The 576,716-nt window shown below is 43.7% G+C and overlaps 2 protein-coding genes across 3 annotated transcripts; one reads left to right on the top strand and one right to left on the bottom strand.

Annotated features, from left to right (window-relative positions):
- The first annotated feature begins 295,125 nt into the window (after positions 1 to 295,125).
- Positions 295,126 to 517,455, top strand: PDGFD (platelet derived growth factor D). Of its 2 annotated transcripts, none has more exons than XM_047823327.1 (8): positions 295,126 to 295,373; positions 445,537 to 445,723; positions 448,400 to 448,580; positions 491,134 to 491,196; positions 494,930 to 495,128; positions 506,130 to 506,344; positions 515,951 to 516,103; positions 516,596 to 517,455. In XM_047823327.1, the coding sequence occupies exons 1-7, from the start codon at positions 295,250 to 295,252 to the stop codon at positions 516,074 to 516,076; spliced, it is 1,095 nt and encodes a 364-aa protein (XP_047679283.1). In that variant the 5' UTR covers positions 295,126 to 295,249; the 3' UTR covers positions 516,077 to 516,103; positions 516,596 to 517,455. The 2 variants fall into 2 exon arrangements, with proteins under 2 accessions (XP_047679283.1, XP_047679282.1); XM_047823326.1 differs by having other exon boundaries at positions 295,127 to 295,373; positions 445,519 to 445,723.
- DDI1 (DNA damage inducible 1 homolog 1) lies at positions 407,792 to 410,790 on the bottom strand. The gene is made up of 2 exons (XM_047823325.1): positions 409,321 to 410,790; positions 407,792 to 408,012 (listed from the first exon to the last, which is right to left on the bottom strand). Exon 1 carries the CDS (start codon positions 410,663 to 410,665, stop codon positions 409,466 to 409,468), a length of 1,200 nt encoding a protein of 399 aa, XP_047679281.1. The 5' UTR covers positions 410,666 to 410,790; the 3' UTR covers positions 407,792 to 408,012; positions 409,321 to 409,465.
- Positions 517,456 to 576,716: the final 59,261 nt, after the last annotated feature.

Genomic DNA, 576,716 nt, shown 5'->3' with positions numbered 1-576,716 from the left:
ACAATTCCAGACTTCAAGTTACATTATGAAGCTGTAGTAACCATAACAATATGGTACTGGCATAAAAGCAGACACATTATCAATGTAACAGAATATAAAATACAGAAATAAACCCACAACCATATGGTTAATCTTTCATAATGCAGTAAAGAATATACAATGGGAAAAAGACGGTCTCTTCAACAAATGGTATTGGGAAAACTGGACAGCTACATGCAAAAGAATAAAATTGGACCACTTTCTTACACCATACACAAAAATAAACTCAAAATGGATCAAAGACCTAAATGTGAGATGTGAAACCATAACAATCCTAGGACAGACCACAGGCAGTTATCTCTCTGGCACTGGTCATAGCAACATCTTTCTTGATATGTCTCTCGAGGCAAGGGAAACAAAAGCAAAAAGAAACTACTGGGGCTACATCAAAATAAAAACCTTCTGTACAATGAAGGAACAATTAGCAAAACTAAAAGGTAAACCACTGAATGGGAGAAGATATTAGCAAATGACATATCTGATAAAGGATTATTATCTAATCTACGTGAAGAATTTATACAACTCAACACGCAAAATGCAAACGATCCAATTAAAAAATGGGCAGAAGAGACAGACATTTCTCCAATGAAGACATATAGAGGGCCAAGAGACACATGAAAAGATACGAAACACTGATCATCGGGGAAATGTAAATCAAAACCAAAGTGAGGTATCACTTCACACCTGTAGGAAAGGATAAAATAAAAAACCCAAGAGAGAACAAGTGTTGGTGAGGATGTGGAGAAAAAGCAGCCCTTTTTCAGAGCTGGTGGGAATGCAAACTGGTACAGCCACTGCAGAAAACAGTGTGGAGGTTCCTCAAAAAATTAAAAATAGGACTACCCTACAATCCAGCAATCGCACTCTGGGTACTCACCCAAAGACTACGAAAACACTAATTTGAAGGGACAGATGCACCCCTATGTTTACCACAGCATTATGTACAATAGCCAAACTATGGAAGCAGTTCAAGTGTCCATCCACAGATGATGGATAGAGAAGTTGTGCAATCGAGTATTATTCAGCCATAAAAAAGAAAAATCTTGCCATCTGCAACAACATAGATGGAGCTAGAGACCACAGTACTAAGCAAAATCAGTCCATCACAGAAAGACAAATACCATATGATTCCAATCATATGTGGAATTTAAGAAACAAAGTAAACAAACAAAGGCAGAAAAAAAAAGAGAGAGAGAGAAACCAAAAAACAGACTCTGAACTATAGAGAACAAAAACACATGATCAGCAGAGGGGACATGGGAGGGGAGATGGGTGCAACAGGTGAAGGGGATTAAAAGTCCACTTTTCTTGATGAGCCCTAATATATGGAACTGTTGAACCATTCTATTGTACACGTGAAACTAATGTAACACTGTACACATGGAGATTGGAAGGAAAAAAGAAAAAAAAGACAAGAAGTAACAGGTGCTAGCAAGGACACAGAAAAAAGGCAGGCCTTGTACAATGCTGGTGGGACGGTAAACTGATGCAGCCATTATGGAAGACAGTACAAGCTTCTCAAAAAGTAAAACCAGACAGACCATATGGTCTAGTAATTCCAATTCTGGGTGTTTACACGATGTAAATGAAAATACTGGTTTGAAAATATATATGCACCCCTATATTCACTGCAGCATTATTTACAATGGCCAAGATAAGGAAGCAACCTAAGTGTCCAGTGAGAGATAAATGGATAAAGAAGATGTGGAATTTATACACAATGGAGTATTACTCGCCATAAAAAAGAATGAAATCTTGCCATTTGCAACAATCTAGAGAGTTGCACCTACAGAGTATTATACCGAGTAAAATAAGTCAGAGAACAAAAAGTACCATACAATTCTACTGATAGGTGGAATCCTAAAAAAACAAATGAACAAACCAACAAAAACAAAACCATTTGTCAATATAGAAAACAAATTGGAAGTTGCCAGAGGAAATAGAAGAGGATATGGGTGAAAGAGGTGAAGGAGATTAACAGGTACAAACTTTGAGCTTTAAAATAAATAAATCATGGGGTTAAAAAGTACACAGCACAGGGAATACAAACAGTAATTTTGTACAGTGACAGATAATAACTATACCTATCGTTGTGAGCATTTTGTAATGTATGTAAATGTTGATTTCACTGTGTCATACAACTGAAACTAATATAGTATGTCACCTGTAATCCAATTAAAATTTTTAAATAAGTAAAATATAAATATCTTTGTTAAAATGTATTTTGTTTTCTACAAAAAGCAAACATTCCATCTACTAAGGGGTCAATTTTTTCAGCTGTTTTCTCCCATGAGCCAAATGAAACTGTATTGATCATCTAATTCTACTTATTACTCAAAATATTTATATGGAGCTGAACAGAAAGAAGAGAAAAATCCAGAGCAGGGATGTCCAACCGAATTATAACATGAGGCACGTACGCATTACCCACATCATTTGACATTCTCTGGTAGCCATATCTAAAAAGTAAAAGAAACATGAAAATAATTTTAATAATATACTTTACTGAATGCAAAATACCCAAAATGCTATCAATTTATATTACAATTTTCATGATAAAATTATTATTTTGTTTTGTGAATACAAAACACTGCCAGTGATGAATTTTATACTTTTATTTCATAAGAAGTCTTCAATATCCAGTGTGTATTTTACATTTACAGATTTTGGGGTGTTTTTATTATTATTTTCAAGTTAGTTAACATACAGTGTAGTCTTGGCTTGAAGAGTGGAACCCAGGGATTCATTTATTACATATGACACCCAGTGCTCATCCTGAAAAGTGCCCTCCTTCATGCCCATCAACCATTTAACCCACCCCCACTGCCTCCTCCAGCAACCCTCAGTTTGTTCTCCATATTCAAGAGTCTCTTATGGCTTTCCTCCCCCTCTGTTTTTATCTTATTTTTCCTTCCCTGCTCCTAAGTCCATCTGTTGTGTTTCTCAAATTCCACGCACGAGTAAAATCATATGGTATCTGTCTTCCTGACTGACTTATTTCACTTAGCATAATACCCTCCAGTTCCATCCATGTTGTTGCAAATAGCAAGATTTCATTCTTCTTCATCACTAATAGTCCACTTTGATGGACATTTGGACTCTTTCCATGATTTGGCTATTGTTGAAAGTGCTGCTATAAACACTGGGGTGCATGTGCCCCTTCAAATCAGAATTTTTGTATCCTATGGATCAATTCCTTGTAGTATAATTACTGACTCTTAGCGTAGTTCTACTTTTAATATTTTGAGGAACCTCCATACTATTTTCCAGACTGTCTGCACCAGCTCGCATTCCCACCAACATTGTAAAAGGGTTCCTCTTTCTCCACATCCTAGTCAACATCTGTTGTTGCCTGAGTTGTTAATATTAGCCATTCTGACAGGTGTGAGGTGGTATCTCATTGTGGTTTTTAGTTGTATTACCCTGATGATGAGTGATGTTGAGTATCTTTTCATTGGTCTGTAGGCCACTTTTCTTAGGAAAAGTGTCCATTCATGGCTTCTGCCCATTTCTTCACTGGATTATTTGGGAGGGGGGGGGGTGAGTCTGCTAAGTTGTTTATAGATTTTGGATACTAACCCTTTATCTGATATGTCATTCACGAATATCTTCTCCCATTCTGTCTGTTCCCTTTTAGTTGATTGTGTTCCTTGTGGGGCAGAAGCTTTGTATCTTGATGAGGACCCAATACTCCTTTTTGCTTTTACTTCCCTTGCCTCTGAAGACATGTCAAGTAAGAAGCTGCTGCAGCAGAGGTCAAAGATGGATTTTGTAGGATTTTGATGGTTTCCTGTCTCACATTTAAGTCTTTCAACCACTTTGAGTTTATTTTTGTGAATGGTGTAAGAAAGTAGTCCATGTTCATTTTTCTGCATGTCGCTGTCCAGTTTTCCCAGAACCACCAGCTGAAGAGACTGGCTTTATTCCATTGGATATTCTTTCCTGCTTTGTCAAAGCTTAGTTGGTCATATGTGTGTGGGTCCATTTCTGGCTTCTCTATTCTGTTCCATTGGTCTGTGTGTCTATCTTTGTGTCAATACCATACTGTCTTGATAATTACAGATTTGGGGCGCCTGGGTGGCGCAGTCGGTTAAGCGTCCAACTTCAGCCAGGTCACGATCTCGCGGTCTGTGAGTTCGAGCCCCGCGTCAGGCTCTGGGCTGATGGCTCGGAGCCTGGAGCCTGTTTCCGATTCTGTGTCTCCCTCTCTCTCTGCCCCTCCCCCATTCATGCTCTGTCTCTCTCTGTCCCAAAAATAAATAAAAACGTTGGGAAAAAATTAAAAAAAAAAAAAAAGATAATTACAGCTTTGTAACAGAGGTAAAGTCTGGGATTGTGATGCCTCCAGCTTTGGTTTTCTTTTTCACCATTACTTTGGCTATTTGGAGTCTTTTGTGGTTCCATACAAATTTTAGGATTGTTTGTTCTAGCTCTACATTCACAGAATTCCTTAATTCAGAAAAGCCACCTGTCAATTGCTCAATAGTCACAAGTGGCTATTAGCTACCAAACTGTATAGTCCAGCTTTACAATGACAGAACTGAATAATAATTATTGAACAGAGAAATGGAATGTGTGATATCAAAATCATATCTGTATTAATTCTAATAGGCTATACAGCTAAAACAAACAAACTTGACTATACATTTTAACAGTGTACCCCACAACGTTTTACTGCTCTGGTGGCAGCATGTAAGCGGGCTCTTAATACATTCTGATAATAAAAGCTTTTCACTGTTAGACCCCTCTTCCTCCTAACTTCTGTCGTGTTTTATTCCATCCTCTGTAGACTGGGGCCAAGTATCCCACTGATCATCATTCCCTCTTCCCTTCAGGCTAAATTTGTTCCTTTTATATGAAGACAGCGAAATAAGGTCCATAAATTACATCAATTGTAAATCAAAGAGATGGATCCAGTGAAAGTGATTTTTCCTCATATATAATGAGCTAACCACAGAGCTATTTTCATGGATAAAGAAATGTTCACTGTTTATACCTAAGGACTTTTAGAGACGAGAACATAAATGTCAAAAAGCATGTCTACAAAATGTTTTAAGTTGGAGGCATCCAGGTGGCTCAGACGGTTAAGCATGTGACTCTTGATTTTGGCTCAGGTCAGGTCACAATCTCACGGTTCATGGGATCAAGCCCCATGGTGGGCTCTGTGCTGTCAGCATGGAACCTGCTTGGGATTCTCTTTCTCTCTGTCCCTCCCCCCATACATCCCTCCCTCTTTCTCTCTCTCCCCCCCCATCCCTCCCTCCCTCCCTCTCAAAATGAACATTTTAAAAATGCTCTAATTTCAGGAAACTCTGCGTCACTGCTCTCTTTCTTCACACTTCTCTTCCTGTGGCTACTGTCCTGCTGATCTCTCTCTAGTCCTCAATAGTTACAGCCCCAGCTGTTAATTACAGTGAAAAGTCTAAAGCTTAGAGTATTTCTGCCACATGTGTACCAAGGAGGGTACCTCCTTGCCTAAAATTCATATGTAATGACAACCAATAGGATCTGCCACCCAACATGGGACAGTCCCTGTGTGTCTCAAGGGAAGGGAGGAAGGCAGGGAGGAAGGTGGGAAGGAAGGGAGGAAGGAGGGAGGAAAGGAAGGAAGAGAGGAGGGGAGGAAGGTAGGAGAGAAGGAAGGGAGGGGAGGAGAGGAGGGAGGGAGGAGGGAAGGACAAGCATGGTCCCAAAGTTCCATCCTTTCAGTCCGTGTATCCCACACCAGGAAGCAGCACAGAAGCGTCAGAGCTCAGCTTCTGACGTCACACTTGTGTAGCTGTGAATCCGTGGTGCTTACCTCTCCTTATATTAGACATTCGCCCTGACCACTCCGCGCCTCATCTCCCCACGAGAGAAACTGAGAAGGCAGGGCTCTCTCTTCAGAGCACTGTAGGGAAGACTTAACAAGAGACCACGTGCCAGGCACTCACAACTGCCAGCACGAGGCCAATGCCTGGCTTGTGGCTGTCGCCGTGGTCACCTGGAGGGCCTGTCTTCCCCGGAGGATGGTGCAGCTCTCCGGGCCTGGTTTCTGGCCATCACCATGGTCACCTGGAGGGCCTGCCTTCCCCGGAGGATGGTGCAGCTCTCCGGGCCTGGCCTGTGGCCATCGCCGTGGTCACCTGGAGGGCCTGTCTTCCCCGGAGGACAGTGCAGCTCTCTGGGCCTGGTTTCTGGCCATCACCGTGGTCACCTGGAGGGCCTGCCTTCCCCGGAGGATGGTGCAGCTCTCCGGGCCTGGCCTGTGGCCATCGCCATGGTCACCTGGAGGGCCTATCTTCCCTGGAGGATGGTGCAGCTCTCCGGGCCTGGCCTGTGGCCATCGCCGTGGTCACCTGGAGGGCCTGTCTTCCCCGGAGGATGGTGCAGCTCTCCGGGCCTGGCCTGTGGCCATCGCCGTGGTCACCTGGAGGGCCTGTCTTCCCCGGAGGACAGTGCAGCTCTCTGGGCCTGGTTTCTGGCCATCACCGTGGTCACCTGGAGGGCCTGCCTTCCCCGGAGGACGGTGCAGCTCTCCGGGCCTAGCCTGTGGCCATCGCCGTGGTCACCTGGAGGGCCTGTCTTCCCCGGAGGACAGTGCAGCTCTCTGGGCCTGGTTTCTGGCCATCACCGTGGTCACCTGGAGGGCCTGCCTTCCCCGGAGGACGGTGCAGCTCTCCGGGCCTAGCCTGTGGCCATCGCCGTGGTCACCTGGAGGGCCTGTCTTCCCCGGAGGACAGTGCAGCTCTCTGGGCCTGGTTTCTGGCCATCACCGTGGTCACCTGGAGGGCCTGCCTTCCCCGGAGGATGGTGCAGCTCTCAGGGCCTGGCCTGTGGCCATCGCCGTGGTCACCTGGAGGGCCTGTCTTCCCCGGAGGACAGTGCAGCTCTCTGGGCCTGGTTTCTGGCCATCACCGTGGTCACCTGGAGGGCCTGCCTTCCCCAGAGGACGGTGCAGCTCTCCAGGCCTAGCCTGTGGCCATCGCCATGGTCACCTGGAGGGCCTGTCTTCCCCGGAGGACAGTGCAGCTCTCTGGGCCTGGTTTCTGGCCATCACCGTGGTCACCTGGAGGGCCTGCCTTCCCCGGAGGATGGTGCAGCTCTCCGGGCCTGGCCTGTGGCCATCGCCGTGGTCACCTGGAGGGCCTGCCTTCCCCGGAGGACGGTGCAGCTCTCCGGGCCTGGCCTGTGGCCATCGCCGTGGTCACCTGGAGGGCCTGTCTTCCCCGGAGGATGGTGCAGCTCTCCGGGCCTGGTTTCTGGCCATCACCATGGTCACCTGGAGGGCCTGCCTTCCCCGGAGGACGGTGCAGCTTTCCGGGCCTGGCCTGTGGCCATCGCCGTGGTCACCTGGAGGGCCTGTCTTCCCTGGAGGACGGTGCAGCTCTCTGGGCCTCCTGGCCGTGAATGGGAGGCCACACATTTCACAGCGCGCACGGCCGGCAGTGTGCTTCTATCTGCTGCACTTCCAGCAGACAACAAGACGTCTGGGCAGAGGGAACAGCACCAGTGAGCACGAGAAAAAGATGTGCTTTAAGCGCGTTTCTGTCCAGCAGCTACGAGAAGAGACAGACTCCTCTGTGTGAGTGGAACGAGGTCAAGGTGCACACAGTCTCGGGGACAAACGGCGTCTCCTCGTGGGGGGCAGGATCGCGGCGAGGGCCAGTCTCTGGCATCAGACGCCGTTCACCTTCTTCACGTTCCAGCCACCAAAGGGCTGCGATTTTATCGTCGCTGCTTCTCTCCAGCCTCTCCTCTTATCCTGATCTGCTTCCCTGAAACCCACGTTGGGTAATTTGGCTCCAGAAGGAGGCTATTCTGCTTGTGATGCTTTAGACGTTCTTTTGGAATGGTGAGAGCAAGATTCTCGCTCCAGAACAAGAAGTGACATCTTGCAAAAGGGGCCAGGCGGGCGCACGTGAGCACTGCCGCACCGGGACCAGGGACGCCATCCTGAGTGTCAACCTCCACGGTGCTCTTTCTGTCTGGCAGTTTTCAGAAAGCACCTACCTTCCTTTCTCATTATTAGCAGCTGAGAGAAACTTCCAACGTCCTCCTATCATTGCTTTCCCTCATCTGAGTTTCAATCAACAAGAGGAACAGAGAGAAGAGAATTGTGGGCCTCATGTGAGCACTTTCCCATGTCAGCCATCGTGCTAGTGGGCACGGAAACACAAAGACACAGGTCTGCCTGGACACTGAGAGTTCAGAAGAGGACACCAGCACATACATCAATACGGCACAACGAAACATACTGAGCGTCACAAAAAGGTTCATAGAAAATGGTGACATAGCACGGGGTAGAAGACATTCTGTATCTGGGAAGAAGGTGGGGGTTGGTAACTGTGCCCTCCTAAAAAAGAACCCAGACGTTACTCTTGGGGGTTGTGAAATCAAGGATGGGTTCTCTTGTTACGAAGAGAAAACTTGCTTGCTGACCTAGGATAACTGAGAATATTTTTTAACACAGAACCAACTCAACCATTTGAAAATTTCAAAAATAAAAACGTAAAAGTGATACGGCTTCACATAATAGGCATACATGCATGCATGCTTACATGTACACCAACCGAAAACAATCCACACCAAAAATTACTTGAGATTTTCTATGTTATGAATGTCATAATGGATCTACGGCATGGTGAGAATTCAAACAGGAAATCAGATGAAGAATGAAGTCTTAGGCGGAGGGCTGGGACGGCCAGTACGCAGACCTCGCCATGCAAGTTTTCTGTGCAGCACAGCGGTGAGTAAATGGGCTTCAATCAAGTGCCCACAATTTGCAAAGGCCTGCAAACCTGAGTGAGGCACAAAGATAGGAATAATTAGGCTAGGAGGAATTGGGGAAAGAAAATTGTCCATCATTATGCCTGGGAAACACGTGAAGCAGGAGGATTTATTTTTTCTTCGCCTGAGACTTTAATGTTATACCCTGTGTAGATCACTTTTACAGGTTCCGAATGAGGAAGCATCCACCTTTGACTGCAGAGGCTGTGGCTGCTAAATGTACACATACATATGAACAACACACACACACACACACACACACACACACACACACACACACACCCCAGAGGGGAATGCAGATGAAATGGGCGGAAAGACTTTGCTCGTGCGATTCTGGGGCAATGCTCAGGGCATCACTTAGGAGAAGCAGCGGGGCCGGGTGGCCCAACTGATGCACCTCATACGGTTCCCCCAGCAGCTCCTACAGAAGCCTCTCTCGCCTGTGTAGACCAACCATGGATGTGGGCCTACTAACAGGAGGAAAGGAAGAGCAGAGCATTGACTGACCCTGAAATCTGTTTTCCACTATCCGTTTGCCTGGCCTTCATGACTTTGATCTCTCCATAGCCTCTGTTATAAAACACTCTCAAGGCCGATCTTCATAAAGTTGTGTGTCTGCACACACACACGCAGGCACTTTAAAGACACCGGACGCACAAAAGAAACCCCCATAAAATAACCTGTGTGCAGAGAGACTGAACTCAAACAGCACCTTGTCCCTTGGGTTTGATCCTGCTCACAGGACCAAGTCACTGAGGAAGAAACCCTCAGTGTTCTGCACATCAATTTCTGGGTCACATTTCTGAAGAGCCAAACTTCAGAGCATCTTCTCAGAAGGCGCAGACAACCGTCTGGTGTTGGGGAACTGCTGCTCTCCCTCAGGTACGTGCCAAACCGTGGCCGATGTCAAAGTGGCAGGGCTGGGGCTGCTCCCGGGGCGGGGGGGGGGGGGGGGGTGGCGAGGGGCTGCTGTGCTGGGAGGCAGGAAGAACCGAGGCTGCCATCTACTCACGTCCCGGGTTATGGGAGAAGGAGGCAGGACATGAGAGCAGTCACCGTATAAAGGCAGCAAGCTCTGTGTCCTGCCTTCTCCATCCCCCCCAACTCCAGTTTGCAGGGACTCCAAGGGAAGAATAAACAAGTGAACTATTGTTTATCGCAGCAACCCTTAGGATACATAAAACTATTTCGGAATTGCTCCCATTCACCACATGAGCAGAGCCTTCTGGGGATGTACAGAGTGGTTTCATTCAATGGGTTTTTAGAAGACCTAAAGGTATTGGAGAAGTTCCAGCGACTATTAATATCACGTCTCTTTCTGTGGTTCACAATAGTTACTTCTTGATGAATCCCTGATTACTGGTGGCCCATGAAGCCATCACAGATACGTGCTCCCGTCTGCCTTGCCCCCGAAGACTTTTACAATCACCCCGTTTGCTCTTTGACCATTCGTGCCATAGTCTGCACAGTGAGGAGGAGGTCATCCGACCATCAAGCCCGGGTTAGGCCTTACACGCAGACACGTTTATGTAAACGCTGGTTTCTAGAGTTTTGTACCTGGAGGAACAGATGGTGGAAGACAAGCCAGAAAGAAACGGGCTGCAAACTCAGGCAGAGTCAGATCAGGTCGGCTCCGGGACACCATGACAGGCGGCTTCTGGATCTTCCACACTCTCTGTTCCCACGTATGCTGTCACATGTTCCACACCCAAGCCCAGAGGAAGGATGCCAGGTAGAACCAAGGGAGGCAGGCAGCCTCACGCGGCAGCCTGGACCACGACCAACACAGGGAGGAGTAGCGGGTGACAGGTTCCCCTTCCCGTCACCGTCACCACCAGCCCAGCGAGCACGCTTGTCGCTAAGGCTCACTGACACCTTTTTCTTTTGCAGATCACATTCTCTTTATGGTCACCTGAAGTTAAATGTTCAATGCTAGTTCTCATAATGTCATCACAAGTTATTTCACTGATGAATGTCAGCATTTGAACTGTGAATTCAATTGTATTGATCTCTGTTATGAAACTGAATGCTTTAAAAATGAACCATCAGAGCAGAAACAGAACTGTAACAGTTTATACCCATTCCCAAGCCATTTACTCATTTGATCACCTAATATCCACTGCATGTCTCCAGTGGGTATGGCATGATCGAGGCCTTCAGGGCACAAAGATGCGTCATACAAGGTTCCTGTCCTCAAGGACCTAGGACCGGGAACTGCCCGGTATGGAGGGGCAGGGGCCCAAGTCGGGAAGTTTAATATCAACCTGAGCTTAATACGCCCTCCAAGAGATTCAAGCCAGCCTCTTCAGAAGGCCACTGACAACAATGTTTTATCACGATGGCATTAACTCTGGTATCCAGCAGTTCATAAATGTCTAGACATTATGGAATTCCTATAGGAAATAAACGCAGAGCCAGAACACCCAGGCTATGAAAGGTCAGGAAACACACACTTCACAAAGTATTTTTTTTCAAACACATCTGCAAACATTTGCCAAAAGTGATATATTAAAGTATATACTTTTATCTATTCACAGATTTTAACTGTGTGGCTTCTTGGCCTAGAAAATCCAACCGAACTGTTACTGTAATTTACTTACACAGTTGTGAACAAGAGCTAATTTTTAAAAAAGCTTCAGTGGGACAGACTTTAACAGTCTGCACGGACTGAGCTGAGCAGGGACGCTCAAAGCCAAGTCCTTCTTGAGGGGGCACCACCAGCCTTGACTTAGAGGCCTGTCTCTCTGAGGGTGACTCTGCCGAAGGTTGGGCCATGGCCAAACCTGACTGCAAATGAGCTCTCTTACCTCCTTCCCTTGTCCAAACATAACTGTTTCTGAAGTGTTATAAATGCTCTCACTGGAAAACCCCCAAATTTCAGCCTAACACACCAAATGTTAATGTTTTGCTCACTTGATGGACCCGTGTGAGTGTTTCTCATTTGCAGACAGCTCTTCCCACATGGTGGCTCCCCCACTTCCCAGAACCACCAGGGTCTGCCACAAGAGTTGGGTGGAGAGCGAGCGACACGACAGAAGCGCACGGAACGTTCATGTGGTTCACCCTGAAAGGTGCCACACCTCGCTTCTGGGCCACTTCCAGCAGCTGGCACATGGCGTAAGGCCACAGCTAACGGCAAGGGAGGCTCAACAAGGGAATGTGATTGTAAGGGGAGGATTGTAAGAAGAGGAGACAGGCTTGTGACCAATGAACAGCTTCAGCCACACAAAGGACCACACACCCTCCTCTAAAAATAACCTCTGGTAATCATTTATAGTTTCTCAGCCATCACAAAGAATGCGATCTCAGGGCCCCTGGGTGGCCCAGTCAGCGAAGCATCTGACTTCGGCTCCAGTCATGGTTCGTGGGTTCTAGTCCCATGTTGGGCTCGGTGCTGAGAGCATGGAGCCTGCTTGGGATCCCCTCTCTCTGCCTCTCCCCCAACTAGCTTTTGTGTGTCCAAGTGTGCACGTGCTCTCTCTCTCAAAAGTAAATAAATAAACTTAAAAAAAAAAAAAAAGGATAGATCTGCCTATTTGCAAAACATGGATAGACCAAGAGGGCATTATGCTAAGTTCACTAAGTCAGACAAAGACACACACTGTGATTTCACTTATATGTGGAATCTGAAAAACAAAACCCAACACATAAAACAAAACAGACAAAGACTCAGATACAGGAAACAAACTGGTGGTTATGACAAGGGGGAGGGGGTGGAGAGACGGGTTAAATAGATGAAGAGGAATTAAGAGGTACAAACCTACAGTTATAAAATAAGTAAGTCAGGGGCACCTGGGTGGCTTGGTCGGTTGAGTGTCCAACTTCAGCTCAGGTCACGATCTCACAGTTCGTGAGTCCGAGCCCACATCGGGCTCTGTGCTGACAGCTCACAGCCTACAGCCTGCAGCCTGCCTCGGATTCTGTGTCTCCCTCTCTCTGTGCCCCTCCCCAGCTTGCTCTCTCTCTCTTTCTCTCAAAAATAAATAAAACATTAAAGCAAAATAAGTCATGGGGATGAAAAGTACAGTACAAGGAACATAGTCAATAATATACTACTAACTTTATACGGTAACAGTGGTAACTAGATTTACCAAGGAATCAGTGCATAATGTATGAAAATAGCAAATCCCTGTGATCCATACCTGAAACAGGATATTGTACATCAGTTACACCTCATAAAAAAAATTTACACCTGATATGTTAAGTTAGACTAGTTTCCCATTTAAATGCAATAAAATCATGTTTATATTTAGTGTACAGAGATAATTACTTGCATAAGGGGAAAACAAGAATTCTTTTGGATAGCAACAACTTTATTTTGCTTAATTATTTCGATTGTAATGTTGAAGGACAATATGTGTATATCTGGAAGGCCTGTATGTTTTTAAAAAACACAGCTGGTCGTCTGACACTGGAGTTTACCACTGTGAATGTACCACTGTGACAGGTACTACAGTCTGGCTCTCCTGTCCCCATTCCCAATCACCTCTTCCTTGCTGTCCTTTGTAGCAGACCCTGAAAAGGTAACAACTGACCATCCCAGGATCATCGGAGGCTGAAGACTGCGAAGTGGCCCATCCATGATGGATTAGGGGTCAGAGAAAGACTGCTTTCCTGACACAGGAACCACTCTCCCCTCTACTCTTCCATTTCCTCTTTGAACTTCCAGAAAGACAGTGTCTATACCGGCACTGCCATTGTGTCACCAAGAGGGAGGAGGCACAGAGCTGCAGAGAATTCGGCCCTGTTACTCTCAGGCCACTGAGGCAAGGCCAGCAGCCGTCCACATCTACACTGTGCTTCATGTGAGAAAACCGAAGCCCCTGTGGCCATTTAAACCCAAGTATGTCGTCCACTGCTAACAGTCACACTACTCACTTCAATAAGCACTGATACCCACTTTGGAGCCACATCTCCTTGGAGACCCAGGGAACCTCCGTGAAACCCAATACTCTCACCTTTAAAATGGACATAAAAATATCTACATCACAGAACTGCTAACATTATATGAAGTGAACGTTTGAAAAAGGAGAAAGGGCTAGTTTAGTACTTTTTTATTTTTAGCACTGTTATCACGTTCAGTACATGAAGAGTGCCCCCAGCATGCATCTTGTTTACTGAAACTTTAATGATAAAAAATAAGCAAGGAATATTAATTCCTTTTTATTCTATATTCTAAAATTTAGATAACGAAACAGACCATCTCACCCTCATATATAGGTGACTATTAAACTTGAACTTGTGTGACAAGTATTCATTCTATCACTGCATCGTGATATGAAATATTAAAGATGTGCTGTCTTCTTTTTATTTTTTGCTTTAAGAGAACGGACTCGATGTGATTATGGAGATTTAAAAGAGGTTAATTTCACTTAATATTTACTTGTCTTTAAATGAAATTAGAGAGAAAACCCAGATGACCTGGGGTATGGCAATGACTTTTATTCAATCAACACCACCAAACCTGTGATCCACAAAATAAATAATTGATAAAATGGACTTCATTAAAATTAGAAACTTCTGCTCTGAGAAAGACAATGTCAAGAGAATGAGAAGATAAGCTAGAGACTGGGAAAAGAATTGGCAGAACGCACATCTGAAAAAGAACTCCTTGCAAAATATACCAAGAACTCTTGAAATTCAACAATAAGAAAACAACCCAATAAACACTGGGCCGAAGACCTTAACAGACGCCTCACCAAAGAAGATCCACAGATGACAAAGAAGCATATGAAAAGATGCTCCACGTCTTATGTCATCAGGGAAATGGAAATAAAAACAACAATCAGATGCCACCACACACCTATGAGGACAACCAAAATCCAGAACACTGACAAAACACACACCAGTGAGGATGTGGAGCAATGCAACTCTCACTGCCGATGGGAATGAGAATGGTACCAACACTCTGGAAGACAATGTGGCAATTTCTTACGAAACTAAAGATGCCCTTACCATCTGGTTCAATCATCACACTTCTCGGTATTCACCCAACAGACCTGAAAACATATTTTCACACAAAAACCTGTACACAAATGGTTACGGCAGCTTTACTCATGATCGCCAAACCTTGAAAGCAACCAAGAAGTCCTTCAGTAAATGAGTGATACATCCATTTAGTGGAGTATTATTCTACACTAAAAAGAGAGGGGCTACAAAGCCCTAAAAAGGCATGGAAGAGGCTTAAAGGCATATTATCAAGAGAATGAAGCCAATCTGAAAAGGCTACATACTGTATGGCTCCAGCTAAGTGACATTACAGAGAAAGCAAAACTATGGAGACATAGATCTCCTGACAAAGGTCAGTGACTGCCAGTGTGGAACAGGGGAATGAACAGGTGGAGCACAAAAGACTTTTAGGGCAGCAGAAGTACTCCATGGGACACCATAACGATGGATACATGTCACTTACATGCTTGTCCAAACCCACAGAATGTACAACACCAAGAATGAGCCTTACAGTAACCTATGACATTTCAATGTGGATACATCAACTGTAATAGACATATTGCTCTAGTGGGGGATGTTGACAATGGGCAAGTCTATGCATGTGTGGGAGAGGTGGCATATTGTCAATCTCTGTACCTGCCCCTCAATTTCGCTGTGAATCTAAAACCGCTCTAAAAAATTGTATTAAGAAATAAGAGTATCTTTTTGCTGTTGTTACTTTTTTTCAACCAGAACTCGAACTTGCCCAATTAATTTGGAAAATCAATTCTTATCTGATCACAAGTCTAAAATAATTTGGCACTGCTAAAGGCTTGACAACTAAAGAAACATTGGGGACTTTATTCCCATGCATTCTGGGGATAACTGTTTCCTAGCTATAATTCTCAAATGGCTAATTGCTTAAGAAAAAAATATGGTCAAGGGAGAACGTTATCCAAGTTTTAGGAGAGAAAAGGGACCAAATATTGGTGAACGTCAGAGGTGGTAAGGAGCTGGAGGAGAAGAAATGAACACAAATTTAACATTAATCTTTTATATTTTTCAAGATTGCTTCTATATTTGGTAAAATCTGAATATTAAAGATATAATCCCTGTTAATTAGTTTTTTAATACTTCCAAGGGCTCAGCCATACTATCTTTGCCTTAGGGTATAATTCAATCAGAAATTTGCACAGCAGCTTATCGCTGTCCACATGACAATTCCTTCCATTATTCTGACTCTTCTAACAACCACTTAAATAATTAATATTTTCTTTTAATGATTATGATTCATAAGGGGTGTGTGAGTGCGTGTGTGTGTGTGTGTGTGTGCGTGTGTGTGCTTATTACCATCCCAAATAGAGCTCAGAGAAGTATTCAAAATTTAGCATGCACCCACAACTCCGACCATTCTGTTGCCTGAATCCTGGCATCCTGAACATTCATGTCCTAGGTCTACTTTCAACAGCCAACATCTATCACCTGCACCCTTTCACTCAGTTGATACCCACCTAGCGTCAACGAGGGGCCATGTGACTCAGCACAAGACAAGGGGATCTTGCACCTGCCCTCTTGAATCTAACATGTAGCCTCAAATGAAAAACAGTTCCCCACACATACCATCCTCTTCTCCAATCACTTAGAGATAGGACACTCGCCCTTCATAGGAGAGAGAGTGAATGGGCTTTAAAAGATAAAGCAGCTTTAGAAATGCTAAGGGTTAAAGCCTCCCTTCCAACCTCAAAGGTTCTATTATCTCTCTCTGCATAAAGAGGATTAAGCCACCCCTCGCCCTTCCTAGCACCTGTCTTCACACCACCACACACACATAAAACACAGGAATTGTTAAGATCAAGGACTTGAGAGTCACAAACTCTTGAATCTTGCTGTGAGAGCTTGAACACCTTATTTAACACTTTGAGTCTCAATTTTTATTATGATACTGGAACAATAATAGTATCTATTTCACAGGGGTCTCAGAAAACCTGTAAAAGCTACCTAAGGTCACCTGACTTGAGAATACCACAAACTAGAAACTTTAGATCAAGACAAACATAACCCTTAAACCTGACCATACCATTTGGCTAATTGATGGCTTGGCATAAGAAAAAGGGAAAATACAATGAGAACAGAAGAAGAGGGAAAATTAAAAATAAATTTTACAAAATGGAATGGTGGACTGCATGAATTGACTAAGATACACAAGGACAGTGAGGAGTCTTGCTGAGATGTAATCGGATACTATCAAAACCACCACCACAGACGATGTTGAGACTATTCGCTGTTCTCCCCGGATCCAATGGTCAGTGGTGGCTCGGAAGGTGAAGAAAGTGTGTCGTCACCGAAAAGGACAGAGTTCTCATACATGCTGTTTATATGAAGTTTACTGGCACCCTTTGTTCATGGCCACACGGACCCATCTCCACTCAAACTTTCATTCCCAACTAAAATGATTCCTTTGGTAGGAACAGCAATTTCTTCTGCCAGTAAAAATAGAAAACAAGGAAGACGACAGGAAAAGACAACTCAGAGCATTTTTAAAAACTTAACTCCACACAATTGTAGGGAGCCAAGGTATCATCATTAGCTTCGTCAGCAATAAAAGAGAGACATGTGTGCTGAAAACTTTTAAACACTGTGTTCTCTTGGACTGAGTGGAAGATCACCCTAACAGCTGAGTATTAGGATTTTTTTAAAGATGGAAACCCATAAAGAAGTGCTTGCTGGACATTTCAAATTTTGATTTAACATAGTTTTCAAATTTCCCGGAATACTAAAGCCTTCAATACACGGTCATTCCAAAAACAGCAGAATGTCATTAAAATGCCTGGAGTTAAAGACAAAGCTTCCACTGTGGAGACAAAAGAAAAAGAAATGGATTAAATATGAAGGTACAGAAGAGGGTCAGCAACTGGTCTTTTCATAGAAAACAAAACAACTGGTAAAACTGAGAGACTGTTTACTTTTTTATGCTTTAAATGTCACTACTCGGGGCGCCTGGGTGGCTCTGTCGGTTAAGCATCTGACTTCGGCTCAGGTCATGATCTCACGGTCCGTGGGTTCTAGCCCCGCGTCAGGCTCTGTGCTGACAGCTCGGAGCCTGGAGCCTGTTTCAGATTCTGTGTCTCCCTCCCTCTGTGACCCTCCCCCGTTCATGCTCTGTCTCTGTCTCAAAAATAAATAAACGTTAAAAAAAAAAATTTTTTTTTTTTAAATAAATTTCACTACTCTACTGTGTATAAGTATAAAAGTAAGCAAATGTGCTGGGCATCCTTAGGTATGATTTATGGGGCTCTGGAAAAGCTATTCTGTAAATATATATATATGCCTAGCCTATATATCATCTCATGCCTAGCCTAGCCTTTTCTGAGGTGTCAATTCCTTTCAAAATACAGACACCTCCGAAGAGTAAGTTATCTTAAGAAACTTGGAGCCCTTCACTTATAATAGACATGAGTTTAATGTGTGGCTTCCTCTCTAAACTACTAGCCAAGAGGGGATGTAGTTGAGGAAGAAGGAAGAAAAAGGAATTCTGGGGCAGACTCCAGAACCTCAGTCGCAAAAGGGCTGTGCAAGATCATTAAACACCTGGACGGGGAATACTGGGAAGAGAAGAAAAAAGAAAGACAAAAGCAGAGGAGAATGAGAAACATGACCCCCAGACTCCTAGTATTTCCATTTCATCCCACGTGGCACATCCACACCATGTGAGAAAGGAAGTTTCCCATCCTTTTGGTTAGAACACAGCACAGATGGGCAGAGTTGATCCACAGCAGCTCAGTGGCAATGGACGAGCCAAATGGTAAACAGGACTCTAATCTACAAAGGCCGTTACATGGTTAAACCAAATTCTGAGCCACATTCTTTCTCCTGTAGTCTGAAACCTTGTGGCTTACAGGACGTATTCTGGGACGTAAGATCTGCTGTGATTTCATTGTTACCACGTGGACTGGAGGATCTTAATACATGGTACCAGGCACCAGAAATAGAGAATGGGTGCATTCAAGAGTGAAGGTAAGATCCTGGCTTCAAAGGGTACAGAAATAGAAGTAAGCTCCCATCTTCCAGAACAAATCCATTCTTCCCAAGCCTAGATCCCAGGATCAAGAGAATTAAAACTCTCTCTTCATCTACCAAATTTACCAATGAGGAAACCAAGGCATAGAAAAGTGATAGGACTTGCTTAAGGTAAGACTCCCAGACAAAGACAGGGCAGAGGTCAACATCTACTGCCCCAATCAAGTGTTCACATGTTGACTTTTCTCAGAAGGCTTCTAGGAAAGGAGCCAGAAGAAATCTTTGGCAGAACACCTCTGCAGAACGTAGTTCTATCTAGTATCAAACAAAGAAAGCTTAATTCTCTCTTGATATATTTTCAAGTATTTGAAGCAGTCACTGAATTTCTTAAAATATAAAATATTTACCCTCCTGCAGATAACAAGACTAGCTCATCAGAGTTTGTAACCAGTGACACACTATCCAAGAAAAAAGGAAAAAAAAAAGGCAATGAGTAAAATCACAGTGAAGTTAGAAGACAGAACCCAGAGTCCAAGAATAATACGAAACTTACACGTCTTGAGAAACCATATTTTAATGGAAGGGGCTAAGGATGTTGAGTCCAGAGACAAATCTTAATGCCAATTCAATATAATCGATGTGAAAGAGACCTGCCTTAGTCTCTTTCTCATAAAGACTTCTCTTCTTATAAAATAATAAGAGTCCTAATTTGTTTGTGTATATACATTCCTCTGAGTGATGGAGGAAAAATGACCTGATAGGCAAGTCTGTCCACCGACCAGCACCTGAACTGGCTTCCAAGGGCTGGCACTAAAAGCAAACCAGAAGACAAGTCTAAGTCCGAGGCCATGAGCCAAACTCCAGGAAGGCCAAGTATAAACACCAGAGGGCCAAAAACAGAATGAGAGCTAGATTCCCAGTGTTAAGCCAAGGTTTGTAGTCACAGAAAGACTGATAGGAAATGCAGGATGAGGGAAATGCGAAAAGAATCCAAGGAAATTACCTAGGAGCTTCTATAACTTTCTTTTTCTGGTGGTGGGTGAGTTTTCTGCAGCTACAGAGGGAATAATATATATATGCATATTATACATTATATTACATAATATATTATTACATTATATTTTATATTCTGAACTATTTTATATATTATATAATAAACATCTAACATATTGTCATAGCAACTGTATTTCATGTCATAATTTATCAAAAATGGATATGCTATATTAGCTGATAGCTGATACATTCCAATTAAACATTACCACGCTGGACAGGATTATTAGGTTATCAACACAGGTGCAGGAAGGACAAGAGAGAAAGGTCACTACCTGTCAGTAAGCAGATGTAAACCAAGAAAAATCCTAATACATAGGGTCAACTTACCACACCTCTTCATTCCATTAAATTATCTAAATGCCAAACTCCGCATGAGAATTAATTTTCAGAGAGGAGCTAATACCACTGCACACAACATTAAGTGGGGACACAAATAGCAACGTTTCTGGAAAAGGTGAGAGAAACGTCATTTGCGGGTTTCCCCAGAGACTCTCCCCTTGAAGACTACTGCTAAGTGCTGATGATCCCCCCCAAAAAGATCTCTACTTTTCATGACACAAGGATGTGAAAGACAGATGCCCTATTCCCAAAGACCAATATAAGACACATAAATCAGGTATCATAACATTTTTTATCTTTGTTATCATGAAATTAATAATACAGTTACAGGATTTTGGTAAAGAAACCTTTAAGGCAAATTTACCTCTAATATTTCCTTGGGTGTCTGTGGCATCTAAAAGTTGTTATGAGTACAATATATATTTGAAGTAAGCAACTACTCAGTTAACAAATATTTTTTGATCATTCTGTGTATGTGGCAATGTCCCAGACACTGAGGTAGAGACAGGGATAAATACATTTCAAACACATTTAATCAATTTAACCAATTGCCTAGTCCATTTGGGCTACTATAACAAAATACCATAGACAAAGTGGCTTAAAAAAGAACTTTGGGGGTGCCTGGGTGACTCAGTAGGTTGAGTGTCCAACTCTTGATTTTGGCTCAGGTCACCATCTCATGGTTTATGGGACTAAGCCCCACATCAGGCTCTGTGTTGACAGTGTGGAGCATGCTTGGAATTCATATTCTCTCCCTCTCTCTTTCTCTCTATCCCCTTACCTCTCTCTCTCTCTCTCCCTGCCTCTTTCTTTCTCGCTCTCTCAAAAGAAATAAACTTAAAAAAAGAGACAGCAATTTATTTCCCACAATTCTAGAGTCTAGGAAATATAAAATCAAGGCACCGGCAGGTTCAGTGTCTGGTGAGGGACGGGTTTCCAGTTGTAGAAACACAGCCGTGTTTATGCTGTGTCCTCACATGGCACAGCCGGCAAGGGTACCCTCTGAGGCCTCCTTTAGAAGGACAGTAATCCCATCCATAGGGGCCCTGCCCTTCATGACCTGATCACCTCCCAAATACCTAATACCATCACGTCGGGGGTTATGATGTCAACATAGGAATTCGAGGGTTGGGGAAACACACGTAGGAAACAGTCCCTACAAACACATATTTAAAGCATATTTAAAGCATAAATACAAAGAAATTCTTAAGTCTACTAGAAAAATTAAGTAAAAATTTTTAATTCAGCTTTTACATTTAGATGACTTAACGTAACTTTGGAATCATTTTTGGCTAAAAATAAGTGAATTACAGTTTTCAGCTTTATTTATTATACAGTCACTGAAATGATTTATTCTTTAAAAAAGATATTTGGTGGCACTAAAATACTAATCATCTCTAAGCCAGTCAGTCATACACTTTGATGATTAAAAAGCATCTGCACACATGCAAAGAAATCTGTCCATTGGCTATGGAAGAGCACTACAGCAAAATAACACATTTTCCTCCAAAAGGTATTTTTTTTTCAATTGGGAAAACAATTAAATTCATATTGTGATTTTCTCACAACCCGCTCAAATACCTCATGGCTCAATAATTTAGACACTGTGAGCATGATAATAACACGGGATGCCCTTAGACGTGTGAGGTGTGAATTCACTCCTCCAGGACACCACCTCCTACCTGTGTGGTCTAAAGACCAAGGGGGCTCAGTGGGGTGAATCACGATCATTCATTATAAACGTACCAATTCATGTATTGTTCACAACTATCTCGGATATGGGCTATAGACACAACACAAGCACGTCGCAATCACAGCACACTGTCTGGACACAAGGACACAAGAGGGAGGCGTACTCACTAATTCCATGTGAAGGTTGCCACAAAGCACTGTCCTTCAGTGTGGCAGCCAGGCAGGTGCCCTCCTCACATGTCCCTTCCAAAGGGGAGCCGGCACAGGGGAGCAGTGTCCCAAGCGTCTCCAAACACAGTCCCTTCAAGATCTACCGTAGCACTGGGCCCCACGCCACACTCCCCACGGCAGCGCCCAGCAAACGCCTGTCTGACCTGACGACGCTCCGGCCATTTCTGCTAAGAGTCCACTCCTGTGCGGCCAATCCCGGGCCAGAGCTGGCTGAGGCTCCCTGGGCTCTTCCTCCCTGCCTCCCCCTCCCCAGCCTCCATGCACAGAGGGCACTCAGCATCAGGGTCCCGCCTGCGTCCTCCACAAGCAGTATCTCCAGGGACCCACTTGTACTTCAGACTTCTTCCTTAACACGCCCGTCTTACTCAGCGTATGACGGTGGGACCCGAAACGTCTTGTGTCTGTAACGGCACCCCTGAACTCAAGCAGCCTAGAATCAAGTGCCATCTAGACCGGTACGGTTCATGTCATGCTGTGTTTGCTAGGACACTGTTTCCCATTCTCATAGTGGACGACTGTGAATAATCAGGTGGACAAGAGCTTTGTAATTTTCATGGGAAGGAAAGGAGCCTATTTATCTCTTCAACATTCTGGGGTCTATCATGCTATCATACTCTCTATTTTACAATCCATTGGAAGTGCTCAAGGCAAGATAAATGTTAAAGTATTTTTCAAGAAAAATAAACTATTGAGAGTGGCTACCAGCATCTCTCACACATACCAGCCCTGTAACTTTAGCAAATATTCTTACCTCTTGGAGTTTTCTCATAGACAAAATTAACAATTGAGCACAGCAATTGGATATGCGTTCACTGTGTGGTACCAAAGTACGAATGTGAGAACTATACTTATAATAAACATTAGGTAACTAGAATTACCAATGAAGTTAGTCATTTTCCTTCACTGACGAAAATGCCGGCATAAACTTTGACAGGTTTTTACAAACTGTGCAAGAAAATGCTCTCCATAGGCAAGGAAATATATTAAAAAAATCCAAACATCCAAAATTATTTTGCAGGTTTCCAGCATTTCTATTAATTTACCTACATGTCTATGCACAAGCACATGAAGCGAGGTGATTTTACAGCTTGCACCATAGAAAACATCAGCTATTTACAAAATCTGTCACAGATAAACGGGTAAATATAAATTGCTTCCCATGTTTTTCCACTGGCTTCTGATTATATTACAAACTCAAAAAAAAAAAAAACAAAACTATTTAAACATTCCCTATTGATGGATACTTAGGTAATTTCCAACTTTCCCTGTTAGGAGAACTGCTGCGATAAACATTTGGGGGAGGGGGCAAAATATGTAATTTTTTTTAGAGAGAGGGAGTAAGAAAACACATTCTTTATTTTGATAAAAAAAATTCTTGATTACTTTCTAAACATTAGATCCAATCAATATTTGAAAGTTAATATTCACTTTTGTTCTTGTTTCAACTGAAAGTTACCAAGTTATTGTTTCAAGTTTTGAAAATCTTGTTGATTACATAAAATCTGAATGCTATTACAATTCTCATATCTTTCACTATAAGTAGGCTTGAGAAACTTGTAAGTTTCTGTGAAGAGTTACAGTCACGGCCTGTTTTTTCTTGTTGGGTTGTTTATATGTCTCTTACTGATTTAAGGAAACCCTCTATACGACTAATCGTAAATCGTCATCTTTTCTACAAGATAGGACTTTTGTTATGGTTTACTTCAAGTTATCTGTCCTCCTAACATAGTGTTTAAAATTATATTTACAATCATTATTTTGTAAATATATCTCTTTATGGCTCTCAGTTTTGTAACCTACTGAAAAAGGCCTCTCATACCCAAATACTGTGGAAAATATCCTTAGTGATTTATTGAATTAGTTTTTAAATTGGTATGCCTTTTTTAATATTGCACAAACCAGAAATCTGTTTCATTCTAATAGATCAGCATTTGCCCCTGAAAATAAATTCCTTTTCCATTGCTTTGAAATTGTGTTCTCTCTTAAAACATGTCAGGGAACTTACTGCACTGGGTATGACTCAAGAGGCTTTAATCTGTTCCCACTGTTATTGTGTAGTCTATTTTGTTACTGCACTTCTATTTTTATTCTTTTGATTTTGCAACATGCCTCAGTACCTGACCATCGTTGTTTTTGTCTTTTGTTTTACTTTGCTATCCTCTCTCGTTTTCTCCTCTGCATGATGTAGAGATTTAGTATGACAGGGATTGCATTCAATATAGAGAATAATTTAGGAGCAACAGATAATAACATTGAATATTTTCACTGATTAATCTGTTTGTATAACCTTTACTAAAAAATTTAAATGTCTTGTACTCTTTCTGTAGGATTTTTTTTTCTATGTTTATTCTTAGGAATGTGGTATTTTTGGTTGCTATGGTAAACGGTAATTTTGTCATATAGATCTCAACTAATTACTCCTACCAATGGAATGAAAAAACTATTGATTTTTTTGTTGATGCTATTTCCATCAAAATTAATTTCTAAATTAATTCTCATAAATTATTGCCTATGTTTTGTAGGTTTTTAAGATAATATGTGGAAATAAGTTAATCTTTCCTTTTCAAATATTTATAATTCTTATTTATTTTTCTTGATCTATTACAATAGCTAGACCTCCATTATAAAGTTAGACAACAGCGGTGCCAGTTGGATACTGTTTTGTTCTTAACATTATTGAGCATGCATCCAATATGTAGAAATCAAACATAACACCAGTGGCAGAGTTGTATATTTACAAGATATGGGCTATTTCCACCCTTCACAACTTAAGAATAGTTTGCGGTTTGGGGTGCCTGGGTTGCTCAGTCAGTTAAGCGTCCGACTCTGGCTCAGGTCATGATCTCACAGTTCTTGGGTTCAAGACCTGCATCGGGCTCTGGGCTGACAGCTCAGAGCCTGGAGGCTGGTTCAGATTCTGTATCTCCTTCTCTCTCTATCCTGCCTCCATTCATGCGTGCTCGCCTGCTCTTTCAAAAATAAAATAAGAATTTAAAAAAAAAAAGGATAGTTTGGGGTTTGATTTTTCAATTGTTTTTTGAGCACATGTGTGTTCATATGGATTTTCTTTTTAATTTAATGCAACAAATCATATTAACAGATCTCTTAATGCTGAACCATCTCTGCATTCATCTGATAAAACATAATTAGTTATGGCTCATTAATATTTAAAGCACTACACATACCAAATACAACTTGCCAACCTTTTACTTAACACTATGGATCTACACTCATGCCTGAGTCTGGCCTATAGTTCTTTATCCTTGTCTAAACCCTTAAATAGTATTTTTAGGCTCCATGCACTCTAAAAATGCTCCAGCAAGCCTCTTAAATTTTGGCAAGTTTGATTTTTACTCTAGTAATTATGGCATTCTTGGTAATTAACCAAGTTAACAGTTCATTTGGTTGCCAAACCGGCAAAGCACAATCAAGACTATCTTAAGATAAAATCGGTACTAAAATTTGCCAAAGTGTTTCAATCTTTCATAACTCAAAAGAAACTTCAATACTTTTCAAAGAATCTTATATACAAAAAGTCTAAATGGAAGACAGATGGATGGCACACTTAAATTAGGATAATTTATGAGGAGTTAATTTGTAAAGGACTTACTAGAAGGTTCAGAGTAGGGGGTGGAGGGATCACTTGGGACAGTTAAGGACCCCCAGGTCTCCTAGCAAAGGACCATTTCCTGCCTCCAGGTTTCAAAGAATCAGAGATGGGAAGGTTACAAGGACTAAGAAAAAGAAAGCCATGTGGAGACGGCCGCCGAGAGAGGCCTGTGTGTTCACAATCAGCCTCGGAGAAGCTGTCTAACAGCCACAGGAGTCAGCTCCCAGTTAGACTGGAAAAGAGTAGAGTACATATGGATGGGCAAAGAAGGTCCTCAGCACATCTTCCCAAGGAAATCAGAGCCATCTGTGTTTTTTTCTTCAATGTATTCCTACCGACCGACTAGCATGGGAAATATTCAGTAAGCATTTACTGAATCAATACACGAACAAGTAAGTCCTAAGAAACATCCAGTGGACAACTGGCTAAAATAAAAAGTTTACAAATGCATTCCTATCTGCAAATATTTTCCATTTACATTTCATATAATTACCTAAATCTAATTTGCTAAAAGACTGATATTAAAATGTCCAATCCACTATATTCTTTGTATCTAAGTAAATATAAATTAATAAAAAAAAATTTTAAACTGATACATCGGGAGTTTTCTTACCAGATCTCTAATGAACTAAACCTCTCCTTACAAAGTCTCCCTGTTCCCTAGGGCACATTCCTCAGTAACAGCTGGTGGGCAGTCCCACTTCTGCCTCCAGGGCTAAGCCTGAATTCCCCAAGAGTCCGATTTGTGCAGGTAAGTCCTGTAGTGCTAGAAGGTTAAGTCTCTGATCTAATTTAAATGTATGTGAAAGGGGAAAGGGGACATACAATACAAAAGAGCTGCTGTTCATATGAAAATTAAGCTGAATGGTGGGGAAAGACAGTGAAATCAAGTAACAAGTAGTTGTGGTGAGTTGGGTGTAGAGAAATAACACAAATCCAGATGTTGCTGCATAAATATTGATTTTCACATGTTGTTTTTAAAGTTTTTTTGTTCCGTTGTACATAAATTTAAAGTGAAGGTCATTGATGGTACAGTCAGGGTATAATTTATTCCAGAAAGGTGATACCAAAAGTACCTCACTGAGTAAGAATTTCTAATCCTACCAATTAAGAACTCTTCGACCAAACCTGCACTTTCATATGAAGTGCATCAGGAAGGCGTTACCTGACATGAAATCCCATGGCATGAATGTGTTCATGACATCCATGTCCTATCCATGTTTAGTCATCCATACGTATTTACTAAGGACCTATTATGTTCATATCGTGTTATTAGCAGTGAGTGCATGGCCATGAAAAAGTAAACAGATCCTTCCTCCTCTCTAAAATTTACTTGCTAATGGGAAAGGAGAGATGAAATTATGTGTGTACGTGAATACACACATACATATGTGTATACCACGCCTGTATAAACAAGCAATGAAAACAAGGAATCACAAATATGTGAAACATTATGTAGTAAGGGCAATGGAGGTGGGAGCTCTTTTAGTGAAGGCCTGTCAGAGAAGGTGACATTTGAGCACAGACTTCATCATAGAGAAGAATCCAGCAAGAGGCAGGAAGGGAGCCAAATACAACCAAGTTTTATCCGTTTGGAGGCCATGAGTGGCATTCGAAAAAGGAACATCAGTGTAATTGTTGGAGAAGTAAATGAAGTACGCCAAAGATGCCCGACGGGGCCAAAAGAAACTCTGGTCTCTAGATTACAGACCCTTCCTCCGGTGTCTTCCTCCTTTGTTTGCTATGTGGGCAAAAACCCCCACAGATGTGGAAGCTGACAACTATAAATTACCCTCCCCCCTTGCATTCAGGGCTCAGATCTTTGGGGAAACGGTCTCCTCTGGGCCCACCGATGTTAAGGAAATCTCCGATCCACCAAGATCTCCGAGTGCCGCTTAGTTTATTCGCCGACGTTCCAGCCTGGTTCCGTAACATACTTGCAAGGACAAAACCCTGATTACTGCAGGTGGAGAGCAGAGAGTAAGGAAGTGGAAAGAGGGATAAATGAGCACTGTCATGAGAGGAACATGGAATTAACACCCTCATTCTACCAACCACTCAGGTGACTGGCCGGGCAAGATATGAATGGTGGGGAATCCTAAAACAGTTCTGGAGGCAGGAAGAACTTTTAGACCAGGAAGTGCCAGCAAGAATGTATGATCACAAATGTGTAAACGCTGCTCCTACCACATCCCTTCTCACTTGTTTCTCTTTTGATTTCCTTAAAGGCGTCAGGTGAGAGAAAGCCAGGTCTCACATACAACTGAGAAGCGAGAGGGAGTAACACTGCTCCATCTTAGAGTAAAGGCTGAATTCGCGAACCCCAATGGTCCACTTTCTATGTAAGGGCCTCAAACTATGCATGCCGGTCAACGTGGTGTCACCGGGCTCAAACAGTACATTGCATGGGTACACAGTTCCCGTCACAGTAGGGATGGCATTGATGTCTATTCAAAACACAGAGTTAAAAAGCGATTCTGCTTCGTGTCACTCTGAGAAAGTGGTCCCACAGGCTCATTCTACCACATTCCCCGGGAAGATACAACCCAAGCAGGAGAAATCACTATAGTGTGATTGACGGCGTAAACTAAAAAGGCCTTCGATGGTACCGAACGCCAAGCCACAGATCACCCGCATATACTATTAGCTATAAATATTTTCTTAAGTGGCATAAGCCAATCAATACTCTGTTTCTATTCCTTGGAACAGGGAATAGAATAGTTTTCATTCTGGTTCATGGTACGCCCTCACATCGCCTTGCTCTTTCCCAGAGGCAGAAGCCCCGCACTCCTGGATGAGAAGAAAGGGCCAGAGAGAGTCCTGAGCACACCTGACTTGCCTGTTGTGGTGACGGCACTTTACTGGGAGGATGGAAGAAGATTTAGAAATGAAAGCCATCCTTCACACCCAAGACATCAATTCTAAGGATTATGTGTTGTTTTTTGTTTTGTTTTTTTACTATGTGATACCAGGAGTAAAATTAGGACCAATTAGTGGTAACTAAGTAATATAATCATAAGAAAGAGATCCCATGAAATACAAATGTCTGCAAAGGAATGCATCAGTTTCGTAAGATGGCAAGTTTTCTCTCCTTGAGGATTGGCTGGTTTTCCAGGATTTATAGAAGAGATAGGGATTTCTTCCTGTGAAGAGTTTATAAAACTCTTGGACAAAACAGGATCATAAGATTAACTATAATGAAAATGACAACAGCACCTTTTTCCTACTCTGTCGAATACGGCTCAACTAGGAACCACTCGAAGTCTTCTTTCTACTGTCTCAGAATTTTGCAATGGAAAAGGTCTTTAAAGACTCCACTGACAAATGTCATTTAGTTTTGGTTATGCTTTACTTGACATAATCTAGAATAAAAGTAAGTCATGCCTACACATGTGGTTAGTCTCCATAGTCTTGTCTTCTTCAATGAAGACAAACTTCACTGCATCTATTTAAAAACACAAGATCCATTCGAAATCCAGTTTAGAAAGCTCAGTGAGATTAGATAATACATATATAGGCAAAAAAAAAAGTTCCTGGGTTTTCAAGCATAAGAAATCATAAATGCCTCTGAGAAAAAATGAAAATAATGGCACAAACATGTTAATGGTGTCTAAATAATGTCCCAGCAGTGACAGGTAATAAAGGCAATTTACGAGTAAACCATTTCCTCCGAATATTAAATATGCTGGATTGACTAAAACAACAAATAGCTCTGCCAAGCTTTCAGAAGTTCCTTTGTTCTAAAACCAGCTCACACAGGATGGCTAGTTCAGCACACGGGCGATGTTATTAATAACAGACATCAGATTATTCTCAGAAGAGTGGGAACAGAACATCGCAGTGCACCTCTTTATTGGTCAGAGAAGCTCAAAATCATAAATGTGACCGTGTCAGGCACAGAATCACATGATGTGATTCCAGAATAAAGGAGCATTTGGAGCCGTTTATCTGGAAGAAAACCACGGGGCATTGTGAAAAGGCCACAGGCTTCAGAGACAGGCATGAGCCTGAATGCTGGCCACATCAGTGCATGACAGTTTGGGTTCCCTGAAAAGCAGACTCTAAAATAGGAACAGGAGTGCAAACAGCTTCTCTGGCAGGTACAGGAAACACTGGTGATACAGCGAAGGAGAAATGGAGGAGGAATAGGGGATACCAGATAAAAGAGCGAATTACTAAAGCGGCCTGCATAGTGGGTGGCCAGAGACTAATCCGTAAGAAAAGCTCTAGGTGATGGCACCAAACATGTACCTCGGATTATCCTACACAGGAAGGAGGATGCTGGAGCCTTTCATGCGAGCCCCCTGGGCGCTCCGAACTGACATCTTGTGCCTGGAGTAAGCAGTCTATAAAACACGCATGCAGCTATCTGTGGTTGGAAACAGAGATCACAATGACAGTCCCCAGCGTTAAGGGGAGCATCCTGCTAGGGCAGCCTCATTTATTGAATTCTCCATTCCTGACAGAAATGATAGGACTGTAAACTCAAACAGGAAGAAATTGAACTTTTGAACAAATAACCAGCAAAAAATTGAATCAGTAATCAAAAATCTCCCAAAAAACACGAGTCCTGGGTCAGGTGGCTTCCCAGGGGAATTCTATCAGACATATAAAGAAAAGTTAACACCTACTCTTCTCAAATTGTTCCAAAAAAAGCAGAAATGGAAGGAAAGCTTCCAAGTTCATCCTACTAGGCCAGAAGAATCTCGATTCCGAAACCAGACAAAGACCCCAGTAAAAAAGAGAATTATAGCCAATAGCCATGGTGAACCTGGATGCAAAAATTCTCAACAAGATACTACCAAGCCGAATTCAACAGTACATCAAAAGAATCATTCACCATGATCAAGTGGGGTTTATTCCTGGCCTGCGGGCTGGTTCAATATTCACAAATCAATCAACATGATACACATTAATACAAGAAAGAATAAAAACCGTGTGATCCCGTCAATAGATGCAGAAAAAGCATTTGACAAAATACAGTATCCATTCTTGATAAAAATCCTCCACAAAGTAGGGATAGAGGGAACACATGAACATCATAAAGGCCATATATGAAAGACCTATAGCTAATATCATCCTTCATAGGGAAAATCTGAGAGCCCTTCCTGTACAGTCAGGAATAAGACAAGGATGCCCACTGTCACCATTACTATTTAATATAATCCTGGAAACCTTAGCATCAGCAATCAGACAAGAAGAAGAAATAAAGGGTATACAAATCAGTAAGGAAGAAGTCAAACTTTCACTATTTGCAGATGACATGATACTCCATGTAGAAAACCCAAAACACTTCACCAAAAAGTTGTTAGAACTAATACATGAATTCAGCAAAGTTGCAGGATATAAAATCAATGTACAGAACTTTGTTGCCTTTGTATACACCAACAATAAAGCACCAGAAAAAAGAAATCAAGGAATTGATCCCATTTGCAAGTGCACCAAAAACAGTAACATACCTAAGAATGAACCTAACTAAAGAGGTAAAAGAACTGTACTCTGAAAACTATAAAACACTTATGAAAGAAGTTGAAGAGGACTCAAAAAAATGGAAAAGCATTCCATGTTCATGGACCAGAAGAACAAATATTGTTAAAAAGTCTATACTACCCAAATCATCCACACATGTAGTGCAATCACTATCAAAATACCACCAGCATTCTTCACAGAGCTACAACAAACCACCCTTAAAACTGTATGGAACCAAAAAAGAGCCCAACTAGCCAAAACAATCCTAAACAAGAAAAACAAAACTAGAAACATCATAATTCCAGATTTCAAGCTATATTACAAAGCTGTAGTCATCAAGACAGTATGGTACTGGCACAAAAACAGACACATGGATCAATGGAACAGAACAGAAAACCCAGAAATGAACCTACAACTATATGGTTAACTCAGAAAAAGCAGGAAAGAACATCCAATGGAAAAAAGACACTCTCTTCAAACGAATGATGCTGGGAAAACTGGACATGCAAGAGAATGAAACTGGACCACTTTCTTACACCATACACAAGAAATAAATTCCAAATGCATTAAAGACCTACATGTGAGACAGGAAACCATCAAAAGCCTAGAGAAGAACACAGGCAGCAACCTCTCTGACCTCAGCCAGAGCAATTTCTTACTAGAAACATTGCTAAAGGCAAGGGAAACAGACACAAACATGAACTATTGGGACCTCATCAAGATAAAACCTTCTGCACAGTGAAGGAAATAATCAACAAAACTAAAAGGCAGCCTATGGAATGGAAGAAGCTATTTGCAAATGATGTATCTGATGAAAGGTTATAGTACCCAAAATCTATAAAGAACTTATCAAACTCAACACCCAAAAAGACAAACAATGCAGTTAAGAACTGGGCAGAAGAGGGGCACCCAGGTGCCTAACTGGTTAAGCATCTGACTCTTGATTTCGGTTCAGGTCATGATCTCACAGTTCGTGAGTTCGAGGCCCACATCAGGCTGTGTGCTGACAGCGTGGAGCCTGCTTGGGATTCTCTCTCTCCCTCTCTCTCTGCCCCTCCCCCCCCAAAATAAATACATAAACTTAGAAAATTTATTAAAAAAAAGAAATGTGCAGAAGACATGAACAGACACTTTTCCAAAGACATCCAGATGGCAAACAGACACATGCTCAACATCACTCATCATTAGGGAATTGCAAATAAAAACCACAATGGGATACCACCTCAACGTGTCCGAATAGCTAACATTAACAACTCAGGAAACAAAAGATGTTGGCAAGGGTACAGAGAAAGGAGAACTCTCTCACACTGTTGGTGAGAATGCAAAGTGGTACAGCCACCCTGGAAAACAGTATGAAGGTTCCTACCCTATGACCCAGCAACAGCACTAGTAGGAATTTATCCAAAGAATATAGGAGTGCTGATTCACAGGTGCACATGCACCCCAATGTTTATAGCAACATTACCAACAATAGCCAGACTATGGAGTTTGTCCATAGACAAACTGTCCCTCAACTGATGGACAAAGAAGATGTGGTATATACACAATGAAATATTAGCCATCAAAAAAATGTAATCTTGCCATTTTCAATGATATAGATGGCGCTGGATAGTATTATGGTGAGTGAAATAAGTTAATCAGTGAAAGACATATATCATGATTTCACTCATATGTGGAATTTAAGAAACAAAGCAGATGACTATATGGGAAGGGGGCGGGGAGACAGGGAAACAAACCACAAAAGACTCTTAACAATAGAGAACAAAAAATAAATAAATAAAAATAATAATAAAAAAGAACTTAGAGAGGGAGGGAGCCAAACCATAAGAGACTCTTAAAAACTGAGAACAAACTGAGGGTTGATGTGGGGTGGGAGGAAGAGGAGGATGGGTGATGGGTATTGAGGAGGGCACCTGTTGGGATGAGCATTGGGTATTGTATGGAAACCAGTTTGACAATAAATTTCACATTAAAAAAAAAAATAGAGAACTGAGGGTTGATAGAGGGAGGTGGATGGGGGATGGGCTAAATGGGTAGACATTAATTAAGGAGGACACCTGTTGTGATGAGCCATGGGGTTGTATGTAAGTGATAAATCACTAAATTCTATTTCTGAAACCAATCTTGCACTGTACATTAACTAAAACATAAATTAAAATAGAAAAAAAGAAATGATAGGATCTTCCTCTGTCATTACTGTGATAATGTAGACACGCAGAGGAAACACCCCACACAGTAAGGGTCACCCACTCCCCTGGCCTTGCCACCAACGCCCTCCCCACAAGCCATCCAGATGCTACCATGCACCACCACCCTGCACACTTTCTCAACCCATGAGACCAGCCCCAGATTAAATCACCATTTATCATTTTCCACGAGCAATACACAAATAACTTCAAATCAAAAAATAAAAATACACCAAGTTCTATTAAATAAAACATTGGGTAGGGGTCTTTTGTACACTAATTATAAGGTATTTGCATTTATTCCTATAAAATTGTTCATTTTCATTAATTAATCTAGCCTTTCATATCATGCATATCAGATCAAATTATTTTTTTTGTCTGTCCATTTGAGAGTTTCTTTCCCTCAAATATTCTATTACTCCTGTTTCTCTAATAAGATGACTAATCAGTTAGGTAACTCAGAAATGTACTGCATGTTCTAGTTTTCAAAAAACTACTAGTTGCTATCAAAATGAAACAAGTCCCCATCACTATCTCCTCACCAGTGCTATGGGTTTTTTCTCGTGGACATCACTACCTGTACACCAACATGGGGCCATGAAGAAATATGACAATACTAAAACATGGACAGCATCAAAGTGGGAAAAAGCTGGAAGACAGTATGAACCCTAGTCCCACTAGGAGGGTGATTTTTAGCTTTGGAGAATTTTCAGAAAGACAGCTTAGTTGACTTGCATACTTCAGAGAAATCACATAAGTGTTGAATAAAACTAAGTTACGCTTTTTGATTTATCATGAAAACTTCATTGCTTTATCCTATACTGTAAGTATTTTCAATGTTAGCTATGGGATTTTAAAATATTGTCGTGTATGAGAAATAGAAATATAGAATTGAATAATATCACTATCATTGGTATGAATAGTATTTTAAGAGGAAAAAAGAAGAATTCTGAAGAGGGAATCAGTAGGGTCAACACAGCAACTGAAACTTGCATTAAAGAACAGAATAGTAAGTGTTTCGATTCTTAGCAAGAGAAATCACATCTGTAAGAAAAACACAGATACACCTACAAGCTCTCTTTGGCTCCCTAGTATCTTGCAGCATCTAAAATTCACAAACATTAGTCACACTAAGTAACAAGAGAGTACATGTCAACAGATGGCTTGGCCTTCTACTCTCTTGAATCCTAACATATTTACCTTTAAGGATGTTAAGTAACAAGTAATTAAACAAGAATAGCTTAACGTCTTGTCAGTTGCTCTCACCGAGAGTTTACAGTCCTAATTAGGACTCTTGTCCATTAACTTTGCTAAATTAAAGCCTATTACCTATCAGTGCTCAGCGTGGGTGAGTCATGAGGGCTCCCTGACAAATCCTACCAACAAATCAGGTCCATTACAAAGAGATGGCACCAAATCAGGAAGTCAGTTGGCAGGAAAAGCACAGATTCAGCAGAAAATAGGTTGGGAGAAAAACTGCGCCAAGAGTTTTAAATAAGAGCTTTTTATTAGCGCCAGCATTTTAAATTTTGCCAAAGATCCAAGAATATATTCTGAGGATTACTGCCCCTTTACTTCATGAACATATGTGAGGAAATATATATAAATTTATCTCTGAAGGTTTAACTTAAGCCACTTTAAATCTATTCCTTTCCACGGAGAAGCATTATTAATTGAAAGAGGTGGAAAACAAATAGAAACAAAGTGATCCAGTGACATGGGGAGTGGACTTATGATACTAATCATTTATTTTGAATTATTTTTTGGAAAAACATTTTTAAAATGTAGGTTCTTAATCCCGAATTAAATATATTTTTATTATAACCACATAAAAATCCTATAATACTTTCTACCAAAAAATATATTTATCTCAAGATATATTCACAAAATGTGTCAAAGGTTATCTACATCCTAAATTTGAATACTCCCAAATTCCCTCCCAAAATTCCTATAGGACTTTATACTCCAAAGATTATTTGTGATAAGGCTCATTTCCATATACTTTTGCCAGATTTGGATATGACTTTTTTTCTCCAGTGCAATGGGTAAAATATGCCATGCCATTGTTATTTGTTAGCTCTTTCTTAAATTCTCAATAGTCATTCTTATCAATTAATCTCTATTTATTCAAGAAGCACTTTGGGGAATCAACTTTCAAGCACAGCAATTATTTCAAAGACATGTCTTATAATGGCAGGCAGTGAATAAGTTATTACTGAATAAATATATAAAAGACGTATGTTTTCCTTTGTAATGCTAACGTGTTCACTTACATTTGATAACCCTGAGAAAAAGAATCCAACTTTCTACATGTTAAAATAACAATAATTTAGGAGGTGGGGGTGCCTGGGTGCCTTAGTCGGTTGAGAGTCTAACTCTTGATTTTGGCTCAGGTCATGATCTTCTAATTTGTGGGATTGAGTCCTGCATCAGACTCTGTGCTGACAATGCAGAGCCTGCTTGGGATTCTCTCCCCTCTCTCTCTCTCAAAATAAATAAACTTAAGCAAATAAATAAAATCACAATATAAAAAAAAACTTTAGTTACCATGCAGTATTAAAAATAAAGCTGAACCTACTTCCTTCTTTAATAGTAACACAGTATCTTTTGGTGAACTGCATCATGTTTCACTGACTACTAAAGCAATATTAGTAATTAGTTAATTACGAACATTAACTATGTTACTGATTATCAGCTAATTACTGATTAATTAGTAATATGAGCTCAATGCTAACATAAATCCAATACAGATCTCTATCGTATTTCTGGACAAGTTAACTCAGAATGCTGTTTAATGCTGTAAGCATGCATACTCTATTACAAATACATGGTCATATACATAGTAAAAATTAAGTGAACGGGCATTACTGGTAATGGCTTCCTCTGTAGTCCTCTAATCTTTAATGTTCCTAAGAGGTATACTTAGAAATTTCTTTCCTTTTTTTTCCCCACTCAATTTCACTATCTCTGTTTCAATCCACCAAATGCCAACATGCTATTTTCCAAGGTAGATCTAACATTTCCTTACAAAGCCTTCTCTACTCATGGGCTTTGAGTGGACCTTACTCTTCTTTGAATCCCTTCATCTTTTAACCACTATTGTTCTCATCACAAAATCTGTAACAGACACATATATACATCTGTCAATCACTCATATGTAAACTCATTTAAGAACAAAGATGGTCTTGGGGTGCCTGGGTGGCTCAGTCAGTTGGGCATCCGACTTCGGCCCAGGTCATGATCCCAGCATTCAAGGGTTCGTGCCCCACATCGGGCTCTGTGCTGACAGCCCAGAGCCTGGAGCCTATTTCCAATTCTGTGTCTCCCTCTCACTCTGCCCCTCCCCTGCTTGCACTCTGTCTCCCAAAATAAATAAACATTAAAAAAAAAAAAAGTGGGGCGCCTGGGTGGCTCAGTCGGTTAAGCGTCTGACTTCCGCTCAGGTCATGATCTCGCGGTCCGTGAGTTCAAGCCCTGCATCAGGCTCTGTGCTGACAGCTCAGAGCCTGGAGCCTGCTTCAGATTCTGTGTCTCCCTCTCTCTCTGACCCTCCCCCGTTCATGCTCTCTGTCTCAAAAATAAATAAAACATTAAAAAAAAAAAAAGAAGATGGTCTTATTCTAAGTTTCATAAAGTCAAGAAATAAGTTGTGTGTGTTTTAATCATTGTAGAACCACCTCAGCATTTAGCATGCCTCCAGATCCTTCTAACTTCCCAGAAATTCCCGAGTTACATTTTTTTGAAAGTCCCTTTCAGTATTTAGCACAACAACTAAACTACTAGGTGGGCAAAAATGTGTACTTAAGCAGGTGGTCCTCTAACAGGGAGGTAAACTATAACCCAGTGGGATCCGCATTGTGTGGTTTCAGTATGTGTGATTAATAACGCCACTGAAGATTCTCTTTATTCCTAGTGCTTATATTGCCTCATTTTGGAATCCATAACTTCAAGTTTTTTGAACTGGGTTCAGGGTTGCTAATAGCAAACAAACAAAAAGCCCAAAGAACATACTCATTTTGGGGACTAAATCATGAAACCATATCACAAGGAGAATCTGCTTCTGTGCCATGAATGCAGGTGCAGTCCTGGTTCGATAAAAGCTCACAGCATCAGATTAAAGCAGATCACTAGCTCTTAGATGTGATATGCGTAGAATCTTTATTCCTGAACATGTGCAGCTTAAAAATGTTCCATAGTTTGAGTTTGACCTTCAAGTTAAATGTCTTCCTACTTTATGATGCAGGTACAGTTCTGAGCTCCCAGCTTCTTACAGTATTTGTTTAGTTGAAAGCAATTCATATCGAAAGAATGTGTTAATACTACATTAAGATATAGTTGAAATGCATTGATTTGAGTGCCCAGTATTATTCATTTAAGAAACATTTACATATCGTCTATTCTAGGTGCTGGCTGGTAAAGAAAATACAACAGCAAGGAAAAAGACACAAAGCGGGTGAGCTCATGACTCGCTTTTGCACCTGTCAGGGAATGGTCTCTTGTAAGAACAGAAGACCTGGAATGCCAGAGCTGAAGCAAGCTGGTGGCACACTATGAGCAGATCCATCAGGGGAAGGTCATATGATAAGACGGCCCTGAAGACCAATCTGCAGGGCAGGAAGGAAGGGAGAAAATCACAGAGACAGAATGAATAGGGTGGGGTAAGCGCAGGAAAGAAGGAGGAAGGAAGGAAGGAAGGGAGGGAGGGAGGGAGGGAGGGAGAAAACCACAGAGAGAGTAAGAATAGGGTGGGGTAAGGGCAAAAGAAACCAGACAGTAAGAGACAAGAGCCATGTGCTGACTGATGAAGAAGTGGGACTGGCAAGAACGTGACACAGTAAGGCCACCACTGCAGGAAGAGTGCAACAGGTGATGGGGAGGAGAGTGGGAGACGAAAAGACCAGAGCACAAACGGGACCCAGACCTCATAAGGGGTACATGGCTGGTGGGGATCTTTATTTCATTCTAAGCGATATACGAAGCCACTGGAAGATTCCAAACTGAAAAGCAGTATGTGCTAAGTTACAACTTCAAAGATCTCTCATACTTCTGTGTGGAGTATGTTCTGGGCTAGGGCAAAGATAGAAGCAAGGGGATAATTTTGGAAGACCATTAGAACTCCCAGGTTGAGAGACGAAGGCAGCTTAGTCAGAGGTGGCAGTAATGGGGGTGGTTAGAAGCAGTGAGATGCTGGGGCACCCGAGTGGCTCAGTCGGTTAAGCATCCAACTTCGGCTCAGGTCATGATCTCACGGTTCATGAGTTCGAGCCCCGTGTCGGCCTCTGTGCTGACAGCTCAGAGCCTGGAGCCTGCTTTGGATTTTGTGTCTCCTTCTCTCTCTGCCCCTCCCCTGCTTGTGCTCTGTCTCTATCAAAAATAAATAAATACTAAAAAAAAAATTTTTTTTTAAACAAACAGAAGCGGTGAGATGCTGGGGCACCTGGGTGTCTCGGTCAATTGAGCATCCAACTGTTGATTTTGGCTTGACCCCATGTCAGGCTCTACAGTGACAGCTCAGAGCTTGGAACCTGCTTCCAATCCTGTGTCTCCCTCTCTCTCTGCCCCTCCCCTGCTTGTGTTCTATCTCTGTCTCTCAAAAATAAACATGAAAATTGTTTTTTTAAACAAAGAAATGGTAAGACACTGAATGTATTCAATTTTTTTTTTTTTCTTGATGGTTTGAGTTTGGAGTGTGAATGAAAAACCCAAGTCAAGAACAGCTAAAAGGGTTGTGACTTGAGCCACTGCTAGAATGAGCCAGATGTTACTTAGGGAAGAGGTGAGGGAAGAAGGGTGTAGGGCCAGAATTAGGAGTAGATGAAAGTCATCAGCCTCGCTATGGTAGGGCCATCTTTGAATCTGGATAAGATCTCTTGGGAAGTGAGAGCAGACAGAGAAGACAGGATGTCCAAGGACTGGGTGTTGGACTATTACAGTATTTAGAGGCTGGCAAGATAAAAGAAGGGAGAAGAAAAGACAGAGTGGCCAATGAGAAGAGGAAAAAATCAGTTAATGAAAATGAGTCAACAACTGATCAACTTTGTAAAATGCTATGGATGACTTGAGTAAGACAAGGATGGGTTATTGGTGATTGGATTAAATAAGATGTCGAAGGGCGCCTGGGTGGCTCAGTCGGTTAAGCGTCCGACTTCGACTCAGGGCACGATCTCGCGGTCCGTGAGTTCGAGCCCCGCGTCGGGCTCTGGGCTGATGGCTCGGAGCCTGGAGCCTGCTTCCGATTCTGTGTCTTCCTCTCTCTCTGCCCCTCCCCCGTTCATGCTCTGTCTCTCTCTGTCTCAAAAATAAATAAAAGTTAAAAAAAAATTTTTTTAAAAAAAGATGTAGGTCATTAAGAATTACAAAAAAAAAAAAAAAGATAGTTGCACAGAATGATGGAGAGAAAAGGCTCTTTGGTATGGATTCAAAAGATAAATGAGGGGGCACCTGGGTGGCTCAGTTAGTTAAGCATGGGGCTTCAGCTCAGGTCATGATCTCACCGTTTTTGAGTTCAAGCCCCACATCGGGCTCTGTGCTGACAGCTCAGAGCCTGGAACCTGTGCTGGATTGTCTCCCTCTCTCTCTGCCCCTCCCCCACTCACGCTCTCTCTCAAAAGTAAATAAACATTTAAAAAAAATTTTTAAGATAAAAGAGAAGATAATACGGATATAGTAAGTACTGGCAGATTTGCAGTTTTGTAAAAACAAAAAAAAAGGGGAGGCAGAGAACTTAAGTAGCAGTAGTTCAACTAGTTATGTGGTCAACAGATTTTGCTTTAATCTCTCTCAGATATAAGAATATATTTATACAATGATGCACATGATCCAATTCAGGGAAAATGATAATGCAGAAAAGACAGAAAACAATTTAATGATCAAAGTCCTTGAGTAAGTCTTGCTTACTTACTGGGACCCAATGCTCATTTCAAAGGACACAGCATAAACTTAAGAACAAATAACCCACCCATTAAAATGGAAGAAAGATGGGGCCCCGTCTGGGTGGCTCAGTCGGTTAAGCGTCTGACTTTGGCTCAGGTCACGATCTCGCGGTCCGGGAGTTCGAGCCCCGTGTCGGGCTCTGGGCTGACAGCTCAGAGCCTGGAGCCTGTTTCAGATTCTGTGTCTCCCCCTCTCTGTGACCCTCCCCATTCATGTTCTGTCTCAAAAATAAACAGACATTAAAAAAATTTTAATGCAAGAAAGAGTATATGGTTTTGGATATAAGTATGTCAGATTTAGAGAATTAGTAGATTTGGAGTACAGGCTCCTATGCCTTTCCTCCCTTAAGAATCCCCACACCGGGCTCTCTAGCATTCAGCTACACGCCATGATCTCTTCAACTCCTCCACCAGATATTTTCTGTGCAAACAAGAACTGGTTTCTGTTATGTGCAACTATTAATCCGACGTATGCTGGCAAGCATTAGCTGTACTTGCCTAAAAGCCGTGGCAAATATCTAGGCCCTAAAAGGAATTCTATCATAAATTAATAAAGCATAGTTATGTGTTTTTGGTTTTGGGTTTTTTAGTTTTCTTAATCCAATTAACTGGATATTCTTTTCAGCTAGATAATTTCCTAGCACAGTCTGTGTATAAACGTCTCTAAAGCTACAGGATTCCAAGGACATCAGGTGGCACATTCACAAGTGTAACCATCACCGTCAGGTATGGAATGAGAGACTGCAGTAGCTAGGTCAAGAAAGAAACATTATTTCCCTCTGATGAGCTGTATCGTATACACCCCTCCTAGAGATCATACAAGGAAAGGCACCCCGGGTGGAAATGTTAACTATTACTGTGTAAGATAATATTCCACAGAGGACTCCTGAAAACGGTATCACTTCTAGTTTAAAACTGAGAAACGGGGGGAACTTAAATCTGATTCAAAACCACAGCTGAAACATCAAGAGGAATAATAACAATTTCTTAAGACTGATCTCCAGTGGGTCCACAATACCGTTTCCTTTGCATGGAAGTGTTACTGGCTCACAGACCACACGTCTTGTACTGTTCAGGACAATCCAAAAACCCTAAGTTTTATCCCATCTCCTCATTCTTCCCCTGACACATCAAAAATTAAAAGAGTCTAAACATTGCTGTACAAGTTATGTCAAAGTATATCTCCAAAGTATATCTCTGCAAACCAGAAGAACACAGAATTTCTATCATATTTGGACGTTCAATGTGTTTTCATGTAAAGATACATTTTATTAGGGAGTCTGGGTGGTTCAGTCGGTTGACTGTCCCACTTCAGCTCAGGTCATGATGTCACGGTTGGTGAGTTCGAGCCCCACGTCAGGCTCTGTGCTGACATGTCAAGCCTTCCTGGGATTCTCTCTCTTCCCCCCCCCGCCCCTCCCCCACTTGTGCACGTGCATGCACTCTCTCTCAAAAATATACTTTTTTTTAAAAAAAGAGACACATTTTATTTAAAAGCGCATAGGCACGCATCTACTCCCGTTCTCAATAGTGGTGCTGTCATCTGTCCACAGTAGACAGAAGTCACTGGTCTTCAGTCGTAGTTTTTTAAAACCATCTCCAACGAGTATCTGTTTTCACGCTTCTCCTAAAGGACGATGCTGGCTTTTTTGTTCTCATCGTTTAAAAATGCTTTCCACTGATCCGCCAATCAATTTTTATGTCGTTATCTAATTACAAAAATGCTTATTCCCACACAAAGGATATCTTCAGTTGAAGTGTAGTAAGAGAGTATTAATTTGACTTTGATGATTTTCTTTCATCCTTTCTGAGCACAATTCCTGACACAAAACGACAGAGGTGGCCCGAGCACGTAATTGGATGGCAGCGTGGGTGCAGTCCTCCACCTGTGACTCCCGCATCGCTAGTGCTTTGGGGACAACCAGTTCTGTGCCAAAGATTATCCCTCTCAGAGCAGCACGTCACAGTCCAAAAGGAAGACATTCCTTTCTCCATCCCATTCTCCCCCATTAAAGTTCTGCTTTCAAATACTCTTCAAAACCAAAGTAGTAATTGGCCATCCTACCTAAGTAAGTCCTTTTCCTGGGCCAGGCACCCCTCTAAGTATTTTCCAGGAGCCATCTCCTTTAAGAGTTGAACGGAGGTGTCCTAAGTAGACTAGTTCTCTGACAGGATCCTACCTCTGCCTTTCCTCCCTTAGGAGTCCCCACACCGGTCCTCCGGCATTCAGGGAAACACCATGATCTCTTCAACGCTCTTCCACTAAAGAGCTTGCATTTTGTGTGCAAAGCAGAATTGGTTTCTGTTATTTGCAACCACTAATCCTATGCATACTGGCGATCCTTAGTTGGGGTTGCCAAAGAATAGTGGCAACTATCCCACCCCGAAAGGAATTCTTTCATAAATTAAAAATTAAGCATAAATAAACTTAAAACCACCCATGAACAAGGTATTATCATTCCCAGTTTACACACAAGGACTCTGTGTTCTATCTAGTTCACAAAACTGAATGCAGGGTAAAAACACTCTGCGATGGTGTTTTCAATGTGCAGTATTTCTAATGCTATTGGTAGATTTAAAAGTTCTGGAAATAAAGATGCCACATGCATGCATATGCTCAGCTTTTTCTCATTTAAAACAAACAAGACTTAAAAATAAAATTTTCTGCTAAGACTACTTCTTTACAGAAATGGCAATTTGAGCATTTCTCTGAACCATTCCTAAGAAAAAAAACACTGCTTCCATTTTTTGTTAATTTTCCAAACTTTTGTGGCCAAACGGTCTCCGAGTGTTGAAGCACCGCAACGCACGTTCAGATCCAGCTGCCCTTGCAACGCTCTTCCCGCACAAGGTTTATGAAGTTTGCAAATAGGCTGACATAAAGCGAAAACTGACTTTCTACGGGGCATTTCTCTTTCAACAAGGTCACCTTTCTTTAATTCTCTGATGATGAAGCCTAGGCAAGCTCTGCCTGGACAGGCCCACTCGAACGGCAGACCCGACAGGATGCCGTAAAATGCAGCCTGGCACGGTTGCCCCATCGTCTCTCAGTTCTGGGCACCTACCTGACCCCCTACCCGCCACACCCCCGGCCTACCTGCCAGACACCCTCACAGAGAAAACCCACAAGGAAGCAGGTAGGGAGGAAACCACTATGGTCCCTGATCATTTGATCTATTTTGTATTAACCTAAGCCAGAACTTATTTTCTACTCCTCTGCTAAAACCTTTATCAGCAAAACAGTGCCTACGTTCCTCGTGTACGTTCGGTTCTGGCCACGGCTGATCTGATTTCAGCTATTCCCACGACACAGCCTCGTGCTGACTGCAAAAATCTGGAAGATTAAATTATTATTTTCTCTGAAGTTACATCTGCTCGGCACAAAACAGAATCAGCTACTTCCCATGATCAGTTTACACAAATAATTTAAATAAACAAGACCTAAATATGGGTATTTTGTGTGCGTAGCTTTCTCCATGATTCTCTAAATTGAAATGTTGTGTGACAGAGAATCAATTAAACCACAAGGGCTCACTTCTCCCCTCTGGGTGTGCTAACCTGAGCAGGGAGCTGTGTAGGTGAACACAAAACCAGCCACAGTGGGCAGGAACCTCCATGACGACAAACTGCTGAGTCATGTTCGCAGTCATGTGGTCGGGTGGACCGGGATTCTCAGGGCGCAGATACAGGGGGAGAAGGCTCTCCGTACTTCATTAAATATCACACTTTCCACGTGAAGTGGTTCAAAAGGAGAAACAGAAAAGGAGAGACCTTTTCTAAAACTGCAATGTAACAATGAAAGACTCGTTGTTAAGGCAACAGTCAACAAACAGAGATCACTGGTAGCAATGATCTTGCCCTAGACAGACAGCTTAGATGCTGAAATAAAAAAGAATTCAGCTTGAATACTTTCAGGGGAGTAAACGGATCTGGAATTGAAAAGATTTCTTAATGCTAGACTTACGAGTTTCCAAAAAGTTACTCGTTATCTTCATTTGCGGCTTTTCAGAGTCACATCATCACGTCAGGGTTAAATGCTTGTGTAGTGACTGCTTATTCTCTAGGAAGGCATGTTTGTTATTTTTCCCCTTTCCCTAGTAAGGGTTCCGTAAAACGAAACATATGAAATCATTATACCTCAAAGGTCTAAATAACTGGAGGTAGAGTTTGTTTGGTTCTGTGACTTGGTGGCAGAAAGAAGACCTTTAAGAAATAGTCCTTCTTTTAATGTAAAAATATATATACAGAAATTTTTATTTTTGTATTTTAACATAATTATCAAGTTGACTAACATATAGTAGGTACAGTGGGCTCTTGGTTTTGGGGGGTAGATTCCCGTGGTTCATCACTTCCATACAACACCCAGTGCTCATCCCAACAGGTGCCCTCCTCAATGCCCATCCCCCACTTTTCCCCCTCCCCCACCCCCATCTACCCTCACTGTGTTCTCTGTATTTAAGAGTCTCTTAAGGTTTGCCTCCCTCCCTCTCTGTAACTATTTTTTCCTCTTCCCCTCAGTCTTCTGAGTCTTGCACATATGAGTGAAAACATAAGAAACAGTCCTTTAATAGATGCCTGCATTTAATTTTATGAGAAACCACCTTACAAAGTTGGAATCATCTAAAACAGATGTGTAATTAAAGACAGTCAATTTGTATCTTGCTAATATTTGCAACATCCCCTTAATCGTCAGAACAGTCTTCCCCTCTCATAAAGTCCCTTTCCTCCTCTCTACATCCTTTCCCTACACATACGCAGAGCTCCCCCCCATTTTTGAATTAAGTAAAATCAGCTTCATCTCCTTAATCCCATCACAAAATCTTTTATTTAAGAACCCCTGCTTTCTTAAGTGAACCACTATTAAAACTGACCAGCAATATTACCGCATAAACTGAATTTGAGAGGGGGGTGGGGTAATGTTTTATGTCGGTTTTCAGTTGCTCCTGAGAGCATGTGGGCAGACCTGTGTGTGAAGGCCACTGAACAGAGACACCAAGCACGCCGACCTGATCAGAACGACTGTGCACAATCACCCATCTCCCGTGACATCTATATGTGTCTCTGTATCACAGTTAGGCAAGGGAAAATCCACTCTGTTAGACTCTAACTGTAAATCAGCGTCAGGAGCTAAGTGGCCACAAATGTAAACATTTCTATGTAAGGGGTCGCCACATCCCAACAGACGGGCAGAATCAGAGAACGAATTCGTCTGCTGTGATTCTCATCCCCACTTTCTCTCATCAGTCTTCATAGTCTACACGAATACATCTGGAGGAATAAATTTATCTCAATGGTTCTATAAAATTAAGAACATCTTCTGTATTTCTTCTTTCTCTTTCAACCACTTTCAGAAAATAAAAGTCAGGTAAGCCCCTTAGCAAAGTTTCACTTAGGATAATGATTCCTTAATATGAAAAAGGAATGCTCCCAACCATTTGTGCACTGGTCACTGATACCACTGTACTAAAGCTATTATGCTTTTTTAGCTTAGTAAATAAAAGTAAGCATAAAGTTTATGAATTAGAAAACACTGTTGAGACTGTGAAATCTAATTGACCAATCAAATCTTCTCTCTCCCTCTTAATCCCCACACAATTATCTCCTCCTTCCTTCCCACCACACACACACACACACACACACACACACACACACACACACACACACACTCTCTCTCTCTCTCTCTCTCTCTCTCTCTCTCTCAGTCACTCACTCACTGGCACATTTAATTCTCTTGCTTTGATTCTGTCCTTCTACCTGGTACTTCCGAGCCATGTTCTAGTACAGACAATTCTTCTCTATTTACAGTATCATTCTCTTGGTTCCATTAACACAGGTTAGAGTTGTTCAAAGGGAAAATAGCTATCGAGAATCAACACAGTAGATTGGGAAGAGTATATCATGAATTCCTGGCTCTGCATTTTCACTTTACAACCATGGGAATATGAAATAAAAAAATGTGGAGTTTCTTTTTCTTTGTCTATAAAGTGAAGCTAAAATTAATTCTCTGCCTATCTTATAGAAATAGGGGTAATAACAAATGACATAATTTCCCTGTGACTATCAACATGCTACTAAATTTTTAGTTGTAATTCAAATTTTGAAAGGTGGTGTAATAATTGAGGCAACCTGACTTTTAATTCCTAAACTTTGTGTGTATGTGTGCTGTGTAAACAAAAGCAATTCAAATATTGCTATCACCCACAGTGCATGCATCCAGTGTAACTGAGACAGAGTTTACTGTGATAATGTAATGTAATGGAGGCTGTAAAAGCCCAAAAGCAAGAGAGGAAGCTCACGAGATCTCAGCAGAGAAGAGAATCAGGTAGAAGTTGCCTTCGGCAAGGGAAAGGGTGGCAAGTTTGTAGTTTTAAAAGAAACACTAAGTAGAGTTGATACCCAGAAGCTGAAGGTGCCATACTGAGTTGCCCAAGTCAAAACCCAAAATGTTCATTCTTTATGAGATACTGTGATAAAAATGAAAAGGTAGTTCAGAGATGAAGAGAAAATTTTCTCTCTTATATACTTATAAACTTCTAAGCTCTCTCTTGCTCTCTCTTTATATATACATACTTATACCAAAAGATTTAATCCAGCATATTAATAAATTATTCACAAGACAAGCAACCTAATAAAAGACGAAGAAAGATTTCAACAATATTTCATTAAAGATATATTAATGTCCGATAAACACATAAAAACTGGTTGACATCATAGGTCAATGGGAAAATTAAAATTAAGATCACAATGTGATACTAATACATACCTATTAAAATGGCTGAAACTTAAAAGTGTGACAGTAACAGATGTTGATATGGACATGAAGTCATGGTGATTTTTTTTTTTTAACTTTGGAAAAAATGTAAAATCTTTCAATCACACTGGAAAAAAGGTTGGCAGTTTCTTATAAAGAAAAAAAAAACACTTGCTATATAATTTGGGAATTTCACTCTTAATTGTTAACCAAAAGAAATGAAGATACATATGAATATCCATAGGACTTTTATCCTTAGTAATTAAACACCGGAAATAACCCAAATATCCATCAACAGGTAAGCAGATAAACAAATTAGAATATTTCTATACAATGAAATACTGCTGAGTTATTAATGGGGAGGAGACCCCACTAACACCTGCTACATTTTTAATGAATCTCAAAAATATCATTTTCACTAAAAAAAGGCAGCCTCAAATAATTATACAGCATATTATTCCATTTATATAAAATTCTAGAAATGGCAAAACTGATTGGTAAATGACCAGAAGCAGATTAGTAGTGGTCACCTGGGGCAGAAAACAACTCAAGGGGAAAAGGGAATTTGGGGGGTAATGATCTAAATGTTCTATATCTTGTTTGTGGTGGTGCTTATCAAGTATATAAATTCAACAGAACAAATCAAAATATAAATTTTAAATGTATGTATTTTATAGCTAGTAAATTATATACCTCTGTAAAGTTGATTTATAGAACCTTTCTTCTGAAAGAATCTGTGTTACAATTTTGTTTGCTAAAAGTTTAGAACCCAAGCCAAAGATATTTACCCCCAAAAAATAAGACATTCTATAATGCTAAAAACCACAATTTGCATACAGGCTGAATAACTAGCAGTATCTATCAACCAAAATACAACTTTTTAAGAGCAGAAATTGCAAGAGGTGCAAGGAAAAATATCTAGAATGGCACCAATAGTTATAGTCAACATGCCACTCCGTCCATGACATGGCACACAGACACCGCAAAAACATACAGAAGTCCTAAAGCATGTAATAAGCGGAAGAGATATTATGAACATCTATCAAACTTTGCATCCTTATGATAAAGTATACATTTCAAATCCATACTAAATATTTTAAAAATTTAACATTTGGGTTATGAAAAGCCTCATAACTATCATAAATGAAAAATTATAGAAATTTCATTCAAAGAGAGAAACAAAAACCCAAGACAGCATCTTTCCTAGAAATTTACACGCATATATATGCTATGCATGTGTGTGTATTAGCTTGAGTTAATGAAGGGATAAAAAGTTAGATGCAGCCTTGCTAGAAAATGATAAAGATAATACATAAATCATAATCTATGGAATACAATTAAAGCAGTGATATACAAGATTCATAATTTTAAATTCATGATTTTAAATACTCAAATCAAGAGAAATTAGGAATAAAAATTAAAAAACCAGTTACATCTTTTTGAATAAGAAAGCAAGCATGAAATAAAAAATAAAGATAAAATAGAAAAGTAATAGAGCAGATGAGTCAGAAACAAAAAAAATCCAGTCAAGTAATTACACCACAAAGGTGTTTCCTCTAAAAAGTCCCTGAAAGGGGTGCCTGGGTGGTGCAGTCGGTTAAGCGTCCGACTTCAGCCAGGTCACGATCTCGCGGTCCGGGAGTTCGAGCCCCGCGTCAGGCTCTGGGCTGATGGCTCAGAGCCTGGAGCCTGTTTCCGATTCTGTGTCTCCCTCTCTCTCTGCCCCTCGCCCGTTCATGCTCTGTCTCTCTCTTTGTCCCAAAAATAAATAAACGTTGAAAAAAAAATTTTTTTTTAAAGTCCCTGAAAAAGATAAATAGGTAGCAACTTCGTAAAAATCAATGGAAAAGAGTCAACTGTCAGAAACAACAATGACAAGGAAAATCACCCTGAAACAGAAGATTTAAAAGTCCATGTTGTGGGGCACCTGGGTGGTCAGTGGGTTGAGCACCCGACTGTTCATTTCACTCCAGGTCATCATCCCACAGTCATGAGACTGAGCCCCGTGTCAGGCTCTGCACTGACCAGGGGGCCTGCTTAAAAATCAATCTCTCGGGGCGCCTGGGTGGCGCAGTCGGTTAAGCGTCCGACTTCAGCCAGGTCACGATCTCGCGGTCCGTGAGTTCGAGCCCCGTGTTGGGCTCTGGGCTGATGGCTCGGAGCCTGGAGCCTGTTTCCGATTCTGTGTCTCCCTCTCTCTCTGCCCCTCCCCCATTCATGCTCTGTCTCTGTCCCAAAAATAAATAAACGTTGAAAAAAAAAATAAAAAATAAAAAAAAAAATCAATCTCTCTCTCTCCCTCTCACTCTCCCCCTCTACCCGACCCCCCCTCAAAAAAATAAATAATAAATAATAAAAACAGTATGATTACCGTAGTCAAAGGACACTGAACAAATTCAACGCCCATTCCCGAGTAAAAATAAAAACAGATTTCTTTAATGCAGACACAGACAGAACTTCTGCTAATATCGGGAGTGAGACAAAGATGTCTCGTAAGCTGCCATTTTGTAGACGTTTCATGAGAGACTTTAGCCAAGGCAATCCGTCCAGAGAAAACAGAGCATTTCTACCGGAAAGGAAGGGAAGAGGCCAGCTAGGTGTGCATGCTGGTGTCACGATCCTGTACCTGGAAATCCCAACACATTTATCAGACACAAGAAACCAATGTCCATTCTAATTGTTAGCAAGTTCATGACTTTGAGAGAAGCCGTTTCTCCCTAACAACCATCAGCAGTCTTCATTTTGCTCTAGAAGCCACAAAGATTACGCCCGAATCTTCTTCAACCTGACAGCTTGAGAATTTGACCAAAAACTAAAACAAAAACAACAAACTTCACCACTCCCCCAAATGTGTTCTTCTGTAAGGATGCCTAAATCTTTCAAACAGTCCTTAAATGGTTATCAGTCTTGTCTTTTTTTTTTTTTTTCCTTTTTGATGGACTACTTTGTCAAGACCCTTGTTAAAATACTGCCAGCCAACTAGGACAGTATGTAGCAAGTATGTTGCTCAGGACGAACTAAGAGCAAGCTGACTGCTCTCCTGAGTGTGAAGATAAAGAGAGAATTGATACCTCAAACTGTGATGCTGTGAAGAATGACAGGTGATGTTCTAACAAGTACACGGGGACGACAGGTCTATGACGAGTCTGAACGTTTGCACAAGGGTCTCTGTCCCCGCACATTAGTCTGCACTGTCTACGCTGGTTAGGGAGGCCTTTGACACGCCTCCCTGACCGTGGGTGGTAGAGCATCACAGGCAAAAGGACGCAGGGAGGTGTATCTCGTACTGACACAAACAGGTGACCCTACGCAACTTTCATTTATCTGAGCCACAGTTTTCTTACCCATAAAAACTGAAACCAGTATATTTCAAAGCATTTGTGAAATACAAAGTTCATATGAAAAATTAGAAAAATAGGCTTCCAGTTGCCTAAGATCACTGGTTTTCACGTATTTAACAAACGTGTACTGTAGGTGGGCCAAACGTTATCACCAATACAAAGGGAGCATCCCTGAGGGCCTTCCCGTGGGAGGCACTGGACATCTCCCTGTCCTGTCCCTGCAAGGACACTCAGAGCCGGGAACAGAGCCGACCACCAGGGCTAAGAGGCGGGTGCCTGTGCCCGCGCCGGAACCACCGAGGAGTCGTGAAAAGGAGCACCGGACTTCTTTCTTTGTCTTTTTTAAAACTATGGGATAACTCAAATATTGACCAATAATAGACAATAACAAAATAAGCATTAACGCACTGGCCATTCATCTATAATAAACCACAACATTTTGCTATGTTTGACTCGTTTATATTTTTCTTAAGAAACAAATAGTAGGTACAGGTGAAACCCCTCTGAATTTTTCCTAAATTCTATCCATCACCATGTTTCCTACAAGTAACCCCCCATCGCTATCTGTTACTTGTTCCGTAAACCACTGTACAGGGTGACCTGTGTTTTGTGGCCTTACCTAAGTGAACTCACTTCGCGCATTCTTTAGCAATTCCAGTTTTTTCTACTTTATATTGTTATGTCTATCCACTTGATATGAGGCAGTAATCTACCCATTTTTCCGTATTTCCCCATCATCTTGTGGAGCGTGTAAGTGCATCCAGCATGTAACGACTGGAAACAACGGCAAGGTGGATATCCACGTGCAAGCTCCCTCTAGGACATGGGTCACAATCTCCGAGCCCGTCACTGTCCTAACCCTTCACAGGCCTGACGCAACCCTCTTCCCTCCACCCTGCAGGTGTGCAGTCAGGGCTCCAGGCTCCCAGCCAGCTGGCTCTCTCCTTCATTTCTACCAACGCAAGGACATGGTGGAAAATCTGAAAGGGGGAGAGAGGAGGAGGCAGGAAGGAAACCCTTCCTGCTCTGAGGTGAGTCCTCTCAGCAGTGGAGGGTGCGAGCAGGACCTGGTCATTAACCTGTGCCTGTCCCCCGGCTGTGGGTGAGGGTGAGGGTGAGAGCAGGACCTGGTCACTAACTTCTGCCCATCCCCCAGCTGTCGCCAGAAGCACCTGCTTCGTCCCGCCCGTCACGCTCAGAACACCAGTGACGCCATAACCTCTACCATAAATCCACAAAGAAAACACCTCCTTTGGACACAGGTCACTCCACAGACACAGACACACATGGCACATGTCCCTTCCTCACTAGTCGCTGCCGTTCTCAATGTTGAGCCTTATTAAGGAAGGAGTAAATTATTTGATGAAGGGAATACTCGAGATGGAAAATTACAGGCTTCAAAGAGTTTAGTTCAGTGAATGAGTTGAAAATTCAATACATCAATTTATGGAAATTTCCTTTTCTATTCATTGCCTGAGTGCTAATGAAATGCAACAATGAATATTTTTATTTATTTATGTACCTAATACTTCACACCCCTTGAAAGTATTTCAGAATATTTGGAATATGACAGGCACATTAATTAAAATGGTAAAGAACATTTTCTGCATGCTGATACTTTAAAAGGACTTCACATCATGAAATGTGTGTTATTAGCTTTGCAATGGAAAGAATCAGAATTAAATTATTATTTAAGAAAAATGATTGCTGGACCAAACAGTGCTACTTAGTTTTCTTGAAAAGTAGGCCAATAACAGAACGTGAAGTTTAGAGATGAGTACATTGAAGTAGAAGACAAAATGTCCTTAAAAAATCACGCTTCTGATAGATAGATTTGTTACGGCTTTCCGACTACACCGCGACTGCCGAAGACTGAGCTGATTTCTGGGGCACAACTGTCTACAGCTCAGCGTGTCCCCCGGGGGCAGGGTCCCACATACCTGGCCGTGGCAGAGTGTAGGCTCACAACGGTACGAGGGCTCAACAGAAGTCTAGTGAGGATGACATACCTCCCAAGAGGACAAAGCTGCTCAGAGGTTTGCATCTTCGGAGGGAGGTGAAGGGCCGAGAGGGAGATGACGTGAGTTAAGCGGCCCAGCAGAAGATGCGTTCTGCTATCTCGGCAGACATGCTCTTTTACACGCTGGCTCTTTAAGCATCTCGCATGAAGTGTGTGTTCACAGTTTTGTGACGTGACCACGGCCCTGTCTGGGGTCTGCCTCTCGTTCCCATGTCTGTTTCCTAAAGGAATAGTTGTTTGTAGACATGTCGGGTTTGGGTTATGGTGAAATCAGATTAGACGGTGGGGGTGGGGGTAGAAGAAGGAGACAACCTCAGTGGGGAGCGTGTTAATCCGTTGGTTTTCTCCTGATGAGTGAACACGGGCTTGGCTGAACGCACATTCCCCAGGGAGCTCGTCAAGAGTAACAGGTCAAAGCACATCCACTTAGGGCATCAAATTACCGACGTGGAAGACTTGAGACAGAAGAATCAAAATTTCACAAACATTGTCTCTTCAGACCATCTGCTCCACGTGGAACAGAAAGAACACCAGTGAAAGGAAGAGAGCAGAGGAGAAAACGCTCTGAGTTACAAGCGAGCGTCCTGGGTCCTCACTCCACTTCTCCTCTCCAGCGTCAGGGGCTTTGCAACAGCTCACCTCCTGGGGCCAGCTTCCCGAACGTGAAACACAAAGCCGCCAGAGGAGGTGGTTTCTAAGGTTCTGTGCTCTGACGTGATGACACGATTGGCACCCAGGTATATCTCTCTGTCTGGCACACAGGACATCTGACGAAACGCACCTATTGTATGCTCTGGCTGGGAAAGGACATGTCACAACCACACAGGGAAAATTTAGCTGCAACACAACAGGCGAGCCACCACTGAGCATCCCGGACCTGGCCACGTTTTTCTACCCACCTCACGGACCTCGAGGATGTTTTTGTTAAGTTCCTAACTTCCTTCCTAGTCAGTGTAGGGGAAGAAACAGAGAGGCCTAATATTTTATTTAAACCCTACTCAACCCAATGCAAGGTGGTATTTGGGTTTCCCCTTATCACATGTCCTTCCTTTCAGTACAAACTCATGAAATTTTAGAAAAAGTATTGCAGTGGTGATTTATTTCAAATTAGATCCTAATATCCTAAGCTTAACATTTTAGATGATTTACGAATGTAACCAAATGATGTGAGAAAATGAAGAAGAGATTGATGGTTTGAAAATTTCAGTGTTAAAACTGTTTCAATGAAATATTCTCTCCTGAAAAATCTCTCCTATGCAGACTCAAAAGCAGAGGCTCATCAGAACAGATTATACTCAAATCGAGGTTTTAATAGGAAATCATCACTATCCTTCAAATTAATTTCTAAAATATGTTTTTGAAATGCTTTTCATGCTCTCTAAATTTCATGATAATTTCATTACTGTAATCTTTCTTTGCTAATTAATGATTGCAAATTCTTTCAGGCGATTAGCAGTTCTTTTTAAGAATTCTGGCTAACTAAAGTGATTCTGAAAATATGGCTCTGTTGCTGTGACTAGTACACAAAGCACTAGTGGAAAATAGGAAGAATGCCCAATGCACCAACACAAAAGTGAGAGTTAAAATCACCTAACGAGGCTTTTTTCCCCTCAGCTGGTGCAAGAGGGATTTCTAACACTAACGTAATATCTCAACTTTGTTCTTGATGATGACCTGGCTACATTTTGAAAAGAGATCATGAAGCTTAGCTCAAGATGACAATTTAAAACATTTGGCTACAGAAATGTCTTGCACATAACAAGTAACAATTTTTTAATAAGCCCTCGTGTATCCATCCAAGACTATCAACATCATTCCTTCCTCATTTCATCAGGATGTTTCTTGAAATATGAAACTTCACATTTAGATCCTTACAAGGAAAAGAATCAACAGGATTTTCAAAGAAAGGCACAACATTTCTCTCACAGGTGCTCAGGTTTAGGAAATCGATGCAGCAAGTACCAAGCTGTGGAAGGTACACAGTCCTCAAAACCCAGAGGCCCTGGGTTAGGACAGTGACGTGACAGTATTGGGGCCTATGTGACTCTGATGACCTCTCAGTGTTTTTACCTACACAATGAAGTAAGATCAGGCACCCTACTGACCTCACGAAGTGTTGTGAAGATAAGCGGACTTCACGGCATCACAGCAATAGTGTTCACCATCGTGCTTAGCAAAGGACATTGTACTTGTTCGCTTACCTGCTTCCCCACTAGGCTGAAAGCTTCTCCAGGCCAGGGATTATGTCTGAAGTGTCTTCATATCCGAACACGTTGCCTGAAACAGAGTTGGTTTCATAAACAGTTAAATGGATAAATACTTTAACCAAGTGGGCTCTAGATAGCAGGCGAGTGAAACTTTCAAAGAATCGCAAATGATCCCCCAGGTAAAAGTCACCACTACGGAAGCCTGGACGCTGGGTGCTAGGCCAGCCTTCCTCACTTGTGACATTAATGAACCCAAAGTGGAGACAGCAAGACAATCACCTGCAGGAAGTGACTGATGGAAGAATTAGAACTTAAAATATTTTTCATCCAAATTTTAAAAACAGAAGTTTTCTGACATTTACTATTCTGACTGAAACGTGAATCGTCTCTTTGTATTTGAAGTGCACACATGCCACAATTTCAGGAAGGGTGGCCATTCCTGGAGGTATGGGTGTCCCACACTTGGACTTATTTTCAGCATATGGCTACACACTGCAAGCTATTACAGATTTACGCAATCCTGTATCAGGTTTCATAAAGTCAATCCTCAAACAATGGACAATTAGCTTTAAAATAATTTTTTAAAGAAACTACACATTAAAAATAATTCCTGGGGTGCCAGGGTGGCTCAGTCGGTTGAGCGTCCAACTCTTGATTTCGGTTCAGGCCATGGTCCCAGGCTCCCGGGACCCTACGTTGGGCTCCAATCTAAGTGTGGAACCTGCTTGGGATCACTGTCTGTCTGTGTCTCGCTTGTGCGTGCGTGCTCTCTCTCTCTCTCTCTACCCCCCCCTTCCCGACTCACACGTGAACGTTCTCTATCCTTTTCTCTAAAATAAAAAAATTTAAAAATTTAAAAAATAAATAAAAACAATAATGCCTAATAATGCAAATGAAATCAGGTAAGAGTTCATGCTTCTTTCTGTCCTAAAGTCAGTTTGTCCGCTCACATTATGAAAACAGTAAGTGTCTAAGCACTCTATAAAGAAAGTAAATAAAAACGTTCTGATATAGGGCACTATTAGAAACAGAAACCTAGGGGCGCCTGGGTGGCGCAGTCGGTTAAGCGTCCGACTTCAGCCAGGTCACGATCTCGCGGTCCGGGAGTTCGAGCCCCCGCGTCAGGCTCTGGGCTGATGGCTCAGAGCCTGGAGCCTGTTTCCGATTCTGTGTCTCCCTCTCTCTCTGCCCCCTCCCCAATTCATGCTCTGTCTCTCTCTGTCCCAAAAGTAAATAAACGTTGAAAAAAAAATAATTAAAAAAAAAAAAAGAAACAGAAACCTACACTCACTAGTATTATTTACCATTAATATAGAAAACTTACTAATTTAAAAATATTGTTTATTTCATATATTTTTATTGATATTTTATATACTTATATTTATTGGTCCAATAGAATTCTTAGAGCAGTGGTACTAACATAGTTTAAAAATAAATGTATGTTAGAACTGCGTATGAACATAGTTTTTACTGACAGAGTTAGAAACGTTTAGACCTCTGAGAGAAAAGTGATAGTAACAGCTAACATTTACTGGGCATAATGTATGACAGTATAGTTTCCCCCATTACCTTAGTCCCCACAAATCTCTCTAAATATTATCGCTTTTTTAAGTATGTAAATCTAATATATCATAATCACACATCTACCTGTTACATAAGTTATGAATTGCAATAATGAAAGTAACATTTGGGAACTTACAACCTTAGAAAAAGAATCCTACAGATAGCCTTGAATCCACCATTGTGGTCCTCCTGGGCCTCAAACCCCAGATGGTCTGTATCATGAAACTCAGTATTGATCATTACTACGCAATCTTTGAAACACAAATGTATCCTTAAATACTGTGTTTACTTGGGTACCCTCCCATGCTGAGTGCAGTCTTCTGTGACCCGCTTTCCACTTAAGATGATGTTCCCACAATTATTTCATATACGCATCTCATTTACTTGTCTACCAAGGGATTTTTTCCTTTTTTGTTCTATTTCCATTATTTTTATTACATTCAGTACTGCTATGAACATTTCTGCATATTTCTAGTACATAAATATGACAGTAAATTTAAGGTATATTTCTCTTTTTTGTGTTGTTTTTACTGTTTTATTTATTTTGAGAGAGTAAGAGAGGGAGAGGGCATGTGCACAAGCAGGGGAGAGGCAGAGAGAGAGAGAGAATCCCAAGCAGACTCCATGCTGTCAGCACGGAGCCCAATGTGGGGATCGATCTCATGAGGTGTGAGGTCATGACCTGAGTCAAAATCAAGAGTTGGATGCTTAATCAACTGAGCCACCCATGCACTCCTTTAAGGTATTTCTAATAAAGGAATGACCAGAGAATAAGAACGTACGTGTTCAATTTTACAAAAAAACAAAGTATTCTGCAAACTGATTAGGCAAAGCTCCACACCTACTAACCAAGTAAGGTGTCTTCATTTTGCTGAGTGGTTTTTCACAATGGTCTTAATCTCATTTCTCTCAGTAGCAGTAAGTTTAGGATCTTTTCATTTATGTCTATTGGTGTACCTTAAGAATGTTATAGAAACTTCTTACCTCTTAACTCTCTAATTTCTATTACATCAGTAATTATTCCTAACACTGCTTTGTCTCTTTTTCTCCCCACCTGACTTGATTCATTTTAATAAATTTCGATTTTTTTCTTATGTAACATTGATTTCAATTTCACAGATTTCCGTCTTTATTAGGTTGTTAAAAATTTCTTGGGGTTTATTATAGTATGTTATTCTGATAAAAATGACTTAATTTGGGAGGCAGAAAAGATGACACATTTTACAATGACATTTGTATGAAACATCTAGAACAGGTGAATCCATTTCGACAGAAAATACATGGGCGGCTGACTGGATGCGGGGAGCGGGGGGACGGAAACAAACTGGCCGAGAGGAGCAGGTACAGGGCTCTTCCAGGAGTAACGATGGCGATGATAAACTGGACAGCCTCAGAGTCTCTGAACACTATGATACCACGGAACTCTTCACTTTAAAAAGAATAACGTGGGGTGCCTGGGTGGCGCAGTCGGTTAAGCGTCCGACTTCAGCCAGGTCACGATCTCGCGGTCCGGGAGTTCGAGCCCCGCGTCGGGCTCTGGGCTGATGGCTCAGAGCCTGGAGCCTGTTTCCAATTCTGTGTCTCCCTCTCTCTCTGCCCCTCCCCCGTTCATGCTCTGTCTCTCTCTGTCCCAAAAATAAATAAACGTTGAAAAAAAAAATTAAAAAAAAAAAAAAGAATAACGTTTGGGGCACCTTGGCAGCCCAGTTGGTTGAGCGCTGGGCTCTTGATTTCAGCTCAGGTCATGATCTCACAGTTGTGAGATCAAGACCCATGTTGGGCTCTGTGCTGAGCACGGAGCCTGCTTAGGATTCTCTCTTTCTGCCCCGCCCCAACTTGTGCATTTCCCGTTTTGAGGGAATCTGTATTCTCCTAGCCTCAAACTACAGTCCCGTTACCTTCATATAATTTTCAAATGCTACTGAAGATGCTTAAGAAACACTTCTCAGCTATCTTCTTACATACACGTGATTCATCTTTTGTAACCAGTTTCAAATGTATCAAACACAGTGTAGGTGTTCAATCATTTTACCCTGAATTTATCAGGTCATAGAGATTCAGCAATGATTTTCCACTCTTAAAGCTAAATGTTCATTGTTTAGGCTTAGACATTAAAACACAAGACCCTTAAAAACAAAAGGAAAAGCAAAATTTAAAAGTCCCTTCCTTGGGGCACCTGGGTGGCTCAGTTGGTTAAGCGTCCGACTCTTGATGTCAGCTCAGGTCATGATGTCACAGTTGTGAGATCAAGACCCACGTCGGGTTCCGTGCTGAGCATGGAGCCTGCTTAGGATTCTCCCTCCCTGCTTCTCTGCCCGTCCCTCACGCACACCCTCACTTGTATTCAAAACCAAAATTTTAACTTTTTAAAACTCCCTTCCTTTACTTTTTCTTCCGTATGTGCATTTCACACGACATTTCGTTTTCTTGGCACCAGGAACCAAGAGCTTTCAGGATTCCTCACGAGAGTCAATCTCTGACTCTCACCACAGATGCTCTACCACCGACGTCCCATGTGACTGCAGCCAATGACAGTCAGCCCCCAAGTCTGCGTTGGCATTTACTCCTTCTGACTGGTGATTTCTGTAGTGCACCTTTTCTTAACCAGATCATTCACTTCAGTGGGACTAGTGCAAACACACAGTAGGTAATTAAACAACTAAACACATTTCTCTAGAAGAAGTTTCTGTAAGTACTCATGTTAGCTTTGGACATGGTTATGACTCCACCCTCTTTGCAGCTAACACTGATATCGGATTGCCCAATGAATGGGAGCATACAAATGCCATATTAAGTCTACTCAGAATACACAAAAAAGAGCATCATGAACACGATTGTCTAAATATTTCAAATTCAATGTAAAGCAAATACTACCAAGTAGGTAAGATGTATTCAAGAAAAATATTTCAATAAAAATGTTGGCAAAAATTGGTTACATTTCATTCATAACCAGGTATCTAGTTTCATTTATTATTTAATGTTTTGTTTCTTTAGTGGTGGGTACACTGTTCTAATAGGAAATAAAAATGGTTTTGAAAACTGTTTTAAGAAATCAGTTTTTAATTCCAAATCTATAATTAATGTTTGCTAGTATGAATAATGTTAGTAATAACTAGTATTGGTTTTGCTTCTAGAATAAGTCCATAAGAAACACACCAGCAATATTCAAGTCACTGGGCTAAACATTGCACTGTCCAGTCAATTCTTACATTCATTTATAGAAACTCCTTACCTGGCAATATTTTTATTCAACACAGTCTACATCTTCGAGAGCCTCATGTTTTGCAAGCCTGTTTATTTGGTGTCACGTAATAAAGAACCATTGTTTGCTACTGCTTGCTCTTAGTTCTTTCACTTGCTTTTTCCAGTGTTTGAAAATATCAGCAACACATACTCCAGCATAAGACACCATAAAGATATTGGTAGATTTAATCTTAGAGCTATGTACTTACAAAAGCAACTTCTAGGCATAAACGTGTCTGAAAGTAAGCCCCAAATGAAAAGAACATCAAAGTGCTATCAACTTTGAGGTTTGGAAAGTACCTTAGAAATGATCAAACCAAATACTTTCCTCAATTTATAGATGAGGAAACTCATCTATATCATAATGCTGGTATAGCCAAAGTGTGTAAAGTCTTAGGCAAGAGACATCCTGTGGCATCAAATTCTTTTTGCTCTTTCTCTGAATGTCTCAGTTTAGATTGGGAAGATATTTTCCCATGATAATTACAAACACTTAAAATGTCAAGTTTGGAGAAAGAGAGAAGCACAGTATCGATATAAATCTGTTAGTACACTGTAGACTACATATGCATACACACATAGACATATACAGATATAAATAAACAGATAACAGAAAAGAAAAAAAAGATAATACTTAGATACGTATCAACAGTTTGAATATCCAAGATTATAAGAGTAAACTGATCATTATTTGTGTATTGTGCTCTGTGAATGAGATGGAAAGAAGCAGTTTATGAACTACTAATATAGCAACTATGATGAGTTGACAATATTTATAGAAAATGCACCTCGAATGAACTGCGGGTTCTTATACTGACTACTGATTAAGTGTTCTAAGCCTCAATGTTAGTTTTTCGTTTTCTAGGAAAGGAGTGAAGCATCCATTACCTACTGATGCTCTAGAATGTTAAAAATTAACAGTAAGTCAAGTTAGCAATATAAAAGGAAAATAAACAGTAAGTGTAACGTTCTGTACTTATATAGCCCTTGAAGTGAACGATCTCATCGTTGTTTTTAAAATATATCTTAAGATTTTTTTTTTTAAGTAATCTCTACACCCAGTGCGGGGCTTGAATTCACAACACCGAGATCAAGAGTCACAAGCCCTACCAACTGAGATGGCCAGGTGCCTTCATCATATTTTTAAAATAACACTGTGAGTGGCACGTGGGTGGCTCAGCGGGTTAAGCATCCGACTTCAGCTCAGGTCACGATCTTATGGTCTGATCGTTTGAACCCCAGGTTGGGCTCTGTGCTTCCGATTATCTCTCTCTCACTCTCTGCCCCTCCCCCACCACACTCTTTCTCTCTACCCCTCCCCCACCTCTCTCTCTCTCTCCCCCTCTCAAAAATAAACATTTAAAAAAATTTTTTTAAGTAACACTGTGATCTAGGCAGGGGAAATGTTGCAATTCCCAGTATAAGGCAGAGGAGGGATATTAAAGTTCATATGATCAGTACTGAAAGGAAGAACCCAGATTTCAGTGGAGACCTTCTCTTTCTGGGTTTAGGCAGCTACCCCATCAAACTACACTACTTTACGAAGATTATCTCAGACAGAACAAGGCCAGGCCTGACACACCTAGATGACTTTGTCAAGCACTGTTTACACTTGTGTCTTCCATCTTGACAAATGATCCCAGCTGCCAGACTTACCTCCAGGCTCCAGGGGAAGCACAAAGCTTCACCCCCCAAAACCTAACACCGGGCAGGCTGGCCAGCAGGGAAGGGCAGCAGGAATTTGTTTCTGAGCCAATAATATTAGGAAACCAAACAGTTAGTAGCCGGAGTTTTGGTTGAGACAAGTGATCAAAAGCTCCGGTTTTCTAAAATAAGGTCTCCTTAGATGAAGTTGGGACAGACGACCTGGACAAGGTGTTCACACACATACTCACCCAGTTTGACATGGTATTTTCCAGTTTGAAACCAATACCCAAAATGAAATGATTACATCCACAATAATTAGTAAATGCACCCCCTCACTCTTCAAATACCCTAATATGTACGATGGCCATGCCTCATTTTGAGTTAAAAACAAACCTCTCCACATCTTTTTTCCTTTGTGTGCACACATGTCTGACAGAAAACTGGCCAAGGTATGTACGAGTCAGCAGTGGGCCCCAGTCATGCCCTTCTCTCTCGGGGTCATAGATCACAGATCTGAGATGGGAGTGAACAAAGGTGTTGCTCTTAGCATCCCTCCATTATGAGAGAAAGAAAACCTGACATAAACTGGCTAAAACCAAAAGGCTGTTATTGGTGGTGGTGGTCATCATCTTCGTCGTCCTCCTTCTCCTCCAACTGACTCTACAGCCTTTGGCCTGAGCCTCATTCTCATACAGGATGTCACCTTATCAGTTCTGGTTACAGAACAGCTGTGGCAGCACTCACCTCCAATTGCAGCTTTGTGCCTGGTGGGAAAGAGAAAGCTTCTCTCTTCCAACCAGTGAAGCCTGAGTTTCAGTCCAAGATCTCAATAAGCCTCAAGGTGGAAACACGTGTCTGGAACCCACCACTGTAGCCAGGAGGTAGAATCAGTCATGGAACTCCTGTGGGGCTGGGGGAGGGGGGATCCACCCCATGTGGTGCACATGGGCTCAAAGTAGGAAAGAGGCGATTCCCCAGGGGCACTTCGTTAGAAAGAAGGAATGGATGAGAGACAACAAAAATAGTGCTGATGCAGTTTTGAGCATTACTTGGAACCTAAGTAACAGAAGCTTGATCATGATGAAATGGAAATCACGTCAAGGACACTCACAGTCTATCAACCTTGTAAATAATTCAGAACTGCTACGGCGTTACCGTAAATAAAGCCCACTGCCTGAGAGCCAGATGCAAAGGTAATGATGAGGACAGATTTAGAGTGAGCTTCTCGGACACCCGCCGAGAGAGCAGCCTGCAAATCAACCACCTCTGCCACCACTGTGGAAAAGAAATGTTCATCAGGGACTCAAGTTGTATGCGTGCCCGGCCACTTGAAGTCATCCCCCAGCTCCTTAACGCTGTGCTCACTGTATTTTCCACCTTCTCATCTTTGGTGTGCCTCATTACGCAGTTCCCGGGGCTGTATCTTCAAACTCAGTGATCTTGTCTTCTACAATTTGTCATCAGCAACCCCTCGCCCCATTCCACCTAGAAAGGAAGTGTGGGTCATTTGTGTATCTTCCGTGTCTACACTTCCCGTGTTCAATCCTTCCCAGAGTTCCTTGAACACAGAGGCTGAAGCCATCATACCGTCGTGACCTTTGTCTACTGATGCTATCATCTGCATCACTCCTCAGTCAGCGCTGGTTGACTTCTCACTTTTCTCACTACTTCTCTGGTACCTGGTAGTGATGTCTGGATGTCAAAAACAGGAGTTTACTATGCTGCCTAAGAAATTACCACAGACTTAGCAACGTGTGCAAATGCATTCTTGGTTTCTGTGGGTCAGGAACCCAGGCGTGGCTTAGCTGGGCATTCCGCTCAGGATTTCACAACCCCGTCATCAAGGTCTCCCTTGAGCTGCCTCCCCATCCGGGGGCTGAGCTACAAACCATCTGCCTCCCAGGATGTTCGGGTTGTGGCAAGAACTCCCTCCTAGTTGTACAATGAGGGAGAACTCGACAATGGTGGCAATACTAGGAGGTTGACACTCAGGGGGGCAGGGAGGGAGGGAGCCCATTGGAGTCTGTCCGTCACACCAGACCTTACACTAAAACTGCACAAGGTCAGCTGTTGGAAATAGTTTTATTCTTTGGGTCTTGCTTTCAAGCCTTGAATGGAGGCAACAGAGCATCATTTACTTTCAAATCAAATAACTTTCCTGTCAGGTTAAGACCATTTTGAGCTCTCCACCCAAAACATCATCGATCCCAAGTTCCCCTCTAAGCGGTAGAAACAGGTACTACTCCAGAGCCCGTGTGAGAGGTGGATGCTTTTCCTCTAATCCTCCTACCCTATTCCCAGGTAATTCCTTATACAGAATCCTAACCACGGTCCTGCCAGATGCGCAAGGTAGGTCCTCTGCGAACGGCCCGGGCCTTCTTCCTGTGCAGCTCTCTCCTCGGCACTGTGGCCCGCACTCCGCAAGTCCAGTCCGGTCTCTGTTCTCCCAGCTCCCCCTCTACTCCTCAGAGGCAGAGTCCACCCTGCGGCTGTCTCCCCACACGGTGGCAGGGAGCTCTGCCCACACGGTGGCTGGGGGCAATCCTAGGACTCACCCCACTGCCCCTCATCTCTCGGATCAGCATCCTTCAGTGGCTGACGTCCAGTGTCTTGAGAACTACTGCCTCCTGTACTCTGTCTCTTTTCTTCGTTGTTTCAAATGGAAATCTGGTTCCTGTTACTCGATTTTAGATAGAAGCAGACTTTTTAATCCTCCATATTCTTAAAAGGCAACAGCTCAATATGTAGCACAACTTTATTAAGAAGTTCTTTTATGTCAGGTTCTGGGAAACAACGAGAAAAGCCTAACACCTTGCCTCAACAAACGCAGAGTTCACACACAGAGTTCACACACAGAGTCTCTGTGCCCCGGACACACAGACAGTTCCTCACGATACTACAGGGCAAGTACGCTCTAAAATAAGCTTATACGAGTGCTGTGCGAACACAGTGTATGTGCTCCCCCTCGGAGGTAAAACAGCCTCGTACTCAGGCATCTAACGTACCTTCTGCACACTTGTTGATAAATGTTCCGGCGCTTAAAAAATCTGGAAGTATCTCTCCTGGTAAACGTTACGATATAACAATAACATACAACGAAACCTTAACTTGGCTGAATCCAGTCTATATGTTCAAATAAACCAAACCTTGTAAAGTGTATATAACTCTGCACCCTTGCTGAGGCTGTAAGCAAACAGAGTTCACCGTATAAAAACAAAACAAAAACATTTCTACTTAATCTTTTGCCCCTCTTAAAACTAAAATTTAAGGAGTTAGCTTTTTAATCCTTTGGAAGCCTCTCAAGGCTTTATAAACTATATTTTTCAACCTGACAGATACAGTGAGTTTGTTGTTACTCAGCACTGTGATCCTGTTGACAAATGGAGGTTTTCTCTTCCTCTCTTGCCCTAGTTTTCTTTACAAGTAGAAAGGTCACTCGAAAAAATGTTTAAGATCCTCACCCACCACAGCATTCCCTAGAGAAATGTAACTCTCACAAGTAGGATGAAAAATATTTACAGACGTCAAAACTCAAGCACACAGTCTTACTTTGTAGATCCTGATAAAGCCCTCTCTGCCTCGAGTCTAGAATTTCACTCTCTTTCCACCTCCCTTTCGCTTTGGGTCCAGGCACTCAGTCTAGCAAACACACCAGGACGTTTTCCACGAGAAGGCAATTTCACCCAACAAGCTCTCTGGGAGTCAATGCTTAAGGTGAGAAAAAAATTCCTTATGCAGGATAATCATCATCGTTTTATTGCCCACCCGCCACATGCCACGCATGGGCTAGGCATTGCACATGAACTACTACATTCAGTTCGGGCAGAGAAGCTATGAAGTTGGTGTGTATTTTAGGGCAAAAAGGTGAAATAACATGCAAATCACATGGAAAATACAAAATAGAATTGGAATTCAAACTCTGCAGCTTGCCTTCAACATCAAGTGCTTAAGCCCCGTATTATACTGACTCTTTTCTAGACCATGGAAGCTAAGTCACAATTAAGAAAGGACCAGGGATCTGTGGAATAAACTTTGCTTTACAACAACGCTAGGATACATGCTTATTTATCCCTTGTGCAAAATCCCTCAGGAGACTAAACCTGAGTGATGGTCCCAGGGAGGCAGGAACCTCAGTCAGGCAACACCGTAGGACTCTCTGCACCTGGTACCACTCATGTTCGTTGCTGTGCTAAGCTGATTAGGACTTTGTTTAGAGGACTGTATTTGTGAATATCATCATGAGAAAAGAGGAAAAACAACACAGATGTTTCTAGACTGATAAATCTAACAATGTCCCTGAAAACTAAACCAATCAATCCTACCTATAAGGTAAAAGTGATCTCATGTTATGACACATTCAATTAGATACAGATTTCAACCAAACGCATTGTGAGCATCTACTCTTACACTGCATGAATACCCAATTCTGAAAGAAAACAAGCTATATGCTTTATTCTCCTTTACATTTGCTTTGTAAATAAAAGTAAAATTCTAGACATCAAGAAAAATCATTGAAGCAGATGTGCCTAAACTGTGTTAAGACCAAACAAAGTAAGCGTATCTGAATGCTGCACTTATTAATAAGTAGAATTTATAAGAACACATGTAGGGCTGAGAAGCCGAAACAGCAAAGTGAGCCTACCTGTCAAGTGCCTCAACTCCAAGGTCGTAGCAAGGCACACAGCACAATTTTATCACAAACTAAGAACAAACGGTTCCCTTTTGGAATTGGGAAGAAAATAGGAACAGTAAATCTTTCCCCATTACCGCTCTTCTATTTTTCACTATGCAATTTTCCCTCATTAATACAAATCACATGCAAGTCGTTATTCTAGCTCTCTAAAATTCTGATATTGATGGAGTCGGTATCTTTTCCAGACTTACCTATAACACACGAGTGACAAGGGCCTGACTCTCAGGATCTGTACACTGAAGGTACATAATCAAAACAAATCTCATTAAAGGGTTATACACTGGACCTGGCACCCACGAGCATTAGGTGACTGGAGTTCAAGGCCTGGCTTCACTGTTTACTAGATCTGTGATGATGGCCACACAACTTCCCTTACGGGGCTCTAGGAGGAACAGAAGACCTCTACAGTGTCTTCTGTAGGCATTCCACAATCCTGAGTATCTGGGGCTTGTCTAATTGAGGTCTGCTCATCAAGTTATAACCCAAGTCTTGTGTTGTCACGTATTTCCCAAATATGCTGTATTCTCAGTAAACAAGACTGTAACTGTGAAATCTGCATGGAAATCAGACCTGAGAAGCAGACACTTAGCTGGTGGAACTATCGTACGGTAAATTAGGAATCGTCACTGGTGCGCAACAGTAATTGTGTTGGCACCTCCACGTCCAGGTAGGAACCAAGCCTGCCCTGTCATTACTGAGCTAAGTAATTAGGAAACCTCTCAATTTACACAGGATCCACATTCGGGTATACGGAGTACTAGAAAATGAAAAGTTTTTTTAATTACACTTGGCATTTACGATCTCACAGCTGTTCCTTTTCATTTCCTATAAAGTGACTTGATTTGGATAGCAGGAGGATAGGGGTCTACAGTATAATTCTGGAAGGAAGATCTTACTTGGCTACAAACAGGTATTACTAGCTTGGTCAGAATAAAAGCTTCCCTAAGGCACAGCTGAAGGCTCCGGTAAAAAATCTGGGGGTGAAGGAAGAGGGGAATTCAATGTGGTTAGATCTATGTTAACGGGGTAAAATTATTTGCATAAATAATAAAAAAAAAGGTAAATCATGAGCATACCACAGGGAAGACAGGAAAAGTAACTGTAAAATTACCAAATATGGTCCGGAATCTCAGGGGGTTTGTAGTGATCTTAAGAAGGCTGACTGGGGCCTTGGCTAAGCACATTACCAGGTTCTGCCAGTACCTGCACTGGTTAACAGGACACCAGTGGGCTGGCCAGATTAAAGACACACATTCAGGAGATCTGAGGCCAACATAAACCTAGGGGGTAGCACAGAATCACAGCTAAAAGACATTTTATATAAAATTTCCAAAGAGCGTCAAAGGAAGTTAATCCCATTTACGTGGAAGAAGAAAACCAAAGGGACTACTTGAATACCATCAAGGAAGGTTCCAAATCTGAGTTCCTACACTGTCAGTTTACTGTGCTAATTCAGAGAAGCCCTTGGGGCACCTGGGTGGCTCAGTAGGTTAAGCATCAGACTTCAGCTCAGGTCATGATCTCGCAGGTCCTGGGTTCAAGCCACGCGTCGGGCTTGTGCTGACAGCTCAGAGCCTGCAGGGAGCCTGCTTCAGATTCTGTGTCTCCCTCTCTCTCTGCCTCTTCCCGGCTCGCATTCTGCCGCTCACTCACACATAAACATTTGAAAAAATTAAGGATAAAAAGAGACGCCCTGAATTAAAGTGTGAAAATGCAAAATTAAAAAAGGCATTGAGGGGCGCCTGGGTGGCGCAGTCGGTTAAGCGTCCGACTTCAGCCAGGTCACGATCTCGCAGTCCATGAGTTCGAGCCCCGCATCAGGCTCTGGGCTGATGGCTCAGAGCCTGGAGCCTGTTTCCGATTCTGTGTCTCCCTCTCTCTCTGCCCCTCCCCCGTTCATGCTCTGTCTCTCTCTGTCCCAAAAATAAATAAAAACATTGAAAAAAAAAATTTAAAAAGGCAATGAGTAATTGTTCCTAGGTTAACAGTTCAGGCCTATAAAATGGCTAATCAAATATTTACTGAATCAACAATGTGCAAATACATAGAGAAAAAGAAATGAGAAGAAGGACATAAAAATGTTTAAAAAGTTATTTTGGAGGTGTGGGCATTGAATTTTTTCTGTTTTCCAAAATTGAAAATTTTCTATAGTAAGAGTTTATAATACAAAAATATACTTTGTATCTCAAACGACATATGAGCTAATTTCCCAAATAAAGAGGAGAATGTGAGACCTGAAAAAATAAAAATTTCTAGGATTACCCATTATGTTAGGATGAAAAATAATTGTTAAGTAAAAAAGAATTCTGAGAATAAAATCAGGCAGAATGATACTCGGGTGTTTTCTCTGGACTCCAATGCATCTCAAAAATTCTGATTTTATTCCTGAATTTTTGAATCTGGAAAAGCATACTTCATAGTGATTTACGGAAGATACACTGTGTGCTCTTCACTATTCCAAGCACTTAGCATTATTAATATCTCTTACTCTACAGGGGAGGTAGGGACTGGTACCCTAGTTTAAAGATGTAAACATTTAGAGGTGAAGAGGTTAAATTTGCCCAAAGCCACACAGCCAATAAACTCCAATGTTAAGGTTCAAGCCCATACTTTTGAACACATGTCTCCATTTTCGAAGGAGAGAGGAGTGTTTTATGTAATCAAGACAAGCTTGCTTGTGGAGAGGCCCAGTTTAAGTTTCAACAATTTGTCAATTCTCTGGGATTTGTTCTGAGTAATGCACACACACAATGTCCAAATACGATTTTCTTTGCCAATTCAAAAATTCCTCTAAGTAGTTGATGAGAGGCCCCCAGCAGTTTTATTCTGGGTTCTAAGCTGTATACTTTCAAGTTTCGCAGGGGTATTTAACTTCAAAGACTTCCAAAGCAGATCACCGTGGTCTAATAAAATCTTGGTGGTACCCTTAAAGTCCTTTGCAGCATCCCTTTGAAGCTGAATTCAATTTCTTTATGCTTTTACAATCAAAATCACTTTTTTTTTTATTTTCTATTATGTCAGTGCAGTGAGTTTGAAAAGTACTACCTCAGTGTACTTTTCTGAGACTTCTGAAATTTTGTTCACTGAAAGCTATTTTGGGAAATGTCTAAAAAGTCACTATTGAGACATCAAAAAAAAAGGTCAATTAACAATTTATTTTCTAAACTCAGTAATCAGAAGAATCTATTCATTCATCAACTGACAAGAGCAAAGTTACAGACTTGAGCTTCTTATATTTCAGAGAACTTCTTACGCCATGGATGTATGTACGTTACAGATCGGGATTTCCATTAGATCTGGAAGGAGCAGGAGTCTCAGATCAGACAGACCCAGGATCAAATCTCAGTTTTGCAGTTTATAAACCAAGTGAACTGAGGCACATTTCCCTATTTGTAGAATGGTGGGGCAACCACATTCACCACCTAATTTAGTATGTACTAATCGACCTAATAATACATTTAAAGTGACTAGCTAACTGCTTAACACCTAGACTCATAAAGGGTCACCATGTTTGTCATTAGTACTGTCATCATTCCTACTGCTGAACGAGTGATATCCCATGTGTATTTTCTCACATGAAATGGTACTCAATAAAGGTTTAAAAGTAAAATTGCTATGTCCCCCACACTTCATGCCTTCCTTCCACATCCACTCAAGGACTTCACACTATGGCGGCTTCCTTGGGGGCTGGAATATCATTTGCACTGGAGACAGTGAGCCTGTCTTGAACCCTGTGGGAACGGCCTTCCTGGCTGGGAAAGGAGAAGGAGAAGAGTGCCCTGCCCCTCAGGAGCACAAGCCGTCCCCCAGCTTCCCGAATGTCCAGTTTCTGGGGCAAACGGTACAGCCCGTTAAGCTACATGTCAGCAAACACTTGGTATCTGTAGAACCGAAAAAGGGGCCACACCAGAGGACTGCAGGCAGGCAGCTCGTGAGAGAGAACAAAACCAGGGAACAAGGACATTCCACACACACACAGAGCAAAGAAAATGTGCAACTGTTCCTTGGGTGGGATTCAGGAGGAACTGTGTCATGTAACTAACTAAAAACTCAGTGACAGACCCTATGTGGTGCATATAAATACATATACACACACACACATATCATTGTCAGTCATTGTTTATAAGCACATAATTACTGTTTATTGTTTACCACAATCTTGTTGAATAGAAAACTGGCTTCTAACTTTTAGATTTTTTTAACTAATCTCTACACCCATCGTGGGGCTCGAACTCTCAACCCTGAGATCAAGAGTCGCTCTAGGGGCGCCTGGGTGGCGCAGTCGGTTGAGTGTCCGACTTCAGCCAGGTCACGATCTCGCGGTCCCAGAGTTCGAGCCCCGCATCAGGCTCTGGGCTGATGGCTCAGAGCCTGGAGCCTGTTTCCGATTCTGTGTCTCCCTCTCTCTCTGCCCCTACCCGTTCATGCTCTGTCTCTCTCTGTCCCAAAAAATAAAATAAACGTTGAAAAAAAAAAAAAATTTTAAAAAAAAAAAGAGTCGCTCTAAAGACTGAGCCAGCCACACTCCCCTGGCTTCTAGCTTTTAAATGAAGAAAACAAGCTTCATAAAAATGAAAATTGTTGTGCAGTCTCCCAAATGAAAAGTATGAAAACTAGCATTTAACCTTCATCTCCTAGACTCCAGACCATAGTTTTCACTACAGTACAAGTAACAAGGAATTAGCAGCTGGGATAATGAAGGGTCCTGAAACATTCCAAAGGACAGAGAAAAAGTTAATTTAGACTATAGAGAACCCACAACAAGACAGAAACTGCTCCTATAATCACAGGCCATTACCTCCTGCTTACCAGGCCCTCCTATGGAGGGAGTGACAAGGAGATAGTGGTTATCAGACCCAACACACTTCACCTTACCAAATATTTCACATAACCTTCACTTTTCACTGTGCAAAAATGAAACCAGTAGGTAACATAATCTAACTACCCACTTAATTTCTTTAAAGAAAAGTAGTATTATGCACTTAATGTAACTTGCAGGAGAAAATAAAAATACAAACAGTAACAAAATAAAAGCAATTTAGTAGAAAAATTCATTATGTCATTTAAATCATCAGGCATGACTATACTATAAAAAAATGATGGAATGGGCAGATTCGAGCATCTATTTGTAGAATCACAGGATGTGACGGCTCCTAAGAAAGATATACATGAGCGTTAGTGACAACTGAAAGGCCACAATTGGCTTGCTATCCATGAATTCTAAAGCACAACTCCCACTCCTCAAAAAAAAAGTATGTTCTCCCTTCAATTTGTATGGTGATTGCATCCTTGAAAATCTAGTGTATATTAAAACCGAGAAAAAAGCAAAAATGTGCACTTATATGTAAAGCAGAGGTAGGTTTTAGGCTCAGGTAAAAGTGATCAAATTCCTCACTTTCGTGGATACCTGAATTTCAAAATTCAGCAGGTCATGAGGAAGTTCTTTTTGCATGAAACTGTCTCAAGAAGTGCAGGAAGTCTGGTGCCCTTGCCCAACACTGCCCTCTACCTCCCCCGGCCCCACCAGCACCACATGCACTCCTCACAATCATGGTCACAACCAGAACATCACCTACATGTCTCCAAATCGCCATCGAGGGGATGGAAACAGTTTATTGGTACTTCATAGAACTGACATCACCGCTAGATGAGCTGATCAGCCTGGTGTTTCATTGATCACTGAGTAGACAATGGACTCTGGAACGATACGGCCCCAAATTCAAATCCCAGCCCTGGAGCTCACTGCCTTTACCTTTCTGGACCCAATTTCCTCATCGAGAAGTGAGAATAATGCAACCATCTCACAGAATTTTTGTGATGATTAAATAAACCAACACATGATACACTGATGGGTACAATGCCGACCACACAATGACAGCTCATTAAGTCAGGACTATTGCTATTACTTGATATATCGTTAACCAACCCAACAATTCACAATAAAACACTGGAAATATCTTTGGTTAGCATGTAGGGGTGCTCTAGATAGAGCATTTGGAGTTGCTTCTGGAGGTGGACTGGATGGGGGGGTCCAGTAAGAAGCAGACGGTAATAAGACCATTAATTTAGGTTAAGAAGGTACAATAAATCAACTTTGTCTATATCCCATAACTTTTTTTTTTAATGTTTATTTATTTTTGAGAGAGAGACAGAGAGACAGAGCACACGCTAGAGAGGGGTGGAGACAAGGAGACAGAGCATCCAAAGCAACCTCCAGGCTCTGAGCCGTCAGCATAGAGCCGGACACAGCGCTCGAACTCACCAACTGTGAGATCACGACCTGAGCCGAAGTCAGACACCTAACCACCTGGGCGCCCCTGTATCCTGTGATTTTTTAAAAGCCAGTATGACTGGGGCACCTGGCTGGCTCATTCATCTGGGAGTCCAACTCTTAATAAGGTCATGATCTCACAGTTTGTGAGTTCAAACCCCTCGTCCAGCTCTGTGCTGACACCACAAAGCCCGCTGAGAATTCTTCTCTCTTCCCCCCCCCTTAGCCCCTCCCCCAACTTGTGCTTGCTCTCTCTCAAAATAAACTCAAAAAAAAAAAAAAAAAAAAAAAAAAACTATGACCGGTACAACTTGCTATTAACATGTCCCCTTCCCTTCGAGAAGAAAAATAAGTTTGACAACGCAGTTGCAGTTTTTTTATGTTCATGATTTTTCTTGATCTCAAACAATTTGATAGGGGATTAGAATACATTCTGAAGTAGAGGGTTATTTCCAGAAACAGCAGGAGTGGATGCGTAAAATCTATGAACCATGCACATGCTTATAGACACAGGGAAATACCTAATAATAAATAAATTGTTAAAGCCTTCAAAATAATCTGGTAAAATGTGCTATCAAATTTGTTGTTTTAGTTCATAATTGGCTTTAGGAATGAATACCTGAGACTTTATTTCTTCTTTTCTCATTCCCGTGAAGATTAGCATTTTTTCCATTCCAATGGAAATCCTTATTATTTTTATTTTTGGTCTCAAGAGTAAAATAATCAATAGAAACAATAAGAAATGATTTACTATATAAAAATAGGCAGCTAAACTAGGAGACAATGATTAATTCCAACAGTCATATCTGATTACATCAAACTAAATTTTTTAAAATGCATTTCAATAGAATAGGTAATATATGATAAAATGATTTCCATGACAGTCCAAGGTATTATAATATTAAAATGTTGGGGCACCTGGGTGGCTCAGTCAGTTAAGCATCCAACTTCAGCTCAGGTCATGATCTTGCGGTCTCTTAGTTCGAGCCTGCGTCGGGCTCTGTGCTGAAAGCTCAGAGCTTGGAGCCTGCTTCAGATTCTGTCTCCCTCTCTCTCTCTCTCTCTCTCTCTCTACCCCTCCCCCGCTCACGCTCTCTGTCAAAAATGAACATTGAAAATTTAAAAAATAGCAACGTGGATGGAACTGGAGAGTGTGATGCTAAGTGAAATAAGCCATACAGATAAAGACAGATACCATATGTTTTCACTCTTATGTGGATCCTGAGAAACTTAACAGAAACCCATGGGGGAGGCAAAGGGGGGGAAAAAAAAAAAGAGGTTAGAGTGGGAGAGAGCCAAAGCATAAGAGACTCTTAAAAACTGAGAACAAACTGAGGGTTGATGGGGGGTGGGAGGGAGGGGAGAGTGGGTGATGGGTATTGAGGAGGGCACCTTTTGGGATGAGCACTGGGTGTTGTATGGAAACCAATTTGACAATAAATTTCATATATTGAAAAAAAATTTAAATAAAGTAAAATGCTTAGAAGAAATAAGCAACATAGGGTGATATTAATTTCCTAATAATTCAATTTACTGTTATTTTATTTTTTTTATTATGAAATTGTGAAATTGGTTTCCATACAACACCCAGTGCTCATCCCAACAGGTCCCCTCAATACCCATCACCCACCCACCCCTCCCTCCCACCCCCCATAAACCCTCAATTTGTTCTGTTTTTAGGAGTCTCTTATGTTTTGGCTCCCTACCTCTCTAACCACTTTTTTTCTTCCCCTCCCCCATGGTCTTCTGTTAAGTTTCTCAGGATCCACATGGGAGTGAAAACATATGGAATCTGTCCTTCTCTGTATGACTTATTTCACTTAGCATCACACTCTCCAGTTCCATCCACGTTGCTACAAAAGGCCAGATTTCATTCTTTCTCATTGCCACGTAGTATTCCATTGTGTATATAAACCACAATTTCTTTATCCATTCGTCAGTTGATAGACATGTAGGCTCTTTCCATAATTTGGCTATTGTTGAGAGTGCTGCTATAAACATTGGGGTACAAGTGCCCCTATGCATCAGTACTCCTGTATCCCTTGGGTAAATTCCTAGCAGTGCTATTGCTGGGTCATACGGTAGGTCCATTTTTAATTTTTTGAGGAACCTCCACACTGTTTTCCGGAGCTGCTGCACCAGTTTGCATTCCCACCAACAGTGCAAGAGGGTTCCCGTTTCTCCACATCCTCTCCAGCATCTATAGTCTCCTGTTTTGTTCATTTTAGCCACTCTGACTGGCGTGAGGTGATATCTGAGTGTGGGTTTGATTTGTATTTCCCTGATGAGGAGTTACGTTGAGCATCTTTTCATGTGCCTGTTGGCCATCTGGATGTCTTCTTTAGAGAAGTGTCTATTCATGTTTTCTGTCCATTTCTTCATTGGATTATTTGTTTTTCGGGTGTGGAGTTTGGTGAGCTCTTTATAGATTTTGGGTATTAGCCCTATGTCCGATATGTCATTTGCAAATATCTTTTCCCATTCCGTTGGTTGCCTTTTAGTTTTGTTGATTGTTTCCTTTGCTGTGCGGAAGCTTTTTATCTTCATGAGGTCCCAATAGTTCATTTTTCTTTTTAATTCCCTTAGCTCTGGGGATGTGTCAAGTAAGAAATTGCTGCGGCTGAGGTCAGAGAGGTTTTTCCCTGCTTTCTTCTCTAGGGTTTTGATGGTTTCCTGTCTCATATTCAGGTCCTTTATCCATTTTGAGTTTGTTTTTGTGAATGGTGTAAGAAAGTGGTCTAGTTTCATTCTTCTGCATGTTGCTGTCCAGTTCTCCCAGGACCATTTGTTAAAGAGACTGTCTTTTTTCCATTGGACATTCTCTCCTGCTTTGTCAAAGATTAGTTGACCATACGTTTGTGGGTCTAGTTCTGGGGTTTCTATTCTATTCCATTGGCCTGTTATTTTAATATGTAATAAGTTAAAGCTATCTATAATGGGGAAGTAACATTTTAGTTAAATATGCCATTTGGAAAACATTTTCTAGAAAACACCTCCCTAGCGATCCTTCTTTGAGGTATTACAGCCACTACAGTTTGTTCACAGGAGTGAAGGGTGGTTTATAGGGCAAAGGGGGCAAGACTGGGGGCTCTGGGAAAATCCGAGGATGGTACGGCACTGAGCTCTGCACTTACCTTCTGACAGTTTTTTAATAAATTTTTAAATGTTTTTATTTATTTATTTGAGAGAGAAAGAGAGCACACAAGAGTGAGCCAGGCAAGGGAGGGGCAGAGAGAGAATCCCAAGCAAGCACAGCACTGTCAGCACAGAGCCAGACGCAGGGCTCAAACTCACGAACCGTGAGACCGTGACCTGAGACAAAATCAACGGTCAGACGCTCACCCGACTGAGCCACCCGGGTGCCCCAGAGAGTTTTTACTCAACACAGCATATGTCCAAAACTAATTCAATTCCTCAAAAATGCGGAACTAAAAATTGTCAAAAGCAATTATTCAATTAACGTTTATTCCTATCACATGCTGTTTTATAACCAAAGACACAGGTACGTGGGCAGAATGGGAGGTTATGTTTATGTCGCACAGCATCAGAAAGTCAAACTTACATTTTTTCTTAATTTCTTTGCATAACACAACATTGTTTGTGATTGTGTGTGAAGCCTGTAGACAGAGTGTTGTACGCTCTCAATAAAAGACCGAAGTCCCACACTACCACGTTTGCCTCAGGCTAAGGCATGAAATAAAGTATATTATGTGTTGTAAAGCTTAATAAAGCTTAACAAATAAGGCAGCCTGCTTGTCTAGTTGGAGCTTTTGTCCAACCTTTGAAAACAGGAATAAAAATTATGAAAGGCATTTAAGAAAAGAAATAGGGTGAATTAAGATCATAAGGCAGGTTGCTTTTGAACTCACAATAATATAAAAATAAAAATTAAAACAATTTAGCCACTAGTAATTTTTTACTACAGTTCAACGTGCGATTATTGGGGCACATTGAGAGTTCTTCAACATTTTTCTACATAAGTGAAATAATGACAAAACACAAGTTTCTCATGATCTTCAAGCCTATCTACAAGTGTCCTAACGTGATTCCTGAACTACTTAACATCTCCACAATTTCCTAAAAGGCCTTAAAAAAGAGACACAGAAATGCTTCTCAGTACACACTGCATACTTTAAAGCCAAGTGAGATGTGCGACATCCAAAAATGCTATAAAACGCTGGTTTTAGCCCCAAACAGCAAGTCTATTCCAATTGTGCACACTGGCTGCTCAGGTAACCTAGAAAAATGGGAGCATTTCCCTGTATTTTATCTTTTATGCTGCTGCAGTTGGGAATGATATATTTCCTACAACACATTCTTAGCGCTACAAAGGAACTGTAACGTTACACAAAAGCAACACTCTCTTTCATTTTGAAGAATGGAATTTCTTTCACGCTATCAGTTTAAAGGCAGAAGCTCAGAGAAAGGGACCCAGGCTGTCCCTGCGGTTACAGAACTGGGAAACTGGAGCCTGCTGTCTGTTCGCCTCTATTTCTGACCAACCGCTCAGCTCCAGAGAACTCAATTAACATATCTGGGCCTCAGCGCTTACCATGGAGAAGGAAGAGCTTTTTTTTTTTTTTTTTTTTTTTTTTTTAAAAAAAAGGCAGGGGGCTTTTAAAAACCTGGATAAAATGTTTTTTTTTTCTTTTTTGTTTGCACTTTGCCTTTATATTAATTTTCCCATGAAATCTGGATATGTAGAGAGAATTTCTCAGAACTTATCAAAATATAAACTATCAGTTACAATCTAAATTTTACCAAATCAGTACTATCCTAAGGTTTTCTGTAGTTTATGGCTTTTCTATTCTGCCCAGGGAGGACAGCTTACACAAAGACAAGCAGTCCCAGGGTGCAGGAGGCTGAAGCCTCGGTAAACAGAACTAACTCAATAAACAGAACTAACTAGCGAGTACTGTTAAGCAAATTAAAAGTCATCCTGTACAATAAAATGAGAGTACTAAAATCTGTAGGAAAAAAAATGGAGCATGGTTAGAATAGGGAGACAGACTGAAGAAACGATGTCAATCAACAATCTAAGCAAACGAGAACGATGTCGAAACCAGAGCGGAAAGAAAGCAAAGTCACATGGGTGAGGAGCTCCCATTTTTCAACAGACGTGGAATAAAGCAAAAATTTTATCTCCTACTAGAGGAAGCCTCAAGCTGAAAAGATTGGTCTCTTCCAACAGTTCCCATAAAAGACGATGTAAGTCACAGCGACTTCTCAAAGAATCTGCATGGAACACCAAGTGGATTTGCTGAAGACTCTTTCATAACCTGGTTCTGAATCTGGTTGGACTTCTTCATCAATCCTTAAGAAACTCGGGGAGGAGGAAAGACAAATCACCGGGAACTGTGAAACACAGGAGGAGGGGAAGGTCCTCGTCAGTCACCACCGTCTCCGACACATCCTGAATGAGCCTCTCCACTTGTGTCCCTTCTGATGGATCTAGTGCTTGTATCCCCCAGAGTCTTCATCACAGCCACAACTCCGGCAACAATGTTGGACAGGTCCCAAGAAAATGACCACCGGAGAATTTTATCTGGAATCTCAATTCTTTTCTTCTACCTCCGAACACAGCCTTTCCACATCAGTCATTCAAGTGTGCATTCAGAAGTTAGAATTCTTAATCCCCTCAAACTCTCAGCATGGGACCCTACAAAAGACTCTGGCCTGAATCTGACCCCTCCTCCTTATCCTAGCAGAGTCCAGCCTGCCATCACGCTGTCACATCAAGGCTCAACGATCACCACAATTTTTAACGTGGGAGACTCTTCAGGATCCAGACACTAGGCCTTGGAAAAAAATGCTCAAAAACGGCTGTGTCCACAACAATGTATCGAATCCACTGTAATCAGGCTGCTGCCTTGCCAGCCACGTCTCCCAGGTAGTTTTTGCCATATTTTGACCTTAAACTTTTTTAAGGGTCTAACTTTCACAGGTGTCAGACACGAATGAGGTCCCAACATTCCTAAGACTCAGATCTTCCTTCCCAGACTAAATGTTGGCATCCTGACCAACTCTTGGTATTTGACCCTCACCTACAGCTATGTGTCTTTACTATTCACTTATAGGAACCAACAAATTATAAAGACCTTACTCTGTTATGTAAGCATTGTACCCTGCTATCTCCCTGATGGATCTTTGGGATCTAACTGGTTAAGACAGAGTAAAAAGCTTTCTTTGTCTATCAAGTCTTCCAGAAACATTTCCTTAAATATTCAAGCTGGAACTCCTCCTGCGCGGAGTGGGACAACCGGAAGCTAATGACTAATGACTCAACAAACTATTACCGAGTCCCAAGACTGTGCTTACAATTGTTTTATGGACTGAGAGTTAAAAATATGATTAAGACACAGAATCTGACCCGGCAAAAGAAAAAAAAAAAACAACACATAAAAAGTAGTTATATGACGATTACAAAAATGAGAACCAACTATCAGATAAGGAAAGGACACACCCAGTCTTTACAGTCATGGAAGGCCATGACAAACTGAGCTGAATCTGAAAGAGTAAGAGGAAGAAAGAACATTCCCAGCAAAAAGGACAGCATTATTCTCAACACTAAAGCAAGAAAGAGCATAGAACTTACAGAAAGCTTTATGTAGCATTACTGGGAACATGAAGTATGAAACAGAGTAAGGCATGGGACCAAAAGGACTAAATCATGGAGAGTTATGGTCTCAAAAGGACTGAGTTACAACAATCTCAACAGAAAAACAAAACGTACAGAGAGAGTCTTGCTTGGTAGGGTTCCTTAGGTCAACAGTTAGGTTATCTGTGGCCTCAAAAATCCCTCTCTGGTAACTGTTAGTTGTGGTGAGACTAAACTTGGGCCGTAATTCTAAGTCCCGCACTTGTTTCATTATCTGTCTGTTGATGTATGGTCTGCTAATAATAATTACAGTGGGTTGTAACCTCCCCAAAGGCATGAAGCAAGGTTGTATTAAGTGAATATTTTATGCCATCTATTTTACTCAGGAATGCATGACAAACCACAAGGATCCTGAAAGCTGGTCTTACAATATGCTTCTAGTCCTCCAGGAAATTCTTCCAGCTCACTGGGCTGTGAGCATTCTCGCAAGTCCCGGAGATAGTCATTTAGGGACTGCTGATTGCTTAGGACTATGCTCCGGAAACAAGCTTAAGTACGTATCAGGCAAAACATATGTAAAAGCTTACTAAATATGTGAGATATTGGTATGCAAGAGAAAAAGGACCCCTGTGCTAAGTCAGCAGAACGCTCTGAACTACAACGAACCAGAAGCAAACCAAGATGAAGTGACAGCTCTGAGTTCGACCCAAAGACCTTTACTGTGCGTAAGGATCAGAGCGCTCTTATGATGCATTATTCATGCTGTTAATGCACCACGGAAGAACCCATCCTGAACTTATCTGTTCTCGTAAAATATCAACTATTCAGCCTAGAGTTTAAGATCTTTATCAACCTTCTCTCTGAATCTCCCTCATTATTCATTATATGCCAATTGGATCCTCCCTCTGGTCTAACCAATTATTTACTTACAAAAACTCGCTCACCTAAAATATATATGCAGGCCTCTATGAACATGTGTACATGTGCATGCACGCGCACACACACAACTCACTTCCGCCGCTTTGGTGTACTGCGTGAAATGTAGTTTCCATGTACTCACTTGTACAATTACCTCATGCAAATATAAATGCTTTAACTGGACTTGCCTTTTCTGTATGGACATGAAGTTATCTTATGTTACCAAAAAAAACATAAGAAATCTTGGATCCTTTGGCCATTTTCATTTATAAACATACCCTAATCTGGGTCCTGGGGATATGATTTTAACCTAGCTGGTCTATTTTTCTCTTTCTATAAAAGGAGACTAACAGAATTGATCTATGGGAAGATTATGAGGAGGACTAACTGGGAAATGAAGGAGACACTGCTTACTATTGGGCTTTGAACACGGCAAATATTCAGAGAGTGTTCAGTGAATCGAAATGTACCACCTTACAGAAAACCTGTATTCATTCAGTTGATAAGCATTTACCGGGTATGCCTATCCTATCTATAATAGGCCTGTGCTAGATGCCAGGGATGGTGAAATCAATGGCATGATTCCTGCCCTCGAAACAATTCCCCTCTTTTGGCTCAATGGGTTAGAAAAGGATAGATGCATGTATATTTATGTATGCACATACATAAACCAGGGAGAGATTTTTATATATATATATTTTTTAATTGCAATATTTCCAATTCTGACCCAATGATACTAAGAACTAATATAAATTGAAAACAGTCAATAAGGGGGAAAAATATGAAGGTAATACTGCTTGCTTTTGATTAAAATTGTTCCACTAAGGAATTGTCTATTATTGTTTGCCACAAACGGCCAGCTATTAGACATCACAAGTCAACATAAATCTCCTCTATTGCTCTGTTCACCCTGCGTCACCCCATTCCAATGGCTACTAGGAATAACATCAAAGAATCTTCTCCCTAGTGGACCATGAAATTAAAGCTCAGCAAACTGAAACAGCCAGTGGGTCTCTTCACCGGGTAAGGCCCAATCTGTGAAGTCAGGAAAAGATGCAATGGAAAAAGGTAATGTCTCCAGAAAATGTCGCAATCTTGAAGTCAGGACAGACTAATGCCAGGAAGAGGAAGCCAATGTCCCCCAAGTAAAGCTGTGGGACTCTGAGCAAGTACTCAGAGGGCAGAGAGAAGAATGCAGACCAGGTTCACGTGATTATGAAGTGGTAAAAAATGGCTCCTTCCCAGAGGAAGATAAACAAGAGATGAAGAAAATGTTCTGAATGTGGACTCTGGACTTGTTCTGGCCATGAGGAAATATCCTGTAATACTCCCTTGACAGTCAGGACTTGAAACTTTCGTGTTTACATGTTAGACCATGACATCCCTTAGCATTTTCTTTTCATTTACCAATTCAATTTTACAACAGTAGAGAAGTGTTTGAAAACTACTATTTATTGAGCTCTCAAAATAGGCCAAGCCCTGCTCTAATCGCTGCATGTGTATGTATTCATTTGATCTTTGTAACAACCCAATGATGTAGGCATATAATTACCTTCTTTTACCAAAGGGGAACTGAGTCACAGGGATATTAAGTAATTAGTCTATGACCAAACCAGTATTTAAACAAAGGCAGTCTCTCTCGAGAGCTTTCATTCTTAATCACTACACAACACCTATCAAACACGTATTACATACTAGGCTGTGCCAAGTAGCAAAGATCCACAGGTGAATAAATGTAGTATTTGCCCTTTAAGGTATGCAGACTGAGAGCAGGAAACAATAGGTAATTTGGAAGGTGTGATAAAATGTCAACTATGCTATCATAGCAGTATATACTACATTAGCTGGGGCTACAAAGGAGACAGCAGCTAATCCTACCTATAAGAATGGAGATATCAAGAAAATGTTGAGTTAACCACTGAACTGAATCTTCCTTTTAACAATGCCCCTAGTGGTAAGAGACAATAACATTTATTACATGTGCTCCATGTCACACAGTATGCTAAGCAATTCACATGAATTAGCTTGCTGAGTACTGATAAAAACCACTTAACAACTATTCGCCCACTTTCCCGCCGAAATGAAAAAATTTGAGGTACACAATGCCAAGAGTAACTTAACCAAAATACAAGTGGGTGTGGCCTACAATGAAACTCAAGAGAACTGATTCCAAAATCTGGCCTCCTAACTACTACCCTTTAAACTACACCTCTGGGATTAAGAGCCTATGTGGAGAGCTTGTCAAAGTGTAATTGACAACATTGGTCCTGAGGACTCCCATGATAGCATGTGATCAGGCAGAACAGAGCAAAACTAAAATGTGTGCCTTCCTTGATGCCAAAATCTATTTTATGGTAGCCTAAAACAATATTGAGGAAAAAATACCAATTACTGCTTTCCTCTACCATAGAATAGAACTGACAGGCAATCACTAACAATCCTAAAAACAGTCATAAATGAATAGTGGGGAAGACAGTATTTATTGGGCAACTACAATGTTTCAAGTGCTGTGCACATGTAATTAATCTAATTTAATCCTTGCAAATAGCTTTGATAAGTTACAGATCACACAGTACAAACAGGGACCAAACAATTTACAATGGATCACAGAGCTAATAGACCCAGGGTTTGAAACCAAGTCTATGTGACTCAGAAAAATCTCTGATTACTCCATGATAGCACACTTCTACTTATTGGAAGTCTAAACACTGAAAGCATCAGAACAAAGTCCAGGACTGTCCCCAAAAGTCACCATCATCTGTGTTTAAACCTCTGTGAGTTGAAGCAGTGCTTGCTCCATTGTGAGGCATGAAGTGATGGGGCGATCTACCTCCCTGGGAAAGACCAATGACCAACAACTGAGCTCCCCCTGTCCTCATGATCATCCTTGTAATGAACTGGGTAATGAACTCAACACGCCATCATGATGCATCACGGCACTGACGTCATGGAGGTGCCACCAATAATTCAAATACTCCAGGTTCAAGGTTGTGTATACATTTTGGCTAAAAGCAGTGTTTTCGTACCACTGTTTTAAACCTTTGAGTCAAGAGTCATTAAGTTTAGTTACAATGTAGGCCAAATCCCAAGCCATATTGTAACAAGGACAAATTAAGAAAAAAGAACTGGGAAATAAAAAAATAAAGAGAAATAAAATGGGACTAACGATGGCAAAATAAATTAGCATTACAGACTTTCCTGTCATTAAAACATTGATGGACAGATAAAAAGGATGGATGGCTAGATTTTACAAATACACGCAGCAATTAAAGAACGGGAAAGAACATGATTACACAAGGTTTATGACTCAAAAATTCTCAGAGTTTTCATGAATACCCTCCAGTTTGTAGAGATACAGGTCAAGGGAGAAAATAGGAAATTCTAAAAAACTTAATCAATAAGGCAAAAACCCTTAATATCTATCAGAAGCCCCTAAATGTTTCAGCAACATCTTAGTAGTAAAAAGAACGATAACCAGGACGTGCCAGCTTCCGGGCCCTGTTCCCACTGGTGGACCCCGATGAAGCACTGTGTGGGGTCACACGTAACAGGATCTCAGAACAAAGAGCAAATGTAGGTTTTCAATCGGCCTACCACTTCATTTTCCACTCAACCCTCAAACTACAGAACAGTTGTCTTCAAAGCAATACCTGATTCTAGCTCCTGTAGCTCCAAAGGATGATAAAGTGATCACAGCACAAATGGGGCCCGTGTCAAGGAGAACTTACCCCTAACTTTATCAGAGCAAGCAGACGTTCTACAATCACAGCAGAGTATGCACAAGATGAAAATAAACAGCATACAAATGACAGGCATGGTGCAGGAAAAATACGAAGTCAAAATAGAATGGCAGACAAAGGAAAAATGAAGAACCAGTCTGGAAGAAAAGGTAACTCAAGCAACAGAAGGAGGTTTTTTTCAATTGCCTCATGTTAGAGAAGTTCTCAAAAATATAAATGTAACAAATGAAAAAAGACCTCAATAAGGAAAAAACATACTAAAATCAGAATGATAAGTAGGGGACCAAGGGAAAATGTTGACAACAAACACAGCATTGACTCTTAACTAGTAAGTTAGAAACAACAAGAAACAAGACATTCCTAAAAATCAAATCGATGATAAGGAGAACAGGTAAGAGTGATCTCAGTAACTACGGAGGCAAAAACTAAAGTAAAATAAATGAGAACAAATGGAAAGATGACAACCGCTTGTGCAGACAGAGAATGACTCAACATGAAGGTAATTCTTACAATTGAAATAGTCAGGAACACGCATAACAGGAAAAGTGATCAGAGAGGTTGTCGGACACAAGGGAGAGCCGAAGCTGCAAAATACCACAAAACACACCACAGAAGATAAACACGCTAATTAATTTCAAGATAAATTCTGGTTAATTTTTTTTATTTTTTTTTTTATTTTTTTTTTTTTTAGAGAGTGCAACCACTCATGCGTGCACAAGCAGGGCAGGGACAGACAGAGACAGAGACTGAGAATACCAAGCAGACTCCCAGCCATCAGCACAGAGCCCAACGCAGGGCTCAATCTCAAGACCCTGGAATCAAGACCTGAGCAGAAATCAAGAGTTGGACACTCAACTAACTAAGCCACCTAGTCCTCCCCTAAAGATAAATTCTGATTGAATCCTTGAAATGCAAGGAGGAAATACTGGTAAGGGGAAGAAGTATAAAAAAATGAATGGGAAGGTTAATCAGTTCACCTCTCATAACAAATCGATTGAAACAGATTTAAAAAATAAAGATTCTAACATGTTAATGAGTTTTACAATCTCTTTCCTTAAAAGAGGGATCCTTTATAAAATATTAATTTGCGTTGAGTAACTACCTGAACTTTGGCAATTATATCAATTACACTTTAGTTTCCTTTTCATCTATTAAACTCAAATAAAATCATATCTAATGCTATTTTATTTTTAAAAAGCCCATACAACAATACTTCTTATAAAGTTATTTTTCTTTCCAAGTTATCAATCCATTATTCTTTTCATACATATTCAAAGAGAAAATTCTGAAATAATATTCACAGAATGTTCTATCTTGGTAATGAAACTGTTTTGGTGTGTGATTCACTGATTCCCTCTTTATAGTTTTCAGTGTTGTAAGAATTTTGTTCACTGAGAATTTATTCATTTACCTACTTTACTACAGAGAAAACATTTACATAGAGTTTACTATATTCCAAGGATTATTCTAAGTGCTTTATAAACATTAACCTAATTATCATAACTACACTATAAAATGAATATTGTTATACCTCTTTTTTAAATAAAAGAAACTGAGACACAGAGAGGTTAAATAGCTTGCTGAAGGTCTTATGTGTAGAAAGTGGCAAAGCCAGAATTCATACTCAGACACCTGGCTCCAAAGACTAGACCCTTACCATACTGCAGTGACTTGAATTAATCATACTAATCAAATCACATTGATTAAATTATTAGTTTTAAAAGGTGATATAAAAGGCTATAATAGGGAAAGCCAGCATTTAACAATTCTGATAAAAAGAATTATAGTACTAATCAGTCATTTTTAATGCCTGTGACAATTTTTGTTTCTCATAACCTTTTGACTATTACCTATAAATTCTCAAGATCTGCAAAATTTAACTCCTGTCAAATGTTCATTCCTTGACATAATGTTAAGATACAGTTTGGGAAGAATAAAGTGATTATATAACCAGATACATCTTAACTAAATACAAGTATACCTATATTCTGGACATGTCTATGTATACAAATCAATTTGACTCAATTCTGAAGTAATTTTTACATTCATATGAATTTAATTTTTTTGCATGAGCATAATGTAACAACTGAATAGCTATATTTTTCCATTGGGCATTTTAGAGTAGATACGATCAGACAAAGGGGGAAAAAAAGCTGCTTTGACACTTCATCAATCAATTACTATTTATTAAGTTTTTACTAAATGCATCGAGCACTCCACTGCACTAATTTCACCCATGGCTTCAGATCCTGAAACAAGAATCTCCTCAGAATAGTAATGAAGGTAATGACTTTATTAAGGATTATTACATGAACAGCAAAAAATACTTCTGAAATACTTCATGTTATTTTGAAGACTGATACTTTGGTGCAGAATTAAAGCATGTTGTCAAAATTAATATTTTTATTGTATTTCTCAATTAGCAGATTCCATGCTGTCAGCACAGAGCCCAATGCGGGGCTCCAACTCACAAACTGTGAGATCAAGACCTGAGCCCAAACCAAGAGTTGGACGCTTAATTCACGGTTCTTGAGTTTGAGCTCCATGTCTGGCTCTGTCCTAACAGCTTAGAGACTGGAGCCTGCTTCAGATTCTGGGTCTCCCTCTCTGTCTCTCTGCCTCTCGCCTGTTCATGCTGTCTCTGTCTCTGTCTCTCTCTCTACACAAACAGTAAAGTAGGTTATTTTATCTAACCATACAAGAGATATTACCACCAAATAAAGTTCTTTAGATGTCAACATGGACACTGGAACCATACCTATCATTATTTGAGGGCTTCTGGTTCTTCTTATTTTGGAAGGTAGGCAAGTCAATCTTAAATTACTTTTGAAATTTCAAAATACCAATGTATGGAAAAACAAGAATGCTTACCTAATCAACATCTATCCTATAGGTGAAACTGAAAATGTAACTGTATACCTGGTTAGAGTGACCCAGTATGTTACTGGTATCTGGTATCCAGGAGATGAAAATACACTAGGAATTTTAAACATCCGTGATTTGTGTGTGGTTCCCTATAAGTCAGTGCCAACTGCAACAACGACAACAAAATAAAAGGTTACTACTATTGCATCACCACCGATGGTCAAAAACAACCCTAAGATCCAAGATTCCAGTAAATTCTGGAATCCAGGAGGAAATATCTAAAGACAAAAATTTTGAAAAATAGAAAAGAGTTAAAATGAGAACAGATGTTATTCAAGTTAAAAATGAAAGAGACTAGGGGTGCCTGGGTGGCTCAGTCGGTTAAGCATCTGACTTCGGCTCAGGTCATGATCTCGCCATCTGTGAGTTCGAGCCCTGCATTGGGCTCTGGGCTGACAGCTCAGAGCCTGGAGCCTGCTTCGCATTCTGCGTCTCCCTCTCTCTCTCTGCCCCTCTCCCACTTGTGCTCTATCTCTGTCCACCAAAAATAAATAAATGTAAAAAAAAAAAAATTTTTTTTTTTTTTTAATGAAAGAGACTAGAACTAAGAGTTAAGAATATTTTATGGGAGCAAGAGTGAAATGCGTACAAGTTAGAACTAATCCAAGAAGGTCTGGATCATTTCTAACGGCACTGAAACATCAGCTATCCAAGGCTTGGTTTAAGAACTATCCATTATGTGATATAGGTGTTCATCAGATCTTCAAGACTGTAAGGCTGATACACATATCCCTAAACCCACTTTCCACTGTTTGTCTGTACCCCTACTCAAATAACAAATCCTATTCAAGAACTATATGGAATATACAAACCATACTGATGAATTATATAAAATCTCTTGCATGTTACTAAAGAAACTAGTTTTGTCACTTTGTGCATGATCTGCCCTCCATGTTTAAAGCGCTCTACCTCACTTGTCCAGCCAAACTGCTACACACTCCTCAAACTGTGTACATGGTGTTCAGTAAGGTCTCCAAGAAACCCCTGCTCCTGAATTTGAGATGACCCACCCCCCAGCACTGTAACCTGCATCTACCTTTTTATTAAATCCACGACACTATATACATGTTCGCAATTATTTTTCAAGTTTACTTTTTTTTTTTTTTAATTTTTAACATTTGAGACAGAGCACAAGCAGGGGAGGCACAGATAGAAACGGAGACACAGAAATCCGAAGCAGGTTCCAGGCAGAGTTGTCAGCACTAAACTGGACATGGGGTTCGAACTCCTGAACCATGAGATTATGACCTGAGCTGAAGTGAAGATTTGCAAGTTCAACAGACTGAGCCACCCAGGTGCCCCGTGTTCACAATTATATACACTGCCTCCCCTACTACCTCCTTAGCTCTCAGATCACACATCTTTATACCATTTACCTTCACAACCCAGGTGCCTGTCATATTACGCGGCACAGAAGTCACTCAATACATGGTAGGAGACTGAATTAGCACCTTCTATAAAGATCTCTGGTAAATGTTTATGGACTATAGAAAGGATCCCTGTTCACCACCCAAATTATGAACCAAACTCCTATATCTTGACAAAGAAATGACTCTATTCTAACAGCAGAAATGCAAACAGCAGAGTGAGGTGGGAGGAAGTCAGGGAGGGGGTGTGACCCCGGTCAATCAGAGGCTGCCCCGCCAGCCCCCATCCTTGCCCTGCACCCCTGTCCAGCATCCCACTACCTGGAGCTGTTGCAAGGACGCGGCCGTGCCGGGGGGGGGGGGGGGGGGGGGTGGAGCAAGGTGGCACTGACGTCATCTGGCCGGGGGACGCAAAGGAACCTAGGGCTGGTGTATCTTACAGGTACGAACCGGTAAGTCCTCGGCGGACGAGTCCCTTGTGGACGCGCAATGCTCAACACCTCCGCCACCTTCCTCCGTGGGGCTCCCGGCTCTTTCCGCAGCGTCCCCTGGCGCTCCACGAAACCCGGCGGTGTCAGCTTTTCCCCCGGAAAGCCCCCAGGTCTCCAGACCACAGAGGTAAATCAAGAGGTTCCACCAGTTGCAAACGTGCGCACAAACGACACGCCGGGGTCTTATCTGTTCACATCCCGAGAAGAACTCGGTCCACAGCAGCAACTGGAAGACGGGGCGTCATGTCCCCTGCACTGGAGGCAAGGGCTGAATGGACTGCAGACGTGGTCTCCCCAGAGGAGCCCCCCAAGGGGACCCCCGGGAGCCTGCACACTGTGGACACCGTGGACCCACGCGTTAGGGCCGCACTGGCCTAAAACGTTTGCTGAAGCTCAGGCAGGACCCGGTTTGTAGCCCCAGCCCCATATCACCACACGCGGAACTTCTGGGGGTTGCTGAGAGGCTTCCGCGGTTGGGCTTGTAGCCGGCGCCTGCGCATTTCACTCCCCAGGCCTGGTTTCCGGAAGTTCCGCCCACACTCAGCGTTCCCGCCACAAAGGTTCCAGGCGCCTGGGCCTGTGGGGTTAGGTGCCTCCACTAAGTGGCTCTAATTGGGGCCGGGCGGGGGGGGGGGGGGGGGGCGGGGCGAGGAATCCACGAGCGACTGGGATTGCCTGCGCGGTGGTGGGCGGAGTCTGGGAGGAGGAGCCTCTGGCACCTGGCACGCAGGTGCCTCTCGTTCCAGGCAGCGCCTGGCCGCAGAACCCGAGAGCCTGCGAAGGCCGGTTTCTTCCGGAAGTAGGTCCCGCCTGCAGTGCCGCAGGCCTGACCTGCCGTTCCCCGGGTCGCCGCCGCCTGGCTCAGCACATCCGAGCCCGTCCTATCCTCGCGCCGCCACCGGGACTCACACCTAACTAAGAAGTCCCAGAGCGCAGCGTGCCGCTCGCTCTGCTCACGTCTGTCTTCCCGGGAAAGCCCGCCCTGGCCCACCCGGACCACGACCGGGGCCCGGCTCTGCGGCTTGGGCCACGGTCCTCCAACGAAGACGGCTTCCCGCTGGAGAAGGCTGCGGAAGGCGCCAGCCATCCCTTTGAGCAGGGCGCTCATCCCGATGCCCTGCGGCCGCGCCTCGATGCACCTGCCACGCCTCGACGCACCTGCCGCGGGGCGGCAGAGATGGCTCCTGTGGGGGATTGTGGGCACTTCCCAGCCGCCGGGGGAGCCCCTGCCGCCAGGACGGCCCTGCCTGCGGCTCCCTCTTCCTGCTTTCTTTCTCCTCCTGCCTTTTCTTGTTTTTATTTCTGTGGACACATACTTCGATGGTTCCTAAGGAGGGTCGTATAGAGGCTGGCTTTTTTTGAAAAATGCCCGTTCTGTCTCTACTCACTTGTAAATAATAGGTTCCATTGAGCAAAATACCTTTTTGGAAATAATTTCCCTCCAGAATTTTGAAGCTGTTTTTTTAATGTTCCAGCTTCCAGTACATACTTGACCTCTGGATCCCAATTGATTCCTGATTCTTTCTATGCAGGCTTCTTCTTGTCTCTCTGGAAATTTTTGAGAATATTTCTTGTTCCCCAGTGCCCTGACATTTATCTCTAATGTGCCTGGGTGATCGTTTCATTCATTGTGCTAGTCCTCAATGGTTCCTTTTCATCTAAAAACTCCGGGAATTTGTTTTGAATTATTTCTTTGCTGAGTTCCTTCTTTGTATCTTCTGTTTTCTCCTCTTGAAATGCCTACCATTCAGATGTTTGACCTCCTACAATTAGCTTCTTTTATATTTCCTTTATCCATCTTCATATATACGTGAATATATACATACATATTTTCTATTCTCGGAAAATTCCTCAACCTTACTCATAAACTTTTTCCTTGAATTCTTTATTTGTTTTAAAATGTGTGTAATATATTTTTAATTGCAAAAGTTTGTTCTTGCTGATTTTTTTGTTGCTGTTGTAAATAGCATTCTATTCTTATTTTATAGTTAAAATATCTCCCGTTTACTTCATCATTGAAATAATATTGTTAAATATAGGTGTTTCTGCTTCCTTACCCTGGAAACTGGATATGGGGCATATGGCAACCTCTGTACTATTCCTGTAATTTTTTTTTTTGGTAAATCTAAAACTACTATAATAAAGTTTATTCGAGATAATGAAATAATCTCTCTTTTTACTTGAGAGTATATATGTTGTTAGATTATATATATATATGCACACATATATATATGATTGAATGTAGTTTTGAAAGAGATAAACACAAGTGTTCAGTCTATTCTCCTTACCTAGAAGTATCTAATATTCAAATTTTTAATGGATCTTCTCTGTGGCTTTGTGATAATGACTATCACTGGATTGCCTTAAACCCAGGAACACCCTCTTCTGTGAATGATAATGTAGGGAGAGAGTGAATCAGTAATGAAAAGAGCCATATTCCAATGATGGGCCACACCAGGGCAGGCGAACCTAGCATAGCATGTTGTAAATTAGGTAATGAGAATTCTGCAGAAACTGGAAAAATAAGGCTGAAGTTACAGGTGAACCAAGAATATCAAGAGATTTATAAAAAGCCGGGGGGGGGGGGGAGAAAAAAAAGTATTGGAGAATGGTATTAAATCTTAGATGGGCACTAAATGTAATTTCACTAAAATTACAGGGTCAAGGTGACCTTGCTTAGTTGAATGTACTGAAATCTGATAGCCTTAAGTGTTGTAACAATCAGTTATTGTAATAAACTTTTGGGATAATGACCATCTTCTATTTCTCTTATATGATTTTTACTGTGCTTGATACTGAGTTTAAAACAAAATAGATACATTAAAAATCCTTCTGAGTGATAAGGGAAGAAAATGCTCCTAAAATTAAGAATGCACTGTGTTCTTGTTCTGTCTGGCCATAGTTAAATATCCTGTCTCCCCAGATTTTGCTAGGAGCGTATGCATCCAGTGAAAGGGTACATGCACCAATAACTTTGAAAGTATTTCTTTACTGGCAACTGAAAACTGATGGTCTCACTGAAATCCAATAAAAAATTATTCTTATATAAGCTGTACAAAATAATGTCCTCAGTGACTTGATACATTACCCTAGAATAGCCAGCAGGACAACAATCCAATAGCAATTTCAACTATCTTTCATCTTAAAACAAAGAAAATCCAATATTTTATTGTGACTCTGACCAGAATTCCAAACGGCATAGTTGGTACCACTGTAAAAAACAGTAAGGATTCCTAGAATATGCATTCTATTTAACTTTTGTTTTAATTTAACTTGTAATTGTGAGATACTTCGGTTCTAGATTCAACTTTACAGTTTCATGATGCATTTTGCTGTATCATACCTTTGATCACTTCCATAATTCCCATCTCACCTGTCCCCAGAACTCTAGAAGTCTGTCTTATCCTTCATCCTGTACATGTATATTTCTGCACATGCATATATGTCACATATCAAAACCCTTTGTTCACCGTTGATCACTCCATCATTTCACATTCACCAAACCATTCTCTTTCCTTATATTCAAGTTTAAACTCTTATTCTCTTCATTTGGAGAATCTACCTAAATTAGTTATTTCTGGGGCGCCTAGGTGGCTCAGTTGGTTAAGCATCCGACTTCAGCTCAGGTCACAATCTCACGGTCCGTGAGTTCGAGCCCCGCGTCAGGCTCTGGGCTGACAGCTCAGAGCCTTGAGCCTGCTTCAGATCTGTGTCTCCCTCTCTCTCTGCCCCTTCCCCGTTCATGCTCTGTCTCTCTCTGTCTCAAAGATAAACAAACGTTAAAAAAAATTTTTTTAATTAGCTATTTCAACAGAGGTTAAAAGATCAAAAATAGAACACATTCTTTTCAGAGTTTATGACAACAAAATTCCTACAGAATATGTTTTGCTTCTCATATGATTACATTCCAAGGAAGGTGAAGGAAGTGAGGCATTTGTTTCAACATATGATCTACTTAATACCTGGCAAGTTATAAATGCATAAAGGAATCTTTATCATCACCAGCACTATATGTTGGTACCAAGTTAAAATGTACTGTGTATATGCTCTGCCGTAGGCCATAGCTAAAGTTCCTAATCCCTGTTTTTCTCTAAGATATACCTTAATACACAGTAATTTTGAAAAACTCCAAATCTGGAAGACAATATCATATATTTTTGGACATTTGACCCACTGACCAAAGTCACCTTATGGAAGATGAATTTTTTGAAATAATTTGTAAGGCACTAAAAAATTATAAACTGGTTGGGATTCTACATGGTCATATTTCTTTTATGCTCACTAAACTATCCCCAGAATCATTCATCCCAAATCTCACTGACTTTGGAATTCCTAAATACAGCTGCTACCAGTTCAGCCACAGGCTGGTCTCTAACAAATAGGTTCTCAAAGGAATGGTAGGTAGGAAATTGCTCTTTATTTTAGCTTTAGTTCTAGCCTCATCTTTAGGGATTTTTAGGAGTTGAGTCATTATTTTCCCTTACCTGCACTCAGACACATCTGCTACTCATCAGCCAGAACTGGTCACATTGAAAGTGAGGGTTCACAACTGCCCCCAGAGAAGCAAGTCATTCTTGGCAAATTCAAAGCCAAAAAAAAAAGGCAGAATTTTAAGCAGAAACAAATATCATTGGCCATGTTCTCCTTAAGAGATAGCATTCAGTGATACTTTCCTATGTCAAACATGTAAAAAAAACTTTATTGAATTAAAAATAAATGATTCCTATGACTTTTACATTACACATGCTACACTCCCACACATTCCCATGATCCACTATGGGAAGTTCTGTAAATGTGAGAGGCTTCAGATGTTCCAACAAAGATAAAGTATGTTCTTGGTCACAATTGTTTATAGTATGAGTATGCAGAGTTAAAAATCATCAGTAGCAGTGATGGTGTGAGGGAGTTCGAGAAGGGAGTAAGTCAAGTCTCATATGGGCTCAGTGTTAACCATACAACATGGGCTTTCCATACACCATGATATTTAATACCCAGAAATCCCAAGAAGAAGTACCTCTTTTTGCACGTGTAGATGCAGTCCCAGAAAGGCTAACTAGCACTTGACAAGTCCATATAGTTGATTCCCACTATTCATAGTAGTTGTGTTCTCTAAAGTGACTGTGACCACTTAATTAGCAAATGTGGACCTCTTGCTCCTAGGGTTTAGATGCTCGCAATCCTCTGGTCACACTATTGACTGATCATTACTTTGTTTTACGTGTGTTTCTGTTTAAAGACAACTTATTTAATATATATTATTGTTTTCTTCACAATGAATTCCTGGAAAATACGTATTCATGCTGGAATGAAAGTTATCCAGCACATGTATTTTCTCCGGAAGACACACAACAGCCTTCTTGCACTTAGGAATGTGAGACCCCACTTCAGCACTATGCTCAAGGCCAAACTGAGAAGTTAGCAAAAAAAAAAAAAAAAAAGCAAGAAAATGATAAAAACATGGCACTAAATACATCACACTTGTATTTGCTTGTTTACACTGTAAGAGTAGACACAAGTAGGCAAATCGTCAACTTGTTCACACATCAGCTAGGAACATGCTCTTTGGGCAACTCAAAGTTTTCACTGCTCTGCAGGTGTCTGTGAGTGACTGGGAAAGGGCTTTGAGTTTTGATTTGGGGGTTACATAAACATTTTAGCATATCGGCAAATTCGCAAATACAGAATCCATAAATAATGACAATGACTGTACTCGATACTAGATCTGTTGAATGCCAATGTGTGTCCACTCTTTGTGTCTCCACCTCTTTCTCTAGGATATAAAAGTAATGCATTCTCAAGGGGAAAAAGAGAGCCATGCAAAAAATATTCTCAAAACAATTTTTAACCAACGAAAATTATATCACCATAAGTCTTTCTATATATATGTGTATGTGTGCATATCTCCACAATGACTGTGTAAACATCATTTTGGTTTAATAATTCTGGGAATGGCCAGAGAAAGAAAAAAATCATATGACTTCACTCATGGGAGGACTTTAAGAGACAAAACAGATGAACATGAGGGAAAGGAAACAAAAATAATGTAAAAACAGGGAGGGGGACCAAACAGAAGAGACTCATAAATATGGAGAACAAGGTTACTGGAGGGGTTGTGGGAGGGGGGATGGCCTGAATGGGTAAGGGGCACTAAGGACTCTACTCCTGAAATCACTGTTGCACTATATGCTAACTAATTTGGATGTACATTTAAAAAAATAAAAAATAAAATAAAAATAAAAATATAAAAATGATCCTGAATGTTATAGAGAGTTAAAACAAATTAAAAAAATAATAGCAATTCTGGAAATGGTTAATTATAGAGCTCTTTCTCTTAAATATTGAGTATAGCTGGACATCATTATTTTCAGTGATTGCATAACATGTTTTCACTTATCTCCTACTAACAGATATATAGGTTCTTCTAGAATGCATCCATTGATCTATTAATATTTATTTATCCTGAACTGTACTGAAAATTGTCAACATGTGTGTGCATATGTATGACTGTTTTTGCAACAATTTCTTTAAAGCACAAGTCAGATTTCAATGCCTATTAAATGGCCCTTGAGAAACGTTTTCCCCAGCTTAAGCCATGTTCTGTCTGCTGTCCCATGTGCTGCAAGGTCAATGTTCCTTTTAACTTGCTGTCAGGACTTCCCACCTAAGTGAACACCATGCTCTGTAGTTGTGGGAAAACAGATCAGCTCATCTTAGGATTCATAACCAAATGCCTAGAGATGGCCCAGTACTAGAACAATAAGCATCTGAAGAATTGTAGGCTAAGGAGCCAATACTGACAAGTTGTGGGAAGGCGGTAATGGTGGCAGCATCATTTTTGACTCTTTCCAAATCTCCACATAAAAAATGGACGCAGAACCTGAATGGCAAAATCAAAACTCTAGGGAGGGTGCCACACAACATCTTCTCAGCTACACGACCTGAATGTTATTAGCATCCGTATGGGAAAAATGGGAAACCAAGCAAGCAGGCTGATGGACCTGAAATACAAGAATCTGACAGCAGCAATGAATATTTGCTAGAAAACACATCAGGTCAATCTGAGAAAGCCAACTGCAAAGGGAGGAACCCTCCCCCACCCAACAGCAGGTGCGATGGGCCCACTGTAAGAAGGGAATAAGATGTTAGCTTCATTGTTGCCTTTGAACCCCTTCCTTTCCAGGACAGGATCTAATACTGACAAAAACCTACTGGAAGTGGATTTAAAATTGAGCAAGCTCACACTAGTGCAGAAGGAAGAAAGAGAAAGTTCTGGGGGAAAGAGGGGGGAGATGGAAGTGAAGCAGAGCTCAGGATTCTCACAAAGAAAGTCCCTCTATTTCTAAGCACTGTACAGAACAACAGAAGTTCTGTGAAGTTAGAAAAGCTTGCCCAGGATTGGGGGGGTGGAGTCCTGTGGGGGGGGGGCATTCATTTAAGTGTTTGGTTCTTAATTTCGGCTCAGTTCATGATCTCACGGTTCATGAGGTCAAGGCCCAGGTCGGGCTCTGCACTAACAGCACGAAACCTGCTTGGAATTCTCTCTCTCTCTCTCTCTCTCTCTGTCTCTCTACATGCCCCTTCCCTGCTTGCATATGTGCGCTCTCTCTCCCACTCTCTCTCTCTCTCTCAAAAATAAACAAGTAGATTAAAAAATAAGAACAACTGGGGCGCCTGGGTGGCGCGGTCGGTTAAGCGTCCGACTTCAGCCAGGTCATGATCTCACGGTCCGTGAGTTCGAGCCCCGCGTCGGGCTCTGGGCTGATGGCTCAGAGCCTGGAGCCTGTTTCCGATTCTGTGTCTCCCTCTCTCTCTGCCCCTCCCCTGTTCATGCTCTGTCTCTCTCTGTCCCAAAAAAAAAATAAATAAACGTTGAAAAAAATAAGAAAAACTTCCCTGAAACACACCTCCTTCTAAAGTTCAGCAAAAGCAGTATCACACGAGAAAGAACAATACAAATGTGTAAGGTTAAATCCCACACATGTTATTATAAACACAAAGGAAACAAGACAAGAAGGTATTCCTACAAGAAGCACACCCAGACCCCAGACAAACACACTCAAAAATGACACTGGATATGTAACTATTATTTCAAAATGAGCCAATTAAAATGCACAAACTGAAGACACGGCAGAGCACAGGAAATAATTAGATACAAAGGGAAAGACAGATCACTTCAGGTGGAAAGAATAAAATAGAAGGAACACAGGAGTGAAGACATCAGAAAGCATACAAAAAAATTAAAATGAAAACATGTCTGAAAGGCAAAGAAGGCAAGGGGCCCCTGGGTGGCTCAGTCATTTAAGCATCTGACCTCGGTGCAGGTCATGATCTCACAGTTCGTGGGTTCGAGCCCAGCGTTGGGCTCTGTGCTGACAGATGAGAGCCTGGAGCCTGCTTGGGATTCTGGGTCTCCCTCTCTGCCCCTCCCCCACTCTCATTCTGTCTTTCTTCCCCAAAATAAATAAACATTTAAAAAAAATTGGGAGGGCACCTGGGTGGCTCAGTCAGTTAAGCATCCGACTTCGGCTCAGGTCATGATCCCACAGTCCATGAGTTCCAGCACCATATTGGGCTCTGTGCTGACAGCTCGGAGCCTGGAGCCTTCTTCAGATCTTCTGCCCGCCTCCCCCCCGCCCCTCTCCAACTTATGCTGTATGTCTCTCTCAGATAAATAAACATTAAATACATACATACATACAAAGAAACTGATAAAATTGTTTGAAAGAAAAATAAGAATACTGATGGAAGACAAGAATAATTCAACATACAAAAAACAGAAGTCTGAAGAAAGAAGTTAAAGAAAATAAATACTAGGGGCTATAATAAAAATATCTTGAAATAGAAAAGAAACTATACCCCATGTACCCCATGTCTGAGAATACTTGATCTGGCCAGAAAAGAAAAATTAAATCTATCCTACTAATTTTTTTTTGAAGTAAAGAATAAGAGAAAAATATCCTGAAATCAAGGGCCTGTGTCCTGACATGAGTTTGTCATCAAAATTTTCATTGGTATCACTTTATGCCACAAGAAAAGAGGAGTAGCATATTCTAGATTCTTGGGGGTTGCAGGGAAGTAGACAAAAACATGGGTGCAGGGGGTCATGCCCAGCAAATCACAGAACAATGGTATCCTATTGCCAGAATTCAGGAACCATTGTTGCAGAGACTTCTTCCTGAGAAATCAATGCGTGGGTGAGCACAGTCACAACCACTAAGGAATCAGAGACATGAAGGTTAGGGGTAAATGTGAAACCTACAGCTAGTTGTAGATTAAGAGAAACAAAGGTTCCAAGGGAAAGAGGTTGCATGTAATGATGATATACACACATGATGTAGTTCATGAACCACTTGTGCAGGTTCCTTAGCAACTCTATTCTCAAAGTCATGTGGATAGCTTGAATTTGGCCATTTACGGCAATAGTTGGTTTTTAGAAAGGTGGTTATTCAATATTCACAGTCTTGGTCCACCCTGGCTGGGCTGCCATAGCAAAATACCACAGTTGGGGGGGTTTAAGCAAAATAAATTTATTTTCTCACAGTTCAGGAGACTTGAGGTCCAAGATCAAGGTGCCGGCAGAGTTAGTATCCCGTGAGGTCTCTCCTCTTGAGCTAATGACCACACCCCTCTCCTTGTGTGCTGATGTAATCTCTCCTCAGAGAAAGAGAAAGCAGAGGAGAGGGGGAGAAAGAGAGATCGTATCGTTCTGGTACATTTTCTTACAAGGACTGTGCCATGAATATGTAACCTGCAAAATCCAGAGGCCATGGAAAGCTTTACAGATGCCATATCCTCTAAGCAAAGAACCAGATGGTTACCTAAAGCACACATTACATTGAAATTTCAAAATGGCAGGTTTAAAACATGGCGTCTAGGAAGGTATGCGTGAATCAAACACACACAAGAAAGCAGTTACTATAGGGGCGCCTGGGTGGCGCAGTCGGTTAAGCGTCCGACTTCAGCCAGGTCACGATCTCGCGGTCCGTGAGTTCGAGCCCCGCGTCGGGCTCTGGGCTGATGGCTCAGAGCCTGGAGCCTGTTTCCGATTCTGTGTCTCCCTCTCTCTCTGCCCCTCCCCCATTCATGCTCTGTCTCTCTCTGTCCCAAAAATAAATAAATGTTGAAAGAAAGCAGTTACTATAAAAATCAGGATACTGGTTATGTGTGGGGAGGAGGGGGGATTAAAATTAGAAGTGGGTCACAGGAAAGGCGCTTCTAGAGTGACTGCAAAGTTATGTTTCTTCACTTGCTTGTTTCACCACACATTTGATTTGTGTGGTTTTCTGCATTTTTCTTTGATCTTACAATAAATTACTTTTAAAAAGAAACCAATCCTTCTTGTGGCTAATCTCCCAAAAGACATATACAAGAATATAAAGAAATATGAATATCAAACTAGAAACTAATATTTATTGTAATTATGTACTTTAAATATCAAATGCAATAACTGAATTAAAATCTGTGTATGACTCTTACAGCATGCCAAAACAATTAACTAAAGTAAAAATCCCCACCAACCTTTTTTTAAAAATACAATCGTGCCAACTGGTAATTTAACTGAAGTTCATTTAATTTTTTTTTTCTGACTTGACTGAATTAATTATTATTGGCATATTTGAGACAAAGACTTAAGGACTTCACTAAATTGCCTTTGATGACATTGTCTACAAACTTTTTTTTGAATGAATAAAACAAAGATGTGACAAGAATAAATAGCACATATAAAACTCTGTAACAGGTTAAAGTCCCTACTCTAAGGGAAGTTCTCGCAAAGATCATCAGGTAAATGTCTTGAGCTGCAGTTGTTCAACCAGGTTATCCAAGTCTAGAGAACAGGGTGTGGTGGTCACCATCCGTGAAGCCCGAGGAGAATATTTCCATCTGCGCGATGGTTTGTGAACTTGCATTTTATTACAGGGCAAGCCACAGAGGAATTAATGTGTTCATTCCCTTTTATTCCTCCGCCCCTCTCCATCCGCACCCCCACCTACAATGAGCCCACTGCCACACATTTATGGAAGTTGAAGTCTCAGGCTGTGTTTTGTAGGACTGAGCAGGGAGAGCCCGGTCCCTGAGAACACTAGAGGGAAAGCATGTTGGTCGGAGACTGTTAGCATCAAGTAGAGTCTGCAGGCAGCCAGGTTAACAGCTTTGGTCCCTCCTTAGGGATCTGCCAAGGCCCTGATGGAGGTAAGGAAGCAGATTAATAAGGATTGTTCTATTTGAAGATAAGTTCATTGTGGAATCTTGCAAGTTCTCCAATGGTCTCACTCTTTGAAGCCATGTATAAAGTTCTGAGCTCTCCAAAACACAGGACTTCATGTTACTGTGGAGATTTGATCATGGTTAGCCTGCATTTCCTTACAAATTTCTATTCGTTGTATCCTATGATGGGCCCCATGCTTGGATACCATAAATTCATTCTTTCCTTGCAGCTTTGACTTTTAAAGAGCTTGCCACCACTTAGTGATTGCTTATTCATGCTGTGTTTACTTAGCTCTGCTCCCTCTAAGTCTCTCTCATTATTGCCTTAATCAGGGCGGTTGTGCTTCTATGAATCACCTTCTACCAATGACACCACTGGTAGTAAAGTGCAGATCTCAGGGATAATTATTGTTTTGCATTTATATTATTATTACTTTGCATTTATATAGCCTCCTTCTTCATCTGATACTTTATTCACAACAAGCCCTTTCTGGTGATTCCTGCTAAGCATATTAAAGAAATCAGAGCATTGTATAGAAATATGCAAGAAGAGATTTCATAGATCATTTCACTTCATCCCTTTATTTTCAGATGTGGAAACTGAGGAGCCCCAGAAAGACTGACTTAATTGCCCAAAGGCACATTAATTGCCCAAAGGCTGGTTTGTAGCACAGTCAAAACTAAAGAAAAGTTTTCTTGACCTAGCCGTCACATGTTAATTTTTTATCGAAAGCTAGATACAAGTGCATTAATAAATAAATGAATAAGTTATTTTATGAACTAATAAACTGTGACTTATAATCTACGGTAAAAGTGGCACAATTGTAGTTACTGCTTGCTGAATAACACTTATTAACATGACATCCTCTGAGGACACCTGGTACCTGAATTTATTCACTCTGGGTGCCAGGGGCTTCACAGAAGAGTTTGCCCAGGTGGAAATGGGTATACATACCATGTCTCAGGATGGGGACAGCATAGAGAGTCCTTCACTTTAAAAATTGATACAGAGAGCCTGGGTGGCTCAGGTGGATAAATGTCCAACTCTTGATCGTGACTCAGGTCATGATCTCATGGTTGGTGGGTTCGATTCCTACATCAGGCTCTACATTGCCAGCATGCAGCCTGCTTGAGAGTCCCTTTCTCCCTCCCCTGCTTGTGTGCTCTCTCTCTCTCAAATAAATAAATAAACTTTAAAAAAAATTAGAAAAGGACAGAGTTGCCCCCAAAGCCCTCTGTCCTGTGTTGGTCTCTTCAGGGTACCTTCCACCTCTTTTTGTTTGTTTGTTTATTTTATTTTTGAGAGTGAGAGAGACCGAGCACGAGCGGGAGAGGGGCAGAGAGATAGGGAGACACAGAATCCGAAGCAGGCTCCAGGCTCCGAGCTGTCAGCACAGAGCTTGACACGGGGCTCGACCTCATGAACCGTGAGATCGTGACCGGAGCCGAAGTCCGACGCTTAACTGACTGAACCACCCAGGCACCCCTCTGAGAAACCTAACTCTCGATTAGTCTCACTTTGCACCAGTTTTCAAATTTTAGACTTTAAATGCCTTTTTGATGCTTTCAATATGTTATTCAAAAATTCTGGCTCCCTGTTTTGCTTGTTAACTTTGTAAGGACTTTTCTTCCTTCTTTGTGCAATTCTCTACAACATTTTCTTAGCAGGCTTTTACTTAAAAGTAACAATTTACTGAAAGGTCAAATTTCTCATTGGAGCTCAAGTTGGAAACAATTTCTCGTTGGGCAAAATTACCAGGTCATGGTCTTTCTAGTGCAACGCTGTTAAACTGTTACTTGTTTGCAACAGCTAATGGGGACTATCTGGTCAGTTACTGAATGTCCTTGTGAGGTAAACATAAGAAGAATACTCAAATGTTGCTTTTTTAACTTCAGAACCAAGAGGAAATATACTCGATCTGCTCAAGAGTCAGCAGTCCATCAATTGCGTTATTTAGGGGAAACGACACCTGATTCATCTGTTGGAGCATTTGGGGTGCTGAAAGCTAAAAACTGATTAAGCAATTAGAATTGGTGTTTATTAGATATCTCTTGTGCAGTTAACTCTTAGGTAAGTTCTGAGGATCAGCAAAAGGGATATAGGATATAATTTATAATCTAAAGGCGTTTACATTCTAACCGGAAAGAAAACTAACACACTCCAAACAAAGGGGAACTGAACAGTGAGATGATACATTGAATTGAGCTTCATGGATTGGAATAGTGAAAATGGGAGAGATTTATGGAGTGGGTGAGATTTGAGCTCTGTCCCTGAGGTACCGATAGGATTTACATATTCAGGTGGATGGAGTAGGTGTGCCACATAAAGAAGACTCTACAAGGAAACAAAAAAATCACAAGGGGAGAAATAAGCATGTTGTATGTTGGAAAGAGTGAGATTCCACACCTGTATGAAATATATTTCATAGAATAATGGAAAATGATGTATCAGTGCCCTTGAAAGCATTCTGATGACTTAGAGAATTCCAGGCACTCTTATACCCTCAGCACCTAGCTGCTCAATAAATACTCACAGAGGCAAAGGGATCTGTCTAAGAGATACGTTACAGAAAATGAAACAGAGAGCCAGAGCCGGCCGGGTAATTGAGTGAGACCTCGCTCCTCGTGAACTACACACACTCACCACTACCTCTCGACTCCAGCACCGTTTCCGGAACTAGAAAGTTCTAGGTGATGGAAGTCATCTCTAGATTCACTCACTCAACATCCACAAAAAGCCTGCTGTAAAGTTTCTGTTGAAAGCGATACTTAGGCAGAAAAAGTTAAATCTCCTTAGAGATTTCAAAAGTAAGGAGACCTTGTCCAATGAGCAGCTGTGTCTCTGCCTTGATTTTCCATATGATCCGCAGGACAACAAGGCTGAGACGCACAGGACGTGAAAGGGCGGGCCTACGCCAGCCGACTCCATCTTGTTCTGTGTCCTTCACCTAGACCACGCCTCCTCCCTTTGAGTGACCTCCCGCTCACCCATTCAAGCTTCCTGATCAAAACACGCCACTTCCCCAGCCAATCGGCTGCCCCTAGACCCCTATAAAACCTTTGTGCTTTTGAAACTCGCTCTCTTTCCCTGGTATCTCACCGCTGCGTCGGTGCAGGTAGGGGATTGAGCTCGAGCTAGCTCGAATAAAGGCTCTTTGCTTTTGCATCGGACTCGGCTCCCTGGTGGTCTTTGGGGATCATGAATTCTGGGCATAACAGACGGAGGGTCCAAGCCACATCAGCAGCTCTTCTCCCAAGGAAAAGAGGTAAAAAATAACTCAGCTCAACTAGTGTGTGCTGATGATGGGATGTCAGGGTAAGAGACGTCCAGTCCTACTGACCACTCTCTGCCCATAGGACCGTATTGTTCATGCCCATCGAAGTGTGTAGGGCAAACCGTTCATCGCAAACCTTGATTTGTATGTCTTCTCGAGGAAATCCACATGAGTTGATGAAAGTGCAAAGTCCTTTCATCTTCAGCGATACTTGTTCCATAACCTTCCAGATACCCAGCTTCTTCAAGACATGGCAGATGTGACAAATGCCATCGTTTTCAGATCCCTTGACATGTTCGCTATGACCATCAGGCTGATGAACTGAATATTTCAATTTATAGCCACATGGGTTTGTGTGTTTGGTTGCTTGCACAATGTAGAAAATAGCTTTTAAAGTATTCATTTTTGGGGGCGCCTGGGTGGCTCAGTCAGTTGAGCGTCCAACTTCGGCTCAGGTCATGATCTCACAGCTCGTGGGTTCGAGCCCCACATCATGCTCTGTGCTGACAGCTCAGAGTCTGGATCTGCTTCGGATTCTGTGTCTCCCTCTCATCTGCCCCTAACCCACTGGCACTCTGTCTCTCTCAAAAATAAATAAACGTTAAAAAATACTTAAAAAATATATTTCATTTTTCTCAGTGTAAACTTCATGTTACTATGTTTAAACTTTTTTTTTTTGAGAGTTGTGGGGAAGAGAGGGGCAGAGAGAGCGAGAACCCCAAGCAGGCTCCCCAGTCAACACAGAGCCTGACCCAGGGCTTGAACTCATGAACCCTGAGATCATGACCTGAGACAAAATCAAGAGTCAGAGGCTTAACCAACTGAGCCACCCAGTCGCCCCACATGTTACTGTTTTTATTTCAAACTAATTATTCTTTTAAGATAAGCTTTATCTTTTTTGCATTACAATTGCTTGTAGTTTTTCCTATTGTAGCCCTGAATTAATGAATTAATGACCTAATACTGAAACTAACGAAACTCTAACACACTGAAACTTAACATCCAGATGCCGTCACCTGCTAAAGGGTCCTTTCTGTGCTTAGTTTTGGCCCTGCTGGTTCGATTTTGCTGTATCCACAGCACCTACTACCAGAAAGTGCTCAAAAACAGGCGATGAATGGATTACTGAATACTTGCTCTTAAAAGTAAAGCACAAGGAATGCCTGGTAGAGGTCAGAGGCCATAACTGCAAAGAAAAAAAAATAAAAACAATGAAATCTTTCACGCAATAATAGATCACAAAAGAACAAATTTGCTGTGTACATTAAATACTTTCGTATCTACTATTTTTTAATTTTTTTTAACGTTTATTTATTTTTGAGACAGAGAGAGACAGAGCATGAACAGGGGAGGGGCAGAGAGAGAGAGGGAGACACAGAATCTGAAACAGGCTCCAGGCTCTGAGCTGTCAGCACAGAGCCCGACGCGGGGCTTGAACTCACGGACCGTGAGATCATGGCCTGAGCCAAAGTCGGACACTTAACTGACTGAGCCACCCAGGCACCCCCGTATCTATTATCTTTTATAGATCTTCCAAGATCTCTGCCATCCGGGGGGAAGCACGTATTTCACGGGCCCAGAGAAGCTTATTGACTAAGGTCACAAATTCAGGAGACAGAAATGCTCATACTCCTGATTCTAAGTCCGCTGCTCTCCCAACTATAACATGCCACATTCTCAATTGTTTTGGGCTTCACAGCGTGTAATCATTTGTCCAATAGTTCACAATTACATCTTCAGCAGAATTAAGTGATATGAAAGCTAGTAGCTTCTGGATGGTAAGCATCTAACTGGTGACCTGCTTGGGAAGAAAGTTGTTGGATGTTCTGAACATTTTTTTAAGGAGAAGTACAAACAAAATTTAGCACCAAGTGTCGTGAGTCAAAAAAATGAGTGAGTTATATTCATAGATATTGCTTGTTTATTCCCTCATACAAGGCACGCCAGCCTTTGTTTACTCAAAGGTATGAAACTTTCCAGCTTATGAATATCATCCTAAGTCAGGTCACGTGATGCAGGAGACAATGCTGAATAAAACTTCCACAAGTCAACCTGCCTTCCATGACTAATATTGTTCCCCGGAGGTACGTCATAGGCATTATACCTGCTAGAAACTCAAATAGCAGTGTTGATAAGACATATCCATGGGAGGTTCTGGAAACTCTGAAATAGCCCTCCTGTATTTTCATTTTCCTAAGCTTCTCATCAGGCATCATATTTGTCTTGCTATCACAGAGATGTGTACCCTCTACCAAAGCCACTTGCGTGGAGACAAATGCCCTGCAGTGAGTAAATATCAAGGAAATAATAAATTGGAAGTGACAGGTGCCTTCAGCCAAAAGTCCAAAGGGAATGGTCATCTTGAAGTCCTACATAGCAGAAGGGGCCAAAGAAAGAATGAAATGGCAAAAGTGCCCGCGTTAATCCAAAAATGAAGCTTAGGGGTGGTGTCGGGCCAAGCCAACTGAACCGGCAATGGTCTTTCTTTCGTTTCGAATTAATGTACGTGCAAAAAGAGAAGGCGTGCCAGAATGTCTTCGGCTGGATTAGGGGAAACAAGACAGCTGAATCAGCAGCATAATCAAGAAATATTTGTCAGAGTGATGTGGATTTATTGAGTAAGATAAAGAGATGTGGCTCCATCCCCGTAAGAGTTTACAAATTAGGACTGACAGCACTGATCTAGGGAAAAGAAACTGTCAAAAACAAAACATTGATGGAGAGACAGTAGGCCAGGAGCACTTTAAACAGTTCTTGTGTGTACATGTGGTTCCTTCCTGCCTTTTTGATACGTAGAACCTAATAAACATAATGATAGCATCAGAAATAACGATAATCACTATCGTTATCATTGGTACCATCATTGGTACCATTTCTTCAGCTACTGCCCAGTGCTGTATAGGAATTGTCTTTTCGATGTTTACAACAGCTCTAAAAAGTTACTATTGTCTCTATTTTAATGTTGAAGAACCTGCGGCATGTTAGATAATTACCTACCCCGGTCTCATAGCTAGTAATAAGTGGGTGTGTTCAAAACATCTCATGTAGGGGCGCCTGGGTGGCTCAGTCGGTTTAGCGTCCGACTTCGGCTCAGGTCATGATCTCACGGTCCGTGAGTCCGAGCCCCGGGTCGGGCTCTGTGCTGACAGCTCAGAGCCTGGAGCCCACTTCAGATTTTGTGACTCCTTCTCTCTCTGCCCCTCCGCCTCTCGCGCTCTGTCTCTCTCTCAAAAATAAATAAACATTAAAAAAACATTTTTAATAAAAAAAGAAAAAACATCTCATGCAGGGCCCCTGGGGGGCTCAGCTGGTTAAGCGTCCAACTCTTGTTTCATCTCAGGTTAGGAGCTCACAGTTCCTGAGTTTGAGCTCGGTGTCAGCACATAGCCTGCTTGGAATTCTCTCTCTCTCCCTCCCTCTTCTCTGTCCCTCCCCCGCTCTCTCTTAAAGTAAATAAATATTGAAAAAATAAATCTCATGCCAAAGTCTGTGAGGTATTCTTCCATTACTACCCCCTAAATTAGCCATACATATACTGGATTAAAAGAACAACATGACCAGGCCTAGATGGAACTCTGTAGTGAAGACAAGAGAGCAATTATATCACAAGACAGAGAAGAGCCATCACCACATTTATCAATAATAGTACTGTTCGCGATTGCACGGAAATGGGAGAGCTAGCCTATGAATTTAACCCCAACTGTAATTGCTAATGCATGAAAGCATTAAATGTGACTGCACTGCACTTTCAAGAGATGCAAAATAAAAAATCTGACTCTGTTCTCTTTTAATAACAGTCACCGATGACTGCAAATGAACTAAATGAATCTTAATACAGCCCACCAGCATTTAATAATTTCAAAAGTATTGTTGAGATTACCTTAATTAATGAATTTCCTATTAATGTCTGTTTATTTGTAAAACTCCAGTCGTTAACCAACGATGGAAATACCAAATGTAAATCAAGGGCACGCATAATTTGCTCAGACTTTCTTGAATGCTAATAACTGTGTGGTATACCTTCACTTAAGAAGAATCAAGAGCCATTTGAATAATTACAAAGACACATTGGGCATTTTCAAAGAATCATAAATGAAAACAGGGGTAATAGCTCATCAGTCTATACATCTAAATAAATTCCACTGGTCTATTAGAAGAGCATATGTGGGGCCAGGTCGATCTTTATTCAGGGGAAAATAAGGAAACACAATAATAACACACATACTTAGAGTTTGTTACAGGTAACATTTTTCTATTGCAATTTCTCTAGTAAGACTGTTAGAGTAGGTACAGTCTATTTCAGGGATGGAGAAAGGGAGCCTTCGAGAGGCTGAGTGATTTTACAAAGATCAGATAGCCACTAATGGCAACCATGGTATTCCAGCTAATTTTATTGTAGTATTTTATTTCTGTTTTTAGTTAGAGCAATTTGATTTAAAAATGAAAGAGAAGAAAGTTAAAACAAAAGCTATAACAGTTTTCTTTCTTATTATTTATTTAGTTTTTAATTTTTTTAATGTTTTTATTCATTTTTGAGAGAGAGTGCTAGCAGAGGGGCGGGGCAGAGAGTGAGGGAGACACAGAATCCGAAGCAAGCTCCAGGCTCTGAGCTGTCAGCACAGAGCCCGACACGGGGCTCAAACCCATGAGCCATGAGATCATGACCTGAGCTGAAGTCGGCAGCTTAACCACCGGAGCTACCCAGGCGCCCCTATTTTTTGTTTCATGGATGTCCATCAGTTGAAATTGTGAAAATCTGCACGGTGAGCCACAATGGGCAGTCTTACTTGGTACTTTCTGTTTGGGTCCAAATGCATCTGTGAGAATCCTGGGAAGCTGCCAGTGATTGCTCTCTCTGTGGTGTTACGATAACCTTATGTACAGTACCAAACCCAGAAAGTGGCACTTGAATAATATGTGTGTGTGCACCTCTGTGTCCTTTATGCTTCTACAACAGCAAAACTACCAATCACACAAAGATACTAACTGAATGACACCTTTAAAGACACACTCGCCCCATCCCCCTCTATGATTCCTAATCCCTGGCAGCTTCTAATCTATTTATCATCTAGATTATTTTGACATTGAGAATGTAACATAAATAGTATGTAACCGTTAGAAATCATAATATCCTTCACTCAGCATAATATCCTCAAGACCCAACCAAGTTGTTGTGTCTATCAGTAGTTCACTCCTTTTTATTGCTGAGTAGTATTCTATTGTTTGGAATGGACTATGGTTTATTTATTATTTTAACGTTTATTTATTTTTGAGAGAGAGAGAGACAGAGAGAGACAGAGTGCAAGCAGGGGAGGGGCAGAGAGAGAGGGAGAGAGAATCTGAAGCAGGCTCCAGGCTCTGAGCTGTCAGCACAGATCCTGATGTGGGGCTCGAACCCGTGAACCATGAGATCATGACCAGAGCTGAGGTCGAACGCTCAACTGACTGAGCCACCCAGGTGCCCCTGTACTGTGGTTTATTTAAACATTCACACATTGAAGGACATCTTGGTCATTTCCAGTTTGGGGCTCTATCAGATAAAGCTGCTCTGAACAGTCATATACAGATTTTTGTGTAGACATAAATTTTCATTTCTCCAGGATAAATGTAGTGCAATGGATAGGTGTTATGGAAAGTGTACGTTTACTTTCTAAGAAAGTACTAAATTGTCACCCAAAGTGGCTGTACCACACTTTATATTTGCTCCTATAATGTATGAAAGACCCAGTTTCTCCACACACTAGAAAATGCTGTGGTCATCTTTTTCCTTAAATGTTAACGGTTCCAATAGTTGTGTAACGATCTCTTGTAATGGTCTCATTTGCAATCCCCTAATGGTTAGCCATGTTGAACATCTCTTCATGTGCCCCTTTGCCATCTGGATGTCTTCATCAGTGAAATGCCTCTTTATGTACTTTGATGATTTTCTAATTAGATTTTTTGTTTGTTTGGTTCTGTTGTTGACTTTTGAGATTCTTTATTACATAAAGGTCAATAACAGGAATTTTATTTAGAAATGCGTACATGGGTAGTAAAACTCAAAGCAAGAAAATATTTTCCATACAAGTCTGGATAGTTGTTAAAACTAGACTGGAGGAAGGAAGTTGTGATCAGGAAAGACAAACACAGGGTCCTGGGCTGTACTCATTTCTCTCTTTTCTTGACGCACGTGTTCCTTTCTTGGCACTGATGTTTACTTTATACTACTTTATTCAGCTTTTGTTTATATGTTATGCCCCTTCCTTTATATTAATTATGCATTAGACTATTTTAAAAATAATAACAATAAACACCAAACTCATGGAGGATTTTCTACCAGGTATTGTCCCAAATACTGTACAGAATGCAGTAGGATATTTAACCTACTAACCCAATGATGCCAAGATATAGGTACTACTGTTATTCTATCTTACAAATAAAGAGCCCGAGATTCAGAATGACTAAATAATTTCTTTGAGGTAACATGGCTAATAAGTGCTATCATTTAATTGAGCAACTACATCTGTCTGATTCCAGTGGTCAAGCTCTTAACCATTGTGCAATACCAACCACCATGTTGACTGGTGTTGGGATTCACTTGTGATTAGTATTTGGGGAATCAAGCCATTGTATAGAAAATCTGGATTTATAGTTAATAAAATTTATTAATATGCTTCAAAGCTATGGGAATACAATGTTGTAGACAGAATCTTTTTATTTTAGTAATCTCTACTATTATGGTCAGATGAACTCTAGCTCTTACAATTATTCTACTACCCTAGGTTGCCCCTACTACATGAATTAAGACATCGTATCCATGCTATTTCCAATTATAGTCAAAAACAAATATCACAAATACCTGCTGTGATCACTTCATGTAAAATTATTGATGGTGAGCTCGCAGAGAGAGGTTTTGCTTAAAAACTGATAGTGGCATCAGCTGGGAACTCCATGGTGATGCATTTGGTTCTTCAATCTCATCAATGGAAAACCTTCTAACCAGCCTCTAACCAACTGTGCTCCTGTTGGACTGTGGATGCTTTATTCCACAGGCTCTTCTCCCAGAAATTCAGGAAGAAATATATATCAGTTCAATGTTCCAGGCCGTGTAGTTGTTATAGAAGTGGAGAGAGGAGTAAAACTTTACTCCCACCTTCACAACCTAGTGAAAAGATAAGACTCTTTAATGCAGAATTTTAATGAAATGCACAGGGTTTCCTAATATCCTGATGACTCCTAACTCAGGCTTAAGGGGTCAGAGATGTATTCCAGGGGCAAGAATAATGTATCATATTAAATAACAATGCTAAATAATACTGTAATGGTCTGACCACTTGTGTCCCAGTTTCAAAAAGGTGTTGTCAGTTCCAACACATATGTGTTAGCTTGCCCTTCTTCCCTCTTAGAAAGAATAAATGATCATTTTCCAAATGTGTTTCTCCCTCCTCTTCCCCCTCTCCTTCTTCTCCCTTAATTCCCTTTACCTATTTTGCCCATCAGATTTGTTTCTTCTAAGTAAGCTAGAAAGGACAAGGAATATAAACACCTTTTTTCACATCTGGATATTATAATAAGAAAAGGGATAGAACAAAAATCACCATTAAGGAATAGATGGCTTGCTCAATGTGTACTCATTTGAATAAATAACTAGAGTCAAAAGAATCATGTCCTCTAGTTAAAATCTGCATTTATTTCCTACATTCCATGAATGTGTGTGCAAACATATTAATTATATACCTCAGAAAAATAGGCATTTAAAATTATTTGGCATCTTATAGGGATTTGAAACGAAATCAGAAACACCATAATAATCAAAACCAGAATGAGCTTCGAGATATTTATCATCATCATGAAAACAAAACCTCAAGTCAGAGGTGCTAGTTACTGTTGAACCATGAACCAAAACTGTAGAACTCTAAATAGGCTAGACATTTCCTTTATAAAAACCTAGCACAAGTAATACACAGTTTTAATTCATTTATTCTCCTTTCCTCCCTCAAATGCTCAGGAGACACTCAAATGAAGAATGGTTTTATTCAACTTCTGTTTTTACTGATCACTGTTACTTAGCTTTCGGTAAGTACATCTCTGCTCTAGCTGTCCCCAGTGCATTTTTGGCATCGTTTGTTTTGTTTTGTTAAATGTCATTCGAAAAATTTAGTGAAGTATGCTTCACATTTCGATATAACAAAATAGTTTGTAATAATCATACTGTGCTTCTTAGTAGCTATACCGTATTACCACTTTTCAGTCAATTTAGTCAGGTATAATTTATATTAAAAACACCTCCTTTTTAAGTATATAGTTCAGTGAGTTTTGGCAAATATATACATTAACATAACCCTTTCCAAGACCCATTTTTATCACCATCAGATGTCCCCTCACATTCTTTTTTGCAATTCATCCCTTCACTTTGGCCACACTGATATGCTTCCTACCACCATAGATTAGTTTTGCCACTTTAGAATTCATTTAAAGGGAATCACACAATATACAGCCCTTTGTGACAATTTGGTTTTGTCTCCAACTAATGTTTCTGAGGTGTGTTCATGTTGTGGCACGCATTTATGTGTCCCTGAGTAGTGTTTCACTAAACGGATAAACCATGTTTTGTGTGTCAACTCATCTGTTACTGGACATTGAGATTATTTCCAGGTTTTGGCTATTAGAAATAAAGCTACTATTAAATTCATGGGCAAGTTTTTGTGGAGATAGGTATTTTCATCCCTCCAGGTAATAATATCTAGGAAGGATGTTGCTACATCAAAACGTAGGTCTTCAACTTTATAGGAAAGTGTTAAAAGTTTTCCCAAGACCTTGTAGCACCAGTAATATATGAGAATTCCAGGTAAGATGGCCTACATCCACCCAAACACTGTCTGTCTATTTAAGATCGTTCATTCTAATGTGTGAATAGTGGTATTTCATTGTGGTTTTAATTTGAGATTCTCTGATGACTAATGAATTTGAACAACTTACAGTGGGCTTACTGGCCATGAACACGTCTTATTTTGTGAGGCGTCTGTCCATTATTTTACCCATTTTGAGTTGAGTGCCTGGCCTTTGGATTATAGAGACTTTTTTTACTTTATTGTGGCCTATGCTTTGTGAAGAGAGTCTCCTAATCTGTGATTTTTCATTTCATTTTCTCATGATTTGGGGACTTTTCTAAGAAAGTGTTGCCTAGTCCTAGACCACGGTGATTTTCTTCTAAGTTTTCCTTCTAGAAGATTTATCATTGTATATTTTTATGTTTAGAGCTATGATCCATTTCAAGTCAGTATTTGTATATGATGTGAGTTAATGGTAGAAGCTCTCTCTCTCTCTTTTTCTGTATATGAATATTTAGTTGCCCTAGGGCCAATTATTAGAAGGATAATCTTTTACCCATTGAACAACCTTGTGACATCTGTCAAAAATCCATTGACCAGCGACAAGTAGAGTCACTCGGCGGAACGTCTGCCAGCAAAATAACAATGTAACTAATTATTATATAACAATCACACATGAAAGTCTCTGGAAACTACCCTCAGAGCATATAGCAAACAGAAAAACCCTCATTCAAAAAGGTGGACTAAATCTCAGTACTATAGTGCTTATCTGTGGTACTAGAATCACATCCAGCTCACTTACCACCACAATTTCCTCATTACAGAAGCTCAACCGCCAATGCCGTACCCCAGCAAGGTATGGACAAGAACCCTGGGACTGCTTCTCATGCCACCTGCCATTCTCGCTCTGGTGTTACCTCAGGAGGGGCAGACTACCAGCAATGCTATCCAGCCCAACTGGCCCATTTTTTGCTGAAGCTTTATTCCAGGAAAGTGTGGCCAAGAGGACCAGCTCTCCCTCCCCCTACCCAGCCTCCACTCGCAGACCAGAAGATCCACACCAGGTGTGGCAGGCTGGGAACAAGTGGGCACTGATTGCCACCACCCCCAACTCACTCATAGCACGAAAGCTCTGTTGTGGGATAGGTAAAACAAGACCAGAACATGCCAACCACTCACTCCTAGAGCAGGAGTGTCCTTCCAGGGGAAGCGGGTCCCCATCCTCAGTTTCAGTGCAATGGCATAGGACTCCAGCTCAGGAATAAAGGCCGTAAGAACCAAGAGTTCCAAAGCTCTACCTGAGGGGACTGACTTCGTCTGGTAGAGTGGAGAACTCCATGCTTAAGGAATTTGTCAAAAACAATGGAGATCGTGTAGAAAGTAATTAAGAGAAGGCTGACGCTCTATGATACAAGAAAAAGAATAGAACCGTCATATGTTTGTAGAGGCAAGAAAAGAAGTAGCCAAGGGGAGCCCTCCTGGGATCACAGTCATGCTGGGGGTCAAGAAGTCTGTGCATGCACTAGGCTGTACCCACTTAGAAGAGGGCAGAGTTGCACACACGACGGACTTGAAAACTTTCCCCAAACTGCACACGGACCCATCAGCCCAGGATGAATCCTCAATAGAAGAAGCAGCTTAAATGAAATTCCTGATAAGTTACATTCATCCCTGCCAGTGTGGAAGACTGTATCTTCTTACCTACAGAAAAACAAAAGAACAAACAAATAAACAAAAAACTCAGAGAGGAGACATCCAAACTACCAGTCACTGGCTGAATGTGAGGCAAAACGTAAACTCCCTGAACTACAATAGCAGGTGACAAACCACACACACACGCATAGGTAAAGGGTGAAAATCTAACCTTTGACCAGTAAATGGCATATCTCAGGGCGAAACATAGGTCGCCAGACCAAAATTTAAAAATGAGAGAAAACAAATCTGAACAGCCACGTCAGATACTACATACACACTGCTGTGGAAATAAACCGCATGATGAGTTTAGCCAAGTGATTTAACAAATTAACAGATGTCCAAGTGAACACCAACTACCACAACTCCCGGGGACTGGAGGATGAGGAGGGGGACCAGATCCAGAGTTTCTACAGTGTATTATCTAATTTTCAACAACAACAAATGCAAGAAGCATGCAAAGAAATGGAGAAATTTAATCCATACACAGCAAATAGGCTGGTAATAGAAACTGCCTTTGAGGGGTCCACAGGTAGACCTGGAAAACAAAGACTTCAAAGTACTGATTGTAAATAGGTTCAAGAAAACAAAGGAAACCACGTTTAAAGAATTAAAGGAAAACTTTAGAAAAAAATTGAAAAAAAACCAGCGGCACCTGGGTAGCACAGACTGCTGAGCATTTGGCTGTTGTTATCAGCTCAGGTCATGATCTTGCAGTTTTGTGGGTTCAAGCCCTACATCTGGCAGTGTGGAGCCTGCTTGGGGTTCTCTCTCTCTCTCTCTCTCTGCCCCACCCCTGCTTGCACTGTCTCTGTGTCTCTCAAAATAAGTAAATAAAACTTTAAAAATAAAAAAAAAGAATTAAAGGAAGGTGTGATGACAATGTCTTACCAAACAGAGAACATAAATAAATGTACATAAATTACAAAAAGGAGCCAAGTGAAAATTCCGGATTTAGAAGTATAATAACCCAAATGAAAAGTTCACTAGGAGAAGTTAGTGTCAGATTGGTGCTGGTAAAAGAAAGAATTAATAGACATGAAGACAGAAATGGAGATTATGCAATATGAAGCATGGACAGAAGAAAGGGCAAAGAGATAAGAGTTTTAGAGAAATGTGGGGTACTAGTAAGTTCACCACCGTATATGTAATGGGAGTATCAGGAGAAGAGAGAAAGGAATAGATAAAAAATGTAAATAAATAATGGCTGAAAAGTTCCCAAGGTGTTTGAAAAACCTCAAACTACAACATCCTAGAAGCTCAATGAACTCCAAGTAGGATAGACCCAAAGAGATTCACAAAGACACTTCATAGCCACAACGCTGAAAGCCAGAGATGAAGAAAACAATCTAAGTAATAAGAGAAAAATGACTCATTATGTATAATGAACCCCAACAAGAGTACGGCTGACTTCTAACCAGAAAGGTATGGACACCAAAGAGAGCAGGAGAACATATTCAAAATGCTGAAAGTGAAAAAAATGCCAATGGAGATCTTTTTTGTTCGAAGAAATTAACTTAAAAAAATAAAGGCTAAAGACGTCTCTGGACGAACAAAAGCTAAGAGAATTCATTGCTAGCAGACATGAATTGCAAAAACTACTACTGGAAGTTCTTCAGGTGGAAAGCAGGTGACAATGAACAGTAACTTAAAACCACATGCACACAAAGGTACAATAAAAGGTGAGTATACAGGTAATTACAGAAGACAATATCATTTCATGTTTCTTCTCTTGACTGATTTGAAAAGGAATTACATAAAAACGATGTATAAACCTGTATTATCAGGTCTATCAAAAATAGAAAAGTAACATATCTGATAGTAACACAAAGGGGAAAAGGTGAGAACAAAGCTTTTAGGGTAAGGAAATGACACAAGATGGAAGGAAGCCACAGGAAGGAATTAGGAGAGCTAGAAATGATAAATAAGATGTTAATAAAAACAAACTCTATAAATAGATACATGTTCTGTTTTCTCTCTCAGCTTCTTTAAAAGATATAAGATTGTATAAAGTAATAGTTATAATGATGTATTGTTAGGTGTGTAACAAAGATGCAATATTAAAATTAATCAATTATTCTAATATATAATTATCTAATTCCAAATAATATTTAATTATTTTTAAATTCCAAGTGTTATTCATTTTTTAAAAATTCATTCATTTATTTAAAGCAATCTCTACACCCAACGTGGAGCTCGAACTCACAACCCCGAGACCAAGAGTCGCATGCTCTTCCCACTGAGCCAGTGAGGCACCCCTAAATTCTAAGTGTTCTTCTTAATAGATTATTTTCATATTAACAGTATTAATATGAAAAAGATTTGCAGGAATGGAGCTCTATGGGACTAAAATTTCTATGTTTAACTGGAACTAAGGGAATGTAGGTCTGAAGGCAATTCTGACAGGTGAAGACGTTTATTGTAAGTCGTATCAACTGCCAAGAAATAACTCAAAAATTATAACTAGAAGTTTTCCAAATCTGAATTAATCTCAGACAAATAAGACAATTAATTAGAAGTGGTATCCCTGTCACTGAGACCTCTGTAGTCATGATATATTGAATTTATATTCCAATACAAAAAGGACAGAAAACTTTGCGTCTACCTAACATGACAAAATTATTGTGAGAGCCTCTTTTAGAATATCTGTGTTAATACGTGGCTAATAGTATCAGTAAAACAATGTTCTATTGTTGACATAAAATTGAGTAATTTTGGACTGAATGTTATAAAACATGTAGGTCATTTGTTTTAGTCGATTCATATGATTATGTGTTGTACTTATAGTCTTTTTTGTTCCAAAGTCCAGCGAAAATTTTTATTTTACCAAAGTATAGCCAACTCTTGGTCCAGAAAAGCAGCTGTAAATGTTCAGCATCATTAGAAGCATGAAACACATGGATGAGTCAAATATTTCCAGAAAAATGTTAAATGTTAAGTTTTTCCCTTATCTTTTGGATTTTCACATTAGTTTGATTGTGTAAATTCAAGATTAATTTGAATGTTCTATTGCATGAGTTCGAGTTTCTGGAAATACCCATTTCCATGAGTAAAATAAAAAACTCTAATATTGTGTAAACACAATATGAACCCCAAAAAGTTTGAGGGATTTTTTATAATATTATAAATATCTTACTCTAATATGACTTCATACCAAATTCCACTGAGATTTCATTGTCACTGTACTGCCTGTGATTAGAAGTAATGGCTTAAAAACAAGAATTCTCTGCTTTCTTATGTATTATGTCTTTGTGATAAAAGTGTTTTTGTTTTGATTATTTCATAATTAATTCACTGTTTTCCTAGATCACATCTTTCTGTGAATGAATGAATCAATAATTGGGAAAATGAATTATCGTATCTATTTGTCTCACTAACATCTAAACAGAAACTGAGCACATCAGGCACAGAGATATTTCTGATACACACACAACTCAGTTTTTTACTTTCGAATTTTGTTTTTGAAATGAACAAATCCCTATCCCTTGAAAATTGTGTCAACACAAGTTTTGTAACATCTGTACTAAACACTTACTGTTGTCCTCAGATAGATTTTATCCATTTGGTAGATATATAGGATCCCTTGGAGTGAAATGAGAGGACACATGATTCCCAGAAATCACCTGAAAGCTAAAGCTATTGCAGAATTACAGATGTCTTATTAATGTCAGCGTGCATTGTTCTGTAATTTAATAAATACGGATTGGGCACCTAATAGGAAGCAGTATGACAGGTGCTAAGAATAAAACAACATAAAAGATAGACATTGTCCCAGCTCTCCAAAACCCTACAGACCAACACATGCTAGTGGACTGAGTTCTGCAGCACTCGCTGACATATGGACTTGTAACAAGATGACTGAGGGTTAACAAAGACACCAAAGTTTATAAAACCGCATGGTGTTTGGTGCCTTCTACGTAATGCGTGTGTTCCAAAGATGCATGTCAACTACTGAAGACGATACATTTGAATTTGTCAATAATTAAACTGCAAAATTATGAAAATATTTGCGGCTACAGTAGCAAACTAGTGCATATTTAAGTTTGAACTGGTTGAAAGAATAGCATTTCCACCATGCATCCCCTCTACCTCTTTCCAGAAGAACAAGGTCGTAGGACTCTTGAGGAACCTACTGCACGGTCTCTAATCCAGTTTTGGAATTTTTGTTTTCCTTTAGTTCAAATTGCTCCCTAGAGAATTAATTACATGGCTTTTCCAAGTAACCTGCAGCTCCATAGAATGCCATACTCTACCAGAACGAGTATACTTACGTGTCGATGCGTTGTTCTATGACTAGTGTAGGAACACGTTGACTAAAATAACTGAGCAGATTAGAGGCAAAATGGGATTTTAGGAAAATGCTAATAATATTTGTCATTATCGTAGCCGTTTCCAAATTTGTCAGCCCAGCTTTGACTTTTACAGGCATCTTCCTTGTGACCGTCAACCTAATGAGAGTTGCCATACTGACATGCCATGACCTGTATTCAAATTAACCTAGATTTGAATCCTCACTCCACCTCTTACTGGGTGTGCAACACTAGGTAAATTTTTACTTCATTGATTCATGACTCAGTTCCCTCATCTGTAAGATGAGGATCATAATTACACTCGTATCGTTCAGTTTTTCTTGGAATTAAATAAAAACTGTAAGAAGTACTTGAATAGAGTAGCCTTGTTCAATCAAAGCCTAATCCATCTGCTATGGTTTGGAGTCCGGCTCCCCTCATCCAATCAAACCCTCTCTCTTGTCACTCTCTCCCACATAAACTATTTATCTTTTTCTTCAAGGGACTTTGTATCATCTATAAACATACTCTCTTTCCTCCAAGTTAGAAAAATAATACCTCACATTCCCTCTGAGCTAGTGCCCTCTTTTCTCTGTGTCTTTCAACACCAAAGTCTTTCAGGTGGGGGCCAGAGTCACTGCATCTTTTTCCTCATCTCTCAGTCTTCCCTATTCCTCTCCAATTGGGTTTCCATTCTCATTACTAAGAAAAACTATGCAAACCTAAATCATCAATACTCATACTGCCAAAACCATTTGACTCTATACATCTTCTTTTCTAACCCCATAAACTTCTACTTATCAACACCCAGAATCCCTTTTCTTGGGCCCTGTACTCAGTCATCAGAAAGACCCCCTAAAGTCTTGGTCTCCTCTCTAAAATGTCTATCATCTTAATGCAGCAATTAAACTTGAGTGTGTTACTGATGATGCCGCTTTCTTGACAGCACTCAAAAATGGACTGTCTCCTCTCCCCTACCCCTCTCACCTCCAGACCTGGATTAGGGTGGATTACCCTTGTTCTAAGTTGGCAAGACCAGAAGATGCCTCCACTGTTCTCCCCTTACCCTTGAACCTGGAGTATGGCAAGTGTCCCCTTCTGTCCTTTCTTTTTTTTTTTTTAATTTTTTTTCAACGTTTTTTATTTATTTTGGGGACAGAGAGAGACAGAGCATGAACAGGGGAGGGTCAGAGAGAGAGGGAGACACAGAATCGGAAACAGACTCCAGGCTTCGAGCCATCAGCCCAGAGCCCAACGCGGGGCTCGAACTGACGGACCGCGAGATCATGACCCGGCTGAAGTCGGACGCTTAACCGACTGCACCACCCAGGCGCCCCCCATTCTGTCCTTTCTCAAAACTCCCAACTTGGAATCACTTGACATGAGATTGAGGCTCCTTATTTGAGTCATCTAACTCCTGGAGATAACTGTCCTTCATTTCTTAAAGATTTTAGCTCAAGATTCAATTTCATTTTCTTGTTTTTTTATTTTAAATTTTTTTTTTCAACGTTTATTTATTTTTGGGACAGAGAGAGACAGAGCATGAACGGGGGAGGGGCAGAGAGAGAGGGAGACACAGAATCGGAAACAGGCTCCAGGCTCTGAGCCATCAGCCCAGAGCCCGACGCGGGGCTCGAACTCACGGACTGCGAGATCGTGACCTGGCTGAAGTCAGAGGCTTAACCGACTGCGCCGCCCAGGCGCCCCTAGATTCAATTTCATTTTCTACAGCCTTTCTCTTATCCTAATTTATTATGATTTCATGATGTACGCAGCTAATCCTTACGACACAATGATTATTTTTTCCCCATGTTATGCCTATTGTCATGTCTTGAAAGAGTTTTTGCAATAACGCATTCTGGGAAGTCACGGTCTAGAACTTATGCGAGGCTCTACACGCAAAGTTATATATAACTTGGCTTTGAGGATAAAAGTGAGTTTTGAAAAAACAAAAGGACATGAGAGGTAGGGGAATGAAGGGAAGAAATAAGGCCAGAGAAACATATTTAAGGACGAATTCCTTAAACAGATCTCTAAAGTACATTATTTCCCTACTCAGAGCGAGCCCCCACCCCTCACCTCCAGCGTATTCAATTCCTTCCTGTGTTCCAAGATGCTAAGCAGATCTTAAAACCTTCATACAAGCATTCCCTGACCCCCTCCACATAAAGCCAACCCACTTGCACTTACATTCTGAGTGCTCTCTGATCAGGACGATCTGATCAGGACTTCTCACACTTATCTCACTTATTGTGTGTGTCTTCACATAACTTCTGTCCTATACCGTATTTATGACACTCATGGAGGGAAGGGAGGGCAGAACACATTTTCTATCCCTCTTTTTAATTAATGGACAAGGGTGGGGTAATATAGAAAACAAAGAAAGAAGGGAATGCAGTCTTTGTAAAAAGAAAAAAACTTTTACAAATAAAGGTACATCATGGTTAAGCATACACCTTGCAAGAGTGGACGTAGAGTTTGCTACAGATCCCAGAGAATCAAGTGTTGCAAATAAAAGAACCCTTCAAGTCGGTCCCTTTTTGTTATGCAAGGGCATCTACTGAGGCTTATACACGGGCTGTGTACCCATCACAAAGCCACAGGACTGGAACCGAAATCCGAGTCTTTTAATTCCTCAGTTATTACTCTTTCCACTACACCATTCTGCTTCTCAGTTACTGTAACAATCATGGGCATCATTATTATACTTGATTAAAGTATATGTAAAACCAACTGAGTTTTATTAGAACCCTAACATCTGCTCGCACGTGTCTAGACATTACTGTTTGCTGCTCATTTCACATTCTTTCCTGCTCGTAAATGAATGTGTTTCAAGATGCATTGCCTGACCGAGAACACGATTCACATTCCTCAGTGACCACATCTTGCTGGAAAATCTCCCGAAGTCAGGAGAATGACTTGTTTTTGTTAGAGTTGGGTATTAGAGACATGGTGTAAATTTGGTGGAAATTTTCAATTTTTCTTCAACAATTTATTCTCATTACAAGAGTTTTAAAAACAGTGTTTAAATTCACCCTCTATGCTAAAGGTTGTCCTTGCTATTACTGCAAAGGCCATTCCAATATTCACATACTCTGAGTAAATTTATTTAAATTGGTAATTATACACGGAAGGCCCTTTAGCACAACTGGCTAGCTATTGCAACTGTTTACAACAGTAAAGCTTTTGCTAAAAGATACTACAGCCCAGAGAGTAAAATGAAGCTACAAACAACACAGACCAAAGACTCAAGCTTTAGAAGCCTTCTAATTTTGTTGTGTTACACCATATGTAGCATGGAACCATAATAAAAAGAAATTGACAAATTATGCAATCATCTCTTTTGTTCATATTATGTTTTTCTCCTATACATTGTCCTTGCTTTTAAATTTCTTTCTTTTTTTTCCTTAATTTAAAAAGAATGTGTATTTATTTTGAGAGGGAGAGAGCACAAGCAGGGGAGCAGCAGACAGAGAGGGAGAGAGAGAATCCCAAGCAGGCTCCACCCTGTCAGAGCCCTACATGGGCTCCATGTTATAAAATGTGAGATCAGGATCTGAGCTGAAATCACGAACTGGACACCTGACCGACTGAGCCACCCATGTGCCCCTTACATTTCGTTCTTTAAAATAATCCTGGCACTTTGCTGACATCTTTGGACTTTCACACGCTGAACCCCAGCTACTTACACAGACTCTTACCTAACGTCAATCCCTGGGTCATATGTTTACTGATAATGTTGATGAGGTTTACGGTTACATGTGATCAACTTGCCAACATTTTATAGTGCCTTCGTTGTATACTCAGTAAGAAACAAAGATGACACTCATTCTCCGCTTTCTACCTACCAAACATAACTATGCAGGAGACATTCCCTTTAAGAAACCTACACGTGACAAGCCAGCTGTTTTCTTAAAACAAATACTAATGTTGACCGCATTGTGAAAGATTGTAACAAGTAGGCCGATACCTTGCTATTCAAGTTGTGATCCAAGGACCAACACCATCAGCCACACCTGAAAATGTGTTAAAAATGCAGAATCCCAGTCCACGACTCCAGACCTACTGAATTAGAATATGCATTTTAACAACATCCTCCAGCAACTCCTAGGATTATTTTTAGCACAACAACTGTTATAGAGAAGGGAAAAGTATAAAACCTGGAGGGATTCTGAATTCTGATGGCTTCCCACACGCCCTCACATCCCCACGTTAATTTAAATATGCCGAAACAGGAAATCACAGACATTGAAACCCATAGCTTGAAACTCTCTGACTGAAATCAGAGATTGGCAAAGAAAATTCCACCTGTATAATTTCAGTAGGGTAGTAGTAGAGTCAGATCTCAGAAGCCTGTTAGGAAAACACAGTCAACTATTTTCCCAGTCTTGCTTATGTAATTTTTCTGCACAACCACAGTAGGGGTAGCAAGTAAGTGATTGCTAAGTAGGGGTATGAACTATAGTAGGGACCAATGTATAGAGTATAAACACAGTCCTACATAATTCATTCATTCAACAAATATGTCTGAAAAATCTCCCAGACATTAACGGATTCTGGAGACAACATGAGCAAGGTACGTGAGTACTGGACTTCACAGACTCTCCTGTCAGGCTGCTTGCTTCCAGTAAAGCTCAAGTGTCTCCCTGTGCAGTCTTACCTGCTTCATAGAATTTTGCTGAAGGTTACATGAGATTATGTTAAGTGTCCAGAAATTCAACAAACCTCTTCCCTCCTCCTTAACTTTGTCCAATAGACAATGGAAACCATTGAAGCTTCTTGACCAGAGGACTTTCTTGCTCAGAGGTGTTCTTCAGAAGATGACTGCATTTTGGAGAACAATTAGTCTAGGAAGTAATTAAGAGCATCTCGTATTAAGGAGATGGGGAGATGATTGACAGTCAAAACTCACTTTCCCAACTGAAAAGGTTCTCAACTATCCCACTGAGTTCATCCCGAGGTGTCCCTATTCTGCTCCTACCAGCTCCACCCCTCCGATCACCTCCGTGGCTTTATCCCTCACACATGCAAACAAAAAGCAAATAAAATCTCTGGATAAGCAGGTCACATCTTCTATGTGATATTTCGAGAAAAAATGTCTTGTAAAAATAAGATTAGTCACATGGACAAAGTCCAATAACTTGTAATCACACCTAAACATAGTTTGGCCCTTCCCGGAAAGTCCATAACCCGCCACATGGCCACCTCACCCTCCACCACGTGCCCCCATAACCAAGGGTCACTATCGTGCCTTTCTAGAGTCTCTTTCACTGGCTCTCATCTCTTCCCAAGGCTTCTCTCAGTTTCATGGATTTTATCCAATACTTGTAATCATCATAGTGTGTAGATACTCAGTAGAAAAGGAAGACTTTTTTTTCAGCTAAAACAAGTTCCTTACTGAGTTGAGAACTTTTTCTGAAATACAATTCATGTCATAGTTCTGAGAATTTTAAGGAATTCATAAAATAACAAAATCTTGCATTTCTCAAGTTTGTGTTTTTTGTTGTTTGTGTTTTATTCTAGAAAGACTGAATTGAATTTATAAACATTCAGGATGCGAAACGCCATGCCAAGGTACCAAGCTATAATACGACGGTTATGATTCTGTGAACCCTTGAGGCCACAGTGCCCATGCACTCTTTGTATCCAGTCATTTCTTGACCTTTCTTTGATGTCTCATGGTTTCTCTCAGTCACTGCTTAGTCTATTTCCCCCAGCACTCTCAGAGCACACACATGGTTAATATTTACCTTCATTTCTGAAGCAGTCAATGGAGGAATCAGAAAATGGACCAACGTGGGATGTCTGGGTGGCTCAGCTGGTTAAGCATCCAACTTTGGCTTAGGTCATGATCTCACAGTTCATGGGATCGAGCCCTGCAATGAGTTCTGAACTAATGGTGCAGAACCTGCTAGGGATTCTCTCTCCCTCTCTCTCTCTCTGCTCTCCCCGCCCCCCCACTCAAAACAAACAAACAAGCAAACAAATAAATAAGTCTTAAAAAAAAAGAAAATTAATCAATTAAAAAGAAGCATTATCTTAAGAGTATAGGAGCTATAATTAGCCAATTAATTAAATCCTAAATATTGGCCCAGGTGTCGTATGAAGGAGGGAGCAGTGTTCCAGGACTGTGCCTATCTGACAGACCTGTTTGTGATAAGAGGTTTAACAAACATGGTGTCTAAACCAGAGAAAATTCACTTAAGCCTTCTCAAATACAGCAAAATTATAATATTGGTGGTTACCATAAAAAAATCTTTGAGGATTAAATGTGTAATTCTAGGTGCACTTTGGTTGCAAATAAACAATACTTACAGGGGCCGCTGGGTGGCTCAGTCGGCTGGGTGTCTGGCTTCGGCTCAGGTCATGATTTCACGGTCTGTGGGTTCAAGCCCCGCGTCAGGCTCTGGGCTGACAGCTCAGAACCTGGAGCCTGCTTCGCATTCTGTGTCTCCCTCTCTCTCTGACTCTCTCCTGCTCACACTCTGTCTCTCTCTCTCTGTCAAGAATAAACAAACAAACAAGAAAACCACAATACTTACAGTTGCGATTTTATTCTTTTTGACTGCAAACATTGTAATATGCTCACATCTCATCGTTTACTTCAATCCTCATCTCTTTGAAGAAGAAACAAGAAGAGATTGATTTCTGTCTCTTTGCCACAGGTCAGGAACCTGGTATATTTCCACCGTGTGCCTTTGCTTACTTCATTTATTCATGTTTCCTCCTTTTATTTATTTATAAAATATTTGAGCACCTGTTAAATAGTTAGCACTGTGCTTCCTGCCATCTGCCACACCATAAAATAGAGACGTTTTTCTCCACGATATTGCCTCAACACTAGCAAAAAGAAGGAAGTTCCTGCAAAAACAAAGCCATTAATCCATTTCACTTATAAACACATATACCGCTATAGACAAATTTCACCATAGAGTGAACATAGTCCGTGGAGCCTGCAGGCGATCTAAGTGTATGTGCTCTAGGAAACACTTGCATTCCCTTAACCCAGAAGAGCCAAAAGCAACTTCTACATGTGCAGGGTTTGGCACCGCGTGGTGACAGATGATGGTTCAAATATTACTGACTATTAACATTTTCAGTAGGTCCCAGGGCAGGTTCAACCACTGGCAGGAATGCCAAGACAGATAATGAAAGGGTTTTTTTTCTATTTGTATTCCAAGCAGTCAGATGGTTAGAATAATAAACATATCACACATTAAATATACATCACATGTTATAAAGTGAACATTTAAATGATAGTTACTGCATCCTGTGGTTAATATGCATCAAAAGGAACTACTGATTTAAATGATAATTTCATTACAGTGAAAAAAATTAATAATTTAAGCTCAATAAAGCCAGATTAACAAAATTGTATCATGAATTCTTATGCTAAATAAAACCAAATGCATAAAGATAATTCACAATCAATGCCATTTTCCAGGATTTGTTTAAGAAATAATGCTAAGCCATCATTTGCTGCAATAGCTTACCCTTTGTTATGGTATTAATATCGTTCTATTAAAATCGGTAAGTATTTTAAGATTCAGCTCCACACTTAGGTCTGTACATGTCATCTATTCATTCTCCACTTGATAGCAGATCATTCGAGTGGAAACACACCACCAAAATTCTGAGCAATTTGAATGCAAATTAAATCAACACAATAACTTAGAAGAATTTGCCCTTGGGAGGAGTGCAAGTTCAGCCAGCTGTTCGGGGTCCTAATTTTGTGTAGCCAGTCTCTGGGAGGAAAACTAGACTTAAGACATCCATTGCAATCTCCAAGTTCAAGTGTAAAGCCCAGAGCAAGAAGGCTTATGTACCAAAAGAGAAATGTACTCAGAAAAGTAAGCGATGGATATCAGGCTTCATCCCAAACCTTGTCAAAGTAACACACTTTGTCATAAAAGTCAGGAAACTCAGTTGTGGAACTAGATACGATACGCTGTTATCTGTGTCACTCATTTGTTTATATAACTACCACAGATTGAGTATGATTACGGTTGAAAAAGTGTAATAGAGCCAATATATATATTTTTCAGAATGTTCTACGCGATAATTCCAAAAGATAAGGATGTATTCTAGGAGCCTCTTTTTCCTAGCTTTTCCTGAAATGAAAATGAACAGCAAAAAGAAAGGAGACCACAGAACCAAAGTGCAAGCAGGAAACGGGAAATGCAAATGTTTGAGACCACTCTCAGTGACTTCCACATTTTAATCGATACATCACCTCTAAAGAAGAGCAGCATTACTAAACGAGGCAAGTGTTTACCTTAGAAGCTTTGGAAAAGATGCTCTGCGAGTTCGGAACACCGTTACAGGTAATTCGTTCGACAAATATTAGTTGGCATGTGTGCAAACAAAGAACAACTACAACGTGCACAACGGGTCCCGGGGGCAAGAAGGAGGAGGTCCCTAACTGTACCTAACAGCAGGTCAAGACTCCCACAAAAGGGAAGACACTTGAACTGAGAGGAAGAAGGAGCGAGGAAGACTCTTATTCTTGTATCAAAACTCTGCAGCCCGTGGAGATGTTTCAGAGGTTCCCAAAGGCCAGAGATCACCGATGATGGGGCAGTGCTTTAGGGGGGTTAGGGTCTCCTGGCAAATTACCAGGAGACAAACAGTGGTGGTGACTCCTTTACACACAGTCCAGGCGGAGCTGTGAGATCTCCTGGTAGGTCTCGTCTACCTGGCGAACCCTGTAGAAATCCTCTAAGCCTGGGCCTAGCACGTGGGCGAGTTCTGACCCTGCAAGGTCAGTACCTACTCAGGGCAGGGTCTCTTCCTGGCAATAACCAAACTGAGAAAGTGTTTTCTGGATTCCTGTCCTTCCCCCAAGGACTACTGATATTTCTCCATTGACGTACTAGGAGCGCCCCCAAGTCATTGGTTTCCCCGGACTTCTGAATGAAAATCTTTTTCTCCATTTCTCACGGCATCGGCAACCTTGTAAAACTCCAGGAAGTGTCAGAGGGTGAAGCTGTCCTTGCTACAGCATTTTTAAAAATCTCCGGTATTACAGAAAAGAGAGCCAAATCATCAAAATCAAGGCCAGAAAGCAAACCAAAATGGTCTTGGAGAATTGAATTTTGGGACAGAGGAAATGAGAGATATTAGACAAAAATTGGCCAAGGCAAGATCCCAAGTCAGATGGATTTAAGTAATCAAAGCCAAAGTCAGGAGGTGCTGATAAAAAGGAATTTACTCAGACCAGAGAGCGCGGGTGTATACAAGGTGAGGTCTCCAGAGTACATCATGACCTTTTATTATTTTTTTAATGTTTATTTATGTTTGAGAGACAGAGCATGTGTGAGTGGGGGAGAAGCAGAGAAAGAGGAGGACAGGGGAACCGAATGGTGCTCCATGCTGACTGCAGAAAGGCACACATGGGGCTGGAACTCACGAATCTAAATCATGACCTTTTAAAAGCCGAGTGTCTGTTCCAGCCTCCTTTATACCAAGTTAAGGCATGATGTTTAAAACCATGGAATCGGGCACCTGGGTGGCTCAGTCGGCTAAGCTCAGTCGGCTAAGCTTCAGATCAGGTCATGATCTCATGGCTCACTCATGGTTTGAGACCCACATCGGGCTCTTTGCTGACACCTCAGAGCCTGGACCCTGCTTCAGATTCTGTGTCTCCCTCTCTTTCTGTGCCTCCCCCCGCTCACGCTCTGTTTCTCTCTCTCTCAAAAATAAATAAACATTTCAAAAAAAAAAGTATGGAATCATTCTAGTTTTCTCTGGCTATTCAGATAGAACTGTTGGGTCAATGACGGGTATTCTGCTTAGAAATAAATATACATTCAAAGTTTTACCATCTCTGTAAATTACCATCCATTGTAGTAATTTCAGGCACAAGGGCAAGCAGATGGTGAAGCATTTTTGCATCAACTAGACTTTTCCCCGTCCTTACCAATCCCATCTACACATCATAGTTAGAAGGAGTAGTTCTCCCCCCGGGGTGTCAGATTCCCCACTAGCCATTCAGAGCAGGTAGACTGGGATGGGAAGGGTGGAAGGGGGGAGTCCATAGTAAACATTATCCGATGTCCATTTAAAGTCACACTAAATAAATGGACTCACTAAGAGAAGATCCGAAAGTCTGCATAAACCACAAGAGAACTGTTTTTCTCCTCTTTTCACCTGACCAAGGGCTGCTTCACTCTCTACATGAGATTCAACTGGCAGTGGGCACCAGGAGAAATAATTCTACTTACAGAAATAACAAACTAATCTATTGAGCTGTATGCCACCTACGTCAATTCCTAGCTCCAGATAAATGACACGTAATGCGCTCTCTTACTGATGAATGTCCAACACACAAAGGCGTTCCTCTGAAATAACTCATTGGAAGAGTGTATCTGGTAAAAAAGAAAACAAAAAAAAGATTATAACTATTCCCTTCTGTAGATATGTGTGCCCAGGAAATGTGTGCACACCCTGAACATCACACAAGATGCCTCATATAGTGGCTCCGGGACACTCAACTCTTGATACATATTCTCCTTTGGGCTTTGTAAATGGCTCATGAGAACGTGTCTACGGGTAGCAATGACACTCGCTGAAGAATGAGTTTGGCTCAGAAATAGCAAACACCTCATGACTTAAGGGGCCCAGGCCTGTCCTAAATTTGAAGAGAGAGGCAGTTGCCGGACAAGTCCTATTTTGCCCCCTTCCGGTGTGATGTCATGACCACCAGCATTTCCGCATGTAACATTTTTACACAGAAGAAGACTAAAGTGATCATCTTAGAGTGTCTATTGTATGTGTGTGGAAGGTGGAAAAGTGTCGCCATCCAGTTTAATCTTTTTTTGTCAAGAGATTGAACTTCAAAGCTCAGCAGGAAACTTAACTTTCTCCTGCCCGGTCATCTTCTCTTCTGGAGGCGATACTGGATGCTCACCAATCAGTGCTCCTCACCTAGACCCCACAGGAGAAAGAAAACCTTCCATCCTTCTGAACTGCAAACAAGACCAAGTCCATGCTTCTGTGTGACCTTTGCTAATTTATAAGGACAGGAAATTCTGGTGATAGATCATGCCTGACCTAACCAGGAAGTCAGCACCGAGAAGACTGGTACCCATTTAGGAATAGGCAAGGGAATCCTTCACGAGCAGTGAGCACCTCCTTCCTGGTGGCTCTGGGGAAGTGCGTCGGAGAACCTGTAATTCCAGAACAATGTCCCTGGGCGAGACAGAAGCAAATTTCCTCCCACCTCGCCTGGTATAATGGGGAATTGTGGTCTTCCACGGTAAGACTCTGGGACCCCTCGGCTTCATCCATCTTTCAGCGAGCTGTGTTTCTACCTGGAACCTGTCAAAAAAGTTCCATGTGTCAACAGTCAGGTCAAAGATGGGCTGAGAATTCTAGCGGGACAAAGTCCCAGATTCTCTCACAGTGGTTCATTAATGTTCTGGGATGAACGAACATTTTGTGGAAATCTGTAGTGGGGCAGAATTTTGCCTGACGGATGTGAGCTCAACTGAGACTACTGGCAGAAGGACAAATCCAGTGACGCAGAGAAACCACGGGTGAGAGAGGGAAGGGTGTTTGGAGAAAACCCACCTTTCCGGAGGATCCAGAGCTCCAGATGACACCTGGGTGTTCTGGGGAAAGCAGGATTTCATGGCTGGCAGGAAAATAAAAATAGAGTCACCCAGCTCGGCTCTCACTCCTGAACATGCAAATGTTAAGTCACATTCTATGCGATCCTTCATCCGGTAATTACCGTTCAGCTTGATAAGACCCAGGATCGATGTGAATTCACCTTCCTTTCCCTAACAAACAATTCTTTTCATCTCTAACTTCCTCTTGGATAGAGTATATTATACTATCCCCGATATAATTAACTAAAGAAGACACATTAAAACCTCCATCAAAAATGTCTAAAACGAGAGCTGCATTTTAAAACAGGTCTAGGGAGACGCCACACCAAAGTTTAAAATTTGCTTTTTTACACTTTTTATTTATTTTTGATAGAGAGAGACAGAGCACAAATGGGGGAGGAGCAGGGAGAGAGGGAGACACAGAATCCGAAGCAGGCTCCAGGCTCTGAGCTGTCAGCCCAGAGACTGACGCGGGGCTCGAACCCACAAACCGCAAGATCATGACCTGAGCCGAAGTTGGACGCTTAACCGACTGAGCCACCCAGGCGCCCCACCAAAGTTTAATATCCACCAGGGCTATGCTGTGGCACAGACACAGGTTTTGTGGGGCTAAAAGATTATCCAGTTAAGGTGAAGTTCTAAGAAACGTAAACAAAATAACCATCACGAAATGGGACATAAAAATAAATGTACACTTAGAACATAAAAGCCAATTATCAATTTTAAAAGCTGACAAACACATTGTCGTCAATTTCAGGAAATAATGTCATATTGTATTACTTAATTGTCCTCTAGAATACTCTTTCTTTTCTACAGTTTCTGGCCGAATACGCTGGGTCATCTCTTCATATGATGAAGCCATCACAATAGAGTTTTCTATAGAGAAAGTAAAAAGATAATTCAGCTCTTCCTCACTACAGCTGTCCTTTGTTTTTAATTACTCATAATGTAGAAAATCAATCTGAAATGAAATCCTGCACAAGAGCGATCCAAAAACATGCAAAATCACTGCCCTGTTGCACTGAACAACACAGCATTTCATCCGATCACTCTCCTGTTGACATGCGATCATTTATTGGTGAGTCCGGGTAGGGCTTCTCTTTACTGATGGTGATTTTGCAAGCCTCTTACTTTTCTGGAAGGACCAGGCTTCATCAGGAAAAAAAAATGTGTCAGATATACTGATGCAGTTTGAAATGTTGGGATATACACATAATTAGCAGATTCACATGAGGTTATGGTGGAGAGTCACAGAATTGAATTGCCACAGGTGTTGCCCTACAAGCACAATGACGATACAATTCTTTCTCCAAAAATGCACATCCAAAAACATGTTACATTTGTAACTGTAATCATGGTTATATCAATTACAGGACTAAAAGTAGAAGATTTGCATTTGACTACTTGTCAATAGGAACGAAACCCTCCAGTTCTATTTTTCACATCTCATGACTGGAAAACATTCTCACGGGCCAGCTTCTGGCACGTAGAGTTTAAAACCGTGTTTCTCTTCCATTACTAATAAACTTCTGGTACTAAGCGTACGGGGGCATATTAGGTCAAGGGATAGCGTCTGACACTCTGCTTTCTCGCCCTGAATCCAGATGTGATGGCAGAATGGAGCCATTCCTACAATGGAGAAGCCATTACAACTCAACACATTTACCATTTCTGGTGCCCGTTTCTTTCCTGTGAAGATGCAGATTTCCGTCCGATGTCATTTTCTTTCCGCTACGAGTTCCTCCCTTAAGGTTTCTCCGAGTGCAAGTCCGCTGGTGATCAACTCTTTCACCTTTGATGTCTGAAAGAAGCCTTTGTTTTACCTTTCACTTTTAAAGATACGTTCACTCGGTAAAGAATTTTGGGTTGTGAGGTGTTATGTTTCTTCCCCTTTTCGCATGTTGCTCTTCTGGCTTCTGGCTTGCATTGTGGGTCCTCTACTTAATGTTTTAGCCATCTGAGGATTGGAAGAATTTTCCACGGGCCAGCTTCTAGCACATGGATCGAAAACTCTGTTTCTCTTCTGCCCTGTGTAAGCTTTTGGTTCGGAGTTATCTGCTGCTTTCTTATCTTTATTCCCCTATCTGCTATCCAATGTGCCTTTTTTCTCGTGCTGATTTTAAGATTTTCTCTTTATCACAGGCTTAGAGTAATTGGTTTAACACATGTTTCATTTTCTTGTTCTTGGATTTTTTTGCTGTCCTTGGATTTGTGAGATTATGGTGGTGAACCAAATTTATAATATGTTAAGCTATTATTTCTTCAAGTATTTTTCTTGGCTTTCCTCTGCAGGGATTCTGACCATGTACGTTAGACTGAAATTGCTCTGCAGCTCAATGAGATACCCCTTCCTTTCTTCCTTCCTTTCTTCCTTCCTTCCTCCCTTCCTTCTCTCTTCTCCTCTTTCTTTCCTTCTTTTCTTTCTTTCTTTTCTTTCTTTCTTCTTCTTTTTCTTCTTCTTCTTCTTCTTCTTTTTCTTCTTCTTCTTCTTCTTCTTCTTCTTCTTTCATTTGAATCCTATCTATTGCTATGCTTTTTTGAACTGTTTTAAAATTGACATACAGCACTGTGTAAGTTTAAGGTGCATAGTAATGATTTGACTTACATATAGTGTAAAATGATAACCAGAGGAAGTCTAGATAACATCCATAATCTCACATAGATACCAAAAAGAGAAAAAAAAAATTTTCCTTGTGATGAGAACCCTTGGGATCTACTTCCTTAACAACTTTCAAATAATCCCGAAGAGCAGCGGTAACTATAATCATCATGTTGCTCATTATATCCTCAATATTTAATCATCGTATAAGTGGAAGTCTGTACCATTTGGCCACCTTCCTCTAGTGCCCCCCTCCCTACACCCACCTCTGGTAACCACAAATCTGAACTCTTTTTTCCATGAGTGTTTTTTTTTCCAGATTCCACATTGAAGTAAGATCACACTCGTCTTTCTCTGACTTTTTTCACTTAGCATCCATCCATGTTGTCACAAATGGCAGGATTTCTTCCTTTTTTATGGCTGAATTATATTCCATTGTGTGTGAGTGTGTATGTGTGTGTGTATGGATCCATTTATCAATTCATAGGTTGATAGACAATTAGGTTGTTTCTATGTCTTGGCTACTATACCTAATGCTGCAGTGAATGTAGGGGGACAGATATATACCAGACATAGTGTTTTTGTCTCCTTCAGGTATACAGTCAGAAGTGGAATGACTGGATCATATGGTAGGACTAATTTTAACTTTTTGAGGATCCTCCATACTGTTTTCCACAGTGGCTGCACCATTTGCATTCCCACCAACAGTGCACATGGTCTCCTTTTTTTTGACATCCTCACCACCACTTGTTATCTCTTGGTTTTGTTTCTGTGTTTTTGTGAGAGTTTTTTTTTTAATATGAAATTTATTGTCAAATTGGTTTCCATACAACACCCAGTGCTCATCCCAACAGGTGCCCTCCTCAATGCCCATCACCCACTTTCCCCTCCCTCCCACCCCCCATCAACCCTCAGTTTATTCTCAGTTTTTAAGAGTCTCTTATGGGTTATCTCTCTCCCTCTCTAACTTTTTTTTTTGATGATAGCCATTCTAACAGGCATGAGGTACATCTGTGTCATTTCTTGATTTCCTCATTATTAATGTATTTTTTCTCTCTCTTTGCATGGCTGGTAATTTTTTGGATGCTAGATATTGGGAATTGTACTTTGCTGATATAGGACATGTTCTGTACTCCTATAAATATTCTTGAGGTCTGGGGTGCCTGGGTGGCTCGGTTGGGCAGCTGACTTCAGCTCAGGTCATGATCTCATGGTTCATGAGTTTGAGCCCCGCATCAGGCTCTGTGCTGAAAGCTCAGAGCCTGGAACCTGTTTCGGATTCTGTGTCTCCCTCTCTCTCTCTGCCCCTCCCCTACTCTGTCTCTCTCTGTCTCAAAAATAAATAAACATTAAAAAAATTTCTTTTTAAATATTCTTGAGCTCTGTTATGGAATGCAGTTATATGGAAAGCCTTTGTTTTTTTTTTAAGGTTGCCTTTTTTTTTTTAAGAGTTCTCAGCCACAGAGAACTAAATCACAACAGCCTTTATTCCAGAGTCAATGTTTCTTCATTATTGAGGCAATGCCTTGTAAGTACTCTATCTGATGCCCAGAGCATTACCAAGCCCTCCCCCCTCCTGCCCCCCACTCCCTGCCACATACACACACTGGGTCTCACAGGTAACAGATAAGAGCCAAGGATAACTTACTCTCTTGGGACAAGTTGACATTTCGGGAGGTGACTGAGAAGGCATTTCAGAACTCAAACAGAGGAGTATGAGTTGCTGCAAGTTTGAAAGATCAAGCATGGGATGCACTAGGCCAGGCTTTTCAGGGAGAGAATGGGCTTGTCTTCCCTAAAGACCTAGCACACATTTAATATTCCAATACCACCGTTCCGCTCTTCTTACTAAAGAACTAGCAAAAGGCCTTGGGCAGCATGAATCAAGCTTTCTTCTAGCCCCAGTATTCTTTCATCTGGTTCCACAGCATTTATTGAGTGCTTAATCTATGTCAAGTACTGTACTGGATGCCTTTAATTACAAAGCTGAGTAAGCGTTAGTCTTCTTTTCTCATGAAGTTTACAGTCTCCTTTTCCTTAAATAATTAATATGTGTAAAATGTCATGAGAGTGCTTGACTTTCAGCAACTGCTTAAGTATCTGTAGGCTTTGCTGTGGTAGCAGCCATAGGCATGACAGCAATATTGGTATTCGTGCTGTGTTGCTCAAGGTCTACTGTTTTTCTCTCCTTCTCTTATACCACTTGGGACCATGTTGACTCTCCTGGGATTGGCCTCCTCCAGCAGCCAGGGTTCAAAGAACGGTTTGCAGATACTCTCAAGCATCACCTAGAATTAATCAAAGTTCCTTTTAACTTTGATTGCTTATTAATGTGCCCTCAGATTTGTTTGTCCCAAAATACCCTGGATGATATCTGCTGCTAATTTCTTCTTACCCTAGAAACAGTTTTCCTTTATGTATTCAAATCTCAATTACTTAGGCAGCGATGCAATGCTACACCAGTTTTCACTCATATTCATACTCAGAGATAGGTGATTATTTTCCATCCCTTTTGGTAAAAAGAATAACTTTCTGAATTTGACATGAGGAGAAAAATGCCTGAATTTCCCTCCTTAGGGAAACATAGTAAGTGACATATAATTAAACATATTCCAGTTGACTGGAACAGCTCAAGGGCACCTTATTTGGCAGCCCTCGCTCTTTTACTGTCTTCTGTTCCAGACACTGAAAATCAGGGTGCTAAGACTTTCCTGATAAACGCGTCACCAATGTTCTCCATCACCTAGCTTTTCTTTTGCTTCTTCCAGTTACTCCTCCCTTCCTTCCTTCCTTCCTTCCTTCCTTCTTCCCTCCCTGTCTTCCCTCTCTTCCCTCCCTCCCTCCTCCCTCCTTTCCTTCTTTGACACTTTTTCAACAGAGATTTTTATTTGTAATTCTTCACAACAATTCTGAGGAACAGGACAGGAAAAATTCAGTTCTATTACAGTCCTTTGGAACTTCCACGCTGAGGCTAGCCAGATGTACTCTTGCCTCAGAGAGCTATGTCATATCTACTGAAGATCTTTTAATGTTATGCCCACAGCTCCATAGAGAAGCCAAAATATAATTAATAATAATAATAAATGTGAAAGTCTTTCCCAAGATCCCATTAGAAGACAGAAAATTTTTGCTTATGACATTTCAATGACCTAACTTTGATTAATATTCAAAGAGTAAAAAAAAATGATCTTAGGTCATTTCAGAAGAAATACAAATATCTCTCATTTAATATACTATTATCTTTGAGAGGAGGATAGCAGAAGAAAAGGTCAACAGAACTTCCTATAATAAGGTTATCTGTCATGTAATATAAATATCTTTTATTTAAATCTACATGGTTCTAAATGGGGGTAGAGCAAGTCTGGATCTTGAGGAAGACTTTATTTCCCCTATGCATTTACATCTTAAGTTTCAGAGAGCCAGTAACTAAAACAGGGGAGTCCTTTTCCTCCGGACAGGCCGATCTCAAAAACAGTATCTGAAACTCGTATTCTTGAGATCACTTAGCAACCTCAATGGGGTGAGGAATCAGGAGAGAAGTTCTGTATGTTTTAATTTTATGACTTCCTAACATTATGTTCAAATACTGACATTGAAAGTAAAGCTATAAATTATGCCACAGCACAATCATTTGTGAAATATAGTTTTTCTACTTAATAAAGGGATGGCTTTCGAGTTTCCTTTCAATGATATTTTCCTACGGGCATTAAATATATTGCTTCACTCACACAGCTTTGCAAAAGCCTGCAGTGGAAGAAGTCAGAGCCCGTAAAGGGGTGCCCGATCCCAAGTGCGTGCAAGTCTACCGATTCGGCTGAACACACAGCCTGCAGGTATAAGATGTCACTGCACACCCAGGCAGCAGCACTATTTTCTTTGTCTCATTACCAGCTGGCAAATGATATTTGAACAACCGACAAGAGACCAGCTGCAGGTGCTCTAGAGAAGGAAATCTATCTTTGCCTTTTTCAGAGAGTAACTATTAAGGAACACTCTCCAATGACGAGATGAGTATAAAACAATGCAACTTAAACATTTTGTCAAAAAAAAAAATCACCTTTGCTATTGGAATGCCCCGTACATATTCGTCCACCTCTTGCCATGCATGTAACTATCGGATGGGTCTTCCAGGCACACTGGTTTGACCTATCCTTCCTCGGGGAAGAGAGCATCACGGAGAAGGGGCTTCCGGCTTCTACAGCCTGGGTCTCACACACTGATTACCATCTTCCATCGCTCCTGCTTGCTCCTTCCAGTACCACCACCCCGGCAAGCTTTGACCCCTTGGCTTTTTCTAAGAATCTACCACCCATCAATGCTACTACTCTTTCACTCTCTCTCATCCTTCTGTTCTCTTTCTGTCCTCACACAGCTTACATCCCCACCTGTGTGGTCCTCTCTAGGTTGTTACATTCCCTTGGCCAAAGCCCAACCCTTGGTTAAATCCCACTTTCCACCTAACCTACATTTGCTCCAGGACAGTGGAAACATTGCAGAAAAACACGCATTCATGCTGATTGGTCTCACTTCACATGTGGACCCTGAGTGAGACCGGACGAGCACCGGGTGGGCCCCTGGAGCTATGGGGTAGCCCTGCCACTGGTCCAACCACTTTTCTTCTCTCTGACATGGCAGTTAGATACCTTCTTATGTCTCTACACACTTCCTGCACCTCCTTCCTACCCCCCAGCCTCACTCTCAGGAGCCGTGCTTTCTGTTCCACTGAGAAAATACAATCAAAAGAGAAATCCCACAGGCTCCTACAGCTACATATCCACCTTCAAGGACCGACCCTGCTGTGTGGTCCCCCGTTTTCTGTGGATGAACACCTTGCTTTCTCCTCAGTACCAACCATCATGTCAGTGCAATGGATACAACACCTCACTTGTCCTACAATCAAGGCCCTCCCTCTGACAATTTGACTCTCCTTCCGCACATCCGACTTTCTCTTCTCTTTGCTGGATTGTTCCTACCAGTGTACAAACGTATCTCCATGCGGTCCAATCAATCAGCCCAGTGGTTATATTAATCATGTTAAATCTCTCCATAGCCTTCGACACAGTTGCTTATTCTATGCTTCCTGACACAACTTCTCTGCCTGGCCTCTGCCTTGATACATCACGCCTGCATTGCTGGTGTCCTCTTTTGAGCCTCCGTTGCTAGTCTGTTTTTGCTCCCAAAGATCCAATGTTGGGCTTCCCAGGGTCCAGTCTATAGACCTTTCTCCTTCTTTTCTATCATTAACTCCTGAGCTGAATCATCCTGCCTCATATAGGGTGACTGTCTTTCATATTTCCAGTGTCCTAATTCTCATAGTATCTGTATGAATATTGTTCTGAGGAGCCAAAAGAAAGTGGTACCTCTTAAAATTATGCAGTGCAGGCACTGGCCTCATAATATTGTCTGTATTTTCGACAGTTCCCAAATGTAGAGTTTCAGCCTGGATTCCTTGACCTCCAAACTCATGCTCCAAAGCTTATTTGCCATCTTTCCAGGGATGTCTAAGAAGTAACTCTTAAACTGTATAGGTAAAAATAAAACGTCCTGATTGCACAACACTCAACCCACCCCTCACAAACCCTACTCTTTAAGGAGTCTTCTCCAAAAGAGTAGATGGAAATTTCATTTACAGATGTTCAGGCCAAGGCATTGGAGTCGTTATTGACTCCTCTTTCTTTCTCACCTACATCTAGTCCATCCATAAATCATGTCTTCTCTACCTTTGAAATATACTTAACTTCTCCCCCCACCACCTGCTACCTCTCTGATCTGAGTCACTCCCATCATTTCTTAGCAAGATTATTATAATGGGCTCCTGACTACTATCCTTGCCTCTTCCCTTGCCTTCCTCTATTTTTATTTTTTTTTATGAAATTTATTGACAAATTGGTTTCCATACAACACCCAGTGCTCATCCCAAAAGGTGCCCTCCTCAATACCCATCACCCACCCTCTCCTCCCTCCCACCCCCCATCAACCCTCAGTTTGTTCTCAGTTTTTAACAGTCTCTTATGCTTTGGCTCTCTCCCATTCTAACCTATTTTTTTTCCTTCCCCTCCCCCATGGGTTCCTGTTAAGTTTCTCAGGATCCACATAAGAGTGAAACCATATGGTATCTGTCTTTCTCTGTATGGCTTATTTCACTTAGCATCACACTCTCCAGTTCCATCCACGTTGCTACAAAAGGCCATATTTCATTCTTTCTCATTGCCATGTAATACTCCATTGTGTATATAAACCACAATTTCTTTATCCATTCATCAGTTGATGGACATTTAGGCTCTTTCCATAATTTGGCTATTGTTGAGAGTGCTGCTATGAACATTGGGGTACAAGTGGCCCTATGCATCAGTACTCCTGTATCCCTTGGGTAAATTCCTAGCAGTGCTATTGCTGGGTCATAGGGTAGGTCTATTTTTAATTTTCTGAGGAACCTCCACACTGCTTTACAGAGCTCCCTTGCCTTCCTCTAGAACATGGTATAAAGCCATCAGTTTCATATATATGTTAATGTAACTCGGGTAACATCATTCCTTTGCTTAAACCCCTTCAAAAGCTTTCCAGTTTACTCAGTATTAAATCCAATGGCCTGACCATATCCTCTAAAGCCCTACATATTCAGTCTCCCCACTACATCTCTGACCTCACAGATAACCAGCCCCTTCCACACCATTCTTGCCCCGGTAGCTACACCGGCCTCCTGCACTTGCTCAAATCAATCCCACACACTGCTGTCCAAAGTGGTACTACGCAAGGCCTTCTTTACCCAGTACTGTGGTAGCCCAGCAATCCATCCTGCCCACTCCCTCTTCCTCCTTAAGGCTTTGGCTCGAATACCTCATCATCGCAGGGGCCGTCGCTGACCACTCTCTACAAAACTGCAACGCGACCTCCTCTAGCTGCTCCCTTGAAACTCCTAGCTCCCAGGTGGCTCCCTCTATCCTACATGACTTTTCGTCTAAGTCACGATAAGGTTAAACGTATGCATAGGACAAACAGAGAGAGATCGAAAGAGAGAGATTATTTCCCCCTGTGTTAGTTATCTATGTCGGCATAACAAATTCACGAAAGCTTTGCAGCTTCAAGTAACAAATGTGTGTGGTCTCAGGTTCTGTGGAGTAGGAAGTCAGGCCTCGTCTGGGTTATCTCTGGCTTACGGATCCTCACGAGGCTGTGATCACATTTTCAGCCAGGACTGCGGTCACCTCAAGCTAACTTGGGGAGGGGCCCCCTGCAGGCTCAGTCACTGCTGGCTGCACTCAGCTCCCCGCTGGCCAGTTCTCGGCCACGTGGGCCTTTCTGTGGTGCAGCTCACCGTGAGGCGCCCGGCTTCCCCTCGCAGGCTGCCAGGAAGAGTGGGAGAGAGTGAGCAAATGAGGATCACAGTCTTCTGGTAACATAATCTCTGAAGGGACATGCTGTGTCTTCTGCTACATTCTGTCATTCAAAGCAAGTCACTAGGTCGAGTGCACACTCAAGAGTGACGGGATTACATAAGGACGTGACCTCCAGGAGGTAGGGCTCACCCGGCCGTTTTGCAAGCTGCTGGTCGCACGCCCTTCTGGAATATGAGCTTCGTGTTGTGTTTCCTACGGCATCCCAGAGCAGAGAACAATGCCTGGCTGTGGAAGAGTCGCTCGATAGTCACCGCTCATCGTATGAGCTCACTTACTGCTCTCCCACTGCTTGCTTGCAGAGCTCTGCTATTCCCACTGACGGGAGAAAATGTTTTCTGTGGTGTCCTAGATTTAGAATTTCACGCGTGCCTACACTCCTACTGAGAGGTTTGTCTTTCCGATCATGACATGTTATGGCTCTACTTGTTCTTGGAGCGCAGGTCAGACGAAACCTCTGGAACCCCTACTCCGTATCCCCTATACCCCGATTACTCTCTCCAGCTTCTGTGAGCTCACGTGGTGCCCATACCACACAGCCTCACGAGTGCTGATGCGTAAGTCTTACCTCCTTCCGACTGGGAGCTTCTTCATATTAACTAACATGTGTACACCCTGCATAAGCCCGGCCAGAGCAGCGCCTGTCTATATGGCTGTCACAGAGCAGACAGACTATGGCAGAGTCCTTGCAAAGTGTCAGCTCAGGAATTAGTGGCACACGAAGTTAGCGGTTTTATTCTTTTGTTATTGCTGCTTCTCATTAAATGTTCTGTAAATGTTCACTGAATAACTGAAGCGAAGCCCTGGAATAATTTATAATAAGTGAGTAAGTGAATGAATTCACTCTGAGATTTACATTGGCTCAATGTCATGAGAAGCATCAATAGAATAGCTTGGTCCAGCCGCATTAGTCCGATAAAGTTTCTGCCTACTACCGCCGGGGTTCAGTAAGTCTTTATTGCCCGGGTCTCGGAGGGCCAACCGGACCACAGTCATCTCCGGGTTTGCTATGAATTCACAATCGTGACCCAGCTAGCACCTGTGCTTTTAGAAGGATGTGGGAAAGAACAGAATTGAGCTGTATTTTCCTGCCTCACTGGATATAAGCAGAGTATCTTCTGGGGAGAAAGTTTTCAGGCTACTGAGGACATTCAGGTTGTAGTAAACACATGAAACAGGGCTTGGGAGCAAACCAGAAGTTAAAACAGACTACTGAGTGTGATAATAGTTCTCATTAGAAGTCGAGCAGATGTGCCTTACGCCTAAAATAAGCATATGTATTTTGGTAGCTTGATGTTTCAAAGGTCAACAGGCAGCACCATATGGTGCCTTGGTGTCTGTGTGTGCGTGTGTGTGTGTGTGTGTGCATGTGCCTACAGGCCTGCAGGTATTAAAACAGAGAGCTACATGTGCATCACCAGACCCATCTGCTCCGACAGCAGTAAGGATCTACAGAGGCTTCCCCCATATGGACTGCAGGGTTGATTTCACTTAAGGGCAAAGTGTTCGTGCGGAATGTTGCGTGCTTTGATCAGAACGCTGCGGATCTTTCCTCATTGTTCTCCACGGCATTTAGGGCACTTACGGCATTTACGGCAGGTGGCCGAGGTCCCCTCAGATCGCTCCTGCTGGCCAGTCACAGGGGGGCGACTCTCACTTAAATATTTACGGAATCCAATCGCCTCTCTGCTCACATGCAGCCCCCTCTCCCTGGCTTTGCCGCCTGTTTGTTTGTCTTCTCAGAGGCCCTGAAGAGCGAGGTTTGGGTTTTGGTTTTTCCAAAGTATTAGTGAGAGAGAGCAGGGCTCAAGACAGAGAGCAGAGTCATGATCCAAACTTTATCAGAATATGTTGGGATCCTTGTTCAATAACAAACTCTGCTCAAGGCTGTGGACTGAAAAGGTTGAGTGGGTATGTGATGGCCACCATTTGGGAAATGCAAACCATTGCTGTGATAAAGAAGGCAAGTGTTTCTCTTGTCTTCCCTTTATTTAACCATTTTCTTCTTCTTTGAGTGCTATTCACCCAACTCCAAGCTCTAGGCGCATCTTCTAATGCCCTGCCCTTACCGGTTGGAATAAGGTCAAATATTAGGTCAGCAGGAGTTAGTTCTTTACGGCACTAATTACTTTTTAAAGGAGACCTCAAAAGGTAGATAAACACATTAATTAATCTCTAATTGTGTATTTTAGAGCCTGTAAGATCCGTGTGAAGAAGAGAGTTCAGGCAGACAAGACAGCCTCAGCTAGGCCCCAGCCTTCCCACATCTCTGCGGAGAGGAGAGGGTGTTTAAGACACATTCTCCTTTTATATATTAGAGTATATTTCAACAATCTTTTGGAAATTTTTAGACTTTGAAAAATTGTCCTGAGCAGAAAATTAAGCCCCAGAAATAATTACTGATACAAAAAAATAGACTATTTCACAATTATTTTATGAATTGATTATTGTTAAGAAGGAAAAGAGTGAATCAACATCTCACTCTTATTTTATCTATCTATCTATTTTTGGTATGAGAGGAAAGGAAACAACCAGAGTTGAATGAACAGTTTGAGAGCTGAGTTATCACTTGATGGGATCTAAGTAGATCAAGCAGACAGGTCAAGAGTTTGGAAACTCTGGCTTTTGATGTCAGAATAATTTTCGAAACGGTAAATAGAATGAGACTAGGTTCTAGGTTTGAAGTAAAATCACTTGACTGCCTGTTAAATAAACCTATAGAAATCTATGCCATTTTGACGTTGTTTAGTTAGAAATGTTTCCAACTACACTATGGAAATTGTACCAAGAGCACACAAGAAGGACAGAAGAGCCACCGAATAGAGAGCCTGACAGTTCCTGTCTTACAGCAACAATAACATACTTTCCACACATAGCTGACTCTTGACCCAGGTGGAAATGCACGCATTTTGATACATTACCACAGTGACTGGTGTGACAAAACCCAGAACGGATACCTAAGCCATCATTCTACAAAACCGAAGGGATGATGAGGGATCCTTCCAAATGGGAAGAATGGCGTCCATATGCTCAGAGCATCTTTAAGAGAGATATATAATGACAGCCCTGGGTGTCCCACAAATATCACTGATTAGTTTTGGGATGAGCCCCAGGACAAGGGGTGGGGGTCCCCAAGGGACAGCTTTTGTGCCCAGAGTTAAGATTTATGATGTAATGAATGCTGCATGAGGACAAAGATTCTGCGTTTCTGTTTTCCCTTTTCACTGCTCACTACGTCATCACATACAGGTTGAGGTACTCCACGGTAAAGCCCTTACACATATTGGTTCTGAAATGGGCACAACGCATCCAGGCTATTGACAGAGCGTTCTGACTGGTCGACCGTCTTTGCTCTTCTTCTAACTCCATAACCCTCTCTATCTAGTCTCCCAGCAACACGAGTGTAATTGTTTCCAGAGCAAATCCCACCCACTGCTGACGGGCCCTTCCTGGCCCAGCCTGGCGTACCACACAGGGGGCTCCTCTCAGACCACCACTCCCTCCCCACCCACACTCTGGCCACAATGACCTTCCGTTCCATCCTGAACAGGGCCACCTGCATTTTCGTCTTTGAGCCTTGGCACCAGCTTTCTCCTCTTCTTGAAATGTACCACATGACTCAAAAGGACAGCCCTTCTGCTCATTCAAATCTCCACTAAATGTCTCTATTTATTTATTTTGGGGCGGGGGGGGGACTCCCTGGGTCCAGTCAACTACATGTCTTTGAAGAGAAGTAGGCACAGTGGTAACCACCCACACTTTCACAGCTCTTCCCGCAATCCTGGCATAATCCCAAGTACTTTCCGTCCATGAGCCCAAACCTGTTAGTAACAGACCTACGAGGAGATCCTATGGTTTTGAACCTCAATTTCAGAGGAAGAAACCGAGGCACAGAGAGGCTAAGATGACTGCCTACGATCACAGAAATAAGTTTGGTCCTGTGTCTGAAGGCCATGTCTGTCACCAGTTCTGAATTCTGCCTCCGAGGTAGCTGCGACCCAGTTACCTTCGACGTGTCACCCGTTTTAGTTTTCCTGACAGCACTCACCACTGATACTTTTCCTGTCTGTTTAGGTGTTTGTCTCTGTATCTATTTCTTTACCTTAACAAATCGCTGTCTGTTCCCTTTTTCTGAAATTTAAATTCTCTGAGGCCCGTGTGCACTTATGCTCGGCTTACGACAAGGTGTCTAACATCTAGAGCAGGAAGCAGCCACCAAATATGTGCTGAACTGATTCGTGACTGAAGGAGTGTGTGTGGCTTTCTGGGGGTCAGCTCAGGTCTCCAAGGTGGTGGACTGGATCTGGCCATTCATCTCCTCAAGGGGTTTAGGGTTCTTCGTTTTAAACGTTTATTTATCTTTGAAAGAGAGAGAGCAAGCTTGCGTATGAGTGGGGGAGGGGTAGGGAGAGAGGGGGGACAGAGGATCCGAAGCGGGCTCTACCCGCTTTGTGAACCTGATGCGGGGCTCAAACCCACAAACCATGAGATCATGACCTGAGCCAAAGTCGAATGCTTAACCGACTGAGCCACCAAGCACCCCCAGGGGTTCAGGGTTCATAACAATTTGTTCATCTAGCGGTGACCAAACCTTATGATTCTCTCTGACCCTCTTGAGGAAAGACTGATTTACCAATCTGAATGCTGATGTATTAAATCACTGTGAGGAATATTCCTGTCACCCACATTCACCACCTGTTAGGCCTCTGTGGGAAAGCAAATTAAAATCAGAGCGTTGCTCAGCAAATGGAAAAATAACACTAAGGGAATTTTGAAGACTTTGCAGGATATTTTAATCAGGCAGTGGCAGCTTGGTGAATCGCCCTCCCCAGTGACCAGGTGGTTCTGACCGATAGGCCAGAATTCCCGGTCAACAGGGACTCTCAGCCTTTCACAAAAACTGTATGTTCTCACTCTCCCGCTCTGTAGAAATCCGTATTCTCTTTTGTATTTGTCTTTTCCAGTCTCTTCAGTTTTGGAAAGGAAACCTCCTTCAAATGCCATTTCCAGGAGGCACCCATCTCCCTGGTCCATTCAGGTCCTCATACTAGGTCCTTTTTCTGATGACTCTTTAGTGGAGCTCAGTTCCCACATGACTCAACTCAGTCTCAAGAAATCATCTAATTGGCTCAGACCATTTCATGGATTGGTTATTCTGGAGCCTGGATTCTCTACCTGGTACGGTTATTTCCGTGAGGGTCAGAGGATAGAGGGAGATGAGGAGTTGTAGAAGAAAGCCAGACGAGGCTTTGGGGAGGAGGCAGTTTCTCATGAAAAGGACAGGTGCAGGGAAGCAATGACTGTCACACCTGGGACACATCTAGACATGCCCACCTTACGCTCAGAGTGCCGCGTAGTCACGAATGTCCACTTCCAAAGAAAAACCGCCTGTAAGTCTACTGTAGCATCAGGCGCTGTATTTATAACCACACTTACACTGGCGGTAGAACACGGAAAGAAGGAGGACGTGCCGTGAAACAACATAGTCAAGCAACCTAATAGTTACTATTGTAACTTTGCTGAGTCTCGGTTTCTCCCTAATTCCTGTACCTACGTCGTAAGTGTTGTCATGAAGAGTCAGTGAAACACTACTCATGAAGTCCTTAGCACAGTGCCTAGGACATATTCAACCCAGCTAGGATATCCAACGTTGATAATAATTATTCTTAAGGCATTGGCTATGTCTGTTAGTACAAAAGTTCAAGAGGTGTCCGGGTGGCTCAATCGGTTAAGCGTCCAACTTCGGCTCAGGTCATGATCTAGAGGTTCTTGAGTTCGAGCTCCCTCATCAGGCTTTGTGCTGACAGTTCAGAGCCTGGAGCGTGCTTCAAATTCTGTGTCTCCCTCCCTCCTTGCCCCTCTCTTGCTTGTGCGCGCACACACTCTCTCTCTTTCAAAAATAAACATTAAAAAAAATGCTTCCAAATACACTAACTATGGGAAAATACTTCATATCTTTTGAAAGAAAAATAAGCCCTAAAGAGGATGTTATACCTAAGACAACATTTAAATATGTCCAGAGTAGAGTCTCCCTCGTAAGCAATGATACGTTGTCCTCACTGCTTGCCAAGTACACTGCTAGAATGCCGTGCCTAGACCATCACTTTCTAAAGTTAATTCAGAAGCCCTCAAGAAATAAATAAAAATAAAATTTCTGTAGTCAAGTAAGATTAGGAAACACTATCCACCCCTTTTTGAAAGTCACAATGCACATTAGCATATTAAGGGTAGTAAATAATCTTCCGTTAAAAAATCAGATTGAACGTGCTTTATTTATCAGTCTTATTTGACAAACAGCCATGAGTCCCTCCTATACACAGTTTTTTGTTTCATTTCACGTCTGTTATCTCACAAAAATAATGTGTCAGCAGAACATTTTATAAACACTCCCTGGGACAGAGACCCCAGGGTAGCTGGTCACTTCCTCCTTCCCACTTTGAAAAACATACAAGAAACCGAAAAATCCCCTTGCTGATCACCTGGCAACGGCAATGATCTGAAACCTTGCCCTCAACTGTAAGGCTATCACCACCGCAGCAGAAGAATAACCCCCCTCAACAGTGGAAGGACTTCCACACAGCGGTCTCCGGACCTGTGACTATGTGACCTCAAAGGACAAAGGGATGCGATGCAATTAAGGGCCTGGACTCCCAGTTGGGAAGGTGATCCTGGATCATCCGGGCGGGCTCCTCATTGTCAATGTCATGAAACTTTGAAAGCGAAGATCCTTTCCCATCGGGGATTACAGCCACGAGAGGAGTGTAAGAGGAGCCACAGGACAAGGACCTCATCTGCCTGTGAACATGGGGGGTGGGGGCCATGAGCCAAGCAATGAGGCGGAAACTGGAAATGGCCCTAGGCTCATAGCCAACCAGAACACAGAGACCTAGATCCAACATCCACAAGGAAGTGAGTTCTGGCAACAAGACCAGACAGCAGAGAAACAGATCCTCGTCCCGAGCCTACAGAGAGGAATGCCCTCCACGGAATCTTAATGTTCGCCTCGTGAGACCTGTATCAGACATGTCACCTACAGATAGATAAAAAGACAATATTGTAAGATATTAAAGTCATGTGGTCAGATAATAAAATGGTCTTGTATTAAGCCTCTAACTTTGATAATTTGCCACAGGAGCAATAGGAAATGAGTATAATCTTCCTGTTCACAATAATATTTTTGATGAATTAATCTGTGCCCGGCCATCTCTACACACTGAGCACGTGCATGTACTAATCCATTAATCAACCCATTAATCTCACAAGGATGCTAACAGGTGGCTTCTATTATTACCCGTTTATGGAGGGTAAATTGAGGCACAGAAAGTTTAGGAAACTTGCCTAAGGTCATACAGATAGTCAGTGGCAGATCTGAAATTCAAAGGCAAGTCGTGTCTCTGTAGACAACAGGCTCTTATTCATGAGGAACACCAGGCTCAGTGAGGATCCTGTTCTGGGAAATAAGTAATAGTCTAGGTTTCCTCAGACACTATTGACTCCCTCATTAAAAGGAAGTTATAAATCTTTACTTTATCTTCATACTGAATTTAGACTCCACATTTTCTATTGCTTATCAGATAATGCAAATTTGGGGACCAAAGTGAACATGAATTGTACTGATTTTATTAGCCCAATTTCAATTTTAAACACAAACAAATTTATGCATCCAATTAGTCGTAAACCCAGATTTCCTAACAAATATTCTCCACGCTCTTTTAAAACCCTCATCCATCACTGGCCAAATATTGAACATCTGAGTGTTCTATTTATATAATACCTCTCTATTATTAACTCAGCCACCTTTTTTTTTTTTTATTAAACTTCTTTTTTTTTTTTTTTTTTTCAACGTTTATTTATTTTTGGGACAGAGAGAGAGACACAGCATGAACGGGGGAGGGGCAGAGAGAGAGGGAGACACAGAATCGGAAACAGGCTCCAGGCTCTGAGCCATCAGCCCAGAGCCCAACGCGGGGCTCGAACTTGCGGACTGCGAGATCGTGACCTGGCTGAAGTCGGCCACTTAACCGACTGCGCCACCCAGGCGCCCCCTCAGCCACCTTTTAAAAAAATGTTTATTTTTGATAGAAAGAGAGTGAGAGCAGGCAAGGAGCAGAGAGAGGGAGACAGAGGATCTGAGGATCCTAAGCAGGCTGCACAGTGACAACAATCGAACCCAACTTGGGGCTCGAACCCATGAACCATGAGATCACAACCTGAGCCGAAGTCAGACTCTTGGCCGACTAAATCAGGTGCCCCTAAATCAGGCAACTTACTAATTAATTAGATGTGGGCTTATTACATGCTTAGTATTATGGGTAGGTAACAAAAATATAGAAGAAGTATACAAGGTACGGCCTTAGCCCTCATAATGTATAAGAGTTTAGGAAGCTAAGACATGCACATCAGAGTCAATTTTTACAGAATTCTCAACTTGCTGTCATTTCCCCCTTTCCCACCAGGAGCAAGACCATTTGAATATTCCATAATTTAGCACTGAACTAATTAGAGATCACCCCATTTATTACAATCTATCCTACATCCGTTGCCTCAAATGTCAAAGTAAAATTTGTCATCTAGGACTAAAATACAGACATGCATGCTTCAACACACACAGAGAGTTACGTAGCACAAACACACGTATATTGATTCCCCTCCAACCTCACTTCGCATACTTAGGAACTCTTGACTGCTTTTGTGGTCCCCAAATATGTTCAGAGAAAATGGATTCAGACACTTCACACACACACACACACACACACACACACACACACTCAAAGCATGGATCCTTCCCAATATCTAGGATGTCAAGTCCCAAATTCCCTTTTAGGACTGGCCCTTTGTCACCAGAGAAATAACCCTGAATGAACACTGAAATGCGTCAGCAAATCATGAAGAGCAAGTATAACACAGAGACTCCCACGTGCTCTCTCTTCCCCAATGAGAGGACCACAGCCAAAGTCACCCTGCATCAGCAGAGGGCCTCTTTCTATATCTCTTGGACCTTTTTTTTTTTTGAGGATCCCGATTCTGCTTATCCTTTCAAGTCTTCACCATGGACAGTGTTCCTCACCTACAATTTGTAATCTAGTTAAGTAGTCAGAGTCCCTCTCCTCAGAAAGCTCAAGATAATATGAACAGGATTAAGGAGATTTGCTATAAAGAAGAAAGAAGAGACTCTAATGTGAACTTTTTTTGAATATCAAGGACGAAGACACTTGAAGACAATGGACTGTCATAATAGGGCTTCCTCTGAGAATGCTTGTTTGATTCCTAATCTCGCTCCTCTTACTTTAAGTTCATGTGCCTTCCATATTCACCTCGTGTTCTGAATCTTTACCTCCATCTGTGAGAAAAATGTCAATTCTTTAGAGAAAAATCCCATTCCCTTAGATTCTTTCCCCTTTCTTTTCACAGTTCACTGAAGTCTGCATCTTGCAAATCTGAGTTTCACTCCAAGGTTTCAACGAGGTAGATGCTGGTCTCTGGCCACCTGAGTCCTGCCACAAGACAGAAGGGTAGGGGTGAGGTGGGAAAAGATGATCCCTGGTTCTTTTGGTGATGCTGTAAGTGGGTATACCACTCCATGTTCTCACTCATACTCCCACAAGTATGAATTGTAAACCTACTGATACCCTCAAGCAATAAATCTTTTCCCCCTCCTTCCACTAATAGAACAGGCTAAAATCCAGGTAGTCAGATTAAGAAAGAGATATCCACTTTCTCAGATTTCCCAATACCAACTGGGTGTCCAACAATTTGATTAAAATCTGACACCGATTCCTGGAGTTAGTGCAGACCCCATAGGTCAAGCACTCAGCTCCATAAGACTGTTGCCCCTTCAGACTCCACTCACAAGTCCTGGTAGAGAGGGTCACCATATTTCTGATCAATTTGGGTTCCTACAAGTCCTTCATCAGGTTTAACGATCTGCTAGAAGGATTCATAGAACTCGTGTTTACTTATGTTTACTAGTTTATTTCAAGAGATTCACATTAGGAACACCTAAAGGGAAGAAAAATGTAGGTGAAGGTATTCAGTGGGGGGAGGGTTGTGCCTAGTAGGTAGGTCCATTCCTTCCCATGGCACGCCACCTTTCCAGCACACTTATGCGTGGACCAACTAGGATGATCCTCTAACTACACTACAAATGGGTTTTTATATAGGTTTCATTATATACGCACAGTTGATTAAATCATTGGCCATTGGTGATTGAATTCAATCCCCAGGCCTTCTCTCCAAAGGGTGGGGTTTGTAGATGGAGGACCTGAAAGTTACAACCCTGTAGTCATGGCTTGGTCTTTCTGGCCACTAGCCATCATCTAGCACCTATCTAGAGATCCCAGTCACCAGTCTCCTCATTAGCATACAAAAGACTCTTATTCCTCAGCAGATTCCAAGGATTTTAGGAGATCTGTGTCGTAAACTGGGGCCAAAGTGTCTGTCTGTCTCTCTCTGCATATATATATATATATGTATATATATATATGTGTATGTGTATATATATATATATGTGTGTATGTGTATATATATATGTACATATATATATATATATATAATCAGTAAGACACCATTAATGTATTATTGACTGGAGTAACCTTGGTTTCATTCCTGCTCTACCCCGATATTTCAGATTTATAAATAGGTGCATTTATTACTAAAGAAAGCTCGGGTTTTCACCTAGGTAAATATTCTGTAACTGCTGATATTTGTTCAGATCAGATGTTCTTTTAGTAGTGATAAAGACTGCAGATGCTATCTACCACAAAAAAGGTGCCATGTCCTCCCCTTGGCCATCTTTTCAACCAGTCCTTCCTGCTGCTTGTTTGTTGTTCTAAGCTATGTTTCAAAGAGGCGGTCAGTCCCACCTCTCTCTGGAAATGGAGATCTTCTCAATTGCCACCTTTGCCTCGCTTGCTCATGAGTGCAGGCACAAGGGTAGCCCACAGCTGCAGTAAATAAGAGAGGTTGGTTGTCATTTTGAGTGGCAGCTAGAAGGAGGCTAGAAGATCTCCTAAAATCCTTGGAATCTGCTGAGGAATAAGAGAGTCTTTTGTATGTTAATGAGGTGGCGGGTGACTGGGATCTCCAGATAGGTGCTAGATGGTGACTGGTGGCCAGAAAGACCAAGCCATGATTAGAAGGTTGTAGCTTTCAGCTCCTTCTCGCCTCACGAAAGTTGTACAATAGGACCGCACATAGGCATTTTGGAAATCAGGACCCAAATTTGACGATTTCAGGGTACCTTTTTGACTGCGCTTTCTTAGCCGGGAATGGAAACAATGGCCTGAAAGGGACACATTTGGGAGATGTTGGCACCAGTACAAGGTGGAACTCACGTTTATTGCTCTGGACAGTAGTCCTATTTTAACATGCTTCTTTATAGTTGAATCTAATAAACTAGTGATATATTTGGATATATATATATTTGCATTTGTAAATCTACAAAAGGAAAGCAAATGTCCTTTTGGACAAACAAAAAGATATGTCACATCTGAAGATCAGTTAGGTCAAATGTCAAGATCTATGGTCTAAGGGGAAACTCCAGCACCCACAGTGGCTGTGTTCATTCTCAAAGGGGATTGTTCCTATTCTGTTTGGATCTGTGATGTCTTTCCACAGGTGCTTTCTTTTTCGGACCTCCTTTTAATTCTTCTTTCTTTTCAGGACCTTTTGTTGGTTCACCTACAAAACCAACTCCATTCTAACTTTATGTTGCCCTGTTAAAGGCAGCTGGCTGATTTACAAAATAAAGCTTTACGAAATCCTGGGCAGAATCTTGGAGAAGGTGAGACACTTCCTTCTATTCGGTGCCATGAAGTGTAACAATGTCTCACATTTTTCACTTAACTTTTCTCTTGGTTCTTACAGCATCTTCATGAATTGTCTTGTTATGTGGCTTATCACATACCTGTATTTTCTAGTAGCTCTCCTTCTGGGCCATAGTCTTTTTATTTTAATGTTTATTTATTTGAGAGATAGAGAGATTGAGCATGAGTGGGGGAAGTGGAGAGAGAGAGAGAGAGAGAGAGAGAGAGAGAGAGAATCCCAAGCAGGCTCTACACTCTCAGCACAGAGCCCAACACGAGGCTCAATCCCACAAACCATAAGATCATGACCTGAGCGGAAACCAAGAGTTGGATGTGTAGCTAACTGAGCCACCCTGGTGCCCCATAATCTTTTTGACTATTGATTTTAAGAGACTCCCAGAAAAGGAAATCCTAATTTAAAGATTAAAGATTACTTTCCATTTTCTTTCAAATTAAAAAAATTAGAGGTACAGAAGAGTTACAGAAGCAGCAGAGAGTGTTTGAACAGTGATGCAGACTTTCCTGAAGACAACACCTTACTGAGCCACAGCCCCGTCGCCACAGCTAAGAAGTTCGCATGGCTATGTTTCTCTGCACTAAACCAGAGACTCTACTGGGATCTCACGAGCTCCTCCATTAATGTCCTTTCCTGCACTAGGATCTAGTCCAGGGTCCTCAATGCTTGTTACTATCATGTTTCCTTACTCTCTTCTGATCTGTGATGGCTCCTTGGTCTTTCTTTCTCTTTCTTAACCTTGAGATTTCTAAAGAGTCCTGGTCAATTATTTTATAAAAGGTCTCTTAATTTGGCTTTGTCATATGTTCTCTCATAATTCAACTGAGGGTACACATTACTGGAAAGAATGCCGCTGAGGCAAAGTGCCTAAGTGCATCTTTTCTGGAGGCACATTATGTTGACAGATTATATTCTGCTGATGCTCAATTTCATCACTTGGTTAAGTGATGTGCCATATTCTTCTAACGTAAAGTTGCTATGTTTTCTCCTTGTAGTTAACATTTGTTTTGTGGAAAATGCTTTGAAATTAGGCAAATACACTCTTTATCCTCAAGGTTTTGCCTGTTAACTTTAGCATCCATGTGTGGATCTTGCCTGCTGCAGGAATTACCATAGTGTTCTTTTTTTAATGTTTACTTTATTTCTGAGACAGAGAGAGAGAGAGAGAGAGAGAGAGAGCAAGTGGGGGAGGAGCAGAGAGAGAGAGCAAGACACAGAATCTGAAGTAGGACCGAGGCTCTGAGCTGTCAGCACAGAGCCCAATGAGGTATTCGAATGCTTAACCAACTGAGCCACCCAGGTACCCCCAGGAATTACCGTGGTATTCTAATGGAGATGTTTTTATGTCCTTCACTCTTTCCACACTTATTCATTGTATTTCTTCGATAATGAAGAATTGTCCATTCTCTTCCATTAATTTATTCTTACAGCTATTTGTATATCAGTTTAGACTCAAAAATGTTTACATTATTCTTTGGATTATAATCCAGTATTATTATTTAGGTTGCACAAACTGTTTCACCTTCGGCCACAAGGCACTGCATTTGCGCCCTTTCTGCATATTTACATCTTATGTTGCTCTTAAAGTACTTCCCCACATTCTGCCACTACGAGATTCCCCAGAACGTCCTTTTCCTTTGTAAATGGCTAAGCTGTCGTTCATTTGTAGATGCACCACTGATTGTTTATCCATTAACCAAGTGAATGATACCTGGCTTGTTCCCACGTATTTAGTGCGAGAAATAAAACTTCTGCAAACACTCGCACACAGGCTTTCTGCCAACACAACTTTTCATTTCTTTTGGCTAAATATGTAGCAGCGAGATCTCTGGGTCATGTGGTATGCACATGCTTCATGTTGTAAGAGACAGTCAAGTTGTTTTCCAGAGTGCCTCTGCAATTTTGCATCTCTACGAGCAAAACAGGAGAATTTAAGTAGCTTCATATACTTGCAAGCACGTGGAATTGTCAAGTATCTGCCCTGTTATTATGATTAACCATTCTAAAAGGTTTAGAATGGAAGCTCTGTGATTTCAATTTTCATTTCCTATTGTTGAATGTTGAGAATCTTTTTATATAAGTACTTGCAACCCATAGATTTTCTTTAGCCAAATGTCTCTGTCCATTTGTAAAATTGGGTTGCGAATTTATTATGGAGGGTATTACTTATATGTTCTGAATAAAAATTGTGTGTTGAAATATAATTTATAAATATCTGTGACGTGCGTTTTTCATTCTCTTAAATAATGACTTTTACAAAGCAAAAGTTTTAAGTTTCTATAAACTCCAATTTGTCAGTTTGTTTCTTTTGAGGATTATACTTTTAGTATCATATCTAAAAACTCTTCCTCTAACCGAAGGGCATGAACATTTTCTACTGTCTCTTTTGTCTATTATTTTTATGGTTTCATACGTTACATTTAAGCCCATGATCCATTAAAACTTTATGTCTACATAAGATGTGAAGTATAGGCCAAGGTTCATGTTTTTGCAAGCAGACGGCCAATTATTCCAGCACCATGTTTAAAAAGACGAGCCCTTCTCTATTTTACAGCCCTGACGATTTTACCAAAAATCAATTGATCATATTCGTGGCAGTCCATTTCTGGACTCTATATTCTGTTCCTTTCACACCAATATGACAGCGTCGTGATTAATGAGCTTTAGAGCAAGTCTTAAAATCAGGTGGTTTTTTTTTTCCTTTAGAAAGTTTCAAGTGTACTTTGTTTCTCAGTCACGTCATATTTTAATGGGTGCCCAGTGCTTTTACTTGGTATCAATTACGAGCTGGTTTTTAAACAACTCACTATGACACCCACTGGGGTGATTACTGACTTCTCCATTTCTTTGACACAGCTTTGCCAATCGTGGTTGCATGTGCCCATATAGCAGCAGAAGAGGCAGCTTCCCTGCCAGGAACCTGCTGTGCAATATATTCGTCATGTAAATATTTTTGACAAACGTATTGGCAAAAATATTTTTGACAAGTGTATATGTATATTTGACAATGATATTTGCCATATATAGGTAGGAATGTATATTATTTGTGAGTTTTAATTTCATGTCTTTAAAAGTGAAAAACATTTCTTTTAGTGGTAAAAATAGAAGTCATCCGGAACACTAAACAATAGTAGATAGGTCAGAATCATTTAAGCCTGGTTCACGTAGATAAGTAAAATGTTAAAAGAAGAAATATTTTTTGCTGTTTTATTTACATTTATATCATGGCCGAACTCTTTGTTTGGTTTTACTAAGCAAATATAACTTACTTTTATGGCAAACAGATTGTTCATGTTTTTGTGGAGTTTAAAACCAAGGATCAATGGGAAATGAAATACTTTGTGGCTTTTTTGATAAGTCTCCACATTGAGTTGGACAAGGATGCATCCCTTAGGTAGTAAACAAGGCTCCAGAGACTGTGTTTCATCTTAATTTTCTCAGTATGTTGATTTATCACCAGTCACATAAAAAAACCATTTAGGAAGACCTCATAACTTGATTAAATCTGATCGTATCCTCATCTATCATTATATTTGTTCTGAGGCCATTCCAAACTGATCAGACAGGAGGCCAATCACAGTGACTCCTGGCAATTTGGGGGAAGAATACCATAGCACCATCTCATGTCAGATGTATTTTGTGAGTTAATTCCATCACCGGAGAAGTATGAAGCTTCAGGGATCCAGAAGAGGACACTGAGGAGTGTGGATTCAGGGAGACACAGCCTTATTTGACAGTGAGAGGGAAAGAAAGGAGGATGGAGGAAAGAAAGAGAAAGAGAAAAAGATGATGTAAAAGAGGAAGACAAACTAAGGAAACTGTAGATGCTAAATGGATGTCCATAATAAAACGATGAGAGTTGGAGGTAACAGAGGGCCAGCAGAGAGTTCTCTGTGCTTTATGTCAGGATCAGAGCTTGGCCGGTTTGTGGGTGAAGGAAGGAGCATTAGGGGGTCTGTGGGAAACTGAGAAAGAGAGAGATATGAAAGATGGTTAGAGCATTTGCTGACGGTGGTCAATTGGATCCCTTTGACTTTCTACAAGAGATCCTGAATTAGCTTGAGGCACCTCTCCACGATTCCTCCCTGCCATCTATGTACGTAGTGCACCTGCTTTTTGAAGCAGACACTAAACCATGAAGATGTTTGGTTTTCCACCAGCCACTGAGCTGTTATTATTACATTTTTATCTTCTTAGCTTATAATTGTAAGAAAATAAGTCATTCTCCAGCAACAGCTGCGTCATAAATTCCTTGAGAAAAGGGATTGTGGTCTCGACGGTGTCTGGTGTAAAAAGAAGTAAAGATGATTTTCCCTAAGGTATATGATGATACGTTGAACCAGCCATTGACTCGCAACGTTAGGATGTCAGGTGGTCTCAGGCCACGTTTGGGGAATCACATCTTGTGGCAGACGTCACTCCACTTTATAATCCTTAGGATCTTTAAAATTAAAAATATAACACAGTAATACTTTATTAATGCATACATTGAAAATCAGTTTTAGAGGGTGTGAAACAATAGAGGAACAGACTATGACATATAAAATTTTATGTTTCACCATCACACATACAAAAATTACTGTGCAGGTTATCGAGTTACCCTATTTAAAATCTACCCCCTCTAAGCAAGAAGTAATTATATCAACACATCCCATTGATAGTGGGGTTAAAAAGAACTCTTAAAATAAAAGGACAGATTTCTAAGCAATAACATATTCTGCCCAACGATATTCAAAGAATTACCGATGTCGAGCTTAAACGTCAGACTTAACTACAACTACTGTTTTTCCTTAGTTCAAAGTAACTGTTTCCCTCTGAAAAGCATTCAGCAGCAAGAATCTAGGACAAGCGAGAAGGCGACAGAAAAGAAGTTCTTCCCTAAAAGGCATCTTTGAGTTCGCCATCGATAAAGGCTGAGTCCCTTCTTCAGCAAGCATATGCTCTCAGAGTGACACGGGCTATGGTCTCATCTATCCAAAGCCATAAGAAACACTTTATTTCTTTATCCGTAGGGATCTATTATCATTTTCTTTCTCTGTGTTTCTTTAAGAAACTCTAACTTCCTAAACAGTTACCACTAAGAGTTTCCCCCACAAGTAGGTGTCCTTAGGAGAAAAGGAGCAGGAGGAATGCGCATAACCGCTCAGAATCTCTGGGAGCAAACCACAACATGGGCTTGTCACCCTGGAAAGAAGCCACTTGTTCTGCTGGGAACTTGGGCATCTCACCGCTTCTGAGTTCTGAGAATTGGTGGGGGGGGGAGGCTTCATAAACCCTGTTGAGCGGCTCACTGGGAACTGAATGTGACTGGCATGCCTGGTGGCCCCAGTGAGGCTGTCACACGCAGGGTTACTGAGAATAAAAGGTGGATGGAAACTTTGGAAATGGAACGATTCCCATTCTCTTTCATCCACCCCCCCGCCCCTTTGTTCAGCCTCCTTTGGGTTTCTTCCCAACTCACAATCAGTTCATTTTTTCATTCATCCTAATTCCAAATTATTACTTAATTCTGTCAGAATCAGGAGATACTAAGCGGCAAACACTTTTCTGGAAGCAGAGGGGAAAAGATGAGAAAAGCCCTGTTAAAAAAAATGTTTACTTATTTATTTTGAGAGAGAGAAAGCAACACACACAAGCTGGGGAGGAGGAGAGAGAGAATCCCAAGCAGGCTCTGAGCTGTCAGCGCAGAGCCCAACAAGGGGCTCAAACTCACGAACCAGGAGATCATGACTTGAGCCAAAATCAAGAGTCAGACGCTTGATTTTGAGCCACCCAGGGACCCCCTGACTGAGGGTGCCTCTGACTGAGCCACCCAGGCACCCCCAAACCCCAGTTTCTAAACTCAGTCTGCTCAAAGGGAAACATCCGGACACAGTTTGCTACGATATCTGCTTTGAGGGTTAAAGTGGGATGGGAGCACTGAGAAGGCGAGCTGACGGCCATTGGCAGAGAGAAGGAAGGTTTCCAGCTAACGGTTCGCACCTGAGCCCAGTCCTGTGGGCCAAGTAGCGATTCAGGAAATGAGGCAAACCTGAGAGATAGAGGCACCAGGCCTAGGGGAACAAGGGAAACTAGATGAGGCTCTGTATGGATGCATCATGCATCAACTGACCTTCCTGTGGAAACCGCTCTACAACATAGATGTTTATCAAACCATCACGCCTTAAATCTATACTGTGGTATTTCTCACTTACATCTCAATACAGCTCGAGAATTAAAGAAATCTAGAAAACTAAAACCAGAAATCTGCAAGAAATGTGTGATTCTTTCACAGATCAATGCCACCTCTTCTTCTGCTTTGGCTTTATTTTAAAGACACGGAAAGCACTCTGCAGTGGGGTGTCAGACTCAGTCTGACAACAGGCATTCAGAGCAGAGAGAATGGCTTGCCACGGAGGAAGACAGGTGACAGTTGGCAAAGCTTGCTGTTCCTAATGATAATAAAGACACAAATAATTGCTTGCATGCAGTGAGTCCTTACTCTGCCATTTAAACAGCTTAGAAATATTTAAATAAGCAGCTTCAGTAAGCCCCAGTACGGCTGGAGTAGAGAAACCGAGTGCACGGAGCAGCAGGAGACGGGCGTCACATCCTGCTGGGACTGTATCCCACGGATAATAAGCTATCGGAGAGGAACATAAGTAGACTTTGATTTCCAAACCATTCAGCTCAAATCACAACAGCACAGCAAACAACATTGATGAGTATTTAATATGGGCTGGGTAGGAAAGGTAATAACTACAAGAACTAACTTCCTGAGTGTGGACCACATGCCAGGCATTCTTGAAAGCCCTTTGTGTCCATCATTTCAGTTTATCTTTTTCAATACCCTTAGGAAGTACGCCATAATTATCTGGTTTTACAGATGAGGGTGGATAGTCATAGGTGGGCTCAGAAAACTGTCAAGGAGCCTGGATTCAAATCCAGATTTTCTGACTTCTGAGCACGTGTTTTTAATGTCCATTCTGGTTATTATTATTATTTTTTTGTTCAGTTTATTAAGCTCGTTGAGACTTGCCAAATAAACCATCAAGGTCATGGAAATAACGGGACGGTGATGATCCCACAGAAGAAAGACAAAAGAAGCAATAACACCATTTTGCACAGAAATGGGGGGGGGGGCACTGTTTGTTAACCAGCACAGAGACAGAGAAAGAAGCTGGTGTGTGTCAGTTCAACGTGTGACATCTGTGTCCGGTGGGCTTCCATTTCCTAAGCAAAGTGCTGACAAAGGGTCATCGTTTGGAATAAAATGGTGAAGACTGTTTTTGTTTTGGATACAACATCAAAAGCACTGATGAAGGCCACATAAACCTTGCTCGCCAGTAGGGAGAGACCATTTGAAGTCACTGATGTTGAATCTATAGCAGGATTAATCTAGATAAACTGGGCTAACGTTTGTGACAAATTACCAATTGCACATACAGATCACAGATGTAGTCCTAAGAGGAAATGACACCGACTGGGGCATGTGTGCACCCTGGGAAGTGAGTTAGAAAAATTCCAGGAAAGGGAAATGAATCTTCTTGATACAGTAGCATCTTCTGTCTACGTCAACAGGGTTCCATATGAGCCTTCCCTGGCCATGCTCCTCAGCCAGAGTACAAAGGCAAGGGAGGAACAAGTATCCCTAAGTCAGAACTTTGTTACCGCCAGAAATGAAGGCACCAGTATGGTTTTCCACACTGTATGGTTTTCCATATGGCATCTTACAGTATTTGTCTTTCTCTGACCAACTTATTTCACTTGGTATAATACCCTCTAGATCCACCCATGTTGTCACAAATGGCACGATCTGATCCTTTTTATGGCTGTGTAATATTCCATTGCATACATAAGCCACATTTTCCTTATCCATTTATCTGTTGACAGACACTTAGGTTGCTTCTATGTCTTGGCTGTTGTGAATAACGCTGCAATAAACATGGGGCGCCTATATCTTCTGAAGCTAGTGCTTTCGTTTTCCCTGGGTAAATACCCAGGAGAAGAAATGTTGGACAGTATGGTATTTCTATTTTCAATTTGTTGAGGAACATCCATGCTGTTTCCATAGTGCCTGCAGCAACTTTTAGTCCCACTGACAGTCAAAAGGGTTCCTATTTTTCCACATCCTCACCAACACTTATTCTTTTTTTTTTAATTTTAGCCATTCTGACAGGTGTGAGGTGATAGCTAATTGTGGTTTTCATTTGTATTTGCCTGATGATGTGTGATGTTGAGCATCTTTTCATGTGTCTGTTGGTCATCTGGATATCTTCTTTGGAAAAAGTACCTATTTAGGTTGTTGTCCATAGTTTAATTGGATAGTTTGTTTTTAGAGTGTTGAGTTGTAGAGGTTCTTTATATATTTTGGATATTAACCCCTTATTGGGTAATTTTGGACTTCTAAGTTCCAAAACTATGGGAATAAAGTTGTATTGTTTTAAGCCAATAAATTTGTGGTAGTTTGTTATAGCCATAATAGAAAACTAATACAACCACATTTACATACTGTGCTCCACTCCATACCCAGATCTGGGAAAACAATACCTATGATCTACTATAAGAAAAATATCTTTCCCACTCAGGAGGGGGTAGAGATTAACTCGTGTCCAACAGTGGAAGTAATTCACCTGACAAAGCATTACAGAGGTGTGGTGTGTACAGATAAATAGGATATGGAAGCCATGTTTGCAGATGCACGTTGTTTTATACACAAGAAATAGCTTCTTAAATGTCCCTGGTCATGTCACCTTAGAAAGTCATCTGAGTACAAACATAGTATCTATCTTTAATTTTCATTTTTCTATATTTTAGGATGTTTCCTAAATTCAGTTTCCTTAAAGCAAGGCATATGCTTCGCCTACTTCCAGTCTCATAGACACAACCTCTCCTTCCTGCCACCTGCCAGGCTTCCTGCCCCTTACCTTGACTATACATGGCTCAGTGAACATACAGAAGAGCTGTGGAACTGATTTCTGGATTAAAAAACCAAACCTGGTTCTAAGTCCTGGCTCTGCTGCTACACTTGGGAGGTCTCTTAACCTCTCTGACCTTCAGTTTCCATTGTCTCTAGAACAAGATTGGTGATGCCTACCTCCGGGGGACATGAAAAGTAAATGAGATGAGAGGTGACTGAATAACATGTAGTCACTGTATTTAATAACAGAATAAACACCACTGTTTAAATAATGTTATACATGTCTCTAGTTTTACATTTCATGCAGCTACCATTTCATGCATTTACTCAATCACCATAGTACCTCTGGGATGTCAGTAAGTGGATGCAACTGCTCTCCCCACTGAGCAGTTAAAGAACCGGAAGCTTCAAAGAATGTCTTGTCCAAGAGCTAAGAAATGGCAAAGCAGGGACCTGAGTCAATGTCTTTTGACTCCGCATCTCATGACCTCTCCACCTTGGGACTAAAATAGAGGCTTTCTTCTCCAAATAGAAAGAAGAGCAGACAATCTTCTGGAAGTATAACAATGTTCTGTGATGATACATCAATGCTCATAAATAGGGGCTAAGATACTGGATGTGTACGAAACACTGTCCTGAACAGGGGGAGAGACATATGACAGGAGATCTGTGGCCAGAAACGCCTAGCAGAGTCTGCCACACTGAAGGCCCTGCCCTGGAACTCTGTTCACTGTTCTATTCCCACAAGAGTATTTGTGCTTCTGCAATATTTTTAGTACCTCTATGTTTAATTTGAAATGGATTTTTAATTTAGTTTAACTAGGTACTGAACACCTAATTAATACTTAAAGCACTTCGGTTTGGATCAGAATGACGATGCCTACTAATAATATTTAATGATTATTTATGACAATATTTTAAAAATGAGCTTTCTAATGGGTTTACATAAATATTTGACACAGCTTCATTATCTTTACAAATATGAGTGGAGGCTGAAGAAATAATACTATTTCTCAGCATGCAGTTCTATCTAATAATGGGGTTGGTAAGTAGAATCCATTTGGTAAAACAGGGTTTCATGCTCTTTCTAATGCAATTTCTATTTTTGCTAATTTATCAGAGATTAGCCACTAAAATAGAAAACAAGCTCACCATCAAGTCCTATTTGCTGTTCTCTCCTATTTATTTTTATAGATGTACAGAATATATCGGGGTCAGATGCACAGTTTTAAAACACTTATTAATATGAAAACTGGCTGCTTCAGAACCTAACTCCTAACAGGGCCATCATTGTAATTACTACTAGCAAACAAATATCTTTGATTGTCTATTATTCAGAAGTCATTATGGTAAATTCTGGAAATAAGAATAAAAAGAGGATACTATTTGTTATTTATGTCCTTCCAACTAGCATATAGATTCCATGGGAATAAGGAACATGTTTTTCTCATTTATCTCATTATACTTTCAGAGCCTTCTGTCAGGCACAGACTAAGCAGTGTAGATTGTTTTCAAGCAACAGATCTACAAAATTAAAATGATAATAATAATAATGCCTCTCCGGGTGATATTACACCAATGCCCATCAATATGATTGTAAAAATTGTTTATGGCCAACATCCATTCAGCGTGGCCAGCGCTCATGATTTACAAGTTGTTAAATATTTCGAATATCACTTAATATCCACATTAAAAAGGTGCTTTAAATATTCAGTGGTGTAGTGGCACCTGGGTGGCTCAGTGGGTTAAGGAGCCAACTTTGGCTCAGGTCACAACCTTGTGGTTCATGAGATGGAGTCCCACATCAGGCTCTGTGCTGATGGTGCAGAGCCTGCTTGGGATTCTCTCTCTCCCTCTCTCTACCCCTCCCCTGCTTGTGATCACGCTCTCAAAATAAATAAATAAACTTAAAAAATATTCAGCAATGTAATGCATGTAAAACACTTGTAAAAGTTTGAATACATGTTCATAATAATGATAATGCTAAAGATTGGGACAATGATTAAGCTTAGAAACATAAACGTAAAAGGAAAAATTAATTGAGCAGCACAATAATAACCAGGTGAATAAAATAGTAGGCTCCTAGAAGTTCAGAAAAGGGAGAAGTTGGTAGACCTAGTCTGAACCAGGAAATACTTATGAAATATATGACATGTGAAGAGGGTCTGAAGAACTGATATGACTTACTCAAAGAGGAAAAGAATTCACTTTTTCAGGTCCAGTTACACAGCCATAAAGTTTCTACATTAAGTGATGGGCCATTCAAATAAAATCATTTAAATTCTGTAAGATACTAAGATTGAGAATTTTCAAAAATATAATAATATATGAATTATTTCAAAGGTAAATGAAATCACCTTATCTGGATTAGTTCATTCTACCCCCCAAAGTTTCTATAGTCTTTGTAATATTAAAATCCTATGGAAGTGGAAGATATAAGCTAAAGATTAAAAATGGGTATAAAAAACAGGGCATCTTGGTTGCTCAGTCGGTTAAGCATCCGACTTGGGCTCAGGTCAAAATCTCATGGTTTGGGAGTTTGAACCCTGCCTCTGGCTTTGTGCTGACAGCTTAGAGCCTATAACCTGCTTCAGATTCTGTCTTTCCTTGTCTCTACCCCTCCCTTGCTCATGCTCGATCTCTCCCTGTTTCTCAAAAAATAAATAAATGTTAAAAATTTTAAAAAATGGGTGTAAAGGTTGACATTTATCAAACATGCTTAACAAATATGAGGAAATAACACACCAATAACAGTTTAAGCATTCAAAATTAAAATCTGATTTCAAGAAAACACATAATTATCATTGCTGTAAAATAGAGACTATAATACAAAAAAGGACAAATACTGACCTAATGTTGTTGAATGCATAAGAGAACACTGTATCACTGGAATTACAACATATGTAGATGTGATATATCTAATAATAATAGTGCAAAGGAGGAAGATGAAATGGAAATAATTTAGAATGAAATTTACACATTTTACCAAATTAAGTTAGTATTAACCTAAAGTAGATTGTGCTAAATTAATATGCATACTGTAACCCCTAGAACAACCACCAACAAAATGACTCAAAAAATATAGTAAAAATTAATGAAATGGAATACTAAAATTTATCTGTTTGGCACAAACAAGACACTAAGGGGGAACAAAGAGAAAACTACACAAGGCACATGGAAAACAAATAAGATAGTATGTGTGTGTGTGTGTGTGTGTGTGTGTGTGTGTGTATCCAACCATAGTAAAAATTACAATAAATATAAATGCACCAAGCAATCCAATCAAGAGGCAGACATTCTCAAACTAGAGTTTTTTATAAGCCTAACTGTATGTAATAGGCACAAAACACAATTTAGATTCAATGACACAAAAAGTTAAGGGTTAAAAAAGATGAAAATATACACTATGCAAATGATAACCATAAGTGAGTGGCTATAATTTTACACAAAAAAGACAGACTTTAAGACAAGCAGTTAATAGAGTGAAAGAACATGTCTTAATAGCAAAAGTGTCAATTCATCAATTTTATAATTGATGAATAGCAATTTTAAACAGGTATGCACCTAACAACAAAGAACCGTAATACACAAACAAAAATTGACATAATTGAAAGGAGAAATACCAAAATGAACAACAATAACTGGAGATGTCAATGCCCAATTCTCAATCAGTCAGAGTAATCCTAAGCAGAAAATCATCAAGGATCTAGAAGACTGAATAACATTCTCAACTGAGTTCAGATAAATCAAAAGAGCAGAAGAGAATCCAGAAATGGATCTACAACTATTATGGTCAATTAATCTTCAACAAAGCAGGAAAAAATATGCAATGGGAAAAAGATGGTCTCTTCAACTAATGATGCTGGGAAAACTGAACAGCAACATGCAAAAGAATGAAACTGGACCACTCTCTTACACCACACACACAAAAAATTCAAAATGAGCTAAAGACCTAAATGTTAGAGCTGAAACCTTAAAAATCCTGGAGGAGAACACAGGCAGTAACTTCTTTGACATTGGCAATAGCAATTTCTTTCTACAGATGTCTCCAGAGACAAGGGAAACAAAAGCAAAAATACACTGTTGGGAATACATCAAAATAAAAAATTTCTGTGCAGTGAAGGAAACAATCAACAAAACCAAAAGGGAAATTACAGAGTGGGAGAATACATTTGCAAAAGACATCTGATAAAAGGTTACTATCCAAAATATAAAGAACTTAGAAAACTCAATACCTAAAGAACAAATAATCCAATTTGAAAATGAAAGAAAACATGAATAGACATTTTTTTCCAAGGAAGACATTCACACGGCCAATAGATACTTGAAAAGGTGCTCCACATCACTTATCATCATGGAAATGCAAATCAAAGCTATGAGATGTCACTTTGAAATGGTCAGAATGGTTAAAATCAACAACACAAGAAACACAGGGTTGATGACGGTGTAGAGAAAGGGGAACCCTCTGGCACTGTTGGTGAGAATGCAGACTAGGGAAGCAACTTGGGAAAAAGGTATGAAGGTTCCTCAAAAAGTTAAAAATGGAGGGGTGCCTGGGTGGCTACGTCAGTTGAGCCTCCAACTCTCGGTTTCAGCTCGGGTCCTGATCTCATGGTTTGTGGGATCAACCCCTGCTGTCAGCATGGAGCCCGTTGGGAATTCTCTCTCATTCTCTCTCTCTGCCCCTCTCCAGGGCTCTCTCTCTCTCTCTCTCTAATAAATGAACTTTAAAAAAAAAAGTGAAAGCTGGAACTACCCTATGATCCAGCAATTGGACTACTAGGTGTTTACCCAAAGAATACAAAAACACTAATACAAAGGGATACATGCACCCCTTATGTTTATAGCAGCATTATCTGCAATAGCCAGATTATAGAAACAGCCCAAGCATCCATCGCTTGATGAGTGGATAAAGATGTGGAATATATATACACACTGGAATACTACTCAGCCATAAAAAGAATGAAATCTTGCCATTTGCGATGACATGGATGGAGCTAGAGTGTATTACGTTAAGCAGAATAGGTCAGTCCCAGAAAGACAAATACCGTATGATTTCACTCGTATGTGGAATTTAAGAAACAAAGCAAACGAACAAAGATAAAAAAAGAGAGAGAGAAAGAGAGGCAAACCAAGAAACAGACTCTTAACTATAGAGAACACTGCTACAGGTGAAGCTTCACAATTCAAGAATTAACTCACATTTGAGCCAACACACATTTACAACGGCCCAAAATGTTCAGATCAGACACTCAGTGCTTTTCCCCACTAGTCATCCTACTCACCAGACTGAGCCAGAAAAGTGTGGTTTTATTTATTGATCAGCTTCTGTGTACCAAGTACAGTTCTACGTTTTATATTCACAATCTCGTATAATTTCTACAGGCATTATTTTCCCAAGTTTACAGATGAGAACACAGGCTCCTAAAGATTAAATAACTAGGTCAAGGTCACAAAGCTGACATCCAACAGGGCCAGGATCAAAGATATACCTATTTTTTTTTTTTTTACCAAAACCCACCTTTTATAGTGGCAGCAATGATAGGCACATCCCTGGCCTCAAAGGGTGATGGACCAATAGAAAGATTGGGCTTGAGTCTGGGTTTGGCTTCTCAGACACCAACATAGCCTCTCACAGAATCATCGTGAGAGATTCTGGAAAGAAGGAAAGAAGGTGGAAAGAAGCAAAGCCAACTGAATGCAGCAGACAGAATCCTCCTAACAGACAATAATGACCACAAACCACATCCCATTCATGCAGAGAATCTGATTCAAATCTTCCTGTATGGATGAAAGTCTAAACGAGAGTGCTGGTCTGGTGCCAGTTCAGTGACACTCTGCAAGTGCTCCCTAACCCCAGTCTCTGATCCTGGTATTTCTCCTGAAATTTAGACTCTTTAAAAACAACAACAAAAAATGCCTTCTAGATGTCTTCATCTGAACATTCCAAAGCAACAGCCTTTAACAGAATTTACTAATTGATCCTTTTTTTTCTGTGAATATTTGACATTGTTTTTGGTCTAGGACACATAGAAGTGTCAATATCTCATTATACTGAACTAGCTGCCTATTTAAATATGCAAAGAACCATAAACACTATGCTCATAAAAATATCCAGTTCCTTAAAAAGTGGCCTCAATCCTGATGTTACCATTTGAATAGGTGAATATGCATGCAATCTTTCATACACATTTTACATTCCACTGTCAGGTCTGGCTTTCCCTGCCTGGAGCATATTGTGCTGGACGAAGATGGTCCTGATGTCATCTCCCATGCCCCATGGTTTTTTATCACCTTGTCATGTCTCTGGAGTAGAGAATAAACTCCTCTCTCCTTGAATTATGGCAAGTTTGGGACTCAAGTAGAATGTGGTGACACTAGGTGACATCTTAGGCTTGGTTTGAAAAGGTGACATGGATTCCATTTCACTCAGTGAAGGCCTCGTGTTGGGGCCCTGAGCTCTCTTGTAAACAGTAAACTTCCCTGATACTGTGAATCCATGAGGAGCCCCGCAAACCTGGGTAAAGACGCTGTATATTGAATCCCTAAGGCTGTGGGGATGGGGTGGGGAGAAGGAGAAAGGGAGAGAGAAAGAGAGGCAAATACACTGAGAAAAAAGCTCACTGGGGACCACAATCAAAAACTGCCACATCCTGAATGCAGACTGATGGGACACCCCAAACCACAACCACCTAGCCAAGACGTTCTCACATTCCTGGTTCACATTAATTATGAGAGATAATAAAAGGATGGCTGTTTGACTCATTACGTGTGGGGTGATTTATCGTGCACCCAGAATACCTAGTTACTGGTTACTAGTGATGCCTGCTAGTTAGCCTAGTACTTCTGTGAAGGGATTTCCCAAGTATTATCAAAGTTTCCAGTCCGTTGACTTTAATTTGGGGTGACTACTTCGGGCAGTTGGGACAGACTCAGGTGAGCCCTTAGAAGAGAGCGGAAAGACCGGAAACTGCACATCCCCCCCCCCCCCCCGCCCCCGCAGCTGGCCTGAAATATCAAACAACCGTGCTCTGGACATAAAAGACCGTGTGACGGAGGAACTATGAGTGACCTATAGGAGCTGAGGAGCTCGGTCCTACCACCCCAAGGGGCTTAGCTGTGCCAACAACCCGAAAGAGCCTGAAGTGCATTCTTCCCCAAGACGGATGCAGATGAGAATGCAGCCCCCGCGGGTAGCTTACCTGCAGCCTGGGAGCCCCTGAGTGGGGTACCCAGCTGAGCCATGCCCAGCCTTCTGCCCCCCAGACACTGTGAGATCCTAAGTGCGTGTTGGTGGAGGTGGGGGACACCTGGGTGGCTCAGTCAGTAGAGCATGAGACTCTTGATCTTAGGGTCTTGAACTCAAGCCCCACATTGGGCACAGAGCATACTTAAAAAAAAAAAAAAAAGTGAAGCCTTCCCATCCATAACATGTTTTTTTAAATAAACATATATGGTTTTAAGCCACCAAGTTTGTAGTAATTTGTCACATCATGATAGGAAGTGGGTATAGAAACCAAGAATAAGACTAGTGAACAGGAGTGCCTGGGTGGCTCAGTTGGTTGAGCATCCAACTTTGGCTCAGGTCATGATTTCATGGTTCAAGGGTTTGAGCCTTACATCAGGCTCTGTGCTGACAGCTCAGAGCCTGGATCCTGCTACGGATTCTGTGTCTCCCCCTCTCTCTCCCACTCACCTGCTTGTGTTCTCTCTCTCTCAAAGGTAAATAAACATTAAAAAAAAATTAAAAAAAAATACTAGTGAACAGATCTCATGCCATGAAGTCCCTCAGAGGTAGACCAGAAATATAGATCTAAGCTTCTGAGAATGGAACAGGGTATTAACACGGTTAGAAAGACCAGATTTGAGACCTAGAAGAGCCATAAACTTTTAAAAAAATCATGGCAAAGGCTATTGCTTTGACTTGAGTAGGTACAGGTGCACCCTGTGCTAGGATCTTACATCAGGCAGGTCCCTCGAGCTCGGTCGCTGCACTTACTCTCAACTTCTTGCCTGTACTGTGTCTCAATGCCCTGCTTTGGATTTGGCCCCAGCTCTGTCATTTCCCCCCACCCCTCTCTACCTTCATTTCCACCAGACCTCTGAGTTCTCCCAGACTGTTTGGCCACAGGCTTCATCTTCCACTGATTTCAGTCTACCTGTGTCTCCATCAAAACTCTGTCCTCACATTAAGATTCCCTTCCCGAGTTCTGCCTTCCCTGACAGGAAGGCCGGTAGAGCTAAGTCAGGTCTCTGATTTGGTCCTTTGTCCTCTCCTTGATAGAAGCATCGTTCTCTAAGAGCACATCTTGTGTGAGCATGAGAGGGCAGAAGGCCAGCACTAATTCAATTCCGTACCAATCTGCACAGTGTTCAGACACTTCCCTGTGGGGCCAGAGTCTTACAGTTGGGATGGAAAGGGTCCCTCCGCTCCTTCTCAGGGGCCCTTCCCATAAACCATTTGGCTTCCTGTTAAATCGGGCAGTCACTTTATGATGGGATCAAATGGCTTCTTTAAAAACCGAACAGGTGCTGTATTATGAGACAGTGAAATCCATTCCCACAAATTGCGGTAATAGACAAGCTGTAGAGTCATTCCAAAACCGGTAATATGATAAGACTTTCAGAGAAACCAGGCTATGCTTTCCTCCCCAAGCTAGAAGAAGCAGGAACGGATAGAAGAAATTCGTCTGTACCTTTCCTATGCCCGTAAATCTAGAGATTGCCTCTGTGCCTGGGAACAGATTGGGTATTAGGGTCAAAGGAGCCCATCATCTTGGTATTTTACAGGAATGTACATTTATTGAAATACACACTTTTATTTTTTTTTTAATTTTTTTTTCAACGTTTTATTTATTTTTGGGACAGAGAGAGACAGAGCATGAACGGGGGAGGGGCAGAGAGAGAGGGAGACACAGAATCGGAAACAGGCTCCAGGCTCTGAGCCATCAGCCCAGAGCCTGACGCGGGGCTCGAACTCCTGGACCGCGAGATCGTGACCCGGCTGAAGTCGGACGCTTAACCGACTGCGCCACCCAGGCGCCCCGAAATACACACTTTTAAAAAAATGTTTGTCTTTCAGCTCAGAATAAAAATCCACACCAGGGCGTATTGCCTCGGGCAACAATGTTCATATTTTGGCAATCGTTACACACTTTTTATACCTTTTTTTTAAATGTCTATTTCTACCTCAGTGAGGTGTTTCTAGGGCAGATACTTCCTGAATCTCCCCTGAATTATTCCCAGTCATTTTCATGGGCAGAGAAGCCTCAGGTGACTAAAAAGAATTCAAGTGGCATACTTGGATTTATTTAAATACATAGCAATAAATTCAGATGTGCCACTGCTGTGTTAAGCCCCAGGAACCAGTCCTGATTCAGCCATAGTGGGGGTGCAGCCTGATGCAAAAACAACCCCAAATGCCAATACGGTACCTGCCTTTAAGTGCTGGTTCCCATCCCTCGATACACATTACAACCACCTGGAGAGCTCTCAGGCAATAGTCTTGCTCTGTCCCCACTCACAAAGAGTTGGTCTGGGGTGGGGGGCAGGTATTACAAGAGTTTAAAAGTTCCCCCGATGAATTCAATGTGTACCCAGGGTTGAAATCCACTGCCTTAAAAATCCTTCAATTTGCCAGGGGCCGCAAAAATAATCCAATAACTCGGCCTGTGAGAGAGAGGTCGTGAAAAGGCAGGTAGTGCTCGAACTTAAATTAAAAGAATGCAGAGAACTTCTCCAAGTAAGGAGGTAGGAGGAGGAGGTTTGGGAGGGCTTTTGAAGCCAAATTCTCCTGCTGGGCAAAATCCTATTGATGCTAATGTTTCACTCCCTTCCTCACTTATCCTGGTCCATTCACCCCCACTGTCACCGCCCTGACACAAATCTTTGTCCTTGCCTGGCCCTTTTTGCATAAACACTCTCTTTTATCTTCAGACATATGCAGTCCGGTGCACAGAAACGGATTGACTTACAGCACAAATCATTCGCACTGACCTGATTCAAACCTTTCAGTGGCTTCCTGTTGCTCTTAAAACCCAAAATATTTAACAGAGCAGACAAGACCCTCCGTTACTTAGTCTTGGGCTTCCTTCGGCGTCACCTAAGGTCTCCTTGTCTGCCCTGTCCTTGGTGAACTACGACGTCCACTCATGCTAGCTCTGCTCCAGTCCCGTGCAAACCACACCTTCTCCTTTCTCGGGGTCTTTGTGGACATACTCATCTCCCTAGAATGCTATCCACCCCCGCTTCTCAGTCCATCCTGTGACCTAGAAAACTCTACAATGCTTAGTCCTCTGCTCAAATATCCCTTCCACATGAAAGATTCCTAAGATGTCCTCTTCCACCTTAGGGGTCCTTGTTACTTGTCCCCAAAGCAATTACTCTTCTCCTTCGTAACGTGAATCTTCAGGGACCTGTATGCATCTCTCCTGTGAGGATCTAAGGTTGATAAAGGCAGAAACTCTTTTTTTCCAATCCCTTCCTTTATCTTTGGCATTTTGCAAAGTGTCTGGCATTTGGTAAATTAATGGCAAATGCTGGTTGAATAAACTGAATGAATGATACCACACATAAAAAAAAAAAGACAATCTAACCAATTTTTCTCTCTAAGAGTTTTTATTTCCACAGGTGCTCAAAACTTGGTGCACGAGATGTAACTCAATTGGGCTGGAACTTGACCTCCTTGTATGGCCCTCTATGCCTTCCCTCTCTGCTCCCTCTCTCTTGCCCTCTCTTTCCTATTTTTCCTCAGAAGTTTCACTTTTCGTAGGAAGAATCTGCATTTAAACAGAGTAACAAATAAACCTTCATTATTAGCAAGCAAGTATTAATATATTTACACATTGACTGCCATGATGAAAAGGGAAGCAAAGCTGAGTAATATTTTCTGAGCAGCTGTAAGGTGTTCAGCGTATGTACTCAATCACTTAATTCTCTTCCCATTCATAGGAATGCACCCATTTTTCAGATGAAGGAATGAAGACTAGGGAAACATTACTTCCCAAAGGTCTTACAACTAGTTATAGGACTACCAGGCTAATGACCACTGTCCATGCAACTCCTTATCCCTGGCTCTCTCCCCTATTCCAATCAGATCTGTAACCAAGAGGCAAATCATTTCCAATGATTCGAACCTCCTTCATGAGAAGCTATCTAAGGTATCTTAATTTTATATAGCTTCTTACATTGTAGGCTTCAGGTGTCTACATTATGTTTCACTTAATTATGTCTACAAGGATAAAAGATTACGCACATTACCAATTCCCGTCTCTTGTCTCATAACCTTTTTAAAATTGCATTCATTCATCCATTCAATAAACGTCTGGTACTGGGAATATCATTCTGAATTGCTTTCAGAAAATTAATATTATTAATCATAAAGACATTTTCCTAAGATTCTCAATTTGGTTATACTTCATTTCTCTCTAAGCTTTGGAATTAAATTCCATTACACAATATCCAGAATACAGCTAGTAACTCTTGCATGTAGATGAAATGCAACCGCCCCTCCGGCATCTGGGCTACGGGAAACGGAGAAGTGAACTTGCGAAGTGTACCCTGATTCTCACAACACGTAAACTGTGTCAGACCACATCATTGTGGACATTACAGGCTAAGCACAAACTCTTTTAATACCGGTCAAATGACATCCATAGGGTCTAAGATAAGATCACAGACAAATCAATCTAACGTTTACTCCATGCAGATCCATACATTTTAAAGACAAAACCATTAAATGTTCCAGCGACTTCGTGGTTTACATACTCCTACCAACCCCTGCCAAGAGCGTCCTGTGACTAATGCCAGCCCGCCTGTCCCCTCTCTCTTATCCCTCCCTGCAAGCCCTATAAGTGGACTTAATTATTGGTATTTAAGATTACCCCCAAACTGGACTGCTTACTATCTGTTATCATGACAAGGCTTTATCTAGAAAGGCAGGGCTTCAAAGACAAAGATCTTTAAAAGACAAAATCTAACAATTCTATCTAACATAACAGTGCTCATCTGTTACTGTTTAGACCTAGCCTGAAAAGGGTGTCACGTATGTGAGCCTGTAAAATTGCTCAAGCAAACAAAATATTGATTCAGGGTAGCTCTTGGCAGCATGGCTGAAGAATGCATCCTGATGAAAGAGAAATGGAGGAAATAGTCAAATCACGAAAAGTGCTATTTTAGGACTGAAAGGAGACTGTCCTAAGGGGGTGAAAAAGGAGTAAGACAAACCAGAAGTGCAAGCTGGGTCAGGGAAAGTAGTTCGAGTCAGAAACTAAACAATCTGGTTGTTTTAAAACTTACGGACGTCTGTTAGCCATGATGAAGTTACCATCAGCTGAACAGAAACCAACAATAACAGTGGACCAAGTACATGAAGTAAATGTGTTCAGAGGTTTCACAGCATGTAGCACAGAATCGCAAACCTGGCAAGAAGGGAGACAAAATTCAGTTCCATGAAAGTTCCTGCATTTTGCCAGGCAGCGCTTTCCAGACTAAAGTACGAGGAAGGGAAGTCCGTTCGTAATGGAGTGGTCTCACTGAGTTCAGTAGGCAGAAATGAGAGTCAGGCTCCTGGAGGGACTGCAACTTATAGGGCAGAGTACCAGACAAAAGGGAGCTGTGCCGGAAAAACAATTCCAGAACCTTCACAGGATGTATCTTTGAATGTTTAGCCAGACACTAAAATACACATGCTGAGGACAGAGCTCCACGAGGATGTGCAAGAAACAACTACCAGGAAAAGAAATAAAAGGAGCTATAAGATACTATGGGAATTTGTACAAGTTAGGGAGGCAGTAAAAAGCGGCTTCCAAGCATGTAGTACATCATAAAAAGCCGCCATGGGAGAAGAGCTCATCTAGACTTACAGCAAATGCTACTGGAGACCCGTCCTACCAAAGGTTAAAAACAGGTTCAAAAAGGTCAAGTCTATCTGCAGATAAACAACCTGCCTATCTGAACCAAAGCCAACACTCTGTCAATAGAACAACAGAATCCAAAAATAGAAGTAAAGCATCTGTTAAAAATGCATTATGGTATAGCAAGATAAACATATTTAAAATAAGTGAGAAAAATTAGATATCTTTACATTAAGAGAAAAGGAATTTCAGTTCATACCTCACACCATACAGAAAAAGTCATGCAAAATGGGTCAGAGATCTAAATGGAAAACCTAAATTTAAATGTTATTACTACGTAAAATTATTAAAATTCTAGCATGAATATAGGAGAAATCTCTGTGACGATGGCTAAGCAAAGATTTCTTACCTGGAACAACATAATCATGATCCAGAAAACAAAAACAACTGATGAATGCTGACTCATTGAAATTAGGAATTTTTGCTCCTCAAGGACACTGCTGAGGAAACGTGTAAACAAGTCAGAGACTGAAAGAAAATATTTGCAAATCATCTATCTGATAAAAGATTTGTATCCAGGATACATAAATGGCTCTTAAACGTCAGTAATTAAAAAATAAATAATCCAATGAAAGTGTGTAAAAGATAAGAAAATCCCTCCACCGACGAGTATATATAGGTTGTAGGAAAACATGCTCACCATAACTAATCATTAGGAAATGCAAATGAAGGCCAAAAAATGAGATACCACTGCACAACTGTCATTCTGATAGTCTGAAATGAAAAAGTACGATCACGTCAAGTGGTGTCATAAATGTGGAACAAATGTAACTCTCATACACCACTGCTTGGAATATTAATTCTATAACCACTGTGGGAAACACTTTGTCAGTGTCTTGCAAACTTAAACATATACCTGGCAAATTGTGGTCACATGCATATGTGTAGTCATTCCATTTCAAGACATTCATTCAAGATAAATGAAAGCATACACTCATACAAAGATCAGTACGCAGATTTGCATAGCAGCTTTATTTGTAACAACCCAAAACTGAAAACAATCTGAAGGTATACCCACAGGTAAATGGATGAACTAGTCAACTATAAAAAAGAACCAACTGCTGTTCATAAGTATGGGCAGATCACAAAGTATTTATGGTGAGAGAAGACAAAAAATTGTGCATTCTGTCTGACAGAATTTACGTAAAAATATAGAAATGCAAACTATCTGCAGTTACAGACAAGAGATCGCTGTTTACTTGGTAATTGGAAGGGAGGAAGGGATCACAAAGAGACCGATAGATGTGTTCATTACGTTGATTTTCATAAAGATTGGCAGACGCGTACGTATTTAAAATTTATCAAATTGTACATTTTCAATATGTACGTTGTTTCATGTTCTAATCAGAATATTAGAATTAAATATTAAAAAGCCATTAAAAACAGATCACATATAGAATGTTCAACAGAAGTAAATTAGAAAACAATAAAAAGAGCATATCTAAGAAAAAAATGAATGTTTCAAAAGTACACAAACATTTTTAAATCCGTGGGTGAGGAAAGAAATAAAAATGGAAGTTAGAAGATATGTCAAACTGAATGATAATGAATATATAACATAGCAGGATCTTTCAGATTTAGTTCAGTGGTACTTAGAAGGGAACTTAATGCTTCCTGTGGCTTGAATTCTGTTCCCTTCAAATTCATATGTTGAAGTCCTAAACTAGACCACTCAGACTGTAACCTTATTTAGAAATAGTGTCGCTACAGAAGGAATTACCTAAGATATGATCATCCTGGAGTAGGTCAGGTCCCTAATCAAATATACCTGGTGTCCTGATGAAAAGTGGAACTTTGGACATAAGCACACACACAGAAGAATGCCACATGAACATGAAGGTGCAGATTGGGATAATGTGTGTTCATGGGAAGGGACGCCAAAGATTGCCAGCCAACCACCAGAAACCAAGAAAGAGGCCTGAACACATTCTACTTCCTAGCTCCCAGAGAGAACTAATTCTGCCACCATCTTGATCTCAGACTTCTAGGCTCCATGAGTAACCGTAAGACAAAAAAATCACTGTTGTTTAAGCTGCCCAGTTTGTGGCACTTTTGACTGTAGCCCTAGAAAACTAACAGGATGCTTGTATTAGGAAAAGAATAATGGCACAGTATCAATGATCAAAGCTTCTACCTTAAGATATTAGAAATATAAAATTTTAAAAATTAAAGTGAGCAGAACGGAGGAAAGAAAAGAGATAAGAGTGGAAGTTAATCAAGAGAAAAATAAAGGGAGAAATCCCAAAATACCAGGAGAAAGATATACCATGTCAATGGATTGCAATACTCAATATTGTTGCAATGTTAACTCTTTCCACTAATTTTCAATAGGGGAGAAAAAGGGGGCCTAGCAGCTAAAATAATCTTAAAAAGAAAAAATCTTTAAAAAAATCTTAAAAAGTGGTTTTCTGGCAAACCACCATCTTATTTCAAGATTTATTATAGTGCTGCATTGATTCAAGACAATGTAGTATTGCCATAGCCATAAAAATAGACAAGTAGATCAATTTAACAGAATAAAACAATTAAACAAGAAACTAACACTTATTCAATCCATTTACTTTCAACCAAGGGTCAGTTAATAAAATTGGAAAGGAAGTTCTTTTTAATAAATTGTGCTGGCATGACTGGCTATACATGAAAAAAAAAGAACCTTAAACCATATCTCACACTATACAAAAAAATTAATTTGAGAAAGACCAAAGACCTCAAAGTAAAATTTTACATTTGAAAGCTTGATGCAGATTAGCTTCATGACTTTGGACTGACATTGGGGTGGAAAAAAAGCTCACGAACAGGACAGAGAAACCATTAACTAAAAATAAGTTGTTGTCAAAATTAAAATATTTTGCCCATACTGTTTAAAATATGAATATACAAACTTCAGACTGGAAAAAATATGCCATGAGTATAACGTACAAAGAACTTCAATCTTCAATCAAGAATATATAAACAACTTTTACAATGAAATAATGAAAAACAACCCAGTTATAAAAATGGGCATTTCACCAAGGTGTATATACCACAGACTAATAAGCCCAGGAGTGTATTTAACATTATTAGTTATCAGAAACATGCAAAGAGGTGCCTGGGTGGCTCAGTCGGTTAAGCGACCAACTTCGGCTCAGGTCATGATCTCACGGTTCATGTGTTCGAGCCCCACGTCGGGATCTGTGCTGACAGCTCAGAGCCTGAAGCCTGCTTCAGATTCTGTGTCTCCCTCTCTCTGCCCCTACCCCGCCCACAATGTCTCTCTCTGTCTCTCAAAAATAAATTAAAAATGTTAAAAAAAATAAAAATGCAAAATTAAGCCACAACATAATACTATCATCTACCAACTAGAACAGTTACTAAGTAAAAAGGTGAAGAACACCAAGTGATGGCAAGTGAGTGGTGTGGCTGAAACTCTCACATGTTGCTGGTACAAATATAAAAAGGTACACATTTGGAAATCAGTCTAGAAGTTTCTCATGAATGTAGTCATCATTTACCCCAAAGAAATGAAATTACAAAAATAAACACACACCAAAAAAAGCCCCTGGAATGTGCTGTGTCAAAACAACCTTATATAAATTAGTGAAAAGCCAGGGGGCACCTGGGGGGTTCAGTCGGTCAATTGTCCCACTTTGGCTCAGGTCATGATCTCGCAGTTCACGGGTTTGGCCCCGTGTCGGGCTCTGTGCTGACAGCTCAGAGCCTAGAGCCTGCTTCGGATTCTGTGTCCCCCTCTCTCTCCGCCCCTCCCCAGCTCATGCTGTGTCTCTCTCTCTCAAAAATAAATAAACCTTAAAAAAAATGAATAAATAAATTAGTGAAAAGCCACAAAGGAGCATAAATGTCCACCCCATCAAGAGAACAGATAAATACACCGTGCTATTTCCATATGATGGAATACTATTCAGCACCAAAGGAGAATAAACCCCTCAACAACGTGCATGGAAATCAAAAACATTACACTGAATGACAGAAGCCTTGTACAAACTTCATTCTCATTATCTGTTTCTAAAAAATCCATATACAAAGATAAAAACAGGATAGTAAAAACTTACCTGTGGTGAAATATTTCAGAACAATTAATGTCCCTCACTGAAGATGGGACTGACTGGGACCGGGCACAAGTGATTTTTCTGAAGCGATGGAAATATCTTAATATGTGGGTGGCAGATAACGTACAATTGTCACAATCCATCAAACTACAAACATAACATTTGTGCATTTCTTTGAATGCAAATTATACTTCAAATATTTTATAAAAGTCGGAAGAGAAGTCCTACTAACCTCTTAATGTCCTACTAACCTCGGGGTACAGAATTATCTGCTCGGTACACAGTGCAAATATACAATCAGCATACGAACTGCTCTCATCCAATTTTCCGGGTTTGGTTTTGGACACTGTCTTCCAGAAACACCAAGTATGTTCTGAGCAGCACGTTCTTCCTGATTTTAAACTCACATGTATAGTAGCAGAAAAATTCCATCATAATTAATCTAATTCCTTTCACGTTATTAACGTTTTCTGTTCTCTGTTTCTGTCTCTGTCCCTCTCAGGTTCAGAATTTCTTTTCTGGGAAACTGGTTGTCGCGTTGGGCAAGAACGGCATAAATCCTACCACGTTGCTAAAGAAACACACCAGTCTTATTGAGATATAATTCATATGCTATTCAATTCACCTTCTTAAAATATACAATTCAATGTTTTCAAATACATGCATAGAGTTGTACACCATCACCACAATCAATGTTAGAACACTTTTATCGCCCTCATTTGTATCACCTTATTATACTTTAAATTTCTGTACATTCTATTTGTTTCTGTTTTAACATTTTACCTGCGTACTTACTATGCATCTTGTTGTTTCACGCATACTCTCGATTTCCTCTTTTATTTATGATCTTAAACATGTGAGTGTAGAGTTAATGCAAATACTTTCACTATCTCAAGTATGTGTGCATCTCCTTCTAGTTTTTTCTTTTTCCCTCGATTCCTTCAGGCCTCACGTCTGCATACAGACCAGCTGGCGATTAAACGTTGTCAGGGGAATAGTTTTTATCACGTCCCTGAGTGCCACAGCCAACGTGGACACGTGTGCCTGCTGTCCCCCTCTATGGTGTGTATTATTTTCCCTTCTCCAGATTTACCGTGTCACGTGAGGATACACGTGTAGCTTCTGGGAAGCCCATATTTCTGCAGTGTGGCCAGCAAGTTCCCCGTGACTGGGCCCACAGTTCCTCTTGTCACTCTGTCAGGCTGTGAACCCAAAGCTCAAGGTCTTGGGGGTCTTAGTGTACAACTCCCGCAGCCATCATGCTTGGGGTTAGGTCACCTCTCTGGGCTCATGATCCCACTTTGTGCCTCTTGGGCTCCCAGATTTCCCAGTGGAACTCCTCATCCACTTCAGCTAAGCATTTTTTAAAGCTTCAAAAAATATTCCACCCATAATTTTTCTACCTTTACTGTTCTGAACTAAACAGGCCACACACTAAAAGGCAAGCATTATCAACATTGGACTGTACATTTTTAGGTTTATTTATCTGAGAGAGAGAGAGAGAGAGAGAGAGAGAGAATGAGCAGGGGAGGGGCAGAGGGAGACAAGGAGAGGGAGAGAATCCCAAGCAGACTTCGCACTGCCAGCGGGGAGCCTGATGTGGGGCTCACCCCCACAACTCTGGGATCATGACCTGAGCCGAAAACCAAGAGTTGGACATTCAACCTACTGAGCCACCCAGGCACCCCTGTACTGTAAATTTCTGCATCAAATACAAGACAGTGTGCAAATTCACATACAATTCCCCAACTGAGAAGCATTAAACGCAGCTAAGTTATTCTCCGCGTGAGCTTGAAAATCAGTGCAAAGTCCTTTATGTTAAAAAAGCTCCAGACGGGTTTTGCAGATCTTTGAGATCCCAGCCTCCATTCAACTTCATTGAAGGATTAGGAACTGACTTTCTGTTCCATGGAAACTTCGTGGTGTTTACATCAAGGAAGACAGACACATAAATTAATCGTTGTTGTGCACTGTTGTATTATGGCGGTATACACACTAGAGAGAGTGGCTTCTAAAGTTTACTGAGATGAGAAATTATTTGCTAGACAAGGTTGTGTTTCAGTAGGTATTTAATGAATTAATGAATGAGAATGGGAACCCAGGTAGTGAGGTTTGGAAGCTCTTTGCCTCTTTGGAATCGTTGTGCAAGTATTATGTGATGAGGTTAACAATTTTCCCATTCTGTCTTCTGTTTTGTCCCTCTGCTTTATTGAACTATATCTGTTTTTTATGTTTATTTATTTTTGAGAGAGGGAGAGACAGAGCGCAAGCGGGGGAGGGGCAGAGAGACAGGGGGGCACAGAATCCAAAGCAGACTCCAGGATCTGAGCTGTAGGCACAGAGCTCAACGCGGGGCTCGAACCTATGAACCATAAGGTCATGACCTGAGCCGAAGTCAGACACTCAACCTACAGAGCCACCCAGATGCCCCAGATTAATTATATCTTTCTAAAGAAGATTCTTTTTAGGCATTTTAAGAAAGAAAATTAAAATCCCATAGGCGAGAAGAAAAATGCACATTTCAAAATCACTTCTTGGGTAGTTTCTTTGGCCAAGTTGGTAACATTCATGCTGAAAACACTTCATGAATATGGAATTGTTTGCCACTTCACTCTACAGGACAAACATTTTCCAACTTCTATAATTCCTTCTCTGATTTCTTGCAACTAACATAACCTCTCACCCACCTTCTGTTCCTATCTGTTTTTGTCTCAAGGTGCAGTTTGCCGACCTACATTAAAACGTATGGGCTCCTAGAAAGATCATGGGGAAAATCATCTGGTCCAGCAGAAACCAAGCATGGACGATGCCTACAAGACAGCAAATTTAAGAATGGCAATAGGTATTTACCCAAAGATAACAAAATCACGAATTTGAAAGGGCACATGCACCCCATTGTGTATTGTAGCACTATCAACAACAGCCAAGGTATGGAAAGAGCCCAAATGTCCACTGACTGATGAATGGATAAAGATGTGGTGTGTATACACACACACACACACACACACACACACACACACACACACAGAGTGGAATACTACTCCGTGATGAGAAAGAATGAAATCTTGCCATTTACAACAATGTGGATGGAATTAGAGTGTATATTGCTAAGTGAAATAAGTCAGAGAAAGGTAAATATCATATGATTTAACTATCATGAGAAATTTGAGAAACACAACAGATGAACATAGGGGTAGAAAGGAAAAATAAGATAAAAACAGAGAGGGAGACAAACCATAAGAGACTCTTAAATACAGAGAACCAACAGGGTTGCTGGAGGGATGGAGGGGAGGGGGTTAAATGGGTGATGGGCATTAAGGAGGGCACCTGTTGGGATAAGCACTGGGTGTTATATGTAAAAGATGAATCACCGGGTTCCACTCCTGAAGCCAAGACTACACCGTATGTTAACTACCTTGAATTGAAATGAGAAAAAAAAATGTATCTTTAGAATGAACTGCTAATCTAGTCTATATTCTTCATTTCCTCAAAGTAAAATTTTAAAACCTCAAAAAGTGATACTAGTGGCTCACAATCAAACTAGAAGCTCCCGGAAGAGCCAGACCCGGTCTCTTGTTCTCCTGATGCTTTGAGATCTTTATGTTTTTCCATAAAACTTACTATATGTTGATCTGTTAAGAATCAAATCCTCTCCCCCCTACTTTTCTTCAAAATTTCTAGATGTCTATCAAATCTGATCTCACGTTTCATCTTGTCAACAAATCTCTAATATATCATCGCTTGTATTTTATGAGTGGATAAGATGAACTGGGGTCGGCAGAGCACCAGCTGCCATCAAAGGAAGGAGTAAGGCATTGAAGGGGTGGGGTAGGATTTGGGGGAGGAAGGTCAGGGCTTGACCCTGGCTCTGTGGACACCAACTCTGTCAACTGAAGCAATGACTTCATTCTTCTAAATTTGATATTGTTCTTCCTTTAAAAGCTGAAGTTACTGGGGCACTTGGGGGCTCAGCTGGTTAAGCATCCAACTTTGGCTCAGGTCATCATCTCACAGTTTGTGAGTTCAAGCCCCACATTGGGCTGCCTGCTGTCAGCACAAAGCCTGCTTCACATCCTCTGTCCCCCTTTCTCTCTCTCTCCTACTTTCTCTTTCTCTCTCTCTAAAATAAATAAACATTTTAAAAAAGCAGAAGTTACTGATCCCAATAATCTCACAGGATTTTGATAAAGATCAAAGATGTTATTCCATGTAAAGAAATGTGTAAACAGAAACCTACCTTCTAATGTTCATAGTAGTTATCTTGAGTTTTAGAGAACATTTCCACAAACAGATGAAGAGAATATGTATCTTTTTATTAACAAGGTTACTTATGAATAATTCAAAAAACCAAAAATAATGTTGTTTACTGTGAAAAAAAATGCTTTAGTAAGAGAATACATAAATAGTTGAACAACCGGAAAGCAAATCCTTGCATTTAGTCCACTTTGATCCCTCCGGGTTCTGTCCAAACCAGTAAGAGAGATTCCTCCGTTAAGAGAGACGATGACAAGGCAACCCAGTAGCTCACCTTCCACGACCCACACTTGTTCCAGACCTGACTGATGATAAGAATACAGATGATGTTTCCAGTGGATCCAAGGTTGGGCCAGGGAGCCTATATCTTTAATAAGCTTTTTAGTTGATATTTATAATCTGGAAAGTTTAGGGACAAGCCTGAAGTGACAAGCAAAATCTAGGTCGTCCCTCCGAGAGTAGAAAGCACAGACGTGCACAAATACTTGGCAAGTCAGACTGCTTCCCGCCCTGGGGCTTCAGCTATGAGATCTGAGTTCACAGTCACCTTATCCTCATTGTGTTATCATTAGGTGCTCTCCAAGTTCTCGATGTCGTAATAAGGGCAGATCGTCACAGTTTCTCTTGAAAAAATCAAATGGCCAACCACATACAAAGCTCTTAGACACTGGTTTTTGTTTTTTTCTTTTTTTGGGGAAACTGAAAACATGTGAAAGTAGACAAGAGGTGGTTAATCAAAAGAAATGCATGCCTGTTTAATGTAGGTCATTTAACGAAGTGAAGAGCCAGACAATCCCTCAATCACATCAGAAATAAACGAAGGTGGACATCCCTTTTATTGGGTGATGACAACAGAACGGCCCCCTCGTTGGGTGTACTGGCAAGGGAGATGGATCCCCAGCCCCAGCCCAGGTGACAGTGACGACCTCGGGCCGGCTCCCTGACCAAGGCTGGGTAAACCCACACTCCACTCGGATTTCTGACCTTGAGATGGAGGAAAGCGGGTCTCAGCGTCTGCTCAGAGACCAATGGAAGAGATGTGAGTCTGGAGTGCCAAGGGACCCTCACCTGGATGCTACTTTACAGAGGGGAGGTGGGGAATGAGTCTCTCAAGAAAGAGAGGAGAAGAATTCTTGGTGTTTTCCACATACCCTCCCCAGTCACCTGGCACTGGGGTGCCAGGCACAGCTGTGGTTTTCTGTAGCTTTGTTAAAGCAGCAAAATTCAAAACAAAACAAAAAACACCACCTCTTTCCCCCAAGTTGTGTGACTGTCACGTGCAACCGGAAGACTGATGGGTGCAATCAGTTATCAGATACTTCAGGTGGAAAACGGGTAGCTCCTACATAACCACTCCTGGTATTAGGAACAAAAACCACAGATTTTAAGGGGGAAGATACAGTTTCTTCACTTCTGAGGCTGCGGAATGTCAATTTCAGGAAAAACAAAATGTTCCCCATACATTTGGAAAGATATAAAGGTGAAATGACCTGAATAGAACCTATTGTTCTAAGTGGTATTTTCCAACATTGCTACTCACATGCATGATATAGCAAACCCAGGTGGGTATAAGAAAAATTGTTTGGCAGAGGGTATAACCTGAAGAAAATGCCAGATCATTCATTTCTCTTTTATTTCAGATATCCCTCTACTTTTCTAAATGACTGCAAAATATTCTCCATCCATAATGGTTCAGCTAGCATTTCTCAAGAAATACATTCTGTACAGAATTTGAAAGGAAGCCTAGCGTTGTTCTGTGCAAATAACGAGAATCCATATAGAACCCGTACTAGGATTTATCCTTCTTATTCTAGTAAATGTTCATTGTTTGAACTATATTTAGAGGTTTTCAGATGATTTTTTTGAGTGAAAATCTCTGTCGACTTGGGAGAAGTTGAATCAACATAAGCCTATTATGGAAACTGCAGTCTCTCAGTTCTATTTGCTAATGAGAACATACCAGCAATATGACTGTGTTTCCTTTGCGCTGGTCTTCACAGTTTCTATTAGAGAAAAACAAGAGAAGAATGTGATCTTGATCTTTAGTTTTGGATCTTTATGATCCATTCTGCCACATTTTGAGACATGCCCTGATATATTTTCTGCCACAGTCACAGTCTGTGATGGCTGGCTGAAAAAAAAAAAAAAAGCATAGGGCTCTTTCTCTTTACAGACACAGGAAAGCCATGATAATCCTCAGCCCAATGCAGAAATATTGAGTTTCTATATATATAAAAGAGAAAAAATGGAAAGACTACGCAGGTTACTTGTATTTCCTTTCTGATAAAACACTAAGGCAGAAAGAGGTATATAAAGAAATGTCCTATCATAAAGGTGTGTATGTCTTTAACCTTAAGCATTTACTATCCAAGAAGTGGTGCTAAGAGATATACAGATATCTGGAGACAGGACATGATGATAAGCCATGGGGACAGATCTTACTGGAACAAAATGAAAAGCTTATTTGTAATATATTCGGTTCCCAAGGGAAATCAAAAGCATGCAGAACGTACACCATTAGCATCTGGAAGTTCTTGGTGGTACGTGGCTGAAATTAGCCAATAAATTAGTCAAACCTGAAACTTTACTCTTTAATAGACTATCTCAAAAAATGAAACGAAAATGAGCTGCCTTGCTCATAACGTTGGATCCGTCTTTTGATTTAAGTTAGGCTGGATTTAGCATAAATTCACACCTAATAATAATACCTAATATTGATCATATACTTGAAAGGTGTTAGTCAATAATCTCACGGTTGAACCTGTATTAATCTATTTAATCCTCAAGAGAATTGCATGAAGAAAGCAAAGCAGAGAGATTTAAGTAGCTTGGGCAATGTCACATTGCTAGTTATTGGTACGGCCAAGAAAAAACACAAGGAATCTGGGTTCAGAACTCACCCTATAATGAACTGGCTTGTATCTACCTGTTAAAAAAGAAAGATATGATCACTTGGCTACATTTAACACACAAAGATAATATGAATTCAACTACATAGGACTTCTGCTTCCAGTAACTATGGTCTAGGTAATCTGGATTAAACTTCTGATTGAGAGCAACTAGTATAACTGAAAAAAAATTTTAAATGAAATGTAGGAAGTCATCAAAGGACCAGTAAAATAGTGCATGATTATTTAGTATCTGGGGAAGAAAAGAGGCCAACTATAGGGGTTGTTTTTCCCCACAGAGACTGGCTGAGAGTCTGAGAGATGGACAGCATTGAGAACCTGGGGACGAGAATTAGATTCCAGGGCCTATCAAGTGTAGGGGAAAGAGGTGAATACTATTATTAACCCAGACAAGTTGCACCCACAGAGGAAGGTTAAAATGGAAGTTAACAGCTTGTATAAGAAACTAAAATTCCGCTTTGAGTTGTTTTAATTCCAGAATTAAATAAAGATAACCCTGGAAGGTTGATGGCTTCAAATGCCATTCGGAAACAATAAATACATAAATCCATCCATCCTATAACTTAAAAGTTATTTTTACAAATAATTTTCTAAACACATTTTTATAAACACATCTGAAAACAATAAAAAATAATTAAGAGTGGAAATCAGTAGACAAAATTTAAAAAGACCGAACAGGTGTGTAAGTCAAGGTTCAATTAGAAAAGTCAAGGTTCAATTAGAAAAGCATTACGAGATTTAAAGTCACTGTGGGATCTGTATAAACAGTCTCCCTAAGGCTGGTGTCTTGATGCCAGACACTCAAGTTTGAAATCCATGGGTCGGGTAGCTGGGAAGGGAAAATATATGTAAAGTAGAGGAGAACCAAACAATCTGAAACCCACAGGTAGAAAGAATGTCAACAGATTATATTAAAATAATGCTATCAGAGGACACCTAGCTGGCTCAGTCCATTAAGCATCTGACTCTCAGTTTTAGTCAGGTCATGATTGCATGGTTTCGTGGGTTCGAGCTGCATGTCAGGCTCTGCACTGACAGTGGGGAGCCTGGTTGGGATTCTCTCTCTCTCCCTCTGGCTCCCTCTCTCTCTACCCCACCCATTGCTTATGCTGTTTGTCTCTCTCAAAATAAATTTAAGAACTTCAAAAATAAAACAAAACACACTATCAATAATTTACCAAATTGACCTTTATAGACAACTCTAAACACAAATAGAAGATTGCATACTGTTTTCAGATATACATGAATGAAATAGTCAGCCAACTAGACTACATGCCAGGCCATAACCAAGCTTAAATGAATTTTACAATATTGAAATTATACAAAGTTCTCTTGACTACAACAGAATTGAATTCAAAACCAATTCAGAAAAATATCTGGAAAAACTCAAATATTTGGGAAATAACTATAAACTTGGATGTAATCATAGGCCAAAGAAGAAAATGGAAGAGAACATTTTGAACAGAATGAAAAAGGGAATATATTACAATTTATGGTATGCAGCTAGAGCAGTAATTAAGTACTGGGACATTTATGACTAAAATTTTTATATTAAGGTAATTAAATGATCCAGGGCACCTGGGTGGCTCAGTCAGTTGAGCGTCTGACTTCAGGTCAGGTCATGATCTCATGGTTGGTGGATTTAAGCCCTGCATCTGGCTCTGTGCTGACAACTCAGATCTTGCAGCCTGCTTCAGGTTCTGTCTGTCTGTCTCTCTCTGCCCCTCCCCTGTTCGCGCTGTGTCTCTCTCTCTCAAAAATAAATCAACATTAAAAAAAATTTTTAAAAGATAATTAAATGATCCAAGAGCAATGATCTAGGTTTCCACCTTAAAAAGCTATACAAAGAAAAACAAAGTAATCACACAGTCAGTAGAAGCAAGGAAGTGGAAAAGATGAGTAGAAAATTATTAAAAAGAAAATGGTAAAAATCATATAGAGAAAAACAAACCAGAAGTTTTTTCCTATTCAACACACTTCTAAAAAGCTAGTTAGAAGGATCAAGAAAAAAAAGAAATAAAGCATAAATGATCAATTTCAGGAATAAAAGAAGGATCATAATGATAGATCAGACAATAAAAGGGCAATGAGACATATGAAAGCTTTATTCCAACAAATCTGACAACTGAGGTGAAATGGAAAAATTTCTTGAATAATAACATCTACCAAAGCCTACTTAAGAAGACATAACATCAGGGCACCTGGGTGGCTCAGTCGGTTAAGCGTCCAACTTCGGCTCAGGTCATGATCTCGCAGTCCGTGAGTTTGAGCCCTGAGTCAGGCTCTGTGCTGACAGCTCAGAACCTGAAACCTGCTTCAAATTTTGTGTCTCTCTCTCTGCTCCTCCCCCACTCATGCTCTGTCTCTCTCTTTCTCTCCTTCAAAAATAAATAAAAACATTAAGAAATTAAAAAAAAAAGAAATTATTGGAGTAGATTTTTTGACCCCAGGTGAGCCAATGATTTATTAGACATGAGACCAAAAGCAAAATAAAGAGAGTGCCAAATTGGACTTCATCAAAATTAAAAACTTTGTGTCTCAATGGACACCACCAAGAAAGCACAAAGACAACCCCACAACCGAAAGAAAACAATTTCAAATATATCCAATAAGGACTTGTGTACATGTATGAAGTATTCTTACAACTCAACAACTTTTTCAAACAAACCTAGTTAAAAATGGGTAGAGGATTTGAACAGATATTTCTATAAAGATTCTTGAATGGCTAATAAACACACAAAAAGGTGCTCGACATTATTAGTCATTATAGAAATGGTCTCAGCCTCAGCCTCCTGAACAGTGGAAATTGACAAGTTATAAAAGGAGAATAATTCATATTGTCCCCCCCGAAACATTAGCTTTTCCTATTTTAAGGGTATTAAACCCAAAGTAAGTAAAGAATCACAGGGGACTGGGTCCCTGAGCTACCCATTACATTCCAAAGACTTGTAAACTAAGGACGCTCTTACTCATCTTCCAGAGAGTATTTGTTTATATTATGGAAATCAGGTTTCTCTGGCTCTTCTGGGAGGAGCAGGTAGCAGCTGGGCAGTATGTGGCCCATACAGACCCCCAGATTCATAATTTTACCCTTCCTCTCTTGTAGCGCAAAAACTCTCTTTCTGTGCATGCCAGCCTCCTCATCTGCTATGAGTTGTAATAGTTTCATTCTGATCTGGAAACCTCACCTTTGCTTTTAGGACAATATAAATGATTATAAAAATGAAATAATCACCAAGAAAAAATTTTCAAATAATTTTATGAGTCAAGCATTATTCTGATATCAAAACAAAAAGATATTGTAAGAAAACTACAGGGGCACCTGGGTGGCTCAGTCGGTTAAGCGTCCAACTCTTGGTTTGTGCTCAGGTCATGATCTCATGGTTCATGAGTTCAATCCTTGTGTTGAACTCCACGCTGAGAACATGGATCCTGCTTTGGATTCTCTCTCTCCCTCTCTTTGCCCTTCTCCCTCTCTCTCTCTCTGTCTTTCAAAAATAAACATTTAAAAGAAAATAAAAGTACAGATCCATATCCCACATGAACATGAACCCGAGATCCTTTAAAAAATGTTAGCAAATCAAATCCAACAACACATGAAAAGGATAACACACTACACATAAATGGTGTTTATAACAGTAATGCAAGGTCATTTTAACATTCAAAAAGTCAATGTACTTGAACATACTAGCTGAATAAAGGATAAAACACATATGATCATCTCAGGTGAGCATTTGACAAAAATATATTTGACAAAATTCAAAATGTTTTATGATAAAAAATTCACAGAAAACTAGAAATGGAAAGGAGCCTCTTCCATCTGATAAAGAACATCCAGGAAAATCCCCAAGCTAATATCATGAAGTTGCAAGTCTGAATATTTCCTCCTAGGGGTGGACGAGTATAGAGGTCTGCTGGCTCTCACCACTTCTGTTAAATATCATCCTGGAGATCCTACTCAGTGCAATGGTCAAGAAAAAGAAATAGAAGTCATGCAGATTGGTAAGGAGGAAAGAAAATTGCTTTTTCTGCAGAAGATATGTCCTCTACATAGAAATTCTAATGAATTTGTCATCATCATAATAATAGTAATAAGGAGCTATTAAATTAAGTGCATTTAGCAAGATCACAGAATACGAAGCCAACATACAATGATCAATGAAGAGATAAATCTGACAAGAAATGTAAGACATGCGTATTAAAAACCACAAAACACGGCTGACAGAAATGATGGAAAACATGTAAACCAAACGGCATATCACATTCATGGATTGGAAGACTAAATACTGTTAACGTGTCAATTCTCTACATACTGATCTTTAGATTGAACTCATTCCCAACCAAGATACTAGCTCTTTTTGTAAAGATTGACAAGCCATTCTACAATTTATATAAACATGTAAAGAACTGAGAATAGCCAACAAGTGTAACTGAGAACAAAATTAAAAATACGCACAATAGATCTCAAGACTTCCCAAACCAAATTTTGTGGTCTTGGCATAAAAATGATCACATAGATCAATGCAATATAATAGAGAGGCCCAAATTACAATCACATGTCAAATGATTTTCAGTAAAGGTGCCAACATAATTCAATGGAAAATGAAAGGTTTTTTTTCAACTAATGCATATTCCTAGAGAGAAAAATGACTCCCCACCTTTGCCTCATGTCCTACACAAAAACTAAACCGAATGCATCCAGGACCTAGTGTAAAAGCCACGTCTATGGTACTTCCAGAAGAAATATAGGATTAAGTCTTTTGGCTTTGAGATAGGTAAAGATTTCTTAGATAGGATATCAGAAGTAGGAATCCTAAGTAAAAAGGACTTCACCTACATCTTTTTTTTCTCTTTGAAAGACACCTTTAAGAAAATGAAAAGGCAATCTTCATCCTGGGAGAAAATATTTGTAATACAAATCAATAAGAAGACAAACACCCCTAATAAACTATTGACAAAAAATTGAATAGGCACTTCACAAAATTAGATAGAATATGACCAGTCAGCACATGCAAAAATGTTCCACATCGTTAGTCATCAGAGAAAATTGACTTAAAGCCACAGTGAGACACCACTGTATGCTTACTGGTTAATATAAAAAGAGTGACAGAATACTAAGTGGTCATGAGAACGAGAACCCTCGTACCTCGCTGCTGGGAATGCAAAATTGCATAACCACTTGGGAAAAGTCGTTGGCAGTTGATTACAATGGCCAACATACACTGACCTTATAATTCAGCCATTCCATTATTAGGTAGTTACCTAAAGGGAATGAAGACTTGTAGAAACACCAAGACTTATACCCAGTTATTTGTAGAAATTTTATTCGTAATAGCCAAAATTGGAAAGAAAGCTGTACCCACCGCTGGTACACCAACAAACTAATGTATCCACACAATGGGTCCTACACAGCAATAAGAAGGAACGAATTATGGAAATACACAATATAATAAGCAAATATACAAAATTACGTGAGCAAAAGGAGCCAGGCACAAAGGACCCCATAATATACGATTCTATTCATAGGAAACTGTAAGAAAAGCAAGCCTAGTCTATATTTAGAGAAAGTGTATTAGCGGTTGTCTGGGTCCAGGAAAAGATAGAGGGAATGGACTATAAAGAAACACAGGGATTTTTAAGGGGTCACGAAAATGCTCTATATTTTGATGGTAGTGTTGGTGGCCTGGGTTTATCCATTTATCAACACTTGCCTAACCGTACTCTCAATACGCACTGTACTGCACGCAAATTACACTGCAATAAAACTTGATGACAGTTGAGGCAAATAGTTCAGTTGTGACAACAGTTATATTAATATATATCTCTATATAAACTGTGTATATGTTGTATATGCTCCACATATAACATGATTCATATACATAACGAGTTAATATATAGCTAACTCAGTTATAATGATCATCTTCCCTTAGAAACATGACCCATTAACTGAATAAGCCAAATTCTAAAGTATATTTAATCAAAATGATGTACCCATCTGAATTAAATGTCAAAAGCCACTCATCCATCCCCATTTCGTTATTTGGATACTCAAAAAGAGTCTTGATATCATATTATCAAATGAGGAGTTTTTTAATCAGACACATTATTAATTTAGAATCAGAAATAAAATAGGACTTTTATTAGTAACAATATATTAAATAATCTCATCTTTTTTTGGCCACTTACATTGCTGGCTGTTTTTACTCTCTCTAGATCCCTCCCTGAACTGCCTATTTCTTTCTCTATCCCAATGCCAGGCAGTCTTTTACTCCATCCCAGATAGACATCATCAAATATCTTCCAGTATTTTATAATAATAAAGAATCCCTTAGAAACAAAGCCAGGAATTAATATCCTTAGATACCGTATTTGTTACCTGCAATCGATTGCACTAGGTCAGGATGTTCTCAAGATAAGTGCAAATTAATTTTTTCAGAGCTTCACAATTTAAAACTCTGATGTAATCAGATAGGATCTCATGGAGACATAGTTATTCAAGTTCATTTTCTTAAAACAAAATAGTTCCATAAATACCAAAAACAGCTATGCAGTGCTCACATTTCAGTTTCTTACAGAAAAACAAGGTACCCTGCTTTATTATTGAAAATGTGCCGATTTTACAAGATGAAAAGAAAAAAATGAGAAAAGTAAAATGGTTTTCGATGGGTCAATTTAACCCCAAAGTGCTTCAGGATACAATCTATTTCAATTACTTTGGGCAATGAATAAAGGCACACGGGGAGCTGTCTCAGGGCCAATTCACTGGAACGAATTTCCCAGTGGGACTCCTTCACTTTCTTTTTTCAGCTTCTCCACTAAATGAGTGAGGCTTACTATTTCTGTATAAGTAATGATCATTTCTTTCTGTTTTGTAACTCGTTCAGCTGAAGTTCACATATTCCCAGTAACAACTACTCCCTAAAACCTCTGCGAGATTTTAGAATAGTATTTGACTGCCCAGTTCTTTTAATTCAGAGTAAGAGACTAAGATCGTATGTGATAGTCCTGATGAATCAGTGACATGGGCTTTATGAAATCTACCAATGTAACTATTCAATACATACAGTTTATTTTTTTCAGTTTTTATGTGAATAAGAATCAGGTCATTGGGTAGTGATATTAAATCACATCTAATTTAATCAAGGGTTGAGTTGCCTTTGAAGATACATCAAATTTTATTTTACATTCACTAATTACTGAAGAGGGGAGTAAAAAAATGCAAAATGTATGTAAGCCCTCTCTTTTTCTGCCGGGCAAGAGAAGGTGAGGGTATGTTTGGAAGCAACATACGACCACCTAGGGGAACCCTAGAATTGCAAAACTAAAAATCAGAACTGTGAACTTTATCTCCAGGGTGTGGTACTGTGGAAACATGAGAAATTATTTTCCCTTTGTGCTGGCCCAATGAGACGACAAAGAAAAGGGTGCATCTTCCCACAGCCATAGTTCTATATTGAGAGGCGGGGATTAGATTTCATACGAGATGCCACCATTAATCTCAAAGTTCTGATCTCTTAAAATAAACACCAACTTAACTTCTGACCATAATTCCTCATGTAACATATTGATGTTAAACATGACATTTTCTTTGAGAGAAAAGTATGGCTTAGTGTCTGAGCATACCACCTCACCAAAGGTAGATAATCAATTTTTCACTGAATCAGTTCTGCATTATATGATGAGGGAATAAATTGTTCAAACAAAGCAAAGCTCTATAGAGAGCAAAGAAATATGTCATGCAGACAGTTTAAATTAATAATTCAACACCATATGGAGAAAGGGCAATCAATGGAGAATTAATATTAATACTTGTGACAGTTGCAAAGTGATTTTGCTTAGTGCTTTAAACCATACAGAAATCACTGTGTTTAATCCATCCATTTATTCAACAAACACTATACAGTACTTCTGATATTCCAGATACCATGTTGGTTGCTGTGGAAAGTAAAACGGTGACAGGGTAAGCAGCCCAGACCCACCCCCCATCAGGTTTCCTTGCAGACATTCCCAGGGATCTACATTCTTGGTCTATCCCAGCTGCACAGACCTGCCCCTACGGTATTTTCACCACCATCAGAGCCCATATCCCAAGGAACTCCCCTCTTTTCTCACAAACGTGGGTATGGAATGGAATCTCACACAAGACATTTGCACATGCTAGGCTTTTGGAAAATTTGGCAAGATTAAGGAGTGTTATCTCACAGGGAGGCCAACAACTTTAACATGAGACAAATATGTTGATCGACACTTCTTGGCAATCACCTCACTGTCTCTTACTTCCAAGTCCTCTTTCTTCCTATTGTCTCTCATCAACAGGTCCTTCCAAACCAACTCCAGAATTCCCATTTGTGTCTTGTGTACTGCCCATTCATTATTTCTTCTCAAGCCAACGCAGGACCTCAGAGTGTGTCCTTTTTCAGAACTTGTGGCTTCTCTGAGTATTTGTAAACAAGGATGGTTAGCTCCCTAACAACTCTGTTGACAGGTGTGATTTTTCTGCAATCACTAAAAAAAAGTGAAAGAGATTTGGTTCCTGCTATAAAGAAGTACCCATTTAATTATTACTAAAATCCTCGACTCTAAACACATTAATACAAGAGGACTTCTGTTTTCTTTTCCCTCTGACAGAAAAAAAAATATTGTGCCAATCTGGTCTTCCTGGGCACTTGAGCTGTGAAGTTCTTTTGATAAAGGAGAGTGATTGAAATCATGTTTCTGCCATGCATTTTCATCTATTTCAAAATTGTGACATCGATTCGTGTTAGTGAAATTCATAGGAATCCCACAAAGTTTTAAAGGAATTTGTATCTGCTTAGAGCAAAGAGATAGAGGTAGTTCCAATGAAAAGACTCTGGATGACCTCCAAAGCACTTTTAGCCAATGTCCACAAATTCTTTGACCCTCCTCCCCTCCAGGAGAGGAACCAAATTCCCCTCTACTTGCATGTGGAGATGAACTAGCAGCTCACCTCTAACCAATAGAACAAAGCAGACAGGGCCGAGTCTGATTTCAGAGACTAGACATGAAGAGCACTGAGGTTTCCTCCTTATTGTCTCAGAGTGCCCCCTTTGGGGGAAGTTAGCTCCCATTTCACAAGTACATCCAAGTACAGGCCACGAGAACCTGTTAACATGCTTGCTGGATGGTATCATTGCTGAAGAAGAAGCATTATGTGCCTTCCCTTGCCCACTTCTTGAACAGGAGTACTTGTGGTCATTATTCTGGTCCTGCCTCACAGCTCTCGTGGGTTTACGGAAGACCCTTCAGTCCATATGGTCCATAGAAACCTCACCCACAAGTGGACTTGTTTATATGATGAGATCCCAGAATCTGAGCCTGAGTCTACAACGTGATGACACTCTTGGAGGGGTAAGAATATTTTGCATGTAGGAGGAATGTAAATAGTTGTTACTGGAGTGTGTGCTGGGGTAAATGAAAAGGAGCCCCAAATTCTTTGTCTTTTCTTCCACCAAGAAACAAGATCTAAGTTTCCTTTGACACTGACCAGTTGACAGCTGTACATTTCCTTATGGACTTGGTCCAGTTTTACTTGTGACTGTAATTAGACAATAAATTGAGATATTATGTAAACCAGTGCTACTCAAAGTGTGGTCACAATGGTGCTGGACTGCTGTCTGATCTTCACTGGCTGGAAATAAGCGACGTAAGTACAGAAATTGAGAGTGTCTAGAATCCTTCATAATAATTTGATGTTGCCATAACAACCAAACATATAAACAGGGTCAGCTGGTACGATTTGACGTTTACATTTTGTGAGAAAGTACATTCCGATGGCTTACAAATAGTGACAGGAATTCACTATCACTAAGTAGTTCCCAAGAAGGGCACCTGGGTGGCTCGGTCGGTTAAGCATACAACTCTTGATTTCAGATCAGGTCGTGATCTCGCGGTTCATGGGTCCGAGCCCTGCGCCGGGGTCCGTGCTGACAGCTCAGAGCCTGGAGCCTGCTTCAGATTCTGTGTCTCCCTCTCTCTTTGCCCCTTCCCTCATCTCTCTCAAAAATTATCTTTGAGCTGTCAGCACAGAACCCGACAGGGGCTCAAACCCACAAGCCATGAGATCAGGACCTGAGCCGAAGCTGGACGCTTAACTGACTAAGCCACCCAGGTGCCTCTCAAAAAAGTTTAAAGTGGTTACCAAGATTAAGGAGTTTGTGCCAGAAATTGAATCAAGGTACTGCATTTTTCACCAAGAAAATCTTGGAATAAAAAAATGTGAGCTAAACCAAACCATGTGATTATTGGCATGGTGAAAACTGTGAATTATATAAAGGGTAACATGTTAAATTTGAAAAATAGCCCCTTTAGTGAGTCACAATATGGAAGCTGAGTAGACATACTGTCATTGCTTGCTGATATACAGTACCTCCTGTGGAAACACATTCTGTTGGGAATGTTTAAGCTACAAAATAAATTCTTTGTGATTTATAAAAGTTTAAAAAATCAGTTTGATTCTAGCTGTGGTTGATGATGGGGTTGTGTGTCTGATATAAATATATTTTTAATAATGCTAACACTTCCATGTAAAGAGAATAAGGTAACATATTTTTCATTGGAAGAGAAGAGCAGAATGAAAAGCAAAAACAATCACTGTAAGCGTGGAAGGATGGAATTTCTAGAGAGTTACCCTCTTTCCCACAATTTAGCAACATTGGTTAATGGCATAAGTGATGACTTCAATATTGTACATCTGTGAAAAGCTAGTACCAAACACCATAATAATCTTATGGAACATTTTGCATTTTATTTTCCTTCAAAAGAAGACTCATGGAGAAGAAATTCACGGATCCTGCATCTATTTCTTTCACCAACATTTCCTTCACAGGGAACATGGTTGGCACCAACCACTGCTGACAGATCGAAGACCGGTTTCTGAAAATGCAGGGCCGCCGACATCATTTTAAATAAAAGTTGAAAATAAATATCCTGAGTTCACTGAAATTGCTTCAAAATCACTTTTTATATTCCCATTGTGTTTTAACACAGAATAGAGAAACTTCTGTAGATACACATTATCTTCTGTGAATAGCATCAATGTCAACTCAAACTGTACGAAAACAGCAACCAAACACGTTTATCACACTGAAACTTTAAACATTGGTATATACAGTGCTCGCTCAAACGCTGCATGTAGGTCCTTAATGTCCATTATTATCTCCTTCACAGTTTGTGTTCAGCTATAATTACAGGATGACAGAGTTATGAACATAACAATGTTCATAATAATAATACATAATGTGTATATTAATTGTCTATGTGCACACTTTCGGTGGACATCTTGGGCAGATTTTGTAATTCTTTTCATTTTTCCCTGAGGTATATTTGCTTAGCCTTATATGTACTGAGCTGCAATGTCATATCTGTTGCATCTAATAATGAAAAATTAGGGTTTATGTTTTATACAAAAGTAGATTTTATCTCACTGTTTCTAATGATTCAATTTTACTGTATTTAACAAAAGATTCAGTCTGAGATTCACTGAAAGGGAATAAAGGGCATTTATATAGATCTTTTGAGAAGCAGCCGTATAATCTATTGAAATGTATGTACAAAGAGAGTTTTTAATCCCCTTGAAACTAAGTTCAGGGCTTTGGAAAGACTACAAAAAAAGAAAAAGTGAGTTGCTAAAACTAAAACAAAATTAAAAAAATTTTTTAAAAGGTATAAAATTAAGTGTGGGCAAGAAAGTCAAAGAATAAAAATTAAAATATGAAATAAAGAATTCTGCCTCCAGAGTGACTCACCATGTTTCCCTTTGACTTTACAAAATGTGAACCTAAAAATTATAGACGAGGAATAGATTTTACCAGAGTACAGACAAAATTTAAAACAACTCAAACACAATAAAATGTCTTCGTTCCTCCATAGTTTGACTGAGTCATGTGTATTTGTGCACTTTAGGTGAAAATTTGTTTTTAAGATATAAGCAGGAAAGGAAAAAAAAAGTAGGTAAATTGGACAATAATCAAAATTAAAAATTTCTGTGCATTAGAAGACACTCAACAAAGTGAAGAGGCAAGCCCCGGAATGGGGGAAAATATTTGTAGATCACGTATCTGATGAGGGGTTAATATTCAGAATATACAAAGAACTCCTACAACTCAACAACAAAGTAACGGACAAAACCCAGTTTTTAAAAGGACAAAAGATTATGACAGACATTTCTGCCAAGATCACATACAGATTGTCAATAAACACATGAAAAGATGCTGAATATCAGTAGTTACTAAGAAATGCAAATCAAAGTAATGAGCTATCACTGCACTTCCATCAGCAGGGCCATTGCAAAAAACAAGATGGAAAGTTAGCGTTGGAGAGCATGTAGAAAAAACGGAATTCTGTGCATTGCTTATGGAAATATAAGAACGGAGACTGTGGGAAATTTGGTGGTTCCTCAGGAAGTCAAACACAGAATTCCCATATACCCCAGCAAATCCACGTGTAGGTATCAACCCCAAATCACTGAAAGCAAGATTCAGACAAATACTTGCACCCCTTCTGCAGCATCATCCATGGCAGTTCAAGGCAGAAACAACACAAATGTCCATCAACAGATGAACGGGTAAACAACAGTTGGTATTTACGTACCATGGAATTCTGTTCTGCTTTGACAAGAATAAAATTCTGATAGATGCTACAACATGGATGAACTTTGAAAATATGCTAACTAAGGGGGTACTGGGGAGTTATTTTCCACCTGGGATAATGGAAAGTTCTGGAAATGGCTAGGGGTAATGGATGTACAACATTGCAAATGAACTTAATGCCACTGCTATACATGGAACAAGGCTTAAAATGGTAAAATTTATGTTGTGTATATTTTTCTACAATGAAAAAACAAACAAACAAAAAACCCATGTACACAATGTTCATGATCTCTTATTTTGAAGAACACTTTTAAATAATGGGCCAACTGCTGATCGCAATTAAATCCGATAAAAGGGCTTTTTCATTTTGAATGCTGCTATTGAAAACCATGTCCGGAAGTCAAAGAAATGAGTAAGAATTTAGAGGAAATTCTGTTTATAAACAAAAGAATGTAGTTTTAGCTGGAAAGTCCCTCGGGCTAAAAACCAAAACATGTTACAGAAAAGTGATATGTCACAAATTAGGTTAATAAATAAATATCACTATGTTTTCATATCTTTTTGATGGGTCTAATCCACTTTGCTGCCCAACGTAATATAATATAACATCACCTAACATAACATGAGCAAAATTTCTGATGTGCTTTTTTTTTTTTTAACGTTTATTTATTTTTGGGACAGAGAGAGACAGAGCATGAACGGGGGAGGGGCAGAGAGAGAGGGAGACACAGAATCGGAAACAGGCTCCAGGCTCCGAGCCATCAGCCCAGAGCCCGACGCGGGGCTCGAACTCACAGACCGCGAGATCGTGACCTGGCTGAAGTTGGACGCTTAACCGACTGCGCCACCCAGGCGCCCCTGACTTGCTTTTATTGGATTATTTCTCCCTGTTTTCTTACAAAATGTCATTTTACTTATTAACTATCCTTAAACAGAATTTTTTTTGTGGGGGGGAAGATACTCTTTTTTAAAAAATTTTTTTGGAATGTTTATTTCTGAGAGGGAGAGAGACAGAGGGCAAGTCGGGGAGGGGCAGAGAGAGAGGGAGGCACAGAATACGAGGCAGGCTGGGAGAAGATGCTCTTATAAAAGACACTGGCCATGCTGTCTGCTAGCACTCCTCCCTTCCTTATTAAGAGAGCTCTAATTTTGTTTAAAATCGCAATCTGACCTTCCGACATCCCCCGTCCCCAGCCCTGTTTGCAAAAAGAGATGCTAGTGTGACACGAGCCAAGCAGTGAGCTAGGTAGAGAGGATTTCTGAGAAAAGCACAGGTTTTCTGTACAAGACTATTCCTCCCTCCTTGTGATATATTTAATTTTCCTCCTAAACGAATGAATGAATTTTCCACCAGCGGGAGGGGTGGAAAGAGGGGGACAGAGAATCCCAAGCAGGCCTCACGATAACAGCAGTGAGCCAGATGTGGGGCTCAAACTCAGGAAACATGAGCCCGTGACCTGCGCTGAAGTTTCACACTCAACCGACTGAGCCACCCGGGCGTCCCCACTCTTATTTTATTAATTCCCGTGATCACGTATCTGTAACATGGAACTGAACCGAATCCTAAAACAAGACAGATATTTTCAATTTCACTTTGAAATTCTAGCAGAACTGGGGCAGCTTTTGGAAAGTTCACCTGTAGATCAAGAAAAGGAATTGTAAAATAAAGCCTCTGATGAAAGTCCAAAAAGAAAAGAAAGAAAGAAAAGACTGTTGAGACTTTCAAAAGAAGCCAGAGAAGGCGCAATGCTATTGTGAAGTTCTCATGAAGAAGTTGCAGCTGGTTAGAGCACAATCAGCAAATAAATAAGGGCGAACAAACGAAGCTACGGATGGGTGAGTCAAGGAGACACCGCGTCCTGAGTCGGAAAGGATGTCCGTCTGCGTGGCGAACAACGCACGTGCCACCGAGGGGCTGCCCCGGGGTCCACGTGCTGGCCCTGCGATCCCTCTGACTTCTGAGCACTCCAGATCTGGTGAGAAGCCTTCCTTCTTGGCTTTCATCCACTTTCCTTATCTGGGACACATCACCCAAATACTCCCCAGTGAAAAGAAAAATTCATGCCTGTCTGATGAGCGATTTCCGAAAAAAACAGTGGAGAAAAAAAAATCAGTAGTGAGATAAACACTGGGATTCCATGTGAAAATAATGCCCAGCACCTTCCTCTGGCTGTGGGGCCACGGAGGCCCACTTACAGAAATGGGGAGTGTGTACTAAAAGACACTTGTCCTACTTTTTCATAGAATACACGCCACACACACACACACACACACACACACACACACCCCTCGACTTCTCCCATCTAGGGTGAGCCCACATGGGAACAGAGAACTCCCTCTGTGTAACCCACAGACTCTCCTATATGAAAGCAACCTCCAGGAAATCCAAATATTTCTCACAAGGCAATGCTTTGCCCTGTCATCGATTACCAAGCGTTAGTGTCGCTCCATTGACCTGAGGAATTGTCAAAGAATTCACTATCATTCCTCACTAGCATCGGGAATGTTCTCCTGACCATCAGAAAGGTGTGCTGCCCATCACAATTCCATAGCCATGCCAAACACCCCCCAGGACACCAATTTCGTCATGTTCAGGATGGTTAGGAAGGAATGTCTAGTGTTCTATCCCAAAACACATGAAGTTTTGTTGATGCAGCAAAAACCATATGGAGACCACACTCATTCATCTCTCCGCGTCCACTGCTCAAGCACTTTCAACATCTATTTGCCAATGAGTTCGCTAGGCAGGCATTTAAGAAAAAGGGATTTCTGTCAAGCCAAGAGCACTCTGGGTAGGGTAACCGTGCCATGAGTTGACCTCAGTTTCCTAAAGAATGCTCTCTACTGAGAAGTTTCTGAGAATCAGACAGCAGCCCATAAGGTGTCCCCAAGGGGCAGGGACTTGATACAGCATGCGAACTGCTTGTTTAGAGGGGAAAGCCGGACATGTTGGGCCTACCAGATATCTTACAGTCTCAGAATTTCTCTCTCCCAATAAAAAAGTTGAAAGAGCATGAGAGAAAGATGGAGAACATTCCACAGACAAGCCAACCATTTTAAGACAAATTTGCCAAGGGGTATGAAAATTGCTCTCCTCATTCAGAAACGGCCTTTGGAGACAGAACTTACTTCCGGCTCCACAGAGAGCTCTAACCTGGATGTCTCCCTCTCTCCCTTAAGCGCCTGCATCCGTCCTTTTTCGCATCAAGATACTTCTCTGTCCCTGAGCACACCCAGATCACTTGTACCTTGAAAGCGTCTTCCCTGGATGTTACTGACTATGCAAGCCTCGCCCTACTTCTGCCCTACATCTCATAACCAGAATGCTTGAACCATCAGGCTCTTGTCCTGGCCTTTGATTCCTCACCAGCCAATAAAAGCGAATCCCCTGCAATCTGGTTTCCACCTCAACTGTTAAAACGGCATTTTCAGACGTCGCCAAAAGGAACAGCTGGTCCCAAGCCCCTACGTTGTTCCCTCTTCTCCCTCAAATTCCTTACCACCACACGGTCCTCTCCTGCCGTTCTGGACTCTGCTGACTTTCACAGTCCTCTGTAGCTCCACTTCCATCACTAATTCCCTCATCGTGGACATTCCCAAAGTTGAATGGTCACCCATCTCCTCTTTGTACAGTTTTCCTTCCATACTTGCAAAGGCTGTGGTGACATGACACCATCCCTCTGTACTGAAGGCTCCTACACATCTTCCTGGAACACCCTGTACGCTTCTCTGAGCCCCAAACGTTTCTAGCTCCTAAGAATCTCTGTAATGGTACTTCAATGTGTCACAAACGAAGGTTGTCAACTTCCCTCACTCAACTTCCTCCCGCACCCCTCACATCGACGTTCTTTTAACTTTTGTTATTATTTTTTAAATGTTTATTTATTTTTGAGAGACAGAGAGAGAGAGAGAGAGCCCAAGCAGGGCAGGGGCAGAGAGAGAGGGAGACGCAGAATCCGAAGCAGGCTCCAGGCTCTGAGCTGTGAGCACAGAGCCCGATGCGGGGTTCAAACTCACAAACCATGAGGTCATGACCTGATCCTAAGTCTGATGCTTAATGGACTGAGCCAGCCGGGTGCCCCAACTTGTCTGTTATTTAAAGTCACATGTTCCCAGTTATGCAGCTCAGATTCTTGCAAGTATCACTGACTTCATTTTGCTTTAAGTCTAATGGATTAATCCAGTAGGTTTTATGAATTATGCTTCCTCTGTATCTACTGGAGAATCTTTCCAGCCCCAATGTCTTTTTCACACACACACACACACACACACACACACACACAGTCCTCTCTCATCTCACACCTAAGGTACTCTCTCGACATTACAACACAGTGACCGCATTACGTGACTGTCCATCTTGAAGAAAAGGTCCAGCCATGGTTACCTCCCTGCTCATATACTTACCAGCCTGTGTCTAGACGGCAATCCACATGTAGTGATTTCCTGCTGTTCATGACCCAGAACTGTAAGTTTCAAATACATTCTATATTTCCTGTTCCCTGAACTTCATGGAGACATTCCTTTTTCAGCCCGTTTGTTCATCCTGCCTCTATTTCTGTCCAAACTCCGCCTATTAGAGCTTATTCACCTTCCAACACCCATCGCAGAGAACGTCAGCCCCTTGAAGCTTTTCTTGATTTTTCCAACCCAGTCACCTTGCCTTCTGTGAGCTCGTTGTGCCTCTTCTATTTCTCTCTCTTGGACATGCTATTATTTTTCAAATTTGTCATCTGTGTTTAGCCCTCCTCCATCTGTGAAGAAACTTCCATAAGTGATGTCATGTTTACGTAGGGGATACAGTATGGGCTTGAAGTCAGGTAGACCTCCCTATCGGGATCTTCTCTACTGCTGAGGGGCCGTATGAATGAACAGAGAACAGAAAAGCCCCCGCAAAGGGGATCGCCACAAGCCCCAGGAATCTTTATGCAATGGTTTCCACCACACCCCAAAAACCACGTCTCACTCTCCGTACCTCACTGCAGGATCCACCACAGAGGAAATCTTGCAATAGAAATCCACAAATAGCTGAAATTTAAAATTGACCTAGGATGTTCGTAAATAGTTGCCTTCAATGACGCTTAGTAAACATCCCTTCACAATCAGATGGGTCTGGGAACTTGGGAGCTTCCAGCAGACTGTTTTTGTATGACCCCTACAATAGATGGAAATACATCTGCAGTCAGGAGTCACTACGCTGAGACCATACATCCACCCGTGACCCTCTCCTGCTTCCCTCTCCCACCCACTCCTGACTTCACACCCAGCCTCCTTTGGTCATGAATTATTTGGGTTTTCGATCTTTGATCCAAGACTCCATTCAAGATGAAAAAAATCCAGAGGAATACCAAACAATAATTAAATGAAACCTGTCATGAACTAAAAGAAAGCAAAGAAAAAGAGCCAAGATCCTGGCTTCAAATAAGTTTTCTATTTCTTAGAAGAAAACAGCGGAGAACTCAAAAGTATCGGCGTGCCAGCTTCATGGCCCCTCTGCATAAAGATTTTCTCTCTTCCTCCTTTGAGTCCTGATATTGCTTCCTGAGTGTCTCTAATGAGAAACATGATTCAACTTCTGAGCTTCGGTTTCCTTATCTATAAAATGTTTTCATAACTTTACCAACATCACTGGGTTTTCAAGACTCAAGGAGATATCTGAGCAAAACGCTTAGCATAATGCCTGGCACAGAGTAGGGGTTCTGTACTAGTTAAAAGTATACTTTTCTTTCTTTCCCATAAAGCCACAAAGTCCTTGAGCCAACAGCATCTGGGACAGTTTGGCCCACCGTCCAAACTTCTCCTTGCACATGCTAAATAGATGCCGAGTGAGCAGTGTCTTACAAATTGACTAGTACATGGTGATGGGGAGGAACAACGTATCAGAATGACCTAGGGAGTTTTTCAAAATACGTAGGCCATTTGCCAACCCCAGACAGGTTGATTCAGGCAGACTGGGTTAAGATTTGTAGACCTCTGTTATTCAAATATTCCTCAGGTGATCATTTCAACTACCACCGTCTGGGAACTCCGAATGTAAACCAATTGGTCTGATTCTCAAGCAGAATCATCTTTGATTCAAACCCACCGATCTCTACTTTTGTCCCCATTCCAGTCCCTTTTCCCGTGGGTCTTCACAGCTTCACATTGCTCCCTTCAATATATATATAAAAAAGTAACCTATGCCTAGACCAGGGACTGGCTTCCTGAGGACACATCCATGAGGCACGCTTCTGTAAAAATATGTGCATATTCCATTAATTCGTATTGAATATCAGAGCTACAAATTGTTTTTTAAAACTTACTGGTGATGCAATGTAACCTAATCATTTGTTAAGTGTGCTAACTAGGAGATGGAATTTGAACATGCCAACTTTAAACAAATATTAATATAGTGGATTACCTACTAAGCACAAAATGTAAAACTCAGAACTCTAAAGAATAGAAAAACAGCTGATACAGGAAATAGCCTCTAGTTGTAGGGCTGAGACAGAGTAACCAAAGAAAGGACCAATACGGAACAGCCTCCTACACCCTCCCAGGCCTAGAACCTAGACATCTTTGGAAAGGGTGTGGGATGGCCAATGGATGGTAGGGATATTTGGGGGCGGGCGGGGGGTGTTGCTGGTGAATTTCCCTAGAAACCTGTCCTCTGGGGTCCAGGGTATCTTGCACTGAATTGTTCTCCTGTGCTCTGACCTCAAGTTGCCCGCTAACAGTAAGTATACACCAGAACCAGGAATGAGGTCCCCTTCCTCCTCCAGTGTCCTCCTAGCACCTGCTACTTGATGAAGCGAGAAAATGAAAGGTGAACGGGGAACAGAGAGGCATAGGTTGTTACTGACACAGTGGGTGACTCAAATCCAGAAATATACTTGTCTGAGATTAAAGGCAGAGTTAGTAACAGCATTGACAAAAATTCACTCCTGTGTCCAAAATTCTTTATCTTCTATCCTTCGGGTAGCTGTGGTAATGGTGGGGCTGGGTCTGAAGGCGGGAAGTGCTGGATAACATTGCCAAGTGCCCCCATTTCCACCAAGCTCTCTCAACCTCAATGCCACCTGACATAGGGAGCATTCTTTTCTTTTCTTTTTTTTAAATTTTTTTTTCAACGTTTATTTATTTTTGGGACAGAGAGAGACAGGGCACGAACGGGGGAGGGGCAGAGAGAGAGGGAGACACAGAATCGGAAACAGGCTCCAGGCTCTGAGCCATCAGCCCAGAGCCCCACGCGGGGCTCGAACTCACGGGCCGCGAGATCGTGACCTGGCTGAAGTCGGACGCTTAACCGACTGCGCCACCCAGGCGCCCCGGGAGCATTCTTTTCTAACTCCGCTTTGTTGTATACACGACGAAACTGAAGCTCCAAGAAGCGAAGTCACTTTAATGACAGTCACGGAGGAAATAAATGAGTCAGGATTTGATCTCTGATCTAACCCCAAAGTTCATCTTCTTCTGATTATGCAGCATTAGAGAAGAAATCTCACTAGGCTGAGATGTGAAAGAATGTGAATTTACATTTTTCATTATGACAGCCCAATTTTGTGTGTTAACCACCCATTTCAAATGAGTCCATTAATGTTTCAGGCCCCTGAAAGAGAGAAACTACATTGCTGTCGACCAAGGCAGAGCGAAAGGATGTTATAAATACAGAAACGCATCAAACATAAAATCCGGTGACTTGTATGAAGGAACAGATTTGTAAGTGAAGTACCTTATTTGATCATCAACCAGATTGTCTAATTTGCTTTTGCGCCTTTTCAGGGTATTATATTAGAGCTCTGAGTAACCAATTGATTTCAAAGACTAATTCAGTTCAGTTGGGGACTCATCCAACTTAGTATGAATTTACAACATTTACACATTTTAAATACTTTGAAACAAAAGAATCTGATTTAAAAATATGTGTCTGGCATGTAATAACTCCGGTAGGATTACAGGATCACTGTTGTTATTTACTGAAACAGAAATTCCTTTCAATATTCGTAAAAGAAAGCATACGTATTACTGTCTAAAAGTCGCCGCTGAGTTTCTCTCTCTAATTATCTTCCATGATTTAAAAATAATAATTAGTGTACGTGTTACCCTCTGATCTCTTGACAAAATGAGTTATCACAGGCTCGATACAGACCAGGACGTTGAAAGAAATTGAAAGGCAGAATGTTTTGATAGTCAGAGGCAAGGTGCTGAGCAGTCCTTTGGGATGTGGGGATCATGTAGCAACCATAGTTTCCATCATGAAACCTGGGTGTGTGCACTGACAGTGCATCAAAGGCATCATTTGTATGCTGCTGGTCCTTCCTGAATCCAGGACGACTAAAGCATCATTAGTGCAATAAGATCATGGAGGATTCAAATGACCTTAGCAGGGCACACACGGGCAAAAGATCATGTATCCTACATCTGCTCAGATTTTTTTGTTTTTTACTTCTATGAAGGAATTTGGCCTATGAAAATAAGAGTATCTTAAAAGACAGTGAGAGTCCTAGTTTTCTCCAAAGTTCTGAGTGTTCATGTAAAAGAAGGCACACGTTGAGGATGATCTGAACTCTCCATGAAGCCTTCGATGACCGGACCAGCCCTCATTGATTTCTCTCTCCCTGAACTTGCAAACGCAACTATAGCAATGTAGCCAGTTTATGCCTGGCTTGTTTCTGTTGTTTGCCATCATTTCCTGTGCCTCAGTATGACATTCATAATCAGGACATAAAAGATAAAAATACTTTTTTAAAAAAATCTCAAACCCATAGAGGGCACTCAATAAATATCACTGGTGTTTGATTTGCTTCTTTCAGAGAATGGGAAAATACATGCATTCGCAGACTGAAGTTATAAGTCATCAGATCCATAAATTCATTCATTCATTCATTCATTCATTCATTCATTCATTCTCTAACTCTTCCTAGATTTCTGACCCTTGCCCTAATGGGATCATCTGCTGACAGATTATGGTGTGATGAAGAGATTTAACAAGTTAATGAAAGCCAGAGTACCTGGGGAGAGGAGGCACGGGCGTTTCCAAAAATGCAATCAGGAAAGGACTCTAAGGGACAAGACCTTTGAACTAAATATCAAGGAAGAAAAGGAGTCAATCATGTAAAGAGCTGAGGACAGAAAATTCTAGGCAGAAGGAACAGTGAAAGGTCAGAAGGTAGAAGGGCTAGCATAAAAAAAAAATTTTTAGCTTAAATAGGAATGCATAACTTGAAAATACCAAGGGAACCCTGGTGAATATAGAGTAGGTAAATAATCGTGTTATGAGACATATGATCAATATTTCACTTTTTCTCATATAATTTAGGATTGAAGTGCCAGGACACATGTACAACTTTCAGTGAAATAACTTTTGAATTCAAATATCATCATCCTGCGTTTAATCTCTGTTTATAGTTCTTGATTATGTTAACAATAGAATTTGACCATTCCCAACTTCAAAGATACTGGCATATGTACCTAATTTTTGTTTGGACTATGTACAGGTTTAAGAAGAAAATGTATCTATTTTCAGTCAGATGAACGGATCATGTTAAGTGTGTCGATAATTGGCGAACAGTCCGCAAGCATCACTGAGGTCATGATATGAGCGAAGGATGTTATGAATTTACCCCAACCGTCTTTGATTTCAAATGAACAACCAAAAAGTAATAGGACAGTCCACCAGCCAAATCATTCTCCATATTTTATAGTCCACTCCTTGTTGGCTATAACTCAAAAGACAGTTCCTAAAGATTTGTAAACAAATTAAACTGTGCTTATCATTATTTAAGTTGATTTTTTTTGAAGCCTAATTGCCTCGCTAAAAAAAATCAATTTTTCACTCTGCTCAAGTTAAATTAACTGTGCTCGACTGGTTACATTTTCAGAAAAGCAAAACAAACTCGAAAATCGTTGCTGTGGTAATGAGAATACCTCCTCCTGTGTTTTGTTAAGATTTCAACATTGTGCTAAAAGTATGGAGCATAGTAATTAGCTTCATTTCTCTAACCGTTATTGGCAATTTCCTGTACAATCCTGTTTCGATATCTGGTACTGTAACAATGTCAATTTAGAGTATTACATTTTAAAAGTAGAAAAAGGATTGTCAAATTTGGACATCAGGCCAGAAGGGACAGGTGTACAGTAAGTAAGAAGTATAATATATTTGTCCTCTTTAAACAAAATTTTTTTTAATGCTTATTTATTTTGGGGACAGAGAGAGACAGAGCATGAACGGGGGAGGGGCAGAGAGAGAGAGGGAGACACAGAATCGGAAACAGGCTCCAGGCTCTGAGCCATCAGTACAGAGCCCGACGCGGGGCTCAAACTCACAGACCGCGAGATTGTGACGTGAGCCGAAGTCGGACGCTCAACCGACTGAGCCACCCAGGCACCCCTACATTTGTACTCTTTTTGCAAATTGCCTTAAGGGATAACTAAGTCCTTCTAAATCTATGTTACTTTTATTAAATACAGTAATACCTTATTTCATAATAATGTACATAGAGCTGCCACATTCAGCGCTTTCTTTCATCCACACAAGAATCCTGAAAGGCAACTCTTAGTCTTTCCATTTCACAGAAGCTAATATAAATTAGCAAGACATGTACTCAGGTCCTTCACTCCATGTTCCTCCAAGAACTTGCCAGCATTCTTCAGCTAGATTTTTTATTGACAGTGTTTTTCAAAAGTGCAAATATGATAGAATAGTTCATTTTGAAAATCGAGATTATCTCATGCTTCCTTGTTACTGGTAAAGGAACCGAATGAAAAGTCAAGATATTCATAGAATTTCATTCAATTGTTTAAAAAATGCTTTTTGAGGTTGGTACTGGGAGACCAAATTAAAAGATATAATTCCTTCTTTCAATAATACAGGTGCAGTAAAATCAACCATATAACTAATGACAGTACAGAGGCAAATGCTTGGATAGATATATACCAGGTTACTACAGCCCCATGAACCAAGGGTGTCCAATCCTGATAAGTTCTTCCTTGAGACCTTGACAATGAGCCACAATCCTGAATGACTATTAGTAGCTATGCAGATACAGACAAGGGAAAATAATTCCTGAGATAGCATGCCAGAGTAACAAAATCAAAAAGGCATGTAATTGTAGGATTTGTTCTAGAACTTACAAGTATTTGGATGCTCGGGAGATCAGATTCTAGAGGAGATTTGGCAGAAGAAGGTCTACAAAGACTATTGAGGTCAAGTAATTAGGCCTACCTAACCAACAGGTCCAGTTTGCAATTCAGTCTTCTGCCTCTCCCTAATGTGTTTGTTTATGATTAAATAAAATATGGCTTAGGTATTGGAGATTGAATTTTATGTTGTAAAATTCAAATAACCAGCTTAAAACAATAACGGTGAAATACTTCCTGCATTTTCATTTTCCAGAGTTAACTGTTAGCAGGTGTATATCCTTCCAAACATTGTTATACATATGTGTGTGTGAGTGAGATTTTCCACATCTATCTGTCTATCTATGTATCTATGTATCTATCTATCTATCTATTATCTATTATCTATCTACCTATCATTGGCCTAAGTGGGATCGTGCTTATTTTTAGTTCTAGAACTTTTCTTTTTACCTTATTCAGTGTGTCCATTTTTCTCACCCTTTCTCCTTATTTCTCTTCAAAGGATACCAGTAGTAGATTAAATGACTATCTCATGGTAATTTACCCAATCTCTGAAGATGAATATTGGATTGTGTCCACCTTTTCCATTATAAAAATGATTTTGATCAACAGCCACATACATTGGTGTATATATAAACATGTAAGTTTTATACAGGGTAAACCCCTACCTTCAGCGGTACTGAATCAACTTTGATTGAAATATTATCTAAGTGTCCTATAATTATTTTGGTGAACTTGTTGGCTTTTTAGAATACAAATAAATCTATTCCCACCAGTTCTGATCCAAAGGATTAAATATTTCATAGCAGATAGAATCAAATAGATGGGATTCATATAGCGCTTTTGTGCTTAGAGATGTTTTTACACATTACGAATGGTATGTATTTAGATCCAAATAAAAATACTCGGACAGAAACAGGTAAAATCTCCTGTCTTTTTCTTTTCTTTTCTTTTTCTCTTTTGACAGCGAAGTAAACCAAGCCAAAAGTCTGAATATTAATGTATGGTAGTATCTCCATCATACAACTTCAAATACAAATACAAACACAAATACAAACGATAGGCTGCTCTCATCTCTTCTGCTCTCTTATATTTACTGCTGAAGAGCTGCCGTGAATGATTGTTTAAAAGGTACCCTGTCCATAGAGACTCAGAACTCTGGAGTATAATAAAACGAAAAAAAAGAATAAAGCTAGTGTTAAGGATCAACTTTCAGAAGGTAAAAAGTTGATCTGCAAGCAGTGGTTTACAAAACCTCACCCACAAAACTGTTTTTTTTTAAATAAAATATGATTATTTCCATTTAAGTTATCCATTCGTACATGAGGGGATCGGATAACAGACTTTATAATGCATACATTTAATTAAAGCGACTTTGATTTCAATCAGCGGTCAAGTATCCACAAAGCAGCACAAGGTGCCTGTTGCCATGATGTTACGCTCAGGAGGAGGAGGAACGGGAGGTGAGGTCAAGGGTGAGAGATGCGCGTCAGTGAACGGTGTGCATTTTCCCTGTGAATGAAGCCCAGAGCTGCCAGTGACATTAGAGTTCAGGACAAGTAAGCAACAGAGGTGTAAAGTGATCTCAGGCGAGTGGACCTGCCCGTGGTGTCCCTGGATCCATCTGACTTGCAGCCTAGAAACCAAAAAACTTACAAGATCCAAAGATTTACTTCCAACAGAGAGTTCTGGCTCTAAAGTTGGAGGACAGGGAGGGGAGGAAACAGAGAACTGAAGGGAGAAAGAAGTGTTGAAAGCCTAGAATAATAGTTCAAAGGAAATTCCCCGAGGATCAAAGGCATCTGGGGTTTGGACTCAAACTCTACTCCGAGAATAAAGACGGAACTCTAGACCAGGAATCATCTGCAGGTCAGGAGAAGGCTCTCAGGGTAGTTTTTAGAGCCCACAACAAGCGAAAGGAATTGAGGTGTGTGCCCAAGGGAAGCAAGCTGACAACCAAACTCAACTGAGGCCAAGAGACAAGGGACAAAGACAAAAATGAAAAGAAGGCTAACAGGACAGGAGTGATACATGCACCCTTATCATCACTACAGCGTTACTTACAGTCACCAAGACACGTAAGCAGCCTGAGTCCACTGACTGATGAATGGACACAAGATGTGGTGTATGTGCCATGGAATATTACCAAGACATCAAAGAAGTGCGAGATCTTGCCGTTTGCAACAACACAGATGGATCTAGCGGGTACAACGCCAAGTGAAATAAGTCAGAGGAAGACAAATACCATTTGATTTCACTCGTACATGCAACTGAAACAACACATGAGCAAACTAAACAAAATAGAAACAGACTCATCAATACAGGGAACATAGCGGGGGTTGCCAGAGAGGTGGTGGGAAGAATGGGCAAAATAGGTGAAGGGGATTGAGAGGTACAAATTTCCAGTTAATAAATAAATGAGACATCGGGGTATAAAGCACAGCATAGAAAATCTAGTCAATAATAGTGTTATACCTTTGCACGTTGACTGGATTTACCAGGGGCATCACGTTATGATGTGTAATTACTGTGTTTCACATTATGGTGACATACACTTGAAACTGACAGGATAGTATGTGTCAATCTATACTTCAATAAAACTTTGCAAATTAAAAAAATAAAGTTTCAGCTCATCTTTTTTTTTTTTTAAAGAAGCAAATCTAGAAGCAGATTGGAGATCACGAGGTGGAATACAGAACCTTGGAAGAGTCTCTCTGATAGCAAATCTAAATGTATTTAAGTTGGGCTGTGTGTATCGTTAAGTAACAATAAGTATCGATAAGTAACTGAGTATCGTTACTTATACATTACAAAGGAGGGAGCACGACTTGGATTAAGCCTGAAAAGTAGATCTTGCTTTTATTTTCCTGAGGGAAAATATGACATCTTAGGAACAACTGGGAAGGCCGCCTCTGACCCTAGGAAGACTGAAACTCAACACAATTCAGGAATCAATAAACAGGGAGTGAAGATTAAAGGAAAGACCAAAAGATGTGTAGGTGTGGTATTTTTATGCGATCAGACCGCATTCCTGTGTGTATTCTGAGGAATGGATTATTTCTGTCACACTTCCTTTGCTTATTCTGTATTTTTTCAATTCCAGAGAAGAATGAAACGCATAAGTTTTGTAACAAAAATAGCTACAAATATGTTTTAAAATAAACACTGAAATTTAATGTGCATACAATGAAAATGTAACCATTTTATGTAAACATTTTAACAAGTTTTGATGAATTTATTATACATTCTTGTGGCCACCAGTCCGGTCCCCATTCAGAACTTTTTCCATCACCCCCGAAAACTCACTCTGCCTCTTTCCAGACAATAACCCTCACCTTTAACCCCAAGCAACCGCCAATTTGCATTCCATCACTAGTGACTGTAATCAACAAAAGGAGTCATAAAATCAACTGTACATATCCTTTTGTCTTGATTTTTTTGTTAGTGGTGGTGGTGGTGATTTTGCTGAGTGAGACAGTTGTGAGACTCATTTCGGTTGTTGTGAGTATCATTCTTATTTTTGACTAGTATTCCCCTGTGAGAATAAACCATAATGTATTTAACCCTTCACCTATTGATGACCACCAGGAGTGTCCCCACTTTGACATCATTAAAAATAAAGTTGTTTAAGGAGCGCCTGAGTGACTCAGTCGGTTGAGCGTCCGACTTCGACTCAGGTCCTGATCTCACAGCTCGAGGATTCGAGCCCCGCGTCAGGCTCTGTGCCGACAGCTCGGAGCCTGGAGCCTGCTTCAGATTCTGTGTCCCCTTCTCTCTCTGCCCCACCCTGCTTGTCCTCTGTCTCTGTCTTTCAAAAATGAATAAACATTAAAAAAATTTTAAAAATAAAGTTGTTTAAGATACGCATGTACACATCTTTGTGTAAACATGTTTTAGTTTTTCCTGTGAAAATACCAAGGATTGGAATCTCTAGGTAACACTGTATTTGTATGTGTGACTTTATTAAAAAAAACTGAGAAAATGTCAATGGAATCACATTCCCTCCAGTAGTGTTCTGGCCACTACACATACCTGACAAAATTTAGGGTTGTCTGTGTTATTAATGTTAGCCGTTCTGGCAGGTGGGTAGTGCTGTCTCATTATCACAATTTTATTTCTCTAATGACTAATGATATTGAACATCTTTTCACGTATATTCAGGTCCTTGGTGTATATTCTTTTGCTGAATGTCTACTAACATTCTGTGTACATTAAAAGAATTGGTTGTTTGCCCCATTATTAAGTTACAAGAGTTTTAAAAACAGTGAGGCTACAAGCCCTCTTTCAGATAAATTTCTTGTGAATATTTTCTCCTACCCTGTGGTTTTTGACTTTTCATTTTCTTTTTTTTTTTTTTTTTTTTAAAATTTTTTTTTTCAACGTTTATTTATTTTTGGGACAGAGAGAGACAGAGCATGAACGGGGGAGGGGCAGAGAGAGAGGGAGACACAGAATCGGAAACAGGCTCCAGGCTCCGAGCCATCAGCCCAGAGCCCGACGCGGGGCTCGAACTCACGGACCGCGAGATCGTGACCTGGCTGAAGTCGGACGCTTAACCGACTGCGCCACCCAGGCGCCCCTGACTTTTCATTTTCTTAACACTGCCTTTAGAAGAGCAGAAGGTTTTGATCTGGAGGATGTTCAATGAATTTAGGCTTCTTATGTATACTCAGTGTTTTCAAAATCTTCCACAAAATAAATAAATACATAAAAGACTTTGTTCAATATGCTAACGAACCAAACAATGACAGAGCGGAGTAGTTTTCTTAAATGGACTCCAGTGATTGGAGCCTTTGTTTGGATAGGACAGCTATATATTCTAATTTGTCCAACATAGTCCAAGTTTGTTATTTCAGTGTCATTGTTAAGACTTGCTCTTTTCCTCTTAAAGGTATCCTGGTTTGGATGGTAAAATATAGGTCACCCTACTATCTTCCCTGGCTTTTCGGTCCCTCATATGTCATGTGATGTAGCCCCTTGGAAAAACAGAGTATTGTCTAAAGATCTGAACATGGTGGCTTTTGGAGAGCAGATACTGCTAACTTTGGGAATATACAGCAGAACATGTCCAGGATGTCGTATATATGATTTTAAAGGGTTTCCCAAAAAAGGGTATGTTGGACTATTTTGGGATACTTGTCAGTGATGGACTTTCTTTGGGCCGCCCTGAGGTCAAGCCAGCTATGTTTACATTTTTGAGGATAAGGAGGAGGATCTGAAAAGACTTTGCATGTAGGCTGAATAACGAATACTCATGCCCTGGTCCAGAGAAACTGAACGTTACTTAGATGGGAGAAGGGACTCTGCAGGTGTGACTAAGGGAAGGCTCTTGAGATGTGCATGCTATGGAGGCTGACTTATATTGATAATAAATGTAATCACAAGTGGCCTCATAAGGGGAGGGCAGAAAGAGCTCTGACTACAGAGGATGAAGGAGGAAGAGGAGAAAGGTTGGAATAATGGAAGGCAAGTCACAAACCAGGGAACACAGGTAGGCTCCGGAAGCTGGAAAAAGCAAGGAAAGGGCTCTTTCCCTGGAGCCTCCAGAAGGAACCAATCCTGCAACAACCTAACTTGAGCCCATTGGTGCCAAGTTCGGACTTCCGGCCTTCAAAACTTTAGGAGAACTAATTTGTGGTGTTCTAAGCCACTCAATTTATGGCACTTAGTTATGGCAGCCACAGAAAACGGACGTGCCAATACACATTTCTTATCTACATTGCGTATTTTAAACATATATCACCCGGGGCGCCTGGGTGGCGCAGTCGGTTAAGCGTCCGACTTCAGCCAGGTCACGATCTCGCGGTCTGTGAGTTCGAGCCCCGCATCAGGCTCTGGGCTGATGGCTCGGAGCCTGGAGCCTGTTTCCGATTCTGTGTCTCCCTCTCTCTCTGCCCCTCACCCGTTCATGCTCTGTCTCTCTCTGTCCCAAAAATAAATAAACGTTGAAAAAAAAAAATTAAAAAAAAAAAATAAATAAACATATATCACCCAATTCTTACAGAAACTCTCGGAAGTAAATGGGACTTCCTTTCATAATGAGGTAGATGTTCAGAAATAAAATTGCACACTTCATAAGCCTCAGAGCTTATTATTTGCCTTGCCTTGGGCCCCAAGATGAAGAAAGGTGCAAAAATCACATAAACCAGGAGGCCTAAAAATTTGCCGGTGGTCCAAACCAAGATGTAATGTTTGAGCTGAAATTGAGATGTGGTTCTAGAACAGAATGCCTGCTTGAGAAGGAACAAACTCCGAGTCGGAACCAGCAGGGAGCCATGTAATTAACAGCTCTGAAAGCAAGTGGACAGAAGGCCTTTATTTAATAATTAATAGAGATACTTTGAGACTCGATCAAAATAAAAAGCTTCCGCACAGCAAACCATCAGCAAAACTAAAAGGCAGCCTACAGAATGGGAGAAGATATTTGCAAATGACATATCGGATAAAGGGTTAGTATCCAAAATATAGGAAGAACTTATAAATCTCAACACCCAAGAAATGAACAATCTGATTAAAAAATGAGCAGAAGACATGAATAGACATTTTTCCAAAAAAGACATCCAGATGGCCAACAAACACATGAAAAGATGCTCCACATCACTGATCATCAGGGAAATGAAAATCAAAACCATGAAGAAATACCACCTCACACCTGGCAGAATGTTGTTAAAATTAACAACCCAAGAAACAACAGGAGTAGACAAGGGTACAGAGAAAGGGCAACTCTCGGGCACTGCTGGTGGGAATGCACACTGGTCCAGCCACCCTGGAAGACAACATGGAGGTTCCTCAAAAAGTTGAAAATAGAACTACCCCACGACCCAGCAATTGCACTACTGGGTATTTACCCAAAGAATCCAAAACCAGTAATTCAAAGGATTATATGCACCCCAATGTTTACAGCAGCATTATTTACAATAGCCAAATTATGGAAACAGCCTAAATGTCCACCAACGGATGAATGGATAAGGATGATGTGGTATATATACACGCACAATGGAATATTCCTCAGCCATCCAAAAGAATGACATCTTGCCATTTGCAAAGACATGGATGCGGCTAGACAGTATAATGCTAAGCGAAATAAGTCACAGAAAGACAAATACCATATGATTTCACTAATATGTGGAATTGAAAAAACAAAACAAATGAGCAGAGGTAAAAAAAAGAGAGAAAGAGGCAAACCAAGAAACAGACTCTTAACTGCAGAGATCACACTGATGGGCACCAGAGGGGAGGTGGGGGGGGGAGGGTGCGGAGAACAGGCGATGGGCATTAAGGAGTGCACTCGCTGTGATGAGCACCACGTGATGCACAGAAGTGTTGAATCGCAACATTGTACACGTGAAACTAATATTACACTGGGTCAACCAACTGGAATTTAAACGAAAACTTAAGAGAAAAATAGCGAGAATTTCGTGGGAATATATAAGCATAAAACAGAAAGACTTGATTCCCTTACTCACATAATTCTACCCAAAGAATACAGTGGTCTGGTTGTGTAAGAGGATAATCGAATTTCACAGGTGTATCTTCTCCTTTCTCGACTACTTCTTTATCGAGTAGTAAATTATCAGCTTTTTCGAAATAACCCAAAAGTAAATATCTCATATACTATATGTGGAATATAAAACGAACACATTTCCATCAAAAACATTTTCTATAACCTTTGAAACTCTGAGCTACACCTGAAAGTTTGTACACAATGGCAGTAGGGAGAAATTCCATGATGAACCTGTGACAGTCAGCTCCCCGACTTAGAGTCCTGGTCTGGGCATACCACAGGATAACTGTGACATCACAGTCTCAGGCAGATGAGAGGCGAAAATTATTTGTTAAAATATCAGAAAACTTTTGGGGGCACCTGGGCGGCTCGGTCAGTTAGGCGTCCGACTTCAGCTCAGGTCATGATCTCACAGTCTGTAAGTTCGAGCCCCATGTCGGGCTCTGTGCTGACAGCTCAGAGCCTGGAGCCTGCGTCAGATTCTGTGTCTCCCTCCCTCTTTGCCCCTCCCCTGCTCATGCTCTGTCTCTCTCTGTCTCAAAAATAAATAAAAACATCAAAAAATTTTGTTTAAATAAATAAAAAATATATGTCAGAAAACTTTTGAGGTAACAAATGAAACCTGAAGATCTGTCTCATAATATTTTGAAAGTAATATACCATATGGAGTACCTATATTGAGTTCCAGTTATTGACAGGCCATTTCTAAGAGGCCTTACGACGTACTTGTGAGGAGCGTGGACTTTGGATTTCATGCGCACAACCCGCACCACTGTCTCTGGCGGCCCTGCCCGGTCCGCCTGAGCAAAGTGCCGAAACTCCAGGCGTGTCAGGGGCAGCTGTAAAGTGGGGATAAGAATTGCTCGTCCCTCATGAGGTAATAAAGAATAAATGATTACGTGCGTGAAGTCCTTGAACCGGGACCCGGGACACAGGCACCTTAGGGAAGCGTTTTCTATTCTTAGGTTGAATTAAATAAATATCAAGCAGTATAGTTAACAATTCAACAACTTACAACTTTCCCGTTTTCTAACTTCTGGAATGTTAATCCTAGATGCAGTACAACTTCAACTTGAATGGAATTTAACTTTTCCCAAGACACCTTACCCGTTTCTTACCCACGTTCCCTCCATGTGGTGCTGGCACGACTTCCGTGTCTGACGTTCCTTTAACACTTTTCATTATGGAAACTTGGTTAATAGGAAAGTACTTATAACCAGACATAAGCAACTATAATTCCCTGAGCTATGACATTGTCTCCACTCATGTGGTGGAGGTGAGAGTGTTTTGGTGTTTTCCTCCAAGGGCACAAAATGGAAAGAAAACTATTCTTCATCTAGAGATGACTCCCCCCTCTCCTTCGGTCTCCAACAACCATGTCTGCTTTTGAGTGATATTATCAGACGACATCAGTGTTCAGAGTAAAATGAGATAGGTTTTCTTCACACCTAAATACGTATTTCTACACATAGCATGGCCACACAAAATGGTCGGTCTGAGAATGCAATGCAAGACTGGTAGAATTCAAACAAATATTCCTACAAAGTTATAGGGAATGCTCATTTATTGAATGCCATTTTAAGACAGAGACTTTACTAAAACAGAAACACGAACTTCAGAAATGCAATTGTAACATAATGTAATGTTGAACTGTTGACGCCTGCAGTCAAATATTCCTTGTTCAGATCATAAGTCAGAAGGCTAATTTTCTCATGGAAATTACATCAAGTTAAAATCTATTTCCTTTTTTAAAGGTATTTACTTACTTACTTACTTACTTACTTACTTATAGACAGAGACAGTATAAGTGGGGAGGGGCAAAGAGAGGGAGAGGGAATCCCAAGCAGGCTCCTCACTGTCAGTGCAGAGCCAGACGTGGGGCTTGAACTCACCAAACCGTGAGATCGTGACGGGGGCCCAAACCAAGAGCCAGATGATAAACCAAGTGCGCCACCCGGGAGCCCCACACCATCTATTTCTTGAGGGAAGTATAAAAAGCCAGATGAGACTGCAAATGTGTCAGATATACAAATACCCAATAAAGGAAGAGAAATGTCAAAGGTGAACACATACAGAAATGCAAGGAAAAGTGAAAAAGCAACCCTGGCCCTCTATTCCTCAATACCCTAACTCCTCTGATTCACCGATTTTAATGTAGGGGGAAAAAAAACAAGAAAGTCCACCTGACATTTTGCTCCTGTTATATATGACATGCCTGTAACTCTGCAACTGTCCTTTCTTCACTGGCCTAACGACCTATTGGTTCTTAACAGTAGAAAGCATATTATTGGAATGTTAAAGCTTCGTCTCAAGAGCAAACAAGATGTGTTCTGGGAATACTAAGAGCATTTCCATAAATGTTATTGTTTAAATTTTGGGCAAAGGACACACTGGTCAAAGAGAATCAATAAAATTGCATTACACAAGGACGTTTAAGTGCACTCTAGGCAAAAACAACATTTTCTCTACCGTTTCTTAATATACAAAATAGTCTGTTCATATGAAAACAATTTCCTGGGGGAGTAGTTTTTTTTTTTTTTAATAAATAAAAAGGAAAAGCATAATGCTTAAAGTTGTATTCACTGACCAACAGACAATATTAGTTTTATGTACACTCCTGATTGACACGATTATAACACCAAATGTTTTCCTATGTTGCTTCTATTCCTGAAAAAAGTACAGCATATACTATAAGCCAACGAAGGGCTAAGAGTTGGGAGTCACAGGCATCACCTAAAAATAAAGTATCAAAAATACATCTTGTCAATTTGGTTTTCTACTCCAATCAGAAAAATGGAAGAACTGATATAGCAAATTGAACTCTTCCAGTCAAATTGCTAGAAAATTGTAGGCCTTTTGAAATTCATGAATGTCTGCCCTTTGAGCGCACTGACAATCTAAAGGTGTAATGCCAGAAGAATTTTAAGTGTTTCTTTTTCATTATGTTAAACATCATAAAAAAGGAAAAAATATGGATAAATCAAGATGTATTTGGGTCATGCTAAATGCCTCCATTAAAATTTTCCTACACTATAAATGCAACTGTATTTAAAGTCTAAATATTTGGGTGAACTTTTCAGAATGCAAAAGACTCTATAAACCTTATGTAAATGAAACTTTTTTCCTTTTCATTCCTTTGTCTTAAAAAAACTGCTTTGGCCATAAAGTAAAAAATGGATAAATCAGACTACGACAAAATTAAAAAAATTTTTTACATCACAGGAAACCACATCAACAGAGGTAAAAGGCAAACCATGGGATGGGAGAAAATATCTGCAAATCATACATCCAATAATGGATCAATATCCAGAATATATAAGGAATTCCTAAAACTCAATCCTTCTAAAACCAATAGCCCAGGTTAGAAATGAGCAAAGAACTTGAATAGGCATTTCTCCCAAAAGGATATACTAATGTCCAGGAGTCATATTAAAAGCTGCTCAACATCACTAATCATTAGGAAAATGCAAACCAAAACCACAGTGAGACACCACTTCATACCCATGAGGATCACTAGCATCAAAAACAAGAAACAAAAAATAAGTGTTGTCAAGGATGAAGAGAAATTAGGATCCCTGTGGCCCTTGTGGCAGGAATGTAAAAAAAGGCAGAAACTATGAGAAACAGTAGGGAGTTTCCACAAACAATTAAAAATCGAATTATCATGTGATCCAGTGACTCTACTGCTGGGTGGACATACACCCTAAAGAAGTGAAAGCAATCTGTACACTCACATAGCTATTTGTACACTCATGTTGACAGCAGAGTTACTCACAACAACCAAAAGGTGGAGGCAACCCATGTGTGTGTTCACCGACACATGACTGGAGAAGCAAAATGTAGGGCATACATACAAAGGAAGAGTACTTAGCCTTAAAAAAGAATAAAATTCTGACACACACTATACCACGGATGAACCTTAAAGGTCTTACGCTACGTGAAATCAGCTTGTCACAAAAGGATGAACACTGTAGGATTCCACTTACAGAGAGTAATCAGATTGGTAGAAACTGAAGGTAGGATGTCGGTTGCCAGGGGCTGATGGGAAGGAGAAAAGTGGAATTATGGTTTAATAGATTCATACTTTCAGTTTTGCAAGATGAAAATAGTTCTGGAGATGGATGGTGACGATTACCACACAACAACGTGGATGAAATAAGTGCCACTGAATTGCACACTTACAAATGGTTAAAATAGTAAACTTCAAATGTCATGTGTATTTTACCACCATTTTTTAAAAATGTTTGAAGCAATGCAAGCGTTCTGGTTTTTTTAAGAGTAAGGAAGATTTGGCTATTTGAATCAGTTTCCTTTTGGATTAACAGAAAGAGTTGAAAGAAAATAAATTGTGTGAAAAGGATCATTTATATCATTAACATGAACTAACTCTCCTTGCAGGGGGTTATATGCAGTCCTGCTTTCTTGATAGCAGGCAAATCCATGTGACTCGATTTGGCCAAAGAACCATGAGCAGAAGTGGTTCCTGCAATTCTATAGGAAGCCACTGTGTAGAACCCACTTCTTAAATTTGTACACCAGCATGGAAAACACGCATCAGGCAGAAGTATGGCTCACCTGCGGCTGGCGTGCACTCTCGGTGAGAAGTCAGACACGGAAATTTGGGTTTATTTATTTTAAATTTTTATTTACTTTTGCGAGAGAGAGAGAGACAGAGACAGAGACAGAGAGAGAGACAGAGCCTGAGCAGGGGAGGGGCAGAGAGAGGGAGACACAAGATCCAAAGCAGGCTCCAGGCTCTGAGCTGCCAGCACAAAGCCTGATGCGGGGCCCGTACTCACGAACCGTGGGATCATGACGGGAGCCTGTCACATGCTTAACCAACTGAACCATCCAGGCACACAGGAAATTATGTTTTAAAAACTGTGTGTGTGTGTGTGTGTGTGTATGTGTTCACTTCTAATTAAGATGGAGAAACAGAGGCTAGATTTACAGCCCTGCATTAAATAATGGAAAAGGAGTAAAACAAAATATATAAAATAATGGCACTCGAGACACTGGGCATCAAGCAGGGAAGGGCTGTGTTCCCTGTGGGCACAATCAGATGAGGCAGCTCTGATGCCTGGAGACTGTCCCGTTGAGTGTTACTTGAGTACTGCCCAGCAGGTGTGTGTGAAGAAATAGAATAATGGCTGAAACTCACATCCAGCTGGGCATAGTGCCTGTTTCCAACAGGTAGAAGAGAAAATCGTAATTCAGAGAACATCAGTTACAATTATAAGAAAGGTCTCACTTCACAATAGAGAAAAGTGAACCTTTGAGTAAGCACTGGTTTTATCCTAACAGAGCAAATTTAAAACCAAAACTCAGGAAAAGCAAACTCTTTACAACCTGACCACGTTCTAGAATGAAGCTCCAGAATACTTATATGAAGGGCACCTGCATGGCTCAGTTAAGCACCCGACTCTTAATTTTAGGTCTGGTCATGATCTCACGGTTTGGGAGACTGAACCCCATGCTCACAGTACAGGGTTTCTCTCTCTCCCTCTCTCTCTCTGCTCCTACCCAGCTTTCACTCTCTCCCTCTCAAAATAAATAAATAAACTTAAAAAAATACTTACAGGAGTAGCACTCCACCACTTAATAAGATAAAATTTAAAAAAAAAATTTTTTTTTCAACGTTTATTTATTTTTGGGACAGAGAGAGACAGAGCATGAACGGGGGAGGGGCAGAGAGAGAGGGAGACACAGAATCGGAAGCAGGCTCCAGGCTCTGAGCCATCAGCCCAGAGCCTGACGCGGGGCTCGAACTCATGGACCGCGAGATCGTGACCTGGCTGAAGTCGGATGCTTAACCGACTGCGCCACCCAGGCTCCCAATAAGGTAAAATTAATAACATGTATATGCAGCCCACAAAGATGAGGAAAAATGGTAGATGGCATAGAATTAGTACACAATGACATTGAGACCATTATTGTGACTCTATTCTTCATGCTCGAGAAGCTAGAGGACATATTAGATATGTTAATTAAACCCATGAAGGAATAAAAAGTCCTAAATTAAACTTCTAGGAATGAAAGCTGTAATGTCTGAGGTCAAAAACTAAGCTGAATGGTATTAAACATAGGTTAGACATTTTAAAAGAAAACATTAATGGACCTGAAGAAATAGTAAAAACCACGCATAATCGAAAGAGGGATTTAAGGAGATTTTTAAAAAATGAACAGAACCTTATAAACCTTTACACAATTTCAAGCAGACAGATATATTTACAATCAGAATCCCTTAAAGATTGGTAGTGTAGGATAAGAAGAGGAGACAAAAATATTTGAAGAAATAATAGCCACTCTTTTTTATAAATGTGTTGAAAATTTGTAAAGTCATAGATCCAAGGAAGTCAACAGACCCTAGCACAAGAGATAACGATGAAAGCAACAGCAAGGCACATGATCATTATATTGCTTAAAGCCAGAGTTAAAGAGAAAATCTAAGGGGTGCCTGGATGGCTCAGTTAATCATCTGATTCTTGATTTCACCTCAGGTCAGGCTGTGAGTTTGAGCCCCATGTCTGGCTTCACACTGAGTGTGGAACCTACTGAAGTCTATCTCCCTATCTTTCTATCTCTTTCTATCAATCTCTATCTGTGCCCCCACATGGACACTCTCACTCTCAAAAAAAAAAATATTTTTTTTAAAAGAGAAAATCTGAAAAGCGTCCAGGGAAAGAAGACACAATACATACAGAAAAGCAAAGATAAGGTCAAAGACAGGTTTTTCATCCCAAACAACACAACCTTATAAATGCTGGTATAGTATTTATTTGAAAGCATTGAAGGAAAAAGAAGTCAACATATAATCCTTACCATTTGGAATATCTTTCAAAAGAAAAGCCAAATAAATTTTCAAACATACAGAAGCTGAGGGTATTCATCACCAGCAGACATTCATTTTTTGGGGCGTGGGTGGGAGGGGAACATGGGTGATGGGCATTGAGGAGGGCACCTGTTGGGATGAGCACTGGGTGTTGTATGGAAACCAATGTGACAACAAATTTCATATTAAAAAAAAGAGTGGAAAGCAGAGATTTGAATGGGTTCTTGTACACCCATATTCCCACCAGCATTCTTCACAAGAGCTAGAAAGTGGAAGTAAATGAGGGCCCATCAACAAATCAATGGATAAACATGGAGAAAAGAAAATGGGTGGAAAAACAAAAATATCCCACACGATGGAATATTCAGCCTTAAAAAGAAAAGAACATCTGACTCATGCTATAACAGATGATGAACCTTGAAGACATTACACTATGTGAAATAAACCACACACAGAAGGACTGATATTATAGGATCCCACTTAACGAGGTACCTAGAGTAGCCAGACTCTCAGAGGCAGAAAGTGGAATGATGGTTGCCAGGGGCTGGGGGAAGGACACACGGGGTTTCTAGTTTAAGGAATAGAGATTTTAGTTTGGGATGACAAAAAAGTTTCTGGAGATGGATGCTGGCGAGGGTTGCACAATGTAAATATACTTAATGCCACTGAAAGTCACACTTAAAAATGATTAAAATGGTAAATTTAATGTTATTTTTATTTTACCACAATAAAAAAATTTAAAAGAAAAAAATAAAAATAAATAAATTTTTAAAAATTATTTTATTTTAGAGAGAGAGAGAACACTAGTCACGGAGAGAGGAGCACAGGGAGAGAGAATCCCAAGCAAAGTCCATGCTCAGCATGGAGCCCCATGTGGGGCTTGATCCCACGATCCCGGGCCATCCGTGTGCCCCGACATTCATGTCTAATGAAGGATATCTTCAGGTTGTAGAAAAAAATAGTAAAAAACAAAATTTAAATTTACATGAAGGAATAAAGCACACCAGAACTGGGAACCACATCAGTAAATACAAAATATTTTCTTACTATTTAAATCTCTTTAAAATTTTAGTCATTTTTAAAGCAAAAATAATAAAGTATTATGGAGTTTAAAATACATGTAAAATTAAAACTTATGACAATAGCACAAAGGCAAGATGAAAAATTAAAGTGCAGTATTATAAGGTTTGCATACTATATGTAAAGTAGTATGATATCACACGAAGACAGACTGATAAATTAAAGATATATTCTATAAAACTTCAAGCAACCACTAAAATACACAACAAAGAGTTGTACTCAACATAAATAAGAGGAAAAATAGAATAAGATAAACAACAAATAGCAAGATTGCTCATTTAAAAACCATTATATCAATAATTACATTAAGTATAAGTAGTATAAACACCCTAAATGAAAGACAGAGGGGGCACCTGGGTGGCTTTGTCAGTTATGCATCCGACTTTGGCTCAAGTCATGATCTCATAGTTCATGAGTTGAGCTCTGCATCAGGCTCTGTGCTGACAGCTCGGAGCCCGGAGCCTGCTTCGGATTCTGTGTCTCCCTGCCGCTCCCCCACTTGCACTCTGTCTCTCCCCAAAATAAATAAACAATAAAAAAAGTTTTTTTTTAATTTTTTTTTTCAACGTTTATTTATTTTTAGGACAGAGAGAGACAGAGCATGAACGGGGGAGGGGCAGAGAGAGAGGGAGACACAGAATCGGAAACAGGCTCCAGGCTCTGAGCCATCAGCCCAGAGCCCGACGCGGGGCTCGAACTCACGGACCGCGAGATCGTGACCTGGCTGAAGTCGGACGCTTAACCGACTGTGCCACCCAGGCGCCCCAACAATAAAAAATTTTTAAAACATACATTAAAAATAAAGAAAGACAGAGACTGTTACACTAATTTTTAAAGTGCACAAGAACTTACTCTAAGCTGTCCGCAAGAAACCCTCTTGAAATATAAAGACAAATGTGTTTAAAAGTGAAATGAAGGAGGCATCCATGAAATACAGCGAGATCAACACTAAACCATCCTGCACACCTAGAAAACTGATCTGAGGATTAACACAACAATCTGCACAACCTGAACCACAGAACTCTGCACGTACATGGTGCGGAGAGGTGAACTGGGGGAGAGAGAAGCCACAGAGGGCTGGAAGCTGTTTCTGCTTGTGGAGAGAGGACGGAGATGGGGTTGGGGGGAGAGTTTGGGAAAATCACCGCCCCCCCTCAAAAGCAGCCACAGAGAAAGTGGAAAAGTGGGAACAGCCACAGGGACTGAACTAAAAAGGGAGAAAGGAGAAAGGAGAGGGTTTAAATTCCATTCAGACTATAAACAGGGGGAGCGTAGAGTCTGCAACTCCACAGCTGATACCTGGCGGTGCTCTGGTGGGAAGGGCGAAGGCTGGTGCCAGATGCGTGTTGTGATTTTCCATAGTCCCTGAGGTGCTGCTGCTGCAGGATCACACAAACTTTCATGGGGCGTCCGGCTGGCTGTCGCTAAGTGAGACCCTCCCGCAGAGGATCTGAGTGGGTCAAAGCCACAGTCCCTCAGATGCAAGGGGGCGGGAAACACAGACGCATCTGAGATAAAACTCAGGAGGGAGGTGCCGTCTGGCAGCCTGAAGGCTTGGTCACAGACAGTGTAAAAGCGGGGAGTGGATGGAAGCTGGAGACAAAGGATGGGTGCGCGATTGCTGGTCTGGGAGAAGAGAGTTCCCATACTAGAAACTGGGTAGCTGGGTGACGCCATTTTCACTGCTACCATGCATGCACTTACGCACCTACAGGCCCCACAACAATCCACCCCAGTAAGCTAAGCAACGCCATCTAGTGGAGAATGGAGCCATTACACTAAGCCCCGTCCAAGTGGGCCAACCTTGCTCTTCAGGAACACGATTCTCGCCACCTGCTTAGTTTATGGACTATAAAGCAAACTTCATAGCTTGATTTCTAGGGGAAAACGAGCTAATTTCAATTGTATTTCAGTGTATTCGCTGGTCCATCTACTCAATTTTCTTTTTTTTTTTCTTTTTCATTTCTTTTTCTTGAATACAGAAAGAGAGAAAATTTATTTTTTTCAATTTTCATTAAAAATATTTTTATTTATTTTTTCTACTATGTTTTTTATTTTGTAAGTTTTTCAAATTCTTTTTTACTTCCATCATTTCATTTTATTCTCTTTAATTGTAGTCATTTTCTCAAATTTTCAAAGGTTTTCCTTCCCACCCCTTTTCTCTCATCTATCAAGCTTTTTTCAATAACCACACCAAAATACACCTAGAATCTAGCATCATTTATTTGATTTTTGTGTATGTGTGTGTTGTTTTTTAGTTTTTTTATTTTTTTAACCTTATCAATTCCTTTTCTTCCTTCAAAATGATGAAACAAAGGAATTCACCCTAAAAGAAAGAGCAGGAAGAAACGACAGCCAGGGACTTAACACAGATACAAGCAAGATGTCTGAGCCAGAATTTAGAATCATGACAATAAGAACACTAGCTGGGTTCAGAAATAGATTCGAATCCCTTTCTGCAGAGACAAAAGAAGTAAAATCTAGTCAGGATGAAATAAAAAATGCTATAACTGAGCTGCAGTCTTGAGTGGATGCCAGCGCAGCAAGAATGGATAAGGCAGAGCAGGAAATCAGAAATATAGAGGACAAACTTAAGGAGAATACTAAAGCAGAAAAAAAGAGGGAGACTAAGGCAAAAGAGCATGATATAAGAATTAGAGAAATCAGTAACTCATTAAAAAGGAACAACATCAGAATCATAGAGGTCCCAGAAGAGGAAGAGAGAGAAATAGGGGTAGAAGGGTTATGTGAGCAAATCATAGGAAAAACTTTCCTCACCTGGGGAAAGACACAGACATCAAAATCCAGGAAGCACAGAGAACCCTCATTAGATTCAATAAAAACCGACCATCAAGAAGGCATATCATAGTCAAATTCACAAAATACCCATGCAAGGAAAGAATCATGAATGCAGCAAGGGTAAAAAGTCCCTAACCTACAAGGGAAGACAGATCAGGTTTGCAGCAGACCTATCCACAGAAACTTGGCAGGCCAGAAGGGAGTGGAGGGATATATTCAGTGTGCTGAATCAGAAAAATATGCAGCCAAGAATTCTTTATCCAGAAAGCTATCATTCACAATAGAAGGAGAGAGTAAAAGTTTCCCAGACAAACAAAACTTAAAGGAGTTTGTGATCACTAAACCAGCCCTACAAGAAATTTTAAGGAGGACTGTCTGAGGGGAGAAAAGAGGGAAAAAAGAAAAAAAAAAGACCCAAAGCAAACAAAGACTAGAAAGCACCAGAGAACACCACCAGAAACTCCAACTCTATAAGAAACACAATGGCAATAAACTTGTATCTTTCAGTACTCACTCTAAATGTCAATGGACTAAACGCTCCAACCAAAAGACGTAGGGTAACAGAATGAATAAGAAAACAAGATTCATCTATATGCTGTTTACAAGAGACCCACTTTAGACCTAAAGACACCTTCAGATTGAAAGTAAGAAGATGGAGAACCATCTATCATGCTAATGGTTGACAAAAGAAAGCTGGAGTAGCCATACTTCTATCAGACAATCTACACTTTATTTATTTATTGTCATTTATTTATTGTTATTTATTTATTTATATATAATTTATTGTCAAACTGGTTTCCATACAACACCCAGTGCTCATCCCAAGTGCCCTACTCAATGCACATCACCCACTTTCCCCTCTCCCCCACCCCCATCAACCCTCAGTCTGTTCTTGGTATCCAAGAGTCTCTTATGGTTTGCAAAGACTGTAACAAGAGATGAAGGGCATTATATCATAATTAAGGAATCTATCTACCAAGAAGACCTAACAATTGTAAACATTTGTAAACATTTATGCTCCAAATGTGAGAGCACCCAAATATATACATCAATTAATCACAAACATAAAGAAACTCATTGATAATAATACCATAATAGTAGGGGACTTCAAAACTCCCACTTATAGCAATGGACAGATCATCTAATCAAAAAATCAGCAAGGAAACAATGCCTTTGATGACACACTGGACCAGATGGACTTTACAGATATATTCAGAACATTTCATCCTAAAGCAGCAAAATATATGTTATTCTCCAGTGCACATGGAATATTCTCCAAAATAGATCACATACTGGGACACAAATTAGCCCTCAACAAGTACAAAAAGATAAAGATCATACCATTCATATTTTCAGACCACAATGCTATGAAACTCGAAATCAACCACAAGAAAAAATTTGGAAAGGTAACAAACCCTTAGAGACTAAACAACATCCTACTAAAGAATGAATGGGATAACCAAGAAGTTAAAGGAGAAATTAAAAAGTACATGGAAGCCAATGAAAATGATAACACCACAGCCTAAAACCTCTGGGATGCAACAAAGGCAGTCATAAGTGGGGAGTATATAGACAGCAATCCAGGCCTTCCTAAAGAAGGAAGAAAGGTCTCAGATACACAACCTAACCCTACACCTTAAAAATCTGGATAAAGAACAGCAAGTAAAACCCCAAACCAGCAGAAGACAGGAAATAATAAAGAGTAGAGCAGGAATCAATGCTATTGAAACCAAAAAAAAACATAGAACAGATCAATAAAACCAGAAGCTGGTTCTTTGAAAGAATTAACAAAACTGATAAACCACTAGCCAGTTTGATCAAGAAGCAAAAGGAAAGGACCCAAATAAATAAAATCAAGAATGAAAGAGGAGAGATCACACCCAACACAGCAGGAATAAAAACAATAATAAGAGAATATTATGAGCAATTATATGCCAATAAAATGGGCCAATCTGGAAGAAATGGACAAATTCCTAGAAACATATACACTACCAAATCTGAAACATAAAGAAACAGAAAATTTGAACAGACCCATAACCAGTAAAGAAATCAAATTAGTAATCAAAATCCCCCCCCCCCCAAAAAAGAGTCCAGGGCCAGATGGCTTCCCAGGGAAATTCTACCAAGCATTTAAGGAAGAGTTAACACCTGTTCTCTTGAAGCTGTTCCAAAAAATAGAAATGGAAGGAAACTTCCAATCTCTTTCTATGAGGCCAGCATAACCTTGATTCCAAAACCATCAAAGACCCCACTAAAAAGGAGAACTACAGACCAATTTCCCTGATGAACATGGATGCAAAAATCCTCAACAAGATATCAGCCAACCAGATTCAACAATACATTTAAAAAAATATTCACTATGACCAAGTGGGATTTATGCCTGGGATGCAGGGCTGGTTCAATATCCGCAAAACAATCAATATGATTCATCACATCAATAAAAGAAAGGACAAGAACCACATGATCCTCTCAATAGATGCAGGGAAAGAATTTGACAAAATACAGCATCGTTTCTTGATAAACACCCTCAAGAAAGGAGGGATAGAAGGATCATACCTCGAGATCATAAAAGCCATATATGAAAGACCCAATGCAAGTCAACCTCATTAATATTTATAGAGCACTCTGCAAAAAAAAAAAAAAAGAACACTCCACAGAGCAACAGCAGAATATATGTTATTTTCATGTGCTCACTGAGCATATTGTGAGCCACAACACAACCCTCAGTAAATCTGTAAGGACCTATGTTGTACAAACCATAATGGACTCATGTGACAACAGAAGCATCTTTTGAAAATGCCCAAATATCTGTAGAGGTATGGTTGAGAACACCCTTCTGATACCAAAGAAATCAAAGGAGGCATTACAAAGTATTTTTTTACTTCAAGAACATGAAAATGCAACATACTAAAATTTGTGGGATGCAGCTAACGCAGTCTTGAAATACTTATTTATAGCAATAAACATTTATACCATAAAAAAGGAAATTTTTCAAATAAATGACCACAACTTTAATGTAATTAAACTACAAAAGGAACATACAACAAATAAACAAATAAATAAAATAATAGTGCAGACTAGAAATCAAGGAGTGGAAAACAGAAAAACAATAGAAAAGTCAATGATGTAAAATATGGGTTTTTTTTGAGAAGACAATTAATATTGATGAACTTCTAGAAAGGAAAGAAAAGAGAAAAGATACAAAATACCGGTGTCAAGGATGAAATAAAATCTGATGGAAATGCAAGGGGATATAAACATACCCGCAATTATAATTTGGTATTTTGATCTCACATTCCCAGCAACTGATTGAACCAGCAGACAGAAAATCAGTAGGTATACAGGTGACATCATCACATATGCCACATGATTTTAAAACAATTCAGGGACTGTTATGAACAACTGAATTCCAGTAAATTTGATCAATTAGATCAAATCAACACATTGCTTGGACAAAGCTTACTTGAGAAGAAAGAGACCACCTGAATAGCTCTCTTAAAGAAATTGAATTGGTAACTGGTAATCTTCCTAGGAAAAAAGCCTCCTGACTCAGAGAGGTTTACTGAGAATTCTAGCAAACATTTAAGTCACAAATTATACCAATTATAACAAATGTTCAGAAAAACAAAGAATAGGGAATGTTTGCCAACTCATTCTATGAGGCCAATATTTCTCTGACACAAAAACCAGAGAGAGAGGTTTGAAGAAAAATATAACAAGTAGGATTTTCAATGATAACAGCATTTTCAATGATAATATACATCATTTCCAAGTAGATTTTATGCCAGAAATACAAAAATGGTCTAACATTTGAAATGCAATCAAAGTAAGTCAGTGCATTAATAGATTTAAAACAAACATAGGATCATCTTTACAGATGCAGAAAAATCATTTGAAAGAAATTCAACATCCATTCATGATTTAAAACAACAACAACAACAACAAACTCTCAGAAAACTATGACCACATGGGAACTTCCTCATTCTGACAAAGGGTATCTACAAAAATCTACAGCTAGTGGATTAATAGTGAAAAACCAGGGGCGCCTGGGTGGCGCAGTCGGTTGAGCGTCCGACTTCAGCCAGGTCACGATCTCGCGGTCCGTGAGTTCGAGCCCCGCATCAGGCTCTGGGCTGATGGCTCGGAGCCTGGAGCCTGTTTCTGATTCTGTGTCTCCCTCTCTCTCTGCCCCTCCCCCGTTCATGCTCTGTCTCTCTCTGTCCCAAAAATAAATAAAAAACGTTGAAAAAAAATTTAAAAGAGTGAAAAACCAGATGTTTTCCTCCAAAGGTCAGGAACAAGATAGGGACATTTACTCTCATCATTTCTGTTCAATATTGTACTGGAAAGAACTTCAGTATTTGTTCTTTCCAGTACAATAAAAGGCAACAGCAAGAGATAATATGAGAGTAGATTGGAAAGGAAAAAAATGAAATTTGTTATTCATAGATGATACAATTGTCCACTTGAAAATCTTATGGAATCAACAAAAATGCCACTAGAACTAATAAATTAGGTGAACAAGTTTACGTGATACAAGATCAATGTCCAAAAATCAGTTGTATTTCTACATACAAGCAATGAATAATCCAAAATGGAAATTAAAAGTGACTTTCACAATAGCCTCCAAAATATGAGATATTATGGGGATAAATCTGACATAAGACCTGTACACTAAACAGCACAAGTCACAAATAACAGTGACAAAAGTTTAACATACTTATATTAGTAACAAATAAAAGTTGACGTGAAATAATAAATAATGATGTAGATTTAAACGACACAGTTAATAAATTTGGCAACATATGGTCATCTATAGAACACTGTAACCAGCAAGGGCAGGATACTCTACAAGTATACCCAGAATATTTAAAAACATAGTAGTCCATATACTAGTCAATAAAACAGGAGTCAACACATTTAAATGAATTGAAACCCATTCTGAGGATATTCTCTTGCCCTAGTACAACTGAGCTAGAAATTGAGTAACAGAAATCTAACCTCAGAAACACACTAATAATCTGTGGGCCAAAGAAGTAATGATGATAGAAATCAGAAAATATATTTAAACTATAATGAAGATATTATACAACAAATTTTATTACTTCTTCTCCACCAATCTTTCTACCTTGTGTTTCTATAACTTCCGTTAGGTAGTGTCTAGAACATACTCCTTTGTTTCCCTTTGTACTTTAGAACTTCATTCCAGGAGAATTCCCTTGGCCCAATCACGTAGCTCAAAAATTCACTTTTAAGCTCTGTCCATTCTGTGTTAGCATAAATCCATCAATTTCTTAAAATAGTGGTGATCTTATCTTCCCCAATTCTTACTGACTCCTTTTTTCATAACTTGCTATTCTCATTTCATGGATGTTTATAGGTATTTGTTGTATTTCTGATATCTGAATGTGTTTGCCTTACTAGCACACCAATGTTGCATTTTTTTAATGTTTATTTATTTCAGAGAGAGAGAGAGAGAGAGAGAGAGAGAGAGAGAGAGAGAAAGCATGATCAGGGGAGGGACAGAGAAAGAGGGAGACACAGAATCCAAAGCTGAGCTGTCAGCACAGAGCCCAACGTGGGGCTCAAACTCATGAACTGTGAGATCATGACCTGAGCCGAAGTTGGATGCTTAACCAACTGAGCCACCCAGGTGCACCCTCCACCCCCCCCCACACACACACCACCCCCACCGGCTTTTTTTTTTTTCACTTTTAACAATTAATTAATTTTTTTTCTAGTTCACAAATTTTATTTTGAGTTATCACTTCTCCCCCCATTTTACTTGGGCTTTATGGAACTATAAATCAAGGTCCCTGCCCTCTCCTAACCAAGGGGTGGATGTGCAGTCTAAGCTAGGCAATCATACTCTCTCCTGTGATATGAATATTAATCCACAAAATCAAGGAAACAGAAATGCATGAGGCCTCTTCACTGGAAAGTGCATATCTGCAGAGCAAGAACTCTCAGGGCTTGGTCCCTGCCCTTGCCCTTGTTGTAGTTCTTGTTCTATTTTTAATCCTGGATGTCTATGACCTCATAACCATTCTAGGAGCTTCCTCATATACTTCTGATACATTAGTTGTTAAAATTTACCACAGTTTGTTTCTGAGGCCTGATACTAAAAATGTCTAATGGACGCAACATATGTGTCTTCCTTTACATATCTGAGGATGACAATTATTCTTAGGGTTTTCCTGCTTCTATTCGCAACTCTTTCTCTGGTTGGTAGTTTTTCTGTTGTTGACGGTTTTCTGTTGTGGACGGCCTCTGTTTCATGACAATGGTTTTCCTTAGCAATCTTAAGAGCCCTCTTCTTTCAAGGGGAAGTGTCTTTTTACTTGAGCCTGCCTTTAGTTGCTGTGCAGAAGGGATGGGATTTGGAACTGGCAACCACACGGAGGCGGCCAGCTCATTTTCTACAGGTGAGGCTTCCTCTTCCTCTCAGAGCCAAGAACTATGCTCATCAATGCTGTTGGATGGGAAATCCCCGTGAAGCTCACCATTTGAGTCAAGCATAGTTGGGAAGCAGGTGGGGCTGATGATAAAAAAATTTTTTTTAATAAAAAATAAGGACATTGAAAGGCCCAATACTACTTTCTGCTCTGAATAGAAGTTTTCAAATCATCACATAGATCTCCCTTGGGCCCTTCTCCTCTCCTTGGAATTCTTTGTTTGTGTGTGTGGTTCACCCTCAGAACTCTTTCTGGCCTTTTTTCAACAATTCACTGTAGTAGTTATTGCTCAGTTGATTTCAGGCTGATTTTTGCTTGGGGCCTTTCAGGAATTTCTCAAATACTATGGATAACTCTGTTTCTTATTTTCTCACACTAGTGAGGATTACTTCTGCATTGAAATACCTCTTCTATACCTTCTAAGAAGGTGAGGTAGAAGATTCAAGTGTGCTCAGTCCACATAAATGAGCGATGGGTTAAAGCTGTATAAAGAGTCATTAGAACCAATGAAATGGACTAAAGGTACTGGTCTGGAAAGATGCCTGGGATAGATCTAAAGACTTTGGTATCACCTGAGTGTAAATGGAAGCTAAACAATGGGAAGACATTAGAGAGGTTATATAGAGAAAGGAGAATATGAGATACTGACCCTGAATATTATTATTTCATGTGTGGATGAAGGGAGAGAAGAGATTAAAGAATCAAAAGGAAAAGTCTAAGGAAAGAGCAGCCCTGGGAAAAATTAGGTTCACACAAGCTAAATGAAAGAATTTTATTATCCTGTTCAACTTCCAGCCCCACTTAATAGGCACCTATTATAAGAAAATCCATTTATCTTCAAAATTCCCACATGCATCATCTGTCGGAAAACTAATTTTGGATTTTATATTTTCAGGCAATAGGGCAATTTGCAGAACCCAGAAAACAACATACTGCTTCACTGATTATATATGGTCAGTAGTGATGATAATGATAATGATGGCCATGGTCATAATACCAGAAAATTCAGGGCATGTATTTTGACCAGTATCGCTAATTTGTTGTTCTCTGCCTGTATCTTACATCCGGAGTTTGAATTTTTAGGAGTGAGTAGTTAATCAGGCTTGGATTCTATATTCAACACCAAAAATATTTAAAGCTTTAGTTCAGATTGTTGAAAGTTGGTTTTCATAAATGACTCACACAGCTCTTGCAGAAACAACAAAGCCTCTCCTGCTAATTTGATTGGTGAAGTTATGATTTGAGGAGCTCGTTCCTGAATCATGTCTAAAAGGTCTCCATGACAGACACGGTGTGCCATATGCATGGGTACTCAAAAATGATTTTGATTCAGAATATGAGGACAGCGAGGAGTACAAGTATTTGCATTGATCTACACTGAAGGCTATCTTGAGAGGTCACTGTGTCTGGTTGCTTTATTGTGTTGTTGCTACGCAGCAAACTAAAAAATCAATAGCTTCTCCTATACTTTGTATGAGATTTCCTATGGCTATATAGTTGTGACTTAAAAATTTTTTTTAAATATTTACTTATTTTTGAGAGACAGAGAGAAACAGAGCACTAGCACAGGAGGGGCAGAGAGAGAAGGAGACACAGAATCCAAAGCCAGCTCCAGGCTGTTAGCACAGAGCCCGATGCACGGCTTGAACCCCTGAACTCAGATCATGAGCTGAGCCAAAGTCGGACACTGAACTGACTGAGCCACCCAGGCACCCCCATGGTTGTGACTTTAAGTTTATTCTGCCTTACGGGAAAGATATTCATTAATTGCCTATCGTATACTCAGTGTTCTGTGGGTTCCTTGTAATAGTGAAGTCAAATCTCATAGATATTGTAGCTTCACTGCTCTTTCTTTTCTCTTCTCTGTTTCAATGGCATGAGAATCTCATTTGAAAAATCATTCGGGCAAAAATCTTAAAATTTAACCACAGTAAAAATATTTCCACACCAACCTCCTTATTAGGACGTATGTGTGAACTACACAGACACTTTTATCTGTATTAACTTGGGTGGTTTTTCTTTAATATATGAAATTTATTGTCAAATTGGTTTCCATACAACACCCAGTGCTCATCCCAACACGTACCTTCCCCAATACCCATCACCCACCCTCCCCTCCCTCCCACCCCACATCAACCCTCAGTTTGTTCTCAGTTTTAAGAGTCTCTTATGCTTTGGCTCTCTCCCACTCTAACCTCTTTTTTTTTCCCCTTAAACTTGGGTTTTAAATATAGGAAATTCCCAATATACAAGAGCATTGTGTTTCCCAAGTTTATTTATGTGTGTGCTATTTTGAACTTGGAAGGCCCTTCCCCACAGAAACAATGGTACTTGTAATAATAACTCCTTGAGGTTGTCTGACATGTCAGTTGTCAAAGTATCTTCACCACCAATTTTTTTTTTTTTACCCATCTTGGAAGGAACCCCTTAGGAATTTATGTGGCCATTGTGGTTTCCTTTATATAAATGATCAAAAACAGGCTTAAAGATTAGGAGGAAGTGAAACCACACCCCATAGGGTAAAGGAGGTTAAAACTGCCACCAGAGGACCCTGGGGACCCCCTTTCTTCCCAGGAATATTAACATTATCTTTTGGAGGCAAACAACAAGAAGAGATCCGGTGACCTAGACCAATATCTGACCTCAACCACCGACTCACACTGGCAGGGATGGACCATGGAGTGTCTGACAGTTACATGTACCTCATAATGTTAAAGTCTCCACCCAAGGAAATTTTATTAACATACCATGCACTTATGGGCATGTTTCCTAAGTACCTGTGCACCTTACGCCTGCCTCTACGTAGGATGACAAAACTCATGCTGACTACTCATCCTAACCCTAAATAAAAGAAATCCACTCACCCCCACTTGGGCAGTCACAGCTTTGGAAGCTATTCCCCATGATCTCCTTATCTGCTGCAAATAAAATTTCCTTTGTGTAACACCTCCTGGTGTGTTTCTACCTGTGACTCACTAAACAGCGAATTCACGTTAGTTCGATTACAGAAGCTCCTGTTTTCTTCTACCCACAGGACATTCCTGACACCAAAAGGAGGGGTGTTTTCACACACAGACCAATTTTCCAACTCTCCCAACACCAAGTGTATGTCCTACAAATCAATTATGATGCTAACTATCTGGAATTAGCTAAGACTGCACAGTTGAAGGGCTCAGACCCAGAAGTCTAACCCACTTACGTTCACTGGTTTATTAGAAGGATATAGATGAAGACTAATATGAGGTCAAGTCCAGGAGGGTCCTGAACAAATTAGCTTCTGTGCCCCCATGGGATTGGAGTGCACCATCATCCTGGTACATGGATAGATTCACCAACCCAGCAGCTTAGGTTTCTTCATAGTTTAGGGATTTTATGAAGATTTCATCACACAGGCTTGAGCAACTATGTACTCAATTTCTAGCCCCTTCTCTTCTCTACAGAGAATGCAGGATGGGCCTGAAAGTTCCAAGCTGTAAACTTGGTCAACTTTCTGCTGACCAGCCGCCACCCTGAAGCTATCCAGGGACTCTCAGACACTACTCATCTCATTAGCATACAAAAAGACACTCATCACTCTGGAGATTCCAAGGGTCTGAGGAGCTCTTGCGTCAGGAACCAGGGTCAAAGACCAAATATTAGAACAAAAGATGCTCTTAGCACCCCTATTACTCAGGAAATTACAAGCATTTTAGGAGCTCTGAATCAGGAAACACAGTCAGAGACTATTTCTTGTTTTGTCATAAATGGTGTGACTGGCCCAAGGTTATGTGACGAGTGAATGGACCAGTAATCGGCAGGCCTGGAATTAGAACTCAGGGTTTGGGGCTCCTAGAGAAATATTTCCACCACAATGTATTATTCCATAAATGTTGATGAAGTCACCTGGGGTGTTCAATGTTCTTTCAGCAAGTATTAAACATCTTCCTTGAAAGATGGTAAGTAATACTGGAATGGCAGTGACTAACTTAAAACAGATCAAATAAGAGATTTGATATCTCTCCCTTCCTCTCTCCCTCTCTCTCCCTCTGACATATCACCTGCTCTGGCAGAATTGAGTTGCCATGTTGCAAGCAGCCTTACGGAGAGGCCAATGTAGAAGAAACAGGCCATCAGTCCCCCAGTGGACAGGAACCTAAAATCTGTGAATAACTGCATGAGGGACCTTTCATCCCCAATTGAATTTGGAGATAATAAGTGTCCGGCCTGATTAATTAGTCTAAAATGAAGCTAAGAGGTAACCATTTACAGGCAAAATTTCAAAAATGCAAAAATGTGCTCTACATATAATACAAAGGAGAAATAAAAGAGAATAATATAATACAATGTGCGTTTAATTCTATAAACACTCTTGCACTCAAATATTGAAGTAGTCAAACCCTTGAATCTGTGACTTTAAAAGCAGACGCCTACCGTTGTGTGGCCTCCTCAAATTCTATAACCAGTATTTCCACTGGTGACATGATTTTCCAAAACAACAAACAACTCTCGGTGTATAACAAGGCAGAACACCAACTTCCTTGAAATACAGAGAAGTTATGCCCCTGAAATATAGTCACGGCATTATATTGAATTTTGAAAATTTTGCCTGTAGATTGGTTATTATCTATTAATTTCACTTCAGAATTGCAAAGCAGGCATAAAAAAGTAATTATTATAAAAAGAGGACATTAACTCTAATAAGGCTGAGCACTGGTGTAGAGAATTATTATAAAAAGAGGACATTACATCTAATAGGGCTGAGCACGGGTCTAGAGAAAACCTTAAATGCAGTTAGAATGTTGAATCAACTTGGTAGGAAATAAAAAATCACCTCAGCACCTCAGGGCTAAACGTGGGGAAAATCCAGCTGTCTATACCTCAGGGACTCCTGGGAGGCAATTATGGTTCCGCTTAACATGAACACTATAACCCTACACCTTGTAAGATATCAATTCCCTACAGTCTTTGACACCACAGCCCCAGCTACTGTCCTCCAAACTCTTTCTTTATTGCTTTTTAATTAGTCAAGGTCCACTTCACTTTCTAATAAATTTTCTTTCTGCATTCTTTCTCTCCATGTCAACCAGAAGATTTACTAATCCATGCCCAAGGTAGAAAAAAGCTACATGATGTTAATCCTTGAGAAATTCTAAAGTGGGCCAATCACAGGCTGAGCATTGATTTTCAACCATCCTTGAAGGAAAACAAAGCCATGTACTAAGACGGGAGTCATAATGGAATTGGTCTTGATGTGGTTACGGAGGCCCCTATCCTTTAAGGTATGCATTGCTCTTCATTCAATTTTTGCTTTATGATATTTGATGGTTTCTGAATATCACTGCCTGATAATACTAAACATTATCAAAAAGTGAAGCTATAGAAATGTCTTAGGATAATCCTATAGGCATCAGCCAATGAAGAGATTGTAATGTCCACAATAGTGATCAAAATCTCACTAAAATATGTGAAGAATCTTTACATTAACAGCAGCAAAAAGACAGAAGGAAGGAGAGATGAAGGAAAAATGGGAAGGGAAGAAGACGCGGTATTTAATGCAAGGGAAATTGCTCTGAAGTGTCGATCTCTGGCGGTTTTCCGATGGTCAATAGCACTGAGGAGCGAAAACCCCGGGATCATTTGCAGAAAAGCCTCCTGGATTTCAGAACCATATCATATTGATGCAAAACTCCATGCCCCAAACCTGTAAAACCTACACCCTGCATTCAAAAGCAGAAAAATCAAAACCACCTCTCATTACACGCCATTGACTTTCCAGGATAATGACGCCTTGCGTTCTTTTTTGCTTTTAGGCTACTTCTTCTTGCCAGCAGCGCTTTTGAAAGATAAAAATATCGAACTCGCCTTACCACCGGGTGCCGCTCTACATGCTCAGAGGTTATTGAGAGGTTATTTTCGTTCGATTGTCTTTGTGGTCAAGGCAATATTCATGAAACTCTTCGTGAGCTCGTCACGTGTACTTGTGGTTCAGTCACCCACCTCCAGCCAAGCCCCTCTTTTAGCCTCCAGAACAATCATCATAAAGTCTCCTGAGGCCTTACCTCTATCCCTTGGTGGTTCTAGGAAATGACAGTGCCTGCTTCGTTTAAGAAAACAGTAATGAGCACGTGTAAAGGTCCTCAATTTCCCTCTCATAGCTCAAAGTGTGGCTATAGTTTTATCTACCTTTACCACCTTCATTCCCATGTTGGTAAAGGAACTGCCTTACTCTGTTGTAAGGTCAAGACCTCTACCTGTTCAATCTTGTGCCTATTTCCCACTAGGTTCTATACGACTGTCCCTTGAAGTATCCCTACTCTCATTCCATTTATCCCTCCCCGGTTTCTCTTACTTCTAAGTGGACAGATACACTCAAAATCTCCACCCCACCTTCAATCCTTCACTCTAGCCCCCACAGATACTGTCCCATCTCTATGGTTTCCATCACTCTCCATTCTTTCAGAGAATATGTCGTTGACTCCACATCATCTCTGCGATTGACTCAAATTGGTTTTTGTTCTTGACAACTGAAATGAAATTACTTTAACAGAGTCTCTCCTGCTCATTGGCTCAACACGGTTTTATTCACTAGCACACTCCTAAAGCCTAATACTTCGCAGACGTTCGGCGTAACTTTGCTGCATCAATTAAGGATCAAATTATTCTCAAAACTCTTAGCAAAGCGTTCAAAGACCTCAATAACCAGTCCCAAATATATTTCTAGTCTCATCTCTTGCTATTTCAGATGATGTATCATCTGTTTCCACCAAATTGAGCAGGCTCTGAGCTCTGTGTGTCTTTGCTGGTTTGTTCCTGGAAGAAATCTCTCCTTCCACCCACCCCCCCAACGCCTATTAAATATTATGCAGAGGCATTAGAAAACAGTGAGAGCTAAGCACAGATGTCAGATCACCTAAATTCGAACTTGACTATATTATACCATCTGTATCAACTATTGTTCTTACCTACCTACTCTCCGAGAATCATTTGAAATGTCTTCCTTCATTATAATCACCGGGAGACAAAGGAGCACTTCTCTCTTCACCCCACCCAGCATTACAGGGGCTTTTGTCATCTTATGTCCTCATTAGATTGGAAGTTTCTACAAGATCCGGACCGTGTCCCACAAATCCTGGTCTTCTCCTGCCTCTCCTTCCTCCTTGAAGACAGTCTTTTGCAATCTATTGAGCAATCGCCTAGTCTTCCTGGGAGGGGCTCTACTAGGCTCAGCTGGGTATTATCTAGGGGAATGGAAGCTGGGGGCAAGATCAGGGCTAGGATTGATACTCTTTCCTCAAGTTCTGGAGAGAAATAGAAAACAAGTGTGAGCCTTGATTTGGAGCAAAGATTCAGAAAATCGAAATCAGTCTCCAAATGCATACTGTGATGGGTTGATTCGATGAAGCTAAGTATATACCCACCTTGAAGTGGGGAGAGAGGTGTTAGAGTACCTCTTACTCGATGAGTCCATGTGTGAGGAGATTCTAAAATCCAATTGATCTGAGAGGTTAATCGAAAGTCAAAAAAGGGGCACCTGGGTGGCTATGTCAGGTAAGCCTCCAACTTCGGCTCGGGTCACCATCTCACGGTTCATGAGTTCTAGCCCCATGTGGGGCTCTATGCTGACAGCTCAGAGCCTGGAGCCTGCTTCGGATTCTGTGTGTCCCTCTCTCCCTGTCTCTCCCCTGCTCACGCTCTGTCTCTCTCCAAAACAAATACACATTAAAAAAATTGAAAGATACAAGGAGGGCAGGGAATGTAACATCTGGTCACCAAATCTAGTGGCTTATATGGAGAAATAAGAGGCAAGGAAATAAGGCAAAAATGAGCCAAGAGCCAGAGGGGTTATTGAGTGAGAGGTATTGATGTAAGCATAAAAAAGCTTTGTGGGCTGAACAGTTAGAACAGTTGACAGTAAACAGTGACATACAACAACCAAAAGAGTAGTAATCATTTTCCTGGTTGTCTGGGTTGGGACAGTGGTTAAGATCTAGGAGGCTGGGGGCGCCTGGGTGGCGCAGTCGGTTAAGCGTCCGACTTCAGCCAGGTCACGATCTCGCGGTCCGGGAGTTCGAGCCCCGCGTCAGGCTCTGGGCTGATGGCTCAGAGCCTGGAGCCTGTTTCTGATTCTGTGTCTCCCTCTCTCTCTGCCCCTCCCCCGTTCATGCTCTGTCTCTCTCTCTGTCCCAAAAATAAATAAACGTTGAAAAAAAAAATTAAAAAAAAAAAGATCTAGGAGGCTGAACAGACAGTGTATTTGGGAAGATGTTAATCAAAAATGCAAGCATTCAGTCCAAGCAGGAGTTAATATGAAGGCATTTGGGGAGGGCAATAAAAAGGTGCAAGAGAGGAAACCAGGTAAGAACAAAGACCACAATTTCAAAGTTGAGCTCGAGAAGCAGAGCCTAGACAATTATCCGGATTCTTGTGACTGTTGCCTGGGGCATGTCTAGGAATTGACCTGAATATCTAAGATTAACTCCCTCCAATCAAGATTCCCCAGTAGACAGGGTCCTAGGTCATGTTCTTTTGCGGATTTAATACATAACCTCCGGAAGTGGGATCCCCAAGTTAGGGAACTGTGAAATCAGAAAGGCAAAAATTACAGCTTTAGGGGGAGGGGGAAGGAGGGAAAGACAATGAACATTCATAGAGAACTGTCACTCTGACTTGAATAGTGGCAGGAAGATATGTTTGCTGGAAAGAATAGGAACGTGGCAGAAAAAAAGATTTGGTGTGGGAGCTGGAGCCCCAACCTGGCCAACAGAAAGCTTATGGGGGATGACAGACCCACCGAGGTGAGCGTCCACCTCACTGAGCTGGATGCCAAACATGAACCAGGAGCTTCTGCAATCACAGGCCAGCGGGGGGAAGGCACAGGGTCTTCTTCGGATTCTCTGGAGTGTTACCTGCTGTATCTCACCTGAAAGGCCGTTTCCACGGTCAGGCAAATGCCGTTGAGTGTTTGAGGGTGCTGGCTCGGCAAGCCACACTGGACTCTGAATCCTCCTGGCTCTGCCCTCTTTTGACCATGTGATGTAAAAGAAGTTCACCAGTATGATTTTTGAGACATGGGTGGGAGCGGGGGTGAAGGACAGGATATATTAATTATTCAACATTTAGGCGCCCAGACACCTGACGTTGGACCTCTCTCAACTGAGCCAGCTTGGAGAAGGGAGTGGTCTTCTTCTCCTTCCTAACATGACTGTCATCTTCTAAGCACTCCAAGGATATTATGAGATCCAGAGAATTCTCCAAGTGGTTGAGGCCAGAGACATCTGTGCAGTTTTAGGGGACAGAAGCCTGGAGCACGTGGCAACTTCGAATGATGCAAAAACTGATAGAAAGACACCACTTAAAGAATTCAGAAAATTGGCAGGAAAATACGGAATTAGCAAAAGTTCTATTAATGTTTATTTGACTTCATTTTTAACCAAGCTGGTGGAGATCTAGGTAACATACATATTATCAAGGTTAGCCTCTATAACGGCTTTATGAAATACATGTGATTTCAAATATAATCTCAATGCTACAGAACACTAAGGATCAAAGTGGTGAAAGAAACACGCCCAAGATCGCAAAGAGATAGAAAATAAAAGCCTGGTTTTCGGCTGAATTTTATCTTTCCCTATGTCACATTCTTTCCCTCACCTATTCACCTGTTCCTAGCAGTAACAGATATATTTGAAGATAATAAAACTACGTTTCTTTGAAAATGTCCCATTTCTCTGCCAGCTCAGCCCATCCAGCAGGGTGCCCTGGAAAGGGTGACTGCTGTTTCCAGCTACTTGTATGTACTCTGTTTTCAAGGAATAGCATCTGGAGAAAATACCCAGCTGGCGTCTCTTCTGCTTAACAGAAAATGGCATCTCTCCTTTAACTTTGTGTATCTTCTGCCAAATAGTCTTACTCCTCCAAATTCTAAGCCAACCACGCAGCAGTCATTAGCTGCAAGGATGTATATGAAGTCCCCACCTCCCCCTCCCTCCAGTCACCAAGCAAGCAAGCCCTCTAATGACTCGTTCCAGAGACCTCATTTTCTGCATGGACCCCACTTTGACACATGCCTTATAACCATCTTACTCTTAACAGGTGTGTTGGGCAGGTGGTACTACGCATTACAAAAACACACATGCATCAGAGTTAGAGCTGATTCTGAATCCCCGTTTTCAGGGTTCATTGCTGCGCGACCTTGGGCAAGTCAATGCGTCTCTAAACTCCACCTTCTTTATCCATATAATATTATGTATCTCTCCCAGTGGAACACAGCTACATGAGGTTTTGCATTTGTTTTATTCATCTCTGTCTCTAACATCTACCGTGGGCTTGGCACATAGTACATACTTAGTAAATACTTCACTGAACAACAAGTTTCTAGTCATTAGGCTGTCATAAGTGCTTAGTTCTGTGTTAATCTATACATTCATAGCCCCATCTAATCTGTACAAGTGTCCTTTAATGGAGGCATTGTTTTTGTTTATAGATGAAGACACCGAGGCTATAAAAATTTACGAGCTTTAATCAAGATTACGTAGCAAATCAGCATTCAAACCCGGGCCCGCCAGCTTGAATCCGTCTTATGACAGACGTATTTCAGGTATGTGCCTCCGTAGTAGATGTTGTGGTTTCAGTGTTCGTATCCCCTCAAAATTCACCTCTAAAAGATCAAGTTTTCTTACTGCAATCACATAAGGGCTATTTTTATTTTTCTGGCTGAGGGAGCACACGTGGCCGACACGCAGAGCAAGCCAGAAGCGCCAGAAAATTAATGTCCTTGCAAGCAGCCATCAAATCAATGACAGATGGAAAGCTGGAAGAAAAATCTCAACTGTTTCACCCTTTGGTTCGATAACTTTAAAGCATTTTCTGTGGTGTCTCCTACGGGCTTGAGCCCTGTTGCTCACAGGAATAGCCTGCAAAAGAGCAGAGAAATGATCTAGGGTTCATGGGTGAACACCACCCAACTATGCTTCATCTGAATATGCCAATTTCTTCATCGGTCTCGCTGTGAATATCCCCACTAAGCGGGAGGGCTTTTGGATGCATTAGGCATTTTCAAGACTTATCTATGTCAAGATACCATACTAATATCCCACAAAAGGCAAAGATGTGGGTGCTCTTGGTGGTTTTATGTATATATTCTATTTTGTAACAGTCATAAAATCTGTTGGAAGATTATTTCTAAGAAGTGACTGACTTCAAATGCTAGGTCAAAATCTGCAGCTTATAACGAATACCTAAAAATGTATTCTGTGTCAATTCCTTTTGCTTATATATTTTGCCACCAAATATGATATTTTTATTCAACTTTACAGCAAGCATTACTGAAGTTTCTAGAGTGTTTCATATTCAGCCATTTCATTAACATCCATCTTTCCTGAACTTTATTATTGATCCATAAGTAAGTTAGTCTGCCTTTCAGCAGAGCTTATAGATCAGTCTGGGAAATAAACTCAGAAGTAGAATTCAGGGTACACTCAGTTTAATTTTCCACTGAGGTTTAGAAAATTCAACCATGCCCTCTTAGTTTCATTTCGTGAGTAGCCTGTGTATTTTCCCAAATAAACTTTTTTGAAGCAACTTGGTTGACAGAAAACCAATGGTAAAATAGACTGTGTAAAGTCCAGAATTCTGTAGAAAGGAATTGTAACACGAATGGGAGGAAATAGAGGCAAACTATGGGCCTCTGAATAACGTGGCACAAGAACATTTAATCAGGATCTAAGGGCTGACTTTAATTCCAAGAGAGCAGCATATCTGCTCCACCCACCACCCAATTTCAGGGCCTGGCTTGGTGCCTGGCCCAGAGGAGGTGCTAAATGATTTGTCAAACTAATTGATGAAGTATAGCAATGCATATTTTCTTGGAAAACATTGGCCCATTCTTAAGGCCTCCATGTTAAACTAGAGGCTCAGGCAGGAAACTCACTATAGTTAATGTCAAATTACCTAAGTTTTATTTCTGCAAAGGTTTTAAGAACTATCTACCTCTCGTGGCAAGCGATACCATTAATTTCAGAAACAGATTTTCATAGGGAAAAGTAGCAATTACTCATCCAATGGCCAAATCTACAACCACCTTCAAATAAGGCCCAGCTTCCTGAGCACTAAAGAAAGGTGGCAATAAAATTAAACTTGGACCCCATACCGATCGGCTTGAACCATTTTCTTTGCCCTGTTCTTGCTCTTTGTTGCCTACCCCCATCTCTACCTGGCTTTTAACCTTCTTGAACTGTCTAGCAGCCCACAGAATAGGTTCACCTGGGATTTTCAATAGCCACTAATGCAACAAAACACATCCTAAACCAAAAAGTATGATGTTCCAGTTAAAGAGACTGCATTAATAATGTAGTAATGAAAAGGTGGAGGTATAAACTCCCAGGGATGGAATGAATCAATCATGAGAATAAAAGGCACAGCATAGGCAAAACGGTCACGGTGTCGCAGATAGTGTTGCACGGTGACAGATGTTGGCTACACTTGTGGTGAGCACAGCACAACATTTAAATGGAACTGGAGGAATACTACGCTGTACATCTATCAGCAATGTAACATTGTGTGCCAACTCTCCTTTGGTAACAAAAAAAGGAAACAGAATGTGGTAACGAAGTATGTGGTGCATAATGTAGTAAAGAGGAAAAAATGATCTCTGCCAGGGCATTTTTGCCTCAGTGGTAGACCCTTGAGTCCTGATGTTTTTGTGTTTCCTGAATGCAGACACATTCGTTTGGGTTTACCTGTGTCCATAACAGTAATGGGAAACTGCATTACTAGGAAAGTTCCAATTTGTTATATGATGATGCTGATGCTGATGATGGTGACAGTGATGGTGGGGATGATGATGGTGGTGGTGGTGATGATGGTGATGATGGTGATGGTGATGGTGATGATGATGGTGATGATGATGGTGATGATGATGGTGATGGTGATGATGATGATGATGGTGATGGTGATGATGGTGATGATGATGGTGATGGTAATGGTGATGATGATGGTGATGGTGATGATGATGATGGTGATGATGATGGTGATGATGGTGATGATGATGATGGTGGTCGTGGTGATGATTCTGATTATTACTATTATTATATTGTCCTCTTATTCAGTATATTTGCCCACAATTAAACCGAGTGTCTTCATGACTTTAAATATTAAATTCAGCCTTTCAATGCCTCCTGCTTTTATAAATCTGTAAAGAAGTAGGACCTTTTTAAACGAAACCATCTACATAAAGGACAGAGAGAAATGTTGACATGATGAGCTCAGCACTGAGCACATAATGCATATTTAATATATAATTTGAATCAAATCGAATTAATTTATTCCAATTACCATCCTCTGGTTTTGCATTTTTCATAAATTCTTTCACTTGAAGGATAATAACTTTGAACAACTTTTAGATTTTTATCAAGCTAAATCATGCATGTATTCTTATCCCTCCTGGAAGAATTTGTTTTGACAGTCTCATACTTCAGATGGGCCCATTTTGCAAATAGGCCTTTTGACCATTTTTTAAGGAACATCATTTAGAAATAAATATTCTCTTGTTTAATCATAAGACAGAGATTGTTCGACCTTAAGGATCAAATATAAACAGTGGCAGAACCATCTGAGTGTTTGATATCAGTTTCCCATTATCAACGAGTTACGCGGCCCTGACAACAATTAGACACAAACACGAGATAGCTTCGCATGCATTATTTGTCACTGGTATTTCTCATTATTATTACAAGCACTTTGACTGGAACAAACACTAATATTGCTTCCATGCTATTTATTTTTATCTACGTATTTTCTATTTTGGCTTTCCCCTCTCTATAATATAACTTTCTAGAAATAATTCTTAAGCATAGAGTAGAGTGTATTTCCCTGCCATATGGATTGATTACTACATCTGATAATAATCAAATGTAGAGAATTCTCATCTGTTGTAATTTCAAATGCATAGATACTGTTTCATGGGCAATGTAGGCAAAGAAAATATAGACCAATTTGGTGTAAAAACAGTGGCTCACCAGTGTTTATGTGACAGCCCCTGAGAGCTACCATGCCCCTGCCACACCCCATATCACTTCTTACAAAAATTCCAACTAAATACCAACCTAGAAGAAGAGCCCAGAAGAAGGAGCAGGCGTGGGTAGCACCTTTCCGTGCACCTGCAGCTCTCCACCGCTCCAGTCCAGAGCTCCCCGGAGCAGGACGTAAGCCTCTCCTAAGGGCTGGCAAAGGGGCAGGAGGTAGTGTGCCTCCATCATCAAACTGGGAGATGCTGGTCAGAAATATAAAGCCATTATTAACTGATGAATAAGTAGATTTGTCCTATGTAGCACCCAGGTGCCCAAAATGGTAGCACATTTTCCCTACCCAAACCATTCTACTTCTTAGCACATTGATCTTAAAGTATCCCTGATAGCCAGGCCCACTCCTTCCAGTCAGATTTAGGTGAGTCCGTTATGCTAGATGTGCAGCACATACAGTGACTTTTTTGTTTTCCTTCCTTGCCTCTGTGTCGTAAACCCTGAGACCAAAGTCCGTGCCTTGTTTCCTATTGTACCGCTCCCTCTCTAAGATCACTACGCTTCGAAACTATTAAGCTTCTAGAATGAAGTGAATGCATTTAAGATAACTTATGTGTTCTCACAAAGAAAAAATAATGACGGAGTTTTTCCTGCAAAGAGATCCAATAACTCATGGAGTCATACTAAAAGTTATTAAGATGCTATCAAGAAATAATTATTTTACATGAAATGTAGTATGGCAAAAACTGCAGCCATAGAAACATAATCAGCATGTGTTAAGCGTAGTGCAAGTCATTGCCTCCAAGTTTGTCCAGTTAAATGAACTTCAAATTTAAATCATTCTCCTTGTATCTTCTTAGAAAGGAGAGCCTTGGGCACCTGGGTGGCTCCTTCCATTAACCATCTGGCTCTTCATTTCCAGTCAGGTCTTGATCTCATGGTCACGGGATCAAGCCTTGTGGCAGGCTCCACGCTGACAGCACGGAGCCTGCTTGGGATTGTCTCTCTCTCTCTCTCTCTCTCTCTCTCTCTGCCCCTCCCTTGCTCATGCTTTTTCTCAATCCATAAATAGACTCTATTTAAAAAAAATTGCTCTTGGGGCGCCTGGATGGCTCAGTCAGTTAAGCGGCTGACTTCGGCTCAGGTCATGATCTCGCGGTCCGTGAGTTTGAGTCCCACGTCGGGCTCTGTACTGACAGCTCAGAGCCTGAAGCCTGTTTCAGATTCTGTGTCTCCCTCTCTCTGACCCTCCCCCCATTCATGCTCTGTCTCTCTCTGTCTCAAAAATAAATAAACATTAAAAAAAATTTTTTTTAAATTGCTCTTGTTCTGGGGCACCTGGGTGGCTCAGTTGGTTGAGCGTCTGACTTCAGCTCAGGTCATGATCTCATGGCTTGTGGGTTCGAGCCCCACATAGGGCTCTGTGCTGACGGCTCAGAGACTGGAACCTGCTTCAGATTCTATCTCTGTCTCTCTGTCTGTCCCTCCCCTGCTCATGCTCTCTCTCAATGCACAAATAAACTATTAAAAAAATTGCTCTCATTCTAAAAATAAAAGACAGGAATAGCCTTTTGTGGTAGCCCACTTACAATCTCACACACGTAAAACACTTCTTTTATTTAGGTATTGCATACTAAAATGCTGGTATTGCATACACACATAAAATATTTCCTTCATTTAGTTATTGCATACGAATATGTTAGTGTTGTATGTTCACTAATATTTTACTAAAAACAATTTTGGGGTATAGAATATTATTTTCTAGGAATTTGAAAAACATTAAATTTTTTAAAATATTTATTTATTTTTGACAGAGAGAGAGAGAGAGAGAGAGAGAGAGCATGAGCGGGGGAGGGGCAGAGAGAGAGGGAGACACAGAATCCGAAGCAGGCTCCAGGCTCTGAGGCATCAGCACAGAGCCTGACGCAGGGCTTGAACTCACAGACTGTGAGATCATGACCGGAGCTGAAGTCAGACACCCAACCGACTGAGCCACCCAGGTACCCCTGAAAAACATTTTTATCGTTCTTTATTAATTTTTTTTAGTGTCACACGAGTTTAGAATTGACCTCCCTACAGTCATAGACAGTTGTGAGCTCCATTAACTAAAATGGCAGTGCAGAATTGGGCCAGTCCTTCCTTCATGAACTGGAGTCTCTTTGACGTGGAAATGCTGATGTCTTGGTGATTATTCTTCTGCCAAACTGACCTCAGCGTCTAAAATATTTTCCTAATGACAAATTTCACTCTTTTTTTTTTTTAACAGCAAATGTTCTTCCCTTAATTGTGTTGTCTCTAAAGCCTTTTAAGCTTCTTTAGAAATTGATCATGAGTGGTGAGGCCCTGACTGGACTGGTTTACATTGGTTCTTGACATAAAGAGTGATCACACTGCATGATAACCAGGCAAGCAGAAGCTGAAGAAACGGCACAGCAGAAATGCTCACCAGATGCCCGTCCTGTGTGCACCGGGCCAAGACGCCATGACTCAGTAAGGCTGGGCATTTGGATGGAGAGGACACTGGCCATGACCTCAGCACAGTCCGCTGTGATCCTGCCCTTCCAGACCTTGTTCCAACTCCAACCCCAGCTCTCCTTTCTCTGTGGCCATGATGACTTCGTGTCTTGTCCTCTCATGTCTCCTTATTAATGTTCTCTTATGAACCAGTCTTGCCACTTGGAAGACTGCTGTTTCGGGCCCAGAGAAAGGGAGTGCCAGAAGTGTAAAAGCTCTTTCCACAAGGATCGATGACTTCTGGCAACCACCGTTTGTCCAGCATTCCACTGCTGTCACGCTTCCAGGGATGCACCCTGCACCCTCCCCTCAGCCCTCAGATCTCGCCTTGCAGGGACTGCTCTGTTCCGGAGTTCCATTCGGTTGCTCCTGTGGAATTCTGCTGGAATACTGCACGGCACACACACCCAGGCCATCAGTATGTTGATTTACTCATGGCCTCCTTTGTTGGATGAGTTTTGGCTTCTTCCCAATGCCTCCTTGGCCCTCAAGACTGCCTGCGTAGGCCTGGTTCTTGAGAGAGAACTAAATTCAGACAGAACGACAATGGCTGTTTAAAAAGTCTTGTGCCCATTAGGGAAGCTGGGCACCGTTCCTACTGAAGCCTGAAGACGGATTGAGGCAAATGAGTGGAGCCTTGCACAGGGTCTGAACTCTGAGGAGAAACAGCAGGGTGTTGTGGAGATGAGTATTTGCTTTTGGTGGACCTGGGTTTGAGCAGCAGCTTAGTCATACCCTAACTATGTGGCCTTCAGAAAGACATTAGAGTGGCCTGAGTTTCGATATTCTTCTTTGCAGAAGAGACAGAGGACAGTATTTACCTCACCTGGCTAGGGCACAGTAACTGTGCGCGTGGGTGACAGGTCCTCTGGAGAGCGCCTCCCACAGAACACACTGCGGAAGGGTGGCCGTATGATCATCTGTTTCCGTGAGGTTCCACGTGGTCCTCCCATCAACTCCGCACTCCTCTGCTTCACTGACGCTGCCCGGGCTGGCCACACAGCACAGGGACAAACAGAAGACTACCTTGGGATAAATGCAATATTGAAGAGTACTCAGATATAAAAAAGGACAAGAACCCCCCCCCCCACACACACACACACATACACACACACACACACACACAAGAAAATAACCCTCCCTGTGTCAAAATTATGAGGTCTGGTTAACAACTAACATGAAGCAAGTCTGTACTTGTCAAGTAATAATTTATGGGCAAACGAGCTGGCTTTTGTTGATTTTAAACATATCTTGTGGGGGGGGAATGGCTGTTTTCATATCAGAGTCCCTTTTCCTACAGTGCCAAACCTTCCAAGAAAACTGTCACTCCTAGTAGATGTATTTCTCAAGTGAAAGCACTGAGCCTTTGAGGAAATAGGACTGCTTTTTGAGTCACACAATGTTTGTGAGAGTCATACACAATTCTACTTTAATTTTGGGCTTTGCTGCGTCCTGCCTTTGCTCATGGCAGTGTTAGAAGGAAGGTACCCCTCTTATTTCCGGATACACAATCCTGCTCATCCTTCCGGGTCCACAACTGATCACTTCACCTTCTCAAAGTGCTTCCCAACGCCAGCCCTACCCCACACACACCTCCAGCTGATATAATCGCCCTCTCCTCTATACTCTCAAAGCACTTGATATGTTCATGCCTTCTGATAGATAACAATTTTGACTAGGGGCTGCTGATTCAGATACTTGCTCCAACTCCCTATCACACGTGACTTCAGAACTGGTTTTCTGTATGTGTGTTCATGCTAGATTCCATTTTAAGTTTCCAAACTCTTAGAGACATACCTTGAATATTGCAGAAGTTCAATGAATATTTAATGAATGCATGAATTTACCAGACAGTGGATCTTTCAGATTCTATTGTCTATTATGGAAGAGACTGGGCTAATTTTGTTAATGATAGTAGGTGCTCAGGAGACATCTGGTTGGTGAACAATGGGTGGGACATCCATATGGCCCATGTTGACGTTCCAATTAGAGGAATGTTCCAATTAGGATCATTTAGATCGGGAGAGAAACACAAGATGCAGCTCCATGACACATCTTGGCAGGCTTTTAAGAATTGGGAGAACCAGTCGTAAGCATCGCTGTGCAGAAATCACATAGTGCACCGAACATAATGAAATGTGTAATAAAAATTCTTCTTTCTTAATTCAGCAGCATTGTTTTTTGCCCTTCTGCTCATTAGGCATTTACCTTCTTAATAAACTTTAATTTGTGTGCGTGTTAACTGCTGAAATTTAAGTGAAAGTGATTATTCAAAATCATATTAAATTTTACATGCCTTAAAATGCACCATAAAAGTTTATAAGGCAATGGCTCTCTCAGATTACACGTGTGAGGTGTGTGCACATCAGACATAATTATATAACGCTTCTGATGCTTAGCGTGCATGAACTCCTTCAATAATTAAAAGGGGATCTATGGCATGGCAAATGTGACATATGTGCACAATATAACAGCAATTTACTAGAATGCTCTCAAAATGTGTTATTGTCATCTGACGAAATACGTGAGTAACTAAAAATTAGGCAGGAAACATTTTTTTTTCCCGTCTAGAATCAAGGAGTGTTACGATAACTTCCTATATCGATGGCCTCCTAACTGGTCCACTTATCTTCCACTCTTCCCTGTCTACCATCTGCACTGATCCCTATAATATGTAAGGTAGGTCATGTTGCTTCCCACTGCATTTGAGTTAACATGAAACCTTTTACCGTGCAAAATAACTAAGGGAGAGAACTCTCACTGTGGGTCATAATGTGGACTGCATATATTGTGATCACCAATGAGAGTCAAAGCATTCCGATTCTTGTCTCTCCATCACAGAGATCTTGATTTCATTGGTCTGGGTTGGAGTCCAAGCATGAGCATCTTTTTTTTTTCTTTTAAGTTTATTTATTTTCAGAGAGACATCATAAGTGGGGGAGGGGCAGAGAGAGAGAGAGAGAGAGAGAGGGAGAATCCCAATCAGGCTCCACACTGTCAATGCAGAGCCTGACACAGGGCTCGATCCTACAAACTGTGCGATCATGACCTGAACCGAAACCAAGAGTGGGACCTTAACCACCTGAGCCACCCAGGCGCCCCCCCAAGCGCGAACATCTTTTTAGAGTTTCCCAGATAACAATAATGCTCAGCCAGTGTGCGAAACATTTTGTCTCTCATTTTGAGGGAGAATGAGCAACCATTGGTGGTTTTTAAATGGCCAGGCAAAAGAATTAGAATTAGAATATGAAAAAAATTTCTAAATTTACCACTTATCATTTTCGTTTGTGAACCGAAAGGGGAAGTGTCCAGTTCATCATCTCTTTTATTAATCCTTGAGTCATTTTAACATATCTTAATAAAGCATAGCAATTCATCTAGAATTCATAAGGTTAATGACGTTTTTGCACCCATGCCACTAGAACAGATCATTCGTTCACCTGTTCAGCAGCACGCCCTTTGTGTTTGCTGTGACCCCCCTACACCATCCCGGATGCACAACACAGGAAAATGAACACCCACAGTTCTGCTCGTCAGGGTATTTGTTCTTCACCAGAGGACAGACACGCGCACAGATAACTCCATGATGGCGTAAGACATTCTTTAGGAGTAAAGATAAGACAAGAATAATATGTTGTTGCAGGTGGGAGGAGGGTCAGTCAGAGAAGCTTCAGAACAGAGGTACCATTTGCCCCATGGCCTTAAAAGATGGATGGGGATTGACCAAGCAGAGAGGACAGAAAGAGTCTTCAAATTTGAAGCAATGGGAATAGTGATGGGCTGGGGGAAGTATCAGAAGACACAGACTGTTGAAGACCTAATGAAGAAACAAGGCATAGAGCCTAGAATGTGCTGGAAGGGATGGTGTCGGATGAAAATAGAAAAGTAAGTCACATGATCTCAACCTCTTGGGAGGTTCAGTTTTTCACAATCATTTCTTGATATGTAGAGAAAAAGACTTAATAGGTTTTGCTTGGGAATGTTTCCAAGCTAGAAATTGAGTTTACAATGTGAGAGTTGGCACACTTGGGTGGCTCAGTTGGGTAAGGGTCCGACTTCTGCCCAGGTCATGATCTCACAGTTCATGAGTTCAAGTCTCATGTCAGGCTCTGTGCTGACAGCTCAGAACCTGGGACCTGCTTCAGATTCTGTGTCTCCCTCTCTCTCTCTCTGCCCCTTCCCTGCTTGTGCTCTGCCTTTGTCTCTCTCTCAAAAAGAAATAAACATTAAATAAATAAATAAATAAATAAATAATAAAATTTGAGAGTTAAGGTCTTTGGCTCAGGGCAATGGCTGTGATGCAGGTTATAGCTCTGTGTCCCTGGGTCAGCAGTAAATCAAGGTGGCAACACATGTAGATAAAAGTCATTCTCGGGGCACCTGGGTGGCTCAGTTGGTTGAGTGTCTGCCTTCAGCTCAGGTCATGATCTCATACTCCATGAGTTCAAGCTCCACATTGGGTTCTATGCTGACAGCTCAGAGCCTGGAGCCTGCTTCAGATTCTGTGTCTCCCTCTCTCTCTGCCCCTCCCCTGCTCATGCTCTGTCTCTCTCTGTCTCAAAAATAAATAAAAACGTTAAAAATTTTTTTGAAAACAAATAATTCTCATTGTGCACAAGGTGTGGCCAAAATATCAGTGTGCCCTAGCATATCCTGCACTGCACCAAAATTCCTATTTATCTAGGCATTGGGAACTACTTCTTGGGAGCCAAATGTGGCCCAGACCTTGTTTTTAAAATAATTTTTTACTGAAACACAGCTATCCTCATTCACTTACATATTGTCTATGGACCCTTTTACACTATAATGGTAGATTTGAGTATTTGTGACAGAGACCTTACATGCTGCGAAGGTAAAAGATTTACTATTTATCCTTTATAGAAAAAAAAATCACCAACCACTGATCTAACAGGTAAGAATTTTCCTCTATAAAATCCCAATTAAAGTGAAAATTAACCAAATAGCCAAAGCAAACTTACGGAAGAGAAACAAAGCTGGTTGCATCACACTCATTTCAAACAATGCTACAAAACTACAATACTTAAAGCAGTATGGTATTGGCATTAAACAGATAAATAGACCAACAGAACAGAGGAGAGAGCCCAGAAATAAACCCACACGTATACGGTCAATATTTACGACAAAGAAGCCAAGAATATACAGTGAGGTTGGGAAAACTGGACAGCCATGTGCAGAAGAATGAAACTGGACCACTGTCTTACACCATATGCAAAAGTCAACTTAAAATGAATTGATTCAAATGTAAGACCTGAAACCATAAAACTCCTAGAAGAAAACATAGGCGGTAAGGCCCGTAACATACGTCTTGGTGATACTTTCTCAATCCAAAGCAACAAAAGCAAAAATAAACAAGTGGGACTACATCAAACTTTCAGCTTCTGCTCAGCAAAGGAAACTACCAAAAAAAAATGAAAAGGCCACCTACTGAATGGGAGAAAATAACTGCAAATTATATAGCTGATAAATGGCTAAAATCCAAAATATGTAAAGAATGCATGTAACTCAATAGCAAAGAGGTGAAAACAAACAAAAAAAAACTGGCTAAAAAATGGGCAGAAGGTCTGAATAGCCATATTTCCAATAAGGACATAGTGATGACCAGCAGGTATAAGAAAAGATGTTCAACATCATTAATCATCAGGAAAGTACTAATCAAAACCACGGAGATATCACCTCACCTGTTAGAATGACTGTTATCAAAAAGACAAGAAAACCAAGTAGTGTTGAAGATGTGGATAAAAGGGAACATTTATGGACCATTAGTGGTAATGTGTATCCATGCGGCCACTATGGAAAGCATTATGGAGTTTCTTCAAAAACTTAAAACTAGAACTACTGTATGATCAAGCAATTCTACTTCTGTGATTTTATCCAAAGAAAACAAAAATGATAATTTGAAAGTATGCATGCACCCCCATGTTCACTGCAGCATTATTTACAATAACCAAGACATGGAAACGACCTAGGTGTCCATCAATGAGTGAATGGATAAAGACATTGTGGCATATATACAAAATAATAAAATCTCTCCATTTGTGACAACATGGATGGACCTTGAGGGCATTATGCTAAGTGAAATAAGTCAGACTGAACAAGACAAATACTGTATGATCTAATATGCAGAATCTAAAAAAAAAATACACCAAACCAAATTCATAGATACAGGGAACAGATTGATTGTTGCAAGAGGAGGCGTGGGAAGTAGGAGACATGAGTAAACTATTTTCTTTAAACACTTTTAATAAAACTTAAAAAAATTTTTTTTATTTATTTTGAGGTTGGGGGAGGGGTATAGAGCTGGAGAGAGAGAATACCACCGGGCTCCATGCTGTCAGTGCACAGCCTGACGTGGGGCTCGATATCACGACTGTGAGATCACAACCTGAGCTGAAAACAAGAGTCAGAAGTTTAACTGACTGAGCCACCCAAGTGCCCCCAAAATTTTTAAAAATATATGGAGCAAATGCAAGCAGAATCAGATGAACTCCGCCTTTTACGTAGGTTGAATGGTCCCATCTTTCTCGCAGAAGAACTGAGAAGAACAAATTAGCTAATATATTAGGGCAGTGAACACAGGGCCTCATACAGAGTACCTGCTCAATAAATAAGGTCACTGCGCACAGGGCTAGTTGCTTCGTCAAACCTCCTTCTCACTCTCCTCCTTTCTAGTAGAGTTCTCCTTGGGCACAAAGTCATCTGGTTAGGATCCATATTTCCTAATTTCCCTCACAGACAGGTGTCTGTGGCTTTATGATTAAATTCGGGAGAAGAAAGATGAGTAGAAGGGATACGTGCATCTTCCACATTATCTCTGATTGAAGACCACGCACTTCCCCTGATGTGTGCCTTTTTCTCCTCATGAAGGAGGTCAGAAGGCACAGCAGAAAACCAACACAGACTATGCAGGTGAGGACAACGTTCCAGGAAGACGAAGAAACAAAAAGATGGAGGGAATCTGGGTTCCTGAGTGACCTCAGGTCTCTGTGTGTCTATGACAGACTACGTAGAGCAAACATGTATATGAGGGAAATAAACCCCCATCTTATCTGAGCTACAATATTTTTAACAGATTTATTGACGTATATTTGACATACAATAATCCGCACATACTTAGACTATGCAATTTGGTATGTTTTAATCTATACATTCACCTGCGAAGCCATCGCCACAGTGACACTCATGAAGAAATCCATCATCCCTCCAAGGTTCCAGGTGCGCCTTTGGAATCCTTCCCTGCTCCCCCCTCGTAGACCCCCACCCATCGCCAGTCAACCATTATCTTTTGTAGCCTTTTTGTCAGAGCACCTCAACCTCTATCTAAACTAATGCTGACCTTATTAGTTATTGCCATGAGTTTTATGTCAGTTCCCAAAGAAATGTTTGGCAAATGTTCCAGCTGATGGATATGTTCTAATGTGCGGTGGGGAAGGGTGAAATGAAGGAAGCAGTTGAAGTGAGTGGTTTAAACCCTCAGAGGCAACTACTTGCGTCATTGTGGACAGAGTCTATGTCTCACTCATCTCTGAATCCCTGGCATGTACCACAGCAACCTATCCTCAGGACTCATCACATACTACACTGGTGGATGGCTGAGAGTACAGTGACATGAGAAGAGAGAAGAACATGGTCAACACTTCAAGTTATTTTATAACTATTCACTGAACTTGCATTAGGAGACCAAGATTAACAGCGTATTTTTGGCCAGTTTTCCTTCAAAGCGAGCACAGAAAAAAAAAAAGTATGTTTAGGTACAGCAATTATGGGGAAAATATCTTTGATCTTCTTCTAAAATATTTGCTGAAAGAGAACAAAAGTAACAAAAATATTCGATGTTATGAAAGCCCTCAGGAGAGGAATGTTTTTATTTGACATTTAAGAGCTATCGCTGGTCGTATCTTTTCCAACTCCTGGTCTCCAGCTTAAGAGCAAAGAACAAAAGCAGAAGATGAAGAATAACAGAATGAATAATGTTCCAGGGAAGAAGTGAGGAGCAGGAAGACAGAGGAACAGAAACTGAGAAAACCTCCCTGCCAGCCTCAAGGGGTGCCCGGGCCCTGATGCCTTTTGTTCTTTGGAGCTTTTTACAGACCCAACCTTCACTCAGCCAACCAGAGATGAGGGGCCGGGGACGATGCTTGGAGTTGGGGGTAAAAAGGTAAAAACGGCACTGTTGATGAAGACACGAATGGGAGAAGACAGTCAGGTAAACATATATATGAATTATACACAGAGAGACCACACATTCCAATGTTCTCAGGACAGTCCTAATTTATACATGCTAGATAATGTCATTTTTGCTAGCACCTTTTCACTTTCTAAAGGTCCCACATTGGGCAATACATGTGGTGCTATAATAGAAATCTTCACAGTGTCTCAAAGGACAGGGCGGCTGGGTCCGCCTGAGGAGCTCCAGAACGATTCCCTGCAGAGGGAACATTTAAAGGGAACGTCTCATGTAAGTAGCTACAGGCCAGGAAAGGAGGAAGAGGGCTGGACCTTCAGATGGAGCGAGAGTTGTGGGCCAAGATCCAAGGTCACAAGTGAGCACAGCGTGTTCAGAAAAGAAGAGGGAGGCAGAAAGGAGGAGGCTTTAAGAGGATGAAAATGTATTTGTATGAAAAATGTGTGGACAACGGAACAGAAAAGATGAGGGATGAGTTCAATGATTCCTGAGAATCCATCTGGGTTGATGAGCACAGTTCATGGGAGGGTTCCATCTGCCCACCTGGCAATTCTTCTAACAACATCCATGAGCTCAGGTGTAAAAACGAGACAACATTTGGATCCAACATTTTTTGAGAAGACAAAACAAAAGGACAAAGGACAAACACAGAGCTGAGTAAATTGGGAAGTAAAGCCAGACTGGACGATGGGGAATGTAGGAAAAAATAATGGAAGAACCTAAAAGACTAGATTAATGGATCTCAAATTATAGTGTATGTAAGAATATCTTAGTGTTTGCTCAAATTACATTCTCTGGGGCTTTACAGCTGGAACTCCTAGATATAGAAAATCTGGTAAGAGTCTCAAAAATCTTCTGAAAGGGAGGAGTGTGGTTGAAGCTAAGGTGAAGACCTGAACAGAGAATTACTGAACTCCATGCAAAGGGATGCTCTGCTTCTCTTTGAAAACACACTTACATAAACTGTTCTCTTTAAGGAAACACATTATTTAGCCCACTCCTTCACTGCTATCATTTCTTGTTCAGGTGTTCATTCTAAAACAGATTCCATTTAAACGAGGAGGTGAAAGACCTGTGTATCAAAAACAATACAACAGTGATGAAAGAAATGAAAGATGACACAAATAAATAGAAAGATATTCAGGGTTAGGTAATTAGAAGAATTAATATTTCTACCACACCGCCCCAAAGCGATCTATAGATTTAATGCCAATGCTATCAAAATCCCAATGGCATGGGGCGCCTGGGTGGCGCAGTCGGTTAAGCGTCCGACTTCAGCCAGGTCACGATCTCGCGGTCCGTGAGCTCGAGCCCCGCGTCGGGCTCTGGGCTGATGGCTCGGAGCCTGGAGCCTGTTTCCGATTCTGTGTCTCCCTCTCTCTCTGCCCCTCCCCCGTTCATGCTCTGTCTCTCTCTGTCCAAAAATAAATAAACGTTGAAAAAAAAAAAAATTAAAAAAAAAATCCCAATGGCATTTTTTTTTGCAGGAATGGAACAAACAGCCTAATATTTGAATGGAACCACAAAAGACCACGAACAGCCAAAGCAATCTTGAGAAAAAAGACCAAAGCTGGTGGCATCACACTTCCTCATTTCGAAAAGTTCTACAAAGCTGTGGTCATGAAAACAGTAGGTATTGGCACAAATCAGACACAGAGATCAGTGGAACAGAATAGAGAGTCCAGAAATAAACCCGTACATACGTGGTCAATTAATTTATGACAAAGAAATCAAAAATGCACAAGGCAAAAAGGACAGCTTCTTTGGTAAATCGCGCTGGGGAGGCTGGACAGCCACGTGCCAAAGAATGAATGAAACTCGGTCACTAGCTTACAGGACACACAAAAATCAGCTCAAAATGAATCAAAGACTGGAATTTAAGACCTGAAACCATAGAACTCCTGGAAGAAAACATAGACAGGGAGCTCCAGGACATCTGTCTTGGCGATGATTTTTTTGGATTTAACACCAAAAGCAAAGGCAACAAAAGCAAAAGTAAACCAATGAAATGACATCAAACTTCCAATTTTTGCTAAGGAAAGGACACCAGTAAAAAAGAAATGAAAAGGCAACCTACAGAGTGGGAGAAGATTTTTCCACCTGACACATCTCATAGAGGAATAATATCCAAAATATATAAAGAACTCATCCAACTCAAGAGCAAAACACAAACAATCCAATTACATTATGGGCAGAGGCTATGAATAGATATGTTTCCAAAGGAGGCATCCAGATGGCCAACAGATGCATGAAAACATGCTCAACCTCACTCATCATCAGGGAAATAGAGATCAAAACCACAATGAGATATGACTTTACACCTGTGGGGATGGCTATCTATTATCAAAAAGGAAGAAAACTGGGGTCAGCAAGGATGTGGACAGAAGTGAATCCTCGTGCACTGCTGGTGGAAATGTAAATTGGTGCAGCCACTGTGGAAAACAGTATGGAGCTTCCTCAAGAAAATTGCAAATAGAACAACCATATCATCCATCAATTCCACTTCTGGAAATGCATTCAAAGGACACAAAATCACTATGTTGAGGAGGTATCTGCACCCCCAAGTTCATCGCAGATGTGCAATAGCCAAGACATGGAAACCATCTAAGTAGCCATCAGTGGACGGATGGATGAATGAAGAAAATGTGTCGTATACACACACTCACATATTTTTCTTCCATAGAAAAAAGAAAATCTTGCCACTAGTTACATGGAAAGACCTTGAAGGTATTGTGCACAGTGAAATAAGTCAGACAGAGAAAGACACATACTATATAACCTCACTTACATGTGGAATCTAAAATAATAATAATGTAATATACAGTATGGTGACTACGGTCAATAATACAGTCTTGTATATTTAAAAGTTTCTAAAGGGTAGACCTAAAAGTTCTTATCACAAGGAAAAGAATTTCGTAAGTATAACAATAACCCAGAGTTATTGTGGTGCTCATTTTGCAACATACACATATATGCAATCATGATGTTGCACACCTGAAACTAATAGAATGCTATATGTCAGTTACACTTCAATTTTAAAATACAATAACAGGGGGGCGCCTGGGTGGCTCAGTCGGTTGAGCGACCACCTTTGGCTCAGGTCACGACCTCGCGGTTTGTGGGTTCGGGCCTCATGTCAGGCTCTGTGCTGACAGCTCAGAGCCTGGAGTCTGCTTGGGATTCTGTGTGTATGTGTCTCTCTCTCTCTCTCCAAAATAAATAAACATTAAAAAAAAATAACAGAACAAAACACAGATTCCAAAGGGGGTTTAAGTCACGTTCCAGCACCAGCAAATTGCTTAATCCATGTCTGTTTCATCATCTGTAAAATGGGCATAAATGTACTTACACTGTAGGGTTGTTGCATTAAATTATAAACTATATGCAAGGGACCCGCGATGGGAACTGTAATGTAATAGTCACTTGAAAAATATTAATTTCTTTCATTTTTTTGTGTGCTGTGGTCTTATACAATCCTTAGAAAATTCCAGAAGACTACTCTTCAAGTGGACTGAATCAGGTGGAGTTCTGTCTGTGCCTAGGGTAGATTCCAGATAATCATAAATCCTTTAGAGATCCAGGAAGATTGGGGCAGGAGAGATGCTTTATCTTTTTAGAGAATTCTTGAATTCTAAGGAAAGCAAAACGTTCAATTCATGGCTCATGTGACTAATGTAGAATCATAACATATTTAAATTTTCTAATGTTTACTTTTGAGAAAGAGACAGAGACAGAGCATGAGCAGGGGAGGGGCAGAGAGAGAGGGAGACACAGAATCCGAAGCAGGTTCCAGGCTCTGAACTGTCAGCACAGAGCCTGACGCGGGGCTCGAACTCACGAACCATAATTATCATGACCGGAGCTGAAGTCGGATGCTTAACCGACTGAGCCACTTAGGTGCCCAAATCATAAAAGATTTAGGCTGGAGGGGATTTGGAGTCATCTAGTCTGAACATATTGTTTGTTAGTTGGGAAACTGATGTGAAAGAAGGTTAATTCATTTACCCCAACTCACAAAAAAACATGGTAGAAAGTACCTAGCACCCAGGAGCATGGATCGTCAAGCCTGAGTTCTATGGATTGATCCCTTGTTTGTGACTCATGTATTCATTCATTCGTTTGTTCATTCATTTTACAGATTTCAGTGAGGAGCCAAGATGTGCCACACCTTGTTCATGACACTGGAGAGTCATGTAGCCAATCACGTGATAATAACAGCTCGACTTGTTGAGGTCTTTTTGCACACGAAATATTACTGTACATAATTTGTGTATATTAACTCAGTAATCTCCACCTCTTTGCAGAATACTTTGCGTTAGGATTTTTATGTGCTTCCAGGATTTGGAAAAGAGTTAGTCAAAAGAAATTCACTTAGTTTAAATTTTGAGAAATTAATATCCAAATCATGTGCTTGTCTGAGTTCTTAATAAACCGGGGGAGGCAGGTGAGTGCAAATTGTAATGTGAAATGAGTAGCGAACACCACATCTGTAACTCTTTTTTTTTTAAATTTTTAAAAAAAATTTTTTTTCTCAACGTTTTTTTAATTTTTTGGGGGACAGAGAGAGACAGAGCATGAACGGGGGGGGGGGCAGAGAGAGAGGGAGACACAGAATCGGAAGCAGGCTCCAGGCTCTGAGCCATCAGCCCAGAGCCCAACGCGGGGCTCGAACTCACGGACCGCGAGATCGTGACCTGGCTGAAGTCGACTCTTAACCGACTGTGCCACCCAGGCGCCCCTAGAGATTACTTTTTATTTTTTATTTTTTTTATTTTTTTATTTAAAAAAATTTTTTTTAACATTTATTTATTTTTGAGACAGAGAGAGACAGAGCATGAATGGGGGAGGGGCAGAGAGAGAGGGAGACACAGAATCGGAAACAGGCTCCAGGCTCCGAGCCATCAGCCCAGAGCCTGACGCGGGGCTCGAACTCCCGGACCGCGAGATCGTGACCTGGCTGAAGTCGGATGCTCAACCCACCGCGCCACCCAGGCGCCCCCATTCTGTAACTCTTTAACACGAAACTGCTCGCCTTCACACAATGTTACTTCAATACACGTATCAGGAAGTGTTTATGTAAAGTTGCTGTTGCTTACAAAAACCCAGTTCTGTCATCGAAAAGTATTTTCTGTACTCCGGGTCCACAGGTTTGGACATTAACTTATCCATGTGAAAACGTAATTGCCTTTTTTGATTTTTGTGAAATAACTTCTTTACGGACCCTTTGCTCATTTCAAACCATTTTCAAACCAGTTACCTAACCGGAAATCTGCATCTTACTCAATGAGAAAAATTTCAACTTTGTCGGCACATCACTCTAGAAGCATTATTTCATAATTCCATGACCACACACGCCACATGAATGTATAATTTAATGTCTTCATTGCAATGCTTAAAAAAATAGCAAGATTACTATGGGCTGTTAAAAAAGATTGGGGGGGGGGTTTATTAGCCCCACTTTATGGATGAAGAAACCGAGGCCAGAAGAATTAAATCGTAGGACTGGTAGGCAGTCATGCGAGAATTTGAACCTACCCTGTGCTCTGAACCACTACAGGGTACAACCTCTCAGAGAGAAGGAACACAACAGAGTTGACGGACCACAACACTAACACAGAGATTGACAGAGCTGTAAGGACAGTGGAGAAAACTCAAAACGCAACAGTGAAGACAAGGGTAGGAGTGCATTCAGATGCTAGCTGGGAAATCCCCGCGTTGCGTTAACACCGACCTTGAAAAGACAGGAAGCCGCCTGCAGAAAGAGTGGAGGAATTTGCACACTGGGATCAGCATGTGAGCAAACCCAGCTGCGTAAGGGCCTGGCGCGTTCGTGCAAAGGGAAGGGGGCCAGTGGGTCTAGAGTGTGGAGAGCAAGGACAAGAGTGAGAACAGCCGTTGCTGGAGACAAAAAAGGCAGAGTCCAGATGGTGAGCGGCTTGGGCCACGTTGAGAGAGTCCAATTTCATTATTTGTACAAAGGGAAGTCGCTGAAGCTTTTTAACCTGAGACCACGGTTTCTGTGCTTTTCACATTTTCCCTTCAGTCTTTCTCAACCTCGTGCACTAATACCTGTTGGATCGTGAATAAAGGTTAGAGTTGAATTGACTGTCCTTAAAACTACGGAGAGAGAAGCCTTTTGTTTTTTTTTCCCACTTGATTGCTTCTTTATGGTTAAGAGGGGACACAGGCCATGTAGAAATAATAAGCAGTAAAATAGAGCTAAATATATCTCAGAGCTTTCCGTTTTCACGCCAATAAAAATATTACCCTGCCATCCACACCACCGCCTGCATATTTGAGTAAGTAAGTAACAGTGACGCCATTTAAAATGAGAAGGTCAGCCATAGGTCCATATTTCTAGAAATCCCCAGCCTAAATGAAGGAAAGCATCCAGCTAGAATTTTTTTCCTCAGCCCTCAGGTTCCCTGCTCATGTTTTACGAAAATGAATTACTTCTGCTGTTAAAAGAAATACGCCCTTGAAAAACTATGTGTGGCTTCAGCGATCCATCTGAACTGGAAAATGTATATCAGAGCAAAAGCAGAAATAGACTTGCCTCCAACACACATCTGCTGCAAGCAGGAGACGGCGGAAGGGAAGGGACATATTTCCAGGAATTCTTTCCATGCCCCCTTTAAAGAATGAACTTCAAGTACCTGCAGGAGAGCAGACCAGCGTCTGGGTCCCGGATCAAGGAGGATAAAAACTAGAAACCGGACTCAGTTCAAGGTTTACTCCCCAGGAGGCTAAAACGTCCTGCAAAGGAAAGCAAAGGGACCTGGTGACAGTTGAAGAGTGTGGTCCCCGGTGCCCTCCGGACGAGCCCCCCAGCTCTGTGATCACAGCAGCCTCGCCGCGAGCAGAGCCTCCAGGGCCAAGGCCCAAGGAGTCGAGCACTTTCTGCCCTGCACCCCCACGAGTCACATTAGTGCCACACACATTTTCTTCTTAATGTCTAAGACCTTGAATTTACAACTCAGCCAAAGCCTTGCCTCCACAGGCAGAGGGTTCAAGTCTTGGGTCTTAAAATTTTTGCTCTGCGCGGTCCGGGGCCATCTCTCCTTAAGTCTTCACCATAAAACGTAGAATGTGGGGAAAGAAACAGCATCAGGATAGAGATGTTGTGGTCTCTAGAATTTTAGCTGGAGAGCGTTCTCTCGATCCCCTTACAAATAATGTTTGACATGTATGTAAGTAAATTTCAGAGAGGAGGCCGTGTATTTGAAGACTCCAGGTTTCTGTGGAGACAAGACTAAATCTGTGCTAACGAAGCAAAGCACTGTTTATTTCGCAGTTACCTGATCCCACTGACCTAGCAAGAAACACTCTTGCCTTTGAAAGCACAGAGCGCTCGACATCCGTTTTTCCTTCAGATGCTCTTTTTCTCACAAAACATTGTGGGAACAACTGCATCAGCTTTGAAAAATCCACCGAAGATACATATTTTAAATCCCTTCTGTCGCCCCACACAAGATTAAATGCTGCAATAAATGAGTTCACAGCAAGTCAGAGGTATAATTATAATATTCAATCCTTTTAATGATTTTAACACAACAGGTTATCCATTTTTAAATGATGTGTACACAAGGGCATGGGATTCAACTTGACAGTCTCTTTTCCCTCCGTCCCTTTATCTACACCTTGAAAGGGAGTAAAGCGTTCAGCATTTGGGTAATGCTTTTAGAGCTTGCAAAGTGCTCACGCATACTCCAAATTATTTGACACAGCATTTTGGAAACACAGAAACGGATACCCAGAAAGGCTAACTGACTCGTCCAACACTATCCTGCTAACAAGTTAAAAGAACAAAACTCAAACCCAGGGGTTCTCCCACAACCTCAAATGTGAGTCCCCAGTGGCATGCATAAGACACACGGGAATGGATGGCATTCTGTGAGCTGCTGCCTCCAGGCAGAGTGCCAGGATTGCAGTTAGTACAGTCCCCTGACATTTTCGGAAAGCAGCGTTGATACATATCATCAAATTTGCTCTCATGTTGCATGGACTGCCCTCATATGATCGACCTATCCACCGACACATACAAAATATATAATCACTTTTTTTCAAAGCTAACAAGCTTAGGAAGAGATTTTACCTTATTTTTTTAGGCGGACACCAGCTGATCCTTGCGCTGTTTACATATTGGCAAATGCTATGACGTCATGTGCCCAGCTCAGCATCATTCCCAATCAAAACTTTGGGAAAATGGTAGTTTATAATCCCCTGCAAAAGTGTGTCTATGGATTATTGACGAGGCTTACACCATCCGTGAGTACAGCAAATGGGTCATCAATTTAAATGTGATTTCTAATATGAAATGAAATACAAAGAAATAGCAGAGTTGCCATGAGATGAAATTTTAAGTGCATAATTTTAAGGTCTTTAAGTTAGAGTGGCGCCTGGGTGGCTCAGGCAGTTAAGCATGTGACTTCAGCTCAGGGCATGATCTCGCGGTTCGTGAGGTCAAGCCCCGTGTCAGGCTCTGTGCTGATGGCTCAGACGCTGGAGCCTGCTTTAGATTCGGTGTCTCCCTCTCTCTCTGTGCGTCCCCTGCTCACAGTCTGTCTGTCCCTCTCTTTCAAAAGGAAATAAATATTAAATATTTATTATTAATAAATAAAATAAATAAAAAAAATAAATAAAACATAAGGATCAGTAATACATTTGCTACCAATAAATCGCATCCGTGCCAATCATGGAGAAACACAGGTCCCTGAAACGTTAATGGGGCTGCTGCAGGCCAGTCCCACGCACACAGTCCACTCACCTTGGGACAAGTCAGGACCATACCTGCCATTCCCGATGGCAAATTTTGCCCACTGTTGGTGTTCACGCCGAGTCTAAGAATACGTAGGGGGCAGCAGCAAATCTGAAAAAGTACGTTATTGGTAACCAGAGGATAGTATCAACATGAGCAAAAGAATTGAGATCTGCATTTCAGATCAGAAAACCTGGAGGCTTTTCTCTTTACAAAGCGCTTGTGGGAGAATGCGCGTGGGAGCTTGAACCCGGCGTCATTGCATTAACTACTGGCCTCTTCATTTGACACCACTGGGTATCAGTTCCACTCTTCCGGCTTGCAACGTGGCCCAAGACTGGCCATACGGAAGCTATCTTAGTTACATCAGCGCGTACTGAGGTGAGGAAACTTCATTTCTTTCCTTCCTTCCCTCCTTCCTTCCTTCCGTCCTTCCTTCCTTCCTTCCTTTCTCTCCCTTCCTTCCTTCCTTCCTCTCTTCCTCTCTTCCTTCCTTCCTTCTTTCCTTCCTCTCTTCCTTCCTTCCCTCCTTCCTTCCTTTCTCTCTCTCTTCCTTCCTTCCTCTCTTCCTTTCTCCCTTCCTTCCTTCCTTTCTCTTCCTTCCTTTCTTCCTTCCTTCCTTCCTTCCTCTCTTCCTTCCTTCCTCTCTTCCTTTCTCTCTTCCTTCCTTCCTTCCTTCCTTCCTTTCTCTCCCTTCCTTCCTTCCTTTCTCTTCCTTCCTTCCTTCCTTCCTCTCTTCCTCTCTTCCTTCCTTCCTCTCTTCCTTTCTCTCTTCCTTCCTTCCTCCCTTCCTCTCTTCCTTCCTCCCTTCTTCCCTTCCTTCCTTCCTTCCTTCCTCCCTTCCTTCCTTTCTCCCTCCCTTCCTTCCTTCCTCTCTTCCTTCCTTCCTTCCTTCCTCTCTTCCTCTCTTCCTTCCTTCCTCTCTTCCTTTCTCTTCCTTCCTTCCTTCCTTCCTCTCTTCCTCTCTTCCTTCCTTCCTCTCTTCCTTTCTCTCTTCCTTCCTTCCTTTCTCTTCCTTCCTTCCTTCCTTCCTTCCTTCCTTCCTTCCTCTCTTCCTTCCTTCCTCTCTTCCTTTCTCTCTTCCTTCCTTCCTTCCTTCCTTTCTCTCCCTTCCTTCCTTCCTTTCTCTTCTTTCCTTCCTTCCTTCCTCTCTTCCTCTCTTCCTTCCTTCCTCTCTTCCTTTCTCTCTTCCTTCCTTCCTCCCTTCCTCTCTTCCTTCCTCCCTTCTTCCCTTCCTTCCTTCCTTCCTTCCTCCCTTCCTTCCTTTCTCCCTCCCTTCCTTCCTTCCTCTCTTCCTTCCTTCCTTCCTTCCTCCCTTCCTCTCTTCCTTTCTCTCTTCCTTCCTTCCTTCCTTCCTCTCTTCCTTCCTCCCTTCTTCCCTTCCTTCCTTCCTTCCTTTCTCCCTCCCTTCCTTCCTTCCTCTCTTCCATCCTTCCTTCCTTCCTCTCTTCCTTCCTTCCTTCCTTCCTTCCTCTCTTCCTCTCTTCCTTCCTTCCTCTCTTCCTTTCTCTCTTCCTTCCTTCCTCCCTTCCTCTCTTCCTTCCTCCCTTCTTCCCTTCCTTCCTTCCTTCCTTCCTTTCTCCCTCCCTTCCTTCCTTCCTCTCTTCCTTCCTTCCTTCCTCTCTTCCTTTCTCTCTTCCTTCCTTCCTCCCTTCCTCTCTTCCTTCCTCCCTTCTTCCCTTCCTTCCTTCTTTCCTTCCTTCCTCTCTTCCTTCCTTCCCTCCTTCCTTCCTCTTTCTTTTTTCTTTCTTTCTTTCTTTCTTTCTTTCTCTCTTTCAAGAGAGGAGATGAGAAAATTTCTGACAAGACATCCATTTGCTAAGAAACTCACAGCGTTAAGAAATGCTGACCATCACTACTTGTAATCATTTATACTGGGACCTTAATGGCAAGAAGCATTTCATACACTTCCCAGGGATCTCTACGTGTAACTCATGATCTATTCCTGCCAATTTCTCTGGTTTTAAAGAAATTTTAAGCATAGAATAAAATTGCAGGAAAACAATGTCTAAGATGCTTCTATAATGCACTTTTGATGATCAAAATGGCATTTTATGGACTTAACTTGTTTATATGTATGAATTTTGAACTTATCAAAAGTAGGATACTTAAGAGTGTCATTACCCACGCAAGAGGCATTTGTTTTTATAATTTGATATTGAAGAATAAACTTCTCTGAAATAAATAGCTGTTGCCAAGCCTCAACAATAGTAATTTCCGGAGGAGCACAGGATTACCTTGGGGCAAAACAGTTGTACTGCCTACGTAAAACAAACACTGGGGAGCCTGTTAGAAAGCATTGTGAGGTACGAAGCTTGAAGCCAGCACATTCTTCCCCCACCAAGAAACTACAGTTTTCAAGATGAAGCTTCCAGTTTGGAGACCCTGAGTTAGGCATAAATAATTTATATCCATCTAGGTTGAATGCCTGAGTCTCTGGCATGTTAACTGCTCCAATTATCTGGACCAGACAAGTATTTCATTTTCATTTTCTGGGGTGATATTTTTATGGTCGACTGTATCGGGGGATGTTTCTGCATGATTACTTACAATGGGCTCGTTCATTCTCCCATTTAAACTTGCTAAAAGACGTTGGTTTAATATTTTGCTATATTGAAATTTCTATTAATCCTGAAGGGTCATAATGAATTACGCTGGTGTGTTTTATGATTGGTTTATCCCTAGCGGACCACAGGGAGGGGATTTCAAGCCTTAAGGAAAGTCTCCTTTGCATGATTAGGTACCTTCTGTTCCCACTGTCCCTCTCATCTTCAACTCTAATTGTATTTATCTCACCACTAACACACTTCTTTGGAGAAGGAGCGATCTTAGCATTAGCGAAGTTGTTTTGAAGAAAACAGCACGCCTGTAGACGCACAGGCAAAGGCGAGGACTGTACTTTTCACGTTACGGTTTGGTGGGACCTGAATGGTTCCTCATCGAGAACTATTTCCCTTCTTTTAACAAGAGGGGAAGAGTATGGAAAACTGGGAGAAAGGGAAATCATGAAAACTGGCAGTTCTTCCCCACCCCCCAACTTTGGCATTTCTTGCTTACATACCGTGAGGAATTCTTTTCTCCCCTCCCCTAGCATGCAATTATCAAAAAGGACGTGGGGGAAAATCTTGTTGAAACGCCATAGTCTTACAGGTTCTGGACAATGTCAGGTGGCTCAGTGGAGGCATCATTTTAAGACACTGGGAGCAAAGCCAAGAACGACTTCATTTTTACCTTCTTTATGTTTCACTTCAAGGCTTGATGAGTTAGCACTCCACAGGTCATGGCACTGATGTCATTGTCTTCAGAAGTCTCTTCTTTTAGTGTTTATGTTTTTAAACACCCCCTGTATTCTCTGTATCTGCTTCACCGTGGCCCCAGATCCCCATAGGAAGTAACAGGGAGAAGAAAAAAATGAAGCATTGGAGCCCAGAAGCTTCCAAGCCCCCTCAAAAGGTGAAGGGAGAGCGAGGGAGGGGAATTATTCAGAAAGGAAAACCAGTTATTGCGTTCAGCGGATCTTCATTCACGCAAAACAGCTTCGGTGTCTGATCTGAACATAAGTGCCACTTAAAACGTACCCACCGCGCGCAATCCGCTGTCACGGCGCGTGATTCAGGGGAAGACTCCAGGGGTCAACCCTGATCGATCTGTTTCTTTTGGTCACCGCACACCTTCCAGGGACCAGGCCTCCAAAACATTTCTGGGCCTGCCCTGTCTTCCCCGGCCGCCACCTGCACCCTCCTGGTCTGAAACACCAACGCGTCTCACCTGGACGGGAGCAGCGCGCCCATTACCGTCTCTCCACCTGCACACCTGCCTCACTGGCCTTTGCCCTCCAGCCTCCACCTGGGCATTGACTCTGTCCTCTGCCCGGTCAGCCCTTCCTCTCAGTTTCACTTCTTCCACTCCTCCCCGTTCTTCAGTTTTCAGACCAGATACGGTCTCATGAAGGATGATTTCCTCTGGAAAGTAGCCCTCCCCTCGCTGTCAGTCTGTATTTTATCTCTTGGTTTGTTTTCTTTTTCCTGCTAATTACTATTGAAGTTTTTTTTATTTGTTTATTTGTTTATTTTGTATCTCCTTCCCCTCCTTTCCTTAACTCCAAATAGAAGGTAAACTCCATGAAGGACGCGGATGTTGTCCTCAGGGCTGTCTTCCAACACCCAGAGCAGGAGTCCCACTGATGGGGACAAACGATGAATACTTACTAAATGGATGCAAACGCCAGGCACGTTATTAGGTGACACCCATCCATCCTAAGAGCAGATATGCCGTATTCTCATTATTCATCTTTTGTAGGTGAGCAAACCAAAGCGTAGAGGGATTAGATAATTTTCCCGGGATTGCATGAATAATAAATGGCAGAGCCAGAACTAACACCACTTCATTTGGAGTCATTTATTCAGACTCCAAAGCCTTTGGCCTTTTCGTCGAGCCTGTAACTTACAGAGGTGAGTTACAGGGTAACTCCTATGGGGGTAAGTATGACCATCTCCGTTTTTATAGACCAGGAACCTCAGGCTCAGCGTAATCAATCCTTTTGCCCCAAATTACACAGGTGAAATGTGGTGCAGTCAGATTTTGAATCCCTTTCTCTACCGTGTGAGACGTCACCTCTCAAGTCAGGGTCCCACCATTAAGGTATCACAATAGAAGGTTTTAAGAACAAAAGATTTTTTTAAAAAGACATTTTTTTTTTTTACATCAGGCATTAAATTCTTGCCATCAGTATACAGTGTAAATATTCATGACTGACCCTTCTAGGAATATGAGTTTTGATGTGATCACCATCTCTTCACAAAGCAAGTGATACTGTAATAGACCTTTTAGGGAAAGCCCGTACGTGTAGAGCAAATCCAGTCATCTGATTTAGTGAGAGAAAAGATTGGCCCAGGAAAATCTTTTACAAAGGCTTCTCTGACCCCTTTTTCCTCCAGGGTGCTTGAAATGGAGATCAGTCCAAGGGCCCCCTGGAGGTATCCCTAAGTCTCTTATCCTGAAAAACTGGATGGAGCCAGACACCCTGCCAGTTCACTGGAATGATACTGTTGGTTGGGGGAGGAACAGAACACTCAGGTCTGTCCTACCACAGTTTCTACGATGGACTAGCTCATGTAAGGTTGCCACTTGGGGAAATGATGAGAATCCGGCCCGGGTGATGTCTTTGCGTATGATTTTTCTCCCGTACGTTCGTGGTTCGTGTCATGAAACAACAGCTCCAGAGCACTAACTCCGCTAACATGGCTGGACAGAGTTACAGAACAGGACGGAACTGTGACTTCCACCCACTCCACGTTTGCCCTAAATTTGGTCACCTGCTCTGCATCACAAACGTTGCATGGTCTCCTTGGTCTTTGTCTCTGCGACACTGAAGCTCAGTTATTCCTCGTACCCTTCTACCTTTACTCTTCCACTTTTTCAAAACTATCTTCCAAGTATTTTCTTACTTACTAGAAGTTTCACATGTTCTTTTCAAAACCCTGAGCATATTTTGTTATGAAAGTTTTAGATTCACAGCAAAACTGAGTACAAAGTACAGAGATCCTATCTACCCCTGACCACCCCCACCACGTACACAGACTCCACCTACTATCAACACCAATATCAGATTGGTACTCTTGTCACCATTGATGAATGTACGATGACACATCATTATTATCCAAAGTCCATACTTTACATCCAAAGTCCATAAAGACTCACTCTTGACATTCTGTGCTTTTTAACAAAAGTAGGTTAGGTGACATGTATTCATCACTGTAGTGTCATCGAGAAGAGCTGAAAAATATCCGTGTATTCCAACCTATTCATGTCACCGTCCTCTGTACCTCTGGGAAACGCCGATACTTCTACTGTTTCTACAGTTTTCCCTTTTCAGGATGTCATGTAGTTACAAACATGTGTTTTGTACGTACTCATATTTTTTCTTCTTGTTTTTAGTGTTCTGTTTAGAGCATTCGAGTTACAAAGCTCCATAGGCTTCAAAGGGTCTTTCCCATCTCTATTTTTCCAAGACATGCTGTTCCTTTTAATGTGCAACTTTGTAAAATGAGTGATCATTTAAAAATGGACATATTGAGTTTTTATAGCACCCTAATTGCATTTGAACCGTTATAAATTTGGGGGTCTCAATGTTATAAGTATTGGGGCTGGTAGTATAAACTAGCCTACTCTAGTTTACATAGATCCTTCACTAAAATCACTTTTACCCAAAGGGTGAAGGTATTTTGAAACAGCCCTATTAGGACCAATGCAGCATATGAGGACATGAGCAGCAATGAGCAGCAATGAGCATACGTTCCTCTATCCATACTTTCTTAAAGGTTTTTAATCAAGAAAGGATGCTGTATTTTGTCAAATGCTTTTTCTTTTTTTTAATGCTTATTTATTTTCAGAGAGAGCAAGCAAAGGAGGGGCTGAGAGAGATATTCGAAGAAAGTTCCACCCTCAGCACAGAGCCTGACAGGACTTGATCCTATGACCTAGAGATCATGACCTGAGCCAAAACCAAGAGTTGGAGGGACACTTAACCAACTGAGCCTACCAGGCACCCCTGCCTGGTGCTTTTTCTGCATCTACTGAGAGGATCATAGGGATCTTATCCTTTCTTTTATTAATGTGAAGTGTCACGTTGATTGATTTGCAGATATTGAACCACCCCTATAGCCCAGGAATAAATCCCACATGATCGTGGTGAGTAATTCTTTTAATGTACTGTTGGATTTGATTTATTAGTATCTTCTTGAGAATTTTTACATCTGTGTTCATTAGGGATATTGGTCTGTAATTCTCCTTTTTAGGGGGGTCTTTGTGTGGCTTTGGAATCAAGGTAATGCTGGACTCATAGAATGAGTTTAGGAGTTTTCCTTCCATTTCTATTTTTTGGAACAGCTTCAAGAGAATAGATGTTAACTCTTCTTTAAATGTTTGGTAGAATTCCCCTGGAAAGCCATCTGGCCCTGGGCTCTTGTTTTTTGGGAGACTTTTGATTACTGGTTCAATTTCTTTACTTGTCATGGGTCAAATTTTCTATTTCTTCCTGTTTAAGTTTTGATAGTTTATGTGTTTCTAGGAATTCATCCATTTCTTCCAGATTGCCCAGTTTGTTGGCATATAATTGCTCATAATATTCTCTGATTATCATTTGTATTCTGTGGTGTTGGTTGTGATCTGTCCTCTTTCATTCATGATTTTATTTATTTGGGTCCTTTCTCTTTTCCTTTTGATAAGTCTGGTTAGGGATTTATCAATTTTGTTAATTCTTTCAAAGAACCAGCACCTAATTTCATTGATCTGTTCTATCTTTTTTTTTAATTTTGATATTATTTATTTGTGGTCTAATCTTTATTATTTCCTTTCTTCTGATGGTTTTGGGCTTTACTTGTTCTTCTTTTTCCAGCTCCTTTAGGTGCAAGCTTATATTCTATGTTTGGGACTTTTCTTGCTTCTTGAGTAAGACCTGTATTGCTATATGCTTCCCTCTTAGGACTGCCTTTGCTGCATCCCATAGGTTTTGTCCTGTTGTGTTTTCATTTTCATCTGCTTCCATGTATTGTTTATTTCTTCTTTAATCTTCTGGTTAACCCATTCATTCTTTAGTAGGATGTTCTTTAACCTCCATGTATTTGTGGTCTTTCCAAATTTTTTCTTGTCGCTAACTTCAAGTTTCATAGCGTTGTGGTCTGAAAATATGCAGGCTTATGATCTCAACCTTCTTGTACTTGTTGCGGCCAGATTTATTGCCCAGTATGTGATTCATTCTGGCCATATACAAAAGATCCACAACTAATATCATCCTCAATGAGGAAAAACTGAGAGCTTTACCCCTAAGATCAGGAACATGACAAGTATGTCTACTCTCACCACTGTTGTTCAACATAGGACCAGAGGTCCTAGCCTGAGCAATCAGACAACAGAGAGGAATTAAAAGGTATCTGAACCAGCAAGAAGAAGTCAAATTTTTACTCTTTGCAGATGACGTGATAGTCTATGTAGAAAACCTGAAAGAATCCACCAAAACTTGCTGGATCTGATACATGTATTTAGCAAATTTGCAGAATATAAAATCAATGTACAGAAATCTGTTGCATTTCTATACAGCAATAACAAAGCAGCAGAAAGAGAAATCAAAGAATCCATCCCATTTATAATTGCAAGAAAACCAATGAGATATCTACAAATACACCTGACCAAAGAGATAAAAGATCTATATTCTGAAAATGATGGAACACTCACCAAAGGAATTGAAGAAGACACAAAGAAATGGAAAAACGTTCTATGTTCGTGGATTGGAAGAACACTTATTGTTAAAATATCTATACTACCCAAAGAAATCTACACACTGAATGCAATCCCTATCCAAATAACATCAGTATTTTTAACAGAGCTAGAGCAAACAATTCTAAAATTTATATGTTACCAGAAAAGACCTCAATTGCCAAAGCCATGTTAAAAAAGAAAACCAAAGCTAGAGGCATCACAATTCCGGACTTGAAGCTGTATTACAAAGCTGTAATCATCAAGACAGTAATGGTACTGGCAGTAAAACAGACACTGAGATCAATGGAACAGAATAGAGAACCCAGAAATGGACCCACAAACGTATGGCCAACTAATCTTTGACAAAGCAGAAAAGAATATCCAATGGAATAAAGACAGTGTCTTCAGCAAGTGGTGCTGGGAAAACAGGACAGCGACGTGCAGAAGAATGAACCTGGACCACTTTCTTACACCATACACAAAAATAAACTCAAAATGCATGAAAGACCTAAACGTAAGACAGGAAGCCATCAAAACCCTTGAGCAGGCAAAAACCTCTTTGATCTTGGCTGCAGCAACTTCTTACTCAACACGTCTCCAGAGACAAGGGAAATAAAAGCAAAAATCAACTATTGGTACTTTATCAAGATTAATGCTCTGTACAGCGAAGGAAACAATCCGCAAAACTAAAAGGCAACCTATGGAATGGGAGAAGATATTTGAAAATGACATATTGGATAAAGGGCTACCATCCGGAATCTATAAATAACTTACCAAACTCAATACCCTCAAAATAAATAATATAGTTAAGAAATGGCGAGAAGACATGAATAGGCACTTCTCCAAAGAAGACATCCAGATGGCTAAACAGACACATGAAAAGATGCTCAACATCACTCATCATCAGGGAAATACAAATGAAACCCACAATGAGATACCACCTCACACCTGTCAGAATGACTAAAATTCACAACTCAGGAAACAACAGATGTTGGCATGGATGCAGAGAAAGGAGAACCCTTTTGCACTGTTGGTGGGAAAGCAAACTGGTGCAGCCACTCTGGAGAACAGTATGGAGGTTCCTCAAAAAGTTAAACATAGAACTACCCTATGACCCAGCAACTGCACTACTAGGTATTTACCCAAAGGATACAAGAATAGTGATTTGAAGGGGTACATGCACCCCAATGTTTATACTGGCACTATCAACAATAGCCAAGTGTTGGTAAACGGAAAGAGCTCAAATGTCCCTCAACTGATGAATGGATAAAGAAGATGTGATATGTATATACGATGGGATATTGTTCGGCAATCAAAAAGAATGAAATCTTGCCATTTGCAGCAACATGGATGGAACTAGAGGGTTTTATCATAAGCAAAATAAGTCAGCCAGAGAAAGACAAATATCATATGATTTTACTCATATGTGGAATTTAAGGAACAAATCAGGTGAACATACAGGAAGGGGGGAACAGAGAGGGAAACAAGCCACAAGAGACTCTTAATGATGGAGAACAAACAGGGTTGATGGAGGGCGGTGGAGGGGGGGGATGGGCTAGATGGGTGATGGGCAGGAAGGCATCACCTGTCGGGATGAGCCCTGGGTTTTGTCTCTAACTGATGAACCACTGAATTCTACTCCTGAAACCGATATACACTATATAACAACTAACCTGAATTTAAATAACATCTTCAAAGAAAAACAAAGAAGAAGAAACAGTGTACATAGCGTCGTGGGGTCTTGAGCAAGTGCCTAAATCATAATCACCTTGCCCATCAAATAGGTGTTATTGCTGTGAGTACCTGACAGAAAGACCTGTGGGATAGACTTAGCTCAGTACACTCTCCTACGGTCATGCAAACATTTGAGGCGCAATTTTCATCATTGGCTTTATCAGGCCCCCCGCAATTCTGCCACTTACTATCCATACGACCTTGGGAATGTTATTTAACCTCTTAGAGCATCAGTTTCTTCATCTGTAGAACCTGCAACGCGGGGTAAATATCTGAAGTCACTAAGTGAGATCACGTATGCGTGATTAGTAACACGCACGGCGTCACATTCAAGCAGACAGAACGACATTCAAACACTTCCCCAGGAACAGCAGCCACATTTTAAGAAACATGTGCTTTCACCGCTTTTCTGGTTATATCTCGTAGCTGACTGCTGTCCCTGCATTCATATCAGAATGGTTCCAGGGGCTGCTGTGTGAGAAAGGAATACGTCTGTAATCAGTAGCAGACACACTAAGCTGAAGAAAAAGAAATTTCCAAACTGCATTTCTTTCCTCTCATTTAGCCAGGGACATATTCACAGGAGGAACTCTGGGTCGGTAAATAGTTTATTAAAATTCTTTCTGGGTTTCATTGTATTCAATTTAAAGAAGGGAGATAAGACAAATGACATGCATCAAAATAAATCCCAGAATTTGAGAATGAAGCAAGAAAAGGGAATAAAGAAACTGGAAGAAATAATATGTGAATATTTGTCAGTTACTGGGCTGCGGACTTTTTGAGTGTAATATTATAGAAGGGAACCATAAAATAACAGCTATAGAAACATGACTTCCAGGGGTGCCTGGGTGGCTCAGTTGGTTAAGCGTCCGACTTTGGCTCAGGTCATGAGCTCGCCATTTGTGGGTTTGAGCCCCGCATCGGCTCTGTGCTGACAGCTCAGAGCCTGGAGCCTGCTTCGGATTCTGCATCTCCCTCTCTCTGCCCCTCCCCCACTCATGCTCTGTCTCTCTCTCAAAAATAAATAAACATTAAAAAAATTAAAAAAAAAAGTTCTTCCACTCTTCACTCTAAAAAGACAAACAACTAACTAGGAAAACTATGGGATATATAGATGGATTATTATTACAATAAGATAATTACATTGAGATTAATAGCATAATGACACTAAAATGAGATTAATAAAGTTAGTGATCTTATTGTGTTGAAATGTTCTCTACAACGAAAAGAGAAACATCCATGAAGAGAGCTGATGCTATGAGCTGAAAATCTTTGTCTCCTAAAAGTTCCTCTGCCGAGACCCTCAAGTCCAGGGTGACGGTATTAGGAGGTGGGGTCTTTGGGACGTGCTCAGGGAACCCTCATCAGGGCAGTAATGCCCTTTTATAAAAGAGATGCCAGAGTGCCCCCTCACCCCTCCTGTCCTGTTTGGACAGTGTGAGAAGACCGGTACGCATGGACCAGGAAAGGACCTTCACCAGACGCTGAATCTGCAGGTGCCTGGATCTGGGATTCGCCACACTCCAGGACTGTGGGAAACAAGTTTCTGTTGCTTACAAGCCACCCAGTCTGCGTTATTTCTCGTATAGCATCCCAGACTAAGACAAATGGGTAAATGACAAATTCAGATAATTCACTGGAAGAATATTAAGTAAGTGACTAGTATAAGTTAGACAGGGTTCTAGGTGGTAGGAATTCATACCAGAAGGAAAGAGATAGCCATACTTCTTCTGCTCGGGAAGCTTCTAATCTAGGGAGAAAGGGGACAGTAAAAAGTACAGGGAGGCAGTTATACAATTAAACAACATAATTTTCGGTGGCAAACGTATGTTAGACAAAAGCAAGGGGAGCAGATAGAGAATGGCGGGGGAGAGGCTATTTGGGACCGCAGACGCATGGAAAGTTCCTCCGAGAAGGTGACATTGGAGCAGAATAGATGGAGGAATAGAGTGAGCCTTGAGATCTAGAGACAGAGATGCCCTGAGGGTGGGGAAAACCAACAGTGAGGTCAAGGTCTCCGAGAGACAAACGACCTTCGCACGATGTAACAGCAGCAAAGTGCATGTGGCTGGAACAGAGTAAGACAGGAAAGGTGGCTGGAAAGAAAGAGGGTCCAGCTCATGTGGACAGATACTTACAATATTTGACCAGTGATTCCAATTCTAGGAATTTATGTTGTTGATGAAACCATTGCATATATATATATATATGGACACATATTCGTACATTATAATTCAAAATAATGCCATATTGAAAACAAACCAGTGTCCCACCACAGAGGTGATTGCATTAGTGTGGTTAGAACACTAACTTGGGAATTTATGCAGAAATAAAATGATATTTTCACACGACTTAATGAAAGTAAATAATAAGGACAATACATTGAAGGGAAAAAAAGCAGTATGCAAAAGGAAAAATGGCCCTAATTTTAGTGAGAAAACAAAGAAGCAAGCAAACAGGAACATGGAGAGGTAAGAAGTGATTATTGCGGTGTTGAAAAATTATAGGTGATTTCGAACTTCTTCTTTATCGGCCTGTGTTTTCCATTTTGCCCAGGGGCAATGTGTCACTGTTATACTCAGATAAACAGTCAAGGGTTATTAAGAAAATTAAGTTTGCATTCAAAAATGTCTTGCTTTTTATAAAATGGCCTCTGATGGGTTATCCCCATAGGGAATTGCATGTACACCTTCTTTGGCTAGAGACAGAACTAACGCAAGGGAAATGCATAGTTCTCTGGATGTATTTTTGAAAAGAATCATCGCAGAAAGATGGGATATTAGACAGGGAAAGGACAGAAAGATAGTCAAACGACTTTGTTTTAAAGATGATGAGACTGCGACTCAGGAAAGATACGAAACCTTCCAAGAACCCCACAATGAGTTAAGGGCGGCAGTGAGACTGAAGCCTCCGTCTCTTTTCTTTGTTTCTTCCAAGAATTGTATTTAAATTCTGGTTAGTTAACATGTAGTATAGCCTTGGTTGCAGGAATGGAATTTAGGGATTCATCACTTACACCTAACACCCAATTAAAGCCTCCATATCTGAATTCTCATTTTCCTATATCCCAGAACCCCTCCTTAGGCCTAACAGCAGCATTACCGATGTCAGGGTAACAGGGATATGTCAGAAGAAGGAAGAAATGACTGGTAGAAACTTGGTTGGACGCGTAAGCAGCTGAGATTACTCACGAGGCAGTAAAATGGATTTCCATAAGCCCAACATGAAAATCTACCGTAGGGGTTCGCAGACGCTGCTTGCATATCAGGTGCACGCGAGTGAGCGTGCACGTTGTGTGCGTGGGTGTGCGTGCACTGTGCGTGCGTGAAGGAAGAGGAGATCCTTTCTGACCTGCAACGTCGCTGCATCCGTGGAATAACGATGTAATGATGGGTTCTACTGTACTTGTCGTCTACATGTGCTCCGGAGGCAGCAGCGAGCCCACAGGAGGCCTTGCAAAGTTCAATTTTCAATTCCTCCCCCACAGAGCATGAAGCGAAATGGAAAAACAAATGCTGCCAATTTGAGTTTTGTAATACATTCGGGGAGAAAGGATATTAAGTTTGAAAGTCAAAGCAGTACATTTCTTCCCTGTGTGGCTGTAATCTAATCCTGTTGTTGGATGAAAATGTAGATCATGAGGGTGGGAGCCTGAAACTGGTCACCTCATCTCCATATTTACAACCTACATTTGCACACAACGTACATGTGACTCTTTAAACTGTTCCTGGGGATCTATTCCCTTATTTAAATTTTTCGTTAGTCTTAGTAACATGTATAAGAATCGTCTGTAGAACTTTCTGAAGATACAAATTCCTAGTCTCCCATGAAAAATTCTCATTCAGGGACTTGCAAGTTTTGTTTTGAGAGAGAGAGAGACACAGAGAGAGAGAAAGAGAGAAAGAGCAGGGGAGGGGTAGAGAGAAAGGGAGAAAGAGAATCCCAAGCACGTTCTATGCTATCAGCACAGAGCCCAGCGTGGGGCTCGAACTCCCAAACCGTGAGATCATGACCTGAGTAGAAAGCAAGAGTCTGAGCCCCCCAGGTGCCTGGGACCTGCATGTCTTAATGAGCATCTCAGGTGATTCTAGTGCAGGTGGTCAGCCCTACTCTGCCTTGAAAAACTGCTACTTGCTTTGCTGTTCTTTCTGGTTAATTCCTTCTAATGAGGCCTTCCCACCGCTGTTTTCTCCTGGGGAACATATACGTTTTCCTTCAATTTGTAAAAAATGTTCTTAGGTCTCTCGCTGTCTCTTTTTACTGTCCCTTTGCTTTTCCAATCCATACACTGGTTAATATGAAACATCTTCACTTGGCTTCCAGAACACACATTAGCATCTTTTTCTCTCGCATTTTTGGCCATTTCTCAGTAGTCTTTCTCGGTCACTATTCATCTCTCCAAGCTCTCCAGGTTGGTACTCACAGGCCTCAGTCCTCAGATAGTTTCTGTTTCCTGTCCAAACCACTCCCTAAGTAATCTTATCCATCTCACGGCTTGTATGTCCAACTGTTCGACATCTCCCCTTGGATGTCTACACAGCATTTTCAACTTGCCTTCCCCCCCCCCCCCCCCGCCAGGATCCCGATAATCCCTCCAAACCCGAGTCTCCTCCAGTGTTCTCCATCTTTCCCGTTGCCAAAATTCTTGGAATTATGTTAAACTCTTCCCTTTCTCTCATACCCTGTATTCAATCCACTAGCAAATCTCATTGGTTCTGCTTAAAAATTCGCTTATAATCTGGACACGTCCAACCACCCCAAACCCCAGCAGTCACCGCCAATTCTCACCGTGAGATTCAAAGCATCCTTGTTGACCTCCTTTCTCGCACACCTACGTCCCTTTTCTGAGCCATTCTGACCTCGGCAGCCGGGATGGACCCGTTAAAATGTAAGTGAGACCACATTGGTGCTCAAAACCCACACTTGTCATCTCACGGAGGAAATGCCAAGGTCTGTGCTATGCCCCCCCAAGCCCTCCAACAATCTGCCCCCAAGGCCACTCCTTGCCCCTAGATTCGCCCACTTATTCCTTCGGCTCCAGCCCACCAGCCTCTTTCCCGGTTCTGGGAACATGGCGGGACATTCCCGCCACAGGGTGTTTGCAGCCGCCATTTCCTCTGCGGAATGTGCTCCCCTCAGATATGGGCATGCCTTGCTGTCTCACTTCCTTCAGCTTTTTACTTAAAAAGTCACTTTCTCAGAAAAACCTTTCTTGGCTAATCTGTCTAAAATGTCAAGTCCCATCCCCCACCCCCAACCATCCTAAACTCTTGACTCTTCCCCTCCCACCCCTTGTTTTCTTTTCTACTCTTAGCTCTTGTTCTAACTTGGTAGGTATTTAGCAGGACCAGCTACAGGTGACTGCTAGTTCTTGGAGTGTTTAGTTTATTGTCATATCCCTAGCAACTAGAACAATGCCAGGCCCATAGCAGATGTTTTATAAATACTGGCTGGATGACTTAACAAATGAATATTTAATTCCTTGGGCCCCACAATCCACCCAATTTACCTCCTGCATTTTCTCCAGTTCTCCCCCTTATATCTTCCCATCTCTTTTCCCCGTAAGTAACCAGACACCAAATACCTTTATGTGACCCCCCAAAAAAGTTCTCTGCTTGCTACCCTAATATTGTTTGGACTGTGAACTTCTTTTCCTATAAAAATGGTAGTCTTTACTTTTATAGCGCCTTCCCTGTGCCCAGCACTAATACAATCAACCTCTGATATAATGCTATCTTCCCATTCCACAGATGAGTAAAGTATTCTTTGAGTGAGCAGGCTGAGATCACATGTAATGGAGATCACCCTTTGAACCCTTTGAACCTGGGCTTTTTTCCGTAAATGATGCTCTACCGGTGCCATGTCACAGGGCTTCATGTGCAACCATCCTGTCTGTGAAACTCTCCCGGATCCTAATTACGATGTACTATCCTCCCAAGATGTCCTTGAGTAGATCCGACTTTGTTTTGTCGTTCAGCCTTTGTATCTTAAAACTTAACCTGCACGTGCGCTTCTCCTAAAGCTTTTCTGAAGGAAGGAGGGTTTTTATCTATGCAGTTTTACGTCACTTGTCTCCAGAAATCTCCCCCTTTCTCTCAGCCTATCGGCCTCCTTCCTCAGGTCTCTCAACAGTTAAACCTCAAATTCCAACCCCGCTTTTTAAAATGTGTCATGCAAGGCAGTGTGAGCCAACGTCAGCAGAAAATTTGGATAACTCATTGTTTCAAAATGGAATTACTGGCGCGTCAGTCTGGCAAAGTTACTTGAGCAGTGAAAAGGTAGCAGTGAAAAGATGCCAAGCATCTCCCCTTAAATTTTTGTTGGCTAACCACATCCATCGGAATGACATAGCCAAGACAAAATGTTAACACGATTTTGGAGGACAAGGACACCTGCGTCTCTATCGTGATACGTTCATCCCACTTTTAATCACAAAGACTAAAGATTGGCTAGTTGACCTTATGGGGAAAAAACTGCCAGACAAAGTGAAAAAATCAGGATAATTGAATATTTTCCAAACCCATCATGTTCTTCTTGCCGAGATGAACCTAATGTAGACGCTGCAGACGAACACAGTGGCACCTCTGTAGAGGTGAATGTTTTAATGCTCGTGTTTCCCAGCATAGATGCCTTTCTTCCTTCATAATCCACCCACAGCTGCTCTGTAAATCCCTATTTTCTTTAGAGCAAGCCTGAGCCGCTCAATGTTCTCTCTGCATTTTTATTAGAAAAGTGGGGAGGGAGAAACACTAGACGATGGTGGCACTTTTATTAATTCACTACATTTCCTAGAGACAAGGAAGGATTTTACGGTCCTACTGCGCTGAGGTGTAACCCGTAATATATGCTAGGGTTTTCATTCTTTTTTTTTTTGTAGTTTTTAACCTGTTTTATTTTTTATTTTTTTAATTTACATCCAAATTAGTTAGCATGTAGTGCAACAATGATTTCAGGAATAGATTCCTTAATGCCCCTTCCCCATTTAGCCCATCCCCCCTCCCACACCCCATCCAGTAACCCTCTGTTTGTTCTCCATGCTTATGAGTCTCTTCTGTTTTGTCCCCCTCCCTGTTTTTGTATTATTTTTGTTTCCCTTCTCTTAGGCTCATCTGTTTTGTCTCTGAAAGTCCTCACATGAGTGAAGTCATATGATATCTGTCTTTCTCTGACTAATTTCACTTAGCATAATACCCTCCAGTTCCATCCATGTAGTCACAAATGGCAAGATTTCATTCTTTTTGATTGCCGAGTAATACTCCATTGTATATATATACCACACCTACTTTATCCATTCATCCATCGAGGGACATTTGGACTCTTTCCATACTTTGGCTATTGTCAATAGTGCTGCTATAAACATGGGGGTGTGTGTGTCCCTTTGAAATAGCACACCTGTATCCTGTGGATAAATGCCTAGTAGCACAATTGCTGGGTCGCAGGGTAGTTCTATTTTCAATTTTTTGAGGAACCTCCATATTGTTTTCCAGAGTGGCTACACCAGCTTGCATTCCCATAGGGTTTTCATTTTAATAACTCTCTGCTAAAAGGAAAAGTTAAAGTTGCTGATTTATAAAAGAGGAAAATACATACAATAGATAAAATAGAATGTATGTATTTTGGAGATCATAGCTTTCCTACTACTGAATTTCAAATCTACTGAAGTGTAACACAACCAGCAGTCAGTGATGAGGAAGAATGACAAAACAAAAAATCTGGAAGCAGCTTCAGTCACTTAATGCATCAGCGCAGACAAAAATCTCATCGCAGATTTTAGAAAGGAAATGCATGCATCAGATTTTTGGCCAAGTGCTTATCAAATAATTGCAGATTCATATGGCAGTAAATCTTTAACACTTTTTTTGGTCAACTTCATTGTTCTCACCATCATCCCTATCAGGCGTCAATCAACACACTGGGGCAAAAATCCACTGGACGGCCGATACTTTAGGCCAAGTATTGCCATTGTAGCCATTGTATAGACATATTTCAGTTTGATCAATTCTCTATGACTTGCTAAAAATGGTCAGTCTGAACACACGTCTATCTGAAAATAAAAGCTATTTAGTAAAAAATTGTTGAATTCTTTTGAGAAATTTGATGGCAAGACGGATATTTTAAAATTCTAGCATCCATTGGAGAATTAACATAATTAAACATAGCTAAGATAAAGTCTTAAGATGTGCCATTATTTTGTGTACCCTTGAGAAAGAAAAAAAAGCTGTCAATTAAACTACTAATTAAACTAATCAATGCTTTGTTATCTTTAGAAATGTTATGCTTATTCAAAGAACCCTTTCATACATAATTTTCATACATAACTTATTCATACATAATTTTTTAAATTACTTCTGTGCATAAATAAAAATGAAATTATTAGCAGAATACACTGGCTTAAGTATCCCTGAAGCTTGTTCCAATTCAGAATCCAACTCTCCTGAATAATTTTTTGGTTGAGAAAGATTTAACTCTGTATTTTTCCATATAATGTCATTTTCTGAGTCATCAAGAATGTCGAGAATATAGCATTTGTTTACAAAACGCTCCACTGTTGTCTTTGAAATGTTCTTCTATCCACAAACACCAACTCATAAAGTTTGATGCTTGCGTGTTCTTACTCTTACCAGAGGCCACAAGTGATGTCGACCATATTATGACTGCCCCTGGCCAAGAGCATTTGAGAGACACCAAGGGTTTATCCTGATTGTAGAGCTGTTCAAAATGAGAAAATGAAATGCATCTTAGAATTGATGATATGCGGCATACTGTTTGCCAAATACGCCAAGTAGATTTTCTCTTTCCTATCCAGGACAACAATTTTATGTGCAGAAACTTACTTTTACGTGTATTCTCCAATGTCTTCTGTTTTAGTGACTCAGTATTTTCATGTCCTTCACCTTTCTGGTAGTCTTCTTAAATATCAAGTTTAGTTTGGGGCGCCTGGATGGCTCAGTTGGTTGGGCGTCTGACTTTGGCTCAGGTCATGAACTCATGGTTCATGGGTTCCAGCCCCATGTCGGGCTCTGTGCTGACAGCTCGGAGCCTGGAGCCTGTTTCAGATTCTGTGTCTCCCTCTCTCTCTGCCCCTCACCTGCTCATGCTCTGTCTCTGTCTCTCTCTCTCTCTCTCTCAAAAATAAATAAACATTAAAAATTTTTAAAAAATATATGAAGTTTAGTTTATGAGTGTCCAACCCAAATATTGACCATAGAATTCAATTTAAAGGTCCGTCCAAGTCAGATTTCCTTCTAATTCACTATTATATGTTGGGGAAATGCTGGATTAAGCAAAATTAAACAGGATTCTTTAATACAACTTTCTCAGAGCCTGTAATATATTGATGTATATTGTGATTATCTAAGAGTGGCAAATTATGTAGTGTTTCTGAAAATTATTTTATTATAGAACATTATTAATAGAATATGTTATAAAATGTGTGCTTTAAGGAACACTTCGAAAAAAGTCTCTTATAGTTATCTAATATTCTTTATGAGGTTTCTTTTTAGTGTATTCTCTTTGCTATTCGGAACTCTAAATTACTAAAAATAAAAGGTTGAGTTTGATTTTAATACAGATAATTGCATATTTATCCAGTATTATCAAAATTTGAGGCGGTCATACTATATATTTTAGGTAATAGAATTTTATTTTTTCGCAAAATTATTGGCCTTCTATCATACAGTGTGCTTACACAATTATATCACATATGTTTGTTTTGCAAACTGACCTAATATGGTCATGAAGCAAATGGTAGGCTTATTGGGTGAATGCGACCCATTTTTACCCAATAAAATGGGTTAAGGTAGATGAAGGCTAAATGTTTTTCCCCCTGGAACTTTCCCACAAATTGCTTTATTTCAGATAAATGTTACTAGTAAACAGGTACAAAACAAATAACTAGTTCTTACAGCCGCTCTGGGCACAGTCTAATTCTGCTTAGATGCTCCCGGTGCCGTGCATGACAGACTTACTCTGAGGTCAACACAGTGGCATCCTGGAAGTAGGACTGGCTGGCCTTGTACCTAGTTCAGGAGATAAGGAACTCTGTGAAGCGAGAGAATGTAGGTCCGATGGGGTCTGGTCAAGACCGTGCTCTGCACCAAAGGCATTCGACTGCTAACCTTGCTAAATTCTTATACTTCGTTCATTCCAGACGGGAGTCTCACCAACATTTCCTACCAACCACATATCTAGAACCGTATTCACTTCAGCAATGAAAATTCATCTCTAGTATTGTTTATACAAATTAACAAAATCCTCATGTGTTTATTTAGACAAAGGTATGTGAGAACTAAGTATTCAAAATCTGCAATGCTGATTTCTGACAAAATTTGTTTGTACAAATGCCAACCAACTATTGCTTTGGTTTAAGTTGGAGTTAACTTGTATACCTATACATATATGTCATAATACTAATATCTGATTTTTTGAGACAGAGAGAGAAAGAGGGAGAGAGAGTCCCAAGCAGGCTCCACGCCGTGCACAGGGCTCGGTCCCATGACCCTGGGATCATGACCTGAGCCAAAATCGAGTCTGATGCCCAACACACTGAGCCACCCAGGCGCCCCTAATATCTGATCTTTAAAAGTAAATTTCCATTATATTGACAATGTAAAAATTTACCACACTAAATAGAATATAGCCAATGGAATTCAAATGTATTTATAGTAATTTAACACCATTGTTATATTTTTCAATTAATGGACATCCCATTGATATCTCTGAGCTCCAAAGAGATACATCGGGATATTTGCAAGCATAGTAAATACACACAGACCCCATACTGAGTTCTAGGTTCTTCTTGTATACATTTGTAAAAGTCCTCTCTCACTCTCAATTCTGTCATATTATTATTCTTGTGTTCCACCCTCCAGTTTGCTACTTAATAGAGAAACCTCATATTTGATCTGCTTAAAATGATGCACAAAGTAAGACCAAGCCAGCTCTGACCTAGGGCCTAAAGTTTTCCCACAGAGTGAAGTATACAGACTTTCGAGAATGATCTTTGGAACACCTAGTTTGGCTGTTCAGAGATGGCCCCTTGGTTTTATTATAGTTCCTTAAGTTGCTGCATAAGTATTTTCAAAACAACGTGCAAAGTAAGTTATACCAGATTTTATTGGCCTTAATGTTTTCATATTTTCTGCAGTTTTGTTTGGCCTCAAAAGTGAATTCAACAACTTTCCAAGCTTGGTAAAATTAATATCGCACTAGAAAAACAATTACGTCAACTTTAATGCATTAGGGAAAAATATATATGTGGTCATCGCCCTATTCAAGGTGTTGGTCAGATTAAGATCATTAATTTGCATGTTTTTTATTCTCAATATAAAGTTGTCCTGCATATGCCTTAGGGCCATATTAAGAATGCTGCTGTGCTTCCTGGGGGTCTGGCCAACACTCCTAATAACTACAAACATTTGAAAATGACCTGAAACAGAACTATTAAAATTCCCAGCAGTGCCGAATATGATAGGATTGTTGTCCAAAAACTAAATAATTTTGGGGGGGGGGGGAGCTAACTACAAAAGGACAATATCCTAAAGTTGGGAAAAAGTTTCCAAAACTTGTCCTTGGTGAAGCCACTTCATTTTTAATGCTCTTGCTGTTTACCAAGTCCCCATGATAATGTTTTCAGTAATTAAAACAAAACAAAACAAAACAGAACAACCTCTGTCTTCAGGTACATTTCATTCTTTTTTTTTTTTTGAGAGACAGAGTGAGACAGAGCACGAGTGGGGAAAAGGCAGAGAAAGAAGGACAGAATCTGGAGCAGTCTCTAGGCTCTGAGCAAGCGTTCAGCACAGAGCCCGTCGTGGGACTCGAACCCATGAACCGCGAGATCATGACCTGAGCTGAAGCCGGACGCTCAACCGACTGAGCCACCCAGGAACCCCCAGGTACATTTCATTCTGTTCTGAAACAGGTCACATTAGGTTTTTTTGTGCTTTTTAAACAGGGTAATAATTGGAATGTGCCTCCTAGCCAGTCCCCTGCGCTAATTTTCCATGCTTTACAGAGGAGGGAAAGTTTGTTTACTCTTCCGTAAATTGGGTCTTCAAGTGCTTACAGATCATCTCTCGGTGTCTCTGCACCTTCACCCCTACCACAGGTCTCTCACTCCCATGCTTTTATCTTCCTAATCATTAGGACAGGGTCTCCACACAGATACTTCACTGCTCCTATGGCCTCATTTCCGACATTTACATAGGGCGCCCAAGCAGATTTTAAAGCCAAGCCATTTAAGGAACTATAAATTGGACAGATCTGGATTTTTTTTGCCTTTGTTCCCTTGAAATGACCTACTTCTTTGGTATTGTATCCCACATCCTTTCTTTGTTAAATTTTTATTGTGTTTCCCTCTGTGCGGCCCATTCTGAAATTGCGTCTCATTGATTGTCCTACTCTACAAGGTTGCTGCTTCCTTCCAACCTTCCTGAGAGGTTTGGAGTGTCACTCCAGCCAACCCTAAAACAGAAATGGCCAAGAAACAACTTGGATTAGTGCTGACTTTTCATAGCTTTGCTATTAGCCTATGCTCAAACCTAAAAAATATAATCGTGAAACACACATCATGACCTTGCAAAGATGCCACATTATATTAGACTTTAGGGTCACTTCAGGATTCTTTAATTAGAATACCGAAAATGTATTTGTAAGATTATGTCAATGACACAGGCAAATATTGTCCGTACTTTGTCAAAACAGTCTCACACTGGTAAATGTTTAACAATTTCAAACGAGGGACACTTCTTGCCTTTACACAGGAAACAAATTCCTTGGGACCTCAAAAGAAAAAAAAAATCTTAGAGAAAAATTAGGGTTGGTGTCTAATGATGTGATTAAGTTAGCTTAATTAAAAGTAAACTGTATTGGGGCTCCTGGGTGTCTCAGTTGGTTGAGTGTCTCTCTCTTGATTTTGGCTCAGGTCATGATCTCACGGTTCGTGAGTTTGAGCCCCCTGTCGGGCTCTACGCTGACCATGTGGAGCCTGCTTGGGATTCTCTCTCTCCCTCTCTCTCTCGGCCTCTCCCCTGCTCCTGCTCTCTCTCTCAAAATAGGTAAATAATCATTTTTTAAAAAAGTAAACTGCATTAGTAATTTTGTGCAAGACTTTTCATGCTTACTTCTCTTCCACAGTGCAATGTTATTTTCTTTTGTAGAAAAAAATGTAGGGAGGGAAGTCAGAAAAGATAACCGAGATTTCAGAACGCAAAAGATGGCCTCGGTCTCAACCCCTCAAGAGCAACTCCTTGAATGTAGGAAAATTACATATCAGAAGCGTTAAATTAGTTGGCTAGAAAAAAGGAATCTGGTCATTAACAAGGATTAAATGCACAAGTTTTAAATACTGTCATTAATAAATTCAAAATGGGCTCAGCTGAAAAGAATAAATGTATAATATGGAATTCCAAGGGGCATAAATATAAGAAAATATTTCCTTGATTGAAATAAAATTCTCACTCCAGGAAAGGGACTTTAAAGACCCGAATACCAATTTCTTGCTCGAGAAATGCCAAGGTATGAGGAGAACTCAAAGTATGACAGTTCGCTGGATGTAAGCCAATCTTATAAAGATAAAAGCAAGGCATTCTGAAGGAGACTGGCAGACATCCCAGATCGATTAAGAAGGAATCCTGCAGTATACGCAATATATTCATCTTTGAAACCTTAAATTTAGACAACCCAGCTCAAGAATGGATACGTGGAAATAAAATGTACAACTAAGCTGAAGAAAAATTCCAGATGTAGCGATTCTTCTCCATGGCGGACGCATAACTCAGAGACTCATTCTATGACGCGGAATCACTGGTTAATTCAATGAAATAAAAGAAAACGGACGCTTGACGTGACAGACTACCCGACTGGCTGACTGGCTCTGTGAGCTGTCAAAAAGTCAAGCTGGTCGTCGCAACAAACCCAGGTCTTAAAGATCAAATCTGGAGGTTAGCGCTCAGGGTATGTCAGCTGGATGAATTGTATGTGACATCGCTACCTGGGAATCTAGACACTGTGTGGTGATTGTACGTATACATTACACACAGAGTAGAAGAGTGTTGTATACATTGAACACCCCTGGGCTTATGATTGTATTGCCATGTACTATAATTGTCTGCAAGTTAGGACCCAGGAAATAGAAATGGGCTTCGATTTGAGGGTACCAGGTAGAGAAGAGGTGTCTTATAACTTTATGCTATACATTTAGTATGCGCCATTGCAATTATAATTTTATTCATTGTTGAAAAAATTTTGTTTGTTTATTTATTTGAGAGAGATAGAGAGACAGAGCAAAAGTGGTGGGGGCGGGGGGCAGAGAGACACAGAATCGGAAGCAGGCTCCAGGCTCTGAGCTGTCAGCACAGAGCCTGACGTGGGGATTTGAACCCACAAACTGTGAGATCATGACCTGAGCCGAAGTCAGATATTTAACCCACTGAGCCCCCCAAGCGCCCCACAGTTACAATTTTAAAAGTACTTAACCAGAAGGAACTCAGTACTATGGCCTATTGAGAAAGAACAATGCTCAGAGGTCGGGCTCCCTCACTAATAATTGGGAAGAGGAAGACATTAATGCTGTTTTGGAAGAGAGTAAATAAATCATTAAGTTTCAGTTCTCCCAAGAGACATATTTTCAGAGTCACTTCCTCCCTCTTTAAACACAGATAATGTGATACTTTTAAGAAAAGGTGCTTTCAAAGTCTTTGCACATTGTTTTACTATTAATAATAATGGGAATAAAAGAATAAATACGATACATGTAGCAAACGAGTCAGTTAAAGATGTGACAGAGTTTAACAAGAGGAAAACTTAATTGTTAAAAGACAGGCATTGAATGGGTCAAAAAATTATGTGCTTCTTGTTGATGAGTAGTCATAATTTAATGGCATATTTTGCACAGACTTGATATAAAATATTCTGTAACCATGCTGGTATTCTAGGTCCCTCAAATCGTTCGAAACTAAGAAAATTTACCACGGTTTGTCATCTTATGAATATTCAATTTAATTTTTTGGCACCAACGATTTAAACATTATCTTTTATTCAATTACAAAAATAAACTGAGTTTAATCCGGTTTTTCTGAGCCAAACCATAGGTCGAAATCGTTTTGCTAACTGTCTTAAAGCAGACAGTTTATCTTGTCTCTGTTCTAAGTCTGTTGTGATTTTAATCAGTTCTATTTCATCTCCTTCATTATTTCCACCACTAAAACATATTCTCCTTATCTGTATTGTTATGCCTTAGAACCACTGGTTTCATAGAGAAAACACAATTTTGAAAGCAAAATTAACTATTAGGATTGGATGATAAATGAACCTTTGAGTGTATGATAAAGTTTAATTTATGAACCAGGCACGTTGAGAGATTGACAACAGTAACTAGTGAACAATTATAACAATTTTATTATACGGTACTACAAGTTATGGGGACGTGGTCTCTCTCTCAAATATCTTGCTGGACTCACGCTTCTTATGAGGAGTTGACGTGAGCAAATGCCTGCCAGATGAGATGGTAGGAGGTGAGGACAGTCGCAGGCATGGTGACACAGAGCTAGGCTACTGCTGACTTTCCAAAGATTCGGCAGGAGGAGGTTTCGTGGGGTCTGGAACTCGGCTGACCTCTGGAAAGGGAAACCGCAGATAAGGGGGGCTGACACACACATGAGTGAATGACATTTCAAGTATCCGCCCGTTCAAGTTTGCAGAATACTGTTATTCTTGCACGTGCTTTTTCCAACAACTATTTAAAATGCATTTGAGCTTGATAAAGCCACATATATAGACCGTGGTAAAAGGGAGGGGGGCAGGAAAGAGAGAAGAGGAGGGAGAGAGAGAGAGAGATGGAAAAGCTTAACAAAGGAAACAAAATAGATTTCCAAAAGAAATCTTGAAGGTCATCTAGTATAACACCCTCATTTTGGAGGAACGGATCTATGTCCCACGCAAGTTCAATACTGCCAAAGCTCGGTGGTCACCGGCAGAGCAGAAATCGGGAGTTTTAGGTCAGAGTGCCTGGCTTTCTCTGAGATGGGTGAGTGGAGGATGATGCCTAGATGTCCTCTTTGAAGACGGTAGGCTTCGTTCCATGGTTACCATAGTCAAGACAAAGGTCCTGCACTGAGTTGTAACTTAAAGGCTGTACAAGTTTAAAAAAAAAAATACTGGTATGAGCCACCTGCGAAAATGACACAAGCCCCATTTCATTTGTTTTCCACTGTGGCTTTTATGAGTTAGTGAAAAAGCCAAGCAAATTTGAAAATGTAGTGGAAAACACCACTCTTGTGTTTTACTTTAAGGAAAAGAGTATATGATAAAAAGTAGTGTCACATCCTGACCTACCCTTTTAGCAAATTGTTACCGCTAGAACATGTGTTTGGGATAAATGGCACTTTGCACACCTATTATAAATTACTCTCGTATTTAAAAATTGTTTGTGAACAGTAGAGTACTTTTACAGTTATATGAATGTCATTGAACAACGGATATAGATTAGTGGATTTCTGTTATTATGAATAGTAATAAATATTTATAAATCCAATTTAATCGTGTGGGTTCAAGCTCTTCTAACTGAGCATTTAAAACAATGAGGTGTCAAATTCAATGTTTTGCTGTTAGTTTAAGATACAGGTAAAAAGTACGTTGAATTGTTTTATCTTTTGTTTTCATACCTGACCTTCCTCAGCCTCTCACTATATCTTTATTGAGTGCCTATGCCTAGTTGTTTTGGTTTTATTATTGATTTTGGATATTTACTGACATTAAAGATCAAGGAAGTGCAGACTCCATGTGACGTACTTTACTGTTCCCAGCTAAAATAGTTGACAATATGAATTTACAATGCCTTTACACAGCACACAGTATTAGTATCTCAGGCAACACTACTTTGGATACTTTAAATTCAGTATTTTATGAAAGATATCGAGATAAATAATCCTCTTTAGCATTTTGATGCTTGTCATAACTTAAGCCTCTTGCACACTTTTTCAGTTTTTCCTGTAGTCTCATTTCAGGAGATGGGCCTGAAATGTAATAAGCATTTTCAACTACTTTTTAAAAATGGTATAATACATTTTAATTAGCCCTACACCTATCTTATTAGTCTTTGACTCGTTTTTTTTATTAAAATATAAAATCTCTATTATATATTTGTTTATGCTCTCTCTTTCATTAAAGGAAGCTCCGAGGGCTTCAGATTTTCTCTCTCATGTTCGGTATTTTATCCCTAGGGTTTTTAGACTAGAGCACGGCAAAGGGCAAATCTATTGCTTAATTAACACCTGTTGGATGAGTCAATGATTGAATGCAAACCCAAATCTTATGCCTCCGCTGGGTGCCTCTTAAAGGGATTGATTATATTTTGAGACAATGTGATCAGCCTTATTTCTAGTGATTTTCAAACTTTCTGATCATGCCCCATAGAAATGCCTTTTATATCCCTACGAGTATTTGAAACAAAATATTCATAAAACAATGTTATTATCTGCCATAATAGCTCTGATAATTAAGTCTGAGAGTGATTGTATTTATGGAAAAAATAATGCTGGAGAATAGAGGATTTTTAGAACAGTGAACGTAGTCTGTATTATAGCTACCAATGAATATGTGTCATTATTATTGGTCCAAACCCATATTGTGTCCAAACACCGAGAATGAGCCATAATGTAGCCATCAGGTGTACCATATGTAAGCATTATGTGTATCGTAACGTAAGCTTAGGGTGATCATGAAGCATCAACGCACATTCATCAGTTTTAACAAATATACCACTCTCATGGGCCCTGTGATGAGAGCAGAGGCTACCCTTGCATTGGGACAGAGCGCGTACGGGAAATCTTTGTAATTTCCACTCAGTTCTGCTGTGAACTTAAAAATTACCTGGAAAAATAAAGTCTTAATAGAAAAAAACAATAATGCGGCTCTGGAAATTGACCTCACAACCCACAAACCTGCCGTTTGTAAAACAGTGTCTCAGACACAACGCCAAGAGACGAACCACATGAATCTTATGGAAAGAACTCAGGTACCCTGGTCAGTGTTGGATGGTGTCATGGCCAAGGGTCTCTTCTCCGGAACTTTCTACCCTCCTCAGCTGCTTCTGGCTCTCTTTCTGTGGAGATCACTTACTTCTCACACCCCAGACTGCCAGGGATGTGGGGGGCCCACACGAGACTAGAAAATGTCTCTTCTAGGGCTCACCAGTGAACCACTGAGAAGTTATGTGAATTTGGATTTGAATCACTTACAGAGCTATCTACTAAAATCATTTCATATAATTCTCACTGAAACCATACAAACTAAAAATTGCTACCTTCCTTTTCTAAGTAAAGACACTGAGGCTCCAGAGGTCAAGTGCTTTACTCAAGGCGACAAAGCTAGGAAGCAGCAGAGGTGAGACCCACTCCTGTTCCAAATACAGTTGGTTAGCCCGGGGAAGTAGATGTGAACGCAGAAGTTTCTAGAATCTAGAGTGAGTTGTCTGGACCTCTGAACTCCCATATACTGAGAGCAGGGAGGCCCTAAGGCCTGATGTCCCTGCCTCCTGCTGAGGACCACGAAGGAACAGAATGTGATGCTCTCCCAACTCCACCTTGCCAGTGTGCCCCTGCTGAGGCCCCCCTGACCTCTAACCGCTTGTATGCGCAGGGGCTGTGGGTGGGCATATAAAAGGCCCTTGACCATGTCTTGTACACTACACCCCATGGGTAGAGCCCTGTAAGATAAGAAAGACCTGCCCACTCCCCACCCACCCTGAGAAATGACCTGGACCCTGCTAAGGTCACACTCACTGGAGCTCCTTAACCTTGCACCCTCTTGCTGCCTCACCCAGTCACATCCTCACTAAGCAGGATCTGATCTGAGCCACTGCAAACTGAACACTGACAACTGCAGGCCTCATCCACATTCCCCCCCCCCCCTCCCCGCCAAGGCTCCATCCCCACCCCCACCACCAAGGCCCCCTCCCCATGTCCCCCCTCACCCCGCCAAGGCCCCATCCCAATACCTCCCCCCATCGCCAAGGCCCCATCCCCAAGCCCCCCAAACCCCTCACCCCCACGGCCTCATCCCCAAGCCCCCACCCACATCGCCAAGGCCCTATCACCAAGAACTCCCCCCCCAACCAGGTCCCATCCACAAGCCCTACACCCCCAATGCCAAGGCCCCCATCCCCAAGCACTCCCCCCACCCCCCACAGCCAATGTCCCATCCCCAAACACCCCCCATCCCCCCACCGCCAAGGCCCCCATCCCCAAGCACCCCCCCTTGCCCCCCCCACCCCCCGCCTAGGCCCCCATCCCCAAGCACCCCCACACCCCCAAGCGGTGAGTCCCGCCCTGTGTGCAGCGGACCCCTGGTGGGGAGGCCCTGGGCCTGGAGCTGCCCCCTACCGGGGCCAGGGCAGGTGGGGCCGGCTGGGCTCCCCACCCCCGCGGGGAGGGGTAGGTGGCGCTGGCCGTTTCTCCCGACCCCGGGGCCAGGGCAGGTGGGGCCGGTCGGTCCCGAGCGCCGGGGCGGGGCGGGGCGCCGGAGGGGGCGGGCCCGCGCCAACCTGTTGTGCGTCCCGCTCGGCTTTGCCGGCGGCCACACGCGCTCCAGCGGGCGGTGCAGGGAGCGCCCAGGCCCGGCGTCTCGGGTCGCCGGCCCAATGCGCCCGCTCGGTCTCGTCTACACCCTGGTGTGCGCCAACCTGTGCGGCTGTCGGGACGCCCCCGCGGCCCCGCAGAGCGCGTCCCTGCGGGCCCTGCGCGCCGCCGGCCTCCGGAGAGATGGTAAGGGGCTCGCGCGTTTGCCGGGTCGTGCGCCGGGTCACCGACGTATCGCCGTCGTCCGCTTCTGTAGGGACAGGGAAACTTTCCTGGGACGCGCGGTAAGGCTCCGCGGCGGCGGGTGCTGTCCCTGTTCCGGGGGAGGGGGGTGGGTGGTGGCGGAGGGGGGGGTCAGGTGGCTCAGGGCCCCCGAGGGGGCAGGTCCCCACGTCCCGGCGCCGCCCCGGGTCAGGCTCTGTGCGCATGAGACTCGGGTAGATGGGGGCTCGGGAGGGGCTTTGTCCGGGCGACTTATGTGTCTTGTAGCCACGGGAGGACAGGGAATGATGTCCTTGTGTCCCGCAGTCAGCCTGGACCAGGGTGACAGCTGTACTGATTATGTGGGGGAGGTGCCCGTGTGCAGCATGTGTGCTGTTTGTCCCCACAGTGACCCTCCTCTGGGGGCGCAGCGCTGGCTCCGAAGCTCGGGGTCCGGGGGACACTGGGCTTTCACCGCAACGCAGGGTGACTTTCCAGGCGCAGAAGGTCTCCCTGTGTTGGCACAAGCACCAGGGTTTGTACAGCAAGCCCCGTGGGCCCCAGGCCGGCCTGTTTGTGTCCCTTATCTGGGGGACACCTAGGTCAGCTTCTCGGTGGGCTACCCCCCAGGTCTGAACTTGATGTATCCCTTTATTCTCACCTGCAACTCGTGTTCCCAGGAATCTGAAGCTGTTTCTCCCACCTCACCCGAACTGACCCCTAGGTTTTTGGGTTTTTTTCCTTCAGTAATAGTATCTTTCTGTCTGTCTGTCCGCGTGAAGTTCTAACACATCCCCAAGGGACTCCCCGGGCTGGCTTCACTGTTTGACTTGGCAGTGTGTGTTCTCGGTGAATTTATATTGGCCATCTTGTTCCCTTATCAGTTTCCCTCTTGGTGTGCCCTGAATTTGGACTTTGCTGAAAGGCTTTTGAACTTTGAAAAGACTTTACTGTATTTTCTGGTGACAGATACACTATGGATTTCAGTGTGTGCAAGTCACAGGAAGTGACGTAGCCGTGTGCAGGGGGCCCAGGGAAGCCTCAAGAGTCACCTCCTGGCCAGAAGATGCCCCCTACTCCCAGCGTTACTTTACCGCGATGTTTTCATGTACAACACCCCACCAGTGCCTATTTGAATACCCTCCATCTTAGTGAAAGCACAGAAATTTCTTACTAGCACTTAAAAAAAAAAAAGGTGTGGGCTCAAGACCAAACTTTTATAATTTTGCTTCACTCGTTTATGTTTCCACCGGGGACGATCTTTTCTCCTAGTTTGAGATTTTACATTTGTTAACGTTTGCACTTTATATGCCCTCTAGGCTGTGTCGAATAAAATGCCATGTATAATTTGCGTGACTTCATAGCCATAATTTTGCAATCCTTAGCCTCCCAAGTATCACTTACAAGACGTCAAGGACAGAAAATGAAAAGTGTGTAACCATTGCCCATTAACCCAAGATTCCAACTAAAACCCAGTCCTGCAGCTTGTAATATATTTTTTTAAGGCAGGCTTGCCTTTTAGTTTTCATTGTTAAAACACTGTTCATCTATCTAGTCTATATGATACATGCTTTGTTTCATCAAAATTTCAAAAGCTAGCCTGGATCGATTTATTCATATTTTAGTTCAAGCTGTTTTGCAGTTTACTAACAGTATATACACACACACACACTTTGATTAATTTGGGTTGCTCAGCACTTTTCCTCAATGTTGGTCTCACTTTACAAACAATATAGGAGGGGGGGGTGGAGAAGGTTAGATTAAAAAAATTGTTATATACAGAGTAAAGCAAAGTTCATACTCATAATGGGTTTTTAATTGGGGGAATTTTTAAAAGGCAGCATATTTTCAGTGTCACAGGGCATGTTTTTTCAAAGAGACCCAAAATTGCCCCCAAAGCAGCAAAATCAGATCTTGGAGGGTGAAAAAATCTTGACTAGTATGATAGTTTGTGGTCCTCTGAAGGGCCCATATGTGTATAGAGGTAGATAGTATATCTGCAGTGTGAGCATGTCATAGGAAGGGACGTGATTAGTAAAAAAAAAAACAAAAAACACAAAAGTCTAAACAAGCTTCTGAAGGGCAAATGATGATAATGGAAAAAAAAAAAAAAAACGCCAAAACTCAGTTGAGAAACGGTGCCACAGAGTTCTGGTGAGGGTGTGAGAATAAGGGGTCTTTGAAAAAGTCTAGACGTTGTCTGGAAAGTTTTCATCACAACAGTTAGGGTGATGAGGGAAAATAATCACTTATTAAATTAAAACCTCTGATTCCAGACGTTTTTAACTTATTCCCCCAGAGTTCCTTGGTGAAGGGAGAAGATAGATAGTCTTGCCCTTTGCACTGTCAGATTAAGACAGGGTGTAAGCTTGGGGAGGACAGGGGGAAACACAGAAGGGCAAAGTTTTCAAATGTTAATTTGGCGTCCTTGGAGGAGCTGGCTCTCGGATTACAAGTGGTAGGAAATCACAGCCAAAAATTAGCCGTGACTCCTGGCCAGGGGTTTTAGAAACCTGTATCTGGTGATGGAAGCATCTTCATTCACCCTTAAGTGCCATCAGTTTCTTCCCACTGACCCGGTTAGCTGCTCCCTAATGCTGCAGCCAAGATTGGAGCAAACAGGGAGGGCATCCTGTCATGGGCACGAACGCGGGGGTGGGGGTGGGGGTTCTGTCCAGCCTGATGCGCCCACAGACCTTGTTTTCATTCTGTGTGTAGCTGATAGCTCCAGATAGCCGGCATTGCTAGAAACAACAGGGAAGTGTTCGAATGGATACGGGATGATGTCCTTGTACCCAGTGTGGGAGGCTGGTCTGCCGCGGTCTCCCGGCCTTCCGGAACTCTCCGTCACAACGTGTTCTTGTTGTAAAAGGGTTATCGGCAGACCCGTTCGCTGTAGCTGCAGAATGGGTGAAGGTGACCCAGTGGTGGTGGAGTTTGGTCCCTGCCTCTGAGGGAAAGTAGATCGTCTGGCTAGGAAGGATTCCAGTATAACAGTTTGCAAAACTCAATTGCATATTTATTCTTCTCCTGGTATCATATTTGTTCTTCTTTCGCTGGTTTGCCTTTGACGCCCATTCCTACCTCTTCTTATTTACGTGCCTGCACAGTTGGTGTTTTGGTGATAACTGGTCACAACCAGCGTTGCTTGCTCAGTGTGGATCAGAAGCGTAAAGGTAGCAGTTAACCGACGGTGTTACTTCCTTATTTTTATTTGTATTCATTTTATTTTATTTTATTGGTTTTTTGATCTTTATTTTTGAGAGGGGGGAGGGGCAGCGATGGAGGGAGACAGAACCGGAAGCACGATTCCAGGCTCCGAGCGGTCAGCACAGAGCCCGACGCGGGGCTTGAACCCAGGAACCATCAGATGGTGACCTGAGCCGAAGTCGGACGCTGCACCGCCTGAGCCACCCAGGCGCCCCCACTCATTTGTTTTTAAATTTAGATAGAGCTTCCTAGTTGGTGTGGGAAGCCGCCAACGGTGCAGATGCACTCTCCTTTGCCTTGATCCATTTTGTTGTTTTCTGTGTTTTTTTTTTTTCAGGTGCTGGTGGGAAATGATTCTGAATTTAGTTTTGTTTGTTTGTTTGCCATGCCAGTGCCTGAAGTGTCTGTCACTTTATCACTGTCTAGCGATAGGCCTGCAGTTTTACTAATTGTGGCCTTGGATCTCTAAGGAGTCAAGCTTGCGTTTGGATAATATGGGTCTCTGTTGTCACCAGCGATGACCGCACGTCGACTTCCATGTGAACATCAGATCTTTTAGGGAAGGCGACAAGGCAGAGGACAGTTAATGATTGGGGTTGGTTTGTATTCTGAAGTAAAACTGACATACAATATCCTCTATATATATACACACACACAGACACAGACACACACGCTCCTATCTATAGGATGTCTATTCTATACACTGCAATATTAATTTACAGTAAATTATTTTTAAGTGACTGAAAGCGAAGAATCGCACTAGGGTCAGCTCTTATGTTCTTCTGTGTTCATATTTTCTTTTTGACTCTGAGGATATTAAAGTTTCATGATCTCATAGAGCCTAGTGATGATCACATATTTTAAATGTAATATAACTTTGACTTGCCTGTTTAATACGGATTCTTCTAAATGGGTGGGTTGAAACTGGTGGACATACACTGTAGTAGGAAATGCCACTAGATTGTGAGTTACAGTAATGACATTGAGGTTTTCCCATGACATGGGATTTTCCCTTTCAGGGAATGAGAGGAAAGCTTTATTGTTTCAGAACAGTAGGGCCAGACAATGGAGCAAGGTCCCCAGAGTCATTGGTCTCTGATGGCCGGTGATAAGCGTGCTGTCCCGCGCTTACCCACGCAGTACATGGGTACTTGGCCAACATCTTTGTGAAATTCTTCTTTATATCAGAATAAGAACGTCTTTTAAGTGCGCCAGCTGTAGGCGTCTGGTCCATCCGAGCCATGCCAGTCAGGACAAGCTCCCTGGCTTTCTTTAAGGTTGTCTTTGTTGAGTTCATTCCTGACTCGACCGGGACCATCCTCTAAACACGAAAGGTCGAAAACCAGCGTGCAAATAGTTCTTTATCCTGAGCTCTGCTGCTGACCCCTACTGTAACTTCTTCACGTATTTTGCAGTTATTTATTGGGTCCCTCATCTTCGCCAGTTGTGCCGGATGAAGGGTTATCTAGCACGTTTTGAATAAAACATGCAGGGTTCCTGCCTTCTTACAGCCTGCAGTCTCTGGGCAGTAGAAACAAGTCCATGCTTAGTTCCAGTGTATTGCACGTGCCTTTCAGATGCGTTCTGGAGAGCCCCAGGATTTTCTAGAAGCACCTTAGGAGTCATCGCCTGTGTGCCAGGGGGCTGAGCGTGTATCGCTTCAGGCTGTCCACCCCTTCCTGAACAGAACAGGTCTACGTGTGTTTCAGCATTTCTGTGTCACATATTTGAATCCATCGTAAGATTGTTCTTTGTTGCTTTTGTTTGTTTGTTTTTTGAAAAGACTTTGGGTTGCAGTCGGAGAAGTGTGAAGGCACAGTGTAGAGTGATCGTTGCTTTTGTGGAGGAAATACACAGGGGTGTGGGAATTCACAAGGAGCGCCTAAGCTACATTTGAGACACAGGGGAGGGCTTCCTGGAGGAAGTGACGGCTGAACTGGGGGATGAAGGGTGAGTAGGAGTTAGAAGTTGGGGGCGGTGAGGAAGGAGGCTGGAGGTTGCTAGTGAAGAGAAACAGTGCCTGCCACGATTTGGACAGGAGAACATAGCCTTCAAGGGTCCCCTAACTAAAGGTCTGGGAAGTAGGGTTAGGGAGTCTGACCATTATTTGTGGCACAGTGAGAAGCCACTGAAAGAATTACTTTGGAGGAAGACAGGTCCTGTGTTGTGTTTCAATACTGACCGCCAGTGTTCCTAAGAAGTCAGCCAGGCCAGTGAGGTGGCCAGGAACAGTCTCCCTGTGCCTCCACTGCCCATGGGACATGAACACGGGATCGCTTAATTTCTCATCATGACAGTGGTCGACATGGCTGACTTTTCCTGCCCGAAATCTCCAGATGTTAGGTGCAGCTGCCTTGGGACATCCCCCCGGACGCCTGTGTGCAGCCGGGCACACCAGATGCTAGATTGTGTCACTGTGTCTGAGGTCGCTTTATGGTAATGTAAATAGTGAAGGCAGCCTGCCTCGTGTGTGTGATGTTTTACGTCCTTTCAGACTTCTGTATTTCAGAATTCATGCGGTTTAAAAGGGAACATCTTTACACAAACTTTTCTGTGCAGGACAGTTTTGGCAAAAAGATCCAGGGGAATGACACTAGCAGCAAAGAAAGAATCCCAAACAAACGCTGCGGCAAAAATGTTCTCCCTCCCTGTACCGTATTTCAGGACCAGATGTAAGTCATAAATAAAGGAATAAGCCCACGGGACACTAAGTGCACATGTGCACATACAGGAAGAAATATTTTCTTCCAAGGATTTTTTTCTTTTTTTCAGAATGAGAATGAAGCATGCCTTGTTTCTTACGGGCGTTGATGATGCGTGTAATAATAGATCTTTGCTCTGCGCCATGGTATGCTGACATCAATGTATTAGCTTTAATATTGATAGATGAATGCTGTGCTTTTTTTGTGATTTGTGCTGAGTGCTGGTTAGTGGTTTTTGTCTAATCGGGAGGCAGGGATGTCTGTGGAAGCATCGTAGCATGGGCGTAGGGTTTAACTCTCATTACGAGGAGTGATGTTTTCTGATTTTTGGATTTTTTACTCCAGCACTTTTTTTTGTAGAGTGTTTCTGAAGGCAGATTGTTTTAGGGACAGCATTTTACCTATAAAAACGAGCCAGACGAGATTTGGAATCTGGTGTCTTTGGACTCCTGATTTCTGAAATTTGGAAGCCAGCATGCCGCCTGGGGGCTGAAGCAGCTCTGTGAGTCCTGCTGGCCGTGTGCTGTGAGCAGAGGTTGTATGATCTGCTGTGTTAGTTTCGAGCAAGTCGTTTCAGCCCCAACGTGACAAGTTCCGCATTTCACTGTAACGTTCAGTAAGCAGTTGCAGCCCCGGCCGACTTTTGCAGACTTTAGCTATGCGGCAGCTTCTACTATGTCAAATGCAACGAAATGAACCAATACGTGTGCAGCAGACCCACTTAAAAAAAGCCAAAATCGGTGTCTCAGAGTGTAGACGTGAGTTCGTAAGATTCACGTGGTAGACCCCGAGAGAACATTCGCCTCTACTTTCTGTGTAATTCGATCGCCCTCGTTCGTGTGGTTTGCGCATCCACAGTGAGGCAGGAGCATGACGTTAGACTAGAGAACAGGTTAGACTGGGGGACAGCACTGTTACAAGTTAGCTCGCTGTTGGCATGGAGAAGTGACAGCTGCCAGTTCCTCTGACTCCTCAGACTTGCACGCCTTGGAAAGCACTCGTAAGACCTAAGCAAGCAAAGCTGGCTCGGGCTTCTTATTAAATAAGGCACAAAAAGTTCCAGCCTGCAAGGGACTGAATGAATGTCTGTGTCCCCCCAAAATCCATACATTAAAAACCTAACCCCCATCGTGAGGATATTGGCAGGTGAAGCCTTTGGGAGGTCATGAATACCGTTAGCACCCTTACCAAAGGGACACCAGGGACATCCCTCATCCTTTCTGCCGTGTGGGGATACCGCAGAAAGATACCGAATCTGCTGAGCCCTTGATCTCGGATTTCCCAGCCTCTAGGAGGAATAAACTTCTATTGTTTAAAAGCCACTCGGTCTCTGGTGTTAGAGCAGTCTGAATAGGCTGAGACATACCTATCTCCGGGTGCCACCAGGGAATGACTATATCACAGCCCAGTAACATTGCTGATTTTTAAAATTATGTCCGTGACTCATAAAAGAAAGTTTAGATGAGATGTTTGATGGGTTTACCAGTATCCTAAACTGAAAGTCGTATTAGCTTAAGGATGTATGGATTTCGACCAGAAAATTGGCATTTCTGTGACAGCCTTGTGGGAAAGAATGATTGTAGCCTGGATTATAATAAACTTCTTGTCATGCTTTTGGTGGTGACTAATAGATTTGTGTTAGGCAAGAGGGAGGTGAGGAGGGATTTTATTAGCACTTTGGATTAGACCATATTGGAGTCAGAATTCTCAATAACTTGGATGAAGACATAGAAAACACATCTTCCAAACTTGGGTTTTTTGTCTGGAAAGAACAGTTAGTAGGTTGGAGTAGATGCATAGAATGGCAGGCTTTTTCTATAAAGGGGCCAGACGGTAAATATTGTAGGCTTTCAGGCTATAAGGTCTTTGTTGCAACAACACAGCTCTGCCATTGTATGAAAACAGCCATTGAAATTACATAAACGAATGGGTGTGGCTGTGTTCATTCCAATAAAATGTTATTTTCAGAAACAGGCGGTGGGCCTGAGGGTGTAGTTTGCTGACTGCTGAATTAGAAAATCCACATGCTCTTAGGTGGAAATAATGGGCCGATCCTGTGACCTTCAACAGGAATAAGTGCAAAGTATAGTTCTTTGGCTAGAAAACAAAAATAACTACATAATTACAGAATGGAATAACTTGGATTAATATCAGCTCATGTCATGATGGATGGATGGATGGATGGATGGATGGATAGATAGATGGATAGATAGATGGTTAGATGGACAGATGGGTGGATGGATGAATGGATGGTTAGATGGATGGATGGATGGTTGGTTGGATGGGTGGAAGGATGAGTGGACAGATGGTTGGATGGGTGAATGGATGGTTAGATAGACGGATGAATGGATGGATGGATGGATGGATGGATGGATGGATGCATGGATGGATGGTTGGTTGGATGGGTGGACAGATGAGTGGACAGATGGTTGGACAGGTGAATGGACGGTTAGATAGATGGATAGATAGTTGGAAGGATGGATGGATGGATGGATGGGTGGATGGATGGGTGGACGGATGGGTGGATAGATGTGTATGTCTACGTCTGTGTCTCTGTCACCCAACTGGTTTAAGTGAACACAGCTTATGGCTTAACAAACAGTGTGATTGCTGAACAATGATAACTGTCTATACCTGGCATCATCATTAATACTGTGTCAGAATAAAGTCAGACTCTGTTCTGGTCCATCATGTATGAGGGTGTATGCTAGAGGTCTCTCTCCTGTGGATGAATCCACCTCTTTGTCACTCCTTCAGTCGTATGACCTAATCCCACAGTTTACTACTCTCCTGTCTTTAATGTTTCTCTCCTCACTGGTTCTGTCTCCTCAGCCAACATGGACGGTCAAGTTTCTTTGCACCACCCACAACACATGCAAGCTGTTTTACTGTTGTTCTATTTTGTCGCCATGTGAGCATCTTCGGTGTCACCACAACTCGTTGTCTCCACTTCCTGTACTCTGCCTCACCCACTGCAACATGAAGTCACCCCGTGGCTCCACTGAACTGCTCTGGGTGATGTCACGGTGATTTGTAGTGTCCTTTCAGGTGGGCTGGTCTTGTCTTGAAACTTGGTCTTCCCTTGGCTTGCCGCTGCCTCTCCTTTGCCTCAAGTGCTCCTAAGTGCAAGGTTGGAATAGTGATAAAGCCAGAACTAAGATGGTGCTTGGTTTATTTAGGTTTCTTGAAGGAGCAAGATTAGAGAAGGCCTTAAAAAGTATATTTTGTGTGTTATTGTCCCCGTAACCATTTATGAATAATGAAAGAAGCAGCAAAGATCTTAGAATGTAGTGGGGATTTTGTGAATACAGAAAAGAGCCTTCAAAGATAATACATATATGCATATATATATGTATATATATGTGTGTATGTATATATATATATATATATATATATATATATATATATATATATAAAACAACCTAGTAAATGCTACAATTGCAATGTTTTGGGGGGAGATATGTGTAAATACATTATATATATAAGCTTAAAATGTTCTAAATAGGATATTTATAACTATAGAAATAGGATTTTGAACACCTGGATTTTGTTTTCTGAGATCATGGAGTACTCTTTTATTTACTTTTTTTTCCTCCTTGGCTGGATCTTCATCTAACTCTCTGCCCTGTGACTCCTTGTATGTTTTCTTAAGGCTCTGACCTCAGCCTTATCTTCTCTCTTTGCTCGCTGATAGTTTCTGGAAGATCTTAGTTTTGTCCGAAGTGTTGATTGCCACTTATGTGTCAAAAGACCTGTGAATATACATGTGCTGCCTCTGCCTCTTGACTGAGCTCTGAACGTGAGGGCAGTCCCACGGGTAAAGGACACTCTCCAAGTTAGAAGCCTACTAGTGAAGCAGCTCGTTTTTGTAACTTTGAGCTTATGCATCCAGTGGTGAGTGCCTTCACAGTATTAATCCTTTTCTCGTTGCTGTTCTTGCGGACACAGCATGAATATGTTTGCATGGACTGTCGAGGGAGTGTACTGATGGGAACTGTAGCTCTCTGTAGACTTTCTCAACTCCAACCCCACACAGGGAGAGTTGGCTACTCGTTTATTTATCCTACATTTCCATCATGAAGCCTATAATGGTATCTATTTACCTGCCTGACTTCTTCTGATGTGAGTGCCCTTGCTATCGTTACTAAAGCCAAGTGTCCTCACTGTCCGCGTCGCTGTCTGGCACGTAGGAGGGGCTCAGCAAGGTTCGAGGAGTCACTGCATCACCCACAGCCAGTGTCTTCATTTTGTGCTTGGTCGTGGAACCACATGAGCCCTCACACCAGTTGTAAACACATGGCAGAAAGGGTATTTAAACTCTGTTCATTGTCGGGGGCTGTTGGTATCAGGGAACAGGATAGGCAATAGAAGACGAGGAGTAGGTGCCGAAGGTTGTGGAGATGGAAAGTTATTTAGCTCTGGGAGCCTGTGCAGTATCCACGTGGATGAAATCTAAAGGCAGGGAGGCGGGAGGGAGACCCTTCTTTACAGGAAATACAGGCACAGTGAGCATGAAGTGATCAACTTTTAAAGGAAGTGATTTTTTGATTGTGGGTGCATGATAATAATGCCTGGTATTTCTGGAGTACTTGGAACGTGGCAAAGTGCTCTCTCCTAGCGCGTCTCAACAGTGGTCGGTGTGGAGTTGTTTCCAGACGACTTTGTGGGTCATGCCAAGATGACACATACTTTAGACTGCCTCCTTGGGCGTGAGCGTGACATTTGAGGGTTAAATTTGGACGAACATTGAGGAAGGGTGTGAAGAATTTACTCTTCCCCTCCCCCTGCCCAAAAAAAACCTCCACACCTGTACTGAGTAGAATAAATCCTTTTAGGGATACCTTTCCTTTCCAGTGTTAATATTTGAGAGCTTTTACACAAAATTAATAAAAGATCAAAAGAAAGAGGTAAAAATAAATGAAGGATCATGAAACAAGTCTTTAAAAAGTTTTTTTTTATGTTTATGTATTTTTGAGAGACAGAGACAGAGCGTGAACGGAGAGGGGCAGAGAGAGAGAGGGAGACACAGAATCTGAGGCAGACTCCGGGCTCTGAGCTGTCAGCACAGAGCCCGACGCGGGGCTTGAACTCACGAGCAGTGAGATCATGACCTGAGCTGAAGTCGGCGACTGAGCCACCCAGGAAAACAAGTCTTAAGGCTCACTCTGGATGATGAGCTAATGGACATTAAGGAAAGATGAATGCTTCCCATTCTGTTTGTATAGGGAGAGCGTGTTGAGCTAATATGCTGTTTTACTGGGGATGAAACAAGAGAAGCGCTATCGAATGGAATAAAAAGTATGCATATTCCCTATAAAAACAAAAAGTTCCCTGATGGAGTAGGTGTGGATTGAAAGGGTTTTTACAGAGTGGTTAATCAAAAATAAAAGAATGGAGTGAGAGTTGTTTGGTTTAAATACAGCATATGGGGGGATCCTGTACATTCCTGGAGAAGAACTGTGGCTGTGTATTGTTTTGTGTCAGTGCTGAGTTTGATGCTTTTCACCCAGCCCGATCCCCGTAAGCATAAGCACTGAAGGTTCGCCCAGCAGTTGTGTAGTAGGCGCTGCCCGCAGGCAGCGCCCTGTAGGACGCACTGGGGCAGAAACAGTCCAGCCTGAGGCACAGGGTCTGCTCTCTTGAAGCTGATGCTCGGGCTGCAGAGATCAAACGTGCCTGTGAATCAGCACAGGGCAAGGCAAGTGGCCCTCTGAGTGCCACCACTGAGCGCCCTGCTTTGTGTTTGAAGGTCGTGTTGACCTGATTTTCACGATAAATCATCTATCCCTAGTGCTGAGTGTGGAAGAAAATGACATTGGTTGAGCACGGTATTCTTCAAAGGCTGAAAAACATCACCCTCATTGGTTAGCGCCACTCTGTGAATTAAAAATTCGAGCAGAAGAGGATCTCTTAATTGTAGAGCTGGGAGTCGTACTTGCTTGGTTTTCTCTTTTACGTGTTTAGATGTTAGCCTAAATACTCCTGAACCCTAACAGCAACAATGTGGGCTCGGTTCGCAACGCCCAGTAAGTTTTTAATATTTAATAATTAACATTTTACTGTGTGATGTGCAGTATGATTATTTGACCACTGGATGGCAGTAGAAAAAAGACACCTTTAGGCACCATTTTTTTTTTTTTTTTTTACTCCCTCTCTTGGGAATAGGACTCCAGTGATGGAAATTTCACACTTCTCAAATACACTGAAAAAAAAAAAAGAACAATAATGATAATCTGTCATTAACATACAACTTTTCTAGTCTATGGGATCTCAGTAAATTTTAGAATAATTAAAATAGTTGAATCAATGATATATGACTATTATATTCCTTGGTGCCATTTACACATCCAGTTTGCATGCCTGTCTAAAATTTATGAAAATAGAATTGAGAAACATTGAAAGTCATTTTTGGAGCAACATTTGCATGTGCACAGCCACTTGTTGCCCAGTTTCCTTTGAGCACAAGACCAGTTGGTTGGCCACTCTAAACTTGCAGAAATCCCCTGGAGACTCCTCATTACTTGCCAAGCGTTCATCAAAAATAAGTTATTTGGGGGGACGAAAGCATTATGTATCAGAAGTGAGAAATCATCCTCTCAGATACTAATGTTTATGAGATCCTACGGAGATGTGGGCTGAGTGGTGAGCACGTGACAGCATGGGAACATGAGACCCATAGGTCACTACCAAGGTGGGGACGGTATTCAGTTATGGTGAGCAGTTATGGGTACGCATGATTGCTATGTAAAAAAGTTGGGTTGTGTCCATCGGCTTTAATAAAGACTACAGAGGGGCGCCTGGGTGGCGCAGTCGGTCAAGCGTCCGACTTCAGCCAGGTCACGATCTCGCGGTCCGTGGGTTCGAGCCCCGCGTCGGGCTCTGGGCTAATGGCTCAGAGCCTGGAGCCTGTTTCTGATTCTGTGTCTCCCTCTCTCTCTGCCCCTCCCCCGTTCATGCTCTGTCTCTCTTTGTCCCAAAAATAAATAAACGTTGAAAAAAAAAAAAAATTTTAATAAAGACTACAGAGTGCCGTGTGAAAATGGCCAAATTTGGGTGAAGACTTTAGGGCAGATAGGAAAATTATGTGTTGGCGTCTGTCTTCTGCTGACCAGTGGCCCGCAAAGGGTTCGGGTCCTAATTCTGGAAGCTCTAAATGATCTTTATGTGGCAGAGAATTTGCAGGTGTGATGGTGCTAAGGTTCTTGGGCTGCGGAGATCGTCTTGGATTTTTGGAGTGGACGTCCCTGTAGGAGAGGGCCAGAGGGAGATCTGACACAGGCAGGAGAGAGGGCGGTGTGAGCACGGCAGCAGAGACTGCAGTGACACGGCCACATGCTAAGGGATGTCAGGAGCCACCAGCAGAAGATAGGAGAGGCAAAGAATAGACTCTTCCCTGGAACATCCAGAGGGAGCATGGCCTTGTCAGCACCTTGATTTTGGATCATGGCACCGGCCTCTAGAGCCGTAAGGGAATAAATATCTGTTGTTTTAAGCCGGTCAGTCTGTGGCAATTTGTTACAGCACCTGCAGACGCTAAGGGAGGGCATGAAAGATATTTTGATTTGAAAGATGAATAGTCGAACTGTTTGCTGAGTTCAGTTTTCTAATCGTGTATACATTTCACTGGCCAGGAAATCTGTATTGACAATGTAATGGTGCATTTAGAACTCTGCCTGTGAGAATTCTCTAGTTAAGACAAGCCTTACTTTTGCCCTAGTTCTGTGTCCGGATATTTTGAAAATTCTGGCTTCAACTCTCCTCTGTTTTTCCGATCAAATTAAGTCCTGACGTGATCAAAAGGGCGATGTTCCTAATTCATTATAGTTTCGCTGATTCTTAAAATTCTCCCTTAACCCATGTCCTTTGTGCCTTGGTCGGCTCTTGTTTATTCTACAGACTTTTGTTGCACCTTCAGTGTGTGTTAGTTAGTTTCTAGGCCAGAGTGTGGGGCAACAGTGTTGAAAGTGATGTGGTGATAATTCCTTTGTTAATTAGCTATGTGTCATGCTTGTCATCCACAGAGTGCTTATTAGTCGGGAGAGGAGGCTGAGGTATATATGTGGTATGTGTTAGTGCCGTGGTGATATTATATGATACGTGGTGGAACGTTGAAAAGGGATATCCCGATGAGATATTTGCAGATATTAGGGTTGTTGGAAATTTGCAACTCAGGACAGAATGAGAGAATTCCAGATGAATTTCTGAGCCCAATTCCATTAGCTGACATTGAACTCTACACTCGACCCTCCAGAGCGTCAGTGTCCAGCAGAGACAGGATGCCAGTCTACGTCATTTACAGAATTTTAGCAGCCACATAAAAAAGAAATGCATGAAACTAATTTCAGTGGTATATTTTATTTAATCCAGTCAGTACCCGAATGCTATCATTTTGGTGTTCAGTAAATATTTTAAAATGTTGAGATAGGAGCACTTGGATGGTTCATTCGGTTGAGCATCTGACTCTTGATTTCAGCTCAGGTCTTCTTCCCAGGGTTGTGGGATCGAGCCCTGCATCAGGCTCTGCGCTGAGCGAAGAGCCTGCTTGAGGTTCTCTCTCTGTCTCTCCCTTCCCCTGCCCATCTCCCCTGCTTGCACTCTCTCTCTCTCAAATTAAAAAAAAAAAGATAAAACAAAACGTTAAGATATCTTGTTCTATTCTTTTTATCATGTGAGTCCTCAAAATAGGATATGCATTTTATACTTACAACACAGCCTGTTTCAGACTTGACATATTTCAGAAACTCAGCACTAATATGTGGCTAGCCATTATCAACTTGAACAGCACTGTTCTGGGACATTAATATCATTTATTTAGACTAACACAAGTTATCATTGGTCTTTTTCCAAAATAAAACATAACTTATGGAAGCTATTTCTCTGGCTCTTTTTTGCAATGTGTTGAAATTAACTGAGTCACTTTTTAGGGGGAGTCATAATCTAACACGGGCAAATTTCCTGGGGTTTCTATTTTGCTTTCGTATTTTATCAGCATGGAACTTTTGATGTTTCTGGTTGCTTTCATGTATTCTCTTAAAAAGAAAAAACTTACGGTCCTCTAATAGATATGCAGTCAGCCAGGCTACTCGGTTTTTATGCCAGGTGCAAAGTTTTTGATATTTGAGAAGCTTCTTATGCAAACAGCAGCTGGTACTTCATTTGTCTGTCATGGATGGAAAAATCTGTGTTTAACCAGCATTGGCATTCTTTTCCGTTTGCGACTTAGTTTGACTTAGGTAATGATAACATTCTCTTTTATCGCTTGACCATTTTTAAAATTGACTCTTTCTGGCTGATGAGTAAACAATTTGTGAAAAACAGAGTCCTGCTGAGTCTTGGGAAGCCTTTAACCTATTAGAGATTTGATACAGCTTTTTACTGAGTAACCCGTATCTCCCTGGATTTAGAGGCCTTGAACAGCATATGTTTGCAGTATGCTTTTTTTTTTAGGAAAATTAAATGTTAGGAACACTGATGTTTTCCATTTGCAAATCTCAGATCTACCATTCATTGTATGGTCCAGAGTGGAAGATAATTAATTAAAGTTATTACAGAAATATAAATCATTCTTCCTTTTTGTTCAGTGACATATTTCCACCAGACTTTGGGTTGGGTATTTGTTGGCATGACCTTTTAATTTGTTAATAATCTGGGCAAGCAAAAGCATTTCTGGCAAGTAAAATGCGGCTCGTAAGACTGTCTTGTTTTTCCCTCACTGACTTTCGAACCGTCTCCTCGGATCGTGCTCCATAACGATGCCCTGTAGAACTTGCATTGCAGCAAAACCACAAAATTTCTTTCTCCTTCGAGGGCAGGGCTCACCTCAGGCCTCCCGTTTCGAGGTCTCAGCCGTGCAGGGCCTCAGCACGGTGTACTCAGTGCTCGGGACGAACACCTGGGTTAGAAAAAGTTTATTCTAAGGAAGGAACTGCTTCACAAGCTGAGACTTTCCTCGACAAATCTGGATGTGTCAGGACACAGCGTGACTCTACTTTCGTGGAAACACGTTGTTCATGAGACACTTTGCGTTTTCAGAGAACAGGCTTTCAAGACAATTCCGTCTTGACTAGACCCTGGGACCTGCTGTGTACATTCTTGCTTCCCTCTGCCTGAAATCGTATAATTATCTTCGCTTGTGTATGTCCTGTCTTCTTCTGAGCTCTGAGGATGGAAACTGGGGCTCTTTTATTTCCTATTGTATCCCTGGCTTATGGAATGGTGCCTGGTGTATAGGGGGCTCAGGAAATATTTGCTGAACGAGCGAATGAGTCAGCAGAGTGCAGTTCAGGTGAAGCCCAAGAGGAAGGTTTCTGTGGATACGGGGGGGGGGACCCACTTGGAAGCTGAAGAAGCTTAACCTTCAGGCCCCCTCCCTCACTAGGTCGCTTCCACGGCCCTGTTACCTAATTTTATCTATTCATTTTCATTTTTTTTTAATGTTCATTTTTGAAAAGAGAGACAGAGAGAAAGAGCATGAGCAGGGGAGGGACAGAGAGAGAGGGCGACACAGAATCCGAAGCAGGCTCCGGGCTCCGAGCTGTCAGCACAGAGCCCAGCGTGGGGCTTGAGCTCACGAACCGGGAGATCGTGACCTGAGTTGAAGTCGGATGCTTCACCGACTAAGCCACCCAGCTGCTCCTGTTTTTCTTGAAGAGAGAATCCCCAGTTGGATACACACCACATCCCACAAAATCTGGATCATTCTCTGGTATTGAGGTACCTATCAGGTCATGTGAGATTTGGTCTGCAGAAGTAGGAAAATCTCCTCCACCAGGTGAACATATTAATGCCACAGGACCTCTTTTATCCTATGAGGTGGACTAACCACGTGGTATGGCGTTCATGTAAGACGTCTGACCGACTGATGCCCAAGATGACAGGGCTCTGTGTCACTCCCCTGAATGCATTTCTACTTCCATCATTGAGATACAGAGATCAACAAGGATCTGTTGTGTTTGTTCCCAAACACGTGTCTTCTGGTTGTACCTATTGATATGATTACGTAATTCAGTTAAATATTGTGTCACACAACACGAGTGTAATAGAGTTTATTATTTATTACAGCAATACTTGGTTGAAATAGCCAAACTTTAAAGGTGAGTTGCTGAATTAAGTGTTGTTCAGTTAGGTACATGTGAGACAACTCAACTATTTTACAAAGAGTGAAAATAAGTAAGTCTAAAAAGCCTGAAGGGCTGCGTGGATAAATAGCTTCATGTGTGTCTTTAACTCTTCCTCTACTTTCAAGAAAGAGGAAATGGAAATTATGGATAAGGTATGGACATGACTTATGCAAGAAAGATTACAAAGAGTTTTATACTAGGAGACGTACTCAAAGGAAAGATCTCTGTACTTCATGAGAACTTGGTCACAGTCATACACATGTGTTTTTTAAGCTAAAGTAAAATGTAGGGGTACCTGGGTGGCTCAGCCAGACTGACTCTCATCAAGAGTCAGTTGAGTGTCTGACTCTTGATTTCTGTTCAGATCGTGATCTCACAGTTGATGAGATCGAGCCCCGTGTTGGGCTCTGTGCTGACAACATGGAACCTGTTTGGGATTCTCTCTCTGCCTCTCTCTCTTATAATAAATAAATAAACTTAAAAAAATATTTAAAAAAATAAAATAAAATGTAAAACTCCCCATGTTAACTGGCACTGTAAGTTGGCCCTTCTAATACTGTTTCGACTGTATTGGGTAGGATGGTTGCCAATGTGCGTACAGAAAAGGGTCCTGTCTTACAGGGACAAGAGTGTCGTCTAATGGAACATCCAGTTTGTATCAACAGAGGCTACCAGATTCATGAACATGAAAAGGAAATCTGGCTTATGGGAGGCTGGGTGGAAAGGTAGTTAAAGGTAACAAGACCTCAGCTGAGGTAGTGTTCTTGGGAAAGTACTCAACCCCCCTCCGGCCTCAGACATTGAAAGCAACACACACACACACACACACACACACACACACCTATATAAGAAGGTGAATGTGAAGAGTCAGTAACTACTGTACGTAATACTCTTAGCAAAACCCTGGGGAAACAACCCTTGATGAAAGATGGAGCGTTTGGGTGCCTGCGTTGTTTCTCGGGTTTTTTTCTGTCAACTTTCAGTACTTTTTTTCAGAGTATCCCTTAAACGATCAAAATTGTGCCTTATACAAGGGGTAGTCATGGCTGTGTCTACAACGAAGTTTAGCGCCGGAAGAGTTCTTTGAGGTAGTCTATGCGGTCTTGCTCTATGGCACAGAGAGGTGTAGTGACCTGCCTAAAGTCACACAGTGGATCATGATAGGGTCGAGATGCAGGTACAGGTTTTCTGACTGCTCATCTGTTGCTTGTCGCACACTATGCAGATGCCGTCTGCCTGTTGTTATTACGGCAGTTGTCGATCTTTGTAAAGATGATGGCAAGAATGAGTGTGACTTCATCAATCCCTTACTAGTCATATCATCAGTAGATCTGCCTTTTTTTGCAAAGTCGTGTTCAGTCTGGGCTTTTTTATGGTCAGTATAATGGCTATATTTAACGTTTGGAACTAAAAAGTGGTGATAAGAGTTGAGTAAGAGTTGAGAACTTGTGGATCTCCCTTGTTTGTGTTTTTATTTATAATCCTAACCTTCAGTGCTCTGTTTCCTGGAGTGTGTTCAAGCCGAAGCTGTGGATTGAGCCAGTCTACAGCCTTTTCAGGAGAGCCTTCACTTTTTAACCATCTGCTTCATGTACATAAAAACACAAATCTAAATAAAGTTGGAAGTCAGGATGAAACCCATTCCTGCATTGCCCAAGGTTCCTTTCATGTCTCAAAGCAGTATGCAGGGAAATACAAACTAGCCTTCGGGAAAAGGACAGAAAGTGAAGCTGCCTTGAAATAATCTTAACTGGGTTTGAAAAGCAGACGAATCAGGTTTGTAATGTAACCAAGGAAGAGAATGTAAATCCAGCTCTAGGGGTGTGAGCTTTTCCTGATTCAGTAGTCGTTTGATGAGTATGTACTATGCGCCCAGCACGGGAGCTGCTACAGATGTATATGGGAATAAGAGATACCTGACCCCCCCCTCCCCCCCGAGTGGGGACACTCTTGGGGCCGGTAGATTACTGCACCAGAGATAAGGCTGTGAGCTGAACATGCCAAGGAGGCATGTGGAGGGGTCTCTACCCTGGAACCATGGCGAGGGTGGTCTCCCAAGATCACTTCCTCAGAGAGCTTTGAGTTGCCATGAAATATAAATGGCGTCTCCAAGGATAAAAATAGGTTAAACCAAACCTTGCAAGTCAGATCCGTTGCCAGATTTTGTGTTTTGATGGCGGCCAAAATCAAATGAGAGTTCCAAGACGGTCAGGCTTTCTTCTTTCTTCTACAAGCATTGGTTCAAGAACCCCTTCTAATCCATGTTCAGAAATGTGGAGGCTACACACAGGTATTGGCTGTAGGATAAACGTTGCTATTTAATCAGTAGTTCTCTAAAATAGCCCCAGCAGACAATTCGTGATCTGGAGTGTTCCTCATACCAAGGAGGGAGTGGCTTTGTTGTTTTTCTTTTAATTTTATTTCAGAATGAGAGAAAGAGAGCAAGCAGGGGAGGGGCAGAGGGAGGGAGAGAGAGAGAGAGAGAGAGAGAATCCAAGCATAGCCCAATATGGGGCTTGATCCCATGATCATGACCTGAGCTGAAATCAAGAGTTGGATGCTCAACAGACTGAGCTCCAGCCGTCCCGAAAGTTACAGCTTTTTATCCAAAAAAAAAAAAAAAAAAAGTACATACAGAAGTATAGCAGACCTGTGAAAAAGCATGTTTAATAGAGAAAGCAATTCATTTTCCTTACACAGAATTGGTCCTGATAAAACCTTATTTTTGAAATAAGCATGATAAGGAAAATCTCCACAGCTCCGTAACATTGAGGCCCTCGTTCTTACAGAGCTGGGAGCCCGAGCCCCAGGCGCATTGCTTTCTGAGAACAGCTCTCTTTGCTGGAGCATTCCCTGTGGTTCCGGGAGTGACTTCCGGGCCTCGCGCAGGACATGCTGAGAGCAGGGGGTCGTGATGGGGGTGCAGTACTCAGGCCCGTTTTGTTGCTTCTCGACGCAGCATGATGTTGAATCTCACGGGAGGCCGTCACGGGTGACCTCTGAACAGTCTGCATTTCCTAGAGGATTTTAGCAGCACTGTCATCTCTTTCTGGAAACCTCTCCCTTGTTCTAGTCACAAAGGAGTTCTTAGGACCTTCGACTTTTCTGAAATGTGATCAGTCCCATCTGACTCTCGTTTAACTACCTCAAGAACTTGAGACTTCTCTCTCTTTTTAAAGTCTATGAGAGAGAATCTCAAGCAGGCTCCGAACTGTCAGCACAGAGCCTGACATGGGGCTCAAACTCACAGACTGTGAGATCATGACCTGAGCCGAAAACCAAGAAGTGGCTGCTTAATTGACTGAGCCGCCGGGTGCCTCTGGACAGTTACTTCTCTTGTTGGAGAACCCACAGAAGACTTGAAAAGTCATTGATTTAGTTGATGAATATGTACCGGGCCTCTGTTGTTAGTAAAGTACTCTACTAGGTAAATAAGATGAAGATTTAAAAAAAAAACAACTAAAAAACCCAGAAAAAAACCCCAACAGTAAGATAAAAAATAACTAGATCATCTAAGGACATACATATACCCAGATGCAGGTTAATGTTTTACATATATATGTACACTCAGTTATGACAACTTTGGTGGCTTAAAACAACAGGGATTTATTCTTTCCCTGTTCCGGAGGTCAGAAGTCCAAGGTCGAGGTGTCAGCAGGGTTACACTCGCTACAGGGGCTCTATGGGAAAATCTGCCCCTCGCCTTTCTTTGGCCTTGGACTTTCCTTAGCTTTGGCCACATTCCTCCAGCCTCTGCTTCCACGGGCACGTTGCCTTCGCTTCCCTGTGTCCCATCTCCCTTGGCTTGAGGATACCTGAGATTTTATGATGGACTCACGGGAATAATTCAGGAATGCTTTTCTTCTCAAGATCCCAAACTTATGTCTCTTGCTGTGTAAGGTAATACTCACAATTCTTGGAAATAAGAGTGTAGACCTATCCTTTTTTTGAGCGGAGTCCCCGTTCAACCCACTCCAGCTGAGACTGTTTTTGAAACCGGAACCAGGGGAGAACATTATAGGTTGGGAAACTAGACTGGGTGAGGACATAGGGGCATCTCTTCTCCAGGAAGGAGAGGACATGCTGAGTAACAAGCAGGGAGGACCAGCTGAAGACATGGGGACATCTCTTCTCCAGGAAGGAGAGAACATGCTGAGTTATGAGGAGGAGCAGCTGAAGACGTGGGGTATCTCTTCTCCTGGAAGGAGAGGACATGCTGAGTAATGTGGAGCAGCAGTGTCATTGGAAACAGGGACAGAAGGAAGCAAGGGTCAGGTGGGGTCCACCACAGAAGCCCCTTTCTCCAGGGCACCCATGTTCCCATGATGGGAGCCTGGATGAGGACCAGGTGGGAGCTATTCTCGTAGCCCAGGGAGATGTCGCCAGAGCCAACAAGTAGCTCTTAGCCATGGGAATAGAAAGCAAGGGAAGTATTTCAGCCGTAAAGTCAATACACAGAGTTTGGAACGGATTGGGTTCTGTTCCATGGAAGAGAATTCCAAATGCCTGGATAACCGGGAAAGGACAGTACTAATCGTAGGGACATTGGAGGTCGCAGTGATTGGGTAGGATGTGTTGCCTCAGGAGCCTGTGTCACATGCAGACGGGGGTGCTGTTGGAAATGGGGAGGGGGTGTCCAGAGAGCATTTGGCATTGGAGTTGTCTGCTTTGAAGGGTGAGGCTCCAGCAGGAGGAAGAAGGGGAAGAAGAGAATGACTCCACGGTTTCCATCTTGGAGGACTCCTTCCGCAGAGGTCAGGAAAGACAAGGAGGACTAACTTCCCTGTGTTTCCTTACCTTCCCACCCAGAGGATTATTTAATGTACTGGACTTGAGGTGCGCTCACTGGTTGTAAGTGGGCTCAGTCTCTTTATGTCGTCTCTACTGCAGTACTGGCATATACATCTTGCTGTGAGTCTTTGCATTTTGTGCTGGCGCGTTTTCGCCTAATTATGACCTTATTGAAATAACGCGGTTGTAGTCGCTCTTTGTTTTATGGTGATGACTGAGAAACGAAATTCTAATTGGCATTACAATTTGGTGCCATATTTGTTCTGATATTCAAATGGTTTAATGAGGATTTAATTTGCACACCAGCCTGAGCGGTTGTCTGTGCTGCTCCTTCTTTGGCGATCGGACAATGTCATTTATTAAAACGTGGCAAGGGCCCCAAGCTTTGTCACCGTGCGCAGTGTCAACGCTGGTGTTTAGGGAAGAGAGCTTTCTTTATTACCCGAGGAACTACGCAGTAGATTCCAATTATGTTGCTGTTTCCGAAGTTGTGATTGTTTCGGGCGAAGACCACTGTAGTGTCCTTTGTCCCACCGAAAGCAGTGGCTTGTACACGTAAGTCTGCATCAGTCTGCATCTGCATCAGTCTTCAGTCTTCCACGTGCGTGATTGGATTGCGGTCCCAGAAGCTGATTTCCGGGTCGGTTCAGACCCACATAGACTTGTTCTGTCACCACTTAGTAACCAGCAGTTTCTCCAGGGACGCCTGGTGGTCCCCGTCTCCTCTTTACCGTCTCATTTTACTTTTCAGCTACTTGCGCTCGGGTTCCATTTTCTCTCCCCCTGCCGTAACAGTGCTCTGGGGACGGGGTGTGGCGCGTGTCCCTTTACTTCATCAGCAACTCCCGCTTCTGGCTCAGCTGCCGCGTGGGAAATACACTTTTCCCTGGTGGTGTTGGAGCGGGTAATGGAGACTGAAAGGGGACACGCGTATTTAAAAGTAGTCTGGAAAAATTCAAAGCGCTGGGACATGCATGGTGTGACCCTACAGTATGTGAAATACTGTAGCTGTTGAGTTGTTTTCTTTCGAAGCAACACATCCGGACCACAAAGAAGGAAAAGCAGGTGAACCAGAGTTGTGCTTCCCAGAGTGGATTGCGCGTTTGAATACCCGCGGGTCCTGTTGAAATGCAGGGTCCGCAGAGTCAGGCTGTCTAGCTGAGTTCTGCCGGTCTGCATCGCACAGGCCCCTGGTGACACTTACCCACGCTGTCCGTCTGCCGACCACGTGGTGGGTAGCAAGGAAGCAAAGAATTTAAGCTGCACGGGTGCTGGCCTTTCTCTCATCAAATAGTAGAAGCATGTAGAAGTTCGTACATGTGAATTTGTATCGCGTGTCGACATCACTACGTTCCGGGAATACGCACGGGGCTGGGAGGAAACGACTTTTCTTTTTTTTTTTTTTTTCAACGTTTATTTATTTTTGGGACAGAGAGAGACCGAGCATGAACGGGGGAGGGGCAGAGAGAGAGGGAGACACAGAATCGGAAATAGGCTCCAGGCTCTGAGCCATCAGCCCAGAGCCTGACGCGGGGCTCGAACTCACCGCAAGATCGTGACCTGGCTGAAGTCGGACGCTTAACCGACTGCGCCACCCAGGCGCCCCGGAAACGACTTTTCTAAGCCAGTTGGAGAATCGAAGCCTTTTAAACACTGCTACACAAAATTAATTTAACCAGGGATCTTGCCGTTGGTGGTTGGTTTGTTTGCTATCATTTTTAGGATTTTGCCGTTTCAGAGCTTTGTCACGATACCTCTTGTGCTGCAAATTTCTAAGGTGTCTGCTTTGTAAATGTGGATCCCCTCCTTGGGTTTTCTTAAAAGTGGATTTATGTTTTATTTTTATTTTTATTTTTAACGTTTATTATTTTTGAGACAGAGAGAGACAGAGCATGAACGGGGGAGGGGCAGAGAGAGAGGGAGACACAGAATTGGAAACAGGCTCCAGGCTCTGAGCCATCAGCCCAGAGCCTGACGCGGGGCTCGAACTCACCGACCGCAAGATCGTGACCTGGCTGAAGTCAGACGCTTAACCGACTGCGCCACCCAGGCGCCCCGGAAACGACTTTTCTAAGCCAGTTGGAGAATCGAAGCCTTTTAAACACTGCTACACAAAATTAATTTAACCAGGGATCTTGCCGTTGGTGGTTGGTTTATTTGCTATCATTTTTAGGATTTTGCCGTTTCAGAGCTTTGTCACGATACCTCTTGTGCTGCAAATTTCTGTCTAAGGTGTCTGCTTTGTAAATGTGGATCCCCTCCTTGGGTTTTCTTAAAAGTGGATTTATGTTTTATTTTTATTTTTATTTTTAACGTTTATTTATTTTTGAGACAGAGAGAGACAGAGCATGAACGGGGGAGGGTCAGAGAGAGGGAGACACAGAATCCGAAACAGGCTCCAGGCTCCGAGCTGTCAGCACAGAGCCTGATGCGGGGCTCGAACTCACGGACCGTGAGATTGTGACCTGAGCCGAAGTCAGACGCTTAACCGACTGAGCCACCCAGGCGCCCCAAAGTGGATTTATGTTTTAATGACAAGTGAGTTAAGGTAAAAACCGGAATCTGTTGTCAATTTTTTCTCTGTTCCGTAAATACCATTTAGGGGTAATGTACACCGTGACGTTGTTTTCCATTAACACATAGAATTGTTGTGGTACATTAGCTGTCACACTTAGGGACTTGTATCATTTGTTCTTTTTTTCAAAGAATTTGTTTGTTTGTTTATTTATCTATTTATTTATGAAAGAGAGAGAGAGAGAGGGAGGGAGGGAGAACAGGGGAGGGGCAGAGACAGGGAGACACAGAATCTGAAACAGGCTCCAGGCCCCGAGCTGTCAGCACAGAGCCCGAAGTTGGGCTCACAACCACGATCATGACCTGAGCCGAAGTTGGGCCCTTGACCTAAGACTGAACCACCCACACGCCTCTCATTTGTTCCTAATAACAAAAGCTTCATCTCCGTAACACAGGCCAGGCTGTGGGATGCCTACAGTGTAGCAAGAATTGGCTGCAGGTGGAGGGTGCAAGATGGGTGGGCGGCTTTCTGCTCTCCGAAGCTCATTTTCTTTTGGGGAAACAGGCTTATGCTTATGTGGCAGCAAAACCCGTGATGTCTCTGCAAAGGGGAGGCTCTGAGTTCTGGACGGTGAGCTGTGGGGAGGTAGGATGGGGCTTGGCAGAGGCTGCAGAAGGCAGCCTGAGCTGGGGGGAAGGAGGGCCTGCTGGGAAGGGCAGAATTCCAGACAGAGAACCGCAGACATTCTGGAAGTGAGAAGGTGCACGGAAGTGATGTATGTCGGGGCAGAATGTTCAGGTACGGGGGAGGCTCACGGTCAGTCATCACAGACTTTGTTGTGTGCAAGCCTGTCAGTGCCATCAGCCCGTGAGCCTTTCAGCAGCCGCGATGGTCTCCGGCAGCAACGTGAGATCAACTCGACCTTGACTTCGTAAAGTGAGCTACTAAGGGGATTCAGCACTTCTGGGAGCACTGGTACCTTTTCTTGTGTTAATGATTAAAATTTACCAATCTAGCTGTACTTCGACTCTAGAAACAATGCAGTAAACTTTGTGGGCATGTTTGTGAGTTTAGGGTTTTGCAAAGTGTTCCAGGTCCCGCGAAGTGTTTTAGTGCCCATCGCCACACTTTGTTACATGTTTTGGTCTAATTCCCTCTCCTGCTGCAGCCTGTGTTGACCCGCTGCGGGTCAGATTCATCTGCGGGTCGGATGAACGAGGGATGAATCCTTCTGATTGACCGCTGTGTCCTAAGTGGAGTTCTGGAGCTTTCTGTTCATCTGGGTTGCAATCCTGTATTGGTCCAGTGTTCAAAGATCCCTTCTCGTTACCGAACAGCAGACAACTGTTGTCTGCCAAACGGCAGATGCATTTCTAAATGTGCCTCACATGGACAGCAGGGTTAATGTTTTGTGCGGGCCGTTTGGCGTAATGGGCCTACTCTAGTGGCCAGTAGACCAGAGCTTGAGAAACGCGGGGCTTAGTGGCAGGAAGGACGGAAAGGCCGGACTCCGGACGGTCATCCAAGCTGTCGGACCTCGGGCCGATCCTCTCACACCCTCTCAGACAACCCTTCTTTTCCAGACGCCGAGTCAGGCCCGGGGCTGGTTCCACTCAAAGCCACTTCTCCTTCTGAAATTGTATGATGTTCGTAAGTGAAACAGGAGTGTAAAATCTTGGAGGGAATTGACCTGAATGTTTTTGAGTGTTTCTTGAAAGTCCTTAGTCTGGCAGGCAGGACGCTTCTATTTTATCTGTAATAAAGCACGAGTGCTGCTAGATGAGTACTGGTGCGGGAGAACGCGCCTGGCAGGGCACATGTCCACGTAGATTGAGTGCCGTGTGAGCACGTTCCCCGTGTTATTTATTACTGGAAAAGGTGTATTTGTGCAAAATTGCCTGCACCCTGAATCTCACTCTCGCATCGATGATGCCATAATTCATAAAATGTTTATTTCTCGGAGCAGTACGTATCTGCAGTCGAAGATCCAAACAGAAAAGTCTCTCGGGGTTGTAGGAAGGAAGGCTGGCCCTCGCCATGCCTTTTGTCAACACGTCCTAATTCCTGGAGCACGCTGGTGTTGTTCTGTAGCTGGCATTTGTTTGGTTATTTCTTCGCATCTACTTCTGTTTCTAGAGGCGTCAGTTTCAGACATGACTTATTTTCTTTTTACCCTGGGAGGTGATGTTTCGTGGGTTTTTTGAGGAAGGGAAGGTGAACGTGCTCAATCTGTCGTGCTCGACTGGTGGCCTGCAATGTGATTTTAGAGACGGGTCGCTTTTATTTCTGGAGAAGAGTTCTAGGACAGTCGCTAGGCTCCCAAGTCCCGTGTAACCTTGGCTCCCTTGGCCGTCCATTCTCTACAGACTGAATCATGGAGACGGTTCTGGGTCCTTTTCTGTGTACAGAAGAGCTCAGTGTGCCTGACAGCCTCCTTTTTCAGATTCCAGAGGTGAGGCTCACAGACTTGCCTCTGCGTTCGCGCCCACTGTTACCGGGACTCCCTCGCTTCCCCCCTGGCACCCCATTGCACCTGTCTGCCCAGACACCCCCCTTCTGCTCCTTCCGACTCAAATCCACTGTTACCTCACCTGCTGCCTGAGAATCCTTCCCAGCGTCCCCGAGAGCTGATGCTTCTGGCTCCAATTTCCCACAACTCCTGGTGGATGTATTTTATATGACTTATCATCCCTCCCGCCACTTACTAGACCTCTCCCTTGAGCTTCGACCCTGACCTTCAGTTCCCTGTAGACAGCTCAGAGCTGTCTTGCAGGTGCCTCAAATTCATCGGGCACAGACCTAAACTCACCCCAGCCTTTTCTAAAGTGGCTTTCCCTGGGGTGTTCTGTGTGCATGGTGAATAGAACTCCTCCTCACTGAGATTCCCTGCTCTCATCCTGGTGTCTCTTCCACACACAAGAAGCAGGTGGAAGTCAGACCAGGTCCCTCCTTTTCCAAAATTCTTCATTGCCACCGAACAGAACAGCCTTCTGAGAAAGGCCCAGGTTCTGGCTTCAGACCCCCCAAGCCTTCTCTCACCCACCTTTACTAAGTGTTTTGTGGATATTATGCCATCTAACTGTGATTGTCTCATTATTCATACAATAGGCATAGTGGTTAGTTTTCCTCTTTATTCATGGCTCTGTTCTGAGTCATTAATCACAGTCCCTGCTGAGAAGCGAGTGTATCATCTGCTCTGCCCCACTGGCCTCAGGACATTGGGCACGGACAGACACTTCGCCCAGCCTGGGTCCAACCAGATTCCCTTGCTTGGAAAGCTTGAATCCAGGCTCAAAGATTGTGCTGACATCTGAGGTAATTGAAAGCTGAGGAGTAAGTGTTGGGGTTCTGTGCATACAAGAGCACAGAAAGCCAGTTAGACCAGAGAAAGGACAGGCAGACCGCCCATGGGGGAGGGAATCAGGGAGCAGACCTGCTTGTGACTCTGGGCCCCTCTTGGGACCTGCATAAACACACCCTTGAGGCCATGGGTTTCAGGAGACTTCTCTGTGTCTGCCCCAAGTTCCTCTTGGGACCAAAGATAAGTGGCTGCTTGAAACCCAAGTATCCCTAATGAAGATATTGTCCTTAATCCAAATACTGGCTGGGGGCTTCTTAAGGACGTGGAGTGAGGGTTATCGGGACTTTGCCTCCGGAGGTGTGTCATGAATGGATGGGTCCGTCTGTGCTGCAGACTGGGTGCCTTCCGGTGGTCAGGGCCATCGTGTGTCTCCATAGCCAGTGTCCCTGGCATTGTACCATTTGAATTAATTGGGCTTTTTATGAGGCTTATTATCCCAGCTTAGAATTCCATTTCATATCTGTGATAAATTTTCTAATCCCGAACAATAATTTCTTTTAATAGTATACTTAGGATGTTTCTAACTGTGATAAATGGGATGTATTTCCTTACCGATGCCGAGCATCTGAAAACAAAACAAAGGCTAGTGTTTAATGTGTGTAAGCCGTTGTTGATTTCGCAGCAGTGACTCGGTACATAGTACTCCAAAGGTGGTCGTGCGTGTGTGTGAGTGTGTGTGTGTCTGTGCGTGTGTAACCTCTGAACGCCCATTCATGTACGCACAGCTGGGTTTATACTTGCAAAGGGTAAGGGAAACGAAACTCTTAGGGAGTGTAATTGCTACTGTGATGCTTCCTGTGTATTTCATTAGTGGCTGATAGGAGCGATGAATGGTGTGGAAATGCATGTGGTTGTCAGAGATCCATCAGGTGGATCGAGTAAGCACGGGACTGGTCTGTGCGGAATGTGTCCTAACATGGGGCCATATTGGTAAATAAGAGGTACCATCCTGTGGCTGCTGGGTGTCCTCAGTTCTACCACATCACGTCCCTGGTGGATAATCTGCCCAGACACTGGGTGTAGCAGAATCCAGGGCTCAGCACTCCGTCACACAAGAGGAGATACAGCTCTTTGAGCTGAAGTTTTCTTATTGTTGTTTTGGTTTATTTTTTAATCAGTAGAATAGAACTCATAATCCTGATGTTGCATTCATGCATCATCATATGACTGGGTTATATAGCTTTTTATCTAGTGCATTATATGACATAGTAGATCCCAATAGATATTAGCGATTATTATTGGTATGTAACTCAAGGGGAAATAGTTTGTTCCTATGAATTAAAAATAGGATGCCCATAGAGACCCATGTGTAAATGAAGATAGCATTTGCGGGAACTAGATCACTTGTTACTGATAACACCACCACACTTGGGAATGTGAGAGCATCTCTGTCACTTATGCTGGGCAGCCCCAACTGTGTAAATATGTTTGCACGTCTTTGCCGTATTCTCTTCAGTGTGGGAGCCGGAAGTATAATGAGAACTTTGAAACTTGGCTTATTATTATGACTTTTAAGAAACAGCCCCATAGAAGTTCCATTATAGAAGGTTCTCCAGCTTTTAAACACTTCCTTAGTTTATAAAATCCTGCTAAAATCTCCATGAAATTATTGAGAATTCCTATTTCATTGTTCATGATTTCTAAAGATTCAGTATATTAATCAGAACCAAAAAAAAAGTCATCTTTGATGCCATTTTATTGGATGCTGACAACCATTTAATCTTTCTTTAATGTAACAAACAGTTGGGTGCTTACCATAGTTCCCGGCTCAGTTCTAGGTCCTGGGTATACCATCAAGGCCAGGAAAGGTAAAATCCCTTCTCTCATGGAACTAGCTTTCTAGGGTTGGGGAGGTGGAGAGGTAAAGGACACTAATCAATAATCAGGATTGTCTCCAACAGTGGGAAGTGAAACAGAGAGCTGTAACAGTGGGGTGGATAGGTGGTGATGTTGGGTGAGGCTGTACGGAAATAAACTCTTAGGAGGTGACATTTGAAGTGAGACCTGAATGATGTCCAGGAGTAGGCTTCGTGAAGGTTGGGAAAAGGAGCATCCCAGGCAGTGGGAACCAAGTGGAAACACCCATAGTTAGAATAGAAAGAAAGCCAATGTCCACCCAAAGACATCAGGTCTCGATCTGGAACCTCTGAATGTTCCCTTATATGGTAAGGCTTTTGCAGATGTGATTATGTTAGGGATCTTAGCTAAGGAGATTATTTTGGACCATCAGAGTGGGCTCTTCATGCCATCCCAAGTGTTCTTATAAGAGAGATGCAGACAGAAGAGGGGAAGCAATGTACAGAGAGAGGCACAGATGGAGGGAGGCAGCCATGAGCCAAAGACAGCCGGCAGCCAGCAGAGGCCGGGACGGGCAAAGAATGAATTCTCCCCGGAAGCTTCTGGAGGGAACCTGGCCCCACCGACACCTTGGTTTTGGCTTTCTGGCCTCAAAAACTGAGAGAGAGTAATTACTGTTGTCCTAAGTCCGTAACCTAGGACACATGGTGAGCAGAGTCAGACCAGTCGTAGCAGTTGAGCAGATCTTGTGGGGGCTAGAGGACGGATGGTGTTTTTTCTAAATGCAGTGGGAAGGTCCTGTGTTGCATTATTTTAAGCAAATCTGTTTGGCCGTCGGGGAGAAGTAGATTATGGTGGGGAGGGAATAAGGATGGGTTAAGAGTGGACACTACTACTTAGGGGTCAGCTGCGGTAATTCAAGCAGGAGATCATGGTGGCTTGGTTTAGGATGGGGACCATAGAGATGGAGAAAAATACATGAATTCAGATTAGGTTTGCAGATTGACGGAACTCACTACTGGGCTGAATGTGGAATCGAATGACAGAAGTTTCTTGGTCTGCATGTAAGTAAAATTACAAAACTAAGGGCAGGATTCTCGTTTCTGTTCAACCTGTTGACAGGAAATGCAATCTGACAAACTTGAACGATTTTTCTTTCATTGTGTAAACAAATCACATTATCTAAGAGATGAGTTACTTGTAACTCATATTATCTAAGAAATCTTTTAGATGTTTTTAGCTCACTTACAGTTGTAGGGAGCCAACACCGTGTACAAGAGTGATGGGCAGAATTACTACCTCTTCAGGGAGATTTTGGGGAAATGTGTTAGTGAATGCTGCAGAATGGACCACTATGTACGGTCCTCTCTGGAAATTTTAGCATGACTCCTCATCCTCAGGTTCTTGGGAGGTTTGCATGACCCCCGACTCTGTTCTCTACAGATATTACATGGACAGTTAAAGGAAAATTTCATTTTCACGTTTTACCATCATTTGATGGGATCATGAGCATTGTGACAAAAATAACTGATAAAGAAAAACTCATTGATATCTACAAGCACTTAAATTTCCCCTGTTGTAATTCACTAATACGTGGTACATTCGGAGAACTTACATTTTGATCATCATTCAAGTGGGATGTGTTACGGATTTCAGGAAAATTCTTACCCATATTACTCACTTTTCATCCCTTGGTGAAATATAAATTATCAGAATTCAAAATTAATCTGTGATGATGATAACAATAATGGAGATGATAATAGTTAAAGGGTAATATTTATATAATTATATTACTACAATAACAATGGATTGAAATGGTAGTATTTAGATATAAATACGTTAACCTCCTCGAGTGCTACGACTGTAAGCCAGGGATTACTTTATGGGCTATTTCTTTAGTGAATCTTCATAACTAATTCTGGTTCCTGGGCAGCAGTTGAAGTGACCTCTGTCAATTCTGGGCAGAGGTGGGAGAGCCTGTGTCTCTTCCGTCAGGTTCTTCCCCTGCTGTGGCAACTGGGGAGTTCCAGGTAGTGGAGCCACAAGAGGGTCACGCAGTCCAGAGGCTGCTTTGGAATTTATGTGAGTGAGCAAGAAACTCTCAGCGAAGGTATTGAGATGTCCAGGTTGTTGTGTTACTGTAACACAGCGGTGTATTTTGTTACTGCAGCAACTATCTTTTCCTGATGAATACAGTCATTGTGTGATATGGTATGCAGTCACGCTGTTCATTTGGTATCTTTCCAGATCATCATGGAAAGGTGGGGTGAGTATTTGAGGAAGTATGTTTTACTTTGACACGTCAGCTAATTGTGCTCTTACAAATCTCTTTGTAAGACCAGTCGTTGATTGGATGAGAAAATGGTCTCAACAAGAGCATAAGTATTTGGCATAAAGAATTCTTTAAAATAATGCTGTACGGAAGTATGTCATCTGTAGTCACTAGCTCGTTAAAGACGGCTTTCCTTAATGAATATCTTTGTGAGCATGCCTTACTCCTGATACAGAGTAGAAGAGCATTGAAAGGTAGCATGGTTGAAAAGATAATGTAAGTAGTAGATGCCAGAAGAAATCACCGTGAGAGCGGGGCCCCTGTGAAAAGAGTTTTGAAAAGAGGCTACGGAACCAGACTGAGAACAGTGGGCATTTTTTTGTCTAGTTGTAGGAAAGTAGCTAAGTATATTGTTTCATCTTTTTAAAAAAATTTTTTAATGTTCATTTATTTTCGAGAGAGAGAGAGAAAGAGAGAGCAGGCAAGCAGGGAAAGGGCAGAGAGAGACCGAGACAGAATGCCAAGCAGGCTTTGTACTGTGTCAGTGCAGAGCCTGATGTGGGGCTCGAACCCACGAGTCGTGAGACCATGACCTGAGCCAAAACCAACAGTCAGATGCTTAACTGACTGAGCTACCCAGGTGTCCCTCTTTGTTTGTTTTTTAAGTTTATTTATTTAGAGAGAGAGGCAGAAAAGGAGAGAGAGAGAATACCAAGCAGGTTCTGCACTGACAGACACGGGGCTTGAACCCACGATCTGTGAGATCATGACTTGAGCCAACATCAAGAGTTGGACGCTTAACCGACTGAGCCACCAAGGCACTAGATTTAGGTATCTAAATCTAGATACCTAGGAATATATAGACAAGGTTCTTGCTCTTATAGATCTTAGGTTCAGGATGGAGGGGCCGTGCGTGAGAAGGTCTATAATCAGTGAGCATATTGGGCTGATTGTAAGACACACATTCCGTTTCAATGTTGATGTCAGATGTGACTCACACTTACAGGTGTTTCCCACCACTGACCAGACAGCAGTCTGAGGGAGGTGTCAATTCCTGCTTATGCCCAGACTTGTTAAGAAGACGCCATATTGTGGCCAGTTGGGTTGCATCATGTGTCCACAGGTTGAGTTTAGTCGCCACTTAAAATCCTTTTGAGAAGATGACAGCATAATTTGACATGAAAACAAAATGTTAGTGTTGCCGCAGGAAGGCCAGAAACAGAGCCCTTAAACTGATATTAATGAAGCTAACATTCATTTTTGGCAGAATGACGATGACTTGGTATTTAACCGCAAAACAATGGCTAGCCTATCTCATTTATATTTTCCCATTTATGTTTGTGAGAAAGTGATATATGATAAGAATGTCTCAATAGATGTAAAAGAACATCCTTTAATTAAATATATAATCAGAATTCAAAACTGTAGGGAAAACATGTGTCTTAGTTTAATTGGCAGCATTTTGCTTTGTTAGGAATACAACAAATATGAGTACATGTTGTAATTGGTGGCCTCTTGGATTCAATGAAATACAGTTAATAAATGAAAAAAATAGCAGGTGTTTTTAGGGTCTATGAAAATAATAAAGTGGGATGAGGTGATTGAAAATGGCTTTGATCCAATGGAAGGGAAGTACTTTAGAGAGGTGGTCTGAGAAGGTCCCTCTGAGGCCATTTGAACCCAATGGAGACAAAACTGAGCCACTGTCCAGGAAGAGCATTCCAGAGAGAGGGACAGCAAAGTCAGGGGTCCTGTGGGTGAACACACCTGGCTTCTTCATCCCCCAAGAAGTCTAGTATAAGGGGCATGTCAGGAAGGTAGGCGTAAGGATATTTTTATCCTATGTTAGTTGTTTCAGCAGCCAGAGATATTAACTTACGTAACCCACACATTGCCCTTCTCCTAGAAGCGGAGATTGGCTCTCTGGGCTCATCTCATGCCCACCTGGATCAGTGCTGGTGCTTCTCGGTGCTCCTCTGTGCTCCTCCAGCGTGGCCACGGCTTTTACTCTTCCCTTTGGGGCAGTTCACCGCCTAGACACCCAAACATCTGCCCTCCATGTTGCTAGTGCCAGCCTGCGAGGAGGTTCGGGTGCATTCGACTTCACTCCGAGTTCTGGTGGAGAAAGGGGGAGTTGAAAGAGAGTTTAGAATAGAGCGGGTCTTTCTGCCTCATTACATACCTTTCCTGAGCCTCCATGTACCTACACTTCTGCAGACTGCACCTGTCCCCCTCATTCTCTGTCTTCCATGCTGCTGTCCCCACCTGCACCCCCCCCTTCCCCCGCCTTTCATGTCCTGTGCTGAGTGGGTCAACTGTTTCTTCCTTTCAGTATCTCCTTTCAACTCTTCAGGTCTTGCTTTCCGCCTTCAAGAAACTGATCATCAAGAAACCGATCAAGGTCCTTAACTTGAAGTTTCTTCTTCTTCCTTTTTCCTTCTTCTTCCTCTCCCTCCACCCTCCTCCTTCCTTCTTCCTCCCTCATTCCTCTTCCTTCTTCTTTTTAATGTTTATTTATTTTTGAGAGAGAGACAGAGCATGAGCAGGGGAGAAGGAGAGGGAGAGATAGACACAGAATCCCAAGCAGGTTCCAAGCTCTAGCCATCAGTACAGAGCCCAACGCAGGACGCGAACCCGTGAGATCATGACTTGAGCCGAAGTCTGATGCTCAACTGACTGAGCCACCCAGGCACCCCTGAAGTTTCTTCTGTAAGAGGCACTGTGTTGCCAACTTTTAAGATGGTAAATTTTGTGGCTTGTTGCTTCAAGGAAACATCTGATGTTGGTGTGCAAGGCTCCCCACGGTCATGGTAACAACGTTTGATTCTGTTCTTTTTTCCCTCTCCTCTTTGTTCTAAGTCAAAAAGAAGCATAGCATGTTCCTACAGACACGACTGGGAAGGCATGTTTTTATTTCCATGTGTCTGCTCACGATTCAGGAGGATCACAGGAGGAACGTTGCAGGTTAAGGGGAAAGTAGATGAGAATGCTGTAAAATCTTCGTGCCGTGATGTTTGTGGGATATGGAGGGGAAATGTGTCCGGCTTTCCTCATCATTAAACCACTCTGCAGGGTGCCTAAAGAGCTGCCATGCGGTGCTACCTGGAAAGATAAAAAAATTTTTTTTGATGTTGCCAATGGAGAAAGGAAAAATAAAAATAGACAAAAGAAAATGGCAGTAGCAGAGTGAGACCTTTGTCGCTGGGGAAATACAGAACTCAGATCGGAGGTGGCTTTCTGCCACCTGTGCTCTGCCAGGTTCCTTGAAGTTTGCTGTGTCTCTTACATTCTTAGGATTCATGCAGGTTCCCAGTTTATTCCCAGACTTTCACGATGCACCTGCAGAACGTTTGCAACGTTGATTATAAACCTGGTGGTCGCAGCACTGATTTGGAGACTCCACTGAATCACGGGATGTTCGGGCTTTGCGTTTTTAGGTCATCGTGAGGGTAATTTCGGAATGCAGCATTGTAATTAAGAATTATGAGCAACAGTACTAGCAACAAAGAAAACAACAGTCGCCACCATTCAGTGAGCATATTTGAGCATGGTCGGACAATGCCAAGAGCGTCGCGCACATTATGTATGTGCATTATCTCATTTAATCCTCACTGTAAATCTCCCAAGCACATATGATTTTTGCTCTCGTTTTATAGTTCAATGAATTAGATTTCCCAAGGGAAGCCAAAATTGCCAAACACGTTTTTCTCATTGCAAAGCATTCTATACTGCCTCTTCTGAATCAGCACTTTTTTTTTTTAAATAGTGAAACATTTCTTTTTTTTTTTTTTATAAAATTTTTTTTTTTTTATTTTTGGGACAGAGAGAGACAGAGCATGAACAGGGGAGGGGCAGAGAGAGACACAGAATCGGAAACAGGCTCCAGGTTCCAAGCCATCAGCCCAGAGCCTGACGCGGGGCTCGAACTCACGGACCGCGAGATCGTGACCTGGCTGAAGTCGGACGCTTAACCGACTGCGCCACCCAGGCGCCCCAACATTTCTTATTTTTTATGGCAGGCTTGCAAAAGAGAGAGAAATACACATGTTATTGTGTGTGGAGTCACGCATTTGTGCCAGCCTTTTGGTGTACCTAAAGGGTATCCGCTGGGGGGTGACAGTACAGCCCTAGGGATGCTTATAAACATGAGGCATGTTTGGGTCGCTGTGATGAACAAAGGGTACCCTTGGTGTTGAGTGCACAGGTGCCAAGGAGAAGCACATCCGCTCTCTCAGTAGAACTGTTTGGGCACAAATTTTATTTAATTTAAATTTAATTTAATTTAAATTTTTAGGTAATAAAAATTTATTGAGGAGGTGTCTGGGTGGCTCCGTTGGTTGAGCGTCTGACTCTTGATCTCAGCTCAGGTCACGATCTCATGGTTTGTGAGTCTGCGCCCTGCATCGGGCTCCGTGCCGATGGCGTGGAGCCTGTTTGGGATTCTCTGTCTCCTTCTCTCTGCCCTCTCCCCTGCTTATGCTCTCTCTCTCTCAAAATAAAAATTAACTTAAAAATTTTTTTATCAAGAATTCCCGGGTTGGTGGTCATTGCCTCCCAACACTGTAGGAAATCACTCAGAAATCCCACTGTCCCAACACTTCTGGCCAGCATGAGAAGGAGCAAAATTGTTCCCCCGAAAATCGGCCAGGCTTTGTTCATCCAACAGGGGTTGGGATGACAGAAGCAGAAGGGACCGACCTCACGTGATACTGGGTGGGCACAAACTTTACATTCTGCATCACTTTTTGATAGATTAGTCCGTTTCTTCCTGGACCACCATTTAACCTGCCTCTTCTCCCCTGGTTTCAGACTGTCATAGCCATTACTGATCAGCCTACACCACATTTTCTCAGACAGACATCCCCATGTCTGTTTATAATTTCCTCCCCTTCTTGGATGCACAGGGTAGGCTGAGCACTAAACACCTTGCAGAGGACAGAGACCCGGGGTGGGGGGTGGGCAGTCTGGAATGCTGGGAGGCTCACTGCCGTTCCCTTGGGACAGTTCCTGGGCATGACTGATCGATCCACTGGCTTTTCTATGCCCCAAGCTCTGCTGATAACTTTCTCCTTGGACTTTGTACCAGGACTGGAGAGAGGCACTGGGACTAAATATATCAGAATATGAAATACCAGTACTAATGCTAACACAAAATAAATGGCAGTGCTGGTGACTCGGAGAAGGTCCGTGAATCGTTGTGTTGAGGTCGTCAGAGCCTCTCTGGATCCTGTGGTTGGCTGTTCATATTCTTCTTTCGCTTTTTGAGCTCCCTCGCATAAAGCTCTCCCTGATGTAGATAAAATCTACACACATATGAATATATATACACGTATTAAATCTGCATACACCACATATACACACACATATTTTTTAATTAAGCCGTAATCATTTTCATCTCTTGGAGAACCAACAAACACAACCCAGGCTGGTGTACAAGCATACCAGAGCTGGAATGTGACATTGAAAGCCATCCTGTGCAGCCACCTCTGGATAAATAGTTTGGAGTTAACTATGAACGCATAGTTAACGTTCCATGATTAGAGCCAGATTAGAATCTAGGCTTCCACACAGTACAAATCTGACCTCTTGGAAAAAGGAATCTGGTGTTGTCACTTCCTTGCCATTTTGTGTGTGTTAATGGCTGTCTTACTAGATGTGCACTGGAATCTCCTGGAAGCTTAAAAAAAAATCCCTAAGCACAGATGGTACCTGTACTAAGTAAACCAGGAAGTCAGAGGGTGGGATCTAGGCATCAGCGTTTTTTGGAGATGCCCAGGTAGTTCCGGGGTGTAGTGCGACGTGGGAGGCCCTCGCCCACGGGACAGTAGGCTCCCTTTTCTGCTCTCCATCTCCCTCCCCGGGCCTCAGTGCTCGCACCCTCTTGCCCTACACAGAAATTCTTACATAATGTTCTTTTATCTTCTTCAGCTGTTTTCATTTTCAGAGGAACTACTTTGTGGAATGACAGTACGGAAGGTAGGAAACGGGAGGCTAGCGTCGCGGTGGGCATGGGGTTGCTGCTGCTAGCGGGTCTGTAAGACTTGCCCCCAAATGCCACCAAAAACTCCACGAAGAGCCAAGTGGAAGCTCTGTTGCCGTGGCACTTTCCGTGGGCTTCCTGTGCAGTTGGAAGACTCGTGTAATTGGCTACGCCAAGGGTACCGTGGTTTGCAAACGATTTTTTTCTGACTTAGAGTTCTTTCATAGTTATTCCTGCCCCTTTTCATTGCACTGCAGCGTGTGTTGCTGTCGGGGTGGGGGGAGCGTTGTAGCTGCGGCCCGTGCGTGAGCTTCTCTCGCCGTACGCGCGATTGCCCGAGTGCCACACGTAGGGCCCTCGCCACATTCTGTCGCCATGCTGTGTCCCTGTCCCTCTCTTACGAGACTGTAATCTTCTGAAGAGCAGGAATTGCATTTTAATTATTTCTTCTTCTGTATCTGGCATCATGCCTGGTTCATAGTTGGTGCTCAACAAAGGTTGTTTTTCTCCTTAGAAATCAACTGAATAGCCTTGAGCTTGTTGGAGTTTAAAGAGACCTCATCATCAGTACGTGCCTTCCCCGTGTGATTTTTGAAACCCTGTGAGATAAGCAAAAGGAGGAGGCAGATGATTCTAGTAGAGGTGGGTTGGAGATGTCTTCTGAGTGTGCGCTTACTGCCGGCAGAATCCCACCCTCAGGTCCAGCACTGTTGGGCTGGGGGAGGCCTTCCCATGGTCCTCCTGCAGTGAACTCTAAGCAGGACAGTGAGGACTGTGCACGTTCTGCTTTTCATTCCAAGCTCACTAAGTGTCAACCTAGCTACTCTTCTTGGAGAAAAAGGAAGGGATGGTAAGAGGCGAGGGTTATGCGCGTGGAGCTGTCCCCACATGGAAGGAACCATCAGAAGTGGGGGAAGAGATTCCTCCCCTGAACCTCGCCCACCACCGTGACTGCATACAAGCACTGTGGTGCCGTGCCCTGACCTTTGAGCTTTGGTCTTCATCATATGATATGTATGGGATGTGGGATGCCTACTCTCTGTGATGGTGTCACTGTTATTGTGGGTCCTGAAATGAATACCCTGTGCCTTGTCACTCTTGGTCATAGTATGAACACCTTTACTCACTGCCTGACTTCAGTATGAGGAGTACTCAGGTCGTCCATCTGCTAACAGATTTATAGAGCGTTTTATATGTTTACAAATACAATTTTGGGAACTTTTTGTGCTCTTACATAAAGATTTATTGATAAATACACAACAATGTAATAACATGCCTTTGGATTCTTTTTTTTTTTTTTTTAACTTTTTTAATGTTTATTTTTTGAGAGACAGCGCAAATGGGGAGGGGCAGATAGAGGGAGACACAGAATCTAAAGCAGGCTCCAGGCTCTGAGTTGTCAGCACAAAGCCCGGCCCGGGGCTTGAAACCTCGAACCGTGAGATCATGACTTGAGCCGAAGCTGGATGCTTAACTGACTGAGCCACCGGGGTGCCCCTTCAGGCAACTGGATTCTTAACACGATCCTGAGAGTGGTATATTCTGGAGAATCTACTAAATAGGAAACTTTTGGGGGATGGTTTCATGTGGTTTTATTCAGTTTAGATCTGAAAAGCTATAATCTATGATTTCCAATTTAAAGTAAATATGTTCCTGTGAATTCATACATAGACAACTGAAAATCTGAAATTGAAATCTCTTAAAAGCACTTTATTTAAGGTAGCAATTCTCTCAGTGTAACGAAATAATAATGAAAAGCGAGTGTGCTTGTTTCTTGTGTTGTGAAGTCCTTTATTTGTATTATTTCACTTGATCCAGAAAACCTCCCTGAGAGGTGTATTTTTGGCCCTGTTATCACATGAGGGAATTTAGAGAGGTTAATTAACTGGGTCGAGGTCACATAGCGGCTAGACAGGAAATTCAGACTCCAAATCACATGCTTCTTGACTTCTGTCGTGCTGTGAAGGAGGCAAGTTTTATGATCATTCCCAAGGCTCTGAGAAGACCCAGGACTTTCATATGGATCCTTCCCTGCCATTACTGCTTTCAAGGTTCTGGCTATTCCTGAAACTTCAGGGAGTCGCTCACAGATGAAGCTGGAAATCTTTCAGTACCAAAGAGCTTGGTAATCAAGATGGTCGTTATCTGAGAACTTCTTTGTGGTAGCAATTTTAATAGTAAAAGGCAATTGTAAGTCTAAAAATCAGCATTTCTGACTCATCCGATTGAAAAAAAAAATGCTAGCTAAAAAAAGCGTTGTTTGTTGTTTGCTCCTTGAAGATGCATTCAAGTGACTGATTTGTCTGGATTCGTTAATATCCTTGATTTTAAATTCTTAAAACAGTTTATGTGAACAAGAAAGCCCAAATGTAGCGTGCAGCTTTTCTGGGCAAGAGAAACCTCATTTTCCCAGGATCTTTAGGAAGGGGTATGGTTTGGACTGGAGCCAGTGCTGAGAAAAGTTCATCGTTAAAACAATTACATTTGCCTTTTGAAACTTCACGATAACTGGTAGAAAGCATCTAAACTTTTTCTAGCCACGTTGATGAAATGAATTTTAGGAAATCTGTGCCGAATGAATGGGAAACAAATGAACACGAACACCGCTGCCCTAATGAGCATGAGAATTCGTAATAGTTACACGTGGCAGGCACCACGGACTTAAAGATGATCTGTGAGTCGTGTACTCGTTGACATCTCTGCGGTGTCGTTACAGGACTTCTCGCGACGGGGACGCCCCGCTGTACCTAAGCACGGCCTTTCACGGCTCTGCGCTCAGTAATCAGAAAGTTCTTTCGTGTCTGAAAGTGGAGTCTACCCCCTAGAAATGCCTACAGATGGCACTGACTTAACAGCTGGGTGTACAGAATGGCCCTTTCCTCCGTCCTGAGAACTCTTCAAATCTCTTGGTATTTATTTTTTTCTGTGCCCTTGATAGCTGTTACGTTGGTGCTGGAGGACACAGACTGGCGCACAGGTTCTCTGTGCCAGACATGGGAGGGGAGGAGGTGGGGAAGGACTTGAGTTGGCTTGATCCTGGGAACACACAGCGTTTGGAATCTGGGATGGTCCACCTGACAGCACTATTAACATAGCATAGAACGAAGTTTGATAAACTCCAGGATTCTGTCCTGGCGTCTCCCCACTCTGTGTATTTCCTTTAGGAGTGAGTGCATTCTCGTTCATCCCAGCAATGACCCCATTTGCTCTTGATTCCTCCGTGTTCCTCCGCCGCTGAACTTTGCGAACTGCTTCCTTGGCGTCTCTTCTTGCGTATTTCACCAAGATTATAGGAGCGTCGCCATGTTGTATCAATTCAACATGACAAAAACGGTCATTGTTTTCCTGCCGGGTATTCTCTTCCTTCGGTGTTTTTGTATCTTATTGAGCAGTCCGGCCACTTAGCCCCTTGAGCTGGATATTTGAGAGTGCTGCTGGATTCTTCTATCTTATGTCTAGAAACACCTCCTTACCAGCTTTCTGTCTCCATCCCTACTGCAAACATCCTGTCTGTGCTCCCGTGACCCGTAGCTCGCGGCCCTGTGGGTCCCTTTGTTTGGAAAATGAATAAAGTTTTACACGGGAAGATGGCCAGTGGGACTAAAACAAGCTCTGGTCTCCAGCTTGGAGACCCCTCTTCTGGGTTCTTCTTGCCCTGTTTGCCGGGCATGAGAAAACCCGCCGCAGATATGGAATCTGACAACTATAAATTACCCCTCCCCCCTTCATTCGGGGCTCAGATCTTTGGAGAAACGGTCTCCTCTGAACTTACTGGTGTTAAATAAATCTCCAATACACCAAGATCTCTGAGTGCCGCTTGTTTTTTCCACCAGCGTTCCAGCCTGGTTCCGTAACACCTTAACAGCCAACTCCAGGCCTTGTCCCCGTGTCCCTTCAGATGACACCTTCCGGTTCCTTGAATATTCTGTTTGTTTCTAGCTCACATCTTTCAGGCACACTTCCTTCTGCAGCAGCCTTCTGTCTTGTGTTGGCCGTCCTTCTGGACCCTTAACCCTCTTCCACAACTGCAGTTTGCTTCTTAGAAAAACAAACAGAAAGCCCAGACAGTCCATTGCCTGAGTCAAGGGCAAGCTTTTCACCATTGTTTCCCCAGCAGGGAGTTTGATAAGGAGGAGACAGACGGTCCCTGACTCTTGGTGAACCCATCAATGATCACCCTCTGGACTGAGCCTTGCTGGATTCGTTTGATTTTACCCACGCCAAGAGGATAGACCGCAAAGCCTGTTGTGCTGATGAGCTACAGAAGGACTGTGCTAGTCTCGCTTTTGCTAATTACAAGCAAATTTTTCATTGATTTTTATTGACTTGATTGTGTGGAGTCAGCACACCCCGACTACAGTAGATGCTAAAATCGGTAAAAGAGGAGGCAAAAGTCGTATTAGAGATCTTGATACCAAATCCCAGGAGGAATAGCACACAAAGGACCACAGGTGTGTACGAAACAAAGGGCATTTGAAAAACCTTTCAAAGCCTGCATTCATATTGCAAGCTTTGCTAAAAAGTTATTTATGTTTCCTTTGAATTCGTGAATTCAAACTAAGACCAGTGAATGCCACTTTAAACATATTTAATTAGCTGAATTCATGGCTTCAGGATAGTATTGACTCATAGTTTACTAGGTTTAAAAATTGATAGAACGCTTATTAATAATAGATGCTTGTATTCATTACTTAAAATTCACTAAGCAACTACACTTGTCTTCATAGACAAAGCAGTGGTTTGAGGCAATTAGCTAGACATTTCAAGAACTTTTTACTTGAAATGTCTAGCTGATGGCCCTGATGCCCTGTTTACATTCTGTCTCTTTGTCTGCATATGAAAAGCAAAGCTTTCTTTCTTGTTGAAAGGCCATTTTAAGGAAGAAAAAGGCCTCTTGGTTTAAAAACAGTGCCTGAACTAATCATTAGGGTCTGGGCTTGACTTCCCAAGTGTCACATAATCGCTTGGATGGTCAAAAGTTTTAAAAATGCAATGCTGCTAGTATTTTACTTTATGTTTGTGTTCGGTTATCTTTCTGGCTTTTTGGAAAAACTAGTGACTTGTTTCCTAGATGGGATAACGTATTTAATAGTCCCTACCGTGGAAGTTCCCAGGAGAACATTCTTCAGAAAAAAGAGAAATAACAAAACTGCCCGAACTCCCCAGTGTTTTAATTTGTTGGGGTTAACATGAGTAGGGAAAAAATGTAAACGCAGCTGTGTCGAACGCGTAGGAAGGAGATCAGGGTCCTGTATCAACAACTGTTGTCGTTGGGCTTGAGCTCCTAATTTTTTCGTTTCTGTATCATTTTTTTCCTCCATCTAATCTTCTGTTCCGCGTGCGCTTTGTACACACAAAATCAGCAAGATCGAGGTGTAATTCCAAACTGTTCACATTCCTAGATTCTTACTCTAAAAATGGAGAAGAAGGGAACGTTTTCTTTTCCATTCACAAACCTTTTGATGAGCCAAAGAAAGGAGCAAATGTTCAGTGAAGGTTCTGTCTCAGGTGTCAATCACACAGGGCCAGAAGAGAGATGCTTAGCTTTCCCTGGGCTTGTTACTATGTTATCAGATGTGTCCTATTTTTATTTTTATTAAAAAAATTTTTTTAACGTTTATTTTTGAGAGGGAGAGAGACAGAGACAGACAGACAGAGTGTGAGCGGGGGAGGGGCAGAGAGAGAGGGAGACACAGAATCCGAAGCAGGCTCCAGGCTCTGAGCTGTCAGCACAGAGCCCGACCTCAGGGACTGCGAGATCATGACCTGAGCCGAAGTTGGACACTTAACCGACTGACTGAGCCACCCAGGCACCCTTATTTTAATTTAAATCCAAGTTAGTTAACCTGTAGGGTAATAACGATTTCAGGAATAGAATTTAGTGATTCATCACTTACATACAACACCCGGTACTCATCCCAACAAGTGCCTTCCTTGATGCCTGTCCCCCATCTGGCCCATCCCCCTACCCACCTCCCATCCAGCAACCCTCAGTTTGTTCCCTGTATTTTAGAACCTCTTATGATTTGTCTCCCTGTTTTTATCTTATTTTTCCTTCCCTTCCCCTGTACTCATCTGTTTTGTTTCTTAAAATCCACATATGATCATATGATATTTGTCTTTCTGTGACTAATTTCGCTTAGCCTAATACTCTCCAGTTCCATCCCTGTAGTTGCAAATGGCAAGATTTCATGCTTTTAATTGCCAAGTAATGTCCCATTGTATATATAAACCCCATCTTTATCCATTCATCTGTTGATGGACGCTTGGGCTCTTTCCATACTTTGGCTATTGTGGATAGTGCTGCTATAAACATCAGGGTGCATGTGCCCCTTCGAATCAGAATTTTGTATCCTTTGTGTAAATACCTAGTAGCACAATGCCGGATGGTAGGGTAGTTCTACTTATAACTTTAAAAAAAAAAATTTTTTTTAATGTTTATTTCTGAGACAGAGAGAGACAGAGCATGAGTGGGGTAGGGGCAGAGAGAGAGGGAGACACAGAATTGGAAGCAGGCTCCAGGCTCTGAGCTGTCAGCACAGAGCCTGACGCGGGGCTTGAACCCACAGACCGTGAGACCTGAGCCGAAGTTGGTCGCTCAACCGACTGAGCCACCCAGGCGTCCCTACTTGTAACTTTTTGAGGAGCTTCCATACTGTTCTCCAGAGTGGCTGCACCAGTTTGCATCCCCACCAGCAGTGCAAGAGGGTTCCTCAGATGTGTCATATTTTATGGACGTCAGTTATTTTCAACTGTAAAATGAGTATAGTGTCCATCAAAAAGGATTTTTTGAGGACTAAAGAAAATAAATTATGTCAAGAATCCAGATCAATGCTTGGTATATAACCAGTGCCCAAGAAAATTGGAAATTCTTACGGTTCTCCTGTTACTCTTCTATAAAATAAGGGGCTTTTATCAGGGCCAAGTGTGGTTTGGGAACCAGTAACGACCAGTGAATTCATCTCTCCCGAGATAAGTGCAGAAAATCAAGGTATTCTACGTGATTCGCCAGAATCATTTTATGTCTGCTGAGACCTACTTAAACCATGGAACTTACATGTTTTCCTTTCAAATTATTTCATTTTTTTGATAATTCATTTTTATTATGTATTACAAACTTGTCAACGACAGATCGAACGTTAAAGAGAAAAACAGCCCTTCGCCAAAGGTAGGTTGAGTGACACTAGACCTAATGATCTCTGAGATATTCTTTCTAGCTCTCCATTTCTGTAGTTGTGTGTAAACTATACACTTTTCTTCAGAGAACCGTGAAACACACTCACACCAGATACAGATGTTTTGAAAACATCTCGTGGACTGAAAATAGCTTCACTGAATTAAAATGACACATATATGCCCCGCAATATTTATTCACGTGGTCACGTGCGTTCACTTTTCCCGGAGAATCTGATGAGCCCAGGGCGATCAGAAGGGTCCTTGTAAGTGGGAGGAGGAGTCAGAAGGGTGAGACCCACAGACGTGACAGCATGGAGGAATTCAGCCTGGCGTTGCAGGAAGGGGGCCAGGGCCCAAGGGAGGTAGGAGGCCCCTGGGAGCTGGAAGATACAGTCACCAAGAGAACGTAACTCCGCCAACACCTTAATTTTAGCCCGGTGAGGTACATCTCAGACTCTAATCTCCAGAACCATGGGATCATGAATTTATATTAAGCCCCAAGGACTGGGGCAGTATTTTGTAGCACTCTTGGATGGCTGGTACAGGCAGGCATTTATGAGACACGATGCTGGTCCTGGCTTCCAGCTTGGCCACACCAGCCCTGCGGGAGAAGGACCCCCGTCCTAAGCTCGGAAATCACGCTTTCTTCCCAGAGGCTTTTGTTGATCTGTCACAGAATGGAGGGCAGCAGAAATGCGCTAATCTCTCCCTGCCTCTCACTCTTCTACATCTATGTGCGAATTAAAAATCATTCTTTACATGACCCATCAGAATTTTTTACGTGAAGTCCTCAGGAGAGAGATAAAGTGTAAATTGACTTGAGGAAAAGGAGTAATCCAAGTTTTGTGTGCGTATAAGCTTATATAATTTGGGGGGTTCTATTTAAATATTTTTTTAATGTTTATTCATTTTTGAGTGACGGAGAGAGATAGTACAAGCGGGGTTGGGGCACAGACAGAGGGAGACACAGAATCCGAAGCAGGCTCCAGGTTCTGAGCTGTCAGCACAGAGCCCGACATGGGGCTCGAATCCACAAACCGCGAGATCATGTCCTGAGCTGAAGTTGGACGCTCAACCGACTGAGCCCCCCAGGCGCTCCTTGGGGGTTCTGTTTAAAAGAAAAAAACAGAAATTTTGGTATGACAGTACATACATATTGAGAGAGAGACCATTAATAACAACTAATTACATAATGTTTCTACCTATGACCATGACTGTGTCTTTCATTTTCTGTAAAGAGAACAGGAAGTTTGTGCGAGCTTTCTTACAGCATGACTAATCAAAAAACAATTTTTTCCCCATGTTTAACACTCTGGAAAGGTGTCCTTAGCCTCACAACTTATTACTAGTGATGTCCAGTATCTTCTTGAGATTGTTGCAAATCTCTGTCAGGTGTCTTTCATATACGACCTGGAAGACATAGAAGATTGTTCATAGTCCAGCTATTGCCTCCACATATTTCCAACCTTCTTCTCATCCTCTACTTTTGTTATTCTGGAAACAGGCACCAGAGGACCTGCTCTTACCTCCACAGAACCTCTGGCTTTGCAGTTCTGTGTCCTGACGTCAGGTGCGAGAGGAGTCAGCCCAGTAGGTGGGAAGATAATTCTGGAAGCCATATTCCTATACCAGCACAGTCGCAACGACTTGCCCATATGAGGGCATGGCTGTATCCCATAGAAATGGAGTCCATTACATGCAAACTCTGCTCAGCTTTCCTTAGGACGACTTGGCAATATGTCCTCCACGCACTGAGCCCTCCATCCTCACCTGACGTGAGGGGGGCCTGATGGAAGGAGACAATGGTCTTAGATGATTGCATTCAAAACATCTTACTTTTGCAAAATTTACTAAAACATGTGACTTGGTAAACACATTCCTAGGGCCTCTCGCAGGACCTTTCAAGGAGCCCTTGCAAGGGAGGGACCCTGAAGCTTGGTCAGCTTCTCAATCAAAACATCTCTGATAGTACATTATTTCACACACTGGCAGGATTTTGCAATTCTTGTGTTTTTGAAGTTTTCCACCCCATGATTCTGAAATTCCAAATATAGAAGTAACTGAGAAACGTGGAGCATACACAGTGGTCAAAACATTTATTCCCATAGGCTGTTCTCCTTGACCTTGAAAGCCCCAGCTTTGTAGTAGGATAAAGTTTGCAGACCTGTTGTGTTTTGTTTTTTGTTTTTGTTGTTTTGAAGAAGATTTTTGTGTGGTTTCTCTGGATTCGAGCAAGATAGACATTCTTAAAGCAGGTGTCTCTCTTTGCTTTCCAGGTTTGTTGTTGTTGTTCATTTTACTGTAGCTGTGGTCTGATTAAAAGAATGTCGGTTTGCATATTCCTACCCATGTGTCATTTAGATAAACTTAGGGATCAGAACTTTTTTCAGATATGAAGGGAAAGTGGAGAACATTGTTACTTGGAATGGGAAAAAAAGTGATGCAGTATTTCTTTTTTTTTTTTTAAGTTTATTTTATTTATTTTTGAGAGCGAGGCAGAGAGAGTGAGAGGGGAGGGCCAGAGAGAGAGGGAGAGAGAGAATCCCAAGCAGGCTCCGCACTGTCAGCAGAGAGCCCGACGTGGGGCTCGAAGTCATGAGCCATGAGATTGTGACCTGAGCCAAAATTAAGAGCTGGACGGTTAACCAACCGAGTCCCCCCTTCCCCCAATTCCAAAAACTTAGGAAAGTTTTTTGTTGGTGGAAGGGTGATGTGGGGCATGGGGAAAACCACAGGACTATTTGGCCGTCTTTAGGGTACAAAATGTTGGAAACCTCTAGATGAGAGCAAGATGTGGAGTTATCACTTAGAAATAACTTTTCTAGACTGGGTGTTGTAGCCTCAGTGCAATACAGGTTTGTCGTTTACATGTCCACTATGCACCTGTCCATTAGTAGGGGCAGAGTAGCATGCGTTCTGAAGTGTACTCTGTGAGGCACCTGTCTCAAATGTGTATATGATGCCAGTTTGAGTTGAGATACTCAAGTTGGTAAACTTGAGAGAGAGCAGAGCAGCTCTCGGGTAGAATTCTCCTCAGTCTCAGTCTCGGGTTACACACGCGGCCTTGAAGGACCTCCATGGCCCATTCGCCCCTCCTCACGTAAGATGTCCACCTCACTCATAGCTGGCTACTGGCTCTTCCCTGGACAGGGACCTGCTCGCTCTTTTCTTTGTGCTTTTTAACACCTGCTGTCTTGTGTGTGATTCTGGTTAAAGACAAACTTGTTTGGTCAACGAGTATCTTTGACGTACCCTTAGGCATTCCTACGACTGTGTCCAATTCCACAAGCCACATAAATGTTACCTCCTTCTTAAAGTCATTCCTGTTTCCCCACTGGAATCACCCCACAGCTCTCCTTCCCTCCCTCTCTCTCCCTCTCTCATGTGCTTGCAAGGAACTATCCTGACTACCTTCTGCCATGTTTTATAAATAGCTCCGCTTCCCCTGACTGGCCTGTAAGTTAGTTCTACAGGGTTAGAAGGCATGATTTCCTGTACCTTTTTGTTGTTGTTGTTGCCTTATCCTTGATATGTAGTATAAGTAGGAGATTGTCAGTTTTTTGTTTGTTTCATCCATTCGTTCGTTCATTCTGCCAATGTTTGTCAAGAGCTTGTATTTGCCAGGCACCGCTCTAAGCCCTGGAGACAACAGTGGACCAAACAGACAAAAATTGATGCCCTAATGACAGTTACATTCATCGAGTTCAATTTTACTTCTCTTTTATTCTTAAATCTCTGGTGTGCTCCTTGATTTATAAAAATCAAGTTTACGGGGCACCTGGGTGGTTCAGTCGGTTAAGCGTCCGACTCTTGGTTTTGGCTCACGTCGTGATCTTGCAGTTTCTTGGGTTTGAGCCCTGCGTCGGGCTCTGTGCTGATGGTGCAAAGTCTGCTTGGGATTCTCTCTGTCTGCCCCTGCCCTGCTCATGCTGTCTCTGTCTCTCTCAAAAATCAGCAAACTTAAAAAAAGTTAGTTTAAAAATCAATTTTATTCTCTAGTCTGACAACTCCTCACATTAATGTTGATTCTTGCCAACTAGTGGTAGTAGGTATAGTGCTACAAGATTCGTGTTAATTGTTTGGCAAAAGATTTTGTAGAATAATTTTAAATTAGAGCATAAATTAAATCGTTCACTGGTTGAGTTGACTGAAGTGTAGGGTTGCATGTAACTTAGTTACTCATGGGGTTTAGTACCTCCTTGGACAGGTCTTGTCTGACCGCCATTTTCCTACCCGGCTCCTTCCCAGCCACCTTCACTCCCCAACTCACATCTTGTGTAATTTTTTCTTACGATACGTGTCACTGTCTCCTCATCTGTTATCAGCCCCTCCCAGTGAGTGTAGGCTCTGCACGGCCAGGAGCTTGGCTGGGACATCGCTACGGCTCCAGTCCCCATTACAGGGTCCGGCAAAAAAAGAGGCGCTCAGTCAGTGTTTTTTAATGATTGAAAATGAATTAACGATAGCTTTTTGATCCTGAGGAACCTACAACCTTTGGTGTAGATGGTTTCCTCCCGTAAAAATAATTTTTAAAGGTGCTGCTGCTAAACCCTGATGTCGGTGCCAGCCGGACCTTTCAACCGAATAGAGACCTCTTTCTGCTACAGGCCCCCTTCTTAATTTTTAAGTACACGTCATCAGCACTCATCTTACTAATTCTGCTTTATATTTTCCTTCAGTAATCGAATTCACTGGAACATACAAGAAATAACTTTGCACTTTAGAATGTTTGAAACGGCAGACATCCTGGAGATGACAAACACATTGGTCGTATCCACATTCTTACTTGTGATTGACGTGTAATCAGGATATGAATAAAATCCTTAGTCCGGAGACCCAGAATCTATGGAAGCATATTTCTGACCTCCTGGAGTAGGTTTAGATGCAGTGATAATAGATGTTTTGCCAAGACTTGCGGCCATCTTTGATTTTACAACTCGCAGTTTATTATGGATCGTACAATAGTGAACGATCCAAACTGGATGTGCATATTACTCTTCTTCTGCGTATCTCCGAAAATGGATAATTACCCAAACTGTAGAACGAGCACATGTCTACAATGCCCTCACCTTCCTCCGCATTTCTTATTTTTTTCCAGCCTGAGTTTCTTTCAGCAGAATGTTACTTGAGATATCCAGAGCCAAGAAGGCTAGAGGATGGGATTTAATTATTCAAGCAGAAATAATCAATAATCAGATCTCACAGGATGGATTTGTAACTAATGTTCAATTTGTATCATTTTAGTTTTCCTGAATGGGAATTTTAATAATTGGAGAATAACAGGAAATAAACATTCAATCTATTAGGAATCAGACTGTTTATGTGGTTATAGTCACTGTTATTGTTATATTAATAAATACCTAGAATTCTTGTACTTATAATAATCACCCTGGGAACATTTTCCTCCTGTAGAATTTCACTCAATACGCAGAAGCATTATTTTTCTTGAGTTAAAACTCTTGGCACTAGAATAAAAAAGCATTTTTGGAGATGCACTTAATGGTTAAGGAGAATTTCTTTTTTTAGTTGTATACCTTCTTCAATTCCAGTGGCTTTCAAAAAATTTTATCCTAAGATTTTAGTTATTCTTGGACTCTTTCCTGAAACTCCAATATTCTTACCACTGAGAAGGGAGACAAAAATGCAAACAGACCACTCAACCTCATGGATATTGCCATCACTCAGCCATGATCAGAGCTTTGTAACATCGGTGCTGTGAATTTTATTTTTTTCAGCTTTTTTGAGATGGATTTGACATGTAACGTTGTGTAAGTTTAAGGTGAAGTATGTGTTGATTTGAGAAACATACATATTGTATAGCAAGTGCCTCCAAAGCATTAGCTGATGCCTCTGTCACCTCCCATATTTACCTTTTCTTTTTTGTGATGAGAACATTTCAGATTTACTGTCTTAGCAAGTATTAAAGTACATGCTTTTAAAATATACAATACAGTATTATTAACTACATTCATCATGATGTGCACTGGATCCTCAGAATTTATTCATTTTATATCTAGAAGTTTATACTCCTTGACCAACATCTCCTTATGTCCCGACCCCCCAGCCCCTGGCATGTAGCATTCTAGTGTCTGTTTCTATGAGTTGGACACTTTGAGATTCTCCATATAGATGGTATGCGGTATTGTGTTGCCCTGACTTCCTTCATCTAGCACGAATGTCCTCGAGGGCCATGTTGTTACAAATGCCAGGATTTCCTACTTTCTCATGGCTAAATATTCACTACATAGTATAAATATATATATAGTATATTTATACATATAATGTAAATATATAGCATATACATAGTATATATATATAAGTACATATAAATAAAAATATAGTATAAATATATATAGTATATATAGCAAATATATATAAGTATAAATATATGTAGTGTATGTTTAAATATATTTAAATATAGTATAGTATATATATAATAATGTTTCAGTGTGTGTATATGTCCATCAACAGATGAATGGCTAAAGAAAATGCGATGTATACGTATATGCATATGCGTGTATATATGTGTGATATCGATATCCACTCACCTGCTGACGGATGCTTAGGTTATTTTCCTATCTTGGCTGCCATGACCACGAGCGTGCAGGTATCCTTCTGAGGTCTGTTGTCACTCCCTTTGGATGTATGTCCAGGTGGGATCGCAGGATCGTCTGGTATTTCTACGTCTGACTTTTAGCGGAACCGTCGTCCTGTTGTCCACAGCGGCCACACCAGGTTGTATTCCCACAACGGCGCACGGGCTCCCTCTCACCACACCCTCTCCGGCACTTGGTGTGGCTCATCTTTTTGACCTGGGGGTTCCCCTGTGTAACACGTTGTCTTCCTGCGGCTGCTTTTAACCTCCTCTCCTTGTCTTTAACTTTCGTCGGTTTAATTACGCTGTGTCTCACCGTGGGTCTTTTTGGATTCGTCTTACTTGAAACTCTTGAGTTTCTTGGGTCAGGATATCTGGGTATCTCCCCAGATCAGGGAAGTTTTCAAACATCGTTTCTTTGAATAAGCTCTCTGCCCCTTTCTCTCTGTCTTCTCCTCCTGGGACCCCTGTACTGTGTGTGTTGGGTCACTTTATTGTGTCCCATAAGGCTCTTATGCCATCTTCCCTCTGTTTATTGGATTTCCCCCCTCGGTTTATGAATTCCCCTGCCCTGTCTCCCACGTCACTTGTCCTTTTTTCTCGTCAGTCTAGTCTGCTAAGAAACCCTCCTGTTGATTTTTTTCCAGTTCAGTTATTATGTGTTTTGGCTCTGTGATTTCTTCTGGTACTTTGGAAACATTTTGTCTCTTTGTTGAAATCTTCACTTTGTCCGGGCATTGTCCCCTGACTTCCGTGAGCATCCTTGTGAGCGTCGCTCGAAACTCGCAGTCTGATCCGTCACGTACGTCCGTTCCGCTGAGGTCTTTGTCGAGTTTTATCTTTTCCTCCTGTTTGAAACATAGTCCTGTTTCCTCATTTCCTTTGACTCTCTGGTGGTTTCTGCGCATTAGACAAAATGTGGAGCCCCGTCTCCCCGTCTTGACAGAGTGGCCTTGTCTGGGACATGGAGCCTGTCAGGCAACCCAGCCCGAGCGCCTGCTTGTCCTTCGACTTGGTGATTGTGCGCCCTGACTTCTTTGTCCTTAGTGACTCCCCGTGGTCGAGGGTGTGCTGAGACCTGTCAGTGCTCCAAAGAGGGGCTTGAAGCTCTAGCACCTAGGTACTAATATTAATACTAGGTACTAACACTTAGATACAGTCTTGTTAGAAACTGGACCCTCGGGCCACAACCGGGAAGCTATGCAGTTAGGCCCCTTCCAGGGAGGTGCCCGTTTTTTTCTGCTCCCTCTTCCCTGGGCTCAGGTGCATAGCTGTGCGGGGTTGCTGTGTAGCCTTTTGAGAGTCTCTTCTCTGTTTGCTACGGTCCTCAATGCAAAAGCCCTGTTGACAGAGCTGGGAGACTGCGGGCTCATCCCTCACGTGACAGCCGCAAGAGCGAGGGCCCCAGACGAGTGCGAGCTTCTCCCAAGGAGATCTGCTGACTCGGAGTGGGCAGGGGCAGGGGTGGTATGAGCCAGCTTCCTGGTATCTGGGGACGATCACGGACGGCCCTTCCCCTCCCTGCCCCCCAGCCGTGTGCTGAGTGAGGAGCCTGACCCTCAGGCATCAGCTTTCCAAGTACCTGCACGGGATGTTGGAGAATAGCAGGTAAGGGCTGGGGGGGTGGGGGGGAGACGCAGCCTGGGGCCTCTGGTTTGTGGTTTCCTGTACCCACGAAAACCGCGCCCCGGCCTTGTCGAGTCCTCACAGAGCTCTGCAAGCTCCTAGGCTCCTGTCTCTCCCAATCTCTGGTTGCAACACCGCAGGCATGTTTCCTCTCGGGGCTGACGGTCGTCACTGAACGGTCCCTGCCTTGGGCACTACGACGAAAATGATTCCGAAGGGCTCAGTAATTTGGTCTCAATGAATAAATGATTAAAACCCACTGCCGCCTGCCACATTCACAGTCATCTGCAGTCCGTGGAGCCTTCCCAGACTCCCTCACTCGTTTACTCACCCATTCGTACTTTCTCGCCTGGCTGAGGCATCAGGTGTGTGCCTTGGTCACATTAGTAATGCTGGGAGTAATAATTACAGCGGTAACGGGAGCAGTGATACTATTTTATGGGGAGCTTATTCTTGGGCTCTCGCCGAACCCTTACAAACTCCAGGTATTATTCCCCGTTTTGTAGGCCAAGAAACTGAGGCGCAAGGTGCAGTGACTTCCCGAAGGTCCCATAGCTGTTATGTGACTCCAGAGCGCCTTGCTGTGCATTCTGAGACTGGAGAAAAACAAGGTTTTATTCATCGTGAAATTCACAAGACTTTACCTTTTCCAGGGCTTGTGTCTTCGTTTCGTGATTCTGCAGTCACCTGCAGCGTAGCTCGTGAAAGCCACATGGATTTGTTATCCAAGAACATTGGTAGCTGCAGGGTCTGAATGCGGTTTGCGGGGCGGGGGGGGGGGGGTCCTCTCCTCGAACGCAGGTGACGGTGTCAGCGGGGGCCGCGGTCTCATGTGACGTCTGTGGTTCTCTCCCACGCTCCCTGGCTGTCGGCAGAGTTGCGTTCTTTGCGGTGGGCAGGTTGAGGTCTCGAGCAAGCAGGGGCCGCCCGCCCTCCCTGACAGGTGACCGTCCCCATAACATGGCAGTTTGCCATGTGGCTGCCCCTCATCCTTTGGCCTTAGACCTTTCTACGAAGGGCTCAACCGATTGAGTCCTTGGGGGATAATCTGAAGTCAGCGATCTGCAGAGTTATTTCAGTTTTTGTCATATGTTCTGGCCTAATCGCCTTCAGTGGCCCGGCCCCCACTCGGGGGAGGGGGTCACGCAGAGGCATGGGTCCTCAGGGGTCACCTTGGAATTCTGGCCACTATGGATGATAATAAGGAGAAGTGGTCTCATGTCTCCCGCTGCACCTGAAGCTTGTGAAAGGCCTAGAACTTAGTCTTTTTTGTTCGTTTGTTTCTAAGTTTTGGTGATCTCTCCACCCAGCGTGGCGCTCAAACTCACGACCCCGCCGTCAAGAGTCGCCTGTTCTACCCACTGAGCCAGCCCCCCGCCCCAAGTAACAGTCTGGGTGTTGCCTTGCAGCCTGCAACGAGGTGCCGGGCACCGGTATCGGTGGCCAAATGTGTGGGATTTCTGTCTTGTGTGTGTCAATCCCGGACTCCTCATTAGCGTATGATCGTATGAATATAAATGACGCCTATTTTTAGAAGCAAAAACAACCGTCCCCGCCATCACAGTTTGGAATTTGTGCTGACGCAGAGGTAGCGATTTTGTCCCGGAACAAACGAAGAAAGAAACAGCCTGTGCCGGGATCGCGGTCTGGCCGCGGCCCTCGGTCGTGTGCTGAGCTTCTTCGGAGATGACAAATGAAAGCATGTGCTATCCATTAGTGGGTTCCCGGGGAACTGTGCAAACAAGCAGTGCCAGAGTGTTGAAAAATTGGAATTACTTCATGTTGTTTACAACGGGACTGCTTGGAAATTGGAGACTACACAGCGGACTGAGGCGTTTGGTGTGAATGCCCTCAAGCCAGCTAGCAAGGATGTTTTCTGCCCCGCACTACAAAAACGTGCGTTTCTAGTATACGTGTGAGTGACACTACCCCGTGGTACTGGTTTAATTTTTTAGGTGGAGATTTAATCGTGCTTCTGAAGCCCTTCCGTTAGAAGTTACTGTACCTTTTCCCTCCCAGTCACTGCATAAACAGCTTCGGACACCACACATACCATTCTAGACCTCCTTATAGTCTCCAGTGGAAGCTCTTTTCTCTGTCATGGTATTGTAAGCATCTTATATGTAACACACTTAGAACTTTACTTTGTTCTTTGAAGAAGCATGGATCCTCCCCCCAAAACCCAGCAAGAATGGCTAGGAATTCTTTTACGCAATAACTCGGTGTTCTGTCCACTTTGGTTTCCTTGGGACGTTATTTTCTACTGTCATTTTGGAAACGACATGCCCACACAGCTGAATTATATGAGCCGTCACCTCTGTACAGAGTGTCACTGACTCCGCATAGAGAAAGTGGCATGGAGAGCTGAATAAGCATCTGGAAAATATGAGAACATTTACACCAAGACAGTTTGAATAACTGGAGCCACAAAGAGCTTTCTTCTTTGACAAGAAGAGTCCTGTGTGGGTGGGTTGAGTAACTGGCCACCCGCTTTCCTTCGCCCGCGGAAACATGGTTTATGTTTTCTTCTTCCTGTCGTTTGCTGTGAGCCCTGGTGACTCAATCCAGCAGCCTGTCATTCGTTGGTAGTTTGAGAAAACTTCTTGCTAACAAACGTAAAGTAATGAACAGGGGACCATGATGAGGACGTAAGTTTGTGAATATAACTTTCCCTCCATGTTGTGGCTGCATCTGGGGGCGCAGAGGCTTCCAGCCAGAGACCCGGGTTCAAACACAGCCGTTAACTCTCTGTGCAGTCTCTGACACGTTACCTCGTAACCGGTCTCGATCTCGGCTTCCCCATCCTACTGAATGGTCATCACGGAGACCCCTTGTGGGGTGCTGCGTGGCTTATACGAGCCATGCACGTAAAGGGCTTAGCACGTGACAGGCACATAATCCATTTCACGGACATGTTAATGTTTATTATGACTACGTCTCACCTTTTATGATACTGATATTTATGGTGAGCAGCAGGAAGGAAGTCCTTATTAGTGGAAAATAACAGTTTCCCTGTGTCGTCTTCCTGTTGATCTATGTACATTTGCATATGGTATAAATGTTACAGGTAACAGACAGCTATTGCCCATGGCCCTTTTGAATATTACCACCTGTTTCCAGTGATGCATAGCATTTAGAGACTGAGCGTACTTCCTTGGGGAAGTTTCTGGGTAGATGTGTGATAAATCGTTAGTGAAATATTTTCATACTGTTAGATAGATTCTCTCCTACACATACGAACAATTTTCCATTTTTATTTGGATATTTTCCTCACTGAGAAAGAGAGAAGTCTGTTTGGGTGAAAGGTTTAGATATAAATGGATACTTACAAATAGGACTTGATCAGATTTACAGAGCAGACTGGGGAAGAAAAGAGATGGTTGTATTTATGAAGAAAAAAGGATAACATTTATGTGCCTATTAGCATATGCCAGGGCCTGTGTGACCATGTGAGCACTTCCCATGTGTTCATTCATTTAGTCTTCATCAAACAACTCTGGGAGGGGGACACTGTTAATATTGCCATCTTACGGGGTGCCTGGGGGGCTCAGTTAAGCGTCCAACTTCCGCTCAGGTGATGATCTCACAGTTCGTGGATTGGAGCCCCATGTCGGGCTCTGTGCTGACGCCTCAGACCCCGGAGCCCGCTTCGGATTCTGTGTCTCCCTCCCTGTCCACCCCTCCCCTCCTCACGCTGTGTCTCTCTCTCTCAAAAATAAATAAACCAACATAAAAAAAATTATTTTTAATATTGCCATCTTAGAAATGAAGCAAAGGCATAGAATGGTGATTTGTCTGTGGCCACATGGACCAGTAAATGGGGAACTGGGGTTTGAAGCCGTGCTGCGGGCTCCAGAACCTTCTAGTTCAAAGGAAAAGTGATTTCATAGATTTCAAAGTAGTCCAGCCTTAGACCCAAGCCAGAGAGACCCCTGCACCGGGGCTTGGGACCTACATTTTATTGGGATGTGCTCCTCAGACACACACACACACATACACACACACACACACACACACACACAGCTGGGAGACACCACAGGGGCACGTGGTCCCTCAGGAGCCTGTGCTTTATGCAGGCAAAGTGTGACCCGCAGCCTGCTCGGTCCCCAGAACCGCCTCTGGGCACTTCTTGTCCTGAGTCACCAGCCAGCCATCTGCGTCCAAACGTGTACAGGTGTGCGGGCCGACAGGGGTGGACGGACCACTAGGTGGTGGGGACGGACACCCCCTCCACCTACCCCCGCCCCCGGCTAGGTGGTGGGGCCGCACAAGGAAGGGAGAAGACGTATTCACCCGTCAAACCCTTCTGCTCGGGGTGGGGCATGCCCACAGCAGATTCGCGTGCGGATAGAAGCCTTGTTCTCTGTTCGCGGTGAGCATCCATTCGTGCTCTTCGTGTTCCCAGTTTGTGCTTTGAGAGGCCTTAACAATCCGGTGCTATTCAGAACATGGTAATTAGCATTTTGCAAACAGACACGGTTCGTGGTATCTTGAAAAATACGCATGTAATCGTAGGGATGACACGCGTGAGGCCCGACACCAACGTTGGCAACCAGATGGGCGTGAAATACTAGATTTACAAGTAGTTTTACTTTTATAATAATCATGAAGATTGAGTAGGATTTAATTAAATTTTCAAAATATCAATAAAGCAATGCAAGCTATATTGAAATAAGTTTCATTGAACAGTTTGTTCGCTTGATTTATAACTTAAATATTTAGACACACTGTGTCCTAGTCTCCATTTCTACTCCTGTTGTGCCAAGGGATGAGGCTCTTTCAAATTTCTAAGTATTCGACAGAGTCTGAGCTTGAGCGACCACATGATATTCTTATGTATTTTTTTGGTAATTTGTTTATGATAGACCTTGGAAGGGAAAGAACGTTCAGAAGGAAAATTTGAGATCTTATAAAATCCAGATTTCACTTTCTCTACCGCAGATGACACCAAGAGTTATATATTTTTGTCTGATCATGTTTTGCAACATTATGTAAATTAAGAAGGAAGATGTCACTGAGAAATTGGGCAGAGAGCGGGGCCCCAGACTGCCTGGGTTCACATTCTGGCATTGCTGCTGATTAACCGGGGGTGTTGTGCTCATCGTGAGCTCATTCTGAGCAACAGACCAGCAGACGTATCCACCTGTTGATGTTACCGTGGGAGGTGACTCCGAGAAAATCCCCCACGACGTTAGGTGTTATTGTTTGACTTAAATTTCTTTTAGTTTGGTTTTAAGCTGCTTTTATTAAGGAGACCATTTCAAGAAATCAATCAGGGCACCTGGGTGGCTCAGTCAGTTAACGTCCTACTTCGGCTCAGGTCACGATCTCACGGATCGTGCGTTCGAGCCCCACGTTGGGCTCTATGCTGATGGCTCAGAGCCTGGAGCCTGCTTCGGATTTTGTGTCTCCTTCTCTTTCTGCGCTTTCTGTCTCTCTTTGAAAAGTAAATAAACTTAAAAATATTTAAGAAATCATTCAATAATTGATGTGAGCGATGTCGCCGACATCCTCAAAAATAAGACAAGATCTCCAACAGGTTGTATGATTTCGTGTGACTTGTCTATCTGTGTCACATACTTTTTCTTTCTTTTTTATATTTGGTGGATACAATTAAGAAAAAGAGAAGAAAAGTCTTTCTCCTTTATATATATGATTTGCAGCCTTTTAAAACTGCTTAGAACTAGCAGATCCTTTTTATAACAGAAGGTAAAAGTGGAAATTAAAGAGAACAGCCTCCCTCTCCAGACACACCACGGTCTCCTTTTCTTAAATCTCTTCTGGAAGGTCCGGGTTCCGCGGCATCTCGGAGAGCCTCAAGGCCAGCAAAGAGGCAGAGAACTGACCAGGAACGGCCACCATGTCTCATCTTGGCTCTTCTCTTTGCCAAACTGAAGCCGACCCAAAGCCAGACGCATAGTAGGCACCAGGTGGATATCTTTGTATAAGTTAGAAGTTCAAACAAATTTAGTGTTTGAAGTAGCTTGTTTCCAAGTAGAGGTTGATGATCCATTTCCACGATGATAAAAATATTTTCATGCAAAGTGTATCTGCGGAGGCATTTTGAGGGCCGAGATTCTCTTTTCTAATTGTCGAGCGTGATTTTCATGCCGGAAGAAAGCGCTCAGGGCGTCTAGAATGCAAGGTTGGGAGTTTTCCTTCTAAGGTGAATGGATCCACTATGTTAAATGTCTGAAATTGGCCGTCAGCTTGCAAGCGGGCCCCCCTTTGGAAGTCGCTTGCACTTGGAGGCAGCGTAGTTAGGTGTGAAGTAAGAACAGGGCTTCAGACCTAGTGTGGGTGAAAGCCCAGTGGCCTACCTGTTGATAGGCTGCTCGGTATCCTGAGCCCCAGTTTCTTCATCTGTAAAGTGGGATAAGGACACTCCTCACCGAGCAGGTCTGGGCATTCTTGGAAAAATTTCGTGAAGCACTTCACGCAGGAGAAGGGTGCTCTCACTGCACTGCACCTGTGTCATCGTTGTCAATATTGTTCCTGAAGTGTCGAAGCAGTTGCTCTCTGGTCGCACGTGGGCTTCTGCTCGTCCCAACCACCTGCTAACTACCTTGCACGCACCAGACGTCGTTCCAGCACAGTGTTCTTCCCCCAGCAGCGCTGACTGGTAGGCGCTCCTGTCCCTTTGTCCCAGGTGAGCTGTAAGAATAGGAATTTCGAAGCCTCGGTTTCTGGTGAGTACGAGAATGTTCGCGTCTGGCTACCGTACTAGAAAGGTTTGGAAATGCCTGGATAGGTGACACATGCGGTTTCTTGCAAGAATGCGATACAGTTTTCTTTGTAATTGCTGTGATAGGAGCACTTCCGATGTACTAACACCCTGGTAAATGCCTCATCAAGGTGTTGGGTACAGGTACACGGCCGGGTGTGCTGAATGCTGCTTTGAAACTGGCTAGGGTTATGGTCCAGGGACAAAGAATCAGCAGCCCCGGTGAGTGCTGCTCTTGATGAGGTCTGGGGCAAACCTCTTGACCTCATTTTATGTCCCCTTTAAGAGCTGAGCAGTGATGATTTCCAGAAGTGTTGGAAGGCCTGACATACTGAAGAACAAAACTATTTAAGGGGCGCCTGGATGGCTCCGTCGGCTGAGCCTCTCGCTCTTGATTTCAGCTCCGGTCATGATCCCACGATTCATGAGATCCAGCCCCACATAGGGCTCTGTGCAAAGAGCACAGAGCTGCTTAGGATTCCCTCTCTCCCCCTTTCTCCGCCCCTCTTCTGCTCACATGCATGTGCTCTCTCTCAAAATAAATAAACATAAAAAAATTCAAACCACTCAGTATCAAAAGCTGTGTTAAGATAAGAGGAAGTAAATAGTGCCTTCACGTAAGCCAACCCATGGTGAGTCAGGACCCACCCGTCTCATTCATCTGTTAACCAGCCTGATCACGGCCACCCCTGAGGACAACTCGAGTTTTTAACTGTCCTCTAGGTGTCTTCTCTCCTGCCTACAGCCTATGCTTGTCCTAGGCACAGGAGCGGGCCCAGTACAGATGCTGGTTTGAACCGTTGCCCAGGTTATTAAATGTTGGTCACACACAGATGAGACAATCAGCAATCCCAGAATCCTCTACAAGTGACACTTGTAAGAAAGCTGCTCTTCCCGCCTTTCTCTCTCTCTGTCTCTCTCTCTTTTAGGTCCGGGTTAGTTCAATGGTGTGATAACGATTGCAGGAATCAAATTCAGTGATTCATCTCTTATACATGACCCCCAGTGCTCATGGGAACAAGTGTCCTCCTCATTGCCCATCACCCATTGAGCCCATCCCCCCACCCAGTACCCCTCCAGCAACCCTCAGTGTGTTCTCTGTATTTCAGAGTCTCTTAGGGTTTGCCTCCCTCTCTGTTTTTACCTTATTTTTCCTTCCCTTCCCCTATGTTCATCTGTTGTGTTTCTTAAAAGTCTTCATATAAGTGAAGTCCTATGATATTTGTCTTTCTCTGACTAATTTCATTTAGCATAATGCACTGTATCTCCATCCATGTTGTTGCAAATGGCAAGATTTCATTCTTTTTGATTGCCGAGTAATACTCCATTTTGTGTGTGTATTCACACACACACACACACACACACACACACACACACACACTACCTTTTCTTTATCCATTCATCCATCGATGGACATTTGGGCTCTTTCCGTACTTTGGCTCTTGTCGATAGTGCTGCTATAAACATGGGGGTGCCTGTGCCCCTTTGAAACAGCACACCTGTATCCCTTGGATAAATGCCTAGTAGGGCAACTGCTGGGTCGTAGGGTAGTTCTATTTTTAGTTTTTTGAGGAGCCTCCATACTGTTTTCCAGAGTGGCTGCACCAGTTTGCATTCCCACCAGCAGTGCCAAAGAGATCCTCTTTCTCCGCTTCCTCGCCAACATCTGTCGTTGCCTGAGTTGTTAATGTTAGCTACTCTGACACCCCTTCTCTCTCTTTTTTTAATTGAAATACAGTTGACACAATATTACAACAGTTTCAGGCCTACAATATGGTGATTTGACAAGACAACACATGATTCTGTGCTCCCCACACATATAGCCACCATCATCCCTGTGCGACACTATCACAGCACCAGTGACTACGTCCCCTGTGCTGTGCCTTTCATCCCCATGAATGATTCATCCCATAGCCGGAAGCCCGTGTCTCCCAGACATGCTTTTTGAATGACTGAATGTACTATGCAAACTGAATGAGCGGGGTCTGTGGATCTTCTACTCATTTTCTTACTCCAAGCTGAGTAGAGTCTAAAAACGTTTGCTGAATGAAGAAACGAGTTTGGGGACTACTGGTTAACTGTGATGTGTCCTTTACTTCTTTTTTCTCTCATTCCAGTTGAATAGATAGACCATTCACATCTCTTATTCTTCCCTAATGTTTGGCTTTAAATTGTACAATAAAGCACTGCTCTCCATGGGCTGTTTTTCCAGCACTCCTGATATTTTGAGCAATAACCACATTACAAGAGCTATAGATAAAAGAACTTCTTTTTTTGCAACCACGTAGCTTTTTTTGTTTGTTTTTGTTTTTGTTTTTAGGAAAAGTGAGATGCTTCTGGACATTTGAATTCCTGAACAAGAGAAAACTCAAATTGTGGCTCATTTTATAAACTGCAGTTAGGATTTTTAGATTGAAATCAGTATCTTTTCAGGGAACACACTTCAGAAAACTGTAATAACAGGAAACAGAACTCAGTGTCACATTCTCCGAGTGCCTAGATGACTGTCTTGGGAACCTGTTCAGGCAGATCTGCGGATTGTATTAATTCTTTCATGCCTCTGGGAGAGTGAGTTATTGTTTCAGAGTACGGGCTGTGAAACGATCTGCTCCAGAACTAATAGAGCTAAGTTGCATTTTTATTTCCTCCTACATCAGGAAGAGGGATTTCATTTCTACGTACACGTGACCCTGGAGTTCCTAGGACGCTCCCTTCCGAAGACAGCCATGTGTTTGGCCTGTGCAAACAGTGACACTAACGGAGGCTTTGCACATGCAAGCGTTCATTACTGAGATGATAGGCTTTTCTATGGGGCGTGTTTCATAGACCACATCTTAAAGGAAAACGGTGAGAGTATTTCTTACATAGCAAATGTGCTTCAACTACAAAAATTAAATGTGTTTCTCTTTCTTCCTCCTCCCCCCCTCCTCCTCCTCCTCCTGCTCCTCTCATTTTCTTTCTGTTTCTTTCTTGTTGCTCTTGCCTCTCAGGTAGCTAGTGACACTGCAACAGGTGTTACAATGGGAATTGAAGGCACAGATGGCAGTGTCACTGTCAACTTCCCAACCTCCCCCTGAACTCCTACGTGCAGGGCCCAGATTCGGGCTGACAGGGCTACTCAGTTCAGAGGCAAGAGTGGTTTTTAATAGTCAAATCTTTCTTGCTCCGTGATTTACACATAATTTTTGAGCACTTCCTGGGAGCACGGTCAGGTGTCGCATCGTAGTTCGGAGAAGTAAAGATGCCCTTCTTGCCCTCCTGGGGATCATGGGTCAGCCACATAACCTAGAATAAGCCAAAATAAATACATATATTTTACTAAGAGAATACGGTGTTAGTTTAGGTGAAGGGGGTGGTCAGAGAAGACGTGTGGGGACGTGGTACTTAGATGTCTGAAGAGTCAGTAGAGGTGAGTGTGGGGAAAGACCAGAGGTAAGACACTTCCAGGTGGCGGAACCTACTAGAAAAGGAGAAACGAGGCAGGAGAGATCCTGATCCATTTGAGTAACTGTAGGAGTTCGCTCTGGTGGGTGGGTGCTGAGCTGGGAGGACGGTGGAAACTGAGGCTGGAGTCCGATCACACCATTTTGTGGGCACACTTAGGAGTTTTAATTTTTTTTTTTAATTTTTTTTTTTAATGTTGATTTATTTTTTGGGACAGAGAGAGACAGAGCATGAACGGGGAGGGGCAGAGAGAGAGGGAGACACAGAATCGGAAACAGGCTCCAGGCTCCGAGCCATCAGCCCAGAGCCTGACGCGGGGCTCGAACTCCCGGACTGCGAGATCGTGACCTGGCTGAAGTCGGACGCTTAACCGACTGCGCCACCCAGGTGCCCCCGGAGTTTTAATTTTATCTTCACTTCTGTGGCACGCCATCAGAAGGCTTGAAAAATGAGACTCTTTTGACCTGATAAATATTTTGAGAATATTGCTTGGCTTTATAGACAGGGAAGCGTGTGTGGGAGAAGCCAGCTAGGACATTAGTGCATCTGTCCATATAAGGGTTGATGTCACAGGTAAAATTTTGGCAGGAGGGTTGAAGAAAAAAAATGAAAGAAATATGCGTGCATGTAGTTTAGATAATAGAATGGACAGGACCCGGCCAACAATTGGATGAGGGTGGGGAGAGAGAGAGAAAGAGAGAGAGGCAGAGGGAGAGAAGTGGTCATGGGGAAATTTGCAGATGAGTAACCAGGCTGATGATAATTCTGTTTACTGAACAGAAGGTCAAGCTTTGAGGGGAAAGTGAAGACGTTAATTTAGGGAAGGTCAGGTTTCGGATGCTTGTATCTCGAGGTTTTTGGATATATTATTTTGGTCTCCAGGTGTGGATTTTGGCAATCTTGGCAGAGAAGTTCCAGTGTACAGATGAGACATCCTAAGGAGACTGTGTGCAGAGGGAAGACGGCCAGGGTTGATAACCAAGAGAGGAGCCAGGAGGGAGTGGAGCGAATCCAAGAGGTTGTGCGGACTTAGAGACGGAGAAAGGACAGTATCAAGGTGGAGGGTGGGTGGCCCATGTGCCACACGGTGCTGAGAGGGCTGGGAAGTTAGGACTCAAAGTGTGGCCGAGTAGAGTTAACAACTGAGAGCGTTTGGGGTGTAAGATGAGTGTGGGCAGGAGGTGGGGGCTGATGCAGGGCTGGGGGAGGTGAAGAAAGAGTTGGGGTGACAGGTCTACTCTGAGAAAGAGTGGAGAAGTTGGACATTGGGCCACAGCTGGCAGAGATTGTGAGAGTAAGAGCGGTTTCTTTTTTGACAGGGGAGGCAGTAGAATGGAAGGAGCAGAGAACCCCAAGAGCAAGGCCTTGTGGGGAGGATTAAAGAAAGGAAGAGGCGTGGGGCTTTGCTGAGAAAGGAGAAGGGGATGGTGGGGCCCTGTAACGTTATGTAATGTAGTGATGAAATCAGACGAGGCAGTGGAGCCCTCACGGATTCTGTCTTCTCCGGGAAAAGGGCAGCAAAGTCACCAGCTACGTGAGCAGGTGAGAGGGTTTGGGGGGTTGAGAGAGAAGAGCGAGCCTACTGGGAGGATGCTGCGGGGAGGGTACCCCCTGGAGAACTATTCCGTAGAACCTCGGTAGACAAATGGATGAGAGATGTCTTGTGGGACGAGGAGAGAGGAGCAGAGTTCTGTCCATTCCGTTTTCTCCACACTTGTGGGCCAGCCTTGGACGAACCCTCGGACCCCAGAGCACTTTGTTTAGAAACACCTGCCCTGGGGTGCCTGGGTGGCTCAGTCGGTTAAGCGTCCGACTTCGGCTCAGGTCATGATCTCGCGGTCCGTGAGTTCGAGCCCCGTGTCGGGCTCTGTGCTGATACCTCAGAGCCTGGAGCCTGTTTCAGATTCTGTGTCTCCCTCTCTCTCTGCCCCTCCCCCATTCGTGCTCTGTCTCTCTCTGTGTCAAAAATACATAAAGGTTAAAAAAAAATTAAAAAATAAAAAAGAAACACCTGCCCTGGGGAGAAGGCTCCTGGCTTGTGAGCCGACTGAGCCTCCAGGCTGTGACTGTGCACGTGCGTGTGGGTGCTGGCCCCTTCCAGAGCTGGCTGAGAAGCCCCTGCGAACTCCCCCACACCCTCCCACTTCTCCCCGAATCTCTCTCCCTGACAGTTCTCTTCTCATCTTGGAGGTACACAGGATTTCCAGCAAAGACTTGGGTTCTGCCAGAAGAGCGACTACAACGTGGGATGGGTGTGTGTCCCCGGGACCATGGAGGACCCCCCACCCCGGGGGTAGAGAGGGCCACTCAGAAAGCGGAGGCGGGGGGGTGGGGAGACCACGGCAAACCCCGTCTGCCTCATGATCCCTAGCAGACAGCTGGCGCTCCCCCACCGCCACTTCCTGTGGCGGGAGAATGCCGGATCTGGCATGTTCTCAGCCCACCTGTCGAGTGACTCATTCTCCTCTCGGGTCAGCCTTCAGAATCTGAGAAGGAGTGAGAAATGCAGGACAAATGTTTCAAACCCCCAGACGATCGTATTCGGCTTTTCCCATATAATCACTATTCGTTTTCCACTTTTTGTGTAATTTAGCGCATTACTCATGTCAGAGAAGCCAACGTCGTCGGTATGCTGGTTTTCAAAAGGGGGATTATGTTTCTCAAAATTGTGATAATTGCTTACTCCCTGTGCCTGTGGCAGGAATCTACCTAAGAAGAAATTGCTTCTTTCGAGAACATCAGAACCAGTACTCTTTCCCTCCGTCGACGTGTTTTAATGATAAAGACAGGTCGTCTGGCAATGCCATTTTGTAATGTGTCTCAGCTCTTACTTGTTAGAATGTCATTCGAACTGACTTCGAAAATGGTTAAGCGGCGTGTCAAACGTGCGGTCTGTTTTGTTCAGAGTGGTGAAGGGGTCGAGGGAGTGTGGCCTCGGGGGGGCTTCTGCGGGTGTGATCAGAGACGCTGCGGTTTCCTCCTCTGTAAAATGTCACCCCTCATGACGTGGTTGTGAGGCTTTAGCGAGTCAGCATACAAACAGTACCTCAGCTCTTGCCTGGTAAGCAGAACTCGTCAACAAGTGTGGGCCTGGGAAGACCTTTTGGGGCCACGTGTCGTGGTTGAAAAGTCATGGTCTTTAGGCAGAGTTGGCGCGTTTTGGACGCCGGCGCTGACGTTGGCGAGCTGTGTGATCTTAGGGATGTCACCTTGCTCCCTGAGTCTTGGCTTACATAGTCTTGCTGGCTTGGCTGGCCTACATGGTCTCCTAGCTGTACTCCCTTGACCTTGAAGCTAGAAGATACACTTTTTCCTTCAATGGGGCCCTTGTGACAGTGACGTGGGATCATGTATGGAAAATACCTGCAAAGACATCCTGTGTAAGCTTTCCTTGAACACCTGCTGGGGGCGCTTCCCTAAGGTCAGCCTCTCCTTTACTGCCTGCCAGATTCGTTTCCAGTCCTGACGCATGTGACTGTAGTTCCCTTCTGACAGCTTCCTCGGTGCTCCTGGTCTGCTCTGCCTACAAGTCCCCGAGGATTGGATCATTGTCACGATGGCGTGTAGGTTTTGGAGCAGGTCAAAATCAAGACGATGAAACCGTGGGTTGTGTAGCGGTAATTGTTACTGTGTATGACACAAATGGTGTAGGCTCAGCTCTAAGTCCACAAGACCTGTCTCCTCCGGAGTAGGTCTTAGCTGGGTCCTCACTGACCCGCTGACGGGCAGAGTCCGCGAGCCTGCTTTCCAGCAAGGTGTGGAACCAGGCTCTTTAAAAGGCGGCTTGTCTCTCCTCCATACGTCAGGGCACTGTTGCGGGAGTGAAGAAAATGTGTGTTGGTGTTAAAATATACACCCAGAGGCTGTAAGCTCCATCACGCTGGGCAGAATATTCCCTGGGACTAGCCCTATGTGGGTCACGCAGAAGCCGACGAGGGCTGAAATATGGAAATGTGTCCCATGGAGGAAGGTTCTCTTCCTTAGACACCGACTTAGGACCTGATGGTGTCTCTCCCTCAAATCAGACGGTCCCAGAATCATAGCTGATGCTGCCGTCCCAAGCATTTCTTTTGAAGAAAGGGAAAATAAATGATCGGCGTGATTGTAATTCCTGAATACGTTCCAGTTAAAAATTACGCACAAAATGGTTTCTACTGCTCACACACCCAGAAGCGAGCATGATTTTGGCCCAAGACTGTCCGAGAATCTCATTGGCAGTGTGCTTTTTTTTCTTTTCCCTCCTGAGGCATCGGCCGTAAATCTGGGTAGATCACAGTGTTCCGATTGGCCCAGAGGCCCTGGGGAATGCTTTGAGGTCTCAAGCTGAGACCCGGTAGTTCGCCTTCGGGGCTTCTGCTGGACGTGGTGTGGCCAAGTTACCCCATGTGTTCTCATCTAAACCGCCTCGTGTGGGGAGTGATTGCCGTAGCCTGCGAGGGGGCTGACCCGAGAGACCCCGGAGATGGGGAATGGGACATGTTCCAGGCAGAGGGGAGGCACGTTCTTAACTGCTGGGCCTGCCTCGGATGTGGGACACAAACAAAAAACAGAGTCGTTCATTCCATTTGGCTGTCTTTCTCCATTACAGGCAAATGTTTCTTGAACAACAGTCTTTGTGAGAAGCGTTGTGGATGTTTTGCTTTCCGGTGAATGCAGATTTTCCCACAGTGCCTCGCTCTACGGGACCTTGGCTTTTAGCTTTGACTGAGCGCTAAGATCAAGCTCACAAATGCCGAATTTCAGTGGGAAAGTTTTGTTGACCTAAATGTTAAAAATGGCAAATCGATTTTTGTAAGAGTCGTAGCTTTTCTTTCTTGTTGATATCATAACATGTTTCCAAGGAAAGTCTGTTTTGAGGGAAGAAAGAGAGGAAGCAAAATGAAGATTTCTTCTTTTCCTTCTACCTTGCACTGTTGTCTTCGAAGGAAGAGATGACCCTCCCATCAGTGTTTTAAAAACCGTATCATGGATTTGATCGATAGGGACATTAATAGTTTTTCCTGTTGATCTTAGTCAATTTGGGGTGACGAATCCTGTGTTTTATCCTTTGCTGTCTGGCTCTGAGGCAGCTCTCTAGCTTCTATCTCTGCGTCTAGACAGAGTGGGCACCTCCCCCAGAATCTGTACAGTTTGTGTGCCCTCTGCTGTGTTATAACAGGCACATTACTGGCAAGTCATGTTCACTTGGTTATGACAAGTGGGCTATGCTCCACATGTATCAGGGAGGCTTTGATTTAAAGCATTCTTGGGTCAGCTCTTTCTGAAAGTCAGGAAGGCTCCACCTTACAATAGAATATGAACACAGATTCAAGCCAAGGTGCTCTCCTTGGCCGGCCAGTTGCAGACACGCTTCCTAGCCTTACCAAGACCGGTGTCCGAATCTGTAAAGTGGAGATCATTTGCCATGAGGGTTGGGGAAGATCAATTGAGGTACGTAGTAATCTCTCAAATCTGAGCTCCTTCAACTACAGTTACGTGGGACCTTGTTTCAGTCTTACAATGGAATGTTTACTTTGTATGAACTTGGGATTTTCAACGTCAAACCTGTATAGGAAGGGCATAATCCCCTGTACCACAAAGTCAAGAATATTGGCGTCACCTGTTAATTGTTGGTGTCCCCTGTTGGTTTTACCCGTTGTGGCTTTGGCACTGCGATGGCGGCCTCCCAGGGGTTCAAGCTGCGTGCCCCTCCCAGGAGAGAAGACGCTCTCTAGACTCCCCTTTTTTCTACAGTCCATGTGATTCCAAATCCAGTGTAAATTAATTTTACGACCCCCAGATGAGCCCTGATTTTTAGCGTCTGTTCAGCTGTTGCCATGTTGCAGGGTCTTTTTCCGAATCTAGTGTCTTCGTGGAATAGTCTTCGATGACCCCACAGTCTGTTTCCTGCTTCATGTGTGAAGGCAGTCTTTGATTCACAGTTTACCATTTACGGACGCCCATGTTCATTGCTCTCAAAATAACTGGTTGGTTCTTGCCTTTCTGACTTGAGCTTTTGGAGTTTCTTAATGATAGATGGGTGTAGCATCTTCTCATTCTTTTCTTTCCCTTCCTGATGGATGCTGCTCTTGTACGTTTTTTTATTCCACTTGGGTGTTCATGCCTGCTGGAAGGAGCTAACGGACAGTTGCGTCCCTGGAACTTTCCTGGATGTAGAGGAGGAGTTTGGGATCAGTGAGTTGAAAGAGTGCTTACCCAGCTGAGAGCGTATTCTGGCTGCTGTGGTTTCTTTCTGCCTCTCGAGATGCGCCTGGCCTGGCTGTTGGTCTAGGAAGGTCTCCCCCTTCTCCATCACTGTTGCCTTTGAGGCCTTCCCAACGTTGCCTGCCTTGTTGGGGTAGGCTGCCTTCCCTTGTCCCACACAAGATCTGTCTGTTAGTCAGGCATAGCTTGTCCCACGCTGTAGCATCGAGACAGGCAGCCCAAACTCAAAAATTGTCATTTTCCGGTGTCACACGTAAAAACCACGGTATCGCATGTATTTCAGAAATCTTTTGTGTGGTGCTTCTGTGTACCCATGCGTTCGCCCTTTGTGCTGTTCCTGGCCATGAAGGGTCCAGGACGGAGAAATGAATGCAGCGCTGAGGAGCAAATTATTAAGCAGTCCATAAATAAGCCATGTGTTGAGCCCCATGGGGTATGTGTAGACATGGTTTCTGTCGTTCTCACTTTTGAAGAACATTCAGTGAGGCAGAGTAAACAGATGAACTTGTAATGATTTGTTTAATGGTAATTATGGCTCTCCAGAGTCCCCTGTGTCATGTGAGTTTTAGTTGGAAATGTCCCGAGCACCCGCCATTACACGTGCTACCTGCAGGCAGCACGGAGGTGACGTAGACACAGGACCCGCCATGGGGGAGCTTGCTCTGCTCCCTGTACTCCCAGGGGTGTGCTCAACAGACAGCGATCAGCATGACGTAATGACAGCACAGAAAAAAAACCCAGTTAATTCTACAAAGATGTCTTCTCAAAGAATGTGAAGCTTCAGTTTCCTTTAGACGGGAGAATACGATTTCGTGGAGCGAGTGCAAGGTATGTTATCCAATTTGAGTAGACCGTCGAATATGCCGGCCATCTCAGGGAACTTTGTTACAAATTAGTCCAGGTCTCTCTACCCGTTACTCCAAATGAAAATGCTGTGTGTCTTGTTCTTAATAGGCCATTGACACCTGCCTTCCGGGGGTACAGCACTAAGACAGGGTCCAAAACCCTGACTAGAAGCAAGGTTTCTTTGCATTGAGGGTACGGTATTTCAAGAGCGCGTCACATTGGGCAGGTGGCTGGCCTTTGGAGTCTATGTGATCTTAATAAGACAACTGAGGAAAAGGCTTTGTTTTTGAACACACGTGTTGGTGCCTTTGAAAAAATGAAGGCAGGAAAGGAGCCTACGAACTGACAAACAAGAGGGGAACGGCTTTCTCTATGTCTAAATCAACGCAGTGATGGGCACTGCATTATGAACTAAAGACCGCTAACCTTGTATATACAATTTATTCCTGAAGGATTCAGACGCTGCTTCTCCCGTAACTTGGAATCTGTTTTAAGAACATTCTCGGCACACAGGGGACCCTGTAATTATCTGTTGCTGATTCTGAGGAATCTCTGTTTACGTGTAGGTCTAAACAAATGCCTCCGTTTTCACTCAAATAAAATAATTTTGTTTATATAGTATCCTCCAAAAGGATGGGGTAAGATGAGTATCTGGAAAAAAAGTGAGTATTGTTACATTGTTTGGGTGATATGTTTACCTAACGTTACTGTCCTCTGGTCTGAACTCTCCTGTGTTTATTCCCAACGAAGGCTCCAACAACACGGAGAGGCAAATGGAATCATTAAACGTTGGTGCCTTCTTCGTTATAAGAGCTGTTACGGAACTGCCTGTGAAATCTGTAGTCCGTCCTAATCTATGTTTGGAGAGTAGTGGAATGGAGAAGAAGTATGGTCCTTTACGTGTAAGATGTCATTGATTTTAACTTGTGCCATCAATGAGATAGCAGCTTGGGAAGGGATGGGGAGGGAAGGAGGGAGAGAGGGAGGGAACGTCCCATTAAATGCACACTTTTCTCTTTTGCCAAATTCACCCCAGAGTGCTCTGTTCCTGCCAGAGGTACCAACACCAGTGTAGGTACAGAATGATGAGAGATCCCTGCTTCCTCTCCTTCCCTCATCTCCGTCCTCTGCTTCCTCACGGCGCCTTGGACACTGTGTCTGTCTTCCTCTCACTGTTCTGTCGCCTCCCGATCAGTCCCTTCACTGCCCCTGAGGCCTCCCGTGCCACTGCTGGCCGTCCTCCACCGCCCGAGGCGTTCATGATGGCCGCCAAACCCAGAGGGCTGATTTTGCAGAAAGTTAAAAATCAGATTCCGTCACTCTCTTCGCTTAAAACCCTACACTGAACTTCCTTCCATGTAAACTCCGACCTCTTTATCATCCAAGACACTCGCTCAGTGGTTCTCCAGGAAATCCAGGGGGCCCTGGAGATCTCTTCAGGGTGTCCACAAGGTCACAAGGCTTTTCATCATCGTGCGAGATGTTAGTTTTTCTCCCTCGTTCTGTCGTGAATGTTTAGAGGAGGCTCTCAGAGGTCACGTGACCTGTGATCTCACAGCGCGCTGAATGCCGAGGCCAGTGTGTGAGTCTGACAGGCCTTCCGTTAGACAGAGTTGCACAGATGCAGTCATTTCTCGGAAAAACAGAAGATCCCTACGAACAGATAACGGGCTTGTTAATGCTAATTTCAAGGGAATTAATAAATGTTTTTAAATGCTTCCAGTGGAATTTCCGGCATGGTACATTTTCCATACATACAATACACGTACACAAAAGCAATTTGGAGTCTTCAGTAATTTTTCGGGACACAAAAGTGACACAAATGTCCTTCAAGGAGTAAATGAGTAAACATCAGACGTTTGGATGGATCTCAAGGACATTTTGCTGAGTGAGATTAAAAAGTCGATTTATAGCACGTTTATGTGATATTCTTAGGGTGATAAAATCATAGAGAACAGGGGCACTTGATGATTCAGTCGGCTGAATGTCCGACTCGATTTCGGCTCACGTCATGGTCTCGTGGTTCGTGAGTTCAAGCCCCACATCGGGCTCTGTGTGCTGAACGTGGAGCCTGCTTGGGATTCTGTCTCTCCCCGTCCCCTCTGCCACTCTCTGTCTAGAAACAAAATAAAATTAAAGAAATTTTTAAAAATCACAAACACGCATACTGGTGGTTGCCAGCGGTTAAGGTTGCAGAAACTATGATAATTAAGGAGCAAACAAGCAGTGTTCTTGCTGGTGATGGAATAGTTGTATCACGATGGTGTTTGTAGTTACAAATGTACACGTGATAAAGCTTCATAGACACGTCTACCCAGAAAGCGCAAACTGGTGACCGATTAATGAGTAAGGTCTATGTCTGAGCGGATAGTATTCTACCCATCTCAGCTTCCTTGTTTTGAAATGTTCTCTGGTGATGGGAGGTATTACGATTTCTGGGAGCTGGTGAAGGGCACCGAATATATACATAATAGTGTGTGTATGCATTATATATTACTACATTAGTGTTGTATATGTTACTGTTTCTATATTATTCATACGTCTCTGTCCCCACTGCTCAATCTCAGCTTAAGCACCATTTTCTAAGCAGGGCTGCAACCACGCAGTGTGAATTAGTTTCTCGTTCAGCGCCATGTTCTCTTCTCTCCGGTCTTGACTCTGACGGCTGCCGCTCCCGGACCTGCGTTGCTTACAGATCGGTCGGTAGCTTGTGAGCCGGGATGTGAGCTCTGTTGAGTGTGGGTGTCTTGTCTGAGCTCCCACTGCTGTTCTCTCCGGCACCCAGAATCATACGGGGACTCGCACAGGAACCCGGTGCACACTTGTTGAGGGGACGCACTAGTTCAGGTGCATTCTTCCTCACTCTCCTCCCAGAGCTTGAGGTCAGGCTTTCTTCACGTGCAGCTTTACGTCTGCAGGGCCCGGGAGCTCAGCTCGCACGGACGCGTGCTTGCTTGCTGTAACCCAAGTGTGGGATCTTGACCTCTCTGGCACCTTCAGAATTGGTAGTATACTTGTGAAGCACGTCACAGAATTCTGAAGCCTTAACAGCATTTCCTCCCTTGTAAAACCAAGAACTACAAACTCAAATGCCTGTGGGGTCCAGGCACTCTGTGTAGATTGAGAGGACTTTTTGGGATCGGGTGCAGAAGACCGAGACCAGAGTCAGCCTGTGGAGGTGATCTGTATTGGCCAGGTTGCACATGAGGGCCGAGAATCTACAATTCTGTTGAAATCAATTTTAGCATATTTTTCAATTAAGTTGAATTTTTAGAAAAGACTGCAGGAGAAGATAACACGTATCTGTGGGTCAGGTTCCGTGGGTGTCCAGATTAGGAATCTCGGTTAAATTTGTGGATTTTCCTGCTTGTATTGTAACTGTAACCATATATACATGGCAGAAAACACAAGTACTTTGAAAACAATATGCAAAGTTTTGATTTAAAAAGTCTGGTGATTGAATAACACATCTTTTCTTTGATCTATAAATTATTCAGACCTACTCCTTCTAGTTTTCAGCTTCCACTGACTAATTCTGAGATATTTGGCATTTTCTGTTGCTTTTAATGGGCTTGTTTTTTATTCCTCTGCTAGATTAGAGAGTAATTTATTTGAATATATTATACAGTAATTAAAGATCTTAATTTAAGTTATGTGACACTCCAAGTGGAAATAATTTAACAATCTCTAAGCAACAGTAAATTCACACAGCTAAGTTCTGGCCTGTCAGTCTTAGCTGGTCACAACTCATACTTACGCCTGGTGTCAGGCAAGTTTCTTTTGATGTTGATTATTATAAACACCACAACATTCGAAATACTAAATTTTGACACAAAGTACATTTTAAAATTGTTTCAATATAGTCGTTGTTACTTGAGTCATGCAAACCCAGAGGTAAGGTTGCAAGCTTTAGAAAATAAAAATATAGACTGTATTAGGGTTCTCCAGAGAAATAGAATGAATATAGAACCAACAGTGTGTGTGTGTGTGTGTGTGTTTGTGTGTGTGTGTGTGTGTGTGTAAAGATTTACTATAGGAGATTGGTTCCTGTGATTATAAAGGCTGAGAAACCCCAAGGTATGCAGTCAGGAAGCTTTAAAACCTAGGAGAGCCAATGGTGTAGTTCTAGTCTGAATCCAAAGGCCTGGGATCCAAGAGGAACCTGTGTTTCAGTTGAGTCTGAAGGCCAGAAAACACCAATGCCTTGAGCTAGAAGGCAGTCAGAAAAGAGAAGGTCCCCCTGACTAGCTGGAATGTCAACCTCTTTGTTCTGCTCAAGCCATCTACTGACTGGATGAGGGCCTCCCACATCAGGGAGCACAGTCTTCTTTGCTCAGGCAACATATTTCATTGTAATCTCATCCAAGGACACCCTCACGGACATACTTAGAATAAGTACGCGCCTGGGTCTGGTCAAGTTCACACATAAAATGAACCACACAAACGAATTTAAATTTCACATCACCAGTGAGTAATTTTTAGTATAAGTATTTCCCATGTGATATTTGGGACATACGTAAACTAATTGCTTGTTGCTTATCTGAAGTTAAAATTTAACTGTCCTGTGTTTTATCTAACAGTACGACCCAGACAATCCTCATTTTCTCCAAGTGAGATGGACCGACTTGCCTGAGGGCAGGCAGTCTGAGGCTCAGAATGATATGATGCATCTTTGCACTGTCAGCGATTTATTAATTAGAAGTTTGAGGATATGTTTTGTTTTTTTAATGTTTTAAGTTCTTATTTAAATTCTGGTGAGTTAACATACAGTGCAGTGTTGGCTTCAGGAGTAGAATTTAGTGACTCATCTCTAACACACAACACCCAGTGCTCATCAAGCAGTCTTGCAAGAGTTTGTCATCTGCATGCTCTAATTACATCCACATAATTCACTTTTTCTCTGTTGCGACAATGTCGCATTTTGCTTTATTTTTTGGTCGTTTGAAAGCCTAGAGAATAGACAAACTTTCTGTGTAAATAGTGATTGGAAAATTTGATGCTTTTGTGCTGTCAGGTGTTGTAGTGTTAGAATCACAAGCTATAGAGGAGATGTGATCAGGGCTCAGGAACTTGAGAGATAATGCGGCTTTGTTCATTGTGAAAACCTTCACATACAATGTAAAAAAATTTTTTTTAAGTTTATTCATTTATTTTGAGACAGAGAGACAGAGTAAACAGAGGAGTGGCAGAGAGAGAGGGAGAGAGAGAATCCCAAGCAGGCTCTGCAGTGTCAGCACAGAGCCCGACGCAAGGCTTGAACCCACGAACCGTGAAATCATGACCTGAGCTGAAACCAAGAGTTGGACACTGAATCAACTGAGCCACCCAGGCATCCTCACAGACAACTTTTGAATTATGTCTTTGTCTCTTATAAGCCAGGTGCTTTAAAACTTCCTGTTGAAAATTCTGCTCCCACACATCATTTCAGCTTTTCTCCGACTTGGGCCAGATCAAATATTTTGTGTGAAAACCATCATCTATGTGTTCTACTTTTCTCTGCAGTTGGTCAAAAAATGACCCAAGATATTTGGTATAAGTTATATACCATTCTTTATCTAAGTCTTAAAAATTTGCTAGGTCTCATTTACTACTAGAATATAAATATGAATCCAATTGATTTTGAAACCAATATGTTATACGGACAACTTACCACAACCTGAAATATACAGGGTCATGACTAACAAAAAGAGGGTCCTGAGGATGCTTACAGCTGGCCGCAACTAGTGTATTTGCTTTAAGAGACAATGGTAGGATGTCCTTAAAACTTAAATTTTATGTGTGTTAATTAGCTGTGATGATACAAATAAGCTTAAACCTTAGTGTTTTGAATTGATCTTTCAAATAGGTGAGCCAAAAAATTACAGACATTTGCAAAAAAGATTTTTTAACGTTTAATCAGTTTTGAGAGAGAGAGAGAGAGAGCAGGAGCAGGGGAGGGGCAGAGAGAGAGGGAGACACAGAATTCAAAGCAGGCTCCAGGCTCTGAGCTGTTAGCACAGAGCCCGATGCAGGGCTCGAACTCATGAACTGCGAGATCATAACCTGAGCTGAAGCCAGACGCCCAACCGACTGAGCCACCCAGGTGCCCCTAAGCACGTGGATTTTGAACAACAGTCACTAGTGTCTTTGGGTAACTAAAACAAACAAAATAAATTATGAATATAATCACTGTGGTAAAAAATACAATCAGATGCAGAAAATAACATTTTTCTTGGAACCTCCTTTAAGAGTTATTTTGGAAAGATCGTTGAAAGTACGATTCACATAATGCGAGAAATTTTGTGAAACCATGTCACCGATAAGATTGAAAATCTTTTGGGTCAAAAAGAGGTAGCCACTCAGACACCCTTCTCTGACATCATCAGAGACTACATACCTAGAGCTCAAATTCTTCTCCGTGTGTCAATAAAAGCTATTAAAATTAACACTTTAGTGGACTTTGTTTATATTTATAATGTTATCAGCAAAGATACGTTAAACTTCAAATATTGCCCAGTTGCAAGCAGCTGGGAAAAAGTTTGGCCGTAACTGGCAGTTCTATGAAAAGCAAAACTCAATAAACTGTATTGAGGCTGTTGCTACATTTACTGAGAATTGACTGCTGTATTGACCTCATCCCATGGTTCTCTTTGTGTGTTCAGTGCGATCATGACAAAATGTTATCGGGCGCCTGGCTGGTTCATTTGGTTAAACATCCAACTTCGGCTCATAGCTCACGAGTTCAAGCCCCCTCTCTTAAAATAAACAAACTTCAAAAATACTATTTTATAAAGTCAAGGGCTTCAAATAGCTATCATTTTAGACAAATTTATGGTGAAGAGCAACATGATTCAAAGCTTATTCCTAGGAATGTATATGTCAAGGTGAGAAATGTTGAAGAACTCAAACTTGGTTTTGAATTGTGGCTTTTTTTTTTTTGAAAGGGAAAATACGGGATAATCATGACAAGACAAAGACCTGAATCAATGGCTGATCTTGTTGTTCTCATAAATTTGGTTTATTTTGCATATTTTTGTAGCTGAATATTCTTACCAACAGCTGCAGTTGCAAAACAACTTTTTTGTACTGTTTCTATCCACATTAGTATAATAAAAGTGAAATCTTGTAGTTGGATGAAGAGAGTTGATCATATGGACGGCGTGCGTGTTCTTTGTGGCTCTTACTTCGTTTGAATTTGCCAGAAATTATAGGTTTCTTGGTGAAAGAAAAATAGTTTCTGATGACTTATTTTTCCAAGACATTAAAAAACAAACTGAATGGTGATTCAGAGAATATTTCAATCTGTCACAAGCAATTTTACCTCTTACCAAGAAGATTAACTCAATGAATTTTCTGTCAACAGTAGCTTGAAAATCTAACTCCACCCGCTTATTGCTAGGGGCTGTGCACAGTTCTCAGGTAATGCCTTGGCATAGTTCATGAAGAAGTAAAATAATTTGCCATCCGTATCCTCTTGTGTATTATTTATCTGTTGTGTGTAACACAGTATCCCAAAACTTGGTGGCTTAAAAAACAGCAAGAAATATGTATTATTTCATAGAGTTTTTGTAAGTCAAGACTTTGGAATGGCTTAGCTGGGCATTTCTAACTCTGATTCTTTACGAAATTGCACTTAAGACATCAGCCAGGGCTATAGTCATCTGCGGGAGTACCTGACTCTGTTTTCACCGTGACTGACACGTAGCTGGGGAGTTGGTGCTGGTTGTTGAGCGGAGACATCAGTTTTTCCCCAGGTGGGCTTCTCCACCGGGTCACGTAAGCTTCCTTGTGACACGACAGCTGGTTTCCTCCAATTTCTAGACATTTTCAACTCCGTTCTAGTCTATCTTGCATATGAACCAGAATGATGTCATGATGTCTGGCTCTTTTCCAGAAGGTATTGAAGCCATGATTTTATTTTATTTTATTTAAAAAAAATTTTTAATGTTTATTAATTTTTCAGAGACAGAAACAGAACACAAGCAGGGTAGGGCAGAGAGAGAGGGAGACAGAATCTGAAGCAGGCTCCGGGCTCTGAGCTGTCAGCACAGAGGCCGATGTGAGGCTCGAACTCACAAACTGCAAAATCCTGACCTGAGCTGAAGCCGGATGCTTAATCGACTGAGCTACCCGGACGCCCCAAGCCATGATTTTAATATTAAGACTTAATTGGTAGATGACGGGGTCCAGTTTAAATTTTAAACGAGATTCCCAGGGGACTTTGAAAAAGGACCACAGTTAGGTCTGGCTGCCCCGACATTTACTCCCGTCTGCCTTTCGTGGTTCTTGGTAGGAAAGTTTGAGAAGTGCTTTCCTTTAGGAAACTTGCCTTTAGACACTTTGGCCACGTAACTAATCCTAAACATCTGAATTAAAAAGGTGCAGCAGCCAGCCATTCTTTCTTAGTGCTTCAGTCATGAACATGTGCCCTGTATATCTTACGGTTTTTGGTTTTTTGCACTTCTCTGTGGCCCCATTTCTCTTCATTCATTTCTCATCTACCTGTGTGCAAATTTTTCCACATTTCAAAACCACTATTAGAAGATTCATTTTCTGGGGCGCCTGGGTGGTTCAGATGGTTAAGCGTCGGACTGTTAGTTTCTGCTCAGGTCATGACCTCATGGTTCCTGAGTTCAAGCCCCACATTGGGCTCTGTGCTGACAGCACGAACCTACTTGGGATTCTCTCTCTCCTCCTTTGTCTCTGCCCCTCCCCTGCCCATGCACCGAGCTCTGTCAAAAATAAATACGTAAACATTAAAAAAGAAGAAGAAGCAGCTTTATTTTCCACAGAGCCTTTCCATTTGGCCTCGATAACCCCCTCCTGCTACCAATTCCCGTCCCCTCCGGGTGGGGAGGGGGCCATGGTATGAATGAGGTTGTGATGGGGGAGGGTTGGCGATAAGTTAGAAGTAACAACAGGTTTGTCTGAAATCCCTCCTGTGGCTTTTGTGTTACTACTTTCACATCTGTTACTAATACCTGTCTTGTGAGTTGAAGTCACACGTGAGACGCTCAGGGATGGTGTGTTGAGTGAACGTGGGGACATAAGTCTGTGCTCAGAAAATGGCTTACTGTTCTCTTACTGAGGTGCTATCATGGTATGAAAGGCATTTCGTGTCCTTGCTTTTCTGGATTCTCTTCGAAGACGAGAAAACTTACAAATAAAAAAGTTCAACTTTCTGGTTGGTCATTCACTGATCTTCGTTTAGACTCTGCACCTGGTTTTCTTGTGTTTAAGATTTGCTGCTGTTCTTCTTCATCCCACACAACCATTGGCCTTACTGCTTTCGCAGTCAGCGCTACTGTCGCGCTACGAGAAAGGAACGCCCGTGATCGCTGACTCCGTTACCTGTAGAACTCGCTGCCCCTGCCACCCATTCAACAGTTAAGTGGAGTGTGTGCCTTGAATACTCCTCCGTTTCCTGTTAAACGACAAAATATTGTGAGACAAACTTACTCTTTAGACTCCCGGAAGCACCAAATACAGCATATTTTTGTGGATTAATTGGATTGCACAGGTTTTGAACTACAACATGGTTTAACTAGGCTTGTTTCTGTTTTAAGTGGCTTCATTCAGATCAACTCCTGTTCCTTCTATCTCCTTCCTTCCTTCCTTCCTCCCTCCCTCTTTCCTTCTGTCCCTCCTTCCCTCCCTTCCTTCCTCCCTCCCTCTCTCCTTCCCCCTCCTTCCTTCTTTCCTCCCTTCCTCCCTTCCTTCCTCCCTCCCTCCCTCCTTCCTTCTGTCCCTCCTTCCCTCCCTTCCTTCCTCCCTCCCTCTCTCCTTCCCCCTCCTTCCTTCTTTCCTTCCTTCCTCCCTCCCTCCCTCCCTCTCTCCCTCCCTTCTTCCATCCATCCATCCACCCATCCATCCCTCTTTCCTTCCTCATATAAGGTGAACAATTTAGGGTCACATTGACCCTTTGTGGCATAGAACTTGCTTCAATTTTGGAAACTCACAAGTCTCTAAGCTTCTTTAGGACAAGCACTGTACTTAGTTCATTATGTATTTCTGACATCTAATACAGTGCCTGAATAAAGCAGGTGTTTGTAGATCTGTGTTCAATGAATGAGCAAATTAGATGGATCGTTCTTAACCATTGAATTACTGAATGCCGTGTGTGATTTTAAAGTACTTGAATTTCTGCCCTGTAGTTCAAACCTGGTGATGGTCGGTATTACTTGAGGTACCTCTGTTTTTTGTTTTAAGCACTATTTGTTTACCATTGATAAGCACACGTTATCATAACGTATCCCCTTGTTGGTAACGCCAGTGGGCCGTGGTGTTAAAGACCCATGAGTGATGAATGCCAGTCTCGGGAAAATCTGCTTTCAGTCGGGGCCGTGCTGAGGGTGGACCTTAACGATTCAGACGGGTAGAGTGCTGTCTTCTCTTGGTAGGGGACACGCTATACCGGTCCTCTCGTCACTTCATTTAACGCCAGGTGCTGAGTGGGGAAGAGGGGGAGTGGCTCATCACGCTTCTCGGCTGCGTTCCTGCTCACAGGCGGTAACACTGTCAGCACCATTATGTTCAACGATGTGACATATACTTCAAGGCACGTACAAAATGTGTAAATTTTTAGAGGTTCATTGCTCTGCCCAGAATTGTGCATTTATACTGTGCATAAATGCCATTCAGTCATATTTTCAGCCTTTTTCTTTATATCCTTCCTATTAATCCTTCCTTCACGGACGTGGTGATATATGGGCATTTATGTAAAGATTAATTTTTCAGATTACAGCTACTCTATTACCATACATGTGTTGGAAAACCTAGACGGAGCGTTCGTAAAGGGAATTGTCGACAGGCTTTTAAAGTGGCCCTTAGTCGAGAATTAGCATATCTGTTCAAGAATTCAGGTACCACCCTGATAATTTTAGCAGGAGAGTGAGGTGGACAGATAGGCCGATTGCAGTGCCATAGATCTTTCTTGAGTAAATACTGTCACCACCACATTGTGCTGAGGTAATTAAAGATACGGGGATGGTGAGGCAGCCTACTTCCTCCACTTGCCTGGGTGGTAGAACCTGAATTATTCAGCTACTGCATCTCCACTGTTTTTAATTCAGTGGATGAATTTTTTCAGGTTTTTGATTTGCGCATGCTACTGTCAGAAGGGAGAAAAAGTAAATAATGCTATCTACTAACGTGAAAATAGCAATTTACCCAGTTCTTTTTAAGCAGTACGCGAAGCAGACCTTAAGCATCACAGGCAAAAACATTTCTTAGCATGACAGTTGCTAAGTGAATGCTTTCTTAACGTGTAGGCGAGCCCCGGCGATGTTAAAGCTTGTATTTATTGAGGAAACATGAACTGTAGAAAGTGACTAAATAAGGCGATTTCTCACAATATTTCGGCCCTTCTTGGTAAGCAGCCGATTACCTAAATTCTAAATGTTTTTTCCATCGACATAATTATTTGAAAGGTCTTATATTTGGTCAGAGTATAATCAACTTACTGAAATGAAAGAATATTTTGGTGGGCCGCTTCCAAAATCAACATGGATTACGTATCGACTAGCCCACGCTAACACCCTCAAAAGCGTTTTGGATGGGGTTTTCTGGGCCTTTCAGGTTGAGGAGGTAAACCACACGGAACGCATAATAAGGTCACTCAGAAAAAGAGAAGTAGGAGACAGATGCCTTCAAAGTAGAGAGTTATAGTCCAAAGAGAGCAGATGTCACTAAGTTGCTAGGGCCAGGATGCGCGGGGGGCTCAGTCGGTTGAGCGTCCGACTCTTGGCTTTGGCTCAGGTCATGATCTCACGGTTCATGGGATGGAGCCCCATGTCAGGCTCTGTGCTGTCAGGCTGACAGCACAGACCCTGCTTGAGATTCTGTCCCTCTCGCCCTCCTCTGCGCGCACGGGCTCTCCCTCCAACTCCTCCCCCATTCTCTCTCTCAGAATAAATAAAACTTTAAAAAAATACAGAAAACATGAAAATGGTAGGGCCGTGAAGGCGTGGAGCATCTCTATGGTGTGGGGGCAACAGAGGGGCAGGGAGGAGGGGCCGTGCCCAGTGCTGTGCTCAACCCGGTTCAGGTGGTGACGTCGCCTTCTGTGGGCAGTTACGTTTACAGCTGCCGCGACGCAGCGAGCCGTGTCCTGCCTCAGTGGCCCCCCAGACACCGCAAGAAGCCGTGGGAATAAGTCCCCTTTGAAATCTACCACCCCTGGCTCTATTTCTGAAACGCCCGCTGTGCCAAAGTGGGGATCTCCTTCATAGTGTCGCATCCTGCTTTCTTCATCTGTGCCGTCAACATGACTCTTGTTTACCTCATAAAATTGTTGTGAGGATGACAAGGCTGTTTTCAAATTTTGAAGTTCCTCCCAGGCCCTCCTGGAGGGGTAGGTTCTTTTGTCCACCTGTACCTCATGCACAGTGTGACCCCAGGGAGAGGGCGGGGAAAACACCACCTGGGGAAGGAGGCAAATACGGGGAGCCCCTAGAAGACCCACGGGGGAGGGAGAAGAAGGCCTGAATCGGGGAGAGTGGGAGACAGGGCCGGGGTGAGGGAGTGAGTGGAAAAGAAGAGCTAGGGGAAGCCATCAGGTTAAAAGCAGCCGGGATGGAAGGGGGGAATCCGAGAACTTGGTACTCAGCGGCTGGTGTCCTGGGGCACAGCGTCGGTGGGCCCGCCAGCCTTTCCCAGCGACGCTAACCTGTCTCAAAAGCAATGGCAAAGCAGTCAGGGAAGAAGAGTCCACATAAGCAGCCTGGATAGGTGGTCTGACGGTACGTGGGTTGTGCCCTCGACACAGAAGTTCCCCGTGATACGGCTACCGTGTCCTTCGGCCGGCTTCGGACGCCAGGACCCGCCTCGTGGGCTAGCTCCTGGGGTTCCAGAAGAAACCCCAGACTGAGAGACCCGAAGATGATGCCAAGGTCCAGACCCACCGCAGCAGGTGCAAAGCGACGTGGAACAGGCCAGAGAGGACCTGTCACATTGCCAGGATATCCCCAGGGCCAGGCTCAGAGACCTGGTGCGTCTGTAAGGACCTTAGGACTGCATAGACCAGCCCAGCCCAGCTCCCGAGGCCCAGAAGCTATCCCCTCTCCCACATGCCATTTTGAAGGACAGAAAACAAAACCAATCCAAAAAACATCATTAAGGAATCTGCACTTGGCATTGATGGAACATTTACCTGTAACAGATTGGTTGGAAGACAACACGCTTACCGCAGACACTGAAACATTTAGCTAGCGTGGGTAACTCTTCCTTTCCTCTCCTTTGGGGTAGAGGATCATGAGAAAATCTGGATCCATGACAGACAGGGAAGGAAGCCGTAACAGTTGGTGTGATCACAGACACTAGAAATCGAGTTGTGTTTTTAAGCCAGGCTCTTCTGGGCCTGTGCACCTGGGTGTCCTGCCCCCCAGGCCAGAAACCTGCAGGCAGCGTTGAACTCGTTTATTTCTGACTTCCTGCCTTCCAAATCCCCACTCACTCTGCTGTTCTCTTTTTCGGGAGAATGACACCAGCAGTTGCCCAAACCGGAGTCCTTCTAACTCTGTTTTCTTCACTCCTTCATCTCTCTCTCTCTCTCTCTTAATTTACTCTCTGTTCCCTTTTATACTGCCTTCGATCTGGCAAGCTTCCTCCCCTGCCTGCTTGTCCTCAGTACCTCCTTCTGGGCCCCCAGCCTGCAGGCTCCTGACCGGTAATCCATCATCCCTGGAGCTGTTAGGAATGCCTTCCACTGTTGTTGTGCCCCTTCCTTGACAATCTCCCAAGACAACCCGTCACCTAGAAAATACACAGTCCAAATTCCTACACAGGACACATCCCTTTTCTGGGAACAAATACATCAGAATACATGTGTGTGTGAATCTCTACGGACTGATGTTTTTTTTTTTCAAAACCTCCTTGGAGATGCCAGTATGATGCAGGGTTAAAAAGTTATCTAGATAATTCAGAACAAGTTTCCGTTTTTTCCAAAGATGAACCTGAAATCAAAACACAGAATTCAAAAATTGTCTTGTAGAACTTGCAGACCCCTGAGGCTCATTCATGCAAGAAGCTGCAGAAACGCATTCTGTCCTCTCATGGAAAACGTTTGACGGTTGTAAGCTGAAGAGCAATTTGATCACACTAAGTAATAATGGTAATGAATAATAATAATAAATAGTAAGTCTGGGAATAGTCGTAATTGTGAATACAGAGAGCACAGAGCTATTAGGAGGAAGTTGTGCTGCGAGGGTTTTGCAATAATCTAGGTGTTAAATGCTACCGATATAAAGATAGATGAGCCATGGAGAAGTCATCATGGAGCTCTTCCAGGAGGAAAGAGAGACGATCATAGTACCTGGGCAGTTAGGCGTGGGGGGGGGGGCGGTGAACGAATCAGGTATGATGGCATCATGCCACAGAGGAGCCAGGCAGACCACTCAGCTTGGAGACATAAACCACGTTGTTCTTTATTTCTTTAAGTATCAAAAGTATTCTACCACCTAAGCACGTCTCTTATTAGGTACTAACTGGACAGAGAGGGAAAATGAGTCCTTCAGACACAGTATGGATTTTTTAAAAAGCTGAAAACTTGAATGGTGAATTCAAATAGACCTCGTGTATTTTGCCAAAGGCTTATGGAGCTAAATGCAGCTAATGGTTCATTAGAACAGTGAGGTTTGCATATTCGTCAGTAGCACAGTCCGCTTGATTGATTGTGAGAAAGAGATGGCCAAGGTATATGGACTCCCTTTATTTTTCTTTTTTAAGTTTTTAATGTCTGTTTTTTTTTTGAGAGAGAGACAGAGTGTGAGCAGGGGAGGGGCAGAGGGGGAGGGAGACACAGAATCCGAAGCAGGCTCCAGGCTCAGAGCTGTCAGCACAGAGCCCAACGGGGGGCTCGAACTCACGGAATGAAAGATCATGACCTGAGCTGAAGTCGGACGCTTAACCGACTGAGCCATCCAGGCTCAAGACAAGAGTCTCCAGTGACCTTGACCGTTCTCACCGCAGCCATATCTGCAACCACATTTTCACGTTACCACGTTACAAAATGAGAACGCTGGGTCATCTAAGAGAAAGTTAGATGGCAGCTAGTATCTGTTGCATAAATTACCACAGGTCACAGCTTTCATACAGCAGAGCATTTTGGGGCCGTGTGTGGACTGCTTTCTTTAGTGGTTGACTTTAAATTAGTGTTTTTAAGTTTGCAGTGGTGTAATAAGAATCTGTGAGCCCATCCCACAAAACAGAAGCTAGAAGTTTTGTGGGGCGCTGTGTATGATTTTTCCACCTACCTGCTTACTCCAACCAAGGTAATAGCTTCCTCCACCTCCTGTTCGCCATCGCCTTGCTTTTCTTGTTACGTAATTTTGTTGCCAGTTGCTCATTACAGAAAATAGGTATCACACTGTGGATGACCTTTTCTGGACTTACTCTGGACTTTTCACTTAGTATGATTTTGCTAAGACTCAACCATATTGTTACCTGTTTGGTTCATTCACACACAGCTGTAACTTACACCTCCACTCTTCCCTGGTTAGTTGTGTGTTCCTGAGCCGGACCACACCTTGTGGCAGTCAGCCGTGATACCTGCCTTTCGCGGGTGTATTTGTGATCCCTTACTTACATGTTTAAACTTTATAATCGCACTACCAAGTTTCACTTAAAGAGTCCTGTTGGAAATGACGCAGCATTTTCGAGATCCCGACACCAAGAAACATTAAAAATGCCCCTTTTTCAAGGATGTTTTGGCACTTTGTATCCGTTGTCCCTTGTCACAATAATAATGTAAAACACATTACCGTTCATTGTTGGGAGATCACAGCCTTTGTTCTCACGAGGTCACAGGTCAGCCGAGCGCATCTCAGCTGGATCGACTCTTGTCGGCAGGGCTCAGCCTGACATCTGCGACCACACGATGGGTTACCTGGGGTCAGGTGGGCTGGGGCTGACCCAGCCGGACTCCTCCCGGCTCCTCCTCCCTGCACAGACTAGTCCAGTCTTGCCATGATGGCAGGAGTCCAAAAGAGGAAGTGGAAATGGCCACACCTCATGCTTTTCCCGTGGCTCTCTCCGTGGACCTGCTGGCCAGAACCAGAGTCCGAGGGGGGAGGTGCACTAATTAGAAGTGTGGGTTGGAGGTCACTGCCACCAAGGCAATTAGTTGGCCACACGTTTTTTTTAAATCAGGTATTCTCATTTACCTTATGAAACTACTTTCTATTCATTCTGAGTCAGCAATAAGCAAATATATTACAGATGATGGAAGCCAGGTTTCCCACTGTGGAGAAGGGTGTTACAGACACAGAAACAGTGAAAGGAGGAAGAAACCCTGTGTTTGGGGATTTGTATTTGCGGAATCGTGTGAACTGAGGGATGGCATTAACAGATATCTACATCTGTTCCCTACCCCTGTTCTCTGGGAATGTCTGGAATCCATGACCTCGTTCTTGGTTTCTATATACCATTCTCCACTAAAAAGGACCAAGGTTCCCTGGCGAAATGGCCAATTGCATGGCTGGGGCAGAGAATGTCCAAGAATAGCCAGGAAAATCGTGCGTGCCAAATGGTAAAGTGTTCAGAGAATGATGGGAAACGGGTCAATGTGAAGGCGTTCCCACTGGCTAAAACTGGTGTAATATGAATGTCAAAATGATGATATTGGAGGATTACAAGTATTAAATACAGTTAGAGTCTGTGAGCCCATCTGGGGAAGTTTTTGTTTTAGTAGCAAGCCATCTGGTAAATGTAGAAGGAATGATGGAATTTGAAAACCACCATTTGTCAGCCATCATGATAGTAATTGTTTCGGATAAGAAACTTCAATGGATACTCAAAGAAACGGGTGAAAGTTTCACAAGTGACGGAACACGAAGTCTCAGAATATATCTCAGCAGATGTATATTTATAACAACAAGTAAAAGGATGACCTTCAGCAGAAATACCTAGCAGATAGCACCTTAACCGAGTAGTAAACAATGACTGTCAGCTGTGAGTCTATAATGGACACAATGGGCTTCTGGACAGGATGCCTTGGGAAAGGACAGCAGAACTTCTGCGGTATTCCTTCCAGAAGGGTACCAATCGAGTCTAACCATGAAGAAAGCACAGCAAACCCAGTCACTGGTATCCTGCAAAGTAATTGGCCAGCACCCTTCGAAGACGTCAGTGTCGCGAAAGGGAAGAGTAGAGCCCGAGATGGAAAGGGGGCTAGAGGGGGCGTGCCAGTAACACAGTGCATTACCCTGGGTTTCCATTTGCTCCGAAGGACATTATTGGGACAGTTCAGAAACTGAATAAGGCCTGTTGTGTCTGTAGATTAGATAACAGTATTGTATCAATGTCAGTTTCCTGATTTTAACAATTGGACTGTGATTGTGCGGGAGAATTTCTTACTTTCAGAAAATACACATTGAAATCTTAGTAAATGTGCATCACGTGCACCAGGCACGCTGAAAGAGTTTTTGGGAAAAATACACATATGTGCCTAAGGAGGAAAGGGGAAAGAAAGCAAAAAGCGTGAATCAACTGTCGTGAAATGTCCAAATCTCCGTGAAGGGTCTTCATAAACTATTTGTACTCTTCTTTTCATGTTCACATTGGATCTCAGTATTTTAAAAAGTGGCGGGTCCACAATATATAAATATATAATTTCCCGTTTCTCATACATAAATATACTGAAGACATAAATTAACCAATTTAACACCACATGACATGAGAAAACTATATAATACCTGTGATACTCTATTTAAATTGGCAGCTGTATTAACCTGAAGAGTGGGATTTTGGTCAGACCAATTTAGGTAGCACCCCACGTCTTGGCCTTTTCTACTTTTGGAGTGAAGAGACTTTGTGTAAATAGGTGAGGTTGATCTTTCCCCAGATCCCGAAGCCATGTTGTTGTTGTTTGTTTTTCTGTTTTTTGTTTGTTTGGTTTCTGCCAGAGGCATCCAGTGGGCATTAGCTGCTGTCCGCCTTTGATAAGTCATCACTGGAATACTGTGCTTTAGTAAATCACAATCTGAATAGAGTTAATGTCTTATCTATCATATCCTAAGATGTTTATGTCATTGTTGTCATTGTCGGGAACGTAAGAGGAATTTTTAAGTTGTATTCTGGTTCCATCCCCCCGTTGGAAACACAGCGTGACTGTACGTAATGAAGTCCTGAGACCTGTTTTTAATCCCAAATTACAAAAGCTACATGAGGAGAGACTCACAGCAAAAGAAAATAATCATTATCATTTGATGATACTTGAATGAAAAGTCCCTCCTTTGGGGTTAAGCGTGTGTGCACTGCCTACACAGAGGAGTCAGAAGCAGACAGGTTGGGGGTTGGTTACGAAACCTGGAGCCAGACGGATCCGGGTTCAAATCCCGACTCTGTGGGTATCTGCCAAATGAAGGCTTTGATTTCTGCAGCTGGCGTGTGGCTGTGGCTGGACAAGGTGTGGCCTCCAGGAGCACAGCGTTGCCATTATGGTTACAGTTTCCATTTTCTGGATGGAGAAGTGATCCAAGCAAAGGAGTTGCTTTCTGATCTCACATGTTAAAAACAATTACATGGAGAAGAAACCTTCTTCTTTGGCTTAGCATCTAAGTGTGTGATCGCCCATGATTCTCTTTCACTTAACTGGAATTTTCTTGGTAATTCTGCACGTATAATTCTCTCTCTCCTGAAATCTTATTAGCGTTTTTTTTTTTTCCCATGAGACAACCAAAGAAATAAAGCAAAAAGCATTTTAATTAACTCAGATTTAATACATTTTCCTTATCTGCCATTGCTGCAGGTACCAGATGAACAGAATTGCTCTGTGTGTTCAGAAATCTTTGAGTTGATCAAAGGGAGAAGACTGCAGGAAATTCAAAGCAAAAATTCATTTAGCTCTCGTTAGGCCACATGCATGAGCAAAGACCACTTATCCTTTAAAATATCTTAAAATTCCTGTTTTTCTATCTGAATCTTATATTCTTTAGAATTATCTTGAGTTGCTAAATTAGGAGACAGTGCACCTGGCTGGCTCCGTGTTTCTTTCAGTCTCCCATCTTACCAGTGGGGAAATAGGACACTTTGTACGGCACATTGGTAATTCTTCGAATTAAATTGAAAGGTGCATGCATAGGTGTGTGTGTGTGTGTGTGTGTGTGTGTGTGTGTGTGTGTAATTTGATTGATTTCCAATAGAAAAGATTTAACGTTTTGAAGTACCTTTACTCTTTAATATAAGTGAAACAAGAAAAATTGCTTAGTACCCCTTTCAACTGGCTATTTTAATATTGGGAGAATAATTATTCAAGCCACCAAGAAGCCTTTAGCAGGGGTCTACTCTTTGAAAAGACATATTTTCAGAGTGTAATTGAGAACACACTAAGCCTTTTTTGATCTTGCCTCAAAAAAAAAAAAAATCTATGACACTCCCCCAGAACGTCTACATGTAGACATATCTCCTTTAGCTTAAGGTATATTTGCTTGTTTTAAAAATTCTTTTAATGTTTATTTATTTTTGGGAGAAAGAGAGAGCGAGAGAGAGAGAGAGAGAGAGAGAGAGAGAAAGAGAGAGCATGAGCGGGGGCGGGGAAGAGAGAAAGAGGAAGGCACAGAATCCGAAGCAGGTTCCAGGCTCAGAGCTGTCAGCACAGAGCTCGATGCGGGGCTCCAACTCCTGGACCGCGAGATCATGACCTGAACTGAAGTCAGACGCTTAACCGACTGAGCCACCCAGGCGCCCCTAATTGCCTCATGGAAGTGAAAATCAGAACGTGCAATGGACAGAGAGGCAACATTTACGGGACTAAACGTGGAAGCGTGGGATACCGGAACATGGCTGCTGCAGACTGCTGTCCTGTGTCTTCTTTGCTTTCCTGCCTCCATTTCACTTCCGTTTTACCTGGTGGTTTTGTTTTGTTTTGTTTTGTTTTTGCCTCTTTTATTTTATAAATACAATATCCTCAACTCCATAAAGTCCAAAATACTTTCGTGGAAAGTGACTGTGCTGAGTTTTGATGGCGCGCCCCTCCTGGGGGGCCACGAGGAGCTCATCCAGCCGCCCTGCAGGACGGGGTTTGTCCCATGTGCTTTTGAGGGGACTTCGGCATCCGTACAGAATGCTTGGAGGTTGGATTTGTACAGCACACGCCCATCAGCACTTACACTTACTTGACCCCCAGTTAAGGTGCTTATTACATGGCGATTTGAATAAATCCAGCTCAACACGGTCAGTTCCGTTCCCGGTAGCATGTGTGAGGTGCTTGAGGCCGGTGGGGAAGGACGCGTTGTGAAGTCAGCCTTGCTCCGTCTTCGTGCCTGTAGCAGACTCCGCCAGGAGGGATGTTTTGTGTGTGTTGACAGTGTACTTGTGCTTACGTTCACTGACTTCATGTTGAACACCCCAACGTCATGGCATGTTTGGGGATAGCTTCGAAGCGAAGGCTTTAAACTCCCGCCGCCTGGGTCCCCAGTCCGGACTCCACCACTTACCGTAAAGTTCTGAGCAGACGACCCACATTGGCCCAACGAAATCCCTCTCCCTCCCTAGTTGGTCCTCTCCTTCTCCTCTGCCCTTTGAGACAACAGGATTTGGGAGGTGGGGGGCACGTTTAGCGCCATCTATCTGTATCTATTTGTGTACCTCTGTCTCTCTCTCTCTATCTCTGTCTCCCCCTCACCACTCCATCTCACACCTGCACACACGCGTGCACACACACACACACACACACACACACACCTCTAACACAGCATGACTTAACGACACATCATTGAAAGACCTGCTGAGAGGCGTCCTGTCTCAGTGTTGGTAACGATGTGGGAGTCTGTGTCCTGAGCGCTCGTATTTCTAGAAAGGCCTCGAGATCTTTTGCTTTAGGACAGAACTACCTTCGTTGGCCAACAGCCTGACCGCCACACTCCACCCTCGTTCTCTGATACTTAGCAGCGTAGCTGGAGGGATGTCTGGTTGTCCATCCTTTTCAAAGCTTGGAGCCTGGGGCAGTTGCCCTAGTTTGCTGGGTCCCCAGGAAGGCTCCTCATTTACATGACGCAGCCACACGGAGGTTTGAAATTAGAGGGGTTTCGTCTTTGTTGTGGTTCTGGGACGAGGGATGTTCACAAAGTTTTGTAAGAATGTGTGGGAGAGAAAATTAATAGCACTGCTCGATACTCTGCCTCTAGAGAAGGCTGCGTATCTGATGAACAAATTCTTTAGCATATCTGTTGTGGATAATGGTAATTAATCTGATTGAAGACTTTTTTGTGTTTTCCTCTTAATATGAATTTTCCAGTGTGCCCCTTTGTGCCCAGGAAGTAGGTTTGAATTTACTTTTTTTTTTTTCCTGTTATCGCACCGTTTAGGGGATGTTTGTGGTAACATCATGAGGTGTCCTCTCTCTGCATCACTTCTCAGCAGGGTCGCGGCGCCGTACGTGGAGGATTTCATTGGGTGGATACGCATATTTAATTAATATAGGCAATTAATTCTAAGATACTCTGAGGCGGCCAGCCGCCACCTGGATATTTCTGCAATCTAACCAAGATGCATCATTTAATTCAGAACTCTAATGGGCCTTTTCACAGCAAGTGGATCCATCGATTATGCGCTCTCTTGTATTTTATTTGAATTCAGAAAAGTCTTTTTTGTGTGACGGAGTCGGGGTGAAGGATGCACGGAGCCAGTTGGGATGTCAGAGGAGGCAGGAACAGAGGGAGGAGTCTGCCTTTTCCGGGACCAGGAAGAGCAGGGATGAGAAGCATCTGTGGAAAAGCCAGCTCGACCCGGATGCTGGTGGAGGAGGGATCCAGCTGGTGCCATCCCCCAGGCCCCGCGTCCAGACACAGGGTCACAGGCAAGCCTCCCCTTCCCTCTCACTTCAGAAAACCATAGCTTCGATGATGCCAGGTGGTATCTCAATTAGGAGTCGGTCTACGAAACGTGACACAGAAAGCGAACAGAAAATAGACGCCCCGTGCAAGCCTGGATCGTACGAAGAGAGGAGAGGTCTGGACTCAACTGAACTCCAGAAGGTTGATTTTCAGGTCATAACTACTGGAAACAAGAAAATACCAGAAAATGCTAACTTACAGCATATCAAAAATACACACCCGAACATCCTGTGTGGGAAGTGCGGCTCCTGAAACACGCCTGGCACGTAGCAGGTTTGTTGACTCGTCTCACAAATATTCAGCATTTAGTGTTCTGCTAAGAAGCCGGACTCTCCCCTCGTGAGCCGCTCAGAAGGTCCCCTGGCTGCGGACCTTTGTGGTACTGAGGCAGGAGTGGTGTCAGCGGGTGGGAGTCAGCAGCCTGGACACGGTGTTGCAGCCCTTCCTCACGAGAGTGCTCGTACCTACTTGGTGGTCCTACTACTGGGTGGGTCCCGAGACCCAGGATAAACAGGACCGTGCTTCTCCAGACTTCTGGGCCAGAGGATCATGCTCTCCTGGTCTACAAGAGGCGATAAATTCTGGCTCAGGGCGGAGGAGGCCACGTAGGTCAGGACACCGTCAAAATGTGATTTGTAGGGGCGCCTGGGTGGCGCAGTCGGTTAAGCGTCCAACTTCAGCCAGACCACGATCTCGCGGTCTGTGAGTTCGAGCCCCGCGTCGGGCTCTGGGCTGATGGCTCAGAGCCTGGAGCCTGTTTCTGATTCTGTGTCTCCCTCTCTCTCTGCCCCTCCCCCGTTCATGCTCTGTCTCTCTCTCTGTCCCAAAAATAAATAAACGTTGGAAAAAAAAAATTAAAAAAAAAATGTGATTTGTAACTTAGCGATTGCTGCAGTCTTTGCCGCTCAAACTCTGCCTCTTTCTGATGCAACCCCCATTAGTACGTCATGGGGGGTGACCCGAGGCCCTAACGAAAAATCGACAAATGGCATGCGAGTGAAATCCAAGTAAGATTTAGTCTGATGGGGCGTTGGGCGGCTCAGTCGGTGGGGCGCCCGACTTCGGCTCAGGTCACGATCTCACGGTTCGTGAGTTCCAGCCCCGCGTCCGGCTCCGTGCTGACGGCTCGGAGCCTGGAGCCTGCTTCGGATTCTGTGTCTCCCTCTGTCTCTGCCCCTCCGCCACTGGCCCTCCGTGTCTCTCAAAAATAAATAAATATTAGAAAAAAAAAAAAGATTCAGTTTGTTGTCCTTCAGATGCCGTTGCATTCTGCAGTCCCTCCTGGCCTTCCGACCGCTCATTGAGGCTCATTCAGAGAAATGACAGCCGTTGTTGAAAATGATTTATTTTCACCACATACTTGTGTTCAGCACCATCTAGGTGTTTCGCGCTTTGCCGAGAGTTGGACATGTAAGGATGCGTAAACTCCCTGCTCTCGGGGTAGCTGCAGAGACAAACAGGTCACACGGGCACCGTCCGGGGACTGAATTGGATGCCCTGGGGCATGGGCAGAATTGGTGGATGAACCGGACACGGAAGCAGGCTTTCCCGGGAAGAAGTTGCCAGCAGTTGTAAAGAGTTAGTTGTAGCTCGTTAGCTGTAAAATGGAATTTTTACAATGTGAATTGCAAAAGCTGCATCAGCTGGAGAACTGGATTTGAATGAACTGCTTTTCGAATAATAACAATACCGCAACAGTGTAGAGCTAAAAACTCTATGGGCTGTGTCCAGCTGGGAGAGGGGTGTTTCCCTTGTAAAGAGGCACTTTGTGCTTAGTTTGCCACAACAGTGGACAATGAAGGATGTGTAAGAATCATGGGTGCTGGGTATCAGCGTGTTGACAGTTACATTTAAAAGGTGTTTATTTTTTAGTAAAAGACACATATAAAAATTATATTTGTTTAGGGATGTTTAGGATTTATCTTTGCTTGGGAGTGTCAGGCTTTTTGAAGGACACATCTAGGTTAATAAAACTTCAGAGGAGCACCTGGGTGGCTCAGTCGGTTAAGCGTCCGACTTCGGCTCAGGTCATGATCTCGCGGTCCGTGGGTTCGAGCCCCGCGTCGGGCTCCGTGCTGACTGCTCAGAGCCTGGAGCCTGTTTCAGATTCTGTGTCTCCCTCTTTCTCTGACCTTCCCATGTTCATGCTCTCTCTCTGTCCCAAAAATAAATAAATGTTAAAAAAAATAAATAAATAAAGCTTCAGAAGGACACATAGGATTTTACGGCTGTTCTGAATGTCCCTACCATCAGACCCTCCATTTTGCCATTAAAATGTTGCTTTTTTAAAATTTTCTTTTAATGTCCATTTTATTTTTGAGAGAGACAGAGACAGAACATGAGCAGGGGAGGGGCAGAGAAAGAGGGAGACACAGAATCCGAAGCAGGCTCCGGGCTCCGAGCTGACAGCACAGAGCCGGATGCAGGGCTCGAACTCACGAACCGCGAGATCATGACCTGAGCCGAATCATGACCTGAGCCAAAGTCGGATACCCAGCCGACGGAGCCACCCAGGCACCTCTATTAAAATGTATTTCTTAGCCAGATGTTTCATTGAACTGTAACTTACACACAGTAAAATTCACCCCTTCTAGTCATACAGGCCACTTTTCGGCAGATGTCACCTGTTGCATAGCCATGATCACCATCAGGATACAGAACGTGTGTGTCACATGAGGATGTTACCTGGAGCTCCTCGGGTGTCTGCCCCTCTCCCACCTCCCTGTGCGGCAGTCCCTGATATGTCTTCCGCCTCTGCAGTTCCTGTCATACAGATGGACTGATGCCATGTGCCGTCGGGGTGTCCGGGCTCTCTCACTTAGCACTTGCTTTGCAGACCCGCAGGTGCCGTTGTGTGTGTCCATAGTTCGTTTTCTTGCTGAGTGGTTTCCCGTTGTATGGAGATTCTGTGATGTGATGCCAGCTCTCTGTGTGGCCAGTGGCTGATGCGTCATTTTAGCCGTTCTAGCATATGAGCTTTGATGTTACCTTCGTGGTTGTATTTGCATTTCCCCAAAAGACTTTCGTGTGCTCACAGGATCTCACACCCCTGTCTGTAGTTAGCGGTCTCTGCATCGTTTGCCCCTCTCGTAGTGGATTTTTCTTCTCATCGTTAAATCATAAAAGTTGTATCTGTGTAATATTTATCTTATGTAGAATACATAATATTTACCAGGTACACATTTTGCACATAACTTCTCCCAGTCTGAGATTTATCTTTTCTGCTTTTGAAATACGTTTCAGAGAAATTTTTAATTTTGATGAGCTCCAGTTTATCATTTTTTGTTTCATTTATGGTTCATGCTTTTTGTGGTATATCTAAGAAATCTTTACCTAATCTTTGTCTTGAAAATTTTCTCCTGTGTTTTCTAGAAGTTTTATAGGCTTTACCTTTGGGTCTATGATCCATTTTGAGGTTTTTTTTTTTTTTTTTTTTTTTAATGTGTGGATACCTTTTGGCTCAAGTACTATTTGCTGGACAGACAAATTTTCATATTTTCATTTTCATATTTTGACCATCTGTGAATGGGTTGAAAATGTATGGGGTTATTTCTGGACCCTGTATTGTGTTCCATACGTGTATATGACTACTTACATGCTAATACCAAATTATCTTGATTGCTGTAGCTTGGTCGTGAAATCAGGTATTATTTGAATTTCCAGCTTTTGTTTTTCGTTTTTCCAAATTATTTTAGCTATCCTAGGCTCTAGGCCCTGTGTTTTATGTATAAATTAAAGAATCATATTGTCTGTTTTAGCCAAAAAAAAAAAAATGGTGCTGAGTTTGATGGGGATTGCTTTGTTTCTATGTGGGAAACTATGAAGAATTGACAACTTCACAATATTGAGTCTCCCAACTCAGTGTTCTTTAACTTTTCTTACCAGTGTTTTTTGGTTTTCTGCATACAAATCTTGCATATATTTTGTTTGATTCATTCATAAGAACTTTGTATTTTTTAATGTCGGAAATTTTACAATTTAGTTTCCAAATGTTTATGCTAGTACATTAAAAATGCAGTTGATTTTTGTATGAGATCATTGATTTATAAACTTATTAAAATATAAATATGGACAGAAAATATTGTTTAAAATGCAATTTTTGATGAGTTTACAGAAAAACTGTCATGCTATTGAAGAAGAATGTAATTCCTAAAACGCATAATAGTTGTAACACCCCTCGACCGAATTATTTTTCACTCTCCTCCATAATTAATCAGAACTAGTATTCTCTTAGAATCTGAGAGTGTTGATAATACTCGAGAACATCGCTTCTCTGATCCTGAAATCCTTCCTCTGTCAAAGGGGGTATTTCCCCCCAAGGTTTGTGAGGTTAAATGTGATTAAATGCAGAGCATTTAGCACTCAGCAATGTTCCCTTTCCCTCACCTTCCTTTCCTGTTGAATGCCACGATAGTGTCCTAGGTTGACCGTGACAGATTACCACAAACAGCAGACATCTGTGCCTTCACAGTTGCCCAGGCCTGTAGTTCAAAGTCAAAGTGTCGGCCATGTCGGTTCCTTTCAGAGGCTGGGAGAGGATTCCGTTCCCGGCCTGTCTCCCAGCTTCTGGTGTCTCCCCACGATCCCCGCGTCCCCTGCTTGTAAGCCGCAGTACTCAGTGTCTGCCTGGTCCTCACTTGGCCTTCCTCTTGGTCCCAGATATTTTGTTCCTTTCTCCTACAAGGATACCCTAAATCCATGACCTGATCCCAAGATCTTTAACTTAATTACATCTGCAAAGACCGTCTTTCCAAATAAAGTGACATTCACAGGTACCCAGGGTTAGGACTTGAACGTGACTATTCCTGGACACTCCTCAGCCCAGTACGAATGTCCAGACAAAGGTGTGTCTAAATAAGGGCATTGCTTCGTGTTAAATGTACAGTCATGTACAACCCAGGTAAACCATACGGAAAAGATACACTTTAGACGCATGATGGTTTTACATTTGTACGTCATCTGACATATGTACGGATGACTCTCTTTTCTACGTTTTAAAAACCTTTCGTGTGTGGTAGATTTTGTAGAGTAGAGCTCGTGATCAGTTTTAGGGTAACAGGGTTTTTACCAAGTATATATCCACGTTGTAGATTAATCTCTTAACTTTGAGGTCGGAGTGAATAATCGGCTTCTGCTGGCTGATTTTATTAGGCATGTTATTTTAAAAGGAAAAAGGAAAAGGAAAGTTTAAATGAGAGGAGAAAGCGTTTTCAGTGGTGTTATTTGTGTGTGTGCTTCCTTAGTCTCATGTGAAGGGAAACAAACATCCAAATGAAGAGAGCAAAGTGAAGAAATAGCGTTTCCATGGCAACAGTTCTTTCACGCTTGTGCTTCCTTCGTAATTTCTGTAGCACGTTGGATCATCTCACTTGACACCTGCAGAGAACTCAAACTGGGAAAACAACACGTCGATACCTGGTATGTCCCTTCAGTAAGAATTCTGGAAAGGTTTCTCCAAGTAAAAAATAGTTTAAACTGATCACACTAAAGGCGAGTTTCAGATTTTAAGAAAAAGAAAGTTTTGATTTATTTAAGCTTTCTCTTAATTTTTCAAATAGTACTCATTTTTTTTTTTACTTTTACCCCTAAAGATGGATATTTACCACGTAGTTCCAATTAACTTCCAGACACCATATTACCACATTCATATGTTATTTCTATTCCTTGTAACACACTTGAGTTCAAAGGATTATTAGTTCTGTTTATAGAAAAGGGATCCAAATCTCACAACTCAAAAAATGTTACTCATTTATTCCTTCTACAAATGTTTATTAACCCAGAGACTACACTGAGTGTCTAGCATACAGCAGCGAATAAGAATGAGCTAGAAGTGGGCAGGGCCAGGATTCAAACCCACGTCTGAGTTGGCTCTAAAATCTCCCTTCTAACTCTGCTGAATCTCACTCTGCTGGTGAGACTCTGTGTGTGTGTTAAACGTGTATGTGTAAATAAATATACGTGGTTCTGTGTGACCGTGTGATATATGTGTTAGTTCCTTATCGTGAATTCTTTGAAAGGAATTGCTGTTTTGTGTTACAATAGAGCAGGGATCCTTTCTCCTGTCAGAATTTGCTTTTGACCATACGTGACATTTGCGTCACAGCCCTTGGTAGGAGCAGGTAGTGTTTGTATTAAACATGTTAAGTTGAAATAAGTTAAGTATGCCAGATGCTCTTTGCGTAGTGTTTTCTAAGGGATTCCTGCTGTTCTTAGTGGGAGCGGGAGTACGGGGCTGGGGAACCATCCGGTCCTCCTTCCCGAGACACATCCCTGCACCTGTCCCTTCCGCGCCCTCTGCTCGCCGCCAGGACTCTTGCCTGGTGCCGTGTCTGTCTTGTCTGTCTCTAACTGTTGCTGGTGGCTGCTTTCACCTGTCACCTCCCGCAGGTACCTCCCGAGGGAAACCGAACACGTGCCCTTGTGCCTCTGCCCTCCTGGCCCCTCCAGCACCCTCCCCCTCTTCCTCTGGAACTAAAGCCTTGGAAAACGTCCTCCCCACTCAGCACCTTTCTCCTCTCCTGTTGATTCGTCACCACCTTGATTCCCTTCTCTCCGTTTCTCCTCCAAGTGCTGTCTCCAGAGACTTGGCCAGGCGCGTGTCCCCGGATCCCTCCTTGCCCACGTGTTCATTTTGTGTCTGATGAGGCTGGACGTTAGTTCACGTTTCTTACCCACTTCCCGTACGTGTCTGTATTGCCCGCCGATCACGTTTGCCCGCTTCCTTGTTAGCGCTGCCCCATTTCATTTAGATTATTTAATGGGGAAAGTACATAATTTCCTCACTCTTTGACCAGCATCCATCCGGTGGAATGAAGACGCTAACACAGTGTCGCTGGTGAAGGCCAGCAGCGGGTGTGTGACCCCATGCGGTGGGGGGCCTTGTGCAATAACACAGGTGCCATTTTCCGGGAGCCTCATTCCCGGAAACAGGACCCCTTCTTCCTCCTTTCCAGGAATCCTTTCCCAGCAGCAGAAATCCAGTTATGAGGCAAACACGTAATCCACATGTGGTGGTGTTTGCTGCTGTGGTAGGTGACGTGGAGCCCCCTGGGGACCCCCGTCCGGCTCCGGTGTGGCGTCTACACCGTGAATATCGCGGGCTCCTGGTGGGCTGGACTCCGGAGAAGCATCCTGCCTCCTTTTCTGCCGGCCTCCCTTCTTCTTCTGTGGTCCATGAATCTTCCTCCCTCATAACTGTCTCTGTCTTGCCTCTTCCCGCACGTGCAAATCTCCCTGATCTCTGTCGTGTGACAGAGGACAAGCCTCGGGAATTTGGGGCCATTGTTTCATCCACATTTATGGATTCCTCAAATTTTACATTGAGCATGTGTTGTGTTGGGTCTCAGCATCACGTCTCGTTTGATCTCTCTGGATTATGCAAGCGTTTATAAAATCCCGCTCTGTTGACTATATGCACTTCTCATTCTGTACCTTCTGTTCCAAACTATGTACCAAATAACTGATGTGGCACACAAAAAGGTTACTTTTATGTGGATGTAGTTTAGTTTTATAGATGACTACACTTATGTCACAGATATAAATAATTTCTCTTCAGTTTATAGCGATTACAGCTATTTAACCCATTTTCATAGGAACAGTATACCCATCTGGAGCATTTTTGTAATAAGCTAATTGCAGTCTAAAAGCTCCTTGGGCAGCGATCAGTTTCTGCAGAAAGGAATTGCCATCTCATTTAAATTAAGTGAGTAAATAAAATGACCACAAATTTTAAAATACACATTTGTGAGAAAAACAGACACAGCAAAAAGTGAAATTTCAGTTATTTTGCATAGTGTTTTTACCCAGCTATCTGAAGTACAAGAGAGAACAAAATAATGTCTCCTCAGAGGAAAATTTGTACTTCGTAAATGGGATCTCCACTTCTTAGTGTTCTTTCTGAAAACTCTTGCAGTAGAAAAAGCACCTATTTTTTCCTCAAAGGCATCATTAGGAAATTGTTCTCCTACTTCAGTTCAGTGGACTGAGATTTTTAAGAGAAGCTCACCATTCCAGATTTCATAGCAAGGGGGGATCTGGTCAATTAAATCATAAGCATATAAACCAAACAATAGTAGAAAGTATGACTTAAAATCCTAGCCTGGAAAATTACAATTAAGACCGATATTCTGTCTCATAAATTACTTTGCTGTGTTTCTGCCAGTGAATAAGAACATAGAAATTCTCTGCCCGACGTAGAATAAAGATCCCACAGAATGGAGACGTAGATGAAAACAGGAAAAAGGAAGATCTTTTCTGACTTTTTCTACAGGCTCCTCAGGACATTTCATAGAACAGGTGTTCATCCGTCCCTGATGTGGGTCGGTTACCAGTTGAGAAGCCGGTTCGTGAAAATTCTGGGAACCCGCCAGAAAGAGAATCAACTTCATCTGTCCATGTCAACCCTGGAGGTTGGATGGAAAACAAGTAGCAAAAAAAACCACCCAAAGTCTCCTCAATTCCCACTGCAATCCACTTAGCTCCAGATCATCCTAGCTAAGGAGTTCTGAAGATTCCAGCTCATCAGTCATTAGTGAATATGTAGCCTGTCTCGTTAGTAAAGATCACACTGTCGCTCAAAGGAATGTTTTCTAACAGTAGCATCGTCAGTTTCTTGAGTGATCCCTTGTAGTAAAATTAGCAAAATAAACTCTTGTGGGCTGGTCTTTCCTTAGGAGTTGTTATTAATCGGAAGATCCTAGGTTTTGTGGATTTCTGCTGGGTTCTGCCATGTTGTCGCCACTCAGAACTGGGAGGTAGGTCCAGGGGGTGCTTGGAAATTAACGTGGTTAATTCACAAGCATGCTGGCTTCAGCCACAAGGAATGAATACCGATACATTCTTCTCAGCTAAGTGAATGAAGCCCGGCCGCATGGTGACAGAGCGTATGGTTCTGTTTAGGTGGAACGTACAGAACCCGTAAATCCATGAAGACAGACACAGACTGGTGGTTGCCAGAGGCTAGGAGGCTGGGGGCCAGGGAGCAGAGCAAATGCCGAATGTGCCCAGGGTCTTCTTTTCGAGAGGCGATAATGTCTCAGAACTGGATGGAGGTGGTGGTTGTAACCACGGCGTGACTGTATTGATTGCCACTGGATTGGTCGCTTTAAAAGAGTTAATTTTATGTTACAGGGATTTAAGTCCAGTTTAAAATTTATACAAAAATGTTTAAAAGATTTTTTAAACAAACAAAAAAAAGCCCATGACTATTTGTATACTTGTACTATGTTTGATTACACTCTCTAGGTGCAAGAATAGTGCTTATAATACCTGGCAGGCATTTTTATTCAATAAATGTCAGTAATAGAACTATGGGTTGTCCCGGGAATCGCCATTGTAGGGGAGGAAAGCTCTTCTCGTTTCCCCTTCTAGGTTCTTTGCCTGGTCTAGTAATTAGACATAAGACAAATTAACAAGAGGAAAACAAATTTAATTCGGTACAGGTGGAAGCCCATAAAAACATGAGATGCGAACAAGTGACCGAGGAAGGCAGCCGTTACACCTTTTGGACAAGGAAACAGTAAATTCGCGAAGAATTGACAAGTCCAGGAAGTTTGGGCGAGGGCTAGCAAATGCGTAAAGAAGCAACAAGGTTTACGTATACAGACTTCTCAGCCCCGAATCCCCTATCTCTGGTGATGGGGATGCCGTCTATCCTCTTTGTACAAGGGGGGTCCCTTTCACGTGGGAGATTCGGTTCCTGCTTCACGGGGACAAAGGAGGGTCAGGGTGTTTTTCTTATTACTCTGGCTCTTTCTTAAGTAACTTTAATTAAAAATAATCAGTATGTCAAAGTGGCAGATTTGGGGGTAGTATCGTCCTCTCCCCTTCATCCTGCCACCCTTTAATATTGTGACCTGGGACTTTCCTCATATACCTCCGTTATCTCACTGTATAATTGCCTGTCTTGAATTTTCAGTCTTCCCAAGAACCTTTGTATTCACTTCTACTTAAGTTATTACCGTGATGTTGGCAGCTCGCCTTTGGAATAGCTCCTAAGGTGGAATCGTTTTGGAAAGCCTGGTCACATGCTGGCTTTCCTCCTACACATCATTAATGAACGTGTCAACTAGAAAGGTCACTCACCGTGATGCCCGAAGCCCCCCGCTGATCATTTGAGCGGCATCTGATATATTGCCTTTAATTATTGCCCTGTCCTTGTCAACTAATTCTCAGTTCATGTTGGAGGCCTTGTGGTCAATACAATTAAAATTAATTTTTCCCGTTTTATGGTAGTGGGATGCTATTTAATGCCGTACTGGCGATACCTGAATACCAAACTTTTTTTTTTTTTCTGGCTGCTCCTGGGCCTGTACTTCTGTTTCATTATGACGATAGCTCATGACAGCGGTTTCCGTAATAACGGAGCGCTGGGTTTTCGCTCCCCGACCACCCTGTGCCGGCTGTCCCCGTTTCTGGCTTTCATCTGTAGCCTGTTGGGCCGCTCGTTAGTACCTCTCGGGCCTGACCAAGTAACAAGGGCAAACCCAGCTTCTGCTTGTGTGGCCTGGCGCATGGCCCATTTTCTGTCTAAAAACTGCTCTGGGGGATGGGGGTGTAGAGCAGTGGTGGTGAATTAAATGGGTGTCTGGTTCCCCTGATGCCGACACCTACAGTTACAGTTAGAGTCTCAGACGTGGGGGCACTGCTGGTTACATGTGCCCCCAAGGGTGGGCACTGGGGGCGCTTGGAGGGGTGGCCATTTGCCTTCAGGACTCTGGCGCAGGTGAACAGACACTGAGTACTCCCCGACCTAGGGTTCTAGAAGCTGTAGTCAACCCAGGGGGCCGCACGCAAGGCTGGCTGCCTCCCAGTGGGATGGGCCCACCACCTTCTCCTTTATCCTGGGGGCAGAGCACCCAGAGAGCACAGCACAATGGGTGCAGGAAACAGAACGTCCACGGCCTCTGTCTAGGGTCCCTTCCGTAGGCACAGCCTCTGTCTAGTGTCGCCTTCCGTCAGCACGGCTGGTTTTCTTTCTGATCCTGGACCCGGAATCTTCAGTGGGTCTTCGGGGTCGCTCCAACACTCAGCTACCTCTCTGACTAATGACTCTCTCACCCGTGCCCTCCCTCCTAGGTCTTTCACCAGCTCCCTGCCCTCATCTCAAGCTTGCTCGTGGCCTTGCTGAGGTCGTTAGGAGAAGACAAGAGGGCATAAGCGGCCGTCTTCAGGCTGTCCGATCTGCCTGATGTGGTCCCAAGCCAAAAATTCCCGTTCTTCGGGCTCCACTGCCCCTCAGGCACAAGGATCTGGGTCCTGGGTTACCCTTGTTCTGTAGTTTCTTCATTTTCCTCCCCACCCTGGATTATTCTCATCAACATGTAAATATACCCAGTAACTTCCATAGTAAAACACTTGGTCTTGTGGCCCTTTCATCCACGATGGTGTGGCCCTCTTCCCTGGAAGAACCTCTTCCTGAGGGAGTTCTCAGGATCTAGCTCTCCCCATCTCCTTCACGCCAGCTGACTCCTGGACCTCCTCCGAGGAGCCTTTCTTTCTTCACCGCACCCACAGCGTCACTCCTGCCCAAGTCACCGACGACCTCCATCTTGCCAAATCTCACCTTGAATTCTCAGCCCTCTTCCTAACCTCTCAGTGCTGTGGGACCCCCTGCTCTTCTGCTTCCTTTGGCTTCTAGAGCCAAGTGTGATTTCTTTATTTCCCTCCATACAGTACCCACAGGTTTTCACTGGGGACTCTTCCACATAGGGGGTCCAGGAAGCTATAGTCGTCCTCAAAAGTGTGGCCCAGATTATTCATGTGTATCTTGGGAGACTGAAATAAGGCCGTGCTTCTTAATCCCTGTCCCTCACCAAGCAGATTTACCTGAGCTACATATTAGAGTCATTTTGGCCACCTGTTAGTGGACGTTATGCGTTTAACCTGACTGGTCACCCTCACCTCGTGACCTTGGCATTTCAGCTAAAGGATGCTGTATCGCTGCCCTATTATCTTAACTTCCTCCAGGACCTAAACTCATCTATTGAGTTGGTTGCCAGGGTTTTTAGACCTTCACAAAGCCATGGAAAGTTCCAGTGCACATGAAAATGTGAAACTTCCACACATGCCTTTCTAGGAGTAGCTCTACATCGAAATATGTAAAAATCAAGCAATTAACAGTATATTCTTGCTGTTCTTTTGGAAATTCTGCGGCATGAGTTTTTCAAAAGCAGTGGAGCTTGAGTCATGGTGAAGAGCTGGGTGCCAGGAAAGGTTTTTGCATTTCTTGTGAAACTTATTGAACACCTAGAGAAAGCGAGCGGTGTTGTTGTGCCTCGTGTCAATGAAGAAAATTTGAGACCAGGCACTTAAGAGTCATTACATAATGAGGCTTTGACAGTGGAGACCTTGCCATATGTAAACTCCTACAGCTTATCTCCAATCAGCGAGATTGTTTTCCGTCATTTCTGGCTTTGGACGCCAAGGGATAGCAGGTGGCAGGGCTTGAACAGAGATCTCTGTTTCTGTTTTACCCCAACTGCCCATCTGTTGCTCTCACTTCATGCAGTTGTTCCTGGTAGAATACAGCTTGTAGCCCTGGCTCCGGGATATTTATATAACATTTTTCTTAACAGCGTTTCGCTCTAAACTTTTGAGGAGGTGGGTCAGAAGGGGAGTGATTAAACAGGGAGTGAAGAATGGGCCTCTTGGATAAGACAAGGTCCTTGTCCGCATGTTGCTGGTGCTCTATGGAAGTCATCTGCTCCCCCCACACCGGTCAGGTCTGTGAAAGCCACTCCTGTCACAGGCTCTGTTGTCCTTGCGGTGACAGAGGGAAAGGTCCCGCTTTGCCATTTGGCTTTTCTTTGCGTTGTTTGGCACACTGAGCCTCAGTGGCTGACCTCTTTTCCTTGGAACCTTCTCACGCCTCTGCTTCCGTGGCAGTGTGATCGGCCGGTGGTATCTCCCTCTCCTTCCGCCCAGCCCCCAACTCTCTACAACTTTCTGCTGGATCAGGGGTCCCCCTGTGTTTCTCCCACCCCTCAATCACATCCTGGGCCAAGCTGCTGCTTCTGGACATCATCTGCTGTCCGTAAGCACAACTTTTTGTCCAAAATCTGCTGGTTTCCCACCGTGCAGTCCTACCTTATGTTCTGTTCAGTGCATCTTGTCTTTCTGCCAGTTACGTGGTGACTTAAAATAAATGTGGAGGCAACATCATTATTTGTGTTCCTTTTCATCGTTTCTGCTCCTCTGTTCAGACAGTCCCTGAAAATGCCCAACCTGGGATTTACTTTGAGCCTTAAATTCATTCCACCACTAATCTTACTCTCAGGGTGAAAAATGGTATAATTTTGTCTTATCGGGGCTTTTTCAGGATAATCCAAGTTCATAATTATTTGAAATATTTATTTTGCTCCTATTTTCTGACATCCATTTCCATTGATTTCATTTTTATAGTGGGGTAAACATTAACCACTTCTAAGGGGTCCTGACAATTAAAGCGGCTTTCTCACCTTCAGTTGTATTGTGGGTTTTCTTGAAAAAATATTTAGGGTTCTTTCATTAAAGTATTTTAGTACTTAAGATGTGGTTTTCTTTTTTTTTTTTTTCCCAACGTTTTTATTTATTTTTGGGACAGAGAGAGACAGAGCATGAACGGGGGAGGGGCAGAGAGAGAGGGAGACACAGAATCGGAAACAGGCTCCAGGCTCTGAGCCATCAGCCCAGAGCCCGACGCGGGGCTCGAACTCACGGCCCGCGAGATCGTGACCTGGCTGAAGTCGGACGCTTAACCGACTGCGCCACCCAGGCGCCCCAAGATTTGGTTTTCTTATGATATTTAAAAGGATTCATTTTCGGGGTGCCTGGGTAGCTCAGTAGGTTAAGCATTTGACTTTGGCTCAGGTCATGATCTCGCAGCTTGTGAGTTCGAGCCCCATGTCGGGTTCTGTGCTGACATCTCAGAGCCTGGAGCCTGCTTCGGATTCTGTGTGTCCCTCTCTCTGCCCCTCCCCCACTTGCATTGTCTCTCTCTCTCTCTCTCTGTAAACTAAGTAAATGTTAAAAAAATTAAAAAAAAATTAAATGATTCATTTTCCTGTCCAGAAGTATTTGATGAATCAGTTTAAATAGGGTTAGTTCTCTTCCACAAATAGACTAGGACATTCTCCTTTCAAGGTATATTTGGACATATGCTGGTAACACGGGTCGTCGATCATTCAGGCCCATTAAATCTGCATCCTGTTTGGAGGTGCCCACAGTATGCTCTTTCTCGTGCTTTCCATTAAAAATCTGGTTCCAACCCTTGTAGGGTGACCAGATGTTCTGGTTTCCCTGAAATGCAGAGTGTTGCCATGAGGTTAGACTGTTGGTTTTTACAAAGGGGGGATTCGGCCACACAAACCAACTAGTTAGATTGTCCTTGGAATGCAACAGTTGGCAACTTACCCAGATTAAAAGCACCCTAAGGATTTACTCCTTGGATCACTTACATTTAAATCTGTACATGTGAATATCAACCATGTTGTTAACTCAGAACGTATTTATTCTAATTATACAAGGATAATCCGTCTAGAGGCGCCTGGGTGGCTCAGTCGGTTAAGCTCCAACTTCGGCTCAGGTCACGATCCCCCAGTTCGTGGGTTCACGCCCCACGTCGGGCTCCGTGCTGACAGTTCAGAGCCTGGAGCCTGCTTCGGATTCTGTGTCTCCCTCACTTTCTGCCCCTCCCCTGCTCGTACTTTCTCTCTCTCTCAAAAATAAATAATAAAACATTAAAATTTTTTTTTAAAAAAACAAAGGTAATCTGACTATATATAATTTAGTCATACCTACCTTAAATATTTTATATAAAAAATAAATAAGAAGTCACACTTTCTCTGCATCAGCTTATTAATAAATGTGGGACTTTGTCCATTATTCATTCATATACTCTTTGCCTTGTACAAAATACCGAATACCAAAGATAACATTAGGAACAAGATCATTGTCGCTTTGGAAAATCCCAACACCTGCTAGATTTTCGTTAGTAACTTGGGCCCCATTCCAGGTTTTCACAGTCCCCAAACATTTGTAGAATTGCCATCTGGTTGGCCCAGAGAAGCCCATTTCTTATTCCCTGGAGGTTAAGTATGTGACAGTGTTCCATTCCGCTGACTCATCTCTAGGAGTTAACTTCTTCTGCCCACATTGCTGTTGTTCGTGGTCGTGTGAGCCCAGTATCTGTTGACAGCTGTCAAACTGTGCTGGGAGACTAAGCCTGCACCAGGAAGGAATTTGGGCACGGCACCACCCACCGCGGGTCAAGGCAAGAGCAGACCGCAGACTTCACCTTGAAGTTCGCCCTGAGAACTGCTTTGGTTAGCTGGGTCACCTCACCACTGAATGACTCATCTTTGAGGAGGGGACAGATTCTCCTGTTTGCCTGGCTGCAGCTCCAAGTACCGGTTGAGCACCAAAAACTGTTGCACATCCAGCACCGGGATAGTGGCTGACACACAGTAGCTGCTCGATAAAATTTTCTCCCAGAGATTCTGCCATGTTGCGGTCAGCAGCTCAGATCGGGCGCGGGAGACCATCCCCTGCACTGATGTTCTATATGTCACGAGTCAGCACCGAATGGAATATTTTTTTTTGAATCATTTACTTGGCATTTTTTCCAGCTCGCCTGACTTCTAACTTTTAAAGGCTCAGACTATCACATTTCCTTGTGTCTCTGCATGACACGGGACAGTGACTGGACTCTTGAAAAAATATATTGAATTTTTAGTGATGTTGATGCATGCAAGACATTGATACTTTCTGACTGACAGACTCATTGAATCTCTGGACTTGACATGGGTTTGAAGGGAGAATATGCGAATTAATGTAATTGTAAATGGGGGCGCCTGGGTGGCTCAGTCGGTTAAGCGACTGACTTCCGCTCAGGTCCTGATCTCACAGTTTGTGAGTTCAAGCCCCGCGTCGGGCTCTGTGCCGACAGCTCGGAGCCTGGAGCCTGCCTCGGATTCTATGTCTCCCCCTCTCTCTACCCCTCCCCTGCTCACGCTCTGTGTCTCTCTGTCTCTCAATAATAAATAAATGTTAAAAAAAATTTAAATGAATTTTCCTCTTCATCTCAAGGTCCTTGCAACAAAGGGCTAGTAGAGTAAGATTTTAGAATCGGGACTGATGTTGTAGCATAAGAATTTGATGGCATTAAGTGATTACATTACCTGGAAAATGCCTTTGTTGGTCCTCAGTGTCTACTTTATTTGGTCACAGTATCAGTTACCAGTAGAAAATAGACATTTTGCTCTCCTCTGGAGCACAGCCTGTGTGGCCTCGTATGGACGTTCACACAGGAGGAGTTTACCTTATGATTTTTCTAATGGTGTTCTTAAAATAAGCCTTACTGATTAGAAATAGAAAAGCTGGCTTGATAAAAGTCTTTCCTCAAAAAAAGAAGTGGGGGAGGGGCGGGAAGGGGCAGAGGGAGGGGGAGGGGGAGGGGGGCCATCATCAGAAAAGAGTCCTTTGGGGTAATAAGAGAGGAAGCTGCCACAGGTGTGCCCAGCTCCACAGCCCGTCACATGGACCCTGTAGCAAAAGCCACAGCGGGACTGCAGACCCTGCTCCTCTGATACGGACTCTTTAGAAAGTCTGATTCTGACAGGTGGAGCCAGATGTGCAAACAAGCGGGGGCACAAAAACAAGTTTGACTCAGGCTCCAAAGTGAAGACGTTTTCACTTTAAATACCTGGCCAGTGACGAATAAAGTAGTGTGGACCTAACAGCCAATACTTAATCTGAGCCCAGTCCCCACCCACCTTATAAAACAGCACTTAAACCCAGGGAGATGTAGTTTTAAAAGCACAACAGAGGGGCACCTGGGTGGCTCACTCGGCTGAGCATCCCACTCTTTGAGTTCAGCTCAGGTCATGATCTCACAGTCAGTCGTGAGCTTGAGCCCCGCATCGGGCTCTCTGCTGACAGCTCGGAGCCTGGAGCCTGTTTCAGATTCTGTGTCTCCCTCTTTCTCTGACCCTCCCCCGTTCATGCTCCATCTCTCTATGTCTCAAAAATAAATAAACGTCAAATAAAAAAATAAAAGCACAACAGACCTTTAGGGTTTTTCCCCCTCCCCTCGTCCCTTTCTTTACCTTTGTTGGTCTTCTTCGGTTTTCCAGGCTCTTGTCAGTCTCCAAGAACCACTCTGAATGTTAGCGCTTTAACAGCATCTTCCCCAGCGGTGAGTCCCAGATCACTGTCCAACCACTCCCTCAAATGTTTCTTTATGGAATGTTGGATGTCAGCAGTGACCCTCTGTACGAAGTGCCTTGTTCTCCTAGAAAGGCAGCATTTAGGGGCACCTGGGTGGCTCAGTGGGCTGAACCTCTGACTCCTGATTTTGGCTCAGGTCAGGATCTCAGGGTTTGGGAGTTCAAGCCCTGCATTGGGCTCTGCACTGACAGCACAGAGCCTGCTTCGGATCCTCTGTCCCCCTCCCCCCCCCCCCCGCCCCTTCCCCCTCACATGCATTCTCTCTCTCTCTCTCTGAAAAATAAACATTTTTTTTTAAAGGGCAACATTTAATGCCTGCAGTGAAGAGGAATTCATACATGCAGACACCCGTTTCTTTTTCTTTTGGGGAGTGGGTTTTCCCCTAGGAACAAGAGAAATTTTACGACCTGGTGCTTTAGGAAAAAAATGGAGGCCGTGTGCGCTCCAAATCTCAGTCATCAGTCTTCTGGTTTAACTGCAGCAGAACGCATTACTGGCTTCTCGAAATGCATGCTTATCGACAATAGTGATTTCCTTTTAGGTAGAACGGGCATTTACATGGACGTTAGGTGAAACCAAGGGATTAATGGATTTCTTTAAATGGCTTGTCATCTTAAACAGGGTTAGGTCAGCTTCCTCAAGTGGCGTGCTTTATCCTGATTTCTAACTGGAAGAAGGAAAATGAAGATTTGTTCCTCGTTTTCCAGGTAGTACATTCCCTGTAGTCGATAATTCCCAACAGCAGACGCTGTAGAAGTCGTATGTTAGCAGCCTGAACTGTAGGAGAGGATGTTTGTTGTCCAGAATCAGTGTCGGTCATTTTAGACATATTGAGAGTGCACTCAGTGGCTTGTTTCTTCTTTTAAAAATACCCCCCGTAATAAGATTCATTCCTTCATTTGCACCAACACATTACACGTCCACCCTTTGTGTCCTCACTTGATCACAAGTCTTTCCTCTGGCTCTGCCAGGCTGTGTTCCCATTGAGGTCTGGAAATAACTCGCACATGTCCACGTTTGTGAGAGTGTGGCTCAGTGCTTATTTCGTGGGTGTTCAGTAAATAATTGTTGACCCTCTTCTGTCCACTGCTCCTCTGTTGTCCCTTCTGCAGGTGGTGTTTAATTTCCATAGATTTTGTTTTGCTTTTGTTTGCAGAGCAGCGGGGTCATTTATCCGCATTTGGCAAGCATTCCTTTAAGCAGGGGGGGAGCCCAGGTCACCAGTCATATGCAAATTCAAGATGAGACTCTCCGTCTTCCTTACAAGGCTTACTCACGTCCAGTAGCAAGAATCCGAGTTGGTGACATTTTGTGACAATTTTTACTGGTAGCTAGGACTCAAATGTGTCGCATCAAGGAGGTTGAAATCAGAAAGACCTGAACTCAGCAGGCCGGCAGGTCAGTTTTTTCACATTGTGGGTCAGGATACCTTGGTGAGATAATTAGTGGGACATGTCTAAATGTATTTTCTTAAGTAATAAAATACAGTTTTTCGAAGTAATAGCCTGGGAAAGGGTAAAACATTTCATATTATTTCAAGAATTTTTTTGTTTCGCAAAAATAGGCTTACGTGTGTGAGTGTGCACGTGTGTGTGCGTGTGATGTGAAACTGAGTCGCAATCTAAAATGTAGATTGTCAGGGCACCTGGGAGGCAAAGCGTCTGACTTCAACTTGGTCATGATCTTGTGGTTCATGAGTTCGAGCCCACCTGGGGTCTGTGCTGACAGCTCTCAGCCTGCAGCCTGCTTCGGATTCTGTGTCTCCTTCTCTCTCTGCCCCTCCCCCGCTATCTTTCTCTTAAAAATAAACATTAAAAAAAATGTAGATTGTCGTCAAGAAAGAGTTTAAAGAACACTAAGCTTTGGATATCTGAATGTTTCATTATTCTGAGCCTTGAATGTCTCATCTGTAAAATGTGGTTGTGACTATTTTGAGGATTTATTCTGAGGATTAAAGGCAGTCATACATGAAGGCACATTGCATAGCATCTAATTTACTTGATAGACATGCAAAAGATGTAACCTTTTCCTAAAACTAATCCATTTAAAATTTAATCGACAAGGATCTATTCAAGTGCACACAGGACTGAGTCAGGATTTCGATCCATGAAACTAATTATTAAAATCCTATCTGATTTGAAAGACAGTGATGTTAAAAATTAATCAGGAAGGACACTGCTTAATTCATCCACTCTGCTTATTGATTTTTTCTTGGAGATCATTGCTTTTTAGCTCAATAAAAGTATTTTTAATTTATCAACCCATTTACTCAAGTAATATTTTTAGAAGCTAGAATATGTCCAGAGGAACATGACAGAAATTTTTACATGGGTCCAAACTTAGGCTGTGAGAAACAGCTAAAAGAATTAAGTTAAAACTTAAGTGACATTGGTTTCATGTATTCAAAGGATTATTTCATGCCAGAGAAATCACATTAATTACATATGTTCTTGGAAGAAGGAAACTTGAAGACCTATTTATTGGAAGTTATGGAATAGTAGAGTTCAGTTCAAAATCAGAAACAGAATTATACTTGAGACTGGTCCTGAGTCACTGTAGCTACTTTGGAAGGGATGTTCCTCCAAGAAGGCAAGGTGGGTATGTTGGGATGTGATATCATGCAAACTACCTTTTAGTGTAAAGATCTGATGTTTTTCAGGTTGGTTTTTATGGGTGAGACATCCTGATAGGCCAAATACCAAACTTTTATGTCGAGCATTTCCACATGACATGCACTCAGGACACTCGGACCTGAAAACAGAACCCTGTAGAAACTGCTGAGCAGTGTGCTTATTTTTTTTTAATGTTTATTTTTGAGAGAGAGAGTGAGAGAGAGAGTATGTGTGTGAGTAGTGGAGGGGCCGAGAGAGAGGGGGACAGAGGATGCCAAGCAGGCTCCTCACTGGCAGCAGCAAACCCGACGCGGGGCTCGAACTCACAAACCGTGAGATCGTGACCTGGGCCAAAGTTGGACGCCCAACTGACTGAGCTCCCCAGGCGCCCTGGAACATGCATATTTTTATCAGTGAAGGATTCATTATATTTATTCAGTCAGTTTTCATCACAGGCATTTAATTGATTATCCCTGACTTTACTCTGAATTTCTTCCTTTTGTTAGTTACGTTTGCTGAGTACTTAGGAGCAAAAGTAGAGAAGAGGTCTGTCCATTGCTCATTTTTAGCAGTTCAGTGGATGCTGCCGTTGGCACGAATGCAGACAAGGTTGAGGCATCTGAGCATGGGAACATCTATTAAGAAGAAAACAGGCAGTGAACAGGTGTCTGGAAGGAAGAGGTGACTCTTTAGAAATAAGATGGTTGGTGTCACCAAGCAGCCAACCAAGAAAGGCATATGGTGATGACAGGGAGCGTTTTGTTTTCCTGTAACTTTTGGGAAATGCTTTCAGTGGCTTTAGATTTTGTTGGGAAATTTTAATTTAATGTAAAGAATGCCCTAGATCATAATGAAGCCCGGGCACCTGACAGTGGCTCTCTGCTCCAAAGTGATTTATTGATGAGAAATCTGAGTTGTGTCAGATGTGAACCGATATGCCTAAGTACCATTGAGCTAGAATCAGAACATGTATTTCTTGACTTAGAATCTACTGTTCTTTTTTTTTTAAATATATATTTATTTTTGGCAGAGTGTAAGTGGGGAAAGGGCAGAGAGAGGGGCACAGAGGATCCAAAATGGGCTCTGCGCTGACAGGCACACAGCAGCAAGCCCGATGTGGGGATTCAAACTCATGAACTATGAGATCATGACCTGAACCAAAAATAGAAGCTCAAACGACTGAGCCACCCAGGCACCCCTAAAACAGAGGGTTTTGGGGGGTTTTTTTGTTAGATGATTTAGTTGAAATGAGTATTAAGGGATGTGGTCCACTGCCTGCTCCTACCTCCCACTGGCCCCACAGCACAACCACTAGCCTTCCAAGTTGCACCATATAATTAAATTAAAAAAATCTACTTGCTGGCCTTCATGTTATGACCAGGGTTTCTTTGAATGCAAGGGAAAGGGGGCATTATTTTAGACTTCCTAGGAGAAAATTCCATTTTCTCAAATGTGGCAAAACAGCCTTTAGGGGCAGAGTGCAGTGAGCATGATTCCGGGGGAGTCCGCTGGAAGGGAAGATGTAGAATATGAGGAAATCTGCCTTTCTACTGTCCAAAACAGACATTTGTAAGTATTAATCAACTTCAGAGTGTAACTGGCTCACCATTTCTAAGACTTTTCCCAAAGAAAACAACATCTGTGAAAATAGACCTATTTCTCTTAATGTAAATAGTTGTTAGTGCTGATTAGAAATTGTTTTGTTACAGATGTTCTGTGGGGTCTGTAGCGATGGCTCTTTCTAGGGAATGAGCAAACAGCATGTGGTTTAGACGAGCCACCCCACGATCTGATAGGACAGTGTCTCTAAAGGAGGAGATTGATTTTCTTTGATGGATTCTCTGGAAATCACGTGGGACCTCCAGAGCCTTCCTGGGCTGAGGCTCAGTGACGTTGGGATAAGGGAATGGATGAGGGGCTGAGATCAAGCAATCATGACTTACACAGTGATGGATCTCAGAAGGTAGTGTCGAAGCCAGGTTTGGTTGTTACTGATGTTTTTAATGATTACATGGCCAGTGAGCTCATATTTTAGAATTTCCCGGGACCTGAGGCTCCCTCAAGGTGGTGGCATATTTATAACCCATTTCAGTGCTTTTTCCGTCCTAAATCCTTGACCGAACGCTTAATAGTGTCCACTGCTTCCTTGTCTGAAGACTCTTCTTGCCCAGCACCGCTCACCAGCTTGGCACACAGGGGTAACTCCCCCTCGGGAAGGAAGGAAGTCTGCGTGCCCGTGGTGCCGATCACCAGCACGTTTTTCTTCAAGTCGATGGAACACTGATGTCTCCTGAGCATGTCCAGCCCGAGAAGCATGTCCATGGGCTGGTCCTCGAGGATAGAGAACGAGCACTGAAGGAAATCCCCTTCGATCTGAATCTGAGCCAGATGGACCCGGCCCATGATCCTCTGTGTGCCCACCCCCTTGGCGATGCCAGCCCAGCGCCGGTCCACCAGCCGGATGATATTGCACCTCTCGGCACAAGCCTGGCTCATGATGGTCATCTGGGCCCCCGAGTCCACAAAGGCCTTCAGAGGGTGCCCGTTGACTTTGCAGTTGATGTAGAGCATGGCCACTTGCCCGAAACTCTCCGGGGCCTCCTCCATCGCTATGTTCATGTTCTCCTCGATGTTCTGCTGCCGGATCTCTTCTTCGATTCTGGCCTGAGCTTCCAAGTCGAACGGGTCCGCGGAGTAGAGACGAAGCCTCTCCTGCTCCCGCAGGGCTCTCTCCCTCTGCTGCTCCATCAGGACGCGCGAAAACGTCTCGAGGCTCCCACCGAGCAGGGCCTCGGCCAGGCGGGGGTTGCGCTCCTTCAGCAGCGACAGGTCGTGGGGGCTGGACAGCAGCATGCTCCGAATCAGCACGGGGCTGTCCAGGCTCTGTGCGGACACCCTCTTCTCCCCGGAGCTGAGGCCGCGGGGCTGCACCCGGCGCTGCAGGTGCTGCGGGGGTTGCTGCTGGCGGCCGCCGGACGTGCCCGGCTCTGCCGGCCCGGCCAGCTCCACGTGGGGCAGGCTGGCCGTGCGGCCCGGCATCCGGGACCCCGCGCTCTCCTTCTGCAGCAACACCACCACGTCACCGTCGCGGAGGCCGTAGGAGCCCAGCGAGCTGTGGTCGTCGGCCAGGACCTGCTCCATGTGGATGATCTGGATCTCGTCGGCGGGGACCCCCGACTCCAGCTCGCACAGGATGCGGAAGTCGTGCAGCTCGAAGTCAGGGCTGACCTGGAGGGAGAAGGTCGCCTCCGACAGGTCCCTCCGCACACAGTACACGGTGACCAGCATGGCATGGGCCCCGGGTCGGCGCAGGGGATCGGCCGTGTGGCGGGCTCACCGGTGTCCTCCCCTGGTGCCCCGGCTCTCGTTCATTCGCTTGTCGGGGAGGGCCAGCTGCTCACCAGCCCCACGGAACCTCGAGGGCACGTGTGTGTTCCAGACCCCGTTTGTGTGGTGCTGCTTGGAACTTGGAACGCCCGCTCCCCCAGAAGCCAGGTCTCTCCGGTCCCGCCGCGTGGTTCCCAGGCCAGCCCTTCCAGCCCTGCCCATCCATCCTCTGGGAATGATGAGCTCTTCCCGAATAGCAGGGAAAGGTTTCATCGGGGCCCTCTGAGAGCTATAGTCTGTGTGCTCTTCGTCACTCTGCAGGCAGGGAGTGCGGGTCGCCTCCACGGCCAGCATCTCCCTGTGTGCCTGGGGCAAAAGACAGGGGTCAGACTCAGTGCCTGAGCTCGGGGTGGGGTGGGGGTCAGACTCGGTGCCTGAGCTCCATGACCTCACGCTCTCGGGGGGGGCTCGATGGTGAACAGGGAAATCGCAGTACTGGAGGCAAGGGCTTCTGCTGAGACACGTTGAGCTCCAGAGGAGAGACCAGGCAGGTCCTGACGGATGCACATTTTCCGTGGGAAAAATGGTGAGAGTCACTCCGGACGAAAAGAATTAAAAAAGCCAGAATTCATGACGCGGCCTGCTTTCTGTCCAGGGACGTGAGCCATCCAACGTAATAGCAGAAATTTGTACGTGGTTTCGAGTGGCAGGATGTGAGGCTGGAAAGACGATGACTGAATCTGGTTTATAGAGTCACATGTGAGTCCAAGGAATGGCAATATTATCAATAAGGAAGAGTCCTCCCTCCAAAAATATAAAAAAGGAAGGGCGGGAAAGAGAGAGAAAAAAGAGAAAGGAAGCCGGGAAGATTTGAAGCAGGTGTGTGTGTGTGTGTGTGTGTGTGTGTGTGTGTGTGTGTGTATTTCATTTAATTGACTTAAGGAAGAGGTCTCTCACGCTTCATGGGGACAGGTGGGGAGAGAGCCAGGTAAAGGGTTCTCGCTGGTGCAGACAGGGGACTGTGGGTCGAAGGAACAAATACGAGGAGGCTCCAGCCCGCTCTGTGGGGAACAAGAGTGTTCCCTGACTAGAATGGACGGCACGTGTCTACCCATCGGATGCGGGGAGTGAAAAACACCAGAATGTGTGGGTGACACGGAGGCTCTCAAATGGAGGCCTGGTTAGAAATAGGCCCTTTCCTCCAGTGGATGCACGAGATGCTCCTTTGAGGAAACCAACCTGACATCAGTTCTGGAGTCAAACGCGTCATGAATGCCTCTTTGGGGGCGTCTCTGGCTTCCTCTCCGACAGAGGGCCCGTTCCCTCCCATAGGCACCTGAGCGGAGGCTTGCTGGGTCAGGGTAGACAGGACCTCCAGGGCCAACGGTGCCGTGGATAAGTCCTCGAATGCCACTCTTTGTGTCTATATTTCAGTGAGGAACTCCTGCCTCCCAGGTGTGTGTCCTTACCAACCACAAGGTAGTCTGCATCGTCGGCCTTGTCCCTCCCCGCCTCTTTATTTCAAGTTCTCTCGGAACACCTGCACCGTTTGTTCCAGATTGCATCAGCCTACAGAAATGTTTTGTTTTGGCCTCGTTTGTCTCGGAGAAAGGATGGCCTCTCACCCGTTGCTCTGACTGTCATTATCTTTCCACACACCTGTTCATTCATATCGGAATGTGGAGTAAATGCCCAGTGTGTGCGAAGCATAAGCTGAGTTCCGGGGATAATGTGAAGTGACAACTGTGTTCGTAGAGGACCCTGCGGTCTTTGAAAGGGGGGTGTAGGTGGACACACACACACACACACACCCACGCTAAGTCAGCGGGTTGAAAAAACACCAGACAAGTCCGCACAACTCGGGAGGAGTGAATAATGTCTGGGGAACAAATGCAGGATGCGGAGAGGGGGTCGGGCCGGGAAGGCTTCCGGAAAGGTGGTGAAAAGGCAGCCGCATGGGGGTGGACATGGTGGAGAACCGGGGGCTGAGAAGTGCGTGGCCTCCCTTCACACCTTTAACCGGAGAGGGAGCGGCTCTTCGGGATGAGGAGGATTTTGTAACAGTTTGGGGGGGCGGAATCTTGCATTGTAATTTTCCTGTAGAAAATTGTGAATTACTTAGGGCTATTTTCCACTCTTTGTGGAGAGGGATGGCCTTTTGACTTAAAATGTTAAGTTCACAAACTCCTGTAGTTGTTGATGTCCCGGTGAGTCATCAGAGATCAGCCTTGGTCGTGCTGACCTTGAGAACAAGTGTAAGGTGAGACCCAGCCAGCAAGGCACAGATTCTACGTCCTACCAACCAGCTTTGGACGGTTGGTTGTCAGGGAGATAATGCTAGGGTTTTGTGTTTTATAAACAGTGGGCGAGATCATTTTTGCAGAGTAAGCTTTTGATTTTTTGGCACAGCAAGGATCCAGGGTTCACATCAAAAGAAGAAGCTAACGTTCTTTTTGTTCATGTTACCCTTGCTTTGTTACTGAACATAATTAACCTTCATGCCGTGTGTTCTGTTAGCTTGCTGTGACTCTTTACTTTTGGTGGCATTTTGCATTAATGCCATTTTTACTATTGTAGCCTTTTCTGAGAATACACGGTGGAAAGACGAAAGCCTCAAGGTCTGGCCAATTCAGTGTCATCATTCCCCACAGTATGACACAGGATGTCAGGATTAGCTGGGGTCTTAGGGTCCTCCAGTCCAGCCACTCATGCAGACCTCGCCTCTGATGCAAAGCAAGCAGCCTGGAGTCTAAAACGCTAAACACAGCCTTCTGGGACTACATATATGTGGTTTGATTCTTTCATTTCTCTCAGGGCCGTGGGTGTTTGAGATGCCATATGTGTAATTATCTTCCCTCAAAACTGTAATGACAAACTTACTCTGATTGTATAATAAACTCTGGGATCATCGGGAGTCTATATAAATACGCCTAAATATAAAAATGATCCCACAGCATAAATTCCCGTTGCACAGCCTGGTGAGAAATGACGGTCGCTCTGAATTCTCTAGATGCACAAATCCAGGTAACGGGGGGTTCTTGTAACTTCTCCTGACGAGTTTCCGTGAATACATTCTCTCACTTCTCTTCTTTCATAAGCACAGTATGGGAACATAATTGAATCTTCCTTTGATAAGTGAGACTCGCTACAAGGTCTCAGGGCGATCACTCAGAAAATCGATTCTCCTTGTACAGCCTAAATACCCAGAAAATAGAAAAGATGATGCTGATTTCAGGCCAGCCCCCTAAACAGCCCCCAGGTTATTTTTTGGAATAAATCCACAACAATTCCCTTTATAATTTGCCTCTTGATAAAACCTTAATGCAGTAAAAAATCCAGATAATTATGGTGTCACTTAGTGAAGTCAGTTGATGTTTAAAGCACTATGTCTTGCTCGTTACAGAGCAAACGTCTTTTTGTGAAAAAGGAGTAGCTTCGTAAATGTCTAGTATGTAGCATATATAATAATTAAACCACATTAAGCACACATATCAGCTTGCTGTGTTTGGATTCCTTGCTTGAAATATGTGCCTGGTATCACTTTAAAAATCAAGTACTTATTAAGACAGGGCAATTGTTCCTTGAAATTCTCAAAGCAACTTGGGAAAGATGCAGAATTTTCAAAGCAGATTCAGAGGTTAAACCACTAATTTTCTTACTATTCTTCCATTTGCTTTACAATAATACAATAAATTGTCACAAATGAACAACATTTATTTCCTCAGATAATTGTTCGATACACACATTAACAGTACTCCGATGAAACTTCAGGCTTTTATTCGTACGTTGGAAGGTTTCCCATTTGAGAGGTTTAGCATTGCCCATCTTTGACGCTTAAACACCACGATAAGACTTCTAATGTAAATGTATAAACAGATACGTAATTGAAGAAACTCATGAGACCTGAGAACATAGTCTGTATCAACCTGCTGGCAACTCAGCTGGTGTTTTTCTTTATTGTGAGGAGACAGAATATGGACGGAAGACCTGCACTGCAGAAATATACACTGTGAGGAGAGAGCAAGTGCCCATGTAGTGAGGACATGTTCTCCATCACTTAGAATGTGCAATTAAAAAGATACACAATTTTCCAGCAGGGAGCACTTTTATGGCACGTTGTATTATTGCTTTATTTTAAAGATTACTGTTTTAACATTTAATCATAAGAAATATGTTTTAAGTATATATTGCATGTTGAGAATAACACAGTGTCTTGATAGCTTTTGGCTGCTTCAAAATATAGACTTCCCAAATCTAAATATACATGTGATTTACTTATTTTTAAGAAAGTTTGCTGCTATAATTTTGTGCCATATGATCCCTTCACTGTCTTAATCATTTAAAAATTAACTCAGATCTGTAGGATGCACACCTTATTACTGAAAGTCTGAAGATCACTTGTAATTTGTGAGAGAAACACTTACAGATTAAATAAATTTAAGGTAATAAAGACAGGATGAAAACAACTTACGATTTCGTGGGTTGATACTTGTTTCTTAACTTTCTAGAAACTTAACTAGAAAAAGAACGTTTCCATTTAAAAATTCTTGCTCAATGGAGAATAACCAAGTTACACAAAATAGTAACAGTAATGATAATAGAGCCTTAAGATGTTTTCATTTGAGCTGTGATTGGGGAAAATCATTCAAACCTTTTTAAATGTTTACTCTTTTATAGCAAACTTGTAATCAGCACATTTCAAAAACACTGTAGTTTAGAAATAGCATCGTGACCTATTCATAAGTTCAAATAGACCATAATAACTCAAACATAAATTTTCTTCGTCAAAATATTAACACTAGCATCGTCATTCCTCATTACATTTAGGTAATTATGTGTTATCCTGAAAATGAGAAAATAATTTTTCGCTCGTGTGGTGTTAATATTCAATCAACACAGTGTTCTTTTGTAAACATTTTCTAGGTATCTGTCTTTTCTATGGTAGTTGGTAGAAAAGACAGTATGCTTCTGAGTGTACTCCTCAAGTTCGGAGAACAATGGCATACATTTGACCAAATATCAGCTAGGGGACAGCCAAGAGTTAGCATTTTTTAAACTTTTATTTTAAAAATTGTATCTTTATTTCATTAAAACTACCGTGTGAGATGTTTGTGCATCACCTGTCTTACTCAACTGTGAACCCTCCCAAATTCCTAACAAAGGGCCTCCATCGTGATGTATAAGCGAAAGTGCTGGAATGAATGGGGAAGCAGCCACAGATTGGACAAGAGTCCACATCGCATTGGCACCAGCATCCTGGATCTTCATGAGTCCTTTCCTACTGCTGCTAGGAGCATGCTGCTAAGGCCTGAACCCACTACTCGTATTGGGTTTTTTGGTTGTGTGTTTTTTTTTTTTTTTTAGTTCTGATTTACTTGTGACTTCTCTACTCCTCCTCTTTGTTCTTCCTGTAGAGTCATTCATGGTGGGAAATCTTTGGCAGTGTCTTGTCCCATTAATTGCCCAGAAGTGTATGTATTTGGAAAGTTACAGACTTGTTTATTATTTACATGTTAGTTAAGTTTACATGCCATTTGGAGATGAGCTCGTAAACACGTTAATCATTTTTCACAATGAAGATGTCATGGCCACGCTCTATAAGCAAGTCACTGGGCTGGTGGCTTCTGGGACAGACGGATGAGTAGGAGTCACTTTCTTCTTTCAAAGAACAAGATACCTAATAGGAGAGAGAAGACACACATAGGCACCTTGCTTGGAAGTGATCAAGGTTCCTTGTTGGGTTGTTGTGCCGGAGGTGGATAGGACTGTGCCCAAAGGCTCACTGCAGAAAGTGCAATGACATTGGGTCCGGAAGAAGGATTTGGTCATGGTGAAGTTTTTCCTGCCTGGGTTTGGAGGGACAGTCCTTTCCTTGAGGTATCACAGCACTCACTTGACTCCTTTCTCCTCACTCACACATCTTACTGTTCACCGTTGTCCTTGTAGATGCTGTGGGTGGTAGGATTGGTGCAGGGAGGGACCAGTAGTCTCCCTGTCCCCAGCATCCGCACGTAGAATAGACACCCGTGCTTCCTTCCGGTCCCAAGCCTTGCTGGGGAAGGGGCAGTCGTAGCTCCATGAGGAAGAGCTTAGGTGGTGCCTGGGTTGAAATCTGCGTGGGTGTTTTTCTCAGTTCACTTCGTCTGGTTTATAGTTAGGGAAAGATTCCTTCCAGTCTTCGGCGTGACGTTGTCCATCCGTCTTAGCTTACGTTACTCCCCAGCCTGTGCAGATATTTTATTAGAAAATGGGTAGAGGCTAATTCAGGAATATCCAAAAGTCTTTCTGGGGTGGGTGCTTTTAGTGTATGTTTATATAAATGCATATAACTGGTGCATATCATCCTGTAATTTAAAGGTGTTGACGGAACTACGCACATATTGGTAAGCTGATGCAGAACTTTCTGAAAGTAACCAGTGTTTACATTGTCCATACACATTTAGCCTGGACACAGGAGACTTCTCACTGTAGGGCACGAAGTAATAGCACGCAGTCCTACCAAACACGAAGGATCTGATGGCTCTAGCCACCGGCCATGCCACCTCAAAAGCTAGTTATGTGGCAAGTCACTTTATTTAAGCTGATACTTTGGGTCCACCCATCTTTGCAGCAGGATGTATGTTGGTTTTCTGATGGGACAAAGCTAGAGCGAGAAGATCTGCAATAAATACAAAAGCCACTTGTGCCACCATAACATGGTCAATTGGATATTTCATGAAGTGTATGCATCATAGGTGATGTCTCTACAGTGGTCTCATAAAAGACAGAATTTCCAGATTGTTGTTTATGTAGCTTTTTCTATTCCAAACAGCAGCCGAGTTAATTGATCACCATGGTAATTAGCATGGCTGAATCCCATCTGTCAATAGGATTTAATTGTATTCCAACCATGAAAATGAGAAACAAGTCTGGTAAACAAAAGCGTCATTAAAAAAAACAGCAAATAAAAGAGAAATCAACTCACCTTGTTTTTCTCAGAAAAATTAAATTGAGCAGCCCAGATACAAGGATTCTTTCTTAGGCTATCTCAATGGCATCAGGTACAGAGCATTTTCCTTCTTACTATTAGAAAGGTTTGGGCGTGTTAGCCTCTCCATGGGCTCTCTCTCTATGCTGAGACATGGAGCCGCCCCTGCCTGTCCTGTTCCACATTTGCATTCCACTTAGGAATATTCTGTTCCACTCAGCTCATAAAATGGGCTTCACTGCCGAGATGCGCTTGTTTACTGACGTATTGGTGAAACATTTCAGTGCTGGTTACACACAGAATGTAAGTAGCCTCTTTCCGGTGACCTCTGGAGGACAGGAGCTAACCAGAGTACTTGGGTACCCTGGCTTTCAAAACCAGATGCCCCATTTCTGATGTTGAAGACAAAGAAGATACGATCATTGATTTTTTTTTTCTTTACAAACTGTAAATGAAATGGAACAGAAATGTCTAGGCAACCCTGACAAAAACTTTTATTTTTCAGTATTAACTCGTTTTTCTTCAAAACAACTTAAGGCGCTGTTCATTTTGAACAAAGTCTTGGTTTTATCTTAGGTTCTTACTGCAATGTTTTTCATGTAGACTTGAGAGTTGTGCTGGACCCTTCGTGCCTGTGGCTAAGAGACATGGGACCAAATGTTCTAAGGATAACTCGTAAATTACTGCTTATGCAACATGAGATAAACTGGCATTGAATTAAAACTAAAATGTGGAGCCGTGCTGTAGTCATGGTTTCGGATATTAAAATAGTATCTGAGACTACTTTTTAGAAAAGTTTAAAGCAAACAGGATCATCGTCTCTTGAATTTGCAGCAAACAACCTCACTCACACACACACACACACACACACACACACACACACACACACAAACAACAACAAAACCAGTGATGGCCTCGTGTAGGGGTGTGATTTGTGTTGTTGGGATGGATGTGTAGCACATCTGCCCCGCAATTAACCGTGGTTCCCTCTTCCCTTTCAGAGTCCTAGGTGAGAGCATTCCCTTATGGTATGGGCTTTTTATCTAGGATAACTGTGACCATCCTAGATACAAAATACCTCAATTAGAGGGAAAAAGTTATGCTCTACTTTTAATAAAATAGGCTCTAAGTGAATCATTTCTTAAAAAGAGCTGTGAGTTTTGTTCTTTGAAAATATTGACTCATTCTTCCCTCTGTGACCAAAAAGAAAGTCAACAAAACACAGGCATCTTCAAAAACTAGTATAAAAATTTAATTAAGATAAGTTATTCTATCCTTACATAAAACAACAGTGTTTTGTACCTGCAGTTCTGGAAAACAGTCTCTCTCTCTCTCTCCCCCTCTCTCACACACCCACACACACACGTGCATGCACGTGCACTGGTTAAGATATACAGATCAGTAAGACAGAAAGCCTGTTGTAGCTTTTAAAAAAAATGTTTTCATGTTTATTTATTTTTGAGAGAGAGAGAGAAAGAGTGCAAGCAGGGAGAGGCAGACAGAGGGAGACACAGAATCTGAAGCAGGCTCCAAGCCCCAAGCCATCATCACAGAGCCCTGTGTTGGGTTCAACCTGGGGCTTGGACCCACGGACTGTGAGATTATGACCTGAGCCAAAGTCGGACGCTTAACCAACTGAGCCGCCCAGGTGCCGCAAAAGCCTGTTGTAGCTTTGAAGTCATAAAAATAGGGTTTAAGTTCCCTGAATGTGTCACTTATTATCTGAATGCCCTTGGACAAAGCGTTAATTTCTCTGAGCTTCATAATCCTCTTCTGTAAAATCAGGATGGTGATGATAATCTCTTTTGCATAGGATTTTGGTATGGACTTCATGGATAATTTGAATTCGTCTTGTAAATAGAAAAACACTCCACTGAAGTAAGTTACTGTTTTTTTTTTAACGTTTATTTTTTTTTATTTTTGAGACAGAGAGAGACAGAGCATGAATGGGAGAGGGGCAGAGAGAGAGGGAGACACAGAATCGGAAGCAGGCTCCAGGCTCTGAGCCATCAGCCCAGAGCCCGACGCGGGGCTCGAACTCACGGACCACGAGATCGTGACATGGCTGAAGTCGGACGCTTAACCGACTGCGCCACCCAGGCGCCCCAGTTACTGTTTTTTCGTATGAGTAGTAACAGTAATTAACAACCTGGAAAAGTCAGAAGAGATGATGCAGGTTATAAATCCCGAAGGAAATATGTACGTTAATTTTAGCCCCTTCTTGACGCGGATCAGATGCCATTGTGTCTTTAAAGCCATCCCTACTCCCTTGGGCCTTGAACTCTGGGCTCCCCAAGATGGTAGCAAGACTTGATCACCAACCTGTTTGAAAACCAGGAAGTGTGCTTCAAAGGTTGGCTAAGAAAATCATTTAATAGTGCGTTATTTCAACCATTTGTTCAGTGTCATTTTTAACCATAGCAATCTGCAGGGTGTTCTTGTAGGTTAAAGAAAGTCAACAACAAAGTCCTTGCTCATAACGTGCTTACAGGATTATTAAGCAGACAGAACATAGTGTAAAGACAATCCATCCGCCCTAATTAGGAGTGAAAAAGTGTTGCATAGTAAATAAGGTGAGTAATGCTCATGTCATGTGCAACCAAAGGGTTGAGGTTGATGCTGAGAATGTAAGTGTTGTCTTTCCCCAAAAGTATGATTTAGAATCCCTGTTGTCGGCAGGTATGTGTTAGATGGGACAGTGAGTGAGCCTCTTTCCGTAGGACACCTTCCTCAAAGACCTTTAAAAAAAAACCCAAGGGGCGCCTGGGTGGCGCAGTCGGTTAAGCGTCCAACTTCAGCCAGGTCACGATCTCGCGGTCCATGAGTTCGAGCCCCGCATCAGGCTCTGGGCTGATGGCTCGGAGCCTGGAGCCTGTTTCCGATTCTGTGTCTCCCTCTCTCTCTGCCCCTCCCCCGTTCATGCTCTGTCTCTCTCTGTCCCAAAAATAAATAAACGTTGAAAAAAAAAAATAAAAAAAAACCCCAAAAACCAAATACCCAAATTATGCAGCTGAGGAAGTGAAACCCTTGGCGTGAAAGCCCAGAGTCATTAGCACTGGCCCGTGTAACCATGAGGCCACGGGGTTGCAAGCCTGGGGGCTCCATGGCGTGGTTTATAGCAGCATCTGAAGGTTCCCTTGAAGAACCAGTGTGTTGACAGGGGTCATTGGTCCCGTGGCTGTTGGTCAACACATCCAGTGTCTTGGAGAAGGACCTTCAAACCTTTTTGATGGTGAACCTCATTACTTAAAAAACAAAAATGACTTTGATCACACTCTCACTTTTTTAAATGGATCTGTTAAAATAAATACCAACAGAATTTCTACTCTTCTTCTCCCTCCGTCACCAGTGCTGGAGGGGCAAGATTCAGTCACCTTGGATGCTGTTAGAAGACACCTCTGTGTCTGAGGCTCTGAGGTACGGCCAGGGGACAGCTTCCTTTGAGGATGCAGTGGGATAGAGTCAAAATCGGAGGGCAAGAAGCATGTGGAGATCCGCACATGTGATGGCACCCTGATGGGCATGTCCAGTTGGGTGCGGGTCAGGAGAAGGTGGTGGACAGCGTTGGGCATGGAGCAGGGGGGGTGACCTCGGGGACGACAGGGGCAGCGGCAGGCCTGGCCTCCTCCCCTGCTGTACTGGCATGTGGGGCAGAAGGGCACGGGGCCTCGGGGGCATCTGTGGATAAGGATGGGTCCCAGAGCAAAGGGCGACAGAAGAAAGCAGGTTCAGAAAGACCTCACCTCTGCTTCCCAGCGGCTAGAACAGTTCCTCCTGCCTTGACAGCCGAACGCCAGGCTGAGATTGTGTGATGTTGTGCTTGCTCCCCATCTGTGCCCCCTGGGCCCACGCTTGTGTTCCTGGAAGTGCTGACATCTTCCCACACTTGGCACCATGTGCCTTGGCCTCCCTCGCCAGCCTGGACGCACAGAAGCCTCAGGTCGTGCAGGACGCGATTCGGGGGACACGCAGCCCGGCTTCCCTGTCTGTCTGGGGGGCCGTTCGGAAGGCCGTTCTGGGTGGTTCCTCCGGGGGCGGGGGGCTGAGATGTGGGTGCTCACAGTGACCTTGAGCTACGCCTTCTCCTGCTTGGTCTCAGTTTATCGACTTCCTCAGCTGCGCCCCCTGCAACGAGCCCCCGAATGAAGATAACCTGCACGTCGTCTGGATCTCAGGGCACAGCCCCCGCACAAGAACCATTAGGGCCAGTCCCGTATTTAGTATCGTGCTACGGGTGCTGTCCTCAAAGGACTTCTGGGGTCTCACGGCTCATGTCGATTTTACAGAAAGGCAGTGGACTTATGCCTCACACCATCCGGGCAGGGCCTTGGGACCTGGCTCTGGGTTCAAGGTGGCTTTTATGAATTCTCTGTGTTCTGTGACAGTGTTTTCAACCAATGCTCTGAATTGACCGATTTGGATTCGGAAGTGCCCCGTCCGTCCGTAACTCTTAGAGTTTAATGTATTGTATAATTACAATATATAACCAAATGTGGCTGGCAGGCAGTTTGACCTAAGTCTGAAGGGCGTGGACTTTGGATATAACAAGGTTCAGTTCCCTCCTTGCACACTTCTGGTACTGTGCATAGATGCTTTTACATTTTAAAGGCTCTCGTGTTGCTATCCCGTTGACTTCTGAGAAATCCACTTGGCATTGACTGGGGGCTTATTTTAAAGCATCAATCATGGTATGATCCTTGGTTAAGGATGTGCTCCCCATTCTGCCCACAACGTCTTGAGATCAGTTCTTCAAGCACAGATTATACAGATTTGACACTTATATGTGCAAATAGGTCATTTGTATGCTCATTTTTGACAGACGCCTTATGTTTATCTCTCATTGTTTTGACAATATTAGCAAAACATTAGACACTGACTTAAATATCCGTTCTTTGTGTGCAATTCAGTCGACTTATTGTGGTGCTTTGAAAAAAAAATCCTATTCCATAGCCAATTTGTTTTACATGTGAAAGGTGGCTAGAACAGGGGCCTGACAGGTAATTTTGTTTCATTCTTTTGCCATGCCATCGCCACGCTGAGATGTGTTCTTAAGCGTATACTTGGAGATTTTAATCCTTTGATTTGCCTGTTTGATCATCCTAACTTACAGCCCAAGGTGAAAACTACTTCTTGAGACTCACTGCCAAAATGTGCATTTTGTAAGACCTTTTTGTTCACTAGGGACTCGAAGGAAAGCCCGCCTTCACTCATAAGTGATATTTCTTCCCTCACAGCCTTAGTTAATATGACCTGTATGACATACGTTTACGTTTCTAAGAGGTTGTCGGGGCGCCTGGGTGGCTCAGCCGGTAAAGTGTCCGACTTCGGCTCAGGTCATGATCTCACGGTTCGTGAGTTGGAGCCCTGCATCAGGCTCTATGCCGACAGCTCAGAGCCTGGAGCCTGCTTCAGACTCTGTGTCTCCCTCTCTCTCTGCCCCTCCCCCAGTTGTGTGCATGTGCGCTCGCGTGCTCTCTCTCTCTCTGTCTCTCAAAATAAATAAATACTTAAAAAAATTTAAAAAGAAATTTTCCAAGAGGTTGTCAAAAGCAAAGATGTTGAAGAGATGTTTGAGATCATGTTAACGCAGCCAAAGTGTCCCAGCTTTGCACACCCTTTTTACTTACAGTGTCAGTATTTGTGTATTAAAATATGGCTGATATTAGAGATGCAGGTTGTGGTAATTTCACTGCGAATTTGACTTTTAGATGTAATAGGGAAATAGTCTATAAGAATGTCAACAGCAAATGCGAAAGTTACAATAGGCATTTTGCCAAGCTGTAGAATTCCCCTGGAGAGTTCACGGTGGCTGTAATACCAGCCCGTTGTTGGAAGGGAAATGCTAAGCCTCTGCATAGCACATCTGAAGGTCATATTTACTTTGGCCTTCGTTTCATGGAAAAGATAGGTGACATTTCTATCTTTTTTTTTTTTTAATTTTTAATATTTATTTATTTTTGAGAGACAGAGTACGAGTGAGGGAGGGGCAGAGAGAGAGGGAGACACAGAATCTGAAGCAGGCTCCAGGAGCTGTCAGCACAGAGCCCGATGCAGGGCTCGAACCCACGAACCGGGAGATCGTGACCCGAGCTGAAGTCGAACGCTTAACCGACTAAGCCACCCAGGCGCCCCTATAGGTGACATTTGTTAACAGCGGGTTATCTTTACATGACTAAGACTAGACATTAGGAGAAATGCAAAGTTTACTAAGAACGGATCAATAGTGTACTTTTTTTTTTTAACAAAAAAGCAAGAAGTATTGATAAGAAGAGTCAATGCCATCCTTTTCCCCCTTGTACTCGAAATCAGCACGTCTCAAATGTCGCTCAGTAGGTAGGGGCATTTGTAGAATGATAGTATGAGTCTGTCTTTGCTGAATTGAGTGAGTTGGAAGGACTTGGCCTTAACTGCAAAAGGAAGATTGAATTTCTTGAGGCCAAGAGCTTCCTGCAAAGCCAGAATGGCTGACATTCTGTCTGAAACGGACTGGGGCGAAGAACTTTGCAGTTTAGAAAGATGTAAATCGCTGCTCAGAAGACATATTTATCGATCATCTTGCTACTGTTATTTACCAGATCCTGGGTATTTCATTATACCGTATTCCAAGATATTCAAGGCCATAGCTGTGGCAGATTTTTGATTGTATACAAAGCTATCCAAAGTGGAACGTTTCACCCCAGGGATTCCCCCCGGAGTGGCTGTAGCCACTTCATTAAGGCTGCTAAATCAAAAGTCTGTGGGCGCGTTTTGTTACTTCGGGCTAGAATCATTTGCATTGTTTTCATTTTTGACCAACTGGAGGTACCTACCAATGGACCTTTGAAAAAATAAAAGCAGTTTTTACATTCTTCTATAATTATTACGCCAATAGTATCCAGGAAAATTTAACAAAACGACAAAGTGTCCTATAAACTTAGTGTGTGTGGACATACCTAAATTTAAAAGTTTGTTAAGGTTCAGATGTATACGCTGCATTTTGCCTTGACACGCTACAAACAGAAACCAGGATAAAATATGATCTTACTTTCATTGTTGTAAATGTCAAGGTCAGATTTTCTCCTTCCTCACAGTGTGGAGGGAACCAAGCGTTTTGGGAAATTGAGGACCTCAGACGGGTAAGAGCTGTGCTTTGATAGTGACGTAGAAAGTACAGTTGTTGTACTGTCACACCCTGAACAGTAATTGGGAAAACATTACTCTGTAAGCAGTCCTTTTGTCCAGTCTGTTCACGAAAGCCACAGAACTTAGCGTAGCTGTCTCTCTGAGGTGTCGAGTCCAGATGTCAGTCTTGAACACTATCCTGATGGGATCCATTAAGTTAGAGCTTGAAAATACTAAGAATAGTAGGAAATCAGTTGGGTCCACACTGTGGGATAAGAACTCTACTTTGACTGTAGCCTGACTGTTTTAAGAAAACAAACTGAAGTCTGCAGGTTTATTCATGTCAGCCTACATGTATTCTACTATTAGCATAAAACGCCTCCTCATGGGGCTCAGTCGGTTAAACGTCAGCTTCGGCTCAGGTCATGATCTCGCGGTTCCTGGGTTCAAGCCCTGCATCGGGCTCTGTGCGGACAGCCCAGAGCCTGGAGCCTGCTTCGGATTCTGCGTCTCCTGCTCTCTGCCCCTCCCCTGCTTGCTCCCTCTCTCTCAAATATAAATAAACATTAGGATACAATACAATACAATACAATACAATACAATACAATACAATACAAATTCCGCCTCCTTAGTTAATGGTTAAAATCTGTTCTATCCTATTTTGCAACGTTCCTCTTTAACAAATTTCTGGTCTTTGTGTATTACATTCTGTTTTTGTTTTTTGCTACATTAAGTGGGGAAGAAAATAAGGAAGGATGCTCTCTCCTTTGTATCAGAGCCCTGGTCAGGACTCTGTACTTTGTCTGCACTGCTCATACACTTAGTTACTCACCCCTCTTCCACCATGCTCGGACCCAGGGTGTGACCATAGCTTCTCCAACACTGTCCATCTCAGCAGCCCTCCTGACCTTGGAAGGTTCCCTACATACATGTATTTGTTAGCTATTTGAAGAATAAGCTGTGTAACAGCCATCCCAAAACTAAGTGGCTTGACTTATTCTCATGTGTCTGGGTGTTGCCTTCTGCGTTAGGTTCGATCCACATCTGCTCCGTGTGTCTCCCATGTTTGTCCTAATAGGCTGCCTGATACATGTGCTTTTAATGGCAATAAAGAAGCACAGGAGCGTTGTATAGAGTCATAGGGGGACTCTAGGCTCAGAGTTGGCCCGTCAGCACTTCCTCCTGTGTTCTGTCGTCTCAATCCATTTGAATTCCCAAGCCCAGCCTCACCAGGGTAGGAGAATGAAGTGGGTGACTCTAGGGGGGCTGCTAGAAAGTCATATGGCAAATATTGAGGACCCTGTAGGAGGGTGAATAAGTGAAACGATAGTAACCGTAATGCACTTAAGAATCGACCCCAGTGCCCTTTTCTCTCCCAAAACACTGCTATGCAAGGAGGCTCTAGAATACTTCTTACTAACGCTCGTGATTCAGTAGGTCAGACCGATGAGAATCAATCCGTTTCTAGTTTTCTTTAGGAAACTCAATGTGAGCCACGGACCTGCTCTCATTCCCAGAAATCCTTTGCTGTTCGTCCACAATAAGATAAGGAACTTGTGCCAAATGTAGATTAACTCTGACCCTATGTGCACTATTAGTCTACTGGTATTGTTTATTGTAGCAAGAAATTTTTGACGAAGGAACCTATATTCTGATTGTCAACCTGGCCCAAGCTACTCATTCCATGGCATTTTAAGTAGCCTTACCCTGGAACTTGTCTAGAAAAATGGATCCCTTAATCCAATATTTCAATTCTTCCACTAATTCTCGATTATACGTAAATCCCCAGAACTGAAGTTAAACCATAACGAATTCAATACCTTTATATTCGTATTAACGGTCTTGTCTATTTGAAACTGTTCCATTAGTAGTATAGATCCACACAGGGAATATTGTAATATTAGGATAGATATCAAACTCGGCACTTACACGTAAAGGCACAGGAAGAATGGACTACGAGATATGACCACATCCTGCTCCGTACTCTTAAAATATAGTTGTTCCCTTAGATTTAAATAGAAAAATATGTCTTCCATTGCCTTTTCAATATACTTTAGAAACAATTTATCATGTTCCCTGACGTGTACAAGGTACCTATCAAATTACAGCGGTGGCAGAATAAAATAATTATTAATACTTTTCTGTTTTGGCATCCATATTATCTCATTCTTGCTAGATTGGAACATATTTTCCATTTTTTATTTTCATTTAGGAGCTATCAATAAATTATGAGTAATATCTTTGGCACATTGAATGGATAAGATCGTGTCACATTTTGTGGGATTTATGTTTTCAGTGCACAGTCACAGTCATGTCAAACTTATTAGAAAAAAAATTAATGAAATAGCTTCAGGGCCTAACATTTCTAGAAATAGTCAAGGAAAGCCAAATATAAAATATTTAAGCGTATGTCTCCGTGTCTACATTTTATTACGTATGTTACTTCTTCTCTCCGAAGCAATAAATCGGCCTCTAAAACTGCCTCACATATCTGAACTCCTGAAATGTTTGCTGCTAGAATTCATTGCTCATTTACCCCTTTATGTTATTTTTCTGTGCATCTGCTTCATTACGTGACGTCTCTTATTTCTGCTCTAGATTTCGAAAAGCATTTCCACTTTTATTAAGGGGGCTAGGGGGTTTTGTAACCCTCCCACAGGAAAGCCAATGTTATCACTGTTTTCCAGATAAAGAAAATGCCTCCCAGAATCGATGATTTTTCCCAAAGACACACAGCTAGAAAGGAGTACCAAACAGTCCATTCAAACACACCTTTAAAAAAAAAAAACTCATTCATATTAGCCCTTTTACAGTAAGGGTAGCAGATAGAACAGGCGTGAATAGTCACTTACCCCGCTCAGTGCTCAGGATTGATCATAATTGCCCTGAGGCTCTGTCCCCAGGGCACACGGTGGTCTCAGAAACGTGATTCTCGGTGCACTGCTCCAGGGAAAGTCGCGTACGTTTTTGGAGTTGGCATTCAGGATGAAATGCATTTTGATTTTCCATCTCTGTACCTTGCTTTGTTAGGGTTTATGATTTTTTTTGTACTTACGCCCCATAACCTGTATCGTTGTACTTTGCACAAAATAATAAATGCTAAGTAACTGTTGATGGTTTATGGTGAAATCGGTATGAGTTATAATGGGCCTCATGTCGTGCCAGGCACCACTCTATGCGGTGGAGTTTCAGGATGAATCCATTCACTGGGCATAAGAGGGAGGCAGAGAAGGGGATACCAGAGCAGACAGGTGTGTGAGGCCAGGGCCCCAGCTATGCGGTGCAGACATTGCTGTATCTCACCCCTGAGAAGTGGGAGCCCCGCAGGGTATCATGGGAGTTGGACAGACCCCCTGTCCCCACAGAAAACGTTGTAGTTCACAGAAGCAGCCTAGCAGGGGCACAGGTCTGGGAGTTTGCCTGCATGGTTTGTGAATCCGGGCTTCAACACTGCAGATGAACCAACTCGGTCAACAGATGGCCTGGTTGCTCCCCTTTTCCTTACTGCCTCCGTCTAGGAAAATGCACACAGGTATCTTGCTTTCAGAATATTCTGGATTTCACTCACTTGTTCAGTATAGGGTGAAAGCCTTTTATTATCTCCCACTGGGTCTCCATACCACAGTGAATGAGAACCAGTCTTTATTTTCCAGAAACTTCTTGTCTCGGAAACAGAGGATAGGAAGAGAATGAATGCTTCAGGCAAAGTCAGTGAAGCAAAACACATGTGAAGTTTTCTGTCACAGTGTCTGACCCGAGAAATGTGATAGTCCTCCCATCATCCCCACTTACCACCTATCCTCGTAAGGTCCTCTTGATTCTCTTATAATTAAAAATCCTCTGTCTCAGGGGAAACAGCAGCAGTCAGTACTAGTTTTCAGATCTTTCTCGAGGTACAAGTGACTGTGACACACGTTTACAAAAGGGCCTTTTTAGCAAATGCCAAGCATCCCGTCACTGACACTTGTAGCAAATATTGTGCACTTTCTTTCTGGGAGGCTCTCCTGGGGATCGCCGGATAAGGCTTCAGCGCTTCTGCCCCCAGATTAGCATCCTGCCAGGTGCAGACAGGGTCTGCTGAGTCAGCCTTTATAAGACACGTGTTGGGAACCCACAGAAAATCCCACACGTGGGAGAAGATATCAAGACTTCTCCACTTTGTTCTTAAACACTTCCGTGTTGAAGCATGTGGGGTGTGTGGAGATTGCTAATCGAAAGGACTACCCTTTTCGTCACGGAGGCAGGTGAGGGGCTGTGCCCTTGGGTTCCTGTAACACTGAAGACCGTGTTGAGGGCCAGACTGGAAACCGGGCCTGGAGAGCACAGGAACGGCGGACTACGATTTGACCGTAGTGGCCAGGAGTAGAGGCCATATTGAATTCTATTTAATTTTACTTTATTATTTTACTATTTTATTGTATTTTTTATTCCATTCTACTTTTAAGTTTATTCATTTAGTTGAGAGAGAGAGTGAGCAGGGGGAGGGGCAGAGAGAGAGAGAGAGAAATAGAGGGAGAGAGAGTCCCAAGCAGTCTCTGTGCTGTGCACACAGAGCCCAATGTAGGACTCTACCCCACAAACCGTGGGATCGTGACCTGAGCCGGAATCAAGAGTCAGACGCTTCACGGACGAGCCGCCTGGGCTCACCAAGGTTTCTGCTTCCTTAAAGAGAGACTCCTGTGGGGAAAAGCCCTTCCTTGGCCTCTGCACCACCCTGTGAAGAGATGGCTGGAGTTTCTGGAGCCATCTGTCAGACTCTGAGAACAGCCCGCGGTCCCGGGCTAGCAGAGCAGAGAGGTGGGAGCCCATGACGCGATCTCAAAGCCTTGACTTAACCAACCCTGAAAATGTTCTATGTCCAGACTTCTTATTCGAGGTGACACGTTTGCCTTATTGCCAAGTCATTTTTGTGTTTGTTCCTTTGGTACCTGCAGCCTTAATTAGCTTACGGGATCTGTGAATTGATTGCAGCGTGTGGTGCCGTGCAGAATTTCAGCAGGATTCCAGCCGCAAATATTTCTGGAGAGCTTACCCCTCTTCAAAAATTGATAAATTGAGAGGGAATGTATTTCTGTGGAGATTGGGGACTCTGTGGCACGAACATGAAGTGAATAGTAAAAACCAGCTGGTATTCAGTGTAGTTTCCACATGAGCTCCTTATATGCGTGAAAGGATTGTCTCTGGGTCCCTGTGTTTAACCAAAAGAGAAATTAGAAAGTATGAGAATAGCTACATTGGACACACATGCAAAACTTACACGACACCGTGATTTGGTGAAACATGACATTCTCAATAGTCTAATGCATCTTAATACACCGGTACTTTTTAATTTATTCAGAGGTCTCACTTCTTAAAACCCTGTTTTGTTCTGTATGTGTGTGTGTGTGTGTGTGTGTGTGTGTGTGTGTGTGTGTGTGTATATATATATATATGTATATATATGTGTGTGTGTGTGTGTGTGTGTGTGTATACACACATGTATATATATGTATATATCTTTAGGTCTAATGGAGAGAACATATACTAGTTAGAAAACCCTGCTTTTGCATGTACTGTTTTATTTAAGGAAAATGTCAAATATATCATTTTCCTTTGTGCACAGGTGCTTTAAAGTGGTTTTTTAATATTCCAGATGCAAAGACAATGCTGTCTTTTATTTTTTATTTTGAAGTACCAAGAGATGACCTTATAGTGCTTCTTGCCTCTGCAACTGGTCTTTTTCTAAGATTAACTTTGAAAAAGATGTCGCTTCCTTCACACCTGAGACCCCTGGAGAATAAACAAAATGTGCCTTTCTTTTTCAAGCAGTAGCCTGTCAGTCTGAAAAACAAACTGCACCGTCTTTCCGTCGCTGGCTTCTCCTAGCAGGTCTCTGCAGCAGTCTCACAAAGGATTGCTCACAAAGGATTAGCCAGTGTAAAAGTTAAAACTTTATTGAGTGTGTTTCAGGAGAAAATCTAATAAAGTATAAGAGAAATTGGTCATGGTTTATGAATGAAATAAACAATATCGTAATAGGAGTTCAGAACAACAGATCCAATGGCGATATCCTTGAAGCCTTAGATGACAGCAGAGGAAAAGTGTATTTTTTCCTCTTTTGCAAAATCCACCGTCACGGAAGAACCCAGAGGTTGCACCTTCTCCCGCAGGGCGTCCTACTTAGGGTGAAAAACTTCGACCTGGCGCATGGTCTGAGAGTAACTCCTGGTTCCTGGCAGGTGCTCTCTGAGATCTGGGTAAATGCTTAAAGATTGATGGGCTGCTTTGGGTCTTGTCCCAGAAAATAACTTCAGATTCTTTTCTGCTAGTTGTGGGACAGACTAAGTATTTTTAATATATGCACTCCCAGGGAAGCCAGACAGATGCTGGTATATCATTCGTCATTTTTTCCGTGTAGCCTTCCAGTTTTGTAGCGTAAACCACAGTACGAAGATGCCCATGTGAGTTCACAAATTGATTCCCTTTAGCAATGCATGTACACACCATTAGCATTCTCAATACTCATTAAATGCTCGGATGAACTGTCCTTTATTAGAGCGCAGACCTTTTTTTCTATCACATCTGAAAAAATGATTCTAGATGATCCCAGGTGTGGTCCAACAAGAGAGCAAGCTTGCCTTATATTGACATATACTTCATACGCTAAGGGGATATTGCAAGTGTCTTAATCTGTAAAGGACAATATGTATTAGAGTATTTACAAGTTTCTAGTTTGACTCTCTACCCACCCCCGTCTCTCTCTCATATATATACACACACACACACACATATATATATATACACACACACACACATATATATGTGTGTGTGTGTGTGTGTGTATATATATATATATATATATGTATATCCATATGTTAATTGTTTAACTTAGTTTGCCCTTTCATGGATGATGTTATTTGCTATGACAGTTATGCTTTAAAATGATGGTTACAGAGAGTAAGCAGGGTAATCCTACTTGAGATGGAAAACAGTTTATTCTGCAGTGTCATCTACCAACTCCGATAATTCCTGCACTTGTTCATTCATTCACTCTTGTAACAAACACTAAAGCAACATCCACTTGATCATAGGGACAGCGGGTGGTGCCGAGGACCGTCATAAGCTTGGCGGTGACCAGCACCAGAGCCACTGGACGTGCACAGCCTTGAGATGAGGGCGGAATAAAATCCAGGGGATATTAACACACGCGTTCCCGTGTTTCTCCTCAATCAGCTTACTGGTTACAGACATCTGATGTCTACTATTTAAAGAGTTGGCTGATACAATTAAGATAAGTCGTAGAGTCAGTGAAGAATATAGAACAGAATCGTCTCTGTTACGTCTAAGCAAGGCAGTTCCTGTTTGTGAATATGGGATCATGATGAGGACCAGTAAGGCTCCCTTGAGCTCTTAATAGACCAGTAAACGTTCAGCACTTGTTGTCGTACCTGGGACGTGCTTCGTAAATACTAACTCTTTGTGAAAATTATTATTGTAATCGAACATTTACAGATACTCTGAAGAACGTGTAAATAACGTGCTACACAGATTTAATTTGCCCACAAATGTCTTTAACCTAGACAGGAAATCCACCCAGTGTTTCCGTGTCACTCCCAAGCAAATATTCACTCAACAAGTATTTGTGTGGTATCCACTGTGAAGAATACTGCTTCCTGGATGTGTATAATCTGGTTGAACAGGTAAGAGGAAGCCTAAATGTAGAGTGTGAGTCAGTGGTGGAGTGGTGCAAACCAGGATTGGCAAAAACATGCTTCTGTCCCTGTAATTCAGGACCCGTGACAGACGTTGTTAAATCATTTCCAACGGATGCTGGCTCAGAATCCTAAGAGAGAATTTCAGGAAGTCAACACCATTTAAGTTTACTCACTAGGCGAAACTCATTTGCTATCTCTAACAAGACAAGTTCTAAAGAAGGTCAAGGTCACAGGGCGTCTGGGTGGCTCAGTCGGTTGAGCTTCAGCTCAGGTCACGATCTCACAGTTTGTGGGTTCGAGCCCTGCATTGGGCTCTGTGCTGACAGCTCAGAGCCTGGAGACTGCTTCGGATTCTCTGTCTCCCTCTAGCCCTGCCCCTCCCCTACTTGTGCTCTGTCTCTCTCTCAAAAATAAATAAAATGTTAAAAAAAAAAAAAAGGTCAAGGTCACTTACTCAAATGTATTTTTCTGGCAACTCAGCAACATTTTTCTTTTTCCGTAGCCATCTAGGGATCATCTAGGAACTCTCTGCCCTTACCCATTTCTCTCCCGACTGCATCTCCCATCACCGTTACAATGATTTATCTGGAAAAAGCAATGGGATGTTATTCCATGTATGGATAGATCATGCTACTGGTTGGGAAACATAGAAACAAGTCAGGCCTTCCCTTCACCATGGGGTAAGCAAGAAGAGCCTTGTGGTGGTCACTTCCAGGTCACTCCACCTGCTGGAGGTTTGGTCTGGCCACATGAACACCAGTGGATAATTCTTCACCCCCCAGGTTCCCCCTGCTGTGACTGTTAATATTACAGTCATGATGCCTCATTAGCTGGGGCCCCTGAGTGAGAAAACAGGAAGCAGCCCCCCCCCACCAGCCCAAAGTTGATGGATGTGTAGTATGCGCAAGAAATAACCTTTTATTAAAACCAGTGAGACTTTGGCTGGCGCAGTCTAACCTTTCCTGAGTGTGCATGGGATGAGGGAAGAATCTGGAGGAGGCCCACCAGCTCCAGTAAAGGTACTGGTGAGACTTGTTTGCATGAGATTGGACGAGAAACAGAAGGCTGGCTCCGCTCCCAAGCTCCACCCGCTGTAAAACCCGACGTGGCTTCATAGCAGGAGCTTCTGTGGGGAAAACACATCTGCTTTGAAACAAAGCTTGTTTTAACAAAATGGTAATAGCGTGAATCGATCCATAAAAGTATAACCTCTTTTGGTGCATTATCCCCATGAAAGTCCCAAGTTCACGCCTTTTCTCAATTGCATCTCAAATGTCTTCAAAATTATTTCTCTCCTTCAGTATTGAGACGGAGAGCCAGTGACCTTTCTTGTAACCAGTGTGTGTGTGTGAGTGTGTGTGTGCGTGTGTGTGTGTGTTTTCCTGATTTGCTTAGCTTAGCACTTTTGGACTCAGAATTTTTTTAACGTTTATTAATTTTTGCGAGAGAGACAGAGCATGAGCGGGGGAAGGGCAGAGAGAGAGGGAGACACAGAATCCAAAGCAGGCTCCAGGCTCCGAGCTGTCAGCACAGAGCCCGACACGGGGCTCGAACCCAAGAACTGTGAGATCATGGCCTGAGCTGAAGTCGGACGCCCAACTGACTGAGCCACCCAGGCACCCCCAGGCTCAAGAATTTCCAGAAAGATTGAGGAATGCTGGGAATCCGTGTACATTTCCTGCTTAATTAATTGTCCTCTGATTTTTGGCTCCTGTGAGTTACTGATCTCTAGAGCAAACGATTCTCTTGAAAGCTATCAGCTTTTGACAGATAGATGTTTATCACCATCACAATGTATGAATTATTTGCATTAATATGTCATAGCTTTGACAATTCTTTGACCTATTCTGAGATATATAGTAATTTCTACTGCCTTTAATTTTATTGTCTGAGGTAGGGAGGGAATTTATTTTCTTAAGGCCCAGTGACAGGTCAAAATTTAGCTTTATGTACTTGTATATATCTTCTCAGCTTTGGTCCTGTAAAGTGCTTGATTCTTTCTTTACAAGAGAATATGGATGAGCTATCATTTCTCTGCTTTTTATTGTACGTATATTTTTCATTTCTTTTTCCACACACATTTGTATGCATAAAAACCCTTTAATTTTAGAGCTCCATTTTAATGCAAACTTTATAAAGGCATTTGAAGTGACAGTTAGCTATCCAAATGCAAATTATACTTCATCCATAAATGGTGCTGCACCTGAAAATATATGAATTTGAAGTAAGGTGGATAGTTCTCTCTTAAGCATGACTAAACTTACACAAAACTCTGTCCCAACCTGCTCCATTTCCTAACAGTTGGACCGTCCTACACTATTTCCCTATTTTGAAATATTAATATTTGAGGGGCACCTGGGTGGCTCAGTCAGTTAAGCATCTGCCTTTGGCTCGGGTCATGATCTCATGGTTCATGAGTTCGAGTCCCACACTGGGTGAACTTGAGCCCCACTTTGGGCGAGCCCCATTTCTCCCTCTCTCTCTTTCTCTCTCCCTCTCTCTGTCCCTTGCTCATTTGCTTCCTCTCTCTCTCTCAAAAAAAAAAAGGAAGAAAGAAATATTAATATGCAAAAAAAGTGTTTTTTTGGTATTGAAAAGTGACTCAATCTGTAAATAGCACCAAGGCCATGCAGCTTAATAAACACATAAGCATAATTATAGATCTATGTAATGTCTTTGTGTGTATTACATGGGAGGTGATTAACGCACATATCAAACATAGACATAGGTATATACAGAGTACAAATCATAAGGATCCTTATGTTAACTCCCAGTTTTCTTCTTGGATTTGATGAATCTTTAGTCACATGTGATTAGGAAAATGCTTTCTCTTTGTCACATGAATCGCGTTTTTAATCTCTGGGCTTTTTCAGAACCATTGTCTTTGTTCCCCCCTGTTCAGATTCCACGGTGGTTTTGTTGGACTGACTGCTTCCTCCTGAAACTTACCCTGTAAAATAACTTCAGAAACTTCTTACTCTCTGTGCATACTCAGAGTTCATACTTCAGTCTTCCTGACGATGTAAGGATACGATTTTTCATATAATTAGTGTTTCCTAGAGAAAAGGCTAAAACTACTTTTTCCTGGGTATGACTTTCCTTTCTGTTTTGTCTGTTATCTTTCTATGTCTCTGAGCTGTGTTGCCAGTGATTAAAGCAGATAATTTTTGTCGTTACGATTGTCTTGTTTTCTAGGTTCACATTAGGATAAGTGAAAAGTTCTCTGATTCTGTATTGCTTTCTGTCATGCCACTCAGCAGTGCCCATCCCCACCTACCACAGTTCTGAGTGGTATTATTCATTTCTCTTCACATCCTTCACGTGTCAACAACATCAGAAAACAAAGGTCTACAGTAGAAGAAAAGAATTATTGGGGAAATAATTAATGTGAATTATCCTGTTTTAATTTTTATTTATTATTTTTTAATGCTTATTTTTGAGAGAGAGAGAGAGAGAGAGAGAGACAAAGCGTGAGCAGGGGAGGGGCAGAGAGAGAGGGAGACAGAGAATCCGAAGCAGGCTCCAGGCGCTGAGCTGTCAGCAAAGAGCCCGACGCGGGGCTCGACGGCACGAACCGTGAGATCATGACCTGAGCCGAAGTCAGATGCTTAACCGACTGAGCCGCCCAGGTGCCCCTTTATATGAATTATCCTAATGTGATAGAATACAGTATGGCTGTTTTAGGGCAATCTTTAATTTCACTGACTTTAATTTTCTAAATCTAGACCAAAAATAATTTTCATTTGATTATAATTTTACAATCACTTCTATAATATACCTATAAAGTAGAGGCCATTTTGCAGGAAAGAGTATAGAGTAATCCCCCCGCCCCTTACTTGCCATCTCACTTTCCACGATCTCGGTGACCCCGGGTCACCTGTGGTCAGGAAGCAGGTGATGTAAAGTTGTAAAGTTCTGATGTAAAGTTGAAAGGTCAGGAGTAACCTCATGCTTTATCACAAGCCTGTGTCATTTACCTCGCTGCGTTTTATCACCTCACATCATCATGAGAAGCGTGAGTACAGAGTAAGATATTTTGAGGGAGAGAGAGAGAACGCCCACATTCATTAAGTTTTGTCACAGTATCTTGTTATAATTGTTTTATTTCATTAGTATCTGCTGTTGATCTTTCACTGTGTCTAATTATTTTTATTTATTTATTTATTTATTTTTAAAAATTTTTTTTTCAACGTTTATTTTTGGGACAGAGAGAGAGACAGAGCATGAACGGGGGAGGGGCAGAGAGAGGGGGAGACACAGAATCGGAAACAGGCTCCAGGCTCTGAGCCATCAGCCCAGAGTCCGACGCGGGGCTCGAACTCACGGACCGCGAGATCGTGACCTGGCTGAAGTCGGACGCTTAACCGACTGCGCCACCCAGGCGCCCCTCACTGTGTCTAATTATAAAGGAGGCTTTATCAGAGGTATGCATGTTTAGAGAAAACATAGTGTAGATAGGGTTCAATACGATCTGTGGTTCCAGGCATCCACGGGGGTCTTGGAACATGTGGCCTGTGGCTCCAAGAGGCTACCGAAATCGCTCACCATTGTGTAATGACCCAACAAAACCTCGTGTGTTAAAAGATCTCGTGAGGTGAGGAATAATCACTCTCACATGGTACTTTGGCCATCACCGCACTCCTGGTGACGGTTTCTGGCAAACGTGCAAAAAAGAATTCACGGTACTTTGTATTTTCCTATGTTGCTCGACTCAGATTCTTCAAGAAGAACAATTTTGAGCTCAGGGAATTATCAAGTGAGGTTAGTCTCCAGAAACACTCTCCAAATTGTTACTCTGAGGAAGTTTGTTTACAAAACATTAACACTTTGGCGTGTGCGTGCCAAAAGGAACTGTAATTAAAAAAAAAAAAAAAAAAAAAGATGCCGAACTGGCAGACAACCAACTCCCTCCTCCCCGAACCTTCGTAATTAGAAAGGTTTTGTATTATGGCTGGAGTTCCTAGAAAAATCTCTGCTGGAGAATTGAAAATAAACGGCTGACGTTTAATCTGCTTTGTGCCCGAGTTGCTTAAAAGCAGAGTGAGCACAGGTGACTTGTTGGAGAGCTGATCGGGGGTCTGGGGGGGGCCTCGTGCTCACCAGGAACATGGGACAGGTGTGCCCGAGTCTCCTTCGTGAGCATGGCCCCACCAAGACACCCGGCAAGGCGTTAGTTCAGTGATGGCACGCTTCGGTGCCTTAGGAAACACGGAGGGGAGAGATGTTAAGAATGCTCTCATGCTGATTTTTAAACTAACGTTCCTAATGAAGTCTAACTTACACCTTTAGCACCACAGCCCTGTGCTTTTGAAGTTAGATGATTTTTGCATAAATTGTCTCCTAATTAAATTCCACTTCATCCCCATTGTGTGTCTTAGGGTCTGTCCTACACATCGACCTACTCGTTTTAGAATTAGGGACTCCGTGCCCTACACTCTTCCATACTCTCCACCTCTCCCTCTTTCTTGTTTGCGTCTTCAACGTGCACTGCACTGCCTCTTGCTAATGAAGGTACTATTTTGCATTCTAGGATGTTTTTCTATCTTTCTATACTGTGTTGTTAGCCACTGAGGGAGAATGCGAAGATAATTGTGGTAATCCCGATCTTAACACATTAGGCAGAGCTGAGCTCACTGCTCTAAATTCCACGCTTACATCAGTCACCCGACTCTGCAGGTTGTCAGGTAGATCTGAGCGTGGCCCCCACACGCAACAGCAGATTCTCCTGCTTTTTTTTTCTCCCAGTGTTGTCCTTCTTTTTCTTGGTCCCTGGCTTTTTCAGCGTGGTACAGCCTGCTTGCATAGTCAACACGGTGGCACAGATTTTGATGGAAATAGTACAGAATAGGAGCAAGGACCTTTCGGTGGAGCTCTCCCCACAATGTAGCCCCCACAATGTCAGGCCCACTGGCTACATCAAAATGGACATCTTAGAAATACATTTTTCTGCTTTATTTCTGATAAAGCTCCCTTTTATGTGTTGTCTTACTTCAAGATACCCTTCAGTTTTTAAGAAGTCCGAATATGCATTTTATGCAGAAACATCCATCCGCGTGTGGATGTAACGGATACATCTTTTACATTTTTTAAGGTTATGTATTTATTTTGAGAGAGACAGAGACAGCATGAGCCGGAGAGGGACAGAGAGAGGGAGAGAGAGAATCCCAAGCAGGCTCTGTTCACACTGTCAGCACGGAGCTGACAGTGGGCTCAATCCCACGAACCGTGAGATCGTGACCTGAGGTGAAATCAAGAGCTGGACACTTAACCGACTGAGCCCCCCACACACCCCTCAGATATATTTTGAGAGTCTCCCCTTGCCCACACTAGCAGGCACTGGCATTCCTTTTCCTCAAGGAATGTAGCATTCTGCGTATGATTTTTTCTTTCTACTCTCCTACGAGACCTTCAAAGAAATTATAAAGCACCTTTCAGTATCTTCAGTGTTTGTCTCCTGTACCTAGCCAGCCTCACTTAGCTTTAAAAAGGGCTAAACACAGAGTACATTGTTCCCGCATTAAAAGATTTACTTAAACTCTTCCATAATGTGTTCAGCACAGATTGATGTATGAAGGAGCTACTTAGGTGCCTGGAATACTTTTCTAATATATAAGGAATAAAAATTTTCCGGGTGCCTGGGTGGTCAGTCGGTTAGGGCCTGACTCTGGATTTCAGCTCAGGTCATGACCTCACGGTGTGTGAGATCGAGCCCCACATGGGCCTGCTTGGGATTCTGTCTCTCCGTCTCTCTCTGCCCCTCCCTTGCTCACTCTTTCTCTCTCTGTCTCTCAAAATAAATACATAAACATTAAAATAAGAAAAAAAAAGAAATAAAGGTTGTTCTAAATGTGTGTTGGAACAACTCGTTAGAGTTACCCACTTGTACTCTTATTTTAGATGACAAGGTACAACTGTGTATAAAATTATGGTCAGACAGAAGTGTCTATCCCATTGGCGATTTTGGACTTGAGATTCCATTTCCCCATCTCTGCCTCGCCCTTGACTACTTAGTCATGGTCAGACCACTGGCAGGTGCATCCTCTTGAAAGAAAATGGTCACGTCACTTGGACCCGAAGTGAGTCTTGAGTGCCACATTACACAGACCCTGAAGTACGAGTTTAGGAACCAGGAGCCACAAAGAGGACATGGTGTGTGGAATCCTGGAGTTGGTCACGGTGGGAAAGCCACCAGGGTGAGAACACCGACCGTGGGGTTGGACCGAAGTCCACCCTTACACACACCGGCCTCTGCAGCAAATCACTTTAACTTCTCGCTGCTGGTTTCATTACCTGTTGAAGTCACAAAGCAAAATTAAATTTAAAAGAAAAAGCAGAATGAGAGCAATGATATTTACTGCCTCCTTTTTTGTTACATAAACTTATATTTATGATGGACTTACAAAATTGGGTTCTTACAACCACTGTTGCTCCCTGCAAAAATCAAGTAGCCTCGTTGGGGTTGTTTAGCATTGGAAGTGGGACTTCTTCGTTTGTATATCATTCGGCTATAGTCTGGGCCAGCGCCATTTCTGTGATCTAGTGCATAATTACAGAGCAGGCATTTTACAAATGAAGTTTTGTAATATATCCCTTTGCAAGTTAGGACTTTCCTGACTCAGTGACCGTTCTGTGTTTTTGCCTCTTGGCTGCAGAATAGAGTTTGTGACATCAGTTGTGCCTCTGGCTCCTGGACTGGGACAGTGGGGCAAACGGGTAGGCCTGGACTGTTGTGCTGAATTTGTGTGAGCACCAGATTCAGTCTGTAATTCTACCATTATGTTCCGATGGAATCGTTGATCAAGCATTTTCATCCTTATGTAGCCACTGAGCATTTGGCCTCTGCATTTTAGGTTGTCATAGATAACATTACGACCTGAGAAGAAATAAAAGCATTAGCATTATTTATGATTTCATCTGTTCTTAAACATTATGTTATGGATCACCATGTATCTCTGTTGGGACCAGGAAGGACTCGATTCCATGAAATGAGAAAGCTAGGTCCGGGGGTTGACCCGCAGAGTCAGCGGGTAGGCAACTCGATTCCATGAAATGGAGAAAGCTAGGTCGGGGGTTGACCCGCAGAGTCAGCGGGTAGGCGACTCGATTCCATGAAATGGAGAAAGCTAGGCCCGGGGTTGACCCACAGAGTCGGTAGGTAGGCGACTCAATTCCATGAAATGGAGAAAGCTAGGTCTGGGGTTGACCTGCAGAGTCAGTGGGTAGGCAACTCGATTCCATGAAATGGAGAAAGCTAGGTTGGGGGTTGACCTGCAGAGTCGGCGGGTAGGCGACTTGATTCCATGAAATGGAGAAAGCTAGGTCAGGGGTTGACCCGCAGAGTCAGCGGGTAGGTGACTCGATTCCATGAAATGGAGAAAGCTAGGTCCAGGGTTAACCCACAGAGTCGGTAGGTAGGCGACTCAATTCCATGAAATGGAGAAAGCTAGGTCTGGGGTTGACCCGCAGAGTCGGTGGGTAGGCGACTCGATTCCATGAAATGGAGAAAGCTAGGTCTGGGGTTGACCCGCAGAGTCAGTGGGTAGGCGACTCGATTCCATAAAATGGAGAAAGCTAGGTCCGGGGTTGACCCGCAGAGTCGGTGGGTGGGCGACTCGATTCCATGAAATGGAGAAAGCTAGGTCAGGGGTTGACCCGCAGAGTCGGTGGGTAGGCGCCTGTGGACCAGAAATGATGAGGTGGAGGAGGCTCTGAGGTCAAAGACAGGAAAGCAAGTCCCAAACAGGTCAGCAGCTGGTGAGGTTAGATGGAAAACTGAACTTGAGGTGTGGAGTCATAGCAAGGAGGTGCAGGAACCAGGAAAGTCAAGAATAAGAAGCAAAGTAGTAGACCATGTGAGATGGTCCTCAAGGTGAGTGGTTCTCCAATAGGGAGCGTTTGCATCACCTGGAGGGCCATTACAACAAATAGTGCTGGTCTCTACCCCCAGCTTTGCTGCCTCAGTAGGTCTGGGTAGGGCCCAATCATGTGCATTTCTAACAAGCTCCCAGGTGATGTTAATGAGTCTGATTTGGGAACCCCACTTGGCTGTTCTAGATGAATCCCAGACAGAAGTGATGAGGCCTGCAGTGACTTTTCATGAGCTCCTTTGACACTCGGTTGGATGAGTTGAGTTTGTTTAAAGGGTTGGGGACAGAACCAACAAATACAACATTTGGCGTGGGTTTTTTTCCATTTTAATTGGTTTAAAAAAAAAGATGAAATGCATAACTCAGAGTTTATGAGGATGTAAACTTCCTTCTGTGTGAGAATATAAAATAAGAAGTTACATTCTTGCCATATAAACTTGCATAGAAACTATTGTCTATGAAAAGTGATGTGTTTCATATTTTTGTGGCTCAACAGCTCCCACCACGCTCTGGTTAAAGGTGTGTGCTCTGAAAAGTCAATGCCTAGGGTCAAATTGTGATCCACCACTAGCTCTGTGCCCAGAGCTAACAAGTTTCTTACATGCTCTGAACTTCCCCGGTCACATGGGGGATATTTTCTAGTATCATAGGGTTGTCGCAAGATTGAGTGACTATCATATGCTTACTGGGGTGCCTGGCACATAATAATTGCCCCATCAATGTTAGCATGATTGCACACCACAGTAAATGCTCTCATTCAGAAGGGTGACTTCATCTATAAGACTTGGTGGTGATCCGGGGTAAACCCGGTATGTTGGGTCTGTACTGTAATTCATTATAACTCTTCTGCTGAAAACAGCCCTGAGTCGGCATGAAGTTATACACTATATGTAAACAGTGTGATTCACAAGTCAGAGCAGATTACAGATAGCAAAGAGTCTAAAACTGCATCTACCAAATTTAACACTAAGGGAAGAGTGGTTAAAAGCATCAGGTCTGGGGCCGGAGAGCCCGGGTTAGTGCTCTGACTCCATCCTTTACCTGCTCTGTGACTTTTAAGAAATTCCTTGACCTCTCTGTGCCTCAGAATCTTCATCTGTAGAATGGCAGTGATAGCCACGTCGCAGAGTTGTTACAAACGCTCACACACGCATACAGTGTCCTATTTGTAAACAGTTTACATGCAAAGAGCTTCAACAATGTCTGGCCCAAAGTGAGCAGTATAAATGGGGTCACTGTCATTCATGTGTGTGTATATGTATATTTTGGCAGGATTTTGATTTTTTAAAAATTTTTAATGTTTATTTTTGAGAGAGACAGCATGAGCAGGGGAGGGGCAGAAAGAGAGGGGACATAGAATCTGAAGCAGGCTCTAGGCTCTGAGCTGTTGTCACAGAGCCCGACACGGGGTTTGAACTCACAAACTGTGAGATCATGACCTGAGCTGAAGTCAGACGCTTAACTGACTGAGCCACCCAGGCGCCCCAGGATTTTGATACTTAAGGGAAAATAAATCAGGAAACTTGATAAAAAAAAATTTTTTTTTCAGGTTGATATAGTTCAATACAGTGCAGTATAGGTCTGTGGTAAATTTGTAATACTGGAAACCAGTTTGTCTTAACCAAACTGTATCAGTAGGAAACTCCACCCTACCACTGCTTTCTTAAAACTAGAATAAGCATCTCCTGGGACGCCTGGGTGGCTCAGTCAGTTCAGCGGCCGACTTCGGCTTCAAATCTCACGGTTTGTGAGTTCAAGCCCCGCGTCGGGCTCCACACTGGCACTCTGAGCCTGCTTGGGATTCTCTCTCTCCCTTTGTCTCTGCTCCTCTCGCTCTCTCTCAAAATAAGCAAATGACCTTAAAAAGTAAAAATACTAAGCTAGAGAAATATTAAGCAAATAATACTACTGCAGGAAACACGGCACGGATTATGACAGTAAATCTCTAGTAATGCAAGTGTCGAAAACACCGCAAAACATCATGTTTAGATCCTGTGCTTGGTGACTGACTGTTGATTGACTGGTGGATGGTTGACATTTCTCTTCCTCGCAAACAGCCCTCCCCCATTTCCTACAAGCCCCAGATGACAGTTGAGCAGACAGGCAGTTTTCATGGCTACATTTGCAGTGTCAGGTGAAGGGAAGAGAAGAGGGAAAGGCCAGCCAGGAAGAGTGTTTGTCGTTCCCGGGGAGGGCGTGTGGCTGGGCTCCCTGGAGGGGGCACAGAGCTGTGCTCTCGCGTCCTGGGTTCAAGTCTGCAGTTCCCATGCAAGACGCTTCTGCATCTCGTGGGCTGTGTCCTCCTCCTCCCTCTGGTACGTGGGGAGCCTCCAGCCGCCCTCTGCATCCCAGCCTTCCAGTGGCTTCCAGCAGCGATGTAAGCCTCCCTGACCCGGCTCGCTGAATTACAGGCCTCGAGTAAACGCTCTGCGGGCAAGCACAAATGGACTGTGGTTGGATGCAGCACCGGCAGGGTCCGCACAGCCAGAATCCAAAGTGCAAAGAACTCTGCGTGCGGGAAGGATGTAGACACGGACCCGCCTCGGCTGTCAGGCTGACACAGGTCTCCCAGCCTTAGGTCAGATTTCACAGCTCATGGGCACGGCTCGTACCCCCTGCACTTCAGACGCCAGCTGCAGATTTTGGGGTGCCATAACCAACAGTCTATCAATTCAGGGTCCCCCCGTAAACCCGTCAAGTTTGATGATTTGATAGAACAACTCGTAGAACTCACGAAGGCACTAGAGTTACAATGGCAGTTTTACTGCTAAGTTTTATTGTAAAGGGTGCATTTCAGGACCAGCCCAATGAGGACACACAGGGTGAGATCTGGGGGCTGGCGGGGGGGTGGGGTCCCAAGCACGAAGCGCCCTCCGCAGCAAGTGCACGTGCACCAACAGCCGGGAGGTTTACTCAAGCTTCCAGGACCAGAGTTTTCCCGGGGTTTCATTCTGCAGGTGGGACTAGGAGAATGACTGCTGATGGGACCAGACTCCATCTACAGTGCTCCTTTCCTCCAGGGAGGTTGTGAGGTCAGGCTCATGTCAGGGCTCCAAACCCTCTGCCTTTCAACACACGGTTGGGTTGGTCTTACTGCATAGCCAGCCCACTTCCGGAAACTGTTGGGGAGGGGGCACAGTTAGTTGCCTCATTAGTGTAAACCCAGACGTGGCCCCAGGGCCCACGGTGAATAACGAAGACCCTTCAGTCACCTGGGAAGTTCTAACTGGGTAGGATTTCCCGGTCAAGAACCCAGCACAAAGACCACACAAGTTCTTTATCGTACGACACGCGGAAAATACAAGAATTGGGCTCATAAGTCACCGAAAACTAAGGCAAAGAACTAACGATTTTTGTGATACAGAAACCACTGGAAAATGTCATTTGAATAAAAAATGAGTAGTTATTAGGGGCACCTGGGTGGCGGTTGGTTAAGCGTCTGACTTCGGCTCAGGCCATGATCTCACGGCTCGTGAGTTCGAGCCCCGCGTCAGGCTCTGTGCTGACAACTCAGAGCCTGGAGCCTGCTTCCGATTCTGTGTCTCCCTCTCTCTCTGTCCCTTGCCTGCTCACACTCTTTCTCTGTCTCTCAAAAATAAATAAACATTAAAAAAATTTTTTAAAAATGAGCAGTCATTAAGCACCATTGGATCCTTTCATATTTTTCACTCCCTCGGTCATTTGTTCAGTGATATTTCTGGAGTTCTACCTGTGCTCGTTGCTGAAGCTATAATGTCAATGCTGTAAGGGTAGAGAAAAACAGAAAGTTGTTGTTTTGCTTTTGGGGGGACTTTTTGTGTCATAGGGAAAAATGGAAGGGTTAATGAACTATTTGAAATTATTTACTCATTTTAATGTCGATCTAAATGAACCTGAGTTCTGAGGTGACTTCATGTGCCTCGTCGAAAACTATGTTAAAAGAGGTCTCCAGTCACAAAATATCGCCAGCAAGTGCAGACTTGTGAGGACTCAGGGGACTGGGGGTAAGAGAAGGAGTCTGTCCGTTCTGCGTAGAAAGAACCAGAAAGCGGCCGCTGGGTCTCAGGTTGTTAGACGAAATCGTGACGTGCTTTGAAATGTGATGTTTTCAACTGCTGTGTTTTTTTTTGTTGTTGTTGTTTGTTTTTTTGCTTTCTCGTAATTGGAACAACATACTAATTTCTACAAGTTTGTGACTACTAACAGACAGCAATCACCTCACAGACTTGTACCGAAGAGACGAGACCATCCAGGTGACAGGAAACGGCCATGTGCAGAGCCCTCGCTTCCCCAACAGCTACCCCAGGAACCTGCTTCTGACGTGGCGCCTGCGTTCCCAGGAGAAAACAAGAATACAGCTGGCCTTTGACAGTCAGTTCGGATTAGAGGAGGCGGAAAATGATATCTGCAGGTGAGTGGGGAGAAACGCAGGTCAGGGGTCACGTCCAAGGGGAAGAAACGATGGATGTAAAACCTCGCATCGTGCTTTCCTTTGGGGACCCGCCCAGATCCGAGCGGACAAAATACAGGGGGCACAGGCTTTGTCTGCAGAGGGCCCGGTCACAGAACCCCAGGTACGCACCCGTCAGAGCCGGGCCACCGGGCTGCTGGGGAAGGGCCCCTGTGTTGGCCGGGCCTCGAGCAGCCTTTGGGAGCACATAGATGCATCCAGCATCCCGCGGGAGCATGTAAGGAGCCCCTGTAGGGCTCCGGGAACTGACCCTGGTCATTGTAGCCCGCGCACTGGAAGGTGGTGATGGTGAGGACCATGTCAGGGCCTTACCCTGAAATCCTGGGCCTCAGAGAAGAAAGAAACATCACCCCCCCTCAGATGGTCCGTTTGCCGTCCTTTTCTGGGTCTGCTCGATCATCTTGTCCCCTCTAAGCCTATGTATGGGAGAACGCCCTGGCTGTTCTGCGAATTGCCTGCTCACAGCCTCGCAGTCACTGAATTAGCATGTAGGGGACGGGAGGGCTTTGTTTCCTTTCTGTGCTTCCTGCATGCACGGATTCTGCAATGCCAGATCCTTTCAGCAGGTTTATTTTCCTCTGAATAAGAAGAGGGTGCCTCAAATTTGGCTGTCCTTTGTCGCACGTTGATTATGCTGACAGCTTTTGTTGTGTGGCTGGTTCTTCCAGAATAACAGCAGTGCCTGTTACTTTCTAGGACCACAGAGGGTAATGTATGCCAGAAAGCAGACACAAATACGTGCCCCAAGAGCCGGTTCACGTTTACAGAGAGGACACACTCCAGCGGGTCTTGTGGCTTGTCACCCCTGAAAGGGAGAACTGATTTTCTGTGCTGGAGAAAGAGTTGGTGCGGAAAAAAAAAAAAAATGTTTTTTTGAGGACTGTTCAGGGGTGATGGCATGAAAGGGAAGCCAGGTCTCCATGATGAGGTGAGGTTTTGATCCGGGTAGATGGGAGCTGTGTCAGCACCCATGCCTTGGAAATGGAAGACACTAAGGGTAGTTTCCTTTCTGGACCTTTCAGCCAATCCAGTTGTGTCTCAAAATTCATGGAGGCAGATAGAGGAGTAAGAGGCAGGGAAGGGGACAGGAAGAAGGAAAAGACAGACTGACTTCGTCTCAGGGAAAAACCACGCTGATGGATTTAAACCACAAGAAAGTGACCTTTCGTGGTATTAACAAAGTTTCAAGTACACTCATTCTTTGCGCGGTAACTGTGATTTACACATATTGTATATAAAATGCAATGCGCTTGATTTCCTGCCATCTGTTCCCAAGCCTCCTTGATGTTTACATTGTAATATTTTATTGCTTGAATAATGATTCTTTGCGAGTGCTTCTCACCTTCCAAGCACCGCATAAACATGAAGTAATTAATTTACACGCCACCCAAGAGATACCCAGCCGGTGAATTTGTGTAAACCTCTTACTTTGCTCAGAGGGAAACTGAGGGAAGAGGACGGAAGGGCCCCATAAATCACCGTCAACGAAGTGTAGTCGCCCAGTCGTTACACGATCCCGCCCGGTCCAGTAAAAGCTCTGTGCCTCCTGGTGGACTTTCTCCATATTCAGCCGCCATGTTTCTCGTGCTGATCCCGCCAGGGCAGTTGTGAAGAACATATCAAGCGGGTTGAGTCTACGACCACTGTTCGCCCAGAGTGCCCATCATTTGCGTTGTGACTTTAGCATTCAAAGACATTCGGGGAGAGGCAGAGTGACTGATGGCCGGAACTGAAGGGCAGATAGTTCAGCTCACAAGTAGAATGTCCCGAGATTTGGGGTGTCCTGAAAATAAAGTCAATGATCCCTGGAAGATGTCCACTGTGTCCCTGAAGACAGTCTACTGTGTGATGGAAAGGTTATATGGAACATTGAAAGAGGACTTCCCCACCTCCTCAGTCCTGGCATTCTGTGTTTCTCTGACCAGCATCAGAGCTGAACCATCCATGGTCGTCACCTCATCCATACCCTGGTTTAACCAGAAAGCTCCAGTATTTCTTAGGGCACCTCCCTCCCCCAAATCGTAATGCTTTTCACTTTGATAACCATCCTAGTTTATTATAGGATCCTTGCAAAAGACAGTTTCCAAAAGGAAAGAGAGCTTTTTATTTTATTTTACCATCTATTTTCTGTAATGAGATGATGTAACATAATGCTGATTCCACATGCTGTATAGATACGGATCATTTCTTAAGGGACCACTGGATGTGGCGAATTAATTAAAAGTGGGAATTGGTTTGAAAACCTTTATATAGTAAATATTTGCGCATATAATTAAAGCTGGGTCTCCAAAAATAGGACAACAGATTATAATTATTACTTTTCCTAGGAAACCCTTCCAAGCCAGATGTTCAGAAAGTGGCCCATTTTGATGACTGTTGATTTGGGAATACTCATGGCTAAATGTGCATAAACGTTCTTTCAGATTATTGATGTTTGAATTTGAAAGACTGAACCCAAAGACCGGCTTTCCTGTAAAAATTCCTGTAGGCTTTAATTTTCATGTTAGGTGGTAGTCATGAGAGATCACATATGTTACTTTTAATTTCTCCGGGGAAGGATGAATGTCAAAGCGTGCTGTAATCAAAATTTGTTTATTTCTGTCACATTGAAACTAGGTATGATTTTGTGGAGGTTGAAGATGTATCTGAGACCAGTACCGTAATTAGAGGGCGGTGGTGTGGACACAAAGACGCTCCCCCCAGAATAACATCAAGAACGAACCAAATTAAAATAACATTCAAGTCTGATGACTACTTCGTGGCTAAACCTGGATTCAAGATCTATTATTCTTTTGTGGTAAGTATCCTAACCGCCCTGTGATTAAAAGCAGACACTGGTTTCACGAAGTACAGAGATCGTTTTCTATGATGAAACGCAGTGGTGTGAGGGTGAACTGTGTTAATTCTCCGTGGGATGCTCCATTACTGCCCTATGGCCAACATGGTATAAAGCTTTCTGGAGTAAGGAGCACTGTTTTGATCTATTAGGTCAACCCTTGGGTCTACACATAGTAAACAGAAAAAGGGAAATGGTTGATATTAGTAACACAGTGTTACCTCTGGTTCAGCTGATGCAAGGTAAATGCAGAGCCAAATAAAAGGCATGTGAGAGTTGAGTATCTTTAGTTCAAAGAGTTGTCTGTGTCATTCCAGCCACAGAGAAGAGTCTGGACGATTTCAGCTGAAATTACCCAGACGTGGGAGGGGTCTCTGTCATGATCATGGAGCCTTAGCGTTGTCAAGAGTCGTAAAGTTCGTGAACTTCCTCAAGTAGACCCAGGAGTGTGGCACTTTTGTGTTGGCTACACTCCTGCTTAGTCGTGGTGTCACCTCTGCTTAACACCTCCACAGCCCTTCCCAGGTTTAAGTGGATCTAACCGTTGGAAAATGCTCAACCTCTTGTTGAGTCAAAATCCGCATGGTAGTCAATTCTCGTTGTTGGGCACATGCGATCAGGTGTCTCCTTTACTCAGTCAGGTATTGATAAGACTCTGTAAGGTTCCTGCTCACTGTCAGCCTCTGACAGGTGCAGTAGATACCACGGTGAGCAAGACAGACAGGGTTCTTGAGCCCCTGGGAGCTCATAATCTCGTAGGGATGGCAGCCTATTAAAAAGCTGTAATAAGGGAGAACAGTGAACAAAGGCGAAAGTACCGGGTTCTGTGAGTTCGGCTCAGGGAGACAGTGCCATAATTTTACCTGTCCATGACCTTGGCTATCCCTGAACCCTTCTTGTGTTTGTAGTGTGTGACCTTTTATTCTCCCATGAGCACGCTTCATTCCCGTTCAGTCTGTCTTTATCCGTCTTCAAAGCACGGATGTCAAAATCGAACCCAGGGCTACGGATGGAGTCACTGTGTGTTTTGTCTCCCCTCCTGTGGGTTTTTTTTTTCTTTTTCGCATATTAGTGAGCTATTGAATGCTAAGTGAATTCTACATCAGAATAAATGAAAAAATAGCATGAGGCGACACCGCTTCCCGTTTTAATTTGAAAATAATCCATCAGGCATGATTTACGTTACTGCAAACACATCAGTGCTGCTCAGCGTTAAAACTCAAGGGTGAACCTTAGGTTTCTCTGTTTCTGTCTTTTAATGTGTTCAGTGCTGTTCTGTTCTCCACTGTTCATGGGCTGCACAGGCTGGGCACGTTGGGATGGTGATGGATAGGCTTAGGGAAAGACCTTTTTTCCCTTAAAACATCAAGAAGTGTTAGTGCTGATGGATAGACTTTCTGTGAAACTTGATAACTAAACTGAATGGTCCGTAAGTCAGTTAGAAACACCCTAACTCTCATACAGTGTCATTCAGGCAAAATAACTCCTTTTCTTTCTTTTTTTTTTTTTCAACGTTTTTTATTGATTTTTGGGACAGAGAGAGACAGAGCATGAACGGGGGAGGGGCAGAGAGAGAGGGAGACACAGAATCGGAAACAGGCTCCAGGCCCTGAGCCATCAGCCCAGAGCCCGACGCGGGGCTCGAACTCACGGACCGCGAGATCGTGACCTGGCTGAAGTCGGACGCTTAACCGACTGTGCCACCCAGGCGCCCCAAAATAACTCCTTTTCTATGGAAGAGGCAGCACAGGTATGGATTTGGGGGGGATGAGTAGTCCTTTTTGGAGGTGTTCGAGCTCACGGTGCCGGCCCATCACCCGTTGAGTGGCCAGCATTAAGCGGCATGTTGAGTGGCCTCTGAGTCTGGCTGGAAACTCGCATCACTCACTCGCTCACCTCCGCCAGGACATTAATTGTGGGTTTTAGGAGCGAGAATGCTTATAATTTTTGGTGTATTTCCCTACTGACCTCTTGGTCTGCATTTTTGAGGACAGATCCAGGCTCCTTTTCGGTTTCTCAAGGCGTCTGGCACCAAATAGCATCAACTAGAGCCGGAGAGCTTTGGTGGCTGAACTCCAAGAGGTGGAATGAACTTCACCTACAGGGGTGTGTGGACTACAGATAGGTGGGCTTTTTTTTTTTTTTAATGTTTACTTAGAGAGAGAGAGTGCGCGCATGAGCAGGGGAGGAGCAGAGAGAGAGACAGAGAGACAGACAGGATCTGAAGCAGGCTCTAGGCCCTGAGCTGTCAGCACAGAGCCCGACGCGGGGCTCGAACTCAGGAACTGTGAGATCATGACCTGAGCTGAAGTTGGACGTTTAACTGACTAATCCCCCCAGGCGCCCCAAAGATCTGTCTGGCTTTTGATAAAGGCCTGTTTCTTGCTCAACAGGGATAGAAGGTCACTATGGCTTGACCGGTGTATTGGAGAGAGCATTTTATTTTACTTTTTTAAGTATATTTATTTACTTGGAGAGAGAGAGAGCATACTCTGGGGAGGGGGAGAGAGGGGCAGCGAGGGGTGAGGGGAGAGAGAGAGAGACAGAGAGAGAGAGAGAGAGAGAGAGAGAGAGAGAGAGAGAGAATCCCAAGCAGACTGCACTGCCAGCACAGAGTCCGATGTGGGGCTAAAATTCACCAACTGTGAGATTACGACCTGAGCCAAAATCTAGAGTTGGACGCTGACTGAGCCACCCAGGTGTTCCGGGAAGATCATTTTATTTGTGTTTAAATTGTACTTGCAGAGACTTTAAAAGGGCAGTGTTTCTAAAGCCAGATGCTACAGAGACTGGGCCTAAAACCTAAAGTTGACCACCTTTAAGCTGATACAGAGACAAGGGATTAAACACAGCAGACGCTCTCCGAGTATATCTGAGTGACTATTTTTACAATGTTACGCAGCCCCCCAAAACTTGTAAGGGTCACAGGCAGCTGTTTTTTGCCATGCCTACCTTTAGGCTAGATCTAGGGAAATTTGAGCAGAGAACAGTTCCTGAGGAGTGAGTGTCCTCTTGGAAAATGGCAGCTAGCTCTCTGGGTAGGTCGGGACCCCCCCCCCTTCTCATCGCTACCTTTTCACCTGTCTGCTTCGCATGGGACATCCTTCTAACTGGTACCTCAGTGACTCTCCGGGTGCAGAAGGAGTTGCCCTAGATGCAACTCGCAGGTGCACGGGACCACAGGAGACCTGGAATCACATCTATGTGATCTGTACTCATCGCATCTTTGCAGTACCCAGTCCCATGTGCATCTTTGCTTAGGTTTTCATTCCACCGAAGTGTGGGAGACTCATGGTTCACATCACGATCACTTATTTGTGGTCACGAGTGGTTCACAAGTTACAATTTTGTGTGATGTGCTTGGGATTTGATCTTGTACCTTTTTCTTTCACAGTACCTGTCTTGGTCTCTCCTAGAGCACAGCCTCATGAGACCAGAGTTTTGCTGTAAAGCTCACTTTGGATCGACTAAGGTTTCCCTACTTACCAATGGTCTGATATTAAACAAGTCTCTTCCCCTTTCCTGTCACATGTATCAAATGATGATAATTGGCACTGGTGTGAGGCTTTTTTTTTTTTTTTTTTTAATTTTTTTTTTCAACGTTTATTTATTTTTGGGACAGAGAGAGACAGAGCATGAACGGGGGAGGAGCAGAGAGAGAGGGAGACACAGAATCGGAAACAGACTCCAGGCTCTGAGCCATCAGCCCAGAGCCCGACGTGGGGCTCGAACTCACAGACCGCGAGATCGTGACCTGGCTGAAGTCGGACTCTTAACCGACTGCGCCACCCAGGCGCCCCGGTGTGAGGCTTTTAAATGGTACCAAATACTTCGTGCCGTGCCTAGGATGTAGTAAATGGTCAATAAATAATGGTGCTAATGATCCCACCTTTACAGTCACTAATTGTGTATATATGTGTCTTCCAAGTTAACGGTGTTTAAAAAATTCAGCTGAGTAAATTTTAGACATCTTGTTGGCTGTATTCAATGATTTGCTCATGAGGCAGCCCCCAAGCTAGCCGACAGGAAGGAGCTGCAAGGAGTTATGTGAACAGAAAGTCTAATATACGCAGAAGGGAGCGGGAACAAGGGAGTTCTACTGGGCAAAAAGCTGAGTGAGTTAGTGCAAAGTTACTTGTGTTTAGAAGACAGCAGGGATCTGTCAGGTAGATTATGCACTAGAGCTGATGAGGAGATTCCTGACTGACTGCTTTAAGAATCCATTTGGGGGGAAACCAGAACTATAAGTAGGTCTCAGTTCGGTCACGTGGGCCTTAGCATGAGTGACTCCATTTTAAGCCTGTTGTCTTATTTTCAGCATTCATAATGAACTGTTCAAGGGTCTTCTTACTGTGTGTATTCTACACAGTGCCTTACACACGGCTAGCTAGCCCGTTTGTTGAGTTGACTCTTTCCAGGTGAAATATGATTCGTTAGAACTGCCTGATTTCAGTTTTTGCTCTCCTGCTCAGGCTTTTTTCCTTGATTTCACTCTACTGTGGAGAAGAGGTAAACGTCAGAGGGCATAATTAGGCAGAATGGATAATGTTATCAAATCCTTGTTAGCAAGATGTGGTTGTCTAAATAAATCAAGCTCTCCCACCTCCAACTCACTTTGTCGGGGAATGTCAGGAATCTGTTAAGTAGGTCTTTGGAAAGGTATCCAATTACAAGGCTCCCATTGGATTCCCAGAAGGCACCCGGCACGAGTGTGAATCTCAGCTCTACCCTTTACTACGGTTTGTTCATCCGTAAAGTGGTGGTCATACTGCCTGAGATGAAGTAGTCATGAGGATGAAATTAGACAACTTTTGTAGAGTGTTCTGCCTGGAACTTATTCATTCCTCAAATATCCGCTGTTCTGACTACTGTCGTCGTCACTGGTGTTATTAACACATCGGGTGACAGGTGAACTCGACATTCCCACGCAAACGGCCCAGCTGTCCTGTGTAGGTGGGCACGTGTATGCCCACCTCAGGCCGTAATCCACTTCCTTTGTCCATGGTAGAAATATTTTCTTGTACGTTGTAACAAACCTAAAAACGTTTATTGGTGTGAGTGAGTTTGTGCACGGCGCACACATGTGTTTAATGTAAGGGTCATTTTTTTTTTCATTCAAAAACAAAAAATGAAGTCATTTTAAAGCTACTCAAAAACTTCCTTTTTATGAAATAATTCTAGTTTATTTCATAACTTGAAATCCGCTAGTACCTATTACAAACAATTAAAAAAGCAATTTTATCAGGTCAGTTGCTTAAGTATATATCTCTAGTTTGAATTTCTAGCAGTGAAGTTAGGATTTCCATTGAGATTGAAACTCTGCATGAAGCATGGTTTTGCCTTGTAAGCAATTATTCCAAATAGAAAAAGAAATGGAAGAAGGGAAAGAAGGAGGAACAGGAGGAACAAAACCCAGGAACTGAATAAGATAGGGTTCCCAATTGTAGCACCTTTTGCAGATTCTAATTTTGTTTAGTCTAAGGCTCACCAGTTGGTTAAAGAAAAACAAACTAAGGGTGTGGGCAGTTCACTCTATTCCCCTGAGCCGAATTCTCAGAAGGAGCTGGAGAGCGAAGGACGCCTTCACTTTCTCTGTAAAACGTGTGGAAATGCTGTCCTAATTTTCGCAGATGAAATCGTTGGACATCCTGAACATGTACGGGTGCTCTGGCCACACAGCCAGGACTATGTGTAGATCAAAGGACTGTCGTGGTCAGGGTGGTGACCACACAGCCGCTCTCCCCATCAGTTTCTTCCTTTCAAATAGATCCTACTGAAGGTTTGGGGGCTGTGAGATTGTTCATTGAATACCTACTGTGAGCTAGACCCAGCGACGTCCAGTGCCCTGGAGATCCAGCCTGAAAAAGACAGTGTGTCTGCCCTCAGGACCTCGCCTGGTAGTGGGCACAAACGGGCAATAAATGCCTAAGTAACTAGGGAAGTCAGGACGCGTTCACAAACCACAATTACTTGCAGTTCGGTAAAGGCAGGAAAGAAGATAGACATGGGTAGTGTGATGGAGAGTGATGGACAGCTAGAGTGTCATGGCGGGAGGCACCGTGAGAAGCCGTGGGAGAAAAGAACAGCAGATCCTAAGACCCTAACACAGAAACGAGAAGATGTCTTTCGCGTGACAGTCAGTAATAGTTCTCTTGCTGTCTTGGGATGCAGGCTGCTGGAAGGGAGCAGACGTAAGGGGGGAACACAACAGCACCTAACGGCCCTCAGTCAAGAGTGAGAAAGGAGGTTTCCCATCTCAGCCCATCTTCTCGTGCGTCTCTCAAGGGTCCCAGCGCTTGGACCAGGGGTCAGCTAAGTCCAGACACCGAGAAAGTGTCAACAAGGTTTCAGACAACGTGTGGGACAGGGACAGGGTCCAGCAGGAGGGGAGCAGAGCAGGAGGGACAGACGTGGGCTCTAGAAGCCCGAGGTTGCCCGGGCCTGCCATGTTGGCGAGCCTGGCAGGGGGTTCAGAGGCTGTGGGGCGAAGCACATTCTTAAGGACAGAGTCTCCCTTTTGTGGCCCTTCGTAGGCAAGGGGAGATAAATGTTCTTAGTGAGATTTTACAAATGTCCTAAAGTGTCACTAATTACATAGAATGTTTTGAGGAACCAGGAGCCTCTTTGGAAAGGGTGAGTGAACTCGTTTTAATCAGATTGCTTTCCTAAAACCTGAACACATAATGAGAACTTTAATAGAACTCGTGAAGGACTGAAGAGCAAAATTTAGTATAATCTTGGAGCGAAGGATGATTTCTGAAAGGGTGTGGCTAGGTCCAGAAGCACATTGTGGGTGAGGGGAATGAAGGGCAGGTTGAGCTCTTGCAGGAGGTGGGGGTGGGGAGCAGAAGAGGAAGAGATAGCTTTAAAAAAAAAAAGGGTTTAAGGAAACAGGAGGAGACAGAAAAGTGAGGTGGAATGAAGTCCCATGATAATAGCACGCGGCCCTGCCCAACTCTTATTTCAATGTGTTATTCAACAGGCTTTTTACTGAGCGTGTATTATGTGCCGTGCAGTAGGGTCCATACTGGATAGAGCGTAGTGAAGACATGCTTTATGGTCCTGCTGTCATAGAACTTATAATTTGGCACAGTCCTGAGGAGGAGGAGGAGAATATATTTTAAAATGATAATAATGAAAATACAATAACGATAGCATCCAACCATCTGGGTGACCGTGAGGATCAAATGTATGAGGCATCACGTGTGCAGAGTCTAACTCAGGCCCCGGCACGTCCTCAGTAACCACTATTCTGCTCCGGACCTATGCACTACGGGAAGACGGGTTTCAAGAAAAATGTGGAAGGGAGTCGCAGTATCTTAGATACCTGGTGCTTGGCCAACCGTCTTATTTTTACAAGTGAGGCGGTGAACACAGGTGACATAACTTTGCGAACGAGAAAGGTTAGGAGTTTGCCTGTGGTCACAGAGCTCACACATAGGCGCCATCCATGAACTATGAAAGCTGTGGACCCTCCAGAAAAAAATAGATGTGTATAAAATTGTGCATAAAATCTCAGGGAATACCCATGTTTCATCCACGATGTCCTATGGGTCCATGGAGGCAGCAAAGAGCCCCATGCATATTATCTGTAGGTGTTATCTGACTTCCGAGTTATTTTCTTCCACGCTGACGAGTCCTTTCCAACACGGTGTTGAAATAATCCTTTACTACTGTAATTAATTTTCCTCATAAACCCCATGTGCTAATCACATGAGCAGATGACTCCCCATGTGCTGAGTAATCACATTTTCAGCTTTGAGAGAGAGGCTGTTTAATGACACTTGGACGGTCCAGCATCCTGTTGATCTAGTGTTTAATTATGCAGGCACGCTACAGGTCGACTTTTGTCCTTGAGAACCAGAAAGTCGTCACGACTTTAAATGGCTGTGCCTCTCTATATACCCATAACTTTTTCTCTGTAACCATGCTCTTTGATGCACTAATATTTTCGTAGCTGGAGCCAAAAAGAAAAATGAAGGAAAAAGCCATTTGACTAAATTAGAAAAGGCTTGCATATTTAAGACATGCCTAAAACAGAGCAGTATTTCTTCCCTGAAGAGCTATGAAGCGAACCTCAGTAAAAAATATCTCTGCCTAATGTTCCCTTATAAATTCAGGAGATATTTCTGAGACCTTGGTGTGGCTAATAAGAAAATGATAATCCTGTGCGGGAGAAAGGCACACCAGGATGGCCCTGGGCATCGCAGTGATGACGTGTGGGGGGCATTCAGGGCCCACGGGCAAGGGGAGCACTTGACTTCGTGCAGACGGGCATTGTGGGTAGAAGAGAATGCCCCCTGTCTTCCGAGGTTCTGGGTCTGGGGGCCCCCAGGTTACACCAACAAAAGCGACAACAGCGAGAGAAAAGCACTGTATTAACACGGGCATCTCGCATACACTTGGGAGCCCTCAGTGATGAGTAACTCAGAGGGGCAGTTCAACATCTTAACGAAAGAACAGCACATCTTTGGAGAAGGAACAAGACAAAGGAAAAGGACCCTGAGTCTGCAGGGCAGCAAATTGTGGAAGATGAATACTCGGAGACTCATGGAATGTGAGGGCCAGTGAGTCAGGTTTGATGGGCAGATTGCTCTGGTGCCGCTCTAGGGTGATAAGGGTCTAGAGTTATCGCTGGTGATGGACCTTGTCCTTTCTGGTAGAGAGGGGAAGGGGGACACGTTTACAAATTTGTATCCTGCTTCCAGGCATATAGGGGAGGACAGAGAGCTTGCCCTTTGTCTCTTCTGTTCAGCTGCCTTCAGCTCAAAATAATCTTTATGCCAAAGCGACATATCTTAGGGTCACATATTCTGTTCCCCTTCACTGGACTGGGTCAGGCGGGGTGTTGCCTAAATAAAGGCACAAAGACAATAAAATAAGATAGATAGATAAATAAATAAATAAATAAATAAATATGTATGTACATACATACATACATACAAGGCATTTCAGAATATTCTGTGGCATACATTCAAAGTGTTGGAGGTGAAGGTTGCTAACCCCTTACTGTAGTTTCTTTATTCTAGCCAGTACAAAAGAGACACGAGAAGCCAAAACATCACCAGAAGACCAGCTGTATTAATGGTGTTCCAAGAAACACCAAAGCTCAAGGCTGTCTTGTAAAACTAGAGTAGACAATGTGTCTGGAACCCAGAGCCAGAAGGCATGTGTATTTCTGTGATGCAAATTCACACCCAAAGGTTCTTTTAAGGAGTCCAGGGTCCTTAGAAGAGACCGGGGAACACTTACAGGCCCCTTCCCCTGCAGGGACGATGTAGGTCTGGTCACAAAGAGTCAAACAGGCAGGAGAGCCGGTGAGGACGGCCAATTCCATGCCCACCCATGCTTAGCAGGTGGGCCCAGCAAGTGGAGGGGAGGGGAGACCCTTCCTGATGGTTGGGGTCCAAGGCAGGCAGCCCAAGAGAGAAACTAGGAAAGGGGATGTGGTGGAGGTAGAATAGGAGGGAAGAAGTGATGAAGGGAAGAACTTTGGAATGAAAGACACCAGAAATGTTTGTTGATATCTCCATATCTGTGAACTGAGGCAGGAATAGAGACAGAAGCGTTTCCCCTACGGAAGAGCAAGCAGAGAGCTGTGTGTTCCATGAAGGGTTCAAGCCCACAGTGATTAATGCTTTGGTTTTTCAGTCGAGCATCTCCGGTAACAGTCCTTGGGAACTCAGTCCCCCCTCTGCTCTGGCTCTAAGGAGAGCTGGTCGACCTGCTTCATCTCTGTAGGGATCAGCCACTTTGGCAAGTCGAAGGTCCCTGGAACTTAAGGGAAACACCAGCCTCCCGTCCTAACTGAACAAAGGGATTAGAAATTAATCATGTAGACAGGACTCATGTAGCATTGAAAACACCTGCCCTTGCTGTTCCCTTTATCCATGGGAATGTGACCCATGAAGGCTGCCCTCCACTCCACATTGCTTCCGTCACCTGTGAAAATATTGAGCCACCGGTTCAAAGTGACTCGTCCTTATTTTGCAATGGAAAATTGGAGTCAGGCAGGCAAAAAAATAAATCAAAAAGATTAAAAAAGGCATGGAGGCACCCCTGACAGAGAGAGATACACGAATAAAGAATCAAGTACATTGCTTCTTGGCTAGGCCCTGCTGATCACTTCCCGATTGGTCTTTCCACCTCCTGTCCCTCGCCTCCAGTCTGTCCTGAGTGTGTTCCTTGCTAAAGGAGAACTGTGGCCGAAACATTTCCCCACTTAAAAACTTGCGAATGACCTCCAGTTTCCTATGAAGCATCTCAAACCGAAAGCCTTCCGTGTTCTGACGCCAGCCTGACATCCAATTCTCTCTTCTCCCTAACTAACACCGGATTTTCTGCCTCTAATCCCTGGCATTTAATTTTCATATCTGTATCATATCTGTCCTCAGAACTCCAAGCCCTCCTCTGTCAAAGCGTATTCATGTCAAAACTACTCCTCCTTAGCTCCTCAACCATATATACTGCCCCTCCCCCCCATCAGGCACCCAGATTGTTGGTCTTTATCAACACTATGGTTTTTCTTTTTTTTTTTTTAATTTTTTTTAACATTTTATTTATTTTTGAGACAGAGAGAGAGAGAGAGAGAGAGCATGAACAGGGGAGGGTCAGAGAAAGAGGGAGACACAGAATCCGAAACAGGCTCCAGGCTCTGAGCTGTCAGCACAGAGCCCGACGCGGGGCTCAAACCCACGGACCGCGAGATCATGACCCGAGCCGAAGTCGGACGCTCAACCGACTGAGCCACCCAGGCGCCCCAACACTATGGTTTTTCAAAGAAAAAATAAGATACACACATCCCGGATACTTCTGGACATATGTAGAATAGTAATAAAGAAAAAGAGAAAAAACAAACACCAGAAGTTCCCATCACCCAAATATAAGTACTATGAATATTTTGATGCCTTTCTTTCCAGTTGTTTTTTTTTGTTTTTTGTTTTTTGTTTTTTCAACATTTATTTATTTTTGGGACAGAGAGAGACAGAGCATGAACGGGGGAGGGGCAGAGAGAGAGGGAGACACAGAATCCGAAACAGGCTCCAGGCTCTGAGCCATCAGCCCAGAGCCTGATGCGGGGCTTGAACTCACAGACCGCAAGAGCGTGACCTGGCTGAAGTCGGACGCTTAACCGACTGCGCCACCCAGGCGCCCCTGTTTTTTTTTTTTAATGAACTATTGTACAGGCCTCACTGACTCTCCTTGAAGGCAGGGAATTGGCTTATTCCTGAAGGTTCTTCACAGGGTGTTGTGCTAAGTAGGTCTGGAAATGTTTAATTGAGCTGAACCAGCAAGTATTGAGTTCCTATGACACATCTGATAATTTGGAATAAAAACTATAAAAGCAGTTGCCAGAGATTATAAAGATGCTCTAACAGCAAATTGCCTGTGTTTTTCCAGACTTAAGTCTTAAGTTGTACCAACCTACCGATGGCCCTTTAGCTGTTGAGGCCCAGGATTCACTGGGCACTGGCGGGGGGGATGGGGACTGTGAGGATAGAAGAGTGGGGGCCATTGTTGGGCTCAAACGTCAAGGGAGCTGAGGAGGGGAGGCGGGTATTCTGCTTCTGAAGTCTGTCTCCACCACGTTGGCACCTCAAGGAGCATATAGTTGCATCCGTAACAGCCTGACTTCAGCAGCTCTCACTTCGGACTATGTCACTGTGACATCAGAGCAGACATGGCTTGGTCCTCCGTTGATGCACTTGCTGAGGTGGCCTCTCTCATGCAGAATGTCAGCGGCCTGGAAAGACTAAGGGCTTCGTAATAATGGCAAAAATGGGGGCGCTCGGGGAGCTCAGTCAGTTAAGCGTCCAGTTTCAGCTCAGGTCACGATCTCACGGTTCGTGGATTCCAGCCCCACATCGGGCTCTGTGCTGACAGCTCGGGGCCTGGAACCTGCTTTGCATTCTGTATCTCCCTCTCTCTCTCTGCCCCTCCCCTGCTCACACTTTGTTTCTCTGTCTCAAAAATAAATAAACGTTAAAAATCTTTTTAAAAAACGCGGTGGCAAAAATGTCTTTGAGGTTTTGACGGCCTCTTATTCTGAGGGTCTCTGCGAAGGCCTCGAGAGCTTTCCAGGTTTTCAAAGACACTCCAAGGCCCCTCGTTTGATTTTTTTTTTTTTTTTTGAGGTTTTCTGTATAGGATAGAGGACCTATGAATCAGAAACACTCAAGTTCACATCTGTGTATGATCTGTGAGACCCAGGACATACATTTAAACTGCCCCCGCTGCTGTTTCTTCATTTGCAAAGTCAGAAGGAACCACCTGCATCGTAAAACTGTGTGAGGATTACCTGTGAGACGTACGGGCTTGATGTGCACTTGGTGTGTACCAGGTGGAACTATTATATTATTACTACTGCTACTGTTACCGTTCAAATGCCTTGGAAGGTTAGAATCGAATTACGTAGTCCAAGGTTAAGGGGTCTTGCGTCTCAGTCCACATGTGCTGCCATAACAGAACACCATAGTCTGGGTGGCTTAAAAATTTTTTATTTTTCACAGGTTTGGAGCCTGGGAAGTCCAGGTTCAAGGCCCTGGCAGATTTGGTGTCTGCTGAGGGCCCACTTAATTCATAGTTGGCCGTCTGTTTGCAATAACTTCACATGGCAGAGGGGTGAGGGAGCTCTCTGGAGGCTCTTTTATCAGGGCACTAATCCCATTCATGACCTCGTCACCTCCCCAAGGCCCCAGTACATCTCACTGGGGGTCGGGTCACAATATATTAATTTGTAGGGGGGACCCAACAGCGAGTGTGCAGCGTGTTAAACCAGATGAACACCGGAGATCTTGGACTAAGAGTGAGGTCAGACCTAGGAGCAGCCGTGTGGTGTGATTCCGGTGCCGGGTTGGAAACCTGGGTACGCCCTGAGTCGGTTGTGGGAAAGTAAACCCTTACTGGCTCTTTTCCGTTACGCTCTTTTAGATACACAATCCCTTTGTCCCCCTTGAACTCTTCCTGAAAATATCTGGAAATATACTTTCAATATGAAGATTTTAATTTTAGTAGTATATTTAGATTTGAAAAATTCCTTGAGGTCACGGCTGTAGGAAGACGTTCATTCCTCACCGAACTCTACAAAACACTCTGCAAATAGCACCTAAAATATTCCTTTGGCTCAAAGACAAGTCAGATGTCTGAAGCGTGGAGCCGTTTGAGGCCACAAGTACCCAATGTCATCTTCAGGCATTCCCCTCCCCACCCTGGCCCCGAAATACTAAAACTGGCTATTTTCCTGGAGAAAAAAAATAGTAAACCACCAAGTATTTTTAATCTCTACAATAAATATCTTTAGAACAGACAAAAAAGAAATATGAATTTGTAATAGAAACTTACTTCATATAGCAATAGTCGTAACCTAGAGAGAGAGAGAGAGAGAGAGAGAGAGAGAGAGAGAGAGAGAATCTTAAGCAGGTTCCACACTCATCTTGAGCCCAACATATGGGGCTCGATCCCACATGAACTTGAGCTGAAATCAAGAGACAGTCAGACATTTAACCAACTGAGCCACCCAGGTGCCCTGGAAAGGTTTTTTTAATTGTTAAAAAATATTTATAAATATAAACATGTAGTCTTAACCAAAAAAAAAAAAATCATTTCCAAAGAAAAATCAGTTATAAAGGCAGAGGTCTAAATTGAAATTTCAGACCAGCGCTTTATTTTTGATTTCATTAGTTAGAACAAACAACTGTAAATGATCCATTTTCTTTTGAGAGTTTCCCTTGTGTAACAAAAATATATGCTATCATCAATATGAAAATAAAATGGCTATTTCTAAGGCCAGGTGTAGGCAGAATGACAAAGATCTTTTTGTGCCTCCAAAAGGATTTGGAATTGTCTACAGCCCGGACTCCCATGTCATCTCACCTTTGCCCCAAAGGCTCTTTCCTCACAAATCGAAACCACTGCCAAATCTTTCACGTAGGCCAGGCTCAAATTCGTTCTCCAATGAACTAGGTCACTCCTTTATTCTACATGCATTTGGCAGATCTCTGTCTCTCCATCAGGTTTCACAGTAGGTCCTGGGGGTGCAAAGAAGATGGGAACTCTGCCCCCCAGACAGTATAGTTAAGACAGGCGGATAAGCAGTGACTGAAACGCAAAGCCCGAGGTCGGGGAGGGGAGGAGAGAAAAGGTAACCATGTCTGATGGAAAGAGAAGGTGGTCAGGAAATGAGTCACAAAGGGAGCAGTCCCAGGACCAAGGCAGAGGTGGGGAATCATTCAATCCAAGCAGAGGGAACACAATGAGTCACTGACTGATAACGGCTTAAAGCCTTACCCGTCCCAAGTTATTTGCATTTAAAAGCAATAAATCCTAAAGCTAAAAGGAAGGAAATCAGCCAAAGGCAGTTTAGGCTTAAGCCACAGAGAATGATTTAGACAGCTTGAAGCATCCAGGTTGGAAGGAAATGACCCCTAATCAAGTGTTTGCGTTAGAACCATAGAAGGATTTTTCTTTCTTTGAATATAGGTGCTCAGAACTTAGCCCAGACTTACGGAACCAGAATCTCAGGGAGAGGGTGTTCAGAACTCTTCTCCGTGAAGGCCCTTGGGCTGATTGTGGTGTATCCTTTTGCAAGAATTCTTACCCTATCAGCGGAGCTCCAGAATTCATACTGTTCTCTGACGATTCCATCCCTAAGTTCATGCCTGCTACTCACCTCACTTGAACGTGCCGAGTTCACCCTTGCGATTTTGCAGTGCTTATGCCTTGGGGGTGGACACATCCTGTGTAGGTGTCACAGGACTCGCATCTCACTTCAGAGACAGTGATAAGCCTTAATCTTACCGTGTCTCCCCCCACCCCACCTCATCCTGTGATAGGAAATGTCCCTAAAGGAATTCACGTTCCGTAAGCTTCTGAAACACGCTATGAACATCTATGTAGCCAGCCCATAGTAGGATGAGATGACATAAGACATGGGAAAGCACTTTGTGAAATGTAAATGCACCACGTTTTTGAGGTATTATAACAGAGAGTGCTTCTTCATTCGTTAAAATTGAATTCACACTTTACATCACTGTAAATATATTTACGCCGCATAAAAAGAGACCTCGTCGTTAATTAGTTCTCTTACTTCCAAATCAAACTGCCGGCTTGTTCGTGTCTCCCGTTACTTCATCACTTCATGTCCTGTGGGGAGGCGTTGGGAGAGGTGCCACTTTAAAAGACGATACTCCTCTTGGGATAATGTCCACGAGAAAGAAAACAAAACAGCTGCGTACCTTATAGACGCGGTCCTGATTCCTCGCCCATTCTGCCGGTAAACCGGATTTCTTTCTGAAGACATGATTGTTCCGACCCTGACTTAAGAGAAAATGTCTTCTATTTTGCCATTTAAAAGACTTCCGTAGACGTTCCACTTCTCTACTTCTGTAGGGAAAACACACGTACCGGTGTGTGATGTTTTGGGCCGGCACCTGCCATGGTCCCCTCTCCCCACCACCTCCTTTCTGGGAGCGCTGGGGGTCTGTCGGCGCTCGCGTAGGTACCGGCCTCCTTCTCGCTGTTCGCCTGATTGTATAACCTTGACGTCCTGTAAACTCTGCTTCTCCCCACTTTTCAGTTTGAATGGCTCCTGCCTCTTATTTAGGCTGGCGGTCTCGGCAGCCACAAGTTTAAAGGAAAAGACAAATCTCTAGATGGAATATGTCACATTGTCCTCGTGTACGTGAGTGACGCTTGGCCCGCCCAGCCCTGCCCTGATTTTCTAGGTGGAGGACACCTGCCTCTAGGCTGCCTTTCTCGACACGGATAGTATATAGGAGCGAAAATATCACGGGGGTGCCAAGCACTTCGCATACTGTTTGGCTCCTCTGTGATGCTCACACACGCCAACTACCAAGACGATGCGAGGTGGTTGATCCAACAGAGAATTGTGGGTAACCGCTGTGTGCTGGGTACGTTGGGGGCTCAGGGGACCCGGTCGAGCTTGTGAAGAGCAATTAAAACAACCCTTTAGAGGGTCACCAGTGAGGACAGAACAGGGACGGTGAAGGAAGTACAGACGGAGCCCTGCAGTCACCCTTGGGCACGGACAGCATTCCCTGCGTCCCTGGAGGCCGCGGGTCCTCAGGAGAGCACCCCCCTCCCTCAGAACTCTCAGGGCCTGCCACTTTGAGTCCCTGTTCTGTCCTGTACCACACGGGCTGCCAGAGAGAACATTGGGAGGATGCAGGCTTTGCATTTTCTCTTTTTGTTTGGGGAAGTGCAACCCCCTTTTTAACATTTTTTTAAAAATTGTTTAATGTTTATTTTTGAGAGAGAGAGAGAGGGAGGGGAGGGGCAGGAGGGGCAGAGCAAGGGAGACGCAGAATCAGAAGCAGGCTCCAGGCTCTGAGCTGTCAGCACAGAGCCCGACGAGGAGCTCCGACCCACGAGTCATGAAATCATGATCTGACCTGAAGTCGGACGCTTAACTGAGACACCTAGGTGCCCCCCTCTTAACCTTTTTAATCTCTTTCTCTGTGAGCCCTTTTTTCTCTCTTTTCTGTCAGGGTGCGTATGGCTACGTCATCTCTTCGCTGGGCAGCACCCAAGAATCTCTCCCCTTCCTGTTTCTCTGCCTGCAGGATTATCTTTGAACCCCTCCTTTCTTCTGTACCCCAGCTAAGAGACTTTTCTGGGTCTCAAATCCAAACACATACGCCATTCTCCTCCCTTAAACCCTGCACGGTTATCCGTTGCCTGTGGGAAGATCCAAACCCGAGCCACAGAGCACTTGGGTTTGGTCCATACCCGCTTCTCACCTCCAGCCTGGCTCCTCTCCCGGGTCTCCAGCCACCCCGGGCATGGTGGATTTCTAAGAAGAGCTGCAAGCAGGCTCCGTAAGGTCTCCAGAAACTCAATGCAGACTCTGCTACTTACGCAGCATCGACATTCAGAGAGACTTTCACATCTCCATGCTTGAGTTTTCTCAGAAAGTGCGATCAGCGCCTTGCCGAGTCTGGGATGGTACGTGCTGGTGCGGAGACTGGGGCACCGTGGGCGTGCGGGGCCGTCCCCGCCTTCTGGTCTTTCAACACTCCTTTCCCAGCACCACCTCTGCAGGTGGGGCCCTTCCGCCTTCCCTGCTGGAGGTGACCACCTCCTCCTGCCTACGTGAGACGCCTTCTTCTAATCAGCACCCCCAACCATTTGCAAGAGTTGTTTACGTATCATCTAACCCGAAAATGTAACAAAGGCAGGAGTCCTGTCTTACATATTTCTGTGTGCCAGCCCCATGGCCAAGTTCCTTGTAGTGTTGCTGCTCCCAGTGTTTATGATCAAGTGAATGGTTACTGTCAGGCTTTCGGGACCGTTTCTTTTGACACTGGCCAGTGCGTTGAAGCTAGACGGGCAGAAACTGGGCGCACCCTTTAGAACATGCCCGTGTTGCATGTGGTGCGTGAAATAAATGGAGGCATACCCACATTTATCCTCCTAGATAGTGGGCTTCTTACCCTAATTGATAATGTCTTAACATGTGCGAACATGTGCACCAGTCCTTTTCACCTCCTGTCATTGGCTCATAGAATTAGATGTGAACCTGTCACTGGGACATTCTCAATAAGGGGTATAGAGTGACTCTTTCTGGGGAGAACGGCCTTCTCCATAGGACCCTGGGGATGTCCAAGGCGGGGAGAACCATCCACAGGACCCTGGAGATGTCCAAGGGGGAGAACCAAAAGGCCAAGCGTCCATTGCCCGCCCCCCGCCCCCCCGGAGCTTGCCCACCTTGTTCCCACCGTGGTTCTCAGCCAGGGGTGTTCTTCCCTCCCTCCTGTCCCCCAGCCGTGAGATATTAGTATCTGGAAACGTTCCCGACTGTCACAGAGGGTGAGGACCGTCGGGTGAATCCACTGTCATCCAGCACATGAAGGACCTGGAATGCTGGTCACTGTTTTACAGTGTGACCCCCGCCCCAGCTCAAGGAGTCAGTCGTGCTGAGTTTGAGCAACTCTGCTCTAAGCCTCATGTATATACTTTACTAAGCCTCCCTTGTGATTTCCCAGAGTATTTTAGACACAGGGCTTTGAGGAGAGATGGGGCCAGCAGAGAACCTGTTAGGACTTAAACAAAAAGGCAGGAAGGGGATGGGTTATGCAATGTAAGAGAACACTGGGGACAGTGGCACAAATCACAACCTCCCTTAACCATTTCTTTACTCATATGACCCCCTTTACCGTGAGCGTGCTTTATGCAATATATTCATGCCGTGAGTTTTCCCAAGGTGGGCAGTCTGAGGCTGAGAGAACTAACAGAGGACCTGGGGCTCCTAAACATTACAACCGAAGCACTCTTTGCTGTGGCTTATTTGTGACGTAAGAAACCACTTCATGGGCGGAGAATTCCTGAATAGTTCAAAAGGGTCTTACACGTGAGATGGAATACAGACACAAAGATAAGGCTAGGCTCTTGTTCCTTTGCCCAAGTGTTTGAAACGTACAATAAATGTTTGCTTAGCCAAGGGTTCCAGGAGATGTAAACATATGTGTAATATAACTGGGTATAAACTATTCAGCAGTTATTTTCAGTGTGTAAAGCTATCACATAGCTCTTCGTTTCGCCCATAAATTGTCATGTCAGAGTTAATAAACGCCCATAGGGGTGCCTGGGTGGCTCAGTCCGTCGGGTGTCCGACTTCAGCTTAGGTCATGATCTCACGGCTGGTGAGTTCGAGCCCCACGTCGGGCTCTGTGCTGACGGCTCAGAGCCTGGAGACTGCCTTGGATTCTGTATCTCCTTCTCGCTCTGTCCCTCCCCTACTTGTGCTCTGTCTCTCTATCTCTCTCAAAAATCAATAAACATTAAAAAAAATTTTTTTTTAAATACCCATAGCAAAAGAATTAGGGTTTAGTAAAACGCAAAATAGTGACAGATTCATGAATGGTTAAAAGAGAAGATTCTACGACAGGATTGATACCAATAAAAAAATAAGAAAATTCCTTTCTGCTCCCTCATCAGCTTTTAAAGGCAACAAGTTTACGACTGGATATAGACACTTCCACGTGCTTTGTAAAATGGATTAAAATTCTGACTGTTTTATTGCTTTTTCCTCCGAGCAGTTTCCTTCTAGAGAGCTCAGGACATTAATTTAGAAGCATGATGTTTATAAAATATAATCCAGGCAAACCAAAGGATTTACAAACTAGAGTTCTTGTAGAAAAATAAAATCAAAAGAGATTGAAATAATAAACATAAAACTAAAGCCAGGATAGGAATATATTCACAACAGAAGACAGATGCTCAGTGGAAAACACGTAACGTTTCTAGAGGCAGAAAGGGAAACCCCAGTGGGTCGTTCAGTATAGTCTCCACCCCAGCAGTTGGGTCGATTTCTTTCCAAAGGTGTATCTGTGAACACTTTGTCCACTCCGGTGTGAAATGACTTACAGCATGGCGTTCCCACTCCTTTCACTGTGAGGCCATTCTGCAATTTAAGAGATGTTACTATTGGGAAAACTTTGTAGATACGGAGCCTACACTTCCCGTTACTCAATTTCATGCCCTGACCTCTCGTTATTGCCCCCAGGGAGCATTGTAAACAATTCTTTCTCTTCATGGTGATGCATTTTGAATTCTTGGAAATTTGTATTGTCGCCCCCTAAGTAAGTCTCTGAAATATTTTATAGGTAGTGTACATCGACTACTTAATTCCTTTGTCAGTGAACAATATCTTTCGTTTGTATAATCTTGTCTCACACGTCATTTTCCTCAGTCCGTTAATCAGTCATCTCTTCTCACAATTCTCACAAGTTTGTCAACACCTTATAGTAAAGTACTCACGAAATGATTTAGTAATCTGACTCCCATCTTATCAACAGATCAACAGTTGATTCCAAGTTTCCTTTTTTTTTTTAATTAAAAAATTTTTTTTCTTAATGTTTATTTAATTTTGACAGAGACAGCATGAGCAGGGGAGGGGCGGAGAGAGAGGGAGACACAGAATCCAAAGGAGGTTCCAGGCTCTGAGCTGTCAGCACAGAGCCCGACACAGGGCTCAAACCCACAAACCGTGAGATCATGGCCTGAGCCTAAGTCAGACGCTTACCCAGCTGAACCACCCGGGCGCCCCAATTCCGAGTTTCACGCTGTAGCACTGTTTTGTTTTGGCACCTTGGAGATATCTCAACAGTCCCATCCGCAGGTTTTGGTCACTTGCCCTATTTCACAGTGGAACCCTCCCCTTTAAAATGTCAGGTAAAGTAGGTACAGTTCTAGACTTTGTGATACCAAAGAAGTCGTAACTTTTTGTAAAAGCTCATTTACTCCATATAATATGTGATCTATTGTAATAGGGACTTGGCATCAATCGTTGATATTTACAGGTGATTTCACTGATTTCTGTGTTCTTTGAAGTATGAGATGTCCTACATCTAACGTAATATTGACATTTCTGTGTAAAGAAAGTCTGAAATACACTGCTAACTCTTCCCCGCGTGAGGACCCTACCCATGTGCATTTACAAGTTAGCGAAGTTACTGAAGGACCTTTGTCGGATGAATAATTTAATTCCTCTGAAATATATAGTGTGTACAATTAGCACAGCCATTTTTTGTTGTTGTTGCTCGTTTCTTTAAAATTGATTAAGCACGGGGTGCCTGGGTGGCTTAGTAGGTTAAGTGTCTGACTTCAGCTCAGGTCAGGATCTCACGGTCTGTGAGTTCAAGCCCTGTGTCGGGCTCTGTACTGACAGCTCAGAGCCTGGAGCCTGCTTCAGATTCTGTGCCTCCCTCTCTCTCTGTCCCTCCCCCACTCATGCTCTGTCTGTCTCTCTCAAAAATAAATATACATTAAAAAAATTTTTTTTAAATAATAAAATTGATTAAGCATGATTATCTCTGTCAGGGAAACTCTCTTTTAAAATCTCAAGACTTTTTAAATATAAATATTTCCTGTTTTATAAGATGATCTTGTCTTTTTACAGCATGTGAATTTTAGAGTTCTCAAGTTCCAGAATTAACATTATTTTGCAAACCATGGTTACTGTTTTATGTTAATATTTTATTGCTACCCGGATCTGTTTTTTCCCTTAAAAGAAACCAAATATGTGTAGTGAATAAATTTTTAAAAAGACTTTGACCCTGTTAGCTGAGTTAAATCTATGAGAACCTTTGCAATATCTTGAATTTCAATACTAAAAGCCCCTGAAGGAGTAACTCAGAAATCAAAGGACAGAAGTATAGAAAAAATATTCTTTTCACACGGCCTTAAAATACTTGAACTAGTCACCTGCTACCCCCACCTTCGTGGCATTCATTTTAAGGCAATACCTTGATAGTTTAATAAGAAGAAAAACACTTTTGGAGATAAAACTAAATGTCAGCCCCCGTCTTGCAGCCAAAACAGTGACTGTATAGTTGTCACACATTTGGAAATGTTTACGAAGAGATATAATCATTAATCCATAAGCCAACATTTACCTTTAAGCCGCCTGCATGAATACAAATAGCTTAAGAATGAGTTGGCCACTTGAAAATGTGATCTCTCAACGAACTCATCGAATTCCCATTGCACCGATGAAGGATTGTCATTAAGAACTCGAGAAGGACAAGGGTCCCTTCATGCCTGTGGAGCTCAGCCATGATTCAGGTCTTTGTGGAGAGCCTGGTATCTTCCAGGCTCTGTGTCCGCTCCTGTGACAGCAGGACAGTTGATGGAAGGTACGCGGAAAGTCCTTCTATACTCTGGGAACATGGAGGAGGCAGACTCTACCTCAGACCCAATAGTGATCCTCCAAGGAAGTGATTTCATTTGTGTTCCAAATGATAAGGCAAAGTCAGCTAGAGGGAAACCTCCCAGCCAAGGGAATAGCCTCTACAGATTTAAAAGGGCTGATAAGGCACGAAATAATTCTGGGAGCCCAGAGAAATTCGAGTGACTGGCTGGAAATCATGTCGCAGAGGAAAAGGGAACCGGATGCCAAAGGTTTTGCCGTACTCCACAACAGGCCACAAGCTGTGGACAACCTGAAGGATTTGGGGCTTAGACATCGCGTGGGTATTGTAGCACTTTCTGTCCTGATTTTACTTCTGAAAACCCATGTGACAGACCAGCAGAGGATAGACTGCACTTGGGCAAGATAGAAAAAGGCTTGGCTAGGCAACTGTCATAGACATCCAGAAGAGATGTGATGAACGTCTGAATTGAAAGTCAGGTAGAACACCTGGTTTTGAAGGATTAGAAAATGATGATCTGAAGAATGTAGTGACTAGGTTGATGATATGCAAATTAGGTGAAGGTGGTTATAATTTTCTAGGAAAAGGGACACAGGAAGATGAGCAGGTTTCGTGGGAGTAATGGCGAATACCGTTTTGGACATGTTGAGTTTGAAGAGCTTAGGGGACCCACCGGGGGGTGGCCAGAGGACTTTGGCAAAATGATCTGATTCTCTGGCCAAGATTTTGTGGCTTGGGATGTGCAGTTGGGTGTCATTCATGTACGTATTATTGCTGAGGCCAGGAAATAATAGTTTTGGCTTCTCTATATTAAATATTATTGCACAGTTTACTCAGGTCCTAAGTATCAAGTATCAGAATCCTGGAAAACACTAACACTCAAAAAGGTGTTAAAAGACAGGAATCCAGGGAAGAAATACCTGGAGAAGTAAAAGGAAGAACACCAGGGGGCCCCCAGGCGGCTCAGTCGGTTGAGCGTCCAACTTTGGCTCAGGTCACGATTGCACGGTTCTTGAGTTCAAGCCCCGCGTTGGGCTCTGTGCTGACGGCTCGGAGCCTGGGGCCTGCTTCGGATTCTGTGTCTCCCTCCCCCTCCCCCACTCATGCTCTGTCTCTCTGTCTCTCAAAAATGAATAAACAGTAAAACATTTTCTAAATGTTTATTTATTTTGGTGGTGGGGGGAGAGGCAGAGACGGAGGGAAAGAGAATCCCAAGCAGGTTCTGCACTGTGAGCACAGAGCCTGTCATGGGGCTTGATCTCATGAACTGTGAGATCATGACTGCGCTGAAATCAAGAGGTGGGTTATGGGGCACCTCGGTGCCTCAGTTGGTTGGGTGTCCGACTTCAGTTCAGGTCATGATCTCGCAGTCTGTGAGTTCAAGCCCCGCGTCGGGCTCTGTGCTGACGGCTCGGAGCCTGGAGCCTGCTTCCGATTCTGTGTCTCCCTCTCTCTCCCTGCCCTCCCCCACTCACACTCTGTCTCTCTCGCTCTCTCAAAAATAAACATTAAAAAAAAGAACATCAGGGCATACTATCACAAAAGCAAAGGAAGAGAGGAGTATGGGGCATCATCGACAACAGTAAATGCTAGAAAGATGTCAGGCAAAACAGGGCTGTAGGAGGGCCTCATTGGCTTTGGAAATCATTGGAGCCGAAGAGCAAGAACCAGGCCGCCGTGGGTTGAAGAGCAGACCACAACTGCAGGCAACACCAAGTGCGAACTACTGTTTCAAAAAGCCGGGGCGTGATGCGATGAAAATGTAAGTACACGGTACCTAGAGACGAGATTGGAGTCGAGAAGATACTTCTAAGATCTAAAGAGACTGAAACTTTTTTATGGGTTATATGGACAGATAACTGCGGGAAAGGGGTACAGACACACGAGGAGAGGCAGCGCAGTGCGCTGAGTCGGGCATGTTTCTCCAGCAGAAGTCCAGATGTAGGAGTCCAGATGTTGGGGAAAGATTGGAGTGCTCCAGAGGAGGGCTGAGTGCCACAGGACAGCTGGGGGGGCTGACGAGCACTGATGAGAGAGGATTTGAGGTGATGGACAGTGAGGCCCCTAAGGTGGACGGAAGGCTGAGCCCGTGGCAGAGTATGGAGGTAGGAAGCATCTAGAGGGCTTGCTGAGGTTCAGGAGAGAGGGGCAGCAGCAAGAACCCAAGGGCATGTGAGGTTCCAGATTGCAGGTGGACAGGGGCTGCTCAAGTGTGGGCACAGAAGAGACGCCGGAGTCACTGGGTACTCGCCCTGCCGTCCACGTGGACACGGGTGTCATTCAGGATGCCGGTAGCAGGAGGTGAGTGACTACAGATGCGGGAGCACAGGTGCCTCCCTAGTTAGTGACTGTGGGGAGGTGGCCAGGTCTCCAGCAGAAGCAGCGATACAGAGAGCCACAGCTGGAAGGAAGAAGAATTTTCTTACTGATAACAGCCGAGCTTCCTGCGTTTCCGAGGGGGTGACTGTATATAAAGTGGCTTATAAGCCTACGGTATCTTTCCCGATAATGTTGATCGCCTCTGGCCGGCACCTGTTACGGATTCAGGGCCATAGGACTGTCCTGTATAAAAAACCACAGTGGTTTGAAAGTGCCAGAACGGAGGCACCCACACGTCCCAGCCTAGGGGGGCCTTCCCAGCGGCCGCTGTCGTGATGCAGGCCCAGAGGGAAGGAGGGTCTTCAGAGGACCCTAAGTGGGGCGTCAGTGAGGTTCTAGGGGTAACAGCACTGTGGGTCCACGAGGCGCCTCCCAGAACATCTCATGCTTATGCTGCTCCATTTTGAAATTATTCTGCTCAGTAGTTTTTAGACTGAGAACGCTCAACCAGTGTCAGAAAATCAATTTAAAGTTTCCCTTTTATTTTTGCGGAGAATACGGAGGCCAGGCTAAAAACGGTTCCCAAAAGCAACATTCTTGGCTACGTACAGTAAATCGTCCGCTCTCTGTCCCGTCCGTGAACGAAGAGGTTGGCAGAGGATAATGTAGTGTTCTCCTGGGAGTAAAGATTCTTCTCCACTTATATCGTTATTTTCTATAAAAGTTTATGGCTTTTTTGTTGTTGCTGCTGTTGCGCCTAAAAGAATGCTGTCTTCCCCTTAACGCAGGAGAGTGAAGGATTTTTTTTTTATTCTGATGAAATCTGATCTCTGCATTGGCTGAGTAGTGACTGTATATTAAGTATTATTGCACAGTCCCCACCTCTGCATCCTGTTCTCTCTGAGAAGAGCCCAGTGCTAGGGGGAGCACTCAGTACCGTCACCTTGCAGGGGCAGGTTCTGTGTGGGAGCCCCCAAGACCAGCCATGCCTTCTGCCAGGGTTTCCTGTGCAGCCTCTGCTGGGGGAAACGGTGTCTGGGGCGGGGAGTCCCTTTCCTGCAGCCTGGAAGGCAGGAAGCTGTGAAATGTCAGGCAGAATGAGAGGAGTTCACCAAAGACTTCTTGAAAGGGAGGTGAAGGTGAATTTCACCTTAGAGTGGAGACTGCTGTGGTCAACGTTTGCATACGGTAGAGAGCTGGGAGCTGCATCATTAATCCTACCCAACACCACCACTACCCCACCCCCACCCCATCAGGGTGCAGGTGCATTTCTGCACAGAGACAAGAGCTTTGCATTTCAAATGCATTATTTCTACGGTAAGTATTCCATTAACACAGCACACACAACATTGTACAACTTTCATCCAGTTCAGATACAACCAAAGGGGGATTTTGCAACTCTTGGATTTACATTAATTTTATAATGTTTATTTACTTTTGAGAGAGAGAGAGAGAGAGACAGAGAGCGAGTGGGGGAGCAGCAGAGAGAGAGACAGAATCCGAAGCAGGCTCCAGGCTCTGAGCTGTCAGCACAGAGCCCGACGAAGGGCTCAAACCCACAAACCACGAGATTGTGACCTGGGCCGAAGTCAGACACTGAACTGACTGAGCCAGCCAGGTACTCCGTGTTGGATTTATTTTAAAATAGAACTCCCATAGCTAGGACTAAAGACTAGTGGCTGACCACTTTGGATGAGAAAAATAATTGTGGCAGTTTGCAGGGCATGACCCCTGGTGTCCTTCCTAACTTCTTAATGCTTTGCATAGAAGGAGAGATAACATGGGGCACCTGGGTGGCCCCAGTTGAGCGTCCGACTTCGGCTCAGGTCGTGATCTCACAGTTTGTGAGTTCAAGCCCCGAGTCGGGCTCTGCGCTGACAGTGTAGACCCTGCTTGGGATCCTCTGTCCTTTCTCTGCCTCTCCTCTGCTCACACTCTCGCTTTCTCAAGATATATAAACATTTTTAAAAAGGAAAGATAATATGGTTATAGAGTACATGTTTACTGTAGCTTCAGAAGATTACTTTAAAAGATGACTGTTAAAGAGTCTTCCTAAATGATACAAAGTTTCCTCTTGGTTCTCACACGTCAAATGCAGAGAGAGCACAGTAAATGCAATTTGGTGTCTGTGCATTCAAGGCTTCTGTATCATTTCATATAAAATAAGGTTTTCCTTTACAGATGATTTATTTTAAATGCCAGTGATTCTTCCTGGGGAGAACTGATATTAGAAGAAGAAACATTGTTTTGCACACGCATCTAGTGTGGGATTACCTCCCTCTGCATTCCACCACCCTGTGGGCTATTTCTCCCTTTGAAAATCTAAATATACATATTACGTGAGATAATAACGGGTGACACATTGTGAGAAGTGCACACCGCACGGCAGGTGTTATTTGTCTCAGAACACAGGCTGGGATACATTTTGCGGTAGACCTTGGATTCAAGGTAAATGCATACCTCACTCCCCCCCAGGGCCAAGAGGACCACGGCCTCTGGACATCTGCCCCGTGGGCCTCCCCTGTTCCCTGTGCGCATCAGAGAGGACACCCACTCAGCCTTCCAGGACGGTCGGTTGCCTCTGAAACCGATTTGATTTTCCTTCTCTTTCTTCAGCCCCGACGGAATTGGGCCAGAGCTGAGTAGATACCAGAAGGGCACTTGGGGGTAGTACGCGTGGTTTCCCACTGGGGGGTTTGGAGAGGAAAATGAAGAGTGACCAGAATCACCCTGGAGGTCTGCAGAATGATGGAGACAAGGGCTCTCCTTTCTTGGAGCGTCCTTTCTTCAAGCATGCGCTAGCGTGGAGAACACCTTGGACCAGGCGCCGGGAGACGTGGAGTCTAGCTCTGGCTTTGTCACCAGTAGGCTGTGGCCCCTTTAGAATGTCGTGATTTTGGACACTTACTCCAGCAATAGCTATGGTTCTCTAAGTTAAGCTGCGGTAATGAACATCCCTGAAATCCCAGTGGCTTCCCACTCGTGTAGGCGCTAATGTCACTCCGTGTGGGAGTCCAGGCCGAATGGTCAGTCCCCCTGCAGACAGGCAGCAGTGGGAAAAGAGCAAGGGTGAGCCACACAGTGTGTCCTAAAGCTTCTTCTCCCATTCAGTTGGTTAGAGGAAGTCACGCGGCCAAGCCTGCCTTCTGGGGGCAGGAAGTACCCTCCTCCCATGTGGGGGCGCCGGGGACAAGCCCTCAGACGACAGGCCCAGTACCCAGGGGCAGCCCAATGCCTCTGAGTTGAAGGCACCGCTCAGGGATTTGTAAAGTCTCGTTGAGCTTCAGAATTACAAGCTTTAATTCGTAAGTTAGAAATGGCAGTAAGTAGTTTGGATGTAGAGATGTCTTACCAGGAGATCAGAGCCTGCGCGAATTAGTGGCTTGCATATGCATCCATAGTTTTGGGTTTTTTTTTTAAGTTCATTTATTTATTTTGGGGGGGAGAGATGGGAGAGAGACAGAGAGAGTGAGTGGGGGAGAGGGGCAGAGAGAGAGGGAGAGTCCCAAGCTGCTCTGCACTGTCAGCACGGGGCCCGATGTGGGGCTCGATCTCATGAACCCATCATGAGATCGTGACCTGAGCCGAAATCAAGAGTTGGACACTCAACTGACTGAGCCACCCAGGCGCCTCCCCCATCTTTAAATGTTTATTTATTTTTGAGAGGGAGAGACAGAGACAGAGCGTGAGCAGGGGAGGGGCAGGGACAGAGGAAGACACAGAATCTGAAACAGGCTCCAGGCTCCAAGCTGTCAGCACAGAGCCCGATTCAGGGTTTGAACTCCCAAACCATGAGATCATGACCTGAGCCCCAGTCAGAGGCTCAATCTAGTGAACCACCCAGGCGACTCTGAATACATAGCTTTTGTCTACAAATTCCTTCAACTATTTTAAAGCAATTTCTTGCCCTTTTGAAATTTTGTGTTTGCTGTTGTGAAGAATGCATGAATAATGGTCCTTTAAATAGGTATAACAATTTGTAGTGGGCAAAATACATACACCTGTTCCTGACGTGACTGTATTGACCGTGTTTGGTTTGTTGACTCTGTTTTTCCAATGCCTAGAACCATGTCGAGCAAGTAGGAAGCCCTCGGTAATTTCCTGGAGGGTGGGGTAGAACTCCTTTTGTAGAGAGACTGCTGCATATAGTCAAGGGGCTGGAGGAATGCATTCCATCCCCTTGGGGAAAGTTCCAGAAGGCACAGCCCTTGCTTGCTGGTTTTACAGAAGTGACCGCTCAGGAAATCAGAAAATCTCCTCTCAGAGGCTGCAAACCTTTATTTTACCGAAGGTATCTGTGCCCATACCCGCTCACGCGGTGGTGGTGAGAGAGGAGTAAGATGAGGAACCTTAAAGCTTCCTGAAGACTTGAAAACCTCAGGGCCCACTTGAGGTGAAGAAAGGTTCGGCCACTATAGGTTGGATGGCCAATCAGCAATGTTTCCTAGGACAGAAATGTGCAGATGGGTTCCGTCGCCGCCTTTCGATGCATCCGGTGTTTTCTTGCAGCTTTCCTTGGAATGATCTATTTATATTCAAAACATTCCTCTGAGATAGCGATGGCTGTTGCCTCCCTTTTGACAAGAAAATATTGAGGCCCAGAGAGACTAAGTACTTGGTGCAAGGACTCCAGCTGGTCAGGGATGGAGTTGGCATTGGATCCAGAGCATCTGACCCCAGAGCTAGTGGCTCGTGGCTCCCCCACCCCCTGCCTACCCTTTGCAGAGGTATTAAATTAGCATGGCCGTCTTTTCAGGAGACAGATAACATATTGGAAAGACTGTACTAGTTTTGGAAAGAGTGCAGTGAATGTCCACGTGGGCCAGTTAGTTTCACATGAGGTATCTAATTTAATCCCCAACCACCCCTGTGGGGGATTAAAAAAAAAAAAAAGGTGCTTTTCCCATTTTATGAATCAGGAGCCTCAAGCGTAGAGTCTGCTTTGTCCAAGGTCACCCAGTCAGCGTTCCACGTGCAATTCAAATGGGAGTGCTCTGTGTCCAAAGCTGGGATGTGAAAATGCTTTAGCCCACGGATCATTAAACCCCTGCCATCAGCCAAAGTGTTGCCATCCTTATTCAGCAAAGGAGGCTCACCACTCCCTTCCTCTTCATTTACTTTGTTCTTAGAGATCCTCTGATGAAAGCCATCGGGCCCATTTGTATTCTGGTGTCTTTATGATCCCTGCTGGGTTGCGAGATAGCTTTTAGTAATCCCACCAAATCAGCCCCTGCTGATCGACCTCAGGGGTCACCATAAAGTGCTTAAGGGATCCTCATCTGTTGAAAGTTCTCATCAGGCAAACATTCTAACTCTTCTATGAGGAAGAAAGGTAATTTTGTACCCTGCTGAGAAACGGGATAGAACTAAATTATATTTGAGTGGAGAATGCTGTTATCATGTTAGGGATTTGATTACCAACATGAGGAAGGACTCTTAATTCTAAGCTTGCTCCAGAAGACTGTGGACATCCCAGAATGGTTTTCCATACCAGCAGCATTGAATTTCTTGGTTCCAATTTTTTCAACTGCTCTCGTCTCTCCGAATAGTGATCTGTTGTTTCCTGTGCGTTTTCTAGGAACTCCATCATGCTGCTGAAGATCACAGAATTCGAGAGGATAAAACATTGTTCTTTTTTCTTGTTTTCACACACAGAAAGGGAGGCACGTCAGCAGGGGCCCGAGAGATGTGGCTGTGTGAAAATCTGACTCCCTACGAGCTAGGACAGGTGCGGTCCAGTATGTCTGGACACGTAGGCTCCAGGCACCAAATCTGACCGTGATGCTGATGCCTGACTTTCTGGGAGCCTGGTTTCCTTGTATTTAGGTCAAGGGTGGTCAGAACGAGAACGCCCTGAGAGCAGTGACCTTGGTGTTCTTTTCTGGATCTCCACCACTTTGAACCACTTTGTCAGAAATAGTGGAAGTCTTTAAATGTCTGGTGAAGGAATGGTTTCATGCCACACCAAAAAACAAAAACACAAAGCAAAACAAAACAAAAACATGCTCAGCATGGCATTCAGGACCCTCTGATTTGTCCTGCATGGCCTACTCTTAGTAGATTCTCACTCTCCTGTCTACCTGTCTGCTCTCCCGACTGTCAAAATCCCTGATTGTCATTTAGGGTCAACTCCAAGGCCCCTTCTTCTGAATCCTTTCTCCAGTCTGCCTACATAGACTTGAGCCATTCCTTCCTCTGTAGACCTACAGGACTTTGCTTATGGCCCTAATAGAGCATTTATTTCCATAGGTCTTGCATTATTGGTGTATTTATTCCACAAATATTTATTCACCCTCAGCTGCGTACCAGCCAGTGTGCTAGGGCTTTAGGTGAATCCTCTCATTTGCCCCTCAAAGCAGTCCACTCGGTATTCATTCTTTCATTTAACTAGTACTTACGAATGCCTCTTAGTTAACAGACTCTGTCGTAGGTGCTGGGGTTGAGCACTGTGCAAGTTAGAAAGCGTCTCACCCTCTGAGGGCGTTTACCCTCTACCTAACGGGAGAGACGCAGACTTGGAAACAGGTCCAGAAATAAGTAAGATAATTTCACGTAATGGTAAGCCATTCAGAAAAGTAAATGACGTTAATAGAAGTTGCTGACCTGAAAGGGAATGACAACAGGGGAAGGAGAATTAACCTAGGTGAGATCTTCCTCCAGGGCAGTTGCACCTCTCAAGCATCCGGACGTTGCCCGGGGCCCAGCACGGTGAGGTCCAGCTTGTTGTCATTCAGAAGCCTTAAGGTTGTGACTAGAACGGTGAACTTGGTGATCTGTCAGCACCTTCCGTCCCCAGAGCGTGCCACTGAGAATGAAGGAAGTAGGAATACGGTGTACGTGTGAGATGGCAGGTGTTCAGGGGCTGTATCAGGCCGCCTGGTGACTGAGCCGCGGAGCGGTCAGGTCTGACGTTTCCCTCCAGCGGAGCAGAAGCCGTGGTTTACCCAACCCTGAGCGCGTTCTCTCCCTTTGCCTTTGGAGCGCATCGTACTTTTAATTCTTCCGGCAGTAGAAATTACCTTGGTAATTCAGTTTGGCATAGAGGAATGCAGCCTTGAACTTGCATCCTGTACGGGATGCAGCACACGATCCTACAGAAACAGTCCAGCAAGAAGCAAAGGAGGGCCGGTCTAGGATTAAAGCCTTGCCGTGCCCAGCCTCGTGTTTTCACTTCCGAACACTGTCGCCGAACACGGCTGATGTCATCCCAGGCAAGAGGAGAAATTGGTGACAGGCCAGAGTCCGTAAACATGAACTACTGGGACTGAGATCGCGGGATCTCTCATTTAAACGCCTCTTGTCCTGCTCAGAAGTGACTTTTTGCACCTGTAGGAAAAGATGCCCGTTGTTCACTCGGGAGTCATGATGAAGTTACGTGGACCCAGGGACGTCTTCACCGGCTTAAGCCGCGGAGCCTGGCCACAGGATCGAGTGTTCCTCTGTGTGGCGCTTTCCCAGCCCTTATCAGAAAGACACCCAGGAGGAACTCAGCCCCAAGAAGCTTGGCTGAAGGCCTGCTTCTTTGGGATCTGACACCTTCCAGCTGCTTTCCTTAGTTGCTAGTTGAGTGGGGATGGAAAGAGGAACCTGGAGGTCAAGCATGTGCTAATCTCACCTTTTGTCACGAGTGATTTGCAAGTGAAGGGTGCCCTTCCGGTTCAGACTAGACATTACCCAACTTGCTGGTTTAACCACATAGCTGTGTCGGGAAATCCCCTACGGTCAGGTCAGGTCAGGCCGAGAAGAAGGTTGTGCTTTTAATGAACGGTTAGTTCATTTCTGTACCACTGCAGGATGAACACGGCCATTAAATGCTTCACATCCGGGCAGCTTGTAGGGCCACGTGATCATTGTGATGGGTGGGGGTTCTGCTGAGCGCATGGGGTCCTGTGTGGGGACAGGGTGACTGCCCGCAAGGAAAATGTTTCACCAAAACACCAACCCACCCGCCTAGGCAATATTCACATTTTTAAATAGAGCAACTAGCGTTCCGAATGCTTTATGACTGGCCCGTCCCTGGGCCCCTCCTTAGTCCCTGAATCCCTCTTTAGATGTTCTTCTTTGCTTTATAAACCTGTCCCTTGCTGAACAAGGTTTCATGAGCACCTTTTCCTGCCGGTATGATGGGTTGTGTTGACTATGGCTTTGTCTGTTACATTTCAAAGGGCGTTTTCTCCCTGCTGTGAGATCTCAGAAGTTTTAATTAGCAGTGGGATAATTGGAGTTGGTAAAGGAAATGATTTTAGCCAAGGGATTTCGCTGATGCGTCCTTAATCTTCATTGTGTGTGTGCGATTTCCATTTTTCCTAATATTTGTTGTAATAATATAATTAGCTTCTGGCCAAGATGAAGATAATCCGTTCATATAACATCGTCCTTGGGAGTGTGAATTTTAGCAGTTATCCAACCAAAATTAAATGCTCTGTTGGATTTTGAGTATGACACGGTCTTTCCTCCTCAACGAGGGAAGCAACACGGAAGGTAAAACGAGTGCCTTCTGTATACCAGGAAGTACGCTAAGCACAAGGAAATGAAAACATTAATAATTGCGGCCAGGATTTCTTCTTTTCACTTCGAGCCTGTAATTTTTCATATCCTCAGCCAATCATTTTGGCTTGGGCCTGTAACTCTCTGGAAGATTAGCTTAGCGATGTCACAAGTACCATCGTTAACAATTTTCAGGCTCCTGGTGAACCGAACCAAATGTTCTTTCCGAAGTGGACTTAAAGAATGTGTGAAAACCTGTACCGAGCACAAATCAAGGGTGTTTGTTTACTGTATGAAAGGACTCTTGATAACTGAAAGGGTGAGCCCAGGAGCAGAGACAAAGGCATGGTGGGTCAGCCTGAGGTCCAGGTAGCTGCAGCCTGGGGTCCCGGTCCCCGCAGACCCTCTTCCGAGACAGGTTCCGTCCACGTCCTGTCTCCCCGCTTCCTCATGTCCTAAAGCTGCAGAAATGATGGATGGCATGATGTACTCAAAGCGTTTCATACAGTGCCCGGCATGTGATCGATGCTCCATAAAAGGCAGCTGTCACTGCAGAGTGATGAGTCGTAGAGCTTTCTTAATACCAAACAACTTGATCGTGTTCACAAGAGGCGTTAACCAAATTGAAATGTGCACCTAGCTCTCCAGCAACACGTTGAAGAAAGACCTCTGGCAGGATCTTTCTAGATGAAAATTAAATGTTCGTTTATCATTTGATCCGTATCAAGCACAGCGAAAGCTATGAGCAGAGTTGCATTTTGTCCTTGTTTGGGTAACACAGAGTTAATTTCATCAAGCTTCTAGCCCGTCCATCTCTCCTCTCGAGGCTCATTATGTTTTCATCTGGCCATGGTACACAAGCACTAACTGGAGGCTGTTTATCGTTTTCTATCACGGTAGATTCACTCTCGGTCTACAAACACACCTGCACCCTTCTCTAGCTTTGTATTGTGGTCCCCATGATGCCCTCTCTGAGTTGATGTCTTCTTCGCTGCCTGCTGAAGCCTTTCCTCTTTGGCCATTGCACTTGAGTTTGGTCTAATCTTTGCTCATCTTGTTGTAATAGCTCACCACGCTAAGTCCGGTCTAAAGAAATCAGATATAGAAAGTACCTGGTCTTACAACATAGGAGGAAAAATGACTTTAAAAAAAATACTTGGACATTGGCATCAAAATTTCATGGATGATTTGTTGATGAATCCTAGATCTAAATTAAACCATTTTATTGTATTGTCAGTAATGGGTGTAGGATTGAGCCCTGTGTCAGGCTCTGTGGTAAGCATGGAGCCTCCTTGAGATTCTCTCTCTCTCTCTCTCTCTCTCTCTCTCTCTCTCTCTCTCTCCCTCTCCCCCTCTCTCCCTCTCTCCCTCCCCCCCCCCTCTTTCTCTCCCTCTGTGTCTCTCTACCCTCGTACACTCTCTCTCTCTAAAAAGTAGAAATTATAATATGGTTAAAAAGTTGTGAAACCAACTCTTAAATTAGTAGAAAGCTGCAAGTGTGTCCTATCTGTGGGCGATATTTGTTATTAAAGATTATTTATTTCATTAACATTTTATTTCCAGTAGCAGATGACTCATACCCAGGACTTCTCAGAGCTCTAAGAAGTTATGTTAATAATTTCACAGGCCAATTCTCTAACTTTGAAATACGCTCCTTGATTCTTGTTAATTATTGATTCTTGAACTCTTGATATACTTGTACTAGATGTTGTTGCCAATAAAAGCTGGCCTTTCCCATATTACTTAGAAAAGAGCTGATTCGATGATGAGCATATAATGAGATACACTTGTAAAGGACTGGTTGGATCACAGACTAGGATTGAACCTAAGGATTTTCATTTTTGTTTTATTCTGTTCCCATAGACGTTGGGTCATGGACGTGTCATTATTTGCATGTGCACTGATGGCACTGTGTGCCACAAATTCATGTACTAAAGTCTCAGAAGTCTTTCTTCTAAAACAGCTTTCCCATAGAGTCATCTCAGGGCACAGCCTCCAATTTTAGCTTTATTTGATTTTCCTCAGTGGGTCATGAACAGAGTGTGATGAACAAATGAAGAATCACTTAAGGAATAAATTGTGATAGTGTATTTGTTTGTTACCGTTTTGTGAATCCAGACAAATCCCTCTGTTTCTTTCACATTTCAAAAGAAAGACCTCTACGCACGCACTTACCCAAGAAGCACAGACAGAGTTAGGAGAGGGAGTCTGTGTTCTGTGTCTCTGAGGAAGAAATATGAAACTTCACACCCAAGAAAAATTTTCACAATAAAAGAAAATGCCCTGACAAATGTCCTTCAAAACTTTCCCCAAATAAGTCATCCTTGGTAAGTTAAGCATTGTTTTGGCTGAAAGCTGTTTAAAATCTCCAAGTAAGCACGTATTTTTTGCTCTAAGAGGTGGAAGAAATCATTCTCCCAAGCAGTGAACCGGTTATGGCTCATCTACTCACATACAGTGTAGCCACCCAGGCTGAGAGTGAACAGCCGTCCCCTGTGAGATCCGGGAACAGGTGGTACAGCCAGTTATCTTCCAGGCTAGAGTCCTGGCCTGCCAACAGCTGTCTCCAAAGATGCTTGTTCCCAGATCCACTGTCAAGGTTCAGGACGGGGACTCACGTGGACACCCGCTGCCGGCATTCCGTGACTGGTCGCCTTGGTGGGCGAGGGAGGGGATGTTCCCCGTGTCCACGTGGAATATACCACCTCGCTCTGGGATGACCCCAGGGTGACTGACTGATGGCCAGGAAGGGTTATCCGGCCATGTCCTGTCTGGAATGAAGTTCCCAATCATGTCTCAGTCTTTGATAGTGAAGATGATCGGTGAGAATACCCATGGCCTGTAGTGTTATCAGACTTGCGGCTTGATTGGTCTCCAGCCTGTGAGTCAGCCGTCCTCACACGGAGCTGGACGGACGCCTGTCCGGCCCTGAGCTGATGGCTCCCTGCCTGTTTCCCTGGCCGTTTTTATATCATCAAAAGTTGGTGTTGCATTAGCCACATTTTAGGTGGAACCAAAGGTCATAATTCTAGAACACTTCTTTATTGTCCCACGTTGAACAGTTCTCTGTCGTAACTGATGAGAATTATCTCTACCAAAGATGCTTCTATTTTCCACCGGAGAATACATGGGTAACACTATTCAATCTAATAATATAACATAAGGCTTTTAGAGGTAAGTGCTCACACACGCTGCAATCCATTGCATTGTTGTTTCAGAAATGTATTGTTCTCTTATTAAAAGTAGGTATGTATTGTGAACATTTTAGGACACTTAAGGAGACAAAAGGAAGAAGAAAGCAAGCAACATTTAGTGCCAACAATGTCAGTATTGTTGTGAATGTATTTTCAGTCGTGCTTCCATCAGCTATCGGTACATTTTTCTAGCAGATTTGTATGATATGAAGCATACTCTCACAACCTTTCATGTATAAGAACTCGTTTCATTTTAAGGATGTAACGATTTCATGTAAGGATATTAACTGTTTCTCTGTTATGTCTGGTACAAGTATATCTGCTTTCAATTTTGTTGTTGGTATTTTTGGATTTGTGCAACGTTTAGTATGCGTGAGGTGTATCGACTTTTACGCTTTCTCACTTTCGCGCTCATGCTTAGGATTATATCTCTTCCACACTGCAGTTACACAAATACCCATCTATGTTTTCGTATACTTTTAAGTTTTTGTTTTTACATACCTCCCCAACTTCCTAGTATGTAACTGTTTTCTCACACAAATCAATCTTTCAGAACCAAGCCATTTAAAAAATACAGATCTCAGAATCATGTCCATGTTTTCAAAACTACTCCAAGTAGAGTCTTAAGGGAGCGGGTTTCATTTCAAAATCCCAAATAATGAGTTTCACTGCCAGAATGTGGTCCTGAAGTATTATAACATGAGGACGTAAACTGAGAATAAGTTATTTGTGATGCCATAAATTAATTCTTAGTAGACTCAGATGGTGCCGACAGGATGACGCATGCCATCGCTGGGCAGCTTGGAAAGCATGCGGCTCGGAGATCAATAGCTTTTTGGACTGTAGTCCTGACTGCAGTCGCGATTAGCTCGGAGATGCTCGACAGTCCCTCTGGCTCTTGGGACTGCCGTTTGCTCTTCGGTCCAGGGAGGGCTTGGACCTCTAGATACAATCTTAATGAGTCACCCACGGCTGTCCCTGCAGGGACTGAGGGAACCAAGTAGCCAAAATAGCATCTCCTTCCTTTTAGGATGAAACAGACTCCAGTGGAGCAGCAGGAGGTAAGGAAATGAAGCACTGAATTGGTACCTACCTCTTAGAGCCAACGAATAGTTCCCTCTCCTTGGAAGGATGGGACACGGCTTCTAAAGCACGAATCCCAATTTGTTGTCACAAAGGACAGAGACGTGTTTTTGTAGGCTGGACCATTGTGATACATTTTAAGTGATGATTCACTGTTGGTTCTATTTTAGCATTTAAGTAATGCTAAAGGCACTGCTCTGCCAAGAGACCCCACAGTAGAGGAGTTCGTCTCGTGTTAGCTTGGAGCTTGCAAAAGCAAGCTGTCTACCCAGGATGATACTAAAAATATGCAGCAGGCAGTGTGACACAGGCACAGCTGATCAGAATGGGCTCTGACTGGAAAGTGCTGCTTTGCCCGGACGGGGCGGCCGGGGAAGCAGATGGACGTCATCCCTGAATGTACCCTGGGGCCCAGTGACATTGGAGCATGTACCCAAAACTCAGCTAAGAATTTGGCATAGAGCACAGAAGAGATCAGCTCCCTGCCATTCTAGAGCGTGCACTCTAGCTGGGGAAAGAGATAATGAACAGAAAACCAAATACAACACCATTTCAGACTGTCGTAAATGCTTGAAAGAAAATGAAGCAAATGAAGTGGCTTGAGTGGCCAAGAGTGGGGGTATCTTAAATAAAATGTTCAAGGAGGGTTCTCTACAGATGTGCTATCTGAGCATAAAATAATGAGGAGCCAGTCCCTGTAACACTTGCAGAAAGTGCATTCCAGATGTAGGGAACAGCAGCAGATTTTGACCTAAGGGAAGACCCCCGGAGTGTTATTTGAAAGATGGTAAGAGGCCATTTTGGTGGGAGTGGAGTATGTGGGAAACGTGGAACCTCAAATCAGAGACAGACGCTGCGGATGAGGCAAGCAGGGGCCACCTTGTACAAGACAGATCCCAAGTACAGTGGAGAGCTGTCGGAAGGATTTAAGCAGAAGAGAGAAGTGAGTTGATCTACACGTTTAAAAGATACCAATAGGGGCGCCTGGATGGCGCAGTCGGTTGAGCGTCCGACTTCAGCCAGGTCACGATCTCGCGGTCCATGAGTTCGAGCCCCACGTCAGGCTCTGGGCTGATGGCTCAGAGCCTGGAGCCTGTTTCCGATTCTGTGTCTCCCTCTCTTTCTGCCCCTCCCCCGTTCATGCTCTCTCTCTCTGTCCCAAAAATAAATAAACGTTGGAAAAAAAAAAAAAAAAAGATACCAATAGAGTCAAATAGCCCAGAAATAAACCCATCCATCTACAGTTAGCTAATTTTTCACAGAGTAGCTAAAAATACTTGATGGGGAAAGGTACTCGGTTCAAGAAATGGTGTTGGGAAAACTGGATACTCAAATGTAAAAGAATGTAGTTGGACCCGTATCTTAACACCACTCACAAACACTAACTCAAAATAGAGTCAAGTTAAATGTAAGACCTGAAACTGGAAAACTCCTACAAGAAAGCATAAGGGAAAAGCTCCTAGACATTGGTTGTGGTGATGATTTTCTTTGGAGATGATATCAAAAGCAAAGGCAATGACTAAGAGGTGAGACTACATCAAACTATAAAAGCTTCTACACAGCAAAAGAAAATAGCAGAATGAAGAGGCAGCCTATGGGATGGAAGAAAGTATTTGCAAACCACATATCTGAAAAGAGATTAACATCCAAAATATATAAGGAATTCATGTAACTCAATAGCAAAAATCAAATAAATAAATAAATAAATAAATATCTGATTTAACCATGGGCAGAGGACCTGAAGAGACATTTCTTTTCCAAAGAAGACCTATAAATGCTCAACAGGTACATGAAAAGATGCTCACCATTACTAACCAGCAGGGGAATGCACATTGTAAGCACAATTAGGTATCACGTCACACCTGTTAGAATGACTAGTATCCAAAAGACAAGAGGTGACAGATGTTGGTGAGGATGTGGACAAATGGAACCTTAGTGCACTGCCGGTGGGAATGCAGACTGGTCCAGCCACTGTGGAGAACAGTAGGGAGGTTCCTCAAGAAATTAAAAGCCTGTCGTACGACCCGGCAATCCCGCTTGTAGTTACACAATTGAAAGAAACTAAATCACGGTATTGAGGAGGTACCTTCACCCTCCACATGTGCTGCAGCATTATTCACAACAGCCAAGATGTGGAAACAACCCGGTGCCCACTGGCAGAGGAATGGGTAAAGAAGATGTGAGATGTATATATTCAGCCATGAGGCAGAAGGAAATCCTGCATTTGAGACAACACAGATGGGCCTTGAGGACACTAGGCTGAGTAAAGTAAGTCAGGTAGAAAAAGACAAAACTGTATAAATCTCACTTATATGCATACTGTAAAAAAAAATGCTGTCTCAATTGGAGGAGCGTGCAACTCTTGGGCTTGGGTCGTGAACTTGAGCCCCACGTTGGGCATAGAGGTTCCTTAAAATGTTTTTTAAGATTAAAAAAAAGCCAGACTCACAGAAATAAAGTCATGTGGTGGTTTCCAGGGTCAAGGAAGTAGGGAAGCGGGCAGTTGTTGGCCCAAAGGCACGAACTTCCCATTATAAGGTGAATAAAGTCTAGGGGTCTAATGCACAGCATGCTGATGTAATTAACGATGCTGTATTATAGACTTGAAAGTCGCCAAGAGAGAGTATTCTCAAATACTCTCACTACACACACCCACACACAATTTTAATTATGTGAGGCCCTCAATGTGTTAACCAGCCTTCTTGTGGTAACCATCTAGCAACATATACACGTATCAGATCATCTTTTTGTACACCTTAAACCTACATGGCGTTATATGTCAGTTATTTTTCAGTAAGGTGGCAAAAGACAAGGCCACCGTGGCCATCCTGTGGAGTACAGACTCTGGGCTCTGAAGACAGTGTAGCCTGGAGAAAGCTAGTGACTGAGAAGCCTGGCCTTGGGAGATTATGGTGGAGGAGATCATCATGTTAAGGATAGATTTAGACAGCAAATGGTTATGTTCCTTCCCCTGCCAAGACTGACCTTTCAGCTCTAAAATTCATAGGTTCTACATTTTATTCCTTGGAGAGGCATTTTTCCTTTTTATAAGCTCATTTTAAATATGCCATTTATAATTAATGGCAAATTTTGAAATAACCTAAAAGAAGGTTGGTTTCTTTTAAGTGTCTCATAATCATGTTGCTAAGAGAAGATAAATTTACTTTTTATCTGGAGGTTAATGAAATCCTCTGTCATTTTTACATGTTAAAGTTTTTAGCTGGAATCCTGTAGCCCAGACAGTAAAGAAGAGAAAAGTGTTTTTGTGTAGTATTTGTCTAGGTGTGTGGGCATAAAGACACTTTATATTTAAAAAGTGCTTAACAGAACATTTTTACCATATACCTATACAAGAAAATGAAGTAAATTGAAGTCACAGAATTTAGCAAGTATAGATATAAAATCTAACTAAGAATACCTCAAAGGGTATCCCCATAGAAGCTTCCACCAATATTCTGCTCTATGCCTCTCCTGTTTTTCTTTTAACTTCCCTTTGGACACTGTTTCGTCCAAGCCAACTACAATGATGTGAAAGATCATCACCCAGCTCGTACTTAGAAACGAGTTCTAGTGCTCCTAGCTTTGCACGAAGTTGGCCACATGCTATGGAGCACACCCATACCATTTATGTCTCTGAGAATTGGTTTTCTGATCATTAAAATGAAAAGATTGCACTAGATAATAGTAAACTTCTTTCCAGCTACAAGATTTTAAGATTGTCGCTCTTGTGATTTTCATGCATGGTCAACATAACCCATCACTGGATTTTTGTGCTGGTGACTCTCAAATCTCTCTCCAAAGTCCTGGTCTCCCTCACATGGCCCACTCTCATTTAGCAAATGGCCTCCTCAACATCTCTACCTGGATGTTGCATGGGCACCTCAAACATGCCGTGCCCAACAGGACTCATCAACTTTCCCCAGGAACAACTTTTTCTGTGTATGTTCCTCACCCTTGTCTAGACATCAGTCTCTCCTTGAGTGTTGTACCCTACCCTTCTTCCAAGTGACGCCCTCCTCCCTTATCTACTTACCTGAGTCTATAAGACTCAGCTCAAGAGTCACCTTCTTGGGTCAGATTTTTCTAAGCCTACTTCTCCTTAGGTCCCACATGAGTTTATTGCACGTGTTACTTACCTGTTCGTTTATGTGTTTACCTTTTGACATCCTGGAGGGAGGGTGTCGTTTCTTAGTTCCGTGATTCTACCCTCCGCTTAGAATGTATCACATAATTGGTGATTAGCAAATATTGAATGAATGAATGAATGAATGAATGAATGAATGAAAATGACAATCCCATGATGTGAGGGTTGCTCGGGTACTTATCCTACCTGGTATCTGTCCTCCCACCAGGAGCCCCTTCAAGACACGGAGAAGCTGTTGTCTCTCTTGCCCAACGTCACCTGCTCACCTGCTCGGAAGACTTCCATAAATACCAACCTTCATTTGTTTGCATGCATCTGTTTCCTGTGGGATCTCCATGTCCTTTTTATGAGAATCCTGTCTTGCAGAGTGCAGAGACCCAATTTCTCTTTCTGTCTCAGTTTCCTGAAGTTGAGACCAGAATAATGACATCTAGCCAGTTTTTAATAGATGTTCATTCCTTGAACCCCACACTTGACTTAGTTCTCTCTTGGTAAACAACTAAATTTTTCTAACACAGGCATTTATACCTAAACCAGTCTCATCATGAGGAATTAACACGTGCATTTCTAGCTCCTCAAAATGTTAATGAAATTTAGACCTGATACTTAGCTCTCGTTCAGTAAGTATACTTGGGTAAATAAGCCGGCAGATTTGAGTATCAGAATTTTCCTCAACATCATCTTCACATACTCTCTGGTCTGGCTAGGAGACCTTACCTGACTCGCTTTATTTTAGCAGGTTCAAGAAACCGTCTGTGACGTGTAAAAATGGTGGAATCAGCTTTCCTTCCCACTCTGTTTTTTACAGTTACTGCTGCTAGAGTAATTAGCAAGACAGTCACCAGTTGGAGACCCATTTGTCTTTTAGGAGAAGTTTCTTTCTCCGAGATCCATTGCTGTCACCAACCCTTTGAGGTTTCTCTGAGATAACTGTCTCAGGTCTGCCCATTACCTTCTTTCCTCGGGTAGCACTTTGTCACTCCACGGCCATTTCCTTCCCCTGCCGTTCTGCCTGACATTTCTTGATAGAGTCAGGAATGGCCTGTTGTCGGTTAATTTATCTTTGGAAAGATCGCTGATACCGTAGACCAGCTCAGTCGGCAGGATTGAACATGATGCAGAACCGAGTTCAAACCAGATAAACAATACTGATAATGACTATTATTACTCTTTATGAGGCACCTTATTAAGTGCGAGTTATAATTACATAATTAGTGCATGCAACTCTCAAAACTACCCTCTTCTTGGAGCATCCCGCACCAGCCTTTTACAGATGAGGAAGAGAAGGATCAGAGAGGTTAAGTAGATTGCCTGAGGTCACACAGCCTGCAGGTGACAGAGTTAAAATCTGTCTCCTGCCTGCACGTTTTCCATTTCACCAGCCCTTATGAGTGAATGTGACTGTATCCATTATGTCCATAAATGTCTGTGTCTTGAATGAGAGGGGTTCCTGAGGAGAAGTGCCTAAGACAAATGGTGACCTGTCCAGCAAGACGGTACCCTCATTTCTGTTGTCACTTAGTTGGAAGAAGCTTTAGATGGCCGAGATACTGAAACTGTGCACATAATGAACGAAATAGAGGTCTGATGGACTCACATGGATGTTTCTTGCCTTCTAGGAAGATTTCCAACCCGCAGCAGCCTCGGAGACCAACTGGGAGTCCGTCACTAGCTCTATCTCCGTAAGTAATTTAGTTTTCTGTTGCCAGAAAAAAAAAAAAACTGATGGGGAAGCTAAGGTCAAGCCCAGAACAGCTCCAGCTGTGGAAGGATCTGTTAGCTTCACCAGAAGCCATGTTGCAGTCGCGATGAGCTCTACCATTTCACGTAGATTATAGTGGGCGATGCCACGCTCCAGGAAACCCCAGTACCCACTGCAGGAACAAGGCACGGACAAGGACTTCAGTATCTATCCATTTCAGAGCAGAAGGTTCCAGCTAGAGGAGCGTCCAGTCACAGCAGACACATCAGACTGGTCCGTGGCATAGGCTCAAGTGGGGAATTTTGCCAGAGTGTTTCTGGATAATCCAGGAGACACTTGGAACCTTCGCCTTTTCAGGGACCTTTTCAGATGTGAGAAATCCCAGTGTTTACAGCAAGATAGCTTAAGTGCAAACCAGGCATGTGCCCTCTGACTGGGAAATAAAACATAACCCGCCCTGAAACCGTAACGTGGTCCACACCCCCATGTTCTTCCCCGCGAATGTAGTCATTCCTCTGTAAGCTACTTCTCTTTGTTCAGAAAGAACAGACCTTGTTTTCGCCAGTCCTGTGAGTAGCACCCATGTAGCAGTAAAATACAAGGTCATAAATGCAGGTGTTCATTAGTGGCACAAAAGCGTGGCGAAAGCCTGCCCGTGGCTCTCACCTGGGTCCGTGCGGCCGAGTCAGAGTTCATTCTTTTTTCATGTGATGGGCTATCCCTTGCTCTCTGGGGGATTTTTGACAAACTTCCTTCAGATGGCAGGGTTTCCTTAGCTATGGATTCTGTGGCTCTTTCGTTCACCTGGCGTGTCCACTGGACTAGAACATGACCCATTCAGGAGGTCGGTGAGGCTTCTAATGGCGATATTGAGAGTGTTTTATTTGTTTGTGATAGTCCCGAATGCACACTCTGAACATAGCTGAGTGCAGGAGTCGTTGTCAGGCAGGCGAAAATGGAACCGAGGCAGGTGATACCTTAGTCCTGGGAGTAGGCTCGGTGGAAAGCTTGGCCAGGTGGCATTCTGGGACTGGCAATTCCAAGTGGATGCCAGTGGCCGCTTTTGCCCCCGGACCCCAGCGTGCTGTTCTGTCAAGTCCCCTGGCTTCTCCAGCATCGTACACGTGATGGCTCGGAGCGGCGTAGACATTCCTGCCCCAAGTGCGGAAGCTTACATGCTTCAGGGACCCTTAGCAAATTCAGGATAACCCGGGTCCTTTTGAGAGCAAGATTGTGCCATCCATCGGGAGGATCTCCAGAAGCTCATTGCTGGGTCTGCATCCCCTGGTCACTTTTCTGGGCCCAGTTCCAAGGCCAGGTGCTGCTCAGCCCTCTGGAAATAGCAGGGACCCAGAGTCGTGTCCCTCAGCGTTCTGGTTCTCAGGAACCCTCTGGAATAGGAGTAAGGACCCTTGGACCCTCCATGAACTTTGTATAAGCCATATTTTGTGTTTCTCGAATGGCTTATCATTTTCAGGGCATTTTTCTTTTTTTTGTAAATCGTTAACATTTTAAAGTCATTTGGTTGTAATGAAATCAGATCTATGGTGCCACGGAGAGGGGGCATACCCAGTGAGTTCTCTCCCATAAAAATAATTTTTAAACGATTACCCCAGAAATACCAATGTTCCGGTGGGTTTATGAGGTCATCTAGTCGTCCTTCACCTCATTTCCTAACCTGGTGTTTCTGTCACACGAGGACGGTTTCACATTTTACCTACGGTTTGTTCAGACTTGCTTTTGAGACTAATGTTGGGAAACATTAGATTCCCTTCCCCCTCAGGGACTAAGAGCCCCCACCCAGGGCTTTCTCCTGAAGCGATGTCTAGGGACACACAAGCTCTCGGCACAGTCAGAGCAAGCCCAGGAAACGTTTTGCCCGGAGCCCCCCAGATCCATCGTAAGAGGCTTCCTTCCACGTGCATGAGCATGGCTTCTTTCGTGTTCCTGCTTTGGTTTCAGAAAAGAGGGAGGCGTTTTAATTTCAAAGCTTTTATATGCTGCCCTGTACCCCAATGTGGCCAGCTCTTTTTGAATTTTTGGATCTTAGACCCACATGATCGTGACTCAAGGCTAAATGTAAATCACCTGGTGAACTGAGCCAGGTAGACTGTAGATTATCCAGATAATACCAAGTTGGATGGGAATTTGAAATTTTGATATGGAAGCATAATATCTGACTCTAGCACCTGACGCCAGGAGGGATGGAAACAGGAATGATGTGGCATAGCCGGGATGCAGTTTGTATCAGACACACACACCCATGCACACACACATGCACACACGCATGCACACGTACCCATCCACACACACACATGCACACGTGTACCCACACAGACATGCACATACATACCCATACATACACGCACACACACAGGAAGACAGACACGCACGCAGATACCCACACATACATGTATGTACACATGCATGCACACGTACCCACTCATACACACACCCACATGAGCACACACACACACACACACACACACACCTGGATTAGAGAGCTGGCCTCCTACCTTCACCAGTGGAGCTCAGGTCTCGCTGCCTGTTCCCCAAACTCCACCTCCCCCCACCCCCTTTCTGCTACAGGACCTATTTGAAAACCGCTCCTAAGATGCACCAGGGGCAGGTTCGTGCTTTTACAAGACCCCTTAGTCTTGCTGAAGAGGGACCACCATTCCTCTGGAGGCAGGCGGTCATTCATCATTGTTGACACACCTTGGACCTTGACTGGCTAAAAAGAGACAACATTACCCGAAAGGTTTTTGTTATTTCCCCTTTTCCAGAAGTGATAGGAGATGTTTGCCCCTGAGGCGTCTTATTTGTCTGGCAATTTCTTTAAAGACACTTTGAAACCATTTGAGACTCTGTGCTCTCTATCTCCCCGTTAATGGGTCATGAATCTTTACAGAGATGTTTGAATCATGGCTCATTTGCCTCTAGATTATACAAGGGTTAGTGAAGTAAGTGCTTGGAAACTTCTGTGGGGACATAACCCATGGCAAAATGCGTGATCTCTTCCAGACTCCCCGTGATGTTGTAGTCCCTATTTAAAGAGTATTTCTGAGAATATTTTAACAACAGCTGGGACCACTAGCAAGCAACAGCACTTTAAAAATATATATGTGTGCTTCCCATGAGAATCTCCCAGTCTTGGTGAAGACTAACTATCCTTGTTGACTGTAAATAACCTGGCTAAAGTACCACAGTGTATCAGATTGTCTCCAGAGGACATTCAAACCCTGCTCACACAACCCCTGTCATGCCAGGTGACCTGTGCAGGGGAGACATGGAGGCTAAACATGGGGGAATAGAATGGATTCTGCCAAAGTTGCCACGGAAGGAGTTCAGAATTGAAATCCTAATCGTTGTTTGTTGATGCCAACATGGATGATTTAGGACCTTGAACCAAGAAATGGGATGGTGTCATTTTGATCTTGCCATTTAGTCAATACCTTCGTAATGATTATATTTCAGATGAACTAGAAGTTTTATAACCTCCCTGGTTGTGATTTGCAAAACTGTGAATGACTCTCACTTCCCAGTCAGTTGGTGTCGTTCAAGACTCTGGCAGAGCACTTTCACGTGATATTTACGCACATAACGTCTTAGGATCAAAAGCCTGTCGATGTTCCTCCCGTGTAGTTGCGTGACCGTTGTATTTCGTAGCACTGGACTTTTTCTGAGTACACTGAGCTGTGTGTCACTCCTAGGGGGTATCCTATCACTCTCCATCAGTAACGGACCCCACTCTCACTGCGGACGCTCTGGACAAAACAGTCGCAGAATTCGATACCGTGGAGGACCTGCTGAAGCACTTCAATCCAGAATCGTGGCGAGAAGACCTTGAGAATCTCTACTTGGAAACCCCCCATTATCGAGGGAGGTCCTACCATGACAGGAAGTCAAAAGGTAAGAGACTCAGCCCCGGAGGTTCTTTGTAAGCCAATAGGAACATAGATAGCAGTACTCAGCGAGGGCGAAAAAATGGAATCTTTTTAACTCACTAAAATGAGAGGATTCCTGCCAGACTTATCACATACCTTTTCCACAGTACCTTCTAAGGAAGTTCCGTGTTTAATCCCAAACTGTGTTGTGTGTATGCGATTATGAAAGGTTTGGTTCAAAGACACATCGTCGTTAGGAGCTAGGAAAAAACCCTTGTAAAATCTTCTGGACCAGCTTCTTGCTTCTCGGCAAGCAAGGTATGACTAGCCTCACTGTCAAGGGAGGTAGATAATTTGGCACAGGCTGTGTGGCCAGTAGGCAGCAGAGAGGAAGTGGGAGTCACAGTTTCTTGCCTCCTGTGCCTCTCTGATGGATAGGAGTCTTTTCACTCAGGACTCAGCCAGCAGGATAGGCTCCTGGTTAAGCAGTGGTCAGAACTTCTAGAGGATTTCACCCGTCCCCATTCAGTGTCTACTCTAAAAGGGGTTTTCAAGAGGGTCTCCTGTGTGCTCGGTGCTCTGGACTCTTCATAGGATATAAATGTCCCAAAAAAGAAACAGAAGACCTGGGATGGTTTGCACAAGTGTGGGTATGCATTCAACTGGGGGTTCCAGGAAAGTATAACAAAGGGAGGGGAGAAGAGCATTCATGAGAAAACATCTTGAGTTAAAACCGTAATACTGAAACTCAAAAAAATCATATCTTCCTCGTAGATCTGAGTGATGTGATCTGAGAATGTTTCTTTGAATGTTTAAATGAAATTAATAGAGAACTATCTTGTCGTTACCTTTTTTTGAATAACATGGTAATTTCTAGCCTATTACGTTCTTGCTTTATTTGCTAAAATTTGTCGTGAAAGTTTTATCTCTCAAAGTCTCGTCTGCCTCGTTTGCATCGTAGATGTGAAGGTATTTAGCTAAAATAGGGCTCGTTTGGTACATTTCAGAATGTCAGGAGTCCTTGTAAGAACTGTGAGCCTGGCCAGCTGGCACAGGTAATGTGTGTGTTAGTGGGCACAGCCCCTCAGAGCATTTGGGCTGGAATGGCCAATCCGTTAACCGCCCGCTGGGTCTCTTGCTTATGGCTCACGTCTGACATCCTGGATACTTGAAAGGTAGAGTTCAAGGGTGGGCAAGAGAGTCACCAGTGCCCCTGACGTTACAGAGATGTGCCCTAATAGGCAAGTCACTGTAGCTCATACAGTGTCCCCGGGGCTCAGGTGGGATTCAACAGAGGAGAAATTGTGTCTCTGTGGTGTTGTTGTCTTTGAGTCTCTTCTACGGTCAACTCGAAGGAAAGTGAAACGTTCACAGTGCTGTGAAACCTCCAGAAGAATAGGAGCCATGGTGTCAGACAAGGGAATGATAAGCTCCCACTCTGTCTTCAAGGGTCTTAGTCACCACGGCTATCTGAGGGGTGGTTCTTCCTGACACGTGGTTGTTGGATTCTTACAATTTAAAAATCATCGAAATCCATTACGTTCTTTCCCTCGGAAGTTATGTCGTGTTGGAGGCAGAGCGTCTGGGTTCAGATCCTACCACTACCACTTACAAGTTTTGTGATTTTTCAGTGAGTCCCTAGCCTTCCCGTGCCTCAGTTTCCTCATTGGCACCATGAGGGTGATCACACTGGCCTCCAATGATTGTTAGTGGTGCTGTCAAGAACAGCCAGCCCCGCGCGCTTGTTCAAGAAGTGTTGGCTCACTCTGGCTACGTAGAATCCTGAAGGATGTTAGTATCACGTCACGGGCGAAGCCTTCCTTGTCCCTCGTCCCCTCCCTGTGCAGTCCACCACCCCAGCGTTTGGAGGACTTGGGACGTCACAGCATTTCTGTGTCCTGCTCCTGCACTGTTATTGTGGCGTGGGGTTTTCTCTGAGGGAATGGGAGATCCCAGGACCTAAGGGTCTCGTCTCCACTCGGCTGGGGAGCTGTGAGAAGCTGCAGGTGGCCAGTTCCAGACACCCTGACTCATGCCTCCCGGGGGGAGGCCAATGGAGATTGATCCTGAGAGGCCGCCAGGGTTGAGAGCCACCGTTTTAGGCATCGTTCATCCCGTTATGTCGGGTACTTGGCATAGCCTCGGACATGTTTTAGGTGCTCAATTAATGTTTGTGGATTGAAGATACTAATAATCCAGCATGAGCATATTTCCAGAGTTTATAGAAACCCATCCCATAGACTGATGAAGGAGGCTTTGTTAAGAATGCCTTTGGTTACTGATAGAACCTTGCGAGAGCATTCAAGGTGACATTCCAGTTATTTCTGACAGAGTAAACATTTCTTTCCGTTGTTGGCTCAGGTCTGACTTCTTAAGCTCTTGTTTAAAATGGCTCGAAGGCAGATCTGTGCTTTGTCACTTAACACTGGTGAGTCACCACTGTCTGTGCACTGTTCTAAATGTGCCGGTTGGTTGTTTATCATTCCACTGATGCTGGGCCACCTGTGTGTATCTCTCACACACACAAAGACAAGTCCCATTTAATATTCCAGCTGTCGTTCTCAGCTTTGAGAACTTAAAAATACAAATTCATGGTTTATATTCTGATGTAGAGGAAAGGGAGCGGTGAAGGAACAGCAGGAACAGAAAAATGGTTACAGACAAGGGAGGTCCACTGGATGTCAAATAAAGAGTGAACTTGCTAGGATTCCTAAAAACGTTCCCTCTCGTGGATGTGATCATTTTTTTTTAAATTTTTTTTTTCAATGTTTATTTATTTTTGGGACAGAGAGAGAAAGAGCATGAACGGGCGAGGGGCAGAGAGAGAGGGAGACACAGAATCAGAAGCAGGCTCCAGGCTCTGAGCCATCAGCCCAGAGCCCGACGCGAAATCCGTACATAACTTCAATTCCAAGACCCAATTTTTACCAGTAATTTCAGCCTCATACTTTCACCTCAAAGCTGCCTTAAAGTTTAAAAAAAAAAAAGTTGTTTCAAGTCCAAGTTGCATTACTTTTTCTAACGAATATGCTAATGATATAGCAAACTTGTCCCTAGTTAGGTAAACAGCTGTATGGATCTTCTACAAACTGTATAATCATGTCGTAACTATTGTGGCCTAACTGAAAGCTGTGATTTCTTTAAAACACAATCCTTTAGGGGCGGGCGCCTGGCTGGCTCAGTTGGTAGTGCGTGCAACTCTTAATATCAGGGTCGTGAGTTCAAGGCCCACACTGGGCGTGGAGCCTGGTTAAAAACAAAACAGAAATGCAGTCCTTTACCTTTAGGGCAGTGCCTCTTTATCCCAGCTCGTAGCATGAAATTGGACGACTTTAAATTCAGAAATGATCAGTCTCAAACTCTACCGGAGTGGGCTTTGAGAGGCGATTTACAAATGGAGATTAACAATGTAAAAGAGATCTGTGTTTTTACTTGATTCCAGGAGAACTTGACTTTCCCAAATGATAGTGTGTTTGTCATAGAAAAAAATCCAACACATGATAGCAAGGGGGAAGGCTGTTGTTACAGCATTAAGGGTTGTCATTAGAATATGGGTATGATTGTTCAGGCACCCCAACTTAATAGGTTTGAACTACAGTGTTAGTTACCAGAAGTAAATTCTTCCCCAAAGAGTTGGCCTTTTTTTAGTGCATGTGCCAAAATTGACATGCACTCCTCTTAAAAAAAAAAAAAAATCACTATTTCTACACTGAGTGGAGCAAATATATTGATACTAACTTGATTCAAAGTGACAGGGTTTGAAATACATCATTTTTACAGTCTCTAAATGGTTAGATGTTCTAACTCTGGGACAGTTATCAGCCCATCTCATAGGCTCCAATATCAGTTCTGTGAGTTCTTATGTGACATCGTTTAGCTCTAAGATCTAAAACACTTGCCTTTTTAATTTGAAAACTATTTATAGGTAAATACCAGGCATAGTAGCTGAGGACTACATGAAATAAATATGTTTACTATCAAACTGTTTGAATTGGTTCTGAATTCTTCTAGATCGTACATCAGAATACTTTTTATTTTTAAATTAGTTACTTATTGCTGCTTCTATATCATGTTCTTGTGTAGCGACTAGGACAACACAGGTTTTGCTCTTTCAAACATGACTTAAGATGAGGGAAATAATTTCGTAATATATTAAGACGTGAACATAGCTTAGAACGAGCTGAAGTCATCACACGTTGATGGCTTGGAAATTTCTCTGTCTGCCTATCTGATGTCTGGGTAGGAACTTGCAAAAGGCTTTTGGCTGACCCTGGCAATGAATCAGATAAATCAGTCTTGAGATAACATCCCCCTGTAACCACCTCTCTGGACATGAAACAGAGATACTGGGGACATTAAATCAAAATGGATTTATTTTTCTAGTTTCTAACCTCAGAAGAGGGATGGCTTCATTCAACTTCCTGAACCACATAGTTTGCACCAAGTGAAAGCTGTCTTCGTGATTGTTAAAATTGTCTCCCACAAATTTGATAGAAATAGAACAAAGGAGAGGATGCTTTAGTGGGAGTCAGGGACACTTGCGATAAAATTCTCACTCCTGTCCTAAGAACAGGGGCCTCGGGGAGGTCACTTGTAGACCCCCAAGTCCCTGCAGAATGGCTCTAATTATAACCGCCTTGCAAAGTTGTGTGAGGATTCGTGAGAGCAGACTGTCCAAGCCAGTGGGCCCTCAGGAGGCGACCCCTACTGTGATTACTCAAACAGCACCGTGCAGAAGCAGGATGTTTCTGTGCACACTTTCGCTCCCTTCCCTGAGGCCATCGTGAGGAATCTGGAGAGCCTCCTGCCTCGGAGCCAGATATCATCAGATTGAAGTATCTGTGAAATCAGTACACTCCTTAGAAGTCTAATCAGCAGGTAGTCAACTTTTCTAGGATACTGTTTACCCAGAAACTTTCCTGGCCCCGTTTTGCTTGGTGCATGTTTCCTTTTCAAAGCTTCTTCTACTTCTTCTTCTTTTTTTTTTTTTTAGACTCTAGCCACTGTGTATGACCCACGTGACTTGTAAGCATCTGGATTTCCTGCTCGGTTCGCCAGAGAGCATTAATAGAAACCGTATTGTCCCATGGTGTCGTGTGCGTCTATGTGGGCACAAGCGAGGCAGTTGAGGGAGGTGTCAGCACAGGGACAGCGACCCTTTTAGTTCTTTTCCTCCTGGTGCCCCTGCTTTTCTCCTTTTGGCCCATCTTTGTGGAAGCCCTGACCCATCGTCCTCCCAGCCCGGTGACCCCCCCACCCCCGCCGGGGCAGGTGACTCGATTCACATTGGTCAGCAAGCTCCATTTAGCAGTGGAGAGCCGGAGTAAGTGTGGGACAGGCACACGTGCCTTTTCCACATCAGTCTCTCTGGCTCGTGGTGGATGTTTTGGCCTCGTTGTTCCCTTGCCGGTTCTTCCTGTGAAGCACTGGGGACCCCCACCCGGCCTCCGTTTGCTCTGTGCCCCCGTGGACTGAGGGAGAAGAGCCTTCTTCCTAGAGCGCAGTCCCCTGCCAAAACTACCTGTCCTGGGAAACCCAGCTTTATCCTAACTCCACTTTATCCTAAGCGGATCACCACCCTGCCGTGCCTGCCCAGCCTGGGAGGCACGATACAGGCCTACGGCAGAGATCCCGCAGGTTCGGCTCCGGACGGGTTGGTCCACAGCCACAAAGCAAAGACCGCGATAGGGCAAGTCACACGAATGCTTGGGTTTCCCAGTGCGTGTGAGAGCTTGGTTTATGTGCTGTGCTGCAGTCTGTCAGGTGTCCCACAGGATCGTGTCCGCAAGGCAGTGTTCATAGCTTCGTTAAAATACGCTTTCTTGCTAGAAAATACTAACCATCATCTGCGCTTTCTATGACTCATAACCACTTATGACAGATCACCAAAACAAATATAATAATAATGAAAAACGTTTGAAATACCATTAAGAATTATCAGAATGTGACAGAGAGACATAAAGTGAGCAAATGCTCCTGGAAAAATGGGGCCAGTTAGGGGCGCCAGAGTCATTCAGTCGGTTGAGCGTCTGACTCTTGATTTTGGCTCAGGTCGGTGTTGTCACGGTTCATGGGATTGAGCCCCATGTTGGGCTCTGTTCCAACAGTGTGGAGCCTGCTTGGGATTCTCTCTCTCCCTCTCTCTCTGCCCCCACTCGCCCTCTGTCTCTCAAAAACAAACAAACAAATGTTTACAATGGCACCAGTAGACTTGCCCAACTCAGGGTTGCCACAGACCTCCAATTTGTGGAAAATCACAGTATCTGCAAAGCATAATCAAGCAAGACACAGTAAAACAAGATATGCCCGTCTTGGCTTTGTCTGTCCCATAGAAAGAATCTCTACAATCCCAGCATTGGTTGCCTCTGAAGGCAAATAATTATCAATCCATTCAGCTCTTTGCATGGCTTCCGATTGGTTTTCATGGCTGAGACTGCTTATAGGTGTGGGCAAGGAGGAGGTCAAGAAGGAGTGGGGACAAAACGAAGATTGTGAACAGACATAGGTTCCCTCACTTCGGGGAAGGAGATGATACTCAGTATGCTGTTCAAATACCAAAGAAGAGGGTCGCCTGGGTAGCTCAGTCAGTTGAGCGTCCAACTTCAGCTCAGGTCATGATCTCAAGGCTCATGAGTTCGAGCCCCGCGTCGGGCTCTGTGCTGACAGCTCAGAGCCTGGAGCCTGCTTCGGATTCTGTGTCTCCCTCTCTCTCTGACCCTCCCCCACTCATGCTCTGTCTCTGTCTCAAAAATAAATAAACGTTAAAAAAAATTTTTTTAAAATACCGAAGAAGACAGAGGCTCTCTGCCGTTTGCTAAAGGACGGTCTACTTTTCTAGCAGAATCTGATAAATGGGTGTGTGGGCACGGAGCACATGCTCGGGTGTCTGTCATTGGCAACGTCTTGAAAATGACAGGTCGGGATCGACCATGCGCCTGGGAAGCCTGGTCACTGGGTCAGCACGCAGTCCCCCAGTGGGAGGCTCCAGCACGGCTGGGGGGAGGTACTCTCTGCCTGTCCCTTCAGATCTTCGGGCTGCGACTCCCAGCGCCCACAGGCTTGGAAAAGCCTGGATTCAGGGTCCAGCTCCCGCACTGACTGCGGGTGTGGCTGTGGACCTGACAGAGGCTCTGTTTCCTCCACGGTGGAAGTGAGACCGGGAGGGGTGTGTAATTCATAGCACGGATGGCGAGTGCGGCAGGCGTGCGTGTGACGAGATGTTCACGCTGCCTGGTTCTCGGGCTGCAGTGGCCGGGATCCAACAGGCCAGCCTGGCTCTCCGTCCTCCCGCACCTGAGCCTCAGCAGAGTGCAGAGCGAACACCGTGCCTCCGCCCTCCGCCTCCCCTCGCGGTGCTCAGCCCCAGGACCCATCCCCGCGCACGGAACCGCTGCACCCGGCCTGGGCTGTGAGGCCAGGGTTGCAAGAAGACGGGGCTCCCACCGTAGGTGCGGTGCCCCACGCTGGATTCACGTGTGCAGCTCTGTGTCCACGTGTCAGCCTCTCCAGCAGGTTGTGCACACAGCCTGGAAAACCGAACTGATGTCGAAGACCCATGAAAAGACCGGGCCCAAACTCCCAAGGACGGCAAAAGCAGGATTATGACGTGACGCACAGCAGGTGACGTGAGGGGAAAGGGCTGAAATTAAAGGGGCCCTTGAATGAACCCGGGAGCATCCTGGCCGCCCTCGGTGCTCGTCTGTGGAGACTGACGCGGGAGTGGAAGGGGCGGCCTGTCCCCGGGCCCTGCCTCCCTGAGGCTCCACGCCAGAGCCCCCTGCTCGGAAGCCCCCCGCCCCCCACCAGCCTTCCTGGCCCCTCACCCTCCAGCCTGCCTACCAGCTGCACAGCCTGACCAGCCCCTGACTAGAAGCTCCCTCACCCCGCAGGACGGCTGCAGTCACGCCTTGCAGTTACTGGCATCCAGCCAGAGGAACCTTTATTGCTGGCTCTAAATCGAGGGCCGCGGTGGCCTCCACACCCCCAGAAGCAGGGCGGCTGGAGTCCACGGCAGCCGCCCAGGGCCGTAGGTTCTAGTCCCGTCGGCGAACCGATGATGCATAAACCTGAGTGTGCTGTGAGCCCCTTCGTGGCCGGGGCGGGGGGACTCTGCCAGTGCCGTCGGGGAAACGGTCATCCAAGGACACGAAGAGTCTTGCTTCCAGACGAGGAAGGCAGATGTGTCCGTCACCCTGAGTTGTGGAGGGCGCCTTGGGGTTTGGCCGAATCCTGCTAGGAAGCGTCTGCTGTGCCATTGCCCAGGTTATTATTCTGCAGAGGCCTGAAGCTGCTCACCACGCCTCCCCAGTGCGGCACAGGCGGGCCCTGGCTTCCTCCTTCGGCACCTGTCATGCCCCCTCCCTGCTTGATGTGCTAGAAACCCGAGCGACAGGGAGAAGAGCTTTAGACGCTAGTTTTGCACTCACTGCTCACTGGGAAAGCGTGGGAACCACGAATGCGGCCTCAAGTGTGAGGGGACCCACGGGGGGCCGAGCTGCAGACCCTCAACGGCTCGGTGCCCATGCTGACTTCCTATCCCTCTCGGCCCCCGCACCCTCCACCCCCTCTCGCCACTAGGCCCTCTTCACTCCTCCGGGGCGGACCACACAGACCCCACCATCGCGGGCTGCAGGTGCAGCCCTCCGCGTCAGCCCCGGCCACCGCACAGCGATGCCCAGGCCGGCGTCACCATTGATGCGAAGGTGACACTTGTCATGGATGATGGCCGCACTTCCTAATGCATTTATGTAACCCTTCCTGCTTGGCTTGCACTTATTCCCAGGGCTTCAGCAGCAATAAAATGGTTCCTTTCCCAAGATGGAGTTCATTCGATTAAAATCCGGATTGATTGTGGCTAAACTTATGACATGTCTTCACTGAGGAAGGAAGAAACAGCCATGAATTATGCACGGAAATTATTCAGCATGTCTTCACCACCACCACCCTGCCCCCCGCCCCCCGTGCCGCGGGCTCAGCGCACTGCAGTTGGGGGAGGGATCCCTGGCCTTGAGACTCAGCACCTACTTGCCCAGGCGGAAAGCCTCTTGGGGCACCTCAGTGCCCTTTAACTCCTTCTTCGAGGGGTCCCCCGGCCACGTGGCCGGATTTCAGCTGACCTCGCGCCATTTGGGGGACCCTCCGTCCACTGTGAGCTTCTTTGGTTTCCCGCTGATGCGTCCTCCGGACAACAGCCTTGGCCTCTGCCCCCAGAGAGCACGTGAACTGCTCCTCAGGCCCTTGGGGTTTAAGAATAAGACCCCGGGGAGGGGCTGGAGTCCAGACTCTGTGGGACTTCTCCCACGCGCCCCCGGCCGGTGACAGGAGCACGGTGACGTGGTGTGGGGGCCAGTGTGGTCGGAGGACTTCCTCCTCCCTGTATTCTTGGGCCAAGCCAGCCGTGGCCGTGGCCGCCAGCCCGCGGTTTGGATGCCGGGCACCTGGAAGCTCACGTGGATTTTTGAGGACGTTCACTGTAACTCACGTGACCCAGTGATGGAACTTTAATTCAAGTAAACGTTCGTGACTAAACTGTGAGAATTTAGGGCGATGCTCTTAATTCATGGAGGTCCCAATAACCACACCCCCTTAGCAATCATTCACCCAGAGCCACGACCAAAAGAGAGATAGAGGAGAAAGGCTTGAGCCTTTTTTTTTTTTTTAACCTTGACTTTTGAGCCTTTGACTTTAAAGGGAAGGATGGAGGGAAACGGGAAGCGAGTCAGGATGAATAAGGAGAAGCAAGTGCTGGGGACCCTAGACTCAGTCCTTGGACTATTGCTGTGAAATAGGCAATGTTGGGCTGCGGCAGCCGAGGCTGCCAGCACGTAGGTCACTTTCCAGCTACCAGGACGCACAGTTAGCGTGGTTCGTGCAGAGCCCGGCCCTTAACCACTGTGCTGTACTGCCGTCCAGGATCTGGTGCGAAATACGCATCCGGTGCGGCCCGAAGACGCCATTTTCTTTGATGTTTTCGTTGATCTTGGAGTTAAAATGAAGCCAAAACCTTTTCCTGCGTTACACTTCCTTGTAAGATTTCATTACCAGCTAAATATACTACAGCAGTTGTCCTAATGCGTCTCTGATAGAATTCAGGTCATATGTACATAGTGGTTTCTTTACAATCAGGAGGGGATCTATTTTGTTTTTAAGGTAAAGGCAGTTATCTTAGATGGCTGAACATTTCATTTTATTTCCTCAGAAAAAAAAATTTTTTTTACATTAAAAAAAAGATGCAGTGATGGGGCACCTGGGTGGCTCAGTCGGTGAAGCATCTGACTTCGGCTCAGGTCATGATCTCACAGCTTGTGAGTTCGAGCCCCACGTCGGGCTCTGTGCTGACAGTTTAGAGCCTGGAGCCTGCTTCAGATTCTGTGTCTCCCTCTCTCTATGCCCCTTCCCCACTCACGCTCCATCTCTCTCTCTGTCTCTGTCTCTGCCTCTCTCAAAGATAAATAAACATTAAAAAAAAATTTTTTTTTTTTTAAAAAGGGGGCACCTGGGTGGCTCAGTCGGTTGAGCGTCCAGCTTCGGCTCAGGTCATGATCTCGTGGCCTGTGAGTTGGAGCCTCATTTCGGGCTCTGTGCTGTCAGCTCAGAGCCTGGAGCCTGCTTCGGATTCTCTGTCTCCCTCTCTCTCTGCCCCTCCCCAACTTGCACTCTGTCTCTCTCTCTCTCAAGAATAAACACACGTTAAGACAAAAATTTTTTTTAAGATGCCAAGAAACTTGAACCAAGGTAAAGATTGAGCCAAAGTTTCCGGAATCTTCTTGTTTTCTTCTTCGTTGTCGTTGGTCATTCTATTTATTGTTATCACTATCATTGCAGGGCAGATCGGATCAAAAGAGAATTAGATTTTCCCCCTTCAGTGTGTGGGCTGATAACTGAGATCCCGAGGGCAGATTTGATCCCTGGAGTGAGGCTGTCCTGTCCTGGCAGAACCTTCCGGCCCCTTGCCCAGAAATGCCTGCCGAGAGGGTGCTTGCTGAAGGCGGTCTGCCGCCTCACATGGTGCCTGTGTCTCTTACAGTTGACCTGGACAGGCTCAATGACGAGGTCAAGCGCTACAGCTGCACCCCCAGGAATTACTCCGTCAACTTACGAGAGGAGCTGAAGCTGACCAACGTGGTTTTCTTTCCACGCTGCCTCCTCGTGCAGCGCTGTGGCGGTAACTGTGGCTGTGGGACCGTCAGCTGGAAGTCCTGCTCCTGCAATTCAGGGAAAACTGTGAAGAAGTATCATGAGGTGAGTCGCCGTCAACCGTCTTGGTTGCAGTCCTGCAACACTACCACACAGAAGCTCTTTGCAGCTGCAAATGTGATGCAGGCTCCAGGGTGCACACAGTTGTTGGGGTTGTTCACTGCACAAGGGCACCCAGCCGGAGGGACGACGGAGAGCTAAAATTAGACGTGTGCTAACCTTGCCCAGCCACGTGCCTTGGGGCGGGGCTAAGTCATTCCTGAAGAAGGGACTCTTTTTCCTAATCACATAATACCACCTGTGGGCGACAGTCCCCTTGGTAGATTATGTAATCAAATGTATGATGCCGTGAGGCACAGCTTAACTAGCTTCCTTGTAGTGATATGGTGGTATTCCTAAAGGCCATAACTGAAAAATCCAGGCCGCTTTAAGAAAATTCTAAGGAATTGTGGTTTATATACACAATGGAGTACTACGTGGCAATGAGAAAGAATGAAATATGGCCCTTTGTAGCAATGTGGACGGAACTGGAGAGTGTGATGCTAAGTGAAATAAGCCATACAGAGAAAGACAGATACCATATGTGTTCACTCTTATGTGGATCCTGAGAAACTTAACAGAAACCCATGGGGGAGGGGAAGGAAAAAAAAAAAAGAGGTTAGAGTGGGAGAGAGCCAAAGCATAAGAGACTGTTAAAAACTGAGAACTGAGGGTTGATGGGGGGTGGGAGGGAGGGTAGGGTAGGTGATGGGTATTGAAGAGGGCATCTTTTGGGATGAGCACTGGGTGTTGTATGGAAACCAATTTGACAATCAATTTCATATATTGAAGAAAAAATTCTAAGGGCCAAACTTGAAGTCAATCAAGTCATTAAAAAATTAAGCAGAGATAGGTGCACCTGGGTGGCTCAGTCAGTTAAGTGTCCAACTCTTGATTTCAGCTCAGGTCATGATCCCACAGTTCATGAGTTCGATGCTTGGGATTCTCTCTCTGCCCCTCTCTCTGCCCCTGCCCCAGTCTCTCGGTCTCAAAGTAAATAAATAAACTTTAAAAAATTAGGCTGAGTAGGGGCTCCTGGGTGGCTCAGCCGGTTGAGCATCCGACTTCAGCTCAGGTCATGATCTCACGGCTGGTGAGTTCGAGCCCCATGTCGGGCTCTGTGCTGACAGCTCAGAGCCTGGAGCCTGCTTCGGATTCTGTGTCTCCCTCTCTCTCTGCCCGTAACCCACTCGCATTCTGTCTCTGTGTCTCTCAAAAATAAATAGACTTTAAAAAAACAATTTAAAAGATTAGGCAGAGTGAAGACAACAAAATGTAAATTGGCAGAAAACATATATAGTTAGAGGCTTCTCAATTCTCTAAGTACGATAATACCTTTCTGCTAAAAACACGAGTTTTTCCTGACTACTGCTGGGTGCTCCCTGGGGCGTCAGCTCCGAAAGGAGGCAACAATGAACGAAAAGTAAATATGAGGGTAAACGAGGGAACGAACCTTTAAGGACAGCCGAGTCTGTGCTCCTGTCACTCGTGACACTGTGCTTTTTCCCTTTAAACATACGGCTCGTTACTGAGCATCAGAGTAAGAGCAGGCTTAGGGGGAGTTGGCGGCCCTGACCGTGGCGGTGCCCGGTTTCCTCCCAGTCGTGGGGGCCCACATCACCAAGCGTAGAGACTCAAGCGTTCGCAGATGTGACACGCGACAAGGAAATCTCTCAGATAACCACTTACAGGGCGGTTCGCAGCACGGAGGAAACGCACGTTGGAAGATGCCAAACATCACGCAGGAATCTGAGAACGGAAACAACGAAGCAGACGTTATTCTTAGACATTATTGTTTGAGCTACTTTTCCCCGGTACCCACCCAAACAAAGGAGTCGAGGGTGGTCCCTAAATAAAACGTCCAGCTTTGTGAAGCTGATTCTTTTTTCTCCTGCCCACACAATAAGAGCAGGTCGAAGGAGGCAGCCTCTGAGCTAAATGAAAATGGCTGCGTCATCCGTGGTATTTTCGACTTGGGAAGTGCAGGAAGTCAGCTGTCACAATGACCGTGCTTACCTCAGGAGGGAAACACATTATTTTAGACCCACACAGAGCTATTTCCTTAGGCATAGGAATTTCTTACTCCACCCTGCAGTTTTCACGGGGGAAAATAATGTCCTCATGGCCAGAGAACACTACGGTCCGTGTTCATTGTGTTTTATTTTTGTGTGACCCGGTGAAGTCCAGATTGGACGTTGTCCTTTGCATCTCAGAACTTTGTAATGTTTAGGCACACCCTGAGGGTCCGTGCAGAATGCAGTCATCAGAACAGAGTTAAAATAATCTAGCAGGTGACACGATGTCCATGCAGACATCATGCCGCGGAAGAAGACTCGCGTCCAGGCCCTTGATCTATCTGTAGAGTGCTTTATTTCCTTCTGGACTCTGCTCAGATAGAAGGTACAGCTTCATTGTTTAAGTGGTTTATGGCAGAAATGGCAGAGTTAAACATATGCACCCCCCCTGCCCCCAAACCCCTCACCTCCCAGACAGTTCACACTGTAGAACTCTGAAGGGTTCTTCTCGCCTTCTCTTCTTGTCTCTGTCCCCGGGAGCCATTACCTGTACATTTCTGTGCACAGTTAACATTGAGAAAGGGAAGCCCTTGGTTCTCTGCCCATCACGTGAGTGGGTCTAAGATGTCAGCATCTCTGAAACCTCGTCTCCTAGTGTTTTGACATCCAGGAGTCTGCAGAGCTCTAGACAAAATCGCTCTGCCAAGCGCCGGACCAAGGGACCAAACAGCATCAATCACTCACTCGGCCACTGCACAGCCAGAACCAAGGCGCCTGGCATATTGCCCCGGGCTCCTAAAACACCCTTGAGATATGTCCCCGTGACCACTCTGTGGGCTGCACCGTGGAAGAGAGGAGAGGCTGGCTCCCTTTCCAGACACGGGGGTTGCTTGAGCGGGGCTCATTAGGGGAAAATCCCTGTTCTTGTTCTCTTCTGTGACTGTGTTCTTACCCCAGAAAAAAGAGACGCCAGGGTCCCTAGCTTCTGCTGGTAACCGATGAGATGTGAAATGAGTTTCTGTGGGGCACGAACTGCCTTACGGGCGCAACTGGAACCCATCACATAAGCAGAACTGTGCGACTCTGCACAAATATTTCAGCACTCGGCGTTTAGGGAATAAAATCTGAAAAATTATGAAGCCCCTAATGGAGCTGATATAATTGCTCTTTCCACGGGTCATGCTGTTTCTCCGGAGCATTCTTCTCTGTGCGATGCAGTGTTACCTTCTTTATGACTTTCTGTTCTCAAAAGCACTTGTAAGTATCCTGTTAAGGTGTTTTTCCTTTTGGTAATAGTAGGTCCTTTATGCCTCTTGGAATGTATAGGATACAAAAGATAACTTTGACGTGGTAATTTTTTCAAAAGGGAAGGTTCCAGAAAACATATTATGTAGACAGTGAGATGATGTTATTTCAGTTCTCATCTGCCTTGATAATGTGCATGAAGGGATAGGATCTTCTCTAGAAATACAGTGCCTTTTAAAAAATTGTTTAATGTTTATTTTTGAGAGAGAGAGAGAGTGTGAGCAGGGCGGGGCGGGGGGGAGACACAGAATCAGAAGCAGGCTCCAGGCTCCAGTATCCAAGCTGTCAGCACAGAGCCTGACGTGGGGCTCAAACCCACGAACCATGAGATCATGACCTGAGCCGAAGTCGGATGCTTAACCAACTGAGCCCCCCAGGTTGCCCCAGCAACCTTTTAAATTAGATGACGGTTTTCATCATCTGGTCCCCTATCTGTGTCCATTCAGGCAATAGCCAAAAACTCACGACGTAGCAGAGAGAGAAAGAGCAAAGTCAGTTTTCTCTGTGCTGCTTCTCATGATTTTGTCACAAGGCCCCCACAACCACCTGTATGACGTGGTAGAATTTTCTGCAGGGATGGACACGTTTCCAGCCTGCGCCGTGCAGGGCGGTGGTCAGTGGCAATGTGCGGTTATGGGGCACTTGATGTGTATGCCACACAAATGGGGGACTGGACTTGTCATTTTATTTTATTTTAACTAATTCAAACGTAGATAGCTCCACACAGGCAGTAGCTACCACACTACAGAGCACAGCCTGGACCAGCCTCTGTTTCTGGCACAGTCGTTCCTGTCTCCGGACAAAATGGCAGCCGGGCGGGGGGGGGCGGGGGCAAGACTTTAGAGCATTACTCTTATTTCACTGCAAAATTTTATATTAAAAATTGCTTTCTGTTACAGTTTAAGAGTCAGAACATGCGGATATTTATATATGAACCAAAAGATTGATTAGAGGTTTTAAAAGGTCGAGCCTCAGACTTGGGAGACAAGAATAGTCCTTTGAGTTTTGACGTGTTTCAAGCATCTGCCGTAGAAACAGATTCAGCTAAAATTGCAAGTTGAGGGCGAGGAGACCGAGAAAAGTTTGGTTTCCAAAGACTTTCTCCTCTGTGGCAAAAGCAGTGAGGTTTGGGGTTGTGAGGATAGCCAACCTAGCGACAGTCAAGAACATTTCTCTTCTGTTTCTGGAAATAGCATTTCTGAGCTGGTACAGAGCCTCCCTGCTTCCTTCCGTTTCTGTGTCTTTGGGTGAGCCGTGAGCGCATTCTGCAGACTTTCCCTGTGCTTTCCAGGGACACCGTTGAGGCTGGAAGGAAGATACGGCCTCCGGTTCCTGCTTTGCCACATGGGAGGCACCCCAGGGCCAGGCACTTGAAGCCCCGTGGGGCCTCGGATTTCCTCCCTTCGTCCCCACAATCACCTGCAGTTTGGGGTTCCCCGACCCGAGATTCCCCGGTCTCTGTTAGCCGTGGCACCGTCCTCCCGCCAGAGTCCTGCCTGCCTGAAATCATGTGAGGACTCTAACAAATTGGTGGGGGGAGCACTGGGCACATGCGAGAGACTCAGAGATACGATCTGGGGCGGTTAATGTGTCTAGGATGGCCCGTCCACCTCTCGGACATCATGCCGGCATGCTCCCCTCCCGGGGATGCCGATCCATGAGAGCATCTGAAGGCCTAGAGTGCAAAGCGGAGTTGGGTGGGGTTGTCTGGCCTCCGTGTGGCCCGCTGACTCCTCGCTCATCCACTGAGAGCTACAGAATGTGCACATTCCTTCCCTTCTGGATTGCGCTTCGGGTCCGGCCTTCCTGCCTTGGGGCGTGCCGCCCTTCAGGTAGACCAGACCCGTTGGTGACATGACCCTCGGTGCTGATTCCCTGCTCGGAAATGCGGTGCCTGGTGAGGCCCCTGTTACGTCTTCCACAGCACGTAGGCTGAGCAAGCAGTCTTTCAGCCTGTATGGTGCCGACACAGTGACTTCTTTGTTCTTTAGAGGTGGGACTGCGGCTGAGTGCTCCCAGAGGAACCCCAGAGTGCTCCCAGGGTGCTCCCAGAGGAACCCCAGGGCGCTCCCACAGGAACCCCAGAGTGCTTCCAGAAAACTCCATGTCTCCAGTAGCAAGACTGCATTTTCAGTATTGAGGAGAGCTTTACGGACACTCACTGTCACATCACCTTCAGACTTACTCTGCCAGGGACACACTGTTAAACGCTGTCACCCGTGTCTTTTTTACCGAGGACCGTGTCTTCTGACCCGGTACCAGTCCCCCCACCACAACGCTCTGCTTCTGCTGGGACCATTGTCCACAAGTTCAGCAGTTACCCGGGCAGAAAATAGTACATTTTCCCTCCTCCACATACTTTTGCTTGTAATCACTGAGGTTTCATCAGAAAACTTGACTACCAGCCCTTAAAAATCTTAACCCTCTGCACATCTTTCATAAAGTATTATGAGCAGGGAAGAAGTCAAACTGAAAGCAAAAATAGGAAGCTTTTTTTTTTTTAAGATAAACTCTCTGGGGGCACCTGGGTGGCTCAGTCAGTTAAGTGTCCAACTTTGGCTCTGGTCATGATCTCAGGGTTCATGAGTTCGAGCACGGAGCCTGGAGCCTGCTTCGGATTCCGTGTCTCCCTCCCTCTCTGCCCCTCCCCCACTCGCACTCTCTCTCTCTCAAAATTAAATCAACATTAAAAAAATTTTTTTTAACTCTTAATGATTATGGTTTATACACCGCATTTGTCCTGGAATATGCCCTTATATTCCTTTGTCAGCCATTAATTTGAGAAGTGTTACAAGGCCTTAACCACCTCTTTTTATCTTCCCAATAAAGAAGGACCCAACTCAGCACATAGTTTTCCTGCCCAGTGTTTTATTAGTGTTAATAACTTCACGGCAATGATTCACTCAGTGGTTTCTCAGCTACGAGGCACGTAACTGTAGTGAAATATCTTTTGTGATATGGTAATTTGCAAGCGGAGCCTCTCTGACTTTGTGTCGTGTTACGAAAGCCACCAGCTGGCTCCGGCAGAATGTTCTCCGGTTAGCAAAAGTCAAGTCCTCCCGGCTTCGTGTGGTTTTCCAGGTGACACAGAGGGGTCAGGATTTCCGTTCTCACCCGCAGGTGACAAGAAGTGGCTGGGTCCTCCTGGCTGGATTTGTGTTTCTGGGTGTCCCACAGCTCGGGGAACAGGCCCATTTGCGAGTGGCCTCGGGCGGCTATAATTCGTGCGGTGGCTCTTGCCTTGAAAAGTGACCAGACCGCCCCCGAGCAGCCGGGCTTCCTTCCCAGATAAAGGCTTTCCGTCTCCCTCTTCGCCTCCCCAGTTCCATCAGGTTCTCTCTGCTTTCTTCTCCCTCTGAGCGCCATGTGCCTGAACCCAAGACCGTTAATGGTTTGAACCTCAGCGCTGCCATCAGCCGGCGAAGCGGGCCAGCCTCCACTCTGTTCAGACGCGGCTTTTCCTGCCTTGTCTGGGAAGGCATCTGCCAATTCACTTTTCCCGGCTTATCAGCAAAGCACGTTGGCCCCTGTGCCCATGCTGCTTAATATAAAACACCGGGAAAGTCCCCGAACAAGCAAGAGAGCCGTTGGAAAGTGCCTGGTCTCTGCCGTCAGCCGAGGGCACGTGCTGCTGTCTGCCATCAACGAGAACTCAGCGCGACAGAGCAGTGAGTCACAGGCGCCGGTCGGAATGGCCTGAGCAGACATATTTGTCCCCTGCGCATCGTCTCAGAAATCACTCCCCTGCCCTGCAAGCCCCTGGGTGTGCTTTCCGTGTGGTCTTGGGTGATAGTGACCGGCTCGCAGTGGAGAAATTCTCAGCGAAGCTGGAGGACGCAAACCTCTGACTCTCTCTGGGGCCCTCTGACCAAATACACATGGGTGGGAGCGTCAGCTGGTCCAGGGGGAGTCACGTCCTGGCACCAGCAGATGTCAGCTGTGTAACCGGGGGCAACTTCGTGTCTCTCTTCCCTCATGGATGGAGACCTAGGAGAGTACCTAAGAGGGCTGGAGTGAAGTGCAAATAATTTGTCATATGCAAAGTCACTTACAACAGCGCGCAGCATCTAGAACATCCTCATTGACATTAGTAATGCCTTCTGCTTCTCTGTTCTCTACGTGCTTATGATCCAGCGAGTAGAATGCATAACAAATTGTGGGAGAGCGTGTGATCCCTGCTGTATGTGTCCTAGAATTGCAGGAGCAAAAGGATACGATATACGTGGTCGTCAGAACTGCCCTTTGGACCAGCTTTACCGACAGCAAACACTTGTGAGTCTCTGTGCCTCGGGGACGAGTCCTCCTGGGGGTCCCCTGCACGTGGGACTCTGTGCCCCACTTTAGGGTCCAGGCTCTGCGGCTTGACTGAACACTGAGCAAAGGAGAGCATCCATTCTTGTCCTCGCTGGAGCCCCCGTGGGTGGCATGGCTGAATAAGGGGGGCCAAGGGCTCAGCAGTCTGGACCCCCGTTTCCTAGTAGATGGTTTTGGTTTATGACTTGAAGCTGGTCATCCGAGAAAACTTCTGGGGAGAGAATCCATAGTAAAGACTTGCAGGGATGCCAGGAATAGTCGTGCAGACACTGAGGCAGGATTTTGCCACATCTGGCCTTCACCCGGGATGGCAGTAAACCAGGCAAAGCATATTGCGTCCCCACTCAGTGCACACGTGGAGCCCCACACCCCTTGGAGACGCAGAAGGAAATCACAGGCACGCTGAAGAGGCAGTGGCCCCCGGGGGCGAGGTCGCTGGAGGACAGGACCCTGTCCTTGGACCTGGCTCTCGGTGCCCAGAAGACCCTGGATGGGGCGCACGGCCTCCTGCAGCATCTCAGTCCTCCAGGGTGGGGACAGGATACCTCCGTGAAGGGACAGTAGAAGGAAGGCAGAAATCATGGCTGGCGGGAACCTGAGGGCATAAGCGAGAGAAGCAGTCGAACCGACCAGACAGTGCATGTGAAAGCGACAGTAGGACTCTCCAGGGGATTCTGCCTGCGATGGTGAAGGCCCGCCTTCCCGAAGGCTGCAGCAGGGGAGAAGCAGGAGAGAAGACAGCTTCTCCTTAAACTTCGCTGAAGTTCGGTGTCACCTTACTTTTCTAAGCGTGTATCGAGACTCCAGCTAACTAACGTACAGAGTACTTCGAGTTTCAGGAGTACAATTCGATGGTTCCACACTTCCCTGCATCCCCGGGGCTCATCGCGACAGGCGTACCGTCGTACCCATCCCCCCACCTCCCCTCCAGGCACCACCCGTGTGTTCTCTGTCGTTAAGAGTCTGTTCTTGGCTTGTCTCTCTTTTCTCCCCTCTTTGCTCACTCGTTTTGTTTCTTCAGTCCCACACAGGCAAAATCGTACGGTGTTTGTCTTCCTCCCACTTATTTCACTTAGCTTAATAGTCTCCAGCTCCGTTCATGTCATCGCAATCAACTTATTAATGTAAGAAATCGAGGATGCACTTCGCGAAGAAATGCTGTATTGATACGCAGGTATTAATGTAGAAAGAATATGGTGAGGGGCGCCTGGGTGGCTCAGTGGGTTAACGTCCGACTTCGGCTCAGGTCACGATCTCGCGGTTCGTGAGTTCGAGCCCCGCGTCGGGCTCTGTGCTCACAGCTCGGAGCCTGGAGCCCGCTTCGAAATCTGTGTCTCCTCCTCTCTCTGCCCCTCCCCTGCTCATGCTCTGTCTCTCTCTGTCTCTCCATAATAAATAAACATTAAAAATAAAAAAAAAAAGAATATGGTGAAGTCTGATCTGTTTTAAATCGTAAAAGGCATTATATATCAACAGATACGTCAGAACGTAAACGTATTTCCGCTTAATTATGGCCACTAATCCCCTTCCTCAGGGAAAAACATTCTGCATCCATCCCACTTTCAGCCACAAGAGCATATGCCCTGTTCTGTCTGCAAGAAGTAATAAATGCTGAGTGTTGGATTTATCTGTCACATACGCCTGTTCCGAGGGATACTTGTGACAGTATTTGGAGCAGCACTTGGCCCAAATCGGGCCCTTAGAAAGCTACCGAGAGGCCCCTGTCAGGACACGTGAGCTCCCCACGGTGCTGCAGGTTGGTAACTAACACAGCAGGCATCACCCTGTGACCCCAGACCCCTCCACATCAGGGAGCCGATGACTGTAACAACATTTACACGAGTGCATCAGGACAGGCAGCCTGTCGTGTTCCTTGGTTTCTCCAGGGGTTGGGAACCGGTTGTCACGAAGAGAAGAAGGGGATCTGGTGACCGTGAACCCAAGGGCTTGCTAACGGGACACGCGCTTCTCGTCCTAGGTGTTACAGTTCGAGCCTGGCCATTTCAGGAGGAGGGCCAGAGCCAAGCACATGGCTCTCGTCGACATCCAGCTGGATCACCACGAGCGCTGTGACTGCGTCTGCAGCTCAAGACCGCCGCGATAGGAGAACGTGTGCCAGATCCCCTCGCGCGTGAGGGAACCTTTCGTGTCGGGGGGCGGGGGGTTGTGAGAGGCCCTGTTCCACCAGCAGCCGCACTTAGCACCGGCCCGTAGAGCCGTGAGCGCCGGTGGGTGCTGAACCACCGCCTGGCTCGCTCAGCCACAGCAGGTGGAAAGGCCCCTCATCAGCTTCTGTCCCCCAGAACACAGGACGGCGTGTAATGATAGTGTCAGAGAGCGTGCACGTGCATGCATACGTGTGTACGCTGTCCGTGTCTACGTGTAAATACATCAGCTGGTTTCTTCCGTGTACCCCAGAGCTTACGTATGCTGCAGGTCTATAGACCCTTAAAATCTTTTGACACATTGAGGGACAAATTAAATACGTGAAATGCGTCCTTGGAAGATTCAGAAGATAACTTTGTTTACTTCTAAATTTGAATCGCAAAACAGTTTTGGATCTTGTTCTTTTAAAGAAAGCTCTGTGTATACTAAAAAACCAATAAATGGGCTTTTCTTATAGATACATCCTAATTATAAAAAAAAAAAAGAAGAAGAAGAAGAAGAAAAAGAAGGAGAAGAAGAAGAAGGAAAAATCCGGTTTCTGGGAAGAAGGCAGAGACCTGACCATTTTTCCCCGAGGGACACACTACACGCTTACCTATGTAGGCAGTAATTACCTGTCTGCAGAAGCATGCGGTAATAATATAGATGCCTTAGAAATTAAGTCATTAAGTCTTCTTTTTATGCATCCTGCTGAGGCATGCAAATTCATTTAACACCTGTCGCAAAAAAATCTCTCAGAAGGTTTATTATTATAATCCTTCCAGAGACAATTTATCAACTGTCGCAGAACTTTGAACGCTTTCTTTCTGAAAGCCCGTCCACAGAAATGACGCCTTTGGAGAATGGCCTGGGGAGTCCGTAGGAGCCTTTCAAAATGGTGTTCGTCGGAAGATTTGGGTAGTTGAAAGCAAAAACGGTGAACACAGAATTGCTAACATAACTGGAGATTGGATGGAATATTTAATTGGCTCCCTGTTTAATAATGGATCCCAACTCTCCGGGTTAGGCCAATTCATTTTATGTATCTTGCTTTTCTGTTCCTGTCTCTCTGATACACAAATATGCATTTACGATGGCGTTTTATATCTGGCAAACGTCACAAATTATTTACAGCCTGAAAGCTTTCACGTATCGGAACAACCCAATTTTGTTGACGTAAATTCCCGATCACATCCTCACTCCCCAGTCTGAATTCCGGCTTCCTGACTAAGCGAAGTCAGATCTGGGGGCTGTGGTTCTTGCCACATCTGTGGAGCTGTGTTGTGAGAAGCCACCTGCAAATCACAGGCCCACGAAGGTGGCCTGGCTCCACCAGGGTTTCATTCCTGGGGTTTCGAGTCATTTTCCCTCCCCGGCTCCTCAATGTCTGTTTTCAAGGAGACTGAATCCACAGAGTAGTGAGTGACTCCTCGTTCTCCAAAGCAAGACTCCTGGGAGAACGCACTGGACTCCAGAGAGCCATGGGGCTGTTCCGAGAGGCTCCGTTTCTGCCTTGAATCAAGAGCTGATTTCTTCTGTGAGTCTGGGGCCCTGTGTGCTAACACCGTTTGAGTGAGGGCTGTGTGACAGGCTGGGTTAGCGCTGGGGTCAGGCGAGTGGCCTAAATATACTTGTACTTCTGAGCCTGGACCAGGTTCTCACCTCTCCTTAGTGGGAACTTCGTCTTTTCTCAGCCCTTTGAGAGGGAAGGCTCATGGCAGGTGCACCTTGAAAACGTCCCTAGAGGGGCGCCTGGGTGGCACAGTCGGTTAAGCGTCCGACTTCAGCCAGGTCACGATCTCGCGGTCTGTGAGTTCAAGCCCCGCGTCGGGCTCTGGGCTGATGGCTCAGAGCCTGGAGCCTGTTTCCAATTCTGTGTCTCCCTCTCTCTCTGCCCCTCGCCCGTTCATGCTCTGTCTCTCTCTGTCCCAAAAATAAATAAACGTTGAAAAAAAATTTTTTTTTTTTAAATATTAAAAGAAAACGTCCCTAGAAACCTCCAGGGTTTGTATCGCGACGGGGGAGTGGGAAGATCGCCGTATTGGTCACTTGTCCAGAATCCCAGACACGATCACAAATGGCCGAGGCAGGTGCGCTCGTAGTGAGGGCCTGTGTCCCCATCACGGCCACTGGCAGGTTGCCCCATGAAGACGTCGGCCTGTGCACCCCAACTCAAAGTGGGTGCACGTGGCGTCATCTTGGGCAGCTCCCATCGTAGCTGTAAGTAGGAAAAATCAGTGTTCTACCCAATTTTTAATAAACCTTCCAGGCTGCACCAACCGGGTCGGTTTCCAGTTAAAGCCCCATCTGCACTTTTTATTTATTAGCTGAAATGCAAGCGGTCGTATTCACTCACGTTTCTTTCCTCTTTCCTGAGTGTTTTATTAAAACGTCTCCCTCGGTTATCTGTTATCTCTTGCGTTTCCAACATGGAGCAGATAAATGTTTCATTGCCATCAAAGGAATAAAAAGCTCGCCGTACAAATTACATTTCAAAACAAACCCTAATAAATCCGCATTTCTGCGTGGTTCACTCACCTGGAATAATGCCTTCCATTCCGTGTGTCCTCACAGGGCAGAACACTTTCGTAAGTAGAATTTTTTATGCTTTTTGTCATATCGGCAACACGCAGCTTTTTCGTCTCGTAGCATTTTTCTGCAGCAAATGTAATATGCCTCTTATCTCCATGAAAAATATATATTGCTTTTGAACAAAACTCCTTCATCATTTCCTCCCCAATTGCAGCTCCCCAATGTGCAGTGTTACACATTGACTTTCAGGAACGCCTGCGGCTGTTTGGGGTGACCAGGCTGGGTGATTTCCGAGGGCCGGGGCTCAGAAGGCAGGAACAGGGCAAGGCCTGGCCTTGGTGGCAGGTTCTCACCGGGTCCCTGTCCCCAAGCTGGGCAGCAGGGCGGGACCGGAGGCTTTGCTGTTTTGCTGTTTACTTCTTGGACTGTTTTCCCCACTGGCCTTTTAATAAAACACGGTCCCGTCTGACCTCCATCCCTGCAAACGCACGGCCCGTCTCTTCCTTAGGGGCCCGACGTCGGTACCACCCAGACGCCTGGGAACCTTTTCCCACAGCAGGGCCAGGCCTACCCGCTCCAGAAGACCAGGCCAGGGGCTACAGGCGTGCAGACACTGGTTTCTGAGCAGGGGCGGGCGAGGGGGCAGAGGCGAGTGGAAGGGGAGCTCTTCTCGCTGCAGGATCTGGTGCTGTTGCTGGCAGCCTATCTTTGGCCTCGTGGGTTCAAGCCCCGCGTCGGGCTCTGTGCTGATGGCTCAGAACCTGGAGCCTGGTTCGGATTCTGTGTCTCCCCCTGTCTCTGCCCCGTCCCACCTGTGTTCTCTCTCTCTCTTTCAAAAACAAAAAATAAACATTAAAAAGGATCAATTTTACCGTCGGAAGTACCAGTAATGTGTGAGTCAAAGTGTGGGGAAGGGGCAGGAAGGAATCAGATACTGCTGTGCATAGTTGTTAATTCAGATAACTTGGATTTTTATATAAAAATCATGGTAGCTGTGTGTGTGTGTGTGTAAACAGTATCTTAATGCAAATACGTTAATAATCTTATTTTATTTCCTGAAATGTACATGTGTCCAGTTTTACTCCAAGAATAACTTAACAGATGTCCAAATTGTTCATAGCCTCCTAGGGTCCTCTGATAGCATATTAAATTATAATTCATAGATTAGTATTCATGCCTGAAATTGCAGGAAATACAATGTTGTTTATTGACAGCTTTGATCAAATATGCTAGAAGAGAGAACATTTGTAACTCACTGGTTTTTACTGACACCCACTTAAATTTTGTTGTTTACAAAAATCGAGTTGAAGCCTACAGAGGTCTGCAAAACTTACCATAAAACACCGGGGGGGGGGGGGGGGGGGGGGGTATCTCCTGAACATGATGGCCACGCACTTAATTTAAGACTTCAGGCTTGTTCTTCGTGTTACAGTCCTGAATTTGCAAGTTAACTTGTATCTTTTTCAAAATAAATTTCATTTCTATAGCGATCTGTAACAATTCTTTAGCAGACCACATCAGAAGAGAGTGGGGCTGAGTCGGGAACCAACGCTTCATGTTCCTAGGGCAGCAAGTTATGGGCCAAGAAATCTTCATTTTCTAATAAAACCATTTGACTTTCTCATTATTTTAAACGGTTGGATACCGGCTGCCAGGTTTAGTGGCCAGGAACCAAGTGTTAAAATTACTCTTGGATTCAATTTATATTTTACATAATTCATGTAATACCGATTCTGTTTTGAGAACGTGTCCTGGGTCACATTCTCTAGTCTTTGGTGGAGGCCATATTACAAATTCCTTCTCTTCCAGTGTTTTCTAGCCTTTCCTCTCTCCCTGTGACTTCCACGTTCCTTCTCGTTCTCTCTGGTCTCTACACACCAGTCTTAGGGTCAAAATCAGGGTCTGTGTGTGCGTTGGGAAGGCGCAGGAGGCGGGGGCCATTCGAGGAGACTGGGAGAGCGGGTGGTTTCCCGAGGGAGCACTTCACAGGCTTAAATGGCCACATGTTAAGAAATCACTGCTCCGTGAGCGTCAAACACATCAAGGAAACGTTTGCCATTATGGCCCCTTTTGGTACGAACTTCAGGGTATTTATCTCCTTCTATGAGCGGATACCTAGCCGCCATCAGTATGGGGAAAACTGACTATGTGCTTCGTGCATTCATTCAACAAAACGTGTTAAAACACACTACGTATCAGCTGTGCTTTGGGGTCCCAACCCAGGGCCCACAACGAAAGGTAGAAGTAGAGACACATAATGTAGGTGGGATTCACAAGCGAGGTGGCAGGAAGGAATGTCTAGAGGCACAACCGGAGGGAAGTTTGAAAAGGTAGAGAATCCTCTGGTCACAGAGGAATCCTCTTGTGTGGATGGCTGGCAGGGAGTTGTGTCCTTTATGTGGAGGAGAGGATGTATGCCTCGCCTGGGGCTGTAAGCATACAGGCCTGCAGGTGTCATAATGGAGGAGAGAGAACCTCAGAAGGCCCTCCCTTTCTGGACCTGTGCGTCCTCGTTTACAAAACCAGAAGGGCGACAGAGAGCCTTTCCGCACTTTGGCAGATTCTGCACTTTGGCAGATGGCCCCGTGCGGGAAGGATGGGGTGGGAATGCGAATTAGGAAGCTTCTCCTCGGGCTCAGGCCGCAGAGACGGGAAGGGGTGGATCCCCTGTGGGTGCACGGACCGTCAAGGGCAAATCTCTAGGAGTGCTGTGAGCAAAGTTCTCGAGAGGATTCAGGGTCTTGGCGATGTGGTGAGAGACCAGTGCAGGCTCCTCCGGGCGCGTCCCAGAGGAAGAAGTCGTGTGGGCTGCATGCTTGGGAGGACTCTGCTCACTCAGAACTCTTAGGGAGGCAGGGAGGGGGAGGCTTATTTCGAGAGAAGAAATCACACCCGTCTGAAGAGCCAGGGCTGGTGACGCTGACCGGGTACCGTCCTTCGGGCAGCGAGGGTGACCCCGTAAGAAGGATGATAAAGGGCGGAAGCTGAAGGACACCCGTGACCGCAGAGGAGAGGAGACAACAGCAGTTCACAAAGCTCACAAGTGAGTGCTCCAGAATTCGGAAAACACGTCGCTGAGGGCGGTGCCAGGCGGACCAGATTCGGAGAACGACTAAGCGGCCGCGTCTAATGCTCTGATCAAACGAGAGAGGGCTGGTGGGTGCCACACAAACACATAAACAACCCGCGGTGTTCGTGAACAGCAGAAGCCTGACGGGAGATGATGTCAAAAGGTAGAGTATAGAGCAGGGGCAGGAAGAGATCCTTTAAGAATTGGTCTTCTTGGGGCGCCTGGGTGGCGCAGTCGGTTAAGCGTCCGACTTCAGCCAGGTCACGATCTCGCGGTCCGTGAGTTCGAGCCCCGCGTCGGGCTCTGGGCTGATGGCTCGGAGCCTGGAGCCTGTTTCCGATTCTGTGTCTCCCTCTCTCTCTGCCCCTCCCCCGTTCATGCTCTGTCTCTCTCTGTCCAAAAATAAATAAAAACGTTGAAAAAAAATTAAAAAAAAAAAAAGAATTGGTCTTCTTAAGACATGGGAGCAAGAACCGAAATTTGAATACCCGTCAGCCAGCGGGAAAGGGGAAGGAGACTGAGGCATCAGGATTTAAGTTGGGGGCATCAGAAATGACAACAAGATTGTGGCTCGAAGAGGAGCACATTTTGAATGTTTAATTGGCCACAGTTGGTATGGATCGAGCGTGGAGTGGGAGGATGTCACGGAATGTTCTGGGGCTTCTGGCATAACGAACTAGGCAGACGGAGACGCCATTTATTGAGATGGGGAGCCGGGGAGGGGAAGAGGTTTGCATTAGATTGAGAAATCCATATGAGATACTAATGCCAAACGGCCGGAGACATGAGGTAGGCAGTTAGGTCTGTGGGTCTGGAGCTCAGAGGAGGGTCTGGGAACGGGGCGGAAGCATGTAGCTGCTGAGCATGTGAAATGTGGCTGGCGTGGTCAAAGACACCTTCGTTGTGCCAGCAGTAGGGAGTCTACGTGTAAGCGTAAACAGCCACACGTGACTGGGGGTCTAGGGCTCCCCCCACAGGCCTGCAGCCCCAATAACACTTCACAGCACACACACACACACACACACACACACACACACACACACGCCTCAGCCGAATAGCCAGGGTAGCCGCACCTGACCCAAACTGGGACCTGAGTCCGTGTCAGGACGTACGGAACTGAGAAGTCTTGAAGATGTCTCCCCCGTTATATGGCAGCCGTGATCCGTCTACACCGATCGTAAAGCCCGGCAAGGGTCAGACCGAAAAGGAGGGGAGAGAAGAATGACCCCACCATGCAGAGGGGCCGCGAGGGAGCCCCTCGCTCCGCTGGGTCCCGAGGTCCGGCCAGATCCCACTCTTGGCTCCTCTGGGAATGTCAGATGGCGGAGGCGTCGGGGAGGGAAGAAGTGTGTGGAGAGGGAGGATTTTGCGTGAAAACCGCCCACTGGAGAAGCTGATTGATCAGGGGGCGGGGGGCGAGGGCGGATCCTCATTCTTCGCCGTCCCTAGCTGCCCCAGCACCGCCACACACATGGGATTAGAGAGCACTGATCGCCACCCCGTGGCCAGGAAATGGGGGGCTCATTCTGGGAGCCTCTGGTAAATGCATCACCTTGTTTGGGGGAGTCTCTGCTTAGAGACACCTCATCTTCCATGGATTACTGAGCCACGAACATTGAGCTGCCAGCCAGAGCGCTCTAATTCGTCACCGCAGCCTCTCACACTGAGGGCACACAGCACTCCAGCACCTGCCTGGGCGCCTCTTTCAATGGCAACATGCACCACCAAAAAGCACAGACCTGCAAAAGACGGGACGCTGAAAAGGCCACGAAGACGGTCTGAGAGCTGGGGCAAGAGCACAGAGGCCCCCGGCTCAACCGCAGCTGGGACCGTGGGGGACACGTCAGGTGCTTCACCGCTCTCACCCTGTCCCCGAATGACCGCACAAAAGCGCCACGTGGATTTGACTTTGGAGTTACGTATAAATCGTGCAGAGTGGGCACGTTTGCAAAGACAGAAGCTACAAATAATGAATACTGACTAATCATAGTGTCTGTTGGGGCGCCTGGGGGGCTCAGGGGTTTAAGCGTCTGACTTTGGCTCCGGTCATGATCTCATGGTTCTCAGGTCCAGCCCTGCGTCGGGCTCTGTGCTCACTGCTCAGAGCCTGGAGCCTGCTTCGGATTCTGTGTCTCCTTCCCTCTCTCTCTGCCCCTCCCCTGCTCACGCACGCGCTCTCTCTCTCTCTTTCAAAAAGAAATAAACATTAAGAAATTTTAAGAAGATAAATAAAAAATAATAGTGTCTGTTCATTGAACGCTTACAGTATCCCCGAAATTTTCTGAAGCTTACCTATATTTAATTTTCATAATAACCCGATAACAAATGAGTTTTCTGAAATTGAAGAGAGTGAGTATGCATAAAGTTTTTATTATGCAACCCTGTTATTGTATTTATTATGGTTCATGAAGGTGAAAACGTGAAGCCCAGAGACTTCAAACAAAGTGCCCGAGGTCAACCAGTGGTGACCTCCAGGCCATTCCTGTGCGGCCAGTATCCTTAATCACAATGTACACCCGCTGTCTCGGCCAGTGGATGGGGGGCAGCGGTAAAGGATTTCCTCATAGAGTCTTGTCACCCACAATCCCGAGCATGGATCCAGAGGTCATCATTGACTATTCTGGTCAAGTTTCATTATTTAATTAATAATAATTGAACATCCATTATAGGACAGGCACACTTTTAGGCAGAAGGGCCAATAAGAGGACCACCGAGAATACAATGTTCTAGATTTTGTGGAGTTTGCAGCAAGGTAGATACAGAAAATAATCACACATGTAGCTTCATATAATGATCAGTGCTATTAAAGAACAAAGCTACTGAGAGAGACGAAGGAAGGTCTCTCCTAAGGAGGTGACAGTTTTGCTGAGATCTAAAAGAAGTGAAAATAGGTGGAAATACCCTGGGGAGGAGCACTCCAGGCAAAGGAAATAGCACGTGCAAAGGTCCTGAGGCAGAAGCAAGCTAGGGATGGTGTAAGGAACAGCGAGAGGACTAGGGTATTGTGGGCAAGGAACTCAGTGGCAAGAACACAGAAGGGAGAGAAGTAGGCAGCACTAATTCACGTGAGTCTTCTAGGTCATGGCAAGGATGGGGTTCGTCATGTGTTGAGAAGTCCTCGGGGTTTTTGATCCAGGGAGCGAAATGGTAGAACAGGCGGTTAAAAGGCATCTTACTGGGTATCGAATTGATGTAGGAAACCAGAGTAGAAGCTGACAGACCCATGAGGCCCCAGACTTGGGAGGCAGAGCGAGAAAGCCGCGTCAATATCTGATAAAAGAGAATTCCTGGCAGAACGGACAGCAAGTGCAAAGGCCCTGAGGTAGAAGTTTGCTTGGTGTGGGGCTGGAATGGGGTAAGCGAGGTTGCATGGTTGGAGATGATGGGAGGAAGCTCACATAAGCCAGATTTTATTGAACGTTTTAGGCCATTATGAGACTCTAGTCCGTACCACCGAAGATCCTTACTGGTGCCCTACAGACATTCCGGAATGTCCTAGCACACAGGAGGACTACGTTAACCTGCTTCCTTCAAGTTGGGTGTGGCCATGTGTGCCAGGTTGGATCACCCACCCCAAGTCTTCACTCTTTCTTTCATCTACATACATGTCCCAGCTTCACCATAGATGGAGGAGATCTCTCCTCACGTGGTTTTGGTCACGCGGTCTGCTTCAGACAACGGGATATAAGTGGCTGCGACGCCAGCAAGGACTTGCCGAGTGGGGCTCGCTCTCTAGAGCGAAAACAAAACAAAGTCAAACCACGTGCCTTGGCCAGTCCACTGACTGCAGGAGGAGGATGAACCTGCCTAACAGAGCTACCCCACACGACCTGCAGCTTGAAGCTGACCCTGCTGGGCCCGATGGAGACCAGCTGACCGCCCCCCCAGCCCCTGCCAACCCAGTGGAGACCACTGAACCCCCCTCCGACCCCCACCAACCTAGTGGAGACCAGCTGACCCCCCCAGCCCCCGCCAACCCAGTGGAGACCAGCTGAACCTCCCTCCGACCCCCACCAACCTAGTGGAGACCAGCTGACCCCCCCAGCCCCCGCCAACCCAGTGGAGACCAGCTGACCGCCCCCCCGCCCCTGCCAACCCAGTGGAGACCAGCTGAACCCCCCTCCAACCCCCAACAACCTAGTGGAGACCAGCTGACCCCCACCAGCCTACTGGAAACCAGCTTGAAGCTGACCCTGCTGAGCTCGATGGAGACCAGCTGACCCCCCCCCACCCCCACCAACTCAGTGGAGACCAGCTGACCCCCACCAGCCTACTGGAGACAAGCTGAACCCCACCCCACCCCACCCCCCGCCCCTATCAACCCAGTAGAGATCAGCTGATCCCCCACCAACCTACTGGAGACCAGCTGACCCCCAGCCAGCCCGGTGGAGACCAGCTGACCCCCAGCGAGCCCAGTGGAGACCAGCTGAACCCCGCCAACCCAGTAGAGATCAGCTGATCCCCCACCAGCCCAGTGGAGGTCAGCTGACCCCCCACCAGCCTACTGGAGACCAGCTGAACCCCACCCGCCCCCCCCCCGTCCCCGCCAACCCAGTAGAGATCAGCTGATCCCCCACCAGCCTACTGGAGACCAGCTGACCCCCAGCCAGCCCAGTGGAGACCAGCTGAACCCCAGCCAGCCCAGTGGAGACCAGCTGAACCCCCCTCTGACCCCCACCAACCTAGTGGAGACCCGCTGACCCCCATCCAGCCCAGTGGAGACCAGCTGACCCCCACCAGCCTACTGGAGACCAGCTGACCCCCTGCCAGCCCAGTGGAGACCAGCTGACCCTCACCAGCCTACTGGAGACCAGCTGAACCCCACCCCGCCCGGCCCCCACCAACCCAGTGGAGACCAGCTGACCCTCACCAGCCTACTGGAGACCAGCTGAACCCTGCCCCCCAGCCCCCGAAAACCCAGTGGAGACCAGCTGACCCCTGCCAGCCCAGTGGAGAGCAGCTGAACCCCCTTCTGACCCCCACCAACCTAGTGGAGACCAGCTGACCCCCAGCAAGCCCAGTGGAGACCAGCTGACCCCCAGCCAGCCCGGTGGAGACCAGCTGACCTCCAGCCAGCCTGGTGGAGATCAGCTGACCCCCACCAGCCTGCTGGAGACCAGCTGAACCCTGCCCCCCCAGCCCCCGCCAACCCAGTGGAGACCAGCTGACACCCACCAGCCCAGTGGAGACCAGCTGAACCCCCCTCCGATCCCCACCAACCTAGTGGAGACCAGCTGACCCCTAGCCGGCCCAGTGGAGACCAGCTGAACCCCACCAACCCAGTAGAGATCAGCTGATCCCCCGGCCAGCCCGGTGGAGACCAGCTGACCGCCCCCTTCCCCCTCCCCCCGCCCCCGACAGCCTAGTGGAGACCAGCTGAACCCCGCCCCCCCAGCCCCCGCCAACCCAGTGGAGACCAGCTGACACCCACCAGCCCAGTGGAGACCAGCTGAACCCCCCTCCGATCCCCACCAACCTAGTGGAGACCAGCTGACCCCTAGCCGGCCCAGTGGAGACCAGCTGAACCCCGCCAACCCAGTAGAGATCAGCTGATCCCCCAGCCAGCCCGGTGGGGTCAGCTGACCGCCCCCTTCCCCCTCCCCCCGCCCCCGACAGCCTAGTGGAGATCAGCGGACCCCCGCTGGCCTGCAGATGCTCGACCAATGAAGGCCGACTGTCCTCATGCCATGGAGATTTCAGAGCAGAATTGTGCTGTGCTGCCACACACCTGGCTTAGCCAGCGAGACGGAAGCGGACGAGGAATCTTGAGAAGACGCTGCCCGTCTTCCCACCCCGTCCGTACTGCAGGGACGACGTTAGCACATGCCAAGGCCTAGCATGTATCACCCTGGTTCTGAGGGATGTGCTGAGCAGAGCCCCTGATGACGATGCTAGTTGTAGATCCTGAGAAACAAAGAAAACTCCGTGGGAATAGCTGCTGTGGTTTCCGATTCTGCAGCACATCCTGGCTTGGCTGGTGCAGGGAGCCTCCCCGGGGTTTGAGGTGAGGAATTGTGATTTCACCCCGGGTCTGTTAAGGATGGGCTGGAGGGGGTGGGGTAGTGGCTTGGACACAAGTTAGGGGGTGGCTGATGCCACCTTAGCACAGGCAACAGGTGATGGTGGCCCAGACACCGTGGGAGAGTAGCAGGTGCTCCGATCCTGGAATATTGGGGAAACAGAGCTGCCGAGATTTGTCTGTGGATGGGATGCGGGTGTCAGAGGACAGATGGTTGTGCTCCCACAATCTGGGGCTGAGTGGAGGTGGGGGGAGCTGCATGAACCAAAGTCTGCAACCTGACCAGACCAGTCGTGTGGAAGTTGGGAAGCAGGTGGAGAGCGGGTCCAGGGCTCTGGCAGAGACATGACTCTGAGTGGGTGTGCAGAGCCAGGAAAATGCAGGTCGTCACGATGGGGGTGACAGCAGATGGGAAAGAGGTTCGAGCCCTGGGGCGTGCTTGACCTTGGGGTCAAGGGACGGCGAATGACCGGCAGGAACAGTCGGTGAAACAACACGTAACGCGTGCGTGGTGGTGCTGAACGCGTCACCTGCGTGCCTTCAGCTCCTCCGAATTCTCCACCTGGGTCTCTGTCCCAGGAGGCAGATCGACCGATCTATCTATATTTTTTCTTCTTCTTCATTTGGAATATTTTTATCTGTGTAGGATGTACAGCTGTAAACACTTTCACTTCCAGTTAGATTTAAAATAGTTACCTTACTGACCGGTATTCGTGGAAGTGAATCCAAGTGATTGAAGAAGAAAGAAATGACAGGAAATCTCCCGAAAGTGACAGTGCCACCAGCAAGTGGAATTTGGCTGGGCTCCCCCCCGCACTGGAAGTGCCAGGAGCAGGTGACTGTACTTGTTTGGTGTTGGAGTAGGGTTGCCACCCAAGGTTACCTGAGTTTCAGGTGTACAAGGTGGAGGCCGTGAGTCTGCATTACCCTGTGCTCAGGGCACCTGTGCTCACCTGTGCCCACACAACGTGGTCCCAGCCTGCACCGCCTGGACTGCGTGGTTCAGTGCCCTCTGGGGTTCCAGCAACTTCCTCCTGCCCTCCACTTTTCGAAGCTGGTGGCAGCTTCCGTCCCGATGGCCCCAGGATCCTGCCCTATCCCCTGTCCGTCCCCAGCACCCTACTCAGAGCTCGGTAATTAGTTTCTTTGAATGTTCCTGATTGGAGTGAGTCATCAGGGTCACTGATGTAAGAGTCTCGGAGAAAAGTGAACACGCGGCTTTAAAAGGCATGTGTGGCCGATTGTGCCCAGAGCTCCCGCAGGGACAGACAGGGTGAAGATTTAGAAATGGCCATCCCATTCAGCATTTGGAGGCCACTGTGGAGTGTCGGAGACAAGCCAGCCAGGGTGCATTTGAGGAAGAGTGGTAGGAGGTATGTATCTGCAAATACATCCAGTCCCCTTAAAGATCCTAAGTAGCAGGAGGCCGGGGACTCAGGACTCGGCCATCGGTGCCTCAGTTAGCTAATGACTGAACCAGACACTCACACCTGGGAAGCCTCCCACACCCGCTTTCCTAACATCTGGACAGTTCCATACCTTGTGAATCGAGCCGGAGTGGGGGGCGGGGGGCAGGGGGTGGAGTCCCGCAACTTCCTGATGTGTTGGGATCACCTGGAGGGCTTGTTGACCCAGAGTTCTGATTCGATAGGTGTGGGAGGGAGCCCAGTCGCTGGCTCTTCAGCAGGGCCCCAGGTGATGCTAACTTCGCTGCTCATGGGACCACGCCTTAGCTCTCACTGCTCTGTTGGAGGAGAAGTCTCCTGTTCCACCTTCCCTTTCCGTCCTTCGCCAGTCCAGGCTCTCGTGACATGTCCCTCAATGGCCACCACATCGTCCACACCATCTTGTCACCGGCAGGTGAGTCCAAAAAGTCAAGTTGTGGGAATCTGATGGCTTTTGTGCTTTAGTTCTTTGGTTTTCTTCTAAGTGTGTGTGTGTGTGTGTGTGTGTGTGTGTGTGTGCACGCACACGTGCGTGTGCAGTTTCTGACTTCACAGGCCATGGGGAGGCTCATCGCCTGCCTGGGAACGGTATGAAGGTCAGTGTTCAGTCGCCTTTAGGAAATGGAAGAACAATGCTAGACTCGAGCTGTTTATTTGTCTCCCAACATGGTTTCGAATCTCTCTGGAAAACGATTAGGCTTAAGGGGTTGTTAAAATCATTCTAAGTCCTTTAACCATTTTTCGTACCAGCTACGTGGTTCTTCCCTGTTTCAAAGTTGCTCCTTCAGAACCCGCCTTGTATAAAAAGGTGCAATGTTCCAGTGACATGGAGCTTGGTGTTTCAAGGGAAAAAAAAACAGCTTTCTGCAAGACCCCGAGCGACGTCACCTCTCCAGGGTTACTGCCTGCTCCCGTGTTGCCCATGGAATGCAGCCGTTACTCGGATAGTCGGCCAATCTTGTGCAAACCTGGCTGCAAGTCCTCTGAGAAATCGTCCACCTTCCAAAATTTGTCTTTTGACTTAGGATCATTCCTCCAATTGGCCAAAACCAAGCCTGGAATTAGTAGAGAGGCAGACGGTTGTGTTAAAAGTCAACCGAGCAGAGCCAACGGCTAGGGACCAAAGTGGGGGACCCGTAAAAGGAAAGTTCGAATATCAGGTTCCCAGGTGTCCTGCCCAGAGAGGGACATTATCGTTGGTAAAAAAGTAAATGTTTCCTTTCAGAAGTAATTTGCGTTTCCTTTCATGGTAGATGGGTTTATGCAAAACCTAATGATTTAGCACAAGTGGTTCCATCAGACGTACCTCACAAGCTACAGGGAGAGGATCATCAGCGTAATTTTTATAGGCTGTGTCTTTGGTCAGGTGACAATGTGGGCAGGCACGTTGGATGGTGATGCTGGGGGCAGTGCTGGATTGGGGGCTCAGTGCACAGACGCGAGAGGGGGCTGGTCTGGGGAGAGGGGCCCCACATAGGCTTTGGATGGCAACCCGTGAGTGCGGTTTTGCTCTCAGGCCGAGAAGGAGCCCAGGGCTCTCTGTCAAGCTGACAGAAAGCTTCTTACGTTTCATGGACCAAAAACACCGGGAGGTGGGACAAGGATCCCACACAGCAAAGCTGTTGGGGGCGGGGAGGGAAGGACAAGGAGCCCCAGGGGAGTGGGGCTGGTACCATCGCCACCTGAGCAGAGTGGACACAGACCTCAGGAGACCGCAGATCATTTGCAGAACCTTCTGGTGGGTGGACCAAACTGCCCACAAATCCTACTCAGGTATTTCATGCATTGTAATAGATGGTGGTAAAAACAGCCAAAATAGAAGTGGGGAAGGGGAAAACCCATTTCCACCCCCAGCCCCATCCTGGGGGGTGGCAGGCAGCACACAGTTTTCAGGAAACATTTCTACGATTTTCCCCACGGAGCGTGTGGCCCAAGCCATGATCGCTGCAACAGCGCCTCGCCCTTCAGGGTCCCTCAGGGTCCCTCAGGGTTCCGAGTGGAGAGTAGGACACCTGCCCTCTGAATGGGAGCCTTTAATACCGCAGTTCTCCCTGCGGTCCACACAGTAATCATGAACACACATTGAGGATGTGCCCGCGAGTGCTGTAAGGCCTTCATGCCAGGCATTCACTGGACTCCTGCAGAAATCCTAGGCCTCTCCTGTGCACATCTCAAAGACAGGTGAGAGAAAATTTGAGATCCCAAAGCGAAAAAGGTTCCAAGCCGGAACGTAAGGAGGTCTGCTTTCAGGGCCTGTGTTCCTAACCAGGGAGCACGGGACCCCAAGGGCCGCTGGGGAGAGCTGGTCCTCACTCGGGCAGGAGTGGGTACCGGTGGGTTCAGAACCGCAGAATTGAGACCCACACCAAGGGCCAAGAGCACGCCTCCTGCCCGTACAGTTCGCTCATGCTGTGCACTCTGGTTTGGGGCCCGGCTCACCCCCAGTACGCCTTCTGTGTTTGCTGAGCCACAGCGCGTCCTCCCAAGGCCACCTGAATGCCACCACCTCACAGGTCTTATTTGTCCCCTGCCCTCCACCGCTGACTGGGCCTTCACTGACGCTCAGAGCACCGCCGCCCCCCCCGCCAGACCTTTCACCTAAGACAGCGTGTCACAAATAAAAGGTGTCCAGTCAACTGACTTAATGAAACAATCTTTCAGTCGACCGTGCTGAAAACCCTGGTCTTTCCTGGCACTTGCACTGCCAGGATACTGGCATGCCAGGATACTGGCACTTGCACTGCCAGGATACTTTTCTAACTGGATACTTTGTAAGAAAAACACATGGAGGAGAACGTTCCCCTCCCTCGATGGCAGATGGAGGATTCCACAACGAAATCGGCTCCTTTCAACGGTTCTGATCATCTGTGCCGTGATGGCGATGACCCGTGACCAGTGTCTGTGTTGGGGGGGGGGGGTGGGGAGGAGGGGGGTGGGAGTATCTCTGAAAAAGCTCTTCCGGTTTCTGTCTTGGTCACTGCTGTGTCCCCAGTCCCGGGCAGTGACTGGCCCATGGTATGTGCTCAAGGCCCCTTAGATGGTGCAGAATGAGCTCTAAGAATGAGAGCCCTAGGTTTATATCCAAATGAGCCACCAACGCTCCACAAAACCTCGGGGAAGCCTTCGCCACTCCGGCCTCACCTTTCTTCCCCTTACAGTAGCGATCGAGATCGAGAAAGGTGTAGGTTTTACTTGGGTGGGTGTACGTCCTTGAGACTTGAAGCAGATGCTGGGGGTAGAATGGTCAAACGTGCCTCTGGCCACCGAGGGTCGGCGAAGCGTGGCCCCTGCTGATGGTGTCCCTGCTCCAGCTGTCACCGAGGGCACCGGACAGTGGCAGCAGTGGCCAGGTGAGTGATCGCCCAGAGATGATGACCCATCGACAGGAGTACCCTACGTTAGATCCCCAAAATCCATTGCAATGCTCCACATCTCCGAATCTGTGATCTCTGCAGCTGAAATGAGCCAAGAAGTGGTTTGGAAGGAGCTAGATAATTCAGCCGCTCAAAGGTGACTTCAAACGGGTGCTGAGTGAACATATTACCATTTCTGCTTAGTCCAGGCTCTTCCTTTTCATTCGAAGTCCCCCGATGCTTAGGGCAGAGGGAGACATTCCTCCTCCTCTTGTTTGCATATCAGAGGGATAATGTGCACAAGCCTGGAACAGCACAGGGCACGTCAGCCTTTATTCTGCAGGAACGGCAGCTGGAGGGGCCGGGGCCGGAAGGGCATTCGGGGACTTGCATGCAAATGAGCACACGTGAAGTGCAGATTGTGTACTTTGAAAGCAGTGCCGAAAACTTGTAAGAGGTGCCAGTGCGATGCCATCCGTTCGTGTTCCACACCTGTTTTCTCGAAAGCCGGGACCCGAGGACCCGTGATGTGTTGCATAAGCGTAGTGCGCACTTGAGTGCCGCCTCGTTTCCGGCTGCTCAGCCCTGGAACCCGCAGCCGTCCCCGGGTTCCCTCGGCAGAGCCCTGGGGACAGAGCCGCAGCAAGTCTGCCCCACCTCACACCCTGCGGGGAGGTGACACATGATCACAAGCTGCTGGACACACGCGTGCACGACTACACATTTTGCAGCCTCACGTACACGGACACATGCACACATGCACACACACACACATGCACACGCACACACGCACGGTACACCTTCAGCAGCCTCAGCAGCATCTGGCACCACCCCCCAAGGACCACAGACAGGAGTTTGGGTCAGAAACAGCACCACCCTGGTTTAGGGAAAGCGTGTTCGTCAGGTCTCCGCTCTGAAACGGAGGGTGTAAAGTTCAAATCCCACACCAGCAGTGCCGACGGGGCTGATGTGATGGAGAAATACGGCTGCGGGCGGGGCGTTAGTGGGTTGGCGTTTGCCTTTTGCTGGGGGAGCTGGAGATGCCCGGTGGTGTTCCAGAGGGTCAGCGCGTGCGCGTGGCGTGTGGCCCGGAGCGGGGTGGTGAGGAGGACACGTGGGCACTTGCCAAACTGGCCCCGAGGGCTTCGTGGCGGCCGGTGCAGGGCGGGGCCACCTGGAGCAGAAGACCGTGTGGCCACATTCTGGACTCCTCAGGGACGGTGCGGGGTTGGGGTCGGGGGAATGTCCCAGGAACTCCCCGGGGCTACTGCTTTTGAGAGCCGAAGACGGCAGTCTCACTGCCGAGCAGTCTGGTTGCCCAGGAGAGACCCTCCGGGACCAGATGGCAAATGTGGATACTGGGAACTATTAGAAATACATGTGAACTTGGGGCCTGTGGTGGATGCAACAAGGTGTTCCACTCCCTGGGGCCGCCGTAGAACAAGGCAACAAAACCCACGCAGAGAGGCGCGTCCGAGGTGTATGTGGAATCCAGGGAGAAACAGCCTCAAACACACCCACAAGTCGTCTGCCTCCCGAATTTCCAGAGTGGGTCCGGGGCTAGAGGACCCCGTTCTTAAGTGGAAAATGCCAGTCTCCTCTTCTTGATCGCGATTGTCCTGAGGACGGGGGTCATGCCTTTCATCCACCATGAAAAGGAAGCTGGTGACCAGGACGGTTGGTGATCCAAGAACCTGGGGTGGATGTCAAGGTTGTGAGCTGGAATCCACCACCCCCCACTGGCCCCACACATTCCTGGTGGGACAGGTGTGAAGAAGGATTAAAAGATGGACTGAGAGCCTTTTTCTGTTGTTAAAGGAGATCATTTCAAAACAGAAGTGACTTTGGAAAGTGTTTAAACATTGCCAATGAATCCTACCCTCAATAACATCTAATGCAGGCTTAAAGAACATTGGAGAATGACATCAATAGTGCGGAAAAATGCCTTGTACCAGTTGGGACATAGTCACATGCTGTCCTGTCATTTACTCCCGCGAAGGGAGCCCAGCCAAGGTTTTACATCAGCCTGTGCTAGAAGAGCTCTACTCATGACCCCAAGTACCCATCAGTCAATTAAATTATCGTGTCCTCGTCTCATCTGCCAAATTCAGACTTTTAAAATGTGTAACAAACAAGACCGCCCTTCAAGCCCTTATAATTTCATTGCTGTATCCTACTGACTGTCAGCCTTGGCTCTGCATGAGTGTTACCTGAGCGGCTTTGAAAAATACAGTACTTGTCCCAGAAATTGTGATTGAGTTGGTGAGTAAAGGGCCCATACGTCTGTGTTTTTAAAGCACCTCAGGAAATTCTGGTGTGAAATCTGTCAGTCTTGCTCCTCTTTTATTCTCCCATGCTACGTTTTCCCTGTACTTGGCCACCAGAAGACCTTTTCTTTTCAGTTGACATCAAAGTTTCTCATTAAAACTAATGAATAGCTTTCCATGGCTTCATCAGATTCTAACCTGGCATCCGAGAGCCTTAGAAATCTACTTCACCCTCTTTTCCTAGTTCTACATTTTGCTATATTGTCTAAAGCTGTGCCGCCCCATTTAATACACTTTCTGTTCTCGCCAAAAGCATGTGCATTTGCATGCCTCGATGGTGACCCCCGCGCTGTTCCCCGTGAAAAGCGTCCTTCCTCTCTCCGGCTCGTCTGGCAACGTGCACCTGGCTCTCAAGCCTCTGCTTTACCATCCGCTGCCCCATGCTGTCGGCAGATTCGAATGACAGCAATACCCTCTGGTCCCTAGCGCCACACACACACGACCTCCAGCATCACGCTTCCCGAGTGCATCGCGTGGCGGGGACCGTGTGAAGCAGCCAGCACGTTCTATCCCATGTTGCTTCTTCCCGGACCCTCCGGAAGAGCGCATTTCCCAGCTTCTTTTATTGCCATGTTGGGGTCATGTGTCTCTTCGCCAACGTGGCGCATGTGGAAGCTATTCCCGAACGCGGCCCTTGAGGGTATCCCGATGAACCTGACCGTTCTTTCCCACCCGTGATGGCCTCACAGCTCTTGTGAATTCCTTAAGTTCGTGGGCTGTGCCTTCGTCCTCTCTGCATTCTGAAGAGACTGGTAAGGTGTCTAACACACGAAGTAGGTCCTCGGTCAACATCTGCAAGTTGACGCTAGTCTGCAGTAAAGAAAAGTAAGTGGAATTAGAAGCTCGCAAACCAAGCTGGGAGCTGATCACCGCTGGGGAAGGCAGGGCACCGGCCAACAGATAGGGAATGTGATAGAGCAAGACAGGATACGGTTTCGAAAAGGTCACAGTGTCCTCTGGGAGAGAAGCTGGGGTATGTGGAGGTCAGCGTGGTTCATGTCTTCAGCTCCAAGGCTACTGAAGCTTTATCCTGATGGTGACGATGAACCGTGTAATGCCTCGTGGTTGCCTCATAGGCCTTATGTTTTCTAAAATACGGCATTACGTACCTCTAATTTGATCCTGGAAACGGTACCAAGACAGTCGGAGCAGGCATCACCATTTCTATTCCAAACGATGAAATTGAAGTCCAGCCAAATTAAGACTTTGCTCGTGGTCTCACCTTACCGACTGGTGGGATCAGAGCCCACTTTCCCACGGTCGGTAGGCTGTTTTTCTGCACCGTCTCGTGACTCAGACCTGTCATCTGTGCATCTCGGGAGATTCTCAGCACATGGAACAGTCTAATACAGTGAAGGGGGCTGTTGTCCCAGCGTCCAATCCAGCTACACTGGTTAGTGGATTCCTAAGGCTCTTACTCTTGTTGGTGGGATGGCCCCACATCTGAGGTCTGAGAGAAATGGCCAGTGTCGTAGACTCCAAGTCTAAAGTTCTCTTTTGCCCAGCAAAAGAACGGACACAGGATTCAAACGAGAGATGGCTCGTGTCCGGGAAAAAGACAACAGCCCCGAGTGAGGGTCCTTGCCCTGTATGTATTCCGATCAGAAGTCTTGCAAACGTGATGGGCGTGTACAAAGAGACAAAGAAACTAGGAACATTAACTTGTGGATGTGAGCAGGGGAAGGGGATTTTGAAGATATACAGTGTTTGGGGTTTCGGTCAATATAAAACAAAATCCAGGCGCCGGGCAGATGGGTAGATGGTTGTTAACAGCAGACAGGAGGCCGCATGCCTGTATATCTTTGCCAGCCTACGGGATGAGACAGACAGGGAATAACCTCAGGGTTAATAAGCCACCTTTTCTTTTGTTAACCATCTCTGCTCAGGGCTGCTTTGCCTGCAGTGCAGTGGTCCATAGTCCAATTAACCAGTTTACCTAACCTGGTCCTTTCCTCCTATGAAAGCAGCTTTCTGCTATAGTACTAAATTTGGGGTGCTTTCACCCTGAATATCTAATCTTGTTATTCCTGTGCATTGGGCTCCTTTGTGCCGTTTCTATTTCAGGCCTTTTCCTCTCTCTCTTTTGGGGGGCTCAGCACCCCCTCCTTATTGTGGGGTGCCTTTGCACCTCCCTATTCCTGGCACCTTTGTGCCTCCCTATTCTCAGGGTGGCTTTGCACCCCCCTATTCTTGGAGTGCCAATCTGGTTTACCCAAACTCTGGTGTGAGAATTTTATTGACTTTGTATTTCTTTGTGCCTTGTTAACCCACTGGTGTAAGCCCGGGGGATTCCTAAGCTTATCCCCACAGGCCAGGTTAATAGAAAACAAAGAAAGCCAGACTTGCAGTTCTGAGCGACAAATAGGAAACCAGAAGCAGTTTTAGCTCCTAGGACTCCCTGACCTGGGATGAGCAGAGACCAGGGCTTTATTTATATGAGGGTGTTGGCAAGCTGAAAGTGCTACGAGGCTCTGTTCAGCGTGTAGATGTAGCCTGTCCAGCCGGCTGGTGGAGAAGATGAGGGGATGTTGAGGGTCATTGAGACAAGGTTCGAGTCACAAGCAATCTCAGTGAGAGGCCACCGCATGACGATGCAGGGGTCTGGTCAACCCAGGCCCCTAACAGAGGGCCAGCTGCCCAGGGCCATCTCATTTGCAGAGGCTGCTTGTCATTAGCAAGGTCAGCAGAGTGGTCCTCAGTGAGAGTCGAGCAATATGCATATTTTACGTTCCAAGTGATTCTGTCCGTTCCTCTCCAAGGCTGCCTGTGCATTGCATTGGGACCTAACACAATAAGCTTAAAGAAATAATGCATTAATGAAGCTGCCTGCCTGTGCAAACTGTCCATGCTTTCAAATTCTTGTACAATTTAGTAAGAAAAGCATCAGTGTAATAACATTAGTGTGAATTAGTGCCAAATAACCATTATGTATTACAACCTGCCATGTGATGAAACACAAGCACCAAAAAGGTAACTAAGGTCCCCAGGTAGAAAGGGAAGGTTTCAAAGTCTCTGTTCTTCCAAGAATACCCAAGATAACACGGAAAGACAGGAAAGGAGAAAGAATGGGAGAGTCCTCACCATTGTGAAAATCCCAGCACCTGTTCCGTGCAGGAGAGCTTGCTTTCCTTGTACCGGTCCTCCTGGCTGCTGCTTCAACCCCCAGCTTCCTTCGGAGCCTGTTCCGCTGCCCTGAGACCCAGCTGGAGGACCCTCTAGCCAGCATCTAACCTCCTCCTTGGGATTCCACATCCAGGGACAGGGGTTCAGGGCTGGGTGCCAAGCGTTGGCCCCAGAGAGCTAAGACTGGGCAGAGGGCCACTCACTCAAGACTTGGGGTTTTCGTCTGTCTGATTTCACCTCCGTCATGGGTTTGCAAGGCCATTGTGGGCTGGGCTAGGCCCTGAACTATTGTAGATGATGCTGTTCTTATGGGCAAGTAGTCCCAGACTCCAAAGAGGTGACGTACAAGTAAATTTGGGGGACTCTTCTGTTTATAAATTTTGGCTAGCTATATAGGTCTGACAAGAGCATCTATTTTCTTTTCTACCTTAATGAAAATCTTAGGGTGCGATCATTCCATGAATCCTGCTCAGAGTTAGGAAATTTAAAGATTCCGTGGGCTTTTACCACTCACACGAGGGTAATGTGCTTTTTCTAAGACCCATAAAACTGTAGTAGGTATCACAGAACTCGATCACCAGGAACGCTTCCATTAACCACTCCCCTTAGCAAGTGTTCTCCCATGGACTCGAACTGGGTGAGGCTTCAGTTCTTTTTTTCTGTCTTTAGCATGAAGAAAGTGAGTACATCTGTTGCCCTCGCCCCAGCCACACAGGAAATGCTCCTGCATGGCATGGTCCTGATGCCCCACAGTGCCGTGCGGGCAGATCACGTGGGGTCACTGCTGCCCGCAGGTGCCTGAAGGCACAAAAGTGGGGGAATGTGGTCAGGGGAGAGGTCAGGGAAGAGCCTGGTCGCCCACATACAAGGGTGACACTAATGGATTTAGTCACAAGCATTTGTTGAGTACAAGCTACGTGATCTTCATGGTGCTTCAGAAAAATGAGTGGCCAAGTCTCTGTAGAGCATGAGGCATGAGCATAGCCTGCCATTCCCGACAATGAATTTATGCCCTTGATGAACGCAGATCTCTTCCCAAGACCAGTGTCGTTTCTCACGTGCCTTTCATAAGGCAACCATGTCGCCGAGCTGAATAATACTAGTTGTTTACGGTTATCTTTTTTTTTCTATAACATGTGTCCTAAGCTCAAGCCAATGATTTCATCTAGTCTCCAGTTAAAGAAAAATAGGAAAAATGATCGTGAGCTACTGGACAGGGGGCTGTGGGTCAGGGCGACGTTTTCTGGGAAACGTTCCTCAGAGTTTGCACCCTACGTCCTGCCTGTAAAACCCAACCCCTGTGTAAAATGTGACTATGCTCTGCCTGGTTTGAAGATTGGACCCAGGAGCCAGGTGTCCATTTGGACACTTGCTAATTGAATTATCAGGAAGCATTCAGAAGAGATCCTGTCACTTTTTGCTCTTTGTGCTGTCGTGGCATTGTCATCTTTCACGGTGGCTTGAGGCCATTTTTGTCTTTTTTTTTTTTTGCACAAGACAAGCTCACGGTCGGTATTGAATATGCCGCCAAGACATCAGCATCCTCATCGATTCGGGCAGCCATACCCAAAACACCATAAACTGGGTGGCTCATACACAACACAGACGGATTTCTGGTAGTTCTGGAGGCTGGGCAGGCCAAGGTCAATGCGCCAACAAGTTTAGGCGCCTGATGAGAGCTCACTTCCTCCTCTTTCTGCTGTGTCCTCACGTGGCAGAGGGGCAGGGGATCTCTCTGGGGTCTCTTTTATAAGTACAGTCATCCCATTCTTGGGCCCTGCCCTCATGATCGACTCACCCCCGAAGGCTCTACCTCCCGTACCACCATTTTCAGGATGACGTTTCCACATAAATCACGGTGAGGCTATAAATATACTCGGTCGGTAGCAGTCAGGAATTCCGATATCCAGCTGCGAGGCAAGTGTGGGGTCCCTTAGGGAAGACAGAGGGCTAGGGGGAGGAAGAGTGTACGGATTCGCTTATTGGGAGCAGTGAAGTTGTGGTTAGGAACCAGTGTGGAAGGGGTTAGTAACACACGACTGAAAATCGTGAAGGCAGAGAATTGATCTTCTGTTTTCACAACGACCCGAGCAAGTAGAAATGTGACACCAAAATGGGCAGTGGCTAAACTGGGGGCATCAAGATGAGGGGCGAAATGAGGAGAGTGTCGTTCACCCGAGCAACACGTTATGAAGCATGAGCCATTTATACAAAAGCAGCGAAAGGTCTTATGTAATTTATAACTGGTGGTATCAGCTCATACTCGCACACGTGTCCAAACTGCCGAAGCAGAGGCGATGAAGTCAAGAGCCAACCCAAGCATGAAGGACTGTAAATGGAACAAAGCATCACAGACGGACGCGCGTCTGACTGGGATACACTGAGCAAATTAAAATGGGGACAGATCAGATGCCGGCTGCTCTGTCTAGGTGAGGTAAAAAGAAATTAAATCAAGATGGCAGCCTTGGAAAAAGAAAGAGCCAGTGGACAGAAACATTACGGAAAAAAAAAAATCGTGATTTAAGGATGCATTGGAAGTAGGCGGGAAGAAAAAGAGTGCAGGAGACTCCGTGTTAGTGAGCCTCAGGGAAACCAGATCTATCATGAGAAAGGAAACATTGTAGAGGACGCAGGCAGTGGAGTTCAGGAAGTCGTTAGTCCACATTATGTCAAGTAACATGAAGCCGTCCACACATAGATGCCTCATGGGCAGTGAGGATTTGTTGGCAAGATGCGCCCCTAGAGGAATCTGCAGTGAGATCAAATGTCTATCAACTGAATGCAGCCATCTGTACGGAGAGAGTTTCCAGAGCTCAGAGTAAGGAAAAGTCATTAGGGGTCACGGGGATCATAAAACTTTTTAGAAGATGGGGGATAAAGTGCAGTCGTCAAGGATGAATGTGAATTGAAATGGTAGGAGTTGGAAAGGCATTTCACATTAAGGTGTTACTAGAAGACCAGTGGTCCAGAAGTGGCAAAACATGTGGACTGTCCAACATGAATTTGTCATCCGCCTTTTCCAGTGAAAAGTTTCTAAGAAAGAGGAAATGGAAACACAGGTTATATAAATGGCAGACAGGAATCTGGCGATGGGTCAGCCATCAGAGACTTGTGAGAGGGCTGTGAAACAGCCCTCAGTTTGTTGGGGAAGGTCCCTGGGGAAGTCAAGTGGAAGGAACATGGGTGTGGTGAAATGCAAAACAGCAGACTCAGATCCAGAGTCGAATTCAGATCTGCCAAGTATTAGGTGTGGGACTTTGAGTCTTTTACGCAATTAACTCTTCTGAGCCTTAATATTCTTCTCAGTTAAATGGGGATACGATATGTGTGCATGGGAGAAATGCCCAGCGTCAACACGACTGCTGTGGTGAGTTAAACGAATGGATTGGAGGGGTGAGTCTTAAAGTAGGAATTCTCTAGGCAAGTTGTTTCAATAATGTAGGTGTAATTCTGGATTATTATTTCACTAGAAGGAAAGGAAAAGTAGGGGGTAGATGGGAGAGATGTTGTGGAAAGGAAAAAGTGACAGGGGTTGGCAGTCGGCTAGATTGAGGGAAGGAAGGGTGGGATGAACGGCCAGTTGATTAGAAGTGGCCAGATACAGTGACACTAACTGTGGTTGGAAATTAGGGAGAGCTGTGTTGAATCTGGCTTTATGCTGAATCCTAGAGGCGGGAGAAACTTGAAATAGAATGATGTTCCATATTTCTAAGGTCAGTTTAACCTTTCTTTGTTTTTAAAAGATGACAGCCTTTTATTTGGCTCTCTCATTCTGTCATTCTTTCTTCTGCATTGGCCAGGAGAGGAGCTGAGGGCAGAAGAGAGAGAGAGGGTGACACCTGCTGCCAATGTTCTGTGACCTTTGGCAATAGTCGCTCTGCCTTCTGGGACTCGAGATTGGTTTTCCACATCAGCGTCGGTGGAGGCCAGTTGCCCAACAGCTGAAACTGATGGTCTATCAAAATGCGGTAACTTCTCCGGAGAAAGAGTCTGCAGGCAGAATGTCACAGGTGATAATAAAGCAGTTGCTTCTTCTTCCCTGGCCCAAGGTGACAGAGCAAAGGTGTTCCCTTTGTGCACATTGGAAAGTAATAACCTCAGCGTTCGTGTGGTCGCTTCCTGCCAAACAGTTCAGAGCATTTGTGCTGTGTCTCCTCGCTCTGTTTCCTCTCTAGGACTCTATCGAAAGTGACCGTCTTCTCTCCCCTAAAGACTGAGTTAAGGACACCGCCAAAGCCTTGCCAAGGGGCCATGGTAGGCTCTCTTATCAAGGACGGGTTGGCCATTCTTCCCATCACCTACGTGCTAATATTCACATATGTGACTTTCGAGTGGGGTTTTGTAGCCACATCCTACTGCTGACCCCGTCTCTCTCCGGGGTCCGAACCCCAAAGAGTTGGTTGAACGAGGAATAATCACCAAACCAGAAGGAAAATACCATTTTATTAACATCTGTCCTGGAACGCACAGCCCAGATTAGGAAGTGTGACCGGAAAGTCTTCTTTATTCTCCCCTGAATTTAAGAGAGGGTTTGCAGAACAGGCTTGACTCTGACCTGCCACCCTCATTTCAAGGCAGGAAGGGACAGGTAGCTGGGGTTGGGTCTTCCCAGAAAGGCAGTATGCAGGCTTGAATTTTCTCTCAGGTATTTCATGAAATCGTATGTGGATCTGAACCGCGAGTCTACTTAAATGTCATGTGAAACCTTCCTGTGTGCGAGGCACCACAGCATTTTGATGGCTCATGTCCTGCCACGTCCTCTCTGGGCTTCCAGGTAAAACCCACCGGCTTATTCTGAGGACTAAGGGGCTGTGGGGCAAAGTGACCAGAAATGCAAATGATAGTGTCTCGAGGAAGGAGATGAACAGATGGTACACCCAGGCCAAAATGACCTTCCAAAGCTCGAAGCCAGTATGGGTCCGGGCACGTTCCGGCCACACGGGGAGGCCGATCACAGCATGGAGACTCCGGTGACCCCTGGGTTTGGGGCCCAGCCTGGCCTGTACGGTAAGAAGCTGCAGAGAGCCAGGCCCTGAGTCAGCACCCTGAGTAAGTGCACGTGGTTCAGGGCAGAGCACCTGTCTCGAGGCAGACACAGGAGGGCCCGTCAGCGAGGCGAGCCTCCATGGTAGGAATGAGAGAGAAAAGTAAGACGTGGTCAGTGAAGCCATCCCGAGGGCTCGGCTTAGGGACCCTGGCAGCAGGACGAACTTTTATTTTATTATTTTGTTTTGTTTTGTTTTGTTTTGTTTTGTTTTGTTTTATTTTATTTTATTTATTTTATTTTATTTATTTTATTTCATTTCATTTTATTTCATTTTATTTTATTTAATTTAATTTTATTTTATTTCATTTTATTTCATTTTATTTCATTTTATTTCATTTTATTTTATTTATTTTATTTTATTTATTTTATTTTATTTCATTTTATTTCATTTTATTTTATTTTATTATTTTATTTTTTTTTTAAATTTTTTTTTTCAACGTTTATTTTATTTTTGGGACAGAGAGAGACAGAGCATGAACGGGGGAGAGGCAGAGAGAGAAGGAGACACAGAATCGGAAACAGGCTCCAGGCTCTGAGCCATCAGCCCAGAGCCTGACGCGGGGCTCGAACTCACGGACCGCAAGATCGTGACCTGGCTGAAGTCGGACGCTTAACCGACTGCGCCACCCAGGCGCCCCAATTTTATTATTTTATTTTATGATTTTATTTTATTTATTTTATTTTATTTTACTATTTTATTTATTTATTTTATTATTTTATTTTATTTTATTATTTTATTTTACTATTTTATCTTATTTATTTTATTTTATTATTTTATTTTACTATTTTACCTTATTTATTTTATTTTATTATGTTATTTTATTTTATCTTATTTCATTTTATTTTATTTTATTTTATTATTTTGTTTTATTTTATTTTATTTTATCTTATTTCATTTTATTTTATTTCATTTCATTTCATTTCCTTCCTTTCCTATCATTTTTTACTTCCTAATTCAGCTACCTTTTGGCATTTATTGTAATCATCATTCGGTGTGACAATTTGGATACGATATTTGTTCATACTTCCTGCTGTGTGTGTCTCTTCCCTACCGAGGTCATTAACTTTGTGAACACAGAAGCTGTGTCTTGCACTTTTTTTTTTTTTTGAAGCAACACCGATGTTGATGGTCTTCAGATGTTTACTTAGACCTGATTCATTTTATAGGAAAGGCAGGTGACTTTACAGGGAAGAGGCAGGAAGACACAGGCGTTCCTCATGTACTGCGCAGAATTACTGGTACGTATGTGGGCTGGGAGTTGCTACGAAAGCCTAAGTCTTCTTCCCTCCTGGGATCCAGAAACGTCTGGTCGTCTGGGATCAACTAGTGAAAAGTGACCATCAGGAACGTACTCTTACCAGGAGCGAAGGAACCTGGGAGCAAAGGGCGTCTGTGAGAAGAGAACAAAGGTGTTCCGTTCTGCCCCTTCACCAACCCATGGACGGAGTTGGACCGCAGGTAGGCCTTCTGTTTCCGCACCGTGTCTGCTCCTTGGGTCTGTCTCCCGTCCTTGTCCTTCCGAGGACTTCTATCTGAGGGGCTCAATTCTAAAACCCAAGGATGGTTTTACCATCAAAGCAGATAAAACACTACTTTATAGCGTTAATATGTAATGAAACGATATCCAAGTGAGGAGAGAGATGGTCTGTGTGCCAGAGACAGATGCTCTCTGTCTCCAGAGAATGCTGCTGGTCCCCTGCCCCCGAAGGACTCAGGCGTGAGAGCAGAGGTCACGTCCACGACTAACCACAGGACTAACCACGGACTGAGCACAGCCAGCTCTCTCTGCTTCCTCTGTTCATGGTCTTTCTAGAACAGTGCTTCCCAAAGGGAAGTCTCTGATTACTTGCAGAGGAAGCATCAGATGCTTGTTCAAAATCTCTTCCAGGGCTGGACCTCAAACGGGGCCTACAGACTAGCAAAGTTGAGGTGACTATCCTGAGAATTGTTGGCATTTTGTATCAACTATTAGGTGATCCTTGAATGCGCTCAAGTTTGAGAAGTGTTATTCTAGAAGTTAGATTTTACCCTGGTGCCCTCAGACTCATTTTTCAGTGGTTTTCTGTTGTTTGCAAAACAAATTCTACTTGGTAAATACATCTTTCTTGGTGGCTCACATCCTGTCCAGCCTCCTTTCCCTGCCTTGTGGACTGCACTGCTCAGCCACACGGAGAAATGGCCTCTTCCTAGAGCACACTCTCTTTGCCTCCATGGCTTTCTGGCTCCTTCTGAGAGGAATTTTTTTGCTCTCTTTGCTTTCTTATAGAACAAACTTCCACTGTTTCTTAATGACCAAATCTTACATATTACCCTCTCTGTGAGTTTTTACAACCACCCCCTGCAAAACTAGTCACTATTCTTTCCTGCGATGATGATTAATCTTATGTGTCCACTTGGCTAGGCTGCGATGCTCAGTTGTTTGGTCAAACACTAGGCTAGATGTTGCTGCGAAGGTATTTGTGAATGTGATTAATATTTATGATCGGTTGACTTGAAGGAAATCAGATTACCTTCTGTAGTGTGGGTGGGCCTCCTCTAATCAGGTGAAAGTTTGAGAGCCAAAACGGAAGTTCCCCCAAGAAGGAATTCTTCAAGATTTTAACATAAAAATCCTGCCTGAGTGTCCCGCCTGCAGGCCCTCCCTGCAGATTTCAGACACAAGACAGTAGTAACAGCTCTCACCTGAATCTCCAGCCTGCTGGCCTGCTCTATGAATCTCAAACTTGCCCCACCTTCGTGAACCATTTCCTTTCTCTCTCCTTCTCCCTCCCGCCTCCCTATGGGCTGTTTCTCTGGATAACCCTAAGACACCTGACTGACACACTGCCACTTTCATTTAGCTCAAAGTTAGGATGATGAGGAGCTCACGGGAGCGGGAGGCTTCCCAGTTAGTGGAGGCATTTGCCTTATTCCCAGGGTGAAGGGCGGAAGGCGCTGCTGAAGGCCCCTGGCCTGTTCCGCAGGACAGAGACGGAAAATCTCTAGCTTGCCCAGTGTGTGTTTCCTCCGAACTCCATCCTCAAACACCTGTCCGTTCAAAGGACAAGGCTGCCCTCTCTGCAAGCGCCAGCGGTCCCTCTGGACCTCCCCCGCTCTCGGGCGAAGCCTCTTGGCCCCTCGCCACTCGCGCCGAGCTCCCTTCACCTCCCTTGTCACAGACTTGCGCGAACAGTCCCTGTGTGTGATGTTTCAGGATGTCGAGCTGCGTCCCTCCGGAGCCCAGCTCAGGGACCCGCAGGGTCAGAGCTGTTCAGTCGTTGTCCGCTAGACTGCTCTCCCCCTGCGGACCCTGGCATTGTCCCCTAGTGGCCCCGCACTCCCTCTCCTGGGGACAGGTCAGCCGAGCCAGGCTGCACAGTGGGGCCTTGTAGTGTTCCCCAGAAGAGTGTCTCTCGAACAAGGTGAACTTCATTTCAGAGTATTGTCGCTGCGCCCTCTCTCCCTCGTAAATACAGGCTGGCGGGTGGATCTTCCCTTTGATTGCAAAGTCACAGTGGTGAGTTGCCATTTAACCTTTTGCTGGTGACGTGGATCCCTTCAGAAGGAAAGGTCTGGACTTCCCAAGTGGCATTTTAATCAGAGGCGATGGCGACATGAATGTGAATCTCCAGCCTCTCTTGAACACCACCCCCCGCCCCCGCCCCACTGCTGTGTGCACGGGCTCCCTCCTCCCGGTGCTCTGAGCCCTTTCGCTCACGGCACTGGGGCCTCTGTGCTGTTAGCTGCCCGTCTCCTTTAATCCTGACAACAAACCTGGGAAGCGGCGATTCATGCGCCATTGTGCAGGCAGCTCAGAGAGGAGGAGGGATTCTCGAAGGCTTCAGAGCTAGTAACTCGAGGACGCGGGTGTGTATGGACGTATACGGAGGGGCCACCGTCTGTGATGCTGAGCAGGCGCTCAGAGGTCTGCAAGCATTAGATCCTCTCATTCTTGCAAGAACCCCGTGACATGGGTACGATCGTTACTCCCATGCAGTGTCGGAAGAACTTAACACGAAGAGGTGAGTACCTGCACACAGTTGCACAACCAGTGGGGGTGGACCGAGTTAGCCCCAGGTCCGTGTGGGTCCAGGGCCCCCCACCGCCGCTTCTGTGGCCTCTCCCACTCCACTGCTTATAGGAGCACGCACGTGTGCACGCGGGTGGGTGTTTACCCGTGTGCATCGTACTCTACGGTGTTTCATGCAGCAGGAAGAAAGCTCGTGCAGTTGGCTAGAGGCCCCTCCAGAAGCTGAATCACGCCTCGTGTCCTTCACGACCCCTTTCCTGAGGGCCCTGCATCACCCCAGCTTTCCATCAACTCTGAGGATGGGGGCCAGGGAGAACACAGGTCACTGAGATCCAAAAATAATCTGTAAAATGTATTTGGTGCAAGGTCCTGTGTTAAGATACCCCGGCGTAACTACTGCGTCCCTTCCTGTCCTTCCCGGGATGGAGTCTCAGCCCAGCTGCCCGGTGACCAGGACTGAGACCAGCTCCCAGGAGGAGCTCTGGGGGCAGGTGCTGAGGACAGGGGAGCCTGACGGTAGCCGCAGGAGGGGGTAAGGGAGGAGTCCCGCCTCCGATACGTGAGGTCCTCAAAGGCTGAGAGCGGGCAGGAGAGGAGCAAGGGAGGACAGGTGTGTGCGTAGACAGGACAGCACAGGACAGGTGCTTTGGCTACGCCCACCACCTGTTTGCTGGGTGTGTGATGGGCTGCAGAAGCACATAAAGGACTTGAAACCATTCCGCCTTGGCTGATTTCTCGTCTACACACGCCTGGTGTATCTTCCAGGTGCCCAAAAGGGGGTACTGTGGGACCTTGGTCAGTCTGCGACTGTCTAGCATCCGATCCCCATTCCTATTATCGCCCAGGACCTCGTAGTAATCCCTCACTCCACTCGGTGTCGGCAAGGCCCCTCTCTCCAAAGGCAGCCCGAGTCCTCTGCTCTCTGCTTCCCCTGAGCCGGTGGCCGGGGCCAGATGTGCTGGCCTGTGACTGTGTGTCCCTCGTGGGTGGCCTGGGGTCTCCCGGCTGGTGAAGGTCATCTCCTTAGCAGCCTTGGGACGGTGTGTGCCTGCCCTTGATGTCGGCCGCAGGGTCTGCAGACTGTGTTCTCTGAGCCTCCGGGCTCCGCCTAGTTCTGGGGGTCCGCGTTACTCTCCCAACACACTCCCTTCCTGGCTTACCCGTTGGAATCAAGAACTCTGAGGGTACAAGTTGTGCAAGTCGCTGGGAATGGAGGAGCAGGGGAAGAAAACTCTCCGTATTTAGCCCTCACCGGTGCCCCAGCCGTAAAGGCTGCACCCCAGAACCCAGAGCCCCGCATTAGTGTGTATGCCCGCTACAGCAACTCTTCCAGAAGCTTCTACCTCAGTAAGTGTGGTACTGAAATCGCTGTGTGGTTCCTTCTTATAGAAATCACAGGGTTGGGGCACCTGGGTGGCTCAGTTGGTTAAGCATCCGACTTCGGCTCAGGTCATGATCTCATGATTCATGAGTTCAAGCCCTGTGTCGGGCTCCATGCTGACAGCTTAGAGCCTGGAGCCTGCCTAGGATTCTGTGTCTCCCCCTCCCTCAGCCCCTCCCATGCTCATGTCCTGGCTCCCTCCCTCTCTCAAAAATAAATGAATGTTTAAAAAAGAAAAGAAAAGAAAGAACAGCATTCAGCGCCAGAGTCTGAGACGCTGATTTCCACCTCTAGAAAACCATATTTCTTACTGACTCAGAAATGGGAAAACTTTTATTTGTAGCTGTAAGTGAACACAGTTTAACAGGAAAGACTTGTCACAGGAGTCTTCCACAAGCTCCTGGCAGTGATCACCTCTACAAGCCATTCCTGGAATGTTTAATCATTTAATCGGGGATTCGAATTGGGGCGACTTCACATGCAGAATCTGAGCCAGCAACCCCCCACCCCCGCCCCTACCCAGCTCTCTGGGAGCGACATAATCAGGCAGCCAGTATTAGGAGAATCCCGCATGTTAAGTTGCTAACGTTCCCACAGGCCATCTGGGAACCAGGCAACTTGCAGCCATCTCTGCTGCAGATCAGAAGGGATTGGAGACACAACCTGACAACTGTGTGATGTGTGATATGGGAGGAAGGGGAAGAGAACTGAGACCACAACCACATGCTTACCCGGGACCGGGTCTCAGCATCACAAAGAGATGATGTATTAAAGAATGTAAGTGAACGTGTTGGACTCTCTCCCTCCATCTCCCCCTGGAACTTCCCCTCTCGGAAAACCTCAGCAGCGGTTGTAGGTGGTATGTGTGGCCAGACTCAGGCCGCAGAGGAGAGGAGAAGGGGAGCAAGGAACCCAGGGAGGGTGGGAACGGTCAGGTTCAAGCAGGAGACGGGGCTCGAAGACCAGGATCTGTGCCAGGATCCCCGGCCCGAAATTCTGCGCCCATCACCTGCTTCTGCGACGATGGAACACGTTCCTTCTGCAGAGAGCACGGGTAGGCATTTCAGGAGGGAGGGCTTCTCTTTCTGACACTGGAGTGGTCCTGGCTCCTGGTGGCAGCCGTATGTGTGAGGAAACTCCATTGGCACTCTTCTCCGGCCAGTGTTCTGGAGCCCCAACCCCCTGTGGGCTTGTAGCCCCAGCCCTGACCCTGGCCGGGCGGTCACCTCTCTGTGGACCGCTCCGTGTGGCCCTCCCACCCTTGACTCCCCCCGGGTACCCGTAGCCAGCATCATGCAGCCACACCTCGGAGGGCTGTCTCCCACTTTTCTGGTCCTGGAGCAGCCCAGGGAACTTCTTTTCCATTCGGAGGACTGACGTGCCTCCAACAAGGTCTAAACACCAACTTTACGCTGGGTCCTCCTCTCTAAGTGTGTTCCTTCTTTAGGTATCGTCTCCTGGCCTCTGGGAATTCTTTAGAGTCTCTCCCCTGTTAATAAGGTTTGATATTGAACTTCCCCTGTGTGTTTCTGTCTCCAAACGGGAACCTGACTGATAAGGGATTGGGAGAGGCCGCAGCCCCTCAAAGATGGGATCCGGAGATTCGTTTGATCCTGCCCGTGGACCACAGTGCCCTAAGTCCCCTGATAGTGGGGACAGGGATACCGGTAACCCATGGCAGACGGCGGCATTAGAATTAAGCAAACTGTAACCTGTGTTTGATTCTGAGGAGGTGCCAGTTGAAGTAAGTGCTTTGGACACCAAGTGGTTGCTGCACTTGACTTTATGGCTCAAATGACAACTATGAGCCCCTGCGATCTGGGAGTGATTTCTTTCAGGGCACTTGAGCATTTCTGAAAAGAAAATGACACAGTCACTTCCTTTAGCTTTCAGCTTCAGTGGCTGTCTGAGAGCTTCCACGATGGCCTCGGAAAGATCTCCGTTTTCTTATGGCAGCAGGGCTAAGATTGCTGGAAATAAAAATGGAACATTTAATTGTGTGGGTTGCTGAATTACAGTGATTCTTAAGTTCACAGTCTCATCAAGTGTCTCGTGTGCATTTTCGGACATTGGCTAGAAAAGAATGGAATCATGAAACTTTGGGAACAACTGGTTGGACCCAAATAAAGCTGCCAAGTGAATTGCTGTGTCATTCGGAGCCTCTCTGAGCCAGAATTAGCTTTCCCTCTACTGCCTGAGGAGGATATCCTGCCTTTGCTTGGAAGCCTTGTGACCACTCACCTGGGGCAAGCCTTGGGAGTAGATTCTCCTGTCCCTCAACACACCAAGATGCTCTACTGCTGCTAGGCCCAGGATCAAATCTCACCATGTTCTTTTTTTTTTTTTAATGTTTGTTTATTTTTGAGAGAGAGAGACAGAGTGCGAGTTGGGGAGGGGCAGAGAGAAGGAGACACAGAATGGGAAGCAGGGTCTAGGCTCCACAGCCTGACACGGGGCTCAAACCCCCAAACCATGAGATCATGACCTCAGCCAGAAGTCAGACACTCAACCGACTGAGCCACCCAGATGCCCCCAAATCTCACCATGTTCTAAGGGACCAGAACACACTATAACCCAGGAGAAGGTAGCTTGCATACTCAAAGAATTGCAACAATCTTACACATGGACAGAAAGCCTGGAAAAGACAGGCAGGAGGGAATTCTAAGGGTGTTAGACCAGGTGCAGCCCTCAGCTACAAAGATAAAACAGAAATAGTTACCATAAAGGGTGGCATAAAGGGTCCCAGTCACCAAAATGCTTTAACCACAAGGATATCCCCCAGGAGGCTGATTGATCGTAGTGTCTGTAGGAATTACATAGATTTGTAACCCACCAGTAACTTCCTTGACTGAGTTAATAAACTCTAGATCTGGAGCCACAACCCTGACTTGAATCACCACAGTGAAGAATCGTGGCCTCTCAGTGAGTTTCCAGACCTCAGTCGGTTCACAGACCCAGAGCTCTTCGACTGAAGGAGAAGCCAAGTAACCTGAGGAAGGACCCTGTGCCGTTGTTGCAAACACCCAGTGTAACAAGAGTCTCATAGTCCTTTATGAGAGCTCACTGGGGCATAATGCGATGATCCTTATGGGATTATTAGGTCATAGTTCCGAGCTGATGCCACGATGACGCAACAGTCAAAGTGGGGCTTACAGCAGTGAAATAATAGAGACTTAGTTCAAATCCGACTCACAGGGGGCTTCATTTGCCCCCAAAGTAACTGTCTGACCATGGGGTGCTGTCTTGATGGCCAGAATGTCCAAGTGAAAGTCCATGGAATGTCCTCTCCTGATCAGGATTGTGAACTAGAAGCAATACCTCCTCTCTGGAAAAACTGCAGTGATTGGTATTGCCGCCAAAGATTTGAAAACATAAGGGGTGATGGTATCTGTCACATTCCCGTCTGACTCACCCTGCGATCATGTCGGATAGATCTTGGAGGATGACGGGGTCTGCTGCAAACTTAACTCAGATAGTGACTGCAGATGCTTCTGTTTCCGGTGTATCATCTTCACTGGAACAAATCCACGGGAACTCTGACACTTGGTATGAGGCTAGGGACCCCGCCAAGCCTTTATTTCCGCACCAATTTGGAAGGAACACAAAACGATCTCTGCTTTCACTTGGCGGGGCAAACAGTATGCCTTCACAATCCTGCATCAGGGCTCAACCAGTTCTTCTCTGAGTATGAATTCCCAGAATCAACGAATGAGGATGGTTCTTCTCACGATGATGCTTAATCTCTGCTTATCCTCTGAGAAGCTTTGGGCTGTGTGTGTTTGGATGTCTTAGTCCCTAAAGGTGACATATACTTCCATCAGAGGACACAATGGTGCTCCCCCTAAATTGGAAGATGAGTCTTCTACCTGACCGTTTGGGGCTCCTGATGCCCCTTGGCAGACAGGTGAGAGAGTTACCATGTTTGTTGGAGTAGTTGATCTTGAACGCCAAGAGGAAACTGAGTCACTGCTGCACAAGGGAGATTTTATCTACAATCCACTGGACTCTCTGGAGTGCCTCTTACTACCTCCATATCCAGTAGGAAAAGTTAATGAAAAGTATGGCAACCAAAAAGAGACACATCGATTGAGGACCTAGACCCTTTGAGAATTGTTTGAGTCATTCTACCTGGTAAATAACCCAAATCAACTGAGATCCTGGCTGAATAGGGGGAAATACAGAAATCATATTGAAAAATGCAATAATTAAGTACCCACTAGAGTCTTATAGTCAATTACAGGAATAAGAACTAGAATAGCTTTGCATATTTTTCTTTCCTCGTTGTATGTGTTCACTTGCATAGATTGTTTTCTTCTTATTCCTTTGCCCAGTTTTGATTTTATATACAAGTTGTTCTGGGTTAATTGTAAACCGTTCTCATTAGCTCACAGAATATGCAGTGGGAATGTGATGGAATTTGGGAGTCATTAATACAGCCAGATGTGGCTTGTAAAGGCAACTCGTACAGATAGCCTGTAAAGATGACCGTGTCTTCCTAGGGCGGAAATACAGCGTTGTTGAAACGTTGCGTGAAATGTGTATAGCGTGTGTGCATGTGGAATCTGAGTCATCAAAGAGCGGGCTGTGACACCAATCTGTTGTTCTTCATCTCCAGGTGTGTCCCGTATTGCCCGCTCTGTGATCATTGGGCTGGACTCCAAGCGTTTCACCTCTGGGGCAAGCGTGTGAGGAGAGGGTGATGGGATACAGCAGGACGGAGATGCTCTTTTTCTTGGCTCCGGGAGGCTCCTTGTTGTGTCTTTCTTGCTCCCGCCACATGGCCTCCAGCCATGCATGTGGCAAAAGTAGGGCGGGGCTCCAGTCTTGCTGCTCACCCAGGGCAAGCAGGTCCTTGAAAGCTCACATCCATTGCCCTGGGCCCAGTAACCACCTCAGCATGCCCCACCTCCCGACAGACACTACACAGCTTAGTCCTCACACCGTCCTGCTGGAATGTGGGCTCTCCGTTCTCTGACTCACACAGTTGCATCTTGCCTACCTGAAGGGAGTGTCTCCTGACCCCCGTGAGGAGTCTGTCCTGCCAGTGACTTTTCCAGCTCTCCATAGTAAATCCACCCTAACACGTGCCCTTCCCTGAATCTTGTGTTCACTATAATAATTGTCAGCCATTACTACTTCATTCGGTGCATGCTGGTACTTTTGCCAAGCTTCCAAGAGCCACTCTAGGAGTGCATTAGCACATCTCATAGGGTCCTTGCTAGGGTGTTACGTCCTACAGTGCTCCACATCTCAAAACTCTCCCGTGGCCAGCCTAAAAATAGCCAGAGATGTTTTTTCCAGTTCCTACCAGAACACATTAGCCAAATTCCACAACTCCTTCAGTGGATAGTTTCTCTCTTCCCGCCACAGGTCCAGCACATGGCCCGTTTCACATCCTTGTTCTTAACTCTGGTTTCCAGGAGGACATAAGGGGACCTTATCTTATAAGGCGCCTGCCTCCCTTGAGGCTTCTATGTTATCTTCACGTGAAGAGTGGGTCTCTTCCTTAGGCCCAGAACACTCAGAGGAATCTGGGATGTCAAGGTTTTCCCAAATGCATCTACTCAGCTATCCCTGTTCCAACTTTCAGGGTCTCACTTCCTTCGCTATTAGAGCCCTAATTTTGGCACCGGAAGCCTGCTACGGTAGAGAATTCAGTTTTCTCTTATGTGTTTCTCTTAAGTACTTTCATGAGTAAGTCTTCAACCTGGTCTTGAGTCTGAACCTCTTGCCACAGGAGATACCATAAATGTTGCAAAGAGTCCTTTCTTGCCTTCCCATGCCATCTTGACTCGGTGACTCATCACCCTGTGGAGTAAACCACGGGTCCTCAGCATTAACCACCCGCTCCATGGTTCTTACGGCTATCAAGCCCCAAGCGCCAGAAATGTCACTTAGGCTGTTGCATCCTTTGTGACCCAACTCTCATCCCAGGTCACTGCCAGTGAGAGTCTGAACACGTGCACTGCGACAGCATTCCAGGGGCTCTTTGTCATCTCCCTGCCACTCGCAATGGGGTCCGCCTTGCCAGTCAGCCAGCATCGGATCTATTTCCAAAATCCCGTTACAGTTCGCGTCCTAGAACCTTGCCTGATAGTCACACTGAATTCCATGAAAGCAGATGCCGAGACATTGCTGAGAGATGGCCGCTTGGGTGGGGAGAGGCCGGAAGTCTCTCAGGAGACACAGCTTTAAGGAAGTGAGGGAAAGAGAAGCGAGCAGAAGGAGACGCCAGTTTGCAGCTGAGGCCTCAGCTGATTCTGTCGAGCATTTTGGAGCTGGGAGGACTTTCACAGTGTCCCAGATGGGGTCCTACAGGGGCCGGGGCTGGGTCTCCCTGCTTCGGCATATTGTTGCTTGTGGGACGCCTTCCTGGAGGTGGTGTAGCTTTGGGTGAGGCCGATCCTGATGGCTGAGGCCAATTCCAGTGAGAGCCGCACCCTCGAGGCATCACCCTGAGAGACCCGCAGGTCAGGGACTGGGGGCCTCATAGTTGCAAAAGGGATATGGGGATGTGCTGAGTCATGTCCTGCCAGGCAGGCTGCCATCTTGGATCAGAATTTGTTCTACAGCCAGCAGGCAGGCTCGGTGTCCTCCGTGCCCGCAGATGGGCTCAGCCGAATAGAGGACTTGGCATCTATTCCAAAATCAAAGCTTGTGCAGGTACTGACCTCGTTTGATGAAATCATAATTTCTGTACGATTTTGTACTCTCCTTTTTGCTCCTGTGGTTTGAGAGGCAAGAGTCGTGGAAAGAAGGAAGACGGGAAAGAAGGTGGTTGGTTTTGTGGACCGCTGTGGCATGAGGCCCTGTCCTTGGCACCTCTGCCCTTGCGTAGATACAACCAAAGGTGGGGATGAGCTCCAGACCCACAGCATGAATTCCTGCCCTCTTGTTGCAGGGCCATGAGTAATCCACCATGACGGGAGAAGAAAATGGAATGTAACTGTGGGCCTGCGTGACCCTCAACATTAAATCGAATTAGTTCATCCTGATTAACATGGGTTCCCTCAGAAGCCAATACATCAGTCATCGCCTCTGGCCGCAACTGTGCTCACGACGAGAAAAGTCCCAGGACCACTTCTGAAGGGGTTGTCTAAATCCCTGGAATGGAAAAATATCTTGTGACCTTGCGATCCTACAGAATTTCCACCCTCTCCACCCACAGCTGGGGGCTGCGGTGGGAGCCCTGCATGTGCCCTTCTGGATGACGGTCCTGCTGTCCCTCAGGACCCGGGCGGCAGTGAGCAGGCTGCTCTCTGGTGTGCATGGCTTCTGAAAGGGCAGGACCACAGCCTGCACTTGAGACGCCCATCGTAGCCTCAAACTTTAGGGGATCGCCAAAAGCCTCCGTAAGAAGGACGGGTATTTTCAAAACTCCGAACAAAGGCCAAAAATTTATGATGGACAAAATGCCTACCTTCTAAATGAAGCCAGGATTGATTTCTTGATTTTAACTTTTGCCTGAAGCCCTGCCATAGCTCCTCATTGTCCTGCCGAGGGGGACCAATCTCCTTTCCAGGGATTACGTGACGCAGACTTCCTGTCTGAAGTTTGTGGTCTCCAGAAGTGTGTGGTGGTTCACCGTCCATACTGTGCATCAGAGTCACCTGGAAGGCTTGGGGGAGCACAGATTGCTCAACCCCAAGCCTAGAATTGCTGATTTAGCAGGTCTGGGTGACAGGGCTCCTGCTAATGTAGGGACCACATGTGAGAACTATCATGGTGACAGCTCTCTGGATAATAAGCCAATAGTACCCATAACAGGAGCTCATTTAAAGGAAAATGCTTTTGGTCACTGAGTGAGTAAATGAAATGTCCTAGAGCCAAGGTCAGCCGGTAAGTATACTGAGGGGCATATTGAAGAGGAATCTCTTATCCTTTGTCTTTTTAAGGGGCACTTTATCGCTCACGTTGGGTGGGCTCAGCTCTCTGTTGCTCGTGACAAGGTGACATATTTGAGGCAGATGTTGGGGTCACTGGGGCTCTGATGTCCATTTCCATGCTCCAGGGGCAGGGCACAACCACAAAAGAGGTTCAATTTCAGTTTGGTTCCAGAAGCCTCTGTTCTGTCCTCCACCCATCACCCATTCTTAGCATCCTTGACTGGAATGCCACCCAGTCTGTTCCTATAGTGATGCCACTGGGACCCGGCCTCCTCAGCCCCCCTCAGAGATGGGTGGGAATGAAGGTAAGAGGCCTTTTGGCCCATGAGGCCCTGTGTGAACAAGCCCCTCCCCCTCCACCCCCACACCCCTCAACCTACTGCTTAACTCTACTCAGTTTCCATTTCCTTCCTCTGGCTAAGGACACCTGGACTTTCCTCTGGGGAACCCCTCTAAGGCCAGCTCTAGGTAGGGGCCTGACCACTCCAGAGTAACAGTGACTGCTTCAGGGATGGTCACATGACTTCTCTGGGCCAATAAGAGCCTGTCTTGGGATTTTCGAGTCAAGCAAAAGGACGTTTTGACAGCTAGCCATGGGTTAGGGGCTAAATTTCCCAACTCATTTCCCAATTCATTGCTCCCAATGGAAAACCCATTGTGCAGGCTTTATTGAGAGCCGTCCCCAACATGCATCAGTCAAGGGACCCAGCAAGGGGTTATTTACAGTTGTGTACACTTTAAATAATGGTCTGCTTTTGATTTAGTCTGACAGTCCATGATTCTGTGACACAGAACAACCTCAAAATGATCAACGAAATTAGGTAGAAAGGTCGAGGCATGAATTCGGGAAGGTGAGAAAATATTAGCCTTACTGCTGTTTCAAAATTTCTGTTCTTTCTCCTTAGATGGCTAGCTGCAAGTCAGCTAGGCAGTGGACTTCTGTTGTTAGGTTTTCTATTATAGCACCGCAGAGAATGGATGTAACTCTGTGACAGTCATCCTGGAAAGGAGACAGATATCCATTTGCTATCAGCAAGCAAATTCAGAAGAAGGCAGGAAAAATAGACAAAAATACTCAGTTCTTTCCCCCCCCATGCTTACCTCTTTTTTCCACCCCCACCCCCATTTGGAGGAAGGCACAACTTTTCTGAATCCTGAGGCTTTCTGTGGACCCCAAGAATTCCAGAAAGAAAGAATAGGGAGTTGGAAGAAGCCCTGGAGAAGCGTCTAGGGAGTCGTCTGGTGCTATAGTTGTTCATGCACAGGCTGCAGGTGTTAGTGAAGATGTGAATTTGACATAATGCGAAGTTGCAGTCAAGGAATGGAACCAATAAATGAAAAATGGTGGAGATCCAGGAAGTACTGTCTTCTCCAAGTCACAGCTCTGTTCCCTGCTGTACATCTGCCTTGTGTTTCTACTTCTGCAGATTGGTAGATAAACGTACCCTCACTTCCGATGTGATCAGCTCCATCCAAGGAAACAGTCCAGGCTGATGCTATAGTAGCTTCATTCCCATTTTTGCTCTGGAGGAGGGTCGTCTGATTGGCCCAGATTCCTGCCGGTGTCCAACCTGAGCCATCATTTGGGTGTCTTCACCTCACGACTTCAGTGGATAAAACGTATAGACAGATGGGCAATTCTTGGTCCTTGGGCTTGGAAGATCCTCCAAAATCATCCCCCACACTGGATGAGCACCTGGCAAAAATGTTTGTGACAATCAGGCATCAGATGTGATTTTCAAGCAAATGACCTTGCAAGTCTCCTCTGATGCCACTCTAACAACATGGCGGACAAGGAAAATTGAAGGGAGCGCAAAAGGAGAGGACAGCACTAGGGTTGTGCCTATCTTAGTGACATGTTGAAGATTAATTCCATGTTAGTAAGAGCTTGAAAGATGAAAGGGGCTGGAAACGGTTTTACATCTTTCCTACCAATTTCTGGGAACGTAGGCTGAGAGATGAATTTGTTTCAGGGCTGTGATTTGTAACAACATTCACTTAAAAACTGCCTTCGCTGTGTGTTGCAGGGTATCTTTCACCTCAGAGGAAACTTATATGAGGCCAAGAAATTGGATCTCTGAAGGGAGAGGTAACGAGGTTTTAGGATTACCAAGTGGCCCTGGGTTAAGCTCACCGTACTCACTCGATACGTAACCAATCCTTCACATATGGGGTTTCGGGGCTGGAACGGTCCCTGGAAGCGATCTGGTCTCCCTTCCTCATTTTACAGTTGAGGAACTGAGAGCCTGGAACTCAGTGCTGTCATAGGGTCTTATTGTGCTCATTTGGATCATAGAAAGCACAGGAAATCTCTCTACATGGTATGATTTGGGGGATTCTGGGAAGCCCTTTCTCGGCGACTTGAAAATATCTTAGGTACTAGGCTGTTACCCATGCTAGGAAAGTTAAGTAATTCTTAACTTTCCATTAGGCACTATTTGCGACTGCACATCCTCTTGTAACATGGAAGTATCTGGAAGACAGACACGAGATGGATTTAGCAACCATGGAGGCGTTTATTGAAATAATGAAGGAGATGGACTCGGAAGTCACACAAATGGGAGAATGAGTCTCCACTCTCCCACTCACGCGCTGTGGGGGGCTTCTTACAAATTATTTCCACCTGGGAGTGTCAGTTTTATCATCTGTAAAGTGGGAAAACAGAGTATCTGTCTCATAGGATGGATAGGATTACATGAAATATGGTGCAAAGCCTGACTTGAATCAGCACTGAGTAAATAACGTGCAAATGGTGAGCACCGAATAAATAGAAGGCACTGTCCTCATCGTCACCACTGGGGTCCTCATCATTTCCAGACATGTGTCTACTTGAAACAGTGTCTTCCAGTGAAGGATGGGTCTTCCTGGAGCAGGACGTAAGAAGGAAAGCAGGAGCAGACAAGATCTGGGGCGTCAAAGGCAAACCTCATACTTCATAGTTAGGCGGATGATCGGTTCTGGCTTATGTTTTGGTCAAACCAAGATGCTTACGGATTCATGGCTCAAGAATTAAAATGTACATCCCTGAGTTCAAGAAATCCTCAGTGACGGTTACATTGATATCAAAGTCGCCACCAGTCACATTCCAAGCCCTTGACTCTTAAGAGGTCTTTCAAAAAGAAAACAATACATGACCAATGTAAGCAAAAGTGGCTGTATGTTCTTTTCACTGTTTTGACCTTGTTTTTCATTTTGAGCGTAGAAAGTTTTGAGAGGCTCTTGGATTCACTTTTAGCCAAGGATATGAGGACTTATGAAATGGCCCTGTGTCAACTGCGTCTGACTTTGGGAGCTACAGATAATTCCTGAGGCCAGTCTGAGGTCAGTTCCTCAACGTGTCATGGAACCCAACTGACCAATTCTGGTGTTGAAGTTAATTCACCTTATTTATTTGGTATTTGCTGACTCGTGTAGTCAACAAACTTTTATGATCTACACAACCCTAAACGTGGCTTCAATCAGTTTTGCAGTGTGTTCTGGGCTTTCCCGCTGGAGCACGAGGTCTGCAATTGTAAGCCCACCATGAGGCAAACCGCTACATCCTTCTCTGCTGCATTTTCTTCCTGTAGGTCCAACTACTTCCAGAATTTCCAAAAAGGCAATTGTGCACAGAGGGCATTCAAAAATGATGGAGCTTGTTTTATTTCTAGCTCCCTCGTGGTTCTTACCACCCTCTGTGTTTCCCAAACCCAGGGAGCTCCTGTATTTCTCAACATTGATGTGACTCCTTTTGCTCCTTTAGCAGAGTCTATAAGTGGAGGTGGACTGAATGACCTCACCTAGGGCCCTTGCCTCAAGCTTATACCCTGATCTTGGTACTCTAGACTTGGCTATCCTCTTAGTGAGAAAAGAAAAGGCAAAGGAGTGGAAGAGAAGCTTATTTAGAAAGAGAAAGCTTATTTATTTATATTCTCTGTGAGAGCCAGTAAAAGCGTTCTAAGATATGTTCTCCACGTCTTCTCTCCTAGATCCTGTGCTGGTCCTTGTAGGCATTCCAGGTGTCCACTGTAGGCAGAGTCATATCTTTCCATCTTGGTCAAATGTGAACAAAACATAGTTGAGAACATAAGGCAATCTACGAGAGAGCCCAGTAAGCATTGCTCAGTTGTGATAGTAAAATCCTTGTTTTTCCTGCTAGAAGACCGCTCCCAAAGTACAGGGTTCGCTATTGTTCCTGGAAGGCCATTCAGTTATTGACTCATACAGAGGCCTTTTTCTTACATGGGAGAGGTGACGAGGTTGACAGAGTGTACAGAGAAAGAATTGAGTTTACCCTCAGATTGCATCCTTGACCTATTTAAGAGCATCAGGTGAGAAAGAGAGACAGTGGGTTGACAGTGAGTTGTGACCAGGTGATGAGGGCTTTGTGAAGCTTGCTCAGGAGGCTGGACTCCATCCTGCATGCCATGAATGGAAGCCCATGGGCAGTGTCTATGGACAGGAGTGACATGTTCGAGAAGGATGATCTTGCCAAGAGAAGTTTACTTTGGTGAATTACATCAATGAAAATGACCCCTTTAATTTAGGCTGTAGAAGCCACAATACTCCAGTTGGCAGGTACTCCAAGATTCAGTAGCTGAGTTGCTGGGTCCTCCAGTAGAGACGACCTTACCTATCCATTGTGCCACCAAGGAACCTGAAGTTGTACATCAGGAGAATCCGTGGCAAAGTGGAAAATGTACTAGGCCTAGGGGAATGTGAATTTAAGCCCTAGCTCTACTATTTATTCCCTTCATGACTGGAATCAAGTCCCTTAAAATTCCTGGGTCTCAGGTTTCTCACCTGCAAAGGGAAGATAAAACCTGCCCTATAACACTTAGCTGTTGTGTGAATAAACGAGATCATCAAGTGAAAATGCTCGATCATTGGAGTACGGATGAAAGCCTGTGTGTGTCAGCTCCGACTTCTGGCGCGTTACTTTATCAGCGAAATCAAATAGCCTTTCATTCAGTCTTCTGTGGATTCTTTGGACTACAAAGGTTTGTTGTCGAGAGCTAAAGACTGATTACCTTCTGTGCGAAGGTAATGAGACTTTCACAAAGCAGTCCCAGCAAGAGAAGTCACTAGCTCAGTAATCACTGTAGACTCTTGATTTCTCTAAGGTGCACATTTTCCCACTATTCCCCTTCCCCATTCCATCTCCCTTCCAATCCTCTAGTAATGACTTCCAACCGTGTGGCTCGAATAGGACCTGTCGTATGTCTTGAACAGGTGGGCAGATGCAACACGAAGGGGGTGTCTGAAGCATTCCCTTCAATGTGTCGAATGTGAACCAGGAGGAGGAGAACCTTCTGGGTGGCATTGGCTGGTGCTGAGAGTATTGTGAGGGTAAGGGTCACAGTGCGTGACAAGTGGCCAACATGCAGAGAGAGGCAGATGTGGTTTCAGGATGAAACTCCCACTGGTCACCACTCTTAAGGAAAGCCACATTCATCCTTTCTTTCCTATGATCTGCCTCACAAACCTGTCACTCTTTTAGTCTTGGTCTCAGTAGCATTAAGTTTCGTCATTTGCGAATAAAAATATTCCTTTCCTCTATCTACCTTGAATTGCAATCAGAGGTTTTGTTGTTTATAATACATTTGAGTGAGCTCTTTCTGGCTGTTTCTGAGCAAGTATGATAATTTTAAAATACAGCCCCAGCAGAGTCTGACATTGTTTTTACCAAAAAGGGGGTTTATGTGCTTTTCTTTGGAGTCTTGGCGGGCTTCTCAGTGTTCCATCCAGTCGAGTACAGCAGAGTGATGCTATGTGATTCCTGAAGCTGGTCACAAAGGGTTACATAGCTTGGACTCAGTCCTGTGGAGCGCTCATTATGGGGGAAGCCAGAAACCATGTAAGAAGTCCACTTGTCCTGAGGCCACCACTCTGGCTGGAGAGGCTACGTGCGGGTGTCTGGTCAACAGCTCCCAGCTGATGGGCGGTCCTGTGAGTGAGCCAGCCTGGAGTCCCAGTCCAGCCTAGCCTTTCAAGGACTGAAGCCCCACTGACGTCTGACTTCTACCCCCAAGAGGCAATGAGAACTGCCGAGCCGGGCTTCTTCCAAATTTCTGACAAATGTATCTTGAGAAAGAGAGAAAGAATGTTGTTTTAAACTCCTACATTTCGGGACACATTCTTAAGCAACAATAGTAATTGAGCAACAAGTCACTTAAGAACTAGGAGGCTCTGGGAGATTATCTGTGAAACCCAGGTACCACCTCCTTCACAGGGTTGGTGTGAGAAATTAAGGATGTGGTGTCAGAACGTGCCTCACAACGTGTCTGTACATCAACAGCTCTCATTAAATGCTCCTTCTCTCTGCCATCCTTTCATTAAGTGATAGGATCTTGGTAAGAAAGATTCCATAGACTCTAGATATTTTGCTGATGCTATTTTTTTCTTTTGGACCCACTATCCCAGAGATAGTGGATTCCCAGAGAATTCCCAGTCAATCATTAGTATGAGGCATACTTAGACCTTTCTTTGGGTCCATTTATTCAGGATCCTTCTTTGGTGTCCACAAGTTCTTAGTAACTGTCATGTTTCGTGTTAATTTTCTGTCCCTTTTAACTCTTTAATGAGTTAACAGCAGGGACACTATTTGGTAGAATATTCTTTTAGCTCCGTAAGTAGATCAACAAGTCATAAATTCTTGTTGAAGTTCAAGACCAGATGTTTGAATGTTCAATGGTAGGAGAAAAATCATATGCCTCATTAGAATGAAGAATACCAGTTGTTTTCCTCGTATACAGTGACTTCTTATTCTACTAGTTGACAGATTACTATTATTTTGTTGTTTAAATGATGGCAGAAAAAGCTATCACAATTTCTCTTTGCTTTCAAGTTAAACAAATGTTCAAGATTTCTGGTGAGAAAACCACAGTAGTCATGAAAACTGACAGTAATCCCAGCAACAATATCTCCTTCTCAAGTAAAAAATCCCAGATATTAGAAAAGAGAAAGGAAAAAATTATATAGGCATAGACTAAGGTAACAAATGGTGCATCTCCTGCCTCCCTCTGAGTCTTGGACATTTGGAAAAGTTTGAGCGATTTCATGATGGGGCGAGGGTTTTAGGACTCTGTTTGTTGAATTTATTTTTCACGGTTCAGTGACGAAAGTAAGTTCCACAAATAGATTTCAAGTGGATCAGGCATTTTCAGTTTGGAAAGCTAATCTCCTGAGCGGCGAGCTCTGTGCACGCCTGGAAAGGCTCAGAGCAACAGTGACGTGAGACAGCCAAGCATCCTAGTTCTGGGCCGTTCTGGTCCTCGTCCCGCCATGTGGGGTTTGGGGGTGGGGGGCAGAGAGGACCAGAGTGATTTTTTGTTGTTGTTCTGTTGTAGCCCTTCTTTCTGTTACTGCTGCCAAACTCTGTGCTGGAAGCACACAGGCTTTTTGGTGTTGACGTAACTGGTCCTAATGGAGGAATCCTCACTCTACCTATTTGCCTCCAGACACCACTTGGTGCTGTCAGGGCCCCTGGGTGGAGAACCGAGCCAGGGGGCCCATGGCCCCCTCAGGGATGGAGTCCCAGGGCTGGAAGGAACCACAGAACCCTTTAGTCTCCCCTCTGGGGACCAACTCTAGCCCTCTCTCTGGACGACCCCCTCACTGTGCACTCTGGTTTAGATGCTCTCTCCTCTCCTGCCCTCCATGGATTTATGGCCACACGTGACTTCACATATGGTCATCGGGCCACCTTTGGGCTGCCCCTTAGATCTCTAAGTTGAGAAGCCCTCATCCATTAGTTGTACCAGGTTCTCTAACCCACGGGGATCTCCTGTGCCGGTGTCCTGCTTGCCCGGACTGCCTCACCACATAAGAATGTCATTCTTTCCACCTAGGCAGTCTCCTCTATTTATGCCTCATAACATACAATAGCAGTGGTTTCCTGGGCAGAATTCTAAGAAGGCTGCCGAGATTCCTGGCCCCGTATGCACCTCGTAGAATCAATCCCTTTCCCCTGAGTGAAGGTAGGCCTGTGGGTGGCAGTCACTCCCGTGACTAGGGTGCATGTTGGCTGACTTTGAGCTAACAGCAGTGGGGAGGATTCTGGTGGTCCTGGCCTAATCAGGCGAGCCCTTTCTGAAGTCACAGATATTGAAAGGATGAGTGAGATTCAATGTGGATGGTGGTTGGGGGAGGTCTCTGTCGTGGACTCTGACTGTGAAGGGGACCCGTGACAGCAACTTGAGCATGGCCCCTAGCGGGTGAGAGCAGTCCCCAGCAGAAACCGGCAAGGAACTGAATTCTGTGGAGAACTTAAGGTAGCTTGGAAAGGATCCTTCCCTAGTCAAGTATCTAGGGGGAAAGGCGTGGAGAAATCAGCCACAAAGAGCCTGGTTATCTTAAACCACTAGATTTATGGTAATTTGTTGTGCATCATAAAAGTAAGTAGGGGCACTCATCCACGTGCTGAACATTGTGGTAAAGATGCTCATTTCATTCCTGTAGCAACCCTGGAGGCCATCACTGTGTCCACCGCTAGAACAAGAAGACTGAAGCCTGGCCCAGTGGACAGAACTGGAAAAGATTGCTTCCCGAAATCCTGCTGTGTCCCCCTCGCTTTCCTTGAATTTTAAGACCCACTCCCAAGCGATGCTGTGTCCTCTACATTGCTTGGTCTGTCCTTAGAATTTGAACGGTACAGGCCGATGCTGGCACCTTGCCTGAAGGATTTCGACCCAACCCATTTCGTCTCTTATAGGTAGCAGCCAGTGAGGGTGCTGCTTTCCATGTAACCATGCCTTTGAAGAATCTCATTCGGCCTTGAGTCTTCCAACATGAAGCTTACACTCTTTCTTTCACAAAAGACAAGCTGAGTGAAGCTATCTCTGGCCTTTGTTTTGAAGAAATGGGCAGTATCCGTATTCCCAGCTTGCCCTCCAAGCCCTCACACTACGTTCCCCAGCTAGTGAGCCCCTACACCACAGCGGGCCCCTCCCTCAGCTCCAATCTCCCACCCAGGCTAAGACAGCAAAAGTGCTCAAGGGATTTCTCTATTTTTAGAACCGCCAGAAAGCCAGTCTTTCCCCACCAAAACACAAGATTTCCAGAGAGGTGGAAGAAATGTGCCCTTGCTCTCACATGGGAGGGGAAGGAGGGCATAGTGAAAATTGCAGGACGAATTGACGACAGAGTGGAGGGCAGGGGCCAGTGTGGGGACAGGCTGGAATATAGAAAATGACATTACAGCAAAATGAACAGGCAAGATCAGCAGAGTAGACAAGCACAAAACCACTCCCGCCAAACGATGAGTAAGGAAGAAGATTCAGCACAAAGTCCAAGTGCAGAAGATACGCCAGCAAGGGCTCCAGAACCCAACAGTATTTGAAGTCTGTGAGTTGTAGGTCTCTGCAGCGAGGGGTTGTACAGATTCTTCCTAGGAAGAAGCCACGAATTAACAGGACGCTGTCAGAGATTATTGTCAGTTCAGGAGTCCAATCATTAGAGACTTTGGGAAAATCAGATGAAGGTAATAAAAAGTATGACGGTAATGATACAATATTGAGCATTCAATCTACTGTTGAACTGATTGAATCCTAACAAACATCTTCTGAAGCTCTTACTCTTACTATACCCATTTTACAGACAAGGAAATGGAGGTGCTGAGGACTTAAGTAATTTGGCCCCAGGAAGGGCAGGGACGGGAATGGTGAGGAGCCCCGTGTGGCCGGAAACAAGTGAGAGAAGATGGAAAAGGGATGTAGAGAAACAACAAGACATGATCCTGGAGGGTCTCACGGGGCCATCGCAAGAAATGTGGCTTTTACACAGAGTGATATAGTAGACCATCGGAGGGTTTTGAGAAGGGTCCTGGGGTGTGAGCCACATTAGAATATCATTCTTCCAGCTGCGAGGGTGAGAAGAAATGGGAAGCAGGGCTGGGGGCGACAGGCAAGGCGTGTGGATCAAGAGTGGAGCCACCCAAGAACGCAGCCTAGGGGGACGGGACGCCGGGTCACCAAACGGATGCCGGGTGTAGACTGACCCTACTCGATGGGCATCCCTGCATCTGTCCTAAGTGTGGGGAGGACGTGGTGAGTAATGCCACACGGATTTACGGGACGCTGTTGCAGCTGTGTGTGCTCCCTAGTTACAATGGACAACAAGTGCACACGTCTCAATGAACGTTATCTTTGCGCGCTTTGGAAAATTCATGGTCAGCCCATGGGGATAAGCATATCTTACAAAGCAACTTCTCGTGAATTGTTTTGGAAGCAGCCCGATCAGGGAAGCCGGTCAGTCACACATTATTCCTGCCACCGGACACAAGAGGGGATGAAAGTGGTGAACACGCAGGCTGACCCGACCCGGGTCACGGGAACTGTGGGTCGGAAGGCGGTCCTTTGTCCCCCACACCCAGCTCCCGACTCAGTTTGTGACAAGCAACATCTGGAGATGACCATGGAAAACGAGGTGACGAATTTCGGCCTCCCCGAAGATGTCGGTGTCATAGCCCACGCCCGGCAACCCTCTCGGCGGTCGTCTGGGGGGGACACCCGCCTCTCGTAACAGCCGTTAAATTGCATGCCTTACAAGTTCAGCTCTGACCAGAGCTGCAAACTGCTATAGGAAGACTCGCAAAGACGAGGAATAGCCAAATAAACTAAAATCTCATTCAGTCGATTCCAACAAAGGCTTTCCTTTTGTAAGGTGATTTTAAGGTCTGACACAGAAGGGCCTTTTGAGAAAGAGTTCAAAGTATTTTCTGCCACTCCCTGCAGCTTCAGGAATCAGCAAAGCATCCGCACCCTATTGGCTTTGGTTTCCAGTTCATGAAAACCCATCGTTTTTTTCTTTCTGTTCAATATGCAGTGACACTAACTCAGCCTTTATAAATCTTCTTACAAGTTACATAGATGATCTCCTCTCTAATGGCAGGGCCAAGACGAAGGCCAGGTACTGGTCTTGGGCACAAAATTTAGGGGGCAGGGCATTAAAAAACTAGAACTCAAAATAAGGAGTATTTTCATCTGATTTTTTAGCATGTTTATTTTTGAGAGACAGAGTGTGAGCAGGGGAGGGGCAGAGAGGGAGGGAGACACAGAACCCGAAGCAGGCTCCGGGCTCCGAGCTGTCGGCACAGAGCCCAACACAGGGATCGAACCCATAAACCGCAAGATCATGACCTGAGCTGAAGTTGGACGCTTAACCAACTGAGCCACCCAGGTGCCCCAATTTTTTTTAATGAAGTTTATTTATTATTTTGAGTGAGAGCAAGCAGCGGAGGGGCAGAGAGAGAGAGGGAGACACAGAACCCGAAGCAGGCTCTAGGCTCCGAACTGTCAGCACAGAGCCCAATGCAGGGCTCGAACCCTCGAACTGCGAGATTATGACCTGAGCTGAAGTCAGACGCTCAATCAACTGAGCCACCCAGACGCCCCAGTGTGATGTTTTTAAACGTCGAAATGCCCAAACGTCCATAGGGAACGAAGCGTCGCGAGCGTAAATGAAGGCTGCATCAGCACGAGGGGCTCTCCCTTCACCTCAGGCTTCGGGATGGCTCGGCCCAGCACTGGAAAATGTGCTGCCTTCTGCTGTCTTATGCTTCAATATTCTTCCCGCCTGCAGTTTGCAGTGCAATCCAGGGGTGGTTTCTTCCGTGGAAGGCTGAAACAGGAAGAATGAGAACAGAGGACAGGTGTCGCGTCTCGTAGAATATATTGGGCCCCACATGATTTCTTCCCTTTCACTGGTTCCATTCCCCTAAAGCCTCATAAAGCACAACCTGCGTGCCTCGCTGTCTCCATCACAGGAGTGGCACCAGGTAGACACGATGTTCTCGCGGTGACCGTGGATGCGCCGTAGTGTGACATGTGAAACATAGTCGCTCGGCTGTGTGGCAGCCTCTCGCCTGTGGTCTCGGGGCTGCAGGAGACGCTGAGTGTCTGTGGATGATACTAAGAGGACTTGTGAGTCAACAGAGGCCCCACGGCAGCCATACAGTTAACACAAAGCTGTGACCGTCCGGTAGTGTTACATTCGGCACAACCGCCTGAGCCACTAAGTAGAGTCCAGCGTTCCCTCTTGAGATGATGCAGATTAACATGAACCGACACACTTCTGGAAGATCACTTCAGGGCTGATGTGAAAATGGCCAAGAGAGATTTCAAAGAAATACCGTTGAAAGAAAGGGCATGTTCGTGGAGAGGAAAATGCGGGTCCTCTCGTCCTGCTGGGCACTGAGTATCCCAGAGCCATTTCGTGGTTGGCTGGGCAAGTTTTCCTGAAAGATGAAAGAGAGGAAGAACCAAGTGAGTCAGCTCAACCCCTAGTAGCTCCCGGAATTTTCCTCAGAGTCAACTTTCTTCTTAATCTTTGGGAATCACGGATATAGAATTCAGTGCGCTTGCATAAAATTTGCGTGTCGTTTTCCCTGTCAACGGGTGTGAGGACAGACGTCACCGGGCAGCGAAATCCACAGACTCCCTGGTTTCGCTGACCCCGTGTGCATCTGCGAGTCCCTGCCGTGTGAGTCAGCTGGGCCTTTTTGGTTTTTAACAACTGGCCAAAGGTCATAGCTAGGTGGGACTCTCCTGGGGGCCAGCTCAGAGGCATTGCTGCACTGCTCAGAGATGACAAAAAATTCAAGGTGCCAGAAAGCCGAGAAGACACCCCCTCTCCCCGCCTCCTTCTGTGTAGCCCCAGACCCAGCTCTGCCAAGTGTGCTCTGGGACCAGCAACGTTAGCAACTCCCGGAAGCCTGCAAGACTTGTAGACTCTCAGACCCCACTCCAGACCTCCTGAGGCACACTCTCCGTTGTGACTAGACCCCTGATGATTCCGATACACGCAAGAGTTCGCGAACATGGCGCCCACGAGCCTGGGCTTTCAAAGCCGTCCTCGTGACCAGGAGGAGATACCGGATACATACACAAAGCAGAGGTGAGCCTTCAAAAATGGGACAGCCCTTCTCAGCAAGAAAGGGCTCGCAGGGCTCTCTGGCTCGATGGGCACGTACCCTTAGTTAAGGGAGACTTGGTGGTAGATGAAACCATTCTTAGATTTCCGGGAATTTTCATGGAGGGCGTCCATAGCCCTGAGGTTCAGGGGAGGTGAAGGCTGGAGGATTCCTGAGGACTGAGCATCTGGGAGGAAGAGAGGAGGAAAGACATCTTCTCGTGTATTTTTGGCTACAGACTGGGCCATGCAGGACTTGGCAAGCTGGCTGATCCCTGTCGGCTTGGATTCTATAGAGCCCTCCTGGTGGGTCTTAGCCGGTGTCTGAATGACCATTTTTGCACTTTTTCTATACAGATCATTAAACTCTTGGGTTTATTTTGCAGCATACAAGTTAACATAGGTCTCACGCAAGTACATATCAAAGCTAAGAACAGTAGCTTCCATGGCAAAGCATCTACTTTATATCAGACACCATCCCAGATGGCCTGAAGTAGCTCTTTAAACCCACATGACCCCACCCCCCACCCCCCACCAAGGAGCCATTCTCCCATCTTATAAATGAGGCACCTGAGACACAGGCACTACTTTTTAAGTTTTGCCCCAAACCATTTGATTTGTTTGGAGAAATCGGCGATTGTTCTTGCTGGTTCCCCTCCTGCGGTCAGTCTGTCTTCTCCGTCGGTTTGTCCACAACCAGCATCTTGGCTCAGCTTTGTCATCTGTCCCCTTACCAGTTGCCATTCCTTGCCTTGGGGTAACCCTGGGTTCTTTCAAACACACCCTTGTCTTGTCTCCACCAGACTGAGGCAGACCCCCTCTCTCTCCCCACAGAACATTTCATGGATTGTGCTGTCCCTCCCTTTCTCTTTCGGGAAGGACTTGTTGGCTAAGAACACCTGCTGGTCTGGACTTCTTCCTTCTCTCTGTGCCCACTGCTCGGATAAGAAGCTTCTCTCGCCTCCTGCTAGTGATTCATCATCCAGGTATGCAGAATTTTGGAAGTGAAATGACCCCTGGTGTAGGAAAAGAAAAGTTATTTTACGGGAGCATACAAATGTGAAATTTATTTGAAGCCTAGAGTTGAATCTTTTAAAACGCACGCAAATTAGGACTATTCTAGCAAAATGTGTCTTTGTCTCACTGTCGGCATGATTTGAATTTCAGACCAGATTAAATCACCTCAATTTTCACCTCCACGTTTCTGAGTGAAGTTCAAACTCCTGGATGATGTGCTGTGTTTATTCTGTGGCATTTAGCATCCCCAGCACACTGCCCCGTGTGCTCTGAACAGCCAAACACTTGGATATTATGGTCCCCTGGTGATTTTCCTAAATAACTGTTATGGGGAACGGGACAGTCGTTCGAAACAGGACAGGTGGCTAAACACCGCTCTTACAGAAAACACCGGAATAGTAGTGAATGTATCTGCTGCATGGCCCGCAGAATCTTAGCATCCCTTTTAAACGAGAAGAGCCAGAATGGGAATCCGTGTCACCGAAGCAGGTGTTCTTACCGATCTGCAGATCCTCCCGGTGACCACTCTTGAGACAAAATGTCTCACAGTACCTTCCCTCCCCGACCCTTTGAGAAACATCTTGTTGTGAATATCACTGAAAAATTATGTTCCCTGCCTTCTGCAGCAATGAGTGAAAGCTGCTGAGTCGCTGGAGTTGTGGATGTGAGTGCTTCAATAATCTTAAAATAAAAATAAGTCCACACGACTTCAGTATTCTACCACAAATCTTCTTTGGCGAAGGAGCACCTCCCGTCATATAAGAGGGGAGTTGGAACTGGTGCTTTGGGTTATCTCATGGTGACGTGCACTGTCCCTGGGGAGGCCACACAATGATTTTGCCAAATACATGCCTTTGGCTTAAGGCATTTAAATAATTCTAGCTTCAAAATTAATGAAGAGATTATTGAAAACATCCTGACAGTAATTTGGAAGACAATCTGTTCGTATATTTCTATTTGGAAGAATGGCAGTTTTTAAGAAGCTAAATTCATCTTAAATCTGAAACACAAGTGTCACACAATGAAAGGCCTGGTGAACTGGAGAGAGAGAAATTGAAAACCAGACCTTAAAAAATCAGTCAGAACATCTTCATGGTATGAAATAAATGAGACAATAGAAATGTAGAAATTTCCCTAATTCATAACGTAGTTCTTTGTTCTAGAGATTTGTACAGTATTGTGAAAATCAGCCACACTGAATCATTAAAAAAAATTTTTTTAAGTTTATTCATTTTTGAGAGAGAGAGACAGAGCATGAGCAGGGGAGGGGCAGAGAGAGAGAGAGAGACAGACACAGAATCCAAAGTAGGTTCCAGGCTCTGAGCTGTCAGCGCAGAGCCCGATGCGGGGCTCAAACTCACAAACTGCGAGCTCATGACCTGAAACCCAGTTGGATGTTCAACCGACTGAGCCACCCAGGTGCCCCAGCCACAATGAATCTTTTAAATTGTTAGAAGAATACTTTCCTTCATTTCTTTTGAAACATTCCCTGCTGAAAGAAAGGATATATAGACACGCATGCCCAGTTTAGAGAATAACATTAAAGAAACAACCTACCCGCAGGCCACCAAAAGGAAGAGAACATTATTTGTTACCATGATATCTCTTGTGTCAGATGATTTTACTCCCTCTCCGTGCCTAATAATCACCTGATACTTGGTGTTTGTGTACATCAATCGCTTCCTTTAAAACCTGTTCAACGATGTGTGTATTTTTGCCTAAACAGTAATAAGTTTAGTTTGGCTCGCTTTGAGCTTTATATCGGTTTTAATCTTCAAACGCTTGAAATGTTCTTCTCTCAGAATGAGCTTTCTATGCATCATCCGTGTTGGTGGGTAGAGCTGCTTAGCATTCCATTGTGTGATGCTGTAAATGACAAATCCATTCGTACACCCGCTTTTTAGTGGGTACTCGTATTCTTGTTTCTGCTCTTATCCGTAATCCAGCAAGAAAAACTCTTGGACATGAGTCCTAGTGCACAGGTACCAAGCTGTCCCTGCGGCAAACACCTGATAGCTCAACTGTTGAGTCGTAGGGAATGTACATGTGTGATTTTACCTGCAATTGTGAGACTCTTCTCCAAAATGGCTCTCCCAAATCACCCCTCCACCGGCCACGCGTGGCTCTCAATCTGTATCTCCTCTGGAACTTTCCGTTCCTGGACGATGTAAATTCCTCTCCATCTCTTGGGTTTGAACTGGTATGTCCTCGTCTTACACATTTTTCTGGTTAATGATCACACCGATCACGTATTCATATGTACGCTGTGAATTCTCTGTTCCTTAGTTGCTCATTTTCCATGTTAGGATGCAGTGTCCTTCTCATGGCCTTTTCTGGGCTACATTGAGGTGTAACTGACAAAATTATAATATATTAAAGTATACAATGGGATGTTTTGATATACTTTTCTTTCTTTCCTCTTCCTTCCTTCCTTCCTTCCTTTCTTTTCTTTCCTCCTTCCTTCCTTCCTTCCTTCCTTCCTTCCTTCCTTCCTTCCTTCCTTTCTTTTGAGAATGTTCCAGATTTCTTTTAGCAAACTTCATTGAGGCAATACAGGATTGTAAACTCTGTTACGTCCAAACTACACTAGACCCTCAGAATTTATTCAGCCATAACTGAAAGATTATATCTTTTACCAGACTCTCCCCATGCTCTCCCCGACCCCTGCCCTCAGCCCCAACAGCCATCCATCTACACTGTTTCTGTAAGTCTGACTTTTTTTTTTTTAAGATTCCATATATAAGTGATATCATGCCACGTTCGTCTTACTCTGACTGGTTTATTTCACTCAACATAATGCCCTCCACATTCATCCTTCTTTTTAAAGACAGACTTATATATGTATCACATATCACACCATCTATCATATACATCTTACTTTTCCTTACCCATTCATCCATTGACAGACACTTGTGTGAGTTTCACATCATGGCTTTCATAAGTAACACTTCAGTGAACATGAGAGTATAGCAATTTCTTCAAGATAGTGACTTGTGTTTGGATATTTACCCCGACAGCCGATTACTAGATCATGTGGTCCTTCTGTCTTAAATTTCTCGATGAGCCTCTACACTGTTTGCACAGTGGACGCACCAGTTTACATTCCTTCCAAAGGTGTCAAGGGTTTCTCTTGTCTGCCTCCTCACCATCATTTTTTATCTTTTGTGTTTTTGATAAGAGACATCCTAACAGATGTGAAGTGATATGTCATTGTGGTTTTGATTCGTATTCCCCTGATAATGAGTGAGTTGAACTCCTTTTCATGTACCTGTTGGCCATTCATGTGGCTTTTATGGGGCGGGGGAGTGTGTATTCATGTTCTTTGCATGTTTTAATTTTTTTTTGCCATTGAGTTTTATGAATTTCTTGTATATTTTGGGTAACAGCCCTTACTGGCTATGTGGTTTGCAAATATTTCCCCCTATTCCATACATTTGCCTTTTTAATTTTGTTGATAATTTCCTTTGCTGCACTGAAGCATTGTACTTTGGTGTAGCCCACTGTTACTTGTTTCTTTCATTGCCAATGCTTTTGATGCCAAATCTAAAAATCATTACCAGGGTCAATGTCATTGAACTTACCCCCCCATAGTTTTTTCTTGGATTTTTGTGGTTTCAGGTCTTATATTCAAGTCATTAATCCATTTTGAGCTGATTTTTGTGTATGGTAGAAAGAAGGTTCCTGTTTCATTCTTTTGGGTGTTGTCCAATTTTCCCATTTATCAATATTCCCAGCATCATTTATTGAAGAAACTACCTTTTCCACTGTGTGTTTTTGGTCCCTTTGTAGAAAATTAACTGACCATATATACATGGGGTTGTTTTTGGGCTCTCTGCTCTGCTCTGTTGATATATGTGTCTGTTTCTATCCCAACACCATACTGTTGTGATTACTACCGGTTCGTAATACAGTTTTAAATCTGAAAGCGTGTGGGGCACCTGGGTGGCTCAGTCGGTTGAGTGACCGACTTCAGCTCAGGTCATGATCTCACGCTCTGTGAGTTCGAGCCCCACGTCGGGCTCTGTGCTGACAGCTGGGAGCCTGGAGCCTGCTTCAGATTCTGTGTCTCCCCCCTCTCTGCCCCTCCGCTGCTCGTGCTCTATCTCTCTCTGTCTCAAAAATAAAAATAAATAAATAAATAAATAAATAAATAAATAAATAAATAAATCTGAAAGTGTGGTTCCTCTAGCTTTGTTCTTTCTCAAGGTTCTTTAGCACTGTGGGGTCTTTTTGTGGTTCCATACAAATTTTAGAATCGCTACTTCTATTTCTTTCTGCCATTGGAATTTTGATAGGGATTACATTGAATCTGTAGATTGTTTTGGGTAGTATGGACATTTTCAACAATATGCATTCTTCAAACCCATGAGCATGAAATATATTTCCATTTCTTTACGTAGGACTTCCAATATTGTGTTGAGTGAAAGTAACAAGAATGTGTATCTTTGTCTTGTTCCTGTTTTCAAGAAAAAGTTTTTAGCTTTTCATCACCAACTATAACGTTATCTGGTAGGCTTGCCGTACATGGCCTTTATTATGTTGAGATACATTCCCTCTGTACCTACTTTGGTAAGAGTTTTTGTTGTGAAAGAATGTTGCATTTTGTCAAATGCTTTTTCTGCATCTACTGAGATGATGATATGATTTTTATGCTTCATTCAGCTAGTGCAGTGTATCACATGGATTGATTTGCCTATGTGTCAGTCGTGGTGTGTGACCATTTTTCTATACTGTTGAATTCAGTTTGCTCGTATTTTGCTGAGAATTTTTGCATTTCTTTTCATCAGAAGTGTTGGTCTGTAATTTTCTTTCCTTGTGACATCCTTGTTTACTAGGGACATCAAGGCAATGCTGGCCTCCCAAAATGAGTTTTGTTTGGTCGTTTGTATATAAAGTGTATTTCTTTTGAGAGAGAGAGCACAAGTTGGGGAGGGATGGAGGTAGAGGGATGGTATATTCAGATTTCCTGTTTCCTCATGATTCAATTTTAGTAGGCTGCATTTTTCTAGGAATTTATCCATTTCTTTCAGGTTACCTAATCTGTTGGCATGTGATCATTCCTAGTAGTTTCTTATGACCCTTACTGTTTCTTTCTTACAGTTGTAATGTCTCCTCCTCCCTTTTTGATTTTGATTTATTTGAGGCTCTTGTTTTTCTTAGTTACTCCAGCTAAAGTTTTGTCATGTTTTTAAACAACCAACTCTTATTGTTCTGATCATTTCTACTGCCTTTCCAGTCTCCATTTTATTTATTTCTGCTCTGACTTTCTTTGCTGTTCCCCCCTCCCCATGATAACTTTGGGCTTCATTTGTTCTTTTTCTAGTATTTCGAGTTGTGAATTGAGGTTCTTTATTTGAGAGCTTTCCTTTTTCTTTTTTTTGACTCTGTGCTGGTTTCTGTGTGTTAGATAAAACATGCACCTGTCTTAGTCTTGACAGACCGGCCTCCTAGAAGACAGGAACCTCTTCAGCAGCCCAGCCTGCACTGCCAGTTGCCTATTAAATCTTTGTAGTTATCCAGGCCACCATCTTTGTTTTCAGTAGCTCCCAGTAGATGAGGGTGTACCAAGAGTTTTCAGTGATACACAGGCTCGGGAAATGCCCGTATGCTTGTTAAGGCTCCCAGAGGCCCTTGACTGCCTGACACTTACACTCCCCAGTGAAGGCTAATTTGAAGGTTGACCTTCAGTAAGCACATGGGAATGTCACAAGGTTAGATATGCATCTCGTTGCTCTGGGGAAGAAGCTGGAAGCTGAGTGTTTTTGCCTCCTCACTCTGTACGGAGCTTCTGGAATGGCTTTTGTGCCCAAATAGAACCATGTGTTTGTTTTCTCTGGTCCTGGGGGACTTCTGAATGTCAAACCACATCAGCTCCTAGAACTAGGTGATTTGGAACCCAGTCCTCTGGGTGGCAGCTGTAATAGTTGGGTGGCTAGCTGTGTGGACAACCTCCTTCCATGGAGAAGCTGGAGATGTGGTTTTACTGTTGGAGTTTTACTAAAGGAGATAGTAGGGGATGAGCTGCCCAGCTCTTCTGGGCTCCTGGGAGGATCCCAGTCACCTTCCACCTGCAGATTGTTTGGATTGTTTGAAGCTGGGATCTCAGGCTGAAGCTGGGACAGTACACAGTGATATTCCTTCCAGGAAGAAACTGGGATATGGACGTGGGCACTTTTGCCCGCTTCCTCTGTGCTGAGTCCAAGAGGGTAACTATAGAATATGTTTGTGTGCTCATTTAATAACATTGTTTTTGTTGTTTGATATGGTTCTTTCATACTTGTGCATGACAAACCCCATTTACCATCAAAGTGAGATGATTTGAGACCCTGTCCCTTGTGTGGCAACCACAAATGCTGGGATGATAAATGTGTGGACCAGTTCCTTCTGGGGAGAAGCTGGTGACTTGATTTTATTGTTGGAACAAGCTATAGGGAAAAGCCAGGGGGAGTACCCACCATCTCTTTTGGTCTCCTGGGGAGGATCCCAGTCAACACCCCAATG

Source organism: Prionailurus viverrinus, chromosome D1 (assembly GCF_022837055.1).
Source record: "Prionailurus viverrinus isolate Anna chromosome D1, UM_Priviv_1.0, whole genome shotgun sequence".
NCBI classification, from domain to species: domain Eukaryota; kingdom Metazoa; phylum Chordata; class Mammalia; order Carnivora; family Felidae; genus Prionailurus; species Prionailurus viverrinus.
This window is presented reverse-complemented; position numbering and strand designations above follow the sequence as displayed.

Excerpts from the sequence above, each read along its gene's own strand:
- PDGFD (XM_047823326.1), top strand. The coding sequence starts at position 295,250 with ATGCGCCCGCTCGGTCTCGTCTACACCCTGGTGTGCGCCAACCTGTGC. Across the intron at positions 448,581-491,133 it reads AGATCTATTATTCTTTTGTG|GAAGATTTCCAACCCGCAGC; the intron begins GTAAGTATCCTA and ends CTTGCCTTCTAG. Across the intron at positions 495,129-506,129 it reads CCATGACAGGAAGTCAAAAG|TTGACCTGGACAGGCTCAAT; the intron begins GTAAGAGACTCA and ends TGTCTCTTACAG.
- DDI1 (XM_047823325.1), bottom strand. The coding sequence starts at position 410,665 with ATGCTGGTCACCGTGTACTGTGTGCGGAGGGACCTGTCGGAGGCGACC.